Source organism: Macaca mulatta, chromosome 5 (genome assembly GCF_049350105.2).
Source record: "Macaca mulatta isolate MMU2019108-1 chromosome 5, T2T-MMU8v2.0, whole genome shotgun sequence".
NCBI lineage: Eukaryota > Metazoa > Chordata > Mammalia > Primates > Cercopithecidae > Macaca > Macaca mulatta.
The window spans coordinates 171,971,410-172,548,125 of record NC_133410.1 but is presented as its reverse complement, the minus strand read 5'-3'; the positions used below and the strand labels follow the sequence as shown (position 1 = coordinate 172,548,125).

The 576,716-nt window shown below is 36.2% G+C and overlaps 3 protein-coding genes and 2 pseudogenes across 6 annotated transcripts; 2 read left to right on the top strand and 3 right to left on the bottom strand.

Annotated features, from left to right (window-relative positions):
- Positions 1-19,282: 19,282 nt before the first annotated feature.
- On the bottom strand, positions 19,283-20,808 carry LOC114678118 (14-3-3 protein theta pseudogene; annotated as a pseudogene).
- A 76,354-nt stretch (positions 20,809-97,162) lies between these two features.
- Positions 97,163-414,780, top strand: MARCHF1 (membrane associated ring-CH-type finger 1). Of its 3 annotated transcripts, XM_078002721.1 has the most exons (7): positions 97,165-97,316; positions 244,926-244,976; positions 328,696-328,775; positions 329,052-329,819; positions 355,961-356,141; positions 394,576-394,723; positions 412,637-414,780. In XM_078002721.1, exons 1-7 carry the CDS (start codon positions 97,206-97,208, stop codon positions 412,933-412,935), a joined length of 1,638 nt encoding a protein of 545 aa, XP_077858847.1. In that variant the 5' UTR covers positions 97,165-97,205; the 3' UTR covers positions 412,936-414,780. The 3 variants fall into 3 exon arrangements, with proteins under 3 accessions (XP_077858848.1, XP_077858847.1, XP_028704695.1); XM_078002722.1 differs by lacking the exon at positions 329,052-329,819 and having other exon boundaries at positions 97,163-97,316; XM_028848862.2 differs by lacking the exons at positions 97,165-97,316; positions 244,926-244,976; positions 329,052-329,819 and having other exon boundaries at positions 328,557-328,775.
- Positions 414,781-421,055: 6,275 nt separating this feature from the next.
- TMA16 (translation machinery associated 16 homolog) lies at positions 421,056-446,939 on the bottom strand. Of its 2 annotated transcripts, XM_015139407.3 has the most exons (8): positions 446,806-446,939; positions 439,127-439,224; positions 434,521-434,633; positions 428,801-428,838; positions 427,507-427,591; positions 426,198-426,346; positions 424,151-424,193; positions 421,056-422,276 (listed from the first exon to the last, which is right to left on the bottom strand). In XM_015139407.3, the coding sequence occupies exons 2-8, from the start codon at positions 439,157-439,159 to the stop codon at positions 422,096-422,098; spliced, it is 642 nt and encodes a 213-aa protein (XP_014994893.1). In that variant the 5' UTR covers positions 439,160-439,224; positions 446,806-446,939; the 3' UTR covers positions 421,056-422,095.
- A 19,947-nt stretch (positions 446,940-466,886) lies between these two features.
- On the top strand, positions 466,887-469,549 carry TKTL2 (transketolase like 2). Its single transcript, XM_001095403.5, has one exon. The coding sequence runs from the start codon at positions 466,910-466,912 to the stop codon at positions 468,785-468,787; it is 1,878 nt and encodes a 625-aa protein (XP_001095403.2). The 5' UTR covers positions 466,887-466,909; the 3' UTR covers positions 468,788-469,549.
- Positions 469,550-518,712: 49,163 nt separating this feature from the next.
- Positions 518,713-519,323, bottom strand: LOC144340958 (uncharacterized; annotated as a pseudogene).
- Positions 519,324-576,716: the final 57,393 nt, after the last annotated feature.

Genomic DNA, 576,716 nt, shown 5'->3' with positions numbered 1-576,716 from the left:
GGGTGTAAAGCTAAAGAGAATATGGAGGTCGAAAAATGGCAGGTGAATGACTGCTTCTGAATTTCCAGTGGACATAACATTGTCTTTCATTTCATTCCTCTTGACTTTATCTTTCTTTGCTTCTACAACTGTTAGCCTTTCTAGCCTAATGAAAATGGATTGGCTCACATTCTTCCTTTTACTTATCTGTTTTTGTTCTTGGCCCAGATTTTCAAAAGATAACCTCAGAGCTTCTTACCTGGCATTTCTGAGTCGCTAGGAAAAATTTCAGAAGAAGATTTTTTTTTCTTTGGTGATTGCCATATAAGCCTTTTGACTAATTGTGCTTGGCAGTGTGCAGTGATAAAAGACAAGAGAGATAGCTGGTAGGGGTTGTGTCTTTCATATACCATTGACTTTTGTACTTTCTCAAAGCAGATTACAGCCACATAGCTATTTAGATGATATGCAAATTATATGTGGTCACAGTATTTGAGCTGGATCATAATTACTACATAGATGGAGTGATGAATGTCTCATTAATACAAATAGGCACCTCATGCAGACCCTCTTTCTGTTGTATGGTATGCATGCTGAGAAACACAATCCACAATTTTCTCTTAAGGACCCAGTCTCATATTTTATAGCATGCTTAACAATTAAGCGCTTTAATTATTTTCTTTTTAGGAATCCCTTATAGCCAAAAGAGATGGGGTAAGACATTGAAAATATTAGTACAGAAGCTTTGCACTAGAGTGTACAGTAAATTTTATAAAAATGATATGAGAGAAGTTATACCCTAACAGAGATTTCACATGTCTCTGGTTTAGCATTTTCTACAGTGTATATCATTATATAGGATAAAGAAAGAATAAAAGAATGTGTGAAAGAATCGCTCATAGATAAAATCTACTATATTAAACAGTGTTCAACTTTGATTTAGGAAATGGAAGATATGTCTGTATGTTTGCAAGATCAAACTCAAATATATATTTCTCATGGCCTGATGCTGACTTGGGGAAAAACAAGCAATTTTCATGGAGTCTTAAAGGGGTAGGAGATCAATAGAATTTTTGTTGCCACTAATAACTATTTCTCAAGATTTAAGAAATGTTCTCTTCTTTATAATGCTAAGTTATATCACAAAATGAAAAACAAGGAAGCACAGATGCTTCCATAATTTTATAAAAATGTTGACCTCTATAATTCACAGTATGTAGCATATTTGAAATGGTAATCTGGGGACTGTCTGCTTCTGATAATATCATTCTAAGGTACCTTCAGATATAGCTTATTGAGATAACAAATATTTGAGAAGCTATAACCAGGAGCATAACTCTTACTTTCTAAAGTGTACTTTCAGCTAGTCTAAGCTATCCCTAGATCTTTAAAGTCAACTGACTTATCCACAAGACCTTTCTAGAAAGGCCTCTGAAAACCAGCTGTGAACTGTAGCACAGCACTTGCCTTTGACAATTACTCTGGTCCCCTTCCTGCTTTACCTTTCTGATATTTCTCTTAATCTTCCTTGTTTCTCAGATTGTGGTCCTTGCTCCCTTGGAGGCTTCATTTCAGGGATAGCTTCAGCCAATCATTCTGACCTTTTCTCTCATTTCTCTTAATTGCCCAGACTTCGTTTTCCTTTTAGTTTTAGCTTTGGTTTTGGCTTTGCCTGTGTATCCTCTACCAGGAAGGAATCCTCCTGCTCACTTAAATAGGCATATTTTTTTTTCAAACTCTACTATCCCTAACTTTACTGCAGGCTTACACCTGTGTTTGTACTTACATGCATCTAGATAGCGAATCTACTTCATAGATGAGAGTTAAGGACAAGGGTTAACAGTGAAAAAAAAGAGCCAGGAATTTTGATCAATAGACCTAAAGATAAAGTTACAGATACGTTTATGGATAAGTGCAAATATATCTGGCTATTTCCAGATGTAATAAACCTTTTCCCCTCCAATTTATTTTGCTTCTGTTAATATCAGTTTTTCTCATTTCATGTAATGTTGTTTTTGTTGAAGTTTAACTTATTTTTTAGCCTAACATCAAAATAAGTGAAGTGATATTTTTGTGTGCTCTCATTTTTTGGTAGATACTCTGTTCAGTTTACATGACTTGACTCTCTCTGATACTATGACATTTTATACTTTGGCAATAACTGTAGTGGTCTCTAAATTATTAAGTTGCTTTGCTCATTACGGCCCTGAACAATGTTCTGTGGAGCTCATGTCAAGTTGATATTTCTTCTAACGTCAAGGAACAATGGATTTCTTTAGATCAATTTCTCGAATATGTACTTTTCATAAATTTACATTCTCAAATACAAATAATCTTATAAATTAGTATGTTTGATCTCCCTAAGTTAACATTTATACTATTTAAGCATCACTATGTGGACTCAGAACTTTATAGTATCACATATAGAAGCCCATCTGGAGCAGCCGCTGCCATGATTCTGGCTGCAGTGGGGCAGGTGTGGTTGGGGCTACATGCTCCATGGAGCCAGCTGGAACTGGAAATAGGAAGAAGCCATGCCCCCTTCCAAGTTGGAGGGGCAGGAGTCCCACCATCCTGAACACAGTTGCAGCTGCCTAGCCAGGGCTGCAGACCCAGACGTTTCTACATTCTCTGGGGCCAGGAAGCCCCCCACCCCTGCAGGCTCAGAAGTGCCTGCTCCTGCTACCTGGCCTCTCCCCATTCTGAGTACCCACTCCAATTTCAGAACAAATTTGTGTCATAGTCCGGATGCTGTCATGACCTGTCCAGGTGTGCACACACTTGAGGCAGCACTGACATGCCAGTCCCCTGCCACCTTGGCCCCCTCTGGACTTTGGATGCTGACAAGCACAGGAGGGAGTCCAAGGGTGGGGCTAAGGGTGGCTCAAAGCAAGCCTGCAGGCACCCCTCAGCACAGCTTGGGTGCTGTGGGCACTGTGAATGACAAGTTAATGGCGGCAGAAGGCAGACAGGCTCCCAGGCAGAAAGGGGTGGGTCCCCAGTGAGACCCCACATTCAGGCTGGGCCTGACCTGTGCCCTGGGAGCCAGGCTGCCAGAGTGAGAACTTATGGTGCTTTTCCTGGGCCCACCCATGACCACCCATGGACCAATCAGTACGCACATCCTCCCCTCTATAGTTCGTAAAAACCCTGGACTCAGCCAGACTTCAGCAGCGGGACGACCTGCCTGTGGAGAGGAGCTACCCACGTTGGGTCTTCTCTCTACTGAGAGCTGAGCAGACAACAGGAGAGCCTGCCTGCCCAGAAGAGCTACCCAAAATGGGTCTCCTGTCTGCTGAGAGCTGAGCAGAGGACAGGACAACCTGCCTGCAAAGAGGAGCTACTCATTGTGGGTTTCCTCTCTGCTGAGTTGTAAACACTCCAGACACACTGCCTGCAGAGAGGAGCTACCCACTGTGGGTCTCCTCTGAGTTATTCTGTTGCTCAGTAAAGCTCCACTTTATCTTGCTTACCCTCCACTTGTCTGTGTAACTCATTCTTCCTGGATACGGGACAAGAACTTGGGACCTGCTGAATGGCAGGACTGAAAGTGCTGTAACACAAACAGAGCTGACACATGCCCCTTGCTCACCACATTGTGGATCATGAGAAGAAAAGAGGATAGATGAGCTTCAGCCCTTTGGGGCGCCCAGCCCTAGAGCTTCACAAGCCAGGGCTGTGACACCCTCTTTGGAGCTTTGTGCTTCTTGTCATCTCCAAGCTTCTAGGTGCCACTGTGTTCCCCAGTATCAGCCATGGAAGCCTTTTGCAGTACTCCTCGTCCAACTGCAGCCTCGCAGGGAGCTGGCACCTGTGCAGGTGCCTGGAACTGCCTGCCCCACTGCAGCAGGCATGCTTGCCTGTGTGCAGTGGCCGGATCCCATGCTCGCTCACTCACATATCCTTCACCACTCCGCACCCGGCTTGCCCTTAGCAGGCAAGGGATCCAGGCCAGTAGTGAGAGTTGAGTGCAGACTGCCAGGCCAAGTGAGCAGAATTAGCCCAGTGGACCCAAGCAAAGCACAGGCAAAGCTGCCGCTGGCCCCAGAGGTTTCCGACTGGAAAGGTGACACCCAAAGGATCCTGTGACAGTACTATGGGTCAGATGGCTCCTGGATTAAAATCTTGTTCTCCATTCACAATCCCCTAGACTTGGTGTTTCTAATTTGTGGCTTTCTCACCCTTCAACTTGTTATGGTAATCATTGTCTTTTTAAAGCTTTTATTCACTTTATTGCTAAAGCTAACATGGTATTTCCAAGCTGTTGCTGATTGTTCTATTAAATTAGACTTTCCTTCCTGTTTATTCTTATTTTCCATAGTTCCTCCATTTTATGTAATAATTGAAATGTTCCACTTAGGTTTTCTTCTTGTCTTATTTTCTTGTTATTTGTTTCATTTAGAATGGCTTCTCTCCTGTCCTCTATTTAACTGCATCCTGCACATAATTATAAGCCCAGATCATGTCCTGTCTACATATAGGCTTTTCTGAGCAACAACCTGTCCTTGATCAGTCTTTAATTTTCTTTGTACAGATCATATTGACTGAAATACCTGATGACTAATCATATACTACTTTTTTTAACTTGCTTGTGCTATTTCCCAAACTGATTGTAAACTTCACATATGTAAAGAATTAAAGTTTAAAGTCTTAGTACTGGACATGTAGTAAATTCTTAGAAGATTACTCTTCCTAAGAAGGCTGCTCTCTCCTAATGAGAATAAATGTGCTCCTTTTACTATATTGGGCCATCTACAATTAGTTTAACCTCTAAGAATTTGCTTCTTAATATGAAAAAAGTCTAGCTAATGATATTACCTGATTGGAGAATATTATTGTTAATGAACCATTAAAACATAAAGTATACCATGTGATGCCATTTTAGGACATTGATTATTTAGTTTAAAATGCCATTGCATGTTTTGTGACCTTATTGTCGTCAACTAGATCTTTGTTTTGTACTTAGATTTGTAATGTGCTATAGTAGAAGACACAACATGGCAAAGAAACAAGGTAGATTGGTGAGAAGGCAAATCATGTAATCAAGAGGGAGTAGTAGTGGCTGATGATTAAAAGTAGAGAAATCTACTTTGGGGAATATTATTGCATACCTTTAGAATTTTGCTAATAGCCAATAGAAATGGAAATGTTACATCACATAGTTATTTTTCTCCTAAGAAACTAAAATAACTACAAAGCAGTTTTTATTACTTAGACATGAAATGAAAAACTATGGTAAATTATTATAAACTAAAGGTAGCTCAGATCATACACAAGAGGAAGCTATGTTACCTCAAAGTCAGATGGCTGCTAGACAATATAGACCACTCTACTAGTTTCCTACTTCTACCACACATTTAGTAACCTAACACACCACACATTTTATTATATAGTTATGAAGTTCAGAAATCTAAAATTGGTCAGCAGAGCTTATTTCTTCAAGCGGCTCTTGGATAGGAGTTGTTTATTGACCTCTTCTATCTTCTAGATGCTGTGTTCATTTCTTGGCTTGTGGCCACCATCACTCTCATCTCTGTGTCCAGTGTTACTTAGTCTTCTCTGACTCTGACACTTCTGCCTCCCTCTTATGTGGGCCCTGTGATTATATTGGATCCACCTGCATAATCCAAAATAATCTCCCCATCTCAAGATCTTTAATTTCATTATATTTTCAAAATCCTTTTGACCACATAAGAGAATAATATTCACAAATTTCAGGAATCAGGACATGGGCAACAGTGGGGAACGTTATTCTAGCTACCATAGCTACTAAGATTATTAGGTCCATAGCTCATTATCCTCCTACTCTAAGGACCTGGGAAAAATAACAAAAAATTAAAAATCTAGTATTTTTAGACAATATATTTGTAACTGAGTTATTATCATATAAAGTGAAAAGCCTTCCTATAAGTGAATTCAAATTGAAAATTGCCATGAAATACAATTTTCTATTATATTACTTCTCATTTACACTATTTCTATGTACACTTGCTGAGTCAAAAATATTCAAATAATTTTTCATTATTTGCTGAATATGCTATGTTCATTCATATTCCACAAGCTTGTATAAAAGGTAAGTGCTGCCTACTTTAAAGGTATGCTGCCTACTTTATAAAAAATCTGTAAACAGATTTAATATAAAAATCTGTTTAAAAGGTAAATGTATAAAAAGTAAAAGGTAAATGCTGCCTACTTCAAAAAAATCTGTAAACAAGAATTCTTTATTTAAATACAGATCTGGAATGTCTTTATAGAATTTGATAGGGTATTCTAATGGTGTAGCGATAACATCTTAACAAATTGTTGCAGTGATATTTCAGGTGCATTCTTATAAATAATCTAGTCCATCCATGGAAAATAGATAATGAGAAATTGAATCACTTTTTAATTGCTGAGGGAGACCATTGAGATGCCACTGTGCCTTTAAAAGCATGGCCACAATCGTGTAAAGTTAGCAAGATTACTGAAAAATAGCTTATTATTCACTTGTGCTCAGCATAATCTGAAGCCTCTAGGGGAACATCAAATGAATGTATGCATGGTCTTGTCTACCAATCTATTTGGGGGAGATTAGGGAAATAGTCACATAAACTAATTTCGTTAGAAATTGGGAGATGAAAATAACTGTCTTGGACTAGAAGAGTCAACACACGTTCCTGGGAGATATTATTCTTACATTGATCCATACAGGTGCGTTGGATAGGTGCAAAAATACAATGGACCAAGGTATAAAATTGATTTTTAAAAAGATTAGGATGAATAGAGAAAATAAGGACTATAGAGAGATGATATTATGGGATCTATTTTGGATAGATATTATGGGGTCAGGTTAAATGACTGTTCATTTAAGGACAAGTGGAGAAGTTTGGGCTTGACAATACAAGGATATTTAAAAATCAATCAGCCAAACAAACAAAACCCTGGCGTGTAAAGCTCTCTCTCTACCTCAGGCACACAGTAGAAAATATATTTGCAATGTTGAGAGAAATTGTTGGAGATTTTTGTCTTTCTTTTATTTTCACTAATATACCAAGTGCCCAGAGTGATGCCAGATATGTATTTATTGAATGAATTATTTTCCATATATTTTTGCAGTAAATCAACTTTAAAATTAATGTTTTACTATAAATGATATAACATCAATTTGGTGCTATATGGAATTAAGTTTTTTTTAAAAAATGTACTAAAAATACAGGTTGAGAAGCTGGGTTTGATATTTTCCATAACAGAGATCTAAAACGTAGGGAACCTGTGAGACTTTAGAGTCTCCATTCAGCATTAGAAGGTTGACTTGGTTCAGGCTTTTCTCTAAAGCTGAACCATCCTTAGACACTTCAAGGCAGTAGAACCCTTTTCAAATGAAAGCTTATTTCTTAACCTGACCAAAAAGCGGAGTATTTTAACCGTCTTCTGTGGTAAATCTCTGAGTGTATCCATTTTGTATTTGTAATGTTTTATCCATTGAAATATCAAGATTACTCAAGAAATGAATTAGGTGTGCACAGAGGAAATGCAATTTTCCATTAAATTAATATGCAAAATATTGAGTTGCAAATAATAAGCTAGTTTATGGAGATAATGAATTATGCAACTCCTTTAAAGATCTGTACTTGTTGCATTGCTGGAACTGAGTTCAATAATTCAGAAAGACCTAGGCTGTTTTTCTTTACTCACTTAACTGTTAGATACACTAATTTAGAAATATTATTAGTGGTGATTTTAGATACCATTTGAAAATTACTCTACTTGCACCTGCTCACCATAATCAACCCCAAACAGATTGACAACTATGAAGATATATACTTATAAAATGTCTCATTTTATAAGACAGCAGAAATGTTTGATTACCTTATTTTCTCCTTGTAGTATTGACTCATCTAGTCTCCAATTAGATAGTTAAATAATTTGTAGGGTTTTATGAAAAGGAACCCCAGAAAGAAAAAAAACAAAAAACAAAACAAAAAAAAACACCATGTCTAGCCTACAACCAGGATTTCAGAGAAAATTAGGAGAAAACCAGACATTTTTGTAAAGAAATAGATAATATATGTGACACTATTTTCTCGAAATCTTTGGGAGTAGAGGCTAGCATAGGAATTATTGGAGCATCTCATATGCCTGAGATGTAGCTTTTGTGGGTATTGCTCATGTGTGTGAGACAATATCAGTTTGTATTTTACCTGTACCCTTAGGACTGTACCAGCAATTAGCTGACTTATGGATATTGAAGGATGAACCAGCAACCTGTGCTTGATGTTCTTAGGTCCTAGGAATATGAATAGTCAATGGATACAGGTGACTTTATGGTTTTCATCCAATGTCTACATCTAATCACTTTAAATTGATATTACGCTTGCAAAACTCAAATTAACCAAAGTGTCATGGATGTCTGTGGACATGGGGCTGAATGGAAAAGTAGAAAACTGGTTTTCTGGTTAAAAGATTCATGTCCTAACGAAATGCCTGCCTGTAATTAACATGATTTTTAGACTATTACATTTCTACTCTTATCTCAGTTTCCAAGAACTGCAAGTTGCATTTTCTGGAGTAGATGTTAAGATGAATTGGGGCTTTAGGATATTTCTTAGGGATTAATACTTGGGAAAGAAAATGGGAGGAAGTGGGATGGAGTAGAGGAAAAGTTGAAATGCAGTTCAGATCCAACACAGCCTTGGCCAACCAGGATGAAAGCTCAAGGAAGAATGTGGCACCTCAGAGTTACCCAAAAACTGGCTCAAGCGGCTGGACTTTTATCCTGTTGCCTTGCTCACTCGGTCACTGGTTGTGGACTTTCTCACAAAAGGTGTGACATCAGGTGAAGCGGCTCTCTGCAGCTGAATCAAATCTAAAGGAGGTAACAGCTAGAGGCTGTCTACTGACCACACTCACTGCAGCTAGACAACTCCCTCCTTAAAAGACAGCATATTTATATGTTTCCATCCTGAGTCAGTAAATGGTGCATTGTAGTAAAGGGTTGCATTAATGGTAGAGTGTGAACAATAAGATGGTATATAACATTTAACATTCTGTGAATCTTGTTTGTAGCCACCTTAAGCCCTAGTTTAAATTCCTTGGAAGGCTCTACAAACAGCCCAAGGATGGAAGTGTGGTCTTTTTATTTCAACTTCTATTTTAAGTTCAGAAGCACATGTGCAGATTTGTTACGTAGGTAAACTTCCATCATGGGGGTTTGTTTTACAGATTATTGTGTGACTCAGGTATTAAGTCTATTACCCATTAGTTATTTTTCCTGATCCTCTCCCTCCTCCCAACTTCTACCCTACAGGTACAGTAACCAAAACAGCATGGTATACTAGTACAAAAACATACACATAGGCCAATGGAACACTGTAGCCCAGAAATAAGGCTGCACACTTGTCTGACCTTCAACAAAGGTCACAATGGGGAAAGGACTCCGTATTCAATAGATGTTGCTGGGATAACTGGCTAGCCATACACAGAAGATTGGTACTGGACTCCTTCATTACACTATACACAAAAATTAACTCAACGTAGATTAAAAACATAAATGTAAAACCCAAAACTACAAAATTCCTGGAAGACAACCTAGGCTATACCATTCTGGACATAAGAACTGACAAAGCTTTCATGACAAAGACACCAAAAGTAATTGCAACCAAAGCAAAAATTGACAAATGGGATCTAACTAAACTAAAGAACTGCTGCACAGCAAAAGATACTATTAATAGAGTAAACATATAAACTAAAGAATGGGAAAAATTTTTTGCAAACTATTCATTTGACAAAGGTCTAATGTCCAGCATCTATAAGGAACTTAAACCAATTTACAAGAGAAAACAACCCCATTAAAAAGTGAGTAAAGGATATGAACACACACTTTTCAAAAGAAGACACACATCTGGCCAGAAACAACAACAAAAAACTAGTGTATCCATTTTGTTCTTTTTTTTTTTTTTGGAAGAGAGGTTTTTCTCCAAATAAGTACAGTTTCACATTGAAGGAGGGATATTGGTTGATGGTCTCGAATATGAAGAAAATAATGAGTAAGAGAAAGGAGAAAGCTAAGGTTGAGAGGAAATGGTTTCAATTTATTATAAGGGAGACTTTTTGATCAAACAGAACTGTCCTAAAAAGATCTGGGGAGGTAATTAGTTCTTTCCTGTAAGTCTCTATGGGGAGGAACAAATAGGGAAAAAACATTTTACGTGCAGGGCTATTGTGAAGACACATATCCCTTCACTTTTCTTATCATGGTATATTTTGTCATCACTGTAAAATTACTTGGCATGGACATTATATATGGAAATTAGGCAGAAGTGTATTCAAGGTGGAAAACCATCCTTTTAAACATGAACTTTTATGATTCTCTGTGCCCATATAACCAGTCACCTATTTCATCAGTTTGGGTTCTTAGGAGCACTGGCTTGTTAACATATGTAGTGTAAAGTCGGGAAGCTGTCCAAGGGGCTTATTGAACAATTCTCCCTATCATCATGGTGTAAGACTTGACAAGAGCTCTAATTAGACAGAAAAATATCTGTGTTCTCATACCAGAAGGGTATGCTTCTAAAAGAACTGCGTATGAAAGGGAGAGTCAAAATCCATGACTAACGTCTTTGCTTCACTTTATGCTACCTGGTGTACTTTGCGAATAACTTCCCAATTGGGCATGGTGGATTTGGTCACTTTTCCAGGGAAATGATGATGTGAAACCTTACAGCTTCACAGATATTTTACAAAATCAGGCTGTCACTTATGAAAGATGCAATGTAAAGCAATAGAAAATAAATATTTTAGCATGCTGTTTTATTGTTCATGAAACCAAATACAACAGTTTTTATTGAGAAAGTGTTTTATCTTTAACCACCTCTTCACACTCAATTTCATGTATCAAATATTTGACTTGGACTTAAAAGTAAACACAGAGAAGAAAGTTCTTTTGGCTTGGGAAACAAAATACGGAAAGAGACAGGATTATTTTATCTAGCTTTATTTTCTAAGTGTAAGTTAACACTCTTTAAAATTGAAACATAAATTTAAATAGTAATTTTAAAGCATTTTATAGCACTTACTATATGCCATTTTAAGTACTTTCCATATATTGAATCCTTTAACCACTGCAACAACTCTGTGATATAAACTCTCTTATCTCCTTTTCAAAAATGGGAAAACTTGGGTACCTAGGCATACTGTTATTTAGGGACAAACCAGAAAATGGAGGAATGTCTCTGAAGGATGGGGTAAAGGGAAGTCCATCTGTTGGGCAGAACTTGGAATAGTATATTTTGTTGTTTGTTATCTATGGACTGAGAAGGACCCACAAAGGTCACACAAAGTAAACAGCAAGGCAAGGATATGAAAGCAGGGAGACTCATCCAGAATCGAAGCATTTATCCTTTACTTCTATTTAACCTACCTAACTAATTCTAATCCAATACCTACATTTTCCAGCTGGTGCCACATCTGTCATGTTTATCCCTGCCTCAACATTTACTCATGTTCTTTCAATTTCATGGTTTCTTGGAATGTTCTTTTCTTCTCTTTAACTTATTCAAGTCCGTTCAGTGCCTAGCTCAATCCTAACACCTTCCTGAAGCTTTTCTTGACAACCACAGCTAAGACTGAGTTTGCCCTTCTTTTCACTCTTAAAACTTACAGTGTTTGTGTCATGCAGATCACTACTTAAATCTTTGAAATATCCATTATTATTTCTATTTTAGATAAAGTCATAGACTTTCAGAAAAAAACAAGTCACCCTCTCAAGGATACATAACCTGTTTAGCAGAGTAGGATTCAAGCATAAGACTTCTAAATTTAAGCAGGGTGCTATTTAACCCTTGTATTATTTTGTCTTTAGCTAGGTTGGAAACTCCGAGGAAGAAAATATCACACGTTATACCTCTATGTCTCCCCAAATTTACTACCATAATGCTTGACATAAAAAATAACAAATATTGTGAAAACAAGTATTTATTGAGAGTTTACTCTGATCAAAACTTTATATATTTATCTCATGTTATTCCTTTAGCAACGTTTAGCAACATTCTGAAGTAGGAATTCTTATCACTCCTGTTTTCCAAATGAGGAAAAATCCTTTAAGAGATAATCAGTCAAATGTATATAAACTGTGTCCTTTTTAATTCTTGATTTATTTTTCAATGCTGATTCATAAGTTCAATATTTATTTTACAATTTTACTAAGACACACAAATATTGTATAAAACTAAAGAGAATCCCAGTAAACAGCTGTATAGTTTGTGTTGTCTGTGAACAGAGTAGTTTTTGAACTTTTGGTGTTATTCCTGATGCATTTCCCATAGTGTGCAAAGATCCAATGGTGGGCATAGAGGAGACACATATGAAACACACACACACACACACACACAACTTATTACACTCTTCATGTATTTAACTAGTATATGCATACATATTTATGTATAAGCAGGTACATCTTCTGCCTCTTTCTGGTATATTTAGATATATTTACAGAAATAGATAAATATATACATGTATATATCAACACTAGTGCAGTAAAAATAGAATATTTAAATAAGACGGAAAGCACAAATGCATGGACAGGTGGCTTGAACTCCTTTTCTTAGTCATTTGCAAACTGCCGTTATATAATAGAATATCATAAACTTAGTGGCTAAACAACAGAAATTTATTTCTTTGTTTTTTAGTCTGGAAATTTCAAATCAAGACACTAGTTGATTTGGTGTCTAGTAAGGGCACTCTTCCTCATTTGCAGATGGCCATCTTATCATTGTATCATCACATGATGGAGAGTGGAGAGAGGAAGAAAATTGTTTCCTGTTTCTTCTTATAAGGGCACTAACTCCGTTCATGAGGGTGTCACCTTCATGACCTTATTATCTCCAAAACTCTTACCTCTGAATACCATCACATTTAGAGGATTTCGGATTTCAACGTATCAGTTCTGGAGAGACATAAACATTCAGTCCATAACAGTCCTATAACACCTGTCTCTTCTGCATTGAATTCTCTAGTCAGTTCAAACATGTGGTATGATAAGCAGTTCCTTAGGATTAATAGTTCTGCATGTTATGCTGACATCAGCTGAAAAATGCTGCATAATTAAAATCCCAACCACAAATGTCCTTGAAAAGCAGTGTCAAAAGGCCATCTTTCAATTGGGCAGAACTTGGAATAGTATATTCTAAGTATATTGTTGGCTTTTTTGTCTGACTTAAGATACACCCCCCAAAAAAGAGATAAACATATTTGTCATTAGTTGCTAACAGTTGGTTTGATGGTCAGGTGTGTGGAAAAATATCAGCATTTGTAAACTGATAACAAGGAGCAATGGAGAAGAGCTATGTGGATGAGCCTCTCAAAATGAGCATAGAGTGTGAAGAATGATTATCACAGACCACCCACTACAGAGGACACTTTGAATAACGAGATAACAAGAAAATATGTTCTGCGGATACCAGTCAGACTTTTCCCTAGTGAGCTAACATGCCCGATTGGATTGTCAAATGAGTCATCTGCATCAAAGATCTTACCCAGTATCTAGCTTTATTAAATAATTATCAAGGATACAGGAAGTCAAAAGGCTGAGGAATAACAGATGAGGTCGCTACATGAGGTTGTGGGATCAGCTCACATAGTGGGCACATTTAAATTACAAAACACATCTGTGTTTTATATCCCAGAGAGTTTTCCAACTGTGCCTGGAGATATGCCTCAAAGACTGAGAATTCCATTTACTGTAAGTCATCTTTAGCCAGATATATACTCCTCAGGGCATTTCAAATATAAAGTCTCTACCTACTAGCAAATATAATCAGTCTAATTTACCAGAGGGTTAGTAAGAAAGGAGATTGCACCAGGTCATCTGCATTTTTTCTTACCTTAAGTGCTGATATGGTTTGTCTGTGTCCCCACCCAAAATCTCACCTTGAATTGTAATAATCCCCACATGTCAAGGGCAGTGCCAGGTGGAGATAATTGAATCATGGAGCAGGTTTCCTCTATTCTGTTCTCATGGTAGTGAGTGAGTTCTCACGAGATCTGATGGTTTTATTTATAAGGAGTTCCCTGCTTCCTGCTTCACTCTGCACTTCTCCTTGCTGCCGCTGTGTCAAGACAGATGTGTTTGTTTTCCATTCCACCACGATTGTAAGTTTCCTGAGGCCTCCCCAGCCCTGTGAAAGTGTGACTTAATTCAACCTCCTTCCTTTATAAATTACACAGTCTTGGATATTTCTTCATAACAGCATGAAAGCGGACTAATACAGGTGCGTCATTCAGGTTAAAAGAATAAGTGGATCTTTCTTTTCACCCAGCAATCCAGGTAGTTGTTCAGTGTGCCATGGTACAATGTAGTCATGGTGGCAGAGCTGGAGGCTACATAGTTAGCTCCACAGTGTACACTTTTCCTTACCAATGCATATCTGGCTGCCATCACTACTGAATGCCTAACGCTTTTAAGAACAGAAATCAGTATAAAACCCTCAAAGGCACCCTCCTAATGATGGCCAGCCAGTCACCTCATTGCTGAGTGATTGCACGCCTTACAACGGGGAGGAGATAGTAATTTGTCATCATTAGATCAAGATTGTATTGTGGATATACATTTGCTTTTTGTGCCTCAAATCTTTATATTAGCACAAATATCTGTGGCCTTATTTACCTCCATTTTATTTCATATAACATTTCCTAAGACCAAGATCGTCATGTCACACTAAAAGAAGTGTGCCAAGTGGTTTCATACTCAGAGAATTATTTGATTTTATTCATGGACTTTATCACTGTAAAGCAGGTGGCCTGAGAGTATGGTGGAATGGTCTATTGAAAACTTAATTCCAGTGCAATTCAGAGATCATCTCCTGTTTTAAAACAAGAGAGATTTTATCTTATATAATGGAAAATATGTTTTGAGCCATTGACCGATATGTTCTGTTATGTGTCCTATCGCCAGGATATATGGGTCTGGGAATCAAGGGGTGGAGGATGGAGTCACATCTCTCGCTATTTTTCTTAATAATCCATTTAAAATTTTTTTGCTTTATTTCCTGTAATTTAGACTCTGCTAGTTTCAATTTTTTACCTCCTAAGGAAAAAGTGCTTTCAGCATAAGACATAATAATACTTTTAGTGAATTATAAGTTGAAATGGCCACTTGGCCAATTTGTGCTTCTCTTGCCATTGAACCAACGGGCAGGTTATTGCACTGGTTGGCTTGATTGATCCTGATTACAAGGAAAAATTAGGTCACTACTCCAAATATGTCAGCAAACCCAAAAGATTATTTAGGATGCCTCCAAGTCCAACTGCAAAGGTTAATGGAAAATTTTATGTGTGTGTGCGTGCACGCACACACAGGTGCATGCATGTGTTATATATGTATATATTTATGTTATATTTATATATGTTATATATTTATATATGTAAAACCACTGAGAATTCAGATATCCTAGGAGTAAAGATTTGAGTTCATTCCTTTTTACCAAAGACAAAAGGCATATAACATTGATAATAAAATAAATAAGTTAAAAATTCAACTATACCTTTTATTATTAACCATATAATAAAAACTATGCATATTTTTATCATATATTTGGGTAATTAAGAATATATATGTGTATATATATGTTTGTATGTATATGTATATATTGGCTAATTTCTTTTTCTCGTCCCTCATTTCATTTATTATTTTATGTGAGGCTTGTTGGTGGTGGCTTACTGTAGGATTTAGTCTTGAAGTTGCAGAGTATTCCAGTGGGATTGTCACTGAAGTAGAGGACTACTGAACATCACTAGACCAGTATAAATTATGGTCACTTAGAGATGAATACGTGAGAGCTTAGCTTTTATACCACTCTTGTTAGGGAGAAGGTGAGAGTGATTTCATTTATACAACTATACGTGTAACTTGTACGGAAGCATAAAACTGGTATTGTTTTGAATGGAAGTTCAAGTGCATATACATGACTACCAAGGATGAACTGTGTCCCAAAGCCACTCTTATGTACTCTTCTTGGAGAGGCTGAGCCTGAGGCTCTGAGAACTACCTTTACTTTTCAGCTGTTAGTTTTACCTAATTGGGGACACTGAGGAAAATGAAAAGGCGGGGAGAAAAATTTTGTTTATATCAACATCATTCTAGCAGATGGTGTTTCAAACAATCAACTGCAGTTGGTTTACATCTCAAGCTGGTATCGTCATTTCCAGAACCAGCCTTGATGTGTATACACACGGATACCAAAAGCAGATGGGTAGTGCCTGCTCCCCAGAGGCCTCAGTCCCAGGTCACAATGTCCAATCTCCACAAGCTTGAAGTACCATCATTAGCCAAGCATCACACCATCCTCAGAGATTTGAGCCTCAGTTCCTAGTGTGCTCCGCTCTGAATTTCTCAGATACAAGAATTAGTCAAATATATTTGGGTTCTCAAGAGAAATAGAAGCAATGGTATATATGCAGGCACACCTCATTTTGTTGAGCTTCACTTTTATTGTGTTTCACAATGCAATTTTGTTATTTTTACACACTGAAGGTTTGTGGCAACCCTGTGTTGAGCAAGTCTATCTGCACTGTTTCTTCAATAACTTGTGCTCACTTCAAGTCTCTGTTACATTTTGGTAGTTCTCATAATTTTTAAAAATTTTCATGGTTATTATATTTGGTATGGTGATCTGTGATCAGTGATCTTTGATGTTACCATTGGAATTGTTTTGGGACACCCTGAATCATGCCTACACAAGACTGTTGTGTGTGTTCTGACTGCTCCATCATCGGGCCCTTCCCCTGTCTCTCTCCCTCTCCTCGGACCTTCCTATTCTCTGATACACCACAAAACTAAAATTAGGCCAACTAATTACCCTACGATAGCCACTAAGTGTGCAAGCAAAAGAAAAAGTCACATTTCTCAATTTAAATCAAAGACTAGAAATAATTAAGCTTAGTGAGGAGTGCATGTTGAAAGTTGAGATAGGCTGAAAGCTAAGCCTCTTCTACCAGTTAGCCAAGTTGTTCATGCAAATGTAAAGTTCTTAAAGGAAATTAAAGTTCTACTCTAGTGAATCCATGAATGATAAGAAAGCAAAACAGCCTTATTGTTGATATGGAGAAAGCTTTAGTGGTCTGGTTAGAAGATCAATCATCTACAACATTCTCTTAAGTCAAAGACTAATCAGAGCAAGGTCCCAATCTCTGTGAAGGCTGAGAGACTGAGGAAGCTACAGAAAAAAGGATGGAATCCAGCAGAGGCTGGTTTATGAGGCTTAAGGAAAGAAGTCATTTCCATAATATAAAGAGCAAGGAGAAGTTTCAGCAAGTTATCCAGAAAATCTAGCGAAGATAATAAATTAAGTTGTCTACCTTTAAAAACAGATTTTCAGTGTAGTTGAAAACATCCTTTTCTTGGAAGAAGACACCACCTAGGACTTTCATAGCTAGGGAAGAGAGGTCGATGCCTGACTTCAAAGCTTCAAAAGACAGGCTGACTCTTTTGTTAGGGAATAATGCAGCTGGTAACTTTAAATTGAAGCCAAGGCTTATATACCATTTAGAAAATTGTATGGCCCTTAAGAATTATGTTAAATCTACTCTGCTTGTACACTTTAGAGTAAGCAACAAATCCTAGATGACTCCAGAGCTCTGATGGAGATATACAAGGAGATGAATGTTGTTTGTACGTCTATTAACACAACAGCTATTCTGCAGCCATAGATAAAGAGGTAATTTCAAACTTTCAGGTATTATTTAAGAAACACAGTTTTTAAGGCTGTACTGTAGCTGCCATAGATAGTGATTCCTTTGATTGAATCTGGGCAAAGTAAATTGAAAACCTCTGGAAAGGATTCATCATTGTAGATGTCATTAAGAGTATTCGTGATTCATGGGAGGAGATCAACATATCAACATTAACAGGAATTTAGGAGAAGTTGATTCCAGTACTAACAGATGACTTTGCGTGGTTCAACACTTCACGAGAGGAAGTTACTACAAATTGGCAAGAGAACTAGAAGTAGAAGTAGAGCCTGAAGATATGATTGAATTGTTACGATTTCATGATCAAACTTGAACACACAAGGAGTTGCTTCTTTTTTTCTTCTTCTTTTTTTACTTAAAAAGATTTTTTTAGAGATGGGTTCTTGCTCTGTCACCCAGGCTGGGGTGCCATGGCATGATCATGGCTCATTGCAGCATTGAAATCTTGGGCTCAACCAGTCCTCCTACCTCAGCCTCCTGAGTAGCTGAGACTACAGATGCATACCACCACACCTGGCTAATTAAAAAAAAATTGCAGGATGGGGTATTGCTGTGTTGCCCATGTTTGTCTCAAACTACTGGCCTCAAGCAATCCTCCTGCCTCAGCCAGGAGTTGCTTTTTATGGATAACCAAATAATGTAGTGGGTTTTGTTGTTGTTGTTGTTGTTTATAAAATGTAATTGTATTTTACGTTACTCTGCTGTTACATAGGACATATCATTTTCACAAGGCTTTTTTGGGACAATGGTCAATGGTTAGCAATGCACAATAGTGGTCCAAATCTCTAAATAACAATGCTAGACAAACTGGACTCCCCCTCACATATGCACATATCTGCATGGAAGAGTACTAAAGTTGTAGACTTGGACTTGAGTACTTTTATTTATTTCCCCTTTGTAGTGTATTAAGAACTATCATGCACTTTAATTCCCAAAAGCAATTCTTGTATTCTGGCAGCAACATGCTAATTCTATTACACAGCAAAGTGAATACCAGAACTACAAAGGCAGGAGGTGTAAGTGAATTTTTATTTGGAAGGGAGGTTGTCAACATAAACAGCAGCAAATAAAGAGTGAATAAAGAAAGTCCCTCTTGCCACACCTCCATAATATGTGATATAGGAGGCATTTCAATTTGTGACCTCCAGCCAGAAATGGCAAGTGCTTTTCCATTCAATCTAATACTTCTGGATTCCTACTAAAAAGGAATATATTAGGAGCATGGAAAAGTTGCTTGTTGAAAGGAAACCCCGAAGAGTATGGGAGGGAATGTAGAAATTAAGAAGTTATGTGGAACACTCTTTAAAGTGTAAGTAACTACATTTTCATATCTTCACAGTAATACAAAACACAGTCACTTGCAGAACTGGTTCAGATTACTTAAATACCAGATACATTTTTCGTCCTCTACCTAAGTGTTTGGAAGTTGCTTATGTTTATATGAAATGAAGGTATTAAGACTACAGCAGTAACTGCACACCAGGAAGGCCAAGACAAATCAAGCAATGAAGTTTTCCTAATGCTGCAGTGTGAAAAGACTATAAACAGGTGATTCCATATGCATAAATGGGTTTCTTTGCTATAGGAAATCCAAGTGGAATAAGGAATGGAGATGTGTAAAAAGGTTTATTGAAGGGAAGAAGGATGACACCATGGGTTTAGTTTCAGCCCCTTCTGCTGCATCACATTCTTCTCTTTCACTGTCTGAGGTCCATAGTGTTAGGTTGTCTCTAAGCAACTGCATAATGAGGGTGCTGTCTTTGTATGAGTCTTCATTCAGTGTATCAAGTTCTGCAATGGCCTCATCAAAAGCCATTTTAGCCAGCGTGCAGGCAAGCTCTGGGTGATTATGAATCTCATAGTAAAATACCGAAAAGTTAACAGCAAGCCCCAGGCAGATTGGATGAGTGGATTGTATCTCTTTCTTGCTTATATCAAATGCTTCTTGGTAAGCTCCTTGGAAATTATCTGTCATTTGTTTTTGATTCTCACCACATGCAACTTCAGCAAGGTACTGGAAGTAACCACCCTTCATTTTCAGATAGAAGACACCAGTCTCTGGACTAGTTGCATTGGCTATCAAATATTTATCCAACAATTCCAGGGCCGTGGTGCAGATCGATCTCAGCTCGGACTCTACTTTCTGCCAATAGTCCTTAATCAGCTGCAACTTCTTGTCAGAGGTGTCTGTCCTCTGCTTGATGCTTGAGATGACCCTGCAGGCAAACCTGCAGTCCCCAACCACATTCTTGTAGGCCACGGAAAGCAGGTGGCACTCCTCCTTGGACAGCTTGGTGCCCTGCTTGGTTATGGCCTTTATGCAGGTAGCCATATCATCATAGCACTTGGGTAACTTGGCCTTCTGGATCAGCTCCATCTTCTCTGTGGCAGGCGTGCGGGTGAAAGTAGTTTATTGAGATGGAATTTGCTCCTGGTGAAGATGCTGTGAACATTGTTGAAATGAAAACAAAGGATTTAGAATATTACATAAACTTAGTTGATAAAGCAGCAGCAGAGTTTGAAAGGATTTACTCCAGTTTTGAAAAATATTCTACTGTGGGTAAAATGCTATCAAATTGTGTAGCAAGCTATAGTGAAATATTTTGTGAAAGAAAGAGTGAATCAATGTGGCAAATCTCATTGTGTTATTTCAAGTAATTGCCATAGACACCCAAACTTTGGCAAACACCACCATAGTTAGTCAATAGCCATCAAAATCAAGGCAAGAGGCTGGGCGTGGTGGGTGGCTCATGTCTGTAATCCCAGCACTATGGGACGCCAAGGTGGGTGGATCACCAGGTCAGGAGATTGAGACCATCCTGGCTAACATGGTGAAACCCTGTTTCTACTAAAAATACAAGAAATCAGCTGAACATGCTGGCAGGCACCTGTAGTCCCAGCTACTTGGAAGGCTGAGACAGAATGGCGTGAACCCAGGAGGCGGAGGTTGCAGTGAGCTGAGATCGTGCCACTGCACTCCAGCCTGGGTGACAGAGCAAGACTCCATCTCAAAAAAAAAAAAAAAAAAAAAAAAAAAAAAAAAAAAAAAAAAGAAAGAAACAAATCAAGGCAAGAGCCCTTACCAGCCAAAAGGTCATCACTCATTGAAGGATAAGACAATCATTAGCTTTATTTTAGCAATAAGGTTTTCTTTTTTTAAAAAATTGAGGTATGTACATTGTTTTGTTGATATAATGCCTAGTGCACTTAATAGACTACAAGGTAGTATAAACATAACTTTTATATGCATTGGGAAACAAAACAAAAAGTGACTCGCTTTACTGCAATATTAGCTTTATTGTTATGGCCTGGAATTGAACTTAAAATATCTCTGTGGTATGCCTTTATATACAGAAAGATTTATTTCAAGGAATTCGCTGATACAATTATGGAGATTTGGTAAGTCCAAAATTGATGGGGTAGGCCAGTGTGCTGTAGACTGACGGAGAAGTTTTAGTTCAAGTTGCAAGTGTGTCTTCCTGGAAAAATTCTTTTTTGGGAAACGTCTGTCTTTGGTCTATTTAAGCCTTCAACTGATTGGATAAACCCCACCCCCATATTAGGGAAAGTAATCTGTTTTACTTACCGTTGTGTTAGCCTTTTGGGCTGCTACAAATACCATAGACTCAGTATATGGTATTCCGTTATAAACAATGGAAATGTATTTCTTTCTGGAAGCTGAGAAGTCCAAGATTTAGGGACTAGTATATTCAGTGTCTGATGAGGCCCCATTTTCTCAAAGACAACCATATTCTTGGTGTAACTTCTCATGGTGGAAGGAGAAAACACGCCTCCTGAGACCTCTTTTATGAAGGCACTAATCCCTTTCATCAGGGCTCTACCCTCAGGACCTAAATACCTTCCAGAAAGCCCCACATACTAATGCCATCACTTTGGGAGTTAACACTTTGAACATTTGAATTTTGGGGAGGTACATGCATTCAATTACAGCACCAATTTAAATGTTAGTATTATCCAAAAAACAGTCACCTCAGGCTAGCATAACAAAAATACCATAGACAGGGTGACTTAAACAACAGAATTTATTTTCTCACAGTTCTGGAGGCTAGAAGTCCAAGATTGAGGTTCCAACCAATGCAGTTTCTGGTGAGGGCTGTCTTCTTTGCTTGCAGATATTAGCCTTCTTGCTGTGTCCTCACATGGCGAGACAAAGATATTTCTCTTTTCTTCTTCTTAGAAAGCCACCAAACCTATGGGATTAGAGCCTTACTTTTTTGACCTCATTTAACCTTTGTTACCTCCTATAGTCCTTATCTCTAGATACAGTCACATTGGGGGTTCAGGCTTCTGCATATGCATTTGAGGGCATGGCACAATTTAGTCCACATTATGCACCTGCCACTCCCCCAAAAATCTTACATCCCTATCTCATGCAAAGTACATTCATTTCATCCCAATAGCCCCAAAAGTCTTAACTTATCCAGCATCAACTTTAAAGTCCAAAGTCTCATGCAAAAAATCCTCAAAATTATCAAATTATCAAAATTATCAAAAATATCATCTAAATCATACACGGATGAGTCACAATGCTCTTTGACAATGTACCTAGTGAACCAAAACCTGTGATTTATCTAAGGCAAAATTCCTCTCCAGCTATACACTTGTAAATACAGACTGTGTTTTCAAAATATCGTGGAACAGGCATTGGATAGGTAAACACTTCCAGAATCATTTAGAATAAAGTTTGACTGAATATCTGGGCACTATGGCACAGCTATAGTGATACATAAAATTAATCATCACACAAGGAAAAACAAAACAAACAAAAAAACACACCATTTTCAAAGGCCCAAACCACAAGTCCTTTTTCCAGACTCCTAAAGTAGCATCATCACCTGGAACTCATGCCTTCCCCAAAGGTCTGAGTCCCAACTCTCCTGGGGTCCTCTGTTGAATTTCTGAGGTATCAGCAATGACTACTTGGTACCCATTCCCCAAACGATTTTAATTCTAGGTCTCTGGTGTCCTCCTCTGAACTTTTAAGGTCTGAAAATATCAATGTCTTTATTTTTGCTTTCCCACCCTAAGAAATGCGGATTGATTCTTACAGTTACTAACTTAGTATTCCCTGTTTCCTTTTTCATTTCAGTATACCTTAAAAATACCCCATGTTAAATTCTCCACATTAAAATACTTGACAAAGTTTCTATTTTATCTATTAATTCATGACTGGTATGCCATAATCCTGGTTTGCCTGAGACAACAAATCTATCTATCTATCTATCTATCTATCTATCTATCTATCATCTCTACTTCCAATGTGTTTTTTACAGCGCCCTCTTTCACAAAAGTGTCTTAGTTAAACAATATATTATATTACCATGCTAAAAACAACCAACCATGCAGTAGAAATCAGAATATATGGGATCTAGTCCTGCCCTGCAAAAGATGTCATGTGGCCTGGAACAAATCACTTAACCTGAGGAGTAGATGATTATTTCTACCACTTATTATAGCTCCTAAACTCTAATTTCATCGTCTATGATACTGTCATACAATTTACCTATATATGCTTAAATGTGTTATCATTGAGATATTGATAAATATATACCTGGTTGGCATTAGAAGGTGCCACAGATGGCATGATTTTTAAGCAGTGTTCTGACGAAGGGAAAAAAATACTTAATCAGCAAAAATGAACTGTAAGAGCTTTTCTGAAAAAATTGTTAAGTCAATCTGATCACTATAGCACCAGAATTATTGCAGCAGAAAAGGATAAATATATATGATAATTTTAAGTACATAAAACTGTAGATAAAAATTAGTAGGTGACCTTCATTGATTTTTTTTTTCTCTGTACAGGCACTGCTTTAAGTGCTTTGCCTATAATAATTCTATGAGGCAGCCATTATTATTGCTACCATTTTACTGATGAAAGACTTAGGAGGGTAAAATAATTTGTTTGAATATGTGCAGCAAGGAAGCAGTGATCCTAGGAAATGTACCTAGTTGTCTAATTTCATAACTTCTGTACCATAATTTTAAATATCAAGATTAATGTAGCTGGATATAGAAGAAATAAAGTTACAATGAAAGTTTGATGAGAGAAAGTATTCTACTTAAGCTCTATTAAAATATTTGGATGATTCCTTTTCAGAATTATGCCTATTTTAAATATCAAATATGTTTTGGTATAAACAATGTGTTATGTGTTCTTTCTATTTAAAAGTTACAAAGCTTCTTAAATAGAAGCATATATAGGTCTCATTTTTTCCCCTTTGTCCCATTGGTATCTTGAGGACAATTACTACAGTATAGAAAACAATAGAACAGTGAGATTTCAAAAGTTATGTTAAGAAAATAATATATTTTAATTTCATTGTGGTTAAAAATTTAAAGCCCATTGAAAAGAAATTAAAAAGTTAGTCCTTAAAGTAGACTTTTTACCACTCTCTGTGTGTCCAGTTTTCCTTGATTTTTACTTTACGAATTACTTTTTTACATTTAGTCTTTATAATATTGATATATAAATTAAATCAGAATTTTAATGTTTTTGTTCAAAGGCTGCTGCAACTTGATTGAAATATCATTTCTGTCCAGAGTTTTCAATCAAAAAAGAATATAGCAACTCACCTTTCTGTCACTGTGATAGTGCAATTAAGATTGCCTCAAGTCAGTTACATTCTCTTTGTCCTAGATTCCTCATCCATAAAGTGCAAGTCACAATACCAACTACCCTAGAGTTGTAATAATTGTAAAGTCCACCTAAATGCCAAAAAGAGTCCTCTGCCACCGTGCCTAGCTCTTCTTCCCTATCCATTGTCTGATTGCCTGTCCTCTTGCGCTTGTTGTTCTGCCTTATCTTATGTTTTTGTTTTGACTAGCTACTTGGAGGTTAGCATCTCCAATCAAAGGCAGTATGTTGATGTGTTGTTTTATTTTAATCCCTTTGGCCCAGCAGAATAATTGGTATATAGATAATACTAAGTAAATTTTTATGAAGGGAAAGAGTACATCAGTGAAAATGAGTGAGTGAAGTTGATAAAAGAATCCTTTCCATTTTTTCTACTGTAGACAATTACATAGAAGAATTACATAGAGAATTTCTCAAGAGCTTGAACATCTAACTGAAGCTTTTCTAACAGGAGTAAACTATGTATACCCCATTCAACAACAAATGCCTAATTCAGAAGTGGGCAATCATTAAAAAAAGAGGAGAACTTGGATAACAAATTAACAGAAAGAAAATGTACAAACTTCATTCCTTCATTTATTATACTTCATTTGGAAGAGAGAAAAAATATTTAAATCTTCATACAAAGATCCCCTTGCTCATGAAGCTCTGCTTGTGTGAGTGTACATGTTCAATATTCAAATAGTATGCTAATTTAAAAGTTAGACTTGATCTCATCTATCATCTTAGAATTTTTATAAAATGGATACACATTAACTCCTGCGTGCATTTTACCTTTTACTCAGCAGGTAAAAGGTAAGAGTCCATAGACATTCTATCTTTCTTTATTGAGGACAATTTCTATAACATTTGTTTTAACGATGTATATAGCTTACTCTAAAATTATTCTGCAAGCTAACCAGGCAACCTGTTTCATTTTAGTTCTGGAAAAGTTATTTCTTGAATGTAACAAGTTTAAAATGAATATCAGAATCAAGAAGTCATACATAAAAACTTCCTATGCACTGAAAATATAAAGGAAGCACCTCTATGACTTAAAATTTGCATAAATTCATTGTTATAAAACAACCCTTTCCCCCTTTTTTCCTCACAGGAAAGTGTTTGTTGGCTGAATATAATATGCAAAATTCACACCTTAAACTTTAGTTTCAATGAAAGTAACTGCTTTTGCCAGTTCTTTACAAGGATAGTGCCAGCAGTTTATTTAAAATTGAAACTTTTTCAGCTGCAAGACCAGAATTATGAGTCTTGTTAGGCTTGTCTTATTTGTAGTCATCTGAAATACAAATCTAACCAGTAGTAGGAATGACATAGTCTAAGACAGGAACACTAATCACATCAAGTTACACTGTTCCATTTTACATGTCAAAAGTGTGAAGCTTCATTGTAAAAAGGAAAGAAAATACAAACATTTAAGTCTGTCTCAAATACAACAAAATTGTGATATTTGAAATATTTTTCCCAAATCAAATTTCTTGTCTTAATTTGGGAGTGATTGGAAGCGTATGTAGCATTTTGATAGCTTAAAATCAGCATTGATTATACCACAAAATAATAAAAACTAATATTTTTACTTCTATTAATATTTAGCTGTTCTATGACATATGTATTCTATTTTAGAATTTTGTTTGTTTTAATTTTGCTAGCATTCTCTGAATTAATAAAGTTAACTATGTTCCTTAGGAGCCATTTTCATGGATTATCATAGTTTATCTTGATACCTGATCAAATTGTGGATTAGGAATAGTAAACTATTCCTCTTTTTCCTTTAAAAACTCTTTAAAATATAAATGTGTTAGTATTAGAGAAATGCAAACTAAATCTCAAATGAGTTTCTACTACTAATACATACACCAAAATATATGACATTTTTTAAATTACTGATAATTCTAAGTGTTTGTGAGGATGTAGAGTAACTGAAATTTTCATATGGTATGTTGGGAGTGTAAATTGATAAAACCATTTTGGAGAAGGATTAGACATAATTACTAAATCTAATTCTATGCTTTTTTTCCTGGAAATTCCATTACTATGTATTGGCCCAACAGTTAAGAGTGTATGTTCACTAAAAGACCTATACAAGAATGTTCCTAGCAACACTATTAGTCATGTTATTTTACTAAAAAAAAATCCAAATGTCCAATAACAGTCAATGGATAAATATAATATAGTATAGTCATATAATGCAGAAAGTTTTTGAAAAACTCCAACTGACAGCAAAAATGTAGATGAATAGTACAGTACATTAAGTGAAAGCAGCCAGTCACTAACATCTATGATGTATGATTTCATTTGTGTGAAGTTCAAAAACAACCAAAACTAGCCGATGGTTTTCTGAAGTCAGAATAATGGCTGCCTTTGTGAGGCAAAGACGGCTGTTAACTGGGTGTTCTGTATTTTGACTTAGATGGTAATTATATAGTTATGCTAATTCATTATATGTAACAAGGTATATACAATTAAGATTTTCCCCTTCATAAATGTAATACCTCAATTTAAAAGTATTAAAATATATTTATATGTAACTTAATTACTTGCATAGTGACATCTGAAGAAAGTAAAAAAAAAGAAACCGAAAACCTCAGAATGTTTGGCAACTAAATACTTCTTGGAAGGAGGGTAACTTTGGATAAGTATTTATAAATTTTAATTATTAACTTTCATTTTTTATACCAGAATTTTTTCTTTATTAATGGGATACATATATTATGTCAACATTTCTGTCCACATATTTTAAGAGTAAGTAGTATGTTATTAGCTAATAATTCAACTACAGCACCCAAAATGAGCAGTTTCTCTAAAGAGATTTGGTTCAGTAAAGGTCAGTCCTACTTAAATTTTAATCTGACCCTTCTCATTCTCATGTTCTACTTAAGTATTTATCTTCTATTTTCGTACCAAAATTATTAGATGTTTCTTAGTTTACATTAAGCTTCTTTTAACTGGTAGCACATGAGGATTTTCGTAGACAATTCTTTCTTTTGAACAAAATTGTGAATATATCTTCCTTGACCTATTTTAAGTATCATTCATTTGTGCTGAATACAAGTAGTAATGTAACAATGGGTTGATTTAAAAGAATTATTTCCATTGTTAGATAACTATTGCATAATAGTAATTAAAGCTAGAGACACTAATTAGAGAGCATTTCCACTTGGGAGTACATAGAACATTCAGATATTGAGTTGGGATGTCTGAGGAATGGACCATTTTATAAAGTGAGGTTAATTTTTGACTCCTGAGTTCCAAACAAATATGGTATATCTGGGGTTCTGCTCTGAATAGCTTCATGTATGAATAAAATGTTATTTTTTTCTTATTAATCTTTCCTTCCCTCTCTTGGAAATAATTAGTATGGCAAAAACTATTTTCAGATAAATAGAAAAACAAATTTCAAAAATGCCAGCCTTTGGCCAACCTCACTCACTTCCTGTAACAAGGTCTAAAAGAAGTTTATCAATGGTTACAGTTTTTCTTAAGGAGACCAAATTCAGAACCATTAGAAATCAACAGTTACTTTGGGATCTTAAAAATCTCTTTTAAACTACAGATTCTGCAGGTTTGCTCATGAGAAAAGCCATTCTGATGTTATTTTATTCCTGTATCCATAGGGCTGGATCAAAGATAAATTGGTTCATGGAAATGGAGTATCTATACAAATAAAGTTTGTATAATCATGTACCATGTTGCTGCTTCATTTATTTTTCCTGATATTATAATTATTAATTATAAACAGAAAGGAAAGAGAGACAGTAGAGCAAATTTAGCGAAGAGCTTGGACTTTGGATTAAGCCTTTCTAGGCTCAATATCTAGCTTCGGTATCTACTAGATGTGCACCCTTGATTACATTTCTTATCCTCTCTATGCCTATTTTCTCATCTGCAGTATTTACACCCACCTCATAGTATTGTCAAAATGATCAAATGAGTAAGGTTATTTATGTTTGTAAGGTCATAAGATAAATTCTTGTCACTATACATATTTTTTAATAAAATCACAAATTTGGAAAGCAAGTAAGTAAAAGAGAAAATCACCTGCAGCTCAACTACTGACATAGTCTTTATCTTTGTTGCTATATTATTTTCTTTCACTGTTCCTTGTTCTATAAGGCTTCTATGTCCATGAACCTGATGTATTATGCCACACTTTCCGAGATGTTTTGTCCACATTTTACATGCACATCTGCCTCTTTTCCTTAGCTCATGCTTTCTCTTCACTTATAAAGTCTGTTCTTCTCATCTTCACATGTCAAAAGTCCAGCCAGCCTTGACAACTTAGCTCAATGTATTGACTCCTTTGATTACTTTCTAAAAGAGGATCTTAATTTTTTCCTCCTCTGAAATTGTAAAGCATGCTGTCCTTTTGCAGTGTTAAGTAATTTTCCTCTGTGTCAACAGCATGAATATGGCATTTCATATCCTAGACTATAATATAAGTCTTTGGAAATGTTGTGCAAACCTTTCTACACTCTATGCATCAAGCACAGTTCTTTGCATAGATTAATGAATGCTCAGTTTAAATACATTTTAACACAGAATACATTGATCTTAAAAATCAGATGTTCTAAGAATATTTATTGGCAGGCCAAAATAGTCATGATAAAATATTAGATGATATAAAACTGTAAGCCATATGATTACAATTTTTAAAAATAAAGTATCCATGTATTTTTTGTCTATCTATCATCACCTATCACAAAATGACTGAAAAAACTTTCTAGATGTTGACAGTATTTATGTCTGCATTATAAAATGCAGATGATTTAAGTTTTCTTTTACTTTTTTGGAAAATGTTTTTACAATTCTATCACCTTTAAAATCATGAAGACATAATATTGTAGCATAAAGGCGTATTTTAAATACAATTATTTTAGCCTAGAAATATAAGAAATGCAACTGCCATCTTTGAAAGTTTGATTTTATGTTAGATAGATTTACTTTCCAATGTACAGCATATTGATCCTAGGCTCACTGGAGTGAGACAGCATATAGGATAGTATCCTTCTTCCTTGCTTATCCTAAGTATAGTAACTGGCATGTAATAAAAACTGTAATGTTCAGCTTGGGCAATTTTTCATAAGAAATCTTAAAAGAAACTACTTTATATTTTCCATACAGAAGTCTTAATTATAGAAAACAAAGTTTATTTTTAACTTGCTGTTAACATGTAGAAGGGAAAATCCTGTAGAGAGAAATGAAGAAATACTTACAGGGAGCTGAAAAAGAAGGAGGTGGTACTTATCTTCAGAACGATTTTTAATGATTCATTTTGAAAATGGATTTCATAACAGTACATATATAAAGGAATAATGCATAAGTATTTTGATTTTTTGAAGGGAAAGCATTTGTCATTTCAGAAAACGATTAGAAGTGAGTTCCATTGATCTTTCAAAATGTATTTCCAAGGAATTACATTAAGTATTTTTCTACCTTGTGGAGTTTAGCAACCCTGGATCACCATTGGTGTGCTCTTCAAACACATATTTTAACACCTTTTTCCAGCAGGACTTTTTTCAAGTCTTGTGAGAGTTATACATACATGACATTTGTTCATTTAGAGAACTCTTTAATCCTTTGACAATTTTTTCTCTACCTCTATAGCTTTGCTTAGGATAAAATTTTCTTATGATTACTTGGTTGAGCTGAATCTTACTTTATTGGTGATTCTTTTTTCTAAAAATTTAAAATAGCATTAAAATTGTTTTGGAAGAAAAATGCATTTGAATTTTTATATATCTGTTGAAAGAAACAACCCTATATTAATCAAATGGAAATAAGGGTGTTGTTTGTTCAGTGAAGAAGATCTATTGACGTGTGTCATTTGGCATTTAAGGGAGAATTAGTTGCTCTTAGTGAACTTGCTTTATTTAGCGGAAATATCTAATGTAGCTATGAAAATACATTAGATAGACATATTTGAAATTCAAATGATATAAAAGCAAACACCACTGATTCAACACCTAAGTAATCACATTGTTCACAGAATTGTAAATTACAATGGCTGTATGTGAGTAACAGATAGATGAATTAAATGTGTTCAGCAGCCTTTCTGTATATTACAGGAAGCCTTCGTGCCAGAGATATTTTGGTAGAGTACAACAGGCCTATGTGATTCACTGTACAATAGGCAAAGGAAAATTATTTCCTGTTTAGTACAGAAAAGTGGCCTAACATGAAAAACCTCAACGATGTTGATTTTTTTTAAATATGTTATAGAGGTACAAAATACCTTTGCCAATTTCCAAGATTCCTGAGAATTTTTCCCAACTTTAAAGTTTATTAACTAACTTATAATCATAAACGAAGCAACAATCACTTTTTCGTCCAAAAATTTAATTCTAGATTTCCTGAAAATTAAACAGTTATAATTATAAATTGATTTCTTTATTATGGTATCACCTTTATCATAGCCATTTTAAATCCAACACAGCTGTAATAATGTGAGAAAAATATATATAACTAATGAAGAATTCCTAAAGTATGTGTGTACTATTGCTAGCTTACTAGAAATTATTTTGTCTTACTGTACTCTCTTCAAGTTTTGATTCATAGTAATAGTCAAATTGTTTGCAAACACCGAAGTCCACAATAATTTTTTATTTTCTTAGAATCTATGACACATTACCATTGGATTAAGGGCAAGCATGTAATATGAATATAAGCTTCTAGATATACCTTCTCTTTTTTTTTTGGAAGTGATGATTTAAACCATTCCTGATATAGGCTCATAAAAATCGAAGTATGACATCCTGAGAAGATTTTTAGTCTTATCTTTAGGCATGATTAAACAACTCCAAATTAATAGAAGTTTCCTCTATTTCCAAAGATCTACAGGGGAATTAGATCCTATAACGAATTGATAGCATCATGTGTGTTTAAGAAAGAAGATTTCCATCAGGCTATCTTTACTTCTTCTCATTTAATTTTCTTATCTGACATTTTACACTTATTTAGCCTTAGTTTGCTCTCTGTAGAAACACAAACATTTGGTATCAGTTTCTTTGGAAAAATATGCGTTGATATAATTCAATTTGAACCTGCTAAATCTCTCAAGTTGTACGTTTTTCCAAATTTTACATTGCTAAAGCTTTACAAGTTTTATTTTCTGAATTGTAGCCAGTTTGGCTACAATCTTTTGCTTGGATGCTTTTTACTTTTTTCTGAGTTTCTGTTTGTAAGAGGTTCTTACATTGTTCAGATTACAGTACTTAAAATAGTTAGGTTCTGGAAACTCAACTCTAAAACTTAGAGACATAGTTATTTTTCAGATTTATTTTACCAGGAAGATTCAATAACTGATTTCGCTTAATATATTTCCAAAATTTCTATTAAAATACAAAATTATAGCAAAAATCCTTCCCAGCTCTTGAGCTCTTAGCCCATCTGTCTCTGTCAGTTCATCCTCTGGAGGCAGGGAATGCAGGTTGAGCTCAGAGGGCAGGATCCCAGAGCATACTGAGAGCATAGTGCACAAGAGTTCTCCCTGGACCAAACAAAGAGGAACACCAGAGCTATAGGAGCATACGGCCAGCAGTCTGTCTCCAGAGAAGCTGTCTAGGGCATAACCTCATTCTACAGAAATTGGCAAAGTCTGGAGTAAGTACAGCAAAGTAAAGCAGGCTTTAGAAGGTTAACATGTCGTTGAAGGTGAAAGCAAAGCATAATACTGATAGGAAAAACTACAAGGAATCAGCATCAATCGATGGCAATACCAAGTCTAGAATCTTTGACTAACCGAGAGAGTTTTATACGATTAATTCTTGCAAGAAGGTGAACAATTTCGTGGTTATCTGGGTTCTTACACATTAACAATATTAAGTCTATGTTTCCAGCTGGAATAGGGGATTTATCGTGTTTATGGTGGGGAATGAAAGCAGAGCTTGACCTCAGATCATTTCTAACCTTACCACTTACCATTTCATACATGGCCAGGAAGCCACTAAGTGCTTCTATTCTTTGGATATCATTTCTGAGACAAATCCTACGTAGGACATTTTCACGTGGTTACCTCATTCTAAATTAATTATTCTAATAGTCTTTATAAGACACCCATGAGATATTACATACTATTCTCATTTTAATGTAAGGAAATGCAATCAAGAAGACTTTATTACCTATGAAGATTACACTCTAATGAGGAGGAGGAGCCAGATTCAAATTGGGTTATGCTCTTTTTATTCATGAATAGGATGCAGGACATATACTTTCTTGTAGAATGGTAGATCTAATCTTGACCACTTATGACTAAAATAGAAAAATGCTATTAAAACAAAAGTGTTCTTAAGACATAGTGCTGAAATATGTTTTTTAGTCTGAGATACTGTTAAAATATCTCTGGATATTTTGAATTATTAAAACATTTTTGTAACCTCTTTTGAAAAGTGATACATTGAGATAACAGAGTTCATGCTCCTATTATGTACAATTCAGTAATGTGAGCTACATTGAGTATAATCATAGGAAAAATGGAAGTGCTTTAACATGTGTCTTTTTAAAATTCCTAAAATTTGTTATTCTATTTGCAGCTATAAATAATATAGATGCTAATTTCACAAACAAGGGAAAATACAGTAATATAGAGAGAAAGAAAGAAACATATAAACTCTATCAGTGTAGGACATTGTAATTCTTTTGTCCTTCCTAATATAGATACAAATTTGACTTTTTGTTAATTTATAATTTTCCGTGCAATATTTCAAGTGTTTCATTTTTACTTCCCTTTTCATGAATTATTTATTTGTATTCATTTTCCTATTGTTAATCTTTTTCATAATGAAAATAGTTATTGTCTTATTGTCACTCTTATTAAAATACCTTTTCTCTTCTCCCAGCAACTCTAGCTAGGTTTAACATCTTTCTCCAATATTTTCACAATGAACTTTAAGGAAACAAAACAATTTTTTAACATTTGCTTTTCAAATAAAATTAAACTCATAATAACATTTGTTAGTCAATGGTACCTCTCTGGTTTCCTGCTTACAATCTTCAGAAGAAATCAATATCAATCATAGATTGTGTGTCAATATAGTTTCATAAATAAAAGAGAAACAAACTTTTGCTTTAGAAACTCTTACGGTCTTGTCAGAGTATTTCAAGGTATAGGAGAAAACTAAAAACAAATAAAAATTTATATTTCTCTTAGTTTCGCATATGTTCAGGCTACAGGAGGAAAAGAGTATCTACAAAGACCAGACTGATATATAAATACCTACATAAGTTCCACAGTGATGAGCAAACGTATTAAATTGATGCAGAAACATTTTTGTTTTTCTCACAGAGCTTACATTGAAAAAATAATGCATTCTTTTTGCTCCTAACTGCTGATTTCTACCAATTAATTATCAGTTAATCCATACATTAGCAAAAATAAACACAACAAATCAGTAAATAACTATCTATATAAAAATAAATAAAATGACTTCAGATATAAATTTATTTGTAACTATAACCTGAAAGAAGAAAACATTACACGCATTTCAATGAACAAAAATGCTTGTAATTATAAAGTGAAGTTGTATGTTCCTGAAGATACACACTTTGTTTTCTCATCACTTAATCCCTACTGCTGGATTTTCCCCATAATCAGATAGGCTACATTTCCACAATTAATGCTTCTTTTCACATTTTGGGCTCTTACCTTAATACCTTTTAATCCAATGGAAATGCCTCCATATATTTCTCTCCCTAACTGTGTGTGCTCTTAGACACCATAAAAAATACAACATGGTCAAGAGCATGAGAAAACAAACAAAGGTCGGGGAGAAACTATTCACAAAACATCTATCTAATAAAGAACTTGCATCCAAAATATACAGGCAACTCTTTGCAACTCAAAAGAAGAAAATGCAAAAACCTATTAAAAATAGTCCATGGTGCAGAACTCAGAAATAAGACCACATATCTATAACCATGTGATCTTCACAAACCTAACAAAAACAAACAATGGTGAAAGCATTCCCTATTTACTAGATGATACTGGGAGAACTGGCTAGCCATATGCACAAAATTGAAACTGAACCCGTTCCTTACACCTTATACAAAAATAAACTCAAGATGGATTAAAGACTTAAATGTAAAACCCCAAACTATAAAAAACCCTAGAAGAAAATATAGGCAATACTATTTAGGACATAGGTGCGGACAAAGATTTCATGACGAAGTCACCAAAAGCAATTGCAACAAAAGCTAAAATTAATCTAATTAAACCAAAGAGCTTCTGCACAGCAAAAGAAACTTTCATCAGAGCCAACAGGCAACCTAAAGAGTGGGAGAAAATTTTTGCAATTTATCCTTCTGAAAAAGGTCTAATGTCTAGAATCTACAAGTGGTGAGAGAGAAAGTATCAGGAAGAATAGCTAATGGATGCTGGGGTCTTAACACCTAGGTGATGGGTTGATCTGTGCAGCAAACCACCATGGCACATGTTTACCTATGTAACAAACCTGCACATCCTGCACATGTAGCCTGGAACTTAAAAGTTGAAGAAAAAATAAATAAATTTAATATCAGGAAAAAAAGTGGCCCAAAGACCTGAACAGACACCTCACCAAAGAAGATGGCAAATAAACATATGGAAAGATGTTCAACATTTTATGGGGTTAGGAAATTGCAAATTAAAACAACAATGAGATACCACTACACACCTATCAGAAAGGCCAAAATCTGGAACACTGATAAGAACAAATGCCAAAGAAGATGTGGAACAGAAACCCCCATTCATTGCTATTGGAATACAAAACGGTACATTGTTGGAAGACAAAATAGTACTGTGTTGGAAGACAGTTTAACAGTTTCTTAGAAAACCAAATGTACTTCACCATAAAATAAACCACAAGCTTCTTGCCCAAAGGAGTTGAAAACTTACATCCTAACAAAACCCTGCAAACAGTTGTTTATAATGGGTTTATTCATTATTGCTAAAAATAAATCATCAAGCAATGAAAAGTCATGGAAGAACTCTAAGCGCATATTACTAAATGAAAGAAGGAAATCGGAAAAGACTATATACTGTATGACTCCACCTATAGAACATCCTGGAAACAGCAAAACTATGGAGATAGCAAAAGGATCAGTGGTTGTCAGGAGTTGTAGGGACGAGATGAATAGGAGGAGAATAGAGGATTTTTAGGGCAATGAAAATTACTCTGTGTGATCCTATACTGGTAGATACATATTATTATACATTTGTCAAAACCCATAGAGGACACAACACCAAGAGTGAACCTTGATAGAAACCACAGACTTAGGGTAATAATGATGTGTCAGTGTTTTTTCATCAATTGTAACAAATTCATGTAGCACTCTCGTATGAGGTATTGATAGTGTCAGTGGCTGTACATGTGTGGGGGTAGGGAGAATATGGAAAATTTCTGTATCTTCCGCTCAGTTGTGCTACGAACCTAAAACAGCTCTATAAAATAAAGTCTGATAAAATATATGCAAAACACAAGGAAGATACATGTGGCACTATTTCTCTGATAATGCAAAGGGAAGTAGCCCAGTTGGTGTGTTTCTCAGAGCCTAGGAATATAATTTCAGTGACTCACGAGATCACCAGGGAGGCAGTGATCATATCCCTGGCTATTCACAGGCACATCTTCATAATCACCTTTCTCTTAATCCCTTCTACTTGTGCCTTTCCCCTCTCAGACCCTCACACACCTGTGCACCTGCTGCCTCCTCCTCTCAGAACTTCACACACCTGTGCACCTGCTGGCTCCTCTCAGACCCTCACACACCTGTGCACCTGCTGTCTCCTCTCAGATTCTGGCCTGCCATGATTCTTAGAATGACTTCTATTGTAGTAGAGTGGGAGAACACCCAATTTTGATGCCAGTTTTTGTCACTCTGATATCTAGGCATTGAATTAAAAAGGTCCCTGGCTCTGGGGCAAACATTAGCCTGTGTAACAAATTGTGGAGATCCCTGTTTCAAAAGACTGAGGGAAACTAGCATTATATTACAAAGGTGATTGTTGCTTTCTGCCTGCACTAGTCTACTTCAGTTACATGTACTGATCCATACATTTTCCAGAGATGCAGATCAACCTGCCTCATCCCTGGCATTCACTCAGGCTCCAAGTTTCATGCACTGGCCACCCAGAGGCAGTTTACAGCAGATTCAAATCAGGTTCTTACTGAGTTCAATGAGAAGACCCAAACCGTCTAATAGCAGGCAGAATTAATTGCCATCCTTCAGAAACTACCGAATTTGGTACTAGAATTAAAATCTCTATATTCAGGTTCTTAAATGGGAAGGTTTTTGGATCAAGCCACTGGTCAAGTAGGAAATCAAGCAAAGCTCTTACATACTAGAAAACAGTGAGCTCTCAGATCCAGGCCAAGGCTGATGGATCTTACTACCTGACTATTGAAGGGCCCCAAGACTGCTCTAACAACACCCATTTCCATAAATATGGATCAAACACATATTCATTCTTTATAATTAGACTGTATTGTTAGAATTGTTTTGGGTTTATAGAAAAATTGAGCAGATAGTACAGAAGATTGCCATATACCCCTCACCCACAAAATTCACCCTGTGGTTAAAATCTAACATTAATATGATATATTTAGTACAGGTAATGAAATTATATTGATACATTATTATTAACTAAAGTCCATAGTTTATTCAAATTTTTTAGTTTTTGCCTAAAGTTATTTTTCTGTTCCAGGATTTCATCCAGGATACCATATTACATTTAGTTATCATGTCTCCATTTGCTTTTCTTGGTTGTGATAATTTCTCAGTTTCTCAGTTTTTCACAGTCTTGACAGTTTTGAGGATTACTGTTAGGATGCCTGTCTATTGGAGTTTTTATATTTTTCTCATGATTAAGGTGGGGTAATGGTTTTCGAGTGGGGAGATCACAGAGGCAAGGTAAAGTGCCATTTTTGTCATATCATATTGAGAGAGAATTTTTTTCTTCGTTTCTCTCTCTTTCTTTCATTCTTTCTATCTTTTGGATTTCAAAACAACTTAAGATTTTTAAAAAGTTCCTTTGTCTTTCTCCACTCATTTCCAATCTTGCTTTCTCACATTCTAATCTTTACATAAGAGCAAGATGTAGTTTTTAAAAATAAAACAAGATATGCTCCTGTTTAAACCCCCCCCCCAAATACATTATATTGTTCTTGGAATAAAATATCCAAAGACCTCACCTTAGTTTGCAATGCCCTGCTCAGGGATCTGTCCCCTGCCTATTTCTCCAGCCTTATTTTGACCGCTATCCCTGCCCCAGTATGCCCAGCCATGCTGGTTATAAAACATGGCAGCTCGGAGTATTCAACACAGTTATTATGCAATAATAGGTAAAGGTATGTACACTAATAATACCCAGTGTACATTCAATCTCCAGATAATCCGTAATAGAAACCTACAGGGAAAAATATGACAGAAGCTGCCAACTGGATAGCTACTTGTTTTTCACATGAGCTTTAGACACTTATCATTTCTTAAAATAAAAACAAAAACACACTGCTGGTATTTTTATTAGAATTACAGTATATTTATAAAATAATTTGGAAATATTTGACATTTTTTATTGTACTTGGCAGAATATTGTCTATTTAATTCTTGTACTCCAAAAACTAGCCATCTGACATATTTATCAATTTTACTTTTATTGTGTTTAAACAAAAGTAAAATGTTTCTCTTTTTAATTTATTAATTTTGCTTTCAAGTTTTAATCTTTCTCTTCTCATGTCTGTTATACTTGCTCCTAGTTTATTGAAATATATATTTAATTAATTGGTTTACATTCTTACACATTCGAAAATGAAAAACTTTTAAGGAGACAAATTTGCCTCTAAATGAAGCTCGATAACTTCCCTTAAGTTTAGTTTTTCAATGTCATAATTTTCTAAATAATGTATGTTAATAATTTTTGCATTCTCTTTAAGTAAAATTTTTAAAGAAAAAGCTTCTTAAATGTAGTATAAACCTCTATTTTTATTTTATTGTCAGTGGTTTGCTATCTGAGTGATTTTTCAATGAATATTTGGCATGCGCTTGAAGTGTACTTTGTATAAGGTACAAAGCTGAATGCTATTCATCATTCATGATTTTTTGAGGCTATGCTCTCTATATGGAGAAAGAATCACAATTTTTCCACGTCATCTAAATTATTTAGAGTTTGAATAATAACTGTCAGAAAAGATCATTTATTTCTATGAATACACAAAGAAAAAAAAAACAAAGAATAGAAATCCCTGTGCTGTCACATCCCTGACGTAAGTCAGACTCACATCTGCTTTGTGGTCTGCCGCTCCCACTGTGCAAATGTTAATGACACATATCATTCAGGACCAAATGAAAGCCAAGAGTCTGATCAATGAACATTTATTCATGCCCAAGATATGCTAGGTTTGTGCATGCAGACCGTGATGGCAGTTACAATTGGTGACAGTAGGAAATGTCAGAAGGAAAGATACTGGAGTACCAGTGTCCAGAAAGCAGTAGATTGGGGTTTTGCCAGCTTCATGTGTTTGATAACAAGAGTGCCCATCCAGAGGAAGGCTCATTCTCCTCAGTTATCTTCCTCTTTACACAAAACATATTAAACATTGACTATCAAGTTACACAGGCTTAAATACCATCATTTTAGTTCAAATTATGGATGAGGGTGAGGGGAATTTCCTGATATTTTCCCATTAGTAATGTAGGATTCCACAGAGGTAGTGGGATGTAGGGAAAATAGAAACTTTCTTTGATAAAGGAAGAGGGTTCTAAACATGAGACTCGAGCACTGAAAATAAAACATTGCTAACATTTTTAGGATAGGGCACCAGAAAAGGCTATTCTGAGTAACAACTAAAATTAAAAGCCCGGGTAGTTTTATTACAAATTAAAACAGAAGCAGATCCCTCTTTGGGGGCACAGAAAATTAATCAATAACTCTATAATCACCAAAACTAGAGAATTTGACATCAAGCCCTCAGGCCAGTGTTCGAGTTCATCATGCATGTGTGCTCACACAAAATGCAGACACATAACGAGGCTTTTGCCGTTCTGATGCACTTTGACTAGGTAAGGAGAATGACATAAGTCATAAGACCTGCCATGTTTCTATAATTTTGTAATTTTTGTAAAAGGCCGTACATTTTAAATGTCTCAAAAATCTCCTCAGATACTATTGACCAACAGGTTGAATTCCACAAAGAAAACATATTTGATCACAAATCATAATAGAACATTTTAACTTTTATAATGTGTCATTTACCTAGGAAGAGCCTTTCTGTGACATGTTTTAAATTAACGTGCAACTTGCTTTACAAGAATTTATCTTTCAATTTATGAAGCTCTTCATATTTTTTAAAGTAGCTTTATTTCATGTGAAATTATTCATAGTAACTCCCTAAATAATTTTCTCTTATTTCTACAGCAATACATTTTGGTTTCTGTGGTTGTCAGACTGGAGTTACGGCCAGTAGACAATCTTGAAAATGTCACTCTTATGCAGCCACGGTATATGATTGTTTTGTTTTGATCTGCTTCGCTTCTTCCATTATCACAAACAAGAAGAAGAAATGTTAACTGTCTTAAATGATCAATGTGGATCACCACATAATTGAGTAGAAGCTAGGAAATGGTAATAAGCAGGAAAACGGTGAAAACAATCAAATCAACCATGCTTAAATCCAACTCAAAAAACAACTCTTGCAGATTTCAAGGATAATTTCTTGTATGCAAATATATTTTTTCACTCATATCTGTTTTTAAAGGCAATCCCAAGTGTCCCTTCCTTCCCGTTCCATGGAGCTACCTATAGTGCTCTGAATAAATCTGTGTTTAAAAATTGCTGGTTCTTTAGGGAGTAATTATATAACACTTTTTTTATTTTTCCTTGGCTCAGATCCCATTGAAAGGCAGCTCCTTGTCTGCCAATGTCTATTCTCTCTTTCTCCTTCAGTAAGGGAAGCTTAAGTATTTAGCGGAGCACAAAATACTAATTACATTATCTAGCCTTCCTCACAGCAACTAGGTATGGCTGATATCTAAATTCTGACAATGACTGTGTAAGCAAAAATGGTCACACAAAAAGGGAGCCCTCATCTCTCTCTCATTTTTTTCCCTGCTGGCTGGATTGCAGATGTGATGTCTAGAACCAAAATATGGGAGAAAAAAAAAAAACCTCCTTTCCTGATGACTTAATAATACTGGTCTACCAGCCTAGACTAAGGATTTCTTTTCTTCTGAGAGAAGAAATATCTCTCTTGATCAAATCATTCTATTTGTTTACTAGGGCTACCCTAACATAGTACCACAAATGGGTGGCTTAAACAACAGAACTTTATTTTCTCATAGTTCTGGGGGCTACAAGTCTGAGACTGAGGTGTCAGCAAGACTGATTTCTCCTGAAATCTCTCCCCTTGCATAGTAGAATTTTCTTCTGTTTTCAAAGCCTTTCCTCTCTGCATATCAGTGTGCTGGTTTCTTCCTTTTATGAGAAGGAAGAAATATGACACCCATAGGACATCCTTTTACCTTCAATAGCCTTTTAAAAGTTTTTTCTCAAAATACAGTCACATTCTGAGGTACTGGCAGTTAGGACTTCAACATAAGAATTTTAGAGTGACACAATTCAGCCCATAGCATGCTTATTTTTTGTTAATCTGTACCAGAATATATTCCTTATGGTTACAACATAGGGGATGTTCAAATGCTATAATTACTAGTGAAAAGTAGATGATCAGATTATCTGGCTTAGATATGTGGACACCTCAGGCCTTGTAGAACTTTTCTCTTCAGTAATACTGACTTCCCAGCTAAACTCAGGCACACACCTCCCCTCTGATAGGGAAAGCCTGTCTTACTAAGTTTATTATTGCAGGGAAGAGAGCAGAACATAAAGTGTGCTTCGTGTGTTCCAACAAAGAGATAGGACTTGGAAGATGCAATACCATATGTGTGCAGTTTCTTCTTCCAAACCTACCAATCAAATTACTTAATCACCCCATCCTCTGAAGAAAAGTGATAAAGATAGATGGTAAAACATAGGGTGTTACTCTAATTAAAAATTCTCATCTGTAGCCCAAACCACAGCGTCATGCAATACACATAACAAACCTATATATGTACCCCCTAAATCTAAAATAAAAGTTGAAGAAAAAAACAGAATTTAAAAAATTCTCCACATGAAAACATGAAGTAAGGGAAAATGACATTTTCCCCCACAGTAATGCTGAATCAACTACCTTTCATGGGCCTACTATTACTGATATTCATTCATGTTATTTTTGCATTTAACTTACTGTTAAGGACTGATTACTTATTGCAAGTCAGGACTCGAACATGTAGCAAATCAATTTACTAAAATTATTGGTGGTAACTCAAACTGTCTTTTGTAGGAGAGACTTTTCACCAGGAACTTTAGAAGATTACTATTTAGGCTGAGCGTAGTGGCTCACACCTGTAATCCCCACACGTTGGGAGGCTGAGGCGGTCGGATCCCCTGAGGTGAGGAGTTTGAGACCAACCCGGTGAACATGGTGAAACCCAGTCTCTACTAAAAATACAAAAAAATTAGCTGGGTGGTGGCAGGTGCCAGTAATCCCAGCTACTCATAAGGCTAAGGCAGGAGAATTGCTTGAACCCGAGAGGCTGAGGTTGCAGTGAGCCGAGATCGTGGCATTGCACCCCAGCCTGGACGACAAGAGCAAAACTCCATCTCAAATAAATAAATAAATAAATAAATAAATAAATAAATATTTAAAAAAATAAAATAAATTACTATTTGGGAAGCTTAGAGAAACTGGGGACACCTGAATGTCATAATATAGCAATAGGTCACAGTGCATAGAGAAGAGAACATAGCTTTGAGAGAATGTTGAAGTCACTTGGATTTAGTTTATTTGTTGGCATAAGCCTCACGTTGGCAAATAGTTTTACTGCAACACATTGTTTATGTAGTGTCTATGGTTGTTGTTTATGTTAAAACAACAAAGTGGAATCATTATGACAGAGATCAAATTGCCCACCAAGCCTAAAATATGTACTATATATTTATATATATTTAGTTATTCAGCCGGGCGCGGTGGCTCACGCCTGTAATCCCAGCACTTTGGGAGGCCGAGGCGGGCGGATCACAAGGTCAGGAGATCGAGACCACGGTGAAACCCCGTCTCTACTAAAAATACAAAAAATTAGTGGGGCATGGTGGCGGCGCCTGTAGTCCCAGCTACTCGGGAGGCTGAGGCAGGAGAATGGCGTGAACCCGGGAGGCGGAGCTTGCAGTGAGCCGAGATCGCGCCACTGCACTCCAGCCTGGGCGACAGAGCGAGACTCCGTCTCAAAAAAAAAAAAAAAAAAATTTAGTTATTCATAGAAAATTTGGAAGGATTAACTCAGATATAAACTAATGAATTCTACATTTCTTCACAAGCCGAGGATTTTGTTCTTATATGTAAGATGTTTGACTATGCTTCAAATATTGTAAAATATCTCCTCACCTAGGCTAAGAACCATTGTCCTAGGTGAAATACAATTAAATAATTTTATTTCCAGTGTACTCTAATGAGAACAAATTTGTTGATAAGTGTTTTAAAAGGTTGATTCAGCTGGGTAGCTAGTATTTAATGAAGTGTTTTCTCAGTGTACTGATTGTTTAGGATAGCTGTTCACTAGCATGTCTCATTTTAATTGATATCACATACAAGCAAACTCTAAGATATCTGTATTTTAAATATATTTATGCACATAGCCTGACTGTTTTCTAGTGATTGATTAAAAAATATGAACTCAAGTAATTTAAGCTGGATTACCCAATTGTATTTTATATGAAATTAAGGTGCTTTAATTCTTTAAAATTTATTTAGAGTTCCGTCAATAGTATGATGTATTGGATTATGGAAGATAAGCCTCTATTTTTATCTCAGACATCTGAATAAAACTTTTGATAGCTGCTTAATGAAAAAAGAATAAGATTTAGCATTGTGCTGTAAAGCATACTCCTCCCACTGGACTATTGAACCCCTCATAGAAGGCAAACCTTTTTAATTACAGACATCAAAGTTTTTCTCTTTCCCTTGAAAATATTTTGTAGCATTGCATGGTAATTATAATATGAGTATGGATTATAATATGAGTAATTATACTATGAGATGATTGGAAGTGTCATTTATATTTGCCACAGTAGGACACAATTTATGGGCTTGCAATGACAGAAATGCTTATGTTCATGCATATAAAAGACAATGGGAAGCTTCTGAAATCAGAATCCTGGAGTGCTACAAGAGTTTATTATCATCTCACATTCAAACACTTACTGTTTCTATTATTGCTGGTGGTTTTCCATGGTAACCACTGTGTGAACACAATTTAATTACATTATTCAAAAATTTAAATTAAATTAAGTTAATCCAGGATGGGCTGTTTAAAGAAGGATATTATACTCCAGTGTATCAATGAACACATTAAAAATAATTTTTAATCCTAAAAGTTCCGCAAGAACTATATTATTGGGAAAAATGTAATGTTAGAAAAATAATGAAGTTGTGTTATTGATTTTCTTTTCTTAATGTTATATTCTGGCAGAATGAGATAAACTTTATTGATCCACTGGTTTTATATTTTCTATGTTCCCTATAAACTGTTATATATTTGCTTAATATAGTTTAGTGCAACAATTTAAGAAAAAAAATCTATCACCTTTAAAACTATTAATTCTGCTTCTAGGATTATAAATACAAAGATTATATAGAAGGATGCCTATTAGATTATTTTTTACCCTTTGGTCTGCTGGGGCTCTTGATTTTATTACCGAAAGTCCTATATTCTGAGAATCCTATTGGTCCCCAGTAGATACTATTGTGACAGATCTTACATTATTTATGTATCTAATCTTGCACATCTACACTAGAGAATCGTTGTGTTAAATATACCTCATTGGAATCCAAACATTTCTGGACAGTGATCCAGTCTTAACTTGTAATATTTTGTGTCATGGTGGGGAGATGCTTGCAGGATTACTTTTTAGCCCTTAGCCAAGACTCCTGGGGCTACCATTGGTCCTCTAATTGCCTTAATGGAGAAATCCTGAATTCTGGATAGGACTTTATAGGACTTCTTGGTTTGGAAGTGATTTAGCACATGGGACTCTATCTTTCTAGAATTCCCAGCATCTAATCTACATTCTTACCCTCCTTCAAAATCCAGCACAAACCTGTCCACCTACAGGATATAGCTACATAGATCACAACTCATTCAGCATAGATCACAATTCATTCAGCATTTAATGTACTTGGAATTGTATTGATATTTTCTCTATTAACGTATATTTTAGGTCTAATGCATTCTTCTTAACCAGCTTATAAGTTTGTAGCTCTGAAAATATGAATCAGCCTAAAATCTCCTCTCGTTTTCTCCTCTCTCTCTCTCTCTATCTCTGATAGTGTCTAGATATCATTAAGTAAATGCATGAAGCAAACATTTTGCATGTCATAGGTACATGATTAATATTGTTGACTGAAACCTTGTATCTACAGCAAGGTAAATTTTCATTTTGATGTATGCAGAAGATAGTTTCAGGTTTTATGTTAGCTGCTGATTAAAATCTTTTGTGTGGATAGGATGTAGTTGAGTTTTAACCTTCTTTATCTGGATATTACCAACCTATATTGCGGAATTAATCCTGTGAGATGAGCCATCATACTGCATGTCTTCTCATATGCGTGCCAAGTGCAGGCATCACTTGTATTACTGTTAAAATAAGTGTCTTGAGGATGAAGCATGCTATATGTAGCTAATTGAGTTGAGACTTTTAGAGGGGTGCAATAATGTATTCTAGCACCAGTCTTCAGGTTTCTGGTCTGATTTTCAAGCAACTTTATTTCTATTTGTGGTGAAATATAATGGGGGAGTCATGTGCTAGGAACTCTTGCATGAACTTTCCACATATATCATCCTAAAGTAATATATCTTGGTGAAGTTATAAAGGAATCAGGCTTTCTTAGTAACTGATATAGTTCAGCTTGATCTAGTGTCTAGATAGGAGAAATGAATCACAATGGACAAGGCAGGCTGTCCATATCAAAGAAGAAATTGCAGTTCCAATTCATTCCAGCTAGTTGACTCATCTAAACTTTCCTTTTCTCATGCATTATTATTATCTTATTTGATTAAAAATTCAACTGAGAACTTATTGTAGAATGTTTTGAACTGAAAACCCTAGACAAATATGTGGATGACTGGTTTAGAATGAAATGTTTTATTCTGCTGTGACTTGGCTACTTTGTTTATATGGGGCCAGTAACAGACAAAGGAAGTAATGAGGTAGGTGCCATCTTCTAACCTATATTTTCCTTCAATACATGACTGGTTTTTTATATTGTGACCTATTACTACTCTTGCCACTCATTTGTCATCTGTTTCCCACCTACAATTTCTTAAAACAAACAAGATAAAATTACACAAACACATAAAACCAACAACCTTTTACTGAGACATAAAAAAAATTTCATTCATTTGCAGTCTGTTTTGTGAAGAAAGCTATAAAACAAAGACCTTACAATAGAAATATAGGGTACAATTTATATAAACTAGGAAATGTAAATATATAAGAAAATACAGTTAATGTGATTGAGCATAAAATTTACTTCTGAGCTTCTGAATACAAGGAAAGTATGGAAAAAGGACTTCTGTATAATTTGGATTATCAGATGATATAAAATACATGTTACTGAAGAAATACCATCATTTCTGACACTAAGGTTTAAAAAGAAATGCATCATATATGTTCACACATATTAAACACAATAAATGGTAATATACGGACAATAGATTTGTAAAAGATGCAAAACATATTCATAAAAATATTTTATTGATTTTCAATGAATATCAAAAGCATGCAATAAATTTAGCACTGAATAAAATATGGTGGTTATTGTGTGTTTGTGTGTGTGTGTGTGTGTGTGTGTGTGTGTAGGTATCAAAATCAAATCTTAGAAACCTGGTCTCTATACGACAAGAGATACTGTTTTTCTTAAATTGTCTTTATCAGATAATATCAGTTTTTTCTTTTTTATTTGTCTAAGACTTTCATAGGACTTTGAGAGTAGTCAATTTAAAATTAAGCTTCTTGTCCTTGAACTAAAATGCAAAAAGATGCAAACTTGCAGCATAGCTGATAAAAGAAGGTGATAAATAGGTTTATGGCATAGATTGTGGTGATGGTTTCATGGGTATATATTTATCTCCAGACTCATGTAGTTGTATACATTAATTGTGTACAGCTTTGTCTAAGTCAGAAATTTAAATAAAAAATGTTGAATTTGAAAAAAAATATTATTTGAATTATAGTCAGATACCTAACAAACTTTCTATTCTTTCATCTACATCTTCTTTTCCAGATTCTAGTCTTTTCTTCCCCTTCAACCTCAGCGGTATTACAGCAGCCCCAAGGTCAATTCTAATGAGCCTGGACATTTCCCATATTCTTCCTCAATACCCCATTTATTTCTTCAGTTACATATTAAGGCCTGGGGAAATGCTTAATTTTCTGTGAGTAGAGAAAAATGAGAGGAGATGAGTAAAAGCCAGTAATCAGCAAGGATTGTTAAACGTTATGTTTTAATTTCTTAATCCTCCTGTGGAAGAGGGAACAATTTGTGACTACTTATTTATTAACACTTCCGTACTAAGTAAACTAGCCATCATTTGAGTGTTTTAAAGGCAAAGTATAATAATATTTCTCCATGTATCCATTGGGTAAATTTTAAGCTTTCTGTAGAATACCAGAAATTTGGTATCCTGATATCTTATTTTGTCTGACAGACATGAAGTTAGTCTGAATAATTAAATCACATATGTTAACAGAGAAATGTATGGAAACATTTTTGAACTTTCTATGTGACTTAGAAGATCGAATAAATGAATTTTTTATAGTAACTAGTTAAACTGACTGTATGACTGGAATACATTGTCAGTGGGAGAAGTACATTCAGCCATATTATTATCAGGTTGCTCTTCTAGAGATCAGGTGAAGAAGAATTGGTATATGGGTACTTTCCTACCTGAACGATTATCTTAAGAGTCTGACAATCATCTTAGTCTTCCTGCACCTCATCATTAACATCAGAAGATGCTCAAAGATAAAACAATAGTACAGGTTGCCTAAATCTGGTTTATAGCATCTCAAAGGACCTCCATAGCAATGTCTTCAAGGATTTGGATCCTTGGACTTTACATAGCAGAACTGTTCTTTCCCCTGCTTTCAGCAGAAACTCTTTCTTTCAATGCTTTATTTCCTCTTTTTCTGTGATATGACCTGAGATATATATCCTTGAAAATACATGCAAAATGAACTTGAGATTGAAATTAGCTCAATATTGGAATAGCCGTGTTCTATTTCAGAAGTTTAAATCTCTAAGCTGTAGATAAATAGTCTGGAGAGTAATCATTAACAGAGCATATTACGTTTGTTCTAGATTCATCATGTGGCTCAAATAGGTCATTATCTATGTTCATGAATGTTCATATTGGGCACTCAATAAATATTTGTTGAATGGAATTGAAAATTATAGAAGGCTTGACATTTAGGATTGTTTTATACTTTTCTTCACTTTTTGTCTCAAAATTAAAGTATAATACTGTTCATTATGCCCCAGTTTCTTCATCTGTAGTGTTAGAAACACCTGCCTCCTCTAATGAATGATTGCAACTCTGCCAAGGTATCAAAGTAAGACCTTTATGGATCATTATCCACCATACTTGATGCCTTTGTTCTAAAACATAGAACATAATTTTTATTAATGATATATCTTAAATAAAATATTGTAAAAGGTTTTAATGAAGCATAATCACAACAGTATTTTTGCTTTTGTAACAGAACCAGCTTTAGTTACTGTTTTCCTTAAGCAAAGTGAAATACAAGTTAGAATCGGATGTAATGATCCAATGAATAATTCCAGAATTAGGAGATTCACAATTATTTTATAAGTGCATGCAAACACATTCATTCATTCATTCATTCATTCATTCTCTCTCTCTCTCTCTCTCTCTCTCTCTCTCTCTCTCTCTCTCTCTCTCTCGGAAACCATACTGAAAGAATAAAATATAAACTCCTTCAAGTAAAAAACCTAGAGAGTGAGACCTATTCATAGAAATTGTAACTAAATATTTCCTACTTTAGAATAGAGGCTTGCTACCTGATAACAGACTTTCCCTAATGTCTACTGTGCCAAGGGCTGAATCTCTAAGTATGGATTTTCTCTAACTGTGCTCAGTTTCCTAGAAAACCATCCATTGCTCTGGTTAGATCTTCCTGATGGCTGCAGGTTTTGTATTTGAGGCACCCACTGGCTGTTGTCCCTTTTGGGTGAATTTCATTTAACACTCAGCACCTGTCCCATTAAAATTCCCTATCTACTTCCAAGGATCTTAAACGTTAAAAACTAATACTGCCCTAGTATAACCCAGTATCACAGTTACTCTCAGAAGCTAAGTTGCAGGGAGCATTCTAATTTAATGGAATCTTCGAGCATTTAGTTAATTGCAGGTTAACTGGAAGTTGTTCAGCTTTTCTTTTTTGGGGATTCTGTGTTTATTTTATGACTTCAGGCCTTAATTTTAAATGGGTTACATCTATAGGGATTTGCCTCAAAGCTATACTTTTCATATAATTTTAGACAGAAAATATTATTAGCCAAATGGAATATTATTAGCCACAGTTAAGTAATTCTTATGACAAACACTAAATGAAAAATAAGTGTGTCTAATATGCCATTCAGATTACCTATAGTTGGACATTTTAAATAGAATCAACTTGTTTTCAGTACAATAATTATAAACACTAGTTAGGTAGCTTTTATTTAAACTATTACACAGTTAGAACACAATTTAAGTTTATGGCTAGGTGAGGTGGCTCATGCCTGTAATACTAGCACTTTGGGAGGCCAAGGCAGGCAGATCACTTGAGCTCAGGAGTTTGAGACCAGCCTGGGCAACAGTCTTGTCAACTATATCTCTACAAAAAATACAAAAAAATTAGCTGGCATAGTGGTGCAGGTGCCTGTAGTCCCAGCTACTTATGGGGCTGAGGCAGGAAAATCACTTGAGCCTGGGATGCAGAGGTTGCAGTGAACCGAGATTGCACCATTGCACTCCAGTCTGGGCAACAGGAGTGAAATTCTGTCTCAAAAAAAAAAAAAAAAAAAAAAAAAAAAAGAAAAGAAAGAAGAAAATTTATGGAGAATAAAAAAAAGTTGATGTAGATTAAACATTTGTTATTCTATGTAAAACTTTATGTTTATCACTAGTATTTGGAAGTTTTAGATTTAAAAGATACAAGTCATCTATTTAAAATAGTGATCTCTTTTCAACTGCAACAGAAAATCTCTATGCTTATCTCCTTTTATTTGAATGAGTTAAACAAGCATTTCTGAAATCACAAACTAAACCATTTCTAATTCCCAGGTTAAATAGAGATAGCTTGAGATAAGCTGCAGTAGAGTTTCCAAGGCTGAACTAGAACTTTTTGAAGCACAGCCGATGTATACATACAAATATATACGCATATGCGTATATATTTGTATGTATACATCGGCTGTGCTTCAAAAAGGTAGAAGAAGATCACGTGCCTCTCAACAGAAGGGAAAGGGGCAGACATTGGAGAACGAAGACAATAGTCCATGGAGCTATATAACAGGAGTGATGGAGTCAGCTGTAGTTTTGGAGAATTCAGACATACAATGTTTAAGGAATTAAGACATATAATGTTTGGAGGCTTAAAAAAGCATGTATTTGCAGCAGTAGTAATGATATGTATTTGTTCATTGGGACTGGCAATTGGAAGCTTTCTAGAAACAAAGATGAAATTATGATTATTTCCTTTTGATAGAAAGACTAAGCTGCAGTTACTTTCTCCCTGTCAGGGAATCTGGGATGTGCCAGTTTGGGCTTTTCTAGGGCAGTACTGTGAGAATTTCTTACCTGAAGCTCTTTGTTTAGGGGAGGAAAAAGTCATTAAAGATGCAATAGGTGGTTTTAACAAATGCATGCAAATTACATTCTGATGTAAATTGTGTCTCAAAGATTTTCTCATTAAAAAAGGGGCCAACATCAGTAAGTATAAAACACTTCATGTCTGCAGGTTGATACATTCGCCGTATTAGTGCCACTTACGATACACTGTGAGCCAGAGATAGCATTCTCTTGGTCTGTGTGATCAACTGTCTCTAATTATGGTATCAAATCACTAGAAAGGATGTGTGTTGCCTTCTTAATATTTAATTAGATTTTAAAAATTAGCATTCTCTGATGGTAATGCAGGCATATTACAGCTGCTACAGCTAATTGAGAGACCCCTGGGGGATCTAAAGGTATGCTTGACATTAGCTGTGGTGATCTGTTTTGATGTCACTTCACTAATGTCTTATTGTAGAATATTGTCAAGTATCTCAAACAGTGCTTCTGACTTGTGTTACCCCCCGTCCTTATAGATTTTTCACTGCCCATCTTTGAGGAGGTATTTGGGGAAATGAAAAATAAGCAGAGTTTGATCCTCACAGGCACTGTTTTCTTGTTCATCCAGCAGTTATTATACCAGAATTTCTTAAGTGCTGTGGTATAATTCCATTATTCACAATACTTGGAGTTTATTTCGTATTACTTTTAAAGAGCCAGGGCTTTTAGACAGGAAGACAAAGGAAGCCAAACACTTGAGGCAGAGCCACATTTGTACTGTTGTTGATTCTGAAGTTCCTGAAATGAGTGCTTCAGTAGATAGGATAAAAGGGGAGATTATAGATGCCTTGGTTGTTCCCATAAATTTTGCAAAAACTCTTGAATATCTGCAGTGGAACACAACAATTGCTCTACTGGGAAGAGAAATGTCATTCCTGCTGTAAATCTTTACTGCCCAGGCCTTCACAACCCATTTGTCAGTCTATGCTTTTCTATAACAATTTTAACTCTGACAAAATATCCCCAGGGCTGAAAACTTATTAAAACTCTCTGTGTGCAGTAAGTCCGCTGCCTTGGGTGCTCCATAGAGCTTCAGAAAGAGAGAAGGCTGGTCCTACCCCTAGGGGCAGTAAATCTAATGAGAGCCACAGGGAAATAAAAAGGACTGTGCCCATAGGACAGGTGACCAAGTATGAATGAAGACAACTGCATTCATAACATAGGCTGAATGAAAAGTTTGCCATTAGGTTACTGAGCTGTATTACAGCAGGAACAAGACATATGCTAGCCCTGCTACTAATAACTACTATTGAAATCCTCTGTGTACTAAACTATTTATTTACCATAATTTATTAAAACATTGCTATAGCTCCATGAGATATTGTAATCATCTGTTGACAGAGAAAAAAAGGTGAGATTCTCAGGGCATGTTTACTGAACAAAGGTTCCTCAGTTAGTTTATCCTTAAAGCTGAATCTAAACCCAGGTTGTCTCTTTACTACTCTAGTGCTTCTACAGTATGCATCACTTACAATCAATAAATATAAAATATACAGTGGAACGGTTCTCACCAATGTGCATAAAATGATGTGGTGAACAAAACTATGGCAATGTGGTGACTAGTTTGTTTTACGGTAGACAGACCAGGATCTGCCATAAATATCTGATATTTTGCCAACAGTTTTAGTAATGTCATCCTGGAACCATTCTTAATATAAAATGTTAATTGTTAAATGATATATTAATATTTATGTAATTAGTCCCTTAATATACATGTTTATTATATGGCTACCGTTTTTTGAAAGTACTGTAAGAGCTAGCATGTCAATATTTTCTCGGTGCCTACCACAATACCAAGTACAAGAAAGCTTCCTAATATATGCTGTTAGACCAAACCGAATTAAAGACAAAATATCTAAAATGAGACTCTTTCATCCATGCCAGTGGCAACAATGTTGATTATGACATTACACAACGATTCTTGGTTAACTCTCTGCAAGAAATAGATAATCATGGTATCAAAAATATTTTTATATAGTAGGTTTACATCAGTAGTAGTTAGACTGGATTGAAGAAATATCTTTAACACTTTCCTTGCTATTTACCTTCTTAGACTTAGCAACTATAGGACAAGTCCCTAGGTAGTTTTTTAGGCCCGAAACTATATAAGGATTTTGCATTTTCTGGGACACAGATTCAAGATTCAAGATCAATTATAAGACAAGAAAGTTCACCATGTGTAAACATTGGAGATTTTTTTTTTAAAAAAAACAAGACCTATACTCTGTGGGTCGGAACATAATGATGTCTGCTTGCCACTTCTTCTTGAATATTTTTTTAATTTGACAGAGTACCAGTCAAAATTCATTCATTCACAAATATGTATTGGGAGACTGCTGTATCAGTCAGTATTCTGAATGTGAGGTTTTTCGGGGAACAAACCTCCACTGAGTTTGCATTCCAGTGAGAATGGATAAGCAATAAATATTAGTGGTAAAAGATTATAAATAAAATCTTGATGAAGGCAATGGATAGAAATAAAAAGGGGAAGCAAGAATTCCTGGGGATGGGACCACTGAAGTTCTCCTGAGAATGTGACATTTTAGCAAAGACAAAGGACCTGAGGGAGCAAGCTATGTTGATATTACGAAAAATACTTTAAGGCTAAGGAAAGACCATTGCCAAGGCCTAACTTGGCAACATGCGTGGGATGTTTAAAAAAAAAAAAAAGAAAGACATAGCTTGGAGTACTACAAAACCCACTTTATTGCTATTTGCTAAGAAAGAGAAAACTGTGGCAGAAACTGAGGAGTCTGTGTGTGTGTGTGTGTGTGTGTGTGTGTGTATAGTGGATGAGACTGGGAGTCTGTTTATGAATATGTTATGTTTGGGCTATTTATTAGACATCCCAGTGGAGATGTCAAGATACAATAGTAAATATAGATATGAAGGTCAGGTCAGGAAGGAGAGGCCCAGGATATGGACATTTGAGAGTCATCATCATTTAGATGGTTAAAGCAATGATACTGTTGATATCAGCCAAGAAGTATGTCTGTATAAAGAAGAGATCTGAGGACACAGTCATGGACTATTCTTATGTTTATAAAGAAAACTGAAGTAGAATTGGCAAGGGAGATGGAAATGGGACACACAGAAGTAGGAGGGAAAGGAGGAGCATACTGTGTCCTAGAAGCCAAGAGAAGAAAGTCTTCGATGAGACAGGGAATAGTCTATCATATATAGTGCTGCTGATAAAGTAAAAATGAACAACCAACCATTAAAGTTAACAATGTGGTGTCATTAGTGACCTTGGAAAAAGATGTTTTAATGAAATGGTACAAGTAAAAGTCTAATGGGAGTTAGATATCGAAATAAGGAGGGAGAACAAATTTGAAAAAAGGGAGTATGGACAACTTTTTATTTAAACATTTTGTATTTTGTTTTAGATTCAGAGGGTATATATGCATGTTTGTTAGATGAGTATATTACATACTGGTGGGGATATGGCTTCTAGTGTAGCCATCACCCAAATACAGAACATTGTACCCAAAAGGAAATTTTTCAACCCCTTCTACTTTTGGAGTTCCTCGTGTCTATTATTTCCATCTTTGTGTCCATGTGGACACATTGTTTAGCTACCACTTATAAGTGAGAAAAAGTGGTATTTGATTTTCTGCTTTCTGGTTAGTTCACCTAGGATAAAAGACTCCAGCTCCACCTATATTGCTGCAAAGAACATGATTGTATTCGTTTTATGGTTACATAATACTCCAAGTTATATATATGCCACATTTTCTTTATCTAGTCAATGGTTGACAGACACATAGGTTAGTTCCATAACTTTGGTATTGTCAGTAGTGCTACAATGAATATACAAGTGCAGATGTCTTTTTAAAGTAATGATTTATTTTCCTTTGGGTAGATACTCAGTAGCGAGATTGCTATAGGTTGAATGCTACTTCTAGTTTTAGTTCTTTGAGAAATCTTCACACTGTTTTCCAGAGAGGTTGAACTAATTTACATTTGCACCAACAGTATTTAAGCATTCCCTTTTCTCTGCATCCTCACCAACATCTGTTGTTCTTTGACTTTTTAATAATAGCTATTCTGAGTGGTGTAAGATGACATCTCATTGTGGTTTTAATTTTCATTTCTCTGATGCTTATTGATGTTGAGCATTTTTTCACGTGCTTGTTGACTACTTGTATTTCTTCTATTGAGAAATGTCTGTTCAAGACATTTCTCAAAAGAAGACATTCATACAGCCAACAGACACATGAAAAAATGCTCATCATCACTGGCCATCAGAGAAATGCAAATCAAAACCACAATGAGATGCCATCTCACACCAGTTAGAATGGCGATCATTAAAAAGTCAGGAAACAACAGGTGTTGGAGAGGATGTGGAGAAATAGGAACACTTTTCCACTGTTGGTGGGATTGTAAACTAGTTCAACCATTATGGAAAACAGTATGGCGATTCCTCAAAGATCTAGAACTAGATGTACCATATGACCCAGCCATCCCATTACTGGGTATATACCCAAAGGATTATAAATCATGCTGCTATAAAGACACATGCACACGTATGTTTATTGCAGCACTATTCACAATAGCAAAGACTTGGAATCAACCCAAATGTCCATCAGTGACAGACTGGATTAAGAAAATGTGGCACATATACACCATGGAATTCTATGCAGCCATCAAAAAGGATGAGTTTGTGTCCTTTGTAGGGACATGGATGCAGCTGGAAACCATCATTCTTAGCAAACTATCACAAGAACAGAAAACCAAACACCGCATGTTCTCACTCATAGGTGGGAACTGAACAATGAGATCACTTGGACTCAGGAAGGGGAACATCACACACCGGGGCCTATCATGGGGAGGGGGAAGGGGGGAGGGATTGCACTGGGAGTTATACCTGATGTAAATGGCGAGTTGATGGGTGCAGCACACCAACATGGCACAAGTATACATATGTAACAAACCTGCACGTTATGCACATGTACCCTACAACTTAAAGTATAATAATAATAAATTAATTAAAAAAAAAATCTGAGCCTAGGGAACTCTTCTTCACCTAAAACATGAAAATGCAATAACAATTCTGTTAATTGAAAGGCTCACTTATTCCAATACAAAATCTGTATTTGGCATTCGATGACACTTTCAATTAAGAACTAAATTATTTGTTTATTAAATGTTCATTGTTTCACTTGAGATGATATTGTATTTAAGAATTTCTAGCTGTTTTATTAAAGCAAAACTGAATTGTAAAAAAAAAAAAAAAAAAAAAAGAAATGTCTGTTCATGTAATTTGCCCAGTTTTTAGGTGGTGTTTGTTTTGTTGTTGTTGTTGTTTGAGTTCCTTGCAGATTCTGGATATTAGTCCTTTGTCAGAGGCATAATTTACAAATATTTTCTCCCACTCTGTAGGTTGCTTGTTTTCTTTGTTGATTATTCCTTTTGCTGTGCAGAGCTTTTTGGTTTCCTTAAATCTCATTTGTCTATTTTTGTTTTGGTTTTATTTGCTTTTGGGGCCTTTACCATAAATTATTTGCATAGACCTATGTCCAGAACAGTTTTTTCTAGGTTTTCTTCAAGGATATTTATGGATCCACGTCTCACATTTAAATCTTTAATCCATCTTGAGTTATCCTTTTTATACAGTGAGAAATAGGGGTCCATTTCCATTTGTCTGCATATGGTTAGCCACTTTTCCCAGCACCTTTTATTGAATAGTGTGTTCTTTCCCCATTCTTTATTTTTGTCAACTGTGTTGATGTTCAATTGGTTGTAGGTATGTGGCTTTATTTCTGGGTTCTCTATTCTGTTCCATGTACCTATGTGTCTATTTTTGTACCTGTACCATGCTGTTTTAGTTATTATAGCCTTGTAGTATAATTTGAAGTCAGAGAGTGTGATACCTCTGAATTTGTTGTTTTTGCTTAGGAAAAATCCTGAGAATGTAAGAAATGTAAGGGTAAGAGGAAGAAAATGATTATAATGATGGGCTCTATCATTTAAGTTAGACAGAGATAGGGGTGAGAATATGTTAGGCAAGCAACAGAAAAAGATGATGAGTTCAGTAAATTGTATATTCCAATGAAGTTGAAGAATTTGTTGACATCAGATATTTGGGGTAGTAAGCTGAAAAGTTATGAAATGCTGGACAATGAGTTGGGCGTTTGATCTTGAGATTAAAGATGTAATGCAGTTGCTGGTAATAACAAGGTCTATAGTGTTACTCCATAAAAATTGGCCATAGTTGGGTGAAGATCAAGAGATTTATAGGACACTGTGTTGGAATATGTATCCATGTGGATATTAAAATTATAAAGAATTATTCACGAGTAGTAGAGAGAATGAGCAATGAGATAAGAGCTCAAATATTCAAGAAATTAAGCAGGGTTGACTGGTGCTAAATGAGCCACAATTGAATTAATATAGATACTGTGGTTTGGGGACATGCATTTTAAAAGTGATGAGTTTTAGAGAAGAAGAGGGAGAACTATTTAGAAATAGCTTTGAGGAGCATGGATGACTCTCACCTCACGAATTCTGTGGTACAAGAGCTTTGGGGAGAAGAGGCTCATCATTTCACCTGTAAAATAGGTGATTTCCCTTTTTTTTCAATTCTCTTTTACAGGCACTTGAGGAAAGTAACTATTTTTGACCAGGATATTGCCAGGATAAGAGATAGAGGTCAGGAAAACTTATCTGCCAACTATGTTTCAAACAGATTAGAATCAGAGGAGAGGCCAAGAATAATGCTATTATACAAGTCCAAGTGAGAAATCATAAGCATTTGAAAAGAAGAAGCGTCATAGAGGGACAATTAGAGAAAAAACAAGAAAAAGACTATGAAAGAAAGGAATTTCAAGAAGGGAGTGAATATCATTAGATTCTCAGAAATCCCTAAAAACAGTAAGGAGATAATGCCTTATTTTGACCAGACACAAACCAGGTAACTAAAGCACAAAGAAATAAAATGATTAATCAAAATCACATGACTGAGTACAACCTGATAGAGCTGGAATCAAAATTCCTCACTTCCTCACTTCCAGGCAGTGCTACAGAGGTGAAAGAAAACAGCCAAATCCCCACTGAATCCTGTAGATTCTGTTCTTCTTGATTTCATCATTTCTATTATTGTTTTTATAATTAATTGCATGCTAATAAACCTGAGCTTGAATAAAACAGAAAATTATTTTTATTCTTTTGTGGCACAATATATATTTAACATAAATTCAACAGAAGGCAAGAGAACACAGTGAAAAAAATGAAAGTATAATCAGAGGGAAATGGTTACGCATAGTGTTTTATGATTGGTTTTAGAATATCATTTTTGTTTTACAAAACAGTGATTTAAACGTGTCTATCAATGCTTCTCACAATGAAGTAATTGAGCCACTTTTGCTAGGATCCTTTATTTGCCATTTTGCAGTTGTATCTGTGTTTATTGTTGGGCAGTGGGGGGTCATGCTTACTGCATGACTGAGCAAATGAGAGAGTCATGAGTAAGTGCTGAGGAGGCTGAGGGACACTGTGCATTACCCATGTCACAGTGACAGCTGAGGCCCTCATTGAGCACACCCAGTGGCAAGGTAGACAATTACAGCCTCTACTTATAAATCAGAAGATTAACAGCAAATATGCCCACAGCTTCCCTATGAAACCTGATCAAAACAGAACATCCTCTTTCACAGCATAAACAGACCTCGCTAAGTTTGTGGGGCAGGCAGCCTTAGAGAAGGAAGCTCTCCACTGCATTATCCGTCCTTTCTGCCTCCACCCACACTATGCCCCTCAGAGGTGGGGAGAGCAGTGGCTTACCACATGAACAATTCACTGTGGAGAAATATGCTCTGCCTTACTTCCGGTTTGAGTTGCAGAGTGTGATGTTGCGGTTTAGATAGTTGCCTTCCCATAACAAATATGGTGCTTATCATCTGCCAAACATCATCCTTTCAGCCAGTTCATCAAGCATCCAGGAAGTGTAGCTATCTCAGGAAAGCAGCTAAAATGATTTATTCCTGTTCAGAGGGGGGTTTAATTGGCATTTTGAAGAAGTGAGGGCAATAATGAAGCTAAATAATTCCAAGTAACTATTGTCCTAATTGAGTAAATAGACATCTTAATCATTTAAACTGCTGAAAACTTCCTAGCAAAAGTTGCCAACACTCCAGCCATTGCAAGTGCATTGTTTTACACATATATGTCTTACATGGGTATTATATGCATGCTTGTAGAATGTGTAGAATGCATATATATATATGCATGTGTGTAGGAGTAGATTTCTTTCAGCAAAATTATTTTACAGTGACTTCTGTATATAACTCTGTCATCTTTATGCTTACAGAGGCTGGCATTGAAGTTTATCTCTTTATTAATCTTTCATTCACTCATTGTACATGTAATTATTACAAATCTATATAGCTTTGTACTAAGCATATTGGGTATGTAGCTATGATTTATGGCTCAATTTTTGTTCTATATTTTCTTATATCCCCATGTGCTGATGTATGCAAGTAAATAGACCACTACAATATAAAGAGCAAAATGCTTAAATCAGGATGCTGTAATAACAGGAAAATTGCCAAACCAATCCAGCCTTGAAGGAAGGTTTCTTCTTACAGTTAGCTGAGCTCTCAAGGAAGACACAAGTTAGGTCACTGTCCCTAATAGAAAATAATATTACTTTGTCCCTAAGACTTCAGTGGCCTTGTAATTCTGAATCATCATTTTATGCTGCTTCATTTTCTGGGATTACACAAGGAAAATGAGGAAATGGATAAGCAATTCAATTGTATCATAAAGTTAGCTTGAATTCAACTTATTGAGGAACATCCAGTGTTCCTATGGTATTTCACCAGTGATCAAATTTTGAGTAGGTAACCAGTTTCTTATCTGGCTGAGTCCTTCGTGCTACCTGTGGGCGCTTCTTTGATGGTGTTGGTTTCTAGCTGCCTGACCTATGGTGGCTTTGTGGCTTACTCTTGCAGGCTGTAATGAGGCTTCCATGAATGTTTTAGGGATGTTACTAAATGTCTCTTCATCTTGACTTTAAAAAAAAAATTATTATTAATTTATGCATTTATTCAAAAGACACTTTTTAAGCTTCATGTATGCGTCAAAGGCTCAATACATTTTAAAATGTTTTCTCACATACATTTCAGCAATAGTAATTATCTATTCAAAAAATGGGGAAGATATTTAAATTTTTAATAATCATTTACTTGAGTTCCCTTTCCGTTCGTATACTTTATGTGTCAGAAAATTATTTTCCATGGCCATCCTGCATTTCTGCACATCTTATGAGTGGAGACACAGACTGCCTTTGTTCTCAACTATCTTTGCAAGGATGATTGTATGGCAAACAGCCTTAAAAGACAGGCAGGGCGTGGTGCCTCACGCCTGTAATCCCGACACTTTGGGAGGCAGAGGTGGGCAGATCACTCGAGGTCAGGAGTTCGAGACCATTCTGGCCAACATGGTGAAACCCTGTCTCTACTAAAAATACAAAAATTAGCCAGGTGTGGTGGTGGGCGCCTGTAATCCCAGCTACTCAGGATACTGAGGTGGTAGAATCGCTTGAATCAGGAAGGCAGAGGTTGCAGTGAGCTGAGATCCCCCTACTGCATCCCAGCCTGGGTGACAGAGTAAGACTCCATCTCAAAATAAAATAAAATAAAAATGTATATAAGGTTGTGTCTCCCTCTGGAGTGGCGGGAGGTTTGTTTACTGTCCAGATTAAAAAAAAAAAAAAAAAAATCCTTCTGGGGCAAAGGTCAAACTGACTTACTGTGCTTTATAAAAGTTCCGTTTTCCCTAAGCTCAGGGTCATTTTGCTATAATGCTATCCACTATGCAGGCAGGCATCACCTTGTCCTCTTTGCATTACCTTGTGGAAATATGTGTTTAAGGAACTGGCACAAATATGAATCCTCTGGCTACTGCTGTTTCCATGAGTAATAAAACCATTTGTCTCTAACCCTGGAGCCTCTTGTCTATGTCAGCATCTATAACTAGCGCGTTCCTACTAGCTTGCAAGTCAGATGAACCTTCAGACCCTTACCAGCTCTTGACATAATGTCTGTTTAAATGGCTTTTCTTCTGTCATCATCTTCCTTATGGCAAACATAAATACATAAATTGATAACTCTTTAAAAATAAACCACCAAACATTATTTTTCTTATATCTGTATTTTTATGACAGAGTATTGAGTACCCGATGACAACTCTAGAATCTTTCTCTCTAACTCAAGCAGCATTTCCTAAGGAGTGGTTTTTAAACTAAGCTCTACAGGATGGGTCATTCAGTGGGATTGTGACAAACTTGAAGGGTTTGCTTCTTCCATTTCAAACATAGCAGCTCCACTGTTAGATGTTCTGAATGTTACAGGTCTGCCTAAAGTTTTAGGCAATAAATAAATAAATGAAAACAGAAATGAATTAATAAAATGATACATAAACATAATGTTTAAAGCACTGCACTAGATTATATATCTAAAGGATTTGTAGACTAGTAGAGAAACAGTTAACTGGTAAGGTGTTTGTGCTTTATTTTCCTTCATCTTTGTTAACTTGAAATGTGAATCTAGTTGAGTAAATTAAGCTATTTGGACATAATTATGTTTTATTTTCTACATATTTAAAATTCAATTGTTACAATGTCAATGAGCTGAGGTTTTTAATTTGTTCTTTGTTTTTTTAAAAAAATCTATTGAATCTATTGACACTTTTTAGTGCCTCGTTAAGAAGGAACAAGTTAATGCCACATAGTGTTAGTTGATGATTGTGGGATGCATAGCAAGACACAATCTTGTAGCAAAAGCATGTGCTAATAAAAGAAAGATCCATCATATATGTTATTGCCTCGAGAAAGATGAGCATCAAGGATTATGTATTTAAAAAAAAAAAGAATGAAAAGAAAAGTCCAGGTCAATCTGTTGTTTTTTTGTTTTGCTTTCTGCAGTAACCTGCTTTAGCTCTGTTTGGATTAGCCTTAGATGATATAAGGAATCAACGCTCCGCTACTTCACAGTCCTGCTCAATTCAGGGGGAAAGAGATACAGATCCTTAGGGCAAAGTGAAGTCTATGATGGGAACCCATCGGAAAGCTCCTTTTGCTGTGTGCAATGGTGACAGCTTTTTAAGCGTTTTTTGGTTGTTGTTTCATTTTGGTGAGTTGAGAGAGTTCATAAACTTCCATAGGCAAAAGTGCTCCTTTGTGAAACATAATTCGGAAAAAAAATGTTGTAGCTTTATATCCGTTGGAAGTTTATGTTAACTTGTTAAAATGAGAAAACAGAACATGAAGTGTTGTGTAAATAATTTAATTGGAAATCTCAGTTATGTGTTTTTTAGTTAACACCTTTTATTCTGGATTTTCCTCTACAAATTCAGGTATTAAAATTATTCACCATTATGAGCTAGTGAGGTTATTTATCTCCATGGGACCTAAGTAAGAAATAAGGAAGATAATTACTCACCTTCTCAGAGTGAAAATATAATTACTGTTTGTATGCTGCCAAGATAAAAGCATGGCAATAATTATTACAAAAACATATACAATAGAGATCTCAAAATTACGACCTGACAAGATTTTGGTGACCTTTCCTCTCCTCACATGATGTCCCCTGGGCTCTAAAGCTTGCTTTTGCCTCTGGTTTTTGAGATTTAGGTTAATTATATTAAGTAGGTTTAAGTCAGAAAAATAAAATGAATATGAATAACAGCAGTATATTTCCGACTAGCCTGGCATAATTTTCTGAATATTTATGCCTTTTTTAGGCACTAGTTTGTTATACTAGGAAGCAAAAAAAAAAAAAAAAAAAAAAAAGAAAGGTTTGAAATCTAGCAGGAAATTTTACCCCTGAAGCTGACTTGTACCAGATTAATAAAGTTTCCAGACTCATATTGGGGAGACTGGGTGTGGTGACTCACACCTATAATCCCAGCACTTTGGGAGGCCAAGGCAGGCAGATTGTTATTCCAAAAGTAATTAAAGTAATTATGCACAATTATTATAAAAACAAAAATATGTAATGCAAATACTCCCAAATCAAAAAAAAAAAAAAAAAATCTAAGTCTGAAACATTTCTGGTCCCAAGCATTTTGGATAAGGGCTTGTCAACCTGTATTCACCCATTTGAGCTTTCTAGCAGCATAATGAAACAGGTGTATAGTTATCTTTCATTTTATAGGTGAGCAAACTAAGGCATAGATTGATTAAGTTATTTGCCCAAAGTCACACAGTTAATGGAGAGCAAGAATGAAGGTCTGATCTGAGTCAGTCTAGCTCTAAAGTCCACACTATATTTGCTGGCATTTTATTGTCCTTCAAGTAACAAACTAACAAGAAGAAAAAATAAAATGAGAGAGAGAGTCCATTTAAATATTTCAAAGCTGCCTGGAATATTTTGTGAAATAAACAAAGGAAATGAATTTTACTTATTAATTTTGGAACAAAACATCAGAAATTAGAGCATACACTCCTCCATTTAAAGTTTAACATAAATAGTATATGCATTTATTATTGAGATATTTTTATCTGCAGGTAGTGATTTGGCAGATCACTTGGGAACATTTGCTAGAAAAATATATGCTGAGGTGGATTAAGAGGTTGTGACAGAGGTCAGAGCCAACAGCTAAGGAGTAAATGGCTTCTAGTCTGTAAAGTATATCAGAAAAGGGAAATAGGATCGAGTCATGATTCTCATTGCTTGTGACAGAAGAACAAACCACTTAAGCAGGAGATGCTCAGGCAATCCTGAGACTAAAATCTGAGAAATTTAATCAGAATCCCTTTTTTTCTCAATCGCATCTATTGTCTTTACTTCTTTTCTCCCCCCATGTAAGATACATTTATTGAATATGTTTGGCTGTACCACATGGTGATGGGACTACACCAAAGAATACGAAATTTTCCCTGCTCTCATTGCATTTAAAATTTAGTAAAAATGCTTTTAAAATCACCGTATTACATAGTCATCAAAGATGAGGCTTGTGGACTCCCACTGCCTGGGTTTAAGTCCTGGCTCCAGGACTATGACTTGTGTGACCCTAAATAAGATATTAACCTTTCAGTTTCCTCATCTCAAGAGTGGAGGTGAAAAAGAGTATCTACTTTGTAGGATTGTTAATGGATTAAATGGTTTGATACTTAACAAACTACCCAATACAGTGCCTGGCACATGGTGAGGACTCTGTAAATGTGGTGACTTGTTATTTTAATGTAATATATGTGATAAACTACTGTGGTCCCTAGAACTTGATATTTCATTTAAGTTCTGTTTTCCTTCTTTCTATATGCCATTCCCTGACTACTCATTTAATTCTAGTTTGTTATTGAAATTCAGCTCAAAAGTCAACCCAAAGCTCAAAGAGCTCTTGTATACCTACCATATAATAATAATTTATATAATTTATTGTACACATTGATTTACTTAAGACACAGGCTTACCACTCACAGGGATTGTATTGAATGTATTTGAATCCTCAGCATCTAGTAAAGTATCTGGCATCTAGTGCAGAAATTAAAGAACAACAACAAAACAGTGCTTGTTGCACACAAAATAATAGGGACATAGGAGAGATGCTATGATCTCCAAGAAGAAGACCTCTGGCTACCAACCAAAAAACCTTCAGAGTGCTTGTCTTGATAAATTTCCAAATGTTTTTCTGATTCTTAGCCTTATCGGCTTAGAAAATGATTTGTCTGGCACATCAATAGTTGATCTCCTTCTCAGGAGGAGACTCCAACCTCATTAAACAGATGTAGGAAACCTCACTGCAATTTATCAGTTAACAGTGAGAAATAACTCTTATGCAAATAAGAATACTCAAAATGCAAATAATCAGTATTTTCTTTCACTAAAGACAAATGTGCAGAAGGAATAAAAAGGTGCCAGAACATTGCTTTGGGAATATGGAGCTCAAAGCAGGGGCATTAAGTTGACTAAAATGTGTTGAGATTATATTTTCCTCAAAGTAGTGATGGATTTGCCAATCACACCAGAATTCTATAAGGGTTGCCTTTGAGATTTGCTTTCTATTTTGTTTCCATGTCTAATAAGCCTCTATTCCTTCTCTACCCTGTGCCTCTGTTTCATTAGACTTCTTTTCTTTAGTATATTCACTTATTTAATCAGGTTACCTTCAATTCTATGGCTCTGAGGGTCATTTCATCTTTACTCCATTGTGCATACGATGATAATTTTTTTATTATTGTACTTTAAGTTCCAGGATAGATCTGCAGAACATGCAGATTTGTTACATAGGTATACACGTACCATGGGGTTTGCGGCACCCAACATAGGTTAATAGTTTTAAAGCACAGGCATCCTATTTTCACAATTTTAAGTCAATGCTTTCCTATAGTCCTTTTGTAACATCAGCCAAGAATAAGCATTGATTCTTGTAGAATGAACAAAACACACTTTAATATCTTTATGAAATAAGAGACCAATAGGCAAAGGAACAGTAAATGGAAGTAAAAGAAGGGATAGATACTTGAGCCCCTAAGAAGATTGACTTGACAAGAGTCTGTACCTATTTGAATGTGGGACCAAATAAGGGAAGTGTTATAAAATTTGGAGTCTCACTAAAGAAAGAGCACAGTGTAGAAGAAGAAAGTAAAGGACTAAAGATGTTGACTTCAAAATTCAGTGTTTATATCCACATTTTGGTAAAACAGCCAGATTGCTTTTCTTGGTGTACATAAGGGTTTTCTACAGACCTTGGAATACAATTCTCCCGCCTCTTCTTGTAGCACTCTCTTCGTAAGTACATGTTCTAGGACAATACTTCTTAAACTTTAATGTTCATGTGCATCACTTGGGCGTCTTGTTAAAATGCAAATTCTGATTCAGCAGGATAGGAATAGGATCTGAAAGTCTATGTCTCTAACAGGCTCTGGGAGATACTTTTGCTGCTGCTGCTGCTGGCCCCTGAACACCGTCTGAGTAACAAACTCTGGGATACTTGCCTCTTTTCTTTTCTTTAGAAACAAAATTCTTTGCCAGTTCAGGACATTGACTCTAGCAATTCTGCATATCTGGAGTATGTTTTCCCAGTTTCTTCGAGTGCTTGGCTCCATCTCATTCTAGATTTCAATAGAAAGTTCCCATAAACACCTCCTTTTTTGATCTCATCTAAAATATCCCCTCTCCTCCCCAATCATACACCTATTAATTACTCTCAATCATATCTACCTCTTTATTTTTTCAGTCATTATCACAATGTGTAATATTTTTATTTATATGCTTATGTAATTATGGTCTGTTTCCTACTAAAATGTCAGTTTCTAAAGGTAGAGAACATATCACTTTTGATAATTCCATTCAATAAATGCATGTTGATTAAATAATAAATCAAGGTTAAAAAAACACAAGTGAAAGTTGGAAATGGGGGTCCAGAGATCAAGAGAGATTTCTGGGTTAGAAGGTATAACATTTGAAGGTGTTGAAATAGAAAATTCTAGCCATGAGAATTTGGGCAGGAAGATAAGAGGATGAAGGACAAAAGCGTAGGGAACATCTGACATTTTCATTCTATTTTTCAAAAATACCCCTTCATCTTTAGAAAAAGTGTTCCTCGTGCATGAAACCTGGTGTTGCTCTTGGCTTTGACTTTATTATCAAGGATCTTTTAGGTATTCTGCTTCTGAAAGTCCATCTTTCCTTATCTCACCAAGGAAAAATGCAGTATGCCTTTTTACTTTGGAAGTGAGAACTCTATAGAAGTTCCCCCCAAACACAAAAGGTCTTTCTGTCTTCCTTAAATTACATTTGCATTTTCTGTACTTTTTTTTCTACATTAACAGAAGTCTCCATCCTCTCCTTTTCTCTGGTTATTCTACTGCACTTACCTAATCCTAGGATTTTGGTAGCTGTTTTTTGTTGTTAATGCTGCACCAGTATTTTTTTTTACAAACTGCCTCATGCTAGTTACACAATTTTTTGGTTGAGATGCTTTATTAGTTTAAGGCAATTGCCACACATTCATCTCCCTGCCCACCGCCGCCGCCCCCCCCCAGGTATCTCTATCTGTCTATATCAATCTATGTATCTATCTATCTATGTCTATTAAGAGATATATCTATATATCTATCTACCTCTACCTATATATCTATACCTATCTATCTCTATATCAATATATATTTATCTATAGATATATATCTATATATTGAGAGATAGATCTATAGATTCATATCTATTGATTTATAGATCTATTGATAGATCTATCTATTTATATCTATAGATCTATCTCTCTAGATATAAATATTCCATTTGCTTCAATTTAATATATATTAAAAAATATATATCTGTATATAAATACCACAGGGGTACACTGTCATACCAGGCTACATTTTTAAGCCAGGCATGGTAGCGTGTCCTGTAGTATCTATCTATTTATCTTTATATATATAGAGATAGATACATAAATATGTACATTTATATATATATATATATATATATATATATATATATATTAGATAGCTAGATAAAATACATATATTAGATACAGGGGTCTCATTTTGTTGCCCAGGCTGGTCTCAAACTCCTGGGCTCCGGTAATACTCCTGCCTTGGCCTCCCAAAGTACTAGGATTACAAGTTTGACCCACCGTACCCACCCCCTGCAATATATTTTCTTTGCAATAATTTCATATAATAAGTCATATATTGGATCATTATATTGTGTACATTATAAAACATACATATATTGGAAACTTTAAAAAGTGAGGTAACGCTGAAAAAAATATTTTTAAATGCTGTCTATGGTGATGACTTTATACAATCATCAGTTATCACAAGGCCCAAAGCACCTAGGTGTCAAGGCCTACTGCCGATGATAGAGGACAGGAAACATCTTTCAAATAGTAATCTTGAGAATTTTCTTATTATTTGTGGCTCTTTTTAAGATCTGATTATATGATCACTATTTTGCACCTATAATGTTCCTAATAAAGATCTTGTTCTTCCTTTTTCCTATGAGTTGTGCCTTGTGTTACTGTATTTTTTATTTTTGGTTGATGGTGTCATTTAAGGCAGCCTTAAAACACTTGTCCATAACAAATGATATGAGGGTTAATTTATTAAACTACATTACATAATCTTAAAATCCATTTTACAGGACCTAAATGAAGGGAGGTTGAGACACGCTAAAGGTGAATGACTGAGTGAGGTGGCCACCCATCCCTCACCAGAAATACATACTTTGCCTTCAAGGAACCTCTGTGGTGTGTGTGGCTGACTGAGGATGCTGGCGCCAGCCATTGCATACCAAAGTTTAGTGAAGCTTAGTTTCCTTATAGTTACATGTATGTAAATACACATGTTGTTTTTTCCTTCTAAGTCTTACACACTGCCTCATTTGCTTATTCTATTTTAGAGACCACTAATTTAAATGGGATACTTTTCACAATTTATCCTAAAATGTCACCATCTGCAGAGGGAAGAAATGCATGTTCCTGAATGGTGGACAATTAGCTTTAAATTTCCCTCTTTAGTCTCTAAACTTTCTTTTGAAGTATTTTTGTTATGTCGTTAAAAGTGAAACAGCTTTGGTATCCATTCATTTATCAGTTTTTAAAGTACTGGTTTCAGTTACTAACCATTTCTAAAATGGTTGTCATGTCTGTCCTCTGGCTTGGGCTGCCTCCTGGCATTTCTTTGTTATTTAAGCTTGAAACCAAGTTGAAGGACAATTTGGACCAAAGATAAAAGAGATCTCATTGAATGTGTTCAGGATATTTGAAAGTAAGCAGCTCTGTGATGATCGTTTTTGAAGACTTGGTGAACCCAACAAAATCTGTGACCTGACTAGGTCTCAAGAGACTTTGAAGTAGGGACATGGCACCTTTCATTAAATGTTATTAGGAACAAGGAGGAGGAGAAGCCAGTGACAGTGTTCCTGTTTTACCTTTGTTTCCAGGACCTCTCAGAGGCAAGAGAGGCTGGGGACACTTCCGTTTTGAAAGTTAATTTATTTTGACTATGAAGACAAATAAAGAAATGGCCAAATATAGTAATAAATTATAATAGATTTTAAGATAAAAAAGGAAACAGCTTATATTTATGTGACACTAGAGATATATTTATTTTATAATTATTGTATTTGCTTAATATCAGACTCCCTTCCCCTTTCTTTTTAGAAAAAAATTTAACAGGAATTTGGTCTTCAGGTCCCAGGGCATGAGTTACTCCTGGGGTGGTCTCTCAGAAGGCCACTTAAGCTGGATCATTCTAAAAACTTAGTTCCCTGAGCTATGCCACTGATGGTTTTAGCACCTCTAGCAATCAACCATCAACTCCTTTTCCAGACACAATTTATAAAGCCTAGTAAATCAGAAATTTCTTTATCTTAGACCATGTGAGGAGCTATTTTCTTATCCCACTATTTTAATATCCTGGGGAGATGGTCAGTAATCACAGTGTGTGTGATTCAAACACATTTGTCACTTCATGCACCAAGCAAAGATCTATGAATACCAATTTACTATTTTGTGATAGATTTATTGAATTCCCTTAGATTTGATGCAGGCTAGGGCAAGAAATGGGCTCAAAGTGGTGGTATATTGTCTGAATATTTATCATCAGTGATCTGTGATTGTGTTGTTAGAGTCAGCAAAGAAAATACAAGACACCCGGTTACATTTGAGTATCAGATAAACAATAAATAATTTTTAGAACAAATATGCCCCATGCAACATTTGAGGCATACTTACACTAAATAAATTTCTTTGAAAGTTAAATTTAACTAGGCATCTTGTATTTTATCTGGCCGTCCTATCTATATGCTTCAGGAAAAATATATTGTAACCATAATATCCTTCTAAAATCTCTAGTGCTAGCACTCAGTACTCTTCTCACATTGTGCAATATCTGATCAGTTTTTCGTAGCAATTATTAAAACTCCTTAATAAAGAGATGGGTCTCCTACTGGAACTTTTCAACTTAAAAGACAATAAAGAATGCAATTAAGAACCCTAAATGGCTAGTAATTATGAGCCCTTGTTTCTTCATACGTAAAGGGCAAAAAGAAAAAAAATCTGTATATAATTCTTGCTTGTTTAATATGGATCAATAATAATTGAGTTAAATGTAATCTCTCTCTCTCTCTCTATATATATATATATATATAATAGTTATAAATAAATTATTAGTTGTATTAGTTTATTTCCAATGGTGAGAAACTGTATAGGCAGGAACAAATGATAACGAAGGGAGCAACTCCCGTGCATCTGGCTCATAAGCCACAGTATGAGACACAAGTACCGTGGCCTTTTTTCTGCACACCTGTCTCCTAGGTGCTGTTACATATATTTCATCTCCTCTGAAATGTAAGACTGCATGTATGAAATAAGTATATTTTTTGAAACAAGGTCTCACTCTGTCATCCAGGTTGGAGTGCAGTGGCCTGATAATGACTCACTGTAGCCTTGACCTTGTGGGCTCAGGTGATCCTCCTACCTCAGCCTCCTGAGTAGCTGGGACTACAGACATGCACCACCACGCCCTGATAATTTTTTGTATTTTTTGTAGCAATGAGGTTTCACCATGTTGCCCAGGCTAGTCTCCAACTCCTAGGCTCTAGCAATCCACCCACCTCAGCCTCCCAAAATGCTGGGATTACAGGTGTAAGCCACTGTCCCCAGCTAATAATTTGGGAAAATTTTATTGCGGTGTCAACATTGGACATCTGCTATCATAGTGACAGGAAAAAAAAAAAGCCATGAGAAAAAGTGAGCCAACAGTGCTCTTCAATAGGCTCTGTGAGAGGTTCTGAGGAATGTCTAAATAAAAAGACAACATTTAAATAATTTCACAGAATTATGAAACTTAAATATAGGGGAAATTATTTTAACATTTGTAACCCCTCTCCTGATATCGTAGCTGCCTACCTGACTCAAGTGGTACACCTTTGCCTGAAGGCAGGCATTTAGATTTAGTAGCTTCTAAGGTTCTATCTTCCCTGGACCCTGGAGCTTTGAGGCTGTCTAAAGACTTTATGGTAACTTTCCATAATGTAAGTTAGAATTTCTATGTCATCTTTGCTTTGGCAAAAAGAGGTTAAGCTAATTCACTGGCCCAATCATTAACCCCAGATCCCAGAGACACAATCCTGTGTTTATTTCTGTGACAAATGCTTTTTGTGATTGTGAACTTTTTAAAAGGACTTTCAAAATAAGACATCCAAAAATTTCCATTCATCTCTGCTCTGTGAAGTACTGTATTTCTCCAAACTAAAATGAGAAGTGAGTCTCTTGCCCTTTAGAAAAGGAAAATAAATCAGTAAGTAGAAGCTGATGCTGCAGACACTAGCTACCATTCACTATTTATGTAGCTTTCTTCATAAAGTGACAAAGAACTTTATGATTTTATTTATAGTTTTCGCTAGGGTAGCCTCGTAATCAAAATATTTTATCTTCATGGCACTTTCTTCTTGAAGGAATGACAGTTAAGAAACATTAGACTACCATGTCTGCTCATGTACAGCAGGTAGAATTCAGGCTGCTGTCAGATTTAATAAATAGTACTCATCTACATGACTTTGTTATTATTAAGGTTATGGGCCCAAGTAAAGTTCATAGGGTATGTTTCTGTTATTGAATCTGTCCATACATTCCTAGATAGTATTTCCTACATTCCATATATTTCTTATCTTTTCTCTAGCCCAATCCCAACCAGGTTATTACCTCTCTTTCTCTTTCCACTGTTATACATTCAATTATTTTGTAGATGAACTACCTTAAGGGCTGGAAACATGTCATAATTTCTTCTCCTCCAGTGCATGGCAAAGGGCCTGATATGGAGTGGGTGCCAAATCTACATTTGTTGGATAATTTTTTTTTTTTTTTTTTTTTTGAGATGGAGTCTCACTCTTGTTGCCCAAGCTGGAGTGCAATGGCGCTATCTCGGCTCACTGCAACCTCTGCCTCCCAGGTTCAAGCGATTCTCCTGTCTCAGCCTCCTGAGTAGCTGGGATTACAGGTGCCCACCACCATGCCCAGCTAATTTTTGTTCTTTTAGTGGAGATGGGGTTTTGCTGTGTTGGCCAGGCTAGTCTCGAACTCCTAAACTCAGGTAATCCGCCCGCCTCGGCCTCCCAAAGTGCTGGGATTACAGGCGTGAGCCACTGTGCCCGGCCTTGTTGGATGATTTTATTCCCTGTACTTGACAATGTGAATTGAATTCTGTGTTTAAATGTGCACTTGAATGTGATGAGATCATGAATGGATGGAGCTATGGTAACTTCCAGCTCCCATATCTGTCCTCTACTGTCATCTGTAATGATGCTGGTTTACCAATCTCCTCAGACTTTTATCCCTGTTCCTAATTTAATCCTCTTTGAAAGTACTTCTGTCTTCCTTAGGTGATTCCCTGCGTGTGGAATAATGGGTACCCACTGACATGGGTATGAACACAATCCCTGGGGCAGGAGTTCAGGTGGAAACCCATGAGATATATGTCAAATATTTAATTTTTTAAAAAGCCCATACATTTTTAAATAAATATGCTCCAGATGCTTTCATTGAAAAAATATAACTTTATGCAATGAATTATTTTTAGAAAGTATATAGCTATGTTTTTAAGTATAAATTGATAAAAATTATGGATATATTAATTTAATTACTGCTGTTAATATCTATGTCTTAATAATGGACCAACAATAGTTGGCAGAATCATGCAATAAAACCTTCCTACTTCATATATTATTATATATTTATTCAAGAAAAGCTATTTTCTTTCTTTCACTTCAGCAAAATATTTAGTTGCAATTGATATATTGCATAATTTTTATCTAGTAATAGTAATAATTTAAAGGATTGAAAGTTTAATATATAATTATATTAGAAATATAGAAAATTAAAATCTATTATCATAAAAATGTTTCCTAAAGTAAACATAAAATAATAAAAATTATATTTATATTACTTTAAAAGTTATTTTATAAGTAATTTTGCCCTGAAAGCTATAGTTATATAAATGTTATATAAAGTTAGCTTGTGTTAATAGGGACAGCTACACTAGTTGACAGCCATGCTGATGTTCTGAGCACCCCCAAACCCAAGAATTCCCTCTTATTGCCTCAGTTGCCCCACTCTGTTCCCCAGGATACCACATGCTTCCGCCCAATAAGCAATCTCTAGGACACTTTTCCAATGTACACAAGTTACACAAAATCTTAAGAAACCTTTCTCTTCATAGACTCTCTTTCGTGACTGCCTTAAAGATGAGTTTTCCTTCTAAAATTCAAGAAGTCTAAAATTCTTTACTGTTAATTATTTAATTAATGATTCAATACTTAATATTGTTTTGCTGTGGGAGCTGGTTGCCCTTTGCTGGTTGTAATTTCTCAGAGGACAGATATATAGATGTCCCTGTATTACTCAGTGCTACACAAATGAAGCTTCTCACACTCATATCCAGGCCTAGTCCTGAACATTTCATGGGTGGAGAACGGGCCTCCAGGTAGCATTCAGAATAAACTTACCTAATTACTCTGCAATTGCTGGTAGAAAATAATTACACTGTAATTGCTGGTACAGAAAACTGACTTTGGATGATACACAGATAACGGTACCCATAATTTAGTTTTTAATTCTACGTGAACCACAAACTACTGAAGATGGTTTATTTTGATGGCTTAGGGAAAGAGTCCTTCAACTAGATTAAGGGAGAGTCCCCTACATTCCTTCTCACCATCCAAGAGATAAATGACTCACATATACTAGCGCTGCTGGATTCAAGGTCATGCACTCAGTTTTAGCCTAAACTCCAAAAGAACAAAGAGATGAGGCAGTGTTAAATCTGGGAAGGAACTGAGTGTTTCCCAAATCCTAAGTTAGAAAAGCCCTTCTGGCAGGATAGCAGGACAAGATGTTGCACTTCTTCAAGAGTCTTTCAAATCCCTACAAGTCAGACAACCCAGAAGCAATACCTCTTTGATGGACTAGCAGGGCACAGATTCAGTCTACTGACTGTCTATGCACAGATCAAAATAAGAACAATGACAGATTCATATACATGAGTAAATATCCTTTTTTTCATAGCAACGCCATGTTCTCCTGTTGCTTACCTCCACTGCTACTTACCTACCATTTTTGGCTGCCCACCAGACTAAAAAAGCTACTGTTATAGAGAAGCAAGCCAGTATTTGGAAAGTGTGTGTCAAAAGTGTGTGTAACTACAAGGCCCTTGGAATAATTCCTCCAAGGAAGTTAAGAAGAAGCAGTGCAAGTCAAGGGAGCAGAGGGCTCCTTGTTTCCTGGCAAAGTGGCTGGAAGGGGAAAGTGAGAAAAATAGAAAAGAAAACCTTCAGATAGCTTGAAAATTGTCTCATGAATCCGTGTTTGAAAGCATGTGTTTGTTTTCCCCTCTCTCTATCCTCTGCTTTCATGTCCATGTTTGCATCCTTGTACCCCCACATAAAGGCCATGGGAAGAGATCTGGCTTCATTCTTAGTGTGACCAAGTCACTGGAGGGTGTCCAGCAGACATTACTCGATTTACACTTTTAAAAAGTCTTTGTGACCACTCTGTGAAGGATATACTATAGGAGGACCGGAGTATGGGCAAGGAGATCCAAGATGGTAGCTGTGAAGGTGAGACATGTCCGAGTTGTTACATATTTTGCATGTAAGCAGGAGGGTAGTAAATTGGGTAGAAGCAAGATTCAGAGAGGAAACGTCAAGAGTTTATTTTTGGAGATAGTAAGTGGAGATGTTGAATGGAGATTTGGAGATATTAATCTATAGATAAGGAAAGTAAAGAGATTAGGGTGATAAAATTTCAGAGTATCTGTGATTTTTCAGACAGGGGGAAAGTGTAGATCAGTGATTCTCAATCCTATCTTTCTGTTCATTAGAAAAAACAAACAAACAAACAAACAAACAAAAAACTTCTGACACCCAAGTGCAAACTAATTGGATAAAAATGTCAAGGGTGGGACTGAGGCAGTGATAATTTTTTCAGAGCTCTTTAGTTAATTCTGATGTGCAATGAGGGTTAAGAAACATTGTCGAAAAGAGAGAAGACCAAACCCTGGACATGTACAAAGAAAAAGATAAATGGTGAACATATTGAGATTAAATCACTGGTACCTCTGTCACTTAGACATTTAATCAAGAACTTTTCTGTAGGGATGAAAATAACGATCTTGGTATCACAAGTGATGACAGATCAAAGAAGCTTACAACATAATGCTGTCATTATCATTTATGCAGTACAATTCTGAACAGTTTCCATATAGTTAAGTGTGGGTAATAGCTATTATTCAGAAACCTGTGGAGATTTAAGATTTTGGGACTCCTTTCCACTTTATAAAATTTCCACAAATTAGGACTAATTAAATACTGTTATAATATAATTACATTTATGATTGAATCCATAAGGTTATCTTTTTTATTATGGCCTATTAATTATCATTATTATTAGCTTAACATTTTCTCTACATAGCCTTCTCAACTACCAATATTTCTTCTTATGGTCATTTGGAGAATCAGGCTAGTTAATTTCCTGACTTACCTAGTAAATTAATAAAAGTATATTCTACATACATATGCAAGGTTGTAGAAAATCATCAGCAGTAGACTGTCAAAAAGAAAAAGACATTGCTTCGTTTGGTTATTTCATACCCTTTTTCCTTTTTCATCCTCCTTATTTTGGGTAAGACCATCTATTTCCATGATCTCTAATATTGCTTCTATCCTGATGCTTACCAAATTTGTAACTGTATCCCTTACCTTGATCCTGTTTCATAAGAATATTTTAAACTGCCATGTAAGCATATTTGTATGGAAAATTTAGCGGCCTGTCACATTCTACATACTTTACAGGGAAAACAGGCAGTTGTTTTAGTAATCCAAATGAGAGTTGAAGACTGAATTAAGTCAGTAGTGGAAGTAGATGGAGGGAAGAAACAGGATTTGAGACACATTCTGAAGTCAATCTTTATAATCTCATGGCTCACTAGTAGTATTAGGAAGACATCAACTGAATGATATCCAAGTCTCTGTTTTAGGAATCTGAGGGGATGGGAAGTCTAAAGAATAAATGGAAGTTTTAGATGACAGAACAAGTTCTGAAGAGAAGTTGTATTTTAGATATAGTAGATCTACAATTTGTACAGTATGTTGAGGTGGATATAGTTGCAGTTGGCTGTTGAAAATAAAGTCTGAATTTGGTGACAGTTAAGGCTACACTTTAAAATGCAGGATTCAAATATCAATTTTTACTTTCTAGGGTTTGTCATGATAAAATTTCTCTGAATATTTATTTTTCAAGTAAAGAGATTGTATCTACAAATCAAATAAGGGTTTTTTATTCCAACTCTAATGTTTACTTTATCTCTTCAATATATATGTCCTTACGGTTCTGTGTTCTCCAGTTCTGTCATTTTCTCTGCCTTAAATCTACTTTCTTCCTTTTTAAAAGTATCAATTTATTATTCAGCCTTCAAAGGTTTGCTACATTTTCTCTCTTTGGTACCTCTGATCAGAATCAGTTAATCATTCCTCTCTAACCAGAGCAATTTTCTTCAAACTGTGTATTGAACAAATGGAGTTAACCTGACCTTGTTGTATTGTTGCATGAGAGTCTTAATTTGCAAAATACGAATTAGGCAGTTCACATCAGTAAAGATTTTGTATAGTTTGGTTTAAACACGGAAAAATTGATTCACTTTTCATGCATTAGTACCAATGGTAAAGGGAAAAAACAAAGATTCCAACCTTTTATGCAAAGCAGAAGAGAAAGTTCATGAGACTGCTTTCCATTCTGTCACCAAGCAAGATAGGGCAAGTTGTGGAATTTGTGAGTTGTTCTCATAGCATGTTGTGGCAAGGAATGTAATTAAGGGAGTGGATTTTCTTTCCTATTGAGATTTTAATCATCACCAATTTAAAGTTATTTCTGAAAGAAATTGTGACAGATTATTAAGATTTCGTATATTTTACTGCTGAGACTTGCTGAGTTGCCTTTTCACATCAATGACCTTTTGGAATTAAAGAGTTTTTAAAAATCTAAAAATCGCTGGCCTCCCAGGGAATCACTTGCTTAAGTCATAAAAGTATCTGAACACACTTAAAGGAAGATAAATTGAAGAATTTTTTTTTTCAAAAAAGTATTACTGATGTGTTTAAAGAAATGCAGGCATCAAACTAAAGTTCAACGTGTGTGTTGAGCTAAAGCAAATGAAAAATTGAGCTAATTCCACAATCATAAATTATCCTGAACTGACCAGAATTAAAGAAAATAGAGAATTATAGAGACATTTTATAAACATGAAGTCAAAATTTTCAGAGATTCAGACATTTCATTGCACATAAAAAGTACTCAAATCTTTGTGGTTGAAGAGGAAACCTCAGAGTGAGAGTGTGTGCAAAATGTGTTTTTTCCCTATAAATTTGTATTTATTTCAAAGGAAATAGGTACCAACCTTTGCCTGAAAGAAGACAAAATATCCCAAAGGCAAGTAAATAAAGTCCAGAAGTTTTCTGGGCATTTTTGTAATTCAGTGCTTCTATTTATCTAAAAATATATCATTTTTCATAAACTTTTGAAATCTAAGCTTAAGTACCCCAGATATATAAAATTGCACAGAAAATATAGCTTAGCCCGTAATGAACAAAATTCCCAATGACTATTTTATTAAATAACGCATTTGTCACTGAATATTTTCTGAACATGAGTTCATGTCTGGTATATGCCTGTAGCCACACAATTTTAATATGAATAGTGTTGATTTAATTCTTAAGCTTGATTTTCTCTTGCTATGAAAATATGTTACCTTGATAGCTAGCAGGCTATCTAAGTAGACTTACAAAATAATCAAGTGTGGGAGGAACCCATGATATAATATTCTAGCTTAGTGCCCCACTAATACAAATCTCAGTCACTTGCATATCCCTTTGTTCCTGCCTCTTTGGGTCTTACAGTATTTGGTGTGTAGAGCTGATATTGAGCTGCTACACACTGGAACTACCATATCTGATTTTACAGGTAATATATTCCAGTTCTTCTCCAGTCGGCAAATTATCACAGACCTTAACCTTCTGAGTGTACTTCTGCCACGTGGTTGCCCAAACATCTCTAATAATCCAACAACTAAAAGGCCAATATCTGTTGCAGTTTGTGAGTTCCCATGCCCCACCAATTGTTAAATATTTGGGATACCATCCCGGTTGGTAACTATTGCTTTAGTGCCTCTATCTATCTCTTTTGCTAGACTAATACCTCTATAAGAACTCAGCCTAGACTATATTAATGTTTACAGCCTTCCAATGTCTTAGACTTAGAGGTTAATGCTTGTTAAATTAAATTTACTTCTTTTAAATTCTTTAAAAATAAGAGTTGAACTACTATCAGGGTTTCATTACTGTCTTAGCCCAGCTAGCCTATAGAACACAAGGCTAAGGCAAGGCCTACATGCCAACATTTTCTTAGGGGTGCGATTCCAGAGTAACACACATGAGGGTAAACACATAAAAGTGGTGCATTACCTTTCTGCTTACAAGTTCACAAGAAGACATGAGCAGTTGGCCTGGACAAAAAGATGTCTCCAGGGAAAACATATAGAGCTGCTATGCCTCAGAACAGTCCAAGAACAGGAAGGAAGGGAAATGAATTTTTTATCATATTGTTTTTTACTTTCTATCTCTCACTGATCTTAGTTTTCCACACTGGGCATTAATCTCCACACACTTCTGGATTGTGTAACCAAACCACTAAAAGCAGATGCTGGGGGAGCCAGAGCTCCTGTAAATTTACCATCAGGTAACACAGGGCTGTCTGAGTGGCTGCATCTCCCACCATCAGGAACCTTGTGGATACCATGCAGAGTCCAGCTCTGTCAAAAGCCTGACTCTTAAAAGAGGCTAAGATAAACAGAGGCATTAGGAAATGAGGCAACAGCAGGGGAAACCAGAGGGCTCTGATAAGAGCAAATGGCGAAGGTTCAGGGGCTAAGGAAGTCTGGAATGGCAGATAAATGAGAACCAGTACAGTTTCTACAAGACTTTCCATTTTAAATACTTAAACTTGGTCCTCTCTCCCCACAGTCTAATCAACAGTGCCAGTACACTGAGGTGTAAACTAGCTAGAGCGGAAGCTTAAAGAGAAACTACTTAGGCTCCAATTTTACCAGTCTGATGGAAAGAGAGAGATTGTTCATTAGCTGAAGAAGAACCTTAAGAAATTGATTATTTTTCCAGTTTGTAACAAAAGTATGACTTTATCATTTTTATTATCTTTAAATAAATGTCAAAAATCACAATACATGACTATACACATACATACACACACATACACACATGCGCACACGCTAGTATTCTGACATAGAACAGCTTGAAAGTAAAATATGGATTTTTGGTTTGGAAAAAACACTTCTCTTTGAATGTAGGTAACTCATAGTTGACTATGTTTATCTTTTATTTTAAGATACAGCATTTCTACAAAATAATCTCTTCCAAAGCAAAAGATGTTACCTATCACACCACTTATTTATTGTAGAAAAAATAAGTGTGATTTTCGAATTTCTCACATGAGACCATCCTTTGCTGAGAGCTTTTAGCTTCAACTCTCCAAAGAATACACTTTCATCTTCTTTTGTGGGTACAGATTGACTATTTTTCAAAAGTTCACTGTGTACATTTAAATGAAAAAGTTAAGTGTTCTTTGGCATGCCGTCCTATTTAAGTGTAGTCTTTGCCTTCCTTTTGGGCAGGCAATCTACTTAGTTTCACTTCAGGGTGATACACATGCTCAGATAGCCCCAGAACATATGCACATTACATAGACAAAAGGGCCGGCCAATGCAATGCAGGCTACCTCTGGTTATTTTGAATTAGAATTAAATGTCACTTATACTCACATATGTAGAATTTAGTTCCACTAACTGTGTGTAGTAAAATATTCAATTCTATCTACTGGCTAATTTATTGTATTAGTAGTTTTAATTTTTTCTCTTAAGCTTCTTCAATTTAAATACTTGAAGCTACATCTTGACTAACTACATAACAAACTCCAGTATAAAATATCTTTCACTGACAAATAAAACTCAATTGTTTTGGACATTATAGGTCATGAAATTATTAATTATAATAAGGAATCTAAAACAAATTTTCTTGGCATTTGATTTTGGATTACTCATTAACTAGGAATCCCTGGCATGAAATGTTAACAAATGAATATGTATTGTAATCTTCTTAATTGCCTAATAAGATAATAAGCATATATTTACATAATAAAATAATAAGCATATAATTTTCATATGCTATAAGTACAGTTATCAGATGTATATCCTGTCACCATTCTTTTTTATGTCTGGTGTCATAGAGTCACATACATATATTTTAATATAATAAACAAGATGTGATGTATTTATTTTAAGATTTGTGGGTCTTTCTGCAAGTGAATTCTGTCTTATATTCTACCTTTCACTTTTCTGTACTTTTTATTATGAAGGCAAAGACTTGTGTATAAAGTTCTCTAAGTGAACCCCATACAGCACCCTTAGTGAGAGGGTACTTTATAAGTAGAGTTTTGATATTGGTATAGATGGTATTAGGCATAACATAAGCTAAATGTTAATCTCAGTGTTGCACTATACTGAGACTCTTGGGTTATTTCCCCAATTAGGTTATATCCCCAATTAGACCTTGCATTAAACACCTTAACTGTGCCAGACCATGTAAAAAGCAATGCTGTTTTGTGCTGACTCTTCAGATATGATTGTGAATGAGTACCATATCATAACACAAAAGAAAAATACCTTCTCTGGCTCTCACATATGAAAGACAATGATTTATGTTTTATTTACTGCTTTCTTGGTTTCTAGCTGTTTTTATCTTAGTTTTGTTTTTATTATTATTTTTATTTGACACATAATGATTGTACATATTAATAGTGTACAGAATATTTTGATACCTGTGTACACTGTATAATAATCAAATCAGGATAATTATTATATTCATCATCTCGAATATTTATCATTTCTTGCTGTTGGGAGCATAAAAAATTTGTTCTTTATAGGCACTTGAAAATACATGATAAATTATTATAAATTATAGTCACTCTCTAGCGCTATAGAGCACTAAAACTGATTCCTTAATCTAGCTGTAATTTTGTATTCATTAACCAATGTCTGGCAATGCTCTTCCCTCTACACTTCCCTGCCTCTGGCAATCACTATTCTGCTCTCTCTTTCTATGAGATCAACTTTTTTAGCTTTCACATATGAGTGCGAACATGTGGTATTTGTCTTTCCATGCTGGCTTATTTCACTTAACATAATGTCCTCCAGGCTCATCCGTGTTTTTGCGAATGACAGGATTTTATTCTTTTTTAAGCCATCCTAATCTTTCTCTAAGCTACAACAGAAAAAGCATCATCTCTAGACTGACAGTTTCCCTGAATTCATCCCATTTGCTTTACAATCACGTCAGGTAAATGTGATAGCAATTAGGAAAGAAATGTGCACTCCAGAATCTTTTTTATGTACATTAATTTCAAATAATGGGTCTTTTCTGTGATATATAAAACATAATTCATAATATGCCAACAAACCAAACCAAACCAAAGAAAAAACATGTGTATTTGGCAGAAATGCTATATCTTTCCTTTTTTTTGTCCATATCTTACATGTATTTGGACAAAAATGAGAGTAATGGAAAAATGGGGTCAGTTTGAAAGATAAGCCTTTTGAAATGGAAAATATTTTTCAGACACATCTTAATGATAGTCATTTAGCACAATTAGACACTTCAAACATAATACACAATTTTAAAAAAAATTAATGTAGAGAATTGAAAAATATTTTTTCTGAGTTATTTTTTTCCTTTACATTATTGTACTTGAAGTACACAGAAATCCTGTTTAGCCAGAATCGGCCATTAAACTTTGTGAAGTGTTACATATTGGAGTTTTGACTTTGTAATTAAGTGTCAGAATTTTAGAACAAGACCAGTATTTAACTATGTTCATTTCTTAGGCTTTATATTTCTCTCATATTCAAAGGCAGTCTCAGGACAGTTCACTGTTTTGAAAGATGCCAATTTTCAATATTATTTCCACCAATCCACTTACATGTTGACTTAGATATAAGCTTGAGATTTTGATGCACACAGGGTCATGGACAATATATTAATGGCAAGAGAGTGTCCATTTTTGGTAGTATGAAATGTGATCAAACTATTATATAAATTTGACCTAAGTTGTGAGGTGATTCATAAATATAGCTATAGACTCCATGTAATATAAAATAGTCATTGGTTTAATATTATTTAATTGCCTTAGTGTTTTCTAGTCTTAATAAAAGTAGACTTTTATAATGTACCTTAAGAGGTAAACTGCTTGGAAAGGTTCTCTTGTTTCAGCATTTTTCTATTTCCATTGGGTTGTCTGACAGATAATATAGAAGGAATTTTCAACAGTAGCAACGTATAATTTGTGTTTTTATTTGATTGTGAATTCTGAGGTCAAAAAAAGCAAGACATTAATGGCTCTGAGGCAGATTTTACACCTGTTCTGGAATTGCAGTCTCTCGGGTCAGGGCTTCATTTATGCAGCCTACTGGATGTGCAAAATTGAGTCCGCTCATCACATCAGCAAATCTGTTTGGATTGCCCTTGTTATTGGAATTTACCACTGTCAAAGGTCATGGAGCATCTCTGTAACAAATTTCCTAAAGAACAGCCTTCTGTTTCTACCTAGCTTCTAAGAAGCCATAGTTAAACTTGTATAAATGTCCAAATTATCACAGATATAGATTATGCGTGGGGAAATAAAGCATGATACCTAAATCTTACCAAACTCACTCAAGTAATCTTTGAACTACACATGCATTCCTGGCTTTCTCTTGCTCCTCTAGAGATCTTTTTCTGGGGGGCTGGGGGAAGGGTGTCTAGTAGAACCTTGCTCATTCTAGGTTATTGTTTGAAGGTTCATACTTTTGATGTGTATTATGAATTAAATTTAAAGAGACTGTTAGACACATTGTAAATGGTCTATTAAATATTAGTGAAAATAGTGCCATCAGGAATATGGCAGGAAAACATGTATCATGTTATAACTTCCTGCCTATTTCACATGGCCTTATTAATCTTTTTTGAAAAAAGATTTTCTGAAGTTGTACACTACTTGCTTGTCACCACACAGGCAGTCTTTGGAATGATATAAAACCCAGCAAAGTCTCTTTTTATTTTATCGTGTCAAAAAACAAAGTTTTTAAATTTTTAATCACCAGTTCAACTTTAGTCTCCACAGTGAAGCAGAACATATTTTAAATGTGAAACTTATCTTCAGATGGATCTTCACAGATGTTATTTTAAAAGTTACTATTCATATATCCAAATTTAGGTCTCATGGGATCGGCTCCAAAGTACACATTTGTATGTATGGGTATATAATAGATATATGTACACAAATACATACATTTGTGAAATGACGAAATTACACAGTGAAATTAGAACTCTTTTAAAGCTCCTAATGTTTGATGTATTCAAATTATGTTTTGTTTTTCTCTTTTAGAATCAACTGTTGAATATTTTCCATAACATATCTTATATTTACTAGTTTGGTGCCAACGTTCTATTTGTATTTAAAGAAATTTGCAGTTTTTGTCATATCCTCACAAATGAACTTCTCTCTGTATGATTTTCACTTTAATTTATATTTTATAGTATTCTTATACATTTTTCATGTAGACAGCAAAATAGTGTTCATCATTGGGTCATAAATTTTTCTCATTAATTTGTGAAACTATTTTCTTTATTTGGATACTGTTTATTTTTCCTTTCTATTTTGATATTGACATTTGATATTTGAATGTTGAACACTATTGAGTGCTATGATCTGTTCCTGGTCTTGGAGATATAACAGACCTATTTGAAATTACCCCCATCCATTTCTTGGAGTACTCTCAGTGCAGATGGGGAGGTAGACAATTAACAACTAATAGTAATGCAATGCAAAAGGCCCTCTGGTGATGGAATAAACAAACTACCAAGTTCACGTAGATGGAGAAACAGGTAAGTAACCAGGCAAGATATTGCTGAGCTACTGATGAAGTATTCCAGTGTAGACAGCATGTCCACAAGTGTGAGAGTATGAGGCAGGGAGAGAAATTACGGGGAAATGAATACAGAAGAGGAGACTACTCACCAGAAGAATAAGCTTCTCAGGAAAAAAAAAAAAAAAAAAAAGGAAATAGATGAAAGTTGATATAGCCATTATCACTTTGAATTTTGGATGTTTGTTTATAATCAATTAAATTGTGATATTTTAAACTTAGATACTAGTGAATATCTATATCAGTATTTTTGGAATTTGAACAAAGTAATTTCTGGGAATGGCAAAGAATTGTGTGTGGCAAATTAGCCTACTGCAAAAAAAGAAAGTCTTGGTAGTCAATATCTGAGTCATTATTCAGGTAAAGTGTCCCTGAAGAAAGGGGGCCAAGTATAAAATGGCATATTCGTTGTATTTCTACCATTGGAATTAATTCTAATTAGACTATATACAGTAAGTTTATTATTAAAATAATTAAATTCTACTATATTATGGATATGTGTGTTCAATTAACTTCATATATGGAAGGAAATCCACAAATAGGCCTCCATATATTTAGTGTTTAAAACATTTATATTTATTGTCACAAAATTTATATTTATTGTCATTATCACCACTATCACCAGTTATCTAACAAAGAAATTAAATGGCAAGAGTAACTGATAATACATTAGTACTTTATCTCTTTTTGTCTTCATTTTATGTAAATATCATTGTTTAAAAAATAGATGAAGAAGGAAGAAGGGGATTTTATGTTGGGTGTCTCAGACCACAACTTATAGTTTATGCTTATGAGGTGACTCATGGCGAGTCCCTAAATGGTTTACACTAATGAGGTGACTTAGGATAAAGTATGGCTGTGCCAGAAAGACTAACCATGTGATTAGAAATTTGAGTCATGTGATATCAGCCTAATCTCCAGGCAATTTAGGGGCACCTGGAGACTGAGTCATGTGGGCAATGACTCAATCATGTCTAGGTAAGAAAACCCCAAGAAAAATATAGGCCCCAGAAGTCAGGTGAGCTTCCCTGGCTGACAGTACTTTTTGGTCATTGTGATATGTTATTTTTGGCAGAGTAACATGTCCTCGAGGACTATAGTAGTTTCACTTTTGAAAGACTTCTAGACTTCTCCTTATGTCTTTTCTTTGGATAGTACTAACTTGATTCCTTTTGCTATAATAAAACTGTAATTTAAAGTACTGTGCTTTCCTGAGTTCTATGACTTGGTCTAGTGAATTATTAAAACTGAGAGTGCTGTGAGAACCCAAATTTTATAGCCAGTTGGTTAGAAGTGAGTGTGACCATGTGGACCTCTGGGCTTCTGGCTGGTATTTAAAGTGAAGGTGAGAATTTTGCCCTTAATTTTTAGTTTGACTACCTCTGTGTAAATGGTTACCTAGATATGTCTTGATTTACCTACTGTTACATAATTGATATTTGAATAATATATAATTCATAATATAGGTGTTACAATCAGAACACCTAATTCCATATAGTCTCTTTTTCCCAACTTGTATGCTATTTTTTCTGTATTTTCATTCCACATGTATATTTTGAAACCTGAAATAAATTACTGTTTTACATAAAAAAGAATTATTTGACTCTTGGTGTATAATACAGTTTAGAAATGTATTTATCTGAGTGTAGTTTTTATCATTTGCAAAATAATTTTGAGAGAACTATATAGGTTTTTGGAATAGTTAAAAATAGGTAAAAAAGATGAATGCCAATGGCTAATGATGTTCAGACTTTAAAACTTGCTCAAGATTACATTAAGTAAACATAAATGCTGGAAACATTAAAAAAAAAACATTAAATGATGTTGTTAATTGATTTCTGAGTTCCCTAGAGACCAAAGTCAAGAAGGAAATATATAACTCTTTTAGAAGAGTTACAGTGTCAAGAGATAAAAATATCTCTTTGGTTCTAAGAAATTTATTAGAAATTTCAGCTGTTAATATGGGAAAGGAAAGAAATGGAGATCCATATTACCTTAACATGGGCAGAAACAGAAGGAAAAATTGTACATGACATTTTTTAATCTTTAGAGTTTTGCAAAATTTACCAGAAAAAACTATATTCATATAAATGATTGAAATCCCCAAAATAAACCTAGACATTCAGGCAAGTATTTATTTATATTTTCATATGTTAACTATTTAGATGTTATATTATATTAAATAATAAAATGCCCCTGCCCCAGCTGTTGTGCTTTTAAGTGAAACAATAAAATGTATGTAAAATATTTATATTAAATATCAGTCATGCCTATCTGTTATAAAGGCATAGATCTTTCATACACATTTTATAGGTAATGAGTGATGCGATCTTCTTGAAATCAACTCAGACAACATGACAGACATAAAACTGATCTTGCTGGAAGTCATTTTTTACAGACTCCATGTGGCTAGTAAAAACTGTATATTAGAAATTTTTATGCGAAATATCTAGTCATTCCAATGGCTTTTAAGATGCGGGCCATAAATCCCTGGGATGGATTACAAAGTTATTACAATCAGAACTTAAATCCACATGGCAACACAGTTTCTTAAGAAATCTATGTGAAAAAGTAAACTTACTATTATGTCAAGTGTCTTTGCTAAACTTGTTATATTCAAAAGATGTTTCACACTGGAAAAACCTGTAAACCCATATTTTATTCAGACACCGTTAAGTGTGTTCATAAAGAGCTACTCAAGAAACCCAAGCTTCTTTTTCTTTACCCTTCTTATACACTCATAGTTTCGTGCCTTTGAGAAATGGAATCGTGAGAAAGTATGTATGTCTGATACACATAGCAAAACATATTCTTAAGGCATTGCTTTAAATTCTATGACTTTTATTTTCATACCACATTCCCTCATTTAAAGAGAGATGGGAGTGCAAGCTGGCTTATTTTAAGTCCAGAGGTGATTACTTTTGAGAAATGAAACAACTTTTATTTCACTTTTCCGTCCTAAATCAGTGATGCATGTTTTTCTTCCAGTCTCCTATAGTTATTTATTTATTTTTCTTAAGAAGGTAAAATAACTCCACTCAAAATTTCTAACTTTATCTGTTACGTTTCCTTACAATAAATGCCTGAACCATATAATTTGGAACAATTTGTTAGTGTTATTAAATCATCAGTTAGCCTTTAGACACACAAACTCTTCTACAGGTTATTGCTTAGAGCTCTATATTGAAATATGTAGTTTTCACAGACCTGAAAATATAATTAACATTTTAAAATAATATTTTTTTTAAATTTTAGAACAATCTTAGAAAATTGCAAACCTATTACGAGGAGTTCCCATATACTCTACACCCAATTTCTCCTATTATTAACAGCTTACTGTGATGTGGCACATTTATTACAATTAGTGAATTGATATTAATATGTTATTATTAACCGAAGTGCAAACTTCATCCATATTTTCTTCATTTTATCCAATTTTTACCAGCATCCTATGTAGGTTGCATTACATTTACTTTTCAGGTCTCCTTGGGTTCCATTTAGCTGTATGTAACAGTTTCTTAGACTTTCCTTGTTTTTCATGTCCTTGACAGTTTTGAGGATTATTGATCAGGTTTGTTGTAGAATGTTCCTCAATTGAGATTGTTCTGATTTTTTTTTCTGCTGATTAGATTGGAGTTATGTGTTTTAAAGAGGGAAATCATAGAGGTAAAGTACCATTTCCAACTCATCTTAAGTCAATATATCATTTTGATCACCTGGCTAAGGTATGTTTTTCAGGTTTCTCTACTATCAAGTTATTTTTCTGTCTTTTCATATTGTACTCTTCTGAAGGAAGTTTCTATGTACATTTCACAATGCTGTGAGAGGTTATGTTCCTTCTCCACTTCTGAACAGAGAAATGACAATTCTGCACAAGAGACTGTCTTTCTCCTCCATTTATTTCTTTATTCAATCATTCATTATATCAGTGTAGACTTGTGGATGTTTATGTTATACTTTGGGTCATACTCTGTTACTAACTTTATTTCGTTGCTCAAATTGTGTCAGCTTTGGTCATTGTGGAGCTATTTTGTTTGGCTACTGTGTCTCTTTAATACATTCCCAAATTGTGTTTGGTTTGTGTCATATTTTGTCTTGTTTTTAAGCATTTCCTTACTTTCCAGCGCTGCAAGTTTCTCCAGGCTCATCTCTTGTTTTTCCTACCCTAGCCCCAGAATCAGCCATTTATTAAAGCAACCCTGGTTCCTTTTACTGGAGAATAACATTAAAAACCAAAATCGGGGCACTCAGCATATTTGTTGCCACTAGGGTATCATTGTTTCCAGGACCTGTCAAGTGACAGAGTAGTGAGATATATGAATGTATACTAACCTAAGTGTGTACACATATTATGTAATCACATTTATCCATATTAAACTAAACATGAGTTCATATTAATGTCTCCAACTCCGACCCATTATTACATGGCATATATTTTTCCACTTGCTTATCTGCAAACTCCCACCCCAACAATCAAAAACCTGGTCATCTATCTGCCAAACCTCTATCTAATTGTTCAGTTCTCATATGCATTTATAGCACTGTCAGTGTTGCTAAGTCATACCTCCACAGGGGACCATGTTATGAACTAGAGCACAGTGCTTATGTACAATGTATTTTGCCTTTAACCTTTCAGACTGCACTCCTTTCTAAAGGTACTTAGCTTAAGTCAGCACATTTTTCCTCACCATCTTCAGTGAGATGGCTCTATAATTTGTAATATATGTAGATTGTATTTTTCACAGCCTGCTTTCCATCCTGGGATCCCTGAACTCTGAAGTGATATGTTTTAATTTTCATACATTAAGATTTACGCTTTGTGCTGTGAGGTTCTATAAGATTTTCACAAATGCATAGGGTAACATATCCACCACTAAAGCATCATACTAAATAGTCTCACTGCCCTCCACTAATCATTTTACTGCTGCTATAGCATTATCTTTTTTAGAATGCTATATAATTGGAATCATACAGAAAGTAGCCCTGTTCAGTTTGGTTTTTTAAATATAGCAATATGCATTTAATATTCATCCATGCCTTTTTAATGGTTTGATAGGTAATTTCCTTTAATTACTGAATAATATGATATTGTATGAATGTACCACAATTTAGTTATCCATTCACCTATTGAAGAGCATGTTTGTTGCTTCCAGTTTTTGGTGATTATGAATAAAACTGGTATAAACATATGTGTGCATGTTTTTGTGAGACATACATTTTAAAAATCAGTTGGGTAAATAGCTATAAGTGCAGTTGCTGGATTGTATGATAAGATTACGTTTAACTTACCAAATTGTCTTCTAAGATGGCTGTACTATTTTGTATTCCCACAAGCAATGGAAAAGAATACCTGTTGCTTGGCATCCTTGTCAGTATTTGGTATTATCAGTCTGTTGCATTTTATCCACTTTAATAGGTATGTAGTGGCATCTCATTGTTGTTTTAATTTGCAATTCCTTAATGACATATAATGTTGAGCATCTTTTCGTATGCTTGATATCCATCTGTACATCTTCTTTATTGAAACGTCTATTCAGATCATTTGCTTATTTTTATTGGGTACTTCACTTTCTAATTGTTGCGCTTTAAGAGTTCTTTGTATGTTTGGAATACAAGTCCTTTATTCAATATGCATTTTGCAAATATTTTTTCCAGTCTGTGGCTTGTCTTTTAATTCTCTTAAGAGTCTTTTATAAAGTATAAAAGATACTTTTATACTTTATAATAAATAAATAGTAATAATAGTAATAAATTGATAATAGTAATAAATTCCAACTTATCAACATTTTTTATTTCATGAATCATGATTTTAGTGTTGCATCTACCACCTCATTACAAAACCCAAGGTCACCCACATTTTCTGTTTCCCTGTAGAGGTTTACAGTTTTGCATTTACATTTAAGTTTATGGTTCATTTTTAGTTAACTTTTGTGAAAAGTATAAGATCTGTGTCTAGAGTCTTTTTTTTGCACATGGATGTCCAATTCTTCCAGAATCATTGATTGAAAAGGTTAGTCTTTCTCTTGAATTGATTCTGGTCCTTCGTCAAAGATGAGTTGACTCTATTTATGAGTCTATTTCTAAAATCTCTATTACATTTTATTGTCTTATATATTTACTCTTTTTCCAATACCACACTGTCTTGATTACTGTAACTTTATAGTAAATTTGGAACTGGGTAGTGTGAGTTCTCCAACTTTGTTTTTCTTCAGTATCGTGTGGACTAGTGTAGGTATTTTGCCTTTCTCCGTAAACTTTAGAAGAAGTGTATCACTATCTATAAAATATCTTCCTCAGATTTTGATTCAGATTGCATGAAATATACGGCTCAAGTTGGGAAGAATTAATGTGTTAACAAAGTTGAGTCTTCCCATCCATGAACAGTATGTCTCTGCTATTATTTAGATTTTCTTTGATTTTTTTAAATCAGAGTTTTACAGTTTTTTATATAAATCCTGTAAAATTATACCTAGATAATATTTGATGCTGTTAAAAAGTATTAATTTATTTCAAATTTTAATTGTGCATTGATTGTATATAGGTATAAGGAAAGGTATACAGGAAAGCAGTTGATTTTCTATATTAACCTTGTATCCTAAAACATTTCTTTTGCGCTATTATTTCTTTTTTCTTCTTCTGGTATTCTGGTTATACATATGTTACAAATTTAAAAATTATACCACAATTCTTGGATGTTCTGTGTTTTCTTTTTTCCATTCTTTGTTTTTCTTTGCATTTCAGTTCTGAAGTTTCTCTGTCATCAAGATCATTGACACCTTTCTTGGGCACTTCCAGACTACTGATGAGCCCACCAAAGGTATTCTTCATTATCGTTACGATGTTTTGGTTTCTAGCCATTTGTGGATACTTTCTTAGAGCTTCCTTCTCTCAGCTAACATTCCCCATTTGTTCCTGATGTTGTCTCCTTTTTCCTCTATAGCTATTAACATGTTAATCGTATATATTTTAAATACCTTGAGCTATTATCTGTGTCATATTTGATTTGGTTCTAGTGCTTTTTAATATATCTTTTCACTGTTTTTGCCTGCTTTCCAGCACGCTTTGTAGTTTTTTTGTCGTCGTAGAAAGCTAAGCATGATACATCAGGCAACAGAAACTGAGGTAATGGGAGTTTCTGTGTTATTCCAGCTAGAAGTTGGGCTGTATTTAATATTTACTCTAGCTATAGAATTCTTGTAGTGCCCTAGTATTTGTCTATCCTGTTGCCTTTGGGCTCCCAAAGTACTCCTCCACAAAGAGTGTGCATCCTGCAGTTCTTTAAGCTACACATCGCTGTTTTACCTTAAGCCTTGTTGGTATCATGGTAAGGTACAGTAGAGGGGAAGTGTTCTGTAACTGTATGATTCAATCAAAGTCTTTTAGTGAGCCTGTATTTCTGGGCTGTGGCCTTCACAAGTGTTTCTTAGCTTCCCTCCCCCCCGTAGACAGGGCAGAAAGAGTAGAAAAGCCTGGAGTGGGGATGAAATGACTCTTATTCTGGTGGGTTAGTAAACCTCGGCAAGATATTTTCCCCTGGAGAATAAACCTTTTTTATAAGACCGTTTGGGGTATTTCACAGTGTTTGCTTGTCCTTTTCCCCTGCTAGTGCCACTATTGTATCTTTCTCAGATATTCTTATGAAATATAGATTAAGTTGCCTAGCAGTAAAACCCAGGGAAGTGTAGAGTCCTCACTAATAATGCAACCTCCCGGAAGTTCTCACTTTCAACCTAATCCCCACTGTCTCCAATAATATATTGAAGATACATCTTAAGAATTTCCACCCGGTTAGGGCTCCATCAACTTCCCCCCATGTATTCTGAAATCAACCATAATTCTCTATATTTTCCTCTCTCCATATTTTGGGAGTGGTGGTTTGTTCTGCAACTTCAGTTCTCTAATGGGTCCAAGAAAAATTATTTTCAGTTTTTATGCAGCTTTCTCATTTTAAAAGAATGGGAGTTATGACTTCCAAACTCTTTACATGTCAGAGCTTAAACTGGAAGTCTCTACATTTTATTTTTACATCTACAAGATTGGCCCAAGCTGTGTGCTGAGTTCCACACTAACACACTCAATTCCATAAGGAAGGTTTTCAGTCATCACTAAAGAACACCAACTGCCCCATCTCTGGGTGTAACTATTTATGTGGGAGCTTCATTCTCTCTTTGGGGTCACTTACATCTCTTAGTATAATTAGAATTGGAGGAGTCACTATTGTTATAGTTTCTCCAAAGTTACCTACCTAGAAACCTCTCCTTCCTGTTCCTGAGGATCTCTAGGACAATGGCTTATATTGCTACCAGTACTGTCTTTTCAAAAAGCTTTTCTTGTCAGGGCATGGTGGCTTGCACCTGTAATCCCAGCACTTTGGGAGGCCAAGGCAGGTAGATCATCTGAGGTTAGGAGTTCAAGACCAGCCTGGCCAACATGGCGAAACCCTATCTCTACTAAAAATCCAAAAAATTAACTGGGTGTGGTGGCATGCACCTGTAATCCCAGCAATTTGGGAGGCTGAGGCAGGAGAATCGCTTGAACCTGGGAGACAGAGGTTGTAGTGAGCTGAGATCGTGGCATTGCACTCAACCTGAGGAACAAGAACTCCATTTCAAAAAAAAAAAAAAAAAAAAAAAAAAGTTTTTCTCTCTGCATTGCCTCAATAGAGGGGAGAATGAGAGCCTTACTTCCTTGTATTGTGCCATTTCTTCAGTCACTATCATGCCACCTTGCAAGGTGAGGGTAGCTTATCTGACTTCATAGAAAGGTTAGTGGTTTTAAAAGTAATTGCAAGGTAGAGACAAAATTTTTTAAAAGAATTCTCTATATTAAATATATATTTCAAATAGTCTAAGCTAAAAGCACCAAAGAATTTAAGCCTTCACTACAAGTCATGATTATTCAGAAAAGAACTCTTTACCTTCTCATTCATTGTATGATCAACAATTACTTATTGGATTCTATTTCAGTTGCTCTTCCACATCTTAGAATACAACTATGAACCTCTCCCTCCATTTGAGAAACTTAACATCCTACTCGCAGAAATTAAAAAGACCTCCAGGACACATCTCCATTACATAGCAATAAATTTATCATATACAGTAATCTGTTCTTGCAGAATTCAACCCGAGAAGAAGTTCTTAGTGTTCATTGGCACCCCAAGTCGTTAGGAATAATTCACGTGTGAGGACTGTGTTTGAGCACGTGAAAACATCTACTCAGAGGTCCACAGCAGCAGCAAATGTGAGTGACAGGCATGAATGTTAGAGTTTTCTCAATATATACTGAGTCACTATTGGAACACACACAGGCTCACACATTTTCACTTCTCTTAATTGCAAGTTGTTCCTTTCATAATGGAAATTGAACTTTATTATTATTTAGGTGACGGGCTAATAGTTGATACTTATGTTTCTTAATGACACATTAGCTAAACAAATACACAAAATCTCTAAAATGTTCCGTTTAAAAGCCCTTAACATTCTTAGACAAGACCATTCTCAAGTCTCAAATTTGAGAATGAGGAAGGTGGGCACTTTCTCAGTTCTATGCATGTGGTGAAGAGAGGGAGCATTTAGCTCAGTTGTAACTGCACAACTAGATACGATATGGAATGGGCAAATTTGAGGAAGGAAGTAGTTGAGGAGACAGAGAGATAAATAGAGGTAGGCAACTGCATTTTCCTGTGGCAAACAAATCTCTGAGTTTAACATTAAATTACATTAGCCTTGGGGTAAAATAAAGTGAGTATAATAAGCTTCACTTGGAGAAATCAGTCCAGCAGGGCTGCCAGGTTGCACAATTCTAGGCGTACCATTCACACGGTGTTTAATGTGAAAAGCATTCCTTGGAGTACAGTGTCATTTACATGGATTGCAATGTAGATGATGCCCCCGCTGGAGTTGTGCAAAACAGCTTGTAGTGACAGAAGCCTTTAGAATAGTAACAATTTTAACTTTCATGTAAATTACTTGTAATTGTTACTTTCTTTGGAAAGTCTTCCAAAATCAGCCATTCCCTGCATCTCATGCTAAGTTAAATGTCTTTTCTCAACGTTTTCATAGTGCTCAGTGTACTGCTATCATAGCTGTTATCACACCATCTTATAAAAATTGGGTTTCTTCTCTGTTTCCCTTCCTAATTGTAAGCTCTGGGTCTTTTCTCTCTCTGTACCAAAGGTTCCAAGCACGGTGTCTGGCACAAAGAAAATGTTCACTAGATGTTTCCTGAATTAAAAGTAAATTATTATCCATAAGATATAATTGCTTTGAATTTTTTCCTAATATTAATTTGTTGTCAATGTAGTTCACAGAGAATGCACTATGCTACTATTTATTAAATTAAATATCTGCTTCAAGTAGCATATTAAAAATTAAGCTTAGTTAAATCTCAATTTCCTGTGATCATTATATAAGTTGCTCATTGCTGCATCTCGTATTAGCTTGGTTCAATGACTAGACAGCAATTAATATGAGTGCTTAATGACCACTTTCCTATTTTGATATATTACTAATGATACTTACATTTTAAAGTGCTTTGGGGTTAATTATAAATGCTTATAATTTGCCTACCCTTCTGACTGACAGCACATTCTTACACCTAAAAATATGATGAGTATTCCAGACCTGTGTAGGAAGAAGGCTGGTCTACAGAGGCTCAGCAATCAACATTTCAATTTTTCAGTTCTCTCAACTCACCTAAACTATTTTTAGAATCTGTATTTTAGCATCAGTAATGCAAAAAAGAAAATATTTTTGAAATGTGATCCAAACTTTAAGTGTTTCGTGATAACAGAAAAGAACATATTGTTATTGGGCAATTGTAACACTCCCTTACCAACAGGAATTTAAGGGGTAACGCAATGGTCTCTCCTTGTTTCTGTCTCTCTCTCTCTCCCTTCTGATTTACACCTATACTCATGCTGCTTCTTTTGAGGCTACTTGTTTGTTTGTTTGTTTGTTTGTTTATTGAGACAGAGTCCTGTTCTGTCACCCAGGCTGGAGTCAGTGGTGCCATCTCAGCTCACTACAACCTCCGCCTCCCAGGTTCAAGCAATTCTCCTGCCCCAGCCTCCTGAGTACTAACTGAGACTACAGGAGACACACGCCACCACGCCTGGCTAATTTTTTGTATTTTTAGTAGACACAGGGTTTCACCATGTTGACCAGTCTGGTCTCAAACCCTTGAGCTCAAGTGATCCACCTACCTCGACCTCCCAAAGTGCTGGGATTACAGACATGAACCATGGTGCCCAGCCCCTTTTGAGGTTATTCAAACATTGACTTCTCCAGGAGATGATGCTGTGATTCTAACGTAGCTGACATCTCAGAAAATGCATATTATTTAAAGTAAATCATTAAACAAAATTTATCTCTTGGACATGAAATGAATGTCCAGATATAGAAATGTAACCATCACAGACATTTTTATTGTTTTCATAGATTCTACATTAATATAATAAAAAACTGAAGTGAAGCTGTGTAGTTAGATTGCTCTCTCTCATTTCACACACTTAACTGTCTTTATAAACATTCCTATAAGTTCAAACTAAATTATAAACTTTCCAGTCCATAGCAATGTATCTTGTTTCTGGTCTGCTTTCTTAAAATAGTCTGTACACTGTCCATGGATAGTATTTAATGATTATTACTAACATATTATTTATATTAAAAGTATGTATTTTAACTTTCTGAATTATTTAGCCTAGCTAATAATCCTAAAATAAGATAATGACAGTTATATGCAATAGAAAACTAGAATGCAGTTGGCATTTTGTTATAATACTTCAGCAGGTGTAGCCAAAAGTTTACAGCTTTTGTCATGATGATTTGTTGACAGCTGTCCAACAAAACAGTTCAAAAAGATGATTTGCACAGGCCGGCTTCAAGGAAGACATGATGAGGGGGAGCAGGCAGTCACCTTAGAGTTGTGCAAGTAAGCGTACAAATCTAAAAATTAGAGATCAGAAAGATCCCAGTGGTCCATGGACTTTAAAATTATCTAGAATAGATCGCTGCACTGAACCCAAATCACATCAAAAATGAAAGTTATCCTCTTCTTATGACAACTATTCCTGCTTCAGTACCTAAAATATAGTAGGGGCTTCATAAATATTTATGGATTAATATTGACTCAATAAGGAATGACAAAGCTACTACCACCACAGCATCAAAAAGAATCTGAATGGGAAATAAGAAGTTGGCTACCTTTGCAAACACATCTCAGAATAGATACTGATGGTGTCATAATTTTGTGGGCCACATGATTATGTTCTTCATTCATAAATGAATTTAGCATTTTATTATAAGTACTAAAGTGATATTTAATTATAGAGTTAAAATTGAAAAAAAATGGTAAATGATTTAGAAGTAGAACATTTGTTTATACTTGATTAAACTGTTTTGGTCATTATGTATCATTTCACTCCTTGCCTTTGAATAAAGATCCTTATTTTCATTTACTCTTAGCACACTTCAAGAAATGCAATTAAAAGCTGATGAGTAACCAAGATAGTGTTACTGGGAATGAGGAAATATTTACTTTCTGTAGAGTGCAAATTAAGTATGCAGATTTTGTATTGAATAGATCACAATTTTACATAACTCTGAAGCAATGTGTTTGAAAGGCCAAGCACTAATAATTCAACATCATTCAAACAATTGTTTCCAAGTTCCCTTTATCATTTCTCTGTACCTCAATTGAATGAGTCACTCATATTAGATTGCTGGTCTTATTAAGAAATCCATTCTGTTGAGTATCTTAGACATTTTTAATAAAAGATCTTTTTTATCACTTTCCTATTTACATTGTTCAGATGCATTTAACTTGAGTATTTTGTCATTTAGAATAATAACTCATCAATCTGTTAGCGCACCGTTCTTTATGTTACTTTTCTTAGTGCTTTGAAATGTGCAGTTTTGAATCTCTGAAATGTTACAAACGACCAGATTGCTAATTGCTTTGGATGCTGTGAAAAATAATTACTGCACATTATTTTTGATATTTAATTGACAGTGTAATGCATTTAACTAAAGACCTGCAATAAACTATTTCTAATTACTGAGGGTGGTGGAGTGGAAAAGTAGGCTGTAAAACTTTACAAGGGAAACAATGTTTCTCCATTATGTTAGAAGTCATTGTTGATATGACTTTTTCAGAGACAAAACATTCCCCCAAATAAGAAGTTCTAGGAATCTAGAAAGAGTTGTGGAATATTTCTACTCATGACGTAGTAAGGATTTTTTAAAATTATTGCTTTGGATAGCTTGTACTGGTGATAGATGTCATATGCTAAATTTATTGTACTTGCAACAATTTTTTTCAGATGGCAGAACTTTATGAGAGAGAAAATCATGGCACTGCCAGAATGAGTAATACTTATCACTGGCCTGTATTTGATTTATTTGGCTTCTGTAGGACATTTAGCTGAAAAGTTATGCCAAATTTTAGATGTCATTGAAATATGTAGATATTATCAGGAACCAGGTCTGTTCTTATTTCTCGAAGTAAGAACTTACTGTTATAAGCTGATCTCTGATAATAACACTTAGAACCTGGCACGAGGAATTCTCATTGTCTACTAGTGCCACAAAGAGAGATATAAAAGATGTTAGGTCCTTTGAAAAGATGTATACTCATTCTATTCTCCTGTGACTCTAGGATATTATTAACAATCAGCATATTCTTCTTTTCCTCCTTATAACCCCTGGTTTTAAAAAAAGTCTCCATTAGTGTTTTGTTATATTGTTGATTTAATTTTGATTATATATATTTTCCAAAACACAGCTAAAATAAGTGACCTGTTTCAGGGAATGTAAATTATTTTCAGAATTTCAGAAATTGAAAAGGGATAAGAGGAAGGAGAAAATGCTGGGCTGGTGTGAAGCGATAGCCCGTAACCCTCACAGAATTCCAAACAACACGCGAACACCCGAGATCTCAGGGGATTTGGCTGACACCTCACAAACCTCCACATTGGTGAGTGGAAAGTTATTTTACCTCAAATTGGCTTGTATGTAAATAGAATGCTAAAGAAATGTGGGGAGGATGACCTTATAACTAAATGTTATCCTTGTTTACAACAGTATTTGCATTTGTATTATATAATATGTTCATATAGATTTGGTTAGTAAACTAACACAAACACCTTTGTGACATATAATATTAGAGTTTAATTCCAATCAAACAGTTGTTTTTCTTTTTATTAGTTTGGACATCATCCATTTGTTATGTTAGTGACCTTAAAATATTTAAATTAAAGTTTATGTTCTTGGATTCTATACTGCATGATGAAATCAGTTGAAGAAAAGTAAGTACGCAGTCATCTAAAGATGATTTAAAGAAAATCAGAATCCTACTTTTTGTATTTTTCTATATTTTTTCTAAAAATGTCTCCATAATAAAATCAAAAATTATAATTTTTACAACAAATTGTGATTTAACACAATTGCAAAAATAATCTGAAGACCAATTCAAGAATGTGGTCCTTCATGTTTTATTTGCTGCGATAAGTTTAAATGCTGGGCTTTAACTAGCCATCATTTTCCAGGGATTAGGACAAAGCATTCATTAGGAAGAGTTTTAAATGTCTTTGTTTAGATTTGGCTGTAACATTCTTCATTTTAATTTAAAGGAGGAAAATTCCATTCGGTCTCCGGGTTTTAAACTAATATTAGATATATTTTAATTATTGTTTTACCTTTTTATAAGAATGAAAGTGTTTTGATTAGCCTGATTTATTAGCAGTTGAACATACAATTAAATATGAACAAAGAACCATTTAGATTTTTTTTTTTACTGTTTATTTTGTTTTATTTTACAATTTATATTATTTGACTATCTTAGTATGTTTGGGCTGCTATTACAAAATACCGTAAACTGGTAACTTATGAACAACAGAAATTTATTTCTCATGGTTCTAAAGTCTGGAGTCCAAGATTAAGGTGCTGGCTGTTTTGGTGTCTGGTGAGGGCCTGCTTTTCTGATTCATAGATGGTGCCTTCTCACTGTGTCCCTACATGGTGGAAGGGGCAAATGAGCTCCCTCAGGGTTCTATAATGACACTAATACCGTTTATGAGGGCCCCACTCTCATGAATTAATCACCTCCCAAAGGCTCTACCGCCTAATATCATCACCTTGGGGGTTAGGATTTTGACATGAATTTTGGGAGGATACAAATATTCAGACCTTAGCAGTTACATAGAAATGACGACCTTCAATTAACCTTAGTGAGTTGATATTAAGAGAAACCATCTGAAAGAATAGACTTTCACTTGATAAAACATAGAAAGAGAAGTGAGGATCTTGCTTAAATCCCATCCTTAGATTGTAAGGGGAGGGCTGAGGATATGGAGAGATGTGTGCAGAACTACTGGGTATTCAAAGTTTTAGGGAATGGTTTCCTTTTGAAATTGTCATCTGCATTGTCTCGTCTCACTCTGAAATGACTTATGTATTATATTTGGATAGCATAAAACTGTGGGGCATGAGTTAACACTACTAAAACATTGTATTACGTAATAGGTATGCGTACAGCTGTACTTTATCAGGTACCATACTATAACCAAGCATTTTTAAGTAAGAAAAAATTACTGCTCCTGTGCTTTAGTGTGTACCTCCTATTTCATGGAATCATAGAACAAAAACCGTAAAAACTGTGAGCAAATTTTTGGACTGGCTTTCTGCCTATAATTGGGTAACCTAATAATAAACCTAATAACAGCTTCATTTTACAGATATGCACTGGGGCCCACGAAAATTAATTGACTTTCCCAGTGCCACTTATCTAGTAAATAATAAAAGGGTTACTAGGAATGGGACTTCTCAAAACAATGCTTTTTCTGCTACACCTCATAATCTCAGTTTCTTGATGACATTTTCTTCACATTCAATTAATTTTAATATAAAGAAAAATATATCAAGTTACTAATGGAATGAAATCCAGTAATTAAATCTAATGCTGTATTACAGGGGTAACCTCTATATACTTTAACATATAACCCCCAAATCTCAGTTTCTTAACATATAAAATAAGAGGTTTCTTCCTTGTATTATGGGCTGATGTGTGTTGGCCAGCTCTCCTTGGAGGTTCACTGCCAAGTCATGATTTAAAGATCCAGACTTCTACCATCTTTTGATGCTGCTTTTGTAAGCACATGGTCACAGAGGAAATGGAAGAGATTGTGTGGAACATCGAGCATGGGCCATTATGGAGCAGCCTTGAATGCATGGACATCCTTCCATTTCAGACCCAACAGAACTGCAAGGGAGGCTGGCTGCCTTTCTATGTGGCCAGAAAAAGGAGATGGAATTAATGGGCATATAACCCATCTCTGCCACAGTCCATCTTACTGGTCACCAGATATTCATGTCATGTTCCATTATCTCCTGAAAAGAGATGATTACTCTTCACGAGTGACAATTCAAATTCTTTCAGTCACTAATTTCAGCACAAATTCATGATCTCTGGTTAGCCATTGTCCTCATCAAATGATGAAAATGAATCACCCATGAACAATTTACCTGCATTTTGCAGTTCACTTCCCATGCACCTAATATAAAAGAGAAGCATAGGAAAAGGGAAACCACAATAAATTGTGATACTTAGATAAAGAATCAGGTACACGTGTCAATCACAGGCACAATCCTGCTGGAAAGACATTATAAAGTCTCCCAATCTAGAGGTCAGCAATAGGGTCTGAACACCTCCCTGGGATATCCTCCTTGTCCATAGTTCCCTGTAGCCTCTGGCTATGACTTCTCAGATGTTTCTCTTTTTCCATTGTCCTGTTTAACCGTGTTTGAAGTGCCTATTGAGAGCTATATTACCTTATTTTTTTTCCTGTTTGGGGAAGATAATGGGACCTAGAGTTATTTTAAGTTTTAAACATTTAAGTGTTATATTCCGGAATCATGGGATTTTAGTACTACAATACCCTGAGATCTCAGTAGGGTTTGCCTTGAGTCTGCTACACAAATGGAACTTTTCAGTGGGCCTTTGTTGTTCAATGCTTTCATCAATGTCCTGTTCCACCATTTGGGCTTTAGAAGAAACCAGCCATTTTGCTCAATAAGTCCTGGAAACTTCTGTATTCTGTTTCTCTATGTATCTGCCTTCACACTAGCCACTCATGTTTCTCTTGTAATACCCTGCCAAATGTAGCCAGTGATAGTCAACATACACTATTAAAGTTTTGTTTTCCAATCTCTTTTGAGTATTGCCAGCCCAGCAGACTCACTGTCTGCCTCTCTAGTTAATTCAAGCAGCAGTTTTACCAAGAGTTTTGACAAAACATTATGCAACTAGAAGGCTTTCTACTTTTGAATCACTTTCCTTTCTACCCGTTACCCAACCATTAAAGAAATACTATATATTTTAGATTTGTGCTATGGTGGCACAGGCTTTGTCTTCAAATTTCTGTATTTCAATGGTATAAAAATTGGAGTACAGTCAGCAAAACAGAAAGAAAACAGGCAATTTTAACAAAGAGAATATAATATGCAAAAGTATTTAATCTGGTATTGGAAAGCTAACATGTCAAAAAGATTCACAAGTTTAATATCTGTAGAAGTAACAACCCCTCATGCAGAAGAGTAACAAAGGGAGGAGGCTGGAATTGTTAGAACCTGAAAGGCTAGAGGACAAGCCCCTCAAAACTGTGTCTTGGTCCTCTGAGGAGGAGTGCATCTCCCCAGATACAGGTACCTCAGGGGTTCAGAGGTGGGATCCTGTGGATCTAGGACCCACACCCCTGAAGAGGATGCACTTCTCTATTTTTATACATTTGGGGTGGTGGTGGTGCAATAAGGATAGTTCAACAAGTGTAAAATAAACTTAGAAACTGTACCCAATATCCATTACTGATCTAAAGAAGCCTTCCTGGAGTGACACTGACAGAAACAGAATAAAGAATGAGTCGTTTGTCCTCCTGACTTCTAGTTGTCTTCAGGACTACCATTGGCAGAACCCAACCAAAAGCATAGTGGCAAAGAAGAAATCTGGTTTGAAGTCTCCCAGCTTTAGGATCTTGAGGTAGAATATAGAAAAATGGGTTTAGGGTCAAGAGGCAACAGTATAGAAAGTTAAGGATAGGAGCTTTAATAAATAAACTCAGACATTTCAGACTTAACATGACAAAGGTTTGCTTTTGCTCACCAGTCAGTCTGATACAGATACTATGACACTCCAACAAAAAAAATACAGAGTTCTCCTGCTGCTATTATATTATAAATATGGCTTTCGAATTTATCAGAGAAGAGAAACAGTGGGAGTGGGTAATCATGGAGATATATGGTTTAGGTTTGGAAGTGATATGCATCACTTCTACCCTGATACCTTTGGCGGGAAACCAGTGACATAGACTAATGGATCTTTAGGAATGATGAAAAATACAGTCTTCCTATATAACCTGAATAGGGAAATTGAAAGCATTTAGCCAGCCTATATCACAAATGCATTCCTTCTTTGGTAAGTAGCCTGCTTATCCTACATTTCCATTTTATATACCCATGCTTTTATTATTACTATTTTGCTGTCATCCAGAGCAGTTGAGCTTTCCAGTACAAATTATACCCCATCTAAAGATGACTATAATAATGATGGTGGCTGATTATTATGTTCCAAGAACTTTTCTAAGTGTTTTACAAATAATCTTATTTTTAATACTTAACTATAATTCGGTATGGCAAGTGTGATAATTACCCCCATTTTATAAATAAAGAAACTGAGGTATAGAGAAATTTTAAAACCGTCCAAGATAACTTAGGTAATAACTTGTGAAAATGGGAATCCAACAGTCCAATCAGTCTCAATCTAGAGGGCCACTCTATCACGCCTTTCTCAGGTTAAGGGGAAGAAGACAGTCATTATTTGGATTGTACATATTTGGCTAAACACAAAGATTATAAATGAGATAACAATTCATTGCACTGTGGCATAAAGACAAATAGGATATTTCCTTTATAATCTAAGATTATGCATATCTACTAGATTATTTTCTGCTCTGCATTTACTGACTTATAGCTAGTCTCATAGTCGTTTCCCACATACAATTCTCTATAACTGACCTGATTGAAAAGAGTAGTTTTTTTCTTTTTTTAATCTGTAGAGCAATTCATACTACCCGCATTTTAAATTCAGAAAATATTTATTGAGCTTAAAATCTTTCATAATGAATAATAACCTTGAGGGGTTTAGAAGATTATGCTTATTAAGCACATATCCTCACAACTGTAACCTAAGGGTGGGATGTGGCCTCATCTTGTATGATAGCCAGAGGAGAAACCTCTCTCTTTTAAATTTAGCGTAACATGATTTTACTCTTTAAAAACAAAAACATCTTATACCGACTATACCCTTAAGGAATTTACTGAATCAAATCAGAGTTTCAATATTAAATTTAAAATGAGAGCAAAGGAGATCATAAGAATCAGAAGTAAGAAGGTGAAACATTTTATGAGGATTACAGTTGAAAAATCCATGGAAGTCAAAACAAGAAGATTTAAAAAGTGTCATTTTAGATGGTCAGCAACGACTCCAGAGAAAATTACACTCCTATAATCAATGATGATTTTTTGAGGCTCCAAATAGACTGTAGTTACAAAAAAAAAAGAACAAAGTATCATTCTATGTGTCTGATAGAGGTGAGTTGCCACTTTCAAACATATATTCATCAGATCAGAGCACACTGTCTAACCTGTGTATTATATTCCAGGATGAGATGCTTCTTGCTCTAGAAAAAAATTAAAGAAGAGAAACTAGATAAGAAACTCTCAAGGAGAAGTATGTAATACACATATATGAAATTAAAATGAAAAATGACTTGTAATCAGACATATATTTATAAAACTTTTCAAAGCAGTCTTTATGTCCATCGTTTCATTACAGCTACAACCCATTGTACTCAGGTACAATGCAGATTTAATTATTCAAACAGGTAACGAAATAGGACTGTTAAAAGTTTAGGCAATATACTCCAAATCATAAGAATTTAGATCTTCTAATTTTTAGGTTATTTATACACAACACCCATTATGAGAAGTTCATCCTGTTGTTTGCACAACACCAGTGGAAAGACTATAACTCGGGTGCAGTGGCTCATGCCTGTAGTCCCAGCTCTTTGGGAGGCTGAGGCAGGAGGATCATTTGAGGCCTGGAGTTCAAGAGTAGCCTGGCCAACATGGTAAAACCCCGTCTCTAATTAAAATACAAAAAGTTAACCAGGTGTGGTGGCAGCTACCTGTAATCCCAGCTACTTGGGAGACTGAGGCAGGTGAATCGCTTGAACCCAGGAGGCAGAGGTTGCAGTAAGCTGAGATCTCACCACTGCACTCCAGCCTGGGTGACAGAGCGAGACTCCATCTCAAAAAAAAAAAAAAAGAAAAAAGAAAAACTGTAATTTGAAAAGGTCAAATAAAGAAAAAAGGTAGTAACAGGTAAGAAGGGAGGACTGTTGAGCTTGGGTTCTGTCAGATTTTATTGCCGAGATTTTTCTAATTTAACATAAAAAATCTCTAGAAATAAAACAAATTTACTGATAATACATGTTTTGCAAGTCAAATTTTCAGCTACTGAATCAAATACCTTCTTACACAGCCTCAGTATTAATAAAACAAGCAGCTAAAAATAATCAAGTTTAATTTTGTCATATCTTTTGTTTTCAGAGTAGATGTGTTGAAAGTTTCAAACTTATGAAACTTATGAAAGATCAAGAATGAAAATTATATACTTTTATTTTGACTTTAAGAAGTGTGTAAATGAATTTTATGTTTTAATTGAGTAATCTTATCATTATCAGCTTATTGTTGTTCTAGTTCTTGTTACTCATAGGCCGTTCAATTATCCTTTGTTTTAAGCTAAACCAGCCTTAAAACAAAGGGTGTTTTAAGGGTGTTTCAATACTAGGGTGAAAGCAGCCCCTAGACTTGAGATTTTTTTTTCTTCTAGAATCCCATTCTTTATTATTTAATAAACACTGTCATTCTCTGGGTATCGTACAGAAAACGATCTGGCTTTCACTCAGTTCTTTGTGCTCTGTTCAAGCTGTTTATGCATTCCACGAATTTTATTAAGTTTTTATTATATTCCTTGAGTACAACGCATGAACTGAGCAAAAGTGGGATTGTGTTTTTCTTACAAAACTCTATTAAGCACAATATCTTGTATATTAAACCTTTTCTGCCTATTAGAAATGGCAATGCCTTAAAATATGGAAGAACTAATCATAAAAATCAAACAAGTCCGAGGTCGTTTCTGTGATCAAAATACATTGTAAAAGTTTCAGAAACTAAAAGGATTATAAAATTACATTCTGTTATACTAAAATTCTGCCTTCAGTAAGAATCTAGAATATTGCAGTTTCTCCAATGCATATGACAATGAAACGTAAATTTGTCCTTACAAAGAAACCAAATTTACCGGTTAATATTTACCAGTGACATCCTCCTGACTCTCTTCCAAGTTATTCCCATCTTCTACTCTTAGTCGATTACAAGGTTAAAGGAAATCATACATCCACCTACAGCAAACGGACCAGAATTGCCCTGCAAACATAGCCTCTGTTGGAATCCAAATAAATGGTAAACAGAAAGAGGAGGTTGAGTATATTAAATTTCTCAGTAAACCTATTGCCTTATTTCCAACAGACTCACCCTTATTTCTTTTAGTCTCTGTGCAAGTGGGCCAGTTTATTATACAGTGGCCTTAATGCATTCTGAAAAGAAATCAGGTCAGAGCAGATAGAGTTTTCAGCTGTGTTTTTTTTTTTTCCTCATTTTTCTCCCTCCTTTTAATTCTTTCTTATTCAATCATGTATCAGTTATTTTTCCAACTGCTATTACAAAGCCTTTGCTAAGTACTGCCGAAGGCAATGGTGAATGAAATCTAAATTTTTATTAGAATAACCATCACAAACAAATGAGAGAAATTAAGCTAAAGACGCAATGCCTTTTAAGAACTTTGATTTTTGTAGGAAAGTAAAATCATTAAAAATTATCCCAATGGTTGTTATGGAAACAGATTGAATTGAAGAATGCAAAGGGGAGACTGATGCTTTAAACTTCACACCGTGAGGAAAAAATTACATTAGCTGTGCAGCTTAAAGTATCGTATTAACTTTAATTGTATAGTTACTGAACAATGTCAAAACATGATTATTCACAATAGTAATAATTGATCTAAAAATGCTCCTTACATGAATAAATCGTTTCCTCTAAGGAGTAAAGTCGTGAGATCATGTTCACAGCTGCTCTTTATCAAAATGTGTCGTGTCTGTCTGCTTAATTTAGATATAAATGACATTGTTAGTTCCTCTGAAAGGTGTTTAATTCTTAGTGGTTGTTTAATTCTGCTATGTGTATAGTGTTTAGAACACTTTAGTTTTTTAATATCTTAATTTCGTTATCAGAGGATCAGTGGGTGGACACTCAAATAGGAGAGGCCCTATGTGTGTATATATGTGTGTGTTTGTGTGTGTGTGTGTGTGTGTGTGTGTGTAACTGAGGTACATTGTTTCTCCTCATTCACAGATAACAAAGATGCCAAAGGTTTCTTCTTTGTCTTTGCTTTTGTGGGAATGCTTTTATGTTTTATAAAAAGGGAGCAGGCAGGACAGATTAACCTGATCGTTGTTGAGTCAGCTTGGTTTTGCCTCAGAATAAAAATTGTAACTGGAAATAAATGGGACCTGTTAGAATAGGACTTAACTATCCAGAGCTGTTTCCATGTAAAAGACAAGTGAAATAAATAAATTATAGTTCTCAAAGAAATTTATGTATCAAGACACAATAATTAATAATACAATCATAATATTTTAATGGTTTTTCTAAGCCAAAGAATTTGGATGTGTACTCTAAAAGTTCGCAGTAACTATGAAAGTAATAACCCTTCTTCTTACACAGAGAGAGAAATTAAGATCCAGAAAGATTAGAAAAGTGGTGAAACAGGAATCCAGAGTCCTATATCTTCCCAGTCCTTGATGCTGCTTCATAGAGAATGTTTTGTTCATGTACATATTTGATAGACCGTTACATGATATAGCATGACGGTTCTTAACCTGGCACAATTATTCTGATTCTCCATCTGTAACACACAAGCTTCATAAGTCCACTATCAACCACCAGGTCCATTACAGATTGTACTGTCTAATTTATGAATTGTTTAGTATTCAGCATTATACATCATTAAGTTGCAATTTTGGGCTCCATAGCTGTTTGTTATCATGGAACAAAATAGGAATAAATAAATCACAGAGAAAATGAATGATTGGCTATATTCACATTCAGAAATATTTGAATCACAGTAATCATCCAGTTGGAAAATATCTTCATTAATTTACCTGGCTACTCTATATTGAATCAGTTGTATACCAAACGCTATCCTACGCAACCAATATGCAGTTTGTTTTTTAAAGGCACAATCCTTCTCCTCATTAACCTAATCACATGTCCTTGGCAAATAATTTATAACTAAACCTCAAAAAGCAATTGCAACAAAAACAAAAATTGTTAAGCAGGAACTAATTAAATTAAAGAGCTCTGCACAGCAAAAGAAACTATCAACAGAATAGACAGACAACCTACAGCATGGGAGAAAACATTTACAAGCTACACATCCAACAAAAGTCTAATATCCAGAATCTCTTAAAAACTTAAACAATTCAACAAACAGAAAACAAAAACACCATTAAAACATGGGCAAAAACTAACACAGGAAGAGAAAACCGCATACCACATGCTCTCACTTATAAGTGGGAGCTAAATGATGAGAACACAGGGATGTATTGTGGGAAACCCATGCTGGGGCCTTCGGAGAGTGGAAGGTATGGGGAGGGAGAGGATCAGGAAAAATAATGGGTACTAGGCTTAATACTTGGGTAATGAAATAATATGTACAACAAACCCTCATGATACAAGTATACCTATGTAACAAAACTGTACTTGTAGCCCTGAACTTAAAAGAAAAATTTTTTAAAGAATAAAACAAATTGAAAAAAAAAAAGGGCAAGGGGCATGAACCAACACTTCTCAAAAGAAGACATACAGGCATCTAACAAACATATGGAACAATACTCATCATCACTTATCATTAGATAAATGCAGATCAAAACCACAATGGCATACCATCTCACACCACTCCAGAATGGCTATTATTAAAAAATTAGATGACAATACATATTCTCACTTATAAGTAGGAGCTGAACAATGAGAACACATGGACCCAAGGAGAAGAAGAACACACACTGGGTCCTGTCGGGGTTAGGTGGCAGGAGGAGAGCATTAGGGAAAAGAGCTAATGCAGGCTGGGCGTAGTGCCTAGGTGGTGGGTTGATAGATCCAGCAAACCACCATGGCACATGCTTACCTATGTAAAAAACCTGCACATACTGCGCATGTACCCTGGAACTTAAAATATAAAATAAAATAAAAACAGATGTTGGCAAGGTTGCAGAGAAAAGCAAACTCTGATACACTGCTGGTGGAAATGTACATTAGTTCAGCCACTGTGGTAAGCAGTGTGGAGATTCCTCAAAGGACTTAAAACAAACCTGCCATTCAACCCAGCAATCTCATTACTAGGTATATACCCAAAGAAAAATACGGTGTACTATCAAAAAAACACATGCACTCCCTTGTTCGGTGCAGCACTATTCACAATAGCAAAGACAGGGAATCAACCTAGATACCCATCAATGGTGGACTGAATAAGGAAAATATGGCACATTTCCACCATGAAATACTATGCAGCCAAAAAAAAAAAAAAAAAAGAAAAAGAATAAAATCATGTCCTTTGCAGCAACATGAATGACACTGGAGGCCATTATCCTAAGTGAACTAACCCAAGAACACAAAACCAAATACTGCATGTTCACACATATAAGCAGCAGCTAAACACTGAATGCACATGGGCACAAAGAGGGGAAGCAATAAACACTGGGGACTTCTTGAAGAGGGAGGAGGGCAAGGGAACATAAGTTGAAAAACTACCTATTGCACCCTGTGCTCACTAACTGGGTGAGGGGATCATTCATACACCACACATCAACGGCACACAATTTACTCATGGAACACACCTGCACATGCCTTCCTTGAACCTGAAATAAAAGTTAAGAGAGAAGGGGCAAAAAAAAAAAAAAAAAGACAGACACAATGAGTATTCCCAGTGAACAGTGAAGAGAAGCGTGTGTCAAACAAATTCTTTGGGAATGAAACAAGAGCATGTAAGTGTATTTGTATTCGCTCACTTGACAAAACACAGGGTAGAAAAAGAACACGACAAAAGCAAATATTGCTAACCTTTATTGAATACATACTACGTGCCATGAGCCCGACATGTTAACAACTCACATAATCCCCACCACAGCATTATAAGAAATGTACAAACTCCTCATTTTGTATAGGAAAAAGGTAAGTAATTTGTCAAAGTTTACCCTGTAAATAAATCAATGTTTAGGATTCATGCTCTAAGACACTCTTCTGTGCTGCAAAAAATATGCTCAGGTAAAGATACAAATAGTGACTTCATTAAAAAAAAAAAAAAGCTTAATTTAAATTCATGCTTAACGAACCGTTACTAAACACTTATTTTACATATATATGTAATATTCTCTAATACATACATATACACATATATCTTAGAGATACATGATTCTCAAAATAGGCCTCTAATGTAGATACTATGCTCCCCATTTCACAGATGGAAATCTAGAATTTTGGTTAAACATCTTGCCCAAGGTGACACATTAAGATTGGATAGATAGATAGATATCAGATATACCTGATATGGCTGACTGATTATCCTCATGGGTACAAATAATTATCTACTACATTTCTGGAGGAAGAGGTAAGGTTGTTTGATAGATTCTCTTTTTTAGGTTTAATTTGTTTTAACTTTTTAGCATAATGTCATTCAGGAAAGTATTCAACATTAGAAGACAATTCCTTAGGTTAAAAGCCAAAAGCCACCTCTTAGTTGATGGCCCGTTAAATTATTTTTCTATCACCATAGTAATTGTCAACTGTAATTATTAGGTGAAATAGTCCGTAAGTACAGCTTTGTGATTCCACATTAAGAAACCAGCAACTCAAATGCTGATATGAGAACTTAGACACCTGGTTTCTGTGTGTTTGATGCAGCCTACAGGAATAAAATTTAATTTAACAATCCAGTAATTCTTTAAAGATAAAAAATGAAATAGCTTTTCACACTGCAGTTACCAAGTTGTCAACTTCCACAGACACATTGTCATACCAACCAAATTTTATTACACATATTGCAATGAGACTGAAAATAAAAATTGGTTATCTTGTTTTCATGGGTTGAGTAATTTCACCTATGGAAATTAGACAAACTACAACTATCCAATGGGCATAACATTGCTGATGTCGTTATTACCTCTTACTACGTGAGAATAAATTTAAAAATTAGTGCAACTATATGCATAACTGCATTATTAAAGCCTAGAAACATATCATTAACTATATTTTCTGTAATTTCTTATATTTAGGTTCCACTGCTACTGGCTCACATTAATTCTTTTTTTGAAAAAAATAGATTGTATTTTATATAGCAATTTTATGTTCTTAGCAATACTGAGCAAAAGGTGTAGAAATTTTTCATATACCCCAGCCCCTACACAAGCATAGTCTCCCCAACTGTTAACATCCCCAAAGTGGTCCATTTGTTACAGTTGATGAACCTGCATTCGCATGTCATAATGACTCAAAGTCCGTAGTTTATATTGGAGTTTACTCTTAGTGTTGTACATTCTATGGGTTTGGACAAATTTATAATCATATGTTTCCACCATGATAGTAGCATAAAGAGTAGTTTCACTGCCCTAAAAATCCTCTGCTCCATCTCTTCATCCCTCCCTCCTCCCTAGCCCCTGTGTATTAACTTTTTTTACTGAAAGAATTACATTCTTTTACCTAATCTTAATACAGTGTGTGCTAATCTTGGAGTTACTACAATACGTTGAGTTTGCTATACAAAGGTAATGCAGTACAGAGACTTTAAAAAACTTTTTATTCATAAAAAATGTTTTTTTCCAGATTTATTGATGTATATTTGCAAAGCAAAAAATCATATATACCTATTTAAGATGTATACCATGATGTCTTTTTATATGTATACATTGTAAAATGATTACCAATATCATTAACGTATTCATTACTTAACATAGTTATGCATATTTATCTCTGTGTGGCCAGAGGGCAGGGGTGAGAACACTTAAGGTCAATTCTTAGGAAATTTCAAGTATACATTGCAGCATTATTAACTAGAGTCACCATGCTTACATTAGATTACTGAATCTTTGTATATTTTCACGAGCATCTCCCCTTTTCCCCCACCTCCCAACCCCTGGGAACCGCCATTCTACTCTGCTTTTGTAAGTTCAACTTTTTAGATTCCATATGTAAGTGAGATCATACTTTTATTCTACCTTCTCATTTTCAAGGGACAAAGTGATGTTTTCTTCTAATCACGTTAAACTATTGGGTACTATGCTCACTACCTGAGTGATGGGATCAGTTGTACCCCAAACTTCAGCATCACACAATATACCCATGAAACAAACTTGCACAGGTACCCCCAAATCAAATAAAAGTTGAATTTATAGAAATAAATAAGTAAAAGTAAAAGTGTTTCATTCAAATCATCTGCCTTTTTCTACTTCCTTTCTATACAAATGTCTGCTTTCCTTTCAGAGGGGTAGATTGAACACATCCCATTCCCTTCCTAGGGACCTCCAAAAAAAGGATTGTATAAAAACACGAAAAGGAAAAAAAACATTACAGTGAATAAAGATTTCAGTGAATTTCAGAAATGTAAAAGGCATAATTTATTTCATTTCTGTATCTAGTGTGATGTCATGTTTTTCTAGAGCCATCTCTGTTTCATCCAAATGATAATTAGATTGTCAAATTTATTAACATAAAGTGGGTCCTATTGTTCACTTAATGTCTGTAAAATCTATAGTGATGTCATTTTTTCTGTTCAAATATTGATATTTTGCTTAGTCTCTTTTTTGTGATATTTCTTGCTAGTTATGACCAATGTTTGCCAAAGAACAGACTTTAGGCTTTTTCAATCTTCTCTATTGTACATTTGTTTTTTTCTTTACAGCTCAAGTGAGATATATTTTACATATCATTAAGTTGATTCATTTAAAGCACACAATTCAGTGGTTTTAATGTATTTACAGAGTTGTGCAACCATCAGTATAATCTAATTCTGGAACGTTTTCAGTATTCCAAAAGAAACTTGTATGCATTAGCAGTTACTCACCAGCCCTTCCTCCATTCCCAACCAGCATTTGCCTCCTCCAACTGGGCAACTATGATCTACTTTGTCTCTGTAGATGGGTCTAATCTAGACATCTCACATGAATTGAATCATGCAATATGTAGTCTTTCGTGACTGACATCTTTTATTTAGCATGTTTTTGAGGTTCATCCCTGTTGTAGCATGTGTCAAAACTTCACTTCATTTTATTGTCAATAATATTGCATTGTAAGAATACAGCACATTTTATTATCTGTCCATCAGTTTATTTGGGCTGTTTTCACTTCTTGGCAGTTGTGAATAATGCTGCTGTGATCATTCAAAATGCAAGTTTTTATGTGAACCTATATTTTTATTTTCTTGGTTAGATGCTTAGGAGTGGAATTGATTGGTCTTATGGTAACTCAATGTTTAACAATTTCAGGTACTGAAAAAACATTTTCCATAGTGGTTATACTATTTTAAATTCCTACTAGGAATTTTTGAGAATTTCCATTTCTATTCTTTTTTTCCAACACTTGTTATTGTCTGTCTTTTTTCTTATAGCCATCCTAACTGGTATGAAGTAGTACTTTATCATGATTTTGATTTTGATTTCTCTACTAACTAATAATGGTGATCTTTTCCTGTGTTTATTAGCTATCCATATATCTTCTTTCAAGTAATTCCTATTCAACTTTTTATTATTACGTTGTCAGAGTTATTTTTGTATTCTACACACAAGTCCCCTATTAGATACAAGATTTACCAATATTTTCTTTTAGTTTATGGGTTGTCGTTTTACTTTTTTAATGGTGTCCTTTAAAGTATAAAAGTTTTTCACTTTGATGAAATCCAACTTACCAGTCTTCTCTTTTATTACTGGTGCTGTTAGTGTTATATCTAGGAAACCATAACCTAACCAAAGATCACAAAGATTTACTCCTGTGTTTTCCTATAAGAGTTTTGTAGCTTCAACTCTCACATTTAGGTCTATGATACAGTTTGAATTAATTGTGCATGGTGTGAAGTAGAGATCCAAATTTATTCTTTTTCATGAATGCAGTTATCATAGCAACATCTGCCACTAACTTGGAAGACAATTCAGTTCAATTATCTTGGCCCTTATACATTTGTTTTTAATTCAGTTATTTTGTTCTTTTGAGTTATTATTTTCTTTCTGCCATTTGCTTTGGGTAAAACTTGTTTATTTTCAAATTTCTTGATAAATATACTTATATCATTAAATAGCCACTTATTTTCTAAAACAGTTTTCTTTCCATATCCATGAGTTCCATTTATGTGGACTCCACATTCCTGGATTCAGCCAATGTTGGAGCCAAAATAGAAAAAATATTGTGTCTATACTGAACATGTACAGACTCCTTTTTTCTTGCCATTACTCCCTAAAAAATGTGGTATAACAACTATTTCCATAGGGTTTACATTGTATTAGAAACTGTAATTAATCTAGAGATGATTTAAAATACATGGGAGGATGTGCATATGATATATGCAAATACTAAACCATTTTACATCAGGGACCTGAGCATCCACAGATTTTGGTATTTTCAGGAGTTCCTGGAACCAATCTCTCACAGATACGTGGGGATGGCTATATGTGCATTTTAAGGCTATAAATTTTCATCAAAGTATAGCTTTCCCTATATCACTGATTTGATCCAGGAAATACACTGTTTTAAAATTATTATTTGGTTCCAAATAGTCTTGTACTTCCATTAAGATTTTTTGACCCATCTTAGAAGGATATTTCTTATCTTTTAAACTTTGAAGAATGTTTTTAGTTGTCATTTTATTATTGATTTTAATCCTTTGAAATTTGTTACAATTGCTTTATGTAACACAAAATGGTAATTTTGGTAAATTTTCCATGTGTAATTGAAAATGCGTTTTGCAGTTATCAGGTGCAGTGTTTTATAGAAGTCAATTAGCTAAAATTTGGCAATCATGTTTTTGATATCATGCACATTTATTGATTTTTTGTTTACATGTTTTAGTAGTTATAGAGACATGTTAGTGTTTTCCATTATGATTGTTGGCTTTTCTTTTTAATTTTGTTAATTTGTTTTCTTTATATTTTGAAGCTATGTATTAGTTGCATAAAATTATATTTATATATTCTTTTGTGTATTGACTGTTTTATCATTATAAAATGTTCTTCTTTAATAGTTTTGTTTCTTTCCTTAAAGTCTACCTTGATGTAGTTTAGCTGCATCAAGTCACTTTTTGAATCAAGTTTTTGTTTGAGATGTATTTTCATGTTGTTAACACATTTTTCTCTGTCATTATATTAAAGTTGTATCTCTTATATGCAGCTTATAAATAGTGGTACATTTTAAATTTGCACTGAAACTATTTGCCTTTTATTTGAGTTTGAGTTTATATAATGACTTTTAATATTGGTGTTTAAGTCTACTATCGTACTATTTTTTTTTATATTGCAGCTGCTTTTTTGTTCACATTACTTCAGTTTGAACATAGCTTTGACACTTTCTACTTGTGTGACCATAGACAAGTAAGATTTACAGTGTTGAAATAACTTCACCAAGTCTGTTAGCACTGGATCTAAAATTCTGTCCTTCTGACTCATATTGCTTCCCTTAATTGTGATTCATGACAATGGTATGTTTGATTCTGAATCTACCAATAATTAGTGGTGTGTCTTTATTTATGTTAGGCACTTAACTTTCTTATGATTATACAAATATGATAACTGTCTTATGGTTATGGTATTTTTAATTTTCACAAAAAATGCATTTCTATTTCTCTAATTCAGTCCTATATTATATACAGAGCAATTATTAAAATACACATTAGAATGGCTTCTGCCTCAACTTGGTCACTTAAAATTAGACCTCCTCAAATTTTTCTCCAGTTACTCTGTGAGGCTTCGAGGGGGCTAATTCACATGAGATCAGAAACAATACTTCTGTTGTAGTCCTGTCATCAAGCAGACTCAGTGCTCTTTGCTGCCAATGGTGCACTTGGTATCTCTGCTTATTGGGGGTCACACTTACCTCTGCTGATGACTACAGCTTCTATTACTCAGTTAACTTTGGCCAGATGGACCCTCTATTTCCTCATTTTGCCTACTTTATTCTAAAGGTAGAACTTTATTCCTCATAGCAGAGAAACTAGGAGGCATCTTTTAACAAGCCCTGAAATATAAGGTAGAGTAAATGTATATCAAAAAATAAATTACAACTACCCTGTAGGTAAGGATCTGAAGATGGGTCACTATAAGGCCAGTTCCTTCCAATTACATGGAAAGATGTTTATTCTAGAGGTCTTCATGACAATTCTTGGCATTATAAAAAGAAGTACATACTTCATTCAATCTTGCCTAATACCATTCTAGGTTGCCCATCACCAGCCTAGGCCGGGAGGAACCATGCTACGCTAAATCTGGTTCATTTTCTCTTCCAAGGGGCCCTTTGTTATATTATTTTCCTTATCTACAGCTGGAGTAGCTGAAATGAAGACATTTCAAGCAAATTACTTTCTTGTCACCAAACCAGGTAATAATAAATAAAGAAAAAACAATCATTTCTAATTATAGTATGTTAACTCTCTGTATAAAAGGGTTATACGTACCTTTGTAAAATGCATGTGAAATTCTCAAAATTGATATACATATAGCCAAAATCTATATATGAGTGCATTCCTCACGATAAAAGAAAAAAATTGGCCGAATTAAATGTAAAGTTTAATTGAACAATGAACGATTCGCGAATTTCACAGCCTCCGGAGTCAGAGTAAGCTCTGAAACTGCAGTACAGCTGCACAGTGGAAGAAGATTTATGGATAGAAAAAGGAAAGTGACATACAGAAAATGAAAGTGAGGTACAGAAACAGCTGGGTTGGTTACAGTTTGGAGCTTGCCTTATTTGAACACAATTTGAATTATTGGCTACATTTTATTGGCCAAAACCTGGAGATTGGCACAAGTTTAGGCAACTGTCTGTCTACGCCTCCACTTGTTATGGTTCATGTTGTACAGAAAACCTTTAGACCAAACTTAAAATTTGTAAGGAGGCAGCTTTAGGTTAAGCTTGATTTAAAACTCATCTGACTGCCTGTTTAAACTGCCTGTTTAAAAAGATTTCTGACTGGGATTTTAAGAACTTCAAATGTGGTCTTATCCATTTCTATATATTTATTATAAATGATAAGGAGAATGCTATCCTAGTAGTTATGATGGAATTTATTCCCCGAAATATAATTAATATAAATAGTTACATGGCCCTGGCATGGTGGTTTATACCATTAATCTCAGCACTTGGGGGAGACTGAGTGGAAGGATCACTTGAGGCCAGGAATTTGAGATCAGACTGGACAACACAGCAAGACCCCATTTCTACAATAAATTTAAAAATTAGCCAGGCATGGAAGCATGTGCTTTTAGTCCTAGCTCCTAGTGCGGTTGAGGTAAGAGGATAGCTTGAACCCAGGAATTCAAGGTTATAGTGAGCTACGATCGCAACAAGGTACTCCAGCCTGACCAACAGAACAAGACCCCATCTCTAAAAAAATAAATAAGATTAAATAAATAATTATGTGCATCTATAATAATAACATAGGTCAACCAGGAAGCTGCACTGATCTCAGTATAATTATAAAGGGATTGACTTAAGAGCCAATATGTGAAAAATAGCTTTATTTCCTTATAACACTCTATAGAGATTGAGAAAATATAATAAGTTATGTATGTCCTTTTCTAATTATAAATACCACTAAATCATTTGGAAGGACAAAGAGCATTCTACACAATTTCTCAATTAGTAAGGTTTTTTTGGCAGGTTTTTATCAGGCACCCAATTCCTGCTGCTATTCTCCTAAAGTTACAACTTCAAAGTACTACAAAACAAGGTGATTTTTCACAGGCTTTTATTTCTGTGTCAAACATGAAATTAGTTCAGGTGCTGATTTACAAGTACAATTTTTTCTCTTGTTTTGTTTTTGTTAGAGAACACATTGTCTCTTTCTCCTTGCAACAAAACCATGTTGCAACTGCATTTGTTTTTTAAATATAACAAGACAACACATAAAATGGCTTTTTGCTTGTCAGAATGGCTGAAAAATAAAGACAGGATTCTCCGTTGGCCTTGCTGCTCATTTGTAGACATGGACCTGATGATGAAATTGTAGTTCACTCTGTTCTCCTTTCTTCTAATTGCCTCAGAAAAGCTTTGGTTGATGTTACACAAGGGTGTGCACAATAAACTGAAACACATTATTCTACAGTAATTGCCCCCCATTTCCATTGTGATCTCTGAATTACATCCACTTTATTCAATTGTCTTTCTAAATAAAATGACATGCCCCACACCACGTTATTCCTTTTTTCACACAAAAGCAGCCCAGAGCACCTACTCGGGGGCAAAAACAATAAATAATATTTTAGATTCAACTTATAACTGAGCTAGATGAAAGAAACTAATTTGTCAAGTTTTTTGAGTTTTTACTAGGCCTTTCTAGTTTTGCCAAATGAGTTATAATGAGTTATAATAACAATCAAAAGCAACTTAATTTGTCATGTCACTGTCCCAATAGCTCATTTTATATTCATCCCTATTACATGCATTGTGGAGAATAGATACTATTACCTCCATTATACAAACAATAGAAGCTTGAAGATGAAGGGATTTAAGAAGGGTCGTAAAACTCATGTGGAAAAGACCAGCATTGCAGTCATGTATTCCTGGCTTTTGACCTTGCTGAGTCCTAATTTGTTCTTTATTCCCATGGATCTGCACATATACTATATCTCTATAGAGGGCATCACAATTTAGCTGTTTTCCCCAATTAGAAACAACATCTCCTTTTGTCATGTACCTCCAATCTCCTACTCATTGCCTTGTTAACTCTGCCTCATATACCTTTTCAATCTTTCTGGACTTCAGTCATGCCTTCATTGTAATGGCTTCCTAATTTGTTTATCTCCTTTGAAATCTTACTAGTTCTAATCTGTTTTGAGCTTTGCTTGAAAGTTTTCTTTCCAAATCATACATGGAACCCAGCACTCTAGAACCATCAATAGCCCTGCCATTGTCTATAACACAAACTCCAAGCTTGTTACGTGTGGTGCATGAATGAGGACCTTCTCACTCAAGCTCTATATTCACTAGTCATGAATCCCTGAAGTGGTTCAAGCTCTGCCACAGCAAAGAATTACCACATACACTGCAAAAATTACATTAGAAATGCTGGATTTCAGCTGACAAATTTCTCCATACCCATTTCTATTGTCTTCCAATATTGTCATGAATTGCCTTTCCTTTTTCCTCAAACATCTGATTTGGCAGTTTGGCTTTTGATTTTCCTTTACTTCTGTTTGGATTTGGATTTAGTGAGTATCCCAACCTTGGACTTTATTTTTGTTTTTTAAAATTTAATTAATTAATTTTAACAGACGGAGCTTTACTCTGTTGCCCAGGCTGGAGTACAGTGGCGCAGTGAAAGTTCACTGCAGCCACCAACTCCCGGACTCAAGCAATCCCCCCACCTCAGACTCCCGAGGAGCTGGGACCACAGGCACATACCATCGTGCACAGATAATTTATTTTTATTCTTACTTTTGTAGACATGAGGTCTTACTATGTTGCCCAGGCTGATCTTGAAGTCCTGGCCTCGAGTTTCCCTTCCACCTCCATTTCCCAAAGTGCTGGGATTATAGGCGTCAGCCACTGTGTCTGGCCAATCCTGGACTTTAGACTTGGTTCTAACCTGGTGATTGTTTGAGGGCTGCACCTGGACAATTTCCTTGGTTCCAAAGAGAAAATTCAGTTCAGAGACATCTGGCCCCCACACCCTTTGTCACTCGGGGTTCACTGCAGAAAACATAAACTACACAAGGAGTCAGTTATGAAGGGAATTTAGCCGTAGGAAAGGCAGAAGAAATGTTTGGCTGAGCTTTTTGTGAAGACTCCCAGAACTATACCCACTGATGCACCAAGGGAAGTATTAACTCTGAGAACATTACTGGGATGATGCTTGAAACAAGAGCCCCCACCAGTACCACCAAAACTGCATCTCAGAATCTAAAAGATTGGATAACATGCTTCAGTGTTGCTGCTGGGCGTCCTTATCTTTTCATAGCTTTGGTTTCCAGTAGCAGCTACCACACAGCAACAGAAGGAATTCTTCATTTCCACTCATCTCAGCTTTTTCAAATCTCAGGAGAGCATACACTTTGTTTTTAATAATTTTTTTTTATTTTTCTTTTTGTTGTTGTTGTTGTTTCTTTTTTTAGAGACTGGGGTATCACTCTGTTGCCCAGGCTGGTCTTGAAGTCCTGGCTCAAGTGATCCTCCCACCTCAGCCTCTCAAAGTGCTGAGATTACAGACATGAGCCACTGCAGCCAGCTGGAGAGCATATAATTAATAGGACTGAATTTGCATCTAGAACCCTAGCTACAAGGAAATCTGAGAAAAGCAGTTTTATCTTTTCAAATCTAGAAGGAGGGAGGAATAGAGGATGAGTGAGCCAGTTCAGAGGCCTCAGCATCCTGTCCACTCCAGCTCCTGTGCTACTTCTCTGAGAGCTCCAACATTTCTTTCCTCTCCTCTCCATATTTTCTTTATTTCAGGTAGAGAGTTGCCTCCTTTAGTCCAATTTGAACCATCAACGTACTATGATTGTGCTGGTACGTGTATATATCTTCAATATATATTTATAAAATATATAAATTTACATATATTTTATGTAATTATACAATTATATGTTTAATATATATTTAAGAAAAAAGCAGTGTAAAAAGAGAGATGAAATATTCCTGGGAAATCTATGAAAAATTTCAAGTATACTAGCTGCTGTTTGATCTAGTCTGCATTTATTCTTCAAATGCTAAAGCAGATAAGAGACTAAAGCTAAATGTAAGATGAATCCTACTGCAGAACTTTTTGAACATTTAAGTTAAGTTTTTGGAGGCTTTAATTAAACTGTTCACAGCAATTTACCCACAAAATCCTGAGATTTCAACATTGCTCCAGGTTATACACAATATGTTTTAGAAACTAAACCAAAAACTGGACTGGCCAGATAATATCTATCTGCTATTTGAAAAATTTGTTTCAGAAACTTAGGAAGTCAGGCAAGGCCAAGTTATTAACCTGTCTGCTGGGAAAGGTGAGAAGCTTATCTCCTGTGCACAGTGGGGCCTGCGGTCCAATTGTTTGCCTAATTAATTTACACATAAACATAGCTGTTCACATTCCCTTCAGTACAGAACTGTGAAGAAAAATCTAAATTCATAATATACATTTGCATTGCCAAAAGTAACGCTGGCAGAAACAGTGTTTACAAATTTAAGTGTTATTTATTTTTTTCAATATTTGCATACATGTCATCCAGTCCAGGGGGAAAGCAGTCTTCAATATTGTCTTCCTTTTACCCTGAGCCTGCATGCACTTCCATAGAAATTCAGGGAGAGGGATACTGTGTGGTACTGAAAGAGCAGTAAGGAGATTTGGCAACTCCTGAATTTTGACGTTTCTCGCTCTGTGGGTGACTTAAATTGGCATATATTAAAACAGGATAGTCATAAATATGCTAGTGATAGAGGGTGTCTATAATAGGTTTTATGAGAGACTAGTCAAGCACCTTGAATTTTGGTTTTCATGTTAACTAAAACAGTACCTCCAGTCTTTCTATGTCTCTGTATGGCAGAATAGGCATGGACATGTTCTTACCATCCAGCCCTTTTCAAGATATGGTGGTGTTCCACAAACCATGTTGAGCCGGTGACAAAGTATATACCTAATGGTCACAAATCACACTGATTAAAGATATATATTTATTTTTGAGTTTTCTTTCCCCTCGCCCTTTTGGGTGTGAAGGATTTCTGGCTGTGATATTCATCACCACCCTGACTTGACAGGGTTGGTTCAGATGCTCAGCCTGGCTGGCCAAGTGCCCTTCCCTAACTCTGCCCCTCATGAATCTCTCCTGAACCTGCATGTTCATTTGAAGAGAATGACCTTACCAGCAACAGAGACCTTCAATCAAGGGGACAAACAGCTCTATACCTCTGTCTAGAACCTGCAGAATGCTTTCATTTAGCACAAAATTCAAAAGGTGAAAGTTATAATTGTTTTTAATCAATTTACCTTCAAAAAATGTCTAGAGTCCATTGAACTTGCTTTTTCTCACACTCTCCTGTTACACAACACAGACTTACGTGGCCAGAATACCCAATGTTCAGGTTGACGATGAAATTTAAATATTGTTTTATGGTCCACAGTGAGTTGCTTTGCCAATCAACATTTTTTTCCTTTTAAGTTGTTTTGAGGCTTTGTGTGTATGTGTGTGTGAAACTTGAAATCATATTTATTTCTATTTTTAATGTAAATACCTCCTTATTTCTTCCTTTTTTTGGTATCAGTATGACTTACTTTCCGAAAAGAACTCTTAACACATTAATGACTATGTTTTTACTTTAACTTCTTTAAAATATTAGCATTAGTCCTTTGAAATGTGCCCTCCATCCAGCTACATTACTTAGAAGTTTTGTGCATATAAGAAAGATAACCACAGAACAAAAGTCTATAAAGACTGAAGCATTAGGTTTCATCAAAAAATGAGGAAAGAAAGAATGATGTAAGAAGTAAAAGTAGTTATGAAAATCAGTTGAAAGACAGTTATTTTTCATGCTTCATTTCACGCATCTATAGGTTGGTCCAAAAGCAATTAAAAGTACTTTGCCATTAGAAGTAATGGCAAAAACCTCAATTACTTTTGCACCAATCTAACAGTATCATTCAAGATGCTTCTATAAGTTAAGACCAAGTGTTCAAGAACATTTTTAAAGTAAACCAAAAGCATACGTTTTCAACCAGGATGAACATCAGAACTGCTGAGGAGAATGATTGTGTGTGTGTGTGTGTGTGTGTGTGTGTGTGCGCGCGCGCGCGCGCGCGCACGCGTTTGAAGATAGGATGTTCGTATCTGTCCATCATCTTAAATCCACTGAATCAGCATGCATAACATGCAGTCCATGAACACATTTACACTGAAACCTGATTTTACTTTAGATTTTCGTTTCCTTAGCTATATTGGTTTAAAAGTTTCCCGTCAATAAAAAGAAAGGTCTTGTTTTCACTGGCAGCATGTCAAATTGCATGGTCCGTTCAACTTCAGTTTTGCAAAATTGCAAAATAAGGTTCAGTGTATACATAGTGTACAAAGAATTAATAATATTAGCTGTAACTTACAAAGCATCCCTGGAGTATATCTAGGATTAACTTCATTGACTGCAATACGTGGAAAGGATTTTTTCTGTTCAGCCATGTCTTATTGATGCTAACCATGTGACAGGCATTGGGCTAAGTGACACAGAGGGGTGCTCTGCTTTTTAAAGGAACTTACAGTCTAAAAGGAAACATTTTATTCAATTTCAGAAATAATACATTAATCACTTATTTTGTGAAACGTATTTATTCAGCAAATTTATATCTTATGTCAATTAAAACAGAAATTTAATCCAGCCATTTAAAGAAATCATCATTTGACCTAAGATTTTATTTTCATAATGTCATTGGTTAGAATAATCTCCTACAGAAGTGTCATGTGCTGTAGTCTTCAGCTTGATTTCAGTCTTTGAAATGGTTCGTTCTTTATGGCTGATTCTCCTAATGGAGGAAAAGTCAGTATGTTTGGTCAAATATCTGATGATTGAAAGACAACTAAAGCTCCATAAAACATCAATATGTTTCAGAGAGGTTCAAATGTAAACAGTTCTGGCCGGATGCGGTGGCTCACGCCTGTAATCCCAACACTTTGGGAGGCTGAGGTGGGTGGATCACGAGGCCAAGAGATCGAGACCATCCTGGCTAACACAGCGAAACACGTCTCTACTAAAAATACAAAAAATTAGTGGGGCATGGTGGCGGCGCCTGTAGTCCCAGCTACTCGGGAGGCTGAGGCAGGAGAATGGCGTGAACCCGGGAGGCGGAGCTTGCAGTGGGTGGAGATCGCTCCACTGCACTCTAGCTGGGCGACAGAGCGAGACTCTGTCTCAAAAACAAAAAACAACAAAAAAAGAGTAAACAGTTCTATTTCACTACAAATCTTATTTTCAGACGAAGATAAAAGGAGACATTACTACCTGCCACACACATAAAAATAAGATGTTTTCATTACTGATTTTTTTATTTTATTTTAAAAAGGAAACTGCTGGTCTATGCAAAGGGAACATAAGTTCATATAATTTTAGGCTGTACAATATTTTGTAGTCATTAATTGTGCAGAGATAAGTTTAAGGAAACCATAAGCTTAACCCAGCTTTTTTCTTTGTGGAAATTGTTGAAAATACCTCAGTATTGTCATTTGTAAGTCAGATTTGCTAATATTATTTCTCTGTTGTGCCTTATTTTACCAAATTTTTATCTCTGCTGAGGATAACCCTATATACTTTCTAGCCCCTGCCAGAATTTTCCATGAATATACAGAGATGAGCATAAATGTTATATCTGTGTAGTCACCTTCTACCCTTTCAAAGCAGGTCCTCTCTTATTATTCTGTACTTCAACACTTGTTGCTCCCTTACAGCATTTATCATATTTTATAATTATTTAATTCATATACATATCTACTTTTATTTTGTCTGTTTCCCCTATGAATACTATTCAGTACAGTCTATGTTGGTTTTGCTAAATACTGTCTGTAGGGCTTAATACAGCACATGTTTAGAGCCTCAATAAATATTTATTAAGTTAGTAAAATAAATTTAATATTCTGTAGTTCAATAAAACCTATTCATGGACAGCTTTAGGATATTTATATTCATAACTATGAATTTTGGAAGTCACTTTATGCAAAGTAAATTTTTTAAAAAATCTATTTATTTATTATTATTATTATTATACTTTAAGTTCTAGGGTACATGTGCATAACGTGCAGTTTTGTTACATATGTGTACTTGTGCCATGTTGGTGTGCTGCACCCATCAACTCATCAGCACCCCTCAACTCGTCATTTACATCAGGTATAACTCCCAATGCAATCCCTCCCCCCTCCCCCCCACCCATGATAGGCCCAGGTGTGTGATGTTCCCCTTCCGGAGTCCAAGTGATCTCATTGTTCAGTTCCCACCTATGAGTGAGAACATGTGGTGTTTGGTTTTCTGTTCTTGTGATAGTCTGCTAAGAATGATGGTTTCCAGCTGCATCCATGTCCCTACAAAGGACACAAACTCATCCCTTTTGATGGCTGCATAGTATTCCATGGTGTATATGTGCCACATTTTCTTAATCCAGTCTGTCACTGATGGACATTTGGGTTGATTCCAAGTCTTTGCTATTGTGAATAGTGCCGCAATAAACATACGTGTGCATGTGTCTTTATAGCAGCATGATTTATAATCCTTTGGGTATATACCCAGTAATGGGATGGCTGGGTCATATGGTACATCTAGTTCTAGATCCTTGAGGAATCTCCATACTGTTTTCCACAATGGTTGAACCAGTCCCACCAACAGTGTAAAAGTGTTCCTATTTCTCCACATCCTCTCCAGCACCTGTTGTTTCCTGACTTTTTAATGATCGCCATTCTAACTGGTGTGAGATGGTATCTCATTGTGGTTTTGACTTGCATTTCTCTGATGGCCAGTGATGATGAGCATTTTTTCATGTGTCTGTTGGCTGTATGAATGTCTTCTTTTGAGAAATGTCTGTTCATATCCTTTGCCCACTTTTTGATGGGGTTGTTTGTTTTTTTCTTGTAAATTTGTTTGAGTTCTTTGTAGGTTCTGGATATTAGCCCTTTGTCAGATGAGTAGATTGCAAAATTTTTCTCCCATTCTGTAGGTTGCCTGTTAACTCTGATGGTAGTTTCTTTTGTTGTGCAGAAGCTCTTTAGTTTAATGAGATCCCATTTGTCAATTTTGGCTTTTGCTGCCATTGCTTTTGGTGTTTTAGACATGAAGTCTTTGCCCATGCTTATGTCCTGAATGGTACTACCTAGGTTTTCTTCTAGGGTTTTTATGGTATTAGGTCTAACATTTAAGTCTCTAATCCATCTTGAATTAATTTTCGTATAAGGAGTAAGGAAAGGATCCAGTTTCAGCTTTCTACTTATGGCTAGCCAATTTTCCCAGCACCATTTATTAAATAGGGAATCCTTTCCCCATTTCTTGTTTCTCTCAGGTTTGTCAAAGATCAGATGGCTGTAGATGTGTGGTATTATTTCTGAGGACTCTGTTCTGTTCCATTGGTCTGTCTCTCTGTTTTGGTACCAGTACCATGCTGTTTTGGTTACTGTAGCCTTGTAGTATAGTTTGAAGTCAGGTAGCGTGATGCCTACAGCTTTGTTCTTTTGATTTAGGATTGTCTTGGCAATACGGGCTCTTTTTTGGTTCCATATGAACTTTAAAGCAGTTTTTTCCAATTCTGTGAAGAAACTCATTGGTAGCTTGATGGGGATGGCACTGAATCTATAAATAACCTTGGGCAGTATGGCCATTTTCACGATATTGATTCTTCCTATCCATGAGCATGGTATGTTCTTCCATTTGTTTGTGTCCTCTTTTATTTCACTGAGCAGTGGTTTGTAGTTCTCCTTGAAGAGGTCCTTTACATCCCTTGTAAGTTGGATTCCTAGGTATTTTATTCTCTTTGAAGCAATTGTGAAGGGAAGTTCATTCATGACTTGGCTCTGTGTTTGTCTGTTACTGGTGTATAAGAATGCTTGTGATTTTTGCACATTAATTTTGTATCCTGAGACTTTGCTGAAGTTGCTTATCAGCTTAAGGAGATTTTGGGCTGAGACAATGGGGTTTTCTAAATATACAATCATGTCATCTGCAAAGAGGGACAATTTGACTTCTTCTTTTCCTACCTGAATACCCTTGATTTCTTTCTCTTGCCTGATTGCCCTAGCCAGAACTTCCAACACTATGTTGAATAGGAGTGGTGACAGAGGGCATCCCTGTCTTGTGCCAGTTTTCAAAGGGAATTTTTCCAGTTTTTGCCCATTCAGTATGATATTGGCTGTGGGTTTGTCATAAATAGCTGTTATTATTTTGAGGTACGTTCCATCAATACCGAATTTATTGAGCGTTTTTAGCATGAAGGGCTGTTGAATTTTGTCAAAAGCCTTTTCTGCATCAATTGAGATAATCATGTGGTTCTTGTCTTTGGTTCTGTTTATATGCTGGATTATGTTTATTGATTTGCGAATGTTGAGCCAGCCTTGCATCCCAGGGATGAAGCCCACTTGATCATGGTGGATAAGCTTTTTGATGTGCTGCTGAATCCGGTTTACCAGTATTTTATTGAGGATTTTTGCATCGATGTTCATCAGGGATATTGCAAAGTAAAATTTTTTAAGGGAATTTAAACATAATTATTTTTGTTTTTTCTTCTTACGTTGACTTCTTTCTAAACCAAAGGGAAGAAATGTCTTTATTCATACTTGCTGACCACTTAAAACTCTCCAAAGGTATCTTAATAACTGTTGGATTTACGGTGGGCAAGTAAATTGCCAATGTCAGATTGCACTAAACATTACAAATTACTCTACAAAAATTGTTAAATTACTAAAAAATAATCTAAATAGATTACACTAGGTAAATAGGTAAGTACATTAACTAGACAATAAAATATTTCATCGGTTATTTTTAACAACTCCTAAAACAAAGTTATTTATCAGCAAGTTTATTTATCAGTATGTGAGGTCTTAAAAGTTGCCTGACAAACTAAGCATCTAACAGTGATACAGAGGACGGGTTCAATAACTGACCAAAAATATTTTACTCATGCTGTATAGTAGCCATTTTACTTCCCTGCTCTGCACTGGGTGTAGGAGGTAGGTATAAGAGAGTACATTCAATATCTGGATAGCCATGAATAATTAGCTCTATAAAGCCTGTTTTCATATAAGGAGAGGTGAAAAATGAATTGCTAGTAGCTGATTTATCTTACCATTTCACTGAAATTCTAAAATGAGTAAACATTCTTAAGAAAAAAAAATCGGGTGAGAAATAATTAAAATGATTAATAATTGTGTAAATGCAGCCAACATTATATGAAAAAATGCTCAACATCACTAATCATTAGAAAAATACAAACGCAGACCATATTGAGATACCATCTTACACCAGTCAGAATGGCTATTATTAAAAGGTAAAAAAGTAGCAGACGCTGGCAAGGTTGTGGAATAAAGGCAATGCTTATACCCTACTGGTGGAAATGTAAATTAGTTCAGCCATTGTGGAAAGCAGTTTGGCAATTACTGAAAAAACTTAAAAAGGAATTACCATTTGACCCAACAATCTCATTACTGGGTATATAACCAAAGGAATATAAATCATTCTGCCATAAAGACACATGTATTTGTATGTTCATGACAGCACAATTCACAATAGCAAAGCTACGGGATCAACCAAGATGCCCATCAATGTTAGACTGGTTAAAGAAAATGGGGTACATATACACCATGGAATACTGCAGCCATTAAAAGGAACAAGATCATGTTCTTTGCAGCAACATGGTTAGAGCTGGAGGCTATTATCCCAAGTGAACTAACACAGGAACAGAAAACCAAATGCAGCATGTTCTCACTTATAAGTGTATTACATATGGATACAGAGATGAGAACAACAGTCCCTGAGGACTACTTGAGGGTACAATGTGGGAAGAGAGAGAAGATCAAAAAAGTGGTATTTTGATAGATTTGGTATAAAAAATAAAATAAGCCTAGGACTTAATTTATGTATATATATTTTCAAACCTTAATTTTAAATAACCATAAATATGAGCTTTGAAAGATGGCATTAAAGTGTATATTGGAATTATCAAAAACAGATTATATGCACTCATTGTCTAATTTGATCATTTTTATATGATTTTTTTTTTGTAATTCCATCCCCTCAAGTTGCTACTTGACTTTATTTCTACTTTTCTAGATATTGTGATATTGCACCCCCATCTTTTAATTAAAGACTTGAATGATATATAGGGGATTTGTAATTATTAAATTCTTATAAAAAGGTAATATATTCTTTAAACTGGCTATAAATTTTTTCTCAATTTCTATTACTGATCTTTAAAATAACTTAATTTTAAATCGATTTCATCTCAAAGTACATTGATTGTGGTTTTATTAAACTTAGAAAAACAAAACATAATTATCTTGGAGGCTTAACATTATTTGATTATTCTTAATAATTTTCTGTAGGTTAGTTTATTTTAACATACATTAATTACTGCTTTTGATCATTCTACTTTGTAAATGTTTATGCTTTAGCAATGAAAGTGATAAAATGGGTAAACCAGGATAGAACATTATCAACTTGGTTAATCATCTAAGAATAATGTAATAGCCACAAATGTGATTTTTAAAACAATAATGGTTTATACACTATGATAACCCGAATTTGATTCGAAAATTGGTTTTCTTGTCAAATTATACAGTAATAGTTCTTTTAAATCTCTGATATTCTAAACATACCTTCTGTCTTTCATTAGATAAAATTCAAGTAGTGGACAAGGCAAGGTATTTAGAGTTGATTAGATTTGATCAGATTTTATTAGATTTGATTTGAGCAAAGTGTTTTGAGTTTATTAGAGTTACAAATTCTGATTCTGTCACATATCAACTACCTAATCCGTGCCAAGTTGTTTTATATTCTCTTATATTTAGTTTTTTCACCTATAGCATCTATAGCTTCCCTACTAGGGTAGCTGTGAGGTAGTCCATACAAGATACCTGGAAAAGCAATTAGAATTGTTAACTATTGTTTTTCTGACACAAATGTCAGATATCAGAATACTTACAGACATCTAAGTTAATGTGGAAATGTAAAGAAAATTCTTCATTCATCCCTAACTCTCCCAATTTTGGTAGGCCAAAATTGTATTAGTTTTGTAAGTGATGTTGATATGGGTGGTATGAGACAAAATCAAATGAAGTAAGCCTATTTGTGTTATTAGCACAATGGATTTAACAGTGCGTGAAAGAGAGAGGAGGACTCTAAGGAGCTGCTATGGTCTTAGAGTCTACGGTTTATAACAGGGTTTCTTTACCCATATCTATGAGTGGAATTTAGAGTGCTACAAATCACCTAACATTTTTTGTAGAATTGTATGTAAATGGGCACAAATATATACGTGAAACAAGACCCCCTGGTTTTCCAATAGATCAGTAGGGTGAGTATAGTTAACATAAACTGTACACTTCAAAACAGCTAAAAGAAGAGGGTTTGAATGTTTCTAGCATAAAGACAAATAATTAAGGTGATGGATAGCCCACTGACCCCTAATTGATTATATGAATGTATCAAATTATTATATTACCTTAAAATATGCACATCGAATATGCACCAATAAAAAACAAAATTAATTTTTAAAATAAATTTTTCATGTAATGGGCAGTACAGAATCAAATGTTGAATGATCAAACATTAAAATAGTCTCGATTTTTTTTAAAAAAAGAATCGTATGTGAAATGTACTTTTCCAGAAGAAGGAGTCACATTTTATTATATTCTCAATGACACCTATGACCTCTATACCTTAAATGACTGGCTTAAAATTTAGTACTTCTTTTTTGCATAACTATTCATATAATTGGCAAATACATAGATTGCAGTGGTGTTTTTAACAATTGCTCTTGCATTTTCTTATTTGTGTATGAATGTTGCACAAAGTAGAAATAATTACAGAGCAGGCAGCTTTTAGAGTCTTCTATGTAATAAAAGAATTATGTGATCCAATGTGCAGAGTGAATGTTCATTAAAAAAAGGGAATACAAACCTTTTGTCTCATTTGTTACAGCTCCCTTTAGATTCTCAATTTAGAAATCAAATGGCAAATTATGTGTCTCTAAGAAATTCAAAGTTAAGGTCATGGTTTAAAAACAGGATAAATAAAAAGTAATTAAAAGTTTTGGCAAAACTTAATAAAATCAAGAAAAGATATGCTTTTATTAATTTTGTCTTATTACACTGTCTCATAAAACCATGAATTTCCTTTTATATCTGCTTCCAGTGGTATAGGTGAAGTTACAGAGGAAAACTTACCTTGTGCTTTTTTTGTCAAAAGAGTTTGTGTTTTGTGACACCAAATCAACAGATAGAATTTTCCCATGGAAGTGTGATTATATTGAGTAGTCTGTTTTCTCTGATTTTTCTCTAAGCTCTCTTTTACAACAACAACAGCAACAACAAAAAGAAAAAAGAAAAAAAAAAAAAAAACTCTTTTCCCAGGGCATTGCGAATACGTAAGAGATTTAGAATTGAAACTGCAATTTTCCACCTTCATGGTCTTTTATTCTACAAAACACAGCTTTTCATTAATTTGTGAAATTAATCATTTCTAAATGAAATTGGAAAATAAAAAATTAGAACCTAAAAACTAATTAAAGCAGTCACTTTCTAATCTTGCTAACAAAATTTTTATGAATAATTTTTTGTTTATGTTCTTTGAACTTTTTAATTTTTGTCTCATAGGATGTTTTAACTTGCCTCATAGTGTTAGTGATTTTACTTTTCATAAATGTATCAACCTGGATGACTGAAATTTGTCTTTAGTATTTTACAAATGTTTACTGAATGCCTACTATTGAAAATCCTCTAGCAGGCAATAACCATACATGGTTATTGATGTCATGGTCTAATTGGAGAGATGGCCATTCATTAAATAATCAAACACACACAAAGTATAAAATTGAAATTGCAGTGGATCCTACAGAGGAGAGGTCGTTGGGCCAAAAGTGAATACAATTAGAAAATAAGGCTATCTTGAAGAAGTGGCCACTTGTGTTGAGATTTGAAGGGTAAGAGTTAGTTGAGCAATGGAGGGAGGGAAGTGTGCCCCAGAAAGAGGAAATCATGTGCAAGGGTATGCATACTATAAGCAAAGATTAAAGTATGTATAAAAGCCTAGAGGGCCAGGGAGACTGGAACAGAACAAGTTGGTCAAATGCAGTGCAAGGTGAAGTTAGAGAGGTGGAGCAGGACCATGCGGGACAGTGTAGAGGAAGTTAACCAGCTTACTTTTTATCTTAAGAGCAGTAAGGAATTTTAAGCAGATAGGTAGCAAGATTACATTTGCATTTTTAAAAGCTCAGCCCACATTATAAATGGGACAAGATCAGATGTGGGTAGAACTTAGAAGGCTATTTCAGTATCCCAGGAAAAAGATGATGATAACATGGACTAGAATTCATGGGAATGGTGTTTAGGGATAGAAAAAAAAAGTATTTGCTTATGAAATTTTTAAAGCCAACCTTACAAAATTTAGTGATGGATTGAATGTAAAATGAGAGGGAGAGAGGGCTCTAAAACCACCATAGCTTTCCAACTAGTATATTTTGATGAATGGGTTATTATTATTAGAAATAAAGAACAGTAGTCTGGAATTAAGTTTGGAAAGAATGTGAGAAAGATAATAAAACTGTACCTTTTGAATATTCTAAGTAAGATGTAACTAGACTTTGGATAAATGATTTGCAACTTGAAGAATTGTCTGGGTTGAAGATACATATGAGTACATCATTGAATCTGTGAGCATGAATGATTTTTCCCAGTGAAAGAGGATACAACATAAAAAGGCCTAGAATAAAATCTAGGGAATTTCAAATTTGAATGGCCAAGTAGTGAAGGATAGGCTAGACCTCTACAACAGGCAGAGAACAATCAGCTGGAGAATGAGAACACTAGGAGAGGGCTGTGACATGGAAGTTTATAAAAGAGATTACTTCAAAAGTATAACTGAGTCAGCATTACAGAGTGCTGATGAGAGGTCAGCTAAGAAGAGTAAAAAAAAATGTGCATTGGATTCGGTGATGTAAAGTCAGCACTGTCCTCACAAAAAAACTATTTCAGTGGACTATTAGGAATTGAAGCCAGATTGGCATACTCTAGAGAAAAGAAAATAAAGACAATGACTATAGATAACTCCTTTACAAAACTGGGCTGTGGAGGAGACAAGGCATTAGCTGGAGGAGAACACAGGATCAGTATTTTAAAAACATTATTGATTTAGATTTGTTTTCATATGTTGATTGCACAGACTTGTGGATGTTTAAAGTACGATGGGAAGGAATCATGTAAAAGGAAGAGATTGAATATGTAATTCAGCAAAGGAATCATCTAGTTTATGATGTCCAGGATGCAGGATGAGATGAAAGCTGTAGCTCAGGTGGTGGGCATGGCTTTACCTAGGCATGGGATAACCTCTTTATTGTAGTAGAAGAGATGAAAGAAACTGTAGGTGCCTATGCAAGTTGTTTTGTAAGATGGTTTGTATGAATATTGGTGAGAGCATTAGGATGATAAAGACATTTCCATCTGGGAGCCTCTATTTTCTTTGTAAAGCAGGAGGTGAGATCATCTGCTGAATATGGACATTTGGATTCGGAGAGGGATTTGGAGAGGTAGGAGGGTGTCAGAAGTTTGATGAGACTTGAAAAGTTTTCACATGGTTGTGGTGAATTGGAGAGTTTTTCAAAGAGACAAAGTAAGGCTTACAAAAAGTATTTTAGGGCTTTTTTAAGTTTGGGAATTACTAATTTATAATCGAATGAACGTTACCTGGTGTGACACTTTCTTATGCAGAGCTCTGCTACTCTGGAAAAGAAACAGAATTCAGATGTGCAACGGTTTCATTCAGGCTTGTGGTTCAGCCATCCAAATGGAATGAGAAAAACAGAAGCAGGGACATCACAAAGTATGTTATTAAAGGTAAAACCCATGGATGATCAGCTTGATAAGAAGTGAAGCAAAGTAAGCAAAAGGCTTATGCATCAGGAAACAGTAGAGAGAACAAAGGACTGGGAAGAACAAGTGTGTCTTAAAAATGGTGTATAGTATGTAGTTGGGTAATAGAGGTGGATTTGGAAGTGTGGTCGTTAGAGAAAATGGCAACTCCAAGCTGTGACTGCTGGGTGGATGGTTGAAGTGGAAAAGGCAAGAAGAGCATTGGACGTATGGAGGCCATATTGATGATGGATCATTAAGATGAATATTGTCACTGGACAGACACATATCATGGTTTGGGTTAGAAAAGAAGACTGTGAAACTGGTGCCATAATCTTAGTTTAGTTTAAGTTCATCTGGGCTATTAAAGTGTGAAAAAATTATGCTTATACAGCAGATGCAATGTCAAGATGCATTATTTTTCTGGATCTATTTGCTGAGAACTCTTCTTTCAACTATTAGTTTCTAGAATAAGATGAATCTGATTTTACTGTGAAATGCAGGTGGCTTTTATTTCAAGTCTTTGCATAGCTTAAGAGACATTATTAGCACCTAAGTGAAATTTGCATAGACAAATGAAATATTCTGCCATAATCTTCAGAGAAAAACAAGGGAGCAGGATGTCAGTTGCTGCTAACAATGAGAAGGTGGTAAATGTAATGATGTATGCTTCAAAAAGAGAAGTGACCATATGGGAACTTTAAAGGAGAGCAAGTTCAATGGCAATTTACTGTCTTGACCATGACGTTCATAAGATGGTGAGAAAATAACCACAACTTGAGAGACTGGAGTCTTTTAGAGACGAACGAGAGGTCAATTAAAACCTGGAGAAAATGAATATTTTGAGAAGAGCCTGAGGATATGGGGGATTTGCAGGTTTTGGAGTGGCAGTTCCAGAGGATAACATGCAAGGGTGTGGGAAATGAGGGAGAGATAAAAGGCTGGGTTCGGGGCAAGGGTGGCCAGAGCAATGTGGGAATGATAAGCTTGTTTTGAAATGATAAAGAGATCAGAAAAGAATTATTTCACCACAATTTCGACAATATAAAATGAATGTTATGGCATACATGCCTTGTATCTATCAGGATTCACGAGAGTTGGACAAAAAAATATAGTGTACAAAATTCTGCAGAATCAACAAGGGACAGAATCTTATTAATGGATGCTGGGCTTAATACCTAGGTGATGGGTTGATAGGTGCAGCAAACCACCACGGAACACGTTTATCTATGCAACAAATCGGTGCATCCTGTAGGTATACCCTGGAATTTAAAAAAATAATAAAATAATAGAAAAAGAAAACATTAAGACATGCTTAATAAGGAAATATAAAGAAATAAAGTATTAGTAAATGAAGCAACTTAGAACAAACTAAAATATCTAAATAATCATTTCATTATAACTATCTTTCTAAGTGGCTTTCAAAACATACGTAAACCCTTAATAGAAATGCTATCAAATCCTAATTTATGTGTAAATTTGATTTTTAATTTAACTGAGTGTACATACATTCAATTTGGGTGCTGTCTCATTGAAAATACGTTTGAGTGCAACAGATTGTGAAATGTGGTTTATAATTGTGTGAAAGTAGATCTCATTAAACCATAAAGAAACATAGTGTAGAAACAATTGTACACCAAAGAAAGATGATGTGGTTACTGAAACATGATGAATATGTATGTGTGTGTGTATACACACATATATGTAGCTGTGTGGTTAGAAGAGCAACCAGAGCTGAAAGGTACCAAAACAAGCAGTAGTAAAATTGGGGAGATCTCATATGATAATTTTGAGTGAGGTGTAATTAGGAAGGACATGTCTAGCATTGTTTTTCATCTTATGGATGTTTCCAAAATACCCTGGCATGTGATATCATGCAACTTACGTAAAATTGCTGAGAAAGTAACTGACAAAGCCAGAGCATGGTCGATAGTAAATAAAATTGGGATCTGAAAGAGCAGAGACAGAGTCCATATTCACCACCTCTTGGCTGTGGGCCTTCACCAAGCAAATTAGGCTGAACCTCATTTTCCTCATTTGTAAAATAAAGATCATCATAGCTATTGAGAGGATTGCTGGCAGTGGTGGGGTGCAGTGTGATCACTGAGCATGGGCTTGGAAACCAGACTTCTGGGTTCAGATCCCAGCTCTGCAGTTGTTCATCTCTCTTGGGATTCAGAGCTTGCCTCTGTAAGGGAGATAATCGCACCACTTATCTCAAAAGGCTGTGGTCAGAATCAGATAAATATATGCCTCTTAGAACACAGCCTGATGCATAGTCCTAGCTGACACATTCATTTATATCCAATAAATATTTATTTGGAAAATTTTAATTTATAGTATTAATTATAAAATAGTATTACTAATAAGAGATTATTAGTAGTAGTATCATTAAAGATGTTTTGTTAGGGTACCCAGTCAAGAGAGGAATATGTATGAAGGTAAACAGTTTTAGTTGAACCCGAATACTATTTATAAAAAAATCACAAGAAGGTACTATTTCACTCATCTAATATGATCTAAATGCTTTTTTGAAGATCAATGTAATTTATGATAATGATCTGCCAAAAAGTTCACATTGGACTGTATGAAGAGTAATCTCCTGACTATTGATCAGCCTCAGGTTTTATTTCCTTCCCTCAGCCAATTTTTCAATGCCTTCGCAGCAGTTTAAATGTAATTACAAACATCTGGTCCCACTGAAGTCTCCTTAGTTTTACAGTTATTGCTCAAGCTCCAGACGTTCTTTTTAGAAGTGTGATTTTATTGTTCATTTAGTAGAAATGAGGCAACTCTGAGTGCAATATGGTTGCCGTGAAATAAGTAATTTCTGGTAACCCATAGAGACAATGTTTACTACTTTGTTCTTGGTAAATACATGTGCATTTCCCTTGAACATATTACTTGGAGATAGTATTTACTTTTTTCCAGCCATAAAAAGGGGAAGTGAAAGAAGTTAAGATTATTGGAAAAGATGTATGCCATTTTTATGTTCATATGGTTGGTTCATTTTCCTGTTTCTGTATTAATTATTAAGCAGGTAGCTCCCATGATTTTTCTCTGAAGTAAGAAATGCTTTTCTTTAATATCTTACAATCTTCTGGTATCTTATAGCATCTATATAGAACAAGCATTAAAAATTATTAAAATTCTTGGAAGACTTAGATATCCCTAAATCTTTTGACACCTTTGAAGAAAAAGGTCTTACTGGGTGGAAGAATAAGCACATGCAAAAAATCAGTTAGCAGAATGCAAAGAAATTGTGTTTGGGGACCTAGTATATCAGGGTTGGAATCCTAGCCACTCCGGGAGATAGCCATGTAATCGTCATGGAGGAATTTCCTCTCTGAGCCTCTTTACTTTTAACAGTAGCACCGATAAAACTCATCAAATCCTGTTGTGATGATTTAATGCAATCAATGAGGATTAAGCAACCAGTACAGTGCATTACTCATAATAGATGCATAGCCAACATTTCTGCCTTTCTTTATCAACAAGAAAATATAGCATGTAGCTTTATTTGGCAATTTTCTCGATCTGCTTCAAAAGAAATTTTGTTCAAAAATTTGCAGCATGGCAGTTTTAAATAAAACTACATTTATATTATGCACATTGATTATCACTAGGATTTTAGGGAGTTTTTAAGTCTCAATTTAAATGGAAAAGTCATTGTGAGGAGATGTTATGATAAAAGTGAAATACCTAAACTTTTTCTTATTACTGTATTGAAGAATGTGCTCATGTAAGATTTAAGGTAGAATGTCAACTTGTATGGTATAGTAATGGTGCCATTACTATTTTACTTCCTAGATAAACACACCAAGCATATTTTCTTTACTCATGAATATGTCTGAAGTTGGCATTTGTGGCCTTTTCATTTCATTTTCATTTTTTAAGTAATGCTAGAAAAAAATTCAGCTTATACACATTTGCTGTATTTATTATAATAAGTAATGAAATTCTAAAAGGAGATACATTTTATGATATTATTAATTTCTTGATTTGTTTATTATTTTCAACATCTCAGAATCCTGTAACATTGATAGTTCTATTGCTGATGGTTGTTTCTTAAACAAGAAAACTAGGGAGAAAATAAATGATTTGTCCAAGGCCACATGATACGTAAGTGTTGGAACCACAAATGTAAACAAAGGGATTTCATATTCTGCCTTTTAGTCCATCTCAATTTCTGTTGCATTATGTGGCAAAGTTTCTTCACCCTAAATCATACATAACCACAGCAAACAATTTTTTTATTTTTTTATTTTTTGAGATGGAGTTTCACTGTGTCACCCAGGCTAGAGTGCAATGGCACGATCTCAGCTAACTGCAACCTCTGCCTCCTGGGTGCAAGCGATACTCCTGCCTCAGCCTCCTGCGTAGCTGGGATTACAGGCATGCACCACCACAACCGGCTGATTTTTTTGTATTTTTAGTAGAGATAAGGTTTCACAATGTGTTGGGGTGATCAGACTCAACACCAGGTCGTGGGGGCAATGAAGTCCGGAGAGTCAAAGGAATGAGAAAAGATAGTTTGAAGGAGAAAGTGGGTCCAGGGGGTCAACGCAAGTATGGAGGCTGTGAAGGCGCCGAGCTCCAGAAGCCCAGACTATTTATTGGTGATCAAGCTAAGAAACAGGTGGTGACAATGTGGGGGTGGAAAGGGCAAGTGCATGATTTACAGCTGTGACAGTTTAGCATTTCCTTTGAAGCATATGGAACATATTCTGCTACTTGAGATAATGGAGAGCAGGTTCTTTTAACTTAAGATGCAATTGATCCTGGGAGAGCAAGGAGCAAGGATCCAGCAAGTCTAGACACATTCCAGAGGCCGTGAGGGGTTTTATGCCTTGAGCCCTGGATTCTCTCCAAGCCACGAGGGGTTTTATGCCCCGGGTTTAGATTTTGGTGCATCAGCACAGCCTTCCACCCTTTGGCATAGAGCTTGGTGTTCCAAAGGCCACAAGAGGTTTTAGACCCTGGCCCCGGACATTTTCCAACACTCTTTTACATTATGTCAGGCATGCAAGCCCTGCCTCAGCTTCTCCCACCACTCAGCTTCTCTCAACACCATATTGGCTGCAAACAATTTTAGAGTCATGCTAGAAATGTTTTTTAAACTATGTTACTTATTGGTGTCTAGGCTGTATAGTATTTGCAACTCATTTCTTCACTTTATAGTTTTATTTTTAACTGATACTGCTTAATATTTAGGATTCTGTATATTAAAAATTAAGTAAATGAAGGTAATTTATGTATTCAAATATGAGTAGATATAATTCATTTTTGTTCTTTAATTTCCTCTTAAATACAATTGATGACAGGAAGCTTTGTAGAATTCAGACGTATATAATATTCTAATACAGCATTCTGGTTGTGTTACCCAAATATTCATGCTGTGCGTTGTCCTGAGGAAATCTGAGGGCGGAAGGAGAGTGTCTGAGTAATTATTATTTAGAGAGAACCAACCAGGATAATAAAATAGTTTGGCAGAATTGAGGCAAGACATTGACTAACAAGCAAAGAAATTGAAATCAAAGTCTGAGAGTTGAGTCAGTATTTTTGAGTTGAGACAAATATGGGTTTGAATTGTAACTCCTCTACCCATTACCTCTGTGATAGGTAGTGTAAGGGTTATTTTCCACTCTGGGAAAACAAAAATTTTGACTTCCAAAGCTCATTTGGTTTCAAAAGTTTAGTTTTTTGTTTGTTTGTTTGTTGTTGTTGTCATTTTGAGATGAAGTCTCGCTGTGTCTCCCAGGCTGGAGTGTAGTGGCATGGTCTTTGCTTACTGCAACCCCCGCCTCCCAGGTTCAGGTGATTCTCCTACATCAGTCTCCCAAATAGCTGGAATTACAGGTGTGTGCCACCACGCCCGACTAATTTTTGTATCTTCACAAGAGACAGGGTTTCACCATATTGGCCAGGCTTGTCTCGAACTCCTGACCTCAGGTGATCCACCCACCTCGACTTCCCAAAGTGCTAGGATTACAGGTATAAGCCACCGTGTCTAGTTGGTTTCAGAAGTTTTGAATCAGGCACTGTGGACTTATACCTAACATATGTCAGCCTCTGCTTCCAAAACTACCTGAATGTATTAGTCAGGGTTTCTCCAGAGAAATAGAATCAATATGTATATATACATGTGTATATGTGTATATATAGGAAGCTATGTATTATATATGTAATATATGTTATTTATATATAATATATAACTACATATTATATAGATATATGAATGAAGAGTTGTTTTTTTTTTTTTTTTTTTTTTTTTTGAGACGGAGTCTCGCTCTGTCACCCAGGCTGGAGTGCAGCGGCCGGATCTCAGCTCTCAGCTCACTGCAAGCTCCGCCTCCCGGGTTCACACCATTCTCCTGCCTCAGCCTTCCGAGTAGCTGGGACTACAGGCGCCCGCCACCTTGCCCGGCTACTTTTTTGTATTTTTTTAGTAGAGACGGGGTTTCACCGGGTTAGCCAGGATGGTCTCGATCTCCTGACCTTGTGATCCGCCCGTCTCGGCCTCCCAAAGTGCTGGGATTACAGGCTTGAACCACCGCGCCCGGCCATGAATGAAGAGTTTTAGTTTAAGATATTAGTTAATGCTATTATGGAGGCTGAGAAGTCCCAGGATCTGTGAACTGCAAGCTGGGGACCCAAGAAAGCCCATATTGATGATGTAGATTCACACCAGGGTCTGATGGCTTGAGAACTAGGAGCACCAAAGACAGAAGATCAATATGTGAGCTCAAGTATTCAGGCAGAGCAAATTCAGCTCTCCTACACCTTTTTATTCTATTTAGACCCTCAACAGATTAAATGATGTCCACCCACATTGGGGAGAGTCATTTGCTATACTCAGTCTAGCAATTCAAATGCTATTCTCTTCTGGAAATCCCTGTGCAGACACACTCAGAAATAATGTTTAACTGGCTATCAAGGCATCCCATGGCCCAGTCAAGTGGACACATAAAATTAATGTCACACAGAGCTACTAAGTTGTTGTGAATATAAAATGACATAATCCATGTAACTCACAGTGTCTAGTAAACAGTAAGCATTAAAAAAATCTGAATCATTACTGTTATAGTAAAGCTTTCTCAATATCAGGCCTGCCTACTTTTTTCTAATAAAATTGTCTAAGCTTTATTTTATCTGTAATTCAGTGAAATTCCCTTTTCCTCCCAACATACATTTTCAGCCAAGGCATCGGAAATTTGATTCTACCATTCCTTATTTCCCTCCTGCTCTCTATTTCTCTATTTTGGCATCTTTCTTTCTTTCCTTCCTTCTCTCTCTGTCTTTCCTTTCTTTTCCTTCTCATTATGTTGCTGGCCTTGGACTCCTGGGTTCAAGCAATCCTCCCTCCTCAGCCTGCCAAGTAGCTGGGACTATAGGTGAACACTACAGTGTCCACTCAGCTGTTTTGGTTTTCTTAAGACAAAATATTTAGTAACTTTTATTTTGGCAGTTAAGGTATCACGAAAATAGAATGTTTAGTGGCACTAAAAGTCTTAAAAACTGGACCTATCTGAAGTATAAATGATAATGTTAATGTATTAGTTACATAAATGATAATGTTATCGTTTACACTTCAGATATCAACAGTTTATAAAATCGGAACAAATTAGAGTTTACAAAATAAAAACAGAGTTTGTAAAATTAGACAAAACACATCCTGAGAGTTTTAAAAAGTCAAGAAAAAAAGCAGCTCCAGATAGGAACAGATGAAAAGCTCACGGTCTCATCTGTAGTGTCCTGGGAAAGAAAAACAGGCAAAACCTGACAGGTTTCCATTATGATCAACTTTTGCTGTAGTGAAACTTCTTAAGCTAACCCCAGTTTAACAACAACAACAAAAAGGACCTCTCACAAACAGCAATATTTACCACCCACCACTCCCTGGCATTGACGGAAGCACTTGAGTCACTATTGCTTAAAAGTTTATTCCAGCAGATTTAATGGTTTGTTAGTCAGCTTTGTGGAAGGTGGGTGGAAGAGAATGGCTTCAAAGTGACTTTTTGCCCATGGATGAAGTTACGTTAAAATTCTCATTAATTATTTAGTAGTTATATTCTACTAAAGTAGCAGAAAGTATTAAAGATGTTTTATTAAAACATTAACACTTCACATTTACAAAAATAAAACAATCAAAATTTTACTTAGTTTTTCTTAATTTTCAATTTAAACAGCATTCTCCATGATTTTTTTTAGGATGAGGACTTCAATTATAAGTTTAACTTAACAAATTTGTCACATCGTCATGGCAATTATTGTCATATGAATGAAGTGTGGAAGAATTTCAGGAAGCAACTAGCAATTGTTACCCCAAGAAACTGCCGGCTAGAGAGGAAGAGATAGATTCACCCACAGACATAAGTCCCAGTGAAGCAGTAGAACCTGATTATTTTTAGATAGAAGTTTGTATTTGCTACTTTGTAAAAGAAGGTAAAAACAGACATCATGGGAAAGTTATGAATGTTGGCCAATCTAAAATTTATCTGTGATTAATAATTTAAAAAAAGTATTGAGTTACATGTTGTGGAAAACACCATTATCATTCTGAGCTTAACATTGCTAAAGAACTTAAATCAGACCAGAGTGTAGGCATCCATGGATTTATACATGGAACTTTCCTCATTTTCCTCCTCTTTCACTGTATTTTGTGCAACGGCAGTATCAGTTATCTACGCCAAGGATAGAGTCCAAATTTACGAGGGCAATCCTAGAGGCTTGTTTATTGTCAGGCCCCTTGTATTGGTCTTTCCCAGTTGTATCTTGATGGTCAAGAATTCCAACTGTCAGTGTCTCTCTATCTGATAACATTTGCTTAGAACTTTTCAAATGGCACCGTTTACAAGATACAGTACCAAAGAAAATTCTGAGACAGGGGAAAAAAAGTATTGTGGTAGTTACTGAATCTGAAAGTATAAGATGAGAAACCTCATTAAAAATCTATAATATTTCTTCTTTGTATTTCTTCGTTATTTAGATGATACAACTCAGTGCTTAACATTTTAAATTTTGTATTTGTTTAAAAATATTTTTAGTTTGACTAAAAACTGGCCACATAAATATATTCGTGTGCATACTTGACTTTTATATGTATGTGTAAATATATGTATATGTATATAATATACATGATATATGTTAGAAAAAAGGAAAGTAGACAAAAGAAATTCTATCTTTTGCACACAATAATATCCTCAGCAGATACTATTTGCCTCATGCAGTTCTGGCTTTTAATACAAATTGTGACCTTTTCTTCTGCCTTATTCTGAAATCATGGAGGACTTCATAATAGTAGAGGGTGAACCAAATAGCAATTTAACATTTTCAATTCTTGTGGGAATTTTCTCTTAGCAAAGAGATGAGCAGAAATGGTATTTATGACTAAGATGCTATTTTGAAATAAATAGAAGTGTGAAATATTATAGATGCCATTATAAAATGCAAATGTCACGGCAGAGTGGATTAGAAGTTGAGGTCTCAGCTGGATTTTTCTGAAACCTCTTGCTTTGTAAAGATAAATTCTGGTAAACAGTTTTTCTTCTTACTATTAGTAAGCCACTTTGCATAACCCATAGCTATGCTAGTCTTACGGAAATGATGACCCTTGTTTAAAATTTCCCAGAGAATATTTATTAATTGACTTAATACCAAAGCATTTTAAAGTTTAAAATCGTGTGTTGTTGATTGTTATTTACAGGGTAGGATTAGATAAAATAAGAGAGGGAAGGTGGATTGAAAGCCGGGAATCAATTGCAAAGATACAAGAGGTGAGGAAAGGTAAAAGGAGGAAAGAGAGGACCTGCTGTTTGAGATGAGGTGGTAGAGGTGGTGCTGGAGTTTGAAACCCCAACTCTGTATGAAATAGACGAGACAGTCTCATCTGATGACCACTCAAGCAACATATCTTATTTTCTCCTAAAATACTAACATGGACTTAAAATGCATTTCCAGGCCAGGTGCGGTGGCTCACGCCTGTAATCCCAGCACTTTGGGAGGCCGAGGTGAGCAGATTACTTGAGCTCAGGAGTTCAAGACCAGCCTGGACAACATGGTGAAGCCCCGCCTCTACTAAAAATACAAAACTTAGCCAGGCGTGGTGGCAAGCGCCTGTAGTCCCAGCTACTCGGGAGGCTGAGGCAGGAGAATTGCTTGAACCCAGGAGGTAGAGGTTGCAGTGAGCTGAGATCGTGCCACTGCACTCCAGACTGGGCGACAAAGGAAGACTCTGTCTCAAAAAATAAAATAAAAATAAAATACAATGCATTTCCATGTGTCTCTCTCCTCACATTACTATTTCTAGAGCCCAGGCCTCCTTTGTACTCATTTTATCTATGCTTTTTCTGACTCTAAAAAAACACATGTTAACCAATATTAAAATTCAAAAACATTCATTGAAAAGGCATTTTAATTGATACTTACATTTGAAATTTTATTTTAGCAGTGACATGTCACATTCAGGCTGCAGAACTTTCACCAAACTAGGTCAGTTAAGCTGAGGCAGGCCTGCCAATTGTGTTCTTGAATCAGAAATGCTTATCTAGGAAAGCCAGGTAGTTACCATGGAGAACAGAGGTTCCAGACAGCCTGTGATTAGTGAAATGGACATTTCATTTTATGTGAGCAGAAGTTATTATTCGTTTTTGGTTAGCTGGGGGTTTTGTTGCAATTACATTGCCCAGTTGGAGATAAACTAATGTCACTTAGTATCTGCGTGTAAGTAATGGTTTTGTCTCAAAATATTGTGTCACAAAATAGCACAACAGAAAGGTAGCAGTGCATGAAATATGTGTAGGAGTGAGGCAAGAGAATATAAAGGCAGAGCCTGACATGTACTGTGATTACCCAGATCACTGTGATCAATCGCTAAAGAGCCAATTCTGTAATTCAGAAGCAAGTCTAAAAAACAGTGTTAGCAAAGTGTTAAACCTTTACAAATAACAATTTTATAATACAGGTAATTAACACTTCTTGGAGAAAAAGAAAAGTAAAAGAGGCAAAAGAAACAAGCAAACAAACAAAACAACCTATGATTTCACTACCCAGAGTTAATTATGTACCACTATATTTGGGGGTATATTTAGCTTCATTATTTGTTATATGTGCAATTTTATTTAGTAAAAATAATTTTATATGTGAAGTATTATACTTTTCTTCTTTACATTGAAACAGAAGCATATTTATAAGTTCATTATAAACTTTCATTAGCATTATTTTAATAGCAAAACATACTTATTAAATGGACGTGCCAAATTTTATTTAACAATGCCGTTTATTGTAATATATTTGAATTACCTCTAGTTTGTCACTTTTACAGACATATTTGGCCATATGAATTCTTCTGGTAATTCTGAATTATTTTCTTAAACTAAATTTCTAAAAATGAAATTATAAGACAGTAAATGTGATAAAGATTGTAAAAGCCTCTTCAAAAAAAGTATTAAGCTGCTTCCCAAACAGCAATTTACATATTCATAGAAAGAGTATAGGTATTCATTTCAAATGTATGTCTATATACAAAGAATAAAAACATTTGACTAAAGGTTATAATTCATTTTGCATTTCTTTTTATCAGTGATAAATTTTTAAACTGTTTTTTAGTCATTTTATTGTTTCCTCTTAGTAAATTGTTTATATATTGACCCATTTTACTACTGGAGACTTCCGTGCTCTTCTTCACCAATTTTATAAACATTTTACAAAGTATACCCTTCGTGAAGACTTCAGCAAATATTGTGCTATGTTTTTATCCAATTATTATTTTGTTTGAGATTTTTGACAAACTGAAGTTTCTGTTATTTATTTTGCGTATTTTATCTGATACTCTCTTGTGGCATCTTCTAATTTTAAGCTTAGAAAATTTTCTTTGATTCTGAGATTTGTTAAGTATACGTTTTTCCTTTCTACTACATTTTGTAGTACTTTTTTTTTTCACATTTATCTCTCTAGTCCATCTGGAATGTAGTTCGTTGAGCAATGTTTCATTAGTCAGGAATTTTTTTCTATCATGAGTGATCACACTGTTTTGGACTAAAGTGGGCACATTTATTAATCCATAAAAGTGAGAATGGAAACCTTGTAACTGGGGATAAGAGTAGCTGGGACCGGATGCCACCAGGATGCTTTTCCCATCACTTTTTCTTGCATGCTAGCTTCTTTTTCTCCTTGAGCTTGGGAAGTGGTGACCAGCCATTCATATTTTCACAGCTTTGCCACCTGAAAGTAAACCCCTCCCCAATAAAATATTATTAATAAAGGATGTCAGTTGTCACAGCATGGTTTACTTAACCCCCGTGTCCAAGGTGAGAGATGGGTACCAGTATTAGCAGCCCCCACTGGAACCACGTGGCTCAAGGGGGAGGGAAGTAATTTATCCAAAAGGGTAAGATTCCCACAATTAACAAGAAAAGAAAAGAAGTTGAATGGAAAGAAAGGCATTGGCGCTGAGATGAGAGCCTTTCAAATGAGACTTTCCTTCAGTGTTCACTTTGACTTTGTTTCCTTGTTTGAGATTTATGAGGGTTCCTAATCACACTCCCATTCCTCCCATTAGTCCCTCTTACCCAGAATTTGGAGCCAACTGAGAAATAAAAGAAGGACATCAGACAGATGGTGATTAGCACATTGATTGTATTGCTTATAATGTTGTTTGGGAGAAAGCAGCATGTTTATTTCCCAACAATTGAGTTCTTATTGTGAAACTTCTAAATTAAACCTACACCTTCATGCTTCAGGCCTGCACCTAGTAAGAACAGAACTCCTTGATAAGCTTCATACATGAACTAACAGAAAATCCCAGCATCCTCTCAAGAACCGGCAGATCCAAGTGTAGAGGACATCTTTCCTGAGATAGTGGGTAGAATGAAACTAGAATTAAGATCTCTGGAGAATATCTAATGTGTTGACAAAAGGTGAAGAATCCTTGAGTCTTCACAAAAAAATGGGGTAGAGTATTTTGGCGAGGTAAGAGAAGAACAAGAGGAGGGGGGATTCTGCAGCTGAGCCTAGTGTTTGTGTAGATACTGTGACCATTTAAATACACAGCAATGATCATTATCATTTTATCATGTAACAGCAACTAATGTGGTGGCATGGAATACACCAACATCTGCATTTTTAAAGGGGCAATATGGTACAATGACTTCAAATCTGTGTCTTCTACAACATAAGGAAAATTTGGAGCCTAATGACATATCTTTGGAGCCTGATGTTCTCACATGGTTACTTTCATTTAGGAAAATCAAATTAAGATTTAACATTTAACACTTGTTATTTTTCATGCTGCCACTTCATACTGTCACTTCTAAATTTAATGTTTGGGTCTCAAAAGTGCCATGCCAAATTTTGGTTTGCTACCACTTTGGTTTTGAGTTTAAAGTTTTTTGCATTCATGTCTTTTAAAGCCCATTTTTTAATCTTGTATCAACTACAAACTTGTTGAATCTTTTTTTTTTTTTTTTAGGGACAGTGAAAGATTTTATTTTTTACTTTCATCCAAACACACCCTTTCCTGAGAAACATAAAGGCATGCACAATTATGACATTCTTATGAAGAAAAATTAATAACTAAACTATAAATCAACACTAATAATACAAAGTTTAAATGATAGGTGAAAAGATTTACAGGTAGGTATAGGGCTCTTAATTTTAGAAAATAATTATAGTCAATATCAATACAGGTTAAGGAGAAGCTTCTAATTTTCCAAACACTTGAATCTTAAAACATGTGGGTACATACGTATATGTATCATATATACAGATTTCTATCTTGCGTTCATGGATTATGTAGGTAGCTAATGTATCTGAGCCACTATCTAAAGATGAAAAAATAAGCTATTTAAAAGCATCTTACGAGTACATAACTTTGTTGTAGTCTCATTTCAAGATTGTAATCATTGAAATTTTCCGAAGGGTTCTGTCTTTTAAGTGAGGAATGTGAAACACAGGAGACTAAGAACAATGAGAGCTGTACATGCGGATGCAAATGAGGACAAGATAGAGAGATATCTAAAAGGGAATGCCTTGAAAAATGGTGAGGTGCAAGTGAAGTCATTTCTAAATTTTTATGGTTTTAATGCACCCCTAGTAGGCATTTGCATACATTTTGGCTCTCTATTCTATGGATGATTGATTCAGCTTTGCATAGAATGTCATTTCATTACAGCTGTAGTTCTCTCAGAAATAAAACTTTTCATATTTGGTCCTTTATTTTTCTCACAAGAGGTGACAAACAGGAAAGTTTTAAATACATTGATTTAATCTGGTGATTCTGCTTAATATAGGGTTTACTTATAGACCACTGACTCTTCTTCCAGATATTTTCATATTCTTTTAGTTCAATATTTCTATGGAACAGTGGTTTACAAACTTTTGTGTGCATCAGAATCCCCCGATGAGCTTGTTTAAAGTATCATTTGTCCCCAGCCTGTGAATCCTTTAGTAGGTCTGGGATGGAGCCTGGGAATTTGCATTTCTGTGAAGTTCCCAGATTATATTAATGCTGGTTTGAGAACCACACTTAGAAAGCCAGTGCTGTAGGAAATTGGCTGTGGCTCGAAAATGGAGGTATTTGATGTGCTTGCTTTTTAAAAGTTTCTGTTTTGGGTTATAAAGTGAACCATGTCTCTAGATGGTGGCTGCTTATTGTGAAAATGTGAGGGACTTGTGGGAATATGGTTTTATTAGCAAGTGAAGATGTCTATGAGTACTTTTGTTGTAGTTCTATAATGACAGTCCTTTAACAGATCATTTCACTATGATCTATTTAACTCAAGAGCTGCATCTCAAGAATTATTTTTTTCTCAGTCAAGAGTGAACCTTAAACATTAACTTGTCTAGAAAAGAAAGGGTATACTGGGAAAAATAAATAAATAAAAACATGTCTGTCATGTCACATGTCTTAAGAGCATGCTCTTTGAAGCAGCTGTTGTTTCAGCTGCAGAAGTCAGAAATTCAGTGCTTGGTTTACAAGTGATTTCAAGCAATTCTTCTAAGATGGTCTTATATTTGTGTAACTTTAAGAATATACCTATATAGAAATATTTTGCCAAAGTATACTCTTGACTTGCTATTGGGATCAAACACTGTATTTTCTTTTCTTTTTGTTTTCCTTCTCCAAATCCACATGGAATTGAAATCGAAAGATGCAAAAGACCATCACAGTGAGAGAAAAAAATAATTGACTTTAGCTGTAGGTAAAAATCCCTACTACTTTTTATTATTACTATTATAATCTCAAGGGGACACTATGCTTGAGCTATGTACATAGTATCACATGAAAGAGAATATGCTTGCAAAGCTAAAGCATTTAATTAAAATGCAAAGTTTAAAGATACCTATGGATTCAGGATAGTGAATGAGTATATTCTTTAATAATATGTTTTACAGCCGGACAGTGGCTCATGCCTGTAATCCCAGCACTTTGGGAGGCCCCGGTGTGTGGATCATATGAGCTCAAGAGTTCAAGATCAGCCAGGCCAACATGGTGAAACCCCGTCTTTACTAAAAATACAAAATTAGCCAGGTGTGGTGGTGCACGCCTGTAATCCCGGCTACTCAAAAGGTTGAGGCAGGAGAATCACTTGAACCCAGGAGGCAGAGGTTGCAGTGAGCTGAGATCAGGCCATTACACTCCAGACTGGACACAAACAGTGAAACTCTATCTCAAGAAACAATAATAATAATAATATGTTTTACATTGAGACAATATTATTTTTAAATAGTCACAAATAACTTCCCAATGATGTGTGTAACCATGTGAACAACTCCTTCCAGAAATTGCAACCAGTGTATTTCAGCAAGAATTCAACAGATTTAAATATATAGGAAGTCAGAAGAAACTCTTTAAGATGAGGCTTGATAAATGTGAGTCAGATAGTGAATGAGTACCTCCTTTATCACTTGAGTGTGCCATCAGAAGTCATTTCTGCTATGTGAAAGAAAAGTTCTAAATCACTATTAGAATAGTCAGGACAATAACTCTCTGTAACATAACATTCACTGTGATTAGAACAAAGCACCTAGATACCTTAACTGATCTATGCTTAGCATTCTCGCCACAGGAAAGAACAACATTTTGTTATCTATCTTTCTTTTATAAATGCAATAAGGCCCTGGTAGCAATATGTACAAAGTTACAGAGTATAAGCCCTGGGCCAATCAAGTGAAATTTTGCTTGATGGTTTTCTCTCAAGGATCGAATATGTCTAATGTATATTCAAAGTTACCTTTGCTTTCCAATTTCATATATTCTCTCTGATACAGAAAGCCTCTTAAAAATCCTCCTGTAAAAAACATTGCAGTTATAACAAAAGCTGTTTGAGGATTCAAAAGGAAATGGTTACTTCTGTAAAATACACAGATAGCCTTAGTAATCCAAAAATACAACCATTCAACATATGAATTAATGAATTAAGGTAATATGAAGTAAATTACAGTCTTTTGAAATGTGTTTGATTTTTATTACCATATCACTTTAATATTTGTGAGTGTCTGCTTTGTACCTAGCAGAGATCTCCACACTAGCAATTTAAATTGAAAAAGTATATAGGCCCTCCTTTTTGGTTTAGTGGGGAAAAAACACAGATAAAGCAACAATGTGTCATAGCTTTGATACCAGATAGACTCTGGCATGTTGAGGATGCATTTCTACTAGTTAAGAATGGTGATATTCTTAACTTTTTGAGGGATGGATTCAAAGGAAAAGTTTTGAGAAACTTGAAGGTGACATGTTAAACTGAATGAGAAGTGTATCAAAACTCTGCAAAGAGCTATCATTGATGCTTCAACAGTTGCCTGAAATAGGATTGTCAAATCTGCAAGTCTGTGAGATTTCCTGAATCAGAGGTCTAATCAAAAACATGTAGCATCCCCCCCACAAAACAGCTGAAATTTTAAAAGTAAAAATGTATCTCTTGGGTGAAAAAAATAAACACCCCAACTGATAAACAATATACTCAATACTTACCAGAAAATTTTAAAAAGAACTTATATAGACAACAACATGGATGAAACTCAAAACCTAAGGTTGCGTGAAACAAGCCAGATACAAAAAGTGTGTTTATTGTTATTCTATTGGTGAAATTTTAAAACAAGTGAAATTAATGGAAGGTGATTGAAGTCTCACTTGTAGTTACCTCTTAGAAAGAGGAATTGACTGGGAAGGGGAAATATAAATCATATTAGGGTACGGAAAATGTTGCATATTTTAATCTGGGTGCCCAGATGATAAATGTAAAATTTCATTGTGCCTTATACTTAAGATTAGTACACATTACTGATGTTATGATACACCTTAATAAAAATAAAGTGAAAACAAATCACTGTGTGGAATTCAAAGTATTTCCGTAGCATTCTGGAGTATTTAGATATAGCATTTTCTAAATAGAACCAAAATCAGAGTTTACTTAAAGAATTTCAGAAAACATGTAGGTAGATGTCTAGGGATATTGTATTTTCAAGAACTGGTGCATAAAGTATTACAGTCTGTCCTTATATTGGCATTTGGATGATTTACAACAGTATATTTGAGATCCTACTATGGTAATAAATTTACAGATTTTCTATGACTAAAACCAGAAAATTTAGGATTCATCCTTTATAAGTTCTTGGTAAAAAGAATAGCCAAGACACATAGTTTTGGGTTTGGATGGGTAGAGGAATGGTGTCGTTAAGCAACAAAGCACCATCTTTGTTCTTCCTCCAATTCCCAAGTGCCGTCATGATGCTATCACAAATTCTTTAAGAATTGCCAAAACAAAGAATAAAGTTAGAGATAGTTTTCTGTGAATGCCAGTTACAGACATGAACAGATTTAATACTTGATGTTCTTCCCCATAAGTATTTCAGTTCGTTGTAGTCTGTAGGATTTAAGATAATCGACAGGATTTAAGAGGAAAATAATGATTTTAGAGACACCTTGAACTTCTCAGTTATTATCTGTTTATTTGCTGATATGAGAGTTGGCCTTGTCCTCTGGAGTTTAGAGACGCTAACAACATCTTGCCCAGTATCTTTCCCCTGATGGAAGTTTACAATGATTTTTTCCTTTAAAAGGTTTGCAATTTCTTCTTGTAATGATTCTTGATGTTCTGTACAGTCTGAAGACTTTCTTTTTGAACAATCAGTTTGAAAAGTAAACTGTGACACAATAATTTTCTAAAGCCTCTGTACCAGATGATACTTTGTAGTTTCTTGCTTAAATATAGTGAAAAGGAAGTCAAATATATTTCATCATAGAAAATACCATACAATTATGTTTATGTATCTTTTTATTGTCATCAGAATTCTCTGTGTTTAAATATACAGAGAGGAGATGGGAGGGAGCTACTTTAAGTATCCCTTAAAATCTCTTAACTTTGATTTAAGATATTATGGTAAAGAGAAAATATTCTTTGGAATTATGCATTAGATATTTTAATATCATAGAGTAGCAAAGCAAAAAGATGTTGAAAGGACAACACATCTCACTTAAATGAGGGAAAATACTGGTTATAATTAATAATATATAATTAAATGTTTAAAATAAAAATAATAAAAAATTCAGGTTAAAACTATTACGTTTCCTTTTTCTGATTTTTATTTTAGACTCAAGGAGTACATGTATAGGTTTGGCTATATTGTGTGATGCTGAAATTTGGTGTACAAATAATTTCATCACCCAAGTATAATCATAGTACCCAAGAGCTAGTTTTTCACCCCTTGTTCCCAACCATAGTAATTCCCAGTTTCTATTGTTGCCATCTTCTATGTCCATGAGTACTCATTGTTTAGCTTCTACTTATACATGAGAATATGCAGTTTTTGGTTTTCTGTTCCTACATTAATTCACTTAGCATAATGGCCTCCAGCTGCATATGTATTACTACAAAGAACATTATTTCATTCTTTTTATGGCTGCATACTATTCCATGGTATCTATGTACCACATTTTCTCTATCCAGTTCACCATTTATGGGCAGCTAGGTTGACTTCATGTTTTTGCTGTAGTGAATAGTGCTGTGATGAACGTAGGAATGCATGAGTCTTTTTGGTTGAATGATTTGTTTTCTTTTGGGTACGTATGTAAATTAGTTCAGCCATTGTGGAAAGCAGTCTGGACCATTCAGCCGAGAAATCCTATGACTGGATATATTACTTTTCTTTATTGAATTCTTCATCATTAAAGAAACAAATAATGGTTACTGTCTTATTTTTAAGCCCTACAAAGATATTGTATGTTTTGAAGAAATTACCTTTTCTCTGGAATCTGGTTGAGAACTGTCAAATATTTGTAGGTGTGTATATGTGTGTATTTGTTTTTTATTACTGTCTCAGATCACTTAAGCTTATATGCCTTTTTACATGTTAGTTCACTTACCTGATTTAGCAACAAATTAAATTTATTTAAATTATTCATGCCTTTCAAGTATTTTAAGACAGTATATTAACTTTTTAAATAGCACGCTAAACACTTTTTGCAAGCTTGCTATAAAATGTATATTCTTCTATGCATAAAACTTGCAAATTAAAGAACATCTAGATACAATACCTTGCCAGAATTATAAGAGATTATTTATTAAGAATTTATTTGAAGAACCACATTAGACGAATGCTGGCCTGCTAGTCTCTGTGATAATGAAAATGCTCTCAGTCTGCACTATCCCGATAGGGAGCTGCCAGCCACATGCAGCTACTGAACACTTGAAATGTAGCTAGTATAGATAAGAAACTAAATTTTTCTAATTTTTCTAAATTTCATTGTATTTAATTTTTATTCATTTAAATAGCCATGCGTGGCTAGTCGTTATCATTTTTAACAGTGTACTTTAGATTCAGAAAATATCAAGTAGTGGGCTATTGTGAAGACGAAAATATCTACCTGACAACACCACTGAGAAGACTAAATGAGCTAACATTGATAATATGCATAGACGGTGCTGGGCATGAACTAGAACTTGTACATAAGTAACTTTCCTTCCTTTTCTTCTTGTAGCTCAATGTGTACCCATTACTGAGTCTCTTAGGGATGTGCCAAATTTCTGTACTACTTTTTATAGCCTTTTTTCCATTCCCTTGTTATGATCTCCATTTAGAATTCTTTCTCTTTCCTTCCTGTCACTCTTTTTCTTTGTTTCACTAAATATTCCATCCACTGCACTTTATTTTCTTACTCTTATTTCTATTTTCAACTCTTTTGTTTTCTGTTTCCATTCATGATGGGAAGGGCTACTCAACAATTACTTCTCTTTCCCAGAATGCTCTATCTTGAGTGTAACTATGACTTGGGAATGAACTTGCTTGATTAGAATTTGGTACCTAATGGAGACATAACATTTGCCCTGAAAACTTGTAAATATAACCCGGGTCTGAAAAAATCTTTCAAAATGAAAATCAAATTTAAAAAGACATTATGTTGATAATACTGTCTGTCTTCGTCTGCTAAGACTTCCATAACAAAATACCGTAAGTTGGGTAGCTTAAACAAAAATAATTTTTGTTTTTTTTCTGAAGACTACAAAATCTAAAATCAGGGTTCTGCACAGTTGCTTTCTGATAAAGGTTCCACTCCTGGCTTGCAGGCAGTTGTTTTCTTGCTTTGTCCTCACAATGGCTCTTCCTCTGTACACCGGAAGGAAGAGAGAGAGAGACATTTCTCTTCCTTTCTCTTTGTATAAGGCCAGTGTTCCTATTGGATCAGGTTCCATACTTATGATCTCATTTAACCTTAATTATTTCCCTAAAGCCTTATATCCAAATACAGCCACATTGGTGATTAGCGTTTTGACATAGGAATGTGAAGAAGACACAGTTCAGTCCATAGCACCACCTAAGTGCAAATACGTATCCTGTCTTGAAGACTGTACCTTTAACAATGGCCTTCAAAACCTTCTGAATTGAAGTTCTAAGAAATGTGAGCTTAGATTTGAAAATTACAGATACAGAAACACAAATACACAAGCTCTAATACGAGTGTGAGCAGAAAACAAGAGAAAAGAAACAGCAGACTTAGACTCAAAAATACTTAAACATTGAAATTATTGGGCATAGAATACTGAATAACAATAATATATTATAAAAATAGAAAATATAAATTGTGGATAAATAAGAATGGATTTTATAAAAGACCAACACACTTGGAAAGAATCAAATGAAACTCTAGAAATAAGTAAAAATAATAAATGAAATTTTAAAATAGACAAGTTAAAGAACAGATTAAATGCAGCTCAAAGTTAGTGAACTGGAGTATCAAACCAAATATCTGAAATGTAGCACAGAGCAAAATTAATGTAAATGATAAAAGAGATGTTAATTAAAACTAAGAATAACATGAACATGTCTAACATATACCAATTATCTTGAGTTCTAGAAGGAAATAACAGAGAGAAAAGAAATCTGGCAATACTTGAAGAGATAATATTTGGCAACTTCAAGAATTGTTGAAAATACCAACTCCATATCAGGAAGCCCAAAAAAACTCACATGGAATAAGTACACACACACACACACACACGTACATACACACACACCATATCACACTGAGAGTACATAATACCAAAGACAGAAAAATCTTTAAAAGTATCCACAGAAAAAAGACAGATCACTTAGAAAGCACTACCAACTTCTTGATAGCAAGAACAGAAGCCTGAAAGCAATATAAATATATACTCAATATATCAAGAGAAAAATCCCATGCAACTCAGCAAATGTGAAATGCAGCTCAAAAATAAAATGAATTAAAGAGAAAAAGAAAAAAAAAGATTGGAAATTTTTATTGCCAAATTAATTTATTACCAGAATTAATACCAACAGACCATTCTGAAAAAAAATTATAAGGTAGGTCTCTGGTTATTGAAAATTAATTCTAAGTAGAAGGTTTGAGATACAGGAAATTAGTAAAAATTGAAATAATGATATCAATTCTTTTTTTGTGTGGAGTTAAGAATAAGCAGATCCAACATATTAGGCAAAGCTGGCATAAAAACTGTAAGATGCAGTCAGATCTAAAGCATTCTTAGGACATTTATAACTTAGGACAAGGGTAAGTATATTGGCATACTGCATATGTTATTAAGTATGAAGGTTAAAAGCTATATAATTACTAAAAATAAGACTGATGAATATAATTACCAAAATAGTGAAAAGAAAACATTAGAATAGAGGAAAGAATAATTCAAAATAATCCCAGAACAATGATTTGGAGAAATCCAAAATATCATAATTGATATGAATGCATTATACTCAACAATTAAAAGAGAAAAAAATGCCAGGCTGTGTGAAAAAATAAGTATAGAGTCGTGCTTTTTTAAGTATGTAAAGCAAATACTACCCCTCTATTCTTCCTCTGCTCCTGGAAAAAAAAAAAAAAACAACGAATCAAACTGATGTGTCTACAATAATAACACACAAATTAGACATTAAGCCAAAATGTATTGCTAGAGGGAAAGCCTGACTACATACTTATAAAAGTTGCAATTTTCTACAAAATAATTAGCCGAGCATGGCGGTGCACACCTGTAGTCCCACCTACTCGGGAGGCTGATGCAGGAGAATCACTTGAACCTGGGAGGCGGAAGTTGCAGTGAGCTGTGATCGTGCCACTGCACTCCAGCCTGGGTGACAGAGCCAGGTTCTGTCTCAAAAAAGAGTTTCACTTTTCTAGAAGTATATAGTTACATGTTTACATATTTATATGCAATTGACTCTTGAACAACACAAGTTGGAACTTCCTGGATTCACTTAAATGCAGGTTTTCTTCTGCCTCTGCTACTCCTGAGACAGCAAAACCAACTCCTCTTTTTGCTGCTCCTCCTCTGCCTACTCAATGTGAGATGAGAATAAAGATGTTTATAATGATTCACTTCCATTTAATGTATAGTAAATGTATTCCCTCTTTCTTGGGATTTTCTTAATAGCATTTAATTTTCCCTAGCTTACTTTATTATAAGATACCATATATAATACATATAATGTGCAAAATATGTTTTAATCAACTGTTTATGTTATTTGTAAGGCTTCCAGTCAACAGTAGGCTATTAGTTGTTAGGTTTTTGGGGAGTCAAAAGCTATACATAAATTTTTGACTGCATGTGGTAGCCAGTGCCCCAACTGTCGCATTGTTCAAAGGTCAACAGTACATTAAAGAACTTTCAAAATTAGACATTATCACATGGAGTAATTTATAAATCCCCATCATAGTGGAAAATATTTAAAACATTTCTGCCAGGAAATGACAGACATTTCAAGAGAAAAAATAGTTACAGAAGTACAAACACTGTAACAAAAGTTGCATTTCCATACAAGTAAAAAATAGTTAGAAAATATCATTAAGATGCCAGGCATGGTGGCACATGCCTGTAATCCCAGCACATTGGGAGGCCAAGGCAGGTGGAGATCCTGAGGTTGGGAGTTCGAGACCAGCCTGGCCAACATGGTGAAACCCCGTCTCTACTAAAAATACAAAAATTAGCTGGGCATGGTGGTATGCTCCTGTAATCCCAGCTACATGGGAGGCTGAGGCAGGAGAATCTCTTGAACCTGGGAGGTGGAGGTTGCAGTGAGCCGAGATTGCACCATTGCACTCCAGTCTGGGCAACAAGAGTGAGACTTTGTCTCAAAAAAAAAAAAAAAAGATAAGAAAATATCATTAAGATGTCTGGGAATTAATCCAACCAAAGATATGCAGCATCTATGCAGTATGTTATAAACTTGTGTTGAAAGACACTGAAAGAAGACTAAATGTGATTGATTAGGATAAATCAATTTCACAAATTGACATTTTTATGAATTTGATTTATAGGTACAATTCAATTCCAATCAGCAGAGACTTTCCTTAAAAATGATAAACTGAATCTAAAATGTGTATACAAAGAAAATAGGTGAAGAATAGTCAAGACAGATTGGAAACAGAACAAGGTGGAGAGACAGGAGTCCAAGTACTGATTGGATGTTCTATTTCTCAGTTTTGGTGGGGGATTTAAAAATGTTTGTTTTATTATTTTTAATCCAGAAATATATTTATATGCATTTTATGTTCATGTGTTCTTTTTCACAATGAAATTTTTTAGAAATCTCACATTGTATAAATTTGAGGCTCTAAGTAAAACCCAGGATGTTTTATAATTATATGTATAGAATTTGTACTGATAGTTATTCACTGTTTAACAATAAAATACATTTTAACATAAGATGTAATGTATGTTTAATGCATAAAATTTGGAAAATACAGGAAATAGGCAGAAATGAATAAAAATCCCTGCAACCCCCACCATCAATTTCAGCCACTGTGAATGTTGTCACATACATTCTGATCTTATCTATACTCATATATGTGTGCTTGTGTATTTGTAAGTTTTTAGAGAATTACTGTCCTATTATGTAACAAGTTTGTGTTATACTTTTTTATTTGACAATACAAATGTATTATTTAATGTGTTAGGAACTTTGCAGAACCACCAGATTTTTATTACGAAAAGGCACGGTTGAAAATTATATACTGGCTCAAGCAATTCTTTCAGAAAATAGCAATATTTTAGGAAATAAAACTTGAGAATTCAGCCAAGAGTGATTATATTGACAGGAGAATGTAGACTATGTAGGGAACATACATAATTTCAGTAATCTGAAAACAGGAGAAGGAAATACACATCTCATACACTGATGTTAGTCAGAATCACAATACACTGTACCACAGCTGCTACTCAGTTGATTTATTAGTGATTAAAATGTAGTACAAATGGTTGTCCTTAAGCAGTTCCCTCACAGAGACTGTTCTCAACAGTTTGCATAAGTGATACACTTATTTCAAAAAGTACTTAGAAAGAAAATATAATGCTGAGCTTAATAGTATTGTAGCAGGACAAACCGCAGACAAAACCCTTCAGACACCAAGTTAAAGAAGGAAGGGCTTTATTTGGCCGGGAGCTTCAGCAAGACTCACATCTCCAACAACCGAGTTCCCGGAGTGAGCAATTCCTGTCCCTTTTTAGGGCTCACAACTCTAAGGGGGTCCATGTGAGAGGGTCATGATCGATTGAGCAAGCAGGGGGTACGTGACTGAGGACTACACGCACCGGTAATTAGGACGGAACAGAACAGGACAGGGATTTTCACAGTGCTTTTCTGTATGATGTCTGGTAACTATAGATAACATAACTGATTAGGTCAGGGGTCAATCTTTAACTACCAGGGCCAGGGTGTGGTGCCAGACTGTCTCTGCTGTGGATTTCATTTCTGCCTTTTAGTTTTTACTTCTTCTTTCTTTGGAGGCAGAAATTGGGCATAAGACAATATGAGGGGTGGTCTCCTCCCTGAGTCTGACCAAACACTTTGTACCCACTTCTTTCAATCTATCACAAAAATGAAATTTATCTTTGAAGCCAGGAAATATCCTGATTAGTGTTTCAAGGGAGAGTAAGGAAAATCTCTCACAATTTGAGGAATCCTTCCTTTGAGGCCCTATCTTTGTTTCCCAGCAGAAGAGAATTACAGGCCTTGGGCTGGATCCAGTTCCCAACGAGTGAATTTATACAAATCCACCAATGCTAGTAACGCTGAGACTTTTCTAAATGCTGTTTTCAGTAGGTAAAACATATTCCTGTTACTACCTAACTAGAGAGAATAGTAGTATGATATTTGCATTGCCATGGCAACTTGTATCTCTAGAGGGAGATGACATTTTTGCCTGTTTATTTCTACTTTTCATTGAGGAATAACATTTTTATTGCATTTTAACTTAAAGAAGAGTTGAGTGTGTATAGAGAGGGAGAGAAACTGAAAGTTACTTAACATCTGCTATATGTCAGACATGTAGTTAAGTTGTTTATATCCACCACTGCATTTAGTCCTCCAAGGACTCTGGAAAGGAAGATTCACTTTAGAGAGGAGACAGAGAAATTTCAGCACTTATCTGTGCCTAAGTTCAAAAAGTTATAAAGCAATAGAGCCAGGGTCTGTTCAGAGCTTGGTGACCCTGGTTCCCAGGCCGGTGCTTTTTCACTGCATCACACTTCCTCCTACAGGGTTTATTTCCTCCCTGGGTTCCTAGTCTAACTTTCCCTTAAAACTGACAACCACCTTGTGAAATACCAGTAAGTACACTGCAATATGTAGTTTTTAAGTGTTATGGTTCTTAATGTTTAATTCTAATTTCCATATATAGAAAATTACATCTAAATCAGGATTGACTGATTATGTTTTACTCTTCAGTTAAAATAGTTATTCAAATGCTTTAATTGCATACCATGTGCTTCAGAAGATGATACCAATTAAGTAGTTAGGATTTAGCTGTACATATGATGGAGATTTAGTTATGTCACTATAAAAGAATTATATATAATTCAAATTTACAGATATAGAATATTAAATATGAATTGCAAATATTGGACTATGAAGATCAGCAAGTATTTGTTGAACATAAAGAGATATCTGTATGGATTATGTGTGGGATATGTTACTCAGAAAAAGCAAAAGAACAAGCATGAATTATATTTACAATCCATTGAAACAAAATTAAGATGACCATTCAGTTCTTCAATTCTAAATATTCTGTTTATTAAAAAGTAGCTCTTACTCCCTTTATATTTTACTATTAGGATTTTCTCTCCAATAAAATAATGTGAAGACAAATGTATAAAGACAGAATTCCTTTGTGATAGACTTTATGAGACATTTAAATTGTTATGGCATAACGATATGTTGTTAATGGCCTTGGTGGCAACTGCAGGAATTAAAAAAGTAAAAATTATGTTTGTTGATGTATTTATGAAGCAGCAAGTGAAAGGAAGTATTTTGATATTATAAAAATAGTGACATTATGACTTTAGCACCAGATCCATTCCTTTTTCCCTCTTAATTCCAGCAAAAAAAGGTCTCAGAAACAGTTATTGTTTGGGCAGTTTGAGGGATCTTAGCACTTGAAGGAAAGACCATTCTATGGATGTAATAAGGGCAAAAGGCGGCTAGGAAGCTATTATGGACTAGCGGGCTATGTAAGCAAAATACATGGAATGCTTACCTGAAGTTTAGGAATGATGAGAGAGAGAAGTGCAGCAGGGTACAAGGAAGAGTCTTTGTTGGACATAGAATCTAATTTGTTTATAGGTAATTAGAAATCAGAGGAAGGAAACAAATTGAAGATGTGATATTGAGTTGGAAAAGTTATGTAAGCTCAAGGGAGGAAGGGAGCAATGCCTGGGTGAGTACGTTTGTTTTTGTAAACAAAGGACTGGTAGTTTCTTCAGGAGCCAGTGCCTCAACTCTCATTCTGCAGTCCTATAGTATCCACCCTTGTCAATCAGAGGTGGTTTTGAATTGGTATGATGCCATATTCTTGCATAAAAACATTTCATTTTTGATTGACAAATTATTTTGAAAGGTTAATATGAATATGTATAATATGCAGAGCACAGAACTGCTAAAACATTATGAATCTCATACATAATTACCTTTAAATGAAACTATAGTCGTGAAAGTAATTTCACAGTCACATTCTTTTAGATTTTAGTAACACTATATTTGTGTGACTTTATATGGGCGTACAATGAAAACCCATATGTAATAGAATAAATGTAATAGTAGCCTGTAAAAATACAATCATGGCTACATATCCACATACCTATCATAAGTTTCTAAATCATGTGTGGTACACTTACAGTTAGAAGAGGTAAACACGTTCTTATATGCCTTAGTTCTGGTAGTGAGTAAATGTGCTCCTACCATATAATTTTCTTTACTGTGCCCTTGGAACTCTTAAGGTGCTATGGTTTTTACATTCCCATTCTAAACTCATTGTTGGAATAGCCTCCCATGTTAAACCAAATAGGAGTCAATGAGTCATTTTGTTACTCTTTTTTCAAAAATATGTCAAAGGAAACTGAAAACATGGTAAGCGCATTATTGCAGGGAGGCATTTAATGAGAAACTCTTCCTGACATAAATACTTGCCCCTTAATTACATTCCTTGCATGCTAACAACCCCTTCAACCAGGTCACCTTGCAGCTATAGGAATTCTGTTTTTATCCCTCATGCCACTACTGAGCATGTAGCTCCATGTTTTTATTCCCACACTTCTCATTCCACTTATGCCTAAGAAGACGCTACTCCACAATGTTCACCTCCAGACCCCAGCATTTTTGGTTTAGTTTAAGTTCATCTGGGCTATTAAAGTGTGGAAAAATTATGCTTATACTGCAGATACAAAGTCAAGATGCATTATTTTTCTGGATTTGTTTTCTAGGAACTCTTCTTTCAGCTATTAGTTTCTAGGAAAAGATGAATCTGATTTTACTGTGAAATGCAGGTGACTTTTATTTCAGGTCTTTGCATAGCTTAAGAGACCTTATTAGCACCTAAGTGAAATTTGCATAGACAAATGAAATATTCTCCCTTCTGAGACCTTATGAAAATCTGCCCTATATAATTACATCAGATGGGAGTCACAGGTTTTTGTCATTTCAGCATTTTTCTTCTATCAAGTGGTTAGTTTCTGTCCACGTAATTGAGTAATTTAAAAGAGGCACTACCATTTGTCTTTTCTGGGCTAAGGACATTTGATTTCATAAATAAGAACAAAAAAGGCTTATGTTACTTTTTGGGAAAGATTACAGCAGTAGGAAAATAAAGCACGATTAAGCTTCATACTTCTTTTTAAATGTTCTCATTAAACACAGTGAACAAATAATTAGTATACATTTATTTCTCATATGACTGCCCCTTTCAGTCATCCCTTGTGCTACAAATAAATCTATAAAATGGATGATAATCAATGAAATATTTGAAAAGATGAAAATTATCCTCATCTTAGCTATTTATCATGAACCTACTTGAGTTAAGTAAGTTTTACTTACTGAACTGGTGCTCTTAGAACCCTTTAATGTTATATTATTGTCAAATTTGACAGACACAATATTTATACTTTTACTTGCATCATTAATGATAAATAGAATATATAATATTGAACTATGGCATTCTGAAACTTCTACTTAATACATGAACATTTTCAAACATTTCTCCTTAAGGTTATCCAATCAGATTTCTACAGATCCGTTTATTCACAAATAATAAAAAACGAACTCCAAGTGCTATATTTTCCCACATATTAAATAATAGTGAGTGATGTTTACTTCAAGCAATACATCTCAAACTTTTTCATGGGCATGTATCAAAATAATCTGATATATTTGTTAAAATGCTAAATGTATGCCCCAACACAGACTTTCTAAATCATAATAGAGCCAAGAATCAACTCCTTTTTCTAGCTCCTCAGATGACTCTAATATATGTTAAATGTGAAAAGACTTTATTAAAATTTTTTATTTTATTTATTTATTTTTTTACTCTATGGTAAAGTTTATGTACTTAGGTATTAATACCAACTCATTATTAGCAAAAATTAAACACCTTTACATCAAGAGTAGTTTTTCTTTTAATAAAAAAAAAGGTGGAATGTGTATAATGGACAAGGGATAATCAAAATTTGCCAAATGAGGCTTTTAAGACAATCCCAACAATTCACAATCATTATTCACTGGTCCATTAATCACAGGACAATACATACAAATGAAATATTTTCTTTTTTTAAAAAAACAGATTCTAAGTTTAGGGGTACAAGTGCAGGTTTCTTACACAGGTAAATGTGTGTCATTGGGTTTGTTATACAGATTATTTCATCCCAAGGTATTAAGCAGTTAGTACCCATTAGTTGTTTCTCCTGATCCTCTCCCTCCCCAATCCTCCACCCTCCTGAAGACCCCAGTGTGTGCTGTTCCCTTCTACATGTCCATGTGTTTGTAAAACTTCCCAGTTACTTTAAATACTTTGCAAAAATGATCTTTAAGTCACTTGTATTTCTATCCTGCAGTATTTGCATGTTTTAAAATATGAAATTAATGAGCAACAAAATAAAAATGACAATTTTGGTGTATAACTCAAGGAATAAAATAAATATCCACAAATCTATAACGAGATTAATAAATGTTTAAATAAATACATACATGAAAAAGAAAAAATCTTTCTTGCAGAAAATTTTCAAACAAAAAATGTAGAAAGAATGGGAGAAATAAAAACAAATCACCATTAGAACCTCTCAGTAATAATTTTGGCAGGCAAGATTTGTGATGAATGCTAAAATAAGTGGAAAAAACTTTAAGGAGAAGCAGAATATTTGCATTGCCTCAAAGTATTTTCTCTAAAATATTTATTAATCATGTGATGCTTCTAGCATGTTTCCACAAATTCGTTGAGATTGCTTTCTGCTAAAGGTGAACTTATGTCCCTACCCCTGGATCATAGGCTGGATTTAGTGGCTCACTTCTATCAGAGTATGGAAAGGGAAGACTAAGCAAAAAACTGTCAGATGCCACCTTACCAAATGACTAAGGTTAACAGCACCCCTAATCCGCTTATTGATAGCATGTACCTCCTGATGTGATGCAGTGAGAAAGGGCCTTCACCTATGTGGGGTTCTTTACAAAATTCATAACCCCAATCTAATAATGAGAAAAAAATAAGACAAACTCAAATTGATAGACAGTCTATAAAATACCTGGCTAGAACTCTTCAAAAATGTCAAGTCACGAAAACCAGGGCAATACTAAAAAACTCTCTAGATCAGAGAAGACTAAGGAGACTTGATGAAGAAATACAATGTTGTCTTCCTGATTGGATCCTGAACAGAAAAAGACATTAGTGGAAAAACTACTGAAATCTGAATAAAGTCTGTAGTTTACTTAATATGACACCAATGTTAATTTATTCACTTAAATTATTCATAGGTAAAATGCTGTTATTAGAGTGAGAATTCTCTGTATTATCTTTGTAACTTCTATAAACCTAAAATTAGTTCAAACCGAAACAAGGTGGTTATTTTCATTGTGGTAAAACATATATTAAATTTGTCTCCTAATCATTTTTTAATGTACAGCTCAGTAATATTAAGTATATCCACTTTTTTGTGCAGCAGATCTCTAAATTTTTCCATCATGCAAATCTGAAAATCTATTTCCATTAAACTCTAATTTCCTCTCCCTGTTCCCCTATCCCTTGACAATCACTTTCTACTTTTCTGTTTGCATAATTTTTGCTACTTTAGATACTTCAAAGTATACAATATTTGTCCTTTTGTGACTGGCTTATTTCGTTCAGCATAATTGTCTTTGAGGGTCATCCATGTTGTAGCATGTGACAGGTTTTTCTTCTTTTTAAGGTTGGATACTATCCCATTGCTTGTGTATGCCATGTTTTCATTATCCATTCGTCGGTTGTAGACATTTGGATTGCTTACATCTCTTGGCAATTGTGAATAATGCTTCAGTGAACAAGGTGTGCAGATATTTCTTTAAGATCATGTTTTGAATTATTGTGGATGTGTACCTGCATGTGGGATTGCTGGATCATATAGTAATTTTCTGTTTTAATATTTTTAAGGGACTCTCACACCATTTTCCATAGTGACTGCACCATTTTACATTCCTAATAAAAGTGTACAAGGGTGTCAGTTTCTCCACATTCTTGATAAGACCTGTTATTTCTTTTTTTTTAAATAGTAGCCATCCTAATGGGTATGAGATAATATGTCACCGTGGTTTTGATTATGCATTTTCCAAAGAATTAGTGGTGTCAAGCATCTTTTCAAGTGCTTGTTGGCTATGTGTATGTCTTTCCTGAAGAGAGGTCTATTCAGATCCTTTGCCAATTTTTTAATCAGGTTTTTTTTTTATTGTTGAGTTTAGAGGTTCTTTATATATTTTGGATAGTAACCCCTTATGTGTCATATGTTTTCCAAATATTTCGTCCCTTTTTCACATTGCCTTTTCACTTTGTTGATTGTCCATTTTGATGCTCAGAAGGATTTAAGTTTGATGGAGTCCCATTTGTCCATTTTTTCTTTTGTTGTCTTTGCTTCAATGTTATATTCAAGAAATCATTGCTAAAGATAATATCTGAACTCTTTTCTCCTTTTTTTAATTCTAGAAGTTTTATAGTTTTAGATCTTTGGTTTATATCTGTTAACCAGTTTGTTAATTTTTGTATATAGTATAAGGTAAGTGTCCAACTTCACTCTTTTGTAAATGGATATTCAGTTTTTCCATCACCATCTACTCTAGCGACTTTCCTATATGTAGTATTGGCATCCTTGTCAAAAATAATTTCTCAAAGGTTTACTTATGAACTTTCTATTCTGTTCCAGTGGTCTGTATATCTGTGTTTATGCCAGTACCACATTGTGTGGATTCCTGGTGCTTTGTAGTATATTCTGAAATCAGGAAGTGTGAGGCCGCCAATTTTGTTCTTTCTTTTCAAGATTGTTTTGGCTATTTAGGGTCCTTTGAGATTCCATCTAAATTTTAGGATGATTTTTCTATTTCTGAAAGAAAAATTGTTGGGATTTTGATAGGGATTACATTGAATCTGTGGATTGCTATGAGTACTGTGGCATCCAACTAAACTTTTTTTTTATATGTAAGTTTAACATTTAGTTTTCCAGGAATATTGGTGCAGCTCATGATTTTATGAACACCAAATATGTATTTGCTATTTCCATTTGATATATTTACTATAATGTCTTATTACTGCCAATGTTTTACAAGCAAGTTTAATAATGTACATTATTATTTTCTTATTCTTCATTATTTATTATTCTGCATTACTTAGAGGGAGAAAGAGAGAGAGAAAAGGTGCACTTGTTTTCTCTTACCAGTTTGAGATTATTTTTCAGAAATAATTTTCAGTGCCTGTATACCTCAAATCTATGCCAAATCCAGTTGAAATGTTAACATGATTACACAATTTAATTTTAATTCATATGCTTCAAAATGTCAAATTTGAAAAAGTAATAGAGTCATAGAGTGCATTAATTTCCTCTTAGTGTTATAACAAATTAACACAATTTAGTGGCTTAAAAAAACACAAGTTTATTATCTTACATTTCTGGAGGTCAGGAGTCCTAATATCAAGGTATCAGAAAGACTGAATTCCAACTGGAGATTCTAAGAGCTCATTTCCCAGCATTTTTCAGCTTTTGAGGCTACCCACATTTCCTACCTCCAGATTTCTTCCTTCATCCTCAAAGTCAGTATCATAGCACGTGCACATTTCTCTTTCTGACCTCTTCTTCCTCATAATATCTTCCCTGACCCTGTCCCTCCTGCCTTCCTCTTTTTGAGTATATATTGGGCCCACCCAATAATCCAGAATCTTTTCACCATCCCAGAATCCTTAATTTAATCACATGTGCAAAGACCTTTTGCCATTTATGGTAACATATTCACAAGTGTTGGGAATTTGGATGTGGACATTTTTTAGGTGGCCATTATTCCATCAGACTGACTTTTTTTTCTGTGTCATTCATTAAATTTGACTGTTACTTTTAATCATTTGAAAGGTACTATGGGAATATATTCACTATTATTTATTATTCTAACAATGTGTAAAAAAGTAGAATCTTTTATTCCTCAGTTAATAGCCATTAACAACCACTAGATATTGTTCTCCTACATATTCCCACATTAGTAAATTTTTCTTGAAATGTTTCATTAGTAAATTTTTCTTGAAAGTGAAGAGGAAAAAAAGTCATTGTCTTGATTTTATTTTGATTCTGGTTACATGGGAACAATAGAGCCATAATTTGAAATTCATATTCAACAACATCTATATTAGGAAAGGCTAAGTGTGTCAGGGTGTGAACTACCAGCTTCTTTAGGTTGTGACACACTTTCAATCGAGCAAGTTGTACAAATGAACGAGTAAACTGTGGACATCGGTATGAAAAACAATGGAGAAAATTTCAAATTGCAAAATTAATATAATTGGGGGATCAGTGCAATTTGTGTCATTTTTTTCTTTGTGACTGGAGGTCTTCAAATTGGAGCACTTACATTTTAACCACGTTAAGTTCTAAGATCTGCGATTCTGATTTCTAGCAGCACTAGACCTTATGTACTCAATGAAATTAAAGGTAACTACTTTAGTGTACATTATTTAAGATTAATTATCTCTCTAGCATTTCTCTTGCCACAGTGGCTATAAACACATTTTTCCATTCTGCAGTCAATACCTTTGCTGGTACAAAAGAATATCGATTGAGAACAGGCAGTGTTTTACAAGAAAGAGGTTGAGAGGCCCAAAGATCAGATAGAAATCTTTGTATGTGGGATTTGAATTTCTCAGAGAGTGTTTGGGAGACATGTAAGTCAAGAATATATAAAGCGGAATATGTTTTTGTGGGAATCAGATTTTTCTGTGGAAAGTTGCATGGAAAAATCCTTCATTTAAAAATTAATTACTAGGGGAGCATACATATTGATTGTTATATATTTTGTTTGCTAGGCAATTACAAGCATTTAATGATTACTGTTTTCAGCAGTTCCTATGAAATGTCACTGTCTTCCAGTTCTCATTTTTCCAGAAATATACAGGCCAACAAAAAGTGAATTATCATATTATATATGTCAGTGGCATAGGTAGAAACAGATCTGCTGAATTTTTAGTCTCTGACTTGGATAAATTGTCCTGGTGCTCCATGACAAACTTGTCCTAGATTTCCAAAAATGTTCAATCAGCATTTTTGTATCTTTAGTGGAGATGGGGTTTCACTATGTTGGCCAGGCCTGTCTCGAACTCCTGACCTCAAGTGATCTGCCCACCTCGGCCTGCCAAAATGTTGGGATTACAGGCATGAGCCACCACACCCGGCCTGCTGGACCTTTCAATAAGGACTCTGTTGTGATTATGTATATTGCCTATTGCCATATTGCTGGATAATGTCAATCTGCTTTGTGACTTTTCCCATTGTTTAGAGGTAGATACACCCTGAACATCTGTCTCCTCCCAGAGAGTTTATTATATCTTTGAATCAGAATGCTTGTGCTTCTTCCTATCCAATTCCCATCTCTTCAAGGATGGGTATAATACTAAAGCTATTCTGTCCTGATTTTGGGGAAAAAGCCATTTAATATATATATTTTTTCTGGGCAGTTAAATATATCCCTCAAGAAACTGTACTTTGATATGAGGGAACCTGTTACTGATAGTGATTTGATCTTAAGGTGACTATTATACACAGTAGCTCAGATGGAAAGATGTATCGTATGTAAGACTGAACAAAGCACTGACCTTATCTGACTTCACCTATGTAAGAGCTTTTTAAAAAAATGCCTCAGGCAGTTTTCTTAGATTAATGATGATACTAACACATTATCTTTGTAAAGGCAATCTCTAACTAAAGTTCAACCTAAGTAGCCAAAACTCACATATGATTTTTCCAAACTTTGACTCATTTTGCCTGTGGCCCTCTTACAGAAAATGTTTTCATTTTTAAATTATTCCTTCTCTTTTCCATGTTTTCTCCTTATTCCCGTTGCGGAAAATGCTGTACAAAATGATATGCGGGAATTCACTGCACCCAACACAATTTCTGCTTAATATTTACTTTCCCTACTGTTTTAGCAAACACAAATCACTTGCTAACTTTGAATCCTGCTTTTCAGCTTAACTTCTTGGCAATTAGTTTTTATCCCACCTCTTTCCTCACATGATTAGTCAGGACATTTAAATAATTCCAAATTAATTATTTCCAATGAATAATACCAAATAATCCCAAATCACTTATCAAGAGTGATTCCATTGTAAGCTAAAGGCTCCCCTCCACTACCAATTGGGCTCAGGTACAGAAAATGGCCATATCTGGCTCCAAGTCTGAAATAATCTAGGTCAATAGTTTTCTCTCTGTTCTTTTTTTGAGATGGAGTCTCACAGTGTTGCCCAGGCTGAGTGCAGTGGCAGAATCTTGGCTCACTGCAACCTCCGCCTTCCAGGTTCAAGCAATTCTCCTGCCTCAGTCTCCTGAGTAGCTGGGATTACAGCCACCTACCACCATGCCTGACTAATTTTTGTATTTTTAGTAGAGACGGAGTTTTACCATGTTGGCCAGGCTGGTCTCGAACTCCCGATCTCAAGTGATCCACCCACCTTGGCCTCCCAAAGCGCTGGGATTACAGGCATGAGCCACTGTGCACAGCCTCTATTCTTTTTAATTGTCCTTTCCTTGTGTCTTTCAACACTCAAGACTTACATTCTATCAGCATGTTGATCCCTGTAGTAAAAAGCATCTCAGTGGGCTCTGATGGAAAATTACCAAGGAGGAGTTTTACTTACCTAACTTCAATCACTTGCCCTTTTCACAACAAGCTCAACAGTCAATGAGGTGTGAGGTAGCACTCTTTGTCCCCGGGCCTGGGTCATACAGACACTGCTGTGGGCATGTGCAGGCAACTCTGCCAAATGCACAGAGAATGATTTTCTCACAGAAGAGATGGTTCTGCTATTAGGAGAAAAGTTTATTTGAAAAACAGAAACAACGGTTCACTCACTGATCACCTAATATCTATGCACACTTTTTTCCAAATATGATTTTCTTAAACTATCCCTTCAAATACACCACCTTTTCCTGGTAAAATCAAAGCCATAATTCCCACTTTCAAAGGAAATTCTTTTTTTTTTTTCTTACGACCTTCAATTTTATGCTCCAGACTACCAAATAATGACACCTTCTATTTGACAAGCCCAGAATGTCTCCTCAGGAGTAGAGAACCTATAGAGCTATCTAGCACCCAAACTATGGGTAGCAATGACCAAAATATACTGATGAAAGTATTAAAGAGGATAATATAAATTTTAAAATTTCACATTTGAAAGCAAATGAAGAGGAATCAAAATATAACGTATTCCACTGGACAAAGATAAGGATTCCTGTCCTGGCAAAGAGTGATTCCCTTGATAAGCTAATTTGACAGCTTTCCATACCAAACTTCAGGAACACCTTTTCTTTCTGTTGTCACAGCCACATATGAGAAAGGCATTCAGGAATATTCCCCTTCTTGGGGCTCTGCATTCTACTTTTTGAAGATGTGGGTTTGGAATTCTGAGATTTCCCGTAAGTGTTAAACAACTATAGGCCCCTTTTCGCCTGTCTTTAGGAAAAAATAGTATCTGTAAACTTTTGACTGTTCTCCATTTTGTCGACTCAGTGGGCTCATAAACAAATCCGTATGGTCCAAGCCTGGTCCTTGAGTTCATTCCCGAAGTGTCCTCACTTCTCAGCAGTGTCCTTGATGCACTGCCCAACTAGCTCACCCTCAGCTGCACTGCTTTCACAGTAGTGTATGCCAACAACACAAAGGGCTGTGTTAATTGTGAAATATTAATTGCCTCTCAATCAGAGGTTTTGCCCAGGGGATGGATCTGTATAATAAGTATTTTTTTTTTCTTCTTTTTTCAAGTAGGCAGTGGATGACAGAGAACATTACGGTAGATTTTAGAAAATGAATCTCTCCTTTCAGTTCTTCGGTTTCTTCTACATCCCAAGAGTATCTCCCTCTTTGCTCCCTGTTTCATAATAACTTCAGTTTAGAGCAAATAAATTGACCTCCTAAGTTCTATGAAGCCCATCACTTTTTTTTTTTTTTTTTCTGTACTGTGGGTTATGGCACAAACACCCTGTCTTAGGCAATGTCTCTTTCCTTTCTCATTTATGTTCAAGCTACCTTAGATTTAGGCTTGTCCTTTTTGTCAGGTGTTTATGGAAAACTATAAGAAGTGGCAAGCTTGTTCTGAAATGCTAACATTTTTTTCTACAGAAGTTCAAGCCTCCTTATGTATACAATCTAAGTCCTAAGTACAAGAGACAGTAATTAAACCTCTAACTTTGCTACTAAGTAAAAAAGACTTCCAATTTCCCAGCTGGGATGAAGCTTTTTTATGCCTCTACTCCGTCTTGACTTATCTTTCATATATTTAACTATTACTTATAACACTCCGATTTTTTATATCATTGTGTGATTCTATGTGAATAAAATATCACTCAAATTAGCTAAGACAAAAAGCTAGTTAAGGAAAAAAGACAGAAGGAGAGATTATTTTTTACTCATGTTAGTAAAAAGTACAGGCATAGTTGAGTTCATTTCTCTCCACATGGCATATTTCACATTCTGGTTCATAAAAACTTACATAATGGCAGACAACCAACTTTAATGTAAAGACAATACATTTTTGAAAAGAGGAGATGAAAAAATTTATGGAAATTCTGCATGCTTCTATTTATTGTTTTTATTTGTATAAATGTATGGCATACAAGTATAATTTTGTTGCTTGCCTAGATTTCATAGTGGTGGAGTCAGGGCTTTTACTCATTGTACTCATTATATAATCTCTCATCACATACCCCCCTCCCACCCTCTCACTCATTCTAGTCTCGATTGTCTATTACTCCACACTCTACATCTGTGTGCACACATTATTTAGCTCCCACTTGTGAGAACATGTGATATTTGTCTTTCTGTGTCTGACTTGTTTTGCTTAAGATAATGGCCTCCTCTTCCATCCATGATACAATAAAAATACATAATTTTTTTTAATGGCTGAGTAGTATTCCATTGTCTATATATACCACATTGTCTTTATCTAGTCACCCATTGATGGACATTTAGGTTGATTCCATTCATACTTTTAAAACAAATAGTGTAAGAAGACAAATAGTTACCAGAAATGGGCAAAAGATTTGAACAGACACTTACCAGAGCAAATGTATAGATGACAAATAAAGACATTAAAAGATGCTCACTTAACTTCATTATTCAGTATAGCAATACAGAATAAACCACAATGAGATGGTACTACATACCACTAGAATGACTACAATTCAAAAGGCTGACAATGCCAGACATTAGTCAACATGTGAAGCAATAATTTTGCAGTTTCTCATGAAGTCAAACGTATATTTAATACGTAATGCAGCAATTTGTCTCCAAGGTATTTACCCAAGTGAAATAAAAATATATGTGTACATAAGCATGTATTTAAATAATTATAACATCTTTATTTATAGTACCCAATTCATGAAACAACCAAAGTGTCCATCAACTGCTAAATAGATAAGAAAATAGTGGTATACCCATGTAATCAAATGCTGCTTAGCAATAAATAGTTGCAAATTATTGATAAATGCAACAACATGAATGATTCTCAAAAATACTATGTTAATTGGAAGAACAAGAGTGTATACTTTATGATTCACTGAGGTTGCATTCTGGAAAAAGGCAAAACAATGGCCATAGAAAACAGTTCATTGGTTGCCAATGGCCACTAATTTTGGGGTGTCAGGAGGGGATTGACTGCAAAGAAACCCCAGGGAACTTTTTGGGATGAAGAAATTATTCTGAATCATTATTGTGTTGGTGATTAGTCAACCGTATACATTTGTCAAAACTCATCAAATTGTATGTTCCAAATTGCTCAATTTTATTGTATGTAAATTATACCTTAATAAAACTTACAGGAAAACTGTACAAAATATGAAGGAGGTAAACATAAAGTAAAAGTATTATTATTTATTTGGGTACGGTTGCCTCTTGTACCTGATATCTTTATACCCCTAAAATTTTTTCAGAAAATGAAAATACACACCTGTCAAAACAAATAAGTATGTAATTCCCAAATAAAACTGAAAGTCTATCTGCTGGTCCCAAACTCATTTTTTCAGTGATTATCACTGTGTTATTAAGAAGTTAGTTTTGTAAAGAATCAATTGGGGGCCGGGCGCGGTGGCTCAAGCCTGTAATCCCAGCACTTTGGGAGGCCGAGACGGGCGAATCACGAGGTCGGGAGATCGAGACCATCCTGGCTAACACAGTGAAACCCCGTCTCTACTACAAAATACAAAAAACTAACCAGGCGATGTGGTGGGCGCCTGTATTCCCAGCTACTCGGGAGGCTGAGGCAGGAGAATGGCATAAACCCGGGAGGCAGAGCTTGCAGTGAGCTGAGATCCGGCCACTGCACTCCATCCTGGGCGACAGAGTGAGACTCCATCTCAAAAAAAAAAAAAAGAATCAATTGACCATTTTTTATACAATTTTTTTGCAGTTAACATGTAATGCCTTACAATAGAAGTCCTGAAGCATAATCCAAAATATCTGCAAAAGTCACAAGGGACTTTAAAATGTTCCAGTGCAGACATCTCAGAGAAAAATAGATATGTAACGTTATGCTATGTTTTACATTTATGGATACACGATTCATCACAAAAAAAGAATGAGTGAAATGGCCCATCGTTAGCAAAATCGCTTTTTGTGGAATTTATATTCTCAGAAAATTCCCAAATGCAGAGCTACTGTTTGAAAGACCCATTCATCTTTAGAGAAGGCATGACCTTATCATCATGCAGATTAGGATGCAACTTAAACATGATTCATTGACCAACACTTCTGAGAAGACGGTGTCCTGACCCAGATGCAGATAATCATAAAACATTTTCGGACTTGAATCACGTGAATTGAAAGTCTGTGTCTTTTCTCTTTAAATATGAATTACAAATGATTTTCTTTGCAAAAGAGTTGAATTAAAAAGCAAAACAGGTTAGATTTAAAAAAAAATGTGTAAAGGGAGTACAAAGGCATTGTATCTTAAGGGTAGAAAATAATGCCACAAGTTTATCTATACTCTCGCAATTACCTTTTTAATCTACCTGTTAATTTGAATATTTCAAATCAAATATTTTTAGGGGTTCTAAATTCCATACCCAAGACTAATCATTTCTTTTTTTTTTTTTTTTTTTTTTTGAGACGGAGTCTGGTCCTGTTGCCCAGACTGGAGTGCAGTGGCACTATCTCAGCTCACTACAAGCTCCACCTCCTGGGTTCATGCTATTCTCCTGCCTCAGCCTCCCGAGTAGTGGGGACTACAGGTGCCCACCACCACGCTCAGCTAATTTTTTTGTATTTTTAGTAGAGACGGGGTTTCACTGTGTTAGCCAGGATGGTCTCGATCTCCTGACCTCTTGATCTGCCTGCCTCGGCTTCCCATAGTGCTGGGATTATAGGCGTGAGCCACCGCGCCCAGCCAAGACTAATCATTTCTACAGCAGTGATGATACTTACAAGATACTTTCATATATTGTCTTGCTTATACAATTTTAATTATTTTCCTCAGAAAATAACTTGAGTATCTTCTGTGTATAAAACAATGTGCTGAGTGTTGGAGATACGGAGATGTGTGAAAAACAGTCAGCCCCCAATGGATGGATAGTGAGAACATGAAAACAATTAAGTATTACTATCTCATATATCAATCAAAACATGAGACCAGCCAAGTGTATTACCAAAGGCAAAATGCACTACATATTTAAATGAAAGTAAAAGCTAAACACTATTGGAAAATTGTGCTTTATCTTGGATGAACATTTTATGAAATTTCTTCTTTCACCATTATGTTACTCTGGTAAATTTTAATTATGTAAACTGTAACAACAAATTAAATAATATATGTATATCATTTATTATTTATAAATTTATATATAGACAGAGAGAGAGAGACAGAGAGAGAAAGAGAGAAAGAGACATGCAGAGAGAGAGAGAGACAGAGAGAGAGAACAGATACTGAAAAGTTACAGGTCTGGATTTGAACACAAAGCCTGAAGCTTAGTAACTAATTGACTGTAAGTAAGTTCCTTAATTTTTTCTAAGCCCTAATTTTCTTCTTTATAAAACTTACATAATGATGTCAAGTAACATCTTATGGGTATCTGTAGTAATTTAAAGACAGTGTCTGCAAGGGTTCAGAAAGTATGTGAGATGTAGTAGGATCTAAACAAATTGCTAGGTTCTATTTTTCTCTCCTTCTCCTTATAGGATTTCAAATCCATGGTCTATCAGAATCTTCTTGCCAGAAATATAACCTAAAGCTGCACCCTTGCCATCAAGTTTTTAGGACTATTGCCAGCTAGGTGTCTCACCTGTCACTTTCACTGGGTCACTGCATCTTCTAGCGTGATCACCTGTAGATGCTCATAACACTTCAGGTCCTATACAAAATCCTCTCCCTCTTCTTGGCCATCCAACACTGGCTGCTCTAAATGACCTCACATTTCTGGTCTGCTCTTTTTTTCCCCCTTTTTTATCCACTCAACTCAGATCAGTTTGCTCACTGTTTTCTCCTTTGAAGACATTCTTCATCCAAAACGAAGCACTTTTGCTAATATTTGTCCTACTCCTAGCCTTCTTATTTTTATCTTAAAATCAGGGAATCAAGCCCTTTAATCCATCCCTGAAAACAATATCTGCTCTATTCATCCTTCCCTGACTTAGGAATTTGTCAGTAAATTCCTCTTGTATCTTCCTGAACTGAATTTGAGAGTATCAGGACCCAGTCACACAATGCATATTCTTTCTCCATGTATAAAAACGTTAAGAATTCATATATTCACTCAACAATATTGAAGTAACTACTACCTGACAGGCTTTGTTCTAAGCACAGGGGACATGGTACCAAGCAAAAAGTTAAGAATTCATATAGTCACTCAACAATATTGAAATAACTACTACCTGACAGGCTTTGTTCTAAGCATAGGGGACATGGTACCAAGCAAAAAGTTAAGAATTCATATAGTCACTCAACAATATTGAAATAACTACTACCTGACAGGCTTTGTTCTAAGCATAGGGGACATGGCACCAAGCAAAAAGTCCTATTCTACAGAGAGAGAAGAGAGACATACAGATGACAAGTAAAGAAATATTTGTAAATAAATACTATGAGGAAATATAATACAATATTAAGAGAGAATGATTAGGATCCTATCTGATAAAGTGGCATATGAGTAAAAATAGGAAAGAAGTAAGCAAGCAAAGCAAGATGATATCTGTGGAAAGATAATTCAGTAAGAAGAGAACAGCAATGCAAAAGCCATTTGCTTGCTTTTGCAACAGAACAAGCTAGAGTTTGCTTGAGAGTGGCTAGACCTGAGTGAGTCAGGGGAAAGTTCAGTGTTGAGCTGAAGAAAGAGTTAGCTGAAGACTTACCTTGAATGAAATACTGATGATTTGGGATGTCTTTGAGAGAGGGGAGAATCCATTAGGTTTTTAGACAGAGAAGTGACATGACATGACTTCTCTTTAGGGGGAATCTTGAAGCAGCCTTTGAATATAAATTGAAAATCTCCTACTGGATCCTGCTGAAGTAATCCAACATATTGGAGGCCCAATTTCCTCCTTTAGAAGATAGGGATAATAATAACAGTCATGTCAAATTGAGATAATGAAATAAAGAGTTATCGAAATGCCTAACATGACTGGGCGTGGTCGCTCACACCTGTAATCCCAGCATTTTGGGAGGCTGAGGTGGGTGAATCACTTGAGGTCAGGAGTTCAAGACCAGCCTGGCCAACATGATGAAACCTCGTCTCTACTAAAAATAGAAAAAAATTAGCTGGGCATGCTGGCACAAGCCTATAATCCCAGTTACTTGGGAGGCAGAATAGCTTGAACCCGGAAGACAGAGGTTGCAGTCAGCTGAGATCGCACCATTGCACTCCAGCCTGGGCAACAGAGTGACACTCTGTCTGGAAAAAAAAAAAAAAAAAGCAACAACAACCTAACACTTGAGTGCACTAAACATAATTTTATCTGCATTTGTCTATATCAACTTTTATCTTTCTCTATTATTTTTCTTGAGATCACATGTAAGTGACCATGGAAACTTTTGATACATTCCAAAGATAATCACTTCGTTATGCTTTATGCAGCTGGATCTCTGTGTCCATGGATTCCACATCAGTGGAGTCTACCAACAGTGGATTGAAAATATTTGATTAAAACATATACAAATGTTTTTATTTTATTATTTATTTTATATTATTCCCTAGACAATTCAGTATAACAATTGTTGACATAGCACTTCCATTGTTTAGATATTTTAAGTAATCTGGAGATGATTTAAATATACAAGAGAATATGCACAGATTATATGCAAATACTGTGCCATTTTATATAAGTAAGTTGAGCATCTGTGGATTTTAGTATCTGCTGGGTATCCTGAAACCAATCCCCTACAGATACAGAGAGACAATTATATGTGCATTCCTAAGCTAGTTAGGCAGAACTGAAAATAATTTGCATTTAAGAAAAAGCATAAAAAACAGATATGATTCTAACTTCTTTGAATGGCGATTAGACTTGTTTTATTTGGCTTGAATGGCACCATTCATGGCATTATATATATATTTTTATTGTAAAAATGTTTATGAACTTATCTTAAAGGAAACAGATATGTAGGAACTTTGTCTTCCTCACTGATTAATTCTCAAATGATAACCTTTTATTCAAAATATTATGTGAAATTTCTTAAAACCACTCTTAAGAATATCTTAGAAATCTGAGCCTAAGGGAGAAGATCATTGTGTATAAAACCATTATATACCTTCATGCTTTAAATTCACCTTTTTTTTTTTAACTCAAACATGAAGTTTTTAGATTAGATTTAATAATACATTTATATAATAAGAATCTGGCATTTTCTAAAATTACTATTCAGTGAGTAAAAGCAGAACATCAACCTAAACCCAGACTGAAACAGCATACCATCAATGTACGGAGTCTCTGAAGCAAGGTGTGGGGTGTGGGCCAGAGACCTTTCCCGCTTACTTTTCCGTGACGCTGTGTGCACCAGGGTAAAAAGTGTGAAGGACAAAGAACATCCCTTCAAGGCTGTTGTCCCTGTAAGGTATGTGAAAAATGAGGTGTCACCCACTGCTTTTGTCAGTCTCATACTTCACAATCTCTTATCTGTAATAAAATGTGAGAGAAGATAATATAACTGTCCCTCTGTGCTATATTGTTTGAGCATCATTATCAAGAATCTCTCAAGAGAGTCTTCACTATTAGCAAAGTAACCGCAGCATTTGCCTTATAGCCCATGGAAGATGATAAAACTGTCTTCCTGTGGCTTATAAAAGTCCCTGAAAGAAATTAATTCAGTGGTATCATCCATCTATTTAAAATCCTGTAGCTCAAAGGATATGTGATCCTCTTTAGTTCATATTCATTTCACAGTAAAAAAGAAAGAAAAATTTAGCACATTTCTCTTCCAGGTATTGGGCTGAGCCGGGTGGTAACCGGGCTCCCTTTGGAGGAGACCGATTCCTGGATAGACCACAAAAGCAGGGTCTGCCCCTTCCTCCTCTCCCCATTTCTGTCAGGTAACTTCCAGTCAGTGACTGCTCCACCTTGTATAACACACCTATGCTCTTCTGGGGCGCAGCCTGTCTCCTGCTGGACTCTGCACTTTCCAGCAACAGTCCTTTCATTCTTTTCTGTGAAACTCTCTCCCCCATTGCATCTAGCGAGTGTTTCAAAACTGTTTTACTCGCCTTCGAACTTTGAGACAGGTACTTTCCATTCATTTTCAGCAAACTAAACACTTACTTGACAAATAAAATCCTCCACAGCCAGATTTATTAATTGACCAGCACATATCCCCACCTCCTTCTCCTTTCGTATACTACAGGGATTTCCCTTCCATTGAGGCTCATCAGTTCCGTGGCAGTGTGTAGCAGGCAGAATTTTAAGACGCTCTCCAAGATTTCCTGCCCCTCCTCCACATAATCCCAAGAGATGTGAATGTTTTGCTTTCTTGGTGAGTTGATAGTATGGAACAATTAATTTTAAAAGAAAAGGAGATTATTTGAATGCCCTAGCCTAATCAAATGAGCCCCTTTAAAGCGAGGCTTTTCTTTGGCTAGTGCAGACGGGAAAGACTAAGATCTAAAGCATGAGAAGGATTCAGTGAACTATTGCTGACTTGAAGATGGAGGGTGCCACATGGCAAGGATTGTGGGCATTCTCTAGAAGCTGAGAATGACCCCCTGCTGACAGCAGTCTAGGAACTGGAATCTCAGTTCTGCAACCACAAGGGACTGAATTCTGCCTGCATGAAGAATTAGATGGGCAGTGGATTTTTCCCCAGAGCCTCCAGACAAGCCAGCTGACATCTTGTTTCATCCTGGTCATGTCCTGGGCAGAAACCCAGTCATGTCTACACAACAGTGACTTAATAAATTGGTGTTTGAGGCTGTTAAGTTTGTGGCAATTTGTTACACAGAAATAGAAAACTAATATACCCTGGGTTCCTTCTTATCTTTTCTAAGGAATCTTTTCATTACATTATTCCCTATCTTCAGCCTTTCCTTATTGCTCTATTTATACTGTCATCATTACCATTATTACTAATGATAATCACCACCACTTCTTATAGGAATTGAATATGCTGGGTACTATACTTAGATATTTTATTTCATTTAAAGCTGTACAATCGTAAAATAGCCAGAGATGTGAATATGCAGATTGTGAGTCTGTAGGTCTGAATTGGAGCCCGAGATTCTAACAAACTCCCAGGTGATGCCTCTGCTCCTGATCTAAAGCTACATTTGTAAATATATTTATAATTCATGAAATTCAACTAGAATTTCTAGTTGCATAACTTGCCCTATTGAAATGGGTAACTCCTTTTAGTCACCATTTCTACGTTAGATAGTGATCATCAATTGGTAATGACTTGACTTTGATTGAAGTATCTGAGTACTTTGTTTGATGTTTCTCAAAATAGAACCTGAAAGGAGGAAAACGTAACCTAAGGAAAATAATAAACTGGGTACTGTCCTGAATTCCACCTCCACCCTTGAGATCAGAATTGCTGGAGCAGTGCTCAGAAACTTGTATTTTTAATAAGCTCTTGCATGATCTAAATGTGTGTATCTTCCTAAAATTCATGTGCTGAAATCCTATCTCCCAAGGTGATGATATTAGAACACGGGGCCTTTTGGGAGGTGATTAGGCCATGAGAGAAGAACCCTAGTAAATTATATCAGCAGCACCCTCACAGAAAAGGCCCAAGGGAGCTCATTTGTCTTTCTACTGTGTGAAGATACAGCAAAAAGATGGTGTCGTGTGTGAATTAGGGAGTAGGCCCTCATCAGACACCAATCTTGCACCTTCCAGCCTCCAGAACCATGAGAAATTCTTGTTGTTTATGAGCTACCAGTTGATGGTATTTTGATAAAGCAGCCTGAATGGACTAGAACAGCTCCCCAGGAGAATCTTAGGTTACGGGAAAGCCGCTTTCTCAGCCTCAGCATGATTGACATTTTGGACCAAAGAACTTTTTGTTATGGGAAGCTGTGTCCCATACATTGTAGAATGTTAGTAGCACCCCTGGCCTCTGCTCACTAGATGCCAATAGCGCTGCCCCGAGAGGTGACACCACAAAATGGCTCCTAATTAAAAATAACTACTCTTAAATTCAAGGATACTTAATGAGGCTTTAATTAGGAAAGAAATAACTAAAAGTACATATGTTAGCACAAAATTTGGTCACTATTTTTCTATAAAAATATAATGGAATAAATGTACATCCATAAAAAAGCTATGAAAGTTATAACATGATTTAGTTTGTTTAATTAAAAATATATAAGTAGAGTCAATCTTATTTAAGTGAAGCTTTTTTTCAATCACTGCTGAATTAAGTTTTAATTTTGCAATAACTTATTGTTTGTTAACACTCATGCCCATATAAGGCTGAGTATTTCTTTTGCATTTTAAAAGATCATAACTGTCTGATAGGAGCTATAAAGAAAAATAACTTTCTTTTGTCTTCTTAACCTTTCTCATCTCATGAGCATTGAAGAACTTTTTCTTCCCAACCCCTCTCAACCTTTTTGCCATCCAGTTTATTAGTTCTTTTCTTAAACTAGCAAATATCTGCTGAATAGCATGCCACTCTTTATTCTCCACAAGTAAGACAGATAAAAAAGACCTGATTTTGAAACTCTCTCCGAGTCTGTATAAATCCCCATCATTAATATGTGAGTGCATGTGGGTGTGTTTGTGTGTATGTATGTGTGTGTGTGTGTGTGTGTATGTGTTCAGTGAAGGAAAATGTATTCTAACAACTCTGCTTCTATGTTATGTAGCAGTACTAATTCTCCTTTGAGCTTATATTTTATACTGAAGTTTATTCTTAAGGCAGTCTAGCAAAAAAGCAAGTGTGTATCTGTGGGTATCTTCAATTAATCATTTTATTTACTAGACACAATCCTTTCTTTTCCATCTGACCATTTAAAGACAAGTTTCGGCTTCAAATCACTTAAGGGAGGATTTTAAATATACACTTGACTCTTGAACAATGTGGAAGTTGGGGCACGGCTGCCCCTATGCAGTCAAAAATTTCTGTATAAGGTTTGACTACCCAAAAACTTGTCTACCAATAGCCTATTGTTGACCATAACCCTTACTGACAAGGTAGTCAATTAACATTTATTTTGTATGTGATTATTATTTTATACCATATTCTTAAAATAAGCTAGAGAAAAGCCAATATTACCAAGGAAATCATAGGGAAGAGAAAATATGTCTACTGTTCATTCAATGGAAGTAAATCATCATAAAGGTCTTTATTCTCATTGTCTTCATGTTGAGTAGGCTGAGGAGAACAAGGAAAAGTGGGGGTTAGTCTTGCTATCTCAGGGGTGGCAGAGGCGGAAAAAATGCACATATAAGTGGATCCACGTAGTTCATACCTTTGTGACTCAAGGGTCAACTGTATACACATTCACTCCCTGACCATTGATCTCTAGTAGCTGGTAACCCAGTTTGTATTGTGTGTACCATTGTAAGTGATTATAGTGCAATAACTCATTTGTAATTAATTGTGCCCAGCTACTGCTAATATTTCCAATTCACAGACCATTCTAAAAGAAATGATTTACTGAACAAGGTTATAGTAGTTCTGTTAAAGTTGGCTAGAATACTGTTTATTCACTTTCATAGTTGTCACGTAGCTTTTATTCAAGGTGGCAATATCACACAATGATGTGACAACATGGTCTTTAGAATGGGACAGACATGGGTTTGATTCTAGCTGTGTGGCACCTTGAATTCTCTAACTCTTAATTTCTTCATTCACAAAACTGTGTGAACCTACCTTATAGATTTCTTGTTAAGATTAAATAAGTTAATATATGTTAAATGCTTAGCTCAGGGCTAGACCCATGGAAAACATTCAATTTTATAGTATCTCTCATATTACTTCTAATCTAAGAGATAACTAATATATTTCTGTCACTTACATACATATAGCTAAGTGATTACCATGAAAATGAATGAGCAGTGTTCTGGCCAAATTTAACAGAACTATTACAACCCTGTTTGGTAAATTATTTCTATTAAAATTATTGTTTTTCATAATCTTTTGCAGGCATATAGGCATGTCTATATCAGAAATGTGTTTGCCTGTTTATATTAATATATAGGTAACAAATTTATAGTCATAACTCACTTATTACAATATTTAGGTCTGCTTTTTAAAAAGCACAGCAGAGACCTCTCTCTGCAATAGTCTTTTGCTAACTAAGGAATAACAGGCCTTATTATTAGCTGGACTTATTCACATGGTGTACATTTTAAGAGATTCATATTAAACATTTCCAGCATTATTGTAGCCACCAAAAAGTCCAGATATTTGACATATAATGGTTGAACATCAATTCAAGAGCCACTGGCTTAAAGAAAGAGAAAGTATAGGAAATTTAATCCTTTTCTCCTATGTTGAATGACTGTTGACTTACAATTCTTACTTTGCTAACTATCTGCCAGAACTCAAACCAAAAAATGAGATTCAATTTGATCTTACAGAGAGATTAGTTTTCAGAAACATATTACAAAGTGCAAAAGGTTACACTCAATAAATTTCTAATAAGCACAGTATTGTAGATGACTCATTCGGTCTTTGAAATATATTCAAGCTCTTGCAAAACATAATTACGTATTCATTTCCTAAGAAAAAAATAAGAAACTGCTGTAGCATGATTTTAATAAAATATTTCAAACTTTTTGTTCATGATTTTTCATTCAGGGCAACTGAATAATCTTCATGTTTGACAGAACATTTTTAGTTTCTCCCCATGCCAAAATGGGAGTAAAACTACCTGTCCTTCTAACGAATTTAAATTCTATTTTTAATATGATCATAACTTTGTAATAAGGCAACTTAAAGTATTAATGTTTCTGTCCATAACTCACTGAAGTTGTATGTTAGTGTTCTTTTCAACGAGAGGAAGTAAACCCTTTATAATGACAATTCTGATTTCTTTTTAATCTAAGAATATGTGTCAGTTGAAAAATCAGAGTGAGGATCTCCATCTAGAGAGGAGAAGTTAAATTGAAAGCTAAATGCCTCAAGGCAGAATTATCATAGATTCTGTAAGCTCCTAGACAATTTAGAGAACATTTAGTTCAGTTTGGACCTACTAAAGAAATCAAACCTCAAAATTCAATTTTTAAAAATTTCTTAAACATTTTAATAAAGATGGCAGGTCATTTTAAGCCATTTCAAAGAAAAAGATATATATAAAAAATGCATTCATTCTAAATAAACTTGGCCATCTCTTTACAGAGACCCTTAAGCTAAAACTTTAAATCATACGGGAAAAAAAACTAAATTTCTTACTTGACAAATTTGGATGATAGCAATGTACAGCTAGATTCATTGGTGGTAACATTTGTAAGTTTAAAAAAATTACAAATGTGCAGAAAATTAAGCTATTTAAATTTTCTTTTTTTATTTTAAAGAAAAGGCTGTTTTAAAGGATAGTAGTACAAAATGCAATAAAAAAAGTAAAGCAAATTTTAAAAAGTTAACTTGAGGGAACAAATAAAATCTCTCAATCTACAGATGAGGGTAAATCAGAACGTAAGGCGGAAAAAGCCAGCATCAACTTTGGTGTCTCTGAGGGTCAAAAATGACAATATTGTCTGGGCACGGTGGCTCACGTCTGTAATCCCAGCACTTTGGGAGGCCGAGGTGAGCGGATCATGAGGTTAGGAAATCGAGAACATCCTGGCTAACACGGTGAAACCCCGTCTCTACTAAAAATACAAAAAAATTAGCCAGGTGTGGTGGCGGGCGCCTTTGGTCCCAGCTACTCGGGAGGCTGAGGCAGGAGAATGGCGTGAATCCGGGAGGCGGAGCTTGCAGTGAGCCCAGATCACACCACTGCACTCCAGCCTGGGTGACAGAGTGAGACTCCTCTCAAAAAAAAAAAAAAAAAAAAAAGGCAATTTTGGTTTTGAAGTCAGTGCAATGTGTGTTATGTATTGATAACTAGGCAGAAACCAAATTAATCAGATTTTCACAGGTTATTAAAAAAAAAAAGTTTTTCTGTCTGGATTGCCTTTTCTTCCCATGGGAATGAGTGAAATCTCTAAAAAGACCATAGAGTCAAGCCGATCTCTAACACCTACAGGCTTTTATATCCTTGGATAAGAAATTTATTTTTTTTTTACATCGCCATATCCTTATCTGAAAAAAAGACAGCAGTATGTACACTAAAGATTTTTATGGGACTTAAATGAGATAATGAAAAAAAATGTCCTAATGCTTGGTCTATAGTAATTATTATTTTTACCACCAATATTAACAATATATGTATTGACTGGAGTTCTATAATGTTTACAAATCTGAGGAAACTATTTTTTACATATGAGTAAAAGTTGCAACATTTTTGCAGTAGATGCAAAATGATAAAGAAAGCTCTTCATAAAATTGTGGTTTGGAAATGTTCTATAATACCAAAGGGTGTCTTTTGGTTATCAAAAGATAAATAATCCACTAGCTCTACAAAATGAAGCAAATGTTTGTCTCTTTGAGGAAATTTCCTGATATCAGGTGTGTAGTTTATTTTGTGTTGTGTTTTCTGTGATTGATTGAAGGGTTATTATCTATTAACCTGTAAGGAAAACAAACTCCTCCCTTATTTTGAAAGAGGCATTTTTATCTGCAGCCACAGTATGTTATAGCATGTCTGCCAATGGAATGTTATTGCCATCCTAGGGAGTAGAACGGAGTCTGAACAAATATATTGGGCCTGTACTAAGGCTGTATATTTGAATAAAGATATTTCTTCCAAAGCCATATTCAACCTTTATATTTTATTTTTAATATTATGTGCTAAGTTCTCAGACTTTTAGAAATGTAGGTAAAAGGTAAATATGAGAGGAGAATTGAGGGAGTGAAGCATTCACTTCTCTAATTTACATAAGCATTATAGGACTTCTGGATCTTTTATTTTCCCCCAAAGTTATATTGGTTTGCTCTGGTTGACACTTACCCTATTCATTTTTCCTTCAGTTTCTGCCAGTGAGAATAGAAATTTTAAAAGAAGCGCTGAGATGATTTATAGGTGTCACCACACCTCTGGTGTAAAAATATCATCTTCTGTGATATACCATTTAGGAGTATTTTATTATTTTATAACTTGTCAGGAAATTGCTGGAGTTTGACTCTTATTATGCTTGCATACTCATGTGAGAATTCATTGATAATCATAGAAAGAAACTCACAACATAAATTAAGGCAAAAAGCAATCTTAAACCTGTCATTCAGGATTCAGAACACAGAGGAGGGAAAAAAATTCTTCACTGAAATACACTGCAGATTTCCCTTCACCACTGTTATTTGTTATTTTCCATTTTACTCCATTATATTTATCTTACCTGGGACAGTTAAAAAAAAAAAAAGTATTTAAGCAAACAGTCAGCAGTTACAATATAAAGGAGAATTGATTTGAAGAGGTAGTGGCTGTCTTTAATAGTAGGTCCACTGAAAGACCTAAGTTCAGTTCTCAGCTATGATAGGGAATAGCAGTGCAATATTGAACAAAAGCCATTTCTGCAAGACCCAAAATCCTCTAAAATAATAATACTTTTTGTTATGACTAATAATTAATAATACTTGTGTCTGTATCTCTAAGAATGTCTTTGCTATCTATTCACAAACTTTATGTGAATCAAAGAGATGGTATGTGGAAATATATGAAAACTGAATTGCCATATAAATATATTTCTTCTAGCTTCCTCTCTTAAAAGTAAATTAGACTTGAGAAAACTTTATACAACACAATAGAACAAACAAAATCAATAAAATGCCATGTAAACAATATCATTTTGGGCTGGTCACAGTGGCTCACGCCTGTAATCCCAGCACTTTGAGAAGCTGAGGCAGGCGGATCACTTGAGGCCAGGAGTTTGAGACCAGCCTGGCCAACATGGTGAAACTCCATCTCTACTAAAAATACAAAAAAATTAGCCAGGCGAGGTGGCACATGCCTGTAACCCAGCTATTCGTGAGACTAAGGCAGGAGAATCACTTGAACCAGGAGGTGGAGGTTTCATGAGCCAAGATGGCGCCACTGCATTCTAGCCTGGGTGAAAGAGCAAGACTCTGTCTCAAAAAATAAAAATAAAAATATCACATTCTAAGTTTTAATTAAACATTTCATTTGCTTCCAATATATCTCAAACCGATATATTGGAAGCAATATATCAAACCGATATATTGGAAGCAAATGAAATGCCATCTATATTATATATTATATTATATTAAATATGTATTATATAATAAATTACATATATCTTAAACTGATATATTAGAAGCAAATAAAATGCCTAAATTATATATTTTTATATATATATATGTATATATAAAATGATCTGGTATATCAGTTTAAGATGAAGAGCTAGGAAATATTCCATAAATATGTTATTTCAGGATACAGTCAGCTAGCCCCAAAATGTCACACTTGGACACCATGAAAGTGGTAAACTATTGGTTCCATGTCTGAGGCAGTGGTGTTTAACAGGTGCTTACTGAAAAAATAAGGTCTGCATACATATTTCTCTATATATTTATTTATAAACTACTGATGTCAAGAATGTATAGCACACAATTTATAAATACTAAAAAAATATGTTTATGGTAAATTTTGTATCATTAATTTTCACAAAATGCTTTAATTTATGTAATATAGTTGAAATTAGCCTATGGCTACAATTGACAGATTAGTGTTGTAATGATAGGTGGTTTTGTTTAGTTAACAGTAAGATGAATGTGAGTCACTGAAAATGTACATTGGAATGTTATTTGGTCATCAGTAGTGATGAGTGTTTTCTTTTGTAAATTGATAATCTTCTTTGAATATCAGAAGACTATATTCCCAATTTTTATGGTATTTATAATATAATGACTATACATCAAATACAGCTTCACGCTTTTAAGTTTAATCTTCATTATTAATATTTTCTCTGCTATCTTAATTCTAACAATCAATGAAACAATAAACCAAGCCTAAATTTGTAGAATTTGCCAATTTCAATGGTGTAAAGACTCTTACTTTGACTGACATTAGGGAACCCATGTAACCTCATTAGATGCAGAGTTGGTAAGGATGCACACTGATTTATAATAATTCCACCATACAGGTACAATAAACATGAAAAAACCTCAAGAGCTCAGATAACATTAAAATGTACTAAATAATTAAGTAATGAGCTTGAATATTTATTTTGTTTTCCATATAATATATTATAAGATTATATCATATGAATTCTGAGTATTGGCTGTGTTTAACAAACAACTAGTCACGATATTCAAGGTTTAACCATTGGCTCTCATGAACTGGTAGAAGCTAGCTCCAGCATGCCACTGGTCTCAGGTTATGGTATCATAGTGACAACCCTCAATAATGGAAGTGGGAAATGGTTGAAACTAGTCATACTCCCTTGCTGACTCACCTTTATGTCTAGTAGAGTTAACCTTATCATCCCTCTTGGGTTTTCTATTAATACATTTACATGGTCACTGCAGTCGTTACCAGGAAACTTGAAACCTTGAAGACACATAATATTCAGACAAGGATATTTCTGTAAAATTCTCTAATCCCAGTGGGTGAATAATTTTCATCACAAAGACAAATTTTCTTAACGTAAAAACTGTCTATTTATTAAGTTTTATCGTGTTCTTTGATGTGCATGTATGTCACTATTTCTCCAAAGAATTAGCAAATCTAGCAACCTTACACATTTTTCCTCTGTGCTAGATAATGTCAGCTTTTCATGCAAAGAAATAGTCATTTTAGCCACTGAAAATACTCCAACAAACTTCTGGATACACTTTCTTACCCTTACATATTCTTTTTCATATTATTTATCTTATTAAATTGCTCTTCTGTCTACTAGTTATCTACAAAAGAAGCGTTGAGGTCATACTAATTTCCTATTTTTCCTTCACTCTTCACAATTTGTAAGTTACTAAGACCTGGTCTTTTTTCTTCCTAAGTCTCATTGAATCCAAGATGCTGGAACAATGCCTAGGCCTACTAAACCCTCAATGAATATATCATTCAGTAAGTTGACTTAGGCACAGATGAATAGAAGAAGGTCAATTAGTCTAGACCTTGTGGCAAAAGAGAAGGTTTACATTTTTCATTTTAGCTGCCTGCAGTGGTGTAGAATTGGAATGGTATTTAGTTCTACAATAAAAATTTAAAATAAGAAATCTCAAAAAATATGGGAAAATGCATGTTTTGTGGCTGATACATTTAGCCTTGTAGTTGTATCATCAAAAAAAAATTCACAAAGAGATTTTAATTTACCTATTTGATTTAATTTACCTATTTACTTAATACACACTAGAATAGAATGAGTGACATTTGGGACTAAATAATTTACTGCCAACATGACAGTATGACCCATTAATTTGAAAGCAGAGCTATCAGAGTTCTTACTACCACAGCCTTCATTACTATACAGTACATAACATTTCCAAACAAGATACTACTGTCAAATGATATGCAGTGTGTGCTGAAATATTTCTCTTTTTAACTGTTTGGGGTTTTCTTAGAAGTTCATAAGGGGGGAAAGTCATTCAGAAACCCCTCTAAACCAGTAATTCTTACATTTTTGTTTGTCATAGTCCCAGTTATAAGCGTATAAAGTCTTGGATACTTCTGAGAAAAATGAGTATAAAAATGAGTATCTGCATATAGCAGACAATTTTACGTGAGATTTCAAGAAGTTTTTCAGTCTACAGATTAAAAATCAATGCTCCAGAGAAACTGAGTTTGGGCAAACCTTGGTAAATAAAATTAATCAACATTAAATCAGGGGAGGGTTAATTCAATCCTTGGACAAGACAAGACTGTCCTAGCCTGAGAATAAGCATGTTCCTGCTCAATGAATGAGAATGACATCTGAATAGGTATAGAAGTAAGGACAGAGTACAGGTCATGATCTCGTTTACCTCCCCAGGGGATTTGCTAGGACCCCTCCTTGATATCTGTTCTTAGAGATTTCATTAAGGATAGAGTGAACTGTAAAGATCTGTGGTTCAGATCCCAGAAAATAATTGCATCCTGACTGATTTATAGTGAAATAGGAACTATAAAGTGTTCTCATTTAAGGTTTCTCTTTTACTACACGTATAAAAAGTAAATGGTAAAATTGTGCTCAGAATGCTATAAGAACATTGAGGATTCCAATGACACGAACACACCACTTGTATTTTGCCTCTGTGGTTTATATTGTCCTCTGAACATTTCAATATAATTAGAACCTTGTTATGTGCAGTAGGAAGATGCACATAATGAACAGAAAGCTAGTGTAAGCTTTTAAAATGGCCATTTATGTTCTTATTATATCCCTACTCCTATTATCATATTCGTAATAACCATCAGGGAAGTATGCAGTAATAAACTTAACTTTAAAACAGTCAAACAGTGTACCAAGATTTCATATGTTCAGCAAATGCATCATAGATACATTATGTACATTTTTGATTACTAATTAAGGTAAGTGTGCTATTTGTATAATTTTAAGTAATTATAACATTATTTACAATGGTCAAAGAAATGGTACTAAAGATGCAATTTCTTCTAAAAAATTCTGGAATACAAAAATCTTTTGTTTACGTTTAGATTTACTTTTAAATACATAACTCTTTGTGTACATAAAGGAATTTGGACAATAAGGACAATTTTGGGGGGAAAAGTAGCACAAGTAATGCAATTTTTACCTTAAATATCCAACTAAAAACACATAATATTTCTTTATACATATTCAAGGTAATTGTTGCATTTTTCTCTTGTTTCTGTATAGACATATTTATAATGATTTTTGCCTGTTTCCTAAGTAACACTTCACCAATTGTTAGAACCAATGTAATGAAAGTTGATTTTATAAAATGCCTGTTTATTAATTGTACCTATCACACATACAAATGAGAAATAAAATAATGAATAAATTGAAATATGTGAATAATTTAAAGTAAGAAACCCTGTTTTGAGAAATACAATTTAAGGAAGAGAGGTTTTACTTAAAAAACAAAGAAACCTGGAATTATACAGAGAATCACTTCAATATTCTAGCTCATTTAGTTAGTTAAGAGTATAGCATTTCTATAAAGGAGAGTGCTTAATTCCTATCCTATTGCTTTAATTTCCATTACTTAAATAAAATAAAATACTATTTGGCCTGAAAAGGCTGATGACATCTGACAATATATTGGGAAATAAAAATGAGAGACATAAGGCTTTATCAGTTATTGTTTTTTATCTCAAAGAAAAATTATGTGACTTCTATTTCAGTAAACAAATGTATTCAGTTCTCAAATCGAATGTGAAGAAGGGAAAGGAGGAGAGCAAGATGATGTGTTGTATTTGATGGTTGGAGAGTCACTGGAGAGAAATATTTTATTAGATCATAAATGTTCTCATACCATGTGGTGACTTTGTAGTGTGTCAAGTTGGCTAGGCTGAAGAACATTTCCCAGAATTCCCTTCACTGTGTGTTTCCAGTTAGGGTGGGCAACAAGAAGATTACTGTGGGGCTCATGAAGGGCAGCAGTGAAGCAGCAACTATTCTATCATTCATACATTCTGGCAATTACTTGCTGGCTGGTCTCATTGGAGTGAGGCTTCACCCAGACCTACAACTTCTTCTTCCACTTAATATTCAATTATCCTTCTTCAGCTTCTATGACTCCTAGGCTCAAGGACAGTGGATCTCAGCTTCTACAGGACGCCAATGCCTTCAAGGTCACAGGCAGCAAGAGACGATATGGGTTGATCTGTTCTCGTGGGCTCAAACTCATGCTTGGGAGCTCATCCTTGCTCTCTACTATTTTATATCCATCTTCCCTTCTCTACTTTCTGCCCTGCAGACTTTAAGTTCCACCAAAGCTTGAAGAAAGACAACAGAAACCACTTAACCATCTCTCACAATTGTATAACATCAAATCTATATAACAAATCCCTTCATATACAAGTATATATTCTAGCAGTTCTTATATGATTACAATATGACTGATAAACATCAGCACTAGAAATTCTTATATTTTTCTCAGTTTAAAATAACTGTCCCACAAATACAAATAATATTTTACTTTCATTGTCAGTATTCTAAGAGTCATGTTTTATGTGTATCTCATTGGGTATATTCTTAGTTGCAGAAGTCTTCACTCACATTGTTAAACGTTTTCCGTGGAGTCTGGAACTTGGAGTTGGGCTAATAATCATGATGTTACAATCTCAACAAGCAAAATGTAACTTCATACCCATTTAAGTTAAGCAGAAATATGTTTACCAGTTGAAAAACAGTTTTCACTTTAAATGGAAAAATGAGCAGAGTAAATTTATAAGATGAAATATTGGCCAACCCATAATAAGTAAATGAGAAGTTTAAAAAAGTAGGTACACCGCCGGGCGCGGTGGCTCACCGCTGTAATCCCAGCACTTTGGGAGGCTGAGGCAGGCGGATCACGAGGTCAGGAGATCGAGACCATCCTGGCCAACACGGTGAAACCCCGTCTCTACTAAAAATACAAAAAATTAGCCAGGCGTGGTGGCCAGCGCCTGTAGTCCCAGCTATTCAGGAGGCTGAGGCAGGAGAATGATGTGAATCCGGGAGGCGGACCTTGCAGTGAGCCGAGATCGCGCCCCTGCACTCCAGCCTGGGCGACAGAGCCAGGCTCCGTCTCAATTAAAAAAAAAAAAAAAAGGTAGGTACACCATAAAATAAGAGCGCAGGGAATTTCTGAGTTAGTTTAAAAAAAAATACTGCTTTTTCATGCAAAGAAATGGAAATTTATATGTACTCAATTGTACATTATAATGATACCCAAGGGAATCGCCTTTTAATGCAAATTGTATCTACAGTTCTGCATCCCTTAGGGAAAACTCTTGTTGTATTATCAATCTATGACTAGAAAATATTGTCAGCATATGTGCAAACTGGTAAATATTAGCCAAACCAAAAAGGAAAAACTCTTTCAATTACTTCAAGAAGAAAGTAAATGTATCACTCTCTACTCAGGTATAAGGAATAGAATAAACTAGTTATGTGTGGAAGACAGAATAATGGCCCTCAAAGATGCCTGCATCCTCATCCGTAAAACTTGTGACTGTGTTATCTTATGACAATAGAGAATTAAAATTGCAAATGGAATTAAGATGACTAGTCAGCTGATTTTAAAATAAGGAGATTGTTATGGATAATCTGGATGGGCTCACTGTGATTGCGGGGGTCCTTAAATGAGAAGAAGAAAGCAGAAGAGTTAGAACCAGAGAGAGCATCATGGGAAGGAGCAGATCAGCCATGCTGGCTGCTGGCTGTGAAGATGGAAGGGAAACACAGGCCAAAGAATGTGGGCAGTCTCCTGAAGCTGGAATAGGAAAGGAAACTGATTCCCCCTTACAGCCTTTTGAAGAAACACAATATTGCAGATACCTAGATTTTAGCCAGTGAGACACATTTCAGACCTTCCACCTCCAGAACTGTAGGATAATAAGCTTGTATTGTTTTAATGCACCGAGTTACTTGTAAATGTTTTAACAGTAATAGAACCTAAAACACATGATATCAGAACAAAATGAGTGATTGAAGTCAGCAGCTTTCAAAGAATGTTTGTGTGCTCATCAGCGTTATCAACCCTACCGAAAGTGAAGAGAGAAAATAGGAATAAATGGCAGTTAGATGAAATTCACATAAAGGAAAATGTTCCCATACTGAGAAAATCGTAAGGAAATTCTGTATTCCCAGGCTTCTAGCTTTTATAAAATTTTTTAAAAGTCTTTTAAAAAAGAAGAAAAAAAATTAACATGTGCAACAATAACTTACATCTCCACGTCCCCCACTGCATTATATCCTTTGATTATGCAAAGTTCATTTCAGCTCAATGTAGATTAAATCGAATAGTGACATTCCCAACTGGACCACCAGATGGAATCACATTTTAATTAACTTTTCAACCAGCATACAGATGTGCTTCTTGTGATCATTATCAAGAAATCATTTGCTTTCAGCAAAATGAGAAACCCTGGTGGCAGATTATAACTTAGAATGATTGATCACATCATGAGATCATTAACCTTAAAATGCTCTTAATCATTTATTGACCAAATGAAAAAAAAGCTTATAAACCAGTATTGAATACATCTAAGGCACATTATCATGTACTTTTTGGAAGATAAATATTTTTACAATAAAATAATAGTTGGTATGTGTGTATCATATTATTGACTTCCAAAAGAGTCATATGGCTTCTGAATTTAAGCTTCCATACATTAATAAAATAATAAACTAATACATCCTTTAAAAAAAACACTTAAGGTCTCTACTTTCCAAACCCTTACACATTGAAAAAGAAACCAGCATGAATAATTTATCCTTAAGTAGAAGAAATTAAGTGAATATTAATAAGCTATAAAGGATAATTGAAATTACATAGAAAGGATGAAACTTTATATTATAAAACTTATTACTTTGATGATTCAGTTCTTTTCAAGATGTAACGAGAACTCTAGTATCTAGAACTCTAGTAACTAATAACACTAGTAATAAGAAGTCTTTCCTAATATTTAAAAACCTTTTATTTGCTTATTCCAAATTTTATAGGTGAATGTCAATTTGTAAAATATATTATCAGTTATTGAGTTACAATAATATGTTCAATATCAAAGAAAAAAAAAGAGGCATCTCTCTTTGAAAAGTTTTAGGCTGTGAGAAAATACAAGGCAGGCATTTTAGGAGGTCAGAACCAAGCCCACATTATTCAGTGTATCTTTTAAGGTATCAAGATGGACAGCATTTCATTATTCATTTCATCTTTACTCATAAAAGTTACAGCATGTGTATTAACCTAGGCATGAAATGTTCACTGACTGAATTGAAATTGCAATTTAGGCTTCTGTCCTTCAAGGATATTGGGATTCTTTTTACAGCACTGTGAGTAACCATGGAAAAGACACCTAAACACTCTGGATCTCAGTTTATTTTTCAGAGAAATGAAGAATTTTTGAATTTTAATTAATATCTTAACCCCTTTTTTAAATAAAATATCACATATGACAGTCTAGTTCTTAAAGCTGACAATGGTTGAATGTCCTTGGTTGAACTGGAGCTGGGATGAGGAGCCTGGACCCCACTCACATTGTCTTGGTCTTCCCCTGAAATGCCTAAGAGGTGAGATTGGAAATCACTGTGCCTCCAGCCCAGCCCGGTCCAGCTGCTTTGTCTGAATGTAACGTTTTGGAATTATCAAGACAGTAGCAATGGCACTGCCAGCTGGGTCCTTCTGCCTTCCAGACTCTCTCATCCCTCAGCCAAGTGACTGGCCCAGGAAATCTGACTATGAAAATATTTGTTTTAGAATTAAAATATCCTAGAAAGAGAAAAATAATGAAAAAGAAAACAGTTTGTAGAAAAAGAAAATACTGCATTAAAAAATGAATAAAGCTTCTAGCTTTAATAACTCCTATTTTATCGTTTCCATCTCTAAAAATCTTATCATGCATTTTTTACTATACATAAACAGAAAAATTAAGTCATGAACTAAATAAATTAACTTTTACATGGAAATGATTACCCTGAAATATCATTTTGACCCTATTAATAGGCTGAACTCAAACTCCCTGTGAACGAATGACATCTTAGCACAATGAGGCATGCAAATGCTCCAGTCCTTAGTGTAACTCAGCCATTCTTTTGTCATGAACCAAAATGGCTATTTAATTCAAAGATCATGTAGTCAAACAAATATGAAATAAATTCTTAAAAATTTACAATCATATAGGTCAACAGAACCCTTAAATTCATTTATAATAGTTTCTTCTCAAGCTACAAAAGCAAGATTGGACTAATTTTGTGTTTCTATGGCGTTTCTATTTTTTTTCAAAGAACTATTTTTCTGTTCCATGTTTGCTGTTCCTGAGCTTATTAGCAAGAAACAAAAAATATTACTTATCTTCTTAGGCAATATTCTCTTCAGCTTTCCCTAAACAGGCATTCCTAGGATATAAAAAATGACATCATTATTATGGACTCACAATAGAGATGGGCAGAGGATCTGAATAACAAGCTGGATGTAGCCCAATCAGTATTGCTAATGTTCAAGATGTCCACATTTTCCCTGAGGTTTATTCAGAAATTCACTCACAGAAACTGTACAATAACACAAATTAGTGTTTGGGTGAGGTCCCTGATTTTTTCCTAGTTTCATGGTTCTTCAAGTCTCTTCACATGGAGACACCAACAAAATGCCAGGACATGGGAGAAGCAACCACGGAAACTCAAGGTTGCACACGTATGACCTCTCTAGTTCCAGAAAGAATGTTGAGAATGAGTTTGTGTTTGCCAGTTTACACAATGATCTTCTCCCCAGGGACTAAACTTTGCAAATATTACTGATTTAACAAAGATTTTGATGTAGGAAAAGTTGAGTTTAAGGAAAAAATATTGCAATTTCCATTTTCATTTTAAGTGTGATTCTTAAATCCATGTAAGTCTTCAATACAGCAAAGATGGGCAGCCCATTTTTTCTCCATCCTCTTGTGTATGGCCAGCAAGTTTCTGAAGAAATAAATTTAAAGCCTTTTGAAAAAATATGTCCATTTCTTTTTCTCTCATATCCTGGCTTTCTTTCATTTGAGATATTTCTGCTTTTTTTTTTAGATATATCACAAAATACCATAATTCTAAACAAACTTATCTTAGGAATTTGAATATAAACAGGATGCTTATACTAGACACCTGAATATAAAACATTTTATTCAAATTTTACTTTATTATTCTCAGAACACATGAAAGTTAGATTAGCGTCCCAAATATTTTTTTTCCTGATCATTTTCTTTTTTTTTTTTTTTGAGACAAAGTCTCACTGTCACTTAGGTTGGAGTGCAGTGGCGCTATGTTGGCTCACTGCAACCTCCAACTCCTGGTTCAAGTGATTCTCCTGCCTCAGCATCCCTAGTAGCTGGGACTACAGGCACGCACCACCACGCCCGGCTAATATTTTGTATTTTGTATTTTTTTTTAATAGAGACAGGGTTTCACCATGTTGGCCAGGATAGTCTCGATCTCCTGACCTCGTGATCAGCCCGCCTCAGCCTCCCAAAGTGCTGGGATTACAGGCGTGAGCCACCGTGCCTGCCTTCCTGCTCATTTTCTTAACTAACTTCCTTCTGTACCCATGACCTCTCTATACTGGTGTAGTAGATAGCACCCTGGGGTAAGAATTAAATAGGATTCAGTTCTGGTTTCAGCTCTATAACTTTGGACAAAGTATGTTTCTACGTTGGGTCTCAATGTTCAACCTTGTACATGGGCTTCTGTGATGGTCTGAATAGAAACTGTAGGTGAAAGTATCAAAGTTACTATGTCTGTTAAGTAGTATTTGAGTTGCTTTGAAAAAGTCACAAATATCCTTAAAATGACAAGCATTTAGAAGGCTTAGGCAATTGCTACATACACAGAGCAAGGTCAAATTATATAACAGAAGAAAATATATTTCACTGCTTCTTAGAGGGGGTGAGATTGGCACCAGTAAATCTATGAATTGTAGATAAAGCCCAGTAATTTGAATTAAACTGATAATTCAACATTGGTAATATCACTTACTTCGCTAGGAAGACAAAGCTCATGTACACCTTTACATAGTTGTCTATATCTTCCAGGGGATCTCTCATTCAGCACCAGTGTTATTGAGCTTGCTCAGTTTTCTGTCAAAAATTTAGATTCTTTGCTACCTCTCTTATTATAACAGAAATACAGCACGGCTTCCATACTTATTTTGGTGATTTTCTTTTTCTTTTCAGATGTCCAGTAGCTCAAGGTTCAACTTTGGGTCTTTTTCCTTCAGGAAAAAAAAAAAAAAAGAAAGGATCTTTGCCCTATGGTTTACTTTTTATCTTGTTCTCTATGATCTGTTCAAAATGTTAGTGTCATACCCAGCAAGACAGTTGTCTTCAGTGCTGGGGTTAAATTTGAAATTAAATTTACAGAGAAAATTAAGAGCCCTGGTATTGTTAGGGATTCAACATACAACATCTCTTAAGTTGATGTTTACCAACTATGATGTTTTAGGTAGGCTGGTGGAGGAGGCCTTACCTGCCATGAGAAATCTCTATCACCAGCCTCATGATGTGGTATACTTAAAAGAAGAACAAAAACTTTATTAGCTGTGATATATGACTTCCTGTCTGCTATAAACTAATCAGTAGGGGCAGCAATCTCCGTGTACATGTTTTATTGGCTTGGAAATTTGGTTAGACATCTAAACTGTTTGAGAAATGTCTGTACCTTTCTTAATAGCAACACTATTGACATATTGGACAAGGTAATTCTTTGCTGTGAGGGGCTATCTTTGCATTAAAGATATTTAGCAGTAACTCCTGCCTCTGCCAACTAGGTGGCACCACCACCACACCCCTACTAAGATGGGAAAACTAAAAATGTCTTCAGACATTGCCAAATGTCCCCTTGGGGGCAAAATCATGCCTAGGAAAATCATTAGTCTAAAACTTAAATAGATAGTGAGACTAGAGGCAAAATTGCAGTTTATCCGTGGACTCTTTCTGCTTCCTTCTGCCGTCCCCTTTCTGCTTCCTTCTCCCCTTCTCATTCTCCCCTCAAGACTGCTTCCTTTTCTATTTGCCTTCAGGGTCCCATGTTTTAACTTGCTTTGTCTGTCCTTCTGTTATTAAAACCTAACCTCGATGCTTTTGAATTCTTGTTCCTGTGTAAGTATAAAGTGATATTTTTGCACTTTATCTTAAAAAAAGTTTTTAACAGGTTTAAATCAAAGCAATAAAATTCTAATTGTGGAATTTTAGGTGTTGAGGCTTTGCATGGTCTTGGATTTAGGTGATGGGAAGAATGGATGGTGCAAAAAAAGATTGATTTAACTTTCTCCCCAAAAAATCTCTAGAATGCATCCAGTAATCTGAGTAATCTACATCTTATCAGCTTTTCGTTATTAAGGAGGCCATATTATCAGTAATAACAAATTTATTCACTGACATATGATCCCATCTGAAGAATCCAGGATGTCTGTTCTTGCAAATTTCACCCTATGTAATAGGTATTTGTTGTTTTCCCTTCCACTTTTTATTCTATTATCTTCCAGTATTAGCTACAGATTTCATTTTGAATAAACTCCTCTTCCATTATTGGTTCAGGCGATCTGAAAAGGGAGAATCCCCTTCTAGCTGAAAGTGTGATGCCCACAACACAGATATAATCCAATAAGAGTGGAGACTTTGGCTTATAGGGATAGAGGAAAGCTTCTCTTCTTGCTGGGCTTGAACCAAGAATAATATAAGTTTGGAGCTATTGCAATTATGTGGAATCTAAGAGTGAAATCACACATGGAAGAGAACAAAGCTTAGCAACAAGGAGGGTCATCTATTCCTGATGACAATGTTGACCTTCCAGAAGCAACCCAACACTAGGCCTTTCAGTCACGATTCAATGAATTCTTTTTCATCCCTTGCAACCAAGAGTCTTACTGAACTGAAACGGTTAGTTATTTCTGGTAGTCCTTCGAGGTATCTCTTGGTTGCTCACAAATAATCTTTTCCTGTGCTCCAGGTCCCTTAAGTGATGTCTGCTCTTCTGCTGCTATTGCTGTTCATTCTGGAATTGACACAATAATGCCAGTGTTTATGCCAAGGGTGATATTACTTAGTGTTCCCAAGCCAGCAAACACCGGTCCTAACAATATTGCTTCTCTAGAGTCTTGGTGTGTCATAACTATAATAGAATAAGAAGAAAACTACCTTGCTTGTTCTTTGTCTATTGTCACAAATGGTCTTCTGAATATAAAAACAGTGTTACTTCTTCTTATGGGGACCATACTTCTTTCAGCTCCCGTCTTTAGGTGCAGCCATGATATTTAAACATGAACTAGTAAGGCTCAGAGTTTAAGGGTTTGATCTTGTCTAGGCTTTCTCTCACCCCCATCCCAGCTTCATCAGGCTATTTATGACAATATCTTCTCTCCTACAGACAACAACTTTCCATGACAATGGAGCTGTGGTGATTTAAAAAATGGAAAAAAAAAAAAAAAAGAATAAATAGTACATTGTTCTTCAAAAAGCAGACACTAAAATTGGGCATAATAGTACTTTTAACATTGTTTAAGATACATATTTATTATCTTTATTAATTGTTCCTTATAGTAAAACCATTTGGAATCATCTTTTCTCATAAAATATTTTTCATGAAGCAAATAATAATAATAATAATAGAAAAAAACAGCAATAGTAGGTTCAGGAAAAGGCATTTCCTGGAACATTAAATAACTAAAATGCTAAATTCGAAATTTTTAAAACCTCATAGTATCCTAATCCAGGAAGAAACCTGAGGGATCATCTGGTTCAAATAAGTCATTGTATTTTATTTTGTTCTTCTATTAAAAAATGAGTAGATACAGAAGAATATACATGAAATAGGGGTATACATGTGTATTCAAAAGAATGCATGGTAACAAAGCCTCATATACCATCGTGTTGAAGAACATTGCCACTAAGTGTGCATAGAGCTTCAGTGTTATTGGCAGTGAAAATTTATTTTGCAAAGTAGTTGTAAAAATTTAAATTTTCCCTAGCAGGGTACTAGTGATAGCAATACAGTCTTGCCAAGATTTGATGTTGTCAAACTCTAGTTTTCACCAACTTATTGGGAATAAGATGGCAGCTATGAATTTAGATTCTATTTTATAATAACAAATGAAGTTGAATAGCTTCAAACATTTATCAAACACTTGTGATTTTTCTTCTTTGAATACCTATTTAGTCTATTGTGCCAATTTTTCCAGACTGTTTTTGTCATTCAGAAAATTCTGGGAGTACTTATGAATATCCTGTATACTAATCCTATGTTGGTTATATATTCTGCAAACACTGTATCTATTTGTGACTTGTCTCTTCTTTTTATAATAATAATGCTTAATGCTTATATAGCACTTATCACAATTTTTAAAATGCCTGAGAACAAAGAAACTGAGGCTAAAGTCACACACACTAAACAGTGAAATGAAAAATTAAAGCCAAGTAGGCTGGCTTCAAAATCTATGTGCTTGTGTTCCATACTACACCGTTTTCCTATGGTGCCGTTGTGATATTTCTTGTTCGACAGAAATGATTAGAATAATGTCATCCAAGTTGAACTCTTTTCTCCATAGGTTTCACATTTGTAAGTTAATTTTAAAAATCCTTCCCCATTTAGAATCATAAAATTTTTTTCTTATGTTGCCTTCTAAACATTTTATAGTTGTTTTCTATTGCATTTCGGTGTTGCATTTACTTTGGATTGATTTTTGAATATCATATAAGATAGCAGTCCAGTGTTGATTTTTTTTGTAAATAGATGACACATTATTACAACTGTCTTCACCAAAAAGTTCCACTATGAATTATAAGTCCCTATTGTGAGTTTTTTCTCATCATGTGTCCAGATATTTCTCAACTACCTATTCACTTCCAAAGGAAATTTTTTTATATTGTGCAAATTTCACCTAACTTCAATTACTACTGTTTGAAGACAGTTATTGCTATTCAGTAAGGCAAGTCCTCCCATCTAATTTCTCTTCTTTAAGATGGCCTTGACTCCTCTTTGTCTTTATTTCTTCCATCCACATCCTGCAAACAGCTAGGGAATTTCCTCATCGTACACACACACACACACACACACACACACACACGTGCACATGTGTGTTGGGATATTTTATTGGAATTACATTAAATCTAAATACCTACTTGAGAAGAAATGATATCCTTCAATATTGTATCTTTCAGTCAGGAATGTTAAGTGCATGTCTCTATTTGTTTAAGTCTGTCTTTACTGTCTTTCGATAAAACTTTACAAGTCCATTTTTACAATTTTTTCATTAAGTTATTGTTTAATATTTTCTAGGTCATATATTATAATTTTTGGTAATGTATAAAATTGTGTTTTATTACAGTATGTTGATTTTGTATGCATAAACTTTCTAAATTTTTTTAAATCAATTATATTAATTTTCCTTCATAATCTTTTTATTTTCTTCTGTATAAAATTGCATTCTCTACAGATAAAAGAAGATGGTGATTTGATTCCCTTCCTATCCAATTCTTATGCCTTTTATTTGTTTTTTTCATGTATTATTGCATAGCTCAGACTCCAGGATGATGTTACATAGAAGTGATAATAGAGCCTAGCACAATGACACATGCCTGTAGTCCCAGCTACCTAGGATGCTAAGGCAGGAGATTTGCTTGAGGCCAGCAGTTTGAGGCTATAAGGAGCTATGATCACATCTGTAGTCACTGCACTCTCCAGCATGGCCAATATAGAGGGACTCTGTCTCAAACACACACACACACACACACACACACACACAAAGTGGTAATAGCTGACACCTCTGTCTTGTTCTTAATCTTGAAGGGAGTGTTTTTAATATTACACCATTAAGTATGAGATAAATATGCTCTTTTTGTGGTCATTCTTCCATCAGTTAAGCACATTTTATTTTCTATTTTGAAAATAATTTTTATCATGAATTGATGCTAAAATTCAACAATTTTTTTTCCTTTACATCTTTTAGTACATTATTTTATTCTTGAATTTGTTAATGTGGTAAAACATACATTTTTAAACATTTAATTTAATCTTACATACCAGAGAGAAGTACAGAATGGTCAATTTTATTATCTTCTATGATAGTGGATTTGGTTTGCCACTACTGTGTTTATGATTTTGTTCCTTTGTTCGAGAATTAGGTTGTCCTTTAATTTTTCTCCCCTAAATATTCTACTGTGGGTATCAAGGTTATGCTAACTCATAAAATGAGACAAACTGGTTCTTTGTTATTCTCTGGAGGAGTTTGTGTGTGCTTAGAATTATTTGCCCATATAAGTTTGGAAGAACTCAATGGCAAAGCCATCTGGGCCTTATGTTCTATTTGTCTGATACGTTTGTTTGTTTGTTTGTTTGAGACAGAGTCTCGCTCTGTCGCCCAGGCTGGAGTGCAGTGGTGCGATCTCAGCTCACTGCAACCTCCGCCTCCTGGGTTCAAGCGATTCTCCTGCCCCAGCCTCCTGAGTAACTGGGACTACAGGCGCCTGCCACCACAGCCGGCTAATTTTTTATATTTTTATTAGACACAGGGATTCACCATTTTAGCCAAGATGGTCTCAGTCTCCTGACCTTGTGATCTGCCCACCTTGGCCTCCCAAAGTGCTGGGATTACAAGTGTGAGCCACCATGCCCAGCCCTGTCAAGTATGTTTATTGATTCAGTGTCTCTAATGGTTAAAAAGTGTTTTGGTCTAGGATTCCTAGGCTGAGACAATTCATTCCCAAAAATGAGGAGTGAGGGACAGGAAGAATTAAATAGAGAAAGAGGAAGAAATTTTTTTTTTCCCCAAAACAGTCTCACTCTGTCACCCAGGCTGGAGTGCAATGGCACGATCTCAGCTCACTACAACCTTTGCCTCCCAGGTTCAAGTAATTCTTCTACCTCAGCCTCCCGATTAGCTGGGACTACAGGCATGCACCACCATGCCGGGCTATTTTGTTTGTTTGTTTGTTTGTTTGTTTGTTTGTTTTTAACAGAGACAGGGTTTCACAATGTCAGTCTGGCTGGTCTCGAACTCCTCACCTCAAATGATCTGCCTGCCTCAGCCTCCCAAAGTGTTGGGATTACAGGTGTGAGCCACTGCACCTGGCTTAATATTTGAACATCTTACTGAGATAGCCACTGTTAAGTGCTTCTGCTTGGCTGATTCCACAAAATAGGCTCTCAGGAGCTGTATAACCACATCATATTATCAACTCAATAGATTCAGGAAATACTCTTGATAAAATTTAATAACTATTTATGACAAAAATTATCAGCAAACTTGGAATAGAAAAGAGATATTCCCCCTGTTTGATGAAGACCATCTACAAATAGTTACAGCTGATGTTGTGCATGGTGGTAAAGGCAAACTGCATAAGGTATACAAAAGGCAAATATGATCGCCCTCATCACTTCTATTAATATTCAGTATTTTACTGGATTTCCAAGGCAAGAATGCAATAAAAAAAAGAAAAGCCATAAAAATTGGAAAACAAGAAGCTGACCTGATTTTATTTTTAGATGACCTGATTGTTTGCAAGGGTATTCCAAGGAATCAAAAGAATAATAATAATAATAATAATAATAATAATAATAATGAATACGAGAAACAATAAGTGAATTTAGAAAGGTCAGTAATGATGTTAGTGTACAAAAAGTTAATTAAGAGGCCAGGCGAGGTGGCTCACGCCTGTAATCCAAAAACTCTGGGAGACCAAGGCGGGCATATCACGAGGTCAGGAGTCTGAGATCAGCCTGACCAATATGATGACACCCCGTCTCTACTAAAAGTACAAAACTTAGCCGGGTGTGGTGACGTGCACCTGTAATCCCAGCTACTTGGGAGGCTGAGGCAGGAGAATCACTTGAACCAGGGAGGCGGAAGTTGCAGTGAGCCAAGATCGTGCCACTGCACTCTAGCCTGGGTGACAGAGTGAGACTCTGTCTAAAAAAAAAAAAAAACAAAAAAGTGATCTGTTCATACCCTCAGAATAAAATAACTTAAAATGAAATTGTAAAATCAATACCATTTACAATAACATTAAAATATAAAATTCTCAGGAATAAGTTTAATAAAAAGATACAAGATCAGTATACTGAAAACAATGTGCAACTACAGGGAAAAAAAGATTTAAATAAATATAAAAAGATATACCACATTTATAGACTAAAGAAAAGCAATATTACCAACACCTGTTGGAAAAGGCAATCCTATGTAGCTCTTGACCCTTACACATTCACATGAATGGCTACAAGCCTGAAACATTTCCTTGCAAAGAGATGAAGAGCCCTCACAACCTATGTGGAGCATATCTCTTTATTTGGTGATGTATTTGTTATTTTAGTCTTAATATGTACTTCTTTGTTCTGCTCAAGCATATGTGTCAATGGGGGGGCCTGTGCCACCCCGCTGCTATATCTGTTTCCACCAGGGAGGGAACCAGATCTTTTTGTGACAGCAGGAAGTGGGATGTGTGCAGCCACACTGCTCACGTAGGCTTGAAAGGTGATCCCTGGCCCTGAGGGATGGATCACCTGGCAATGGGCCAGATCTAGTAACCTTTCTCTCTCTTGCTCTTTCGGTACATAAATGCTGTATTACTTGAGCCTGAGAACAGACACATTGTCTGTTCTCAGCAACTCAGAATGATGCAGTAATCTATTCCCTGTTGGCATGCAGCCTGATCACCTGAGGAACAGTGAATCAATACCAGCTATCCCCAGTATGACTGTAGTTTCAATGCAATACCTTTAATTATGCCAGCAAGCTCATGGGATTTTTGTTGGTAGAAATTAGCAAGCTAATTCTAAAATATATATAAAAAGATGAAGGATCTAGAATAGTTAAATATAGCCTTTACCTAATTCTTTTGTCTAGTTAGATATTTGTTAGCTGTCCTCACTCAGTCATCTGTGGGGGATCGGACAGAGTGGTGGGAAAAACTACAGGGAAAGGACACAAACCTTCTGAAAGGTCAGAAGGTTCTGCAGAGCCACAGGGGGAGAATAGCTGAAGGTAGCTGTTCTATAACCCTGAGGCAGAGGACCAGGAGTAAGTACAAGGGGATGTGGAGGAATTTATCCTTAACAGGCTTGTTTACTTATGTTGACCAGGAAATGACCTTTGACCATCCAGGCACATGATGTTCCCTGAAAGGGGAACGATAAACGTTAATTACCTACAGGTTGCATGGGCTCCAGGTTTTTGGCATTGTAGCTGCACTGAATAAAAGCTAGCATCTCCAGCTTCTCGGGCCTGCTCTCTGGCCACTAGAGCCAGACAATCACCTAGCTGCTCTTACACCACATACCTGTATCAGAGTACTTGTTTCATCCGTTGGCCAGGGTCTGTGGGACAGACCCAACAGTCGTCCAGGTCTCTAAATGTCTTTCTTATATTTCTTTCTGTTTCCTGTATTTTATGTAAATTATTTCGCTGTATATCTTTCAGCTAACATTCTCTTAGTGGCATCTAATTTATTGTGATACGGGTTTTTAAATTTCGGTTGTTATACTGTTATGCTATTTTAGCTCTAGAAGTTCAGTTTGGTCTTCTTGTTCCATTTTTCTAGGAATCTGCCTGATAATTTTTCCTTCTTGACTTATATATTCAATCCCCTCATTTATGTTATTAAACATTTTGAGCATATGGCTTGTCTCACACTACCAGATTTCAAAGGCTTTGCATGTCAAATTCAGCTGTCAGTAAATTCACTAGGTCTTATATGATAGCTTGTTTTCTGGTGAATTTTGAGTTTTAACTGTGAGCTTATATATCTTGGAACGTGCCTGTGGGAATTATTTTGGGACCTAAAAGGGGGTTCCATCAGAGAAAATTTATATTTGTTTCTGCCAGTACCTTGGGGCACTACCAGCTTGGGATCACTTTACAATAAATTCTCAGCTTGAGGTATTTTGGTCCAGTCAGCTAATGTAGACTGGACCTGAATTCAGCTAATTCAGGCTGGAAATAGTTACAAATTCTCAAAGGAGAGTATTTTTCCCTTCATCTAAGTGTCATGGTTTGTGAAAGACAGTTTTATAGTGCCATGAAAGGACATGAAATACTTCTTTTCGGTCATGACACTGGCAGTGCAGCCTTTTAATGTTGCAGATTATACATTTCTCTCCTATTTGGCGGTACCATTGGCAGACCCTGAACTTTGTTCCCTTTACCTCACTCAGCAAAGTGTTGTACTAGAAACTGTTGATCAAGTCCACCCAGCTTTGAAAATGTGCTCAAGGTCAAAGGCAAGCTTCGGTGGTCAACTTATATCTCTGGATTTGTGCTTTCATTTAGTTTTTGGCCTCTGAGGAAGGAGCCTCAATCCCCAAAACTCCCCCACTGCTGATGCACAATGATGAGGATGATGGCTCATGAGGTGAAGTGATTCCATCAGCTTAGAGGTAGCACGATATACATGTCAGTCACATTAGCCCACATTTCTAAGAAAACAAAGCCTCAGTCAAAATATTACATGCTGATATATTATCAGAGTATGTTTCAAAAAAAAAAATCATGAAAAAGAAAGTGGAAGCATGGGAAAAGGGAGAGCAAAAAGCCAGAGTGTGCAAACAGGATACTGCGGGAATGCAAAATGGTACAGCCGTCACGAAAGTCACTTTGGCAGTTTGTTACAAAACTAAATATAACTGTTATCACACCATCCAGAAATCTATTCGTTGGTATTTACCCGCATGAGCTGAAAACTTACTTACACACACACACACAAAAAAAAAAATCCTTCACATAAATGTTTGTGTCAGCTTTATGTATAATTGTCAAAACTTAGAAGCCACCAAATGTCCTTCGCTGGGTGAATAGATAGATAAGCTGTGGTACATCCAGACAATGGAATATTATTCAGCACCAAAAAGAATGAGCTCTCAAGCCATAAAATGACATAGAGGAAACTTAAATGCACGTGACTAAGTAAAAAAGACAATTTGAAAAGGCTATGTACTGTTTGAGTTCAACTATACCTATTCTAGAAAATGCAAAACTAGACAAAAGTGAAAAGATCCATGGTGTCCAGGGATTAAGAGGAAGGGAAGAAAGAATAGGCAGAGCACAGAGAATTTTTAGGGCAGTGAAACTGCTGTGTATGATACTGTAAAGATGGATCTATGTCATTATACATTTGTCCAAACCCATAGAATGAACAACACCAAGAATGAACTCTAATGTAAAGCATAGACTTTGGGTGATATGTCAGTGTACATTCACTGATGTGACAAATGTACCATTCTGTTGGGGAGTGTTGATAATGGGGGAGGCTATGCATTTGTGGCAGTAAGAGGAATATGGGAAATCTGTGTGCTTTCCCTTCAATTTTGCTGTGAACCTAAAATGGCTCTAAAAAATAAAATCTTGTTTTCTTTTAAAACGATAAGATTATGCATTACTCAACTGACCAGTTTCAAAACAACCCAGCTTCTGTAAGGTGAAAAGAAATTCCTAAACTCCTCAGAGGAAAGCAGCAATGCCATCCATGCAAGATGCTCACTTGCTTTTACATTGCTAGCTCCTGGGAGTTATCTCATGGCATGTTGTTGGATGAGCAATTTGAGAATGTAAATTTTGATTAGATGTTTTACTGTTTGAGGGTAAAATGTGAGGAGATAAGAGGGATCCGTATTGAGCTATTTGAGAGCTGCTGCTCAGGACTCAGTATACTCACCTGGAGTGCCAGCTAGAGTGTGTCCCTGGCACTCCTCCAGCATGATGGCCTCATTCAGAGATCTTCCCTTGTGTGTTTGTATCAACGGGGTCAAGTATGTTACCTACTACATGTCCCTTAAAAAACAAGCATGGAGGCTGGGCGTGGTGGCTCACGCCTGTAATCCCAGCACTTTGGGAGGCTGAGGCCGGTGGATCATGAGGTCGGGAGTTCAAGATCAGCCTGGACAAGATGATGAAACCCCGTCTCTACTAAAAATACAAAAAAAATTAGTCGGGCGTGGTGGTGGGCGCCTGTAATCCCAGCTACTCGGGAGGCTGAGACAGAGAATGGCTTGAACCTGAGAGGCAGAGGTTGCCATGAGCTGAGATCACGCCACCACACTACAGCCTGGGCGACAGAGTGAAACTCTGTCTCAAAAAAAAAAGAAAGAAAGAGAAAAAACTAGCATGCAACACTTCATGAAAAGTTTCATTTCTGGTGTGAGATTGCTAAGCTGTTTAAAATAAGTAAGCTATAGTTTGGTACTGGTTTTGTTTTCCTTTTTGCTTTTGGTCCCTTGGGAGCACAGAGCCCAATTTTTAGGCCTATTTAGTAGGGAAAAAAGTATATGGACGTAAGGTCTATTTTTCATAATTTCTATATCATATTCTCTCTTTTATGTCTTTAGTCAATATATTTTCTGGCTCTATTTTATTTTCAACTTTACTGTATTTAAAATATTTTTACAGCTTGACTCAATCTTTTGTGAAATGAGGCACATACATAAAAGAATATGTACACACATATGTAAAAGGATAATTATTTATTTTACAAAAAGAGGTGTAACCTTTTCGGGTAAAATCTGACTTCACTCTCCTCTAATTTATAATGTAAGCAATGCACCATCAAGAAAAAAGTGCTCTATAAATATTGTCCCCTTATTTGACAGGTATTATTCTGGACACTTACATTTATTTGAGCCTTACACATTATTTGCCAACAAATTAAGTATTTTTTTTCCATTTTATAGACAAGTCACTGAAGATCAGAGGGCTTAAGTAACTGCAAATTCCGATCGACTCAAAAATACAGACTTATACTAATGCATGGTGCTGACTCAGATACCTAGACAAGGACATGAGGAGATACTATATAAGAGGTTCATTGCAATCTGATGAATAACTTGCTATTTTTCCATGCCTTTCACGGATGTGTGGACTTCTAATACAACTCTGCACCCAAAATATGGAAATAAAATATGAAAATCCTCCTCGCCCTGAGACATTCCCCTAAAAAAAAAAAATCGTTTGAAAATGGAAATAAAATGCTGTGAATATTCATCCAGTGGGTCCTCGGAATCCTCTTGTCTTGGCAAAATAAATGCACACGGTAATAAATTGATCACTGTCCTTACGAGTAAGTTGAATACAGTCACTTTGAAAACTCCTCTGGCACCTGCTAATGAAATAGAAACTGATTTGAAAATCGGGGTCAATTTCCAAATTTAGATTAATATTTTATGGAAAAACTACATTTGAAGTACTCCTCACTGAGGTGATTTATTGCAAACACTTAACCGATGCTGGAGCTATAGCCAAACTGTGTTGTCATACGATTGAGAGTATAAGTTGTGATACAAAATATCTATTTCAGTGCCAATTTCTGGGTATTTATTTTTTAAAATCTAAGATTACTAATTTCAGCAAATTATTTAGCTCTACATTGCAAAAGATGGTGTATCTCCTAGCTAACACGGTGAAACCCCGTCTCTACTAAAAATTCAAAAAAATTAGCCGGGCATGGTGGTGGGCGCCTGTAGTCCCAGCTACTCGGGAGGCTGAGGCAGGAGAATGGTGTGAACCTGGGAGGCAGAGCTTTCAGTTAGCCGAGATCGTGCCACTGCAAGGTGGTGTATCATCTTTCCATTGCTTGTTAATTTAATTGATTTTGCTTAAACAGAGAAGCAAATTAGGTGTGGGTAATTAGTGTCCACTTTATACATTAACTTTACCATAATCAGGTACGGTGGTAAAACGCTCAACATTACATTTCTGTCATAGAACATCTTACTGGGTTGCCGCTGTCCATTGTGTTTAACCTGAAAACAATCTTTAGATGCTTGGAAATTCTACCTCATACCACTCTTCTCGTCTGTTTATCTGTAGCGAGTATATGAAAGCTGGGAATGAGTAAGAGCAGTGGAACTGTCCTGGCAGTTTTAGTGCCACATCAGATAATTTTATAATCTTTGTTTTGACCCTATACTGAATATCCAGTGTTAGTCAACATTCCAGACTTGACTGTTGTTTCCTTCCAGATTCAAGATTGTCCTTCGCCTCTGTCCTCTTCCCCCAGTAGCGCTTCTAAAATTGGAATCGAGGATATTGTTTAAAGCAAATGCTTTAATTTTTCATAATTAAGAGCAGATAAGCTTTGCAGAAACAAGTGCTTAAAGCTGTACTTAAAATAACAATTGGTGAGCTTAATAAGGTGGTTATCATTGTACTTTTCTTTTTGGGGTTAAAGTACCAGAATCACTTTAATGTAATGTCTGCTTAAGTCATACATGTTGGCCAGGCACGGTGACTCATGTCTGTAATCCCAGCACTTTGGGAGCCCAGGATGGGTGCACCGGAGTTCAAGACCAGCTTGGACAACAAAGTGAGACCCCATCTTTACAAAAAAAAAAAATTAATTAGCCACATGCACTGGTGCGTACCTGTAGTCCCAGTTGCTTGGGAGTCTGAGATGGGAGAATCCCCTGAGCCCAGAAGTTTGAGGTTGCAGTGAGATATGACCACAGCACTGCAGTCCAGCCTGGGTGACAGAGACCCTGTCTCAAAAAACAACAACAACAACAAAAACCAACAAAAAGAGTAATATGTCTTTAACTGATCAGGTATTTGTGTGTCATGCGTGCAAATGGTTATGTAGAAGAGAAGGAATCACAGGATAGATTCAAATGAAAGTACCGTTATATCACCCATAGCATCTACTTCATGGGGCTAGTTTTCTTCACAACGAAAGCTTATCAGAGGAAGTACTACTGAAAATAGAAGAACTAGAGATACATACGTAAGAAATCTTTAAGTAAGAAAAGGGTCTCACCCTTCTGATTCATCTTCCAGGAATAGCTCCTGCTGTCTCATGCAGATCAGGTGGTTGACTCAGTCCTTCTGACTCTGCACACTACTGTTCTAAACCATGGACGTAAACAATTATATTCTTTCACATTCTTCCTTCATTAAAAGTCTGTTTGTAATTTTTAAGTAATTACACACAGAGAAAGAGGGAGATAATTTTAGCTTTGATTCACATATTTAACTTTCTGCTTCTGAATACTGCTCAGGCTTCTTCTCCAGAAATCCCCTTTTAGCTTGAGCTGAACCTATGACATGCCTGCCTAGGAGTGAATGTCACTGTCAAGATACCTTCATCTGGATATGATTGTTTCTCTGCTCCATTCTGAGTGATAATAGGTTACCACAACACTGATAGCATTGAGGAATTCCGGAAGTACTCTTCCTTCAATGTCTTGTCAATTGCAAATTGTCTTGTCAATTATAGCTTTGCATTCCCACAAACATACATGTTGAGATTCTTTCATTATCTTCTCTTTTTTCTTCTGCTCCTTTTCCTGCCCTTAATTATTTCCTTCTTTTCTTGTCTAAGCCTGTCAGAGGCCCCCACAGGCATTAAGAAGTCATCTATCACTAATAGATCTGCTGATGGACACATTAAGCACCTCCCTTCTCTCACCTGGGCTTCATGATGACAGCGGTCATTCGCCAAGGTGCAGCTTTAATCACTGCCTTTGGAAAATTATTCCTCTTTCTAAGTTAATTGCTCCCTGATTACTATAGAAAACAATCTCCTGACCTTGACTTTATTAGTCCTGAATCTTTACTAGCTGAGCTATCCAACCCAAACTGTTTCCATCTGTTTCCTTAAGTACAGTGCAATTGCTCACCAGGAACATAGGAATGAATGAGAATTTCTCATAAGGGATCCCTGTGGAGCTAATGCCTGCATTAACAGTCCTAAAGATGTTACTGAAAATGGTCAGTAGGACAATGAGGTTGTGGAGTGCGGCAACAAGAAAGGCATGGGAGTGGAGATCATTTGCTGACTCATGATTAGGCTGCAGTTCTCAGTCTGCTTCAGCCACTGAAAAGAAATAGGTCCTTCTACTATTTCCTCAAAGCAGAGCCAACACTGGGCTATAGCACTTATTGCTGAGAGCTTGGCAATAGTTAGTATCAGGGGAGAAAGAAATGATACAACTTTAAAGTAAAGATCACATATTTTTTTCTAGAGCCCATTGGCCATGTCCTTCCAGAGGTGAAACTATCTCTCTCCATTGTCCCCAGCTTGCTGCCATGTTTCAAGGGTCAATTTTTCTCCCATGTAAACTAAAAATAAATTTGAGCCCCCCAACTGACTGAACAGACTATCTCTTTGCCAAAGGGAGTCCAGTGTAACCTTGAAAACTGAATTCTTGGCTATGACGGGATAGAGGATGAGACATGCTTTGTTATATCCCCTCCCTCACTAACCACAGTTCAACTTTCTTCCCTAAGAACTAAACAGAAACCAGCTCTTTCAAAGACTCCACCACTGACAACCAGCTATGTGGAGCTACCCTTCATTTCTGCTTTAGAAGAGACCACCAACCATGGAATGGTTCTGGCCAATTTATGGAGGAGAATGCACAGTAAGAGTTTTCATGTCCTCTGCTTCACTTTTGATGTCAAAGGGCTGAAAACTCCACCCTCAGATCATGCTAATGCCATCATTTTTTGAACATGGGATCCAGGAAGGGGCATGAAGCTTAAATGTGAATGTATATGTTTCCCTTTCATAAATATCATGACTTCTCATATAATTTATTGAATATGTATATTTGGCCACCCCAATCAGCATAAATTTTTATTCCCTTTCCCTCCTCCCAAGTATCTGTTTCCAACTCCTGGCTATCAGAAAGACCATGCTACAAGTTATGTGAGAAATAAAGCTCTCCTTTTCAAATTTTTGAACCTCATCACTCCTCGGTTGACATCCATTAATTGCAATCCTCCTTGCCCATGTACTCTCCTCAGGGTACAAAGTCCAACTCTCCACTTAACATGAGACAGAGGAGAGGGATTTTTCTGAACTAGCACAAGGCACAGTCATTCCTGCTCCAGCATTATAGATGGATGGGGCATCCACTTCCCTCTGGGCAAAACCCCTGTCCTATCCCAGCACTCGTTCCACATGCGTGGAGTCGTCTGATTTTCTCCAAAGTCACTAGAGCTAACAATACATGTCTTGATGTCTAGATGGTTCAATCTCAAAAAGTGGGGTATGAGAGTCTAGTAAGAATCTATATTTAGGCTAAACATAGTTCTAATTACATGAGGACTACTCTATAGTCCACAGACACATTTAATTTATATTACTAAACAGACTATATAGCAAAAATTTAATTGATATATTTTATTACTTAACAAATGTAGACATTGTTCATTTACAATGAGTATATACTTTTCTTATATTAATTTCACTTAAAAGGTTCAAATTCGATGTTAAAATTCAAAAATAGTTTGACTATTCAAATGTCAATTTTCTAGTTTCAACCGTTCAAAGAATCCAATTCCAGACAATACGAAGAAATTATTCCCAACTTGAAAATGGTATTTTGTCCCATCTACATATTCTTTAATTAAAAACCAGTCCACATTTGGCCCCTAAAAAATCATCTGGGAGACAGTTTAAAATACAGATTTGTAGGTGCTATCTTAGATCTCCCATCTTAGATTCAGAATCTTTGGTATTCCAGCACTGGGCATCCCCATAATCCCAACACACTGGGAGGCCAGGTGGGAGGATCACTTGAGCCTAGGAGTTTGAGACCAACCTGGACAGCATAATGAGACCCTGTCTCTACAAAAAATTAAAAAATTTAGGGAGGCATGGTGGTGTGCACCTGGGGTCCAAGCTACTCAGGAGGCTGAGGCAAGAGGATGGCTTGAGCCCAGGAAGTTGAGGCTGCAGTAAGCCACGATCATGCTACTGAATTCTAGCCTAGGTGATGGAATGATACCCTGTCTCAAGAAAAAAAGGAAAGGAAAAGAAACGAAAGGAAAGGAAGGGGAAGGGGAAAGGGAAGGAGAAGGGGAAGGAGAAGGGGAAGGGGAACGGGAAAGGGAAAGGAGAAAAGAGAAAAAAAAGAAAAGGAAAGGAAAAAGGAAAAGAAAAGAAGAGAGAAAGAAGAAAAGGAAGGAAGGAAGGAAGGAAGGAAGGAAGGAAGGAAGGAAGGAAGGAAGGAAGGAAGGAAGGAAGGAAGGAAGGAAGGAGGGAGGGAGGGAGGGAAGGAGGGAAAGGGAGGGAGAGAAAGGGAAAGGAGAAGAGTTAATCCCTTTTAGTTCTAGTCAATAATTGACTGTCATGTTTGTTTGACATCACTCTGTCTGAGGAAGAGGAATTAGAAGAAAGTGAGCACAACTGAAGAACACAGATCAACTGGTGGATTTGGTAGAAGACCATAGAGTATTTCCCTAAGCCAGTGGTCCCCATGATTTTTGGTTACGCACCATCGTAAAAAAAATTGCAGACATACCCCCCAATGTGCCTATATTTTAAAAGAGCATTTAAAAATGCATATGCTACTGTACTACTTTATTCTATACATTGTAAGGCATACACAAAAATGAAAACTTCAGATGGTGAGACTAAGCAAATTAGTAGAGGTTGCACAACTTTGTGAAGGAAATTAAAACAACAAATTGTTTTATATAAATAAATATATATCATTATAATAGAAAACATTAAAATGTGTTAGAAATAAGTAGAAATAATATTGCCTCAGTTCACAATGGCTAGGGAACCCTGTGACTTGGCTGGAGATATCAGAGAAGCTTAAAGAAGAAAGAACATAGATAACATAAAAAGGACAACACACTCCTTATCCTCTCTATTTCAGGCCAGATCTCCTGTGAGACAGAATTTCCTGTGAGGGAAATGTCTGTGACACTGGAAGGAAACCAATATGTGTTATCAGCTTTGTGGTCTTGGGCAAACAAACACGCAGTTGCTTAAACACGCTGATGTTAGGTTTCCAAATTTTTTTTTCCTTTTCTTCTCTTTTTTTTTTTTTTTTTTTTTTGAGATACAGTCTCATCTGTCGCCCAGACTAGAGTGCAGTGGCACAATCTCTGCTCACTGCAACCTCCGTCTCCTGGGCTCAAGCAATTCTGCCTCAGCTTCCCGAGTAGCTGGGATTACAGGCGTGTGCCACCACACCTGGCTAATTTTTGTATTTTTCGTAGAGATGGGGTTTCATCACGTTGGCCAGAGTTGTCTTGAACTCCTGACCTCCTCGGCCTCCCAAAGTGCTGAGATTACAAGACTTGAGCCACCGCACCCGGCCTGTACACATACAGGTACTAACACATCAATAACACTCCTAATCAATTAAACCATAAAAGCACAAGTAAAAGAATAATAGGGGTAACAGAACAGTGTTCCAAATTTAGCCCCCTAATTTTACATATAAGAAAATTGATAGTGATTTTGAATTATTTACCCACGGTTGCATAACTAGTAGAAAAGAATTGAGTTTAAAACCCAGTTTTCTGACCTCAAAAGCTATGTATTTTTACGTCACACTCTGTGCTATGAAGACCAAGTAGATAAAAGAGCCACATAGACAATAAGGAGACAATAGAGAGGGTATCACAGAAGGACAACATGCAACCTGAAGAGTGTAAGTGGAAGAAAGGAGAGGTCCATATTGACAGATATTATTTATTAAAAATGGCAAGGGCTCTTCTTTGCAGCAGATGACATAAAAATCTCCTTTCATCTGGTTGCCACTATGTATCCTCTGATAGCCCTTGAGTAGCGAGGTGAATAGCTTTATGTGAACTGTGAGCTCTAGAGTTTCTTCATTCTACTATTCGCCAACTCAGTAAAAACAACTCAAATGCATTACCTTAACATGGAGCTACGTTGAAATATAGTTCTCTGTGAATCTTTTACATTCCTGCAGATCTTGCTAACATAGTGCTATCTGTTTGTCCTCCATACTACCTTTGTAAGAATATTTATATAGTGAAGATCCTTGGAAGGGAGACAAAGTATACAGTAAAGGGCAGGCATACTTACTGGCCATTGTAATTAACTTGGTTCCCTAAACTCAAGACTTCCCCCCAGTTACACAACCCACTTAATGTATAGACATCACCTGGCCCTGTACCCATTGCTCAGTGGGGATTGGGCCATGAAGAACCAGCACAATGTGATACTCAGGCTACTGCTATTGCTATAAGTAATAAACTGACCTTATCTCTGACCCATGAGTCTTGTGTCCTCTGCCCCCATCAGTGAAACTGGCAGACTAACTTGATAGCTTGCAAGTAAGGTAAAATCTCACTACGTTCACAGTTCTTGACAGCAGAAAGGATGATATAAAAGCTAAGACCTGTACTGGGACTAAAGCATATAATGATGAATAACATGTATCCTGCACTGAATGAGGTCAGATTAGAGCAGTAAGTTAGTGGGAGGCTGAGGGATTAGGAGGGCAGGGGATGGAGACAGGTAGTTTTACAGTGCCATTTGTCTTATCAAGAGCTAAAACTGTGCTCTCAGCTGGCATAATCATCAAGTCTCTCATTTTAAATAACTGTGAACCAAGTTTAGTTCAATCATGCAGTGTGCCTATAATGATCAGGTAATTTACATATTGGTAAGTAAATGGCAAAAAGTGATTGCCACAAGAAAAAAATGGATCACAGTTTGTCACTTTCTTTTACCATCATTCAAGTATTTTGACTTACAGGTAGAACGCCCTCTCAAAGAGAATTTTACTCCACTGAAAGGTGTGTAATGAGAAAAATAGATTTTTTACAATAGGACAAGATTTTGTGAAGTTCTCAAGTGATGATTGTTGTTATATTTTAAATAAAATGTACCTTGATCTTAACATAAAACGGTGAAGTAAAGATTATTTCTGAAAATTAGCATATAAAAGAAGTTCGAGTGATTAAATATAACTGAAAACTTTTCCTAAAATTATTTCCTCCTCAGAATTTATTCTGAATGTCATGTTAACGAATTTTACATGATTATCTCTTATACTATTTTAGTTGCTAAATACTGAAGAGTGTTCTTTAAAACTTTTAAGAGGAGGGTATTTTTGAGTTCATGACATTTCAGTTTAGTGTTCTTTTATTAAAGATATGGCATACTTTGAAATTACTGTTCTATAACCCTTACCACACATACAATTTTACCATTCTTCCTGACATAAATGTCAAGAGTAGGGATGTCCTTTTCATCATACCGAATTTTCTAGTATATAATAATCAGCCTTCATAATTTGTGAATAATAACTTGTTGCATAATGACATTGAACTAGTTTATTATGTCCTTTTGTGACTTGTCCAGTGATTCTGTATTTCACTGGGATTGTCTGATTCATTGGCAACTCTGTGAGGAGTCTCTATAATATACCACGTGGGAGGAAGAGTATAAAATCCCTTCACCACTCAATGTGTTGAAAAGGTTGTGAAATATTTCAAAGATATGAACAAATATGTATTCCATGTGTAAAATTTTTAGGTAAATAAATGAAAGCCAAAATGCTATAAAATTATACTTCCTTGAGTATTGTATTGAGGTGTTTGGTTTCCATAACAGAATAATATTTTCTTTCATAAGACAAATATTGCTAACTTTTGAAGAGAATTTGACAAAAAGAATAAAATCTTCTGAAACTTTAACCATCGATTTAAGGAAATTTTTTCCCTTCTTTTCAGTCTTGCTTTTCTGGGCATCAGCTGCCACTCATTTAAAAACAATGTAGGAAGGAAGTAGAGGTTAGTTGCTCGCCTAAGAATTTAGGATATTTATGATGTTTGAAGTAATTTGTAGTTTAAAATATGCTTTAGGTGTTAAAGTTTAATGAGTGCTTTTCTGCCATCTATCCAGCTGTGGCTTTTGTCTTTATGACAGTGAAGTATTTTTACTCAGTCTAAATCCTGAACAGAAGAATGAAATTCTGTTCTGCTTTGCATTAGTGAGAACTGCTATTTGGGAACATGTTAATCACCCAACATAAAGTATTGCTTAAAACATAATTTTGAATAAGAAAAATAGCCCTTTATTAGGCACATAAAGACATTGCGGGCATATTTTGGTATTTAATGTGAGTGTACCAGGTGACTGATAATACATTACTACTCATTTTGTAGAAGTTTTATTACATAAAATGTAGGCTCTCACGTGTAGTATCACGTAAGAGGCAATAATAATGAAAATATTCTCACAAAATAGCAAAAGCTCTCTGTTGCTAAATATATGTATTAAGATTTAATAAAGCATGAGGGAAACAGAGCCCCAAACCCATAAGTACTCATCTTTGTTCTGCCAAGTAATTCAAATGACCCCAAAGAAGGTTTTGGTTCTTTGGTGGAAACTTCCACCATAAACTGAGAAAAACTGATGTTTACTCCAAGTGCCTGAAATTAGATTAAAATGTATCCTCTACATTTTTCTGTTGCCCACACTAATTGAAGCCAATTTGAGAAGACTTTCCTCTAGCCCTTTCTGAAGCAACAAGAATGAGAACTGAAACCTGTTTGTTAGGACCAGACCTACAAGGCAGCCTGCCGATTTCAGAAGAGCATATAACCCTACCATGTCCTCTTCAACGCATCCAACATCCAGACCACCAGGAAGCCTAAACTGCTTCCAGAAGCAATTGAAAAAAGCTGTGAGTGCTGAGAAGTGACTTAAATAAATGAGCATAGCCATAGGAGTCACCTAATTAAAGGACACTTAGACACCAGGTCTCTACTTTGAGGCCTGGCAAACAAATGAGCTTTCCCTGACGCATTTCTGGCTTTGCTCAATCAGTCTCAATTGATGGTAGAACTTTCCACCAGAGAACCTGAATGTGTTAGGACCATCATAAATTTATTAGGCTTTTCACTTTAGGGTATTAAGGGAGAAAACTAAAAAATGATATGGAATTTAAAAAGTATGAAGAAAGTAAATTATATTTTATGCAAGACTTTATTTTTAATGAAAAAGAATTTCTGACTCCCAGGTATAAAATAACTATCTGTTGACTATATTAGAATAAAAACATACTGGTGAATATAACTTTTTATTGTATTTCTTACATGTGATATAATTTCATGTCATCTACATTTATTTTACAGCTCTTAGTTTCTTTAAACTATCTTAGGACTTTAGCCCTATATGTCTTAGGCATCATAATATTCTACTGGATTTAGGTATCACTACCCATTTCAGTGTGATTCTTTGCACTCTGGAAAAAGTTAGGCTGGAGATAATGCAATACCCCACCCCTGCCCCCCCCATCTACAGTTTCAGTATCAAGAGTTTCAGCTACCAGAAGTCAACTGAGATCCAAAAATATCAAATGGAAAATTCCAGAAATAAATAATGTATAAGTTTTAAATTGCCAGCAGTTCTGAGTAGCGACATGAAATCTCAGTGTCCTGCTCCATCCCACCTGCGACGTGAATCATCACTTTTCCTAGCATATCCATGCTGTCAATGCCACCTGCCCCTTAGTCACTTAGTAGCTTTCTTGGCTATCAGATTAACTGACGTAGTATGCAGTGCTTGTGTTCAAGTAACCCTTATTTTACTTAATAATGCCTCCAAAAATAAGGGTAATGATACTGGCAATTAGGGTATGCCAAAAAATTCATAAAGTAATTCCTTAAAGTAAAATGATGAAAGTTCTCTACTTAATAGGAAAATTTAAAATATATATATATATGGAGGTTGCTAAGATTTATGGTAAGAATTAATCTTCTATCCATGAAATTGTGAACAGCATATTTTTATAATTGTTTTATTTTACTGTTACTGTTATTCATATTTTATTCTGCCCAATTTATAAATTAACTTTATCATAAGTATGTACATATAGGAGAAAACATGATGTATATAGGATTTGGTATTCCCTGTAGTTAAAGGCATCCACTATCTTGGAATATATCCCCTATGAAGGGGGGACCCCTGTATCAATAGTTTAAGACTCCAATCCTAACATATATATCAACATATCTCAAGAAAAAAATGGAAGGAAAAATTTAAAAATGGTAACAAGGACTGTTCCAGTACAATAGTGTACAAGAAGCAAGGGTTAGCACTCGCTGTGGTTTGAATGCGGCCCCCTGAAATTCAGGTTTTGCCAATCTGATAGTTTTAAGGGGTGGGGCCTTTAAGAGGTGATTAAGCCATAAGGGCTCCTCCCTTATTAATGGAATTAAGGTTCTTATACAAGAAACTTCACACATGTCAGGATATAGCAAAAATGTCCTCACCAGATGTCAGCACATTAATCTTGGACTTCCTAGACTCTTTAACTGTGAGAAATAAGTTTTTGTTCTTTATGAATTACCTAGTCTCAGCTACTCTGTTGTAGCAGCACAAACCAACTAAGACAGCCTGTGTCTAGATATTTGTATCAATAAATCTTTATTGACTGTATAATATGTTAGAAACTGTTCCAGTAGATGGAGTTATAGCACTGAACAAAACAGACAAGTTCTCCATAACTGTAGCTCTCACGTTCTAATGGGGAAATGAATAATAAATAAAAAACGATTTAATGTAATACCAGGTGGTGTTAAGATGCAGGGAGATAGATGGATTGGGGTAAAAGGATGAAGACTGATGTGTCCTGAGTGTGTGAGGACTACTGTCAACAGTGTGGCCAGGGAAGCCTTCTCTGAGGCGGTAGCATTGTATTAAAGAATTAAAGAAAATGAGGAAGCAAGATGTAAATATCTATAGGGAAGGTTTATGCAGCTGAGAGAATAACAAGTGTTTTTAACCAGCAACATGCTTATGTTCAGTGTCAAAAGGAAGACTAGATGAAGTTAATAGTAAAAAGTATAAAACACTAGCAAAGAGCCAGGTCATGTAGAATCTTTTAACTCATACTAGGAACATTAAATGTTATTCTAAAACAAATGGAAAAACATTATAGGGCTATGAGCAGAAGAGTGATTTGTTTTATTTTTATAATTTTATTGAAGTACAACTGACATACTGCAAATTGCGAATGTTTAAAGTATACAATATGATACATTTTAACATACGTATAAGCCTGTGAAATCATTACTGCAATCAATATAATGAGCATAGTCTTCCCCTAGAAACTTTCCTCCATTCCCTGTACAATTCCTCTACCCTTCCCCTCCCCACTGCCTTTATCCCCAGGCAATTATTGATCTACTTTCTATCATTGTAGACTAGTTTGAGTGTTCTGAATTTGACCATCCTACCCTAGAATTGGAACATTACAAAAAGCATGCACTTTTTTGGTCTAGCTTTCTTACTCAGCATGATTATTTCGAGAATCATCAATGCTATTTTGTGTGTCAGCAGTTCATTCATTTTTGTTGATGAATAAGGCGTCATTGTGTAGAAATGTCACAGGTATTTAGTTTTTGCCCCAGTGTTTTGCTGTTATAAAGAAGGTTACTGGGCTAATTTGTGTACAAGTCTGTCTGCACATATGCTCTAATTTTCACTGGATAAATACCTAAGAATAGAATGAATGAATCATATGGTAGATATACCTTTAACTTTTTAGAAGTTGCAAAACTATTTTCCAAAGTATCTGTCTCTTTATACATTCTCACCAACAGTATGTGAGGATTCCTATTTCTTCCTATCTTGCCAACACTTTAATGGTCGGGTCTTTTTGTTTCTTTCCTTGTTTGTTCTACTTTTAGCCATTTCACTGGGTATATAGTGGTATCTCACTGTGGATTTAATTTTCATTTTCCTCCTAGCTAATGATGTTGAACATCTTTGCATGTGCTTATTAGACATCCATATGTCTTCTTGGTGAAGAGTTTGTTCAAAGATTTGTACATCTTTAAATTGAGTTGTTTATTTTCTTATTATTGAGCTTTAAAATTTCGTTGTATATTCTAGACAAAATTTCTTGATCTGATATGTGATTTGCATACATTTTTGCTCAGTGTTTTAGTACTTTTACTAGTGTCATTTGAAGATCAAGTCTTTATTTTGATAAAGGCCATTTGCTTATTATTGTTTTCTTTTATGAATTATTCTTTTTGTATTTCACCTAACAAATCTCTGCCCAACACAAGGTTACGAAGATTTCTTCTGTTTTCTTTTAGAAGTTGTATAGTTTTAGATTTTACATTTATAGCAATCATTCATTATGAGTTAATTCGTGAATAGAAAATGAAGGCTAGATTGAAGTTTTTGGGATTTTTTTTCCTTAAAAATAGTAACAATTTCCAGTGCTTTTTATTCTTTCATATAGATCCAGATTTCCATCTCGTATTATTTTCCTTCTACTTGGAAGATTTTCATATAAGACTCCATCTCTCTCGAGAGAGAGAGAGAGAGAGAGGGAGAGAGAGATTTGGAGAGAGAGAGAGATGGAGTCTTGCTCTGTTATCCGGGCTAGAGTGCAATGATGCAATCTTGGCTCACTGCAACCTCTGCATCCCGGGTTCAAGAGATTCTCCTACCTCAAGCTATTCAGCCTCCAGAGTAGCTGGGATTACAGGCATCTGCCACCATGCCCGAATAATTTTTGTATTTTTAATAGAAACAGGGCTTCCTCATGTTGGCCAGGCTGGTCTCAAACTCCTGACCTCAGGTGATCCACACGCCTCGGCCTCCCAAATTGCTGGGATTACAGGCAGCAGCCACCGTGCCTGGCTTCTTTAACATTTCTTATAGTGTAAGTCTGCTGGGGTGAATTCTTTCAGCTATTGTATGTCTGAATATGCCTTTATTTTGCTTAATATTTAAAAGATATTTTTTACTGGGTAAAAGTATAGCTGAAAGATTTTTTTTTTCTTTTATTACTGTAAAAGTGTTGCTCCACTGTTTTCTAGGTTGCATTATTTCCAATGAGAAGTCTGCTGACAATATTAGTTTTGCTCCTCTGTATATAATGTATCTTTTGTCCTCTGGATGTTTAAATATATTCTCTTTATTAGTAGGTTGAGACAATTTAATTATGATATGCCTTGGTATATTTTCTTCATGTTTTTGTGCTTAGAGTTAATTGACTGTCTTGTATCAATGTATTTATAATTATCATCAAATTTGAAAAATAATTTTCTTTACCTCCTCTCTGTTCTTCACTAAGGATTCCAATTACATATGTAATTGGCTGCTTAGAGTTATCCTCCAGTTTACCAATGTTCTTTTTTCCATCTTTTTTCTGTCTGTGTTTCACTTTAAGTGTTTTTTACTATGTCTTCAAGTTCACTGATTATTTTCCCTGAACATCTAATCTTACTGTTGCTACCATTCAGTACATTTTTTACCTTATGTATTGTAGATTTCATCTTTAGAAGTTTGGTGAGGCTCTTTTTATCTCCTTCATATCTCTAGTTTTATATATTAATATTATATGATTAATAACTAATTATATATTAATTCTATCATCTGTGTCATTTATATATAAGTTTCGAATGATTGATTTTCCTTCTCAGTATAGGTCATAGGACATATTTCCTGTTTCTTTGCATACCTAGTGATTATTTATTTGATACCAAACAATGTGAATTTTACCTAGTTGGATATTAGATATTTTCATATTCCTAAAACTGTTGTTGAGCTTTGTCCTGGGATTTTGCTGTTAGTTGAAAACAGTTTAATCCTTTCAGGTCTTGCTTTTAGTATTTGTTAGGTCATATCAGGGTAGCATTTATTCATGGGTCATTTTACTCCATTACTAGGAAAAACTTAATACTTCAGCCAATTCCTTGTGAATTATAAGATTACCCATTCAGGTGATTAATAGCAGACACTATTCCTGGTTTTGTGTGATATCTAGGCACTGTGTCTACTAATCCTTTTGAGTGATTCCTTTAGGTAGTTTCTTCACATATATGTGATGATTAATACTCAGCTAAATATTTGAAGATCCCCTGCAGATCTCTGGAGCTCCCTCACTGAGCCATACTGTCCTCTGTGGTACTAAGCTCTGTGACATCTAGCCTCCTTGGTTTTGTCACACTCTCAAAATTATCTTCTCAGCTGAGGGAACCTGCTAATCACTGCCTGGGTTTTCCCTCACTATGCCATGCCCTGGAAACTTTCTCCAGGCAGCAAGATGGGATAATTGTAGGCCTCACTTTATTTGTCTATCATCTGTCAGAATCAATGTCCTTTGTTGTACTCTGTCTTGAAAGCCATTGTTCCTTATATTTTGTTGGTTTTTTCAGCTGTTCCATATGGGAAGATAAATCTGGCCTGTGTTGCTGTATTGTTGTCAACAATAGATGTCATTTCCAATTAATGCTGACTACGCAATGTTGCAGTTGCTAATGCTCATAAGGCTTTCTGTTTTTCAGTGGCCTGAATTACTTTTAAAAAATGATTCCAGCTACTATGAAGAGAATGAATTGGATATGTAGAGGGATGTGCTTGGTCATAGGGGGCTTTACTTTACTCTTTTTTACTGAAAATAATGTTTATCAGAGTTATGAATTAAGAAATGTTTATCCTATTGTTTATCCTTAAGTCATTTAACTGGAAGAGATCATTCCACAAATGAGTATACATAGAGAAGATAATAAATCTAAGAGCTAATCCCTGGGGTACTGTAAGTTTTAGAAATCTGGAAAAGGAGAATAATTTAGCAAAGAAGACTATTACAATGGTTAGTGAAAATAGGGGATGGCCTTGGGAGAGGGAGAAGCAATAACACATAATTGACTTTTATTGATCTGTGATGCTAAGAACTCACTGAACCACAATTAGTAGAACAAATTCATTTGTTCTTTGAAATGAATTTTTGTATGTTTTGTATGTGGAAGAAAAAATAAACAAGCTTTTAAAAGACCTGAGAAGACCTTTAGCTTACTCTTCAGGCTGATCATCAACATAGAGGCAACTTACAACAATCAAAAAATAAAAACAAAAAAAGCAAATCTTGAGTAAAAGGTAGAATTGTATTTCCAGAGTTACCACACAATTACACTCATATGTCTGCTTTTCAACAAAACAATCAGAATGCATAAAAATAAATGAAAAAGTACAACTCATTCTAAAGAAAAAACAAACCATAAGAAACTGTTTCTGAGAAAATCTTGATGGTAGATCTGACAGACAAAGACTTTAAAAGAGCTGTCTTAAAGATGCTCAAAGAGTTAAAGGGAGAAATGGAAAAAGTCAAGAAAACAATGTACAAACAAAATAGAAATAGCAATATGGAGCTAAGCAATCTGACACAACACCAAAAATGGATTCTGTAGATGAAAAGTACAAGAACTAAAACAAACAAACAAAAAATTACCAGAGAGATTCAAAGGCAGTTTTGAGCAAACAGAAGAAAGAATCAGCAAACTTGAAGATAAGACCATGAAAATTATCGAGTCTGAAAAACAGAAAGAAAATATTGAAGAAAAGTAAACAGAGACTAAGGGATAACTAGGACACTATCAAGAAAAAGAGCACAGAGAAAACTGGAAAAAATAATGGCCCAAAATTCCCAAATTTAATGAAAGGCATTAATATAAAGATCTAAGATGTTAAATGAACTCTAAGTAGAATGAACTCACAGCGACTAATAACTGAGTCACATTATAATCAAACTTTCTAAAGACAAAGACAAAGAGAGAATTTTAAAGACAATCAGACAGAACCAATTTCTCACATGTAAGGAATCCTCAATAAGGTTATCAGCAGATTTCTCATCAGAAATTTTGGTGGCCCAAATGCCAAAATGTCTGAGAGAAGACACAAAGTACTAATATCAGATGAAAGAGGGGACATCAGTGCATATCTTATAGATGTCAAAAAGTTAATAAAAGAATATTATAAACAACTCTATGCCCACCCACAAACTTGTAACCTTGATGGAATGGATCAATTTCTTTAAAGAAAAAAATCTATCAAAATTTACTTAAGAAGAAATAAAAAAAAATGAGTAGGCATATCTATTAAATAAGTGGAGTCAATAGTTAATAACTTTCTAAGACATTACACAAAAAATCTAGGCTTATATCTATTAGATAAAGTAAATAAATAATAAATAATCTCCCAAGACAGAAAGCACCAGAAGCAGATGAGTGAACTGGTGAAATGTACATTTAAAGAAGAAATTATACGAATTCTGTACAATCTCTTCCAGGAGATAGAAGTAGAGAGTACACTTCCTAACTCATTTCATGAGGCCAGCATTACCCTAAAACCAAAATCAGACAAAGGCATTGAAGCAAAAAAAGAAAACTACAAACCAGGAACATAGATGGAGGAACCTTCAACAAAATATAAGCAGATTGAATCCAATAATGTATACAAAGAATTATATGTCTTGACCAGTGGGATTTATCCCAGGTATGCAAGGCTGATTAAACATTCAAAAAATTAATTGATATAATCCACAACAGGTTAAAAAATATAAATTGTATGATCATATCAATAGATACAGAAGAAAATTGGCAAAATCTAATAGCCATTCATGATAAAAATTCCCAGAAAACTAAGAATAGAAGAAAACTTCCTCAGTGGGATAAAACTAACCTCATACTTAATGGTGAGAAATTCAGAGCTTTCTTGCTAAGATTAGGAACAAGGCAAGGATGTCACTCTCACCATTGGTTTTCAGCATTATACTGAAAGCCCTAGCTAATGCAATAAGACAAAAAAAAGGAAAAAAAAATTATGTAATCAGGAAGCAAGAAATAAAGCTGTCTTTATTCATAAAACATGATTGTCTATGTAGAAAATCTGAAAGGATCAACAAAACCAAAAAGGCTGGAGCTAAGAAGTGATTATTGTGAGGTTTTAGGATACAAGGTTAATATATATAAGTCAATTATTTTCCTATATACCAATAATTAACAAGTTAAATTTGAAGTTGAAACCACAACACCTTTTATATTAGCACCCAAAATAATAAGACTTAGGTGTAAATATAACAAAAGTAAGGGGGGAATCAATATTAAAAAAACCCCAAAACTCTGAAAAGATATCAAAGAGGAACTAAATAGAGAGATAGTCCATGTTCATTATGAGAAAATATTGTTAAGATGTTAGTTTTTCCCTGATTGATCTATAGCTTAAATATACTCCAATCACCATCCCGGAAAGTTATTTTTTGGATATCAACAAACTGATTCTAAGAATATTCAACAAAATATTGATTCAGAGCACTAACACTACCTGACATTGGGGCTTCCTATTACAGCTACAGCAATCAAGACAGTAATAAAAAAAGGGGGTGATAAAAATAGTGGCACAGCCTGGGCAACATGGTGAAACCCCATCTCCACAAAAAATACAAAAACGTTAACTGGGTGTGGTGGCATGTGCCTGCAGTCCCAGCTACAGTGTGGTATTGTGAAAATGTAGACAAATAGATCAATGAAACAGAACAGACAGCCCAGAAGTAGATCCACATAAATACAGGCTGCAGATATTTGACAAAGGAGCAAAGGGAATAAAATGGAATAAAAGTAGTCTTTTCTCGCTTGTAATCCCAGCACTTTGGGAGGCCCAGGAGGGAGGATCACTTGAACCCAGGAGTTTTAAGAGTAGCCTGGATAACATGGTGAAGCCTTATCTCTATATAAAAGTAAAAAAATAAAAATAGCTGGGCATGGTGGCATGCACCTGTAGTCTCAGATACTTGGGAAGTTGAAGTGGGAGGATCACTTGAGTCAAGGAGGTTGAGGTTGCGATGAGCCATGATTGTGCCACTGCACTCCAGCCTGGGCAACAGAGTGAGACCCTCCCTCAAAGAAAAAAAAAAAAGAAAGAAAACACCTTTTCAACAAATGGTTCAAGCATCACTGTAAATCTTCATGGCAAAAAAAAAAAAAAAAAAAATGAATTTAGACAGAAACCCTACACCTCTCAAGAAAATTTGCTCAAAATGCATCAAAGACCTAAATGTAAAACACAAAACCATAAAATTATTTTTTACAGGATAATTGCAGCCACTATTTTTACAGGATAAAATGGAAGAAAATATAAATGACCTTGGGTTTGGTTGTGACTTTCTAGATACAATACCAAAAGCCTGATTCATGAAAGATGAAAACACAAACTGGACTTCATTAAAATTTAAAACTTCTCTGCAAAAGACACTGTCAAGATAATGAAAAGACAGGCCACAACCTGGGAGAAAATACTTGCAAGATAAATAACTAGTAAAGGACTGTGACCCAAAATGCACAAAGAACTCTTAAAACTCAACAATAAGAAAATGAACAAATTCACAAAAAATGGGCCAAAGATATGAACAGATGGCAAATAAGCATATGAAGAGACGTTTGACATTTCATATCGTTAAGAAATTGCAAATTAAAACGACAATCCCACTACACATCTAATAGAATGACCAGACCCAAAACACTAACGACACCAAATGTAGCAGAATGTGGAGTAACAGGAATGCTCATTTATTGCTAGTGGGAATGCAAAATGGCACCATCAAGTTAGAAGATAGTTTGTGAGTTTCTTACTAAACTAAACATACTCTTATACAGTCCAGTAATTGTGCTTCTTTGGATTCACCCAAATGAGTTGAAAATGTATGCCCTCACAAAAACCTACACATGAATGTGTATAGCAGCTTTGTTCATAATTGCCAAAGCTTTAAGAACAATAAGATGCCTTTCAGTAGGTGAATAAATAAATAAATGTAGCACATCCAGACAATGGACTATTAAGTACCTAAAAAAAGATCTGGTGAGCCGTGACAAGACATGTAGAACACTTAAATGCATATTACTAAGTGAAAGAAGTCAATCTGAAAAGACTACATCCTTTATTATTTCAATTATATGACATTCTGGAAAAGACAAAACTATGAATACAGTAAAAGAATCAGTGGTTGCCAGAGGCTGAGGAGAGAGGGATGAATAGGCAGAGCACAGAAGATTTTTAGGAAAATGAAACTATTAACATATAATACTACAATGATGGATACCTGTTATACATTTGTCAAAGTCCATGGAATATACAACACCACAAGTGAACTCCAGAGACTTTGGGTGATAATGATGTGTCAGCGTACATTCATGAATTGTAACAAATGGGACAGGATTTTGATAGTGGGGAGGCTGTATATATGTAGGGATGGGGGATATAAGAGAAATCTGTATACCTAAGACTGTTCTAAAAAAGACTAAAAAGAAAAAATGGTAAAGATAAGTAGTAGCTTATATTTATCATCAATTTATTACAACTTTGCATTATTAGAAAATGATTGGAAATCATAAGATGTCATCCTAAACATAGTTTAGTAAAAATTAACAAAAACGGACACTAACTGTATGTTAGACTAAAAACTTTTACATAAAATATCTCATTTAACAATTTCAAAGCAGGTATCTAATGACACACAGGCAGAGGAAGGTTAAGTAAGTTTTCCAAGATTGCAGAACTAATTGACAAATAATAGATCCAACACTACAGCTGCGGACTTTCTGACTTGAGATTCTGTGCCCTGACATGCTGTTCTATACTGACTTATAAGCATAGACTATGAAAAGCTACAGAATTTATTTTTAAATTAATTTTAAAGCACTTATTGAATGGAAAATGTATAATTCATTATCACTTGAATTCATTACTTTCTATATTACCATACTGTTTTGTTCATATTTTCTCTTTATGTCATTATTATTATTATTACTTTTTTTTTTTTTTTTTGGAGACAGTGTCTCACCCTGTCGCCCAAGCTGGAGTGCAGTGGCACAATCACAGCTCACTTCAGCCTCCACCTCCTGGGCTCAAGCAAACCTCCCACCTTAGCCTCCTGAGTAGCTAGGACTACAGGCACATGCCACCACACACAGTTAACTTTTTCATATTTTTTGTGGAGATGGGGTTTCGCCATGTTGCCCGGGCTGTGCCACTATTTTTATCACCCGTTTTTATAATTCGTGAAATCTGAACTTCTCACTGAAATAAACTGTAATGTTATGCCACTCTAGAACACTTAAGATTTTCTAGAGACCTTATAAATTAATGTATATTATTAACCTAAAATATTTATTCTTATGTAACAATTAACAAGAAGATTGCTAATTTGCCTATTTGGAATAACAACAAATAAAATCTTTCTAGATTTGTAATAGTTTGTGGAACTAGAGTTGCTGTTCAACAACCAACTCAAACTTTGACAGTTCTGTGTGCTTTTTGATTGTTAGGTGACCCTCTTTTGCAGATGGCTGCCTCCCAACCCTGCCAGCTGCCCGCAGGTGATTTTTGCACTGGCCCCTGAAGCACCAGTAGTGGGTGTGGAGTTACTATAGTATAAATGAGTCAAAACCACTACAATAACAAACACCACAGTATGTCCTCTGTACTCCTCGGCAAAAGGAGCATATCAATAATAATTTAACAGTATTAATTCTCTATACCTGTTTATAAGTTGAGCTTCTGCTTGTGTTTTCATAGGAATAATGAATTTGTCGGGTTTGCGGGATGCCTAATTTTAACTTAACTGTAATTCTGTCTAGCATCAACATCTAAGAATGTCAATATTTTCATCTGGAAAGTCATGAAATAACCCTTGCATATACTCAAGAAACAATTTGCAAGTTACTCGGTACAAATAAACATAATATTGTGCATTTTGTATTCTGAAACTTATTTTTAAAATTAGAACTAAATCCGAATTATCATACACATTGAATACTTGTTTTGTTGTTTTTTTTTTTTTTTTACATAAATTGAATTACATTTACCAGATTTAAGATGCCTCCTGGAACATGTTGCCAAGTACAGAACCATCATAAAAGTTCCATTTTGTTCTTCCATTAGGAGTTTCAGAAAGCTAGTTATATAAGTATATGGATTTTCCCGGTAATAAACAATAATTTACTTACACTGCTTTATATTGGACCACCAATATTTTGATGACAGCACATATATCCATCTTCTTGCATTATCTTGATGAAAATTCTGTACTTTACGTTTTTTATGTTTGTCAAAGATTTTAGAAAGTTAGTTGCTTCCTGGACTGTATTATTATATCTAGATATCTAGGAAGTGTTGATTTTAATTCATCCCGTAGAGCGGTGTTTGAAAATTCGTTACATGTTTTAAAAATCTGCTTGTGGTCAAAGGCCTTAATGCCTTTATATTTTTGAGATTGAAGCAGAGCATTTTCAGCAGATATGCTAGCCTTATTTATTTTATTTTATCCCTAGTGAGTATTTCTATTACGAGAAATTCAGATGTCTTGAATAGTCATTAGTTCATAATTTTTTATTATAGTATGTACATATATTGGATCTCAGTAATTTCCACTGAGATTAAAATTCAGCTCCTTCAGATTTTTGCATCTGGGTGGTAGAAATCATAGAAACACTTTATAAACCCAAAGAAGCACAAATATACAAAAGAAAATACCTTTGCCTGGGGAGAGTCAACTAATACAGACTCAGTATAGCTTACAATACTAGAAGTTCAGGTAACACTTTGAGAGCATGTCAGGCCACTGTTCTTGCAACCTCTTTTAAAAATTTCAGCTCATCTAGTGGCATGTGCTTGTAGTCCCAGCTGATAGCTACTCAGGAGGCTGAGGCAGAAGAATGGTGTGAACCCAGGAGGCGGAGCTTGCAGTGAGCTGAGATAGTGCCACTGCACTCCAGCCTGGGTGACAGAGCGAGATTCCGTCTCAAAATAAAATAAAATAAAATTTCAGTTTATCATCCTAGGTCAAGGTATGACTGCCTCTGATTAATCCAATACTGCTGTCAAACATTCATAAATAGCACCGTATGGAAGAGTTGATAATATTGTATGTTAAATCCGGATTATAATATACTATGACCAAAATCCATTCCATGGTGTTTTATCTTTGTGGCTTCTAAATTAGACAATTAAAAAAACAGATATGACTTTTTTCAAGAAAAATAAAATCAAATAAATTATTTGTGAATAAAGCAGTGTGTAGGCTGAGTGCAGTGGCTCATGCCTATAATCCCAGCACTTTGTGAGGCTGAGGCAGGAAAATTATTTGAGATCAGGAGTTCAAGACCAGCCTGGGCAACACAGTGAAACCTTGCCTCCACAAAAAACAAAAAGGTTTTTTAAAAAGTTAGCCAGGCAAGGTGACATGTGCCTGTAGTCCTAGCTACTTGTGAGGCTAAGGTGGGAGGATCACTTCAACCTGGAGGTGGTGACTGCAGTGAACCATGCACTGCACTCAGCCTGGGTGACAGAGCAAGACCCTGTCTTAGAAAAAAAAAAGAAAAAAAGAAAAAAGAAAAAGAAAAAGAAAATAGCATGTGAATTGTCATATGCTTCCTGCCTACTATTCTCAAGAATAACTATGCTAATATGTCTCTGAAACCAACATATAGAATTATAGTCCTACTTAATTTATGAGACATCTGTGATGTTCCAGGCAGGTATTGTGTTAAAGAGAATAAATGTAATTGAAATATAGGCTCTTCCATTGAGAAATAGTTTACTAAGTAATGGTGGTAGAATAATACATATAAACTTACCCCAAGCTGATTTCATTAGCAGTAATAGCTATTTATGGACAATGAGTAGCCAGGATTTCTATTTAAAAGAAGTTTGAGTGCAGTAAGATAGATAGAATTGGAGCTAGAGTATTTGCATAGCAATTTGCATAGCACACACAGCGTTTTTAACTTCATTGCATATATATTTGGAATGGTCTCTATGTGTGTAATGGAGAATTGGGTTCTTGGATGTTGAATGGTTAAATATTCCCTTTCCAAGCCACTTCTTGTAACTCTTGCTCTTTACAGAAATATGTGCCAGAAATCCTACTGAACCCTGTATGTATAATATTTCTAAATATTAAAAACCCAGTGAAAGAATAACATGAGACACTGAAATATAAATCAACTGGCCCAAGATTTCATAGACTGTGGGTGGTGAACTGATTTATAATTTCAACTATGTACAATCTTACTGCAAATTTTTTGTTATGCTTATTTGTTATTATAAGCTTATGTGTTGCTCTTTGATGTCTTCATTTCCTCCCACCTGTTTACAATAGACACATATTTTCATTATATATTGCCAACTTATGAAGACTTTTCTAGAAGTGACCAAGGTTCACTGAACCTTTGGTTGTATCATCCAGGTGAAAGTCTGAGGCAGACATCCTGTTCCACACTGCCGTTATTCCTACTGGGGTCTCACACCTCTCTCACTATCCATAGGTGAGATCTAAGGGGGTGGTTTTAATTTTATTAATAAATATTTTATAGCATATTTCTGAAACTAATTTTTTTACATTTAGAAGAAATGCCTTCAGAACTTCTGTTTCTAACAGCTATGCCTTTAATGTAATGGCATACAGGCTGTATATAGGTAAGATGTAAAGCTCACATAAAATACAAGATTAGTTATGCTACCATTTGTTTAGCACATTATGTTCCATGCTAACCACTTAATCCCATTTACTTACTTAATTCTTACAGCAACATTGAGAGGACTGTATTATTATCAGGATTCTACAGATGCATAAACAGAAGTTATGAGTGAATAAGTAACTTGCCTGGGGTTGTACCACAAGTGGTATAGATGGGATTTGGACCCAGGCATTTTGGCAAATTTTTTATTTATTAGTAAAATACTATATGAAATAATAATTCTCCAGTGACATTCCTATTTATTTCCTCTAGGATCTAAGAGAGCGGATATGTAAAAAGATTAAATTTGATGTTTCTTTAGGCCCTTAAGTGGCGACTTATTTTCCTACCTTCTACTATTTGTCCAATAATTAATCCAATAATAATGGACAAGAATTCTAAAATTCTTATCTAGGGTGCAAGTTAAATTTGATTTTTTATTTTTAAAATTAGCTTAATAAGGGAATACTCTAAATAATGAAAAGAGGCAGAAAATGATAAAAGGAAAGGAGATGAGTCGAAGCTGCTGTCGAAATAATAGGATTCGTAATTTAGAAACAATTCAGCTGTGTTGATTTTTTATGATGCATGAAATTCGCATTCATGCAAACTAAGGTTGCTTTTCCGGCTCTTAGAAGAGCTCCATTAAATGTTGTCTTAAGACTTGTGACTCCAGACTTCCTGGTAGGCCAATATTATTATATAACAAGGGATTGTCAGAAATGGACCAACCATAAGTGAGTGACACTGAGGGCAAAACCTGAAACACAGGCAATATCAGCTTTCCTGGCACTTTGTTCTGATCCATATTTAAGTCCTTGTGTCTATTTGTTCAACCAGGAAATTCTCATATGTATCCTCAGCTGTTTTATAGAACCAGAATGTATACGTCCAAAGATTAAAATTTCATCTCATTTATTTACATATTACTGACATAAGGGAGGAATAACAAAGAGTTGAATAATAGAGTGAGAAGCAAGAAGAGAATTCAGGTAAGAGACTGGAACAAAAAGGCTTGAAGTAACGACCTCACAAGTGAGTGAAGCACTTCTACATGAAGGATGAATTACCACCCTTTATGGGAATCATAAATTTGCCTAAACATTTATTTTGTTTGAATCACAAAGCATCTAGTATTTTTAAATTTTATGCCTCCAGGTAACAGATGTATTGTCTAGATAGGCACCGACACACAACTTTTAGTTTTTCATAAGAAAGCCATTGCACATATGCACACACTTGTGTGTGTGACCCATGAAAGTTTTAGAAGTTTTAAATCCGATTCCAGAATTTAGTAAAAAACCTAGCTTGCAAATTCCCTGACAGTCTTAAAAAAAAATATGGCCATTAAAGTGCTTTTAATAGCATGGAGGATGAAAAATACTAATGAAAACATTCCACCATGCAGCGGATTTTACATGGTCGGTCTATAATGTGTGGTCTGTTTTACAAATATGTCTCCAATCTTAAACCCACAGAAGGAAACAATATACCTCTTATGCAGAAAGTGGTTTGAAACCTACTTGATAGATTTTTAAGTCACCGCAGAGTCTGATTGATAAAATACAATTATACCTCCAGAGTAACTTTCTAAGATATTAATGTGACAAAAATAGCAAAAAAATAATAATAACAATAAGACTACACAATACTGAAGATGACTTTTATCCATCAAGGTCTAGAAAGAAACAGATGGCATTTCCAAATTGGATAATTTGGGGAGAGTTAATAGTCAATTTGCAACGAGTATGAGCAAAATATATTGAAAATATAAGGGAAAGTTGTATACCCCATGGGTGGAAACAGCAGTGGGTGATTATCACCCATAGTCTTGAAAAAGCAAGGAGAAGGAGCATTTTCCAGAAGCCAGAGAAAGAGAGGCATTTTTGCAGAAAGCTACCTGACAAATACTGAGACCTTCATTTGTGGGACAAAGTCAGCTTGTGGTGATCCCTCAAGGAAGGGATAATTACTCTAAACTCACCCTCTTCCATTCCTGTAATCTCCTACCGGGACTCTGGATTAATTCTTATTGGTGTAATGAAACTGAAAGCCAGGAGCAAAGGAGCCTTGGTGAGATCCAACCTGGTGTGCCTCCTGGGCACAGAGCAGGGTGGGGAACAGTGGGACATGGATCTACACGGACTAGTGGAAGAGATATCTAGCACACCTGTGAAAATAACACTTGAAATGCAAATGAACATGATACTTTAATCATTACTGAAACTGGGATTTCCAACAGAAAAAATAAAGATCTTAAAACTCAGTGGAATGTTAAGCACTTATAGGAAGGAACAGTCAATTAATAAGCAATGGGTCTTTCCATTTTGTTTTGGAAAATTAAATTTACGGAATGAAAACTACTGGCAGATTTTACTTTGGGTGATCTTAAGTAAGAAGGCTACTGTGAAAGAAGGATTTTGTAAATTACATGTGTAAATTACATCTGGTCAACCAGAGGTGTGGCAAGCTTTTTGGTCTCATGTGAACATAGTCATATAAAACAGAATTTTGGGAAAACAATAAACCTGCTCATATACCATCCTTTATAAAGGTTCAACAAGTGTTACACTAAAAGCTTATGCCAACCTGACTTTATATATTACTTTAAAAAAAGTAATCACCCTTTCACACAAACAATTGAAGTAAAATCATCACCTTCTGCATTTTAGAAATCATTGAATGTGCCTATTTTCTGTCCTTTCATAACTACAAAGATGTGTTAATTCACTCCTCAAGGCTTTTTCTATGGTACTTTGACAATTTAGCCAATGATCATTTTACTATATTCTTTTTCTTTTCACCCAAACTAGAGTCCATTTGAAACATTTTCAGTACAAGAGTGTGCAAACTTACAAAAAAAAAGTCTTTGGTTCTCCTGCTAGGGATTACAATTACTAACTTGTTCAGAATGGCAACTCATTTATCAGTAGAGAGTCTTTTATAAGTGTGTAGAGCAAGGACATGCTTTTGAATGATATTTTTTTAGGGAGAAAAGGGAGCTCTTCTTTAGATAGTTTTTATATTATTTCCTAGCCAATACAATTGTTTGGGCTGCCCAGTTATAAATACAACTTGTATTCATGTTCATGATTAATAAATATGTAAGTGCATAATACATTATGTTGGTGCAAAAGGAATTGCAGTTTTGCCATTGAATGTAATGGCAAAAACAGAAATTATTTTGCACCAGCTTAATATCTGTACCAAAATTCAGATGGCTTTTTGTGATATCTGTCTTCTTTTTACAAGATAGTCTTTTAATGGTTACCACTTCTCAAAGTATTGGCCTTGTACTTAGGGAAAAGTCCTAAGGGGGTGTTTAAAATAGCCTTCTGGTCACAATTGCTAGACTTTTCATAGTGATCCTGAAGTTAGATAAAGAGATTAGCAAGTTTACCCATTAAATTTTATATTTAGGGAATGACATGTTCATTTTTAAGACAATTTGGAGTGTTTGTAGAAAATTCTATGTAGTGCAAAATTTAATAATAAATGCGGCAACTTACAAGCGATTGTCCTTATCTTTCTAGCACATCTAAATGTAATAACCCTAGTTTATATTTATACAGTGCTTTACAATTTGAAATATACTTTTCCAAAGTTTACCATGTTTGCTCCAACAGAAATTCTATGAGGTAAACATGCAAGGGTCTTTATACTCATTTTGCAAGTTCAGCAAGTTAGAGGTAGAGAAGGCCCGAGATTTTCTTCCTATCACATGGTTAGTTATGAAGCTGCAATTCTAATGCAAGTGTTGTAACTACAAATCTTGTGATTTTTCCACCGATCCCACTTGACTAAATAAATAATTTGTGCCTTTATATTCCAGGTCCTGTATCATCTTGTAGAATATAAACATTCACTCTTTCTTGCAGTTCTTTTTTATTACATACACATACATACAACACACATAGATATACCTTTATGATATATACTCTGTTGAGTAAGGTTAATTTTGCCATTTTTGTTTTTCAGAGTTTCTTAATTAGATGTTTTATTGTTTAAAAGATTATAAAAAAGAAGTAAACTTTTAAAATTTAATTTATTTTTGTTTTCTAAAATTAGAAATAAGGTCTTACTATGTTGCCCAGGCTGGTCTTGAACTCCTAGGCTCAAGCTATCCTCCCATCTTGGCCTCTCAAAGTGCTGGGATTACAGGTATGAGCCAGCTTGCCTGGCCTAAAACAACTAAAACTTTATACACAAAGTTGTTTAAAGAAAAAGCTAGACTATTCCCATGGGCCTGCCTGCTTCCCTTCAATCCCACCATGCTAAGGACTAAAGGTAACCATTGTACATAGATTGCTGTGTTAATAGCCAAGATTGGATTAACATATTTCTGCTCAAACATACATCTGTAAATATGTAGAAATATATAGGAGTTCTGTTTGTTTTTAAAGAAAGGGAATTACTCTCTATACATAATCTATTTGAAAGAAATGGAATTGTCCTCTATACGTTGTTCTGTAACTTGATTACCTTAACAATATATCATGAACATTACCATTTGCCAATGGTATATATAACCTCATATTTGCATTATAATTTCTGTATGCACATCATACCCATATATAATTTTACACAGATCTCTTAACATTCTCTTTTGCTTTTTAAGATTCCCTGACCCCCGTCTCCTCTCTTTTCTTCATTCCCCTCCTGCTGGACTCTCTTCCTTGCTCCCACCTCTCTACCCAATAACTTATATTAATATAGTTTTTGCATAACTTTCCATGACTTTTTCCATGCTTATATAGTCATATACTACTGCATGTCTAAACACAAACCTGTGCATGCATATATACTTATAGAGTTCTATCCTGGTATGTTTTACAAAGAATCGTATTTTATCACTTCTTATTTTACTTTCCACTCTTGAAGTTATCTTATGGAAATCTCTCAAATGCCGGAGATCCAATTCATTTTGTATGACTGCATGATATTTTCAATGTTTGGCTCTACTATAAATTACTTAACCATTCTTTATTGATGAGCATTGTTTATTCTGTTAGTCAAGAGGGAGAAATGACGCCTTTTGTTTTAACACAGATAATTTAGTATAAAGATATATTCCCTGGCTGTAAAAGATCATTAACTAGGTAACTGAAAGGAAAAAAAATAAGGACACAAAGACGTTGCAAAGGCAGGAGTTGTAGGAAGCAGCCATCCTCCCTAGGTCTGAGTGAACAGGGGAAGGAAATTAAAATTATTAAAAGCTTGGAGGAGGGCCCCATGGAACTGGAACTCAAACCTCTTGGAATTCTAAGAATCCAACAGCTGGTCTTCAAAAGAGTGCAATGAGCCTGTTTCTGGGGTGTTAGAAACTGTGTATCTAGCTGCCAGCTGCTGCTACAGGAGGGGATTGCAACTAACTCCCAGGGTGAAGAAGCATTTCTAGGATGATGCAAACACAAGAAGCCTATAGAAATCAAATAGATGGAGCAAATTCTGTTTTCGTTTTCTAGCCTTCTAGTTTCCCTGTGACCCCCCTCAACCCCCACTCCCCAATAAGCAGAGCTTAGAACAGAGTCACATGACACAACAGAAAAGTGGTTTGTGGAGTCCTAGCCCAGAACAGAAGCTAGAAGGGTGGGTTTAAAGCTTTGAGACATTAAATTAACAACTGTCCCATCTTTATTGCTGGGATTCTCTCTTTTTTTTTTTTTTTCTTTTTTTAGTTCAAAACAAAGTTGTATTAAGTGTCCTCATTCACATATTTTTATGTACTAGTGCTTGTATTTCTCTGAAAGAGATTCCCAAGGGTGAAATTATTGCATGAAGTAATATTTTTAATTCAATATATGTTGCCAGATGTTTTTTCAATGATATTGCAGAAGAAAATCACATTTCTACTAGCATTTTTTGAGAGTATTCATTCTTCCTATTGCCATCAGCAACAGAAGCTATAACTCTTAAATTTTTTCAGAGTGATGAGTAAAAAGTGAAGTCTTGTTGCTACTTTAATTTACATTTTTCTGACTGCTCATGATTTTGAGCATCTTGCCATACATTTATTGACAATATGTAGTTCCTTTTTTGTGAATTTCTGTTTCTATCTCTGCTCATTTATTTTTTCTATTGGGTTCCTTTCTGTTGCCTCTTTTGTGAATAGACAAAACCACTGCATATTCTAGAAATTAAACTTTATCAGTCATTTGTGTTTCATGGTTTACTAATGCAATTGTTTACTCACTTTAATTTTTTGTATATTTCTGGACAGAGGATAATCAAATATACCAATGACATATAGTTTCCGGTTCGTGTCTTAGCTATGTAAATCTTGCCCATCCCAAGATTGAATTCGTAATTTAGGCTTATTTCGAAGTTTTTTTTGTTTTGTTTTGTTTTGTTTTTTTATCTTTAACATTTAAGACATTGTTCCATCAGGACTCCATGATTATACATGCTAAGTGATAGAGGTCTGATTTTTTCTTCCACAGAGGTAGCCAGTTGTCCAGCAACATTTACTATATCAACTATCCTCAATACTGACTAGAAATATTTTTATATGTGAGATTCTTACATATATTTCTGGATTTTCTATTCTTGATTACACTGATCTTTTGCTTAATTTCTATGCCAATACCATATTGACTTAATGATAGTGACTTTTAATATTTGCAATGCCTAGCATAAGAAGCTCTCCTTTTTTTTCATTATTTTCTTGGCTCTTCTCAGGTATTTTTTTATGTATATGTTCTTTAAGATCATTCTTCTTTAAGGTAATTTTATCTATCTCCATTCTTCTCCAGAAAACAAGAAATAAATTCTATTGGAAATTTAATTGTAGCTACATTCTATTCATATGTCAATTTGTAGTGGGTTTATATATTAGAAAATTATCTTCCCATCAAAGTATAGTACTTTATTTGTTCTGATCACAATTTATACTCCTCAGTAATATTTTGTAGAATATATTTTCGAATAAAATTTCATGTCCTTGTTAAGTTTTCCTAAGTGTTTTACAGTTTTTGTTTTTGTTATTACATTTCTAGATATTTATTGCTAAGAGAAAGCTGTTGATTTCATAGTGTTTCCATTAGGGTAGACACAGTATTATAATAAATAAATCAAAAATGTAATGGCTCACAAGAAATACACTATTTTTTTCTCTCTGATGATGGTTTAGAGTATATACTCCAAGTTGGCAGAAGGCTTTTCATTATATGGTCACTCAAAGACCCACAAGAATTCAGCTCTACCTTCTTTGATATGTGGCTTCCTGCCTTGCCTTGATAGTGTCCATCCCAGCATAGAGCAGTAGGAAAAAAGCATGTAAGAAATTGTATGGGAGATTCATGTGACAGGCAGGAAATTGACAGTTGTTAGTTCTGGTCACATCTCATTGGAAGGAATTTGACCTTAGGCAACCTACAACCAAAGGAAGGCTGGGAGATATAATGCCACTGTGAAGGCATATATTCAGTTATTATTCCATTAATGCATAAGCAAAAGACAATGGATTTTAGGAAACCTAGTAGACTCTGCCATGGTATAATTGTCCTATATCTAACTACTCTACTAAAGTCTAATTAACTGTAGCAGTTTTGATTCTTAACCAGAGACACTTGGGATTTCTAAGATATTATGTCATTAATAAGAAAGGATTGTTTTATTGCTTCTTTTTCAATACTTTTTCCACAAAGTTTTCCATTTCCTTGTTGTATTTGCTAAAAACTCTAAGACAAGTTGATAATAATAGCAAGAAGCTCTAACAGATGTTCTTCAATTTTTATAGTTTCTGTATTTTAACAATTAGAATTATATTTTGTATTTTTTTAGAATATTGTCTTTGTTACTACAAGGGGTTTCCTTCAATTCTTTTTTTACTTAGAGCTTACGTTAGAATAAGACTGCCAGAGTTTGTCAAATATCTTTTCAGAATTTAATTATAAAATCATAATGTTTGTCTCTTTCAATGTATTAATCTAATAGATTATGTTGACAGGTGTGCTGAGTTTTTAAAACCTGAAATAGATAAATTCTATTTATTCTATTCTTTGGTAATTTTAGTGATACACTGCTCATGTATCAAAGATATATGCTACTATTGAAATATACATTATTTTTAAAGATTTTCTGCATCTGTAGTTCCAAGTGAGATTGGAGCACAATTTTCTTTTTCTTTCTTCCCCGCCCCCACCCCCCCGCCCCGCTTTTTTTTTCCTACTGGTTTTTTTTTTTTGGCTGGGTAGGGAGTACTATCTTAACACATCTGAAGTTTCATATATGCCATGTTAATAATATGGATTAGGGAAATTTATGTTTCTGTGACAATAATAGTATACATAATATTGGAATTATGTGTTCTTTAAAGTAAAATACAGCTTAGTTGTAAAATCAGAACGTCCTTATTCATTTTAGAAGCATATAGACTTTTATTTACTTTTTGAATATTTCCTTGATTAACTACCTTATGTTTTTCTCTTTTTCTTGAACAAATTCTGGGAGTTTTTGCTTTACTGAAATATAATGTATTTCATCTAGGTTTTCATATTTGTTACAATAATGTTACATGTAGCATTCTTTTTATATAGTTTTTTGTGCCTGTGATTATGTATCATTTCTCATGTCATATTTTTTTCTCTCTTTCCCTTAATAAGTCTTATAGGAAGTTCATCTATTTTGCAATTATTTTCAAAGACTTTCTTTAAGAAAATCTTTTTATCCTTTCTCTAACTTAAATCAATTTAATTAGTTTTAGCTTTTATGTTTCTTTTATTACATTCTTGTGTTCTTTAATAATGAAAACATTTATAAACTTTTATCTGGATACAGCTTTTGCAACATTCTATAGGTTTTAATATTATATATTCTATAGCTTCTGGCTCTATTTCAGTTTTCATTCCTTTGGACCAAGTATTATATAAAAGTATCTTAAGGTGATTAAGACTTATGAGTCACTTTTCAAAATTGGATTTCTAATTGTATTGGCTCAATATTGAAAAAAAATACTCTGTAAAATCTCTACTTGGAAATATTTGTTAAAGTATTATTTAAGATCAAATAATTTTTAAATGTTTCATAGACATTAAATGTTTATCACTTAATAGGCATGAGATGTTTTATATATCTTTTAATCAAATTTTATTGCAGTATTCAATTTCCCCATGTCCTTGCTTATTTTTCGTTTACAAACAACATTGTTTAAGACTTTTCTTCTATTCCAAGTTATAATTACCCTAGCAAAAATTGCTCTACTGTCTACTTAAAAGTTTTCAGATGACCCTCCAAATTACCTTATTTTCTCCTTTCAAATACTTGGGATTTTTAACCTGAAAAAAAGGGGGAAATAAAATTGCAGAATAATATCAGATTAGTGGTCCCTGTAGGAATGTCTTAGTGTGTCTTTTTTCTGCAGAAATTTTTTTTTTCCAGGTGACATTAAAAAAAACTTTTTTAAACTTTATTATGTCCATTATGTCCCTCAGTCAATGACATAGTACACAGAAAATTTATACCTAGATTCATACATGTCCAGTCATGTTGTGTATTCTTAGGACTGATTACTTCGGTGTTTGTTTGTTTGTTTGTTTTTTGAGACAGAGTCTTGCTGTGTTGCCCAGGCTGGAGTGCAGTGGTGCGATCTCAGCTCACTGCAAGCTCTGCCTCCCGGGTTCACGCCATTCTCCTGCCTCAGCCTCCCGAGTAGCTAGGACTACAGGCGCCCGCCACCATGCCCGGCTAGTTTTTTGTATTTTTAGTAGAGACAGGTTTCACGGTGTTAGCTAGGATGATCTCGATCTCCTGACCTCATGATCCACCCACCTCAGCCTCCCAAAGTGCTGGGATTACAGGCCTGAGCCACCGCGCCCAGCCAAGACCACTTCGTTTTAAAGGAACTGTGTCACTTTCCTTAGAGTATAACATCAAAAATTCATTAAAACAAAACTTGGTAATGATTTTCTCATTTGGTAATCGTTTTTCCTTGCTAGTAAAACGAATCCAACCATGTTTAGTAGGATAAACTTTGAAAAACAATAATAATCACAAAACAGAACTATTAATATCAGACATATTCATAGCAAACCGATGATTAGAAACTTCTTGAAAATATTAAAATATTTTCAATAAAACTTACGAAACTGGAAGTCTCTCTCCCTGTCTGTATACTGTGAATGACGTGATGAAATCCAACATTACTGCTTAATGATCCCGTCCATTCCATGCAGACTTGTTAGGAACTCTTGTTGCTTCCAACTTTGATTGACCTACAAGGTCACTATAATTTGGGTGCCAGTAAGTTATGTTAGATTTTGAGATTCTGAGACAGCTCATATTTAATCTAAGGTAAAGTAGTTAAACTGATTGTAATGAGGTATGACAACCATATTGACTAATCTGCAAAGAAGACTATGACATTGCAATAGCAATGGGACAAGCCACCCAATTAATTAGTAGCAAATTGGACAGATTGCTTTGGACGTTTTCCAAGAGAGGAAGTGCTTCTGGTGCTTTGCGTCAAAAGCAAGGCAAACCAACTTTCTTAATCCCCCTGGGCAGAGAATGATTTAACTTTAAATTTTTAAATTTTATGTGCCAGAATCAGAGGCAGAATTGAAAGATATAGAAACTAAGATATTTATGTAAAAAAAAAAAAAAAAAAAAAAAAAAAAAGAAGTGTATAGTGACCTATGTTGATCACCATGATTTTTAAAGAAAGCTCATTCAGTGTTTCTTATACATCTGAATTATAGTGGAAATGTCATACCTTCACAACTCATAAAATGTTTTCATTTATAACTCATTTGTTCCTTACACAGATTTCTAAGATATTATCCCACCATTTTACAATAAGGAAATTGAAGTCCAGGAATGTCAAACAATATACTCCTGCCAGAGCTAGCACATCACCAGAGGTCTCATTGCAAGACAGTCTCTCAGTTGACATCACTGCCGGCACAGCACAGTGTACACCACTGTCCTCCCACATGTTAACTTTTCTGATGCCCTTTCCTCTCCCATGTACTGGTATAGAAACAACAGAGAACGTAGCCATGGCAAAAATGTTAACCTTTGCCTAAGTTTGTTTATTTCAATGCCTGACCTTATATTGGGAGAAAATAAAGCCAATCCATTTCAAGTTAAAAGATCCTTTGAGGTATCAAATAATCAGTCAGATGCTTTCCCCCCATTAGATTGGTGGATGCTGGCAGAGAGTGTGGAAATAATATTCTTATTATATCTCTGTGGTGAACTCACACAATTGTAAAGTGAATCTGGCCTTTCTTGTTTTATCTCAAAACACCATGAAGTCCCACTTAGTTTGAAAAATTAAGTAATCCTGTGCAAAATTAAATTTCCTATTTTGCATGATTGCTGTGGCAGCACCTTTCAATTCTAGTTCTTAATCATGTTCTCAAATGTCATGTAAATATAGAAAACGTAACAAAATAACCACTGCTACCACTATCTGCCAAAGCCTATTATATTATGTGACTCTGTCCTACACAATAATGTGTCAAAATCCTAAATTTCACTGAGAAGGAAAGATGGATTGATTTTGTTTTTTAGTCTCTAGAAGAGGAGTTGAGATGTCAGTAGAAAAGTGCCTCTCTCCATCACCAGTGGAGCTAATCAGGGAAAAATGTCTGCGGTAGCGTACACATTAATCTCCAGCTGGAGCATGGAGCTGTTATGAGGTGTAACTAACCATATCGTTGTGACTCATCTCGGTCTGTAATAACATGCTTCACAGTGACATCAGTGGTTGTATGAGATGGATGTTGCATGTAAAGGAAAAAGTACTGTTCAGCTGGAATATTTGTAAGTCTGCACATGACACAGTGACAGTTTGCAGTGAATGCAGCCACTGTTTTTCTGCAATAACACATCTGCCATATCCTGTCATCACTGTGTCTCTAAAACTGTCTCAAGTAGTCATCATGGGCAATTTCGGCCCCAAAGGTTGTTATAACAACTTAGTTCTCAAAAATGGCCTATGTCAAGTTGCATTGCAGTTGCTTACTCAGGCCCACTTTGGGGCTGAGTCCAGAAGTTTAAAAAAAAAAAAAAAAAGGAAAGAAATGGAATTCTTACATTGGTAAATTATTTCAACGACAATGTTATGTCAGATCCTTTATAAACGTTTAGTATTCAGAATTGATTCTTCTAACATTTTCCCTACAGAAGTAGAGATGTACTTTGATCTTTGATCTCTTTCTACATGTAAAATGCATAATGCTTATAAACTCTGTTTTTTCCAGTTGATTATCCACCATAATTGGCACAGTAGAAAAAGTAGCTATATAATTTTCAGGAACATAATGTCTCTGGACTTCAAATGGGAGGGCCTAACTACTTAAGGTTCATTTCTATTTTAAAATTATATGACCTTTTAAAAAACATTTCTTCAAAAGCTTTTTTCATGCCTCTTTTCTGCTAAATAAAAATTCTTTCAGAGGAAAGAACTGAGGATATAAATATTTATAAAAGTTTTAAGTTTTAATTTGAAAATATATAACCAGAAGCATCTTAAATTTTAAAAAGTAAATGTTTTAATTTCAAAGATGTAAAATAACAAAAAATAAATAAAATGCAGTTTAGAAGAATACAAGGTGGATGTATATACCATATACCCAGCACAAAATATTTAATGATGTTGAAAACCAGAGTTTACTCAGAAGTGCCTAGTTGCAAGGGCAAAAGGGGAAATAGTAGACTACACTTTTACTGTCTAATTTTAGTTTCAAAGAATTTCAAAAATTTTTCTGGAGAAATAATTATTTCCTGGAAACAAATACTTGTAACCTGATTAATACTCAGATATTAATTGAAGCATTTTTAAAAGTACACTAATTTATATTAGAGAAATATGATTTCATAAAAGAAAAAAGCATTCTGTGTAAGCAATCAGTATGTGTATTAGTCAAAACAATGTAGAGAGCATTCACAAATTTCCCTGTGCTGTGATTTCTCTTCTCAGTGGTCCAGTATGGTGAAAGTGCCATACCTGCTTTTAATTAATGTTTCCAATTTTATTTTTCAGAATGAAAAATCCCCAGGGAGATCTGCAAGTCGATCAAGTAACATTTCAAAAGTAGGTGAAATGTACTCATTTTCTTGTTTTGTTGATTTCTACACTTCATGAGTTCACATAAATGTTTATGTTTAACCTGTAATTGTTATCTGTGAGCAGAACACAAATGTGATTTCTTCATGGTTTTAACTATTTTAAGCTTTTACTATGATAAAAGGACGTGATTTTACTCAAGAAAATGAGTTAGACTATTTTTTCTTTTACCATGCTGTGTGCAAGAGATAATTTGCTTCTTTCTTCCCTTCTCTTCCCTTCCCTTCCCTTCCCTTCCCTTCCTCTCCCCTTCCCTCCCTTCCCCTCCCTTCCCTTACCCTCTCTTCCCTTCCCTTTCCTTCCTCCCTCCCTCTCTCCTTTCCTTCCTTCCTTCCTTCTTTCCTTCCTTCCTTCCTTCCTTCCTTGCTTCTCTTTCCTTCCCTCCTTTCTTTCTTTTCTTTTCTTTCTTTCTTTTCTTTCTTTTTCTTTTTCTTTTTCTTTTCTTTCCATGCTGATTAAGTGCACTAACTCTGGAGAGTAAGGATCTGACTGTAAGTCACTGCTCTGTCGCTTCCTGCTTACATGACCCTGAGATGTTCACTTTACCTTCCTGAGACACAGTTGCCTCTTTTATGACATAGGGGCCATGATAATATCAGTCACCTGGAGGAGGTTTTCTGAAGTGGTTATAAATTAAAACAAAGCCTTTCAAATATCTATCACCCTAGTTTCACAATGAAGAGCTTTGCCCGAACCAAAGCACTCTGTCATCTGTCTCAACTTGAATACTAATGTTGAATAAGTAATGACCAAAAAACTTGTAAACAGTACTGACAACACCTTTGTCACACCAAATGCTTTTTCATGATCTAGGGGTGAAATTATATCTGCATTTCTAAACTGCTCTTTGAGTTTTACTTAATCCAGCTTGTTTATCATGTTTTAGTCTTTAATGTTTTAAGAAATAGAAAAATCAAGAGTCTAGTTTCCCTTCTATGAGTTCTTCTTCAGGGTCTGGTATGTATTAATTGTACTTCTGTGTGAGAGACAATTAATTATAAAACTGCATCTCATTTGGAGAGAAATGAAAAACTCTTTTCTTAAACATCACTTAAATCGAACCACAAACATTCAACCATCAAACAGTGGTAGGATAAACAGATTTCAGTGCACATGACTTTACCTATTTAAACCAATTTAACTTTCCTTTTATGTTCAGAATGAGTCACAATGCTAAATATGTTGTTGAATCCTCACTACTTTTTCATAAATTGATAAGTGAAAAACTATTCATTGACTACATAATTTATCAATTATGAAGTGGCCAAATCTAGAAATACTGAAGTTCTTTAATTTGTAAAGTATTGGAATGGAAAACTTTAACATTGGAGCAAAGATTTTTTCCTTAATTTTGTCAAAATAATTACTTGTGTTGAAGACTGTGAGCATTTTTAGAGTGTGAGAGTCAGTATAATGGAGTAATTGGATGGATAGCAGAGTCACTCTTAGGAAGGTTATTTAACATCCCGAATAAGTTTATCTGTAAAAGGAGTATATATATTAGTATCTACCTCTTACAGTGGTGCTTAGAACAGTGTTTGCCCTGTGTATTAGCTATTTTTAGTATGGGGTTCTTAATATTTCTTTATCAGTGATGGCTTCAAGCAAGTGCTCAATAAATATCTTTTTAAGCCAATAAATTGGAACATGGTCTATAATATATGCAATGTTTTCTAGGTGTAATAATAACAAAATGCAGAGTACACAGGATTAAGGAAGATGTTAATAATCTGAAGTTATTTCCTTGAAAAAATTCATATTCCTATTTCCATAAAAAGCATGCATATATTTAACAATAAGTAATAGATTGTCTTAAGTCAGTAATAGTATTACTCATAATGGGTGTCTTCCTTACCTTTTATCTGCTTATGCCATCTACTGTCCTTAGACACAGGAAAATCACAGAGAGTACAGAGGACTCCGTCTAGAATGCAATTGCAAAATTATCTTTTATATTTCTAAGTCTCCTTTCCTGCCTATTTCTTGCAGTTCTTTAATGAATCAGACTTTCTCATCATCCATATTTGTTGAGTGTCACATATCGAAAATCTTGTTCTATACTGGGAATTATGGAGTAATAATTTTAAAAATTCCTTTCCCATTCCTCAGTGAGCTTACGGTGAAACTGGGTAACTAACAGTGCACAGAAGAGTTCACATAACAGGTGTGAGACTCCTATCCTGAGAATAGCCTGCGGCAAGATTAGCCCTTGGCTGACATCTGGAAACTTAGATTCCATAAGTAGTGCTTCACCCTACCTGTTAAGGATGATTCACTGTGCCTGAACTGCAAACAACATAGCTATCCTAAGCACATGCCTTCCTTCTGGGAGTCTGGAGTCTTGGTACATGTGGTTGCCTACACACTCAGCCTCCAATAAAAACTTTGAGCACTGAGTCTCTTACAATCTCCCCTGGTGGCAACACTTCTTCACATGTGTCATCAAATTCATTGAGCACATCCCAGCACACCCCACTGGGATGGACTTTTGGAAGCTTGCTCCTGGTTTCCTCTGGACTTCACTCCATCACTCCCTGTGCCTTTTCCCTTTGCTGATTTTGCCTTGTATCCTTTCACAGTAATAAATCACAATCGTAAGTATGAATATATTCTGTCTTGAGTTCTCTCAGAAAGTCATTGAGCCTGGGCCTGGTGAATGGAACCCCTAATACGCTATTTAAAAAAGAAGTAGAGACAGAAGCTATGGGAATTCAGAGAGCCATCACCTCCATCTAACTGGGACAGGGTAGCAGCAGAGAAAGTTTCTTAGAAGAATGGTATGTAAAAAGGCACTTGAAGAATGGGTGTGAATTGATCAACTGTCAAGGAAGGCTGTTTAAAGGGTTATAAGTCCAAGGCATGGGAGCTAGAAAACATAGATCATAAGGAGGAAGTTATATAAAATACTTTGTAAGGGTTTTTGAGATGGAATCTTAATAGAATGCATTATCTTCAGTCTACTCATAGAAGTCATACAACCTCAATCTGTGTGAGATTGTCAAGCTAAGTGAGTTTGACAGCACATGTGAAGAAGTGTCACCTACCAGGGAAGTTCATGAGAGTCTTGGTGTTCAACACCAGTCATTGAAGTGTTATCTGGCTTTGAAATAGAGAAACTGATCTAGAGCCCATCAAGGTCCTTGAGACTTTTCTTGGTGAGTATGTATAAAATGGAACATGATTATTTTTGTCATTCAGGATTGTGTCTTATAAACATGATCTTGCTACTGTGAAAGTAAAAAATTCCAAACATGGGATAAATAATAAATGTGCAATTGTTAGTGAACATCAAACATTATATATCCTAAATTTTTACCTCTGGATCTTTGTACCATATATTATCCAATAGCAATTATACTTTGAGTTTTATTGTCCTTGCAACATTTACTTTTTTATTAATTTATATTTCTAGTTTGTCTTAGTAAATATAAGACAGTTACCCCTATGATTCTTTCTTTCTCTTTTTTTTTAATTCAAGTAAGGTTGGTGTGCCTTGGATATGTTACAGTTGATCCAAAAGCTACAGAGAAGTTATATAGGTTTAATACAGTATACGTGAGATTATCAAAATATTTTGGTTGTGAAAAAGGCAGCTTTCATTTATCCATCACTTAATTTTTTAATACTTTTTCATATTAGTGCTTGTTACTGCTTTTTAACACACATATTACTCACAAATAGGCTCCTCAAGAAGAAAAGTCAGCCAAATCTGGCCTTTTATTTCTTCTAGGGTGAAGGATCATTAGATTTAACTAGCAACAATATAATATGTATCTCACAAGAAAAACCTTTCAAAAACCAACTGTCGAAAGAACGGCTTGTACTTCCAATTCAAGTCAACAGAATTTTCTTTTAAATAAAATCCTTTGCTTTTTGGTGTGTGTAGGAAGCAGCTCACAAAATCTAATCTGTTTATGAGAAGATATTCAAAAGCCACTACCTTAACAAAATGATATTTCACTTAGTTTCCATCATTTCCTATTACATTCACTAGACTTCATTTACATGACAGAGAGTCATTTCAATTCTTCAGTTAGTCTCTATCTTAAAATGTCTTACACATTGTTAAGGTAAAGTTTATAAAATGTGCACACCAGTTAATTCTGAAATAAATAAAGATGCATGGGATAGTCGGTACAATTTACTCAACAAATCTTTTTGATGATGTACTGTGTATAAGGTATTATATGGTTCACAGCATTTTAAATAGGTGTTTTCTTCTGATCCAATATATACTTTAATTTTAATTCTGTTAATCTTCATCTCTCCGTATTTTTCCAGATTTGTCTTTAAGATCCCAAGGTATTTTCCAGCAAGGTCAAGGTGAAAGTGTTTCTTATATGTAAAACATACTGAGAATTCTTTTCAGCTGAAAACCTGAGCCAAGTGTTTGCACCTCTGAACAGGTGTTTAATGTTCTGACTTATTGAGAGATCCATTTTGGTTTGCTAACACAATGGACCTATAAATCATCTATCCCTTCAGACTACATACCTTTAGAGGGTAAGTTTAATAGGTTGATGAAGTAAAGTAGGATATATAATTAGGAAATAACTAGGAATAAGGTGGACTAATTTGAGAACTTTCAGAGAGCCTGAGTTAAGGTCTGTCCTGAGACCAAAGTTGAGGAAATGGGTATCCATTTAGTTTAATTATTGAAGTCTGGGTGGGAGAAGATAAGAAAGTCTGAGACCTTCTTAGGTCCTGAGGCATGTTATTTGTATACACTCACTCCTTGGGTGATCTCATTTAGCTTCATAACTTTATATATAATCAATAGCCCAACAACTATCAAGTAGATAGTTTTAGCTCAAATCTCTGCCATGAATTCCAGACTCAAAATGGTAATCAAATTTCCCACAAAAATAAATAATAGGAATCTGTCTTAGGTCAGGTTTCTCACGCAGATCCTGAGATGAGAATTTTTTGCAATGACTCACTATGAGAATATTCCTAGGAGAAGACATCCAAGGAGTAAGAAAGGCAACCAAGGGAAGAGAAAGAAGTCAGAAGTTCTCTGCTCCTGCATGGGGATGCTGGAATGTAAAATGCACTTCACTTTGTCCCCTCTTGAGGCAAGGGAGCAAGGTTTTCATCCTCCAGTGTTTGTCATTCACTGGCTCAGGGTCATTCAGGGTGAGAAAAACTCCCAGTCACTTTGATTCTCTTTACATGCAGGTAAACTGTCCAAGAAGCCAAAGGGCAGTTTTCCAAAGAGAATTGCAGTAGTAGGACTTTAGAAACAAAAGCGCACAGAAGTCAAAGGAGATGTGTACTGAGAGGGACCCAAAGGGATTTTGGTGGAATACTCACAGCACCTGCTATCGTCCATCCTTTGAGCCACCCAGATCCATATGAACTCATTTCATCCTGTCATGGATTCGTATAGATGATGATTGGGCACTGTTTCTGAGGAGAAACTTAAAGACATTGATTAGTCAAATGGGCTCTCACTGCTTGCAGCTGTAAAGTTATATGTGATTCATCATATCCTTCTTCTGACTCATTCCAAATATTCTTCATTCTTGATGATCACTTCTGTTAGTCTAAGTGGCTTGCTGGTGAAGTATCTCTGTCCTTTGAACCTGATCATTCTGTAGTTGCTGCAATCACTTATTTGAAGTTAAACCTGGGTGTAGGTAAATGAAAATATGCAACAGTGGATTCCCCCAAATTTCAAAATATTTTTTGCTTTCCCAAGTAGTAGGAACCCTGCTTTCTAATAAAGAGAAAGTTCCATTGTTCAGTAAATTGCCGTTCTGCCTACTGGACAATATAACGTGTTATTAAGCTCATGAGGGATCGTTCCAGTCATATGGTCAACTGATGTCCACAGAAAGGCCTTCAGTCTTCCTATGGCCGGGTAGCTTGTCAGGAGCTGCTTTCTAAATGGTGAAAGAACTATGCTGCAATAGTATGGCCTTGATCCGGAACACTAGGCTTCTCACTGCAGTTGTGCATTCAAAGCTTGACAGAGAGCCCACATTGCATTTTTATTCATCATGGTACCTCTAGTAGTATTGCCATTTATTATTGCTCTGGCATCAAGGGTGCTTGTATTGCAGCTGATATTGCTGCAGAACCTTCTATCATTCTAGGCCCCACTCAAAACTGCAGCTTTCTGAGTCATCTAATAAAGGGGCATCATTCCGAAATGTGGTTTATGCTGTGTTTAAAATTCAAAAAGTTCTACCAAACACTCTGGGTCCTTCTTGATAGTGAAGTAAAATGCAAAATTTGGTCTTAACTCTGGAAGAAATGCACTAGCATGCAGCAGACTACAGAATTTCTAAAAATTTCACTGATTTGTCCAGCTCCTGAAGATATGTTCATTTTATTTCCTACTCTGTGATACAGATATTCTAACAAAGCATTTAGAGTATTGGCCCCTCCTGCTCATTAGACCTTATTGTACCTGATGATATCGTCAATACAGTGGACTGTTCTGATATTTGACAACCACTGGACATTTGAATCTACCTCCAATCTGTTTTGTAAAATATCCCTGGAGCAAGACCATGATTGTATACTAATGTCTATGCCAGATGAATACAAACTGCTTTTGATCCACATTTATGACAAATATTGAAAATAACACATTAGTAGATTAATAGCCTCATACCACATGCCAGATACTGTGTTGTTCTGCTGTAGTAAAGATATTACATACAGTACACAGCAGCTTCAGTTAGTGCTTCTACTTGGTTACATTTGCCGTGGTCTACTGTCATTTGCCTGACCTACCAGTTTTCTGCGGGGAACAGACCGAGAAGCTAAATGGTGATATGGCAGAAACAATCATTCTTATATTTTTTAAGTCTATTTTTCATACAACAGCCAAAATGATCCTTTCCAAATATCAGTTAGGTAATATCTTGGTGCTTTTCAAAACCTCTAATGGTTTTCTATATTACTCGAAATAAAACATAAATTCTTTCATGGGCCAAGGAGCCATAATCCAGCCTTGCGGTATCTTGCTAATTTTCTTCTCACTCTTCCTCTTAATAACTCATCTCCAGACACACTGATTTCCTGTTGTTCCTCAAGCACAGGTTTTGTTTTCAGGGCATTTGCCCATCATGCTCCTGCTGCCCAGAGTGCTCATTCCCCACACAGCACCATGATCGGTTTCCTTGTTTCTGTTACATTTCTACTGAAATATCACTTTATCAGTGAGGACCTATCTCCTTTGCTACTTATTTTTCTTTAAAAATTTTATCATAATCTGCAGTATTATATATTTTTAATTAGTTTAACCTATATGAGGGCAATAACTATTTCTTCATTCAATGCTGCTTCCTCAGTCTCAGAAAAGTGACTGATAAGTAGGACACATTCAACAAATATATGTCGAATGAATGAATAGAGCCTGCTTTGTTCTGTTAACTTATAATGCATAAGTTCTTAACATGGGATCTGTGGACTATGAGCAATGATCCTTGGGCCATGCCAGTCCATGAACATGTTACAATACACACAAGCTCAGCTGATCCTGTAGGGAAGCTCTGCCAGACAAATTGCACCACATGTTAACCCTCTCTTGAGGAAAAGCAGTCAGTCTCCCCATCTCTGTCAAGCAACTATTGGCCTATTGGTGTGGGAGAGTGTGCAGACTTTTGGCTGAGAAAGTTCCTGTTAGGCCAAAGGTGATTCTACAGAGAAGGGGGCAGCTATGATCATCAGCCACACAGCAGCTGGGTAATGGGGACACTGGCCAGTAGTAAACATCTGCTTGGGGAAAAACCTCCACCATTGATGACTGCTTGGACCACTGAGATCCACTTAAGTATCACATTGTTTCACCTCAACATAGCTTCTCTAGGATTTTGGTTAGTTACAGTTTGTAGGAAACGTATAAAAAGAGGTTAAGTGGAATGAAACACAGCCCTCATTGTTGCATTTGGTTCACAGGTCATACCTGATACTCACCATTGTCTTCGCCCATTCATTTTAGATTACTTTCACCTTTTCCAGCACTTATGCTGCTCTAAGTAGCTTACCTGAGAAATCTGAGTCCCTGGCTGCCATTCCCTTCTCGGGCCATAATTGCTATGTTTGTCCATTCACAGCCACACTAGTGCGAGGGAAAGAGATGTCCTAGTATATCTCTTGAGGGACATATGTGTTTCTCCTGTCACCATTATGTGGCAGATTTTCTCATGCTGTCACATCCAGCACCAATATCTGAGGTCTCAGTATCTGATCTACTAACATGGGACAGGATTCTGCCTAACATGGTCTCTAACCCAGGGATTCACTTTATAGCAAAACCTGGTGTGGCAGTGAATATATGATCATGGCATTTACTGGGATTAGCACATACCCTACCAGCCAGATGCTGCCAGCCTGACACAATTCTATAGCCTTTTGAAGATGCTTGAGAGGCCTCAGCTTGTAAAAGATACCCTGGGAAAATGGAGCTAAATCCCTCAGGATGCAGCATATTTTTTGAATCCACAGCCATAAATTGATGCTTTGCCTTATATACCTATAATACTTGGGCCCAAGAACTAACAGGTAAAAGCTACCCTGCTTATCACCACTCCCAGTGGTCCCCCTGGGGAATCTGCGCTTCCCACAGCCAGCACTTTGGGCTCTGCAGGTTTATAACTTCTGGTTCACAGAAGGAGATGTAACACTCCCAAATGAGAACAAAATAAGAGTCCAATAAACCTAAAGCTTTGATTGCTGCCTGGCGTTTCAAGCTTCTTATGATAGGAGCCTAGCAAGTTAAGCAATCTGTTACCATCCTAGCTAGCTTTGGTTAGCCTGTTAAATTATGTTTAAGGCTTCCTGTTGTATTCTGGCCGTGATAGGGACAGGAGGGTATGAAATATATTCCCTCCTTTTTTCTTCAGTAAGATGGTCCTTAAATTGTGTAATCTTTATTTATTTGCTGGTTTCTTTCAGCATTAGTCCACATTCAGCTTCTTCAACCTTTCAGTAGTAACTGGAAGAATGGGAACCACTTTTTAACGTACTTTTGTGTGAACAATGTTTGGATGGCTGGTGAGGAAGGGCTCCATCTCTCAAACAACGACATTTGGCTTCACGGTTTCTAAGGACTTCTTTTCACTCCACCTTTAATTATTGTCAGTGACTAAAGCCCTGAACAGAATGTCCACGAAGAAGCTAGGATCAATAACATTTTATCTCCTCCAGCACTGTAACAGACAAATATAGACTTCTTTGAATGTTTAATAAGTTTGCATTCTATTGACACTGTAAACATCTCTTAACAAGAGGAAGACTCTTTTTTGAGGGAAGTCCAAGGTCAAAGCAATTTTAATTGAAAATACTTTTTGTTGAAAAACTACACTTGTGGAGTTGAAATTCAGAAACGAGGCTGCAGTTTGGCTCACAGATCAAACACAGTGGGACACGGGATTTCTGTTGGCATGTAGTCTTCATGCTCTGTGTCTTCTTAGCTGAAGAACTCTGGCCTATCACCAGAAGTGTAGACAGCTCAGATCTCTTGACACAATCCCCAGCCCAGGACAGCCTCCCAAAAACCTCAGTAAAGGGGTCATGCCAACCACATACTGGGTGAGGACAGGCAGAGCAGGAGCTTAGAGCCAAGATAGTAAGAAACACTGGCAGGGGCAATCTCGACATATAAAATGGACCATTTTAATTTAACTTAAACTCTTCCATAGGGCACTTTAATATGTTTTGTAATTTCCTTTTTTACTATAATATAATCTAGTAGACTTATGACATGAATTTAGGATCTCATGTCTTTTAAACATGCCAGATGTTGTGAATAATTCTTACTCATCCCGTACATGATGGGACAAGTCTTTCTCCAAGAGTCTGCTCACCGAAGGTCAAGATGAAAAGGGATTTGCCTTAGGAGATGGATGGCAAAAAAAAAAAAAAAATCCATGCAGGTGAATTTACAGTAACAAGTAGTTAGTTATTGACTCTAGAACTGCACTATCTAGTATGGTAGCCATTAGCCACAGGTGGGTATTTAAATTCAAACTAGTTGCAATTATATAAAATTTAAAAAATCAGTTCTTCAATTGTGCTGGCCACATTTCGACAGTTCAGTAGCTAGAAGTGTTTAGTGATTTCCGTATTGGACGATATAGCTATAGAGTATTTCTATCATCACAGAAAGTTCTATCAGACAGACACTACTTCTCTAAAAAATATGTTAAACTTTTCTCTAGGAAGAAGTGAATGGTGCCTAAATATTTTCAATACAGCTAGAAAAATAACCCAAATCTGGACAATATGTGATGATGCTTTCAAGTTCTTACATCCTAATACTTGACATTCAGCTTTGCTTGAATTAAGGTAATTTTTTTCTTAACAAGAAATACTGAAGATTAAAAACTATTGACCATAAATGGTCCCCAGAGAATTAAAGAAACATTTCTAATTGTTGTGACTGTAGTATTGTGGTAATGTTGGAAGTTGTTTTTCCAGACCAGCAATAAAGCTAATGTGGGTCAGTATTTGGATTTCATAATAACTCAAAAGTATTGAATAACATGGTTTTGTGGTGCTAGGGATGGAACTCATTCCTTGCCACTGGAACTCATTCCTTGCCATTATCCCAAGCAGAAACTGAAACAACTTTGCTATTGCAGTTGCTTTTCCAACGGAAGGAATTTATTTTAAATGAGACTGATTCCATTTCATTTATTTCTAATTTTTGCAGATATTCAATAATTCAGTATAATGAATCTCTGATGAAATAAGAGCATACATTCAAAGTCTATCTATCCATCATTAATAGTTTTCTAGGATTTTGGGAGGTGGAATAGGAGACAGTACTCAGAGAGGAATGAATGCTATCTACTGATACTTTTAGCAATCATTACTTTCTCCTTCTGGATTTTCTGAATTAAAAACTCCGTTCAAGAAAAGTTGTTCTGAGGCCAAATTGGTGTATCTTAAAGAAAAAAATCTGTGAGGCTGATGAACTATACAAACATTCTTTAAATTCATATTATCTAACATAGTAGTTTGGAGGTTGTATCTTTGAGTTTTTCACCTATCATTTTAAGAAATAATTTTATTTTGCAGGTATTCTAACTATGACAATAAGCCACATTTAGATCTATCATCAACAAAGATTGATCAGTCAAAGGCTTGGACATATTTTAATTCAAATACCTCAAGTAAATTAAAGATGCATGTTTGAGTTGTTAAAAGTGAAGAAGTAAGGTTTTTAAAATCATCTTTAATCCATTTAAACCAAAGATGAGATGCTGATATGGTCTTCATAGGATTATACCATCTCTTCTTCTTATCTCATTTTATTTCTTATATTATTAAGTACTAATGATCAATTTTAATTTTTTATAACTTCAGCTTTTTTTTTCTTTGTTGTTACAATTGAGTCCTGCTTTTTTGCTTCTTTTGGAGGCTCTCACTATCATCCAATATTTATTTTGTGTGTGGTTTATCACCCCCCATTTTTGAGCTGTTTCCATGTGTCCTACAGTGAGGATAATGTTGGCAGCTGTGTTGTTAATATAATTAATGTGCATAGTCTATTTGGATTGACTAGGCCAAATAAATCCACTTTGAGACATTAACTACCCAATTGGGCTGTCTTTGTTGATCAGATTAACTGGATAATTGTCAAATCTCTATTGCACTAATTACTGCAGAGTCACATCATATATTCCCTCATTCAATTCTCATTTAATTAAAATTTACAACCAAAGCTATATGAAGAAATAGTGACAAATAAATACAGATAAATAGACCAATTGGAATTCAATAACCATGTGCATTGTTTCCCTTAGTGTCTTTCTACTGAAATAAGAAAGGGAAAGTTATCAGAATGCATCCTTCCTCCTCTCACCAGAGAGAGGAGGAACTAGGAGAACTCTGTATTCACTCTACCTAAAACCTGTAAAGGTAACTTCCTCACAGCAGATTGAAATTCACAGACTGAATGGCTCTTTAGTTTTACTTTTAGAAAATGAAAATATGGGAATTAATTACTTTTTGGTTCATCACAGGTCTTTAATCTACCAGAAAAAAATTAACCAATCTTTATTTTTTTCCATTCTTATAAAAACTTTATTAAATTATAAAATCAATACATATTTATTCTATACAGTTTGGAAGTTATAGAAGAAAAATCCTTCAGTTACACTAATAGGAAATAACTATTGGAGGCTTTCTTTTTTATTATTATTTTACTTTAAGTTCTAGGGTACATGTGCACAACATGCAGGTTTGTTACATATGTATACATGTGCCATGTTGGTGTGCTGCACCCATTAACTCTTCATTTACATTAGGTATATCTCCTAATGCTATTCCTCCCCCCTCCCCTGACCCCACAACAGGCCCCAGTGTGTGATGTTCCCCTTCCTGTGTCCAAGTGTTCTCATTGTTCAATTCCCACCTATGAGTGAGAAAACCAATCTTTAATAAATTATTTATTTTTTCAACAAAGATCTTTTATACTTGGTTTGTGCTACATTAAAAGAATATGACTTCTGACCATCCTGGCCAACATGGTGAAGCCTGTCTCTACTAAAAATACAAAAATTAGCCAGGCGTGGTGGCGGGGGCCTGTAGTCCCAGCTATTTGAGAAGCTGAGGTGGGAGAATCCTTTGAACCAGGGAGGTGGAGTTTGCAGTGAGTCACGATAGCACCACGGCACTCCAGCCTGGGTGATAGAGCGAGACTCCGTCTCAAAAAAAAAAAAAAAAAAAAAAAGGGATCTGGGATCTGACTTCTTACCTCTTAGAATTTTCACTGAACTTGGGGGATTAGACAGGTAACTCAATGATCACAGTTGCATATTTAAGTGCTTTCTTGATTCCCCAACTTGATATTTCCAATATTTTTAAATGATTTTGTTTAAAGTAAGAAAAAATGAAAGACAAAAATTTCTCTTTGTGGCTGCCCATCTACAAAATTAGATAAAACACATTTGCTGAAAAGCCCAAAAACAATTTGAAAATCACTAATCTATGCACTTCAAGGTAAATGCTACATGGTTTGGAGAGACTTCTAATAGAAGAGATCTCTTTTGCAAAAACTTACTTTTTCTGAGAACTTAACAAGATGACTACAAATAACAAAAATTGTTGCAATTATTTAATGACTCTACAAATATTTCATCTGATTGTCGTATTTCTAAGTTTTGCAGAGTTAATTTTAATATCACACTCATTTTCTGCATGGGCCTACACTGTATAAAAGAACATTTTTCTTACGTCATTTGAGTCTTTTCTTTGACTTGTTTATTAATGGAAAAATACATGACATCAGTAATAATATTTAATGTTTTTTGAATACTATTTGTCAAGTACTGAGTTCAACATTTTAGCTAGGAGATGAAATTTTTCAAAGTAGATATTTAGAAAATTAGAGCTTATTATAAAAATAGTTTGGTAAGTATATATTTAAGGTAGTTAAAAGAGATTTGAAGAAAAATGTTATTAGGTTGGTGCAAAAGTAATTGTGAGTTTTGCCATCTCTTTCAGTGGTAAAACCTGCAATTACTTTTGCATCAAGCTAATAACAGAAATTTGGTCCCTCCATCCAACTTTCCCCTTATCTTATTCCCTATTATGTTTATTCACTCCCATGTGAATCCAAATGAAGAAACAGAACAACATATAATTTGTAGATAGATCTTTTTTGCCCAAATATAACAAGAAGCTTTGTTTGCTGCTTAATGCATAATAAAATTATTTTTTATTATATCTGAGGTAAAAACATTATTTGATATTGAAAATTATTTTGTTATTAACCCAACAAAAAATCGGATTTAAAATTTCTGGAGTTTAGAACTTTGTTATGTCTTACTAATATTAATAAGATCACTCAGTAAGCATCTGTTATATATCATTTATTAAGCACTTGCTGTGTGTTAAGCATTCCAGTAGGTACTGTATGCGTGTTATCATTAAACCTAACAAGAATCCCTCTAGACAGTTTTACAGTTTGAAGATTATGAGATTAAGACTTATATACTAAGTAATTTACCCTCAGTCCCAAAAAAAGTTAGTGGAAGAGCCTACATATGTAACCAGGTGCTGTACTCCCAGAGTTACTTGTCCACAGTTCAACATGCCAAACCACCTCCACAGTCCTCTCTGACTTTTCTTCAGCGTGACACACACAGAAGTGTAAATTGGCATTACAGATTATGTAGGACCAATACTATCGAAAAAAATGGGGCCGTGATTTTAAAAATAATTGGAGAATTGACCGGGTGTGGTGGCTCACTCCTGTAATCCCAGCTACTTGGAAGGCTGAGACTTGAGAATCATTTGAACCCAGGAGGCGGAGATTGCAGTGAGCCGAGTTTACACTACTGCACTCCAAGCCTGGGTGACAGAGTGAGACTCTGTCTAAAAAAATAAAAACAAAAATAAACAATTGGAAAATGAATGCAGTTGTATTAAGAAAAGATTGGGAGGCTTATTTTGCTAGTCAATAGTAAACTATTTGGGTTTCTTGAGAAGGGGAATAGGATAATTAAAACGGAGCTTAATAATATGAGGCATTGTAAACTTGTCACACGGTTAAGATTTATGCATTTCACTACATTAAGTCTTCACTTAACTGCTGTCAAAATGTTCTTGGAAACTGCAACTTTATGAAAAAAAAATGTATAATAAAACCAGATTTTTTTGTCACAAATGTTGTAACAAAATGATGTTTAATGAAGGGAGTTTTTTGAGGACCTACTGTCCATCATTTTTCTTAAAGTCAGTTTCCAAGAACCTATTCACAATGTTAAGCAGGACTTACTGTATATGTAAATTTTATCTAACAAAAGAAATGTACACAAATATTCAGTGCTGTTTAATAGTTATTGATATGCATTCTGAATTATTTAGGAATGAGGTGTACTTTTGTGTGCAGCTTACTTTGATATGCATCATGGAAACAAGATACATTCATGAATGGATAAAGGGATGAATAGCTGAATAAATATGTGATAAAATAGAAAAGTTTCAGAAATGTGGATGTTGAATATACTGTTGTTTACTGTGTAATTCTTTCAACTTTATTTGAAAATTTCATAAAATACTAGAAAAAAGTAGATTCATTGGTAGCAATATATAGGATAGATTGGAGGAGCAAAGGGAAGAGAGTAATGCCCAGAGGCACTGAAATAAATGAAATAGAAATGAATCTTGTGAAGAAAATTCTAGCCTGGTAAAAAGAACAAATGGTAGTCCTCTCAAAATCTGGTGTTGAGGAGTTAGCATGACATGTAGCCAAATGCTGGCTTTCTTTTGAGGCACTTCTGTAGCAGTTTTATTTGTTTGTTTGTTTGTTTGTTTGTTTTATTTCGTTTTTTGTGTTTTTCTTGAGACTGTCCAAACTGGAATTCTTTCTGACATGGGCAACATACATTCCACTTGATATTTCATGATCCTTCTAAAGCACCTTTTACTTGCTACACCAACATATAACCCTGCCCCAACATATAACCCTCCTACAATGGGACATTGACACTCTTCTATTAAGTGGAGGGCCCTTGTTCCCTTCTCCTTGAAACTAGGTGAACCTTTGCTACTTCCTTGACCAACTGAAGGTGGCTTAAGAGATACTATGTGGCTCACAAGGTGAGGTCACAAAAGGTCATACAACTCTTACCTTTCATGGTACATACCTTGAGAGCCATAAAGTCTATGCTGGCTGCCCTGAAGCCCACATGCTGGAGAAATCACACAGTTTCCAGAGAGAGAGAGATGCCCAAGGAGCGTCAGCTGTTTCAGCCCCAGCCCAGCGGGTAGACGTGTGAGTGACTGAGTGAGTGAGCCAGCCTCCACATGATGTCTGCCTTGAGCCTTCAATCATTTTTAGCTGATACCAAGCAGAGCCCCAAGGGTTATCTTTACTGAGTCATGTCCAGATTGCAGAGTTGTGAGCAAAATAAACTGTCATCACTTTAAGCCGCCAAGTTTTGGAATAATGTGTTACTCAACTATAGACCATTTCCCCCTACTCCAGGCCTCTAGGCCTGTGATGGGAGGGGCTGCCATGAAGGTCTCTGACTTGCCCTAGAGACATTTTTCCCATTGTCTCTTGGTGATTAACATTTGGCCCCTCATTACTTACACAAATTTCTGCAGCCGGCTTGAATTTCTCCCCAGAAAATGGGTTTTTCTTTTCTATTACATTGTCAGGCTACAATTTTTCCAAAGTTTCATGCTCTGTTTCCTCTTGAATGCTTTGCTGCTTAGAAATGTCTTCCACCAGACACCCTAAATGATCTCTCTCAAGTTCAAAGTTTCACATATCTCTAGGGCAAGGGCAAAATGCTGCCAGTCTCATTGTTAGAGCCTAGTAAGAACCACTTTTATTCCAGTTCCCAACAAGTTCCTCATCTCCATCTGAGACCAGCTCAGCCTGGATTTCATTGTCCATATCACTATCAGCATTTTTGTAAAAAACATTCAACAAGTCTCTGTAAGAGGTTCTAAACTTTTCCACATCTTTCTGTCTTTTGAGCTCGCCAAGTCTCTAGGAAGTTCCAAACTTTCCCACATTTTCCTGTCATCTGAGTCCTTCAAACTATTCCAGCCTCTACCTATTCCCAGTTCCAAAGTTGCTTCCACATTTTCTGGTATCCTTACAGCAGCATCCCACTCTACTGCTACCAATTTACTGTATTAGTCTGTTCTCACACTACTATGAAGAAGTACCTGAGACTGGGTGATTTGTAAAGGAAAGAGGTTTAATTGACTCATAGTTCAGCATGGCTGGGCAAGCCTCAGGAAACTTACAATCATGGTGGAAGAAGAAGCAAACACATCCTTCTTCACATGCCGGTAGGAAGAGTGCCAAGCAAAAGAGGAAAAGCCCCTTATAAAACCATCAGGTCTCATGAGTACTCACTATCATGAGAACAGCAGCATGGGGGTAACCATCCCCCATAATTCAGTTACCTCCCACCGGGTCCTTCCCATGACACATAAGGATTTTGGGAACTACAATTCAAGGTGAGATTTGGGGGGAACATAGCCAAACTATGTCAGTCTGTGATGTGAATATAACCCCTAGGATGCAGTATACTACCTGTGTAACTATACATGTCAGTTCTGAAAACTCTGCTCAAGGTTTTCTGAAAGCTTCCCTTACTTAGCTTGAGATAGATAGAAACATTCTCCCAACCACACGTTATAGCCCCTTTTTTCTATCAATCTTTCCTTCTTTATATAGCCTGAAAATGGTTAATGATATAAAAAAGTCAGAAAACTAGTCAGGAAAAAGGAGATATCTTAGCAATTCCTATATACATGTGATAGCAAAGCCCTTTAAAATATGGAGATACTGTTTACCTATTTATAGATGCTGTTCACAAATGAGTTAGTTCCCTTTAATATCTGGTTAGCGTTCATCTAATGAGCACCTAATGCACCATATTTATTATATATAAATAATATCTAACATATTTATTAAATACGTTAATATTATGTAATAATGTATTACCTATGTTATTAGTTGCTCAATAATATATATGTATGTATGTATTAGACACAGTGCTAGGCAACTAGGAATACAATGGTGAGCCATATGATTTACAGTGTAATGAGTCATTCAGGCAATAATAAATTATAGAAATACATAATGGTGAACTTCAGTAAGTGTCGTGAAAGTGTATTAAGTCATAGTGAAGCATCATGTAACACAAGTCTGGATTAAAAATGAAGATACAGGATTTATCCCTTAGACGTGGTGGTTCTAAATATAAGAAATGATATTCCAGGTAGAGTATGTAGGAAAAAAGTTCAGAAGTCTAAAGATAGAATGGCAAGAAACACTCCTTCCACAGAGGAAGGATGACCAGGAGCCTGGAAGAATTCAGAAGTGGCAAGAGAGAGAGGAGCAAATCTGGAGAGTGATGAGCCACGGAATACCAAAGAGAGTGTGTTTCAACAAGAGCTGGTGTTCCAGGGAGCAGAATTCCCCAGAAGGCTTAGGGAGGAGTCATACTGAGAAAGATTATTAGGTTTGACAAAGACACAAGTACTAGTTACCTACGACTTCAAAGAAATAGTACTGAATGTTTTTAAAAGACACAAGGAAGATATTACAGTGTCACAAAGAAGAGGGATCCAAATTGGGCTGTGGCACCGCAAAAGGGTTTCTGGGTGGGTTAAGCCTAAGTTGAGTTTTAAAAAATAAATTAATATTAGATTTAAAACAAGAAATGTAGCAAAGCTATAGAGAAACAAAAGAGCATGATGTTCTGGAACTGCTGGTAGTTGGATCAAACGGTTGCATCTGGAAAAGTAACAGAGAGGAAACCCTAAAATAAGTACAGATCATATCACGTAAGATACTTGAACTAAGTTAAAGAGGAGAACTTTACTATGAAAGTTATTGGGAACATTAAAAGATTTAAAACAAGAAAGCAATGTGAAAAGACTTGAGTTTTAGTAAGAGCCCTGTAGTTAGTCAATTTAGGGAAAAAAAAAAAAAAGATAAAAAGCAAGAGATAGTTAACAGGCAATTGCAGTTGGCCCAGGTGAATCATGGAAGTTTTAGAAGAGGAGATAAATATGAGATATTCTTTAAAACAGCAGTCCCCAACCTTTTATCTTTGTCAGTCTGTGACTCAGAGGTAAGGGGCCCCTGCTTTAAAAGGTCACTCATGTAAGGAGTTGAAGACTCTGGAGTTTGAGGGGTAGACAAGAGAGAGGACTAAGATGATGTTCAGATTTCTGTCTTTATTACCAGGATGAAGATGTGGGGCCACGTGCTGCCATCTGCTGCTAAAAAGAGTAAGTGGCAGTAGGCTCTAGACAGGGTGATCTGGCAATAGGAAAAAAATGAAAACAGAACATACTCAGAGATTTTCTTCTGGAAAAGAATCAAACAGATAGGTGTCTTCCTAGCTGGTAAAATATTCCTGAAAAATCTAGTGATCTGCTGAGATCCACAACACCAGTTCAAACATGAGGTCCGGAAATTCCCATTTTGGATTCTCCCAAAACACTCTACCAGAAAAGGAAACAATTTCAGCCTCTCCTCTTTCAACTGATTTGAATGTTTTGAGAGCCAAACACTGCAAATAATGATTAATGGCCACAACTTACAACTCCACTGGATGCTTCATCCCACTTGCCCAAATTCCACACCATGGTGACAAATGCAAATGCCCAAAGTATACAGCACAGTAGTTCATGCATTCATTTTTGGGAAATCAGGACATTCATGGAAATGAAATATTTGTTAAAACCATCAAATAAAATTCTTTTATCTACAAGAATTTGCTATTATACCTGGTGAAAAATTACTGTGGTTGTCTAGCTGACTGAACAACTTGATAAATAAAACTATTAATATGTGGATAAACAGTGAGGCAGGAACTTAAATTTTATTAACCTCCATAATTCTAAGAATCCAATACTGAGAAAGAAAATGTTGAAAAATACAAGGTATTCCTGAAAGCATAAACTAAATCCCCAAGAGACACAGGCAATGAAGAGAACAGTATTCAATGTACTACTATCAGCTTTATGCCACATAACTCACACAAATAGCTTATTTTCTGTCCAGAAAATGCGCCAGGATAGTAGAGGAGATATACTGAATGTTTATTCTAAAATTACCTAGTGTGAGACTTAAGACATTTGTTTCCTTAAAGGAGTCTGCCTGACATTTGAACTTCCTTATAAAATTACATTAAATATGTATCAGCTTAGAGGGCCTACCAAAATAGAATAATGCATTTTCAATTTAGTCTTGGTTACACTTGACCTGTTTTAAAGTGCTCCTCTAATGAAATGGAAGCTATACCAAAATTAATTCTATGCAAGAGGCAGAACAGATTCTGTGTTATTTAATCATAATGTATACCATCCACTTTCCTGGGCATAGCAACAACACCGAGATGGCAATTGCTTTAATCTGGCAGGCCTGATAACATTGTCATAATAATCAAAATGAAGTTCAAGTGTCTTCCTGACCTGAATCTAACACTCATATTTTAGTATAAGACATAGGGAAGAACAGAGAACCAAGGAATTCCATCTGTGACAGTTTTAGCTTACAGTTGCACTGATAATTCTGTATCAAGGGCAACTGAACTAAGGAGGAAGAGTCCAGAACCCAATCTTCTTCATTACCATCATCAATTTATCTGCTAAATTCTAGGCACTGTTCTTGGAATTTTTCACATGAATTCACTCATTAATGAATTCATCCTTCCAACCTTGCTAAGTTGTTGAGAAACTGTGCTTTTACAGATGAGTCATCTGAGGCCAGAAGAGTTGTAAAATTACACAGCTGGCAAGTTGGAAATCTGGGATTCTAAAGCTACATCTTTTCCTCTGCCATGCTGCCTAATTTAGTAATATGTTGACATGTCCAGTGTGTGTCCAGCACTCTGCTGGAGTTTAAATGTGCAAAAGATAGAAAGTCATAGTCCTCAATAGAGCTTTTACACTAGTGGGAGAGACTGTTATAGACAAGTAGAGATATAAACAAAATAATATCACATGATGTAAAGTGTTGCTGAAAAATAAAATGTTGGCACAGAGAAGTATTGGGAAAAATAGGCGTCTTTGTTTGTATTAAATATAGCATGAATTGACAAGACTTCTCTAGGGAAGAGATATTTTAAAGAGAAATGTGCTTATTGCCTACAAAAGCACTAAACATAGTGAAAGCTGTTGTAGCAGGAAACAGTAAACTCCAAGATTCCAAGGCGAGAAGGAGCTTGGTGTCTTCCAAGCTGGTACCATGGAAGGCCAGTTTGGTGAAAATGTGATATATAAAGAGAGAGAGAGGAATGAAGTAAGATGGGAATAAATCATGACCAGATCACACAGAGACTTGCAGAGCTTTCTGGATTTTATTCTGATAACGGGGGGAAGCTATAGAATTTCCATAGGAAAATGACATGATCTAATTTACATCTTTAAATTTTTGCTCTAGTTTCTATGTGGAGAATAAATTGCTTATTTTTTGTCTGCTTGATCACAGTTTCTGACAGGAGTGTATAAAATCTCAAATGACAATTGTTAACTTACTTATTTCTCCCTGAAAGGTTTTGATTTATATGTTTTGAGCTTGTATTATAGGCACATAAATTCTTATAATGTTATACCTTCTTACTCTATTTTTTCTTTTTTCAGTATATAACATCAGTGTTTTCTCATGTGATATTTTGCCTCAAATTCTATTTTCTTCGATTTTAAAATTGCTACCCTGACTTTTTTGTGGTTAATGTTTTCCTTTTTTATTGTCAAATCTTTTTTAATACAATCTGAGTGTCTATATCTGTTTTATTTAATTATATATGAACTTAATCTTTTCTCTCGCTTTTCTTTTATTTTCTTTCCTTCAGTAGACCTAGTTTAGTTCTCATTTTGTTTATTTACTTATTTATTTCTTTTTGGGACAGGGTTTCACCTTGTCACCTAGGGAGTGCAGTGATCCAACATAGGTCATCGTAACCTCAAATTCCTGGGCTCGAGCCATCCTCCAGCCTCAGCCTCCCAAGCAGCTGGGACTGCACTAATTTGCTACCATGCCTTCCTAATTTTTTAATTATTTATTTATTTTGTAGAAATAAGGTCTTGCTATGTTGCCGCAGCTGGCCTTGAACCCTTGGCGTCTAGCAATCCTCTTGCTTTAGCCTCCCAAAGTGCTTGGATTACAGGCATTACCTACTATGCACAGCCTCTTATGACTTTAAAACTGTACAATTATCTTCTTGCTGCTATGCTGCTTGATGTCAGCTGAAGAACTATAGTATATTTACTTAATCTTCTGATTTTTCTTTCTTTTTCTTTTTTTTTTTTTTTTTTTTTGAGATGGAGTTTTGCTCTTGTTGCCCAGGCTGGAGTGCAGTGGCGCGACCTCAGCTCACTGCAACATCTGCCTCCTGCATTCCAGGGATTCTCCTGCCTCAACCTCCCTAGTACCTGGGATTACAGGTGCCTGCCACCATGCCCAACTAATTTTTTTTTTTTTTTTTTTTTTTTTTTTTTTTAGTAGAGATGGGGTTTCACCATTTTGGTCAGGCTGGTCCTGAACTCCTGACTCAGGTGATCCACCCACCTCGGCCTCCCAAAGTGCTGAGATTTCAGACATGAACCACCACACCCGGCCAATCTTCTGATTTCTGACATAGATGAGTAGAAACATAAACAAAATAATATTACATGATGTAAAGTGTTGCTGAAAAATCAAATGTTGGCACAGATAGATACTGGGAAAAATAGGCATCTTTGTTTATTTGTTTGTTTGTTTGTTTGTATTAAATATAGCATGAATTGACAAGACTTCTCTAGGGAAGAGATATTTTAAAGAGAAATGTGTTTATTGCTTACAAAAGCACTAAACATGGTGAAAGCCGTTGTAGCAGGAAACAGTAAACTCCAAGATTCCAAGGCGAGAAGGAGCTTGGTGTCTTCCAAGCTGGTACCATGGAAGGCCAGTTTGGTGAAAATGTGATATATAAAGGGACAGAGAGGAATGAAATAAGATGGGAACGAATCATGACCGAATTTACTTAAATTTACTAATTTACTAATATCTATCTACACATTCCCTATGATAAAACCACTACCTTAGCACAGACATATCCCTTTGTTATTGCCCAGTTCCAATTTTGTTAATATTTTCTAGAACTTAAGAACTTAATTTTCGGTTGCTATTAATGAACTTTTAGTTTAATCAGGTCCTAGCAATTTTGTGCTTGTTCTTTCGCTCGCTCTCCTCCACAATATGTTGCTGAAGCATTTGGCTACCCCATGGTCCCCTGATATTTGTAGTGCCTTTGGGATTTGTTTATTTATTTTTCATTTACTTGAATACCTACTGCAAGAGTAATTTTATTATGTGAGCTTAACAAAAATTCTGAAATCGTAAATGCCTAAGAATATTTTATGCCTTCAAATTGAGGAATTATCCAGCTGGGTATTCTTCAATACTTTAACATTATTACTTCATTATCCTTACATCCTGCTACTGTCAAAATGTTTGGCAATCTGATTCTTGTTTTTATACAGATTTGTAATTTCCCTCTGAATGCTTTTGGAATATCCTCACTGTCTTTGATATTCTTAAATTTCGTTAAATGTGCTAGGTAAGGGTTTTCCTGTTTTCCTCTTGTTTAGCATCTGTCAACTCTTCCGACTTGAGGAGCCTTCTGTCGTTTGTTCAGTTTATTTTTATTAAATTTTGTGTATATTTTCTATATCTTTAGAGCTCTCATCTAGAAGATTTCTTCAACATTATCTTGCGAATTACTAACATATTCTTCAAGTATATCCAGGCTGGTATTTTTCCTTCTATTATGTTCTTTATTTCAACCATAACATATTAATGTTTAATATTACCAATTATATGATTTAAGTTCCTGATTTCATATTGCTGGAATCTTAATCTTTCCTGCCTAAGCATAAATACACATATTATACTTATTTAAATTATAAGTCTAATTATTGTGCTTCAAATGTGTATATTGTTCAGTTTAACCAATAGTGGCATTACTCAGGGGGTATCTAGTGTCTGATTTGTGAGCCCCTGTTTCCTTGGAGGTGTCAGTTACTCTGTGCAGTCACTGGCACTAGGGGTGGAGAAGAGCACCAAGGCAGAAAGCTCCAATCCCCCAACCACTGTGGATAACCCCGGTTTGCTGCCACTCCCCAGGCAAAGTCACTGGTCCTTTTCACCTCCGCTTTGAAGAAAGAGCTGACTGAGGAGATTGTCTTCTTTGATACTAATCTAATGGGCCAAGGAAGAGGCTGCAAGCTCCAGGATACCTGCTGCAGTTTGGTCAGCTCCACTTGTCTTCATCAACTTCTCAGCCCATCACTTTTTTTTTTCTTTTTTTTAAATTTGTATAAATTTGTGGGGTACTAGTGAAGTTTTGTTACACGGGTAGATTGCATAGTGTTGAAGTCAGGGCTTTTAGGATATCCATCACCTGAATAACTTACCCATTTTTGTTTCCTTGTTGTTTGCATTTTGCTTTGTTATGTTTTTATAGCCCCGATTGTTCATAAATAACTATATTCCAGGTGTTGGTGGTGATTTTGATGGTGAAAGGGAAAGTAAAGATTGTCTGAAGGCAGTGAAGAGGAGGAGCTTGAAGGGATTTTAAAGATCACTAGGGGCCTCCCTCTACCACCTACCAGATTCACCAGTTCAAGGCCTGGGGAGCTGCCCAGGGTAGACCAAGTTGGGTTGTTGTTTGTTATTTCCGTTAACTCGTGGAATTCATGTTCCTACTCCTTTCTTTGATTTTTGCAAGTTTGATTTTGAAGGAGGTGGCTACAAACCCATGCTGGTTTATCATCATAAAAGGACTGGGAGTTTTGATTTTGGGTTTTTTTTTTTTTTCCTCATGTTTCTTTGATTTGAAACAATACTGTTTGTATTCTGCAACTCCAATTCATGAATTATATTTAGACAGATTCCAAAATTAGTATTTTATACATCAAGTCTGTGGTATATGGCAAGTACTTTAAGAAAACTCTTGCCTCCTATGATAAGCTACTTATTAATTTATGTAGAAAATCACAGCTTTATTTCTTCTTTATTTAGATGTTACAGCATCTCACCTATTTTGTCACCTGCATTTCCTAAAATGGTCATTTTAGGGTTAATATAAAAACAAATCTTATTTAATAGGATTCTTTCTTCTGTTAGTGTTTTGTTTGAGTATAAAAAACTAAAGAAGTTCTTCTGTTTTTGTTATTGGAACATGGCTAAATGAATAAAAAGCCAAAAAAGAAAAAGAACAACAAAATAAAAGGCTAGTGTTAAGCGGATTAAAAGATCTGGAGATTCCAAACTGTTTAACATTAAATTAAAATGCATCTGCGTTAAAATCCTGGTCAACATCCTTAGATTTAATTAGATAATACTTGCTCAATTAGGCTTTTGCTAAATGTTTAACAGGCTAATATTGAGCAAAAATCAATGGCAGTTATTTAATCAGTATCTCTCTGTCCAGAAACAGATTCTTAGAAATAATGGAGTACATGCAAATTAGTTTCTCTAAAGATATTTATTTCAGTTTGATGTATGTGGTTGGCTGAATTATAGCCCTCCAAAGATAGCCACTTCCTACTCCCTAGAACCTCTGACTATGTTGCCTTCCATAGCAAAAGAGATTTTGCAGATGTGATTAAGAATCTTGAGATGAGAAGATTGTCCTGTGTTATGGGGAGGAAGGAGGGCAGTGGAGGGGCAGGGACAATGTAATGACAAGAGTCAACAGAAGAGGGAGACCAGAGCATCAAAGTCTGAAAAAGTACGTGTGACAAAAAGACCCAGAGCTTGGAGTGATGCAGTTTGAAGAGGAAGGGGCGTGAATCAAGGAATGCAGGAAACATCAAGAAGCTGGAAAAGACAGGGAGCTGGATTCCAGCCTGCAGAGAGAAGACAGCCCTGCCCACACCTTTTAGACTTCCGACTTCCAGAATTTTGAGGTGATAAATGTCTGTTGTTATAAGCCACTATGTTTGTGGTAATTTGTGAAAGCAGTGATAGGAAACTAATATAGTCTTTAATGGTAGTTAAAAACAAATCAACTACAAGAGTTTATTAAATAAAATGTGATAGACCAAAACAATATGTATTATGCATCCATTAAAATTATGTTGTAAAACAGCATTTTACTATATAAGGTATCTATACTATTTTATTAAGTAAAAAGGAGTCTTATAAAACAGAACGTTACATAACTTATTTTTAAGAAGGAAATGATAAATAACAAGAGCTGGCATTTATTAAGTGCTTCTTGTGTGCCAGGAACTTTTAAAGAGCTTCATACCAAGCTGTGCTGTGCTGGGGAATCCCTTTTACCCCCCGCCATGACATGTGTTCACCTATGTAACAAACCTTCACATGTACCCCAAAACCTAAGATAAAAGCTACAAATAAAAAATTAAAATAAAAAATGCATAGTTTACAGGGAACAAAGATCTTCACACGTCTCATCTCAATTAACTGTTTCTATGGGGTGAATAATATAATCCCAATTTTACAGATAAAGTAATTATAGAACTGAGAGGTTAAAATGCATGCCCAAGATCACATGGTTAGTGTGACACATTTGAAACTAGGGTATCAGAGCCCTGAGCCTGCACTCTTGGTCCTCTTTGTATAAACAACCCTGGAGTAAACGAATCAAACGTATTACACAGTACAAAATAGGTGAGTTTTATTTTCTTCTTTTCTTTATCTGAACAATAATCTTTGATTACGTCTAAAATACAGAATAAATAAATGTTTAAAAAGAACAGAAAATAAAAGTTTTAAAAGACTGTTGAGATAATCTTTAGAAAATACTGCCTGTTCTCATTTTATTTTTAGAAAAAAATAGTACCTTTTGTCTTTCAAACTAGATTGCTATGCGGATTTTATGTAAATATGTAATTGTCTGGGAACAAAATTATGCCATGACCTGCTTGATTACATACCATTCAGAGTTTTGCAAATTTAATACATGCATACTTAAATACCAATACATTTACTTACAAATACCAATGAAAACACACATAAGAAAATATAGCATAAGAAATTAAAAATTAACCCTAAGGGGAAAATGGCACCTGGTTAGCCATTTATATGACCCGCTCCATCACTACTTACAAGGAAAGTATCTACAAAGACACAAAAATCTATCAGAATAACATCATACTTTTAAAAAAATGCAATTAGTAAAACACTTACATTGCGCTCTTTCTGAAAGTAAGTGGGATAGCTATTATACTCTTCCTTTACCAGATCCCTTGTTCGAATTATAAATCTCTACTAAAGCGAAATTTTGGCAGCTATTCCTCTGCTGTGAGTGTTCTGCTTTTGAAGTAGACGGAGTGCTGATTCACTCAACTTAATCCATCTCCGCCTTTGCACATCTTGCTAGTAATTATATTTTCCAGAAAATAAAAGGCAGATTTACAGAGAAATGGCTGTAGCCATAGAAAGAGATAAGGCACAAGACCTCTGTAACAATAAATTGTAATAGTTTTTTTTTTCATTCATCTCATCCATTTATGAGTCTAGGTATTAGATCTAAGAGAAGATACCCTCTGCATCCAACTGCTAAAGCAGGGAACTGGACAAGGAGCTACATCCTCCATCACTATCCAGTCAAATGCAAGGGAAAGGGCTGAAGCAGCAAGCAAATGAACTCAGAGGAGGTGAAATCAATGAATTTCATGGTCTTTCCATTACCACTTCCTAGGTCAGCCTAGCTATCCTCATGGTCAAAGATTAATAAACATAAATAAAAACAAATTCACCATTGGTAGGCACTATCAGAAGCTAAAAAGGAAATACTTGAAGATTCAGAAAAAAAAAAAATGGAACCCTTACAGTGATTTACTACCAAAATAAAAACATTCATGTTTCTCGATAACCATTATATTCCTGGCTCCTAAAACCTTTGTATGACAGATGGTAAGCATTCAATAAATATGCATTGAATTAGTGAATAATCTTTCAGAAAATGATTCCATATCCTCAGTAGGTGGCAAGAAGTCTTTGAATCCATAAAGCATGAATGTAAGGCTATAGAAACAATAAACTTAGACCAAAAAATATATATATATACAGAGAAAGAGAGAAAAGAAAAGAAAGCAAGAAGGCAAGCAAGAAAAAAAAAACAGAAAGGAAAGAGAAAGAAATGCAAAAAATGTACAAAGTAGGAAAATACAAAAAATAAAAGTGCAATTGAGGGATTAATAGATGATGAATATAAATAAAATTTTCCATATATATATAAAATAATCTTTCCATATATATTTTCCATATATATATATATATATAAAATTTACTCTAGGTCTATAATTTGTCTTTTGACTTCATGTTATTTTTTAATAAACAGAAATATTTAATTATTATATAAAAAAATCTCTCTCTCCCCATGGCCCCTTCTTCCTGGTTTCTAGTTTTTATGCCTGACTTAGAAAAACACTTATCAAACTAAAAATATCTTTAATTTTCACTAATTTTATATCATATTTTAAATTTTAATCTTTTTAACCTAACTGAAATTTATTATTATGTCTGATGAGCAATTTGTGCTTAATAAATGATATTAAAGAGATACACTTTGTAAGAAGTCACTGATGGTGGCTTGTCATTACAGACTACACAATTTGGATCATGATTCCTTCCAAAGACAACTTAAAAGCTGAAAAATTATAAAAATAATATCTTTGCAGGCTTTGGAGAATTAGTAAGATGGTGAGAAAATAGTAGACAATGATCCATAAGAAGATAAACATCTCAGGCCAGGAGTGGTAGCTCACACCTGTAATCTGAGCACTTTGGGAGGCCGAGGCAGGCGGATCACTTGAGCTCAGAAGTTCAAGACCACCCTGGCCAACGTGGTGAAACCCCATCTCTACTAAAAATACAAAAATTAGCCGGGTGTAGTGGCGGGTGCCTGTAATTCCATCTACTTGAGAGACTTAGGTAGGAATTGCTTGAACCGGGAAGGCAGAAGTTGCAATGAGCCCACATTGCGCCATTGCACTCCGGCCTGGACAACAGAGCGAGACTCCATCTCAAAAAATAAATAAATAAATAAATAAATAAATAAATAAATAAATAATAAAAATAAAATAAAATAAAATAAACATCTCAAACATCTCAAAAGAGGACCTTGGCATTTGGGTCTACTTTTCCCTAGAGGTGTTTACCAATTTCGGAAGTAAGAGTTCAGGACTTGCCCTCTCAGAGTCCTGGAAAATATACCCTGCTTTCAATGTTTCTTCCAGCCTAAGCCCAAGGATTAAGTGTTAGCAGGAAATATTGGTGCCTCACATCACTTGCAGAACATTTCAAATTTCAAATTATTTCAATACCTAGAATAGAATTAACAAGATTCCGAATTAATAGTGGTACTAGTTGTTTGGCTTGAGCAAGCCTAAATTCTCACTTTGCCTCAAATTATTTCTGAGAAGCACTCTTACTAACAAAAGGTCAAATGATAAAAGATAACTAGGAATACAATGAGACAAGACAATAAAACCAGAGCCAAGTCAGCGTTCACTCAGAAAAAGAAAGACCAATGTACGTATTCCAGGTATAAAGTATTTAATGCAAGAACTTGAGGCTTATGTCGACCCTGGAAGATCCACAGGAATGAAAATCTGAGAAGCTTCCGCTGAATATTACTGCACTCAGCTTGAAGCACCAAACAAGGGCTTCTCAAAGGCTTCGAAAAGCAGCTGTAATTTGCCAGAAGTTCTCAGAAACTCCATGAAGTGCAGAACTGAAATGGATGGATCTCAAGGACTTGCCAGAAAACCACTGTGAATCTCTGGTCGGCCCACACATCTAGCTACAAATGCCTCTGGAGAAAAATGACTTCTTTTACTCTTCTACCTCCCAAATCACTCCCAGAGGTCTCTCAGTTAGCAGTAGGTAGGAAAGGGAATTTTGATAACTGTGGTCCTTGGCTCCTTTTCTTGGATTCTGCTATATTTGGATTTGCCTTTTGGAGACACTACCCCAAGCCATATTTATGCTTTCAACTTACCTTATTTGTGATTAGCCTGCTGTAGTCCCACCACCCAGCTCTTTGATGCTGTGATTCAAGAATAATTAACATGCTCTGCTGTTTATCTGTCATCAATACAGTTTCCATCCCACATGTATCTGGTAAGGTCCTGATCTTTCCTAAAGACCACGCCACTTGTTATATACTCTAACTTTTCCTTGCCCATTCTACCTCCATCTCCTCCTCTTCCTTCTTAGAATGAGTCATTCTTTTGTGTTAGTCTCTATCATATATGTGCAATGATCCTATTGATTTATTATGAAATAGTATTTTTTCATTAATTGTTTATATATCCACTTCACATATAAGAGCATTCTTGAGGGCAGGTACTTACTATGTCTTTCTTACTCATTTTCTGTTATTAGCACTTAGCTGTCTGCCTCACTGAGGTTAGGATCCCAGCAGTTCTCTTGAATGAAATTCACTAGTTCATTGCCAGCTTGGCAGTGAAGTTTGTGAAACTGGATGTTTGGACTATGCCCACAAAACTGCAGTGAAGTTTCCCCAAAGAATGGTAGTCTACATCATAGAGAGTCATATAACTGTATCACGATCAGTTAGTCATATGTTGATGTCAAGTAAACAGCATATTTCAATCTCTAGGTGCCAATATTGTTTCTAACGAGAAATAGCTGGCAGATTGTGATAGGGGCCATGCACACATTCACTCTAACACATATCTTTCCAAATTTGCTTTTTCAAAAGCAGGACCACAAAAATCATACTTTTTATTAAATTTAAAAGTTTGGCAGCCAGGAGCTGTGGCTCACACCTGTAATCCCAGCACTTTGGGAGGCCAAGGTGGGTGAATCACTTGAGCTCAGGAGTTGGAGACTACCCTGGCCAACATGGCGAAAACCCGTCTCTACTAAAATTACAAAAAATTAGCCAGGTGTGGTGGCACACACCTGTAATTCCAGTTACTCAGGAGGCTGAGGCAGGGGAATAGCTTGAACCCAGGAGATGGAGGTTGCAGTGAGCTGAGATCATGCCACTGTACTCCAGCCTGGGTAATAGAGGAAGACTCCATCTCAAAAAAAAAAAAAAAAAGTTTGTATAATAATGGACATTATGCAATGGTATAACCAGGTAAAATTCCCTAAAACTGACAGAGATCTCCCCCAGAACATTCCATTATTCCAGAGACTTCTCACATAATTCCAATCTTAACTGAGGATTAAGGAAAATAAATGTATTTATTTTGATGTCGATAAAAGGTTTTATGATTCACATGTTCAATCTGTAGAACACTATTTTCAACATCTTCTAATATATATGGTATTTTTGTTGTTGTCAAAGCCATCACTGTAAAGGAAAAGAATCAAATGTAGTTAATGATTTAAAAATGTGATACTTTTCACGTGTTGGTGGGTCATGTGATTCTAGCCTTGCAGTTTCAGCCAAGAATGCAGCTTGAGTCATTCACGATAATGCCACTCTCCAGGACAACTTCTTTTTGCCACCTGGAGTTCAAGAACTTCACCTTTCACCTGAATCTAAAATAAAAGTTGAAACTATAAATAATTTTTTTAAAAAAGAACTTTATGATGTGCCTTATCAGAATATCTGTGAGCAGTCACACTGCTGGATTTCTTAGAAAATATTTTTGTCCAACAAACTACTAGCTTTAAAAGAAAATGCTCTTGAACAAATTTCTTGCTGATAAAATTTCTCCCATATTATTTTAGCCACCAAATATTAATTAAACAACAAAGCAGGGTATAGATACAAGATTAAAATGGTCCCTTCTCTCAAAAAGATTAGAGTCCTCAAAGTCCACGTGTAACACAAAAACATCAAAAACGCAAGGTTTTGTCAGTTTTAGTGTCATTTCTATTTACCTTCGTTAAGCTAGAATTCTAAACTGTTTTTAAATTACATTTTAAAATGGGAACATGTAACTGTGGTTAGAAACAGGAAGTGTAAAGCAGAACCTTGAAGTCTCCTGAAAATAGGCCAGAAAAAAAAAAAAAATCTGAAAATTTCTCGTGACAAGACATCTTCTGTCTGATCCCACTGTTCCCTGAAAATCAACTGGACAATGAAGACCGTGATAAATGTTCTATCCATTCATTGAGAGAAACACAGCAGTCAACTCAAGAAAAATGAGCTATTGCTATTTAAAATGATTGTTTTAAATTTATGGAGATGCAAATGGTCTGTTTGAACATGTACTTCCTTAAAAAATTCTTGATAATAAGTGCATGAAATAATCCCTCTTGCTGCAATATTTAAACAGCACTGACACTGGGAACTTTTGAGGGGGTTGGATGTAACTAAAAAGTGGAACAATTGCTTAGGACCAATAAAATAAAATGCACTTTTCACTGCTCAAATACTCCTTCAAAATCAGTTTCAGAATCACCTACAAGATGAAGCTCATGTAATGGGGAAAATATATATATATATATTATTATAAAGCTGTATGTTATCAAGGTCAAAACTTTATCAAACCATGTGAATATCAAATGACACATGTTATGGTTTTCAGAAGACTCGTGAACAAATGGTTCAGATGCTCTGGTTAACCGAGTACTTTAAAACTAGACAGAAGGAATGATATTAATAACTTGGGCCTTCTATTGAGGTTTGTTCTCCATATTTAGAGTGATGATGTATATAAAATGCTTAACAGTAATTAAAGAAGACATTTTCAACTTCCCACAGGAGATTTTAGTGAGCATATCTGCATGTGGCATGAACGTTAGTGATTGCCTGAAGGGGCATAGAAGTGTTACACATTTTAACCCACTGGGTACAGTATCCTCCTCAACATTCATCCAAAAACTCTAACCTCTGAGAGATTATCTTGGTTTACCCAATGGAGTAGTAAAACTAATAGCCTGTAGTTATTCAAAAGTAATTTAACATGTTTTTAGACAAATTTATGATAAAATGGGAAGTATCTTTGAGAGTTTATAACACTGGTTTATTCTGACTGAGACAGTAGATGGCAGTGGTCAGATTTCTACTTAGGGTTTCACTATTCTTTGTTATGAAAGTAAACAAAATTTCACAACAAAAGGGAAGAGGATGAATAAAAGGGACTAGTTCACAGTTGACCTTAACAGTTTTTTATTTTCTTAAGTGCTATACACGCTCCATCAATATCTTCACATGAACACTAAATATTATCACGTGTAAAAATTGTTGTAACAAAAGTAAATTATAGTGTTAGTGGAAGAACATCATCAGTCATCTTTAATGCCTAAAAATGCACATTGAAAAAAAAATCTTTCAGATGGAAGGACTAGACAGATCCTCTAAGTCATCCTGCTGTAAGAACATCTGAACTCGTAGGCTGTAGCTAATGAAGTTCTCACCCAAAGCAAGATACCATTTTCAGCAGCATTTTCAGCATCTCTCTTCAATTATATCCTTGAAAGATCCTTTTATGTAATTAAAAAACATTGTAATTTGCATTTGTATAGTTATTTTAGTCTACATTACTAAATATTATGACATCAAGAGTGACATGGGAATTTTTCTGTATACTAAAATTCAGAGACAGAATCAATTTGCCTTAATTCTGTGGACTGTTCTGAAATTGCTGTAATCAGAGCCATAGCATTGTGTCCAGTAACCAACATTAAGATAGACACAGTGGGAATTACAACCTTTGTGTGCCTTAGACACTTTTACCTTGGTAGACCCCTCCTCCAAAAAACAATATTAAAATTTTATTTTATGACGAGTTTAACATATAGCTAAATATAATCTGATCTGGGTTCATTATTATATGTTCATTTTTATTATATTAATTTTTCTAATTTTTAAAAGAAATTAAAATTGAAATACTTTATTGGGCCTTTGAAAATATCATAGGCCCTAAGCTCTATACATACTCTGCCCACTAGATAAATTGACCCTGCGGATAGAATGTCTTTATTCTAGCCTATAGTTATTAAAAAGTAATTTAATATGTTTATAGACAAATTATAATAAAATGGGAAGGATCTTTGAGAGTTTATTTATAACACTGATTTATCCTGTCCTAAGCCCTGTATATAATGTGCCCACTAGATAAAATGACCCTGCAGATACAACGTCTTTATTCTAGCATGTTAGGAACTTAAAACATGATTTTTAGATTCAAATCACCTCCGTACAGAATCTGGCTTGTCCATAAGTAAGTCTGAAGACAACTGAGTTCTCTGTAGGTGGGGCACTGACTGGCTAAGGTGATGGGGAAGTCTCCTCCACTTCTTCAAAGAAAATATTTTAACTTTCATCTGTTTTATATTTAAGCATTCTTTGTAATGTTTAATTTGGAAAAAGGAGCCTCTCTGCCTTAGAAACGTTTTTGGAAATCATTAATATGAATTTTTAAATTTTATTTTAAAATAGTATTTATTTTAAAATAGTATCCAGTTACTGTATTTCAAAGTATCTTTTCATTAACTTGATCTTCTGTATACATCTGGGAATGTACTGAGGAATCTGTTCTCAGCAAAATCATTATATATGCTGTGAAAATTACATGCAGGAGTACATTTATTATTTTCTCAGGAAAAGGCACATAGAGATGGCCTTACACATGTTCTTTGCTTTAAACTTCTTCTTGTTTGGTTTCTTAAACATTTTGTCAGGCTTTTATAGCATTTAAAGTGGCTTTAGATTCTATTGCCTATGAAAAATAGGGTAGTGAGAGTACTCTGTTGGTTTATTTTTCAGTGTCCAACCTCCAGTTAGACAATGCAAATTCGTGTATCACAGCTGATTGCATTTGTCAGCTTTTTGGTGTTTTTTTCAGGTTTTGTTTTTCTTTTTTTCTTTTTTTTTTAGCTACCCCATTTTGTCAAGTACATGAAAGCTTTGACCTAACTGTGTTAATAGCTCAAAGTTCTGATAAACAATCTAGTAGTAAGAGGTTAATATTAAAGTCTAAAGATTTTTAGCTTCTATCAGTTTTTATATACTTGTTTCTCACTTCCGAATATGTGATCATAGATATTAGTATGAGCTAATACATATTAGTCTATGTTGAAATCAGAAAGTTTCAGACATAGAAGAGATCTGGGGACACAGCATGTTGGAGAGAACACCAGGCCAGGAGAGAGGTGGTCCTGGCCCTGCCACCTATTTCTCGCTCTTGGGTTAGTCATTTATCCTCCACAAGCTTCAGCTCCCTTGCCAGTAAAACCCATGATTGTGAAGATGAAAATAAGACAATTGGAGACTAGCAATGTTGCAGACAAGATGATCCAAAATCATGCAGAATATAAAAACATAGAAATGCTAGATAAAAATATAACAAATGCCCTTATTCATGCTCAGCTGTGCTAGGAAAAAGAAGAGAAAAATCTCCAGGAGTCAGAAAGGAAGAGAGAAACATAAGCCAGAGAAATTGGCCTGAGAGCTGACAGTGTGGCTGCCCTGGGGGGTGGTCAGTTGTGATCGTCCAACGGCATGGGTGTCAGTGCCCAGGCAGAAACAGAAGATAAAGCAATGGGCCTTAGTGGGATGTATACTTGAACACCCCTCAACTTAAAAAACAAATGATTTAAAATACTGTCGTCTCTGTGTAAGTATCCACTAGGAAAAAAAAATCCAACTATCCACACAGAGAGATAAAAAGAAGCTTGACTTTTTATTTTGGCCTGAATTCTGTGTATATAAGAAAAAACAAATTATCTGAGTAATGTAATCACAGACTTACATTACGTTCCAGTTAGGAGGTTAAATTTGTATTGTCTGCATGACCTGGGAATCCCCTAGTGAAGAAACTTTTTCTTTTTCTCCAGGCCAATAATAACCCATGGCAAACAAACACAATCCCTCTGAAGAAGGGGCGAGGTTACTGTAGTGCAGACAGTCCTCATCCTTAGTGGTGATGAGACCCTGAATCCTCTTTCCCATATTCGCCTCGGAACGCCGGCCTCAGAGCTGTGTGCCTCCACACAAGAGACTGTAGGATTTTTTTTTTTTTTTTTGGTGAACTGACAAAACAGAGAGAATAACAGCAGAAATTTAGAATTGAGAACATTTTCCTCAAAAACAATCCGGCCTGAGTACCCTAGAGGGAAAGCCATCACTAGTCCAAGATGCACATAGACCTAATCAGCTTTTGAGTGACTCATTTGTAATACAACTAATATCCAGAGATCAACAGATATTTGAGGAAAATTTCTATCAGGGACAGAGGGAGACCGTAACAGATGGACTTAGAGCAAGGAGAGATAACTAAAGTCACAGTGGGTTGAAAGGGAAGATTCTGGGACTAGAAAGGAGTGTGCTTAGATATTACAAATATGAGAGCAGAAATAAAAAGTAATTTGGAAGTTTCAGGAAAAAAAAGTAAAAGAAAACTTCCAGAAAGTATGACAAAAAGAAAACAGAAGAGAAAGTTAGAAAATTTAAGAATTAATTCAGGAGTTTAAGAATCCAAATAATAAGAGTTCCAGGATGAGAGAACAAAGAAATCAATACTTGAAATAAGATTAATAAAAATGAGAAATAAAAACAGTACTGGAAATAATAAGAGTTCCAGGATGAGAGAACAAAGAAAACAATATGTGAAATTTCATGATTTGAAATTATCAAGGAAATAATTGAAGAAAATATCCAAAAACTTAAAGACATAATTTCCAGATTGCATGGACCAACTGTGTACCTAGCAAAATGAACAGTAGAAACAAATGCTACATCTTACACATACCAAAAAAGAAAAAAAAAAAGTTTTATTCCAAGAATCAAGAATCAGGATGGCTCCTAACTTCTCATAACCCTGGAATTGTTTTTTTAAAAGGAGGAATTACTTCACATTTTTGAAATAAAGTTATGTCTAATCCAGAATTCTATATCCAATCAACCATCAATTGAATGACAGGGTAGCATAAAAATATTTTCAAAAATTAAAGTCTGTCCTATGCTATATAATTAGATTTGTATAAAACTCTAGAAAATCCAAACTAATCTGTAGTATTAAGTAACAGGAAGAAATCAGCAGTTGCAAGGGGAAAAGGGAGAGAAAGGAAGGTACACTGCATGGACAAGAGAATACTTGTGGGTGATTGACATGCTCACTCACTTGACTATGTGGATGGTTTCAAACATCTACACATTTCCCAAAACCTATTAAATTGTATGCTTTAAATATGTTGTTTATTGCATGTCAATTATACATCAATAAAGCTATTAAAAACTTTTTAAAGTATCAAAATTTTGCATCCCGTTCTCTGATACTGACAGCTGTATTTTTTAAAAACAAAGAAAAGCATCTAGAAAAATGAAGATACTGGATTCAGGAAAAGGGGCTTCCAAAATAGGAGAGACACAGAGGGAATCCCCAGAATGATGACAAAGAAAGTTGTCAGGGCAAAGCAACAGCTTGAAATCACGCCTAAAAAGCCAAAATTTCAGATCACAGAAGAACAGAAGGCTCCAGAGGAAAGTACTGTGAAAAAAATAAAATTAATAGATTTTCTGATGTATTCAAATGTGGAGAGGAAATATAACTTCTAGAAAGATGAGGGATGAATTTCAGGAAAGATCATAGAAAATTAAGCAAAAAAAAAAAAAAAAAAAGACAGCTAGTAGCAAAAAGTTAGCATAGTAGGTGACTTAATATTTGTGTAGCCAAAATTATTATACAATCTTATTTGGAGAACAGAAGAAAGGGATGGATGGGCAAGGGAAGAGTTCAGGAAGAATCAGAAAGAAAACTCAATTAATTTCCACAGTAACAAGTCAAGAAACAGCATCCAATTTAAAAAATAGTGATAATGAAACCAAGATTATCATATATTTAGAAATACAAAGTGTAAATACCAAAAGAAATATAATACCTCAATGAACTGAAGGTGTTGTGTCTACAGAGGAAGAATTAGAGTGAAAAATTATAACCTAGGTCTATTTGAAATTACACAATAGGTGAGAAAGAATGGAGAAACATGAGTCAGAGAAAAATGGGAATTTTTTTGAATTTGGATTCTTTAATAGGCTCAAAATAAGTGTCATACAGGGTGTTTATTCACAGGCTTGAATGAGAATTGAAGAAATTCTGACAAGTTTAATATCCATCTGTGATTAAGTCTGGCAAAATACAGGTCATTGAAACAGACATTTTAATTGAGTTTTATAAAACTATACAAATCTTCCAAGTGATCATAAACTAGTTTCTCATTACAAAGCAACTTTTTGAAAGTCAAACAATTACTTTTTTTTTTTTAAGTTTTACTTTAAGTTCTGGGATATATATGCAGAACGTGCAGGTTTGTTACATAGGTATACATATGCCTTGGTGGACTGCTGCACCTATCAACCTGTCATCTAGGTTTTAAGCCCCTCATGCATTAGGTATTTGTCCTAATGCTCTCCCTCCCCTTGACCCCCACCCACCGACCCGGCCCCAGTGTGTGATGTTCCCCTCCTTGTGTCCATGTGTTCTCATTGTTCAACTCCCACTTATGAATGAGAACATGCGGTGTTTGGTTTTCTGTTCCTGTGTTAGTTTGCTGAGAATGATGGCTTCCACCTTCATCCATGTCCCCGCAAAGGACATGAATTCATTATTTTTCATGACTGCATAGTATTCCTTTGTATATATATGCCACATTTTCTTTATCCAGTCTATCGTTAATGGGCATTTGGGTTGGTTCCAAGTCTTTACTATTGTAAATAGTGCTGCAATAAACATGTGTACATGTGTCTTTCTAGTAGAATGATTTATAATTCTTTGGGTATATACCCAGTAATGAGATTGTTGTGTCAAATGGTATTTCTGGTTCTAAATCCTTGAGGAAATGCCTCACTGTCTTCTACAATGGTTAAACTAATTTACAGTCCCACCAACAGTGTAAAAGCGTTCCTATTTCTCCACATGCTCTCCAGCATCTGTTGTTGTTTCCTGACTTTTCAATAATCGCCATTCTGACTGGTGTGAGATGGTATTTCATTGTGGTTTTCATTTGCATTTCTCAAATGACCAGTGGTGGTCAGCTTTTCTTCGTATGTTTGTTGGCTGCATAAATGTCTTCTTTTGAGAAGTGTCTGTTCATGTCCATTGCCCACTTTTTGATGAGGCTGTTTTTTATTGTAAATTTGTTTAAATTCCTTATAGATTCTGGATATTAGACCTTTATCAGATGGGTAGATTGCAAAAATTTTCACCCATTCTGTAGATTGCCTGTTCAGTCTCATGATAGTTTCCTTTGCTATGCAGAAGCTCTTTAATTTAATTAGATCCCATTTGTCAGTTTTGGCTTTTGTTGCAATTGCTTTTGTTGTTTTAGTCATGAAGTCTTTGCCCATGCCTATGTCTTGACTGGTATTGCCTAGGTTTTCTTCTAGGGTTTTAATGGTTTTAGATTTTACATTTAAGTATTCGATCCATCTTGAATTAATTTTTATATAAGGTGTAAGGAAGAGGTCCAGTTTCAGTTTTCTGCATATGGCTAGCCAGTTTTCCCAGCACCATTTATTAAATAGGGAATCCTTTCCCCATTGCTTGTTTTTGTCAGGTTTGTCAAAGATCAGATGTACACTTTTAAGATAACAGTGTTTAATAAAATTCATGAAAATCATGAATCCTTAGATTTAGGAATATCTCTACCTTCTGAGTAAAAATCTAGACTAGAGAAATGTAGTGAATGCAGTACACAAAAGACAATGAGGAAGAGCAAAACAGAAGAAGGATGGCTGACTCTAAATAAACTAATACCATATTTTTCAATGAAAACAATAAAATCCAGAGGACAACAGCATACTATTATGAAAAGATTTTACAAATTGTTAATATAAAATGAAATATCCAGCTAAATCATTTTTTTTCTTTTCTTGATACTTTTTTTTTTTAAGTTCCAGGGTACATGTGCAAGATGTGCAGGTTTGTTACATAGGTAAACGTGTGCCATAGTGGTTTGCTGCACCTATCAACCCATCACCTAGGTATTAAGCCCAGCACGCATTAGTTATTTTTCCTAAGATTCTCCCTCCTCCCACATTCCCCTCACCGTCCCCAGTGTGTGTTGTTCCCCTCCCTGTGTCCATGAGTTCTCATTGTTCAGTACCTACTTATAAGTGAGAACATGCGGTGTTTGGTTTTCTCTTCCTGCATTAGTTTGCTGAGGGTAATGGCTTCCAGCTCCATCCATGTCTCTGCAAAGGACATCTCATTCCTTTTTATGGCTGTACATTATTCCATGGTCTTGATAGTAGAATGATTTATATTCCTTTGGTTATATACCCAGTAATGGGATTGCTGAGTCAAATGTTATTTCTGGTTCTACATCTTTGAGGAATCGCCACACTGTCTTCCACAATGGCTGAAATAATTTACATTCCCACTCATAGTGTAAAAGTGTTCCTATTTTTCTGCAACCTCACCAGCATCTGTTGTTTCTTGACTTTATAATAATCACCATTCTGACTGGTGTGAGATAGTATCTCATTGCGATTTGCATTTCTCTAATGATCTTTTATGATATTGAACTTTTTTTCACATGTTTATTGGCTGCATGAATGTCTTCTTTTGAGAAGTGTCTGTTGATATCCTTTGTTCACTTTTTAATGATTTTTTTTTTCTTGTAAATTTGTTCAAGTTCTTTGTAGATTCTGGCTGTTATACCTTTGTCAGATGGATAGATTGCAAAAATTTTCTGCTACTCTGTAGGTTGCCTGTTTGCTCTGATGATAGTTTATTTTGCTATGCATAAGCTATTTGGTTTAATTGGATCAATTTTAGCTTTTGCTGCAATTGCTTTTGGTGATTTTGTCATGAAATATTTGCCCGTGCCTATGTCCTGAATGGTATTGCCTAGATTTTCTTCTAGGGTTTTTACAGTTTTGGGTTTTACATTTAAGTCTTTAATCCATCTTGGGTTAGTTTTTGTATAACATGTAAAGGAGGGGTCCAGGGTTCAATTTTCTGCATATAACTAGCCAGTTCTCCCAGCACCATTTATTAAATAGGGAATCCTTTCCTCATTGCTTGTTTTTGTAAGGTTTGTTGAAAATCAGATGGCTGTAGATGTATAGTCTTATTTCTGAGCTCTCTATTCTGTTCCATTGGTCTATGTGTCAATTTTTGTACCAGTACCATGCTGTTTTGGTTACTGTTGCCTTGTAGTATAGTTTGAAGTCCAGAAGCATGATACCTCCAGCTTTGTTCTTTTTGCCTAGGATTGTCTTGGCTACATGAGCTCCTTTTTGGTTCTATATGAATTTTAAAATAGCTTTTTTCTAATTCTGTGAAGAATGCCCATGGTAGTTTAATGGAAATAGCATTGAAACTATAAATTACTTTGGGCAGTATGGCCATTTTAATGATATTGATTCTTTCTATCCACGAGCATGGAATGTTTTTCCATTTGTTTGTATCCTCTCTTATTTCCTTGAGCAGTGGTTTGTAGTTCTTCTTGGAGAGGTCCTTCACTTCCCTTCTTAGCTGTATTCTTAGGAATTTTCTTCTGTTTATAGCAATTGTGAATGGGAGTTTATTCATGATTGACTCTCTGCTTGCCTGTTGTTCGTGTATAGTAATGGGTGTGACTTTTACACATTTATTTTGTATAAATAAACTTTGCTGAAGTTGCTTGTCAGCTTCAGAAGCCTTTGACTGAGACAATGGGGTTTTCTAGGTATATGATCATGTCATCGGCAAAGACAACTTGACTTCCTCTCTTCCTGTTTGAATACCCTTTATTTATTTATTTCTCTTGCCTGATTGCCCTGGCTAGAACTTCCAATACTATTTTGAATAGAAGAGGTGAGGGAGGGCATCCTTGTCTTGTGCCAGTTTTCAAATGGAATGCTTCCAGCATTTGCCCATTTGGTATGATATTGGCTGTGGGTATGCCATAAATGCCTCTTATTATTTTGAGGTGTGTTCCTTCAATACCTAGTTTATTGAATGTTTTTAACATGAGGGGATGTTGAATTTTATCTAAAGTTTTTCTACATCTCTATTAAGATAATCATGTGGTTTTTGTCTTTAGTTCTGTTTATGTGATTAATTACATTTATTGATTTGTGTATGTTGAACCAGCCTTGCATCCTGGGGATGAAGGCAACTTGATCATGGTGAATAAGATTTTTATGTGCTGCTGGATTCTATTTGCTAGTATTTTACTGAGAATTTCTGCATTGATGTTCATCAAGGATATTGGCCTGAAGTTTTTGTTGTTGTTGTTGTGTCTCTACCAGGTTTTGGTATCAGGATGATGCTGGCCTCATAAAATGAGTTAAGGAGGAGTTCCTCCTTTTCAATTGTTTGGAATAGTTTCAGAAGAAATTGTACTATCTCCTCTTTGTAACTCTGGTAGAATTTGGCTATGAATCTGTCTGGTCCTGGGCTTTTTTTCGTTGGTAGGCTATTAATTACTGCCTCAATTTCAGAACTTGTCATTGGTCTATTCAGGGAGTCAACTTCTTCCTGGTTCAGTCTTGGAAGGGTATATGTGTCTAGGAATTTATTTATTTCTTCTAGATTTTCTTGTTTATTTGGATAGAGGTATTTATAATATTCCCTGATGGTTGTCTGTAGTTTTGTGGTGTCAGTGATGATATCCTCTTTATCATTTTTTATTATGTCTATTTGATTTTTATTTCTTTTCTTCTTCATTTGTCTAGCTAGTGGTCTATTTTATTATTTTTTCAAATAAAAAAAAAACAGCTCCTGGATTCATTGGTTTTTTGAATGTTTTTTTGTGTGTGTGTCTCTATCTCCTTCAGTTCTGCTTTGAGCTTCATTATTTCTTTTCTTCTGCTAGCTTTGGGGTTTGTTTGCTCTTGGTTCTCTAGTTTTTTCAGTTGTGATGACAGAATGTTGGCTTGAGATCCTCCCAGCTTTCTGATGTGTTCATTTAGTGCTGTAAATTTCTCTTTTAACACTGCTTTACCTGCATTCCAGAGATCCTGGTATGTTTTCTCTTTGTTTTCATTAGTTTCAAAGAATTTCTTGATATCTGCCTTAATTTCATTATTTACTCAGGAGTCATTCAGAAGCAGGTTGTTGAATTTCCATGTAGTTGTGTGATTCTGAGTGAGTTTCTTAATTGTGAGTTCTAATTTGATTGCACTATGGTCTCAGAGAGTGTTTGTTATGATTTCAGTTCTTCTGCATTTGCTAAGGAGTGTTTTACTTCCAATAAGGTGATCAATTTTAGACTAAGTTCCATGTAACACCAAGAAAAATGCATATTCTGTTGTTTTTGGTGGAGAGTCCTATAGATATCTATCAGGTCCACTTGATCCAGGGCTGAGTTCAAGTCCTAAATATCTTTGTTAATTTTCTGTCTTGATGATCCATCTAATATTGACAGTGGGGTATTAAAGTCTCCCACTATTATTGTGTGGGAGTCTACGTTTCTTTGTAGGTCTCTAAGAACTTGTTTCATGAATCTGGGTGCTCCTGTGTTTAGGATGGTTCAGTTAAATTATTTTTCAAGAGAGAAAATAAAATGAATTCTGAAGGCATTTACTACATAGATTATCACTAAAATAATTTAAAAGTTTATTCAAGAAGAAAAGTAAGTACAAAATGTCATGAAATACAAAAAGAAATTATGAATGAATAATTTAAACAAAAGAGTAAAGCTAAAAATAAATCATCTATTATAAGACAGTAGCAAAAATAATAAGAGATTTGAAATGATAAGCATTCAGCAAGAAATCAGTGAATGCCTTTAGAAATGTAAAGAGTAGCCTTAAAATCATAAAAATAGAATATATAACTTCCAAATGCATGTGAATGGGAGGGAGGGTGACAAGGAGAGACATACATAAATTAAATTTGATCAAGATAGTAGAAAGCAGAAAGAGAAAAGAGGCAAAAAAAAGAGGCCATTCTTCTTATGGCCAATAAGAAGAACATAAAAAGATAATAGAAATAAATAGAAATCTATATGACTAATCACAGTTTAAGTATACAAATCAAACTCAGTGTTTAATAATGGGTTGTCATTAAACAGAGATTAAATTGACAGATTGTAAAAGTGACTCAAGAAAGCAAAATTCAGTTGTATAGATTTTACAAGCGACTTACCTAAAGTCTAAGAAAGACACTGATGATGAAAAGTAAATAGATGGAAGAAATAAATAACAGGTCAATAAATGACAAAAGAAAGTTAGAGTTGATATACTAACATCAGACAAAATTGACTTTATAGCAGGAATAATTATCAAAGATGAAGAGGAACACTATAGAATGAGAACAATTCACCCAAAAGATCTCTTAATACTTAAGTTGTATGCACCAATAACCTGGTCTTAAAAAATATAGAGTAAAAGTTGTCAAAATTTCAGGAAGAAATAGAGGAATAGAGGCCTCTGTCCTGTTGTATACCTAATATATTTTATAATTTAAAAATGAGAGAATTTAATGTTCTTGAGTAGGTTTTACAATCTCTGAACTGCTTCAAAAGCAGAACTTTAAAACATCACACAAACTTCGTCTGCCCCAAATTTTCCTTTTTTCTTGCACTTTTCCATTTTGATTTCCCTGGAAAGAACTCTCTTTAGCTGCTGACATGATTTCTATTTCAATTATGTTTCAAACATCCTCTAGTCAGGCTTTCTACCATAATGTTTCAATGATCAAGGTTAACAATGAATTCCACATTGCCAAACAGTTATTAGTGTTTATGTCACCACATATTTAACATAATGGTTCTCTCTTTCTTCCAAGTGCCTTGTCTTTGTCACCTGACTTCCAAGGCCTCACACTGTTGACTTTCCTCCCACCAGACCGATTTCTCTTCATGGTGGTTCTTAATGATTTATCTTTACCTTTCTGAACTCCAAAATCAGAGTGCATTGGGATGTATCTTTGCCTCTCTTTCCTATCTATACTCAATTCCTAGGTTGTCATATCAATTCTGTGGTTTAAAACACCATTTATATAATGTGATTCCAAAATTTAGAACTCCAATATTATATATCCAGCTACATACCCATCATCTTTACTTGGATTTCAAATAGCCATCTCAAACTTATATTTCCAAACCCAAACTCTAATATGCACACTCATATGTCCAAAGAAAATCCTCATTTAGCTCTGAGTCCTCCTCATCTTTAAATCCACTCATCTAGTTCCTCGGAACCAAACCTTGATGTCTACCTTTTTTCCTTTCTTTTTCTCCTATCTGACATTCAAACTGTCCCATAATCAGTTGGCCAGCAAATTACATAAACTTGTCCTTCAACATATGTCCTAAATCCAACCACTTTTCACCTCCTCTATCACTATCACCATAGATGCAGCTCCTATATCTCATGCTACAGTTGCAAAAATCTCATAACTAGTCTCCCATTTCCACTTCTACCTTCATAAACTCTATTCTCTACACAATTGAGAAAATTTTCAAATATAAATCCGATCATGTCACTACCATGCTCAAAGCTCTTCAATGGGTTTCCATCAAACTCAGGAAAATAGTCCAACATTCTTACCACATGCTACAAGATATACATAACCTGGCCCCTGGCATTTCTCCGAACAGTTTTCTTCTCACTCTGTCTCTCTCCTGCTCTGCTCCAATCATATCAGAGCATGTTCTTGTCTTCTTAGCTGGTTCATGTCTACTTACAAGAGCACTCACTGTTCTCTCTGCCTAGAGTGCTCTTTCCAATGCATGAATCACTCCCTGACTTCAGTTGCCTCTTCAGAGAGGCCTTCCTTAGCCACTCTGTTTAATAGTGACCTCCATCACCAATGACTCTCCATCCCCTTATCTTGATTAATTTTCCCTAATAGTACTTAGCACTACCTGATGCATTTTCTTGTTTCTATTTTTTAAATTTCCTGTGTCCAACCTTCCCCACTTTGATAATACATGAACTCCATGAGGGAAGGAACTCCTTTTTATTTACTGTTATATCCCCAATACCTAGAATAACACCAGGAACATAACTGGAGCTCAATAAATATGTCTGTAGTGTTTGCTGAATTAACACATTTGGACTTTAAGTGGGCAACTGGTGCACATTAAAAGGTGGATGAGAAAATATTACTTGGAAATGTGCATACAAAGGACATCACCCGGTGTCTTCCCCTTTAATTAAAGAGTGAAACATCTCTAAATTCTTATGGAACATTTAGAAGAAATAAAAGGTATGTTGAAAGATACAGTCAAGGTTCCTGACCTCATGTAAGAAATTGAGAATAAGTACTATAGAGCACACAAGCAAGGTTATATGTCACAGTGTTACTGGAAACGGGGACTTTTAGATAGAGCAAATAACAAGGGCTTGAGATGAAGTTAATTGATGAGTAAAAGGAAGCTACTCTGCCAAGAGCTGGAGCAGAGACAGCACAGTCAGAAAAAAAAGAGTAAATGCAAAGTCACTTTTCCAGGAGAGGTCTCAGTGTGTTGAAGGAACAGAAAAGAAGCGAGTATGGCTAGCGCATGGTGAATACAGGGAGAATCATCGATGACATCACAAAGACGTAGCTCATGTATCTTTGCCAGCCACGGTAAAGAGTTTGAATGTTATTCTAAATAAAATGGGGAGCTATAGAAGTGTTTTAGTTAGGGAAGACAACAACATCTGTTCAGATAATGTCAGTTTGTTGTGAAAAGCACTGAATTAGAAGTAAACGCAGAATATTATGGGAGCAACTTGAGAGGCATCTAAAAAAGCCCGAGACTCAGAGAAGCCTTCCTAGATGAGATGGCGTCTGAAAGATAAATAGGCATTATCCATCTGCAGATGATGGCAGAACATTCTAAAAAGAGGGAGCATGTGCAAAAGCCCCATAGTAAGAAATCAGGAGACTAAAAATAGTTCAGAATGAGTAAGGCATAGTATCTAAGAGAAAAAGGGAAGAGGCTGCATGACCAGGGGCCAGATCATAGAGCCTAGTTGGCCACAGTGAAAGGCCATGACGTTGTCTTTAGGGAAATGGAGTAACATTGAAAATAATCCAGTTAGGAAACTGTTGATGTCACATGGTCCAAAAATAATGCCTTGGACTAACTTTAAAAAAAACAAAAGTGGAAATGGACAATGTGAATAGACTATGAGACTAAGGAGGAAAAAGTAACAAAACTTAATTATGGCTTAGATGTAAAGATAGTGTAAAGGGAAAGACATCAATAATAAAATCTAGATTTTTTTGTTCAAAATGGTGGGACTGACCCCATCTACTTATCTCCACTTTCCTTTAAAATGCCACTAAAGTGTGACTAAATGAACTTTTAGGTATAAAGAAAGACTATTGCAGTAAAAAAAATTAAAAAAAAAGTTATGGTACTTGAAAGACAGAGCTTCAGGAATTAAAGAAGCAGTGGAGAAAGCAGACACCTAAGGTGGCAATAGGAAAACAAACACTCAGCTTACAAGGAATTCCCAGAAGGTAAAAGGATGGATCTTTGAAACCAGGAGAAAATGTGAAACAGAAAGTACTAGGACTGGTTGAAAATCTGTTTTAGAAGCAGTTAAACCCTCAGATCATATTGTTTGCATGTTCTAAGAGAAAATTCCACAAATATATAGAATATAGTGACAGCAATTTTTTTAAGTACACAGACTAGCAAACAAAAATCCAAAAACATAACAATGAACTCCAAGGACCACTTTCACCTGGTCTCAAATGGCACCCAAAACAAACTATTCATTCATTTGTCCATTTGTTCATCTAAACATATTAGAGTAATATAATGTGATGATTACATCACTGATTTTGAAACTAAACTTCTTCAGTTCTTACTCTGATAAGTATCAGACTGGGATACTGTTTCCTGTGTGGCTTTAGAAGGACATGGCACCTCTTTTTACTTCAGTTTCCCTTTTGTAAAATAGGAATATAGGCATATTCACCTCATCTAGTCATTAATGAAAATCAAATTAATATTTTAAGCTCGTGGCATACAATAAGCGCAACATTAGTGTTCCCTTCTACAACTACAACATATCCAATTGTTTCAGACTCTGAGATTAAAGGCAGGAAATAGGCAGTTTCAGGGACATTCTAGGGTGAAAGACAGACAAATTGACCAAAGACTAACAAATACACATGGTAATCTTAGACAGTGATAAATGCTATGAAGACAATGAATTACCTATTATGAAATTTTTTAGATAACAGTTTTCAGATTAAATAAATAATTAACTGAATGAAAAGGTTTTAATTGGCATTGTATTATTTTTCTGTGGAATTTAATTTTCAGCAACAATCTTAAGAAGAGAACTAACATAGTACATGTACTATGATACTTTACACCTTATTTAATATAAGCTTCATCATCACATATAATGCAGGCAGTATTATCTTTATTTTACAGACAAAGAAACTAAGCCTCAGTAAAATTCAGTAACTTTCAGGAGTCTTGAGAGCCATAGTACTAGTGAATGGAGGAGCAGGAATTCAAACAGGTTTGTCAGACTCCAAAGTCCATACCACAAAGTCTCATATTTTTTGAATACCTTAGTATTTTTCACTGTATAAGTATTTACTTCTTCTAACATTTAACTTATAAAGTGACTTTGTTTTCTGTTTTTATCCTTTTTATTAGTTGTATTAGGTTTATGAGTTTAATAACTACTTTTAAAAGACATAAATGCTTGATTATGTTTAGTTATAGAGATTTCCATACAGCTTTTTAAATATCACCTTCACACTTCTCGGTGTGACCTCAAAAAGTACATGTGTTTATAAACACCACGTGCCATGACCTTTTCTAAAGTCTTCTGTTTACTCACTCATTGTACTGTAACATACTAACTTTAACACCTACCATACCTTGTCATTAATCAGAGCTTACATCCTAAAGATCTACCAAGGACTATTTATTTATCTTCTTTATGAAAGGACTTCTGAGTCAGAAATCACCTTCTCATAAATGTAAATGGTAGTACATATTTTTGTCCCTAATAATCAGGAAGTGGGTTGTGCTTATTCAGCTGCTCATTTTGCCCTTACCCTCACTTGGGTCCTCTCTAGGTTTCTTGAGGTGGAAACTAGATTTTAGCCTTTCAGCAATTGTATCAAGCACACAATGACAGAACGGGGCATGAACAAGGAGAGACTCCACAGGGCATCATGGAAGGTAGTGGGGGCAGGGGTCAATTAGCTGCACTTGAGAAAAAGTCCCATGTGGTTTTTTTGTGTTTTGCTTATTTGTTCTTTCATTGTTATTCGTTAAAACTATCAGACTAAGAAGTGATGAAGTGCTTTTGGGGTCCTTCTGCAGATGGACCTACAGTCTCAGCTACTGGAGGCAAGCGAGGCTGAGAGTCTACAGTGCAGATGCTATTTATGTCCTAAAATCTGTTTAAAATTTCACCAGATCAATCTCTCTGGTTCATAGATTTGGAAACAAAACACATAGAAATCACCGATTATTTTTTCCAATAGCCTTTCTTTTGTACAATGTGTTTTGATTTACAACTCTCTGCCTATGAATTGCTCTTTCAGTGTAGCATTAGGCATTCCAGTGGGTTTAAAAGACGGTAAACTTAGAGTAGCTAGATTCCAAAAATACTCCAGGAAAATGTCCTTTTAGTATAATATAAGTCAATGTGAGGGCTCGAGTAGCCTATTTCAGTGCAGAGAATCTATTCATTTTAATGGAATATCCAGTTTAATGGAGCATATTGTGCTCAAAGAAAAACTCATTCTCAGGAATGTGCTGAATCAGGTACATAATTTACCAGAAATGAAGTTAAGCTCAGCATATTCTAGAAAAAATAAATACATCACATAAGCCTTGGATCTCAAGCTATGCATTCAAATTAAATAGTAGCTTGCCTTCAACAACCACGATTATTTTTAGAAAAGCAAAAAATATTGTCATATTGGGAAAATAGTTTGCAGTGAACTCCTTGCCCCTTTAAGATTTTTTTTTCCCCAAAGATTGTGTCTGTAGCAATACCTTGGAGGCATAACAGGGAAGGACAGAAAGGGATTTTAAAAATTGTTGTCATTGTGCGTTTGCATGTTTACTTTTAGTTTTTTCAAATATCCAAATCCCACGTTATTTTTTGATCTTATGTCCATTCTTCTTTGAACTGCTATTTAATACTAGAGTTATAATTTTATATATGCTCTGTTATTTTATATATTTCTTCTCCTTCTTCTTCTCCATGATAATTTTCAGCTCCTTGTTTTTTTGTTTTTTTGGTTTTTTTTCCCCAACAACATTTTCTTTCCTCTCCAGTTTTCTTTTTTTAGCTCATGGGCTATAATTGTCTGCCGCTGCTATAGAAGGTGGGTACTATTAGTAGGCTATAGAATGGCAAAGTGAATAAAGTCTTCACAATTAACTAGAAGAGATGCAAAAATGCTTAACCTGCCTAGTTTTATGCATCAAATTCATTCAAATGTTTCAGAAACAATGTCTTAAAATTGCTGACTCACCAACATTCAGAATATTAATAAATTGAACACAGAACTTCTAATCCTTAGACAGTGTTCTGTACATGTCTAAAATTAGTCTCACTAATTGTCTAACAATCAAGCCTAATATCTTGAAACTAGGAACTATATGAAGGTACATTTCTACTTACTCTTATTTTCCTATATTTTAAGCAAGAAATATAATTTTTCTTTATAGTTAGCCTGGAAACATTTTTATTAACTAAATGATAAATTTCAAAAAGTTGAATCCCTAATAGAAAGAAGAAAAATCCCAAGTTTTATTTTTATGTTAATAGAAAAACTTTATTAGGTAATATTCTTTCCTGTAGATCAAAACTTATCGAATGCTTTTCTGAATTTGCTCCGTTTCTTGTGGACAACAGAAGTTTGGACCTTCTATTTTTTTTATTACTTTAGCTAAAGGTTTGTCAATTTTGTCTTTTTTAAAAAACCAACTCTTATATTTTAATTATATTTTCTATTTTTTTCCAATATTTATTTTATTTATTTTTCTCTGATCTTCATTATTTCCTTCTTTCTATTAACTTTGGACTTATTTTGTTCTTCTTTTTCTAGTGTCTTGAGATGAAACATAGGTTATTTATTTGAGATTTTTCTTAAATGTAGGTATTTATTACTATAAACTTTTGTCACAGAATTGCTTTGGCTATATCCTATAGTTTTTTGTATGTTGTGTTTCTATTTTAATTTGTCTCAAGACTCTTTTTTATTTTTCTTTTTATTTCTTCCTTTACTCATTGGTTGTTCAGAAGTATGTTTAATTTCTACAAATTTGCCAATTTTCCAAATTTCTTTCTATTATAATTTCCTAGTTTTATACTATTGTGGTCAGTAAAGATACTACATACAATTTTAGTCTTTTTAAATTTGTTAAGACTTGTTGCCGGGCGCGGTGGCTCAAGCCTGTAATCCCAGCACTTTGGGAGGCCGAGGCGGGCGGATCACAAGGTCAGGAGATCGAGACCACAGTGAAACCCCGTCTCTACTAAAAATACAAAAAATTAGCCGGGCGCGGTGGCGGGCGCCTGTAGTCCCAGCTACTCAGGAGGCTGAGGCAGGAGAATGGCGGGAACCTGGGAGGCGGAGCTTGCAGTGAGCCGAGATCGCGCCACTGCACTCCAGCCTGGGCAACAGCGTGAGACTCCGTCTCAAAAAAAAAAAAAAAAAAAAAAGACTTGTTTACTGGCCTGCTATATGATTTATCGTGGAGATTATTTTGTGTGTGCTTGAAAAGAAATATGTATTCTCATGCTGCTAGATAGAAAGTTCTCTATATATCTGTTAGGTCCATTTCACCTAAAGTGTAGTTCAAGTCCAATGTTTCTTATTGATTTTCTGTCTGGATGATCTATCCATTGTTGAAAGTGGAATATTACAGTCCCCTACTATTATTATATTGCTGTCTGTCTATCCCTCCAGATCTATTAATATTTGCTTTCTATGTTTAGGTGCTTCAATATTGTGCATATATTATATATTTACAAGTGTAATATGCTTTTGATGAATTAACCCCTTTATCGTTATATAGTGACCTTCTTTGTCTACTTTTACATTTTTTGACTTAAGGTTTATTTTTCTGATACAAGTAAAGCTACCCCTGCTGTCTTCATTTCCGTTTGCATGGAATATCTTTTCACATCCCTTCACTTTCAGTCTATGTGTGTCCTTAAAGCTGAAATGAGTCTCTTGGAGGCAGCATAGAATAGGGTCTTATTCTTTTATTTATTTAGCCACTATGTCTTTTCATCAGATAATTTAATGTATTTACATTCAAGGTAATTATTGATAGATGCAGACTTAACTACTGCCATTTTAGTAATTGTTTTCAGATTTTTTGTGGATCTTTTTTCCTTTTCTTCCTCTCTTGCTATCTTCCTTTGTGGTACAATAATTTTTTGCAGTGGCATGTTTTGGTTCCTTTATCTTTTGTGTATCTGCTATAGGTTTTAAGTGTGTTGTTTTCATGATACTTCATAAAACATCTTTAACAACAGGTTATATTAAGCTGATAACTTAATTTCAATCACATAAAAACTACATTTTTACTCCCTGTATACAAATATTTTATGGTTTTTGATATCACAATTTACACATTTTTATATTGTGTATTCCTTAACACATTCTCACAGCTATAGTTATTTTTAATTGTTTTGTCTTTTAATCTTTATATTAGAGATATAAGTAATTTATACACCACAACTCCAATATTGAGGTAATCTGAGGTTGACTATATATTTGTCTTTACTGAGTCTTTTTAACTTTTATATGTTTTCATATTATTAATTAGCATATTTTTCTTTTTACTTGAAGAACTTCCTTTGGCATTTTTGATGAGGCAAATATAATGGTAATAAACACTCTCAGCTTTGTCTAGGAAAGTCTTTTATCTCTCCTTCATTTCCAAAGGAGAGATTTGCTGAGTATAATGTGCTTGGTTGCCAGGTTTCTGGGGTTTTTTTAAAATTTCATTTCAGCCTCTTGAATATAACATCTCATTCCCTCCTGGATTGCAAGTTTCTGTTGAGAAGTCCTCTGATAACCTAATGGAGGTTCCCTTGAATGTGACCAGTCTCTTATCTCCTTTTGCTTTCAAGATTCTCTCTATGAGAACTTTTGATGTTTGATTGCAAGATGCCTCAGAGTATTTTTCTTTGGATTGAACTTTAGACTCCTTTGAGCTTAGGAATCTGGATTTACATATTCCTCCAAGATTTAGAAAGTTTTCAGACAGTATTTCTTTAAATAATATTTTTGCTCCTTTTTTGTTCTCTTCTCCTTTTGGAACATCTATTATTTGTATTAGGTTGGTGCAAAAGTAATTAACATTAAAAGCAGTATATTAATATGATTGATTGTGCTCCAGAGGACCCTTATGTTTTCTTGACTCTTTTTATCTTTATTCTTTTGTTCCTTGAATTGGCAAATTTCAAATGATCTGTCTTCAAGCTTTTTAATTATTTCTTCTCCATGATTGAGTCTGCTGCTGAAGCTCTCTATTGAGTTTTTACTTCTGTCTTTCTATTCTTCAGCTTTATATCTTTATATCTTTATTTACCTTTATTAATTCTCATTGTGTTCATGCATTGCTTTTCTGATCTCATTTAGTTGCCTGTTTTCTTGCACCTCATTGAGCTTCATTAAGATGATTATTTTGAATTATCTTTCAGGCAATTTATAGATCACCATTTCTTTGGACTTGGTTGCTGGAACTTTATGTGTTTCTTTTGGTGGTGTCATGTTTGCTTGGTTCTTCATTATCTGTAGATTCTTTTGTTGCAGTCTCCATTTAAAGGAGCAAGACCCTTTTCTAGTCTTTACAGACCTGTTTTGGCAGGTTAAGGCTTTCTCCTATTAGGTTCCAGGTGTGATGGGATTGCCTCTAGGACTGCAGTTGTATGGGGCTGGAGCCAGGTCACATGGTTGCTACTGAGTGTGCAATGGAGTCTGTTGTTGGCAGACCTGTTAGCAGTGTTCTGGTGGACATGGATGGGTCCTATCTATATGGTTCCTAGGTGGACTGAACTATCTTCAGGACCTTGGTCTGTAGGGCTGGTACTAGAATGAGGGTCCACTTTAGAGTCTGAAGACAATGGGAATATTACCAGGTTTATGGATAAATGTGGCTTCCTCCACATTCCTGGGAGGGCTTCTGCTATGTCACTGGGTGGGTCCCTGGGCAAGCAGTACTGCCTTGGTTGTAACTGAGAGGAATTGGAACCAGATCACAGAGTTGCTTCAGGGTCTACAGCTGAGACTAAAGTCATTCAGCCTATCTCTGGGGTATGTCTCTTAGGAGGTCACTGTGAAGGTAAGTCTGCTCTTATCCCACAGTTTACAGGAACCGGACCTGAATTATAGGGACTTTTGAAGATGTACAGTGGGACCAAAGTTAAGCAGGCCAGCTTACAGGAGCAATGATGGACACTGGAACCATCTATGGACCTTTCAGGTCCCTTCGTGGACAGAACTGCTGTCAAGCCACAGTTGAGATGAACTATAGCTGACTTTCTGGGTTTTTTCAGGATCTGCTGTATAACCTAAGTTAGCTGGCCTTCCTGTGGGAACATGGAGGCTATGCTTCCTTCCAGATCCCTGGACAGGTAGAACTGCTCTCTGACCATAGCAGAGAGGGTCTGGGGTTTGAATTCAGTTTCAGGATCTGCTGTGGGACCAGGGTTGGCAAGTCTGACCCAGGGACTCAGATGGGTGTGTCTCCCTCTAGGTCCTTGCATTAGCAGAACTGATCTCAGACCATAGCTGAGAGGAGCTGGAGCTGGTTTAGTGGGTCATTAAAGTGTCCATAGTCAAGACCAAAGTGGGTAAGCCTGTCTCACTTTAGGAAAATCTGGCGCCTAAGTCTGAATCCACCCCCTCAAAATGACCCTCCTAGGTCTTGGGCTCCACAGGGATTTCACAAACTCCTACTTGAATTCCAAGGCTCCCACAAAGGTACTTTTTGCCAAGGATGGCTGAGAAATTATTGTTGCTATGAGGGAAAATGAGTGGGGGACCTTCTATTCTAACATCCTTCTCAAATAATATAGGTTTTGAGAAAACAATATTTTACCTAAAATGGTTAAAACATGCCTAGAAAAACGTGGCATGAACAAATATGTAAAAACATTAGCTTTACCTAAAGGTTATTAATTTTATAATTAAAAAAAATTTTGAAGAAGCATGGGCATTATAAGAGCACTACTGAAGTAAGAAAAATACATTTGAAGTTTAAGAAAGCATAGGAAAACAATTACACAATAATATTGTCATTTGTACTCTTACATTCCTTTCTTCATTACTCCTATCTCCATTCCATTCCCTCTATTACTAATATATATAATTTTCTTCCACATGTTTTCTTTGGTCATTTTCTTTTTGTTGTAACAAAAAAACCTAAAACATGCTTTGAAAAATCAAAAATTTTGCTTATTCTTCCTCCTCAAATAAAGGAAAGAATGTTTAAAGAAATGTAAATAATAGAAGTCATTGCTAATTATTCAAAACATCCCCTAGGAAATTACAAAAAGAGGAACAATAGCCGTTTTCACTTTTAACTGACTATTTCAAAGTTGATATTTGGGAATTATTTAATTATACAAATGTGTTTCTTTCTTGTACCCCGACATCTCCATTTTTAACAATAAGGGGAAAAACAAAATGTTAAATTTAATATTTTTAAGAAAAAAATATTAAAATGTAGGGAACTGTAAGCAGTGGCCTATGTCTATAACCTCAGCTACTTGGGAAGCTAAGGCAGGAGGATCATTGAAGCCAGGAGTTTGAGACTAGCCTAGGCAACATAGCAAGACCCTGAATATTTTTCTTTTTATTTTCTTTTTTATTTTTAAGACAGGGTCTCACTCTGTCACTCGTACTGGAGTGCAGTGGTGCCATCTTGGCTCACTGCAACCTCCGCCTCCCAGGCTCAAGAAATTCTCCTGCCTCAGTCTCCTGAGTAGCTGGGATTACAGACGTGCACCACTACCACCTGAATAATTTTTTTTTTTTGTAATTGTAGTAGATACAGGGTTTTACCATGTTGATCAGGCTGGTCTCGAATGCCTGATCTCAAATGATCCACCCACCTTGGCCTCCCAAATTGCTGGGATTACAGGCGTGAGCCTCTGTGCCCAGCCAACCCTGACTCTTAACATATATATACATATATATGTGTGTGTGTGTGTGTGTGTATGTACACAGACACATACACATATGTATATGTATGTATGGGGATAATACAATATTTCAGTTAGTGCTTATCCCATATTAAGGGGATTTTATTTCTATTTTCTTATTTTAATCTAAATCCTTTCAGTCTATTGCCTAATAATTATAATAAATAATTCCATTCATTGTAGTCAAGTAATTTTTATTGTAGCACTCCATAGATACAGGTGTTTTTAGAAAGATTATTTTGACAGACTCATAGAGACATAGTACCTTAGCTCTCCAAAACATGTTTAGGAGATCTGGAGTTCTGGAGGAACAAACCAGAAGGATAAATAGTATATCCTCTAAGCTTCATTAATCACCCATCCCTTCATTTTAGAACATACAAAACAATCTAATTGTAATAGTTATTATGGTAAGAAGTTTACAAAAAAAAAATCTAGCAAACTTGTCTCCTTAATGAAAAGACAAATATGCAATCAAGCCAACTAGAATGTAAGCCATTGATTTATAAATTCAATGAGAAAGATTCACCCGGAACTGAAGTGACTTTTAAACACACATTTTTAAGCAAACAGTGACAATTATACATATTAATTGGAAAGTAAATTCAGGTAATCTACTACTCTTCAGAAAATATCAACACTGACTATTAAAATTGGGGGGAACTTAAAGAAAATGAATGTTAATAAAAAAGAACCAACTCTTTATTATCTGTATTAAAAGAAAAAAAAAGAATGTGTAAGTCTGTCTTTTCCCCTGGGGAGCAACAGAAACCTAAAATCAGGTCTCAAATTACCTTCCAGAGAAAGGCAAAAATAAGTCCAATCACTGGCACTGCCACATATTTATGAGCACCTGCGTACTTAAGCTCAGTTAAATGTGTTGAGTAATGTATCCAAATACAAAGTCACGTTACTAATTGTTTGTCATCTTGGCTCAGAGATCAGGAATTTTGCCTAACCATACAATCACTGAATAATGAGGCAGCATTAGCATTGTAGGAGTGGAGATGGAGGTTTGTGAGATGTCCACAAAAATAGTAACACGTCTCCATTGGTGGACAGAAGACATACGTGTTACATTGACCTTCAGTTCAACATCCTGAGAAGTTATACCCAGTGCCCATCAAAACAAAGAAATTAGGAAAGTCTGACTAATATTTAACTCCAACATAGATAAACCAGTTTTCTTCTTTGTCTCATTAATCTCTAGCACCAGTCTGAAGAAGATAAAACCTAACAATAAGAAATGAGATAAATGGAAATCAAAGAGAACAAGACTAACATAGAAAGTTGCCTTTTGTAATTCTTTGGTACTGCTAAATATATCCATCAGATTTGTGTTCCTTAACAAATGTTCTACTCCTCTTAGCACTTCAGAAAGGAACATTCTGTTCCTCGCATACAAATATTTGCTTTGCATTGAACTTAAATATATTTATTAACTCCTGTATAAACACAGGAATTAATATCTTCTTTGTAACTTCCTACTTCTGGTCTTATATGTGGTAATTACATAGTAGATGCTTGATTTTCAGAACAAATACATCCCAAGATATTCTGAATATCACAAGAGTTCATTTCCCTTAGAAACTTATTTTTTTCCCTGAAAATATCCATAATTTTTATACTATTATTAGTCATAAGAACTAAATTACAGGAATTGTACTAACTTTAGTTCTTCTTTTTTCCCTCATATAGTATTCTTCTTTGATCTCCCTATGTTCTGCCAATCAAAATCAAACTGTCATTTTATTCTGGAAAAGTGACAGATTTTATAAAGTAACAACTTTGGTATTAAATGTTCTTTAGCTTCTGATAGCAGACACTATTTAGAAATTAGCATGTAAGAAATGTAAGAATGACATATTGTAACATTAAGTAAATGTATTATATTTGCCAGATGTTAAAAATGACTTTAGAGACAACAGAGACTGCACTTATAGGTTGACATGAAAATGAAGTTTTATGTTAAAATCATAAAAAAACAGAATTTATAAGTGAAGGAAGTGTGAAAACTGAGACTAATATTATGGAGTCTTTTTTTAATTCTTTATCTCATTGCCAATTTTTAACCCCTTGGTGTTTGAAATGGAAAATAAATATTCTCTTTGTGATAGATAATATTTCAATAACTGAAAAGTGGCCTTAACCAATAACTGGCCCAACTTTAAATTATTACCCTAATGATAAATACATTAACTAATCTAAAATTAAAACTTTGCTATGACTTAAAGTGTCAATAATACTGTATAAGAATCCAATTTATGCAGTCACTTAGGCATGAAGTTGGCAATTCATCTAACTTGGTGGACATAATAGAATGGATCAGGCTGGTAAATAAGGTGTAGTTGGTTTGCTGATTTTTTTTTTGTATGACATGATAGAAATATGATTGGGTGTACTTTAAAATTTTTCCAAGCTAAAAGTATCCATGGCTATCGTCCATAGTATTGAAATTTGTTATCTTTTTTTTTTTTTTTTTTTTTTTCCGAGATGGAGTCTCGCTTTGTCGTCCAGGCTGGAGTGCAGTGGCCCGATCTCAGCTCACTGCAAGCTCCCCGTCCCGGGTTCATGCCATTCTCTTGCCTCAGCCTCCCGAGTAGCTGGGACTACAGGCGCCCGTCACCAGGCCCGGCTAATTTTTTGTATTTTTAGTGCGGGCGGGTTTTCACCGTGTTAGCCAGGATGGTCTCGATCTCCTGACCTCGTGATCCACCTGTCTTGGCCTCCCAAAATGCTGGGATTGCAGGCATGAGCCACTGCGCCCGGCCTGAAATTTGATATCTTAACTGTCCTTTTATCTTTGCACTTGTATGGACCTCAGAAGTTTCTTCTGATAGCCCTTAGCCCTGACTATGTGTATATCTTTTACCAACTTCCTTATCATGATTTGCCACTGCACATTTTTGATAGAATCTTCACTATGCATAAGAAGTTGTCTGACTTTAACTCCACACTTAACTAGTCACATGGATATAACTTCATGGAAGCATATTACTGGGCATATAAAACTCTGAACTCATTTAACTCCTTATTGACAATCCTGTTGAGAGACAGTATTTATAGTATATTATCTGATGTCCAGCTTTTTCTGCTGTACTCTAAAATTGATTCCTGAATTAAGCTAGATAGCAAAGAGAACTCTAGATCCCACAGTTTGTTCTCCTGTATAACCGCTTTTTAATGTGTAATCATCTAACCTAGTAAATCCAGGTCTTCTTGCTTCCAATTTAAGTCCAATCTCAACCCAGAATCTCATTTTAAAAATGCAGTTCCTATGCTGAAAGCACTGGCAAACTCTTTGATGAAGGTTTTCTTGGAGTGGTCTGTGAGATGAGGGCAGGGATGAAGATGAAGTTGGAATCAAGGCCAAAGAACATGGCATAAGAATTCCTAAAGATACACTTTCCTCATCTCCATCCCCTAACTCTTCACCAACACAATAGCTGTTCGTCTTTGTTGCATCCACAAAACTCTGAAAACTGATCACAGCTACCAGTCTCACTCTGTCCATATTTCTTCTCCTTATTAGATCTTACTTTCTTTTCAAACTTTTCATTTGTAGAGAAATGTATTCCACCTCTCTTTCTTCCTGTAGTATACTCTGTCTGAAAATCCAAATAGTATAACAAAGACCTGGTAGACAAGCAGGGAAGATTTTTTAAAAGAGGTGGGGAAGGGAGCTAAGCATAATTTATAATGAACAGAACAAAAACGTTCCAACACACATGTTCATTACTATTTTCTGAAGGCATAATGTCAAAGTAAAAATTTTTCTGTTACACTGAATTTTCTTTTGACATTATGCCATCAAAATATAATAATGGACATGTGTTGGAAACTCCTTGCTTTACACATTATAAAAATCATGTTGAACACAAATGTTTATCACTGTTTCTCTCAAAGAATCACACAAAGATCAAACTTCTCTCTGGTCACAGTACCAGCAATGTGCTTCTTCTAATTATCCAGCTTGTTTTTATATTATGGACAGTTCAACTCACATAATTATTTGTATCAAGGACTATAAAAATTAGAACCTAATATGGATTACTGTTTCAGCTATGTACTCGAAGAAATAAATCTCATCTTTCCTGCTCTGATTTTCTGTGTCCCATTTGTGGTTAAATACACATAAAGTAAAATTTACCATCTTAACCAGTTACAGTTAAGTAGTAAGTACATTCACATTGTTGTGCAATCAAATTCCAGAACACTTCTCCTCTTGAAAAACTGAAACTCTATACCCATTAAACTCCCCATCCCCCACTGCCCTCCAGTCTCTGGGAACTATCATTTTCTCTCTATATAAATTCAGTTACACTAGGTATCTTATAAAAGTAAAATCATAGCCTTATATGTGACTTTTTGTGAATGGCTTATTTTGTTTATCATAATGCCTTGAAGTTTCAAAAATGTTGTTGCATGTAACAAGATTTCTATTCTTTTTAAGACTAATAAATATTATATTATGTGTGTATTGATGATACAGATACACATATACGTACACATACCTCATTTTGTTTATCCATTTATCCATCGACGGACAATGGGTTGCTTTCACCTTTTGGCTATTGTGAATGACGTTGCAATGAACATGAATGTACAAATATCTTTTAGAAATCCTGCTTTTAATTCTTTTGGAGTGGAATTACTCAGAAGTGGAATTATTTTCCTTTCTTGTGTTGCTATGTGGAAATATCTGAGGCTGGGTAATTTAAAAGAAAAGTAATTTGATTGGCTCTTGGTTCTCCAGGTTGTACAGGAAGCATGGCACCAGCATGTTCTCAGCTTCTGTCGAGGGCCTCAGGAAACTTTCAATCATAACAGTAGGCAAAGCAGGCATTAGTACTCACATGGTGAGAGCTGGAGCAAGAGAGAGAGGGAGGGTAGCTGCCACACACTTTTAAACAACTCACTCATCACCAAGACGATGGGACTAAGCCATTCATGAGGAATCCCCTCCATGATCCATACACCTTTCACCAGCCCCACCTCCAACACTGGATTACATTTCAACATGAGATTTGTAGTGGACAAATATTCAAACCATATCATAGAGTAATTCTACCTATATTTTCCAGAGTAACTGCACCATACATTCCCACCAACAGTGCACAAGGGTTCCAATTTCTCCACATCCTCACCAAGACTTGTTATTTTCTGCTTTCTTGATAGTAGCCATCTTAATGGGTGTGAGATATCTCACTGTGGTTTTGATTTGCATTTCCCTAATTATTAGTGATGTTCAACATCTTTTCATGTGTTTTTGGCCATTTGTGTATCTTCTTTGGAGAAATGTCTATACGGTCCTTTGGCCATTTGATTTGTAAATATTTTCTATTTATGTAGGTTGGCTTTTCATCCTGTTGTATCCTTTGATGCACAGTTTTTAAAAATTTTGATATAGTCTGGTTGATCTCTTTACCTGTGCTGCCCATGCTTTTGGTATCACATGTAAGAAATCATTGCCAAATCCAATGTCATACAGTTTTTCCTTATGTTTTCTTCTAGGAGTTTCTTAAATATATTGTTAATTAAACTTTGTCTTGTATTGTTTGTGTCTGTGTATTGTTTATATTTATGTAAGTTGTATATTCCCTGAAACTTATTCTTAGGCAAAATTCAGAAGAGGTATACAGATAGGTTTTCTAAATTATCTATTTTTTGATACTGTTCCTGAAATACTCAAACCAGTAGACAATCTTGTCACATTATAAGAATGTCTTGGCCTGGCACTGTGGCTCATATCTGTAATCCCAGCACTTTGGGAGGCCGAGGCGGAAAGATCACCTGAGGTCAGGAATTCAAGACCAGCCTGGCCAACATGGTGAAACCCCATCTCTACTAAAAATAAAGACATTAGCTAGGTGTGGTGGCAGGCGCCTGTAATCCAAGCTACTTGGGAGGCTGAGGCAGGAGAGTCACTTGAACCTATGAGGCGGAGGTTGCAGTGAGCTGAGATCGCACCACCGCACTCCAGCCTGGGAGACAGAGAGAGACTCCATCTCAAAAAAAAAAAAAAAAAAGTCCTGCAACTTATTTTATGTGGCATATTTAAATCTTCATAAATATATTTTATTCTAGTTTAAGATATACCTAATAAGTTTCATGTTTCAGAAAGTTCAGCTTTGAAAAACAACTTAGCAAAGTAGCTAAGTTAAATCATTTGATATTCTATGAGACTGGGAATCACTCCTGTAGTACATAATGTTTCAAAACCACAGACACCTACATTTCTCTCCACAACATACAACAGGTATGGACAAAAATATCGTTTTTCTTTTTTCTCCCTTTCCTTCTCTCTTTTCTATTCTTCCATTTTCCTTCTTTCTTTTCCTCTTTCCTTGCTTTTCTTCTGGCTGTCTCAACTTTTTTTCTTTACAGCTTTTTCTCCACTACCAATTTTGTTCTTTTTTGTATTCATCTTTCTCTCATTTCTCTCTTCTCTCCCTTTTTCTTTTGTTCTTCTAATTTTTAACATTTCCTGTGTCATACTCTACAACAGATATTAATAATATCTCACTTTGAACATAGAAATATGTTTTGCTTCTATAGCTTCCAGTCTGTTTTTGCTCACCACAATCCATTTTGCACACTGTAGCCAAATTAAACTTTATTCTTATCAAATTTATTTAGGAGAAATTTAAAGTATTTTAAGTAGAATGGATAGGACAATAGACCATTTCCCTTTAAATTGCTCAAGCCAATGAGTTTTGATTAAAACTCTGCCACAATCAAGACACAGAACATTTCTATCAACTCCCCAAAAATTCTCTGGAACCATACGGAATCTATCCATCTCTCTTTCCACCTCTGCCCTCAGCAACTGCTAATCTGCTTCATGGCACTCTAGATTGTTTGAATTTCATAAATAGAATGATGCTGTATATACTCTTGCAACTGGCTTCTTTCACTTAGCATAATTATTTTGATATTCTTCTATGTTTTTGCATATCTCAATAGTTTTTATTTTATTGTTGAGTAGTATTTTATTGTGTGAATATACCACATTTTGTTTTATCAATTTACTGTTGAAGATCTTGGTTATTTGTAGTTTGGGCCTATTGTAAATAAACTGCCATCTATGAACATTCACGTATGAATCATGGTGTGGGTAGACATACGATATAATTTTTCTTAGGTAAGTATATAAAAGAATGATTAGGTTCTATGGTAGGTGTATTTAACTTTATATGAAACTGCGAAATTATTTCCTCCAACAATGTACAAAACTTTCAGTGGCTCTGCATCCTTTCCAGTACTTGATATTGCCATGTTTTTAATTGTAGCTCTTCTAATGGTTATATACTGGTATGTCATTGTGGCTGTAATTTGCATTTCACTGATGATTAATTACTTGAGGTACTTTTTATATACTCATTAGAAATGCATTTTTAAATTATATTTTAAGTTCTGGGATACATGTGCAGAATGTGCAGATTTGTTACATAGCTATACACGTACCATGGTGGTTTGCTGCACCCATCAATCCATCACCCACATTAGGTATTTCACTTAATGTTATCCCTCCCCTAGCCCCCTCAGATTCTGGATATTAGCCCTTTGTCAGATAGATAGGTTGCAAAAATTTTCTCCCATTCTGTAGGTTGCCTGTTCACTCTGATGATGATGATAGTTTATTCTGCTGTGCAGAGGCTCTTTGGTTTAATTAGATCCCATTTGTCTATTTTGGCTTTTGTTGCCATTGCTTTTGGTGTTTTAGTCATGAAGTCTTTGCCCATGCCTATGTCCTGAATGGTATTGCCTAGGTTTTCTTCTAGGATTTTTATGGTTTTAGGTCTTACATTTAAATCTTTAATTCATCTTGAGTTAATTTTTGTATAAGGTATAAAAAAGGGATCTGATTTCAGCTTTCAGCATATGGCTAACTAGTTTTCCCAACACCATTTATTACATAGGAAAACCTTTCCCCATTGCTTGTTTTTGTCAGGTTTGCCAAAGGTCAAATTGTTGTAGATGTGTGGCATTATTTCTGAGGCCTCTGTTCTGTTCCATTGGTCTATATACTTGTTTTAGTACCAGTATCATGCTGTTTTGGTTACTGTAGCCTTGTAGTATAGTTTGAAGTCAAGTAACATGATACCTCCAGCTTTGTTCTTTTGCTTAGGATTGTCTACACAGGCTCTTTTTTGGTTTCATATGAAACTTAAAGTAGTTTTCTTTTTCTAATTCTGTGAAGAAAGTCATTGGTAGTTTGATGGAGATAGCACTGAATCTATAAATTACTTTGGGTAGTATGGCCATTTTCACAATATTGATTCTTCCTACCCATAAGCATGGAATATTTTTCCATTTGTTTGTGTCCTCTCTGATTTCCTTGAGTAGTGGTTTGTAGTTATCCTTGAAGAGGTCCTTTACATCCCTTGTAAGTTGTATTCCTAGGTATTTTATTCTCTTCATAGCAGTTGTGAATGGGAGTTCACTCATGATTTGGCTCTCTGTCTGTTATTGATGTATAGGAATGCTTGTGATTTTTGCACATTGATTTTGTATCCTAAGACTTTGCTGAAGTTGCTTATCCACTTAAGGAGATTTTGGGCTGAGACAATAGGGTTTTCCAAATATACAATCATGTCATCTCCAAACAGAGACAATTTGACTTCCTCTCTTCCTATTTGAGTACGCTTTATTTCTTTCTCTTGCCTGATGGCCATGGCCAGAGCTTCCAATACTATGTTGAATAGGAGTGGTAAGAAAGGGCATCCTTGTCTTGTACTGGTTTTCAAAGAGAATGCTTCCAGCTTTTGCCCATTCAGTATGATATTGGCCGTGGGTTTGTCATAAATAGCTCTTATTATTTTGAGATACGTTCCATCAATGCCTAGTTTATTGAGAGGTTTTACCATGAAGGGGTGTTGAATTTTATCGAAGGCCTTTTCTGCCTCTATTGGGATAATCATGTGATTTTTGTTGTTGGTTCTGTTTATGTGATGGATTACATATATATTTAAATGGATACTCAAATCTTTAGAGCATTTTTATTAGGTTGTCTGTTTATTATTGAATTATAAGTGTGTAAGAGTTATTTCTATATTTTGGGTACAAAGTATTTATTTAATGTGCACTTTGCATTTTCTCCTTTATAGTATCTTTCAAAGAACAATTTTTTAAATTTTTATATTGCCTAATTTATCAACGGTTTATTTTATCATTTGTGCTCTTTGTGTCTCATCTAGAAAATCTTTTCTACTCCAAGATCACAAAGATTTTTCCTATGTTTTCTTCTAGGAGTTTTTTAGTTTTAGCTTTTGTGTTTAGTTTATTAATCATTTCAAGTAAATTTTTAACATCTGGCAAGGTAAGGGTTGAGATTCATTTTCTTGCATGTGGCTATGTGTTTATTCTAGCACCATCTTTAAAAAAAGGAATGTTCCTTTCCCCATTAAATTGTCTTTCAGCTTTGTAGTAATTAATTGACCATAATTGTGTGGATCTATTTCTGGACACTCTATTCTCCCACTGCTGAGTTAGTATGTATTTTATGGTTTTAGTGCTATTATAAATTAAATTTTTAGGGTTTTTTTTTCCTATAGACTACTCTTTTTAAAGAACACTTGTCATCATCTTTATCTCCAAGTCAGAACCCTTCACTGATTACATATCAAATAAGGTTGAACAATACTTAACCTGACATCTAAGGCCCAGCATTTTCTAAAATCTTTCTTAACCAATTTGTCACACACATTCTTTGTTTCTGATAAAATTACTTACTCGCTGCTCCAAATGTATACTCTAAACTAATATAAGGTAGAAAGAGGGTCAAGTGTGGGGTGCAAGAATAGGGTATATATGTGAATTAATAAGTAGTAAAGGGCTATGCTATAGAAGAAAGAGTTTAGACATTAAGCAGATTCTGTGTGACTTTGGAGATCAAACTAGGAGTAGTGCAAGAAACCACAAAGAAATTGAGTTCAATAAAATACTAGGATGATAAAACACTGACTTCAGTAAAATACTAGGAGCATTCTAAAAATGCAAGAGATGTTCTCAGATGATAGTGAATTTCCTGTCATTGGCCTCAAGCAGAGGCCAAATGACCACCTATTGAAAATATTATAAATGAGATAATAGTATAATTATAAGTGGAATAGTAGTATCAGATGAGGTTTAGACCAGGTCCTCTTTATGAACTTCCATCTAGTCCTGAGATTGCATAAGCACATGCTAAAAATTTATCTTTTTTAGTCATTAAATATATTTTTCACAACCAAAAAGACTCTTTCAGATCATTTTTGGCCTATTTCCATTCCCTAGAACTAGGTTTGGTTTGGTTTGGTTTGGTTTGAGATGGAGTCACGTTCTGTTGCCAAGATGAAGTGCAGTGGCATGATCTCGCTCACTACAACCTCCACCTCCCAGGTTCAAGCAATTCCCCTGCCTCACCCTCCCGAGTAGCTGAGACTACAGGTGCACACCACCACACCAGGCTAATTTTTTGTATTTTAGTAGAGATTAGGTTTCACTATGTTGGCCAGAATGGTCTCGATCTTCTGACCTCATGATCCACCCGCCTCAGCCTCCCAAAGTGCTGGGATTACAGGCATGAACCACAGTGCCCAGCCCCCTAGAACTAGTTTTAATATTTCATTTAATACCTAATTCTTGAACCTGTTACTCATGAACTATCACAGATATTAATGGGGCTTTAAAAAAAGAAGCTTCTGCAGCAGCATTTCCCATCTGAAGTTCTAAAATCATTCTTCACAGAGTATAATTAACGTATTACTAAATAAGAGAAGCCATTTGTAAATGATTATGCATGATTATTCTTTGTCACACTCATAAATTATATATTGAGTTCTCCTAGTGGATTGGATCTAAACTGGTCAGGGCACCAGGCAGCAACCACTTTAGAATCTTTTGAAACCATAATTAATTTTCAAAATGCCAAGGCCAATTGGCAGTAGTTAACACTGCCCCTAGAGCACAATCATGGCCTAGATGCCACTAAGACAAGTTGCCTTGTGTTGTCTATAAATGGATTCTTAAAACCTAATTTGAAATTACTGCCTTTAATTATACTGCTAATATAAATAACTTTGATAAAATTAGTGCAGCTGGCCTCCTGTTTGTTTTTCCCATTTGAATGCACTGTACAATGTAATCATCTGAAATAAACATCCATTACAAAGAATGCTTCATTTCAAAGAACATATTATTCTGCTCATCCAGCCAATTGTTATTTTTCCCTTCCCAGCCCCATTTCAATCTCACACCTATTAAAGGGATGAACAAATTACCAAGCTCTCGTAATGTACCAACTAGTGAATTAAAACAATACATTGCTGCTGAATAGGGCCATGTATTTAAAAGACACTAATTCATTTTATCCTCAATTACAGTGTTTTCTTTTTAAACAGACCCTTGCAGCTTCAAAATTGTTAAAGGATATACTCTTCTCCACATAATAGAAGTATGGTATTTCCTAAATAGAAATTCGTATTTTACCAAGAAAGCTGAAGATCCAAATTTCGTTTGATATGTTTTTTGACTCTGAAGTCCAAAGAAAGAGCCTCATGACTTATATAAAACTTTGCACTGAGTTCATTTGTTTTGTTACAGTGTAGAATTGCCACTTCCACAGAGGAGAGTGGAGCCCTTTCTTTTTCGTTCGCTGTGATGCGATTGTTGTCTCTATCTCTACTGCAATCAGGATAGGATTTACCAAGGTCAGTTCAACTTGGTTCAACTATTACCAAGTTCAGTTCAACTCAATTCTACTATTACCACACTCCATTCAACCGCACAAGTCTTTCTTAGCTACCTGCTACACATAAGACACTAGGAAGATTTCCAAAATGAGTATGACTGTGGCCTTTTTTTCTCAAAGTGGTAGTGAAGCACAAAAGAAGATTAACTATAAAACATTGTGGCAATTTGGAAATGGTTAGACAGTAATACAGGTGATAAAATAAATGCTAGAGCAAGATTAACACCATAGTAGAAGTTGAAAAGGGCCCATGGAGTTAAAGAAAAATGGGTATACATAAAGCTAGGAAACATCACTGGACCTTGAGAGAAATTCCAAGAGTATGCGCTTACTGTTTTCTCTATAAAGGCATAAAAATAAAAGAATGGGTATGTTTCGGAATAGAAAATGAGCTAGGTTTTGCTGGAATCCTGGAATTTGAAAGAATTGCTGAAGTTAAAACCAGAAAAGTAGATGGGATCCAGAATATAGAGGCTCTAAAATCCCAAACTGGTCTTTTTGTATTTAATTTGTTAGATAAGGAGAAACCACTGAAGTCTTTTGACAAAGCAAAATGAAATGACTGGGGTTGTAACTTCAGAGGATGAATCTCAAAGCTCTGAAATCTTCAGTGCAGATAAAAAAAGAGAAAAGTTGAAGGCAATGAGAACTGTGAGAATAATATTTTCCTATTTCTCAACAATTAAATGCATTGAATTGAAAGAAGGGCCAGGTTCTGGAGCTGGATCTGTTTGCAGTGAGACTGAGGTTGGACACTAGACCTACAACTAGGACACTCAGGTAATGGGGAATACACAAAGCTACAAGAGCATAGGAGATAGTCCAGGCCATTAGGTGTGATGGCAACAGTCAACCAATTTATATTCCAAATGTACAGCACAAGCCCTGCCCTGTGGACCTGAGGACCTCATCTCACTCTAATCCTCTAGTGTCTAAGTTTATGTGCTCACAGAAGCAGAACCTGGGACAAAAACTTTTACAAGTAGTTTATTTGGGACATGTTTTCTAGGCAGTACGAGTGAGAGAGAAAAAGCAGTGAGACAGTAAAGGAGGAGAAGTCAATAAAAGGGTATAGTGCAGCAGTCACTGATGTGGCAACAGGGCTTGATTGAGCAGAATCTTCTAAGAAATGTAAAGAAGGTCTCCAAGAATTGACCACTTGAAGGAATATGTTAGTGCATTTATCCTCCAATGCCTGACCTTTCTTGGTTGAGGATTGCCTGGGAATTACACCTCTCCACTTGGGGCTACACTTGTACACAGGGTTTCATGGAGCATTCTTAGTTGATAGTTGGCGCAGCTGAACTTGCCATTCTCTTTCATAGACGTTTCCAAGGCAGTTAACCAAAGCCTTGGAACAGTTAACAACTGCATAGCCTTATAATTACCATTGGCCCTTCCTACACATATTTTTGGGCTACTGCATGCTTCCCCACCCACTTGTACCTTGTCCAACCCAGTAATTGTGATGTTACAGTTCACGAGGCATTATCACCACCCCATTCACCAACAGCAAAGGGTTCCTGGTATGCCTGACCATGAGTGATCTAGCTCCTAAATTCTGTCTTGTGGATCTGCTTTCTGGCACTATTTCTGGTATCAACTGCCTCTCTGTCCAGTTTGGGTTCTCCTCAAAGCACTACTTGTGACAAGAATATTGGTGCAGGTAGGGGATTTAGGAACTAGCCCCGGGATTATAAATGAATGGGTAGGGAAAAGGAGACAAGGATGAGGAAAAAAGTTAATTTAAGGGTACATTTTGAAGACAGTAATGAAATTAGTAAGGAGTTTAGTAATCAGTTAATTCCATTGTAACTAATGAAGTTAATTGGTTCCAAAGGGAGGCCTGAGAAATATCCAAAGTATCTCTCAGAATTTTCCACCTGAAAGTCAACGAGATGGATCTCTTATCCACAAGCTCGCAGACCCCATTATTGAGAGTTGTCCCTAGAAGTGTTAATGCCCTCCCATTTAGGCTTGTGCCAGACACGTGGATTCTCATGGAATCAGGAATAAAAAGTAGAAGATAAATGGCACTCATACAATGTAGGACATTATCACCATAACATTGTTTGACACTAAGAACTGTTCACCAGTGCTGCAGCTCATACAAGAAGTGGACTGAGAAGATGTGACCCAGGGTACCAGAGACAACTGCCTGAATCTGTTTCTCTAGCTGCCAGAATGCCTACATTTTACTAGGAAGCCTGAGTACTAGAATGCATCCTCACCTCCTTTGCGTAATGGTCCCTAATCATTACCCCGGGAGATGGTCCTTGCTCTCAGAACTAGCTTTATCATCTCCTGATCCCAGTGCTTCAGTCTGCACTGCCGACAAAACTTCTCTTGGATCTTGTCTATATTACTAGGAATGCATGGCAATTTCTGTTGAAAAATAGAAGGTGACATGGGCTGCTACTTCAAACCAGATTTCCTGCCTCGCCCTCCCTGATGACAGTCGTTATTCCAACTCTGTTTCCAACTGTATATTTCAACAGGAAATGTCTCCTGGCTGAGCTTGTCCTCTGCACACCAGTGTAGCGCCACTTGCTGGCTTTCTAGGGCCTCTCAAGACAGGCTAGATTCTGCATTATTAGTTGCATCTTCCCGATTTGACCTGCTAAAAGGGCCTAGCCTTGCTCTAAGCCACTCCCCTAATGGTGTGAATTGTCAAAGGAAGAACTGGCTTCCCCTTTTTGAGAAGATGTTAAGGTTCCTTCCAAATTCTAGTGTGCCAAAAGGAGCATTAGGTGACTTGCCGTGCCGCCCTCTTTCATGTTTAGCTCTCTGGCCCGAGTCTTCCTTTAAAATTATAGACTCGGCATCAAGATAACTTTCTCCTACAACTAAATATTTTAGTCAGCCCACAGTGCAGATGTCTGCTACGTGGAATTACTTAGGAATGTTACATGACCCTCAGTGGGTAGTGTGGTAAACTTTGCACAACATAAGGAAGGAAAGCATGTGATTTTCTAAAAGTGATCTCAGTCTTTTCTTATTGAGCTCCTATTACTGTAGATGTGGGAAATGCTTGATTTTTTTTTTCAAAAGATCTGTTTCCACCAGTTTAGGAGCTAATCACGTTCAGTATTTTAGGGTTTCTTCTCATTCCCCTTCCATTTTCTGACACACTGGAGCAGCGACTTCTGTTTAGAGTTCTGCCCTCCAGGTTTTTCCCAGACCTGTTGCTAGGGTGCTCCTGGCTGGCGGACCTGGTGGCCAGCTCTCTTGTCATAGTCAAGCCAGGCCCTGGCCTTCCAGCCCATTTCATCTGTCACTGACAATACCAAGTGTCTTGGCCGGGTAGTGTTTTCTGTGGCTTTCTGTTATAAAGTCACATTAACTTTAACTCTGGTGACCCCTGGTTACTTTCCCGGGCAAGCAATCTCAGCTGCCTTTTACACAACCCAGAAAGGCAGAAGAAAATGTCTAGATTTTCTAAACCCCCATCAGGCTGGGGGCGGGGGGAACTATCTCAGGTCCATCTGCCTCTGTCACTCCTACCCTAAAACACTGGTGCCACAATAGGCACTGCCCATGCTGGCTGAGAAGCTGGCCTGAAAGGCACATAGTCCTCCCAGGAAGGGAGGAACAAGAGTCATGCTCTTCGTTTTCCCCCCAGAAATATCCTGGTGAGTCTTCCTGATACCCTTCTCTACGCTGACACCCTCTGCCCAAACCACATTCAACCCAGAGTGGATAAATGGAGACTAAAGGCAGTGGAATTTCACTCTTTGTTTTTCTCCTCCTGTCCTGCTCTTCAGCAGCAAGTGGTGGTAAGCAGAGACCCGGTCTTCCTGTATGCTGCAAATTTTTCTTCAGTCATGCCTTCTGTCTCCTTTCGCTATAGATTGTAGTAAAATTATACCCAGAACTCCAAGATCTTTTATAGAAATATAAAGCAAAAATTGGGAATTTAGAAAACATAGTTTTCTTTGTTTAAAAAAATCAAGCTTTCACAAATATTCTCTCCCTGAAATCTCAGGGGAAAAAAACCTAATACAAAATTCTAAGTAGGATAGGATCTCCTTTAATCTAACTAAACCAGTGGTTCCTAACTCTGGATGGACGTCACAGTCACTGGAGCAGCTTTTAAGGATACTAACATCCAGGTGTTGTGCCGCAGGTCCATTCCTCAGAGATTTGAGGATCAACCTGGGCAAAGGTATTTTTTAAAAACTTCCCAGCAATTCTGATTTTTAGCCAGGATTGAGAGTTACTGGTCTAAGACTGTTATATGTCTTCCTTCTGAACAGGAGAATACCATTGAGTTCATGTGTGGGGAGAAAAAATGACTTACTGAGAATTAGTAAAAAGAATTATAGTATTTCAAGAATAGTGTCCTATTACAACTCTTAGACACTCTACAAAACAGTTATCAGATCAATGATTTCATGCTATTATCCTCACAATCCTTTTATGTTGATGTTATTATTGACTACCTTTAATTGAAAGGTGAAGTGGAACTCAAAGACTTTAAGCAAAGAGTTTATCACTTAAATAATGGAGAACAAAACACAAATCTTGTTTCTTGATGTTAGTAGTTGTCATTTATGACATCATCAACATAACCAAGGACTTACTTTTCTCATTATTAAATTAGAAATTTTAAACATTATGAAATATATAGCCTGAGAAATAAAGATTTCCAATGATCCCACCTCACAGACATAATCACTGCTAATGGCTAGATGTGTACCATTCCAAATTTTTTCTGTGCATACACAAACAGTTATCAATAAAGCACTATTTACCCTAACAAGATGACACTATATACAATTTTGAAACTTGATTTTTCTCCTAAAAATATATTCTGTAAGTGTGTGTGTGTGTGTGTGTCTGTGTCTGTGTGTGTGTGTGGTGTACCTCATTCTTTTTATGGCTTATGTATTTCATTGTAAATAATTAATTAACATGGGTAGTTTCCAACCTCTTGCTATTACAGATAATGCTGTAATGAACAATCTTGTAAATACATCTTTGTACAATTATAAAAATGTTTCAGCAAAATTAATTCCCATAAGTAGAATTTCCAACTTTAATGGCATATAATTTTTTTTTTTTTTGAGACAGAGTCTTTCTTTGTCACCCAGGCTGGAGTGCCGTGGTGCAATCTCAGCTCACTGCAGCCTCCGCCTCCTGGATTCAAGCAATTCTCCTGCCTCAGCCTCCTGAGTAGCTGGGATTACAGGTGTGTGTCACCACGACCAGCTAATTTTTGTATTTTTAGTAGACACGGTGTTTCACCATGTTGGTTGGGCTGGTCTCAAACTCCTGACCTCGTGATTCACCTGCCTTGCCCTCCCAAAGTGCTGGGATTACAGCACTTTTTTTATTTTAATAGACTTTATCAAATATCTCTCCAAATAAGTTGTACCAATTTACAGTTACTTCAACAATATATAGCAATGCATGGCTTCCCCACCTCGGTTACACTGGGTATTATCAATCTCTTTAAAATGTGCTGATCTGATAAGTTAACATGGAAACCATTGTTAATTGAATTTACATTTATCTGTTTATTGAGATTGATCATCTTTTTACACAGGGCTTTTGGCCATATATAATTCCCTTGCTGTGAACTACTTACCTGTTTTGCTCATTTTTCTGTAAAACTGATCAACTTTTCCTTCTTGATCTGTGAAAGATCTCGAAATACTAAAGAAATTAGCTATTTGGCTATCATATAGGTAATAAAATATGGCATTATTTATGAATTCTGGTTTGTCCAGGACGGTTTCGGTATATGGGTGTGTGTGTTTCCTTTTTATAAATTAGAAGTTTTTATTTTTTTAATCATCATATTTATCTGTGTTTTCCTATATTACATTTTGTTTTACATCATCATAAGTAAAGGAATTTTTCTGCCATATTAAAAGCATTAATTAAATATAAATTTTTTTCATACTTTGATTTTTTTTTTCTATATTTAAATCTTGCATTTGCCTAAACTTAATGTAAGCAGTACACTCAGGTTTGCATTCTTCCAAATGACTAGTCATTTTTTCAACACCATTTTTTTAATAACCTACCTTTTCCCATTGACTAGAAATGCAACTTTGTCTGTACCGAGAAACAGAAAGATACATATAGACAGATAGATTCCTAGCCTCTCAGTTCTGTTCTAATGATGTGTCTTTCCCTGTGCCACGTTCATATTCTGTTAATTTCTAGAATCATACTACATTTAGATGTCTGGTAAAAGTACTCTCATTTCTGGAACCTACTGAGTTTTATTAAATAATTTTCCTGGATCTTTTCTCCTGTGTCACTTTTTCAGTTGATCTTTCAAATTATTTTTACCATATTTTAAAATAAAACAACCTGTTGGGATTCGATTGCTCAAACTATCCCTTTTCTCTATCCTCACTGCATCCTGAATATATGGAATCCTAACTCTGCTCTTTGCTTTCAGCCAACCCTGAACCTTCCAATTCTCAGCTGCCAAAGTGAGCTTTCTAGTACCCAGATTTAATCAGTTCTATTTGCTGCTGAATACTTGCAGTAACTTTTCATTCTTTTCAGGATGCAACCCAACATGTCAATGTAACATTCAAAACCTTCATCTACTTTTTCATCTTGACTATGTACCACTTCTTACCTCACTCAACACCTTTCTCCCAGTCATTACAAACTTTCTGTAGATCCCATACCAAGATAGCTTCTCTCTACTGTTTGTTTTGACACATCCTTGTCCTTGCCTGGACTGCCACCCCCCACTTGACTCACACTCACCTTGTGTTGGACAGGCGTCTCCTTCTCTGGCAAGCTGACATTAAATCCCTGTTCTACTCTACGTTAGATGTGCTTTCTTCATCAGAACCCCATTATTGGGCACTATCAGGTTACACCAGACTGTATGAGTTTCCATTTGTTTTCATCCTCACAAATTCTGGTGAATTTTGTTTTGTTACCTTGTGTGTGTGTGTGTGTGTGTGTGTGTGTGTGTGTGTGTGTGTGTTTTAACAGACAGGGGTCTCACTATGTTGCCTAGGCTAGCTTCAAACACCTTGGCTCGGACATCCTCCCAAGTAGCTCGGACTACAAGCATTCACCACCATGCCCATTTGCTATATTTTTGATAATAGACATCCTAAGGATAGTGAGATAATATCTCACTGTGGCTTTGATTTGCAGTTCTCTAATTATAGTGATATTGAGCACTTTTTCATATATGTATTGGTCATTTGTATGTCTTATTTTGAGAAATGTCTATTCAAATCATTTTCCCATTTTACAATCAGATTATTATTATTATTGCTGTTAAGCTGTTTAGGTTCCTTGTATATTCTGTATATTAGTTCCTCATTGGATGTATGGTTTGCAAATATTTTCTCCCATTCTACAGACTGTCTCTTCACTACATTGATTGTTTTCTTTGTTGTGCAGAGGAAACAATCATTTGCACAAGCAAGGAGAAAGCTTTGCTTTTTAGTTTGATGTAGTCACATTTGTCTATTTTGTTTTTTGTTGTCTGTGCTTTTGAAGTCTTTCCCATAAAATCTTTTCTAAAAGATCAATGTCCTGAAACAATTTCTCCATGTTTATTCTAATAGTCTTTTAGTTTTGGGTCTATATTTAAGTCTTTAATTCATTTTGAGTTGATTTTTATATATAGTGAAAGATAGAAGTCTAATTTCATTCTTCTATATATGGATATCCAGTTTACTAAGCATTGTTTACTGAAGAAGATGTCCTTTTTCCAATGTGAGTTCTTGGCACCTTTGTTGAAAATCAGTTGGCTATAAATACATGGATAATTTCTGAATTCCCTGTTGTGTTCCATGGCTCTGTGTGTCTGTTTTTATACCAATGCCATGCTCTTTTGATTACTATGACTTTGTAGTACATTTTGAAGTCAAGTAGTGTGATGCCTCTAGCTTAGTTCCTTTTGCTCAACATCGCTTTAGTTATTTTGGCTCTTTTGTGGTTCTGTGTGAATTTGGGTATTGTTTTTTCTATTTCTTCGGATAATTTCCTTGATATTTTGGTAGAGTTTGCACTGAAACTGTAGATGGCTTTGGATAGTATGGTCATTTCAACAATATTAATTCTTCCATTCTGTGAGCACAGAATCTTTTCTTTTTTTTTTTTTTTTAATTTATTTATTATTATTATACTTTAAGTTGTAGGGTACATGTGCATAACGTGCAGGTTTGTTACATATGTATACTTGTGCCATGTTGGTGTGCTGCACCCATCAACTCATCATTTACATCAGGTATAACTACCAATGCAATCCCTCCCCCCTCCCCATGATAGGCCCCGGTGTGTGATGTTCCCCTTCCTGAGTCCAAGTGATCTCATTGTTCAGTTCCCACCTATGAGTGAGAACATGCGGTGTTTGGTTTTCTGTTCTTGTGATAGTTTGCTAAGAATGATGGTTTCCAGCTGCATCCATGTCCCTACAAAGGACACAAACTCATCCTTTTTTATGACTGCATAGTATTCCATGGTGTATATGTGCCACATTTTCTTAATCCAGTCTGTCACTGATGGACATTTGGGTTGATTCCAAGTCTTTGCTATTGTGAATAGTGCTGCAATAAACATACGTGTGCATGTGTCTTTATAGCAGCATAATTTATAATCCCTTGGGTATATACCCAGTAATGGGATGGCTGGGTCATATGGTACATCTAGTTCTAGATCCTTGAGGAATCGCCATACTGTTTTCCATAATGGTTGAACTAGTTTACAATCCCACCAACAGTGTAAAGGTGTTCCTATTTCTCCACATCCTCTCCAGCACCTGTTGTTTCCTGACTTTTTAATGATCGCCATTCTAACTGGTGTGAGATGGTATCTCATTGTGGTTTTGATTTGCATTTCTCTGATGGCCAGTGATGATGAGCATTTTTTCATGTGTCTGTTGGCTGTATGAATGTCTTCTTTTGAGAAATGTCTGTTCATATCCTTTGCCCACTTTTTGATGGGGTTGTTTGTTTTTTTCTTGTAAATTTGTTTGAGTTCTTTGTAGGTTCTGGATATTAGCCCTTTGTCAGATGAGTAGATTGCAAAAATTTTCTCCCATTCTGTAGGTTGCCTGTTCACTCTGATGGTAGTTTCTTTTGCTGTGCAGAAGCTCTTTAGTTTAATGAGATCCCATTTGTCAATTTTGGCTTTTGCTGCCGTTGCTTTTGGTGTTTTAGACATGAAATCTTTGCCCATGCCTATGTCCTGAATGGTACTACCTAGGTTTTCCTCCAGGATTTTTATGGTATTAGGTCTAACATTTAAGTCTCTAATCCATCTTGAATTAATTTTCGTATAAGGAGTAAGGAAAGGATCCAGTTTCAGCTTTCTACTTATGGCTAGCCAATTTTCCCAGCACCATTTATTAAATAGGGAATCCTTTCCCCATTTCTTGTTTCTCTCAGGTTTGTCAAAGATCAGATGGCTGTAGATGTGTGGTATTATTTCTGAGGACTCTGTTCTGTTCCATTGGTCTATATCTCTGTTTTGGTACCAGTACCATGCTGTTTTGGTTACTGTAGCCTTGTAGTATAGTTTGAAGTCAGGTAGCGTGATGCCTCCAGCTTTGTTCTTTTGACTTAGGATTGTCTTAGAGATGCGGGCTCTTTTTTGGTTCCATATGAACTTTAAAGCAGTTTTTTCCAATTCTGTGAAGAAACTCATTGGTAGCTTGATGCGGATGGCATTGAATCTATAAATTACCTTGGGCAGTATGGCCATTTTCACGATATTGATTCTTCCTATCCATGAGCATGGTATGTTCTTCCATTTGTTTGTGTCCTCTTTTATTTCATTGAGCAGTGGTTTGTAGTTCTCCTTGAAGAGGTCCTTTACATCCCTTGTAAGTTGGATTCCTAGGTATTTTATTCTCTTTGAAGCAATTGTGAATGGAAGTTCATTCCTGATTTGGCTCTCTGATTGTCTGTTACTGGTGTATAAGAATGCTTGTGATTTTTGCACATTAATTTTGTATCCTGAGACTTTGCTGAAGTTGCTTATCAGCTTAAGGAGATTTTGGGCTGAGACAATAGGGTTTTCTAAATATACAATCATGTCATCTGCAAACAGGGACAATTTGACTTCTTCTTTTCCTAACTGAATACCCTTGATTTCTTTCTCTTGCCTAATTGCCCTAGCCAGAACTTCCAACACTATGTTGAATAGGAGTGGTGAGAGAGGGCATCCCTGTCTTGTGCGAGTTTTCAAAGGGAATTTTTCCAGTTTTTGCCCATTCAGTAGGATATTGGCTGTGGGTTTGTCATAAATAGCTGTTATTATTTTGAGGTACGTTCCATCAATACCGAATTTATTGAGCGTTTTTAGCATGAAGGGCTGTTGAATTTTGTCAAAAGCCTTTTCTGCATCAATTGAGATAATCATGTGGTTCTTGTCTTTGGTTCTGTTTATATGCTGGATTATGTTTATTGATTTGCGAATGTTGAACCAGCCTTGCATCCCAGGGATGAAGCCCACTTGATCATGGTGGATAAGCTTTTTGATGTGTTGCTGAATCCGGTTTGCCAGTATTTTACTGAGGATTTTTGCATCGATGTTCATCAGGGATATTGGTCTAAAATTCTCTTTTTTTGTTGTGTCTCTGCCAGGCTTTGGTATCAGGATGATGTTGGCCTCATAAAATGAGTTAGGGAGGATTCCCTCTTTTTCTATTGATTGGAATAGTTTCAGAAGGAATGGTACCAACTCCTCCTTGTAACTCTGGTAGAATTCAGCTGTGAATCCATCTGGTCCTGGACTTTTTTTGGTTGGTAGGCTATTAATTATTGCCTCAATTTCAGAGCCTGCTATTGGTCTATTCAGGGATTCAACTTCTTCCTGGTTTAGTCTTGGAAGAGTATAAGTGTCCAGGAAGTTATCCATTTCTTCTAGATTTTCCAGTTTATTTGCGTAGAGGTGTTTATAGTATTCTCTGATGGTAGTTTGTATTTCTGTGGGGTCGGTGGTGATATCCCCTTTATCATTTTTAATTGTGTCGATTTGATTCTTCTCTCTTTTCTTCTTTATTAGTCTTGCTAGTGGTCTGTCAATTTTGTTAATCTTTTCAAAAAACCAACTCCTGGATTCATTGATTTTTTGGAGGGTTTTTTGTGTCTCTATCTCCTTCAGTTCTGCTCTGATCTTAGTTATTTCTTGCCCTCTGCTAGCTTTCGAATATGTTTGCTCTTGCTTCTCTAGTTCTTTTAATTGCAATGTTAGAGTGTCAATTTTAGATCTTTCCTGCTTTCTCTTGTGGGCATTTAGTGCTATAAATTTCCCTCTACACACTGCTTTAAATGTGTCCCAGAGATTCTGGTATGTTGTATGTTTGTTCTCATTGGTTTCAAAGAACATCTTTATTTCTGCCTTCATTTCGTTATGTACCCAGTAGTCATTCAGGAGCAAGTTGTTCAGTTTCCATGTAGTTGAGCAGTTTTGATTGAGTTTCTTAGTCCTGAGTTCTAGTTTGATTGCACTGTGGTCTGAGAGACAGTTTGTTATAATTTCTGTTCTTGTACATTTGCTGAGGAGTGCTTTACTTCCAATTACGTGGTCAATTTTGGAATAAGAACGATGTGGTGCTGAGAAGAATGTATATTCTGTTGATTTGGGGTGGAGAGTTCTATAGATGTCTATTAGGTCTGCTTGCTGCAGAGATGAGTTCAATTCCTGGATATCCTTGTTAACTTTCTGTCCCGTTGATCTGTCTAATGTTGACAGTGGAGTGTTGAAGTCTCCCATTATTATTGTATGGGAGTCTAAGTCTCTTTGTAAGTCTCTAAGGACTTGCATTATGAATCTGGGTGCTCCTGTATTGGGTGCATATATATTTAGGATAGTTAGCTCTTCCTGTTGAATTGATCCCTTTACCATTATGTAATGGCCTTCTTTGTCTCTTTTGATCTTTGATGGTTTAAAGTCTGTTTTATCAGAGACTAGTATTGCAACCCCCGCTTTTTTTTTTTGTTCTCCATTTGCTTGGTAAATCTTCCTCCATCCCTTTATTTTGAGCCTATGTATGTCTCTGCGTGTGAGATGGGTCTCCTGAATACAGCAGACTGATGGGTCTTGACTCTTTATCCAGTTTGCCAGTCTGTGTCTTTTAATTGGAGCATTTAGTCCATTTACATTGAAGGTTAAGATTGTTATGTGTGAACTTGATCCTGCCATTATAATATTAACTGGTTATTTTGCTCGTTAGTTGATGCAGTTTCTTCCTAGCCTCAATGGTCTTTACATTTTGGCATGTTTTTGCAATGGCTGGTACTGGTTGTTCCTTTCCATGTTTAGTGCTTCCTTCAGGGTCTCTTGTAAGGCAGGCCTAGTGGTGACAAAATCTCTAAGCATTTGCTTATCTGTAAAGGATTTTATTTCTCCTTAACTTATGAAACTTAGTTTGGCTGGATATGAAATTCTGGGTTGAAAATTCTTTTCTTTAAGAATGTTGAATATTGGCCCCCACTCTCTTCTGGCTTGTAGAGTTTCTGCCGAGAGATCTGCTGTTAGTCTGATGGGCTTCCCTTTGTGGGTAACCCGACCTTTCCCTCTGGCTGCCCTTAAGATTTTTTCCTTCATTTCAACTTTGGTGAATCTGGCAATTATGTGTCTTGGAGTTGCTTTTCTCGAGGAGTATCTTTGTGGCGTTCTCTGTATTTCCTGGATTTGAATGTTGGCCTGCCCTACTAGGTTGGGGAAGTTCTCCTGGATGATATCCTGAAGAGTGTTTTCCAACTTGGTTCCATTTTCCCCCTCACTTTCAGGCACCCCAATCAGACGTAGATTTGGTCTTTTTACATAATCCCATACTTCTTGCAGGCTTTGTTCATTTCTTTTTCTTCTTTTTTCTTTTGGTTTCTCTTCTCTCTTCATTTCATTCATTTGATCCTCAATCGCTGATACTCTTTCTTCCAGTTGATCGAGTCGGTTACTGAAGCTTGTGCATTTGTCACGTATTTCTCGTGTCATGGTTTTCATCTCTTTCATTTCGTTTATGACCTTCTCTGCATTAATTACTCTAGCCATCAATTCTTCCACTTTTTTTTCAAGATTTTTAGTTTCTTTGCGCTGGGTACGTAATTCCTCCTTCAGCTCTGAGAAATTTGATGGACTGAAGCCTTCTTCTCTCATCTCGTCAAAGTCATTCTCCGTCCAGCTTTGATCCGTTGCTGGCGATGAGCTGCGCTCCTTTGCCGGGGGAGATGCGCTCTTATTTTTTGAATTTCCAGCTTTTCTGCCCTGCTTTTTCCCCCTCTTTGTGGTTTTATCTGCCTCTGGTCTTTGATGATGGTGATGTACTGATGGGGTTTTGGTGTAGGTGTCCTTCCTGTTTGATAGTTTTCCTTCTAACAGTCAGGACCCTCAGCTGTAGGTCTGTTGGAGATTGCTTGAGGTCCACTCCAGACCCTGTTTGCCTGGGTATCAGCAGCAGAGGCTGCAGAAGATAGAATATTTCTGAACAGCGAGTGTACCTGTCTGATTCTTGCTTTGGAAGCTTCCTCTCAAGGGTGTACTCCACCCTGTGAGGTGTGGGGTGTCAGACTGCCCCTAGTGGGGGATGTCTCCCAGTTAGGCTACTCAGGGGTCAGGGACCCACTTGAGCAGGGAGTCTGTCCCTTCTCAGATCTCAACCTCCGTGTTGGGAAATCCACTGCTCTCTTCAAAGCTGTCAGAGTCGTTTGCGTTTGCAGAGGTTTCGGCTGAGTTTGTTATTGTTTACTGTGCCCTGTCCCCAGAGGTGGAGTCTACAGGGACAGGCAGGTTTCCTTGAGCTGCTGTGAGCTCCACCCAGTTCGAGCTTCCCAGCAGCTTTGTTTACCTACTTAAGCCTCAGCAATGGCGGGCGCCCTTCCCCCAGCCTCGCTGCTGCCTTGCCTGTAGATCACAGACTGCTGTGCTAGCAATGAGGGAGGCTCCGTGGGTGTGGGACCCTCCCGGCCAGGTGTAGGATATGATCTCCTGGTGTGCCTGTTTGCTTAAAGCGCAGTATTGGGGTGGGAGTTACCCGATTTTCCAGGTGTTGTGTGTCTCAGTTCCCCTGGCTAGGAAAAGGGATTCCCTTCCCCCTTGCACTTCCCAGGTGAGGCAATGCCTCGCCCTGCTTCAGCTCTCGCTGGTCGGGCTGCAGCAGCTGACCAGCACCGATCGTCCGGCACTCCCCAGTGAGCTGAACCCAGTACCTCAGTTGAAAATGCAGAAATCACTGGTCTTCTGTGTGGCTCGCGCTGGGAGTTGGAGACTGGAGCTGTTCCTATTCGGCCATCTTGCTCCGCCCCTCTTTTCATTTTTTAATTCCTCTTCAATTTCTTTCATTACTGTTTTGTAGTTTTCATTGTAGAGATCTTTCACCTTCTTAGTTAAATTTATTCCTAAGGTTTTTTTTTTTTTTTTTTTTTTTTTTGGTCACCATTATGAATGTGATTTCTTTTTTGATTTCTTTCTCATCTACTTTGTTTCAGCGGGGTTTGGAAATACTATTGACTTTTGTATGTTGATGTGTATCCTGCAAATTTACTCAATCTGTTTATCAGTTCCAAGAGTTTTTTTGGTAGTGTCTTTAGGTCTCTTAACAAATGGTTTCCTCTACCTTGAATATTTTTAATCTTTTTAAATAATTCCTATTTGCCTCTTAAGATTAGCTGAATCGTTACCTCCTTATTAATTTCCTGTAACTAGTGTCATAGGGATCCCCCCTCCCACCTCCTGGGACCTAACCTGCTGCAACATGGCACCATTTTGAGAGCAGAGCCACTACCAGAATACATCATGACCTGGGACCCAGTAGTCTCTGCATCTGCATTTCCCTGGGGCTTTGTCATCTTATAGTTCTAGAGGTTAGAAGCCAAATAGGGATCCCACTGGGCTAAAATCAACATGTTAGTAGGGCTGAATTCCTTCTGGAAATTCTAGAACTCATTTTCTAGCCTTTTTAAGCTTCCCCATGCCACCTTCCTCGGGGTTCCCCTTTTTTCACCTTGAAAGCCATCAGTGTAGTATCTTCCCTCCTTTCTTACCTCTATTCATATTCTTCATCTTCTCTCTCTGACCTTAACTCTACTGCCTCCCTGTCATAAGGATCCTAATGATTGCATTGAGTTTACCAGTATAATTTGCATAAATCTCCTTAACTCAAGATAGTTAACTTAATCACATCTGCAGAGTCCCTTTTACCATAAAAGGTAAAATATTTACTATCCAAAGATTAGGATGTTGAGATCTTTGGGGGACCATTATTTAGCCTACTATACCTTCTCTTCAAATATTATCTGATCTCTTGAGTTAGCATTTGTTCCTCATTCTCTGGATTTCAGAATAGTGAGTATATATTTCTAATATGAGAATTTTTAGAATGACTTTGAAATTGGGGTAATGTTTCTACCTTTACTGTTATTTTCTTGGTGATGAAATTGTGCGTTTCATCTATGCAGTCAAGCAGGCCTGAATCTGGACCCAGATCTCCACAGACAGTGGAACCAAATACGTGGTCCAGATCTCAGCTTTACCACCTATTAGTAAGAAGCAGCACCAATTTTTCAGTTTCTTCAACTGTAACATGTATGTAGTGATAGTATTTACTACAAAGATTTATTGTGAGTATTAATGAATATATGGAAATGACTTAGAACAGTGATAAGCACATATTATCCACTCAAAACTGTTAGTTATTATTACTTTCCACTTGTGAGATTATTGTAGGATTAAAGAGACAGTAAATAAAGTTACAGCACAACGTCTGGAACACAGAAAATTATCCCTACATTCTAGGTTTTTATTTATCATCATGATCTATGTTAAACACAACAGGTTAAAGTCAAATAGAATGAAGAAAATACTGTGTTTCAAAGGTAGGACTTTAGTGAAATGCACTCAACTTTATGCTAATAATCTCATGTTTCAGGCGTTCTTATTCTCAGACTTAGTGTGGTTATAGGGTTAAAGATATGAAAGGTCAGTAGTGTTGCAAGGGATATATTTTATTAGTTTCATTAATGAAATTTTAATAGCAATAAATTCAGGCTTTTAAATGTTACAAAGCATTTTCAAATATCTTATCTCATGGGGCCTTGATGTTAGCTTCAGAAAGTATCTAACAACCTAATAGCTATTTGATTCGACTCCTCAGACTGTTAATATCCTTGTCACAGAATCGTTCGTTAGTCCTTATGTCATAGGGTCTTCAAGTATTATTCATTTGTTTCCAAAGCAAATTGAGCTATTTCACTCAAATGATTACAGTAAATAGAATAGAAACTTGTGGAATCATCTTCCTCTCTCGTAAATGAAGTAACAGCGAAATAGCACAGCGTCTCAGCTGTTCCAGGTTCCTCAAATAAGTTTTACTTTTGCAAAACGAACCTCTAACTTCCTATATTCTCTGTTCTGCATTATAAGCAACATGACCAGCAGCCACGTTTGTTGTAATTTTTTAAATATGTGGAAAAAAAGCAAGATATCAACCATGTATTACCTTAACCAAGATGCCAAATTATCTAACTTGTTTCTCCAGGCAAGCAGCCCAACAACAGGGACAGCTCCCAGGAGCCAGTCAAGGTTGTCTGTGTGTCCATCCACTCAGGACATCTGCAGGTAAGTGCTGAACAAATTATCTTAATCAATATTCTTTGGATCAGTATTTGTAGTCTTGATTTTTGTTCTGAGAATGTGTGTCTCTTGCTTCTGCTTCACATGGTCCATAGAAAATTTATACTGGCTATTTTTTTTCCATTTAGTTCATTTTCTTCAATTGTTCTTTATTTATCTACTTCTGGTCCATGCTGTCATTTTCATCATTCTCTCTCTCTGTTTTTCCATGGTTTTCCTCTCCATTCCCATTTCCCATCCTTTGCCTACTGCTCTGTCTAGATCTGCCATCTTGCATGACATGTCAGAAGAGTCATTTGAGTATTGCACCCCTGTCGTGGTGCTGAGCCCTGCTAGGAAGGAGTCTGGTAAGAAATCAGTAAAACAAAGACCTAGGAGGAGGAGAAAAGCCTCTGAGAGATATGAGCATGCTGCAGAAGAACAAATAAGAGGAAGAAAAAATGACTTTCACCTTCAAATCTCAAGCCCCAGATGGAGGGAGCTTTACACAGATTCTTCAGATTCATCTTCCACAGATGAGAGTCGTTGGATTCAGGCAAAAAGAAGAGCCCAGGTTAAATTCAGACTGTCAAGAAGAAGGAGGAGAAATAATAATAAGCCACGTGAAAACTTAGTTGGGTCTTCCACTCCTAATGGAATTGAGCTTGTTGATCTGGGATCCAAAGGTAAAGAGCAACAAGAGCTGATCGAATGTGAGAGCTGCTCTTTAAGTCTCCGCAGAGGAAAAGGTACAAGGTGCCAAGAATGCAGCACTTCTCTGACTCAGGGATCCTCTGAAATTAAGAGATCCTCAAGGAATCATGAGAAGAGCAAAGGTAGATATCACCACAGAGATCCTCAGCTCTTGCAAAGTCTTAGGAAAAATGAAATAATAAAGAAGACATTTTCCGAAACAGATTCCAGCACTGAAATGCTGGGAGTTCCAGAAGGCAGCAAGGACATGAATGATGCAGGGCTCCAGGTGAATAACCCTGTTCGGAAGCCTCCTGCCACCTATGACGATGGGTCTGATAATTTAGAAGTATGCAGGTCAGTCACTGTAGAGAAAGACTTGATGTCATCCGAATATGGTTCTTTTTGCATTGAGTTAGGTGCATGTTTGACACCTACCCTCAAAACTTTAACGTTTATTTACACTGTTCTTTTTCTGATTGGATATAAAAGGAGAAAAGGTGGGTATGAAAAGAATAATGCAGATACAAACATGGGTTTGAAAGCTGTTACCAAGTGCAATTAGATATCCCTTTCCTTTTAACTGAATAATGATTTATCCTGGTAAGGGGGCCGACTCAGGTGAGTCTTGCACTCATTCTAGTTAGGACAGTAATAGTGGGGGAATTAAGAGTGAGACTGTGTGAAATGTTAGACTTTTCAATGCAAATTTGGTGAACTGCTGGCATCCTGACAGAAAGATATTCAAGGCTTGAGTTCTTTAAGGTCAGATTTTTGTATCAGAAAATAATCTTCTCTGCAGTTGGCTTTAATTTGTTCTCCAATTGTCTAACTCAGCAGGGTAACTGAAGACTCAAAGGACACAGAAACAGGTCAGGGACATATCAGTCGGGTTGCAAGAGCCTGCAGGGAAGGGGACCACATTAACTTTACTGATAAACATATACTGAAAGGTTTCAGCATGTGGATATTTTTTAGCTATGAGACAGTTTTCTTGCTCCTTTTAACCCAACAGCATACATTTTCAAAATAACCTTACATAAAAAGAATTACAGGAATATCCATGCTAGTGTGCATAAATGAAACAATTTCAAACAAAACAATATGTTTTTACATTTTCATATGATACCTAATCATTTAAGCTGTTTAGATTCTGTAAGGGAGCAAATGAAGATTTTCACTGCGCAATACTTGGTATGTTTTGCTTTGTTTTTATAAAAGCAGAAGTTACTTCATAAAATATATATGCATGTTCATGTGAATTACATGACCCAGAGAAGTCTGCTCATGTCCATTCGGGGAAGGAATGAGAAGAATTAAATGCTACATGTGAATAATATAAGAATGGTTTGTTTCTCTGAACGTTTTATTGGATAGTCATTTATAAAATCCTCATTCATTTATGTATTCAAGCATCTATTATGCATTGGGCTTTTATTCTAGAGGTTGAAAATATTTTAGTGAATAAGATTTGTATAGTCTCTAACATCTTGCAGCTTGTAGTTTAATGTGGAACAGAGACCCAAAACAAATTAATTTACAGTTGATATATAATTATAATCATGATAAGAACTATGAAAGCACATAGCAAGGGAACTTAACCTACTGTGGGAGATGAGACAAAAACTCCCAGTTTTTGTAAGTGACAAGCAAGCTAAGGCTCAAAGGATGATGGGAACTGATCAGGAAATAAGCAGGAAAGACCATCCAAACAGGGGCCGCCACTGCAGGTGGGAAGGAGCTTGGCAATTCAGGGAATATAAAGCTTGCTGTTGCAGCTAGGTTGTGGTGAATGGGGGGATGGGTGGTAGAGAGAAGGATGGAGAAGTGGAGACGGCTCAACTGTACAGGGCCATGTGAAATGTGCTGAAGGACTTAAAGGAAATTTACAAAGAAACTGTCACCATGTAATTTATCTATAAATGTAAATTTCTTATAATCTTCTGATTATGATTTATATGTATCTTTGCTGAAAAGTTAGGGGATGGACTAAACCATTCTTTCTAGTCTGAATGGAAAATTTCCCACTTGCAACCGTCTGTTGTCATTCCCTAAATCTAGCTTCCAACATAATCTAATGAAAGACAGTCAAAGAAGCTAGTTGTAGGATTAATGGTAATTGGAGAGAAAAATAATGCTTGCAATTAAAGTCATAATGACTGGTTCTCCTAACTTTAAAGCACTACTCTGAAGAAACATTTTCAGACAGGATGTTTAACTTAGACTTCTATTAATGAAAGTGAGATAGATGAGTCTATAGGTATTATTGCCTGCTAAAGATTACCATCAAAATATATCAACTAAGCGAATGCTACAGGCAGCATATTATAGTAGATGCTGAGGATACAAAGTAGCAAAAGACCTGATTCTTCCCTTAAGTGGCTTATTATCTAAGTGGCAGAGGTTGAACACATACTCAAAAAAAAAAAAAAGTGTATAAGATAGTACAGGATGAATGTAAGAAGAGGAATACTGCAGGATTTGAAGAAAGAAGATTTGCTGAGATCTGGGATGATCTAGAAAACCCCTAAAGAGGGACTGGGGCTGCGAAAAATAGAATTTACATTAGAACTCAAGGCAAGGGAAATACCATTAGCACCACAGGGATGGAATACTGACACCTGAATGTATGAATTCTACATGAACTTATATGACTAGATTGGAAAGTTTGCATACATTGATTAAAAAAATTCTTTAAAATAAGACATTTTGAAGAAAACTTACATATTCAGAGCTGTTTATTCATACATATATATATGTATGTGTGTGTATATATATATGTATGTGTGTGTGTGTATATATATGTATGTATGTGTGTGTGTGTATATACAGAAAGACCTTTTCTAAATAAAATAGGCTTAATGAAGTCACACATACAGTATAGTCACCAGTGTCTCTGATAAAGGAACCTAGATTTAGGAGATGGAAGTATCCTGTATGTTGAGTAGAATACTCGAACAATAATGGATAAGGAAAGGGAAGAACAAATGGCAATTTAGCATTCCACCAAGTGAATGGGGACAATCTCAGAGTTTGATTTGGTGAGAGCCTAAGATAGAGAGGAGTCAAGGATGACTCCAAATCTTGGAACTTGGGACGACAGTAAATGTTGATGTTAATGAAAAGAGGCAGAAGACAGAGGCAAGTTGATTTAGGAAAGACATAGTTCAATTACAGGCAAGCTATTTGTGGTTACAATGGCATTCCAAGGTCAGCTCTCCAGCAGACAATATGAGACATGCTCTTGAACTGCAGAAGAGCAGTCAGAGTTGGGCATGTATAATTTTTCAATAATTAGTGAACTCTACACAGCCTGACACTAAACAATGGCATGTGTGCATTTTTTAACACAATGTGTTAGCACAGGATACTAAAGATATTAAACATTGAAAATCTATTCAAGGTCAGGAAGGACATACAGATTTGGGAATTATTCTCAAGGAGGTAGCAGTGATGCCTGGAAAGTGAATTTAATCACTATAAAAGATCTTGTGTAGGAGAAAAGATACATATGATCTCTAGAAATGGATACAGCCTGAGCACCAGGGTCTTCTATGTAGGCAAAACAGTAACCCCTGAGAGAAGCAGCAATTGCCTGTGAACTCGCACTCTCAGGCATGCAGTCTTATGTCTGACTAGCAGGAGCAGCCTCAGCCACAACCACAAAAAGAAAGAAGTTCATAAGCCTTCCTTATCTGTTCCTGGCATCTGGTCCCCACAGGCACACTCTATTCTGTTTCCCTCCTTCGTCACAGCCTTTTTCAGAGAAAGTATCTCTATCAGCCCATTATATCTTAGAGGGAATTTAACTCATCATACTATTATGCCCACAGTTATTTCCACAGTACAGTGGAAAAGTATTTGCTTTTTTAAAAAAGGAATTGCATTTAATTAAAAAGGTAAACATGCATGAATCAGATCACGTTAGCCTATGATTGAAACTTTTTTGTGGCCTGTAAATTGCCCTCAGTAGAAGGGGCAAAATCTTTAATATTTACAAGTCCCTGTTGATCACTCTATCAGATCTGCCTCTCTAGCTCCACCACCCATGATTAACCATGACCTTTTCATGTTGGTCTGTTTCCAATTCCCTGAAAGCATTCAGGCGTACCCCTTTCAGGACCTAGAGCGGCTTTACCTTACCTCCTCGGCTCTTCTCCAGAGAAATTCCTATTCTTTCTCAGTTTAAATGCCATTTCTTTACGAACAGCTTCCTGACCTCCTAACCAACACTCAGGTCCCCTGGCAGTCACTTCCATAGCATAACTTTTAATTGCTAAAATATAGGCATTATTATTATTAACGGTGTCAAATTTGTTCACTGCAAAATCCAAAGTACCTGGAACAATGCCTGGCAGATAGCACATTCTCAACACATAGTTTTTGAATGAATAGCTTTAGGGAAAATGTACTTTTCTAAGGGAATAATTCTTAGGATGCAAAATCATAGCACTGTATGTTGGATTGCCTCACCTGCTGTAGAGCCAACATGGAAAGAATACTCTACACCAGCAGTTCTAAAACTTTAGTGAACATCAGTGTCAACTGCAGGGCTTGTTAAAATGCAGATTCCTGGACCCACCCTTAGAGTTTCTGATGCCCTTACTCTGGGGTGAGGCTCATGAACTTGTATTTTTAAGATGTTCCCAGGTGATTCTGAAGCTTCTGATGCAGGAACCACACTTTGAGAAACACTAATCTAGGCTACAAATCATTCCCATGCTTTAGATAGGAAGAGAAAGGAGAGAAAAGAATCTAAAGAATGTATTTGAAAAGCCAAATATCTGTAGTGTTTTATCATATTCCCTTGAATGATGACACAGAGCATGACTAGGTTCCATTCCTGTACTTCACATTGTTGGACCAATACAGGATGGGTTATGTCACCAAAACCATAGTCTGGCAAAGTCCCACCTCTGCCAGGAACTCAAATGTCATGGTTTGGTTATTGCTTCCATTCAAATCCACTTCCTCATTTCAACTACTTCCATTTCTATCAGTGAGTCCACAAATTTCCTGGATTTTCCATTTTTGATCTTATTCCTTCCATATGGGATGTGTCCAGTCTCCAACAAAGTACTGTCATTTCTTCCTCCGGATATTGGTGTCTGATCTGTGCTTTCTTTCTCAATTCCAGTGTTCCATTCCAGTCCTTCTCTACACTTTCCATCTCCACTACATCCACTTTTTAGCCCACTAGCTGTTTTGTTAAGTACTTTTCTAATGGGATAAAATCAACAGAAATCAATTCAAATGAGCTTAAACAAGAAAGGGGTATGTTAACCACACGAACAGTAAAACAAAGTATACAGATCGCTTCGGGAACTCCAGAAACAATGTGGTTCTCTCACTCTCTCTCTCCTTCTCTGTGAGAGTCATTTCCTCCAACTGCAGGCAAATTTCCTATATTTAGAAGAGGGAAGAGATAGTCTGGCCAGACGTAGCTTCAGGCTTACATTTTATCAGCAGTGGCCTAACAGAAAAGAGAAATGTTCTTTTCAAGCACTTATACATGAGATCCCAGGGAAGGCATAAAATTAGCCTGCCCTGGGTCACATACCCATCTTTGAGTCAATCACTGTCACCAGGAGCATGGGGTTTTGTGCTTGGACCAAGTCCTTGAATAGAAAGGCTGGATTTAAAATGTAGCCATCGGCAACCCCTCTAAATCTTATGAATTGGGAAAAGGAAATTTCAACAGCAAAAAGAACTGCAGTAGTACCAGAAGAAGTGAAAAAAGAATTATGAGCAAGAAAAATAAGTGAAAAAAAACAGTAATGCTCAACTACACCACCACCAAATGTAGTTCTTTCCCTCTTAAATGTCTCACTCCTCGTGTCCAAATGCTCGTATTTAGGCATGCTTCAATATGCACTTCATTTTTATCCTTCTTTATAAAGGTTTTCTAAGCTAGTCGGGTCCACAGTGATCTTTTCTTTCTTGGAAATCTCATAATTCTTCCAGTCAGTGTCATATATTCTCTACTTTTATGTGTGTTAGCTCTCTTTTCCCTATAGAAAAAGTTCCTTGAGCACAGGAGTCCTGTCTTACGTCTGTTTTGTGCCCTCCACAATACTCAGAACAATTCAGGCAGTGCTCAAACAGACCTTTTGGGACAGCTTCCTAATCAGTGAATGCTAACAGAGTAGACTTGCAGAAACCATGGAGACAATAATGGGAATTTGGTGTTACAGGGTAAAACAAGTAAGGAACATTGAATTCCGCTAATGGTTTCTTTAAAAGAGGAAGAGCCCAAAGGTAAGTGATAACTCCTGGGAATGTTCTAGCTCCAGCTTGGGTTGGATGGTGAATTTGAGGTTATGCTTTGTACCATTATGCTATAGCTTTCATATATGTTATGCATATTCTCATTTTTTAAATTATACTTTAAGTTCCGGGATACATGTGCAGAACGTGCAGGTTTGTTACATAGGTGTACACGTGCCATGGTGGTTTGCTGCACCCTTCAACCTGTCATCTACATTAGGTATTTCTTCTAATGCCATCCCTCCCCTAGCCCCCCACCCTGCAACAGGCCCTGGTGTGTGATGTTCCCCTCTCTATCCTTGTGTTCTAATTGTTCAACTCCCACTTATGAGTGAGAACATGTGGTGTTTAGTTTTCTGTTCCTGTGTTAGTTTGCTGAGAATGATGGTTTCCAGCTTCATCCATGTCCCTGCTAAGGACATGAACTCATCCTTTTTTATGGCTTCATAATATTCCATGGCGCATATGTGCCACGTTTTCTTTTCCCAGTCTCTCATTGATGGGCATTTGGGCTGGTTCCAACTCTTTGCTATTGTGAACAGTGCTACAATAAACATACATGTTCATGTGTCTTGATAGTAGAATGATTTATAATCCTTTGGGTATATACCCAGTAATGGGATTGCTGGGTCAAATGGTATTTCTGGTTCTAAATCCTTGAAGAATCTCCACACTGTCTTCCACAATGTTTGAACTAATTTACACTCCCACCAACAGTGTAAAAGCGTTTCTATTTCTCCACATCCTCTCCAGCATCTGTTGTTTCCTGACTTTTTAATGCTCGCCATTCTAACTGGTGTGAGATGGTATCTCATTGTGGTTTTGATTTGCATTTCTTTAATGACCAGTGATTATGAGCTTTTTTTCATGTTTGTTGGCTGCATAAATCTCTTATTTTGCGAAGTGTCTGTTTATATCCTTCACCCACTTTTTGATAGGATTGTTTGTTTGTTCTTGTAAATTTGCTTAAGTTCTTTGTAGATTCTGGATATTAGCTCATTTTTTAATTAAGAAATTGTGCCTAAAGCAAACCCTTCTAGCTCTGTCATCATATCTGTGTTTTCATTTATTTATCCATTTATATGGCAAATAACTATTTAATTTTTAATTCGTTCTGTGTCAAGACAATGTCTTAGAAGCTGGAAATAGACAGTAATGGTGTCATCCTTTATGAACTTATATTTCAGTTGCTAAGACAAGTAATTAAACAGGTAAAAGTTAAAAAAAAAATCTGTGAATGAAACTAAAGGAACAACTTTCATCTACTAGGGCATTTCCCTGAGGAAGTAATAACTACGGAGAAATCCAAATGAGAAGTAAGTGTAAGCCAAGCAAAGAGGAAGGGGTAACCTGTTCCAGGAAAATGATATGGCATGTCTGAACACCCAGAGATGAGTGAGATATGGTATACGAGGATTTCATTGTAGCCTAGTAGAGAGCCAGGGAGTGGAGGTGGGGGAATCAAATCATGGATTTCCTTATCAACCATAGTTAGGAATTTGGACTTTGTTCTAACAACAAAAATAAAGTTTCTGCAGGCCTTTAAAGCAAAAGGATGACACTATCAGACTTGTGTTTTGGAAAATCACTTAGGCTGCTCTTGGAAAATAGATTGGTGGACGCAAGACCAAAGACAAAAGCAATCAATTAGAAAGCCATGGCTGTGTCCCAAGGAAGAGAGGACAGTGGCTATGAGAATAAAAAGAGATGAATGAATTTTTAAAAATTTTTGAAACTAAATCAAGCAAGATTTGGTCACAAATTACATACACATAATCGACTCTCAGGTTTCTGATTTAGAACACTGGGTAGGTAACCACACCATGTACTATCAAGAGTGAACATTGTTTGAGAGAGAGATTTAAAAAGGGAGGATGAGTTCAGTTTGGGACGTGAGAGTTTGAGGTGCAAGACAAATATCCAAAGAGAGATATTCAGGAGGGAGATATAGGCAAGGTCTAGAGTTCGGAGGTGAGATCTTGATTTAGATTAAGATGAGGAAGTCTTGAGTAGCTAGGTGGTGACTGTCAAGATCCCCCATGGGAATTCTGTAAACTGAGATGTGGTCTTGAAGAACTCTAACTAGCAGCATTTAATATTCCCCGGGAAAGGGAAAGAAGCCAACGGAGGGAAGGAACAGAACAGCCAAAAAGGCAGACAGAAACTGAGGAGTCTGTAAAGAAAAGAGAGAGTATGAAAAGTGGAGGGAGAGGTAAATTCAGAGGCCTTTTTTGTTTTTGTTTTTAATTTAGGGGACCCTTGAGTCAAACAGAGAGCCGTTGAAGATTTGGAAAATTGAGAGGCTCAGTTCTTTATTAAATTTCCACAGAGAAGGTAGGAAGGTATAGGACCTAAAGTGGAAAGATTGGCCATGGAAGGGAAAATAGGTATGACTTTTTTTGCAATAGAAGTAAAAGAGAAAAAATTAAAAATGTGGATATATGCAGGTCTATAGATTTTAAATGTTTCCATTTGATGGCCTTCTAAGGTCATCTGTTCAGAGTAAGGGAGTTGGTTGCAAGATCAAACATCCAGTGAAGTTTCAAATAAACTACAAAGAATTTTTCATTGGGATGTACTCATGCTAAAGAAGTATTCATTGTTTATCTGAAATTCAAATTTAACTAGGCTGGACATCCTGTATGTTTTTGCTAAGTCCAGCAATGCTAAACATAGTAAGATAGATAAACATGGGTGAAAGCCCTGTCGAGGTTGGTAACTAAGGGTGTATGGAAGCACAAACTGCAAGAAGTATAATTTACCTCTGCAATACATCATTCAAATGCAGAGACAACCAAGCAAGGCAGCTGACCATGAATCTAGGGGAGTGGTATCATAAAACATTTAGATTTCCTGTTTCCCCAGTTTCATGTGTGTATCTTCAGATGAACCTGAAATTTCATAACAAAGAAAAATGTGCATTATAAATAAAATTTTTGAGTAAAATTATATTTTAATGAGTAGCTTTGCTCTCAACATTTATTTAGAGAAAAAAAATTACACTTCCCTTCACCTTAATCTTTCAGACAATTTAGTCATTGGGAAGACTGAGTTTATATCGTCTAGGTCACTTTCCCATTGGCTCTTGGCAAACCCTTGGAACAGTAGCACACGTTATCATCTATCACATCCTTGAACATAGTGTTTCCTGGGGCAGCCTTTTTCTTTTCAGAGTCTCTAAATGTGAGAAAGTTCTTTGTCACATTTAATATTTAATATCCAATATTCAATCAGTCAGACTCATGTTTTCTGCCTGTTGGTCCTAGATTTATATTCACTCAGTAATAGATATTTTTTCAGCTTTTGTTACTTATTCAGTTACTTCTCCCTATTATTTTTTCTGTACAAAAATGAGACTGACATTCTATTGTCAAAGTCTGTTCTACAGGTGAAAGATAAGCTGTTCAGTCTTCAGTATTCAGGTGAGAAAGGTTACACTAAGCAACCGAATGAAGCATTCATTTCTAAGAGGTAACAGACTCTTAGGAAAGTTCAGATTTATTCTCTTATGTTTTTGCCTTGGTTTTGCTAAGTCTTGTCAGAACAAAGACCAACCATTCTCCTGTTGATTTTAATAAAATCTGAGTTGGTAGGAAATATAGGTGTGAACTTTGTTGGTAACCTGCCAAAGCTGAGTTCCTTGGGACTACTCAACGTAGAGTCAGGACATCTTGCTTCCAACTTTTCTTTCTACTTGGAGTGGTCAGACTTGAAAAAGGTAAAATGGCTCTCTCTTTATTTATAGGATCATAAAATGAGAAAAATGGTATGTGCTTTGCAAATGAATACATTACTAGCATAATTCAATGTTTTCAAACTAATTTATTTCCTTGATATGAATACTTTTTATCACTGCAGTTGTCAGTAGATATTCAGATATACCCTGTGCTACTGTGCTTTGCAGAGTAAGCATTTCTCCAACAAAGAGAAGAAAAATTGTTTATGACGCCATATTTTATGTTATAAATGTTTAGTATTATTTTATACAGCATTTTAGCTCAGTAATTTGTACTTTGAATGGATAAAAAATGAATTAAGACACTGACACACACACAACTTATGAAAAATAACTTGAAAAAATTGTAGAAATGGCATTTTGTCTTTTCTTTATATATTTTAAAGATATGCCTTGTTCTTAGCAGGTTTTTTTTTCTGGTTGTTTTCAGTTTGGGAGATAATCTTTCCAGGGATGAAATGACAGTATCATCAATAATACTGATTATCTTGACTGGCAAATTATCTTACATGACCAAAACCAAATGGATTGATTAATTAGTTTCTAATTTAGCTAAACATGTCACTCCAATTTTTAGAAATAGCATGTATTCTGAGGGCCAATTATTTAACAAGTGGTGCCTTTAGATAGAAACTAAGAAAAATAGACATTGCTTTAAAAACCATATTAAAGTAGATTTGAATATCAACCAGGAATTTTCTAATCTCAGAAAATTTCTAGCAAAAATAGATGGAAGTATGATGCTCATTCAGATATGGGTCAGTATTTACATGTTATGAGGCTATATTGTGCTCCATTTATCTTTTCCTTGATAATTTCTAGTTTGTTGAATATCCAATCATATAGAAGTGCAAAATATTGAAGAGGAAGGATTATGAATTAGATAGAGTTTATCTACTTCTTAATTTAAGAACAATATGTGTCCAGAATTACAGTTACATTGAACTATGTGCTTCCTTTAATGAATTTGTATCTGTTTAGCAATATGAAATTCCTCCTCTGTCTTAAAAAAAAAGAAAAAAGAAACACCTTCTCTCTTTTCTCACACATACAATTCATTTTTAAAACTATTGTGTGTGCATTAAATTTAGATCCCCTATACATTTATACAAACAGAAAATAAACATTGTGTGTATAAACATGAATACTGGGTACAGTGTTTGTTGCTACCAAATCAGGATATATAGCTGAGAATTTATATGTAGCTTGAACATTTTCTCCATTTCTAATTACCACAGTTAGGTTATCATCTTCCCTATAACTATTGCAGAGTAGTTGTATATTTATTTCAGATCTTCTGCAGTTGGTATTTAAGTAGGTAAATTTAAATACCGGTATCTAATTTGGTTCAGAAATTAAAATGCCCTTGCAGAGACCTCAACGAGTTGTCTTTTGCTCTTAGCACCCTGACAGCCCTACACACGGCACAGTATCCCCCTTCCCACCTCTGTCAGATACAAGCACTCCAGGAGCATATTAGTTCTCCTTCATTCACTTCCAGGTTTATGCAGAACTGAAGATGTCATAATTCAGAAGTGTCTGTGTTTGGCGATAGATTTTAGTGTCGACGTTAAACTGAGAACTTTCTTCTTTCCCTGAAGGTTACCCAACAAGTGCTAATCAAAACCTCTCCATGTTCTGCCTGATTTTTACCAGCTTGTTCTTATTCGGCCCCTCTGAGGCCCACTTTAACAAATTCTGATGTCTTTATTTTAGAAACTCTTTTATCTAAATTAGATCATGACTCTCTGGGGGTGTAACCAAATTAAAATGTTTTGCCACACAGTAAGAGGGTCACAATGGAGGAAAAAAAAAAAAAGAGGAATAAGGAAAAAATAATCATTACCAGAATGAAATAGAAGCCATATATACTGTCAAAATGCCCCGCACATCAGAGGACTCCTTGTTCCAATCAGCATCCCACAGTCTCAAAAGTCCACCAGTTAGAGCTAGAAAAGCCCAGAGACATCATCTCACCAAGTGGTTCTCAACCTAGGCTGCGTGTTACACTCACCTGGGAATTTTTTTTTAATGCTGCCAGGATTCCCTCCAGATGGCTTGAAAGTGGTGCTTCAGCATGGGTACATTTTTAGAAGCATGCCAGATAATTTTAATGAGCAACCGAAAGCTGAGAACCACTGATTTCTAGCCTAATCTGAGGTGGACAAATTGATGCCCAAAAAATACGTGTGTATGTGTGTGTGTGTGTGTGTGCATGTGCGTGTATAGCAAAAATATATATGGAACAGGAGGTCTCCTTGAGTGTGTCTCTTATAATTTAGACACACCAAAAAAGAAAGCTGGGGGCTAGCGACTGGTACAAATTTATTTTCCTTCAGCTCCTGAAGCCATCTAAAATATAGGACAATGGTTCTCAAACTTGACACACTTATTGATGGAAGTAGAAAATACAGTGGCTTTCAACAGCCTTCATCTTGGGATGACCTCAAATTTCTCATTGGTATGGAAAATTGCAATTCATTTTCAAATGACACTTTGCGGGGGAAGCTCTAAATCCATGATTCTGTAAGTAGAGTCCCTGGACTAGTAGCATCAAAATCACCTCGGAAGTTTTTAAACATGCAAATTATGAGGCCCCAATCCAGATCTATTGAATCAGAAATGCTGGGTGTGGAACCTAGCCATCTAGGTTTTAACTGACCCTCCCTGTGAGTCTGATGCATGGTAAAGTTTGGAAACCACTGAAGTAGAGAATACAGATAATAAAACAATCAATTGCAATAGAGTGTGTTCACTGTGCATGGGGATAGGTAGAGGGCTTTAGGGAAAAGGAACCTAACAAATCTGTGAAAGGACAGTAAAAACACAAAGCAGAATAAAGGAGGTGAGCATTTGTTTGCTGAGCTTCTGTTAAAAATTATTTGACATACTAAATACGCACATATGTGTTTGTGTGTATATGTGTATATTGTGTGTGCATGTATGTGTGTTTTCATCAAGGACAGACTGCATATATGTGTAGGCCTAGGCTAATGTGTATGTTTTTGTCTTTGTTTTTAATTTTAAAAGCTTAAAAAGTAAAATTAAATATATATATTTAATATTTAATTTTATATTAAATATAAATAATTTTATAATATTAAAATTATATATATATATAATTTTTTTGAGACAGAGTCTTGCTCTGTTGCCCAGGCTGGAGTACAGTGGTGCGGTCTCAGCTCACTGCAACCTCCACCTCCTGGGTTCTAGTGATTCTCCCTGCTTCAGCCTCGCAAGTAGCTGGGGTTACAGGCGCCCGCCACCACGCCCAGCTAATTTCTTGTATTTTTAGTAGAGACGGGGTTTCGTCATGTGGACCAGGCTGGTCCTGAACTCCTGACCTCAGGCGATCCACCCGCCTCAGCCTCCCAAAGTGCTGGGATTACAGGCATGAGCCACCACGCCCAGCCAAAAAATTTTTAAATAGAAAAAGCTTGTAAAATAGGAATAGAAAGAAAGTACATTTTTTCAACAGCTAAACAATTTATTTCTGTTTTAAGCTAAGTGTTATGACAAAAGAGTCAAAAAGTTTAAAAACATTAAAAAGTGTATAAAATAAAAAAGGTAAAGTAAGCTAAGGTGAACTTATTACTGAAAGAAGAAAAATGTTTTTTATAAATTGAGTGTATCCAAGTGTACAGTGTTTATAAAGTCTAAAGTAGTGTACAGTAAGGTCCTAGACCTTCACAGCCACTCACCCATCACTCACTGACTCATCCAGAACAACTTCCAGTTCTGTAAGCTCCTTTCATGGTAAGCGCACTATACAGGATACTGCTTATTACACTTGTCATTACTGTACATTTTCTATGTTTAGTTGCTCAGATACTTATTGTTGTGTTACAGCTGTCCACAGTATTCAGTACAGCAACATGTGGTACAGGTTTGTAGCTTGGGACCAACAGGCTCTACCAGGTAGACTAGGTGTGGAGTAGGCTACACCATCAGGTTTGTGTGTGTTCACTCTGTGATGTTCACACAACGATGGCATTTCTAACGAGGCATTTCTCAGAACATATCCCTGTCATTAAGGGATGCATGGCATGACTGTACTTCATAATGAAAAATTTTGACCAAGAAGGATAAAGGTCAAAAGATAATGAAAGGACAAGGAGACAAAATGAAGGACAGGCATTGCAAAAGGCTCAACAGACAGTGAAGAGTGTTGAGAAGAGTCAAACAAACCTACAAATGCAGGGATTTGAAAATGCAAATGATGCAGTTTTGTCATTACGTTTGCACCAATCAAATAAAATGTGGTTCCTTCCTCTAATTTACATTTTCCCAGTGTATAGGGAATCCAGAATGATTCTTACATCATTTAATTACCCCAATTATTATTATTATTATTATTTGAGACAGAGTCTTGCTCTGTCACCTAGACTGGAGTGCAGTGGTGCAATCTTGGCTTTCAATGGCAGATGATAAGGTAAACCAGTTTTATCTTCTGGGAAACTGTAGCAGAATCTCACATACCTAAATAGAATGTCTAAATACACACACTTGCATAGAGTATAGATGTATACCATAGCTGACATGAAATATGTTTTATATACTTAAAATTCAGATAATACAATATATTCCTAGAATATCAGTGTATCTGAAGGAGGAGGGGAGCAGAAAATACTTTTCTGTCCTTGCAATGACTAAGTATATTGGGATATAAAATTAATTGTAGGGTTGGCACCTGCAAGTTTATATTTCTGTAAAAACATAAATGACAGTATGTAGAAGTCTTTTGGTTACTATGGAAACAAAATGCTACAAAAGTTACTCTGGAAGCTGGACAGGAAGGGAACTAGACCCAACTCAGTATCTACTGATAACTCATGGCATGTTTCCAAATCATTCAGATATATAACTCTATCAAATTTATTCATGAATCTATTAATTAAAGAATGAGAAAAAAGTGAAGTAGAATTAGAAAAATATAATCTTTGTATTTTAATATTTGTATTGATTATTAGTTTGTATTTACTAGAAATAAAATTTAAAAATAGAGAAAACTACTATTTTAATATAAACTTAACTGCAGCATCACTATTTCGATTTTGATGTTTCCTTGTAACCTTTTTCCATGAATGTAATTTTTAAATTAAGATTATACTGTGTTTTGCATTATATCACTCAATGACAGAGTTTACACTTCATACACAGCTTTTGGAGAATGAAAGGTATCAGAAAAAAGTCTCAGTGGTTTTGCCTAACTGGAAATTCCATTCTGTCAGGATTCTGAATAAATAAGCTTTTGTAATTTTATTTTTGTAAGGCATTTTCATTTGGTTCCAGAAAATTATATTTTGTCCTATTTGAAAGGTAAATAATTGGGAAAGGGCCAGGCGTGGTGGCTTATGCCTCTAATACCGGCGCTTTGGAAAGCCAAGAAGGGCGAATCACCTGAGGTCAAGAGTTTGAGACCAGCCTGGCCAACATGGTGAAACCCCATCTCTACAAAGAAAATACAAAAATTACCCGGGTCTGGTGGTGCATACCTGTAATCCCAGCTACTCCGGAAACTGAGACAGGAGAATCCTTTGAACCCAGGAGGCAGAGATTGCAGTGAGCCGAGATTGCACCACTGTACTCCAGCCTAGGCGACAGAGCAAGACTCCATCTCAAATAATAATAATAATAATTGGGGTAATTAAGTTATGTCAGAATCATTCTGGATTCCCTACACACTGGGAAAATGTAAATTAGAAAGAGGAAGGAACCACATTTTATTAGATTGGTGCAAAAGTAATGGCAAAACTGCAATTATTTTTGCACCAACCTAACAAATTATATGTTTGTAATTTTACTGCTATTTTGAGAAATATCTTTTAAATATGATCATTCATTGAACTATCTCAAACCCAACAGAGTAGCAGCTCTGAGAAAGTCTGGACTACTTCCTTATTCTTTTCAAGACTACTGTCTCCACGCTGAGTAACTAAGTCAAAAATCAAATTATGAGCATGATTGTTTTCAAGTGGTAATTGTGGGGGCAAACAAATGCTCAGAGGCCCTGTAAATAGATGACTTTTCTTTTTTTTTTTTTTTTTTTTTTTTTTTTGAGACAGAGTCTCACACTGTCACCCAGGCTGGAGTGCAGTCATGCAATTTCAGCTCCCTGCAACCTCCGCCTCCTGGGTTCAAGTGATTCTCCTGCCTCAGCCTCCCGAGCAGCTGGGATTACAGGCACGTGCCACCTCTCCTGGCTAATTTTTGTATTTTTAGTAGAGATGGGGTTTCACAGTGTTGGCCAGGCTGGTCTTAATCTCTTGACCTTGTGATCTCCCTACCTCGGCCTCCCAAAGTGCTGAGATTTCAGGTGTGAGCCATCAGCACCCAGCCAATAGATGACTCTTGAGCATCTATCCCCAGGAGCTTAATTGAAAGCCTAAAGTCAGCTTGGTCCATCCTTTGCTCTCTTCCTCCATAGCTCGTCCCCTTTCCTTTTCCCAAATTGATGCCTAAGTTCTACCAACTCTAAGTTTATAAAATATCTGTTCTCTTTTTCCATTTCATTCTCACACTATGACACTAGCTTTTGTTCTCATTGTTATTGACTTTGACTATTGTAATAGTCTCTCCCTGTTTTCCCTTTTCTTTCTAATCTAACATGCCAAATTAATCCTTCTAATAATTTTACTTTTTATGGGCAAATACTTTATTTATCTTTATTGTGGTTAAAAAAACACTTAACAGGAGATTTACCCTTTTAATAAATTTAAGTGTGGAGTACGGTATTTACTGTTAGCTATAGGCACAGTGTTGTACAGCAGATCTCTAGAACTGAATCATCGTCTTGCGTAATCAAAAATTACTCACATGGAATAACAACTTCCCATTTTCCCCTCTCCCCAGCCTTTGGCAGCCACTATTCTACTCCCTGTTTCTTTGTGTTTGACTATTTTATACATTTCATGTAAGTTGTATTATGTGATATTTATCCTTCTGTGAGTGGTTTATTTCATTTAGCATAATTTCCTCAAGTTTCATCCAATGAACAGCCAATCCTGTAGCAAATGGCAGTATTTCCTTCTTTATTTAAGGCTGAATAATATTTCATTGTGTATATATACCACATTTTTTGGAGACAGGGTCTTACTATGTTGCCCAGGATGGAGTGCAGTGGCATGATCAAAGCTCACTGCAACTGCAATCTTTCGGGCTTAGGCAACCTTCCTGCCTCAGCCTCCCAAGTAGCTGGGACTACAGGCATATGACACCACACTCCACTAATTTTATTTTATTTTTTACTTTTAGTGAGGACAGGGTCTCACTGTGTTACCCAGGTTGGTCTCAAACTGAGGTCAAGCAATCCTCCTGCCTCAGCCTTCCAAAACGCTGAGTTTACAGGCATGAATCACTCGCCTGGCTTATACCACATTTTCTTTCTCTATTGATAAATTGATGGACATTTAGGTTGTTTCCATAGCTTCACTCTTGTCAATAATGCTGCAATGAACATGGGAGTTCAGATACCTATCTGAGGTCCTGATTTCAATTCTTCTGTATACTTAGAAGTGGGATTGCTTGCTCATATGGTATTTCTATTTTTAATTCTTTGAAAAACCTCCATGCTGTTTTCCATAGCAGCTGCACCGTTTTTATTCCTTTTATTTATTTATTTATTTATTATTATACTTTAAGTTCTAGGGTACATGTGCATAATGTGCAGGTTTGTTACATATGTATACTTGTGACATGTTGGTGTGCTGCACCCATCAACTCGTCAGCACCCATCAACTCGTCATTTACATCAGGTATAACTCCCAATGCAATCCCTCCCCTCTCCCCCCTCCCCATGATAGGCCCCAGTGTGTAATGTTCCCCTTCCCGAGTCCAAGTGATCTCATTGTTCAGTTCCCATCTATGAGTGAGAACATGCGGTGTTTGGTTTTCTGTTCTTGCGATAGTTTGCTGAGAATGATGGTTTCCAGCTGCATCTATGTCCCTACAAAGGACACAAACTCATCCTTTTTTATGGCTGCATAGTATTCCATGGTGTATATGTGCCACATTTTCTTAATCCAGTCTGTCACTGATGGACATTTGGGTTGATAAATATATGAAATATGTACTAAATATTGTATTTAGTTGGAGTAAGAACTTTCATGTTCTTTTCATACTTGGCCACATAATGTTACCAAATTACCCAGTCAATCCTACTTCTAAGCGTTGGCTGAAAACATCTTCTATGCCTAGTGTATTCTACCAACATCCTTCTCCATCTGCCATGATTCTACCCTGAATTCAATTCCAATTCCCATGCCACACCTTCCATTAAACTTTAACCACCCTCCCCTGACCCCAGATCTGAGATGATCTTTCTCTCCTTTGCATATAACAGCACTTGATATGGCACACATCCCATTTTAAATGCATCCTGCCTAATTTTGCAGTTGTCTGATGCATAAACTGTCATAGTATAAACTTCTTAAAGGAAAAAGACTGAAACTAATTCATCTTTATATTTATCATAGAACCTTATAAAACCTTGCATATATACATATGCAACAAATTATTTGTTAACTGAATGAATGAATGAGTGAATACATGAATAAAAATTGATCATTCTTCACTCAATGTGGTTGGAACTGCTGTAAAACATCAGTGTTTTTCACTTACTTGCCTTTGTAGAAGAATTCATATGCAAAGGCATGTTTCTAATTCAATGCATTTTTGGTTATCTGTAAATAAAGTGCCTGCTTTGTCAATTATCCACGGCAACTTGAGACTTTCTTTGATGTAATGCTCAGCCAGATAAGATTAATGAGTGGACAAAATTGAAAGGAAGTCATGGTTGAGGATGAGCTTACAAAAATTCAAAGACTTAGCCATCACAAAAGAAAAAAAGATCAGAAAATCAGTTTGAATTAAGAATTTCTGCCACATGCAGAAAATAAAAAGAGTAAAAGGTTATAATTGCATAATTTTTCTGATAGCTCTGTTATTATATATATATGAAAGCCTTCTTCTGTATCTGACCACATATATTTCTTTGATTATATCTACATATTAAAGCCAAATGAGTTTTTATTATCTGTCCCTTTGTTTGCCATTTTACTTCAACGTATGCAGCTAACAAAAATTTAGCCTAATAACTTTAAGCACACTTGCTTAGAAATATCTCTAGTTTAATTTTGTCAGTCTTACAAATATACCTCAAAAGATCTCAAAGCTGATATAAAATGAATATTTATGACATATGCAAATGTAGAGAAAATCATAACCTTCGGATATTCATTCAATATATATTATCTATTTACTTATCTACAAGTCATCAAAATAGTAAGGTAGGATCTGGAAAGATAAATGGCACTGGGGAAACTCATTTCCTTTATGCAGAAATACATGGTCCTCTAAGCTAACCAATGAGTATAGAGAGGGCAGTAAAGCGATGGTTAACAGGGAAGGGATTATCCTAAAAGACACCATCTAGCTTTTAATTTCTCCTGATTTGGAGGATTTGGACAGTCTGAACTGATCTTGAGATAAATAAGAAAGATCTATTCTATTGCTAGATACACTGACTGGGACTCCTAGGGCTACACACGTCAATAGAGGGAATGGGGGAATCTAATGTATTTCAAGAGCCCATGGAGACCTTTCAGAAAGTCTTCAAAGAGCCTCTGGCCCACTATAAGACTGAACCACTAGGCTAGATGAGAATAGAATCTCAGTGGGAATCCTCAGTCCCAAGCAGAATTTAAAATCCTAGTATCAGTGGCATTGAACCATCTCCAGAGGGGATGAGACACCCAGGGTAAGCAATTCCAATAGCACCTTCCCAATCCATTTCAGAATTCAATGTCTATGAATTCAAATAAGACTTGGCCTCCTCTGCTTTCATTATTGACCAAGCAAGGTGATCATTATCTTCTTCTCCGCTGTTTTCCATCACTGTGATGTCTGGTGGGGGAAAAAAAAAATGTGGCTGATTACTTGCGACTCTTGGATCAGCTCCAGAAATAGTTAGGAAAGCTAGGGACATTGCCATGTCATTGTCTTTGTTGTTGATCATTCCCTACAGCTCTGTGCAGATGGTCTGAGGTTTTGACCAAGTCAATGGTGACAAATTAGGGCATGAAATTAAACTCAGGAAGTCATGCTATGTAGCAGCTTTTTTGAGTTGAAAATATTCCTTTGAGAAAACAAAACACTTTTTAAAAATCTCATATGTATGAAGAACTGTCACTCATCTGCAGATGTAAAAAAAGAGTACATATTCAGAGTGATGAAACTTATGATTACAAAAATAATATTATCTGTTAGTAAAATATTTTTATTCTTATATCATAAATGTATTTTTAACTTGAGTTTTCAAGGTATTTTAAATCTCAGGCTGAATGATGGCCTAGGATATCTATCTTCATTTTTGTTAAGGAAACCTTTGAAATCTGGCTTATAATACCTTTTTGTTTTAAGTACAAAAATGCATGCTGGCTCCATGTCAGTAAGAGTAGCTGGAAACAGCTGTTAGTCGGAATGATATTAACTACTGTCCATCTTGTTCTCTGTTTATGAAGTATGTTACTTCTCCTTTCTACTGCAGATCAGTTTGCTTGACTTCCTCTGTTGCTCAGATAGGGTATAAAATTGTTACACCTCAGTTTAGTTCCTTAAATGCAAATTAAAGGGTTCATGGTATATAAAAGGATCACATATTTCTCACTTTCACTATAAGTGAATTTTCCCCAAACATAAACAAAACACTGGTCATTGGTAACAACTTCTGAGAATTGCCATATCCTCTGACTAAGCTGGCTTTTTTTGGTCTATGTTCTGTAAATGTTTAAATAGAAGCTTAATGAAAGCCAGTCCATTATGGTCTAGTGCTTTGCCAACTTTATCCTGACTTCTTAACATTCTCATAACTTAAATTACTCTGAATATCAATACAAATCCACAGAAAGATCCTGCCTCCACAAAATTATTAAACATGAATTTATTCAGCTCATAATTCCAGAACTTGCATGAATGAAACAGTTAACAAACAACAGAGACTGTTTATACGTGTGGTATATGCTTTAAGAGCAATGGCAGCTCAAGAAATAGGAGAGAGCATTATAGAGAAGGAAAAACTAGGGGCTGTTTAATTAGGGATGTGAGTCTGAAATTTAGATGAGTCTTAATTTAGATGAGGTGTTATTAAAGGAGGGAAAATATCAAAGGTATGAAGAACATACTTGAGGAAATTCTCAGAGACAGACTTTAATATAGAGAATGCAATACACTCAGGAAATAATCATCTGACCATTAATTTTAAAAAAGACTGCTTTTAGTAGACTATTATGCTATAAAATGAGACAAGAGTGGTCATAGACTATTAATAAGGATTAAATTAAGTGATCAATTAAATGACAACACTTAATAATCATGAAATAATTGATTATTAATAATTATCACTTAATTGGTCATTTACTTTAATTCTTACTAACAGTCTGTGATCACTATTCTCCCATTTTACTGATGATGAACTTGAAACACAGAGATTAAGTAATTTAACACGTATAGATGGGCGGAACAACAAATATAATGCTAATTGTATTTTCAATAGCCACACCAGTGTCTCCCAACATTTTTTAAAACATGCAAAACATGATAACATTTGTGAGTCAACCAGGGTGAACGGACAACACACCAAGACCTCAAAACTGCTCTCTAAGCTGACAGGAATCAAGATCTTGGCACAGCAGTAACTTATTTGTGACAAAACCCACAGCTTATTAGCTGTTAAACTCTGTACCATGCTACTGTGGTTGTATGTCAGAGACTCGTGGAAAATATGCCTGCATAGGTAAGGTAAACTCAAATTGTACAAGCTCATATGAAAAGAAGGTGAAGCAGTTTGGGTTTATATGATTGGTGATAGAGTTCTTGAAGAGTGGCAGTATATTAAGAGGATCTAAATAACTGCATATCTTAAGAATGATTTCCTAATGGAAGGAAACAGTCTTAAAGATACTTTGTGTCTCTGTTGACAATTCAAAGCCACTAAGACATAGTTGTGGGGAAGAAAAGGAAGAAGATATGAAAGACACTGAGGTGTCTGATTTTCTTTGCATATAGCAAGAACCAAGAAAATGTGCGTGAATGAAATGACTATTGAGTGAATTTAACAATTCCAGAGTTGCATAATACTATGGCCCTCACAAAGATTTTTTTTTTAAGTGATGAGTTTAAAAAAAAACTTATGAAGAAAAAAATATGATTCTACCAGTGTCAGGAAACCTTGGCAAAGGATGGGGACAGGGAATACTAAAGACCATTTGAAGATATGTAACACCAAAAAAAAAACCCTACTTTTCTTAAAACTGAAACATTAAGGCAAGAGATGTGAAGCATACACACACACACACACACATACACACACACCAATCTAAAATTTAATTTGCTGCATAGCATTATGTGGTCTGCTATTCACAGATAGCTAGAAATTATGTAAAAGTAAGAGTTTATTCAGTCATAAATGGTGAAAGTCTCAACATATGCTAATTAGATTGCAAGCAGACTGGTAAAATACTAAAATGCCAGTAACATCTGTGAATTCAGCTTGTAACTGTCACTAGGTGACAGATACCAATGTGGATCACCAATAATTTTATAGAATCATTCAATTCCCAAGCCCCAACTTCCCATCAGGTAAAAATGTACCAAAATTATGAATATTTCACAATGAAATTTTATTACATTATTGAAATCAGCTTTTCTACACAATTATTCTGTTAGAAAAGCGTGTTTATGTTTTCATTACTGTGTTTCCACTTATAATTCAGTGATTGTGGTTTTTGTGAAGTATATCAATTTAGGAATTATTTAATTCTCTCTTTAATGGCACTATCAAATTATTTTTATTTCTAGTAGATATTTGAAGTTGATATTTAGCTTTTAAATTCATTTAGAACAATCTCAACATGGTTTGAAAAGACTCCTGGGGTTCAACTTCAGCCAGATAATTTGGAAAAATTTCAAAATGCTAAAAATATGTAAAAATAAATCATGTGAAATGGGAATGAAAAATGAACCAAGTTTTTTATTTCCCCTATGGGAAATAACCTTAATTTTATGACAAAATGATATTGTTAGTGGTGCTTCAGGTAGTAGTTTTAGCAGAAATTTTTAAAAACAACTTTATGAGACATAAGAAGCTGGATGAAAGTAAACTGGTCAGGTCAGTTTGAACTCAGTAATCAGTGGGGTCTTTGTTTAAAGCAGTTTATGAATAAATTACTTTTTCAAAGTCAATGAAAAAATCAGAACTGCAAAATATTTTTCGTACCTATAGAGCATTTGACACAATCTTCTTTTAGTGATGAACTTATCTGATAGCATTAACTGCAGTTTTGTTTTGTTTTTTTTTTCAAATAAGAAATTTTGTTCTTGGAAGCAACAGGAATTAATGCCAGGCCAAGCAGGGTTTTCATTTTTATTGTGTGTTTCTCTATGTACCTTTACTTGAGTTTTATTGTTAATTGCAGAGGTTAGAGTGATTCATTTTGTAAAATTTGTTTTTATTATTGTCAATAATATTAATACATTGTCTTTAACTCAGAATCACATGTGTACTTTAAGGCAGAGATCTGTGAACATTTTCTGAAAGGGTCAGATTGTAAATATTGAATTGAATCATTTTCCAGATAGTAAATGTTTTAGTTTCTACAGCCAGATGGTCTCTGCAGCAACTACTCAACTCTGCTGTTACTCTGCAAACACAGCTCTAAACAATACATAAACCAGTGGGTAAGACTGTGTTCCCATAAGACTTTATTGATTAAAAATATTCAGTGGACAGAATTGGGTCATAGTTTACTGACCCCTGGTTGAAGAGATTTTCTTTCTGTGGAGGCAGGAGATGGATGTCCAAGGAGTTAAGAAATATCAAACTCTTATTGTGTATAATTCATTAGATTTTAGTGGCTCCAAATGTAAATATTACAACTTAAGTGTTGGAGACGCCTCTATTTACTTTTACTGACTGCTTTTGTAGTAAGTCATTTTGTTGACTGAATTCAATTCTATTCAATTTACCTCTACTGAACATCTATGCTATGACACTAAACGGGCAACAAGCATGATACAAAGTGTAACAAGTCCAGTTTCTGAGGCCTAGGTTTGGAGAGAAGCTATTTCAGGTTATTATATTAAAAATAGGCACTCAGATAATTTTTAATTTTCCCTTAACACATTGGCCTTTCATATGTAGTGCTACACCCAACGCGGCTGCTTCCTAAATTAGTTCAGGGGGAAGGGGACATTAATATTGACTTTCCCTGTGTTCTCATCCCAGCACTTCCACCCCAGAACTTTAGATGGCAGTGTTCCTTTTTGCTCACTTTATTTTTACTTAAGAAATTCATTCAAAATCCTGGTGTACTCTGTCATACTGTTTTACTTTGAGGTCTCGGGGAGTGTTGGGTTTCAGTTCCTGTATCTTTCTGCACTATCTGAGTGAGCAGCCATTTCATTTCCCCTGGGGAGAGAGCTGCTGTATCTATATCTATACACACTTTATACACTGTAAAGGAAAGAACAGTAGCAGTGATTCATACATTCTTCCAGTCTGCCATTGTAACTTAGGTGAAAAAAGTAATTATGTAGATTTTCTTTTTTAAGTTTAAATGTTACATTGAACATTAATGTTGCATTTTGTAAAATTTTGTTTTAGATTTAGGGCCTACCTGTGCAGGTTTGTTACATGGGTGTATTGCATGCTGCTGAAGTTTGGTCTTCTAATGTTTCCTTCACCTAAGTAGTGAACATAGTACATCATAGGTAGTTTTTCAAACTTTACTTCCCACCACCCTCCCCCACTTTAACAATATCCAGTGTTTATTGTTTCCATCTTTGTGTCCCTGCGTATGCAATATTTAGCTCCTACTTATAAGTGAGCATATGCAGTATTTGTTTTTTTGCTTCTGTGTTAATTCACTTAGGATAAGGGCCTCCAGCTGTATCCATGTTTCTGCAAGAGACATGATTTCATTTTTTTATGGCTGCATAGTATTCCATGGTGTAAATGTGCCACATTTTCTTTATGCAGTCCACCACTGATGGGCATCTGGATTGATTCTATGTCTTTGCTATGGTGAATAGTGCTACAGTAAACATATGAGTGTCTATGTTTAACAAATTTAAAGCAACATTTCTAATGAAAGTTATTAACAATGTCTAACTGCTGGTTACATCATTCAGATTATTAAAGGGCTGAGATTTGAATTCACCAGCTAAAGTTATGGGAGACTTGTCTTATCCAAAGAGAAAAATAAATTACTTTTTAAAACCTGAATATGAGATAAAATGATTTTAGACTGCAAATCTGTGAAACTAGAATTCATAGTAGTTCAGAAACTGATTCAACTCAATTCATTGGTAGATGTATTTATTAGCATTTTTAAACAATAAGATTTGCTGTACTCAAATTTTGTGTGATCAGTGATTTTTGTGATTTTTTTAGACAATGATGATTATTGACAGTTTAGACCATTTGTTGTGACCAAATAGGTGTGCATCTTCCTAAGAACATATCTGTAATATTTTCAAGCTAAGACTTCTTGTATTAACTTCGTTCCTTCATTATACCTTAAAATTTTTTGAGAACTTTTCCACATTGGTAAGATACCATATTTAATAAATTTTATGCCATGGTCTGATATTATTGAAGTAACACAATAAAGTTTACCAAACTATAATATTCCTTAGAATACTTAAAACTCGTAACTTTTATATATGAAATCGCATAGATAGTATCCTATTAAATAGATTAAATTGGAGACATAGCACAATAGTGGTGCTATTAAAATTGACTTCCATGTATGAATGAAATGACAGTGCATTGTTGATGTGCTGGTGTGTAATGCACAACTTATTACATGATTTGAGTCCAGCAATGACCATAAAAGTAAAAGTCAATTAATACAGGTTGAGTATTCTTTTTCCAAAATGGTTGGAGCTGGAAGTGTCTCCAGTTTCAGTTTTTGGGGGATTTTGGAATATTTGCATATATGTAATAAGATATTTTGGGTAGGACTAGAAGTGTGTTGGATTGGGGATTTTTTTTTTTTGATTTGGCAATATTTGCACATATATAATGAGATATCCTGGGGATGCAACCCAAGTCTAAACACAGAATTCATTTATGTTTCATATATACCTTGTACACATAGCCTGAAGGTAATTTTACTTTTCCCTTCGGAGTACTGAATAAACTTTGGGTTGTGCACCTATGTTTTGACTAAATGGAATTTTCTACTTACGGCATTGTGTTGGTGCTCAAAAAGTTTTGGATTTGGGAGCATTTCAGATTAAGGATTTTTAGGTTAGGAATGCTTAATCTGTATTGGTCATAGATTTGGTTCCAGCATTAAAGTTGGAGTGAAATGTCCAAGTGTTCTGAATCTTAGGTTGCTGTTTCTAACAGCCCTGGTATAAGCAAGGGCAGAAACAACACAGGTGAGAAATGTTCTCTGGGAAATCTCATGCTGGCTGCTGCGTCTTTCCACAGAATCTGTCACTGCGAAGGGGATGAAGAGAGCCCCCTCATCACACCCTGTCGCTGCACTGGGACACTGCGCTTTGTCCACCAGTCCTGCCTCCACCAGTGGATAAAGAGCTCAGATACACGTTGCTGTGAGCTCTGCAAGTATGACTTCATAATGGAGACCAAGCTCAAACCCCTCCGGAAGGTACAGTATCAATAGGAATTGGTTTGGGAGGGACCATTTGCAAAGCAGACTTGTTTTAGAAATCTATTCCCTTTGCCAGTAAGAGTCTTCTAATATGCTAATATGCATTAAGGGTACGTGTCTTGTGTTGAGCTCATTGCACAAAATTCATCCAAGGGTTTGCAGATAATCCTTCCTTTCTTCTGTGTTTTTTTTTTATTTTTTTTTTATTTATTATTATTATACTTTAAGTTGTAGGGTACATGTGCATAACGTGCAGGTTTGTTACATATGTATACTTGTGCCATGTTGGTGTGCTGCACCCATCAACTCGTCATTTACATCAGGTATAACTCCCAGTGCAATCCCTCCCCCCTCCCCTCTCCACATGATAGGCCCCGGTGTGTGATGTTCCCCTTCCCGAGTCCAAGTGATCTCATTGTTCAGTTCCCACCTATGAGTGAGAACATGCGGTGTTTGGTTTTCTGTTCTTGTGATAGTTTGCTAAGAATGATGGTTTCCAGCTGCATCCATGTCCCTACAAAGGACACAAACTCATCCTTTTTGATGGCTGCATAGTATTCCATGGTGTATATGTGCCACATTTTCTTAATCCAATCTGTCACTGATGGACATTTGGGTTGATTCCAAGTCTTTGCTATTGTGAATAGTGCTGCAATAAACATACGTGTGCATGTGTCTTTATAGCAGCATAATTTATAATGTTTTATATTCTAGAGCTTCTGATTGATATATTACCTTCAATGCTTTTTTAAAAGTGTGCGTACATAATAGATGTATATATGTATATGCATGCAAAATGTACTTGTAATTCGATGTAATTGAATTGATGAGAACTATGATAGTATTGTGCTTACGGAAGCCAATTCCCAAGAAGGTTACATGATACATTGCCTTAAGCAACATCGACTCATCAAATTTCTTACAAGTTATTTATTAGGTAATAGAAGAGAATGATTTCTTCTATAAAGTGTATACTATTTATGTTTGCTTTTATTTGGGAATTGGTTTAATGCCTCATGTGTAATTAGAGTAGGTAGAAATAAACGATACTATTTTCCATATTGTGCATCAGGCTGTAAGAGAGAGGTAAGTGTATTTTGTATCTATGTTTGTCTTCAAATTCCTCATTCGTGTTGTATTTTTCTAAAGAAAAAAGGTAAGACTGTAAGTCAGATACAAAGTTAGTGTCTCACTCAAAGCCGCTGAAGAACAACTTGTAAACAATACAAACAAGGACGATGAACTTTATATAATTCATGTTTGATAGCTGGACTTCTGGATTTTAGCATGAAACTTATTTATCTTCTTGCCTAACTGTAGCCTCACATATACGGCTGCCTTAGTTTCCAAGGGAGAATATTAAGACCACAGTTTAAATGATGAACCATCCTAGAGCTGCTTTCTTTATTTAAATTGAATGCAAAGCGAAAGTTATAGGACATTGCCTGGAAAGAAACACAATGGGTTCCAGAATGAGCAGAGTTGAAACGCAAACAAGAATATTCTAGTACATACCTGATTGCTGGCTAACCATTGCGATTCTTCATTAATTCTGTAAATTGTATATAGAGAGAATCACATTCCTTGCTTTTGCGGTAGCCTCAGTTTTTAAAATCTACAAATGGTTTATAGCCATCGAAAATAACGCATAGAATTCATTTAGGATATGCATGGTCTTTTCTTAACAATGGAGTGGCCTGAGTGCTGCAGGGTAACACTGTTTTTCTAGGGCCCAGAGGTATCAATGCCAGAAATAGAAATGGACCTTGATTCCTTGCCCTTTGTTTCGTCCGCTGGACAGATGCTGAACACTGTCTGCGGTAGTTAAATGACATATTGTACTCCATGATTTTCTAAATGTCTTTTCTTAGTCCTCAGGGAACTACAAATTATTTCATAGAATCTATATATTTCTTCATTTTTTTCTCATCTTAAATTTACATGAAATTTTCATTTCAACTTTGTCAAATACACTCTTTTAATTTGAGGGCCACAATCTAGGATAATAACATATTCTAATTTTCTCTTCTTTACTGTATCTATCACCACTACTCATTTTTTGTTTAATTAAAAAACATGATGCTGAGAAGAAACTTGAAAAGTCTTTTTATTACACTGCCAGCTTTTGTAGTATCTAGTATACCCTTTCAATATAACTTTCATCCTTTATTAATATTCCATTCCTAATAATTTACGACTCTCTCAGGAAATCTTTTTTTTTTCCCTCAACAAACACACTAATAAACCAGAGAAAGGCAGCAAATATTTCTATCTTTTTAAATATTCATGATAATGGATCAGGCACAGTGGCTCACACCTGGAATCCCAGCACTTTGGGAGGCTGAGGCAGGAGTATCCCTTGAGCCCAGGAGTTTGAGACCAACCTGGGCAAAAAAAAGTGAAATCCTGTCTCTACCAAAAAAAAAAAAAAAAATTAACCTGGCATGGTAGCACACACCTATAGTTCCAGCTACTCAGGAGGCTGAGGAAAGAGGATCCCTTGAGCCTAGGGTTTCAAGGTTGTGGTGAGCTATGATTGCAGCACTTGCACTCAAGCCTGGGTGATGGAGCCACACCTTGTCTAAAAAAAAAAAAAAAAAAACAATTCATGATAACGAATGTGTCACAGCAATCTAGTGGGCACCTATGTACCTACTATCTATTGATTAATATCTTAGTTTCTTCTAAAAAAAATCTTCTTTGATTAATTTGAATAATTAAGTTGAATAATTTTATTGATTATTAATATATCAATATGTTAAGCATTGATGAAGGACAGCATTTCAACATTGTTTTTAATAGCACTTGTATATGTATAGGGGTGTTAGAATCTGATCCAAAGGTTGCTTCCCCAGCACCCACAGATGTATTTTATTTGAGCCATGGGTTAGTTACCAACGTTTAAGCACGTAATTATTTCATGTGCAATTCCATATATGTGAATTTATTTGAAAAATCACAGTATCTGGCTTTACTGGAACCACATTCCCATATGACAACAACCAGTGGAGTCAAGTGGTATCTAGCCCCTTTAAAAAGGGACTTGCTTTCAAATTCTTCACAGTTCTCAGCCTTCCCGCTCTTTCTGATCCTGAGACCGTGTGCCATCTCCACTCATCTGTGTACCTCTGTGGCACTTGTGTAGGGATCTGAATCTTCAACTTCTTTTCTAACACATGAGTCCTAGACATGAGGAACATGCCTTCTATTCCTCCCTCCATGATGCATAGGCTTTAAAAACCTAGAGAAAGTATTCCAACGTCTCACTTTCCCCTTTAAAAATATGAGGCACTGGAATAATACTTAAGAGGCAGTAATCATAATGATGACCTTCTCAGTCATCAACCTGAGTCATCACATTCTGAGGTGATACAAACCATACAGATATGAGGCGTTTTAAAACTGTTCTAGTTGGGCTATTTTGATGGCACTAAGATTCATCAACAGTTTTCTTTTGGTAGTTTCTAAACAGTTACAGAGAATGCTAGGTATAGCATTGGTTAGAATATATTTGAAGTACATCCAATTAATTGCCTTCAACTTGGTAATTCTATTACAGTTTATAACATTCTAAAGAACAACCCACATGAAACAATTAATTTAGCTAATGATGTTGAATTTCTGCCATTAGCCAATGCAGGCAGGAGATTCTGTTTAGATGAAATGACTTCTTAAAGTAGAAAGGTACAATTCTGCATAGAAAGGTGCAAATCTTCATAGGCAAACCTTGGGGCTTAATGGTTAGTTTCTAAAGATATCAGCAAAATGTTAACTCATTAATTGCAACTCTTACTCCACCAAAATCTAGTTAGTAAATTCATCAAGGTATTTTAATGTTTCCAGAAGACAATCTTTAAAGTGAAAATAAAATCAAGTGCTTATTCAAGGAAAAGCAATCTTCATCATCTTTAAGTCAGTAGCCCAGCTACTTTTCTAACACTCAATAAAAGTCTCATTAATCTGCTAAGTTATCCAGGGTCAGAAATAATTCTGAGGGCTCAGAAAAGTCAAAATGTCACACACAAAGAAAGCATAGTGACCACTCAGTGCAATTGGAAAATGCACTCAAGATCAACTAGGAAGCATAAACTAATTTCCTATTCTGAAGCTGAAGAATTGCATGGAGTTCATATTTGAGTTACTCCTGACTGGGCGAAATCAAATGTTAAATATGAAACCAAGTTTATGAGGATAGCAAATACTACTGATAGCTTTCTATCTCCCCAAATATATTTTTTCTATTTTTATATAGAAACTATTTGGCAAATGTACAATACAGGATATGTAACTCCATGCATCTTTTTATCTCTTGTCTCATTTGTAGAAATAAAATAAGATAATGAATAAATTATCTTTGCTTTAGTAATGCTTATGTTGAGCCATATACACTAACCATTTTTGTAGATCAAAAATAGTTGAAAATTGGAAAGTTCGTAGAATATAAGTTCTGTGTGAATTAACTATGTCAAATAAAAAAAGTAGTCATCTTGGTATTTCTACTTTTCCACTATAATTATTTACAGTGCTGTAGTTGACATGCCTATTTTTAAAAATGAAGAACTATCTTTAACAAACACTGTTAATTCCTTCCTTGCCTTAATTTGATGTAGCATTCATCTTTCAAAAGAGCCAAGCACTGGTGCAAGTTACCATAGCAGGTTAACTGCCCCAAATTTGTTATTGATTATTTGATGATTATTATTAATGATATCTTATCATTAATAACCTTAAAATTGAACAGAAAAAGGGATAAGACCAGATTCCTAGCTAGAATCTTCCTGCACCCTTTGAATGATGTTGCCTAATGACAAAAATAAATTCAAAATGCATAATTTTCTTACCATTAATGGGAATTTGCTATTTCACTGACATGACCACCACATACTGAATTCCTTCTATGGGCCAAATATTTAGCATATATCATTTAACTAATTCAGTTTTCATTACAATCCTATTTTATGTAGGCATATCAAGACCCTTTTACAGAGGGGAAAAATAAAATATCATATCAAACTCGCTCAATATCACACAACTCAAAGCTCCCTGATTCTAAAGCATGTTCTCATTGCACTGTGCTACTCTACCACCAAATAGCTGAGACATTCTCTCTTTAAACATCAAAACTTTAATTCTTACTTAAATCATTCCTGGTAGAAGTCTTTTAAAACAAATCATTCTAAAAATTTTTTTTCTGCAGTCATCTTTCTTAAACAAGAATATTTTACCCAATGTATTTTCCTCATATCTCAAGTATATCATTGTATTCACACCAATTATTTTTCAGGTTGAAAACATTAACAACTTCTATATCTTGAAATACATATAAGGCTGTTTAATTTCACTCTGCTTTCTACATCCTGCTATGTTTTAAAAGCCTTTCTATCTGGGTTTGTTGTTTCTCTTTCTTCTCTGTTCTCAGAGCATCAGCTGTCATTTCTGTTTCTCCAATAGTCCTTATTCAACATTTAATGTAGCTACTCCTTTTCTGCTTTAAACAACATCGACACCAAGAGTTAGGGCTTACAAAAATGGGTCTACAGGGCCAGGTGCGGTGGCTCACACCTGTAATCCCAGCACTTTAGGAGGCCGAGGCAGGTGGATCACGAGGTCAGGAGTTCGAGACCAGCCTGGCCAACATGGTGAAACCCCATCTCTACTAAAAATACAAAAAAATTGCCCAGGTGTGGTGGCGAGTGCCTGTAATCCCAGCTACTTGGGAGGCTGAGGCAGGAGAATCGGTTGAACCTGGGAGGCGGAGGTTGCAGTGAACCAAGATCATGCCGTTGCACTCCAGCCTGGGCGACAGAGCAAGACTAAATCTCAAATAAATAAATAAATAAGGGTCTACAAAAGACAATTCTGGATAAACTTCTGTTCTTTTGATCATTGGCAAGAGTTTTAGTGTGCATGGACATTCTGAAATCATTCTATGGTTCTTTGAGTTATCTTTGGCATTCTTTTTAATTAATTCTCAATTTTACTTAAAGTACTTGGGATTACATGATAAGAAAGCCCTGAGCAATGAAGTTTTGATGTCTTCAGGCTATTTCCCTATCATAGGAACCCAATTCTGTGGAGCAGATTTGCTATTCCATTTATTCACAAATATATAAGCCTGAAAGCAATGAAAATTTCTGCCATAGTATAGCTTAAAAAAAGCTTTCCTGCAATGCTTGCAAAAAAAAAATTCATACAATTCACAATGCATACTCATTTCCATTCTATTATTATATGATGCCTAAGGGAAGTCTAAATGACTGAGAATACTCTAGGGAACATTTCTAGGGAAATGATTTTGTTTTCAAACCTATATTCTTCAAATCAGCCAGATAAATTTTCCACAACAAATTTCTCACTGTCCAGTGGTGGTATTGTCTACAGTCAAACGCCCCTCCCTTTACTTTCTCACTGCTTCATTCGTTAAAAAAGAAGAGTCCAGTAGGCTACTTAAGCTGTTTGCTATGAAAAAGACAAAATAAGTAGACTACAAAATAACAAAAAATTATTAAAAGTATTTCAACTTGATGGGAGCATTAATCATGTTACTGATTTTTTGTCTTTGTTTTGTTGTTTTTATTTGTTTTATTTCCTTAACTCTTAGAAGGACAATTCTTGCTCTTAGAAGTACAATTGGTATTTCAACTAAGATAATATTCCAGTGTGAATAGATTACAATGCCAACATGTATCAAATAATTAGGAGATGAAAAATACAGGTGTCTCATGATTTACTCTAATAGAACTTGGGATTTATCACATGGATTGTATCTTTTGCCTTTAAATAAAATACTAGTAGGTCAATTCGTCTTTTGAAATTTCAAAGAAATTCACCTGAGATTGGTATTATAGAGTAGCTTGTTCAGATAGAAATATTCTTCTCTGGGCAGCAAAAGAGCTTATTCTTTTGGGAACCATCCATCCATAAACATAGTTCTCCCTCTAGTCAGAGTTCAGTTCACATCGCCAGCAAACTATGTTCTGAATGATTGTTCTGAGAGACCTCCAATCATGCCCAGTTTATTAATTCTCTCAACTTACTGTATTATCTACTATATGCCAGTCATGTTCAGTAGTGAACAAGATAGAATAAAACCCTACCCTCAGGGAGCATATAGTCTACTGCAGAAGGATGGAACAAGATGAAAGAATTTTCTGTAACTGCGGAGGAAATGGTACAGGCAATTCAAAGAGAGAGCTGTACACCATCATATGCTTGATCTTTGTAAGACAATTCATAGCTAAAGATATGCAAAGCAAAAATAAAGCCAAAAATGTTATAAACACATAGAAAATTTAATGTCTCTCTCTTTTGTTCTCTGTGCTTCACAAAACCAGGACTAATCAAAAAGTGTTATTTAGCAGTTAAATATCCAGGACACTACTGGGGAGAGAATTGGGAATACAGAGCAGGATTTGATACAGGCTGTCACAAAGTAGCCTTAAATAAACAACTGCTGAATAATAATTGTTGACTGGATAGATTAAATGGAACTTGTTTTTAGTACTTCCTTATTAGTAGATTGATACACTACTTTAATTCTGTTAATTGTTTCTTTCTTTGAAAACTATTGCTGGGAAAACACAACCTCACTTGCTTAGTAAGAATGTCACTCTGTGTTACTATTACAGATATGAAAGTAAATTCTTAACTATAAAAGGATACAGATCCACTTCTGAGAAAAATTCGTTTTTTATTTTAACGAGAACTAAGAATACACAAGAACTAACAATACACAAAATGGAGCTTCTTTTATTCTGGTTTTTGAAACATAAACTATGTTTAAAATGATGAAGTCAATATTCCAATGATCTATATGGAAAGCACAAAAAGCATCAAGTTAGAGTGTGCAGAAGTCAGAAGCATACACACACACACACACACACACACACACACACACAATTACAACTAAAGATTTCCCCAAAGCATCATCTTATGATTGAGTTTTAAATTAATTTTACATTTAAATTTTTATTAAGTTAAATATATTTCTCTCTCAGCTGTGGAGATGTTTTTCTTAATTTGAGGAAGTTCAAAATGCAATTGAAAGCTATATTAATAACCAAGCAGAAGAAAGAATTTCAGAGCTTGAATACTGGTCTTTTGAACTCACCCAGTTAGATGAAAATAGAGAAAAAAAAATTGTAAAAATGAACAAAGTGTTCATGAAATATAAAATTAGATAAAGCAACCAAACCTACAAATTAGTGGCATTCCTGAGAGAGAAAGAGGGACGTAAACAACCTAGACAACATAATTTAGGGAATAATTCAAGAAAATTCCCCTAATCTTGCTAGAGGGATAGACATCCAGATACAAGAAATCCAGAGAACATCTGCAAGATACTATATAAAATGAATATCACCAAGGCATGTAGTCACCAGACTGTCCAAAGTCAACATGAAATTAAAAATCTTAAAGGCAGGCCGGGCGCGGTGGCTCAAGCCTGTAATCCCAGCACTTTGGGAGGCCGAGGCGGGCGGATCACAAGGTCAGGAGATCGAGACCACAGTGAAACCCCGTCTCTACTAAAAATACAAAAAAAAAAATTAGCCGGGCGCGGTGGCGGGCGCCTGTAGTCCCAGCTACTCAGGAGGCTGAGGCAGGAGAATGGCGGGAACCCGGCAGGCGGAGCTTGCAGTGAGCCGAGATCGCGCCACTGCACTCCAGCCTGGGCAACAGCGTGAGACTCCGTCTCAAAAAAAAAAAAAATCTTAAAGGCAAACAGAGAAAAAGGTCATATTACATACAAAAGATAACTCCATTAGGCTAACAATGGACTTCTCAGAAGGAATCCTACAAGCAAGGGGGTATCAGAGGCCCATTTTCAGCATTCTTAAAGAAAATAAATTTCAGTCAAGAAGTTTATATCCCACCATACTAAACTTCACAAGCAAAGGACAAATAAAATATTTTCCAAACAAGCAAGCACTAAGAGAATTTGTTACCACTAGACCAGTCTTATAAGTGATCCTTAAGGGAGTTCTATTTTTTTTTTAATTTATTTAAACACACAACGTGCAGGTTTGTTACATATATATACTTGTGCCATGTTGGTGTGCTGCACCCATCAACTCGTCAGTACCCATCAACTCGTCATTTACATCAGATATAACTCCCAATGCCATCCTTTCCCCCTCCCCCCTCCCCATAATAGGCCCCGGTGTGTGATGTTCCCCTTCCCAAGTCCAACTGTTCTCATTGTTCGATTCCCACCTATGAGTGGGAACATGCGGTGTTTGGTTTTCTGTTCTTGCAATAGTTTGCTGAGAATGATGGTTTCCAGCTGCATCCATGTCCCTACAAAGGACACAAACTCATCCCTTTTTATGGCTGCATAGTATTCCATGGTGTATATATGACATATTTTCTTAATCCAGTCTGTAACTGATGGATATTTGGGTTGATTCCAAGTCTTCACTATTGTGAATAGTGCTGCAATAAACGTATGTGTGCATATGTCTTTATAGCAGCATGATTTATAATCCTTTGGGTATATACCCAGTAATGGGATGGCTGGGTCATATGGTACATCTAGTTCTAGATCCTTGAGGAATCGCCATACTGTTTTCCATAATGGTTGAACTAGTTTACAATCCCACCAACAGTGTAAAAGTGTTCCTGTTTCTCCACATCCTCTCTAGCACCTGTTGTTTCCTGACTTTTTAATGATTGCCATTCTAACTGGTGTGAGATGGTATCTCATTGTGGTTTTGATTTGCATTTCTCTGATGGCCAGTGATGATGAGCATTTTTTCATGTGTCTATTGGCTGCATGCATGTCTTCTTTTGAGAAATGTCTGTTCATATCCTTTGCCCACTTTTTGATGGGGTTGTTTGTTTTTTTCTTGTAAATTTGTTTGAGTTCTTTGTAGGTTCTGGATATTAGCCCTTTGTCAGATGAGTAGATTGCAAAAAATTTCTCCCATTCTGTAGGTTGCCTGTTCACTCTGATGGTAGTTTCTTTTAAACATGGAAACAAAAGAACAACACCTGATACCACAAAGCCACACCTAAGTCCATAGTCCTACAAAGCAGCCCTATAAAACAGACCCTATAAAGCAACCACACAATAGAAACTACAAAGCAACCAGCTAACCATCTCATGATAGGATCAAAACCTCACAAATCAACATTAACCCTGAATGTAAATGGTCTAAATGCCCCATTTAGAAGGCAAGTTGTATTTTAAAAAAGGAAAAATAAAACACACTCATTTGTCTGCTTTCTTCAACAGACCCATCTCACATGTAACGACACACATAGGCTCAAAATAAATGGCTGGAAAATTATCTACCATGCAAATGGAAAACAGAAAAGATTATGGGTCACTATTTTTATATCAGATAAAGCAGATTTTAAACCAATAGTTTTTTTTTAAAAAAAAAGTACAAATAGACAAAGACAGATATTACATAATAATAAAGAGTTCAATTCAACAACAAGATTTAACTATCCTAAATATAAACACTCCCAACATTGAAGTACCCAGATTCATAAGACAAGTACTTATAGATCCAAGAAAAAAACTTAGCCACACAGTAATAGTAGGGAACTTCAACACCCCACTGACAGTTAATTGAGGCAGAAGATTAACAAATTCTGGACTTACATTTGACACTTGACCAATTGGACCAAATAGACATCTACAGAGCACTCTGTCCATCAACTACAGAATACACACTTCTGGTCATGTACACACAGAACATACTCCAAGATCAACTACATGCTGACCCATAAAACAGAAGTCTCAATAAACTAAAAAAAAAAAAAAATCTAAATCATACCAAGCCTACTCTTGAACCATGGTAAAATAAAAATAGAAATCTATATCAAGAAGATGTCTCAAAACCAAACAATTACATGGAAATTAAACAACCTAATCCTAAATGACTTTTGTGTAAACAATTACATTAAGGTAGAAATCAAAAGTTCTTTGAAATAAATGAAAACAGAGACACAACATATCTTAATCTCTGGGATGCAGCAAAGGCAGTGTTAAAAGGAATGTTTATAGTGCTAAACACCTACTTCAAAAAATTAGGAAAATCTCAAATTAACAATCTAACATCACACATAGAGAAACTAGAAAAACAACAACAAACTAACCTTAAAGCTAGAAGAAGAAAAAAAAGAACTAAAATCAGAGCAGAGCTAAATGAAATTAAGAACCAAAAGAGCATACAAAAAAATCAGTGCAACCAAAAGTTTGTTCTTTGAAAAGTAAACAAGATCAACAGGTCGCTAACTAGATTAACAAAGGAAAACAGAGATCCAAATAAGCACAATCAGAAACAACAAAGGTGACATTACAACCAATCCCACAGAAATACAAAAGATGTCCAAAGACTGTTATGAACACCTCTGTGCACACAAACTGTAAAATCTAGAGGTAAAAGATAAATTTCTGGAAACCTGCAATCTCCAAAGACTGAATCAGAAATAAATGGAAACCCTGAACAGATCAATATCAGGTTATGAAATTGAATCAGTAATAAAAAAATAAAAATAAATTAAAAAGCCCCAAACCAGATGGATTTACAGCCAAATAATACCAGCTATACAAAGAAGAGCTGATTCCAATTCAACTGAAAATATTCCTGAAAATCGAGGAGGAACTCCTCTCTAACTCATTCTATGATAACATCATCACTCTGATAAAAACCCTGGCTAAGACACAACAAAAAAGAAAACGATAGCCCAGCATCCTTGATGAACATAGATGCAAAAATCCTCAAAAAAATTAGCAAACGAAATGCAACAGCATATCAAAAACCTAATTCACTATGATCAAGGAGACTTTATTTCTAGGATGCAAGGTTGGTTCAACATATGCAAATCAGTAAATTTGATTCACCACATAGACAAAGTTAAAAACCAAAACCATGTGATCATCTCAATAGATGCATAAAAAGCTTTCAGTGAAGTCCAACATCCCTTCATGACAAAAACCCTCAACAAACTAGTCTTAAAAGGGACATATCTCAAAATAATAAGAGCCATCTACATCTAAAGAGCCCTACAAACCCACAGCCAACATCATACTGAAGGGACAAAAGCTAGACGCAGTTCATTTGAGAACTGGAACAAGAAAAGGATGCTTAGTCTCACCACTCCTATGCAACATAGTACTGGAAGTGCTAGCCACAGCAACCAGGCAAGATAAAGAAATAAAAGTCATCCAAATAGGAGAGGAAGAAGTCAAACTATCTCTCTTTGCTGTCAAAATGATTTTAGACCTAGAAAACTCTAATGACTTTCAAAAGGCCTCCTGGAACTGATAAACAACTTCAGTAAAGTTTCAGGATACAAAATCAGTGTACCAAAATAAGTAACATTTCTAATTTCTCAAGTCTCAACATCAAATACCAAAAGACATTTTCTCTAACTTCTTAGTTTAATTTTTTGAAATGTAAGATGGTGGAAATCAACATGGCTTTTCTGAAGATAATATTTTAGATTGAACCAAATTCCTATTGGATTGATAAGTATGTGAGAAATAAATACTTTGATAGTATCTGTCTGGACTGATGGTGCCTAGCTTCTTTGTACATGCATCAACATGCAAGTGTGAGATTATCAACATTAAAATAAGGCAGATGGCTGAAAGATTTCATGCTAAAAGATAATTAATCTCTCCCAAGTAAGCCTCCTTCTGGTCCGTATTTTTCTCTGAATGGCAGCATCAGTGGCTTCACTTCTGTTGTTTCCCACATGAACATACTACTCATAGCCTAATTATTCCAATGTTTCTATCTTTCACATGAGTATTTCAAACTAGACAGCCACAGGGGAGAACTGTGAAATATATAGCATGAGAGATTATAAAATATGTGGGAAAAGCAGGGCAGGAGGTAGAGAGATGCTGAGGAATGCATACCCAGTATTTTTTCCTCATTCTTGATGCTGAAGAAGTGAGTGGTGGGCTAACTTTGTCATTCTGACAGAGATCCCTCCACATGGAAATATGAAACAAAGTAAAAATAGGTTTACCTAGAACACAACAGTGCTTCTACTATAAGGAATTTCCTCCCAAGGACTTTGTACTCCCTTCCCATGGCGCAAACAGCCCTACACTTAGGGAATGATAAATAGTTTTAAATCATCTTTTAACTAAAATATAAGGAGCATAGCTTAATAAAAAGAAGAAATAATTTCAACACTAAAGGAAAGAGTACTTCTGACTAGGAGTCAGAAGGTTGGGTTTTAATTCTGGTTCTGCACTTAACTGCTTTGAGTCTTGTCTCAGTTTCTTCATCTGTAAAACAAGGAGACTGGTAGGGTATCTTTAAAGTTTCTTCCAACTTAAAATCCTGTGATTTTGTGAAAAGCAAAGTGAAGAATCAATTTATTAAAAAAAAAAAAAAAGAAAGAAAGAGACCTCACATTCAAATGCATTTTAAATGTTCAGAAGAATTTGTAAAAGATATAGAGAAAATGCTTCATGTCTACAGTAGCTTAGGGGTGCAGGATAGGATGCTGTGTAAGAGGGGAGTCCAAGATCTGAGTGACAAAGAAACAGCCTGTGTCTTAATCTCTCATTACCCTTTAAAGCGAACCATGGTGAGAAAAGCAAGAAAGACTCTCTCTCTATTTTTTTAAATTTAAAAGGTAGAATTAAAATAGTCGAGTTAAAACAAGGAAGAAGAAAGAAGAGAAGAGAGAGAAGGAAAATGTTTGAGGCCATTAGCATTTAGGAGGCATCCTGAAAAGTGACTGCAAGCCAGATGTAAGTACCTTCGCTACACTTTCTTTTTTCCTTTTAAGTTGTTAGCTAGTGAGTAAAGGTCACAATAAAGCAAAACCAAGTGACAGCAAAGCTCTTCTGCAGCCCTGAGACATACATGAAAGATTTTTGACCCCAAGAAAAGAGGCTGGATGGGCTGAAAGCAATTTTCAACTTGGCACAGTGAAAAAACAAACAAACAGACAAAACCCAGTATAGATTTAAAATCTAAGCAAATCAGTTTAGTTAACCTAAGAAAGATAACTCTGTTTTCTTAAAGGCTAGGTTTTCTGTAAATGTTAGTTCAATACAAAAACTGATATTTTGAAGGAGTATTTTTATCAATAAAAAAAGTTAAGAAATTTCGGAGCTAGATCCTTTTCTGCATCTAGGAAATGAATTATTTCCTAAAAGATTGCTGAGCAGAGAGGACTCTGTTCATATAGAAGACCACACAACAGGCAACTAGGTCTGAAAGACCACACTGAGAGGGCTCCAGTATCATCCACTTGTGATTCATCATTTTTACCTTCTTCATTCAGTAAACAAATATTTACTGAGCACCTGCCATGTGGCCAGTCATTGTACCTGGCCCTAAGATTTTAGTGATGGGCAAGATAAGAATCTTCTGACCTCAGATAATTTACATTCTGGAAGGACAGAGATGGAGGGAGGGAGTTGGAAAATGAGTTAGTCAAAATAATTTGAAACAGACTTGAAAATGGTGTGGGGAATGATTCTAGTAATTCCAGACAGGGCTAATTCCAACTATTAAAGTATGACACAAGGGAAATTTGTGGGAATTTTTAGCTGAAGAAATCTTCAATTTCAAAGCTGCCTCTCTGTTCCATTAGGGGAACAATTTAATGAAGAAAATTAAGATAAAAAGGTTGTTGACTGTAGGGAACCAGGGCTAGAAAGATGCATAAAGATTACCCTGCCCAAGTTGGATGAGGAAAATTACTAACAGTGTCTGTAGAGATCTGCTTAGTCCACAGACAATTTACTTTATATCAGGAACCAGACAGGTAATAAAAATGAATGAAGAGATCTGGTTTTATGATGAAAAATAGCAGATAACAGAACTGAGGGATACGGTAAGGAGTGGTGAGGTCTATAGCATTCTGAAATAGATGTGCCTACTCTCACGGGGGATGTTCCTACTAAATTCTAGTTGACTGTTACCAAAACTCTTTTGCAAACGAAGTGAAAATCCCAGATTTAATCTCTTACCATTTTTTAAATAATAGTAAGTAATTCAAATTCAAAAACTCTTCAGGCAAAAGAAAAGAGGTCTGAAGGCTAGATTCAGTCCCCAGGCCAAGAATGTATAATCTCTGTGAGGTAGAAATGTTCGTATAACTCTGCAAATATTTTCTTATTGGAATACAGTAAAATACAGTGGAAAGAATCTAGATTTAGTGTGTGGAAGAACTGGATTCACCTTCCCCACCATGTAGTTGTTTGCTGGCTTTCGGTGAGTCCTGTGACTTAAGACAGTTTTATTTCAAGACAGGGAAAGGAGGTAGAGGGTTGGCAGTAATACCTAGTTTTTCAACTTTGGGGGATTCTGTCAAATAAAATGATGTCAGTAAAAGTACTTTGTAGAGTCCTAGAAAATAATGGTATTATTGTCTCTCCCATCCCTCCATCATCAACACTGTAGCGGATTCATTCTTTTATTCTTACAAAATCAATATTTAGCATTGAATCCACTTTAAGGCCAACAAGAAGGTAGCATGCACATTTTAAAAGAGCTATTTCTCAAGCACTAGATGATTGTGGGTGTTCAATGCATTGATTAATTTGCATATCAGTCATTCAGAATGTATGGCCATCCAGATAAGGGTTATGCTGGCTTAAGTTTACAATCTAGATTATCTATAAAGAATTTGCTGAGCAAATTAATAAAGCGAGCACGATTAAGATAGAAAAATAGTTAAACCAAAACCTCTTCAGGAGTTCATTTTTAAAAGTTAATAAAAACAGGTAGCCTTGTCTGACATATTTGAACAATATTTATCTTATGCTTACTTTCTAAAGGGCTGTACTAATTGTTCCAGGCAGTCATTTGTATAAGTGTACCTGATAAACTAATAAATCATTGTATATATGCATTAAAATATTTACCTTAAAGACTTCTCTTACAAAGTAATCCAATAGCCCATAATTTTAGTCTACTACATGACCAGTGTAATGATTAAATCTTGAGCTCTAGAGTCAGCGGCTAAGGTTTGGGTTCTTAAAAGTAGTCATTGTAGCTTTATAACCTTAGATAAGCTATTTAATTTCTCCATGCCTCTATTTCCTCATGTGTAAATGGGGATAATAAGAATATGTACCCCCTTAGATGGTTCATAAAAGAGCTAAATAAGATAATGCATGCAAAACACTTAGCATCATATCTGGAACATGATGAGAATAAATATTAACTATCAGTATGTCTAAACTATAAGTTAATTTCAGCTTTTTAGCATTTTTGATAGTTCTAGAATTTTCGTTCGTGTCTTTGAGATTACAAGTGGTTTTCAAAGCTGTTTAAGGTAGTAGAATCCCCCTCCCACTTCAAAATATAATCTTATTTAGAATTCAAATATATGAAAAACTAAAAGGACACAGAGTAGACAGAGACACTACAGTGTGGCTATCGTGACCCGGCTGATTGAACTATAGCATTCCCAAACAACCTCATGTCAGCAAAACCAAGCTGTGCACATTGAGGTCATCCAATTTTTACCGTGGAAGAGCTTAGAGTGTTTAAATGTGTGTTCCAAAAGACCATGTACACAGATTGCTATGCAGTATCAACCCTCCACCTTGATGATCCAGTGATAACTATTTGGTTCAAGAACCGTGAAATGGAAGAAGCAGAAGTGAAAAACTCAGCAGTGACTGACACCAGGAGCACCAAAGCATACCATTTCAGTGAAGGAGGAGAAACCTACTTGGCCCCAACTGCTAGAGACACTACCTTTTGAGTTCTGGAATTTAGATGCCTGATGCGCCTGATTCACCTTAGTTTTCCGGCACTAAGCAACCTTGAACAACTGCAGCTTCTGTTTGGAGTTCACTGTGGGATTCTTAGCTTCAGGCCCAAAAGAAACGTCTAGGAGTCTCTGGTCCTCCTTGGATCACAGCTCCCTGTGACAGCCACAGACCAATTTGTGCAACTGTATGCCTTAAATGTGGAAGATAATCCCTGCAGCTAGATAAGTATTCCTTTCCCAAGGTATACTGGCCTAAAAGGGCTGGCTGCCCCTGATTTTCAGTATGACTTCAGCCACTCAGCTCCTGAAGAAGGTGTGTGCTCCAAAGACTCATTGTCATAAAAATATTTCCAGACACCTTTAATGGGTAGGCTCGAGTCTTTTGAAGAAGTCTAAGCTCAGGAATTTATTTCTGTAAGAAAAATAATCTCCTCGTTTCCACATAGCCTATATCTTCAGTCTTCCGTAGAGTGCCTCCTCATCCACATTTCTGAATCACAGGCCTTATCAGGTGACTTTGGAGAAATAGTAGAAACTAAGACCCCAGCTTAAGTTGATTTCAATGAAACACTCCAACCAAATTTAACCAAATTTTGTTAAAATAAAAATCAAAGAATTATTATTAGTTTTGACTGCATAGATCCCTTGAAAGGGTCTCAGGGTCCCTAGATGACACTTTCAAAAGCACTGCTCTAGAGTAACAGTTAATTTACTTAATGAATGCCATTTTATATAGTTATAATTTCTTATATTGATATAACCAGTGTAGCCATACACTTACATTGGGATGTTATGGGAAATGGGAGTAAGAAATGGTATGGCTAAGCATTAAGTCATCAACAATAATGAGATCAAAAGAAAAGCTGTAATATTAGTGAGCTGTCAATAGCAATAGAAGACCATTATATAAAAAGATGGAGGTAAATATTGGGAGCATTGTTTAACATACTTGAAAATGATTATCTTGAGATAATGGAAAAGAAGCGTGCAGAGGAATAGAGCAAGAGATTGTCATACAGTGAAATTCTATGTGGTTGTTAAAATGATACTTTTCCTCTAGGTACATGGCATACATCTCAAAAAATAGAAATAAAAAAAGAATCAAGTCTTGTGTGTCTTGTGTATTAGTCTGTTTACATGCTGCTGATAAAGACTGGGCAATTTACAAAAGAAAGAGGCTTAATGGACTCACAGTTCTACACGACTGGGAAGGTCTCACAATCATTGTGTAAGGTGAAAGGCACATCTCACATGGTGGCAGGCAAGAGAACTTGTGCAGGGAAACTCCCCTTTATACAACCATTAGATCTCATGAGACTTATTCACTATCACAAGAATAGCACAGGAAATACCCACCCCCATGATTCAATTACCTCCCACTGGTCCCTCCCAAAATATGCGGGAATTATGAGAGCTACAATTCAAGATGAGATTTGGGTGAGGACACAGGCAAACCATATCATCTTGATTCAGTACGCATAAGGTGGGGCACAAGATTCTGCATTTCTACCGTGTTCCCAGTGCTGCCAGCACAGGACCGTGTTTTGTAGCATTGACTCAGGGAGAGAATGATTAATAATACATTTTTCAGTCATTCTGAAAATATCAAGAAGAAAGTCTCAGTTAGATGCTAGACGTCATTGGCATAAAAATGGTTCTTTGTTTTTATATGGAATTATGCTGCCACACTTCATTTCTTACTTCCCTATTATTTATTTGTGGAAGAGATTTTATTCTTCACTGAATATGCTGTAGCTAGAATTTTTTACTATTACACTTTAAGTTCTGAGATACATGTGCAGAAAATACAGATTTGTTACATGCATATACATGTGCCATGGTGGTTTGCTGCACCCATCAAGATGGGTTCTATTTTCTTAGATTAAATTCCTGGTTCATGTTGTCCCTAAGAGTGTTTGTATGCAAAGTGTGTTGTGAACCTATTAACTTGTAAGGTAAAAGAATGTAGTAAAGCACAAATTATGGCTTTATACTTGTGTTGATTTTCTGCATTCTTATTGATTTAATGGGAAATTCTAATATTTAGGACTGAACCAAAAGCTGTACATGATTATTTCTTTGGCAAATTTCCCAAATAAGCTTATTTTTCTGCCTGGTGTATAGTCAGTGAGCCATTGTTGATGCTATGTGTGTTCACTCATCATTTCTAAAGATACTTCTAGCAAACAAGGCTTTCATTCAACCACTGGTACCCTTTAAACTATTCATAGGCTTAGAGTGATGGTTTGTGCTTCCACCAGACATAAAATCTGATGAGTAACACTGGCCTTTATTATAGATGGTGGGTCCATCTATTAGACATCCTATCACCCAGGAGAAAGAAAATAAATGCCAGTTAGAACAAAGACTCTCTTTGTTCTTAGCTTTCGTAGTCAACACCACAGTCAGTTAGGTTACCTTGGCCCTGCACAGGTTGGAGCCATCATCGTGTGCAGATTCATACTATCTGAACTCATGGGACTTTGCCCTGGTGCTTCTCAACTTGGTTGTTACAGAGGCAGTTCCTTTGCTCCTAATATGTGTCTCTCCAGTCCCAATTCACTTCCACAAATTTCAAGCCGGGAAAGACAAAAGCGAAGGGCAGCCCAGACACACAGTATGTCTCCTGCACTGGGGACCACCTCTGATAATATCTGATGGATCACAGCATGTGACAGTGTTGAAAATGAAACTCATACTGCAGTTTAAGCCAAAGAAAAGCATTGCTCTCATTTCCTTAAAAGAATCCTTTATAAAAGAAAAATCTAAGCTCTCATTCAAAATTGCTTTATGGTGATGTTTAGAAGCAGAGTATCAAAATTGTAAACTTTGAACAGTGCCACAAAGGGGTGCTTGCTGGGGGAAGGAAACAAGCATGTTCAATAATGTAGGTTTTCAATAACAGGCTTCATCTCTGAGGCTTGATGCTTTATAGATAAATCTTTCCTCAGCCCCGCCAGGATAATTGGACTACAGGGCTCATATGTTAACAGGTTTTGTTTTCTATTTAACTAATAACTAGCTTTGTTGTGGCAATCCTTAGTTATGCTCATTATTTAAGAATATGCAATAGGACCAAGGGATAATCCCCAGAGAGAAGCTTTGTGTCGACTGCTGGGGAAATCAACAGAATCGGGGTAAGATACATTTTTTCTTAGCAGGATCGACTTTCGGAGAATATGCAAGAACTCCTGGAATCCTTCTGGGGGTGAAGCAGTTTAGAGGAGAGGAGAGCAGACTTTTGAGTGAAACCCACTTTACTCCTGCTCTCCTGACTGTCTTGCTCACCTAGATTTTTTCATCTTTTCTAACAAGGTTCATGATAAAAAGTGAGAACTAATATTTCATAGGTCAGATAATACTGCCTTGCTGTGGAATTCCTTTTCTTTTAACCTAATGTGGTAGATTGTTTGCAATCCTGACATAACAGAAGAAGGTCCTGTATTGCCATGGATTTCTTGATGCAGCTAACCCACGTTGTCAAGGCAACCCACCTTGCTGATGTCTCCCTGCTAGAAAACCATTTCCACTTTTGCAAACCTTAAGTCACAATCATCTTTTAAAACGCACAGGGTGAAATATGTCTCCTGTATGCACAAACCTGTTACTTTTTTATAAGATGTCATGTCATTACAGTGAAAGAATTTGGCATGAGGGATGTGTATATTAAAACATTAAAGTTAAAAGAACCCCATAGCATCGATGGCCTGCCTCTGCATTCACAGGAGATTCGGGGCTGCTTACTCCAGGCAGCTATATTTTTTGAAGCTGCAGTCGTAATGTTGGCATAGTTTGACAAATTTCTATGTAAATTGATTGCAATCAACAGCTTTCTCATGGTTTGAGGAATTAAATCACTGGAAAGACAAAGTATTTTCTGAGATTAATATCACCCACTTGTATATTTTTCTTCTTTTTAAGAGTCAAGGCCCAGTTTTGGGAGTTCTTTCCATGGAAGTGGGGTCCCTTCAAAATTCTGTGAGACTCTATGACAGTATCACACTTGAATTCAGAAATAGATATCATGAAAAAAAAAAAAGTTTCTCCCCAGAGATCTGCACTGCTGAGTGGTTGATTTAAAGGAAAATCCCAATGACAGGATAGTAACAAACATCTGACTCTTTTTTGCTGGCTCACTATTAGCAAGAAAACTGGGCTTCCTTAAGATCCTTATTGAAGTTTGAAGATTGAAAGAGCTTTTTAAAACCTAATGCTGGCAATGCACCTTGCGGGCTACATTTAACTTACATGGTAATTTGAAGTAATTCTTAGTCACTCACCCAGTGGTCTGGGTTTTCAGTTAGTTTTTAAAATATTTACAAGACTTTTTTTTCTTTTAACTTTTTGTTCAGAAACTGATCACATAAAAGGTAGCCGCGTTTCATTTCATGATTCCTAAAGATTTGAGAACACAAGTACGTGGCCTTAAATGAAGTTTCTTTATGGGTCTTTCTATATGTTTAGATAAAACATACCTCAGCTCCTTTCAGCTGCTTTTCTTATTTCAATAAATCAAAGAATTTTATCCATATAAAATAGTACAAATTATCATATCCATTATTGAGGAATTGGCATTATTTTCTTTCCATTATTGTGATTTGACAGATCAGGCATTCAAACGTCAGTCAGTCAACAAAGGCTTTTAGGTTGCCGAGTTCAGCCCTCTCTTGTTATAACCTCCAAAAATTACTAGCACTCCATCACAACGCACAAAAGATTTGAGCCTGTTTATAGAAATACATACCAAACAGTAAGGTGAATGGTTAAGGAGGTTGTGGTAAAAAGAGTGAAGTGAACTCATAAGGCAAACATAAGGACAATGTGTACTACAGGTCCTGTATATAGTTAGGTGGGAAGATAATTTGCTTCTAAAACATTTCACAGTCAAAGCAAAGACAGAAACTTGGTCAATTAAATGATTTATAGTATATCCATAGAAATGTTTTGGCAAATACAAAGGATATCAGGTCACTGAGAGCCTAGGGAAATTTGCCTTCTGGGTTATGATTAAGTAAATTCGATAAAGGCACAGATTTACTGTGACAACTATATTCTAAGATCCGCTATGTTAATGACTACAGTATTCGGCCAGAATTCACACATGGCTTACTAGTGCCAAGCATTGTGGTATGTGCATTGTTACATACGTAGCCTCATTTAATCCTGCCGGGAAACATGAAATAGGTATTCTCATCATAGTGTCACAAATGAGAAAACTGAGGCTTAGACAGACTAAATAAATCTTCTGAGGTCTCAGCTTTCACCTGGTGGAGCTGAATGAGTTTCAAATCAATGTGATGTCCAAGTCTACAGTTGTAAGCACGATCCTATGCTGCCACCGTGGTTCAGGGTAGGGAGGGATCGTTTCTACCTGGGTGTATTAGAAAATGTTTCCCGGGGAGGAGTAGTTGAAACTGGTTTTGGATGGTGACTAGATGTTTCCCAGTGATATAGAGAGAGTTGAAGCCATCCTAGGAAAGAAAATAGTACATTTAAACACGCAGAGGATAAACCATTCACAAATTCAAAATAGCTGGCTTTGCCAGAGAGAACGATGACCGCAGGCAAGTTTCTTAGCCACCCCTTTCTTATCTGAACGGAGGTAATAATAGGATGTCCGTCACAGAAAGGTTGTGAGAATTAATAATATAAAACCATTAACATTAATATTATTAAGACAGATAATATTAAAGGTTAAATCAAAAGCAAGGATCAGATTATATAGGAAGCTTTGCTAAAGAGTTTCAACTTTATCCAGAAGGAAATGGAAAGACAGTTACAGGTGTTAGATAAGGAATTAATGTATTTGTAGTTTTCAAACATCACTCCACAGTAATGTGTGGAGAACGAAGTGTCCAGGTGAGTGAGCCAGGCACAACATGCAAGCTAGAAAAGGAGATGGACTCAATTAAGTAGCAGCTGAGATGACAGAGTAAAAGCACTTGGCAGGGTTTAGTTTCTGAGCTAAAGTTTAGTTACTGCCAGGGCCAAAGATGAAGGATGTGCTGGAGGAAATGGTTTATGATATTCAGCTTTCTGACCTGAGTGATGGGGTGAAGGGTTTAATTATTAACTGGGGAAGAACATAGAAGTGTGCAAATCTGGAGAAATAACATAAAAAGTCCCATCAGGACACATGGGTTTGGGATGACTGTGAGCCAACAAGATGAGTGGTAAATCTGAGAAAGGTTGAGTCTGGACTGAGAAGTGTGAGAAAAGAAGTCATCAGGATGTCTCTGGAAGCCTCAGGCTCAGAAGAGTCAGCAAGAGAGCGATGAGAAAGGGTGGGAGAGTATGATGAGACTAGGGATGAAGGTGAAGGCCTGGGAACTGAGAGGCAGGGGCAAGTAGAGAAGAGGAGCAAAAGAGAATGAGAAGCAGCAGCCGTCAGAGAGGTGCAAAGAACAAATACAGACTAACACTCTTGAATCAAAATCTAAAAAACATGGGAATAGTCAATAGTGTCAGGTGCTGCAGACAGGACTGACAGTAAATATACATTTAGGAGTCATTGGTAATTTTGGCAAGAGCAGTTACAGTGGAGTGTTGGGTTTTGTTTTGTTTTGTTTTTGAGACAGTGTCTGGCTTTGATGCAAGGCTGGAGTGCAGTGACGGGATCTCAGCTCACTGCAACCTCCACTTCCTGGGTTCTAGTGATTCTCCTACCTCAGCCTCTGGAGTAGCTGGGATTACAAGCATGTACCACCACGCCTGACTGATTTTTGTATTTTTAGTAGAAGAGACGGGGTTTCTCTACCCCATCTACCATACCAATAAAATTCACAGCATGAATTTTTAAAATAAATTGCCAAGCTAATTATAAAATTCAAATGGAATGCAAAAGAACTAGAATAGCCAAGTCAACTTTCAAAAAGGACAAAATTGAAGGAATAATACCTGATTTAAAGACATATCATACAGCTACCAAAGTCAAGGCAGGGTAGTATAGTTGTTAAGACTGATAAGTAAATTAATGGGCCATAATAGACAATCCAGCAATAGAGCCACACATACACAGTCAACTGATTTTTGATAAAGCAATTCAGTAGGGAAAGGAAGGTCTTTTTAATAAACGTAAAAAAAATTATCTATATCTCACACCATATACAAAAATTAACTCAAAAAAAGTATCCTATAAATATAAAACCTAGAACAGAAACACTTCTACAAGAAAACAAAGGAGAAAACTTTTATGACTTTGGGTGAGGTAAAGATATTTGGATATGACACCAAAAGCAAGAAACATAAGAGAACAAATTGATATATTAAATTATGTCATAATTAAAAACATCTCCTTTTCAAAAGTTACTTTTAAGATAATAAATTGACAAGCCACATATTGGAAAATAATATTTTCATATCATATGTCTGATAAAGAATTTATATTTCACATAAATAAAGAAATCTGAGAACTCAACAATAAGAAAACACTATGTAACAAAGAAAAATGGGCAAGACATTTTAACAGACATGTCACTAGATTTCCAGGGTTGACACTCTTCCTATCTGTACAAATGTCGTGGGGCATTGTAGAAGGCATTGTCCACACTGTTATTCAGATTAATGCTGAGAGAGACACTATGGCAAGGAAGGGGACACTCCCCTGCTTGGCAGCCAAAGACTGAAGTGACAGATGGAGATAAATTAAAGTCCCCTTGGACCCCACTGATGTGAGGAATAATAGACATAGGACATAAGTGCAGATAATCAGAGGTTCTGAAATAAAGGACAGTCTTTGAGAGGTGACTCAAATCCAGTGGTGGTTCCTGTCATTTAAACTACGTTTCTCAAAGTGGTTCTTTGTTAGATCTCTTCTCCGAGTTCTTCCTGAGCAATGTGACCTCAGTCTGCTAGGGCAGCTTCTCATTGTCATCATCCAGGCTCCCAGCATGGATGTGGTTTTTTCTTCTTCCTCCATCCTTTGACTTCTTCTTAGTTCAAAATGAACCTTCCTTTCTACTTTCCGAATCACCAACCACTCCCTGTATTTCTGCATTGCATTCTGCTAGTGCCCCAAAGAAATGAAAATGTACAAAAACTAAAGTTTCATTTTAAAAAGGTTTGAATATTTACATTCCAGTACATTTGTATGTATACTTAAAGACTAAAAGATTGAGGACATACATTGCAAATGAGATTATGAATAATTTTATTTCTATTTTAGTTTTCTATGTTTTATAAATTTTCTACAGTGAACATGCAATTAATAAAAAAGCTATTGTAAAAGTTGAAAGAGACATAGAAATAGGTTTTAATGCTGAAGAGAAGGGGGCTATAGGGCTAGAAAGAAATTAAATATAAATGAAAAAATATAATCAAAGGATCACAGGTCATGGAGAATGATGAATTTGGACTGTACAGGGACATTTTGTCCTCATAAATAAGAGAGGAGGAAGTGAAAAGGGTGTGATGCAGTTATAAATGTATCTATTCTGAGGACAGGAAGTTAAGGGAGTTTATCTGTGAGAGGATCAATGTTCTCTGAAGTAGAAGTCATATTTAATAAGACCGACTGTCAAGATAGCAGTTCTTTTTATTCTCTGGTCTGTAGACCCTAGCTGCTCACCCTCTCTCTCGTGCACTCTCCACACAGCTCAAGAACAGCCTTTCTTGAAACTCTGGCAACTGAATAGACTGTTTACCTTACTCCTTAGAGATCTGCTTAAACGTAGCCCACATTTCAAAACCATGGCCTGAGCCAATCCACACCCGTCACGTGCTCTCTGCAAGTGCCTGCAGCTCATCGTCCTGTTTCTGCAGACTCTCTGTATACAGGCTGTCCCTCAGTTGTTCATGTAAACCTGAGTTCAAAGATCAGTTACTTCATAGATTTTTGTCCCTAAATCTACTCACTTCAGCATTGACCAAGTTGAGTAGCAGAAGACCCAGCCTGAAGCCAGAGAACCTTCTATCTTCTCTGAAGCATCTCTTCCACTTGCTCAAGCATCTCCTCAGAACAACAGAAAAACTCTTCCTATTGCCTCACACCAAAGAGTTCAGCTTACATTTGTGTCCCTTGTAATCATGCTTTCTACCCCAAAAAGTCATAAAGAAATTATTCCTTTTGAAAGAATTTCATGAAGAAAATCTGGGAAGAACAGTTTCTCCTTCTGCCTGCACATTGAACCATTCATGCCTGCTCCACACCCCATGTTTCCCTGCTCCAGATGGTAATCAGGGGTCCTCATCATCTGGTCCCACCCACTCTTCCCCCCTCACCTGTGCCCTTCCACCTCATGCTCAGACAGTCATCTCAGTTTCCTCAGACAAATCTCTATTCCATGCAACTCCATGTATTTTCACAGAACCCAAATTTTTCCTTTTTTCCCCTCTTTGTCATGGTCAGCTCAAGTATCAGAAGAATTTTATGTTCTTCAATAGAAAGGAGATGTTTAAATGGGAATATTAAACCTTCCTGTTCCGTTTTCTGTGTGAATGCTGAACCTTACCTCCTTGCTTTTTGTAAGAACAAATTACTAGAATAATATTAGATTGGTTTAACATTTAATTTCTACCCCTTGCTGTGATCCAATAATACCAGAGAAATCTGCAGTGAAAGAGTATTCAACATAAAGATTTATAAATAATAATCATAATAGTAAATAAGTGGGAATGAAGGATGTAGGAAAAAAAAAAAGTAAGGCTAACCCATTTTTATTAGGTTTCCAAAGAGAGAGGAAAGAAAACCGACAGGCTATTAAAGAACTTTTAAATGAGTTCCTTTCATGTTCTGTTCTCACTCTTAAGCTTTAGGAAGAAAAATGGGATCTGTTCTAGAATGTGAAAAATTATCACCTATGTCTCAAGAAATTTCACGTAGAGAGCATAAGGGCCTCAGGAATCATTGCAACAAACGGACCCGCTTGGCATGGGCTCCCAAAAACCCAGACAAATTATTCTGGTATCCTTGGAACTAAATGAGATTCTTAGTCCCCCTGAAGCTTTCTTTGGTTCAAACCAACTGCTCTCTAATTAGAGGAAAACTGTATTTGGAGATGATAGGATAGGACAGCTTATACAGCAAAATAATGAAACAAAATTGAATATTGCCATGTAAACACGAATAAGCAGTTTACACTTTCTCCCATCACCCAGGAGGATGAGAATCAACATTTGGGATTTCATCCTAAATGCTGTAAATGAGGAAATTTGGCCAGTTGTGGTTGCAAAGTCATTTTTTGATTTCCAAACATATCAAGTCCCTGCACCACAAGTTTCATTTCCTGCCTGTGGAGATTATGTATACCTCCAACCCTTCCCTGACCCAGCGCTATCACTATTCAATCAATTCAAGGGAGAGCCATTTAAAGCAAGGATTTTAACTTGGATGTCTCTGATTTCTTTGAGAATCCATTGAAAATCATGGATCTTTCCCCAGAAAAAAAAAAAAATGCACACAATATTTTGTAACCAATTTAAGGAATTTATATACCCCAAAAAATCTTCTCTTTTAAAACAAATCTTCAGTTTTAGGACAAAATTCTTAACAAACACTGAGTCAGTATGATGCCAAAAACAAATTCAAATGTAATATATTGAGCCAATTAATCATGCTTGATATCAAAGTACTGATAAAATGGATTTTTAGATATAGTAACTAAAACACTATTTTTTAAAGGACTATTATATCCAAAACTGGAACCAATACTTAAAGTTTCACTGGCTCTCATTTAAACTGGAGTAGAATATATATATATATATAAATACATATTCTCTGTTTTATTTATATATAAATCATATGTATATGATTTATTTCAAGTGTATATGTGACTAAGAGACTCTCAAGAGTAAAAAAAAAAAAAAAAAATCAACCCAGTTACATTAAATACAGTGTTCAGATGTGACACTGCTATTAAAGGGTGGAAATAGGGTGTAAGAATTTTTTTGACCCATGAGAATAAGCATCGACAATGGATTGTCAGTAGATGAGCTTACTGTGGGTAGATACAAATAGAGGGTTCCAAAAAGATCCTCTTTTTATTTGCTGCCACCCAAAGGGATATTCTAGAAAGACATTTCTAAACACAACAGAGAATTTAGAAAGGGACAGAAGCACTTATGAAATCAAAACCTATTATCTCTTATTGATGGAAAATTACGCAGTTCCCTATCTTAACAACTACACAAAATTCCACAATTGTGACCCTAATATAAGCTTCATCAAAGCAGAAATCTTGGCTATCTTCTTCCCCAGCATCCTACAACAATGTCCGATACATTGTGATGCTTTAATAATTAGCTCCTGAATGGAAAAAAAATCTAATAATTTCGTGTATCTCACTGGGTAAGTCAGCTCAGTGCTCTGGGTCTCAGTTTCTTCAACTAGAAAATGACGGGGTAAAATTGCGTCTTTTAGAAAGCTTTTCTCTTTTAATCTTCCCAGTGTCTGTGCTTCTATTTAGTACATGAGCACTGTCTCCTAAACGGCAAGGCTATGATCGCTTTAGGCACAGAGAGTGACCACAGACCTGTGCAGATTCCACATGTGCGACAGCTGTTCACTGAAGAGGAAAGAGGGGAAGAGCCCACAACAGAAATGGGCTTCCAGGGAGAGCATCATGAACGGCAGTGTCTTCCAAGAGCACTTGGCAAGGGTTTCAATCTCTAGGGAAGAGAGACTATGCCACTGTGAAATATAACCCAATTACTCCTTTTGTTTTCTTTATGAAGCCACAATCCATAATTAAGTATCCTCGTGGACAAAGCTCAGTAGATTTTCTGCTGGTTCAGCATGCCTGAAGCAGTAATATATTGATTTCTCTTTCAGAGTGTGTGATAAAATATCTTTCACCATAACCTCCAAGAGAAAACAGACAACCAAGTATTGATTCAATATTTTTAAAGGAAGTTTCTTTAAATGCATCTATTAATTAAATTTTCAAGTAATTTGTGTTCTTACATGGCAATATTAACTCAGATTTAGGTGAGTTTTGGGGGGGATATGGAAGGAGGTGAAAGTATATTCACTCTGAAAAACCGTCAGATATTACAATGCCACTCTAACATATGTCCCTGAACTTTTCCTTCCTTAGGGAAGTAATTGTCAAACTTCAGCATACATAAACATCTCTCGGAGTGCCTGCCAGGAATGCAGATTCGTAGACCACACCCCCAGATACAGATCTGGGACAAAGCTTAGGAATTTGCAATTTTAACTTTTATCCCAACAGTTTCACTGCAAACGTGCCTAAATCCCACATATTTTATCTACCCTCAGGACAGATATATAAAATAAACATTTTTCCATTTCTCTTTTTTCCATTCAAATCATCGTTATGTGTGATATCATTACTCCCTCTAGTGGATGATTTTACTCAGCACCTTTTTTTCTATATTACAAATACCTTGCTTGAAACTTTTAGGAAATCCCATCCGTGGTGAAAATCTTGAAAGAAACCAGTGAGAGATCAAGACAAGGTTTATAAGAAAAATTATTTTGGTAATCTAACGTCAGGCTCATATATATTTATACATGCATGTAACATGTAATACACATATATTTGTAGAGAAATTCTTAATCATAGTTTAGTTGACTGAATATAAAATGGCTTACCTGTTTTATAAAAATAATTTGGTAGCTTTGAATTTACTGACCACACTATTTTTAGAATATTTATGCCTGGTTTACTTGTCTGCTTACTATGTACTAACTAGATTATCCCATATAATTCTATACAAGAGACACTATTGTCATCCCTCATTTTGCCAATGAGAAAACTGAGGCATTAGGAGGTTAGGTTACTTGACCCAAGTCAGACAGGGGTCTTTGATCCAAGTCTCCCTATCCCAGGAGTCTGAGTTCTTAGTCACTTTGCTCCAATGCCTCTCTGCCCATGCAGCTTCTAGCCTGTTTGACCTAACTACCACATTGCACTCCTTTCCTTCCCCACCACCCCAGGCCTCCTGCTCCTACCCCAGTTCTCTCTGCTCTCCATTGCTCTTTCCAACATCTTCTATGCTCCCTTGGCCTCTGACTCTACTAATACCTTTGCATTTGGACAATTTCTCATCTGGCAGTTGTTAACACCTCTCTCATGCATCCAGCAGCACCACTGAGTCACAATTCTTAGCATATTCCTCACATTGTAAACTAACATGACAAGCATATCAGTACAATATATATCTCTTACTGTTACTTTAAGTAAATGCACCTTTTTCTAAAGTCTTAAAAATGATATTTCAACAATGCTTGGATTTATGTTATAAGTTGCATTTTCCCTACTATCACACCTCTATGTTTTACTCAACTGGTGTGTCTCAAGTACTAGTCTAAATACTGCAAAGCAATGTGAGCTCTTCTTGATAAAATACTATATCAGCTAACCTCAAAAATGTTTTTGAAAAGTAAGAGTCTTCATGTGTAGAGATCCAAGTAAATTAGCTTTTGAGGAAAAGAGCAATTTTTTTCATGTATCCATTCTTGGGTAGCTTCTTGGATTTTGCAGTCACTAAGGTTGTCAGAATAGCATCCCTGGGGCAGTCTCAGGACGTTTCTAGTCAGATTGCTTCTCATGTCCTGCAATACCCATGGAAGACATAATTCCAAGCCACATACCCACATTCATGCTTTCAGATTATTTGGAATGTTTGAGTTCCTTTAACCTTTTGTGAAATCTGTCACCCAGAGCAATATGTCTTTGGGAAACATGAAACCTTAAGATATCATTTTAAATTTGACAAAAAGAATGATAAGTTACTGGGGCATATATTAAAACCTATAATGATATTTGTTCCATTTCTTACAGAAATGAAGCTATCATTATGCTGTCTTTTAGCTGTTTCTACCTAGTATATGCAAAGTAACTTTTGTAATAACCCTTCTTATCTTTGTTCACATAGTTAATAAAAACAGATTGTATTTTCCTGATATGAGACTCAATATTCCGAAAAATATATTTGTAATTAGAAAATAGATGTGGGGAACGGGTGCTTTCGCTGACTTAATTCTGCCTGAACAAATCTCATCTTCATTCCTCAGAGATGTTATCAACATGATGCATTAATGTAGACAGTAAGGACAATTGAAGTCTAATTGGATGTAGTGCTGCAAGCTCCAGGTTGTGATAACTGCTAACATTTATTGAATTCATTTTAAGTGCCTGATAGTGTTCTGCATTTACATGTATTAAGTTGCTTAGACTTTACCCTGCAAAGTAGGTGCTATTCTAATCACCATTTTACAGATAAAGAAATGGAGGCACAGAGAATTAAAATAACTCACCCAAGGTCACACAGTACTTAGTGGCAGAGCTAGAATTTGAACCCAGAGCCCTCATTCTTTTTTTTTTTTTTCTTTCTTTCTTTTTGAGACGGAGTCTCGCTCTGTCGCCCAGGCTGGAGTGCAGTGGCGCGATCTCGGCTCACTGCAAGCTCCGCTTCCGGGGCTCACGCCATTCTCCTGCCTCAGCCTCCCAAGTAGCTGGAACTACAGGCACCCGCCACCACGCCTGGCTAAATTTTTGTATTTTTAGTAGAGACAAGGTTTCACCGTGTTAGCCAGGATGATCTCGATCTCCTGACCTCGTGATCCACCCGCCTCAGCCTCCCAAAGTGCTGGGATTACAGGCGTGAGCCACCGCGCCCGGCCCCCAGAGCCCTCGTTCTGAATCACTTGTGGAATCACAGACAGAATACACCGCACATCTGCACGGTTCACTCCTCAGTGATGGATTCAACGAGGCCTGAGTGTGTCTATTGGGAACTTGATGCCCCAAATGATTCTGAGAGACAGCTAACACTGAAAACCACTTCTAGTTAGAAAAGACTCCTACTACCCGTCAGTTCAGAAAGCAAAAGGAGACTCAAACTGAGTGGCAGCAAAATGAAGCCGTTGATTTCAGGGTCTTAGGTATGCCTCTTTGTGGAACTGTTTATTACAATTTTTCAGTAAGACTGCCACTTGCTTGCAGTGGTATCTTTACCCAAACCTGGGTCTCAGTAACTACTTCCCCCAATTCTAAACCAGAATGTGCACACACTGTCCCAAGACGGTAGCTGTTAATTTGCTGTTTATATTTGGGTTGTTGATCTCCCAGGTTCATGTGGACACATGGCCCATTCCTCACTGTTTCTACTTGCAGTTCCTTTGGATTGCAGATCCTAATCTTTGGTGCAGTACAAGACCTTTCCTCTTGTACTATTATCAGGAGAGACAGAGGAGCTGCACTTAACCAGAAAATAGAGTGTCCCCTCACATTGGGCCATGTACAAAAGCTGTCAAATGATTATCACTGGTGGACCTATCATGGAAGAGAACTAGGGGAAAAATATATTTTTTAAGGAAAAGATAGACTCATAGAGAATTTATGGCTATTATATCTGAGGTTTTGACTCTTAGTAAGAAAGCCTGCATGTACATGCTTATCTGTATGTATTAGTCCTTTCCGCACTGCTCATAAAGACACACCCGAGACTGGGTAATTTATAAAGAAAAAGAGATTTAATGGACTCATAGTTCCACATGACTGGGGAGGCCTCACAATCATGGCAGATGGTCAAAGGCATGTCTTACATGGCAGGAAGCAAGAGAGAGACCTCAGGATCTAAAACCATCAGATCTCGTGAGACTTACTCACTACCACAAGAACAGTATGGGGGAAGCCATCCCCCTGATTCAATTATCTCCCACCAGGTCCTTCTCATAACATTTGGGGATTATGGGAGCTACAATTCAACATGAGATTTAGGAGGGGACACGGCCACTATATCACTGTAGTTCTGAGGAAGGAACAAGTTTGCACCTGGGTACACTTCCTGACTTGTGTCCAATAGTGAGTGCCTTAACTAGTGAACTTTACCAGCTGCCTACCACCTACCTGGCTTTGTTGTTTCCTCCCTATCATCAGTTTTGCAGCAAATTTCACTAAAGGTCTACAGAGGTCAAATTTTTCTGCTGGTCTTTTAAAGTACATTTTTAAGAAGGAAATTGTTTACCATAGGCATACTTCTGAACTTAAAGATTTATTAATGTTCAAGAGTTACTCCTCATAATTAAGAGTCTGTTGTTTAGTTCTCTCCCAGAGTATTTGAAATTGTTACTAATATAATTAGATTTTAATAGGCTTTTATGTTACCTAAACACTAATTTGAAAAGTAAAACAAAAAATGAAAGTTTGCTTTAGTGATTAATGAGCTAACTCTGAATCGTTTCAGTTCAAATAAATGAATTGATTATGTAATTTGGTTTCAGTCAACCTGAAATATTTAAATCACAGCCAGAAAACCAAATTCATTTGTTGATTACCCTTTCCTGGACTGCTAATTAGTTCATGACAGGGAGTGACAAGTACTACTTCTAATGGAAACTCCACTGAGGTCACTGTGCAACTCTGCTAAGTGTCATTCTTTAGGCAGGTGGTTCTCTAACTTTAGCTTGCATCGGAATCACCTGAGGGCTTGTTAAAGCACATTACAGGGTCCCCATCGCCAGAGTTTCTGATTTAGTGAGTTTGGTGTGGGGCTCAAAATACTGGGTTTCTAACAAGTTTCCTGATTGCTGCTGCATCTGCTGTGCTGCATCTGCTACTGGAAACACTGAGAACCACTGCTTCATATGATTGGGTCCTCTAGAAATTTCTCCAGCATAGCAAGTCCAAGGACTTGTAAAAGGTTTACTTATTATCCTCTAGCACAACATATCTTACTAAGGCATGTGAATAATGTGATAACCTTTACACTTGCGGTTCCAGGTATTATTTTCGCTCGTCTGCAGCAAAATCCAATATGACAGGCAGGGCCAGAAAAATGTAAACAATTAAAATGTGGCTTGGCATTTATGCAAAATGACAGGAAGAACCTGCACACCAGGCCGGCTGGGAGCTCCTGGGTCTGGCGGTATCAAAAAAAGCAAAAAAAGCAAAAGAAAAAGCTACTGTACTAGCTTTGCGCCACCTGGTGGTGATTTTTTTGGTCTGTCACTCTATAGAGGGATCACTCTAGGTCACGTGACTGTTACCGAAGCGGAACCCCTAGGTGAACTGTCAAAAAAAAAAAAAAAAAAAAGACGAAATGGATTTGGCAAAGTAGTCCCTACCTCCTCCTGCTTTTCTTTCTTGCCTGCCTCTCTCTCTCTCTCTCTCTCTCTCTCTCTCTCTCTCTCTCTCTCTCTCTCTCTCTCTCTCTTCTTTCTCCTTTCTTTCTTTCTTTCTTTTTCTGACGGAATCTTGCTCTGTCGCCCAGGCTGCAGTGCAGTGGCGCGATCTCGGCTCATTGCAACCTTGGCCTCCCGGGTTGAAGCGACTCTCCCTCCTCATCGTCCCGAGTAGCTGGGACCACTGGTGTCTGCCACCACAGGCCTGGCTAATTTATTGTATTCTAACAGAGACGGGGTTTCACCGTGTTGCCCAGGTTGGTGGCGAACTCTTGAGCTCAGGCAATCCGCCAGCCTTGGTCTCCCAAAGTGCTGGGATTACAGGCGTGAGCCACTGCGCCTGGCCTGCATTTTATGTTACAGATAAACTGCCTTTATTCTTCACTGGTACAAAGATTTAAACAACACTTTTCTTTGGGCAGTACTTGTAAATGTATATTTTAGGACAGAATATAATGCAGGTAATTTGATTTAGAAAACCTGGCCCTGTCATGCAGTTTGATTTAGCTTCATCACATAGACAATTTCACAGAAACAATGTTTGCATCAAGTTATGCTACAATTCAGAAAAAACACATAGTCATATTTTACTAAGTGAATACTAGAGTTCTGTTGGATTTCTTTCTATTGTTTAGGCGCTTCCAAAAAAAAAAAAAAAAAAAAAATCAAAGGCAAGAACAGTAAAACAAGTAGCAAAGACCCAGGGGCTGTGAAGTCCAAAGCGAGGTTCAGGACTACCTATGCAGGAGGTGCTAAGATGTTGTGAAACTACTTTTGCCCAATCTTAGCTCATCCTCCATCTTCAAGGTATAAAGCAGAACTTGAAGACTAAGGAAGGGCAGATCGGAGTCGGCAGTGTAAACATTTGTGAAAAGTATGGTGGTGTGTGTGTTGTCGTGCATTCCCTCTCCCTGACCTTTGGGAAACGGGAAAGGGAGTTGCCGTCTTACCATTTCCACCAGCTTCCTCGAGACCACTTGGAGAGACACGTCTTCTCAACACCGAGAGACTTGAGGATAAAATATTCGACTCAGGCCCAAGCAATACGCAAAAGAAACTTTCTTCATCACTGACAAGCCAATAGTTTGTATTTTCTGAGGGTCCTGTGGGAAAAACTAACATAGAGTCATCTCCAAGGTAGAGCTCAAGAATTTACAAAAAATTAGCCGGGCATGGTGGCGGGCGCCTGCAGTGTGCCTGAGTGAGGCTGGCACTGCTGAGGCTGACCAGGGACCACACTTTGGAGACCTGAAGAAGATCTTCTCAGGAACAACCTTCTCTAGAGGTGTAACCATGGTAACGGTATAACTCCTGGTAACAATATACTCCTGGTAACGGGGTCATAAGTCACACGTTATTTGCTAAAGCAGGACAGGGGAGTAGAAATGCTGTGGAAAGTTTCACAGGTTATAACTTGCCTATCAGGAAATCTTTTGTGAACTGCTACTGAATTTCAGCATCACAAACATTAAACGAAGGCACTTTCATGACAGCTTTGTTAAGATTTGTATCCTTATCTTCTCCATTTCTCATTCTTAGTAAGTCTTGCAAAATATACTGAAATTTTGTAAACAAACCTGAAAAGACAATATGAAGGGGAAGATTTATAATGTATATTGATTTCTGCCAGCCCTATTTACTGAATATTGTATGCAGTAATGTAGTCGTTAGGAAGAGGGCGCTGTGGCATTACATTTACTTGTGTGCTGTCTAGTGAGTTTCTAAATGGTTCCTGTAAGGATTTATAAAGTGGAAAATGTGGATGGTTCCCTTACACTTCATTTCTCCTTAGAATGGTACTGAGATTTAGAAGTGACGACTTCAGAGCTTCTATTGTCTGGAACTAGGAGAATCTTTACGAATGATTTGGTCCATTCTTGTCAGCTCCACTGACATTTTTCTATTTGAGGAGCCTTACTTTTTAATAATGTGTTCCAGCCATTTAATTAAATTGCTCCATAGATAGAAGAAGTCCAAATTTTAAGAGTATTTTAAGTCAACTTTATAGTTGAGGGTTGATTTGACATGAATATTTTGTTACTGCAAGTTTTCTATCCACTTGGAATGCAAAAACTTTAAAAATGTGAAGCTGTTTTTCTGCACCATCTTCCACTTTTTATCTGTCTGTATTAAATACTGAATTAATTCAAGGAATATTTATTAAATTGCAAAATGCTATTGCCTAATAATATTCTATGATTATATGTGTTATTCAGATTAATATTACAATAAACCAAAGCTAAAACAGGATTTTTAAAAAATCAGTTTTGCACAGATACGAGGTTTTGATAAAACTCAATTAACATTAAAATCTCCTCAGTTCAAGATTGATTAATTCAAAATACAGTCTAAATTGAAACATCTGTTTATTCCCTAATCACATTAATATTTACCCATTGTTATGCTTGGAATAATATATAAATATAGTTCGATAAAAAACAAAGTACAAGATAAAGTATGAATTTGTAATTGGCAAACTCCTGCAAGGAAAATTATGTGATGACTGGCCAGTAGGAGGAGAGGAAGGGATAGTGTTTGTAAATAAAATATATCTTTCTCTAAAATGTTTAAACTGCTCTAGAGCATCAAGGTCAGAATTCAAGTATTGTGCTCTCTTACAAATGAAATTATAGGCTCTTACTCCTTAGACTGGAAGAGAAGCTAGGAAGTATCTATTTAATTCTTTTAGCAATAATTGCATTTGACGGCAAGTGGCAGAGACCTGGGAAATAATGGCTTAATCAGGAAGACAACAGGATGTCCAAAGGCAAGCTGCTGGTTGGGCTGAGAAATCTCTAATTCTCAAGACTTTTCCTCAAGATTGCAAGATGACTGTTGACACTCTCCCACTTAATTATGAATTCCAGTTAGCAAAGAGCAGAAAAGGAAAGAAAAGATCAAAGGACAATACCTACATTAAAAAGGCAAAAACTTACTGTCCCACTAGATATCGGCTTACATCTCATTGCTGGAAAGTAATCAATGTCCACCTGTGCCAAGAAAGGTTGGAAAGGCAGCTTTAAGCTGGGCACGATGCCAACCCTAATGAAATTAGTTTGTTAACAAAAGAAGTGAAGAATAACTCTTCTCCACCTCTCTGTCACAGCCTCTGTCAAAATCTGCTCCTCATGAAGATGAGGCAGTGAGGCCCAGAGAGAGTGTGTGATTTTATCCACATCTCAAAGCTGGTGGCAGGGGTAGCATTTTATGTACCACAATGTACACCATCTTGCTTTTGAGTTGCGCATTGAATTCTACATATGTGTTGGTCGGGTGGGAAAGGAATGGGGTCTTCTGAAGTTCTAAAGATTTTGCTTTAGTGAGGGCATAATAACATAAAGAATCCTAGATTATTAAAAGCTTGGCATGTCAGCTCACTTCTAATAACATTACTGTAATTTTTTATGGAAAGAATGCAAAGAAAAATAAAAATACAATTCCTAACATAATAATGAAGTGATATTGTAGCTACAAAGACATTAAAATATATTTTGAGAGGCTATTTCTTCAAAGTAAATATGACAGATATTCCCTTATATAGACCATAACTTCAATAAACCTTGTGGCCTTCTTCCTCTCCCAGACTGAGGGGGCAGCCCTCAGCTTTCTCAGGAGTGTGATTAAAGGACAGCGGTCACCACAGTAGTTACAACACTTACGGTAGCAGCAAGTAAGGTGGCTCTAAAAGAGGCTTCAGCAGATTTTCTTGTATCACCTAAGTGATAAAATTTGTTTTTCTAGACTAGTTGTGAACAGAAAATGTTGACTTTCTCTTGCAGATATCATTCAGCCATTCAAATACTTATTAAATGTATACATTCAAGAATGTAACACTATGTCCAGTTGTGTGATAATCCAAGAAGACAGTGTTGCTTATTACTACGTATTACCTAGTACCGCAAGGAAGTGACAGGCAGAATCCTGAAAAGAAATTTTTTAATTGTTCAGTATTAAAGCTATCTCATTCTTGGTACAGAGGAGGAAACTATAGGCTTACAAAACAGAAATGACTTGATTTAATTCATTTGGAGAATAGAAAATTATTTTTGTTTGTAAATTAATATGTATTTAAGTTAGGCCGGGCACAGTGACTCATGCCTATAATCCCAGCACTTTGGGAGGACAAGGTGGGTAGATCACTTGAGCCCAGGAGTTTGAGACTAGCCTAGGCTACATGGTGAGACTTCCACATCTACAAACACGTACAAAAATTAGCCAGGCATGGTGTTACATACCCATAGTCCCAGCTACTCTGGGGGCTGAGGCAGGAGGTTGTCTTGAGCCTGGGAGACAGAGGTTGCAGTGAACTGAGATTGTGCCACCGCACCCTAGCCTGGACGACAGAGTGAGACCCTGTCTCAAAAAGAATATATATATATATATATATCTATGTATATACACACACACACACACACACACACACACACACATGAATTTAAGCTATATGTAACTCTCTAGGTTATAATTTCATATCTCTCTAAACGTGAAGACTTATTTAAATATTATAGTGTCATCTGAAATTGCAGATAATTACTGTTTTTCTTCCGTTCATGATCAATGTCTGGTAAATAAAAGGGGAGCAAAATTTCCTAGTTTGCAATTCAGTTTTGTGTCCTTGGTTTCTGATTGCAGTGGGAGAAACTACAGATGACCACAAGTGAAAGGAGGAAAATATTCTGCTCTGTCACATTCCACGTAATCGCGATCACCTGTGTGGTTTGGTCTTTGTATGTATTGATAGATCGAACAGCGGAGGAAATCAAGCAAGGCAATGACAATGGTAAGAGCACATCTTCTTCTTTCTTACTCTCTTGGATCCTAAAGGCAATTCTCAGAGGTGGATAGGCAGTCGTTCCCCGGGTTAGGCCTTCAACATGTATGATACACTAGAAAAGCTGGTATTTGCCATTGATCCTTCCCTAATCATGTTATTGATTAATACTCTGATTGAAAAGCATTAACTATATGTAGTCCCAAGCTGAGATGTGAAATTCATCAAATCCATATAAAATTTAGTGGCAGTTACATACAAATGGCAAACACCACTTCGGGCTTTTTGGGAGCTGAATAAGGATCAAGTTCTGCCAGACCTGAAAAGGCAAATGGCTGTGAAAATGAAGGGTTTCTCATTTTATTTAATTCACTCTAGTCATCTCTCCTTTAAAGCATGAAGGAGATGGCATTCTAGTAGAGAATGTTTTATAGCTCTTTAGTTAGTACTATATAGTTTGATAGAGTGGGTTAGCACCATGGTTTGACATTTTAGCCATGTGAAGTTTGATTGTGAAGGATGGTGTCAAGTCTGCAAAGAAAAATGTTTCAAAATCAGTAAGGCACATTCTCATAATGGATAGGCCACTTAAAAGAGAAAGCACAATGTCTATAAAATATTATTTTCATGTGTGAAAGGACCCAGTTCTGTTTCTCACTGCGCCTGTAAGTTTTCATACCTTATCCAGCCCAAATCGTAGTGGTAAAACAGTGAGAACCATCCCCACACCCCGGCAGGAAACAGTATTAAACCACTGATGCCTCTAGAAAGGACATTGTTCAGATGGTAACATTTTGAGTTTGTAATGTTGTGAAAAATGTTTGCACATCCCTCCACCCGCAAAAAAAAAAAAAAAAAAAAAGGGAAGAAAATGAAAGAACAAAAAAATGAGAAGAGGTAAGAAAGAAAAAGTAAGGAAGAGATTAAAACACAGAAAGGTTGGTTACTTCTGTATTTCTGTGTGTGGATTCATAAACACAGAAGGGGAGGCTCCATTCTCACATTCGCCCTCTAGGTGGCAGCAGCACACGCCAGTGTGCAACTTTCTGAGCATTGCAAAAAGCCGAACGCGGCTGCGGGGATAAAGGGAAGGCCAGGAGCCACGATAGGAATTGTGCATGGGGTTTATGTGTGTCAGAGAGGGGATGGTGACAGCGTTTCAGGTGCCACTGTCCTTTTCTGGAAGAAAATGAAAGCACTACAGTGTCGAGTCTAAATGCTAGAAAAACAGGTAGGGTGGGGTTTTGTGGCTTGTTTTTATGTGTTTATGTATTCCATATTAACTCATTTACATACCATTAATATCAAACTACATTGTTTGCAACTACATAATGTACTGTTTCAGAGAGTCTTGATTTTAAAATGTTACATTACATCCTTATTAAATAAGTTCCCTGAGGGTAGAACTTTGTTTTTCTTTTTTAAATCCTGTGTCCTCTCTTGATATAGATATTGGTCCAAGCCAAGTAAAAAACAGTGTGCTGTAAATGTAAATACTGCAATCACATATGGATGGAAAAACAAAGAGGCATCCCCACCTCGCTTCACCCAGTGTCTTACCCTAGAACTCTAGTGTTTTCCTAGCAATCAAGGGCAGACATGATACCCTTAGATTAGATGACACATTTAGAGCTCAGCATTTGAGAACCACAAATTTCTTCCAGGTAATGTAGTCTCTCTGCTCTCCCAGTGGTCATCCTCACTTGGTCTTTTTGTAGTAAACTGCAGAGCTCTTCTCGAGCCACATGGAAGGAAAGAAAATTAAGAGCCCCTCTCGTAGATGTAAGAAGAGGAAGCAATCTCATGTCATCTATACATAGACCCTCATAGACACTCATAAGAAAACCCCTCTCTTACATTTATTTTATCCAACCACATTTCTAAGGCATGTGACGGAATAGCAATCATTTACCCTACAATGAACATGATGGTCTCAACTTCAGCCATAAAAATATCTCCGAAACTCATGGCTCTATGCTTTCTTCCATTTTTCTCTGTCTCCTTGCTCATTCTGTAGGCCCCCTGGATTTTATCTTCAGCTGCCATGTCAATGCTGTAAGTTCCCAAATTCATCTCCAGCTCCCACTGTACTCCAGTCCCATACATCCACCGATCTTCTGAACGATTCTGTTTGAAAGTCTTAGCGTGTCGCAATGCGTAATCCCCTACCACTTCTCACTAACACCTGTGGAAAAGGCACCACTAACACCCAGTAGGCAAACCCAGATATCCAGCTTTCACTCTGATTTCCTCCCTCTTCTACCTTAAATCAACCACCAAATCCTGTTTACTCTGTCTCGCATACCTCTGGAATCCGTCCATTTCTTTCCTTCCCTATGGCTACCATCCATGTGGAAACTATCGTATTTTTAACTTGAAAACTGCAGAAGCTTCTTGACTAGACTTTCTCCAGTTTTGCCCAACTTCAACCCAACCCCATTCTCAATAATGTAATCCCAGCAGATTTACAAAAACACAAATCTAATCACATCCTATTCCCACTTAACCATTAAAAGGTAACCCAAATTCCTCAGTGGGACTATGCTGCCCCCGTGACCTAGCTGAAGCCAGCTAGGCCGAACATTCATTCAGCTCCTCAAATCTACTTCCAGGCCCTTGCTCAGCTTTCCTGTCTGTGTAAAACATTTGCTTCCAGCTTCTCTTGTCCACCACCACCACACACACTCTTAAACACTCATATATTCTCACGTACCTTCCTAATCCCAACTCAGCCTTTGCAGTTTACCTTGAACATCACTTCCTCTGGGAAACTCACTTCAGTTCCCTGAAGTGGAATCACTATTCCTACCACAGTGGTTCTCAGAGTATGGTCCTGGGACCAGCAACATCAGTATCCCCCGGGCATTTGCTAGAAATGCATATTTTTACCTCCTACCTCCCTAGACCTATGAAACCCTGATGGTGGAGGACGGCAGTTTGTACTGAAGAAGCCGACAGGTTATTCTGATGCCGGCTAAGGATGGAGAGTCACTGCCCTACCATATGGTCACATAGCATCCTGCATTTACCCTCCCCAGGGCTTCTCCACATTTACTGCATGGTAGATTACCTGTGTCATGTTCCTAATGCTGCAAAGCTGGACTTTATCCCCAGAGGTTTATACTTAGTCACCCCTTAGATGATTCTATCATGCAGGTAGGGAAGCTCTGCCTGACAGTGAGACTTACCACATGCCATTGCAATTGCTTATTTAATTGTCTGTCTTCCTTCACCTGCTCAGAGCAGGTGGGGGCTCACCACGCCCTCTCCCCGGTGCTGAACACTGTTTCTGGGACCAGGCAGGTAGTCCGGTCAACGTCGTACTAGGAATGATGAAGTGTGAATGTCTGGTACCTAAGCTTCTCCACCTCTTATTTTTCTTTTAGAATTGTTTTCAAAATATTTTTTTCTTTCTCAGCTGTGGGTGGGTGCGAGATTCCAGACAGTAACCTCCAGTGGACTCTTAATGACAATCAAGGGTCCATTTCTTAAAGGAAACTACAAATGACATGATTTTTATATTTGGCATTTAGAGCCAAAGCAAAATAGAAAGCAAGATATTGATCAAGCAGCAGTGTCCGTGGTAATTCCTGTGGAGCCGCTTGCCAGCGGGACAGCTCTAAAACTTGGGTAATTTCAAATGGAAACCATAGTGACTTTCATAAAGGGAATCATTTGTATTTATGTTTAAGTTATATTTATTTACTTATTGTTTGTTTTATTATACTTTAAGTTCTAGGGTCCGTGTGCACAACGTACAGGTTTGTTACATATGTATACATGTGCCATGTTGGTGTGCTGCACCCATTAACTCGTCATTTACATTAGGTATATCTCCTAATGCTATCCGTCCCCACTCCCCCCTCCCCACAATAGGCCCCGGTGTGTGATGTTCCCCTTCCTGTGTCCAAGTGATCTCGTTGTTCAATTCCCACCTATGAGTGAGAACATGCGGTGTTTGGTTTTCTGTTCTTGTGATAGTTTGCTGAGAATGATGGTTTCCAGCTGCATCCATGTCCCTACAAAGGACGCGAACTCATCCTTTTTTATGGCTGCATAGTATTCCATGGTATATATGTACCACATTTTCTTAATCCAGTCTGTCACTGATGGACATTTGGGTTGATTCCAAGTCTTTGCTATTGCGAATAGTGCCGCAATAAACATACATGTGCATGTGTCTTTATAGCAGCATAATTTATAATCCTTTGGGTATATATCCAGTAATAGGATGACTGGGTCAAATGGTATTTCTAGGTCTAGATCCTTGAGGAATTGCCACACTGTTTTCCACAATGGTTGAACTAGTTTACAGTCCCACCAACAGTGTAAAAGTGTTCCTATTTCTCCGCATCCTCTCCAGCACCTGTTGTTTCCTGACTTTTTAATGATTGCCATTCTAACTGGTGTGAGATGGTATCTCATTGTGGTTTTGATTTGCATTTCTCTGATGGCCAGTAATGATGAGCATTTTTTCATATGTCTGTTGCCTGTATGAATGTCTTCTTTTGAGAAGTGTCTGTTCATATCCTTTGCCCACTTTTTGATGGGGTTGTTTTTTTCTTGTAAATTTGTTTGAGTTCTTTGTAGGTTCTGGATATTAGCCCTTTGTTAGATGAGTAGATCGCAAAAATCTTCTCCCATTCTGTAGGTTGCCTGTTCACTCTGATGGTAGTTTCTCTTACTGTGCAGAAGCTCTTTAGTTTAATGAGATCCCATTTGTCAATTTTGGCTTTTGTTGCCATTGCTTTTGGTGTTTTAGACATGAAGTCCTTGCCCATGCCTATGTCCTGTCAAATTATATTTAAACCTGCTTTCCAATGTGCATATTGAAGGGGAGTGTGGGCATCTGTATAAATTGTTATTTCTTTAATCTTCCTGTGGCATTGGGACTGTGAGTGCTGATCCTGAATTTACTTGTAAAGTTGTAGGGAAAAACTGCATAATTTAAAAGAAGTCAACATATTTTAAATCCATCTTGAAAAACATTTATAATATTTGAAAAGAAACAAATTGTCCTTTTTCAGCCAGAATTGAGGTTGAATATAAAACAGCAAAATCTTTTGAACTGTAATGACGATCCTGGAAAGAAAAAAAATTCCTCATATGTCTGTAAATGGTTGTTCTTTTAGATTAAATAGGCATGATGCCACAGGGAGCCCTCACCTCTCTTTCCCCTATGATGACAGGAAAAAAAAAATAGCAAATATGTGGTACTTGGAGCTTTAATACCCTAAATAAGCCTATCACTAAGTTTAATTTGGGCAACAGTTGTTATTCTTGCCTTACCTTTATATAGTCTAGAAGAATTCTTCAGTATATTATCCATGTATAAACAACAAAAATACAAACTAAAAACAGCTACAACAATTTACAATATTAAAGAGACTGTAGATATAGATAGTAAAGTTGCCCCAGAAGTGTTTCAATGTATACATAAGGGACTAGCATAACAAATTGACTTTGTTTTCATGGCTGACTCACTCCCAGGCCTCCAACTTCCTCCAGGGCAGAGGCCTTGCCTGTTATTTAGAAAATACTTGGTGTTAGTAGAGGCTCAAAAAATGTTCACTGGCTGTGACTGACTCCAGCAGACGAGAACAACCCAAAATGAATAGACGCTGGCTTGACTTAGTTGTCAGAAGGCCAGGGTTCTAGCTCTCCCTTGGTCATTGACTAGTTATTTTTTTTTTTTTTCCTTTGAGACAGGATTTCACTCCTCCCACCCAGGCTGGAGTGCAGTGGTGCGATCTTGGCTCACTGTAACATCCTCCCCTCAGTCCCCCTCCCTGGGCTCAAGTGATTCTCCTGCCTTGGCCTCCCAAGTTGCTGGGACTACAGGTGGGCATCACTGCGCCCAGCTAATTTTTTGTATTTTTTGTAGAGACAAGGTTTCATCATGTTGCCCAGGCTGGTGCTGAACCCCCGGGCTCAATCGATCTGCCTGCCTCAGCCTCCCAAAGTGCTGGAATTACAGGCATAAGTCACCGTGCCCAGCCTAGTTATCTTCAATAAAATGATTAATCACTCTGAAGCTCAGTTTTTTTCATTTGCAAAACTACCAAGGTTGGAGTGAGTAGCTGCTAAAAGTTCTTTCTATGATTTATTATTCAGACAACATGAACTTTACCTTGCATCAAACAGATTGAAACCTGTCTATATAAATAATGTACATATATGACACGTAATTACTCACGGTGAGTATTGTCATTAAAACAAGTTAAGAAAAAGGTTATAAATATGGGAAACAATTTTGTTGTTGTTTAATAATCTACCCAACTGGAGAGAAGCAACCAGGATAAAAGTAAAGAAGAAAACCAGCTCCCCTCTGCAGACCCCAAGGCCCCAACAGCCACTCACACACACCCTTCCTTATACACACACTTTGTAGTTCTGCATACCCTAAGCACCCAGCCAAAATAGTCCAACTTACAGTGAGATGCTTTCTGCAAACACACACTGCCACTGTCGCTGTTAAGTGAACCAGGTTCTCTTCTGCTGCTTGGTGATTTAAAAAAGCTTTTAGACATTCTCCAGGTGTCTCCAGTCGCATGATCTCCTATATAACATATGCAGAATACTCTGAGAAATCAAATTTCAAAGCTGGAAGAGACCTTAGAGGTCACTGTTTATAGATGAGGAAATAAGCGATTTGCCTGATCTCCAGCTGTATTATGAATGCCCACCCGGAGCTCCTGCTTTACCCAATTTGACTTAAAGAGAAAAGTGAGATGTTACCGGTATGCTCCTGTGCCTTCAGGGGAGAGGAATGGGAACCCCATTCTATTACCAAAGGAAATATATCTTCAGAGAAACAGTATTTCTGGAAAGTCAATGAGTCTAAAAGGGTCTGGTAGATAAAACCCTGCTGATAAGCCATTGTCACTGTGGTCTGCAAGGTGGCAGAAATATTTCCTAACAAATGCAGTATACATAATTGCTCCTTAAGCATTTAAGGATGTTTTAGTTTATTTTTTGATGGGATTTCTGAGCATTTCTCCTGACGAAGGGAATTGTAACTGCAAGAGATGCCCAGAGACACACTATTACTAAACGCCAGTGGCCTGGCTGACAACTAACTAGACTTCTTCCCTCTGTGATTCTGGAGGGAAGCTTACCTTCAGTCAAACTGGGACACCCTAAACTCACAACACAGTGAAGTTAGAAAGATCTCACTGGTAGACACCTGTGAAAGCTCCGCTCTTAACCTACAGCTGAATCAGCCGAAGGTGTGTAGCCTTCAAATCACACAGATAATAACAATAACGAAAACTTACATTTACGCCTTCTATGTGTCAGGCACTGTTAATTTGTTTAATCCACACTAACAGCCCTATGAAATTGGTAGATACTATTACCTCCAATTTTAAGTAATGTATCAGTTGGCTTTAGCTATATAACAAACCATCCCAGGCTGGGTTTGTTGATTGAAACCTGTAATCCCAGCACTCTGGGAGGTTGAGGAGGGCAGATCACTTAAGATCAGGAGTGCAAGACAAGCCTGGCCAACATGATGAAACCCTGCCTCTACTAAAAATGCAAAATTTAGCTGGGCATGGTGGTGCACACCTGTAGTCCCAGCTGCTCAGGAGTCTGAGGCCAGGAAATCTCTTGAACCCAGGAGGCAAAGGTTGCAGTGAGCTGAGATCGCACCACTGCACTCCAGCTTGGGTGACAAAGTGAGACTGTCTCAACAAAGAAAGCATCAGGAGAGCATGAAACCACCATCTGCAGACACATTTAAAGTTTCTGATTGAGTTGTGTTTCCTATTGTCCTATTGACTAAAGCAGTTCATATAACCAAGACCAGCATCATTAGGGGATGGGATACCCCAGGACAGGATTACAGGGAGGCATGAGCCAATCAGGGGCTATTATTGAAACAAGCTATCAAAGATAAAGAAATTGAGACGAAAGAAAATAACAGAGCAGGCCTAACACCTCAAGGAAATGAAACAGCTATCTGAGTTTAGGTGGATAAAGATGTAAAGACTGCAGCAGATTCTTAGGAATAGGGTTCTTCGGAATAAAATCCATAACCCTCGAAAACAATGGGAGATTTTGCACAGGAAAACCACTCTTGAGAAGTCATTAACCATAATAAGGGAAATCCTCTTAGGGTATGGGCTGCAAAGAAATTAACCAGAAGTCTGAATCATTTGGGGATTTGGCTATTCCTTAGCCAGGAAAGAGATGAAAAAGTCAGTCTGTTGCACAGGTCCTGTTTATAACTAAAGCTTAATTCTCAGGTTCCTGGTGGGGAAATGCTCTTGGATAACCCAATCTGTGTCTCCTGACCCGACTCCAATAGAGTACAGGATTAAGAAGATGTGGGGGATTTTTGTGTGTGTGTGAAAAAAAAAATTATAAATTTTACTTTTTTATTTATTTTTGCCTTTTCATTCAAGTTTTTTACATACTGTCACTTTTAACCTGGAGATCCCAGTATCCTTCTCTGCCTTGCTAAAAATAATCTTGTCCAAAGGACACAAACTCATCCTTTTTTATGGCTGCATCAGCTGGAAACCATCATTCTCAGCAAACTATCACAAGAACAGAAAACCAAACACCGCATGTTCTCACTTATAGGTGGGAACTGAACAATGAGATCACTTGGACTCCGGAAGGGGAACATCACACACCGGGGCCTATCATGGGGAGGGGGGAGGGGGGAGGGATTGCATTGGGAGTTATACCTGATGTAAATGACGAGTTAATGGGTGCAGCACACCAACATGGCACAAATATACATATGTAACAAACCTGCACGTTATGCACATGTACCCTACAACTTAAAGTATAATAATAATAAATAAATTTTTAAAAAAAAGTTAAATAATAATAATAATAATAATAATCTTGTCCAGAGTCAGACTCCCAAGAGTCTAGAATGAGTTGTGAAGTCCATCTGCTTTGCTTTGTCTAAAGTGTTTTCACTCACTCTTTAAATATAAATTTCCCTACAAACTATGGACTGAAATTTCTGGTTCTGGTGGCACCAGACTTTAAGGCTACAGCATTTTGATCCCTTTAACTCTAATTTGTGAACTTTTCAATATCACATTGAAGATACAAACTATCTTAAGCCTTTCCTGGAAAACCTATTCACATGTTGATTGTTTTGGAATGGCCTGGAGGATGCCGCAGCCTGCAAGTACCAGATCACATAGATGCAACTGTAAAAAGGAGCCCTGGAAGGATTTACTTTAATAATCATTAAATCAACAACAATATTGAGACTGAGCACTTATTGATCATCCTTGTGGGATTAACATGATAATATAGAATGTGAATGAATCAAAGTTAATATGAGAGACTAGAGTAGCTTTCTAAAATTTCCTCAGAAAATGGTGGTAGAGAGAATGCCTGCTCTTTTCATTGCTGTCCAAGAATTTCCAAGAAATGTTTCCCCTTAATGCTTGAGAGGTAAAGATGGGCAGAGAGTTTATTACTAAACCTACAGAAGCTCCTGCGGAAGGATTCCAGACACAAAGAGCCGTAGAGATGGGTTCTTGGGCCCGAGAGAAATGAGCAGATGCTTGAATTGCCTAAGTTAGATTTTCCAAATTCCTTTGCAAAATTGGCAAATAGAAACAACTTTGTGCTCCTGGCATTTTGAAGTGCAGGATACAGCTTTATATATGACTGAGAAGAAAGATACCTTGAATTGTACATAGGATGCCCAGGGAAAAGATTTAGTGCCTTCCTTTCTCTACCATTGTCCTTTTCTGTGGTGTACATTCTTTTGTCTTTGCTAACGACAGCATAGAAACTGATTAGTCTAATAGAATGTCAGAAGACAATTGGCTGTGTCTCAATAAAAGGAGGCAAGTACATTTCCTGATGAAAACATTCTTGAAAAATCCATTTAGCCCCATTTTAGCATCTCCTCTCAAGATGTCCTTCAAGTGAGTTTTCCAAGATACAATCCTTATAACCACTCAACAGTAATTTATTTCATAGAAAACAAAAATTGTGTCCACTTAGTTGAAGGCAAGAGGAAGAGCAGGCTGTCTGTTAGAGATGGTCATTTGTACAGTGAGTTTGTACTCAAAATGGCTTTTGTATGTGGGGGTTGGGGTGCTCTGCACTCTAAACTTAATGGAGGGGTTTTGTGGGAGATTTGACTTCCCAGGAACATAGTAAAGGATGGCGTGGGCAGGGGAAACTGGTTCAGAGATACCTTGTGAAGGAAAGTGGAGGGATCAGGCTGAGTCTCCCAAAAAGGGCAGAGAAAATGGCAACTGTTTCCCCCTGGCCCAGATTCCCAGGTCTATTATGTGTTTTGGTCACTGTTTCTGGAAAGAGAGGTGAAACGTGAGTGGACTTGACTTTAGATTGTCCACCATCTAAAGCATAGTTTTACTGACAGTGAAGACGGGTTGTAAGAGCTTTCATTAGTCCTTGAAATATCTACTGAGCAAGGAACTATGGAAAACAAAGTCCAGCTCAGACAGATTCTGTGCTCGTCAAGATTATAGCATGACCAAGTAAAAATGCTTATGTTAGAAAGTGAGCTCATACTGCACGTGGAGAAATAACATGGAATTGGAACAGTGGGAAAATTTATTTCCAGCTGGAAATGACCTCTAAGATGGGTTTTGTCGGACAGGTAGACACAGAGAAGTAGGGAAGCAAAACACAGAAAGAAAGAAGATCGTAGACAAAGGCTCAGAAATGGGAAACCTCCAGGCATGTATGAGGAACAGCTGCTAGTTTGGTTAAGCAGAGGAGAAAGCTGGATGTAGTCCATGAGAATTTCCCTAAAAATGGGAAATACAGCACATTTCATCTCCAGCCTGTCTGTGGTTAAAGCTTTCTAAACACATTGAAATTACTGCTTAATATAATAGCTTACAGCAGAAATCCTTTTTGAATTTGGAGAACTGCAAGATATCTTGCTCATATTCCAAATCCTTTCTGCAAATTTCCCAATAAAGAGACGTAAGTTATTGTCTTCCACAGCAGGGATTCTCAGCCTGAGCACTATGGACATTATGGACTGAAGAATTCTTTGTTGGAAGGTGCTGTCCTGTGCATTGTAGGATGTCTAGCAGCATCCCTGGCCTCTCATAAAAGTCAGCAGCACCCAACTCTGGGTACAACGATCAACGATGTCTCTAGACACTGCTAAAAGTCCCCCAGAGAACAAAATTTTCCCCAGTGGTGAACCTATGGTCTACACTGAGTCAGTGTTTCAGATGATTGTTCTTGCGTAGATGAAGACAGCTAAGTAGGAAGAAGAAAAAAAAAAAAAAGCCCTTCTATATTTCAAATGCATGGACTCTCTGTGTAGAGAATAATTTAGCTCTTTTTATTTCTAACTACCATTCGATACTGCTGTTTTACTTAGCATACAGGAAAAATGGACACAGGGGTCCAGCCATGTATAAATATGTGCTGCCACTTACCTGGGACTATTAGAATCATCACATATTCCTGATTTTTCTTCAGAACTCCTTAAATCACTTATAAAGACTTTGCCTTGGAGTATTTTTAAACAAAAATAGCAACTTAACTGCTATTTCCATGCAATACACAAATCAAATTTCAACACTATCAGAGATTACTAGGTCAAGATCATTGGGTAATAATCTCACCTTTGGCATGAAATAGCAAAATGGGGAGAAGAAGGGAGAATCGAAATAGATGGTCTTTAAAGGTCTTTGAACTCTGAATTTTTAGTTCAGTTATTTTGCTGGAACACCAGAAAAATCAAGAATAAAACAATTTTTATTCTATCAGCCTGATATTTTCTTTAAAAACTTTTTTATAAGAAAAATGATTCTTTTATATACTGCCCCTCAATTTTTTTCCAAAAATGAATAATATATGTAGGAATACGTAGAATATGTTAAAAGTATGGAATATATGTTTCATTATGAACAACACTGTCAAATTTTTAGATGAGGAACTAGTGCTGCCAAAGTAAAACAACATTTTTTAAAACTTGCACTAATGGTCAAAAATTATTGTTACTACCTTAAAGTATTATATTTGATTGTCTATAAGTTACTTGGGAAATTTATAATAAGTATAAAGCAATTCATCTCATAATTCTATGTAATTATTTCTGTATTTTTTATCCTAAAGTGAACATGTTTCTGGAGAGTATTGTAATACATAATACAAAAGCCACTATTATCACTAGATAACAACAGTTATCGAACATGTGTTGGTTGCAAATACATCTGTATAAATAAATCAAATCCAGGTAGCATACCTTTATTTTTTAAATTCCTATCCTTCAGATCAAAGAAGTCTATAGGAGAAGGGGACCACGGAAACATTTGTATATAACTAACAGACACTGATTAATGATAAATGCCTGGTATAGTCCATTTTTGTACTCTAAAGTTTCTAAAATCAAAGGTCTGTTTTCTTGACGATTTGTTTTCTAACATCTTTTAACATCTTCTCTTAAGTATTTATTGATAATTGAATCTGTTCCTTCAAAGACTTTAACTCCATGGTACACTAATTAATTTTTTTAAATAGTGACTAGGGTAGGGAGAGACATGAAACCATCAGTCTTTCTCCTAGTTTTACTAAGTTCAGAGTTACTCTATTTCACTCCAAACAACAGTATTTAATTAGTTAACATTAATAAGGTTTCTCCTGGACTATGATATAGGGAATTTGCAATATTGTAAAAAAGCATCTTCTTCCTCTGGGCCAGATGGCAAAAAGATTTTTTCTCATGCCAACTCCAGAAGTTGACCTAGATTGTGGTGTTAGGAACCGTAAATCTATCATAGGGATTAGCAGGAAAGAGTGTTGGCAGTAATTAGGGCACGAATGCTGTGTTTGCCAACCTCATGACAGACTGCACCCTTTTCTCCCTGGAGTGGGTTCTGAAAGATTAGTAGAAGTTTATTGTAAAGAGGGCGGCACTGTAGACAGAGGAAATAGCATGTGCTAAAGCTTGAACCTGTATTAGGGCGTGCAGTGTTTGGAAAACAGCTACCCAGATAGGACTTTGGAAAAAGTGTACTAAGAAAGGCACTGGATGAGAGAAATCAGGAAGCTGAGGATGACGATAAAATAAATAGAGGTATAGGTCATGAGCATTTATTGTGCAGGGCTGCAGCAAATTTTAGGCACAATAAACTCCCTTGGGCATGGTTAAAAAGAAATGGAATGTTTTTGTGCAATAAAGTTTCCATAAATATATCATGCATACATTACCAATTTCCAAATATTTAAATGCTCACAAACCCATCTCTTACTCGAAGAAATCCTGTCATCTGACCTAGGCACAGAGATGAATTCATGGAACTAATCTCAAGTAAGGAGCTAATATATATAAATATATATATAAATATATTACATATAAAATACTATTTTTAGAGCAGATTTAGGTTTACAGAAAAATTACAAAGAAGATAAAGAGAGAGTTCTCACATACCACCCTGCACATACACAAGGTTTCTCCTGTTATTAACATCTTGCCTCAACATGGTACATTTGTTACCAGTGAGGAGCCAATATTCATACATTATTATTAAAGTCCAGTTACACTGGGGTTCACTCTTTTGGTGCACAGTCCTATGAGTTTTGACAAACGCATAATGTCCTGTGTCCACCATTACAGAATCATACAGAATGGTGTCCCTGCCTTAAAAAGTCCCTGTGTTCCACCTATTCATCCCTTCCTTTCTGCCCCTAAACTGTTGGCAAACACCGATTCTGCTCTCTCCAGTTTTGCCTTTTCTAGAATGTCATATAGTTGTTATCACACAGTGTGTAGCTTTTGCAGACTGACCTCTTTCATTTAGCAGTATGCATTTAAGGTTCCTTTGTGTCCTTTTGTAGCTTGATAGCTCATTTCTTTTGAATCACTAAGTAATACTCCATTGTCTGGATGTATCATAGTTTATTCATTCACAGATTGAAAGACAACTTGCTTTATCCAGCTTTGAACAAATATGTATAAAGCTGCTACAAACATTTGTGTGCAGGTTTTTGTGTGGACATAAGTTTTCGTTCATTTGAATAAATATAATGTTGTATCATTTGAAAAGCTTGTGGTTAGCATTGTAAAAAACGGCCAGACTATCTTCCAAAGTGACTGTACCATTTTGCATGCCTATCAGCAACGAATAAGAATTCCTGCTTGTCGTTCCACATCCTTTCCAACATTGTTTTCAGTGTTCTGTTTTTAAACTTTAGCCATTCTAATAGGTATATAATGATATCTTGTTTTAATTTGCAATTCTCTGATCACATATGTCAATAATCTTACCATCTGTTTATCTTCATTGATGACATACCTCTTCAGATCTTTTGTTCATTTTGTAATTAGGTTATTTTCTTATTGAATGTTAACAGTTATTTGTATATTTTGGATACAAATCCTTTTTTCAGAATGTGTTTTGCAAATATTTTTTCCTGTGGCTTTTCATTCTCTTAACAGTGACTTCCTCAGAGCAAAAGGTTTTAGTTTTAATAAAGTCCAATTGATCAATTTTTCTTTTCATAGATCATACTTTGGTCACCTAAATTTTCTTATCTTTTAGAAGTTGTATAGTTTCACAATTTACATTTAGGTCTATAATCCATTTTGAGTTAATTTTTGTGAAAAAGGTAAGGTCTGTTTACAGACTCATTTATTTGCATGCAGATATTTAGTTATACTAGCACCCATTTGTTAAAAAGACTATCCCTTCTCCATTGAATTGCCTTTGCTCCTCTGTTAAAGATCAGTTTTCTATATTTGTATCGGTCTATTTCTGGGCTATTCTGTTTCACTGATTTATTTCTTTATTCTTTCATTGATACCACACTGTCTTGATCACCGTAGTGGTAGTAATCAAGGATAGTGTCAGTTTTCAAAAACCCTGTTCTTCTACTTCGACATTGTGTTGGCTATTCTGGTCTTTTGCTCTCCATATACACTTTACAATCAGTTTGTCAATATCCATAAAATACCTTGCTGGAATTTTGAATGGGATAGTATTGAATCTGTAGATCAAATTGGGAAGAATAGTTATCTTAATAATATTAAGTCTCCCTACCCATAAATGTGGAACATCTTATTTCATTCAGATATTCTTTTATTTCCTTCATCGTAGCTTTATAGTTTTCCTCACATAAATCTTGTACATATTTTGTTAGGTTTACACCTAAGGTTTTTCTTGTTGTCATTGTTTTGTTGGCACAAATGTAAATTAGCTTGTGTTTTTAATTTCAGATTCTGGTTGTTTGTTGCTATATATAGGAAAGCAATTGACTTTTGTAAAACTTTGTATCCTGCAATGTTGTCATAATCACCTATTTAAAAAAAAAAAACTTTATCAATTCTTTGAGATTTTATACATAATCATATCATTTGTGAACAGATAGTTTTATTCATTCTTTCCCAATCATCTTTTATTATTCTTGTTTTATTGCATTAGCTAGGACTTCCAGTGCGATGCTGAATAGGCATGGTAAGAAGGAACATCCTTGTCTTGTTCCTGATCTTAGGGGAAAAGCATCTAGTTTCTCACCATTATGATGTCAGCTATAGGTTTTCTATGTTCTTTATCCCATTAAGGAAATTCCATTCCATTCCTAGTTTTTATCATGATTGAGTGTTGGATTTTGTCAAATGTGTTTTCTGCATTTATTGATATATTCACATTTTTCTTTAGCTAATTGATGTGTTTACATTGATTTCTGAATGTTGAACCAACTTTGCATACCTAGAATAAATCTCTATTGGCTGTAGTGTATAATTGTTTTTATACATTGTTGAATTCAATTTGCTAACACTTTGTTGAGAATTTTTGTATCTGTTCATGAGAGATACTGGCCTATAACTTTTCTTCATAGTAATTGTCTTTGCTGAATTTAGTATTGGTTAATGCTGGTCTCACCTGATTAGTTAGGAAATATTATCTCTTCTATTTTCTGGAAAAGACTATAGAACATTGATATCATTTCTTCTTTAAATGTTTGGTAGAATCCACTAGTAAAATTATCTGAGCTTGGTGCTTTCTGCTCTGAAAGGTTATTGTTGATTTAATTTCTTTAATAGATCTAGGGATATTTAGATTATCTGACTATTAATTACACCTGCCACTGTAATGATCTCTTATTTCTCCTGTGTGAGCTTTGGCCAATGATATTTTGAAGTATTATTTCCATTAGGATTAAGTAAATATTCAAGATGATGACTATTATGAATTATTCAAGTCATAAAGAAGTCCTTGCATATTAGGAGTTAGAAAAAAAATTACCTTTGCTACCGGTAAAGGTTCTAATACATTTGATTGCATATATTTAATCTACTGGAAAACTAAGTTCAGATTTGATTACTCAAAGAGGCATAGAAATTTATTTTAAACTGACAATGCCAAACAGAGCAACAAATTAATGAAACATCAACAACAGTGAGAGGCTTTTCATGTTTTCTTACAATCCCTTTTAAGATCAGAGAACATTTTTTTTCCCAAAAAATTTCAAAGGAAGAGTCAGAGCCAAAGCATTTTGAAAAGAAAAAGAGTTTACTTGCAAAGGTTCAAGAGAGTCAGACTTCAGAAAAGCTGGACAAGCAAGTGAAAAACATAACAGGTATTTAAAGAAAAATATAAAGAAGATTACCATGATTACTAAGTTTGCATTAATTTGTTCATGGAGAAAAAACAAAATCTTATCACATGATGATCATATCCAGAAAGATCTTGCAACATGAGCTAAATAAAAGTCAAGAATAAAATGGTCTTTGTCGGGGTCTGGGGATATAAGAAATACTCAATGTTTCATTATTTTGGGACCAGAAATTGACAAGGTAACCCTGTTCTTTTTGGTTAATCTTAGGGTACAAAGTGCTTCATCATGACAGAAACAGGGCATGACTTCTGCTTTGCTTCTAGAAGCATAAAGCAATGTCACTACTACAAAATATAGATACGATATTTCTTATAACTCTATTCACTGTTATAAGTACATAAAAATCCAAAGTCAAATCATAGACTCTCAATTACCGTGGTTTTTACACATTTCTACCATCCATTCCTAGTGCACCGTATTGAGCCATACTGAGCTATATTTTTCTCCTTCACAACTTTTCACTTACGGGAAGACAGCTATTGTCCCCCACACTATCGTAATGTGGCCAAGAGGACCACTTGTCCCTCATATATTTAACACTCTTGACCCTCATATATTTAACATTCATAATTATGTGTTGCCTAAATACTCACTGTTGTAGTCATTGAAACACCTGTGAAATAATTTTAAAAACTGTATATTTACAAAAGAAAGCCTATTTCTAGTAATGATGATGGAAATTAAGAGAAAATATAGACATCTATAAAAGTGTGATGGTTCTCAATGATAAAATATGATTTATGAAACAAATGGCTAAAATCCTAAATATTTTGCACGTTTGTACTCAGGAATTCTCTCTCTGATGAAATGTGGCAGCTTTTTCCTTCCCCTCCCTTTCATTCCTCCCCATCTCCCTTCTTCCATTCCTTCCTTTTAAATTTTAAAAGAAATGAGAGTGGAAAGACCTATACATACAAACCCATGCATGTACCCATCCCTCATCTTCTTAAAAGGATTTTAAACTCTGATTCTTCCATTATGTTCACCAGTCTTCCTTAAAGGTTTAGCTATAAGGAATAAATGTCAGTGTCCAAATGTCCAAAATCTAACATATTATCTCATAATTATGATAGGTACTTGATGCTAGGAGAAATAAGAGATTTGACAGTGAGAAAATTTCCTGATATACAATTTTGACAGTACATGTAGGATACTCAAAAGGAATTAAGGCAATTCACGTTATAATTCTTTCTAGTTATTAACAATATATTCCTTGTTGACATAATCTAGCAGGCAGGCATGGGCTTTTGAAGGGGCATAGAAAAAAAATGACCAAATCCACTGAGGAAAACTTGGTGATAACATTCTCTCTTTTTTATTTCAAAGGTGTCCTTGAATGGCCATTTTGGACAAAACTGGTTGTGGTAGCCATTGGCTTCACAGGAGGTCTTGTCTTCATGTACGTCCAGTGTAAAGTCTACGTTCAGTTGTGGCGCAGGCTGAAGGCCTACAACCGTGTGATCTTTGTACAAAATTGCCCAGACACTGCCAAAAAACTGGAGAAGAACTTCTCATGCAATGTAAACACAGACATCAAGGATGCTGTGGTAGTGCCTGTATCACAAACAGGTACAAATTCACTGCCATCTGCAGAGGGTGGCCCCCCTGAAGTTGTATCAGTTTGATGGAACCTGTTGGGAGTTCCTTCACCGAAGAATATCTTTCTAGCCCTCAGCCACTACAAATGACAGAAGTGATCTTGAATTATTTACTCTCTTCAGCTCCTCCTTTCTCCTACTGACACATTTTTCCTGACTTTGTTCAAAGAGGAAAGGAGGAAAACACACCAAATGCCCAGGATCCCATGAAGTATAGCATGAAGTATGATATGGAAATGTGAAGTTTGCCAGAGAATGATTTCTAAGACAATTAAGAACTACTGGGGCAATGAATGCTTTTAGGCAGTAATCAAGGATTAAATGGACCCATGATACTCTTCAAAGTAACAGGGGAAAAGTTCAAGAATACAGACTTGAATTGCAATGTGTATTATTTCTAGGGCCTTGTAATGTTAACTGTCTCATCTGGAAATAACAAACATATTTGGTTTTAAGCCTGAAATTGTCTGCATTATCCCTAAGTCACATTGGAAACGAACTTGGAGGATGCGTATTTTGATATGTTTTGACAGCTAACAGATTTTTATGGTTATAGTGGAGTCCGGTTATTTTGACAGATGCATGTTTTTTAAATAGATGCAATATACACTTGAAGACATTGATATTTGGAATTATGTTTAAGTCATGAACAAAAGATTTTCGGAAAATGTTCAGATATAATTACCTCTGTTAAATACCCACAGAACTCAGTTATCAGGTCTTATATTTTTTTCTGATTCCTCTAATACAGTGCTGTCCAATAGAAACACAATAACCACAAATGCAGGCCACATATGTGAATTTTTAATTTCCCAGTAGCCCCATTTTAGAAAGTAAAAATAAATGTAAAAGTGAATTTTGATTTTTTAAAAATTTAACACTATATATGTTATTTCAACATGTCATCAATATAAAAAATTGAGATAGTTTACATCTGTTTCTTGAATCAAGTTTTCAAAATCCAGTTTGTAATTTAAAAGCACACTTCAACTTGAATTAACTATATTGGATAGCACAGCCGTAAAATTAGAGACTAAGCTTCTGTTTTATTTAACAGTTGAATATTTCAAAAAAGTTTCATTCTTTCTTTTATTTCAAAGTCTCATAAAAGTTATGATTTTTAAAAGCACTAAATTAAGTTAAGTATCCTCATTTTAAAGTCAGATGAAGTTCACATCTCTAAAGGGTAAAAATCCAAAAGTATAGAAAGATAAAATAATCTGCCTGTAGCAAAGTTGTGAAATTAATTTGTTTGTTACTATGAAGTACTTACGATAGGGGAATAAAATTACCTATTTTTGTTATTGAATCAAATGTGTAAGGCTTATTTCATCCATATGAGGTGTCAACTTGACAGATGAGTAATTATGACTAAGAATCTAGACCTTACTTATAAAAGCTGACAGGATTTCCCTTGCTCAGTTAGAAAGCAAAAATAGTCAACAGATTCTGTGATAAGTAATTAATTATTTAGGTTTGACAGTTGATTATTGTGTTCTTTGCATATTCATGTAAAACTGATGTGTGAATGGCATTACAGTGAGTTAATGATTATAGATATAGTAGCCTGTCAAAGAAAGACGTCCTACATTTAAAAAGGTGTCATATTATGTTAGCTGTCATTATTTATTAACATGAAAAGGCAATGATGGCCATAAGAACCAAAGCATGAGTATTACATTGCACAAATCTGGGTATCACATGGATGCACTTTGTAATTATCAGTGTGCTTGTTCTTCACAGATCATAGGAAAAAGGAAAAAAAAAAAAACCTTTAAATGAGGAGAAAGATGGTATGAATATTAGTAGTGGCTGACATTGAGTCCAAATAGTCTTGATTCCTAGAAATAAACAAAAGGTAAACAATGTCAATTTTGTGTGTGTGTATGGCGTGTGTGTATTCATGTATATATGCGGGGAAAACGTTAAGGTATTCAGTCAGGAAACACAAGATTTAAAACTCATCTTTCTTAAAACTTGTTATAAGCATAGGGAAAACAAAGTCGAGGTAACTTAACCAAAAATTCTGTATAAATAAGGATATAAGTAATGTTTTAAAAAACATGTGGACCTTAAATTAAACTGTATATTAAATTCCTCTTAAATTCCCATTTTAAATATTTAACATAAATATATTTATGAATAACAAATCTGTGGGTGATTTAACCATGGCACCACATCCAAAGGATTAACCTTAATGCAATTTTCGTGTTAATTGTCCCAAGCTTCTTACTAATCCATTTTCCCTGTGGGTTAGTAATGGCAACATGCTGTTTACAGATATGTTATCTACAGAAAAACATCTAGATATCAGCAAACAAAGAAATGTTGATTTCTCTTTTGTTTGCTCTGAAAGTAAAATAGTCATTTACCTTAATTAATATGGAAAATATTGTTTAAATTCTGTACGAACCTAAACAAGATAGGTTGCAGGGTTGATTTCACAGTGGAGGATGATTGGCTAAAATAAAGCCTCATCTATTAAGGGCTACACTTAACACTAAGAAAACATTTCTACAATGATAAGCAAAGATAAGCATTATTGTATTAATAGTAAAAGAGGACATGGGATTTTAAAACTATATCTAAATTCTTGAAATTAACTTTTATGGGCTTGGACATTGTTGAAATGAGAATAATATAGCTTCCTGGCAGGTTAAAAGTCAACACTTGATTTTGCTCTTCTTCTGACTTTTTGAAACCCTGAAGTTCTGAAGTTCAAGCTTTTAAGAAGCTTTTCAGCAATGGTTGTTTATGGTTCAAACATCTGAAATAACTACCTGCATTTAAAATCTAATGTTGATTATTTTATTTTTACATTCTGTGTGGCAATGGAACATTTGCCCTTTCAAACAATAAAACGATTTAGCTTCGTGGCAGTGCTTTTTTTGTGGACTGACTATACCCTTCAAAAAGGAAAACTGCTCTACAGAATGCCAATTTTGAGGCATGTTTACCTGCTCATGGAAGAAATAAAATGGAACTGAAAAAAAAGGACTAAAATTGAAGAATGAAATTACCGTTGTGTTAAAAACCTTAGCTCTTTATAATCATGAATCTTCAGTATTATCAATACCATAAACCAGACACTGATGCTGTTAGTTTTTTAAAGAACTATCACTCTTATCGTACAGGAGCAAAGATTACACTGTAAAAGAAAGAAATTCCAATATTTTTAAAAGCCCAAAAGGCAAGCTTAAGTACAAAACCAAAATAAAAATGAACACAATCTAAACTAAAGTGAGCCCAACAACCTGATACAGCAATGTGTAACCTGCAGGAAGAGAGGTACAGACTGAAGGAGTCTTTCAAAACACCCCAGCAGTCAATCTCACTCTGCGCTGCTTCTACACGCGATTATAGTCCCAGAGAGACGACCTCATAGTTATATTTCATCTTGTTTTACAAAAAGTCCTTGGGTACTCTTTAAAACATCTATTCTTTGGCAGGAAAATTAGCTCATTAGAGCAATGACAGCATTAAGGGAAATTATAAGGGCCCTGGGGCTGAGGTGGGAAGATTCTTCCATCTGCCCCATATAGTTTACCCTTCCTTGCCTTGAAAATGAATCTTTTGGAACAGAGTACAGCTCTTAAAAGTTACTAATACCATTATTATTATAGTTGTTACATAATACTTTAATTAAGAAAGATGAAAACCTTTTTTCTTTCCTAAGTCAGCCCAATGGTGCTATTTTACATATCAACACAGTTGAAAGGAAGTACTGTTATTTTGGGCTGCAGTGTTTCCTCCACATCTAAAGAAAGCCCATTTTGAAACTGGATACTGCATTAAAGAAGGAAAAATTATTTTAACTGTGTGCAGTTTTTGAAATTAGGCATTTGTACTATTTTGGTTTTACATAATTCTCTTGCATTAACAATTTACTGTTTTGTGAATCGTGTACTAAAGCAAATTAAGAAAAAGAAAATAACTATCTGTGAAAGACTTTGTATATTAAACAAGTGATGCAAACCTTGGTTGTGGTTTCCACACTTTTTGCCTAACAGACTATTTGTATTTGCAACGTCCAAACACACGTTTTTGATTTAAGATTTTACAAGGGTCTGAACATATATTATTTTAAAGCAAACCTACATTGACTAACTCATGACATGGTACAAAGAAATAAATACACAAACAGAGGGAAACCAATGAAAATAAACAATGTGGACTTTCAAACCTGCTTTAAAAAAAGGTTTAAGAGAAATCACAGTGTAATCTAGAGGGATTTTCTCAAGAATAAGTCTTGGATATAGACAAATAAGAATATAACAGCATTTTTCTATTAAGAGCTAATAGTGGATTCAGATAATTGCATGGATAATAAACATTAAAAGCAAGATATTACAATCTAAGAGGCTTGGTGATAGCAAAACACAAAGCACTCTCCAAATGTCCAACTTATAAGGATCTACAGGGCTTTCTACCAGTCTGCTAACTATACGAGCCAACTCTTCCACCCAAACTGGAAATCTGAACTTAACACCCTCCCTCACCACCAGAAATTATAGCAAACATTCCTAGATCATTAACCACTGCCATTATGTGTTCAATGATCCTAAACTGGGTGCTGTGATAGAGATTACCAAGCGTAGCAAGTGTGTGGGGCTAGGATGCTTTAGATAGAGAGGACACTTTTAAGCTCAGACCTAAAGGAAGAGAGAACAATCATTTATTGTTGGCCTTGCGAAAGCTCAGAGAATGGCAACACAGGCAGAGGGAATGATAAGTACCAAAATCCTGAATGGGAAATGTCAAGCAAGGCTGATGGATTCGGCCAGTAGGGAAACAAGCCCTTGTAAGACTCTATTACAGTCATCCCTCAGTATGTGTGGAGGACTGGTCCCAGGACCTCCTTTGAATACCAGAATTCATGGATGCTCAAATCCCTGATATAAAAATGGTGTAGTATTTGCATATAACCTATGTATATCCTCTTGTATACTTAAAATCATTTCCGGATTACTTATAATACCTAATACCATGGAAATAGTTGTTACAATGTATTGTTTAAAGAATAACGACATGAAACAAGTCTGCATGTTCAGTACATACTTTTTTTTCAGACTATTTTTCATCTGTGCTTGGTTGGATCCAAGGATGAGGAACCCTTAGATAGGAAGGGTCAACTGTACTTACAGAGGCAGTAAAATGCAAAGGTGTGGCCTTCCTATATGTCTTGTCCTACAGAAAGACACAAACAGAAAAGGGGCCAGATGACCTGATAATGCTACATAAGGGGAAGGGCACTCTGTTGCTGAGATGCTGAGTCCATTTTGCAGCTAAGTATTATATTAGACTGGTGCAAAAGTAATTGCAGTTTTGCCATTAAAATTACTTAAAAAAAAAAAAAAGACAAAAACGGCAATTACTTTTGCACCAATCTTGAGTCATCAGTTTTATAGGCTGCAGCTCTAGGCTACAGTGTCTCGAGGTGGAGTCTCGGAGGTCATCAGAACTCAGGTGATGACAAATTGTCTCACTATCTTCTTCCCAGATCGGGAGGCAAATGATATCCTCCGTATCTCCGTGTTCTGGGAAGATACAGGACAGTCTTCCAAGGCTCAGTCAGGTCATCCGCGGCAAAACCCTGCCCAGCTTGGATCAAGTGAACATACACAAGGCCATCCGGGTGCTGGCAACAGGAGCAAGAGCAGTGGCAAGAAGGCCAGTTAAGAAGCTACTGCACATAGGACAGGCAAGACATGGTGACTTTGGTAAGGATGAAAAGTAGAGACTGCCTGACAAGGGCCAATTTGATTTTCATTTTGGAAGTGGAATCACAAATACTCGCTAATTAAATTATATTGCGGGAAGGCATCAAGGATGATTTTACAGGCAGATTTCTGGCTTGAGAAATTGTGTGAAAAAAGTTAGAAAAAACAGGTTTCTGAGAAAATAAGGAGTGGGAAACAGAACATAAGTAGGAGTATTTGCCTGTGAAAGGAAAAAAAAGATATATCCATTAAATCAAAAGAAAGTGGTAATTCATATTTTCTCAAAGATGTATAAAAAGGTTGAACATTGAGAAGGCTAGTATTCAAGTCAAGCTAGAAAAAAAATTAAAGAAAGTAGTAAAATAATTATCTCAAAGTTAGAAAATGAACTTAGTTGGGGAACATAATAAGATCACTAAGCAGTACTGAGAATTCACTTGAGATTTGCAAACATCAGTATGAAAATGGTCCGTTTGATATTCTTCAGCGATGTTGAGCTGCTTGAGAACAGGCATGAAGGAAACATAGCTATTACTTGGTTTGGGTTCTGAAAGAGAAATAACTCTGTTACAGAGTCAGGGGCAAAGGAATTGAGGGTATATGCAGGGAAGCAACTATGAACTTGAAGCTAAGCTCAACAAGATAGATGATGCATGAGAGTGAGGTCAAAGTGCAGAACTTCAGCAATGAAGAGGGGTGGTGACAGTGAATGAAGAGTGGAATACTCAAAATCAGGTCTACAGAGTGGAGGTGCTGATGAGGATCCAGGTGTGACCATTGAGAGGCCTCTGATGGGATGGAGAAAAAGACCGGAAAACTTAAAACTCACAGTGTTGTTATATTTGCCAGCCACTATTTGTTATCCACAAGGAATCACTAAAATGATTGCTACAGGGGAGAAGAAAACTAGGTCACGAGCTAAAGCATTCTATGAATGGGCAGAAGGTTCTTCTGGGAGGTAAGATAGTAAGGAAAGGAGGCAAGAATAGAACTTCAAAAACTTAAGGGAGAAATTATTCGGAAGTGGCAGCAGAGCAAAAAGGACACCTACCCAATCTCCTGCCCCTGAAGCACACGGAAAATAAGAATAGAAAAAGCTTCTATTTGAGGTAAGCAAGGTCCTAAAGGGACACCTCTGTCAGTAATCATGGCAAGGAAGCAACTAGGGTATTAGGGAAAAAGACCACAGATGTGAGTCAGCTGCTCTGAACTTGGAAATGTATCACTAACTTATGTCCATGGAAGTTCAGTTCATTGGTTTAGACAAGGGGTCAGCTAATTATGACAAGCGCGTCAATCCCCCGGCCTATTTTGTATGGCCATTAACTAAGAATGGTTTTTATATTATTATTATTTTACTTATTTATTTTTTGAGACAGGGTCTCACTCTGTCACCCAGGTTGGAGTGCAGTGGCACAATCTCAGCTCACTGCAGCCTCTGACTCCCGGGTTCAAGCAATTCTCCCACCTCAGCCTCCCCAGTAGCTGGGATAACAGTGTGCTACCACACCCGGCAAATTTTTATAGTTTTAGTAGAGATGGGGTTTCACCATGTTGGCCAGGCTGGTCTCAAATTCCTGACCTCAAGTGATCCACCTACCTCGGCCTCCCAAAGTGCTGGGATTACAGGCATGAGCCACCGCACCCAGCCGGTTTTTATATTTTTAAAAGGCAGCAAACAACACGCATATGCACACGAATATGCAACAGAAACTACATTTGGCCTATAATGCCTAATATATTAAATATTTACTTTCTGGTCTTTTATAAAGAAAAAGTTTGCCAGTCCCTAGTTTACAAAAATAAGTTACCTTTACTTTGTTCCATGGCCATGAACTGTAGACGTTGTCTTATAGAAAGATGCCACTGACTTAAAAGTGGTCTAGATGAAAGGAGCATAAGTTATCACCCCAGAAAGAACATGTTCAACAGGCAAGGAGTAAGGACATCTTAAGCATCACTCTAAAGACAAGTTATCTCTGAGGCTGCTTTGATCCAACTAGGAGTGACATGATTATTATGGTCCTAAATGGTAAATGCATTCATTCAACGAATACTTACCTATCCTAGTTTCCCAGCAGTGTAGCTTGTTAATTGTAATCTTTGCTTTGACAACACAGGGGAAACTAGAAACAAATGTTTAAGGAGGAGGACAATCTGTCATTTTTCACAAGTTATTCATCTAACAGTAGGGACTTTTAAGTGTCAGTCCAGATAAAGCAGTTCTTATTCTCTTTAATGCAACTTACGACTCAGTTTTTACAACCATTTTAAGACTATGAGCCAAAAGCAAGAGAGGAGGAAACTTTTCAATGATTAAAGAGACATTAACTACTCATGTAATCCTAAAAACATACTTTTACACAGATTACTAACTAATCAACGTAAGTTACATCACTAAAAAAAAATAATTAGGACTGTAAGAAGTGAAATTGCAGAAATAAATTTTATTTTTAATTTTCAGAAGTAAAAAAAGTAGTTATAATACTTTAACTGTTAACAAGGCTTAGTTGATATCTGGTTAACCTAATACAGCATTAATGTTTTTATTCTTCTCTTGAAAATACTCAAATACACCTGCATTGTTCTCTTTTAAAAACATACCAAGGATACTTGCATTTAACAAGTTTTTTGAGGAAGAAAATTGTACAACATTCATGTTTTTCATGACACTGAAAATACTGAATTATATGTCAACTTATCTCTAAGAAAAAGTAGCATAATTAAAATCACTGGTTCTCTAATCTTTAATTCTCTCTCCACAAATAAAACCTATCACTTTTCACAATAAAAAAGCAAAAAATAATATACAATTAAAAGGAGGTAAACTGAAACTCTTTATCCCCTTTGTCAAAAGATAAATTAATTTGTGGGAGATCAACACAACAATCATCACTGATTTTTTTTTCTTTTACCATTTAACTCTGGTTCAAAAGATAAATAATAATCTATAATCCGGCAGTGTATACAAACTTCTTATCACATTTTCCCTTATTTTGTAAAAAAGGAAAATAGGTTTAATGTTTAAAAGAAGTATTAGTGTGATATTATTACTGAAAGGCAATTTTGCTATTATCACAACTCAAAAAGTACCCACAGGAATCTTTTAGGAAACAGGTTACTGTCCATTTCACAAAACATAAAAGTAGGTGGTCATAAATACACAAGAAAAACAAAACATTTTTTGTCCTTAGTTATATTGCTCCCTCCCGGCCCGAAATTCAGATGAAAAAGATTAAACAACTTCTGCAGATCACATCTATCTATTTTAACAACTTAATGTAAATGAAAAGCAGTCTTCATTTTAAAATAAATATCGTAACACCATTTTTGAAACTGCAAATGAAACTCTCATTATATAAGAGAATGTCAGTATCAAAATCTTGTATCTTGACAATTAGGTACCATAATCAATGAATATAATTTGAAGCTCTCAAATTATTTATTTTCAATTCAAGTGAAGACAATTAGGCCACTGCAGTCATTTCCTCATCCGAATCACTTGATTCATCGTTTAGTTCCAATTCCCCTAAATCTTGGTCTACAGTTATAATAGTTTTCCTCTTGCACTTCTTGGGAATTGCATCATTAGCGCCAATTTTTCTCATTTTAATGTTCGGTAATTTCTTCAGATCAAAGTCCCATTCCCTAGACAAAAAGTGAAAAAAAAAAAAAGGGGGGGGTACAGAGTGTTGGTAAGAGTTAATGTGGAAAACCAGGAGATAATAAATTTTCGAAACTCTGAGGATCCTACATATTCAAAACTTCAAAAGCATTAAAGGAAAATATTAGGCGCAAATTACTAGAAAGCTCTTCTATTCTTTCATCCTCTCTAACCTGAGTATCTCCTTCTTTCAGGCTACCCAGATCAAGAATTGCAATCAAAAGTAGGAACTGTATCATACCTGACAAATCTCCAAAATACAGTCAGAAGAGGTTTTCCTTTTCACACACAGAAGTACATCCCAGTTAAGTTTCAGTAATCAACTGTTATTCTTATAATGGAGAATTTTCAGTTTTTCAACCTCAGTATTTTATTAATTACTTTAGAAGTAATGTGAATATTGTTTTGGGAACTGAACTCTTAACCAGAAGGCTATACTCATCTCTTTTCTTGTTTCTGTCTTTGGAGGAGGTAGAAGATATGTTGTTTTAGAAATAAAGAGCATAGTTATATATTTAAGATTACACTCAAAATAAAATTAAGGTATAAAAAGAATCTTAAACTCCATATACTTAAATTGTAAATACATGCTATACATAGGCTCAAAAGTGAACTGCACCTTAAACATGATAGATGAATTCTATTAAAGCTAATTTAGTTTCAACGAATTCAAAAGTATAGACAATGACTGGATTTAAATTTACCTAATTTCAATTAACATTAAATATAAGACCCTTTGACATGGTCTAGTTAAGACCAAAATGATTAATAAAACAGAATCTATGTTTACAAACTAAAAAACTCCTTGCTGATTCATTTGCTTCTTATAGATTTCAGATATTAGAACTTTGTTGAATGCAAACAATTTGAGAATATTTTCTCCCATTCTATAGGTTGTTTATTCCCTTGACAGTTTTTCCTGCTATGCAGAAATTAGGTCCCATTTGTCAATCTTTGTTTTTATTGCAATTGCTTGAGGACTTAGCCATAAATTCTTTGTCCAGGGTGCTATCAAGAAGGGTATTTACTAGGGTTTCTTCTAGGATTTTTACAGATTATCCTAAGTGAACTAACACAGAAACACAAAACCAAATACTACATGTTCTCACTTATAAGTAGGAGCTAAATATTGGGTACACAAGGTCATAAACAAGGGAACAATAGACACTGGGGAATACAAACGAAGGGAGCGAAAGGGGTAAGAGGTAAAAACACCACGTACTGGGTGCTATGCTCACTACCTGGGTAATGGATTCATTCTTACTCCAATCCTCAACATTATACAATATGCCTTTGTAACAAACTTGCACATGTACCTCTGAATTTAAAATCAAAGTTGAAAAAAGAAAAAAAAAAAAAAACCTATAAAACTGAAATCCTACTCAGTAGTTTCCCAGTTTACAAAAGAGTACAACTAGAAACCACTGGACAAAGCGGGTCTTGATGACTTAACCAGTTCCCTGGAGTCATTCCTATAACCATCTTCTCTGCAAAAGAGGCTGCTACAGAACAGCCTTGGGATGTGACTCTGAGCCATCACATCTGTTGCTGCTATTTCTTTTTCTAAGAAAATAAGAACTGGGGAGGAATAGTGAGATCACATACTTTGAGGTACTATAACAATGTATCTTAAACCATTTCGTGAAACAAAAAGCACACCAGGTCACTATCTGGTCGGTGCAGATCAACTGTTTGTAAGCCCAACTTCAGAAAATTCTTACTTGGTCTGATAAAAAAGAAAAGGTTAAAAGAAACTCCTGATTTTCTTTTAGTTTTACCGTCTAGACTCCCAGGAAGAAAGTTCAACTGTCAAGTACTTTACACACAGCTTCAAGGGAACAATACAAGACAGACTCACCTGAACATTTTCAGATTACTTGCATTTAGGATGTCAGGAATCTCTGGAAAAGATAATTTATCTCCATGAGGCAATGTTTTCTAAATCACATAATTTTATATACAACAAATAATAATTTTTAGCAAGAATATCCAAAAGAAAACAAAATTTCAAAGTATTGCTGCAATTAACATGAAAAATTTGCAAAAGGGGTTAGCTGAAGATGACTTAAGAAAAATCCTATTAAATGATAAATTCTAGCATAAAATCCATGAAATAAAACAAAGCTATTAACAAAATAAACCCTGTCCTTTTTTAACAATAAAAGGTACCTGGCAAAGTATAACTATCAATTCACTAAAATAATATGACAGGTTGTATATTTTTTCTTGGTGAAAAGTACCATGTTTTCAAACATATAATCTACCTTCACAAGGTAGAATTTATCTCAGGAATGCACGAATTAATGTTTAAAAAAATCACACTTTTCCAAATGTGAAAAAAATACTGTTTTAAATTAAAAAAAGAAATTTTGCTTAAAGAAGTTCAATAAAACTTAAACCCATTTTTTTTTTTTTGAGACGGAGTCTCGCTCTGTCGCGTAGGCTGGAGTGCAGTGGCGTAATCTCGGCTCACTGCAAGCTCCGCCTCCCGAGTTCACGCTATTCTCCTGCCTCAGCCTCCTGAGTAGCTGGGACTACAGGTGCCCGTCACCACGCCCAGCTAATTTTTTGTATTTTTAGTAGAGACGGAGTTTCACCGTGGTCTCGATCTTCTGACCTTGTGATCCGCCCGCCTCGGCCTCCCAAAGTGCTGGGATTACAGGCATGAGCCATTAAACCCATTTTTAATAAAAACCAGGTATATGGTAGTTCCTTACCATATTTCAAAAGTTCATCATAACCCAATATGCATGATCACACTTAAATTGGTGAAATACAAGAGGCATGAACAACAAAAATTGGAAGGCTGCCGCAAATATCTGGCCAATTCAATACAATGTTAAATGAAATGCAGTATCAAGTAATAAAGAAGATAAAATAAGCATGTTTGCTACAACTGTATATTGACTTTTACAATAGTTTCAGAGAATAACAGTATGAGAGGCTAGGTGTTAAAAGGTATAAATAAGCACAAAAAAAGTTTTTAAAGGAACCTTAATGAATCAGAAATAGTTACATCACATGAGGAGGGGAGAGGGGATGGTTATATCTAGTCTTCTCAAAATCTTATCAAAACAGAATTTGGTGACAATTTCCCTACAGGGAAATTGACACCTGCAAACTCATCAGAGTCTGTTCACCAGACCCATCCCCTGATTCTGGGAAAAGCACTGCAGCATAGCAGATCTGAGTTTCAGTTCTAGCTGTATCACCAACAAATGGTTTACTTTGGATGTGCTCTGATAAATACTGCCAACTCATCTGGCTGCTACATGTTGAACAGACTTTAGCGGGGAAGAGTGGAGGCACGGAGAGCAACTGGGAGGCTATTACCATGGTACAGGTGAGATGATAATGGCCTGAACCAAGGAAGTGGGAGGTGGTAGTAGTAGTCATCAAAGTCATCAGATTCTAAACACTTTGCTGAAGGGCTGGATGTGGACTATGAAAGTGTTTCTGATCTGAGTAACTGGGCAGGTGGTGATGCCACTGACAGGAATAAGAAACCTGCAAGTTTTAGGAGAAAAGCCGGCCTTTGTTTCATGACATGTCAAGTCTGAGATGCCCAAAAGATATGCAAGTAGAGAGCTTGAGAAATCCATATGTGATACTGCAAATCTGGAGTTCTGGAGACAAGTTAGGGTTGATAAGATAAATGTGAAAGTAATCAGTATTACTATCACAGTAAAAAGACATGATGTCACTGTCACAAACTTGGTAGTTTTGTTGGGAATGTAGAGGAAAAAAAAAAGAATCCAAATTTTTTCTAAACCCTCACAAAGAAAAAGACATCAAAGAAAGAAAATCAAACGAAATAAACAAGAGCTAAAATAAACCTTTGAAATCAATCACAAATTGATACTGCTATGTCATGTAAAAGCAAACTAAAAAATCAGTGAGCACACCAAGGCCATATCCTTCATACTGCTGTCGCTCCCGCTCCATGGTCTGCTTGATGACGGTCTCCCGGGAACAGTGCCGCCTTCCCTGCCTGTCCCTGATACTGTTATGTAACTCAATCTGCTCCAGCTCACTGCTGAATCGATTCAAGTACCTGAAAAATAAGAAAATGATTTGTGTTACATACAAAGTCTATGTATTGGGCTTATATGACTTAACAGAAAACTAAGTATCCAGCCTTCGTGTGGCCTTTAAATGTTTATGTTTCTCTAAGTTCCTCAGGTCCTCAAACCTCTTTTACCCATTCCCTGGATAACACGACCATTTCTTTAACTTCAGTGACCAAATCGCAGCCTTCTATCAAACTGCAGACCCTCACATTCAACCACCATCTCCATCTGGATGTCCCCTAGTGGCTTCACCGTTAGCACATCAAAACTGAACTTGCCATCACCCTGTCCCCACCTACCCCCCACTAAACCCCCTCCATCTCCTGGGTTCCCTATCCAAGGAAATAGTTCTCCAGACAAGGAATCTGATGACTTCCTTGACTGCTCTCTATCCCTTTTATTACACATCCTAAGTTTTCACTAAACACTGACACTTCTACCTTCTTAATATCTTTGGAATCTTTTACTTCTCTTTATCATGCTATGAGCCAAGCCAAAGCCACCATCATTTCTTGCCTAGATTGTTACATCAACCTTTCAACGGTTTCCTGGCCAGAGTCATGAACCTCTCAGTCTGTTTTCTTCATTCTCAATGTGCCCTTTCTAATGTTAAGTAGGATCATTTCAGCTGCTTGCTGTAAAAGCCTCCTATGGTTCCTAATGTCCTTGGATAAGGTCCCAACTTTTAGACTGACATCTGAGGTCTTTCATGAGCTAGTTATCACTTATTGTACCTGCCACACTTTCCTCCTTGAATTTATTTTAGTCATATTAAATGTCTGGCAGATCACTAAATATGTTATCTTTATTCTCGCTTCTGGGCATTTTACTCTTCTTTCTGGCTAGGGGTTCTTCAAACTACCTTGCCTCGATCTGCTAACCCCCACCTTTCAGTTGCCAGTTTAGATGACACTTCTTCAGGAAGCCCATCCTGATCCCAAGAAACTGGCCTAACTACCACTCTGAGACCCAAATAGGTTACGAACCTCCTATAGTGACTAAGACAGGAAATGAATCCAAAGTCTTCCTGATAACAAAGCCCATTTGCTCTCCTGAAAATCCATAACAGAGCTCTGTGTCTTAAAGAAACAGGCTGGAGAATTGTCTTTTCTGACCCTTTGCTCATAATATGCCCAGTGTTTACCTTTCAATTAGTTGACAAGCATCTTTCTTTGAATATCTGTTCTTTTGGGGATCAAGATGGTTTTGAAACCATTGCAGTTTTTCACCTATAAACAATAAGTACCAAGACAGTTTGCCCCACAAGTCATCATTTAAGCAAGTAAATATTCATTATCATTCTCAATATTAATGTGTTTAAAACAGAACCAAAATTTATGTCAATGTTAAACATAAAGCCTTGTTTGGGCTCAAAGCTAATTAAACCAATCTGTCACAAATTAAACTGTCAGATTTTAATTTAGAGAAGAGAGAGGAGTGAGATGGATGCTCTTCTGTATAGATTTCTTATCCAATATGGATGCAAAAAAGGAAAGTAATTATTTACTCAAGCCTGAACTTCTAAGTATTTAAAAGCAAAGGATAGCTTGTCATAAATAATGAGAACTCCATTAATGATGAGAATGATATTTCCTGAGTATTTAATAAGCTGTAGGCACTATGTAAACAGCTTTATAATCCCATGAGAATTAGTACTATTATTATCCCCATTTGTGGATGAGAGATGTTAAATGACCTGTCCAGGGCCCCAAAGCTAGCACCTACATTAAGCACACAAGAGCTACCAGGTATTGTGTAGAGTAATTGATATATATTACCAAAAAGCCAACAAAATTCATCCTTATGAGTAAACCTGACCATCAGGGTCACTTTCAGTGAGATTTCTCAAGATTACAGATCAAAAAAAATCACTTTGCCCAGTATACTGAGATCCCATTTAAAAATACTATTATGTTACCTGATGAAGCACTGATGGGGGTTCAAATACCTTTCATTTTAATACAAAAACCCTAACAGTCAGTATTTAAATCTCAGACTTGTGAGTAAAAAATGCTTAGCAATAAATCTGACCAAAAAAACAGTGACATGACACTGAGATACAAACTGAAGATGTGTATGTCTACATCATTAAATAAACAGGAATTGTTGTTTCTACCTAGGCCATAATCCTTCATAATTCTAATGGTTAGGGAGGTAGAGTTAAACTTCAGATAGATGGACAGATGGATATGAATGTATGTGTAGACAGATAGGTAGGTAGATAAATATAAACTAACAGTTTCTGGAAAACTGAGCTAGAAATCATTAACACTGTTTATTCCAAAAGTTTAATGACTGATTTTCTTTGTTTAGATCAAGTCTGATCAAATTCACTCCGATAAAAACAGTATTTCACTAAAAGAGTAAAAACAAAAATAAGTATAGGGCAGAAATGCCCTATACTCTAGCCAGAGTTTCAAATAAGTAAACCCACTTACCAATAAGGTTGAGACGCAAGGCCTTTTCATTCTTCAATCTTTGAAGGAAAGGTATATAAATATGTGTTAGAAAATTTCCAAAGCAAGTTTAAAACTCTGACAATAACAACAAAAAGAAAAACTGCCTAAAGAACTCTAATTAAAAGATCATTCTTTACAAATTTGAAAATAATTTTGTTAATAGAAACATTAAATACCATGCTTCTCTTTTGAATCACCAGAATAAAATTTTTATCAGAAATGTTTTTTAAGCACCTCAATGTCTAAAGGAAGCCTATAGAACAAGCTGGTTTTGAAAACACAACTGAAAGCTTTTCTGAATTATGAACGTTCAGATGGGTTCTGTAATACGCAGAATACTTGAGCACAAGAGTAATGTGAACCTTCTGGAAGACGGAGTGCTGCCACTAAGACTAAAAGGCCCTACTATCATCTTTTAAACTTCAATAAGAACAAAACAGAATGGTTACTTTCAATGTATTTGAAAAGAATTACAACAAACGAAAATTTCATTTATTCTCAGAAAGTGAGTGTATAGGTAATATATGCCTCCTATTACTGATATTCTAAAGACTTATTCATTCAGCAGACCTCTGGATACCAAGTCTTTGCCAGACTTTAGTTTCTGATAGCCCCAAGGGATACAGCCATGAACAAAAAATCCACTGTCCCTGTCCTAAAAAACCTTACAATCTAAGGGCAATAAAAACACAGAGAAGCATACAGAGCTCTAAAAGCATATTTAAAAAGCACCTACCACATGTTTTAGGATTTGGGAAGGTTTTCCAGAGAAGTAAACTTTAAGCTGAGACCTGAACATGCAGAGAAGTTTTTCAGGATTAAAAAATAAACAAATAAATAAAAATAAAAATAAATAAAAAGGATAAGGGACTACAGGAATGGTAAAAGAAAAATGTTAGCCATGAGAGAAGGCTTAGTATAAAGCAGGAAGTATACATGGCTTTTATCCACAAAGAAGTAAACAAACCAGATTTATCCTCCCATTTTACTCAACTAGAAAACTGGAGAAATAAAATGAAATCTTTTGTTCTTCTTCTTTTTAGAGACAGGGCCTCACTGTGTAGCTCAGGCAGTAGCACTATCATTGTTCACCGCAGCCTCAAACTCCTGGGCTCAAGCAATCATCCTGCCTCAGCCTCCCAAGTAGTTAGGACTATTGTTATACACCACCATGCCTGGCTAATTTCTTCTTTTTTTTACTTTTATTTTTGTAGAGACAGAGTCTCACTATGTCACCCAGGCTCGTCTCAAATTCCTGGCCTCAAGCAATCCTCCCACCTTGGCCTCTCAAATCACTGGGATTACAAGGATAAGCCACAATACCAGGCCAAAACCTTTTCTATATAAAATTTGTAAGTTACAGAATAGGAGAAAATATCCATAACACAAATAACAAAGGACTTGTATCTAGAATATATAAACAGTCCTTACTACTTAACAGATAACCCAGTACCTAAAAGGCAAAAGATTTGGACAGATTCTCCATCAAGAAAACACAAATGACCAAAAAGAACCTAAAATGATGCTCACCATCATTAGTCATCAAGAAATGAAAATTAAAACCACACTGAAATACCACTGCACACCTACTAGATTGCTTAAAATTAAAGAGAGAACAACAATAACAACAACAAAAAAACCCCTGCAATATAACATGTTAGAGAGGATATATAGCAAATAGAACTCATACTCCGGTGGTGAAAATGTAAAATGGTACTATCACTTTGAGAAAAGTAATTTCATATATACTTAAAAATACACCATATGATCCAGCAATTCTTATAAACCCAATTTCTCATATACTTAAGCAAACATCTTAAGTATGTTAACCAAACGTCTTATAAACTGAATTTCTTATAAACTCAAACATCTACCCAACAACTATAGTTCTAGGAAGTAAAAGAAAAATGAAAACATATGTCCAGACAAACACCTGTACATGAATGTTCTACAGGAATGAACTTTATTCCTAATAGCAGAGGTTGACAAATATTTTCTTCAACGGTCAAGTAGTCACATTTTAGGCTTTGGGGGCCGTGTACCTGTCACAATTACTCAGCTCTGCCACCACAGCATGAACGCAGCTATAGAAAACACAAAAAGAACCAGCATTGATTTTTCCAACAAAACTTTTCATAGTAACAGGTGGTTAATGCCTTAGCTTGCAGACCCCTGATAATAGCCGAAATCTAAAATATATCCAAACGAACATAGACAGTGAATGGATGAACAAGTTGCATATCCAGTGAATGGATATAAATAAATTGCCTGAGGATGGAATAATATTCCCAATAAAAGGAAAGAACAACTAATACATACAATGACATGGATAAGTATCACAAACATTATGCTATGTGAAAGACAATGGCACAAAAGACCACATACAGCGTGATTCCATTTATACTAAACATTAGAAAGATAAATCTCACCTATCAAAATAAAGAGCAAATTAGTGGCTGTCTGAGGCTAGGGGTAGAGGGTGAGGACTGACTGGGAAGATGCACAAGGGAATTTTCTAGGAAGATGAAATTGTACTATATACTGATCAGGGTGGCTACGCCAATGTATACAATTGTCAAAACCCAAAAACTACACTTAAAATGTGTTTGCTTTATTATATATGAATTATACCTCAAAGTCGATTTTAAAAAACAAAGAACACTTCATAAAAAGTTGGAGAATGCTTCTGAGAGGAATTTGCTGCTTTTAAATAAGGCTGGAGGGAAGAATCTAGTTAGAAGTCAAGTTGCAATAATTCTGAATGGACTCAGTGGGAACCTGAACTTACAGTGGTATCAGTTGCAATGAAGAAAAGTAGAGATTTGAGATTTAAAATGATACTTGCATGTAAATATGAAAAAATTCTTAAGACAATGTGTAAACATGATTTTTCAAGAGACTCAGTAAGATTAATTCTCAAAGGTAGTTGTTTCTGAGATTCTTACCCATCATGCTTAGTTTCCTTTGTTAATCTTTCATTAGGAGTCATTTTCATTTGCTATCTAGAATTATTTGCCAAAATGTTGCTATACTGAAAAATCATAAAACAAAAATCACATCATATCAAAGAGCCACTTGCTGCTTGTAAATTGTTTATTGTTCGGAATGTGCTAGTCTTCAAACCATCCTAGTTCCTGTCATACAGTCCTAAATCAGAGCTTTTCAAATGTTGAAGATAAAGAATATGCTTGAACTTTTACTCTAGCATTGTTATCCACTCCTACAGTATCTTTTCTGAGGTCTGCCAACAGCCATGTGAGGAAGCTTGGAAGCAGAACTTCTCCCTAGCAGGCTCTGAGATGAATGCAGTCCCAGACAACAGCTTAGCTGCAGCCTTGTGAAAGATGCTGAGTCAGAAACACCCAGTTAAGTGGCAATGGGATTCCTACCTAATCCAGAAACTGTGTTTGTTTTAAGCTGCAAAATTGTAGCAGAATTTCTTACACAGCACAGTTACTAAAACAACATCTGGTAACTGCTATTCATTTCTAAGAAGCCACAGGTACCCAACTTCAAGTTGTCTTGTTGGTACCTTCTTCAATCACCTTGCTTAAAGTTGTCCCGACCATCTGGGTATCTTGTCACCAATCATCTTTTGAAATGGGACAGGGAATCAACAGCATTTCAACATGCCTTTTGTGACCACATTCCCACTCGTGGTTACTGATGCTGCTACTCAAAAAACTGACATTTATGGTGGCCTAAGCCTATGATTTCATAACATAAATAATGTTAAGTACTATTAAAATTGTGTATTTGGTTCTAGAGCCACTCACTATTAAGAGAGTAACTTTTTGAAAATAAATTTTAAAAAGGGAAAAAATCCGATCTGTTTAGAACACTGTCCAAGCAGAAAAATTAACTGATGTTTTTCTGCTTTGCATTACTAAAAGAAAAGTCTTGGCCAATAAACAGAATTTTCTTAGGACAATATATATATCAGATTAGCGTGTTGTTCTGTTTTATTCTTCCATAATTTTTCTATAATGCTAATTCTGTAAATCAATACACAACATGCTGAATATACTTGACAACATACAAACATTCTAGGCTCATGGTCACAATGACAGTGAACCAAGTACTTAATCATATTCTAAAGCAGTTACTTGCTAAAATATTGCACATTATATCACTGGTACTATATGTAAGGTAAGCAGTTCATAGACACAGAATTAAACAATCTTTAATAAAATGGTAAGCAAATTACTTCCCCCACCTCCATTTTATTTTGATCCTTTCACTTTACATTAAGGACAAAAGTGTGGGTTTATTTTACCACTCTTCCAACCTTCACCAGATCTTTTCACCAAACATATACAAAAGTCATGTCTCAGACTCAGACCATTTACAGCAGGTAATAGTATCTACTTGACTTTAAGAGAGAAAAAAATCTCCTTTTTTAAAAAAATGGTATTTAAGGGAAAATAAATAATAGTATAGGTCAGTGATTCTCACAGTGTGGTCCCTAAACCAGCAGCAACAGCACCAGCATTACCTGGAGACTTGTTGGAAATGGAAACCCTTAAGCCAGAAACCAAACCTTCAGAATAGAAAGTTCTAGGGATTGGAACAAACAGTTTTAATAAGCTCTACAGATGTATTTCATGTACTTAAGTTTGCAAAATACTGATATATATGACCGCAGAAACTGTAAAATCACAGTACTAATAAATCATGTTAAAAAGATACAGTAAAAGTCATAAAAGTGATGCACAAATAGCTGAAGTTTGAAAACTACCGTGCTAAAGCAAAACTGCTATCATAGTAAATATTTGTTAAACAACAACAAAAAAAAAACTACCCCCGAGAAAATAAAGAAAATTTGACTCTGCTATCATAACACTTAATTCCTTCTAGTCAAATCACTGTGAAACAGCTAACCTTTACTATATAAGGCTTATCTTAAGCAAAGAATCAACATTTAAAAATATACTGGTTTCCATTATCTAGTATGCAAATGTATCTAACATTCACGAAAATGGCAAGGCTATTCTAAAATAGTCAAAATGATGATTTTTATTTGAACTTCACTTCATTTTAAGGAATCTCAGAAACAGTCTTCTTTCTCTTCCTTCTCAGTCTCACTTGTGGAATGCTCCTTCTTTTCCTAACCTCTAAACGGTAGAACGCCACTGGACTCAGTAATTGGCTCACTTCTCTTCCCTATCAACAGTTACTCCTTAGGTGAACTGATCTTATCCAATCTCATGGCTTGAAATCCCACATGGATGCTGATCGCTACCACATTTGTGTCAATACCCCTAACCTATTCTCTGAATACTAGACTAAACATATCTAACTATCCATTCCATACCTCCTCTTATATGTTTCATGGACACTTTAACCTATATGCCTTATATATAGACCTCACATTTTTCAACTCTGTTCAAACATAACTTCTTCAGAGAAGGCTTCCATGACTATCCCATGTAAAACAGAACTTCTCACTCACTCTCCATGGCATAACTTTTTAAATTTTACATGGCACTCATCACCTACTGCTACGTAAATTACTTCTCTGTTTTAGGTAAGCTCTAAAAGAGTAGAGTCCTTGTTCAGTTTTACCCTCTGAATACAGAACACATTCAATAAATACTTATGAAAGGGAGACAATATTGCGAAAGGACACATGTTTGAAAGATAAATGTATAAAGGGGCTTTTTAACAATGAATAATACAAATGATGAAAAGATACTTACTTTTCCTTTTTTTCTTGTTTGTGGGCCTCTCTCGTAATTTGAGCTGCTTTTCTACTATATGGATGGATGACTTTTTTTTCCCGTCCTGCACTTTTTCCCTTTGGTGCTTTAGGCTAAAATGTATGAAAACACATGACACATATAGTCAGATATGTAAGTGCCTCCAGTCACAAAAATCTTCTTTACAAATAAATTTCAAAAACAGTAATATGACAGAAATACAGTAAGCCAAAAACATTACAAGAAAAATCAGGAGATAAGCCAGATTTATTAAGTAATTCTAATAATCTGTTGCCATGGTAATGACAGAAATGATATATTCAGAGGTGCTCTCCAATGACAGAAGAAAGGCACAGAAGGAGTCAATAAACTCAGCTCTTCAACAACATGTTCCGTCTTCAAAGAAGATACAGGGAATATAGATAGTGAGGAGACTCACAGCCAGAAATGTTACAGTTAAGAAAATTAAGGGGGTAGAAGGGACTTGGATTACTAGTAGAGATTTGATTGTAGATGTTTCACATGGAACAAAGCGGGCAATGAATCATGTAAAATCAAAGTTGGGCTCATTGCCTGTACAAATTAGGAATACAGAAAATAATAGAAGCCATCTCAGAATTAGTATATCCAAAAGGGAAATCATATCATTTTCCCGCTGAAGCTCTATGCCAGTTAATCAGATCACAATTCATTAGGTCCTCCAAACTAGACATCTCAGGTTTTTTTTATTCCTACATAATCCTGTATCTTACCCCACCTATAATGATTTGGGAATCAGATTTGGCTCTCTGTAATAAAAAACCCCAAATAATGGCATAACCCAGATCAAGTTTGGTTCTTTATTGTTAAAAGTAGGAGCTGAAGGTTCTGTTCCACAAAGCCCTTAGGGATTCAGGATCCTTCCATTTTTTTGTCTACTAGCCTCAGGCTATACCTACAGCCTAATAGCAGGTCTACACTCAAGCCAGTATGAAGTAGGAAAAGAAAAATCTGAAGGTACATCTCCTTTTTTTAAGCACGTGACCTGGGAAGTCACAGATCCTTTTGCTCACATCCCACTGACCAAAATTTATTCACAGTGTTACATAAGGGAGAGTAGTAATATAATCCTTATTCTGTGAGAAAAAGAACCTTTCATATAGAAAAACAGAAAGAATACATTAGGGGACAGCTGGCAGTCTCCAACATACCTAGTCCAGAAAAAGGCCAAGTGGCTCTAAAATCTTCTTCAAAACTACTGCCAATTGCTTAATTCAGTCCTCAGAATCTTTCATAATCAGGATGGTCTTTAGATTCTCCCCACTAGTCCTTTTTTCAGCAAAGCTACAGAGTCTGTCTTCATAAAACACTAACATAGTAAAGTCCCTCTCCCCTGCTTAAAGTGCTCCACTAGCTCACAGTTAGGTCCCAAGTCTTTAGCACAGAAACAATCTAGCCCCAACCTGCTTCTCCACCACTATTTCCCATGCTCCTCTATAAAAGATTCTTCATCCCATTCTTACTGAACTTCTCACCATTCTGGAACATACCAAGCTGTTTCATAACTTCTTGAGACTGAGTTTGTTATTACATCTGCCTGCAAAATACTTTACTTGCCCTTTGATAAGATGCAGCTCAAAATTACTTCCTTTGTATAACTTTCTAGGCAGAACTATTTAAAATAACCGCAAATTCCTCATTCACAAATGTATTCATTCTTTCAACATTCATTGAGTGCTCTGCTCACTTTCTGATAAAAGAAGATATATCCACATCTGAATCTTAGGGTTATCACTGGAAGTTGGTTACAGGTATAGGAAAATAAGTAGAACCATCATGTAACAGAGTATATGTACTCTTATGTATCTCTCTGCTCACATGGCAGGTGCAGAGGAGAAAGGGAGGTGTAATGAGAAATTTTTGGGATTAAAGAACCTAGCAAGCATGAATCAAGTAAAACCTTTCAGGACATTTGGCAGGCTGCCTCTAAGATGGACCCAATAAACCCCACCTCCTGATTCTCACGCCTCCGTTACGGAATCCCCTCCCTTTGAATGTGGGCTGGACCTACTGACTCACTTTTAATGAAGAGAATTTAGCAAAAGCAATGAAATGTCAATTCTGAGATTAGGTTATCAAGTAACTCTGGCTTCCATCTTTTTCCCTCTCATGGAAACCAGCTGTCATGTAGTGACCTGCCATATGGAAGGGCCACATGACAAATAACTGAGGGAGGCCTCCAGACAACAGCTAGTGAAGAAGTGAGGCCTGCAGTTCAACAGTCCACGAGGAGCTGAATCCTACCAAGAACCATCTTACCAATCCTACCAAGAGCAAGCTTAGAGGTAGATCCTCAGCCAAGCGTGGTGGCTCATGCCTGTAATCCCAGCACTTTGGGAGGCCAAGCCAGGTGGGATCACCTGTTAAAGACCAGCCTGGCCAACATAGCAAAACCCCATCTCTACTAAAAATATAAAACTTAGCTGAGTGTGGTGACATATGCCTGTAATCCCATCTATTCGAGAGGCTGAGGTGGGAGGATAGCTTGAACTCAGGAGGTGGAGACTGCAGTGAGTGTAGATGGCACCCCTGCACTCTAGTCTGGGCAACAGGGTCAGACCCTGCCTCAAAACAAAACAAAAACAACAAAAAGAAGTAGACTCTCCCCAGCTGTGCCTTGAAACCACACTCCCAACTGATACTTTCACTGCAACCTTGTGAGAAACCTTGAGGGAGAGGAGCCCAGTAAGCCATGCCTGATTCCTGACTCAAAGAAACAGTGAGATCATAAATATTAGTTTAAGCCATTAAATTTTACGGTAACTTTTTACAAAGGAATAAATAACTAATGCACAACCAAAAATCGAAAGCAAAGATGCATCCTGTAAAAGAGATCTGATCCCACATATCATTTTTTAAAAATGCTTAAAAATATGAAAAAAATTCACGAAAATCCCGAGGAAGAAAATAGAAACTCTCTGAAGCTGCTAAAACTGAAAATACATAGCCATGAAGTTCCAGCAATATGTTCAAAACTGCAAAAAATTTCCTTTAAAAACTCAAAAACTTCCTTTAGGGAAAAAAAGTTTGATATCCCTTGAATAGAAAAATGCCCTCATAGCTTTAGATGATCTTGACTAAAGAACCTTCAAGACTTAGTACAAAGAAGGTATAGGATCGGGCGCGGTGGCTCACACCTGTAATCCCAGCACTTTGAGAGGCCGAGGCGGGTGGATCACGAGGTCAGGACATCGAGACCATCCTGGCTGACATGGTGAAACCCCATCTCTACTAAAAATATAAAAAATTAGCCGGGCGTGGTGGTGGACGCCTGTAGTCCCAGCTACTCGGGAGGCTGAGGCAGGAGAATGGCGTGAACCTGGGAGGCGGAGCTTGCAGTGAGCAGAGATCGTGCTACTGCACTCCAGCCCGGGCGGGGGCGACACAGGGAGACTCCGTCTCAGAAAAAAAAAAAAAAAAAAAGAAGGTATAAAGAAATGAACTTATTTTTGACTCAACTGTAAGTTATGATTCCTTATAATAATGTATTCTGGAAAAGGTTGCCTCAAGGCAGGATATGAATATATAATGAGACACAAATATATACAATAAAATTTACTATATTTCAAAACACTTTCATATTTTTCAATACATTAAAATTTGGAAAAAAATGTTTCAACAGGGAAAAACTAAAGTAAAACTCTATCATAAAATAATTAACAGACTGTTTTGAATGCCTACGCCTATAAAAAGGCTCTGGCACCACAGAAATAGTCCAGTCGGAAAACCTGCATTAAAAGTATCTCTTCCCTATAATCTTTAGTGACTGCTTAAAAAATTTTAGTCTGGGCCGGGCGCGGTGGCTCAAGCCTGTAATCCCAGCACTTTGGGAGGCCGAGACGGGCGGATCACGAGGTCAGGAGATCGAGACCATCCTGGCTAACACAATGAAACCCCGTCTCTACTAAAAATACAAAAAAATTAGCCGGGCGAGGTGGCGGGCGCCTGTAGTCCCAGCTACTCGGGAGGCTGAGGCAGGAGAATGGCGTAAACCCGGGAGGCGGAGCTTGCAGTGAGCCGAGATAGCGCCACTGCACTCCAGCCTGGGCGACAGAGCGAGACTCCGTCTCAAAAAAAAAAAAAAAAAAAAAAAAAAATTTTAGTCTGAAAGTCTGTTCTTTGGATTCATAACTAGAAGTAACAAAAAAACACATAAATAGTTTATTCAAAACAATATAGCAGAGTCATTTTAGGGGCAATATGCTTTAAATATTCCTGTTAAAATAAGTAGCAAAAAAGAACTTTGCCTAAAAGACCATCAAGTTGAGCCATAGTCTAGGCTCAACCAGAGACAGAAATGCCATTTAGACTACTCAGTGAAAGGAGAGACATAAAAGATCATTTCACAAAACACACTTGAGGGACACAAAGTGTACATAGATACATTTTTTTTTTAAAGTGTAAGACCAAACCCATGCCTACAACTGAGAAAGCTTATAGTGCAATACTGTAAACACCATATACCCTTAAACATACAAATACAGGCATGCCTCACTTAACAGGGATACTTTCTGGGAAATGAGTCAGTAGGTGATTTTCTTTTTATGCAAATAGAAAGTGTACTTACACAAACCGAGATGGTGTAGCCTACTACACACATAGGCTCTATGGCACAGCTTATTGCTCCCAGGCTATAAACCTGTCCGGAATGTTACTGTACTGAGACTGTAGGCGAGTATAACACAAAGGTTAGTATTTGTGTATCTAAACATGTCTAAACAGAAAAGGTAAAGTGAAAATACGGTATTATAATCTTATGGGACCACTATCATATATGTGGCCCACTGATGACCAAATGTCATTATGCCATGAATGACTGTAAATTACAGTAAATGATGTACCAATTTTACACCAGTGACATGATGGAAATGGGATGGACTAAGCAAATCTACACATTTTGTTTGCAGTGAATCTTCACTGCAAAGATAGTAGTGAAATGCACTAGTGAGCATTTTCCTTCTTTAACAGATAGATATGATGCAATGACAGGTGTCAATGACAAATGATTAGTGCTTCCAAGAAGACTTTAATGGTTCCATATATAAGTCTTTCTAAACCCCACCCAATCTTCAAAGACCACTTAAAGGTCAAGTTCAACTGTTCCTTGAAGGGTTCCAAGAATAATTTCATATCTCAGTAGCCCTTCCCTCTTGGTAGCATTTACCATTCAGCACCTAATAATGTACTGCACTGCCCAGCATTAACTGTACATTTGTGTGTTATTTCCTTAATAGCAGCTCATTTGAGACTGCAAATATGTCCTGAGATTGCAAACCACAGTTTGAGAGTAAAAGAAAGTGGGATGCTGCCTTCAGTGAGCATTTACTGGGCATCCACTTTGTACTGTACAATGGGCTACTATGAACTAAAAATATGATGTTCTTTAAAATAGTGTGAGGTATAAAATATAAAAGTAATTTATAAAACTGCTCATGATAGTGCTTTCCTTAACATTAAAAGAGTATGTTAATAATTATCTAATGCAGACTTCAATTTTATCTTCATTTTAGATTCTAACATCTAGCTCAACTTATGTTATTCCAAACTTACCTACTAACATCTAGTCAGAATAAACTTCTTCTCCCACATTCTCTACTGCCACTCTTTACACCTCAACCTCACAATAGTATTTGTTATGTATATATTTTTTTAATTACTGAGCACACACTAAATATACCATGTACTAGGAAAAGCACTGAGGCTTCCAGATCAAAAACTGACATGAATTTGCCTTCATGGGGTTTACAATGTAGTTTTCTCAGGAATAGCTAACTTAGTAAGTGCTGGCTAGAAAATGGATCGAAAGCACAGGGTCCTGACTCACTCTGGGAAGTCAGGAAAGGCCTCCCTGAGAAAGTAACTTGAGATTTAAAAATCAAGAAATTTATTAAACGTTTCTCAATTTCCCGGCTACAAAATAAATCTACCACCTAATTAATATGGAAGTTAATGTTTAAATCAGAAAATCAAATCAAAATATCTTCCTTGTTCCCAGAACAAAAGAGACAATATGAAATAATACTGTTCAGTACAGATTTTGATCCAACATCAACAAATACTTGCATCACTGTATATCTCTGGATACAGATAATCAAACACTTTTCGCAACAAAACAATGAACATCTAAAATCAACAAGTTGAAAAATGATTGCCTTGCATACTGGTATTTTTTAATGGCAAAATGGTGAGAACTAGCAAACCTAAATAACATATGAAAAAAGAAGCATTAAAATAAGCTGTAGAAAGAGACACATAGACTGGTTTTAATTATCTTTAACTTCACTAAGAATGGCCCAACCAAAGTTTGAAAGAAGAGTTTAAAGAGACGATGTCACACATTATAATTGTTTTACTCCTGTAAAAGCAGACAATAAACGTAGTAAGAAGGAAGAAGTAGTGTGGTTTAAACTCCTCTCACATGCAACCCCATTTAGGTCTACCTGGAATAATAACATAGGAAATTAATATGTCACTAAGTGAGACTTCTATCAAAGACCAGAATATCATATTTGGGATCATAATGAAACAAAGATGTAACTATCAAGGAAGGACAAGTTCTTTCCAGAGATAAAGGTAAGTGTAGAGTCTCCCAAGGATATTCAGATGGGAGGCAATAAAGAAATAAAGGTGATTGGCCTGATCCATTTTAGTGATACAATTCTACAATAAAAATAAAAATGTTTACCTCATTTAAAATTTCCTTCTGACTGAAGAAAACTTTGAAACAAAAGCACTCTGAAAAACTTTTGCTAAGTCACACAGAAAATAGATCAGTTTTTCCAACTTAAATGCAATAGTATTTGCCTTCTATCTTTTCTATAACAAGGCACAGGCATACAGCCACTGGAATTCTAGCACATATTCATGTTTATCCTTCTGGGTCTTTTGTAAGAAGTGAAAAACAAGATCGTAGCTCAAATCAGTTTGACAGGTTTACTGTATTAATTGCTCCTGGGAGAAACAGACTCTCTTGTTGGCCTGGCCCTGAACAGGAACAGGCGAGTAGACTACCTACACACTGAGATGAACACAAACTCTGTGCCAGTCCCTGTCAGAGGCACTCTTTTCACTGACAAAGTTATACAGCAAGAAAGAAGGCACTGTCTTGAGTCAATTCAACAACCACCATGACCACCCCAACAGACCTACAGCTTTCAAAAACCCTTATCAAGTAATAAATAATGGGGCCGGGCACGGTGGCTCCAGCCTGTCATCCCAGTACTTTGGGAAGCTGAGGCAGGCGGATTGCTTGAGGTCAAGAGTTCAAGACCAGCCTGGCCAACATGGTGAAATCCCATCTCTACTAAAAATACAAAAATTAGCCAGGCGTGGTGCACGCCTGTAATCCCAGTTATTCGGGAGGCTGAGGCTGGAGAATCTCTTGAACGTTGCAGGCAGAGGTTTCAGTGAGTTGAGATAGCACCACCATACTCCAGCCTGGGCAACAGAGCAAGACCCTCACTCAAAAAAAAAAAAAAAAAAAAACAGAGAGAAAGAATGGATAAATAAACTATATACATTTCTTAAGTATTTAAATTAGGATGTTTCATTCATAAGCCTTCATAAGTCAGTTTTGTGATCTCCAAATGTACTTTTGGATTAGATTTAGTAGTGATTTAGAAAATAGTGACTTCTTAGCAAGCCTAGGTTCCAAGTGCTGAACATAAAGCAGATGTCACACACACAAAAAAAGAAAATTTCTTAAAGTGTATATTATGTAACAAAATAAGACAAAAAATAACATTTGGTAATAATTTATCCTTTAGGTCACAAAAGCTTAACTGAGCTCCTTATTTATTTGTAACATTTGCTGTGTGTTCAAGTTTTAGATTAGCATTAACTATTTCAAGCACTCAAAAAATGTAAATAAATTCAGTTGGCCCTCCAGGTTTCACATCTGGGTATTCAACTGAGGACAGAAATGTTCAGAAAAATAAATAAAAAATAACAATATAACAATAAAAATAATACAAATTTAAAAAACAATATAATCACTATACAGCATTTACACTGTAATAGGTATGGTTAAGTGTGACTTAAAGTATACCATATGCAAAAAGTACACCATTTTATACAAGGGATCTGAGCATCCATGGATTTGGATATTCGAGTGTGTCCTGAACTAATACCCCTTGATACCAAGGGACAACTGTAAAAAGCATAGTAATCTTTAAAAAATTTGGTATATCACTCTTTACAAGAAGAGTAAAAACAAGTGTTATTTAAAAGCTGGAAAAACTTTAAAAATGAAAACTTCAATGAAATAGAATTACTAGTGTGTAATACTAACAAAGATAAAGAATAATTCACATTGCATGAGTGGAGGTGTGAGTGTATTTGTAATCTCATAGTTCAAGGGGGTGCAAGCCAGCACAGTCTTCTGGAAGGCAATTTCATAGTACCCATCAGGGCTAAACACAGTGGCTCATAGCCCTTATCTCAACACTTTTGGGAGGCAAAGGTGGGTGGCTCATTTGAAGCCAGAAGCTTGAGACCAGCCTGGACAACATAGTGAGACCCCGTCTCTACAAAAAAATCTAGAAAATTAGCCAAGTGAGGCAGTGTACCTCTGTAATCTTGGCCACTGGGGAAACTGAGGTGTGAGCCCAAGAGTTTGAGGCTGCAGTGAGCTAGCTATAATATGCCACTACATGCCAGGCTAGGTGACAGAGCGAGACTCCATCTCTAAAAACAGTTTTTTAATAACATAAAATAAAAATAAAGAGAGTACTCATCAAGATAAAAATAGAATTTCTTGGTCAATTTCTTGGTCAACTTTGACCAAGAAATTCTATTTCTATTAATTTATTCTATAGACATACTTACACATGTACCAAAAGGAGGACAAATAATCAATGCAGCAGTACTGCAATGTCTGTGGCAGCAAAATAGTGTACACAATTTAAAGGTCCATCACAGATCGGGTTAAATAAGTTACAGAAGCAAACAATGGAATGTTCACTATTTAAAAAGCAAGAAGTAGATCTATGTGTACTTACATAGATCTGTAAGATCAGGTAAGACAAAAAAGCAAGGGACTAAGGTGTCTAGTATACAATTTATGTAAAAAGAGAGGTTAGGGAACATACATATATGCTGGTACATACATATAAAATATCTGAATCAATAGCTAAGAAACTGTTAATAGTGGCTGTTTCTCAACAGAACCAGGGCATTAGGCAAGAGAGTTGGAGAAAGTCTTTTTGTGGCAGATGAAATAATGCTCTGCCCTCCCCCGACCAAAAGATATCCATGCCCTGATTTCCCCAGAACCTGGGAATATATTACCGTATATGACAAAAAGGACTTGCAGATCTGATTAAGATCTTGAGATGGGGAAAATCATCCAGGTGGGCCCAATATAATCCTAAAGGTCCATGTAAGAGGAAGGCAGGAGGATCACTGTCAGAGAAAATGTAACCTCCTCTAGAGGAAAATTTAAAGATGCTATGCTGCTGGATTTGAGGAGGGAAGGAGCCAAAGAATGTAGATGACCTCAAGAAATGGAAAAAATTCATTAGAGCCCCTTAAAGAAAGAGAGCCCTGAAAAACACCTTAATTTTATCTCAGTGAAGACTCATCTTTGGACTTCTGACCTCCAGAGGTTTCAGGAAATGAATGTGTTGCTTTAAGCCACTAAATACGTATCACTTTACTATAGCAGTTAATATGAAACTAATAAAATTTTAATGAGCAACCATTTCTTAGTGTTTTAAACCATGTACAAGCAATATTGTCTCAACAAGTTTGGTATACTAGGTAGATTTCCATTAATGTTTTTCTTTAGTTTTACTAACTTTCAGGAGCAAGTTTTCACTAACAGATAATCTCTATGAGATTTATTAAGCTGATTTATTGTTGTAGCTCATATTTATAGATGTAGGCTCCAAAACACACAATCTCTACCATTAAGGTAGTCAGTAACAGTTAATGCCCCACAGTAATGTGCATGGATAAATGCTGGGAGGATGATGGCACACTTTTCAACGGTATATAGTCTAGCTAGGGAGGAAAAGCAGCACACACAAGCTGTATGACAGGTTTATACAAAAAGGAGTATACCCATCAGGGCCTAGTTAAGTATAGTATGAGCCATACTTAAAAATACTAAAATCCTGGCTGGGCGCAGTGGCCCACACCTGTAATCCCAGCACTTTGGGAGGCCAACGCGGGCAGATCATTTGAGGTCAGGAGATCAAGGCCAGCCTGGCCAATGTGGTGAAACCCTGTCTCTACTAAACATACAAAAATTAGCTGGGTGTGGTGGCTGGCGCCTGTAACCCTAGCTACTCGGGAGGCTGAGGCAGGAGAATCACTTGAATCCAGGAGGCGCAAGTTGCAATGAGGCAGAAGTTGCAATGAGCAGAGATTGTGCCACTGCAATCCAGCCTGGGCAACAAGAGTGAAACTCCATCTCAATAATAATAATAATAATAAACACTAAAAACCTTTTTAATGCAGCATAAAGAAGTGTTGAGTGGGATGGATTAATTTGAAAAGATTCTTTAAGTATAATAAAGTAAATTTTGATATAAAAAAGATATGAACTTGCTCAGCTCCAGCAAAGATTTACAATAAGAGAACATTAATGAGCAAAGTAACAAGGCTGGAAAACTATAAGCTGTACTGTTACTATATATTTACATAACTAAAGTTAACAACAATAACATTTACTAAGTGCCAGGCACTAGACTAAGCACTTTACATTTAATTTCCACAACAATTCTGTGAGGTAGGTACTACTGTTATCCCAATTAGACAGATGGGAGGTTAAGTAATTTTGCCAAGATGGCAACTCAGGGAAAACCAGGTGCCCATCTCTGTCCTCTGGGACCACATTCTGAGCTGTACTGAAAGAGGATGCAGCAGAACCACTAATGAGGTTGTATCAAAAAAAAAAAATGACAGAGCCAGAAATGAGCCAATGAAAACAGGTTTATATGCCACTCTATTGACTTCTATGCCAAAGCAACATACTTCTACTATACAGCCTGATAAAAAGGTGAAGCTCTGATAGTCAAGGACAACTACAAATACCAATCAACCTCCCCAGCCCCTCAAACACAATGAGATGTAATTGCTTTCACATTCCACTCTGAAAAGGGGGAAAAAACTAACACTATAAAGAGTTGGAAATTCCACAAGCAAAGTGACAAGCAAACACTGAATTTACACAAATGTGTACAATCTAAACAAAATACAAAATATGCCTCAGTGGTGCATTAAAATAAATAGATGAAGCACAAAAAACTCATGAAACAAACAACGAAAGACCCAAACTGTAAGACAAAAATGACTGGCGTACAATGAAAAGAGAAAAAATGAAAAGAAAGAGGTCACATTGTGGGCACAGTATCATAACCTTTGACCAGATTATAAACGTTTTAAATTTTGCTTTTATTACAAATTAATTTAAAAATATTTATAAAGCCTGTTTCTATGCAAGAATTATTCTCAAGAACACAACGATTAAGTAAAATACAGGCAAGAAGAAACAACATTTGTATTTCAGAATACAAATATAAAGAAAAGCAGTGAAATTATAATTACAAAACTTAGATAATGTTTGCTTCTTAAGGTTCTGAAAGTTACAGGTTCAAAGAAGGTAACACAGGGCTTTCAAAGGCTGTTTTATTTCTTAAAACTACATAATGGGTAAACGAGACTTCCTGAAACTACTAATCTTTACACTTGAAATGTGTCTTAGAAACACTCTTTTGTATCTACTCAATTTTTAACAAAAACAACAAAACTGCTTCAGAGCCCTGGAGGGAATGCGGGCGTAAAGGCGGAATTAAGGGCAGGAATGGGTCACTAACGGGAGGTGAAAGGACGCCGAGGAAGAGGCGACTAAGCCCACACTGAGTCTACCTAGGCCAGAGGGGCAGAGGGGTGTGGGGCCAGTGACCTCCGGAGTTTCGCCAAACTCCCCGATGCGTTTCAGTGGAAAGGTGCCGGGTTTCCCCCGAGGAGGTAATGACTAGCGAGAAGTTAAGCACGAGGCAAAGAGGAGCAAGGCGACATCTGGGCACTTCAGCACTCGGACGCGGAACTCTAAGGTCCAGGCGTTGGGCCTGGGGCTCGTCTCACAGAGGCTTCGCCCCTACCCCGCACACTCTCTCAAATAAACACTTTGAATCCTCCTCTCTCCCAAGTTCTGGAAACTGCACCCTCCCTCTGTGCCTGCTCAACAAGATCCCTCCGGGGAACGAACCGAGCGGTTCGGGGGAGCAGGAGGGGGCCCACCATGGTGACGTCCTCGTGGCCACGGAGCAGCTCCGTACTCTAGACCCAGGTAATCTCACCGACCGCAGGAACAGCAGCTCACAAGAGCACCCGGGTCGAATCCCACGTGGGGCCTGAGAAGCCGGCGCAGATCCAACCGGAACAGGAGAGGCGAGTCCGTTTCTCTAAAGCGTCCCCGTCAACTGAGACCGCATCTTTTTCGCCCGTGTTGGGCTTTTAAGCCCTAGCCCAAAGGCCAGCGGCACCTGCGTGCTTGTCGGGAACGGCGGGAGGGAGCTTGCGGCGGTAGGCTGAACTCGGCCTGGCGCTGACTGCGAGCCTGGGGCTTGGAACCCGGCTGGCAGACGCTCCAGGCTTCCGGCCCATAGCATTCCGGCCCCGAGAGCGGAGCTCGCCCATCTGTCCCAGAGCAGGACTCCAGAGCGCAGCTGCCTCTTCAGACAAGAGGTTCCTTCTTGCGGTGTCCCGCATCTTAGGGGCTGGGACCCTCTCAAAAGGGCTGCTGGGTGTTGGCTCCCCCTTGCTCTTGTGCGGCACAGGCTCCTGCCTTCCGCTTTTCCAGGTACTAGATTACCTTGGGCAAGTCCTTTCCCCCATTGAGTCTTTCTTTGCCCTGCCCTGCCCCCTTCTTGTTTTGTCTTTTCTCTTCTTTTCTTTTTTCTTTTCTTCTTTCTTTCCTTCTTTGCTTCTTTCCTTCCTTCCTTCCTTCTCTCCTTTCTTTCTTCCTTCCTTCTTCCCGGGGTCAAGCGATTCTCCCGCCTCAGCCTCCCGAGTAGCTGGGATTACAGGCGTCCGCCACCACACCTGGCTAATTTTTTAAATTATTATTTACTTTTTTTTTTTTTTTTTTTTTGTATTTTTAGTAGAGACGGGGTTTGGCCATGTTGGCCAGGCTGGTCTCGAACTCCATTTCTCAGGTGATCTGCCCGCCTTGGCCTCCCAAAGTGCTGGGATTACAGGCGTGAGACACCACGCCCTGCCAGGTCTTAGTTTCTTTATCCGGAAAGGCCACTTCCTCATATTCAAGGCCTCTGCCAACCCAGTTTCTGTTTTCTTTGAGAGTCTTTGTTTCACCCATACATGTTAGAATTCCGTAGACAATGCAATCATTCAAAAACTATTTATTGAATGCCTACTGTGTGCCTGGTATTGGGGATACTCCAACAGTATTCCTCAGCTCATTTTCCAGGGGAGGGAGGCATGTAAAAATAATATTATTTCATAATATAAATACTCTAATAAAAATTAGCTGGTAGGGCACGTAGAAAAGCTGTTTTACACATGGTGGTCTCTATAAAGTCCTCTTTTAGAAGTGATAATTTAGCAGAGACCGGAACTGTAAGAGAAAACTAGGCATGGGAAGAAGCTCCAGGCAGGGTGAAGCTGGTGTGCCTTGATACGTGTGTGCAGCTGTTACCGGTTGAGGGTAGTTGTCTGGGTACTTGGAGTTTTGAACAAATAATTGAACAAAACGCATAAATAAAGAAAGGCAGCGAAAGCAGAGATTTATTTTAAATGAAAGTACACTCCACTGGGTGGGAGCGGGCTGTAGCAAGCTGCTCAAAAGCACGGGTTACAGAATTTTCTGGGGTTTAAATACCTTCTAGAGGTTTCCCATTGGTCTGTCACAAGTGTGATTGGTTGAGGGAGAGGACCAGTCTGAAGCACTTTCATTTTTCAACTGCCACACAGAAAAAGAAGAGTTGGAACTGCCAGGCAGCAACTGCCACGCAGAAAAGGGAGGGGTTGAAAGAGGAGTAGCCTTTCAACTGATACCCCGTTATGCATATCCCGTCAGCACAAATCAGTCCTAGGTTCCCTGCTTACAGACCCTATTCTCCTGCCGCACAAATACTTGTATTTAATCAACAGATGTATCAATTTTTTGAAATAGTTTAAATTGTAAACAAGAGTGTGTCCAGAAGATACCTGAATCTAGGGGCAAAATATTTTCACACGACTTTTTTAAGTGGGTGAAAGTCCATTCATGTGAATCTACACAATGAAGGTCACCTTTGAATATATACTGTGGAGGCAGCACATTCATGCATCACTTAAGGTCAGGGATACTTTCTGAGAAATGTTTCAATGGGGGTTTTGCTGTTTGTTTTTTTGTCATGTGAATATCATAGAGCACACTTACACAAGCCTGCATGGTATAGCTTACTACACACCTAAGCTATATGGTATAGCCTATTGCTCCTAGACTACAAACCTGTGCAGCATGTTACTCTAGTGAATACTGTAGGCAGTTGTAACACCATGGTAAGTACTTGTGTATCTAAACATAAGAAATGTACAGTAAAAATAGGATATAATTTCATGGAATCACCATTGTAATGCAGTCCATGACCAAAACATTGTTACATGCGCATGACTGTACTCTGTGAAAGACTCCAATTAATCTAGAATATTTACACCCTAGCTCCATACTTTAGCCACTTCCTGTGAAGCCATCTTTCACCCACCCTACCCCATTCCCTTAGTCTGGCCCTGTGGCGATCACCCTCCTAAGTTCTATGTTACTGCAAATCTTTTAAATATTAAATGTTCCTTCTGGCTATTTTAGCTGTAACTGATTGCTTTAGTGATCATAAAATTCCCACCTACTCCTATCCCATTCCTAAACTTCAAAATGCCAACAACTCAATAAGCCATATATTTGAAACTTTTATTTTTTATTTTTAGTTGGGTTTTGAAAATAAATCTTCATATTTTCCTCATTCAGATTCAACCCCTAAATAACATTGATTGTAGACATGTTAAAAATATACTGTATATGTTCAAAATACACTGTAGCAAATGCAAACATGAATTATACAGAGTAAGAATAAAGATGAAAATGATGGCTAATTTTTTGTTATTTAATATATATATGTACCACTGTGATAAGCAAAATGAATCCCCCCACTTTTCCCCTCCAACTTCCCCCTTGCCCCATGCAATAACCACTGTAGATGATTTGGAGACATCTTTAGAGGTATTTTCCTGTACTTTAACAAATATACTGAGGTGTGTGTGTATGTATGTGCTGTATGTATGTGTAAGGATTAAGTATTGATTAACATTAGGTGTTGATACAATAAGTACAAATGCATAATTCTAGGGCAACCACTAAAAGAAATAGGGTACTTTGTACTGGTTACACAGAAGTAGAGAAAATAAAATAAATGGAATGATTAAAATATACTCAGGTAATTCGAACTAAGAAAATAAAGGAGAAAAAATGAAATAAAAGACAGTAAGGAAAATTTTAAAAAATGGCAGTAGATTTAAATCCATAAAGTAGTAATTATGAAATAACTGCCCCAACTAAAAAAAAATCAGATTGTATTGAAAACATCCAACTGTATGCTGTTTATAAGACACATCTAAGATACACGAAAATAGAAAAATAATTAGAAAGAGCTATGCTAGGTGAATGCTAACTGAAGGAATTCTGGTATACATATATCAATGTTATACGAAATAGACTTTAGGTCAAAAAGTAATATGGCGGATATAAAATATCACTTAATAATGATAAAAAGTTTCCATTTTAAATTCGTGTGCATCTAGTAATATAGCCTAAAAATATATAATGGAAAATCCGATGTAGTTTCAAGTTGAAAAACCAACAGCCTTGGTGGAAATCTTAGCGTGCCATTTTTCAGTAAATAATAGAACAAGCAGATAAACAATCACCAATGACTGAAAAGACTTGACCACAACAAAATTTGACCCAACAAATCTACACAGAATAGTGCTTCCAGTTCTTACAAGAATACATGTGTTCTTAAATATGTGTGGTATAGTTAACAACATTGATCATACATTGGGTCAGAAAGCAAGTCTAAACAAATCTGAAAGGATTTAAATCTATAGAATATGTTCTCTGACCACTTCATAATTAAACTAGAAACCAATAACAAGGAGACAACTAGAGAATTGTCATATATTGAGAAATTTAAAAATTGTACTTCGAAATAAGTCAGGAACTAAAAAAGAAATCATAATGGGAATTAGAAAATAGTTTGGGCTGAATAATAACAAAAGTAATAAATACCCAAACTAGTGGGATGCACCTAAAGTAATAATTAGCTCCATTCGTATAAATATTCGAGACTTCAGTATAAATATTAGAAAAGAAGAAAAGCTGAAAACCCCTGACATAGCCATCCTTATGTCAAGGGGTTAGGGGAAAAGAAAACAAAATAAGGTCAAAAAAGAAGGTAGAATAGAATAAAAAGCATAAACTATTGAAACAAGAACAAAAACCTACATAATTGAGGACCAGGAGAGCCAAAGGTGTGGTTTTTTTTTTTTTTTAATTTTTTGAAAATTATAAAATATTTTCCTATGTTAAAATTACAAGCCTAGTTTTTTTTAGATTTGTGAAATACACCGGGTGCAGTAGCTCACGCCTGTAATCCCAGCACTTTGGGAGGCCAGGGTAGGCGGATCACTTGAGGTCAGGAGTTCAGAGTGTGAGATCAGCCTGGCCATCATGGTGAAACCCTGTCTCTACTAAAAATACAAAAATCAGATAGGCATGGTGCTGCATGCTTGTAATCCCAGCTACTTGGGAGGTTGAGGTGGGAGGATTTGCTTGAACTGGGAGGCAGAGGTTGCAGTGAGCCAAGATCTGCCACTGAACTCCAGCCTGGGTAAGAGAGTGACTCCATCTCAAAAGAAAGGAAAGAGAGAGAGAGAGAGAGAGAGGAAAGAGAAAGAGAAAGAGAGAGAGAGAGAAGAAGAGAGAGAGAAAGAGAGGGAGGGAAGGAGGGAGGGATGGAGGAAGGAAGGAAGGAAGGAAAGGAAGGAAGGAAAGGAAGGAAGGAAGGAAGGAAGGAAGGAAGGAAGGAAGGAAGGAAGGAAGGAAGGAAGGAAGGAAGGAGACAGAGAAGAAAAGGAAGGGAGGCAGGGCAGGCAACATTGTCTTATTCCTGACTTCAAAGAGCAAACTTTTGTTTAACAATTTTAGAAACCAGTTAGGCATTATCTAAAAGTTAAAATGTGTACATTTTCTAAGGCAACAATGTCATTCCTGGGTATATACCCTAGACTAACTCTGGCACACTTCTCTCAGGGTACATATACAAGAATAGCAGTAGTGTTATTTATAATAACAGTGTTATGTGGTAAATTTTAGATAGCAATGAAATGCCCAAAGTACAAGTACACTAAACAGATTGGATAAATTTTTATCATAATGTAAAGGAAGCAGTGCACAAAAATATGCACAGTATAATCTCATTTATATAAAATTTAAAATCAGGCAAAATGGATTACATTACATTTTTTACAGATACTTTTATAGGTGGCCAGCAATATTTCTTCACCTCTGTGGTAGTTACCTTGGTGTTTGCTTTATAATTCCTCTTTTACACATTTCCATTTTGTGCACTTTTATGTCTATATGCCATACTTCACAATACAATATGTTAAATTTTTTTAACCACAAATACATTAGTTCATATTCTCTTGGAGAATATGAGTTCAATACTCCTATTGTGAAGTTGCATTTTAAATTTCATTCCTTTGTGAGTGATTTAGCTTTGTGGAATTGTTTAATAATATCTTCTGTCTTTGCTCTTCTTCAGTTTTACTTTATATTTCTAGGTATTGGTATTTTGTTACATCTTTGGTAATCTGTGGCTCTTTCAATTTGCTTTTGCAATTTATACTATCTGGGCATTGATAATACTATCCTCCCTAACTTTTAGTGCCCCCTTTTCATTTTTATGTTTTGTATTTTCCATCTATTTATTTCTGCTGCCCTAGGGAGACTTTCTATTGATCTTCTGATTTACTATTTTCTTATTTGATGTAATCATCTTGCTGTATATCCCACTTATTGTCATCTACATTTTAACTATCTCATTTTTAAAATAAATACTTATAATTTTTAAAAGTAATTTCTTATTTCTTTATTCTATCATCAATATCCTTCCTTACTCTTGCAGATATATATGGTACTTGCTTATTGGTCCATCTCTTTCAATAAATCTGCTTCATGTGCTATGTGTTATTCAATTTGTTTTAAGCTTCTTTTATTGTAATTATTCTCCTCAGGTACAGATATAGTTTGGCTCTGTGTCACAGGCCCAGAAGGTGAGAAGGGAAAAATGGCTTTGTGGGCCTGGCCCAGGACTCCTCTGCTCTGTGCAGCTTCAGGACATGGTGCCCTGCATCTCAGCTGCTTCAGTTGTAGCCATGGCTAAAAGGGGCCAAGGTAGAGCTTGGACCATTGCTTTAGAGGGTGCAAGCCCTTAGCTTTGGCAGCTTCCATGTGGTGTTGGGTCTGTGGGTACTCAGAAGACAAGAGTTGAGGTTTGGGAACCTCCGCCTAGATTTCAGAGGATGTGTGGAAATGCCTAGATGTCCAGGCAGAAGTCTGCTGTAGGTGTAGAACCCTCATGGAGAATCTCTGCTAGAGCAATGCAGAAGGGAAATGTGGAATTGGAGCCTCCACACAGTTTCCACACTGGGGCACTGCTTAGTGGAGCTGTGAGAAGAGGGTCACCATCCTCCAGATCCCAGAGAGGTAGATCCACTGACAGCTTGCACTGTGCTCCTGCTACCACTGACAGCTTGCACTGTGCTCCTGGAAAAGCTGCAGGCACTCAACACTAGCTTGTGAAAACAGCCACAGAAGCTGTACACTGCCTTGCATCATGTTTTATATTTTGTATTTTTGTTTTGTATTTTCCATCTCTTTATTCAAAGGAGATTTTGGAGCTTTAAGATTTAATGACTGCCCAGCTGGGTATCAGAGTATCAGACTTGCAAGGGGCCTGTAGCCTCTCTATTTTGGCCAATTTCTCCCATTTGGAATGAGAAGATTTACCCAATGCCTGTACCCCCATTTTATATTGGAAGTAACTAACTTGCTTTTGATTTTACAGGCTCATAGGCAGAAAGGACTTGCTTAGTCTCAGATGAGACTTTGGACTTGGATTTTTGAGATTATGCTGGAATAAGTTAAGTTTTCAGGGAAATGTTTGGAAAGCATAATTGGTTTTGAAATGTGAAAATAACATGAGATTTGGGAGGGGCTGGGGTGGAATGTTATCATTTGGCTCTGTGTCCTCACCCAAATCTAATCTCAAATTGTAATCCCCACATGTTGAGGGAGGGACCTGTTGGGAGGAGATTGGATCATGGGGGCAGTTTCCCCTATGTTGTTCTTGTGATAGTGAAGGAGTTCTCATGAGACATGGTTGTTTGATAAGTGTCTGGCATTTCCTGTGCTTGCGCTCTCTCTCTCTCCTGCCACCGTGTAAGATGTGCCTTGCTTCCCTTCACCTTCTGCCATGATCATAAATTTCCCGAGGCTTCTTCAGCCATGCAGAACTGTGAGTCAATTAAACTTCTTTTGTTTATAAATTACCCAGTTTCAGGTAGTATCTTTATAGCAGTGTGAAAATGGACTAATACAGGTACCTAGTTTCTTAGTACCTGTAGCATCACATTAATTTACTGATGAAATCAGCTATACTGCTCTGTGTTGTGTATTAGGGAAGTGCTCAAAGACACATTCTCAACTGAACCCTTTTTTGAGAATTTGAGGAAAGCAGAAGGGTTAAGTTTCAGAGGAGAGAGCTCCAGGGAGCAGTAACCTCTGCTGACAGGAGTTGGAGGCCTGAACATTCCAGGGTACAATTCATCCTAGTCCTGTTTCTATCAGCTCCTTATTAGCCTGGCCTCGTGCTTCTCTGGTAGTGCTTCACAACACTGGGAGGCCAGCAAAGGTTCCCATTTCTCAGGTGAAGTACAAGAGACAAGAGCTAAAATTATACACAACCTCTCCAGAGCCTCCCAAGCTTCCAGGGACATCCTCCTCCCCATGCGACTGCCGTGGTCTTTGGCTGCCTCCCACCCTTCTAGTCACTAGTTCCCTTCTTCTCAGGGGTTTTTCGCAATCTTCATTTTACTTCCAACAGCCAATTTCTTCCTGTTTATATAGTTTTCAAGGTTGATTTTGGAGACAGCTGTGCTAATTTATCATTTTTCTTATTTCTATGAGTCCTGATTATACTTATAAAATTAGACTTTTGTCATATATAAATTCGTAATTTTTCTTTTGACCTGTTTGTGACTCTTCTTTTCTTTTCTTTTCTTTTTTATTTTGGCTGGGGAAAAATCGTAAAGTGCCTCTCAATAGGGAGCTAGTTGTTACACAAATGAGTTAAAGATGGCCCCTGGCTCTGTGTTGTTTACTTCTTCACAGCAGGCGGGGACTTGTTAACTCAAAAACCTGCTACTGCCAAACTTACATTTCTACACATCCAGTCGTTTTAAAATATAGCCCCCAAAAGCAGATTGTTAGCCATTCAGAGCCTGCCTGCTTTGCACATCCTGAGAAACTGCACCCAACATCTGCTAGCCATAGGTCCCATAGATTAGATACACGCTGGGGCCACGGCTTCTCTCAGAGTTCTTTGCCCAGGGACTCCCACCATGCTGCTGAGTGACATCACCTAGACACATAACCCCCTCTAAATGCTTCCTCTCAGACCTTCCTCTATGTCCCTTCTGGAAAGTCGCCTTTGCACCCTATCTTTTGGAAGGTATCATGCTATCACTGAGAAAATGGCCCTGTCCTCACCCCAACTCCCACCCTCACCCTCAGTCAAATCTGTCAGTCTCTGCTCAAATAAACTGTGTGCTAGTGCCATCTGGTGGTTGTATCTTTTTCCTTGCTCAGCTATCAAATCCCCTTGGCAACATGTTTAACTCCTTACACAAGTTAAATATGTTACAAAGAATTATCTGCTGCTGTTTTAAAGAAGTAAGTTAGATTGATACGTACCTGTGTGGAAAAATGCTCTAGAATTGTTGGGTAGAAAAAAATGAGTTATAAAACAATGTGCAAAATCCCATTTACAATAAAATGTGGAATGAAGAAATATATATGCCCATTCATGCACAGAAAACATCTGGATGGAGTTACAATATGCTGTTTGCCGTTTACGAGATTAGGATTGAGGTAGGGAGCTCGGGAAAGGACCTTTCATTGTATTCTTCTACAGTGTTTGAATTTTTCAAAACAATATATTTTTTAGCTTTTTTCCAATTAAAATGAGGAGGACTGAGAAAAGCTGAATTTAATGAGTACAGTGACAATAATGCACCAATAAAGTGGTGTATTAGAGATGTGTTGATGCAAACCAAAATATACGGGTTGATCATTGAGATCAGGCCGCAAGTGTTATTTCTCTTTTAAGAGCGATGTTAATGAAAGGAAGCTTTGAAGTAGAAAGAAGGAAATTTTGGTTATTCTTGTTAAGACCTTTTTATTAAATTTTGTTTTAGGATAGCTTGTCTTAACCACATATACATAGTAGCAGAATCAATAAAAATTGAGTTTGATAATGTTTTTGTTCTCTCATTGTCATATTTAAAAGGAGTTATAAGTCACATATCATTATGAATACATGAATAAGTGATATATTTTCCTGAAATGTATTGAGTTTTTTAGAGTAATGAATACTTTAGGCGAATCTTCATTGTTGTAGGTTGAATTGTGCCTCCCCCACCTCTCCCACTAAATTAATATATTGAAGTCCTAACCCGCAGTACCTCAGAATATGACATTATTTGGGTCACAAAGAGCCTTACAGGGTCATTGCAGATATAATTAGTTGAAGTCATAATGCAGAAGTGTAGGCCACTAATCCAATATGACTGGTGTCCTTATGAAAAGAAATTTGGACTCACACATGTACAGAGGGAGAACTCCATGTAAACGTCGCAGTTATGCCGCTACAAGCCAAGTGTTATGGATTGAATTGCATCCCCCCAAAAGATATGTTGAAGTCCTAACCACTAGTATCTTACAATGTGACTCTATCTGGAGGTCTTTACAGAGGTCTTTTTAGGGTCTTTACAGAGGTTATCAAGGTAAAAATGAGGATATTAGGGTGTACCCTAATCCAATATGGCTGATGTTCTTATGAAAAGGGGAAATTTAGACACAGAGATATGCATAGAGGGAAGATGATGTGAAGACATAGGGAGAAGGCAGCCATCCAAAGTCAGGAAGAGGGATCAAGAACAGATCTGTCTCTCAGCCCTCAGAAAGAACCAACCGAGTTGATACACTGAATTTTGACTTCTGGCCTCCAGATCTGTGAGACAGTAAGTTTCTGTTATTTAAGTCATCCAACTTGTGACACTTTGTTGTAGCAGACCTAGCAAACCAATACATTCATCAGAGCACATCCACTACCTTCCTCACTCCTTCTTCTCAGTCTTGTCAAGTAATTCCACTTGCTTGCATTAAATTTGATGTTCAGTACTATCATTTAAAAAATCTTATGGAACTTACAAGACAAAGAACCCCCTACTGTAGTCTTTTATTATCTGACTTGTGTGTTTTTGCAATAAAATTATCTTCCCTTTTTTTTCTCAGCTAGACCTATCTTTCCTAACACTACCAAAACAATTTTAAAAAACACTACTATGATCAAGACACTCAAATGATAAAAACATTTCCATGGTACTTCACCCTCACCCCAAAAGCAAGAGAACATAGCAAAACAACTTACTTGGCTGTGTTTCAAGGCCTTTTCAAAATTGATCTTCCTGCTTTCTCTACTGTTCTCAGGATGGATCTTTCCTTCCTTTCAGATTAGAAATTATTTTTATTCTCCTAACTTTGCATTGACTTCTCATATTTAACAAAAATTGTACTCATTCTACAACTGTACTCATCTTCAGTGGAAGTATTACCTTTTCAATGATATTTTCCGGGTCACTATCTGAGAGTAAGCACTTGTTTCTCTGCCCTGGTATAACATTTAGCACCTATTGGCATCTACTGTAATCATGTGTTGTACTTACCTTGTCTTCCCTATTAAAGTCCAGTATCTGAAGAGCAAGAACCATCTTCAACTCCTCCATAGAGCATTACATAAGGTTATTATCTATCAAGTATGCAATAAAGAAATGAATAAATTTTCACTATTCAGTGAAAAAAATCTGCTGTGGTTCTAAAGCATGTAGAGCTTTAGAGCTCTACTTTAGAGCATTGCTTTGAAGATTGTAAATGCTATAAATAAACAATGTTATGTGGTTATTTGTCTACAAAGCACAACCAAAAGTTAAAAGTTAAAATAATAAGTGGTGGAGATTATAACTTATCCAACAGGATTGGTTCTTCCTTTTGTCTTAGTATTATAACCTCCTAAGTTTCAGCAGAGCAGTGGCCAGATTGCTTCATTTCACAAACTCCCTTTATGTTGGGTGTGGCTAGGCAAGTAAGTTCTCACCAACAGAGAATGAGAAGTGAAATTTACAATTTCTGGGTTGCTTCCTGAAAAAGAAATAGATTGTCCCCTTGTTTTATCTTTTTGTTCTATTCTGTGGTGGCCCAAGTGGTTTCTGGCTTCAGTTTTGCAGATGAGGCCAACACGTGAGTCAATGACTAGGCAGCAATGAAAACAATCTAGGACCCTGTAAAACCCACTTGAGCAGAGCTGCCTGACTTCCAAGCATACTCTGAGCGTTTATGTGAAGGAAAAATAAACTTAAACCTTGCTTGAGCTACTTCCTTTTTTTTTTTTTTTTTTTTTTTTTTTGTTATTTTGTTACCACAGCTACATACCCTGAAAAATACACTACAGTAGAGTAATAAAAATTGAACATTTATTCTGAACAAAGATGCTTGAATAACCTTCCTTAAGCACCATCCTCAATAGTAATTTTGATTTATCTGATTGAATTTCAGTAAAGTTTAATAGCCAGTGTTCATAATGATGACCATTAGTCATCAAAGAAAAGGTTAATGCTCCATATTCCCTTTATAAGAAGAAGGACAGTTATTTGATATGTTTTAGAGAATTTAATTTAAAATCAATCAAATGCAAAGGGTTTTGGGGTTTATCAGAGCAGTACTAAATCTCTCTGGAAAATTTAACTAACCATAACAGTGAAATTTTTTTGATAGTTCTTAACAATTAAAATTTCATTAGACCATGCTTTGAGGGACATCTTTTTAAAATTACTCCATAAAGTTTAGTAATAATTGGTGTAATTGGAAATTCCAAAGTCTTCTGGGGTCAAGAAGTAATATAAATGTGTGAATCAGAGGGGTGCTAGACATAAGGAGTAGCGCGAGTTGGGATATCGTTTTCTGGAGAATATATGCCCAGTATAAAGTATTAACATTCAAAACATTTTAAATGCTGTTCTGAGGCTATGATGAAGTAACTGGAATGAGATCTACCCTCCAGCCATAAACAACTAGAAAACTAGATAAAGTTTATAAGTAGACAAAGTTTCATATATTGGAAAACAGGCAGCACAGGATCGTGGTCTATGAAAGAGAGAAAACACTATCTTTCCGGCTTTCTTCTTAGAAGCCCTTTCCAGACAGTGCTCCAGGGAAGGGCATCTGACACACAGCATGGCAAATAAGGGAACAGAGATTGGAGCTCAGGAAGCCTATGTTGGCTAGCATTTTGAAAGCAGAATGATTATAAGGGGAAAACTGCACAAAGATCTCCAGAAATCTTTAGAGTACCTTTGCATAAAGCATACATCTTACATGGCCAGGAAAATGACAACTTGGGAAAGGTAATAACCAAACAGTTCCCAGAACTCACAGAGGGCTAAGCCACATTTGAGTCCTAGCCAGTCAGAGTGGAGGAGCCGGATTGAACACACTGGGGCATTCGGTGGAAACCCTGGAGAGATTACGCTTTTGTAGGGGAGCTAAACTAACACTAGAGCAAAGTATACCGTACATTTGCCTTAACAGACTTAAAATATTCAAAAGGAACAAGTGGCTTGTCAGAACAAAGTCCAACACTCTAAAAATATACAAGATAAAATCCAACCTCCCCAAATAATGTCAAGCATTTAATTAAAAAACTAGATCTGTCATAAAACTGGACAGTGTAACACATTATCAGAAGAAAAATTAGTTAATGGAAACAGAGAGACAAAATAATAAGCTTAGTAAGCAAGGACTTAAAAAAATATTTTTAAAATATGCTAGAAGGGCCAGGCATAGTGGCTCACGCCTGTAATACCAGCAACTTTGGGAGTCAGAGGCAGGCAGATCACCTGAGATCAGGAGTTCGAGATCTGTCTGGCCAACATGGCGAAACCTGTTTCTACTAAAAATACAAAAAATTAGTCGTGTGTGGTGACGCATGCCTGTAGTCCCAGCAACTGGGGAGGCTGAGGCAGGAGAATCACTTGAACCCAGGAGGCAGAGGTTGCAGTGAGCCAAGATTGCTCCATTGCACTCCAGCCTGGGTGACATGAGTGAAACTCTGTCTCAAAAAAAGAAAAAAAAGAAAAGAAAAGAAATATATATATATGCTAGAAGAATTAAAAGGAGATTAACATTATGAGGAGAGCAAGATATAAAGAAGAACCAAATGGAACTTCTAATGATAAAAAGTATAATATTTGAAATAAAAAATTCAATGGATGGGTTTCAGAGCAGATTAGACACTGCCGAAGAAAAATTCAGTGAACTTTAAGACACCGCAATAGAAACTATCCAAACTGAAGTTCAGAAGGGGAAGGAATTAAAAACAAAAAGGAACAGGACCTCAGAGACAGAAAGCAAATCGGTAGGGCCTAGGGTGAAGAATAACTGAATGCAAAAGAATATGGGAATGTTTGGGGATGATAGAAATATTGAAGTTATATTTTGATTGTTATGATAGCTAAATAGAAATAAATATTTGCCAAAATTCATTAATTTGTTGGTTAAATGGATTAATGTTATTAATGTTATTGTTTGTTACTTGTGGCTCAATACATTTGCTAAAATATTCTAGCCAAAATAAAATCTCAACAAAGGGCTAAATTTGACCTGAGGATGGGAAGGAGTTAGGTGGGACATGGCGCAAGCACTAATCCACTATTTAATGCATACAATAGTGGTATCTAATAAAAATGGTTTATAGAATGAATTAAATTCCTCTCATATATTTAAAGTTGATCACGCTGATTTACAATCAGAAATATAAGTCTAATACCTTGGATTTTAAAAAATTACTATTGCTATCATTTGTTATTATATTTTAGTTTTCAAAAGTAAGAGATTTGGTTGTAATCGACTTCAAGGTTATTATCTGGATGGAAGGAAAAGCATTTTCTCCACAAAATATAGCTAGTCTATATGAGAATAAATCCAGCTATATCATTTTCACATTTCCATCATACCCAACCACCTAGCAAATGAATATGATAAAGCATTTGAGTGTTTTCTATACATAAAGCCCATGTACCAAGTTTAAAAATCCTAGTTTTTGAAGAGATAGTCAATGTAATAACAACAACAACATAGCAATAGTAATTATACAAAAAAGACCAAAGTTGTAGGTGTGTGGGTGGGACCAGGCACCGAGAATAAAAACACTAAGTAAACTACATTTTCTAGAGCCCCTTCTCTTCTACTGTGAGCCCTCATGATTGTTTTTTCCCCCTGATTACTAGACTTATGGGAGCTTGTTTAGATCTATTTTTGTATCTCTCAGAAATGTTTTCAGTTGAAGACAATAGAAACTCATTCATAAAGTGGGAATATTTAATTTTTTTCTTAACAAGGAGTCTAGAAGAAGATGGTCCCAAGGCTTGTGGATCCACAAAGTTAGGAAGAACTCATACATTCTATTTTTCCAATCTACCACACTAAACATTAACTTTTATCTGTAGGCTTTTTCTTTTCTTTTCTTTTTTTTTAATCATGAAGTCTTGCTCTATCACCCAGGCTGGAGTGCAATGGCATGGCCTCAGCTCTCTGCAACCTCCACCTCCCACGTTTAAGCGATTCTCGTGCCTCAGCCTCCCAAGTAGCTGGGATTACTTGTGTGCGCCATGTTGCCCAGCTAATTTTTGTATTCTTAGTAGAGACAGGGTTTCACTATGTTGGCCAGGCTGGTCTCAAATTCCTGCCTTCAGGCAATCCACCCACCTCAGCCTCCCAAACTGCTGGGCATGAGCCACTGTGCCCGGCCTGCACTATTTATTTTAATTTCTTTTAGGTTTACAGGAAAAGTGGTTAACAATTGATCTACAGGCGTGAGCCACAGCACCCGGCCTTATCCTTAGGCTTTTGGCTGCTGTAGCTCCAGCACATCCTCTGGTGGTGGTGGTAGAGGGGTTGAAAAGAATCGCTGGGCATGGTGTCTCATGCCTGTAATCCCAGCGCTTTGGGAGGCGGAGGTGGGCGGATCACCTGAGGTCAGGAGTCAAGACCAGCCTAGTCAACATGGTGAAACACTGTCTACTAAACGACAGAGCAAGAAGAGCAAAATTCCATCTCAAAAAAAAAAAAAAAAAAAGAAGAGATCACAGTTCTTCTTGTACTCTCTCCGGTTTACCAGAAAGAAAATCTTTAATAGAAAATATTCCCAGCTGGGAGGCCAAGGCAGGAAGATCACTTGAGGCCAGGAGTTCAAAACCAGCCTGAGCAGCATAGCAAGACCCCATCTCTAAAAGAAAGAAACAAGAATTATTACACCCAAAGCAGACTTCTGCCTACTTCTTATTGGCCAGAACTGGGACACGTGCTGACCCCCATTACTAGCCAAAGGGAATGGCATTGTGATGCTGGTCCTAGATTAATTATGATTTTCTCCTGGGACTGGGAGGTGGGCCAAGTTTCTTAAATTTGTTGCCACCTCTCTCTTCCGCCCCTTCTCTCCCCACCCCAAAATAAGGACTTGTAACTATGGAAAAAGTAGGATAGCATTCTACAGATGCATCATAATAGCATCTGTTAAAATTTTCAAAGCAATAATCCAGGAAGATAAAGCACATTTTTCTTTCCAGGGAACTTACTGCCTTACACAAGAATCTTATTCTCATTTGCTCCATACTTTAGCTTCCAAAGCCAACCAGATTTAAACAGTAGAAACAAAAGATGAATTCAGCATTTATGTATTTTATATAATTCCATTGTAACAAAACTTAACAGTTTAAATAAGATTTAAGTAAAATTTCAGCATTCCCAACTCCTAAATATTACTCACCCTCACATGGCAAAACGTATATTTTCACAAATAGGTGTAGACCTACACAGTAATCAGTAATTATGTGCTCTGTTTTCTCTGCTGCAGCCCAGTAGAAATTACACTTATCAATTGCGACTATTTATGTTTTTCCTTCATAGCCACTTGTATTGGTAATCCTGCTAGGTTTTGTTTTCATGTGAAGTACACACTATAATGAATACTTTTAGATACTATGAGAAGAAAATTAAGTGAAAAATTTAAACAAAGATAAAACAAAAATAATTGTTGCGTTTAAACAGACTAAAAAAAAGTTGGGGTAAAAAGTGGCAGCCTGAACGTATATTTTATTTTTTCAACAAAATGTTTACATGTTTTTCAATTTTAAATCCCTTTAGGTGGTCTTGTATTCTTAAGTTTGACGCAGGCCCCTCTAACCCTCTTGTAGCTGACATCCAAGCACTCATGGTAACTCGTTATCTCAGTAGGCACTTGAATTTGCCAATCTCTGCTTTGTCTGGATAAACCAAGATTAATAATAAATGAATAATATTTTCCTATTTGCAGAACACTTTCGACTGGCTTCCAAAATGATCTCTAAAATGAATAATGAACTTTTCTCCAAGACAACTACATTTTTGGCATGCTGGTTTAAAAGTTTTTGGCTGACCTTTTGTCGGTGAAAGCCTCTTCTAAATAGGGGAGAAGGTGGTATCAGGTCTTTGATTTATTTGATGAAGTTGTGTTCCCAGCCATATTGGGTAATTTTGCATTATGAAACTGTGCATACTTCAAACAAGTTGAGTATTCTTTATTTTAAATTATTTGCTTAAGACCAGAAGTGTTTTGGATTTCAATTTTAAAAAATTGGAATATATGCATTATACTTAGCAGCTGAACATTCCAAATCAGAAAAATCCCAAATCCAAAATGTTCTGTGAGCAATTCCCCTGAGTAACATGTCGGTGCTCAAAATGTTTCAGATTTTGGAGCATTTCAAACATCAGATTTTCAAATTTGGGATGCTCTACCTGTATTTATATAGTTATTTTCAATTGTATATTTTAAAATATATTTTAAATTTAAAAGACTAAAACGCTTAAAGAAAATAATTTTAACAGCTTATATGTTATTTATATAATATATTAATATAAAATTAATTTTATATAAAATTAATATATGTTACATATATTGATATGTTTTTATATATAAATATATAAAAGCATATGTATATCTATATCTTTCCAGAATTGCTTTTATAAAACCTCAGAATATAAGTATTTTACACATAATTTATAAAATATTATTTTCTATATAGTATAAAAAATTCACACAGTCTCACAGAATGATAGAAGGAAATTTACACATACTATCTAGGGTATTAAATCCCCAAGACTACATTCTCCTCTTAATAAAATTGACCTTTGCTAATGTTAAAATTTTTTTATTTAATACTTTAGGAAATAACTGTGCAATGTTTTAAATGAATGAAAAACTGTGGGAACTTGGAAAGAAATGTTAAGCATTCCCACGTTTTTATTCATGTGAACATTGCCTCATAAATCATTTTATGCTATCATGTTTACTAATTGTGTGGATTTATTCAAGTTCTTTTTGGCCAGAATAATAGTGAGCTACCCATGTTTATAATAACTACTTTCCTGTCAGCCTGTAGTAGTTTGCTATTATGTTACTGTGATTATTATTCTTTCTCTAATTCTCATCCTCTTTACTACTAGTTCTAGTCTGCTTGTATTTTCTCCTCCTTTACTTGTCTAAAACGATAAACAAGCTTTAATTTGCAAAGTGCGTGGGGAGTTATGAATACACGATGACCTCTTAAGAACTTGTCCAATGCCAACATTCCTGCAACAAATCTTAAAATCTTGTTAGTTTCATATTATTACCATTTATTCTAATATGCGTCCTTAACAGTTAAAATGATAGAACTAGTTGAAATAGCAAATAACATTTGAAATATTTTTCTGAGATATAATGCAAGGGATAATAAGTATAAAGATAACAACATCCCCTGAGTTAGTTGTTTACAACCCTGACTGAACATTGAAATTGCCTGGGGAAGATTTTGAAATTACTGATGCCTAGATCTATTGCCTTGAAATTCTGATATAATTGGTCTGGAGTGCAGCATGGATGTGAGATGTTTTTAAAACTCCCCAGATAATCTAAACTACAACTAATGTTGAGAACCACTGGTCTCAGACTATATCCAGATTATGTTATTAACCTTGACTACACATTAGAATCAATGGGTGTATTTTAGAAACATAGCTTCCCAGACTCCAGGTCCAGAAATTCAAATTCTTTTTTTCTGGGATGGAACCAGGCATTGTTTTTCTTGTGTGCCCTGATTTTAATGTGAAGTTAAGGTAAGAATTATTGCTCAAGAAACTAAGAGGTTTAACATCAAAATATGGGAAGGTATGATATATTATCATTGTAGTTTTTTTTAAAAATTGTTGTTTTATTGATGACAAACCATAACCTTGGCCTGCTAGAAGAGTTCAATGGCACAAATTCAGTTTTTTACTCATTTATTTTTTTTTAGACAGAGTCTTGCTATGTGGCCCAGCCTGGAGTGCAGTGGCACAATCTGAGCTCACTGCAAGCTCCAACTCCCAGGTTCACGCCATTCTCCTGCCTCAGCCTCCCGAGTAGCTAGGACTACAGGTACCCATCACCACGTCCAGCTAATTTTTTTGTGTTTTTAGTAGACACGGAGTTTCACTAAACCCCATCCTCTATGATTTGTTACTACATGATTTGTTACTACTCCCATCCTCTATGCTGTTTGGGTGGAGGTGGGTGACATCAGTGAATCTGACTTGCTGAACCTGAGGAAACTTCACAGCAACTTGGAGGGACACCCTACCCCCCGACTGCCATTTGTTGACATGGCAACAGGGTTCGTAGGGGTGCTGCATGTGGAATGGCTTGTACTGGCAAGGACTTTGACAAGGCCAGCTACTGGCCTTGTCTGTGCCAGGATGGTCTCAATTTCCTGACCTTGTGATCCACCCGCCTTGGCCTCCGAAAGTGCTGGGATTACAGGTGTGAGCCACAGTGCCTGGCCCACAAATTTAGTTTTTTAAAGCAACTTTGTTTTAAAAATGATTTGTAGTAACAGTCATTAAAAGATAAACTGAGGCACATTAAAATTTTAAAGCATTTATTTAACCATTCAGTGATTCATGAATCTGGTAGCTCCTGATGAAGAAGCCAAGGAGAAGGCTTTTATAGGGTGAATTTGGAAACAAGGGAAAGATATTTAATTGGTTAAAGCGGAGTTACTAGCCTTATTTCGGTCATCCCAGTGGGAAGTCCCTAGTTAGAAGTTAGCTGGCAGTTTCTGATTGATTAAGCTTAAATTTCCTTTTTATCATTTACACTGATTTGGGTTTCCTTTTCTTAGGTAAGAACTCAGTGAGCTGAAGCTACCTCAGCCTACTAGCCTTCTAATTATTTCAACACAGAAATAGTACTTTAGGGCACACTGGAGTTGCAATTCTATTCTGCCATTGGGTGGTTTCAGATTTGTTCTTCCTGTACATTTTGGTCAAATTAGTCATTGTATTTCTTTCCATAAGTCTGAGATTCAGATACTTAGTTTCTCTGAGAAAGTCTCTGTTGAGACAGCATTGCCATGCTGGTCAGACTGAAAGTGACTTTGGATCCTTTCTGTTAATGTTCTGATGTAAAAGAGTGATGTCTCAGATATAGTGTTAATGCATTAAAAAGTACAGCCTCACAAATAGCTTCCTATAATACACAGAAAAATGTCCAGTTTTGAATTTATAACACAGGGAAAGGTAAAAAGAAATTTAATTATGCTTACTAATGTTGAACATGCAAGTGACAAAGTAAATACTAAAAATCCATTCAGTTGGGCTTGGACAGAGAGGGGGAACGGTGCACTTCAGAGGGGGCAGACGACCGCGACCTTTCCGCTTCCTGGGTCTCACGGGAAGCTGCGTTGTGGGCGCCCCCGCTGGTGACTGAGCTCAGGCCTCCAGGCACAGGCAGAGGCGAGGCGAGGGCGGGGCGGTCACGTGACAGCACTGCTCCGGTGGGTTGTGGGGGTGCTGCGGCGCCATTTGCTTTGCCAAACCGACAAAAGAGAGATCATGGCCAACGACGCCAAGCCCGATGTGAAGACTGTGCAGGTGCTGCGGGACGCCGCCAACCGCCTGCGGATCCATTCCATCAGGGCCACATGTGCCTCTGGTTCTGGCCACCTCACGTCGTGCTGCAGTGCAGCGGAGGTCGTGTCTGTCCTCTTCTTCCACACGATGAAGTATAAACAGACAGACCCAGAACATCCGGACAATGACCGGTTCATCCTCTCCAAGGGACATGCTGCTCCCATCCTCTATGCTGCTTGGGTGGAGGTGGGTGACATCGGTGAATCTGACTTGCTGAACCTGAGGAAACTTCACAGTGACTTGGAGGGACACCCTACTCCCCGACTGCCGTTTGTTGACATGGCAACAGGGTCCCTAGGGCAGGGATTAGGTGCTGCATGTGGAATGGCTTATACTGGCAAGTACCTTGACAAGGCCAGTTACCGGGTGTTCTGCCTTATGGGAGATGGCGAATCCTCAGAAGGCTCTGTGTGGGAGGCTTTCGCTTTTGCCTCCCACTACAACTTGGACAATCTCGTGGCGGTCTTCGATGTGAACCGCTTGGGACAAAGTGGCCCTGCACCCCTTGAACATGGCGCAGACATCTACCAGAATTGCTGTGAGGCCTTTGGATGGAATACTTACTTAGTGGATGGCCATGATGTGGAAGCCTTGTGCCAAGTATTTTGGCAAGCAAGTCAAGTGAAGAACAAACCTACTGCTATAGTTGCCAAGACCTTCAAAGGTCGGGGTATTCCAAATATTGAGGATGCAGAAAATTGGCATGGAAAGCCAGTGCCAAAAGAAAGAGCAGATGCAATTGTCAAATTAATTGAGAGTCAGATACAGACCAATGAGAATCCCAGACCAAAACCGCCTGTGGAAGACTCACCTCAAATCATCATCACAGATATAAAAATGACCTCCCCACCTGCTTACAAAGTTGGTGACAAGATAGCTACTCAGAAAACATATGGTTTGGCTCTGGCTAAACTGGGCCGTGCAAATGAAAGAGTTATTGTTCTGAGTGGTGACACAATGAACTCCACCTTTTCTGAGATATTCAGGAAGGAACATCCTGAGCGTTTCATAGAGTGTGTTATTGCTGAGCAAAACATGGTAAGTGTGGCACTAGGCTGTGCCACACGTGGTCGAACCATTGCTTTTGCTAGTGCTTTTGCTGCCTTTTTTACTAGAGCATTTGATCAGCTCCGAATGGGAGCCATTTCTCAAGCCAATATCAACCTTATTGGTTCCCACTGTGGGGTATCCTCTGGAGAAGATGGACCCTCCCAAATGGCCCTGGAGGATCTAGCCATGTTCCGAAGCATTCCTAATTGCACTGTTTTCTATCCAAGTGATGCCATCTCAACAGAGCATGCTGTTTATCTAGCTGCCAATACCAAAGGAATGTGCTTCATTCGAACCAGCCAACCAGAAACTGCAGTTATTTATACCCCACAAGAAAATTTTCAGATTGGCCAGGCCAAGGTGGTCCGCCACAGTGTCAATGATAAAGTCACAGTAATTGGAGCTGGAGTTACTCTCCATGAAGCCTTAGCAGCTGCTGACCATCTTTCTCAACAAGGTATTTCTGTCCGTGTCATCGACCCATTTACCATTAAACCCCTGGATGCCGCCACCATCATCTCCAGTGCAAAAGCCACAGGCGGCCGAGTTATCACAGTGGAGGATCACTACAGGGAAGGTGGCATTGGAGAAGCTGTTTGTGCAGCTGTCTCCAGGGAGCCTGATATCCTTGTTCATCAGCTGGCAGTGTCAGGAGTGCCTCAACATGGGAAAACTAGTGAATTGCTGGATATGTTTGGAATCAGTACCAGACACATTATAGCAGCCGTAACACTTATTTTAATGAAGTAAACTAAGCTTATTTCTAAAAAGTCAAGTCTATTGGCTTTGGTCCAAAAGCACTGGTATCTTTGTATTAAATTCATGCTTATTGTTACAAAACCATTATTTATACCTATACAGTTGTACTGTTTCTTTTAAAGCAAAGCCATTTAATATCTTTCTTCATTCCTAATTTGGAAATTAAAGTTTACCTTTCTGTTAATCTATGTATAAATGTTACTCTGAGTTATTAATGTGGATTTTAAAATTGTAAGCAATAGAATAGGAAATAAAACAACTATCTAATACAAATATTTCTGATAAGACTACAAATATCTGATTGAGTTGAGGATTAAGGTAGAGGTAACTATATCTTAAATGAGTATGATTTCTTTGTAAGTTAAAAAAATTGAAATTTAATTTTAGACTTCAATAGTCAAAAGTTTTGAAGGCTGTTTGAGCTTTTGTATAATGCCATCCTATACCTGCAGTTTTACAAATAATATTTGACTGCAGTTGCCTTGGAAATTCCTCCAAAGTTTGCCTTCATCTCCCCTCTACAGTTTGGAGGTGATGGTGCAGCAGTGAAAGCTCTTATGATGCACCACACTGCTTGTGGTGTTCTGTGAAGAGATGAAAGTATAACTGGTTCTAGTTTGCACACTACACACATAGTTTTGTGAAGCTTCAGAAATGTTTTGTTTTTTCCTTGTGGCCAAACCAGATTATTAATCTGATTATATTCATCTACTAATGATACTAAAGTCAATGTAATAAAGCATTTAAAAATCAGATACTTTAGTCTGTGCTGTGTATGTGAGATTTGATTTCTTCCTGATGAAATCCTAAATAAGGGAGAACTTGTGTCTAAATGAGAAGCAGAGAGAGTCATGTCCCCCAGAAGCAAACCTGGAAAAAGGTTGAAGCTGGAGATAAGTCACTAGAGAAGATTGTATGGACTAAAAAGCCATCCCTTAAGCAGACTCCTGACTGTTGGCTGTGAGTGTGTAAATATACGCTTGGAGTACAAGAAAGTACCAGTCCAGGCAAATCACAGATGGACCCAAGGTTCCGCACTAAATTAAAATTACTCTGTGTCTATGTCAAGTAATTATTTCCTTATTTTTATTACCCTCATTAAGTTCTTTGGGGGCATAACAAATTTGTCTCAGCAATCATTGTCTTAGGAGGAATAATAGAGTCAAAAAATATTAATACTAACCTGGGAATTAGAGAAACCAGGCTCTTCTCATCTACTACTACCTGTTTTCTCTAAGCTGATTTCCTCTTTTGTAAAATGATTGTGAAAATTGCTCTGTTTTTCATAAGATTTACAAATTACTTTATAGAAATAAAAAGTTGATATAAAATCATTATAGAAATTTAGAAAATGCAAATAAGTAAAATATGTTTACCCCACATTTCACACACAAAAAATCCATTTAATTGTATTTACTGGCATGTGTTCTGTACATGCTATGAAAGTGGGCATGTAAAATGATCTGTTTCCAACCAAACATGCATAAGCACACCTTTAATAATGACAGTGTATCAGGTTCTTTATGTCTAATGGAATCTCAGACACCACCAGAAATTATATATATTTTTTGTAGCAGGGTGGGGAAGCCCGTAGTAATCTCTCCTGTAAAGACTCTGTTTCACAGGTTATCAACCATAGGCTATGAGCTCCAGAGAGAAGAAATAGCAGGTGAGTCTTATGTCCACAATTCTTCAAGTAAGAATCATATCCGGTTTTGTTATATTGAATGTTCTCTAGCTTTGAATCTGTCCTGAAATCTTTTAAGTGTCCATGGGAATCTTAGGAGAGAATCATCCTGACAGATGCTAACCCTTGACTGCTAAAGTTTATGAAGATGTAGTTTTTTTTTTGTTTTTTTTTTTTTTTTTTTTTGAGACGGAGTCTCGCTCTGTCGCCCAGGCTGGAGTGCAGTGGCGCGATCTCGGCTCACTGCAAGCTCCGCCTCCCGGGTTCACGCCATTCTCCTGCCTCAGCCTCCCGAGTAGCTGGGACTACAGGCGCCCACAACCGCGCCCGGCTAATTTTTTGTATTTTTAGTAGAGACGGGGTTTCACCGTGGTCTCGATCTCCTGACCTTGTGATCCGCCCACCTCGGCCTCCCAAAGTGCTGGGATTACAGGCGTGAGCCACCGCGCCCGGCCCCGAAGATGTAGTTTTGATGAACAACATGATCACTGGTTTAACTCTGGCCTTCTATTCATTGTTTTTGCTGTGAAGGTCTATTAAATTATCAATAACCTGGTGATATTCCAGGGACAGCTGTGGACACCGGCAGCTGCCTTGCTTGTGTTTACAGTTCTAAAGGCTGCAGTTATCTGAGAGTGACACTGATCATTTACATGGTGAATGGCTCCCTAGTCATTTCCTGATATCTATGACCCTCAGAGATAGCAAAAGAAGGAATCAGTACACTGAACTTTCATTTTATGTTACCTTATTTAAATGTATCAATGGCTCTTAAGCTACATGGAAATTCAATGGAGAGCCCTATTTGGGAAAAAAATATAATTTTTTAAAAAGTAAGACTCAATATTTCTGATTTTAAAATTATGTAAGAGTAATGTGAAATACTCACTGAGTCTTAGTTATCTCAGTTTGCTGGACTTTACAGGAATCACCAAATTCTCCAGAGTCCAATCAGAAAGGGTTTGATTTGAGAAGTTGAGAAGTATTTAACTGTTTTGGTGGCCTTTACTGTCATGATGTGGAAGAAAGGTCCTGCCACATTTTTGTGGTAGAATGGGAGAGTGTACTGTTCTTAGAGGAAAACTATCTTCTCCATCCTCCCATAAGAGAGGGGAGGAGGCACTGAACCAATTCTCTTTACTGACATTGGTAGGGGAGAGTTTCTATAAGAGAATTGCTCACGAGGTTTGGCGTTAACACCAAGAAGGGGAGATAGGTATTTCGTTGCAAGGTTGGATGTTGATTTAGACATGGGTTTGGTTTCCTGACAATAGATAGAACTACTGGGTTGGAGCAGAACAGGTTGGCAAACACTGACAGTAGGCAAAATCTGTCACCACCTGTTTTTATATCACTGTAAGATAAGAATGGTTTTTACATTTGAAATGGTAGAAACAATTAGAAGAGAAGTACTATTTCATTACATATGAAATTCAGATTTCAGTGTCCATGAATAAAGTTTTATTGGAACATAGTGATGCTCATCCAATTGTGTATTGTCTGTGGCTGCTTTGGAGCTACAGTGACAGAGTTGAGTAGTAATAATAGTCACCATATAGTCTGCATAGCCTAAAATATTTACAACCTGACTTTTTAGAGTAAAGGTTTGCAAACCCTGGGTGAGAGCACTGGGGAGAGATGAGGGTGACAGTATAGACATGTGGAGGGGATAAGGGCTCACCCCTTGAGGCCCAGGCCTCAAGGCCACCTCTATATTTGACTAGACAGTGTTAATAAGATTGGAGGTTGCAGGCTTGTCAGAGAGCACCACACTAAGAGTAGAGAGGTACATGCCTCAGAAATTCTGTGTGATGCCTGCAATTTGGGAACAATAGAAAAGTGTCCCCCAGAAAAGGACCACCAACTGTTAAAGAGTATTTACTTACTCTTAAACCCTTCAGTTGGGATCAGTTGGCTCTAAACCTTCCTGAGTTTTTACATAGATTCACAGGGTTGTTTAACAGAGAGTGGGCAGTAATCTATTTGGAGAAACTATAGAAACTATTGGAAAGAAAGATGGAGAAAAGTTGTGAGAAAACTCTCTTCAACTCTCACTGTCATAACAACGGGGGAGAGAGGGAAAACTGAGATTGTAGCTTTAAAAGGTGTATAGTTAAATTTTAATACAATAAAGCTGTTTTAATTACTGAAAATGACTGAAACAGTTATGAAATTATAGACAACATTAAAGGTAATTTATATAAAATGGGTGGGATACGGGAAGTTTCAACAGAATACAGATGATAGAGGTTAATGTAAAAATAAAACTATTTTGTGATTGTATATACCAGAGTTGAGTAACTGCAATCAAACTGGTTATCCTAAGAAGAAACATAATTCTTTGCACAATATATTTACCTATTATAAATTTAATATTTGTAATATTGAAATATTTTTGTAATAAGTTCATAAAAATGATTTATGATAAGATTAAAACAAAACTTTATTTTTGTTTCCCTCTATCCCTTTAAAGGGAATTTAACGTGGGTAAACTTACTGTGGTTCTGAATGGAAAGTTGGAGAGATCCTGTGACTTTCCCATTTGCTCTTAGGTAGTAGAAAGTGCTATAGCTACTTTACGTCACAAAAATCCAATCTGGATTCAGTGATTACAATGTGTCCAGCTTAACATATTAAGCAATGCTTGTCCTGACTAATATTAAGACTTTTGCTTTACTTCACCTGAGTAAAGAGCTATGGTTAGCAGCTGCTGAACCTCAGGAAAGGATGTGTTGTTGCCTTCAGTTTCCTATTCCCTTCCTTTCTCCAAACCGCTACAACTCGCTAGCTGTAGTTGTAGACCAGAAAAGGGCTGGTAGGGGCAGAGGAGAGAGGAGAAATCGCTCTCATTTGGCTGGAAGACTATATGTTCCTTGAGTTTTGAACATGGTTAAAGCTGGTGCATCATTGTACTTATATCTGTATTTTGCATATGCAAGTATTTCTGAAATTTAGAGAACCTTATCACTATGTCATACATTAGAATGAATGCAAACGGTTAGAAGCAAATCTGACAGATATACAAATATTTATTTGCAAGAAGACAGAAAAGCAGCCATGCAATGCATTGTAAGCTCAGGTAAGTTGCCACTCTCTATGGTGAGGCACTTTGACCAACACCCTGGATAAATGTTTGCTCCAAGAGGGGCACAACACCCTGGATAAATCTTTGCTCCAAGAGGGGCATGAGTAGATTTTGTAAAATTCGAAATTATGCAGCAGCCACTATGGCATGGGCACCCACCACTAGAATGGGTGCGGACCTAATGGGAAATCTCCCGGCCTGAAAGGATGTTTTCCTTCCCTGAAGATGCATGACCACACAGAGCTCTAGACTTGGAGTATGGATTCTCTAAAATAAGACTGTTTTATTTTAGATGTCCAGATTCTTATATCTCATGGCTTCAAATGGCGAGTGATATGCATACAATTTCAGGTCAAACCAATATCATGGACACAATGTATTTTCCCAATTAAAAATTATTTTAATATGCGGATTAATAAAAATCTATATTATGAATTACAGATTAGTAATTTCAAAAGTAAATAAGTATCCTAAGCATGTGTATGAAACTTAGCATACACACAGACATTCATTCACATATGTGTTAATCCTGTTAATTTTTGTAATTTTAGTAGAGATGGGGTTTTGCCACGTTGGCCTGGCTGGTCTCGAACTCCTGACCTCAAGTGATCTGCTCGCCTTGGCCTCCCAAAGTGCTGGGATTATAGGCGTGAGCCACTGCGCCTGGCCTATCACACTTCTTATACTTAAGTGTTTCAAAGAAAATAACTAAATGAATAGTAAATGGTACTGTATTGTCATTTTAGAGATGAGGAAGCCAAAGTGCAGATAAATTATGTATTCAAAACTTCCCCAAGGTCACATAGCTGGCAAGTTGTAGAGCCTGAATTTAAAGTTATGTATCTCATATAGTTGTAACGATAATTTTGAAATATGTATTTCATTATCATCCCCATCATCACATATGAGAAAACTTACTCTCAGAAAGAAAATGTTACTTGTCTATTTGTTCCTAAAATTTATTTTTCAATTCGACTATACCTCTTTGCTTCCACATATTTGATTTTCCCCCTGAACTGTGTTTTCTATGGAAGTAGATTTTTTATGCAGTATAAATACTAATTTTATAAAGACAAACTGTTACAAAATAGCAATAGTGTGGCTCCAGCTTTACCACTGTGACCAATTTCTGGAAGAACAGGAAAAGGAAGGGAACAAATGCAAATTTATTCTAGTGCCTTGGCATGGGTCAAGTCTATGCACACATACCCAACCTCTGCAACTACTCTCTAGGTAAGGAATTAATGCCAAATATGTGTTAGGTGTTCATTATATTACAAATCTAATTCAACCAGCTACAAGTGAATTTTATTTATTAGAACTAAAATGTATTTATTAGAAGTTTGCTGATTTGGTTAATTGGTACTTTTACCTTCTTTCTGGACAAATGCAAAGATGTTGGAATACTTTAACTTTGACCAAACCGCCCTCACAGAAATGGTGTTGTTTCCATGTACATTAAATCTTTTCATGTATTTTTGAATTTAAAAAACTAATAAACTGTTTCGATGTCTAGCATTCAAACAATAAAATACACAAATCATTTGTGCACAGCTCAGTGAATTTTCAACAAGTGAATACATTTATCTAACTCATACCTGCTTGAGGAATTATGACATTACAGCACTCTGGAAGTCACTTTCTTGCCCCCGTCCGTGGATTACCTCCTCCTTCCTCCTCAAAGATAACCATTATTTAAACTTCTAACTCTATAGACTATCTTTGCCTGGCTTTGAACTTTATGTAAGTGGAATAATGCAGTATATGCTATTTTATGTCTGGCTTCATTTGCTCAATATAGTGTTTATGGAATTTTCCATATTGTAACCTATATTTGATGTTCATTACATTCTCTTCTGTATAGCATTTCAGATGATGAATATGCCATGGTGTATTTATTTAAATTGTTGATGAACATGTGGGTATATTTATTTGGGGGCTATTACAAGTAGTGCTACTATGAACATTATTGTACCAGTATTTTGGGGAACACATTAACTTATTTTTATTGGTTATACAAATCAAGGAGAATTACTTTCATTGGCTATACATATATTCATCTTTAGGATATACTGCCAAATGTTTTTACATAAATGGGTACTCTATTTTTATTTGCTACTCTTGCAAACTTCTCCATAGTCATTATGCTAATTTATACTCTCATGTCAGAAAATAGGCTGGGTGCAGTGGCTCACATCTGTAATCTCAGCACTTTGGGATGCCGAGGCGGGTGGATCAACTGAGGTCAGGGGTTTGAGACCAGCCTGACCAACATGGTGTAACCCTGTCTCTACTAAAAATACAAAAATTAGCTCGGTGTGGTGGCACGTTCCTGTAATCTCAGCTACTCAGGAGGCTGAGACAGGAGAATCTCTTGAACCTGGGAGGCGGAGGTTGCAGTGAGCCGAGATCTTGCCACTACCCTCCAGCCTGGATGACAGGTGGAGACTCCATTTCAGAAAGAAAAAAAAAAAAACAAAGAAAGAAAAGCGGTGACTTACTCCTGTAATCCCAGCACTTTGGGAGGCCAAGGTGGGCGGATCACGAAGTCAGATCGAGACCATCCTGGCTCACACGGTGAAACCCTGTCTCTACCAAAAATACAAAAAAATTAGCTGGGCATGGTGGTGGGCGCCTGTAGTCCCAGCTACTCGGGAGGCTGAGGCAGGAGAATGGCGTGAACCTGCAAGGCGGAGCTTGCAGTGAGCTGAGATTGCACCACCACACTCTAGCCTGGGCGTCAGAGCAAGACTCCGTCTCAAAAATAAATAAATAAATAAATAACAAAAAATAAGAAAAGAAAAGCTCAGGTGACAACTCAGTCTCCACAACATTTGGTTTTTGTCTTTTCCCTATAGGTTGTTTGTATATTGTTAATTTTTATGAATATATATGTTGGATATACACCTTTTATTGGAATATAGGTATTTCAAATATCTTCTCTCACTATGCGTATTTCCATTTTACTCTGTTAAGAGCTTCTTCTGATGAACAGAAGAGTTAATTTTGATGTCCTATTTATCATTTTTCTCTCTTTGGTTTGCACTGTTTGTATCTGTTTAAAACATCTTTGCCTTCTCCAAGGTTATTGAATATATTTTCTTATGTATTCCTCGCAAATGTTATATTTTTATCTTTTACATACAAATCTACAATTCATCTGGAATTGATCATTGTGTGGGGTGTGAAGTCGGGGTCAAGACGCAATTTTTTTTTTCATATTGACACAACTGCATAGCACTATTTAAAGAAAATACCATCCCTTCACTCAGTGCACCACAGTGTTATTTTTCTCACAAATCAAGGACTGTGCATGTGTAGATCTCTTTCTGTCCTATTGGTCTATTTGCCTATTCTGATGCCCATATAATACTGTTTTAGTTATCATTGCTTTATAATAAGTTTTAATACTCAGCAGGTAAGCTCTCCATTTCCTCTACTTTTTGTTCTTCTTTTTCAAGATTGCCTTGGCTATTGCTGGTCTTTTAATTTTCATATAAATGTTAAAACCAGACTGACAATTTCCACAAAAATTCAGTTGCATCTTGATGCTGTTACATCTGGGTTATAGTTCTTTTTAATCTTCCATTTAGAGAGATCATACTATTAAAAGTCCTATAGGAAGTTAAACTAAAGAGATCTCATTAAAGGGCTTCTAGTAAGTGAAGTTCACTGTCTTCAAACTGAGGTAAGTCTACTTTGGAAGAATCTTGGTATGTTGGCATGGAAGATTTTAAGTGCATCTATTTCCAGGTCCTGAAGTCTATGTTTTCGTTTCTAAAATTGATCTGTTTGCGAATACCCCCTGTCATCATTCCCAATATTGTCTTTCATAATTAACCCCTTTCTACTTTTCAAAATAAAGGCATACTTCTTACCATTCTTAATGTTATCATTCACTGCCAGTTGTGAAATTGTCACAGTGCCAACCAATACTTCAAAATATTGGTTCTGGCAAAATCTCCTTAAATGAAGTCGCTATGAACCAGCAGTAAATCATAGTGTTTTTTCTTGTTTTACTCCTAATAGTGGTTAAAAATGAATCCTGTAATTATTAAGTTAATTTAACCCATAAAAACATGTTATGAATTCTACATACAGATTGGAATGGTGGCAATGATCACAATTTTTCTTTAGTAAAGTCTGTTCTCCCGTCACTCAACTATTGTCAAACCATTGTTGCTGAGTATCTCAGGGGAGCAAAGCCAGGAACAACAGCAAGGAATACTGAAGATGGTAGCACCTGATTCATGCAGTCTACAAGTTCTGACAAGTCTCTATGCTTTATCTGTCTATGAATTGTAGAAATGGAATATTCAAGACTTAGGAAAGGCATTTTCAGTCTTACTAAGGAGAAGAAATCTGGTAAAGACTCTCACTCGGCCGGGCATGGTGGCTCATGCCTGTAATCCTAGCACTTTGGGAGGCTGAGGTGGGCAGATCATGAGGTCAGGAGTTCAAGACCATCCTGACCAACATGGTGAGACACTGTCTGTACTAAAAATACAAAAATTAGCCAAGCGTGGTGGCGGGTGCCTGTAATCCCAGCTACTCAGGAGGCTGAGGCAGGATAATCGCTTGAACTCGGGAGGTGAAGGATGCAGTGAGTTGAGATCCTGCCACTGTATTCCAGCCTGGGTGACAGCGAGACTCTGTCTCAAAAAAAAAAAAAAAAAAAAAAAAAGACTCTCATTCATTTGTGTCTATAGTATGAAATTTTACTTTATATGATAAGACAGAGGAAGTTAAAATTTGCTATGTATTTCTGAAAGACCAGTAGATTGTTTTCTTTTTTGCCTACTATTTATTTAGATTCACAGGAGACATCTGTTTCTTGATTTGTGACAAAATTCCTGGATAATGTACAGCTATGTGCATTTTTTCATGTGGGTATAAGATTCCCACTTGTCACTGATACACCACAGCTTTGTTTATTTATCAGTAACATTCCTTGTTATCTCTCATGGTGTGCATTTGTTCCATGAACTTACTAGATTTACATTAACCTAACTTCCATATATTGTGGATTATACTGTATAGAGCATTTAAAAGATAACAATCAATATACTTGTTTTAATCCTTATATTTACTTTCAGTCCAATATCCCCTCCTATTTTTTTATGTTAATTTCCATAAATTAGGTAAAAAACTGCTCTCTTAATAGTAGAAATCTTAAGTGCATGTACTGGACAAAATGTACTGCTATTGCAATCTAGGACAGTCTAGGGCAGAGTGCCCTGGACTTTAGAAAACCTACTTCTTTTAGTCAGAATTAATTTATCCCTTTCAGATGTGATATGCCATTTTAATTTTATTGGATGTAATAAAATATGTTTAACAACTGAATCGTAAAAGGAAACATTAGTAATATGACCAAAGCTACATCCTTAAAATAATAATTAAAAATTAAATGTAACCTTAAAGTTTCTAGGAGTATGTGAGGAGAAAAATTTTAATTCCACAACTTTAGTTTATTGGGGCTCATTTGTACCAGTAGAGATGACAAATTGCTGGCTTGGGAAATGAATCCAGCCCATAAAAGTCATCCTATTTCAGCAACAAGGCTTTTCTTTATTTTTTCGAACATTGAATTTGTACTGAAACAACTATAGAAAATTGATTTCCTTTGCTTCCTCTCCACTCTCCCACCCTACTTTCTTAAATCTGTTTCACAAACTTTTCTGTGCCCGGCTCCTGAATCAAGCATTTATTTTTCTATTCAAGTGTCAATTTGTAAGGAGATTGTATGGATAATGAGTAAATAGCATTGATGGGCATTTGGGTTGGTTCCAAGTCTTTGCTATTGTAAATAGTGCTGCAATAAACACACATGTGCATGTGTCTTTATAGAAGAATGATTTATAATCCTTTGGGTATATACCCAGTAATGGGATTGCTGAGTCAAATGGTATTTCTGGTTCCAGATCCTTGAGGAATCACCACACTGTCTTCCACAATGGTTGAACTAATTTACACTCCCACCAACAGTGTAAAAGCATTCCTATTTCTCCACATCCTCTCCAGCATCTGTCTCACTCGTAAGTGGGAGTTGAACAATGAGAACATATGGGCACAGGCAGGGGAACATCACACACTGGGACCTGTCAGGGGATTGGGGGCAAGGGGAGAGGTAGCATTAGGAGGAATACTGAATGTAGATTATGGGTTAGTGGATGCAGCAAACCTCCATGGCACATGTATACCTATGTAACAAACCTGCACGTTCTGCACGTGTATCCCAGAACTTAAAGTATAATGAAAAGAAGAGTAAATAGCTTCTTTAACAAAGTACAAACTCTATTTGTAAGAAAGTATAATATTTTACTGAAGCACACAGAAAATAAGATCTGAGTAGATGTCAAAATAAACTACTTCTAGGATGGAAAGTCTCAAAATAATAAAAATGCCAATTCTTCTCAAATGAATGAGTCAGATAAAATACCAAAAGGATGTGTGGGGAGTGGGTAAGGTGTATTAGGGTGGTAAGGATGAGGAGAAAATAGATTGGTTCTAAAGTTTTTGTAATAAAATAAATGCCTGAACATTGCCAAGACATTTTGAAAAAGAAAAATAATAGTACTAACTACATAATTTGAGGGGCCTAATGCAAAATAAAAATACAAAACCCTTTGTTAAATATATTAAGAATTTCAAGTCAGCAAGAGCAGAGAATTACACCTAGTGTAGAAGTCTGCACTACTGCACAGGTTGCACGCGGATGAAGCTGGTCATGGATATGACCATTCGGTGAGATCTACAAATGGATTAATGGACATATAGAGATATGTTCACTGTTTTGTTAGAGACTATGATGACTAGTTCACAATTCTTTTGTGTGCTTTTTGTTTGCCTAGTTTAATCTCAAATGAATTAAGAAGTTGGGCTTCAACAGGAAAAATAACAGCTTTTTGATACCTGAATCAGTGAATCCCATTGTTTCTCTGTCTCTTGTGTCTCTTGACCTATGGCCAAAATTCTCCTATGTATGAGAATATTAATAACTTAGATTATAAGTAACTTTAAAGGAATTGTATTTCAATGGGCTTATAGAGATAAATCAGTGCTTATATAAATCAAATATTCCTAAAGTTTCAAGAAAACAAAGATATTAAACTTATAAAAAATTTTAGGTCTAAAATTTATTTTCTTTTTTTTTTAAGTAATATTAATTAATATTTAATTAAATATATATACACACATAACATATACATATATAACACTGAAGATCCCAACATTCCACATCTGTGTATACACAGACACACACATACCATTAGAAGCTCTTGCACATGTGCACCAGGAGAGTTGTGCGAAATGGTTGTAGTAGCACTGGGTAATATAAAGAACTGAAAAAAAAAACCCAAATGTTCATCAACAGTAAAATGTATAAATATATCGTGATACCTTTATATAGTGGAATGCTACATAGCAATAAAATGCATGAGTTACAGCTGCATGAAAGAACTTGAATGAATCTCAACAGTACCATGTTGAACAAAATAAAAGTCAATGAATACAGCATTATTTAATTAATACAAATTGCGGAATGTTCAAAAGTAAACATAAGTTGAGCTGCAACTCTATGTGGTACAACCCTAAAGAAAAGCAAGAAAATAAAATACACAAAAGTGAGGAAAATGGTGACCACTGAGGGACAGAAGTGAAAAAAAATAACATTACCATTGAAGTCCTGTGTACCCCTTCCTGAGCTTCTTTCTTTCACTTCTGTCCCTAAAATTTATTTTCTTACAAAAACTATCTTAGAAATGTTTTAAGGATTCAAGCTAAGTTAACTTAAGATTAATCTGTAAGCAAATAAGCCCAGTCTAACAATTTTGTTTTAACTAAAAAACTGTCTTCTGGTTAATCGATGTTAAGTTTAAGACCAACTTATATTTTATTATCTTTGAGTTTGTTTTTCATAAACTTAAATAGGCTTACTTGATTATGAAAATGTAAGTTTTTATGCACCTTAATTGTATTATTATTCTGATAAACATTGTTTCAAGACTAATCATATTTTGTCATATGTCAGCATAAAAATAATTTCTAAGACCTTTAGGTAACTTAAAACCTCATTGATATAAAGTTGTGTTAATTAATACATAATCATTAGATATATATTTTTTAAATAAACAATGATAGCAAAACATAATAAGAAAACTTGGAAAGTAAATTTTATTCCCCTTGATTTATCATACCTGAGACTGAATAAAAGTCTGTAAAATGTGTTAAAATTTTACAAAGTTTGCTCAATTTTTATAGCCTTGCTTCTTCCTTGGGCTATAGATTAACACCTTTGTCCACAATATGAAAATATTTTCAATTATAAAAGAACTAATATTCTTTTTAATTGTGGAGCCCATTTTTTTAAAAGCATTTTATTATAACTTTTATTAAGTATGTAACCAAGTATTGTTTATCAGACCATATCTTAATCAAGTGTCTAAATCTCCTCTTCTATTTTCTTTCCTGCATTCCTCAAATCAGATTCTAAATACATAAAAAATAAATGCAATTGTCAGGATATCTTTTATACCTGAAAATATTTTGAGATAGCCCAAAGAGCACCTGGAAAATAATTTTTTTTTTCACCTTATAAATAGAAGTACTGGAAAGCATTTGGTTTGTTTGATATATTACTATGGTAACAGTTGCATGGGAATAGTTACTGATTCTCAGCCTTCATTGACCTAACTTTGTATAGGTGAAATATTATTAATATCAATATTTAAGAAATTGCATGCTTTTTGGAAGGTTAGAGAGAGTGGTTAATGTCCTCACTGTCCACAATATGTTTCAACCTCAAGAGAAACAGTTATCAAAACTCTTTGGAATATTTGTCCAGTCTTTGTATAGCTTACAGTTTCCTATTTTGCCCAATATTTGATAATAAATAGTAGTCATAATTTCAGTTATTATTTAAAATGTCAATTGATGGTAATTTTTTTTAATTCAAATATAACATCTTCTAGACAGTAGTTCTCAATTTTCTCCATTGAGCATACATATCAGACTTACCCTTGGAGTTAGAGAGAAATACAGATGTCTAGGCCCTACTCTGGACTTATTGGATCTTTTTTGCTTTACATCCTTGATCTATAAAATTAAGTCTTGGAATCACTCTATCACATATCTTGAATTTTTCTCTTAATAAAAATCATGTTCATACATTTGTGTAAAGCGGATGAGATATTCGATGGCTTGAAAATAGGCTTAATTATCGACCTTAGGAATATTTTTGTCTAACTATGATCTTGGGAGAGTGCTGTTGTTTGTTTTGTACGTCTCGGAAACAATTTTTTTGTCACTTGCATTATTCTTGTTTTGAACCCTCATTCGACCTCTCTAATTTAACTGTTATTAAGAATAAATTAACTACAGCCATTTTAAATATCCATCATCCACAGACAGTTTTCATTTGAACCTGATGCTTGCCTGAAGTCTCCTCCAAAACCTAAAAGTCAGAGATATTTTCTTCAACAAGAAAAATACTTTTAGAGACTTAAGTAAGGGACTCTATTAGGTACTTAAACTACTGACTATCCAGATAACAGACTCTTGAAGACAGACTTCTGAGTAGATATCGTTTAGACAACTTTCAAACATATCAGTGGACTGAATCAGGATACCCAGAACTCAATTCTAGACAAGAAGTAGATGATATAATGTAACTGCTAATTCATGATCCCTCAGGACAACAATTAATGACTAAATGAACTAATGGGGGAAAATGTATTATGGTTATCTGTTTGGAGTATTGTTTATTTTGTTTTTACAATTTTTTTTTAGATATATAAGGAAGCTACTTCTCTTTCTTCTTAAGCTATCTAATCAACACTGATTTTACAAATTCCAGTGAAACATTTTAGAAATAATATCTGATTCTCATGACACCCTCTCCTGCTAGAATTGGAAAATTGAAGTAGATCTCCTTTTTTTTTTTTGTGGTAAGTTACCTTATGGTGATTAGTTGCATATATTTGGTAAGAAACTGTCCTCCTTCTTACCAAGTAATAATTGGACAAATCAATTATGCATCCACCCCAATATGGAGTATCATATCTGAGAATGGTGATTATCAAGTCAGGTATGTTAAAGTACAGATATTTTAAAGAACAAAGATCAATGTTCCTGTGGGACCAATGCCTATGGAGTCCTCCCAGGCAAACTGGCTTGGTACAGGTGGAAAGAAAGGCAAGAAACCTTAATAAATTTATAGTCCTTAAGAAAAAAAAAATCCATCCCTGTTCTTAGCTACTATGGTGAAAACTGGCAGAAAGAGATTCTGGACTTGTGTTCCTAGCTTCAGGACAGCAAATAATAGAGGCTTTCACACACTGGGAGCCTTCAGTCTAATATCTCTCATCTACAATTTAAATACTGCATGCATTTCTTATCCTTTCTTTTATTCTTTCTTCCACACTCTACACAATCAGAATACTTGAAATTAATACCGTAAAGACATGTCCTCTATCATATGTATACAACATACCACTCCTGGCCGGGTAATTCCAGCACTTTGGGAGGTCAAAAAAAAAAAAAAAAAAATTAGCCGGGCTTGGCAGCATATGCATCTGTAGTCCAAGGTACTCAGGAGGCTGAGGCAGGAGAATTGCTTGAACCTGGGAGGTGGAGGTTGCAGTAAGCTGAGATCACGCCATTCCACTCCAGCCTAATAACAGAGCTGGACTCCGTCTCAAAAAAAAAAAAAATTCAGTTGCAGCGATAATAGCTTCTCTTTGTTGTGTAATATAAAGTTCATGAATTTCCAGTCAAGACATTGGCTGTTTGGGCTTCTTTTTGCTGGGTCCACAGAGATCAGATACTGTGGTACTACTGCCCAATATGGCATCATTGCATATTGACTGGCAATATTCTGATCTGGACACAGCTTGGCCAACATCTTATCTTCATTCTGTTCTCTGAGGGACATCCCATAATTTCAGCAGTACTTTCTCCCTTTCTCCTTTTCAAGGCTTACTTCTATCTAATTTTTGTGTATGTGTGTGTGCTTCTATTACTTTTTATATTCTTGGGACCTTACTCCATTAACTATCCCTTCCTTTTTCTAGAACCTTCAAGAGAACAGATGCAATAGCAAAAGGAAGGTAGAATTCAGATACAATAGCTAAGGATGAAGGAAGTGAAGAGAAAATTAAGCCAATAACATATGACAAGACTTTTGAGAATTTTTTCTACTAAGAAGATCCCGTAAAAAGTAATAGGCTTATGAAAATGGCTTTTTAAGATTAGCGGAGGCAGAGGCATGGTACAGGCTTAGAAATCAATGGTGAGAGAATGCTATAAAATTTCTAGAGATGAAGGCATTGAAAGAAGGAGTGGCTTTGAGTTAAGAAAGAAAAGGATTAACATCATAGAAGCTTTGAGATAGCAACAAGATAATAATGATATTTAAATTTACAGAGGAAAGTTGAATAGGAAGGTATAGAAAGTATACTGAGGAAGTATTGATAAGGAAATGTGTAAGACTCCAGGTTATCCACGAAGCAGCGGTGACATACTCTACAGATTTGTTCATAAACTGTAGAGTTTACAAATCACAATCTAAGAACTCCAAATGTCACTTATGCCCATTATATCAGTCATCTTCATTCTTGACCCTTTCCAGCTTTGCACTTATATCTTAAAAATCTATTTCTTCCCTCATAAAATAAAGGGAATATAGCTGTTGGTGCTAGCTTACGTTTATCTTTAAAACTCCTTCTTAGGTAAGCCACATCCAATATTTTTAAAGACTATTTCTCAGCCATACATGTATTCAGTGGAAGATGGAACACAGCTCTACAGTATTGTCTTCAATCTTAAAGCATTCTCCTAAAAGCTTTCCTTTCACTGTCCTCGCTTTGATCTTAAGTGCACTTTCTAAGCATCCATAAGACTAAGACTTGTATCACTTTCCATTTTCAAATAATGACTTGAATTAGATTGTATAACATATTTCCTAACCATTTAGAATTGCTGTTCCTTCTGGACTTGTGTCCTTCAGCATGGCTATTTTGGAATAGAAATAGAAAATAAATCCCTTAGCAATCAACAGATGGGTTTACCATTAATCATAAGAGAGCAATAGCAAAATATGCTTTATGACCAATGTTGACACCTGTTTTTTGGGATTTAGCTAAATTATACACTGATAGCTGTACCTTTAATTTTTATACCCTCAAATAAAGTGTTTTAACACCTCCTTTTTATCACCTTATCTGCCTCTTGACTTCAGAATTTCTCCATATATTCATTTACTTTTACACTCTGCAATCATCTGATGAATACATGTACTATGTACAAAATACCCTGTTGGCTTTAGAGATAGAGAGATTAAAAAAAAAAAAGATTTGGGCACTGAGGTAGAACTCACTTCAGGAGGAACCATACATTTATGGTAACATCTGTAAAACACAAAGAAATATTAAATCAAAACATAAAATTTCCATTTTTGTTGGCCAAAATTAGTCAAATATTGCATATTATTGTGGTTTAGCCTAAGACTATAACATGCTGTAGTATATTGGAAGCTTTGCTTAAGGTATTGTGAAAAATGTCAGGAAATGAATGTTAATCAGGCAGTAAAAAGATTGAGAAAGAATATGATAATTTTAGATGAGGGAAAAAGTATATTCTATACAAAGCAAAAATCTTTTAGATTCGGAGGCATAAAGTAACATATTCTAGGAAGTATAAGAAGCATGTAGCTGTTGAGAGAGCTAGCCAGACAATCTGGGTGTAAAATTTACTCTACTGCTTATGAGCTATAAGACTAAGACTATAATTAAGGCTATATAAAATTTATCATATTATATTACGTCATTTTATATATATATATATACACACACACACAGGCATACATCATTTTATTGCACTTTGCTTCACTGCACTTCACAGATACTTTGTTGTTGTTTTTTGTTTTTCAAATTGAAGGTTTGTGGCAACTCTGTATTGAGCAAGACTGTTGGTGCAATTTTTCCAACAGCATGTGCCCACTTTGTGCCTCTGTGTCACGTTTTGGTAATTATCACAGTATTTTAAACTTTATTATTATTATATCTATTATAGTGATCTGTGATCAGTGATCTTTGATGTTACTATTGTAATTGTTTGGGGGCACCACAAACCATACCCATATAAGATGGTGAACTTAATCAATTAATGTTTTATGGGTTCAGATTGCTCCACATACCAACCATTTCTCTATCTCTCTCCCTCTCCTTGGGCCTCTATCCCGAGACACAAAAGTATTGAAATTAGGCCAATAAGTAATCCTACAAAGGCCTCCAAGTGTTCAAGTAAAAGGAAGAGTTTCACATCTTTCACTTTAAATAAAACACAAGGAATAATTAAGCTTAGTGAGGAAGGGACTTCAAAAGCCAAAATAAGCCAAAGGTTAGGCTTCTTACACCAAACAGTCAAGTTGGGAATGCAAAGGAAAAGCTCTTGAAGGAGATTAAAAGTGCTACTCCAGTGGACACAGGGTTCATAAGAAAGTGAAACAGCCTTATTGCTGATATGGAAAGACTTTGTGTGGTTTGGATAGAAGATTAAACCAACCACAACAATTCTGTAAGCCAAAATCCAATCCAGAGCAAGGCCCTAGTGCTCTTCAATTCTACGAAGGCTGAAAGAGGTGAGGAAGCTGCAGAAAAAACTGTGAAGCTAGCAGAGATTGATTCATGAGGTTCAAGGAAGGAAGCCATCTCTATGATATAAAAGTGCAAGGTAACTTTGGGAGGCCGAGTCAGGCGGATCACCTGGTCAAGAAATCGAGACCATCCTGGCCAACATGGTGAAACCCTGTCTCTACTAAAACTACAAAAGTTAGCTGGGTGGGGTGAAACACGCCTGTAGTCCCAGCTGCTTGGGAGGCTGAGGCAGGAAAATTGCTCAAACCCAGGAGATGGATCTTGCAGTGAGCTGAGATCGTGCCACTGCACTACAGCCTGGCCATAAAGTGACACTCCATCTCAAAAAAAAAAAATGCAAATCGAAACCACAATGAGATACCATCTCACACCAGTTAGAATGGCAATCATTAAAAAGTCAGGAAACAACAGGTGCTGGAGAGGATGTGGAGAAATAGGAACACTTTTACACTGTTGGTGGGATTGTAAACTAGTTCAACCATTATGGAAAACCATTATGGCGATTCCTCAAGGATCTAGAACTAGATGTACCATATGACCCAGCCATCCCATTACTGGGTATATACCCAAAGGATTATAAATCATGCTGCTATAAAGACACATGCACACGTATGTTTATTGTGGCACTATTCACAATAGCAAAGACTTGGAATCAACCCAAATGTCCATCAGTGACAGACTGGATTAAGAAAATGTGGCACATATACACCATGGAATACTATGCAGCCATAAAAAAGGATGAGTTTGTGTCCTTTGTAGGGACATGGATGCAGCTATAAACCATCATTCTTAGCAAACTATCACAAGAACAGAAAACCAAACACCGCATGTTTTCACTCATAGGTGGGAACCGAACAATGAGATCACCTGGACTCGGGAAGGGGAACATCACACACCGGGGCCTATCATGGGGAGGGGGGAGGGGGAAGGGGGGAGGGATTGCATTGGGAGTTATACCTGATGTAAATGACGAGTTGATGGGTGCTGACGAGTTGATGGGTGCAGCACAGCAACATGGCACAAGTATACATATGTAACAAACCTGCATGTTATGCACATGTACCCTAGAACTTAAAGTATAATAATAATAAAAAAAAATATGCAAGGTGAAACAGCAAGTGCTAATATAGAAGCTGCAGCAGATCATTCGGAAAATCTAGCTAATACTGTCTGTGATTTCTCCTGGCAGCATTTTGTAGTTTTCTTTGTAGAGGTCTTTCACCTCCTTGGTTAGTTATATTTCTAAGTATTTTGTTTTATTTTAATTTTTTGCAGCTATTATAAAAGGGGTTGAGCTTTTGATTTGATTCTCAGCTTGGTTACTGTTGGTGTATAGCAGTCTTACTGATTTGTGTAAGTTGATTTTGTATCCTGAAACTCTATTGAATTTATTTATAAGATCTCAGAGCTTTTTGGAGGAGTCTTTAGGGTTTTCTAGGTATATGATCATATAATCAGTGAACAGTGACAGTTTGGCTTCCTCTTTACCAATCTGGATGTCTTTTATTTCTTTCTCTTGCCTGATTGCTCTGGCTATGACTTCCAGAACTATGTCGAATAGAAGTGGTGAAAATGGGCATTTTTCTCTTGTTCCAGTTCTCAGAGGGAATGCTTTCAACATTTCCTGGTTCAGTATAATGTCGGCTGTAAGTTTGTCATAGGTGGCATTTATTAGCTTAAGGTATGTACGGTCTATGCCAGTTTTGCCGAGGGTTTTACACATAAAGCCATGCTGGATTTTGTCAATTGGTTTTCTTGCATCTATTGAGATGACCATATGATTTTTGTTTTAAATTCTGTTTATGAGGTGGATCACATTTATTGACTTGCATATATTAAACCATCCCTGCATCCCTGGAAGAAACCCACTTGATCATGGTGGATTATTATTCTATTTTTGATATGCTGTTGTATTCAGTTAGTATTTTGTTGAGGGTTTTTGCATCTATGTTCGTCAGGGACATTGGTTTGTAGTTTTCTTTCTTTATTATGTCATTTCCTGGTTTTAGTATTAGAGTGACACTGACTTCATAAAATGATTCCCTCTTTATCTTTTGGAATAGTTTCAATAGGATCGGTACCAATTCTTCTCTGAATGTTTCATAGAATTCAGCTGTGAATCCATCTGGTCCTGGACTTTTAAAATTACCGTTTCAATCTCACTGCTTGTTATTGATCTGTTCAGAGTTTCTATTTCTTCCTGGTTTAATCTAGGAGGTTGCATATTTCCAGGAATTTATCCATCTCCTCTAGGTTTCCTAGTTTGGACACGTAAAGGTGTTCGTAGCAGTAGCCCTGAGTAATCTTTTGTATTTCTGTGGTGTCAGTTACAATATCTCCCATTTCATTTCCAGCTGAGCTTAATTAGATCTTCTCTTCTTTTCTTGGTTAATCTTGCTAACAGTATGTCAATTTTGTTTATCTTTTCAAAGAACCAGCTTTTTGTTTCATTTATCTCTTCCTGTTTGTTTCAATTTCATTTACTTCTGCTCTGATCTTGGTTATTTCTTTTCTTCTGCTGGGTTCCGGTCTGGTTTGTTCTTGTTTCTCTAGTTCCTTGAGGTGTGACCTTAGGTTGTCTATTTGTGCTCTCTCAGACTTTTTGATGTAGGCATGAACTTTTCTCATAGCAGTGCCTTTGCTATATCCCAGATGTTTTGATAGATTGTGTCATTATTATTGTTCAGCTCTAGAAATGGAACAACAAAGCCTGGATGACAGCACATGTATTGATAGCATGGTTTACTGAATATTTTAAGTCCATTATTAAGACCAATTGCTCAGAAAAAAATATTTCTTTCAAAATATTACTGCTCATTGACAACATACCTGGTCATCAGGGAACTCTGATGGACATGCACAGGGAGATTCACGATGTTTTCATGCCTGTTGACACAACATCCATTCTGCAGCCCATGAATCAAGGGGTCGTTTGGACTTTTAAGTCAAATCATTTAAGAAATACATTTTGTATGCCAGGCGCGGTGGCTCACGCCTGTAATCCCAGCACTTTGGGAGGCCGAGGCAGGCGGATCACAAGGTCAGGAGATGGAGACCATCCTGGCTAACACGGGGAAACCCCATCTCTACTAAAAATACCAAAAATTAGCCCGGCATGGTGGCGAACACCTGTAATCTCAGCTACTCTGGAGGCTGAGGCCAGGAGGATGGCGTGAACCCGGGAGGCGGAACTTGCAGTGAGCAGAGATGGCTCCACTGCACTCCAGCCTGGGCGACAGAGTGAGACTCTGTCTCAAAAAAAAAAAAAGAAAAAAGAAAAAAGAAAAAAGAAATACATTTTGTAAAACTATAGCTGGCATAGACAGTGATTCCTCTGTTGGGTCTGGACAATATACATTGTAAACCTTCTGGAAAGGATTCACCATTCTAGATGCCATTAAGAATGTTAGTGATTTATGAGACAAGGACAAAATATCAACATTAACAGAGTTGAAAGAAGTTGATTCCAACCATCCGGGATGACTTTGAGAGGTTTAAGACTTCATGGGAGGAAGTAACTGCAGATGTGGTGAAAACAAGAAAATCAGAATTAGAAGTGGAGCCTGAAGATGCGACTGAGTTGCTGTAATCTCATAATAAAACTTGGATGAATAAGAAGTTGCTTCGTATGAATGAGCAAATAAAGTGGTTTATTGAGATGGAATCTGTTCCTGGGTAAGGTGCTGTGAATATTGTTGAAACGACAAGAGAGAATTTAAAATATTCCATAAACTTAGTTAACAAAGCAGCAGAAGCAGGAATTAAGGAGATTGACCCCAATTTTGAAAGAAGTTCCACTGTGGGTATGATGCTATCAACAGCATCACATGCCACGGAGGAATCTTCCATAGAAGGAATAATTAATTAATGTGGCAAACTTCATTGCTGTCTTATTTTAAAAAATTTCCACAGCCACCTCAGCCTACAGCAACCACCACCCTGATCAATCAGCAGCAATCAACATTGAGGCAAGACCATCCATCAGGAAAAAAGATGAAAGCACAGATGATGATTAGTGTATTTTAGCAATACAGTATTTTTAAATTAGGGTATTTACATAGTATTTTTAAACATAATGCTATTTGACTCTTAAAAGACTACACTATAGTGTAAACATAACTTTTATATGTATTGGGAAACCAAACATTTATGTGACTTGCTTCATTGTGATACTCACTTTATTGTGGTGGTATGGAACTAAACCTGCTATATATTTGAGGTATACTTTTATGTAATTAAGACTATATTAAGAATATTCAGCTTTGAGACTATAAAACTGTTAAGTTCTCTCTCTCATCTGTCTCACTATTACTTCATCTGTAAAACAGAGGTGATAAGACCAATTTAATATGCTTGTTGGAGGATTAAATGAGTCAAATGTATAAAGCTCTCAGAACTGTGTCTGCCAAAAAGTAAGCAGCATGTGTCAGTTATTGTTGTTGAAAGGTAGACCGAAGAGCCTCATCCTAACTTGCATTGCTGAAGAAGAGCCAGCCCTCCCCCTTTTAAAGACTCTTCCCTTAGGAACTGCCTGATCTGATCAAATCATCTCCTGACTGACTTGCCACATCTTTGCTTCATCACTTTTCCCTCTTCCCCATTCATTCTCTGTCCCTAAAGATATCAACACTCATTTCCTTACGAGGAGGTCTCAGAGTGAAAGCTAGAGGTGAGATGACACAGTGTTCCACAATTTTCGAATCTGAATGCTTTGCAGTTGCCACAGGCCCACTCACAGTGCAAAATCGGCAAGGTCCCTGGAGCCACTTGTATGACTCATTCTGCAGTCACATACAACACTGTACTCACTATGCAGTAGCTACATGTCAGGTTGACATTTTCAGCATTAAAATCGACCTTATGTCACTACTACAGCTTCTTTTTTTTTTTTTTTTTTGCTTTTCTATATTAGATTTTAAAATGACAAAAATCATACAGAATTGTATTAGTAAAAAATTCATGATCTTACACATCACAACCTTTCTTTAGCTCATCCCTCTGTAATAACCAATGTTAACTGCCTTTTACTCCTTTCAAGTTCTTCTCCATAGTCAGACAAATGGCCTTTTCACAAGATATTCTTATTTAGTATATAATACATGAAATCTAATTTGGTTTTGTTTTAAAACAATATACTACAAACATCTCTTGAAGTCAGTGGCTATGGATACAGTATAACTTGTGATTTTTTATTATAGTTTCAAGATACTCCAAGGCATGGGTATAACATAATCTATTTTGCATTTTCCAATTGGTAAACTTTCAAGTGCTTTCATGCTACAAAAAACATCTTTGCCTAGGCGGGCAGATTGCCTGAGCTCAGGAGTTGAAGACTAGCCTGGGAACACAGTGAAACGCCATCTCTACTAAAATACAAAAAATTAGCCAGGCGTGGTGGCATGTGCCTGTAGTCCCAACTACTCAGGAGGCTGAGGCAGGAGAATTGCTTGAACCTGGGAGGTGGAGGTTGCAGTGAGCCAAGGTCACACCACTGCACTCCAGCCTAGGTGACAGAGCAAGACTCCATCTCCAAAAAAAAAAAAAAAACCTTTGTGTGTATATACATATACACATATACTTATATATAAATATATTTATACATATACAAAATATGTATATATATAATGAATATATTCATATAAAGGTGTTTTGTATTTCTGTAACTGAAATTAGGGAAAATGGGGCTACTGAATCAAAAGCTGCTTGTCTTTTCATATATTAACAGTTACTGGCAGATTACTTTCCAAAATGATTTTAGCAACTCCCTCTCCCAGTGCTTGTTTTCTGAACCATTGCCAGAAGAAAATGTTTTCCATTTTCTAATTTTTGCCAGTCTGATAAGTTAAAAAATATTATGTCATTATGGTTTTATTTTGTGTTTTTCTTACTACCAGAGAATTGAAAAACATTTTATGTTTGTTGATGTTTGGATTTTATCTTCCTTGACTTGTCTGTTGAAGTATTTTGTGAATCCTTTGCTTCTCTTTTTTCTATTTGTATTATTAATTTATAGGCTCTCTGTATATTAAAAATATTGAAACACATTTAAAAGACAAACAATAGAGTTGGAAAACATTTATAGTGCAGATGATAGTAAAAGCATTAACAGCAATGCGTAATTAGAAAAAACAAATGCTGGCCGGGCACTGTGGCCCATGCCTATAATCCCAGCAGCTCGGGAGGCAGAGGCAGGCAGATCACGAGGTCAGGAGATGCAGACAATCCTGGCTAACAGGGTGAAACCCCGTATCTACTAAAAATACAAAAAATTAGCCAAGTGTGGTGGTTCGTGCATGTAGTCCCAGCTACTCAGGAGGCTGACCTGGGAGAATCGCTTGAACCCGGGAGGCGGAGGTTGAAGTAAGCCAAGATGGCGCCACTGCACTACTGCATGGCATCAGAGTGAGACTCCATCTCAAAAAAAAAAACCAAAAAAACAAAACAAAAAAAAAAAAAAAAGGAAAAGAAATAATAAATGTGGTTGAACATTTTAATACAATCAAATATGTCTATTTTGTACTGTATGACTTCTGGGTGGGCTGTTTTGTTTTAGAAAGTCTACCTTTCCCCACGTTTTGCTAAATCTAAGACCGTACAAATATTTTCCAAAACTCTCTCCAATAATCAGATGTTTTTTATAACAAACCTTAATTTAGATTTTTAAAATTATTGTTTAAAGTGAGAATTGAACTTTGTTTCTTCCAATGAATTTGCAAAAAATATAATCACTTGATATTTTAAAAGATTTTATGTTTGCATATTATATGTTCTAAGAGAGATATCTGTTAAAACTGAACAAAGCCAGCTACAGAAATTGGGAACTGGGCTTTCTTTCATCCAGTGTATCTTTATTTCTGTAGTTCCTAAATTTAGGAATCTTTTACTTTACTCTTAGGGCCTAGATTTATTTCATTTTTTTCTTTTTTTTCTTTTTGCAAGTTTGACTTATATATGGGAAATGATTAGAAGCTCAAAATCTGAAGTCAGATAAGCCAAAGTCCATGTATGTATGGTATTTAGCATGTGACAAGGAATTTATACAACTTTTTAAATTCTTAGTTTCCTCATATTTACAATGACCTCAATGAAATGAATCTATAACATGGGATTATTGTAAGGATTAAATGTAATAATGCATTTAAAGAGAATAAATGCTTAAAAAATAATAGGCTTTCAACAAATGCAGCTATTATTGTTATAGTCTATTAAAAGATATTTTTTTATCTGAGATGGGCCTGTATGCCTGATTTAGAACTTAAAAGAAGTATCAGATTATTAAAGGATATGTATAATGAACTAAAAGACTATTGTGTTCTAATATTAAAAATTCAGCCCAATGTGTTCTTTTAATTTACTACAAAGACAACATCATTGATTATTTATTATTTATTATACTTTAGTTCTTTTAGTTTACTCCAAGGATAACATCATACTTTAGCTCTGAAAGTTGTATCTGACTATTTTAATTTGATATACTGAATGTTAAAATATAATTGTTTAGCTCATATATTTTAAGAAGAAACTTTTGAAATATTTAACTTATAAAGCAGAAAGCAATTAATACCTGCCCCCTCAAGTCTTGCATCAAAAAAACAATATAGTATAGAGATTGGTTCCAACATAATCCTAGACTTTTTGTTGTCATTTACTGGCAAAGTAAAAATATAATCTGGTTACTTCTGTTTTAATTAAGATTCTTTTAGTTCTAAATAAAACTGAAATTCAAACTGGCTTGAAGAAAAGGGGAATTTTTGACTTTCCTAACTGATGAGTACATGGGTATAGCAAGCTAATGTACTGGTGGATTCAGGGCCAAAATTTTCTGTCTCTTTCTATCTTTTGGTGCCATGCAACTCTGAGATAGCTTTCTTTCTCTCTCCTTCCTTCCTTCCTTCCTTCCTTCCTTCCTTCCTTCCTTCCTTCCTTCCTTCCTTCCTTCCTTCCTTCCTTCCTTCTTTCCTTCCTTTTTTTAAGACAAGGTTTCACTCTGTCACCCAGGCTGGAGTGCAGTGGCTTAATCATGGCTCGTTGTAGCCTCTACCTCCTGGGCTCAAGCAATCTTCCCACCTCAGCCTCCCAAGTAGCTGGGACCACAGGTGCATGACCCTAAGCCCAGCTAATTTTTTTTAGTATTGTAGAGACCGGGGTATTCCTATGTTGCCCAGGCTGGTCTCCAACTTCTGGCTCAAGTGATCTTCCCACCTCAGCCTCCCAAAATGCTGTGATTACAGGCATGAGCTGCCGTACCTGGCTAAGTTTCTTTTTATAAGTACTTTTCCAGGATGGTGATCACAATAACCACCAATTGCTCTAGGTTTACATTTACCAGTTTAGGTGTCAATACAAAAAAAAACAAAAAACAAAAAACAAACAAAAAATCCCCGCATTTCTTTCCCAAGAATTACAAAGGCTCAGAGCTGATTGTACTGACTTTGAGCCAGCTTGCATTAAGTAATATTTCTTAATCTGTTACTGTTATTCTAATAGGTCAGGCCCAAGTCTTCACTCTATTGCAGAAGTCTTCAGTTAGATTCCACTTTACCAGATACACATGGTCTGAGAGTACAGGGAAATAGTTTCCAAGGAAATCTGAGATGCCATTACTAATTGTTCCATATTTTTACCAATAGGCAGTGGAGTTACTCCTTTTGACTTTAGCTAATCTACTGAGTATGAAATGGTACCTTATTGTGGTTTTAACTTACAGATTCCTATGACTAAAGATGTCAAGTACCAGATGAGGTTGAGGACATGCTATCCCCAAATATAGCACCTTAATATATTGAATATCTAAACTTTCATGTGTTTATAGAGCATTAATACCTCTTCCATGGTAAAGTGTGCAAATCTTCAACTTCTTTTAAAAACAAGTATACATATGTAACAAACCTGCACGTTATGCACATGTACCCTACAACTTAAAGTACAATAATAATAAATAAATTTAAAAAAAATAAATAAATAAATAAAAATAAAAACTGGGATGGTCATCCTTTTACTGTTGGTTTGTAGGTGTTCTTTATGTGCAAGTTCTTTGTCATATGTGTTACAAAACTTTTTCCTTAGTCTGTGGCTTGTCCATTCATTTTTATAATGGTGTGCTTTGCAGAGCAGATGTTTTAGTTTTTTAAGGAATTTAATTAATTAATTTAAATTATTTGTTTAATGCTGATTGTGTCCTGCCCAAGAAATTTTTGCCAAATCTAAGTTTCCAAGATAATCTGTTTTCTTCTAGAAGATGTATGGTTCTGGGTTGAATCTTTAGGTCTATTATCCATATCAAAGTAATTTTTATGTTTAATATGAAAAAGTAGATGAGTGGGGTCTTTTCTGGTGTTTTCTGTTTTGTTTTGCTTTGTTTTACTTTCCCCATACAGATTTCCAGCTGCAACAAAGTAACATATCCTAAAAAGGGGTTTCTTTGTTCACTGACCTCTCCATTCTGCTCAAATGATCGAACGTTTATTTGCCTGGCATTACCCTATCCTACAGCTTTATGGTAAGTCTTGAATCTGGATATCTGGTACTATAAGAGCTCTCCTTTTTCAAAATTGTTTTAGCTACTGTAGATCTTTTATGATTCTATAACATTTTTATGATGAACTTGTCTATTTCTTTAAAATGTTTTTAATGACACAGTTTTAACAGGGATTTTGTTGAATCTATAAGTCAATTTAGAGAGAATATGCATCACAACAGTCCATGAACTGGTAGAGCTTTCCACATATTTCGGTCTGTTCAAGTTTTTCTCTGTTCAGTCTTACAGGTATTTTTGGGTAGAGATATTTTACATCTTATGTGAAATATAAGGTCAGGGGTTCTCAACCTTGGCATATTGACAGGTTGAATCAAATAATAGACATTTGTAATAAAAATTATTTGTAAGATATAAATAAATTTTCTTAATTTTGTTAAAGATATCTATAAAAAAAGGACAGCAAACATTATACGTAGTGATGAATTGTTAAAATAGTCTCATTAAGGGAGAAAAAACTGACAAGGATGCCTATTGAGAAAGAAAAGAAGCAATTCTGACAACTATTAGGTTGATGATCTGACACTCACAGCAAGGCTATGGTGTTTCTTCATTAACATAAACAATTGCATGGAATACTCACATCAGACAAGGTCACTGTGAATGACTGTGATTGAGGGAGAAAAACAAGACTATTTCTTAATCATGTCTGAGCACAGAAAAAATAAGAACACTGAGCAAACCACAAAAATAACTAAGCATGCCCCACTGCATGCTAAATGAGCAACTGCCAATTTTTTTTTAAAAAATTACAGCCTTAGCCTAATTTCATTTCACTTACTTCCTAGATAAATATTAAGATACACAATTGTACAATAACCTCCATTTTCTTATAATACCCATTTCAGAGGTAAACCTGCTTGGTCCCACTCTAGCCCAAATGTTATAACAATCTCCTCCTAATATCCTTTTAATGACACATCCCATTGTTTCCCCAAATTTTATGGTCTCTCCTGTTGCAACAATAAACCCAACTTTGTTTGATTCTTGTGATTTTGTGGTCTTCAGTTGGTGAGCATCTACACTACTTTATTGCAAATATTAAGCATTATTCAAAAAGTAAGGGAGAGGAAACCAGGCACTCAAAAAAATGCAGGAGAAGCAATATCCTCAGTAGGTGTCACTTAAAGTGAGAAGGTGAGGTAAGATTCAGAAAAATGACTGATATGGTCTGGCTCTGTGTCCACACCCAAATCTCATCTTGAATTATAATCCAAATTGTAATCCCCACATGTTAAGGGAGGGACCTCCTAGGAGGTGACTGAATCACGGGAGCAGTTTCCCCAGGCTGTTCTCCTGATAGTGAGTGGGTTCTCACTAGACCTGATGGTTTTGTGAGTTTTTCCCCACTTTGCTCTGCACTTCTTTCATTCTTTTTCTTCCTGCTGCCATATGAAGAAGAACATGTTTGCTTCCCCTTCTGCCATGATTGTAAGTTTTCTGAGGCCTCTCCAGCCCTGAAGAACTGCGAACCAATTAAACTTCTTTCCTGGCTGGGCATAGTGTCTCACACCTCTAATCCTAGCACTCTGGGAGGTCGAGGTAGGCAGAACACCTGAGGCCAGGAGTTTGAGACCAGCCTGGCCAACAAGGGAAAACCCCGTCTCTACTAAAAATACAAAAATTAGCCAGGCATAGTCATGAGCTCCTGTAGTCCCAGCTACTTGAGAGGCTGAGGCACAAGAATCGCTTGAAGCCAGGAGGCAGAAGTTGCAGTGAGCTGAGATTGTGCCACTGCACTCCAGCCTGGGAGACAGAGTGAGACTGTCTCAAAAAATTAATAAAACCTTTTTTAAAATACGCTCTTTTCTTTATAAAATTACTCAGTCTCAGGTATTTCTTCAGAGCAGCATGACAATGGACTAATACAATGACTGAAGATGCAAGCCTCACATACGTTTGAGGGGTTGTGCTCTGCCCAAAGGTGTTATGCAAGAGGGCACTGGGAGGCTGAAATCCAGCCTGGACCCCACTACTCAACCTGTGGGTCTTGACTTGGCACTCTCACACTGGAGACAGAAGTATCTTTCAAAAGCTGTACGGCAGCATAGTGTAACTTAGCTATGGTACATTTGATAAAGGCTTTTCTGTGAGCTCATAATGAGCTCCAGAGGGGGATGTAAAGAACTCCATGAGGATGAGAACCTAAGGGATGAGGATTGGTTCAGAAGTCTTGGGCTTCTTGTAGTGACTTAGGTAGTCACATAACATTTATGAAATGATCAACTCTGTCTCAAGTGGAATGCGGTACTGGGGTTATGAGATTTGGGGATGGGTCCCTTTTACTAGGAGCATGCTGAGCATGGGCCCCCCTTTCCACAGCCTCTATCAGTGAGGTAGAAGCCAGTCTTCTCAAAAGTCTTGTATCTTTGGGTCTCCCTTCTATAAGAGGCTCTGCGACACCCACTTGATTCCTGCCAATTATGTCATGGAGGCCAGGAGAAGGGATGATTTACCTGGTGTATAAGATGTTCCTGGCTTTCCTCTTTAATTTCTGCTATTGGAGGTATGGGAGCCAGGAGAAGTTCACAGAAAGGGATATGTTCTTTTTGCTTCTAGATCTTATGCTAGGTCAGGGGTTCTCAACCTTGGCATATTGACAGGTTAATCAAATAATGGCTATTTGTAAGAAAAATTATTAGTAACATAGAAATAATTTTTCTTAATTTTCTTAAAGGTATGTATGAAAAAATGACAGCAAACATCATATTTAGTGATGAATTGTTAAAATATTCTCATTAAGGGAGAAAAACAATTTGAAGTGGATGCTCTTTCTTTTTTCTCTCTGATAGAAATACTCTCCCATTGGGTTTGACAAATAACAGATCTCTCCTCAAACTCCATTCAGGAATTGACTTTTCTGTGATGCTATCACTGACCTGCCTGAATTGAGCTGATTGCTTCCTCTTTGAACCCCCAATACTTTTATCATGGCACTGATCTCAAATAAATACAATTTATTTATGTACATATTTCTTTCTCCTTAGAGTTTGTAATATCTTTTATTCTTTTGTTTCCATCACTCAGTGTTTGAGTAATGATGACAGTAATATTAATAGTGTGTGATTATACTGAACCAAATAAATTGTACTGAGTTGATTTATAGATAAGCTAATGTTATCTAATGGAATGAATATGTGATCACAAGCAGAAAACTCTGCTTTTTGTGTTTTTTGTTTGTTTTTTGAGATGAGGTCTCACTCTGTCTCCCAGGCTGGAGTTCAGTGGCATGACCATGGCTTGCTGCAGCCTCCATCTCCGTGGGTTTAGGTGATCCTCCCAACTCAGCCTCTCAAGTAGCTGGGACTACAGGTGCACGCCACCACACCCAGCTAATTTTTATAGAGACATGGTTTACCTTGTTTCCCAGGATGGTCTCAGACTCTTAGGCTCAAGAGATCTGCCCACCTCAGTCTCCCTTCCAAAGTGTTAGGATTATAGGTGAGAGCCACCACCCCCGGCCAAACTCTGCTTTCTAACTTTGCCTGTGTTAACTAGTTTCATATACAGAAGCCTCTTAACCTCTGTGCATTTGTTTCCTAATCTGTAAAAATGAAAACATCAGTTGATTGCTGACATTACTTTTGATATCAATACTCCATGATTCAGACTGATGTGTCCCATGCTTGACCTTGCTAATAGAGTTTTCATAATTTGCATAAAGAGCGCTGATGCATTCCTAGGCACCAAGGATCAAATACAATCATATAAAATTGATAATAAGGCTTTTGCTCAAGCACTAATGGCTAACTAGGAAGTCTGGCTATGAATACAAACATTTCCCAAAGCCACCAGATTTCTCACACTGACACAAAACCACGCAAGGGTGTAATTAAACTTTTATCTAAGTAGAATCCATACAGTGCACTTGGGGTCTATTGAATTACCTTGAATACAAAAAGGCTTACATGACTAGGCCAATTGGAACCTGTGATTTATTGGAATGATTTCAAAGTCTATACACATACTGTTAACCCATGTCATTAAAGAGTAATTCCCTTTCTAGATTTTGAACTAAAAAAAATATTTGGCTACCAGGAATGAGTTATCAAAACAGTGTGATTTGAAGTGATTTAAATTGCAACAGTAGCTCTAGCCTTATGAAGATGTTTACAAAGAATTGAGTTGTTTTTGAATTGTTTCCATAAAGAGCTACACTAGCTTATGAAACAAGGACTTTTCCATTATCAAAATTACCCTATTTCTTCAAGCTGCTTTTGTAAAAGCAATTGATGATTTTATTTTATATTATCAACTGGATAAAACAACAGTATACTTTTATGCAAAGTAACCTAAAATACAAATAATATTCTTAGCAATATGTCAATTTTATCACCCAATATAGATTTATAATGTGTATATTACCATGGTGAGGGCAAGTAATATGTTATTCCAAAGTGGTGCCTGTAGGTTTGTATTAATTAAGTAGCTATATATGTATTAGTCAATGTACTTGAAAGAGTGACAAGGGCAGTTCAGGTCATAGACTTTTCATTTCATAAGTTATTATTTTGATTTCGAATGAGCATAGATAAAGCATCAAATCACTGTGGAATTTTTCCAGCTGCCAAAAATTGTTATAATTATATTCAAATGATTATCAAGGTTTTAAAATTGTTTTCTAGGAAAAACAATTGCATTTGAGTAAAGAATGTCATTTGTGTAAATGCTAGGTATTAGATCTATCCAGTTTGAGATCTAAATGGTGATCTTTTTTCCCAAATATTAGAAAATATATCTACTCTTTTATTTTTGGTGTGAGGCCAATATAAACTACTAAAACCTTAAAGATGTTTTGGTACTAAAATGGTTCCAAGAAAACAAAGCATTTGTTCTTAGTATTATTCCATTTAACCAAGGCTATCTTCCTGCATGAAAATATTGAATTGCTTCTTCTAAGTTATGGGAGAATTGATATTACCCTTCAGCATCGAGCAAAATCACTTGGGTGTTCTTTACTCTTTGACACCATGATATATTAGTTTCCTACTGCGGCTATTACAAATTACCAAAAACTAAGTGGTCAAGACAACACAAGTATATTATCTTACAGTTCTTAAAGTCAGAAGTTTAAAATGGGTTTCATTGAGCCAAAATCAAGGTGCTGCATTCCTTCTGCATACTCTAAAAAAGTGTGTGTTTCCTTGCCTTTTCCAGCTCTTAGCCCTGCCCCAAGTCCCTGGCTTATGGCCCTTTACTTCATCTTCAAAGTCCATCACTCCAACCTCAGCTTCCATTATTATATCTATTTTTCTGACTTTTACAGTTTTGCCTCTCTTAGAGTCTTGTGATTACATTGGGCTCACTGGGATAACTAATCCAGGACACTCCTCCCATCTCAATATCCTTAACTTAATTATATGTGCAAAGTTCCTTTTGCCATACAAGGTAACAGATCCACAGGTTCCAGGAATTAGGACATGGATATTTTTGAAGGGCTATTTTTCCTTCACACATGGAACCCTTTGCAGTCTGGTAAAACCTGTAGTTTTCTTCTCAGAATCATGTTTAAAACCTAAAATATTGAAATATAGTAATAAAAATATTTTAAAATAAATGTATGCTTTTCAAAGTACTGCATTAAAAAATCATTGCAATGGCTAATAGTAGCCATAATAATTTCAAGGCAGTTAAGGGCATAAATAATATTTGCCATACCTGTTATGTGATATGAAAATATCTGCTTTCAATTGTACTGCTAATGGTGTGGTGTTTTGTTTTGTTTGTAACTCCAATTGATCAGTATGAGCCAAGGAACCTGTTATTATTCTATAACTCTTCATTGCATTCACTTTTTCCTATCATTCAGCTAACTGAAAAGTAAAATAAACTAGATTGTGGACATTGTTTATCAGAAAAGTATACATGTTTTACGAGATACTCATTCTGCTCAACATTAGATGGTAAGATATTCTTAAACATGTGACAAGTCTTTCTGTCTGTTTTTAAATTAAAATATATTGTCCTGTCTCATTAATTTTAATACTTACTGAATGTTAGGCTTTCTATAGATTCATAATATAACATTTGTCTAGGAGCTTCCATTTGATTTAAAGTAGTAAGATGTACATATTCTATTGCACAAAAACTATCTAAAAGCATTTTGGAGAAATAGTGGCTTAATCATTTGTTGTTTTTATTTGCTGAAATTTTCTTTACATTTATATACAGTAAGCAAGCTTATGTCTTTGCAATCCAAAACAAAATAAATAGGTTATATGCTATAAAGGCTTATAGGTGGCTGAAAGTTTACCTTTCAAAAATATTTTTATACCCAAAGTGTTGACCCAGTAAAGTAGAAGTTCTTTATTTTTTACTTGACTTTATTCCTGAATAGCCCATCTTCAATAAGCCCTGATAAGCAGGTATAACATGATTAATTTTATATAGCTAGATACATACACTAAATATATATGACTAACTAGAGAAAGATTGAACTATGTTTTAATACTTCTAACACCTGAAAACACAGAAATTAAGGCCAAAATATAATACTTTGATGCCCAAGTTAGGCTTAATATGGGGACATTTGAGGATTGGATTTGTAGAGCTTTTAAAAGTTCTTTTTTTATCTCACTTTAAAATAATCAGTGTGTTCCACTTAGTCATGGAGTCTGCTTACACTTTCTAATCAGAGATTTTGCTTATATTTTGATTATCCAATAAGCACATCTTTCTGGTTAATGGGAAATTGTAGGTTATGTGAAATTGTTTAACCAGGAAAGTCAATTTATAGGCATAAGAGTCAAATAAGAGTGGATTTTGTACATCAAGGCCCCTAAACACTATTAGAGCTTTACTGGATTTGTGGAAAAGGTAAGTAATTTGTGGAATTAAAGTGCTCTGCAATAGTAAGAGGAATGTTGAACTGTGATGCCGAAGCATTTCATATTAGCTTGTCCTTACCAACATAGTTGCCATCTAATTCCTCCATGTTTTCCTGTTTTCACCAGGGAGTCAGTACTCTCCCATTTTTAGTAGTTTGAAATGCTATACATTTTCAGGGATATCTGTCTTGTGTATGTGCCTATACAATTTACATAAAACAGAAAGCTGCCATGACTAGTTTGAGATTTGAATAACACGAATAAAACCTGCTATATTAATATTCTATTTTTTTCTTTTCATGAGAACATTTTCTGTAAAGAAAGGAATCTCCATGTTTATTTTCATTTCTTCATTTTTGAGGAGAGTTGCAGCCTTGGTTAAATTACCATAACAGAGCTGAGGAATTCAAAATCTCAGTTGCTGGGAAGATATGCTTATTAGACATTAGATAACATGTTTCTTTGATCAATCAAAGAGATAAATCTGAGTAAGTGTCTTAGGAGTCATAAGTGACATTTGCTAAGAGGAATGTTATGGTTAGATTGAAGGAAGTACAACTCAAGAAATGTCTTTTGTATTTGCCACTAAATATCATTAAAATGTTTGGCAATGTTCTATCAAAGACATGCTAAAGTGTGACACGCATATTAAAATATAAAAATTCGAGTAATATGATTTGAAGCATTAGAAAAATTATAGACCTAACAGTACATTTTTATTATTATTTGCCACCCTTAGTGTTTATTTAGCAGAAGTTTATTAAGAACCACTTCTTAACATTCACTATGCTAGGCATTGGTAACACAAAGATGAATGTACTACAATTCTTCTCTGAAATCACAGTTTGGGTAGAGAAAATTGAAAAATAAAACAAAACCAAGCCACAGTATATTCCAAAAGTGGAATAAAGATACATGTAAAATTCTCTCTGGGATCAGAGAGTAAAGCATAGTTCTAATTTTAAAATATTTCCTAAATCTTTCAATATACAATTATATTTTATAGCAACATATTATTTTGGAAAAAAAGCAGGATTGGAATTCTGACTCTCACTGACCAAGTTCTTACAAGATGTTTATCTTCTTGAACCTCAGCTGTAACACTTTGAATAATGATAGCTGATGCCTATAAAGCACTATGTACCAGGCATTGTTTCAAAGTCCTTCACATATATTATCTCATTTAATCTTTACAGCAGCCCTTTGAACTAAGTACTACTGATACTGTTTCCACTTTTCTAATGAGAAAAATGAGGCACAGAAAAGCTAAGTAGCCTGACCAAGTTTACAGCTAATCAGTAGCAGAGTAGGTTTTCCAATCCAGTCAGTCTGGCTCCAGGGGCTAAGCTCATATTTGTTATATTCTACAACCTCTCAAGCAAGAATTTAATAAGCTGCAGCAATAATGATGATGATATATCCGTCTTAATTCAACATTTGGATTTCACAAGCCATGCACAAATAAATATTGTCTTTTTATATTTTGAAAGACCAAATAGTATCCTTTGTCATATGATGTGAATGGTCAGCTTTCACTAGGTGCTTATTTGTGTAGTTCCTGTCATTTCTCACCCATTTGTACTACCCTTTTTGTTGTTCTTTTTCACTAAAAATTAGAGGAGTGCCCATTTCCAGATGGTTCTCTCTAATATCTACTTGCAAATCCTCATATGAGAGCTGTCTAGTGGTTAATAAGTTTCCTTGAGAGACCCTGAAGCAAGAAGGGGCCTGTGGGCAGAAAGATTTAAGTCAACACAGGGAGAATTCTGTGATATTCACATTGACTCCCCAAGTTTTTGCTTCCTGCATCAGACACATATTCTCTGATGCCTAATAATATATGAGATTTCAAAGTAGAGTACTGTGGGTTTACCACAAACAGCACATCTCCATTTTTATATTCCAGTTTATGTGACATTTTCCATAGACCAGGCCTATAGATTTGGGGTTTATTTACCATGTTTTACTTAACCAGAAACATCCTGTTAAAAACATTCCATAGATAAACATCCTCCTCCTGGCCAATATTATTAACTCAGAATTTTTTTACTCAGAGGTTCTGTTAACGTGTTGACAAGGAGATTATACAGGGTCATCTGACCCTTTTCATTGCCCCAGGGGTGTCCCCCAGTCAATTAAGGCAAAAGAAGAAAGGATCACAGACCAGTGCCCTAACCTCTTCCACATCACAACACACACAAATCTTCCAGTGTTACTGCGAGGATCAAAGGAGGTAATGCATACAAGGTACCCGGCACATTGCTAAGCAAGATCGGATTTTACTCTTCCTTTCTCTCCATTTATGTGTGTGTGTACACATATATATAGATTTATTATTTTATATATATATTTATTATTAATATATATATGCATATACACACACACATAAACACATGTTCTGTATCAGTTTTAACGTGTCTATGTTGGTGAAGAACTACTTTTTTTTTGAGACGGAGTCTCGCTCTGTGGCCCAGGCTGGAGTACCGTGGTGCAATCTCGGCTCACTGCAAGCTCCGCCTCCTGAGTTCAGGCCATTCTCCTGCCTCAGCCTCCTGAGTAGCTGGGACTACAGGCGCCCGCCACTACGCCCGGCTAATTTTTTTGTATTTTCAGCAGAGACGGAGTTTCACAGTGTTAGCCAGGATGGTCTCGATCTCCTGACCTCGTGATCCGCCCGCCTCGGCCTCCCAAAGTGCTGGGATTACAGGCGTGAGCCACCGCGCCCGGCTCGTTAGTGAGGAACTACTTCACAAAATTCAAACAATATGAAATGAGTACAGTTGTTCTTTAGTATCCTTGAGGGATTGGTACCCAAACACCCACCCCCCAATACCAAATTTCAAAGATGCTTAAGTCTCTTAGGTAAAATGGTGTAGTACTGACATATAACCTCCATGCATCCTCCCATATACTTTAAATCATCTCTAGATTACTTATAATACCTAATACAATCTAAATGCTGTGGAAATCATTGTTATACTATTTTTTTTAAATTGTTGTATTTTCTGTTTTTTTATTTTTGTAGAGACTGAATCTCACTACATTATCCAGGCTGGTCTTGAACTCATGGTCTCAAGTGATCCTCCCACGTTGGTTTCCCAAAGCACTGAGATCAAAGGTATGAGCCACTGCATCTGGACTGGTATTGCTATTATTTTATTGTTTTATTTTCAAACATTTTTGATCTGTGGTTGGTTGAATTCATGGATGCAGAACCCATGGATATGGAAGGCTGATGGTATACAGCAAAAATAAATTTTCCACCTATCTCTTCCTGCTCCAGTCAACTAGTTCCCTTCTTTAGAAGCAACCACTGTTACCAGCTCCAAATTGCTCACATGGTTTTTAGAGATATTTCAAACATTTAAAAAAGTCTGGCTTAAAAAAAAAAAAAAAAAAAAGATGTTTAATCTCTTTGTGGGAATTCACCAGGGAAAAGATGGCTCAAATGGTGAGTGCAATATTTTACTCTTATGAGTGGTGAGTGATGAAATGAAAACAGGCACAGAAGCCTGGATTTTAGTCTTGTCTCTTCAATAATTAGCCATTGCCCATCTTGACCAGGTGATTTAATTTCTCTGATTTAAGTTACACACACACACACACAAACTGTAACTGGTTGGTTATATGTAAAACCCCTCTAAGCTATAGCACTTTAGGGTTTCCCACATAGCTCCATACAGTTTTAGCAATGGTGCCAGGAGTCTACCCCAAGGAGAGGTTTACTTGAAGAGTCTTAGATTAATCATAATATTTTCTCTTTACCCAGTTACCAAAGTTGCTACCAAGAGGTTTGCACACTGGGAAAATCCTAAAAACCACGGAAAATGTTATCAGGTTTAATAAAACAGAACTTCTTTTTCTTTAGAGGAGAGAGTGCTATCCTGAAGTGAGATGTGTTGAGACCTGCACTTCCTATGGAAATTAGGGTGTTCCACAGGTAAGTTGTGATATGGTAAAAGCTAGATCACTTCGGATTATACGACTGATCTTTGTAACTGTTGGAATAATTCCTTCCCAGACTAACTAGGCAATCTATTAAAAACCTTTGACCCGATGCAGAGGGAGAAAAGAAAGTTTGACTTAATTTAACTTAGAAACTCTGAGAATGCTTCATTTCATAAAAAGTAACACACTGAAAGAAAAATTCTCTTTTATGCTTTGGAGTTGATAAAATAAAAACTCAGCCATAAGCTTACTAAGCATGTTTCCAAATCTCCTATAGATTTAATTAAAGAGGAAGAAATTTGACTTCCATTTAAAATGGCAAAGTAGTGCATTTGTTCAACCCCACTACCAAAACTTTAAGTGGAAGAAAAAAGTCCATATGGAAGTAAATAAATAAAACTAAGACTAATCAAATAAAACAAAAAAAAAAATTCCCAAAATAAAAAACTGGAAGAGAAACTTCTTCTACATTGAAGTTAGGGAACAACTATAATTTCATATGAATATCCTAAATAATGTCTGTGCCATAGAAAATAATTAGGACCAAATTAAAAGATGATTTCAAGATTTGACATAAATCTCTAATACTCTGTCCAGAGCAATGTGCTATAGAAATGAGGAAGTTTCCAGAGAGCCTACTGACAGTGAATGCCTGAAAGCATTAACAATTGTGAGTGTGGCTCAGCTACGGGCAGGATAGAGAACTTCTACTAATAATCTATTTCTTCACTACAGAGTAGGTGCAATTCAGGTAAGGCAGAAGGAGAGTACTTACCATAATACCGTTTAGGTTTTTCTCTATTCGGTGGGAATAAAGACCAATTGTGTTTGGGAAATATTTCTAACTCAGCTCACTAACAATGTCTGACAAAATCTGACTCTAATTTACCTTTCCCACCTTGTTTCATGACTCGTAGCTCTCCTAACTCACCAGGCATTGGTTGAGTTGATCATCAACCTGGACAATGCATGATACCTATGTTAACATCATCTTTCTAATGATGACTTTGCAATGTGGTATTAACTTCTGGCTATGCTTCTTCCAATAATATGTACCTGTTGCAATTCTATCCAAACTTCAGGGTCTACTTATAAGAAACTTGATTTACTAATCTTGGCCCCAAAACACTTTTTCATCTTAAGTAGTCCTTTATATATTCTTTTATGACATTTAATGTTCTACCTTATAACAGTTATTTCTGTTGATGAGTTCTGTCTTCTATGGCTCAAGTTTCCTAAGGTGGAAATCATGCCGGTTTTGTATTTATTTATTCTGCATATCTCTTAGTAGAGTTATTTAAATAAAAGAATCATTCCGTGACTGCTGCTGAATCTATCTATATTTTGATTTTTTAAATTTGAGAATAACACAGACATGAAAAGCCTTTAACTTCTGAAAGATATTTTTTTTTCCCCTGGACAGTGTCTCAACATTATCTCGTAATAATGACCCACACTACCGATTAAATACCCATAATACAGTAGACATTATTACAAAATGTCATAAAAATCTCATAAAACGCCAAAGACATGAGAATTATTTCATCATTTTACAAACATGTTCTACAATCTCTAAACAACTTATCACAACCAAAACAGCTACTTCTAATAGAAACAGAAATTGTGAATCAAAGAGATACAATAAATTGCTCAAGTTTATCCAATAAATAATTATTGGAAGACAGCATATTCTGATTTCAAAGCCTCTGATCAGTTCTAGATACCAGAGTTCCTTATTCTTAATATTATCCAACTTAAAAAACTGTATTAGACAGTATGATACAGTCAAGAAGTACTTTTTCCCAATGTAGTATGGAGGACATTGGTACCTCAGGTTAATACATTTGCTTCTTTTCCTGTATTTTCTATACTGTTTATTATATAGAAATAATAACCATTCAATTATTATCAAGAATATTTTGATAATATTTTCAATTGGGAATATTTTCCCAATTGATAATATTTTCAATTGGGAAAAACTGAGCTATGTAAGAAAGAATGTAATATAGAAACTTTCAAAGAAAACCAGGTTTGTCTTTCATTCAAATAATACTGACCTGCAAATATTATTTTACTTCTAAAAATAATTATTTTGCTAGTACTGTAGAAAAAGCTTTGTATTTTCTTATATCAGATTCTAATGTCAAAAATCCCTAATGGTGGATAATCACATTGTTATTTCATTCTATACAATCATACTTATGAACTTATCTACTTTTGTATTCTGTTGAAAAGGTCCAAAGGATTGGCTAAACACATAGATGGAGGCAGCATTAAATGAATAAAATTTTCAAAAATAAGTTGTGATCTCAATAAAATGTACCAGAGCCAACAAACTACAAATAGGTTGAATTACTTTTAGGAAACTTTTCAGAAATAACTCATCTTGGATCATGCTTGTGAGCTAATTGATTGATTAAATTACAAGTCAGGAAAACACAGATCCTGAAAACTAAGGTATATAAAATAAAATCTTGGGAACTCTAATCTGTTCATGAGATAGTATTATACTGACTTATCAACTGATAAGAAATATCAAAAAGGCAGTGTGAAGAATGGAAATTGGTCTGTGGTGATGGAGAGGTGTTCTGATTCGAAACTGTTGGTCCCATTTGCTTAGATATAACTCTCTCTAATATGAAGAAAATCAATTTATGAGAGTATCAGAGCTTGACAGATGCTCCTTTGTAATATCTCACCTTGTGGGTTATAATACTAAGCTCAGTAAGCAACATTTTTCTATAAGTTTTCCAGAATCATCAGGAAAGGGTTAGCCTCTTCAGATAATTGGCTCCAATTATTAGACCAAGATAATGTTAACTTCTCCATTCAAAATAAATAAATTGGAATGCAGGTAAATCATGCTGTGGTCACAGTATCTGTTCAGTAATATTATTGAAACTTGGAGTGGGTGAGTACTTAAGTACTCACTTAGGACCACTGTGGGTCAGGTTTGGTCCTCCTGGTATCATTTTTTTGGAAAATAGTAGGGGATAAACTAATTTTTTGGAAAATGATAGCATGAGAACCAGACCTGACCCACAGTGGTCCTATCTGAAGTAGGCCCTACTTTCATCTTTACACCAGAGCTTAGGTCCACATTAAAGAAGTGAGTAACAAAGAGTGGGTTTTGAGTGCGTTTATCATGTGTGACCTGGAAAATGGTGTGACTCTAAAGGAAAATTCATGCGCATCTTTATGTCCCTTCCATTTATGAGCAGAATGTGAAGCAGAGTTGATGTAATTTAGATATGTGTCCCCACCATATCCAAATATAATATAATCCCCAGTGTTGGTGGGGGGCCTGGTGGGAGCACCCAAGGTGTTTGGCTCATGGAGGTGAATCATTCATGAATGGCTTAGTGCCTTCCTTGATAGTGTGTGAGTCCTCCTGAGATCTGGTTTTCAAATGTGTGTGGCATCTCTCTCTTGCTTCTCTGTCTCTTGCTTCTGCTGTCACCATGTGATATGCCTGCTCCCGCTTCACCTTCGGCCATGAGTAAAAGCTCCATGAGGCCTCCCCAGAAGCTGAGCAGATGCTGGTACCATGCTTCCTGTATAGCCTGCAGAACCATGAGCCAATTAAACCTCTTTTCTTTGTAAATTACCCAGTCTTGTGTATTTCTTTGTAGCAATGCAAAAACAGAATAACACAAGAGTCCTAAAAGTGTGCAATTTGTAAGCCTTAAAGCAACTATCAACCTCATCAGGAATGTCTGGGAATCAGGTAGCAGAGTAAGGAAGGAGAGTGTGTGGCTTTGTTTTTGAAGGAAAACAGATGTAAGAGTGGAGAACACAAGTGCAGTAATATTTTACCTTTCCTTTTTGAAGTGTTTGTTTGCTTGTCTCCTTTTTTAAAAAAATGTACTAGGGGAAAACCTTCCTAGGGTGATCTCTATGCACAATAAAGGCTGAGAGCCACTGATGTAAGTGTACTCTGGAAGAGAAAGCACTACCAAAAGAAAACACTTCAAAGTCTCTTTGTAAACAGTGAAGAGTCAGGAAGTATCCAGAGCCAGATGGGAATTGGGGGTGGAAACCAGGCCAGATTTTTGAGGGGTGCTTCCTGAGCCACGCAACTCTCTTGCTGGTAATCATGACTCAGTGGGAGGAAGTCTTGCTGCAGCCTCTGAAGACCATGGGGCAGTGTAAGATTACCTGGCACTTCATATACACTCTAATTTTTAAAGCCTTTATGTTAGTTAAAGCTCATTTGAAAATATGTGTGGATTGTTTGCAAGTGATACTCATTAAGGAGAAGAATAGGTCCATCTTTTCAGATTCTTTAAAGGACTGTGAGTCAAAGTGCATCCGGAATTTATTCCTTCCGGTGGGTTCTTGGTCTTGCTGACTTCAAGAATGAAGCCGCGGACCCTAGTTGTGAGTGTTACAGCTCTTAAAGGTGGTGTGTCCGGAGTTTGTTCCTTCAGATGTTCTCATGTGTCCAGAGTTTCTTCCTTTTGGTGGGTTCGTGGTCTCGCTGACTTCAGCAGTGAAGCCACAGACCTTACAGTGAGTGTTACAGCTCTTAAAGGTGGCGCATCTGGAGTTGTTTGTTCCTCCCAGTGGGTTTGTGGTCTCGCTGACTTCAGGAATGAAGCTGCAGACCTCCTGGTGTGTGTTACACCTTGTAAAGGCAGTGCAGACCCAAAGAGTGAGCAGCAGCAACATTTATTGTGAAGAGCAAAAGAAAAAAGATTCCACAGCCTAGAACAGGACCCCAGCAGGTTGCCACTGCTGGCTCCAGTGGCCAGCTTTTGTTCTCTTATTTGGCCCACTGACATCCTACTGATTGGTCCGTTTTACAGAGTGCTGATTGGTCCATTTTACAGAGCACTGATTGGTCCATTTTACAGAGTGATGATTTGTGTGTTTACAATAATTTAGCTAGACACAGTTCTGATTGGTGTATTTTTATATAGTGCTGATTGGTGCATTTACAATCCTTTAGCTAGACACTGAGCACTGATTGGTGTTTTACAATCCTCTAGCTAGACACAGAGTGCTGATTGGTACGTTTTTACAGATTGCTGATTGGTGCATTTACAATCCTTTGGCTAGACAGAAAAGTTCTCCAAGTCCCCACCTGACCCAGAAGTCCAGCTGGCTTCACTTCTCAATCCCTCCTCTAAACAGGACACCCCAACTGCTGTTGGGAATTTGACCTATGACCACTGTAGCTACTTCCTGCTGGGGATAGGGGTGAAGAAGGGGCCGTGCAGTTGTAGTGTCCTCCAGAGGGGAATTCTTTAGGCCAGTGAAAGGGCGAGTGGGTCAGTCCAGGGGGTCCTTGGTAGAAGTTGTTAGTTGGGCTCATTTGGGGTTCCATTTAAAAGACCATCTGTAGCTTGAAGGCCTCCATCCTAGAGGAAACAAATTTGACAAGGAAGTTAAAAATACAGGGCCTGAAGACGAGTAATAGTAAGATGGCTGTCATGGGGCCTAGAAAGGGGGAGAAGCCATGTTGCCCAACCACAGAGGTTGGTATAAAAGTTTGAAAGGCATTATCTGGTTTCAGAAGCCTTTTTCTGTAAATGCCGGGTGGCATCTTGTACTATCCCTGACTGGTTAGTGTAAAAACAACACTCTTCCCCTAAGAAGGTGCAGAGTCCTCCTTTCTCAACAGTGAGGAGGTCTAGGCCTTGGCAGTTTTAGAGAATCACTGCTGCCAAAGAGTCTATTTGGGATTGTAGAGTAAGGATAGAGCTTGTTATTTCTTGCAAACTGTCTGAGAGGCAGATATAGGTCGAAATTCCACATAAGAAGAATATGCCTTGGCTGGGTAGACAGAAATTTACCCTGGCTTTTAAAGGAATAGGCTACACTGCTTTTTCTTTACTCTTTCTATCTCTTTCTCTCTCTTTGATTCCTTCTTTGTCTCTTCCTCTCTTTCCTTCTCTCTTTGACTTTCTGTATGTCTCTTTCTCTCTCAGTCTCTCTCTGACTTTCTGCCTCTTTCTCTCTTTCCTTTCTGCTGGTCTTTCCCTGCCTCTGCCAGCTGCTTATGCTGCTGTTCTCCTCTCTCCTTCCCCATTTTGATGGTTTCGGCAGTGTAAGAGTGCCACCTCCTTGGGTTTTTGCACTTCGTGGAGTAACTCCATGATTTCCTTGTGGTATTTAATGGGGGTTCCCCCAGAGGTTAGGCACTCCCTTTCTTTCCATATTGCAGCATGGATATGTAGGATTAGATAAGCATACTTACTATCTGTATATACATTTATTTTTCTTCCCTTTCCCAGTTCTAAGACTCAGGTAAGTGTCACTAGTTCTGCTAACTGGGTGCTGGTCCCTGGGGGAAGAGGCTTACTTGCAAGTACTGTTACTAACTATGGCATAACCTGCCCTTTGTATCAGATTCTCCAATGAACTTTCATCAGTATATAGGTTAAGGTCAGGATTAACTAAGGGGACTTCTTTTTTTTTTTTTTTTTTTTGAGACGGAGTCTCGCTCTGCCGCCCAGGCTGGAGTGCAGTGGCCGGATCTCGGCTCACTGCAAGCTCCGCCTCCCGGGTTCATGCCATTCTCCTGCCTCAGCCTCCCAAGTAGCTGGGACTACAGGCGCCCGCCACCGAGCCCGGCTAGTTTTTTGTATTTTTTAGTAGAGACGGGGTTTCACTGTGTTAGCCAGGATGGTCTCAATCTCCTGACCTCGTGATCCGCCCGTCTCGGCCTCCCAAAGTGCTGGGATTACAGGCTTGAGCCACCGCGCCCGGCCAAACCTCACCACGTTGCCCAGGCTGGCCTTGAACTCCTGGGCTCAAGTGATCATCCAGCCTTGGCCTCTCAAAGTGCTGGGATTACAGGAGTGAGCCACAGAGATTCTCTTGGGCGGCCTAAGTCTGGACCATAATTTGGTGGCAGTCATGCTCGATTGGTTCACCACCCTCTGGGAAAAAAGTGGAAGAAGGGTTGAGGGCTGCACACATGTGTATTTGAAGCACTGGTCCTCAAGGAGTAATGCCCGGTGTCTAAGCAGGTGATTGTCTAATAGCCATAAACTTCCTTTGGCACCTAGTATGCCATTTACCTCATGAGTAGTCCAGACAGTGAGATCCTTTCCTTGTATTATTTTGATAGCCTCTGACACTAAGATGGCCACTGCCACAACTACCCATAAACAGTGAGGCCAGCCTTTTGCTACTACATTAATTTCCTTACTTAGGTATGCCACTGGTTGTGGGGTTGTCCCACGAGTCTGAGTAAGGACTCCAAGAGCTATCCCTGCTCTCTCTGTAACGTATAAAGAGAAGTTTTGTTCTGTGGCAAGTCTTAAGGCTGGAGCTTGAGTTTGTTCCTTCCAATGCCCAGACTTCAGGGTTGATTCCCTTCTCAAGTAGGGGACAACAAATGGGTAACTTGCTCCCCATGTTCATGTAGATAATAGCTCCAGCTTTGGCTAATATGTCCCTCCCTAATAAGGGTGTGGAACTTTCAGGCATAACAAGAAAGGTATGTGAAAAGAGGAAAGTCTCCCAATTACAACTGAGGAGGTGGAAGAAATACCTGGTTACAGGCCATCCCAGGATTCCTCGGATGGTAACGGACCTTGAGGACAGCTGTCCGGGACAGGAGATTAACACTGAGAAAGTCGTGCCAGTGTCCAGAAGGAAGTCAATTTCCTGGCCCTCAATGGTTAAATGTACCTGGGACTCAGTGAGGGTGATGACATGAGCTGGTGCTTGCCCTGGGCACCCTCAGTCCTGTTGATGGATCATCTGGTTGGGAGCTTCTGGCCCAGAGAAACTTTGTCCTCTAGGGCAGTGTACCTTCCAGTGATTGCCTCAGCATAGTGGACATGGACGAGGGGGCAGCTTGTTTCTCAAAAGCAAGTTATATTCCCCTGGATGAGCAGCATAGTCAAGACCCTTTATCCCAAGGCGTCTCTGCTATTATAATTTCCAAATTTCTTTTCAAGTGTAGGGTTTATGCCGTTCAAAAACACATTAATAAAAATATATTAACAATGAAGTATACCTGTACACTTCAACATGTTTAATAGTAGGGGTTAAACTAAAGACCATTATAACCTTAATTTCTATATTGTTTGGAATTATATGATCATAATGTTTCTGACATTAAACACAAGTTTGACATATATAAGTAATATTTATTTATTTATTTATTTATTACTTTTTTGAGATGGAGTCTCACTCTGTCACCTGGGCTGGAGTGCAGTCGTGCAATCTCGGCTCATTGCAACCGCCTCCCGGGTTCAAGCAATTCTCCTGCCTCAGCCTCCCAAGTAGCTGGAACTACAGGCGTGTGCCACTATGCCCAGCTAATTTTTGTATTTTTAGTAGAGATGGGGTTTCACCATGTTGATTGACCAGAATTGTCTTGATCTCTTGACCTCCTGATCTACGCGCCTCAGCGCTGGGTAGATCCCTAAAGTGCTGGGATTACAGGTGTGAGCCACCATACTTAGCCCATATGTAAGCAATTTTAAATGAAACTCCACTATGCTGGAGATGGGAATGGAACAAATAAAGTTTGCAAATCTTTTTTGATACCCAGAAATTTTGCACATTTGAAAAACACCTTTCAGGCCTACATTTTCTCTTGATTGGGAGGCCAATCTTAATGAGGCGCTGTACAAGACAGTCGGCTCTCTGCTCTCCTTACCCTAGAATCATCTAAGTTAATCTTAATAGCATTAGTTCTTTATAGATTTTATTTATATAATCTGTATTACTTGTTAAATGTTTAGTTTAGATTGCAGATATTGAATGTTTTGGGAAACTAAAGATCTTAGGTGAAACTGGAAAAGAAAAGTAATACATAGGCAGCAATCTCATTAGGGGCCAAACATATTCAGAGGGGCTCCAGTCCTTCAGGGACCAGATTTTGATTCTCTGCTTTTGAGTTGCTGTGATGAGATATGAATACAGAAAGTGTACATAGATGGGACTTGTAAGGTGATATTTTCTGAGACAAGCAAGGGGGACAATAATGAGAGAAAGGCCGCATAAGTGAGATTGATTTGAGATATATGTATATTTTTTGAAAAAATTCTACAAAAAGGAGACAAAATTATGGTCACTGAGAAAAGTCATATTACAGTCTCCCCAGAGGCAAAAGAGGGATTAAGTTCACTTTTGAAGGAACAATGGCCAGTTGGACTGCTTCAGGTTAAAATAAATCATTACTAGACAGAGGGTAAGACAAGCTTATCAGAGTTAAAGTCAACAAAGCCAGAAACAATGGATATAAACTAATGATGTGGAAATTTTCAGAGATAGAATACAGATTTGAGATAGTCTGGCATAGAATACAGGAATACAGAATAATTTTGTTGGAAATATTTAAAGAAATAAGGGATGCAATCACAGGGATGGGCAAACATTTTTCGAAAATTTAAACAAAATATATAGAAGTCACAAAAGCAACCCTCTAGCTAATTATTGAGATGCTATAGAATAGGAGAGTGTCTACTGCCACTACAGTGGAAGTTTAAAACTGTTTAAACAATAGCATTGTTTAAAATTATACAATGTTGTGTTTTTTAATTTTTAAATTTATTTAAATTTATTTTTCTTTAATAGTTTTTTCGACTGGGTGTGATGGCTTACGCCTGGAATCCCAGCACTTTGGGGGCCGAGGCAGGCGGATCACGAGGTCTGGAGATCCAGACCTTCCGGGCTAACATGGTGAAACCCCGTCTCTACTTAAAAAAATACAAAAAATTAGCCGGGCGTGGTGGCGGGCGCCTGTAGTCCCAGCTACTTGGAAGGCTGAGACAGGAGAATGGCATGAACCCGGGAGGCAGAGCTTGCAGTGAGCCGAGATCGTGCCACTGCACTCCAGCCTGTGCGACACAGCGAGACTCCATCTCAAAAATAATAACAATTTTTTCATTTAAAAAAAAAAACAGAGATGGGGTTTCACTATATTGCCCAGGCTGGTCTCAAACTTCTGAGCTCAAGCGATTCTCAGTCTCTCAAACTGCTGGGATTACAGGTGTGAGCCACCATGCCTGGCCTAAAGTGGTGAAATGTATAATGTATTATATTCGGGGGTAAACTAGCATGAAAAATAATGTGGATCTCAGCCAAAAATAGACCAAGCAGGAGTCTGCTTGTTAGTTATAATCGTTACGAATGTAGGCAAATTGACTTTGCCCATCAAAAATAAACTATTTGGGCCGGGCACGATGGCTCATGCCTGTAATGCCAGCCCTTTAGGCTGAGGCGGGCGAATCACTTGAGGTCAGGAGTTTGAGAGAAGCCTGGCCCACATAGTGAAACCCCGTCTCTACTAAAAATACAAAATTAGCTGGGTTTGGTGGTGGGAGCCTGTAATCCAAGTTACTCAGGAGACTGAGGCAGGAGAATTGCTTGAGCTGGGAGGTGGAGATTGCAGTGAACTCAGATCGCACCACTGCACTCCAGCCTGGGGAACAGAGCAAGACTCCATCTCAAAATAAAATAAATAAATAAGCAAAAAAAACCATTTTTTAGGAAGTCTCCTCTTTAAAGAACTTTTGGGAGGTTGTTTATAAATGTCTTGAGCTTACCCTTTGTTTATATTTCAGTTTCCTATCTTCTGTTTCTTATTTTATCCTGATAATTGATTTTATAGCCTAGTGAAATGAACTATTCAGATATAACATCTATTTCATCCACATCTTGTTGGGAAGGAGAAAATTTAGACAATGTACTTAATTTCATTTGGTTCTTAGTTTGAAAATCCCTAAAAATTTAGGTTTATTCTAGAGCATGATAGAGTCAAAACTTGTAATATTGACCCTAGAGTTCACCTAAACTCAAGGAAAATACTGGAATAGAGCTGGGTTTCAGCTAAGTCAAATCCAGAACCAAATTTCTTTTTTCTGTTCAAAACGAATGAGATCCTTCTTATTTGTTATCAAAAGAAGTTATGAAAGGAAGGCAATAGCACAATTGTGGCAGCTGTCACAGTTTCTTACAATGATCATTTGTGCTTGAAAATCAGGTGGACATTTGCTATTATTAGAAGACGTATCAATCTAGTAACTGCAGGATAGATTACTGAAGGGGTGGCCTGCCCCTCCACACCTGTGGGTATATCTCGTCAGGTGGGATGAGAGACTTAGAAAAGAAATAAGACACAGAGACATAGTATAGAGAAAATAGCAGTGGATCCAGGAGACCAGCACTCAGCATAGCAAGGACCTGCCCCGGTACCAGTCTCTGAGTTCCCTCAGTTTTTATTGATTATTATTTTCATTATCTCAGCAAGAGGAATGTGGTAGGAGAGCAGGGTGATAATAAGGAGAAGGTCAGCAAGAAAACATGTGAGTAAAAGAATCTATGTCATAATTAAGTTCAAGAGGAGGTATTATGCCTGGATGTGCGCGTAGGCCAGATTTATGTTTCTCTCAGCTCAAACATGTCAGTGGAGTAAAGAATAACAAAGCAGCATTGCTGCCAACATGTCTCGCCTCCCACCATAGGGCGGTTTTTCTCCTATCTCAGAATTGAACAAATGTACAATCAGGTTTTATACCAAGACATTCAGTTCCCAGGGGCAGGCAGGAGACTGTGACCTTCGTCTATCTCAACTGCAAGAGGCTTTCCTCTTTTACTAATCCACCTCAGCACAGACCCCTTACAGGTGTCGGGCTGGGGGATGGTCAGGTCTTTCTCATCCCACGAGGCCATATTTCAGACTATCACATGAGGAGAAACCTTGGACAATACCAGGCTTTACAAGGCGGAGGTCCCTGCGGTTTTTGGCAGTACATTGTGCCCCTGGTTTATTGAGACTAGAGAATGGCGATGACTTCTATCAAGCATACTGTTTGTAAACATTTTGTTAACAAGGCATGTCCCGCACAGCCCTAGATCCTTTAAACCTTGATTCCATACAGCACATGTTTTTGTGAGCTCAAAGTTGGGGCAAAGTGGCTGGGGTAAAGTGGTGGGGCAAAGTTACAAATTAACAGCATCTCAGCAAAGCAATTGTTCAAGGTACAGGTCAAAATGGAATTTCTTATGTCTTCCCTTTCTACACAGGCACAGTAACAGTATGATCTCTCTTTCTTTTCCCTACAGGTTACTATTTCTTTTTTTTTTTCGAGACGGAGTTTGACTCTTGTTGCCCAGGCTGGATTACAATGGCGCGATCTCGGCTCACTGCAACCTCCGCCTACTGGGTTCAAGCAATTCTCCTGCCTCAGCCTCCCGAGTAGCTGGGATTACAGGCATGCACTACCACGCCAGGCTAATAGTAGAGACGGGGTTTCTCCATGTTGGTCAGGCTGGTCTCAAACTCCTGACCTCAGGTGATCCCCCCGCCTCGGCCTCCCAAAGTGCTGGAATTGCAGGCATGAGCCACCGTGCCATTCCGGGTTACTATTTCGAATAAAAACTTAATTTTAAGAAATGTGTTCCTTAACTATAAGCATCAAATTAAATACTTGTAAGCAAGAAATAAATGAGTTCAAACCATTTAAAAACATATTCCTCCTAAGAAATGTTTAGTTTTCCCTTTGAATAGCCACATCACAGTAAAGATGTGGCCTGTCAGAAAAGATCTTGACCGGTCAGGGTGACAGTCCTACTTAATAATGCAGTCCTTTTCATAAAAACAATTATTGGAAGCCTATAAATTTAAGACATTAATCCCATTTCTTCATTTTGTAAATGAAGAAAGTGGAAATCAGAGAGATTAAGTAAGTTGTTTAAGATTTCATAGTTTCTTAATAATAAAATCAGAATTTCACATAAATGGACTCCACAGCACGCGCCACACTAAACTACCTGTTTGTATACTAATAAACGTATTACAACAGAAGGTGATACCTGTAATTCTTCCAGTGATCCCAATATTCAAATCCAATAGTTACAGTACCTAATTGTCAGCATTAAGGTACCTGATAAATGAAAGAAGATATCAGAAAGTTGAGCATGGGAGGATGAATAATCTTACCTGATTAAGCCTAGAGAACTGCCTTTGCTCCTCACTGAGAACATTTTTCTAAAAATGACTTTAATACTCTTGTCTGTCAAATAAGTAAAGAGTGTCTGTCATCTGCATCCTTCTGGATAAACACTGACAAATACTTATTCAATGCTTTTCATTTTCGCTATTCTTTATTTGTCTCCAAAACTCCTGTTATCATACAATCTCATGTTTGCAAAATGTTAGAGTTCCCAAGAGTGCATCATTTGGTGCATTAGCTATATTTTTGGTAGATGATTATTCATCACCTTAACATTATCAGTAAAATTTTCTCCAAATCATAATTTAAGATGGATTTTACCTACTTCTTGCCACTGGGTTTGATTAATGCACACTTTAGGTTTTTCACATAATTGCCCTTTCTTGTTTCAGAATTTATCTTTTCTATTAGTACTAGCGTTCTTTATTAATGGATTTATGTGCAATTTATTACTTGACAGATATTTGTCGTGACCCAGTTAAATTTGGGTCATTGCACCAGATCTTTTTGGAAGCATAAAAAATGAATATGGAGCTATGGTTCCTACCTAGCTGAGAGAACGTTATCTCTTAAAGTATATTTGTGGTTGAATAAACAAATCACTGAATTTTGAATTTTTAAAATTAATTCCTCCTAAACAAATAATACACCCATAAAATAGTTTATGTGACTAGGAGAGGTGGATCACGCATAAAAGTAAGTTAGAATTTACAAATTTTGATAACTAGTATATGTAAAATACAAACTAAGTAACATGAAGGAACAAATAAATCAATTCCTTCATTGGAGACATAAATGTCAGGATGGGTAATCATTTTCATAGAGGAATTGTGTGTTTTAACAGCTGTTGAGTTCATGTATGTTCATTGCCGCACTATTCATAATAGCAAAGACATGGGATCAACCTAAATGCCTATCAGTGGTGGACTAGATAAAGAAAATGTGGTGCACATACACCATGGAATACTTTGCAACCATAAAAGAATGAGATTATGTCCTTTTCAGGAACATGGATGAAGCTGGAGGCCATTATCCTTAGGAAACTAATGCAGGATCAGAAAGCCAAATACCACATGTTCTCATTTATAAGTGGGAGCTAAATGATGAGAACACATGGACACATAGAGGGAAACAACACATACTGGGGCCTATCAGAGGGTGGGAGGAGAGAGAGGATCATGAAAAATAACTAATGGGTGCTAGGCTTAATACCGGATCATGAAATAATCTGTACAACAAACCCCCATGACACAAGTTTAGTTGTATAACAAACCTGCACATGTACTTTTGAATTTAAAATAAAAGTTAAATAATAAAAGAGCTGTTGAGTTAAATATTTTAATATAAATTCGAGAGGGAACTCATGAAAATATTGAGAATTATGTTATGAAACCAAGGTTAAAAGTAGGAGTTGAAGATAAAGATTCAGATTATTGTTGTAGAAATATAAATGGATATAATATTACATGGGGTTTCCATGGTAGATGTAGAAGAACCAAGAATTTCAGCTTACAGTTCTAACATTTTGAAAGGTGTAATTATCTTAGCTTTAAAGGCAATTTTTCTCCACCATTAAGCAATTATATTATTCTATTCTCTTCTTGATTTAAAAGAGATTTATATAAAGCTAGGAATTTAAGGGTGCAGTTATGGCATAGCAATACAAAGTTGTATTAGTGCCATGATAGAACATGGAATCATCTATAAAACATAACATCCAAGGAAAATCGACAAAGTGATTGTTCTGAGTACTTCACTTTCTGAGATGGTATAGTGGGGAACTAAAAGCATAAACTTCGGAGTCAAAGTCTGGTTCCAAATCCCAGTTCCACCACTTACTTTTTGTATGGCTTTGGACAAGTTACTTAACTCTGTCTGAGCCTTTGTTTTTCATCTGAAAAATGTGAATAAAAATATCAAGCTTCAACTTAGTATGAAGATTAAAGTAAATTTATATCTTGTGTAAGTAGCAAGTGCTATGACACCTACTTTTAACATATCGCTATTACTGTTATTATTATGTAATAGCAAGGTTATTCTTTTGGGATTGTTAGTACATCAAAGTGGTGTTATTTGAGCCTTGACACCTGTGGTAATCAAATATTTATGGGTTGCCACAATTTAATGGATCCACATTAGTAAGAAAATAGAGAACTTAATGAGAAAGGAACCCTTAATTTCAAGAAAATGTATGGATACAGTTTACTAAAGTATTTATCATTAAATTCCTAACGTCCTTATATTTAGAAGTAAGTTATATTAGTTTATGCCAACCAAAAGATATATGCATAAAACACATTTTTAAAAAATTATTCTTGATGCTATCCCTTGAGAAGTTGAAGTCATTTGTGAAGATGCATCATTTTCTTCTTTGGATCTCACAATTCAAGTTCTTAATAATTACATTTCTTCTCAATTCATAATTGTAACTGATACAAGATAGGCCCGTGTGTGCGCACACACACATGCATACATTTATCTGTATACCAAGTCCAAGGTTAATATTAGTTAGGGTAGGCTAAGCTGCAATAAAAATAGACCTCCAAAAGTTAGTAATTTAAAGAACAAGAAGATTATTTCTTTCTCCTATACCAGTACAAGGCAGGTATCAAAGTCAGAGCCTTTCCTTCACGAAATTATTCACTGACAAGCCTGACAGCTTCTCCGCCATCACTGACATGTTGCATCCAAGGTCACCCAGGGTATTGCCATCCTATTAGCTGGAAGGGGAAGAGAATATGAAGGGACAAATGTAGGAGACTTTATGAGCCTTCAATGAATGTGACTAATTAACCTTTGATGACATTGCATTGGGTAGAACCCAATTCACACAGCCAAATCCGAATGCAGTGAAATAATCTTGTTTGGTGCCAAGAAAGAAGACAATGGATTTTAACAAACTTCCAGCAGCCTCTGCCACATTTTTCAATAGGAAGACAAGCATGTTTAGTTGAAATGGTCTCTGTATTCACTAGTTACTTTTGGGAAATATGTCAAAGGCATACAATTTGTTCTGTTTCAGTTTCATGGACATGTCATTTCCTGATAAAATATGAGGCAATATATCCCAAAACTTGATGTAAGTTCACTGGTAAATGTTAACAAGAGTAAGGACAAAGGAACATTATATCTATTAGTTTCAAAATTGACCCCTAAATGAAACCATCAACCCATGGCAATTTCATGTTCCCCTTAGCTCATCATGGTAATGGAAATGAATCAGCTTTTCATGGGACAAAAATCTGTACTTCAAAAACGTGACTCATACCAGGAATAATTTTCTTAGGTTTTCATGTTCATTTTTAAAAAACAAATGTTTTCCTGACTTTAACTCCTTTACTGCACTTTTGGTATTGTGTTTTTAGTGAATGGTATGCAATTATATGCAATAAATAACAGATCAAATCATTTCACTGTTTACACACCCACATTTTTTCCTCAATAAATCTAAGCCTGCAAATAAAATAAATCAATACATTAAAGGAAAATCTGAATTTAGGCTGAAATTTTCTAGCTAATTCACTGGCCATGGGGTTTGAACCTTGAATGCTGTTGAAAATGGCCTTAGTTCTCTATTTTCAGGAGATGTTTCTAGTAAAAGCTGTAATAGCTGCCCATTTGCTTTCTTGCTACTCTCTAAACTCTATCTGAGACTACACTTTGTCCTGAATCAGGTTTGCATGGCTAGTGCCCATTCAACCTAGCAATTACCTGATATTTATTGATATTGAAAAGCAATTATATATAATGTTCATTAGAGGAGGTTGCTTTACAAGATACAAACAAAGACAATGTAAGATTCCTCTTCCCCCAAATTTACAGTCTATTAAGGACTCTAGACCACAAAGAGTTAATTAAAAATAAATCACTAAGTGAATAGACAGAAGTTGCTCATCAGATGTTGAAGGAAGGAAAGGTCGTTGAGACCTGTCATTGAAAAGATATAGACCTTATAGTCTTTATGTTACCATTGCCAATGGCATGTAGAATTCCAGTTTTTTAATGTATATGTTGTTTTTTTATGTATATCTTGTTTTTTAATGTATATCTTGTTACTTGTTAAATCATTCACCTTAGTCACCCATCATGTTTAAGTATTTAGCTAAGCACTATACAACCTCTAATAAGACATAGTTCTTTTTCTTTTCTTTTTGAGACGGAGTCTCCCTCTGTCGCCCAGGCTGGAGTGCAGTTGCATGATCTCAGCTCATTGCAACCTCCGCCTCCCAGGTTCAAGCTATTCTCCTGCCTCAGTCTCCTGAGTAGCTGGGACTATAGGCACGTGCCACCACTCCTGGCTAAGTTTTTGTATTTTTAGTAGAGACGGGGCTTCACCATGTTAAACAGGATGGTCTCAATCTCCTGACCTTGTGATCCGCCTGCCTTGGCCTCCCAAAGTGCTGGGATTACAGGCGTGAGCCACCGCGCCCAACTAAGACATAGTTCTTGACTTCTGGAAGCTTTCAGTCTATTGGGAGAGACAAAATAAATACACAGTTACAATAAAATGTTATTATTTGAGAATTCCCTCTTGCTAAAGTTTCTAAGACCACAAAACCATTTTAGATATCTAATCATTTATTTTCTAATTTCTGTATCTTGAACTGTGACTAATAACTGATTTTGAGGAGTATGTGTGTATTTATGTATGCATGCATGTATGCAAATATAAGCACACATGTATCAGGTAGAAAGTTGCAAGAGGAGTTGGCAGGTTTACACAATGATGTGGTTGAAATATATGCAGGATTCTATAGGCTGAAGTAAATAGTTTGAATTTTAATCTGAGTATGATGGAACTGGAGAGTTTTGAGCAGAGGAGTGACATGACCCAATTTAGGTTTATAAAAGGTCACCATGGCTGCTGTGCATATGCACTTTGGGGGACAAAAGTTGAAGTGGGATAGTTAGTTCGGTTACATTTACCGACTTCCTAATGAGACATAATGGAGATTTCATGGACTTGAGTATTAGCCATGGAGACAGTAAGAAGTAGATATATCCATGTGTTCCCTGAAAGATAGCCGGATATACTCAAGCAAATACAGTAATGGCAAAGTAAAGCAGCATCTCTTTCTGCCAGACACAGATTAAATTCATATTTTAAGCAAGCAACAATTTTTTTAAAAAATGCGATGATTTATTAGGAGTTAGAGAACGTAAGCCATGTACACTTTGTTTCATGCCAATTAATCCTTACAGGGTTGACAGGAGTTGCACACCAGGTTCTGGGCAGAAATATAGGTATAATGAAACATTAATCAGACTGCACTTTCGCCCACTTCCTTCTTGCTGAAGTCACGTAGCACTAGATACTGATTGTTCCCATAGATAGGATTGCTGGCAATAGGATCATAAAACCGTTTAAGAATTGATTTGCATTCACATTGTACTTATAGACAGGATCTTTGACATTAGAATCATAAGAATTTGTTTATGGGTTGCTGAAGGTGTTTTTGTGGATCCCAAATTTCAGCAAAATAGCTGATGCCAACCAGTTTAAAGACTTACAGAGGTACAGAATCAGCACAAGAATATAACTTCTTCATCTTCCTGTCCCATGACTTCACTCTGCATTCTTTGACCAATTAACAATCTCCACATTTCAATTCCCTCCAAAATCCTTTAAATCCCTAGCCCCAAACTCCCTGGGGAAATACATTTGAGGTTACCTCCTGTATTAACCTGTTTTCACACAGCTGATAAAGACATACCCAAGACTGGGAAGAAAAAGAGGTTTAATTGGACTTACAATTCCACATGGCTGGGGAAGTCTCAGAACCATGGTGGGAGGCAAAACGCACTTCTTACATGGCAGCCACAAGAGAAGATGAGGAAGATGCAAAAACGGAAACCCCTGATGAGACTATCAGATCTCGAGAGACTTTTTCATTATTACGAGATCAGTATGGGGGAAACCGCTCCCATGATTCAAATTCTCTCCCACCAGGTCCCTCTCACAACACGTGGGAATTATGGGTATACAAGTCAAGATGAAATTTGGGTGGGGACACAGAACCAAACTATATCATTCTGCCCCTGGCCCCTCCAAATCTCATGTCCTCACATTTCAAAACCAATCATGCCTTCCCAACAGTCCCCGAGAATCTTAACTCATTTCAGCATTAACCCAAAAGTCCACAGCCCAAGGTCTCATCTGAGACAAGGCAAGTCCCTTCCACCTATGAACTTGTAAAATTGAAAGCAAACTAGTTACTTCCTAAATACAATGCGGGTACAGGCATTGGGTAAATATAGCCATTCCAAATGGGAGAAATTGGACAAAACGAAGAGGTTACAGGTCCCATGCGAGTCCAAAATCCAGGAGGGTAGTCAAATTTTAGAGCACCAAAATGATCTCCTTTGACTCCAGGTCTCACGTCCAGATCTCGCTGATGCAAGAGGTGGGTTCCCATGGTCTTGGGCAGCTCTGTCTCTGTGGCTTGGCAGGGTACAGGCTGCCCCCTGCCTGCTTTCACGGGCTGGCGTTGAGTGTCTGTGGCTTTTCTGGGCAAACGGTGCAAGCTGTTAGTGGATCTACCATTCTGAGGTCTGGAAGACAGTGGCCCTCTTCTCATAGCTCCAGTAGGCTGTGCCTCAGTAGGGACTCTGTGTTGGGCCTACGACCCTACATTTCCCTTCTGCACTGTCTAGCAAAGGTTCTCCATAAGTGCCCTGCCCCTGCAGGGAACTTCTGACTGGGCATTCAGGAGTTTCCATGCATCTTCTGAAATCTAGGCAGAGGTTCTCAAACCCCAATTCTTGACTTCTGTGCACTCACAGGCTCAACACCACATGGAAGCTGTCAAGGTTTGAGGCTTTTATACCCTCTGAAGGCATGGCCTGAGCTCTGCATTGGCGCATTTCAGCCATGTCTGTAGTGGCTGGGATGTAGTGGACCAATTCCCTAGGCTGCACACAGAATGGGGACCCTGGGCCTGGCCAGTGAAACCATTTTCTCATAGGCCTCTGGGCCTGTGCTGGGAGGGGCTGCCTTGAAGACCTCTGACATGCCCTGGAGACATTTTCCCCATTGTCTTGGGAATTAACATTCAGCTCCTCCTTACTTATGCAAATTTCTGTAGCCAACTTGAATTTCTCCTCAGAAAATGGGGTTTTCTTTTCTATTGCATTGTCAGGCTGCAAACTTTCTGAACTTTTATGCTGTTTCCCTTTTAAAATGGAAAACTTTTAGCAGCACCCAAGTCACCTTTTGAATGCTTTGCTGCTTAGAAATTTCTTCCACCAAGATACCCTAAATCATCTCTCTCAAGTTCAAAGTTCCACAGATCTCTAGGCATTTTGCCCCTGCGGCAAAATGCCACCAGTCTTTTTGCTAAAACATAACAAGAGTCACCTTTGTTTCAGTTCCCAACAAGTTCTCATCTCCATCTGAGACTACCTCAACCTGGACCTTATTGTTCATATCACTATCAGCATTTTTGTCAAAGCCATGCAACAAGTCTCTAGGAGGTTCCAAACTTTCCCACATTTTCCTGTCTTCTTCTGAGCCCTCCAAACTGTTCCAACCTCTGCCTGTTACCCAGTTCCAAAGTTGCTTCCACATTTTCGGGTATCTTTTCAGCAACACCCCACTCTACTGGTGCCAATTTACTATATTAGTCTGTTTTCACACTGCTGATAAAGACATACTTCATACAGGGAAGAAAAAGAGGTTTAATTGGACTTACAGTTCCACATGGCTGGGGAGGCCTCAAAATCATGGCAGGAGATGAAAAGCACTTCTTACATGGTGGTGGCAAGAGAAAATGAGGAAAATGCAAAAGTGGAAACTCCTGATAAAACCACCTCATGGTAGTGAATAACATCTCATGAGACTTATTCACTACCCGGAGAACAGTATGGGGTAAACCACCCCCATGATTCAAGTTATCTCCCACTGGTTCCCTCTCACAACACATGGGGATCATGGGAGTGGAATTCAAGATGAGATTTGGGTGGGGACACAGAACAAAACCACATCACCTCCCATCTCCTAGTTAGGTGGTCCTGTGATTGTCACTCTTTCTCTGCTGCAACTTGGTGTCTTGGCGTATTGCTGTATGCATCAGGACGTGTACATATTACCATTACACCAATAAGCATGGTTTTTAGAAATGGCATTCCAGGCATTTAAAAATAAACCCAGTATTATACTGTGATCAAAACTATTAGTACCCAGCTAACCCAGTTCTTTCCTTCTTGAACACATGCAAGGAAACCATTTGCCAGCCTCCTACAGTTAGTCAGGACATGTGACTAATTCTGACCAATAAAATGTGAGAGAAACTAATGCAAATTCCTTTCAAGCTAAACACTTTAATGTACTCTCTACCTTTACCTTCCTTCTTCCCAGCTGGAGAGGCCTTAGAGGACAGGTGCTAAGATATCATTCTATTCACCACCTCCATGAGACCAATTTTAAAAATTAAAAAAAAATTTTTTTTATTATATTAGTCATCACAAGATGGATGCAGCCTGGATCCCTCAAAGTGTTTGCATAAGACTTTGTAAAATAAATGTTGCTTCCTTTAAGTTACCAAGATCCAAGACTTATTGGCTGACTGTAGCAAAGCTAAACATTAATTACATTGACGAACACATATTTAGGAAAAAATTAACACTATAAAAATCACACCACATATTTACTTTCCAAGCTAGAAGAGTGCACTGGGATTATTTCATTTGTTTATGCCTACTATGAAACAAAACGTCTATATACAGAAAGACATACATTTACAACAACCTTGAGTTAGGTTTTATTAATCTCATGTTTTATATAGATGAGAAAACTGTGGTTTATAGTGAGTCTGACTGGCTCATATTTATACAGCTACCAATGGCCAGAATCAAGCTTTGAGGCCAAGTCCACTATATTCACTTCTAGCCATGTTGTTCTGGGAAGGGAATCATAGATTATATGTATCCTTTATTACTTTTAAACCTTAAAAGGAATAGTATTTGATTTCTTTTACATAAGACACTCTAAATTAATGTGTTACAAGTTTCAGTAATCCTTTATCAAAGGGTTGAGATCACATTTTGAAGGAACATTTTGATTCCATAACTTATTTTATCTGTCAATATTTTTCTAGGCTAAAACATTTTCACCATTCTTAATGCACTATGTTATTAAACACAATTTTTGCTCACCACATAATTTCTCATTTCATGCTGTTCTAATATTTGTTGAACCTGTCACTGCAAATTGCATCTCTCAACTTCTTCCAGTATAACAGTACACAGAACTGCAGAATTTTTCCTTCACGTTTTTTCAGCATTCATTATACACTTCAGGGAGCAGACCACAGGGCTAAATATGGTCTTTAAAAAAACAGCTTTACTGAAGTAAAATTTACATAGAATAAGCTGTACATATTTAAATTGTATAATTTGATAAGCTTTGTATATACCCATGAAACTATCAGCCTAACCAAAAGAATAAAGATATTCATTAGACAAAAAAAGCATTTGTGTCCCTTTGCAATTCCTCTCCTGCAGCTGCCCCCAAGTGCCAGTAAAAAACTGATTTGTTTTCTGTCACTATAAATTTGTTTGCATTTTACAGAATTTTATATAAATAGAATCCTAAAATATACATATTTTGACTGCCTTCTTTCACTCAGCTTATTTAATTTGATATTCATCCATGTTGTATGTATCAATAACTGATTGCTTTTATTGCTGAGTAATATGGATTTATTTTATGGATATATCACAATTTGTTTAGCCAGTTATCTGTTGATGAACATTTGAGTTGTTTCCAGCTTTTGGCCATTACAAATAAAAATGCTGTAAATACAAATGCAGAAGTATTTATGCAGACATATTTTCTTTGTCTTTTAAGTAGGCACCTAGAGTAGAATTGCTAAATGATATGGTAGGCATATGTTTAACTTATCAAGAAAACTGCTTAATTGTTTTACAAAGTGTTTGTACCATTTTATATTCCTACCAGTAGTGTATGAGAGTTCCAGTTCCTCTAAATTCTCACCAACACTTGTTATGGCCAGTCATTTTAATTTTAGCCATTTTAATAAATGTGCAGTGATATCTCATTAAGTATTTAATTTTTGTTTCCTTAGTGGTAATGATGTTAAATATCCTCTTGAGTGCTTATTTGTCATTTGTAGTATACCTTCTTTGGTGAAATGTCTGTCCAAATCTTCTGTCCACTTTTTAATACAATTCTTTATTTTCTTTTTATTGAGTTTTCAGAGTTCTTCATGTATTCTGGGTACAAGAGTTTTATCAGATGTTTGCCTTGCAAAAGATTATTTTCCAATCTGGAGCTTATCTTTTCATTTTCTTAACAGTTTCTTTTGAAGAGCAGAAGTTTTAAAATGTGATGAAGACTAATTTATTAATTTGTTCGTTTATGCATTATATTTTTGGTGTTGTATCTAAGAAATATTTGTAAAATTCATGATTACAAAGATTTTCTTCTAACACTTTAAAAATTTCAGGTTTTAAATTTAGGTCTATGATCCATTTTCAGTTATAAATATGACATTTTAATGTTTAAAATTATCAACTAACAAATGGCACAATTATTTTGAAAATCTTTACACATATCCAAGATATCTGTTTTTAGGTTAGATTTGCTAGAAAACAGAGGAAAAAAAATTGTGTGCCGTAGGTTTATGGGGATGTGCTCTCAGAAACAATACCTGAATGTGAATGATGACAGACGGTGGGGCAGATAAGAGAAAAATTAAGCTGCAGTGCAGTCCACATGACATGGACACTGGTTGCCCTTCAGTTTTGTCCTCGGTCAAGAAAAGGGAGTGGGGACTTTGTACTTCACATGACCCAGTCATTGAATGAGTGCTGACCTTGGGTAGGAGTGTAACATAGGATGGTTAAGAATGATTTCTTAAAAAAGACTGAACTATGAACCCTCAGCAGTCAATGTCCCCAGTGGCTCAGGAATGAATGCCTTGGACATGAAGAGGGGACATCTTGAAGAAAAGTGGGAATGTATAACACAGAGTCCACTAAAATGGCAAATTCTTTTGTCCCCAAATGGAAGTGAACAAAGTGAGCCAGACAGCTTGAGCAGGTTGCCTAGAAACACAAATTTTACTTGTTATAAAGATGGGAGTGGAGCTCATCTTTAAAAGGTTTGGTAAGAAGAAACTTATTTTAAGTTATGAGAAGTTTTCAAATTAGTATAATGAAAATTCATCAAGTTAACTTTAAAATCACTTTTTTCACTCCTAAGAAAATGATTCATGCTTGACAGAACAAATTTATTTTATTTTTCAAATGAAAAGCTGTGCTACTGATAATTATTAAGCTGTGTAATTGAAAAAAAAAATATGTATTCATAGGCTTTTGAGAGGATCTTTATTTAAGCCTATTTTATTAGCCAAAGTGGATGAGTATGATGAATGTTACCGAGAGAGCCTCAGGCTGACAGTGATGTTTTCTAAAAGAAAGAAGAGAGATAGATAAATTTAGAGAATGGCTAAGTTAATCTATTTAATTAGGGATAGACTGGAGAAACAAATTCTTATTAGTGAATATATTCAATGTGGATTTTTGAGCTTTAGAAACTCAGTAATTTACTTTCTGAGAAAAGATTTCAAAATTGGAAACAGTTATGTCTTTATCTGAATTGAGTAAACAGTGTTGAATTTATTGTTATTTAATTTACTGTAAGAAATAGTGCTTATTTGGCTTTTAAAATGATTTAAAATGTATGTTTCTCTAAGAAAATTAATATATGTGCAATCTCAAAAACTCAGGAATAAATTCTCAAAACTTAAGGTGAATAAAAATAATTTGTGGTTCTTTTTAAAACAATAAAGATTTTAGTTCTCCTCCACCTCCCCTCCCCACTGCCATGATATGGATTGAGACCCAGGAACATATCATTTTAAAATCATTATTTCTTAATGATCCTGAAGAAGGCAATTGTAAATAAAGGAATACTGTCAAAAGAATGTTGTTCTCAGTTTTGCAAACTAATCATTAACTATAAATAACCATCAGCTGCTTAGAGTTGAAATCAAGAAAGCTTGAAGTTTAGGTAAAATACCTAGCTGGAATCTTAAAGGTATGCTTTAGAATTAACTTAAATATCAATCACTAACACTTTACAAATCCGGTTTTCTGGTTGCTACAAAATAGGATTAACATTTTTCTGAATAGGAAATTCTTTCTTTAAAAACATAATTCACACATATTTATTAATAATCACTGCCCACCCCCTTTCCCCACAAAAATAACTAGATACATTACTCCTCAGCCTCACCTTCAGACTGTGCCTTAAGTTGGAGGAAATTTCACAGTGAGAACTCTATTTTCAGAGCATTAAAGAAGTGATTTTATTTTTTCCTCTTTGATACTGGTTCTCCAGCTTCTTGCAAATGGTAAGACTGACATACTCTTGACTCTAGTTTATTGGCTTGATTAACAAAAAGATGACTGGAAAACTAACAGGAAGGGCTCCATCAGCAGAATCAAATTTGAGTGACTAGGAGGAAATGTGCTTTGATTCTATAAACTCTCCTGTGTTCCTAGTTTGCAGTATTGCTATTCACTCAGAGAGTGTATTCAAGATGTAAGCATCCCAAAGCAGAATTTATAACTGAAGCAGAATGATTCCGCATGATAGTGCTAAGTTAAAAATGAGTCATTTGCCCCCAATATAATATGATCTAAAGAAAAACTACATTGCTATAGAAAATAAGCAACTGAATATACACATGTAATCAAAGTGCCTGAAGGAGAAAAGAAAGAGTATAAGCAAGAGATAGAAAAACAAATGGAAAAAGTAATGACCAAAATTTTTCTTTTCTTTTTTTTTTTTTTGAGACGGAGTCTTGCTCTGTCGCCCGGGCTGGAGTACAGTGGCGGGATCTCAGCTCACTGCAAGCTCCGCCTCCCGGGTTCACGCCATTCTCCTGCCTCAGCCTCCCGTGTAGCTGGGACTACAGGCGCCCGCCGCCTCGCCCGGCTAGTTTTTTGTATTTTTTAGTAGAGACGGGGTTTCACAGTGTTAGCCAGGATGGTCTTGATCTCCTGACCTCGTGATCGGCCCGTCTTGGCCTCCCAAAGTGCTGGGATTAGAGGCTTAAGCCACCGCGCCCGGCCCAAAATTTTTCTAAATCTAATAAAAACTGTGAATCTACAAATTCAAGAACAATGAAACCTGTTTACAAGAAATACAAAGAAAATTTCATCAGGACTCATTTTAAATTGTTAGAAAATGATGACAAAGAGAAAATAATAAAAACAGCCAGACAAAAAACAACATGCTGTGTATGAAGAAACAAAGATAGAGGTTACAGCAGATTTCTTGTCAGAAATGCTACTAGTGAGATGACATTTCCTAAAAACTGAAAGAAAAAAAATCCTGTCAACCTAGAATACTATATCCAGTCACAATGAAGGTGAAATAAAGTCCTTTTCAGACATACAAAAGTTAAAAGACTTCATCACTAGCAGACCTACACTATAAAAAATGTCAAGGGAAATTCTTAAGGCAAAAAGAAAATGATGGAAGGTGGAAATACAGACATACTGAAATGAATAAAGAGCACCCAAAATGGTAACTTATAGAAATGTATTATAAAAAATCAAAGATATTCAAATAGATTCACATATAAAGAGCATCACCATGGCATTATATTTTTTAAAACAAAGGAAGTAGGAATAACTTAAATTAAATGTTTTAATAAGGTGATGTATTAAATAAATTAGAGGGAAGTCATACAAAATAATATGTACAACTATTAAATATTTCTGGAAGCATTTTAATGCTACAGATAAATGTTTATAATTTACAAGTTAAAAAGTCTACAAATCAATTCTATAGTGATTAAAGTGCTTTAAAAATTCCAAATATAAACTCACAAGTGCTAGAAAAATATGGATTTTTATTCATGATCCGCTATATTGCATTTTAGTCATTTCGATCTATTTTTACAGAGTAGATGAGTATATAAATAACAAATTATTCAAAATATTTTTGAAAATTACCACATGACTATGGACAACCCCTCTACCCTGAAGCCCATGGAATAATTCAAATTAAGCAATCCACAGGAGCTTAGCTAATGCCACTCCACTTACCCTACATAAATTGCACCCTACGACTCCAACTTGCTGTTACCTTTCTCCAGGTGCAAACTCCCATGTGGCCTTGCCAGGCAGTCTTCTCTCACTTAGGGCTATAACAAAAAATTCTGGCTTTCATCTATTCAAGTTCATTTGGGTTGTGCCCTGCCATCAAACAAAACTTTATATCCTATAAAACAGAAATGTTACAATTAGAGGTGATGTTGTTCATGCCTTTATAGATCCATTCTACATTATTATTGTTATTATTATTATTTGCACCTTGCTTAGCATCTAGGACGTTGACTCTTAAGGATTGCATCAGTGGAGTCTTTCACTGTCTGGCTTCTAGTCGGGTTAAACCAATGACACACGATGAATGATACTGTCAGGTTCGAAGCTATTACAGTTTAGGTACTTATTGCTGTGGTTCTTTCCCTTTAAGACTGCTGTAGGTTGGTTTTATTCCTCCACCAAAGGCTCCCCTTCAGTAATCTTAGGTTAGTTCTGTTCATAAGGGTCTACTTCCTCTCCTTGCACTTTCAAGCCTGGGTGTGGTAATAGCTCTTTGCTATTGCTAGCCGTGGGGTACTGACTCCTCTCTAACTGATTTCTCTAAAGCTTCCTCATGTCTTTGTAAAAAAGTCCACTCATTGGACTCATTTGAATGTACTCTAACTCTAATAGTCTCAAACATCCTCAAGTACCTTGCTTTTATCCATAATCTTTTTCCTCCCAGGGGTGTGACTGAAGCACCAATGGAATAGTTATATAATTTAAATATGTATTTTAAAAATTAAGTATTTTTGTAACATTTGGCAAGCAGAATTCCAAATGTTCAAAATTCGCTTTTCTTAAACTGCATTTTTGGGTATTCTGAAGTTCCGTAAGATGTTAATAAGTGTTGTTTTAAAAATGGAAAATTCTTTTTAGAGACTTAATATTTCACAAAAGACTATTAATACACATAAAAATTGTAAAACAGGGCTCTAAAATAATTTTCTGATTTAAGGTATACAATATTCTTTCCTCCGTTGGTTATTTTTGTAAATTTGTTGGAGTTCAGTTGTTTTAAAAATAACTAAAGCTTTCTTTCTATTAAATACAGAAACAAGATGCCCCATATAATACAATACTTACTAGGGGCTACTTTTATATGATGATATTAAATACATTTTCCCCATATTTATTTACCCAACAACACAATAAGATATCCCATTTAAAACCGGGGCTCACTGAGAATATGTAAATTGTACAAATTTTCCCAGTCATTAAGTAATGAAGTGAGAATGCAAAGCTATTTCTGTTTGATTCTAAAGTCTATGCTATAATGTGGTTTGAATTTTATAAACTATTCTTTGAATTTCCTTTCTAACTGCGAAATTAACCCCAAAATATTTCAAACATTCAGGTTCTTCATAAATTTGGATTATTTCTAAATCTACCCCTTTTTACTAATTTCCATTTTTATTAAAAAGAAGGAAGAGATCCCAGCACTTTGGGGGGCCGAGGCGGGTAGATCATGAGGTCAAGGAGATAGAGACCATCGGGGCTAACACTGTGAAACCCTATCTCTACTAAAAAAACAAAAATATTAGACAGGTGTGGTGGTGGGCACCTGTAGTCCCAGCTACTCGGGAGGCTGAGGCAGGAGAATGGTGAGAACTCGGGAGGTGGAGCTTGCAGTGAACCGAGATCACGCCACTGTACACCAGCCTGGGTGACAGAGCATGACACCATCTAAAAAAAAAAAAAAAAAAAAAAAAAAAGAAGGAAGAGAGTACTGTATTTAATAGAAAAAATAAGAACAACAACAAAACTGTCAAAAGTTATACATAGATGCCAAATCTTAATTTTAAATTAGCTCCTTATGCCTTGTTGCTCAGGCTTCATTCTTCAATACTTTTATTTTGAATAATGTTATATATGCTTTTAGAGGCTTGACTAGCTGTTTAAGTTTGTAATATTTGTTTATTAATAGTTGGTCTTAGAGGCATAAAGATTAGAAAAAGAATAATTTTAAAATACTAGTCTCAAATCATATTTGCCAAAACATATAATAGCCAAGTTCCCAAAATTAGGAAATGGAAGTTTTTTTGTAAAGTTTCATGTGTTCAGGCAGTTGCTAAGACTGATGGAGTTAAACGTTAGACAAGAGCCTATCTTTCTTATGACTAGCTAAAGTTCATAAGTACTTTAATTTACTTCCATATCCTTTTTTCCTCAGAAAATATATTTGTTCTCTTTCACTAAAATTTACCTTTAATCCATGCGAACCTGGTGCACCTTTTCTCTTACCTATTGATGTTTACCTTCTGGGTCTTACTTTTCTTCTATATTCTATATGGAAGCTTACAATGTAATCCATTTCCAATACTCCTTAATTAATTCCCATCCAGTTGACCTTCCCACTAAGCAGATAAATTCAGTCTCCTCAGGGACCTGAATAAAGCATGTAGTCATGCTAATTCAATATACTCATGAATTAGGCTGAATCTGTCTTCAGTGAAATTTGATGTAAGAGCAGTTTGAGTCTGGAAGCATTGCTGTAGTCTCCTCATGAACACTGTATAGTAATTTTTGGACTCAATAACAAGTTTAATATTGGCTTTGCCAGCTTCATTTCTTTTACTGAAATTAAGAGATAAAATAAGCTCTTTGGCAACTGACTGTAGATTCCAATTTCTAGCTTTCACCAACTCCATATTTCCTTGTAGACTTAATAAGCTTTATTGAAAACTCACCAAATCAGAATTCTCTTTCTTTTTGATTAAGGATCAGTAATTATTTCCTTATCAAATAATTATTATTTTGTCATGGAATTAAAAACAAAAGATCTCATTGTTGATCACTTGATATCATAATTGTGTTAGATTTAGAAAAGCAATTTCACTTAAAGGATATGATCCTAAGATCATAGTAAGAGATATAACTATGCCTAGAAAGGGTAGAATTCATTAGTGTATGCTTTCTACAAGTTAGGATAAACCTACATAGACAATGTTTTCATTCATTTATTCATTCATTCATTCAACAAACATCTATTGTGCACCTATTATGTACAAGGCACAAAAGATGTATTACATACCCAAGTATTAGGGTAGGAAGTGTATGTTGTCACTTTTTTCTTGCCAAGTGTCTACTTGTGAATTTTAGGTTCTAAAATACCAAAATGTGGAAAATATGTATTGGATAAAGGTTGTTTCAAATCTTAACACATTGGTGGACTTTTCACCTCCTAATTACATTCACCAAAGATATCATTTTCTCCTTACTTTATGCTTACATTACCTAAAAGTGAAGAAATATGCCTAGGGATTTTGGGGGAAATGTAGAAAAGCCATAATTTAAAGAAGTTTAAACTGGATTATGTAGACCAGGATAGTCTAATGTTGAGCCTCATTTGTAAAGTTTTAGCCCTCAGTTTGGGGCCCTCCTCTCATCTACTTCAAGAGTATCAAGTTTAAACAGATCACTAATTTGGAACCTAATAATGTGCTTTCACATCACAAGGTCAACAGGACTTTCTATATCATTAGGAAATAACATCATTCACATTAAAAATTGTCAAACGTGTTTTAAAATACTTTTGAAAGCTTCCTAGAATATAAATTTAGTAGTATTTTATGTACTGAAATACTGAGAAAATTAAGGAAACAAAAACAGATTATCTAAGAAAGTCATCTATTGAAATATACTACTTTAGAAATAATGCTTTATAGGCTCCAGTTTCAGAAGACCTCACCATAGAATATAAAAATGTTCTTAAATTTCCTGGAATGGAGGAAAGACCCTCATTATATTTTACATGATATTTGCTCCAAATCTTTTTGAGTTGCACATAATTTCTTTTTTTTCTTTTAAATGAAGCTAACAACTCTTTAGTTTTAAAAGGCACAACTCTGCAAGAGTCTCAAGCAACCATATAAACAACCATGTAGTTATCAGTGGTCAAGATGATGCAGTCCTACGTATACTCCTGAGTAAACCACATAGTAATCTTGTAAACAAGATTACAGTCACTCCATATTCTGGGAAGTAGCACTTCAGCAGAATTTTGAAAGCTAATTTTATTTGAAATATATTCATCACAATTCATGAGATATTACCTACTAGTTTTCTAATGCTGTCCTCTTTCCATAGTATGATTCTCATTGGGCTTTTGGTAATGTGAATTTTCCTTTATGAAAAGATCCACTTTGGTTATTCCATACTATTATTCCACTTACTAAAAGTATGCTTTAAAAAATATATTGAGAGGGAATGTTTTATTATTATGAAATGTAAAGTATAATTAAATATGTTTTATTTTTAAACCCAGACTCTTTCTCTTTGTGCCCATCTTTTGGCTATTTCATTGTTTATTAGATAAACAAGATTTCTTAACTCTTGGTTCAATGATATCCCAGGGCACTTATGTTCACCATATATCTTCAATGTTAGAAACATTGAAAGTGAGGCCAAATATTAAAGAAGGGTCAGAGGGAAATAACCAACCTGAGGAAGTGTAGACCATTAATTGTATGATTAATAGATTCTAGCAGAACACTCAGGGAGAGGATCAAGCCACTTGTGCTTCTAGAGATACCAGCCAGTGTGCCCTGGAAGATTAGCAGAAAGCTGAGGTCTTCCTCTCCCTCAGTGGCGTAGTGTCAATGTACATTCCTGCCTGAAACAAACATGAGACTCCATTTTGGGGAGGAGCAAGAGGATGGGGGTAGAAAATGAGGAAGGTTTGGCAGTTACTCTGAAGAAAGGAAGTTAAATCTAAATAGACTAATCTTCAGGTAGATTGGATTAAATTTCACTTATTTTCCTCGTTCTCAGTATCTGGAAGAGAAGAATCACTTGTGATATAAAGAAATAAAGGACCCTACCTATAGAGTAAGTATATTTGTGAATCTGCTAGAATTTGTGATTAATATCTGTCTGTCTCTATGTATCTACCCACCAATAGCATAAGCCTGTAATTAAGGTGATACTCTGATCCCCTATGTTCCCAAAGATAAGATCCCTCCAAGTAAATTTTTGGCCAGCCTTAAGTGTTGACCAGAAACGTTGAAAATTGATAGGTAAATTTTATCTATATCTATTGTCCAGATATAGATAAAATACTTAAAATACTCAAATATATTACTATTTGATATAATTTATTAATTTATTCATATATGTTTGAACACATTTTTATATAATGTAATATAAATTTCTAAATTCTTTTTTTCAGTCTCACATGTTACAAAGCAATTTTTTCATATTGTTCGCATGCATCTCTGACTTTAGTGTCCTCATTTTCACTAGAGCTGTATTTTGAATCATCTAATATACCTGGGGCTCATTTTTACTTTGCCTGAGTTGTAAGATGATAGATAGAGACATAGATAGACATGACAATTTAATTTTTCTGAGAAAAGAGTTTAGGCAAACTTTTTTTTTTTCATATATGTAGGCATATGGTATACTATAAAAAGTTTCCAAATGAAATTAATGGCAGCTATAATAGAATTGAAGGATTTTTTTAGTTTGTTTGTTTGCTTTTCTGGTTTAAATCCTTTAATTATTTCTCATTGCTTTCAGGGTAAATTTCAGACTGCACAGTATGGCTCAAGCCTATTAGATATTTGGCTGCCAACCATTTCTTGGGCCTCATTTCTGGATGTTTCTGGTAACTGGTGGGCATTTCCAAGAATCATGCACATTTCTCTCGTTACTAAAAAATCACGGCATAGTATCTTATTCAAAAGTTCTTCTTGACAATTTTAAAAGAGTAGCAAATCCAGTGGGCTCCTGCTGAATGCTGGCATCTCCAATATAAGTAGCATGAGTTATCATTAAGAAAAGGCTGAGTTTATTGCTTACTGCGGGAAAGAGCACCAATGCCACAGAACGCTGGCAGTATTGAGGAGTGGGGAAGGCATATTTTTTCTGATAGGGCTGCTGCTGTAGCAAAATACCACAAACTGGGAAGCTTAAACAGAAATTGATTGTTGCACTGGAACTTCCTGTCATGAACAAAATCTTTTGCTTAAGCAAGAGACTCCAGGAAAAATAAAGTAATGCCAACAAAAACAAGGAAATAGCAAACTCATGTTATTGTAAGTGTTTATAAGGTCGTAGATCCAGTTCTCAGTGTCCAGGTTGAATATAGGGGTAGAGGGCTTCGGCTCTCATTCTGAAGACTATAAACTTTCAGGGAAACAACTTACCTCGGCATAAAGGGATTTTATGTTTTACTACTTAGCTTGGGAAAATGCTTGCATAAGCTGTAGATGTGTTTAAAAATAATTCACTTAATTATAGAAAAGGATTATGGCAATTTTACTCACCAAGGATTAATGTTAAATTCGTTTTCCTTAGAATAGTCACAATTCAAAAATTCAGGGAAAGAAAAGCACTTTTAAAACTGTTTTTACAGATTACTTTTTCTTAATGATTAACAGAGGCTTTCCAGCTGTGTTTGTTAATCCTCATTAACCAAAAACCTTGAATTGTTCTGTTGCCGTACACTAAACTCCGAAGCAAACTGATCAAATGTGCCTTTTTTCTCCATACTCTTAAATGGGATTGGGAAAATCTGAACTTTCAGTTTTGGCCTTACATCAGCATTTCCCAAAATATGTTCCAATGATGTAGTGGGTTTTAATATTTAAAAAAACCTTCAGTGACTCCTCACAGCGTAGGGCTATGTTCTATGGAATAACATTAGCATCAGGGGGTATTAAGAAATAGTTTATAAAAATGTTCTCAAAGGTAAAGTAAATTTAGAGAAAATTAGATCAAACAAAGTGAGACAAATACCTCCACTGCAAGAAATATGTTAATAGTATGAACCTTTAAAATAGGGTATGACATGCAGTCTCCAAAACTTCTTTGCCTCCTCTCCCCCATGTGTTTTAACAGAACACCCTATGGGTTAGAAGTCTAGAAAATGAACGTTCATGAACACTGCCCTAGTTTATTATATCCTGTCGATCACCAGTTTTTTTCACTATTTTGTATTTAAACATGTAACCCTTCATAACCCCACACCAATACATCCATTCATGCAATTTAAATGCTTTATGGAAAAATTGAACTGATATTCTTCTGAAAAGGCACAAAGCACACCTCTTTCATACCAAAAAGAATAATTCACCATGAATTCCTGTAACAAGTAAGTTACACCCATCTTTTAAAATTTCCATTGGTGAAATGTTCATTGTCTTTATGGTCTTCATTCTCTGTGCTCAAAACTCAAGTTTTAGAAGGATATATTTTCTCTTATTGGAAAAATATAATTGAAAACAAAATCTCTTTCTAACTCTGGAAACCTCTACATAATGGTGAAAGAGAAAGAATACAATTGTAATATTGAATAAACATTAAACCAGAATGTGGTGCATATCCTAGGCAATCATCAAAGAGATTGCCAAGATAGAAAGAAATCTCACTCGTATATGGCCAAGCAGATACAACCCATACATACGTGTTCTCAAAATAAACATAACTATTCCTCAAGCAAGAGGACTTGACAGCACCATTTGTCACACACAGTTAATCCTATATTTACTTGTTAATTGGGGTGATCATCTGTGTTAGCTAATTGGCTTTATGCAAAGAAAAAAGTAAAAGTTTCATATCTTTATGGCAAGGGAGTTTTGCAACTCAGACTGTAGTGCCTGAAGAAGTATAAAGCTCCCACCCATCCCAGAAACAGGGAGATAGGGCCACAATCTTTCTTGATGATTGTATGTTAAAGAGATGATTTCCAGGTCTTGGAGATAGATATTTCTGAGTAATAAACCTGACAAGAGGCTTAATTAGCTTTAAAACAATTTACATATAGTTTCAATGATAAGTTTTCTAAAGTAAATGCTTTAAGAAAAGTGAGAAAAATCATGTCTTTTCTTATTTTCAACCTGGAGGAATTAAGGCTCTTATTTTTCATTTGCATTTGCCCTTACGCTCTTAGCAGATGATCTCCTGATGATTAGTGTACAGATAGTTTCTTTACAATGGATTTTCATGATACAGAATGAAGGACATGGCTACACACTCTTCTAAAGTAGTTTCAAAATTTGTTAAGGAAATTGTTTTTCTATACTGGAAGCATAATTATGACCCCAGCTCATCTACTACCTTTAAATTTTCAAAACACTTGTATCCTGATTATCTCAATTGGCCTTATTAATACTCAGAAAATGATAATAAAATACCCTTAGGGTAACCTAGAAATACAAAAGGCAGTGATATAGATGTTTAACTAATATCATAAAATAGTGATAGTAGCATGAAGTGTTAGAAAGAACATGGGTGAGAAATGAGAGCTTTTTCAATGACAAAAGGGAAATTGTGGCTTTGTATTTACAATTGATTTGATAGGAAAAAAAACCATTGTGTTTTGGATTATTGGAGTAGGAACAAAGTTTAGCATATGGGGAAGGCCACAGTATTTAGAGTGCCATTGACAAAGCTTCTTTGCCTGAACCAACTGTAGCTAGGCTTCTGAGCCTTCCCCTAGGCCCATCTGTATACTTCCTTACAAAATCCAGTTTTAGCAAGAACCTTTCTTTGTCAGTTTAGCAAGAACCTCCCACCCTTGATAGCTGATCATCCTCAATATCTAATCAGGGTCTTCATCCTTCATCATTCCCTGGGTGATATCCTGAATACCCAAGCTAATCTTTACCAAGAATCCTGTTAGATTGTTTTAGACAGAATTCTCCTTATTCTTGATGTTACCTCCTAGTAATTTTTCATCCAGTCACCTCCACCCTGCTCCTTGACTATATATTCCCACATGCCCATGCTGTAGTCAGAGTTGAGCCCAGTTCCATACTGAAGTCTCTTTCCCCCTATTGTAATAGTCTTAAGTAATATCTGTTTTTACTACTTATCTGCTGATCAGGTCTGGTTTTGCTTTGGTACGACACATCTTGATTGTAATATTGGGTACCTGCTTACTCCCTGTCTGCATGCTTTGGGAAGCCCTGAGATGCTGATTGTTAGTTGTCATATATAGAAAAAGATGCTGTCTCACAGGATTATTGTGAGGACCAGATGAATGTACGGACAAAGGGCCTGACAGTGCTTGACATAAAGTAAGTCCTTAGTGAAAAATATTCCTGTTTATTTGTTTTTTCAAGAAATTGAATTAGTGGGAAAGGTAGTTTGGGTCTTCTTGTTGCTCCTATTTCCTACAGTCCTTCTTATTTAAGCTACCTACTGTTGTTAACAAAGGGAGTTTCAAATTGTAATGAATTTGGCTAGTATAAACAAGGACTTTTACATATTTTAACTTAATTTTTATTTATAAAAACAAGAATTTGTTTAATACGTATAGCCTATAAATGTTATATTCTGAAAAACATTTTTGCACTTGCACTGATGTTTAATAATTTAATCCCAAATGCTTCTTTACTCTTCAGTTCTGAAAGAATATTAGCAATAAAAGGAGTTTCAAAAGTATAGCTCACTTACTTGGGTTTGTATTTTATTACCTAAGATGCAGTGTAAGAATACTTACTATTAAAAAAAAAAAGACTTCTTTACTCCATATTAAATGAGAGCAAACCTGAGGCCTTGTGCTCGTTCCAGCTGCTGCTTTTGAAAAATTGGAGCTGCGTGATTAAAGGTTTTTAGTATCCGTTCACTGGTGATTTGATGCTGTGCTGAACTGCTCTGGCCTTGTTTATTTACGTATGCAACCATCATCTAGTACAACTCATTTCCAGGCCTCTCAAAGTATAGCAATGAGCCACATGCCTCATAAGTTAAAATATGCGACCTCCACCATCAAATCACTATTGGAAATTGTTTTGTATATAATCTTTTTCAAGGCTGCACATCCAAATGCACATTCAAAATCAGGCAAATAAATGCAACTGTTTCAATAAAATGGTGTTTTTACTACCATTTTAAGTGATATATCTTTGGAAATGTCAGAAGTTGAATTGTGTGAATGTCTTTTAGATAGAGAATAGAAATATATTGCTTTTACTCCATTTTATGAAGAATTAACCAAAAGAAATGTAAATTAAAAGATATTAGTGTTTTCTACTTTCATGTTCCGTGTTTATTTATCATAAGGATCACAACTGACATTTCTAGAACAAAAGACTAAATAACAAAAAGAAAGCATAAGAGATTTATTTAATCAAAGTTTTACATAACATGGAGGTTTTGGAAATGAAGGCACAAAGACTCAGGGAAAACCGTCTATTTTTATGATTCGGTTCCATGAAACATGGACAACCATGTAGAAATGTGTTTGGACAAATGGGTATGACCTAATGCTAACAGACTAAGGAGGGAAACTCAACAAGGCCTGTCTGTTCAGATTTTTCTTAGCCTCTCTATTGTAGCATTCCTCCCTCCTGGGTATCGGGCAGGACCCCCGGAATGAGGGTCTTATTAACAACTATCAGACAAGGGTAAGTCAGAGAATTTCTTTATGGCTAGCTCCTAAACAGAAAGACAGGGAAAACTTAGAGTAATGTTTCTAGGTTTTATGGCTTGTTTTGGGGAAAAAGGGTTCTAGTTTCTATGACCTGCCTTGAGGAAGAGAAAGTCTTATTTCTCTGACTCACTTTATGGGAGAATGAAGGGTGAGAGACGGGAGATGTTCAGAGAAACCTTGACTCTGAAGCTGCTTCAGGGGTCTTCTGATATCCTTTTGTTCAAATACTCAGCATGTCAAAGTACCATACTTTGGGATATCATTTTCTGAGCCCCAAAAGATGCATTCAAGTCATGATAAATTATGAATAGAGTATGTCTTCTAAGAGACTTTTTTTTAGCTGACTTTCTTTTTTAAAAAAATTTTAAGTTCTGTGATACATGTGCAGAATGTACATGTTTGTTACATAGGTATACATGTGCCATGGTGGTTTGCTGCACCTATCAACTCATCATCTAGGTTTTAAGCACCTCATGCATTAGGTATTAGTCCTAATGCTGTCCTTTCCATTGCCCCACAACCCTTGCGTTGTTCCTCTCCCTGTGTGTTCTCATTGTTCAACTCTCACTTATGAGTGAGAACATGTGGTGTTTGGTTTTCTATTCCTGTATTAGATTGCCAAGACTGATGGCTTCCAGCTTCATCCATGTCCCTGCAAAGAACATGATTTCATTCTTTTTTATGGCTGCATAGTATTTCATAGTGTATATGTGCCACATTTTCTTTATCCAGTCTATCATCGATGGGCATTTGGGTTGGTTCCAAGTCCTCGCTATTGTGAATAGTGCTGCAATAAACATACGTGTGCATGTATCTTTATAGTAGAATGATTTATAATCCTTTGGGTATATACCCAATAATGGGATTGCTGGGTCAAATAGTATATCTGGTTCTAGATCCTTGAGGAATCGCCACACGATCTTCCACAATGGTTGAACTAATTTACGGTCTTACCAACAGTGTAAACGTGTTCCTATTTCTCCACAGCCTCACCAGCATCTATTGTTTTCTCACTTTTTAACAATTGCCATTCTGGCTGGTGTGAGATGGTATCTTATTGTGGTTTTTATTTGCATTTCTCTAATGACCAGTGATACTGAGCTTTTTAAAAATATGTTTATTGGCTGCATAAATGTCTTCTTTTGAGAATTGTCTGTTCATATCCTTTGATGGAGTTGTTTTTTCTTGTAAATTTGTTTAAGTTCCTTGTAGATTCTGGATATTAGCCCTTGGTCAGATGGATAGATTGCAAAATTTTTCTCCCATTCTGTAGGTTGCCTGTTGACTCTGATGTTAGTTTCTTTCGCTGTGCAGAGGCTCTTTAGTTTAATTAGATCCCATTTGTCAATTTTGGCTTTTGTTGCAATTGCTTTTGGTGTTCTAATCATGAAGTCTTTGCTAATGCCTAAGTCTTCAATAGTATTGCCTAGGTTTTCCTTTTATTTAATTACACTACATTAAAAAAATCAAGATAGTTTTGCCTTAGGACCTAGAAATAAATATATTTTTCTGCTGTTCTCTAAATATTATTAGAACTTTTCTGCAATGATAGCTGGCAATCTATCACATTTTTGTGTTATTTGAAAACTTTCTTCTTTCTGCTAGCTTTTCTTAAAAACCAAGGATCTCAGCTGGGGCAGTGTCCTTTTCCTATGACCTGTGACTGGAAATGTTGAGAGACCAGCTGAGATTGTTTAATTATCTGTACACAGGAGCTGAGGAATTGCCTGGAAAACCAATTAAACTGTATTCATTTCTATGGTTCAGACATATTTTGTCATGCCTACTAAAATGGTGAAGTTGCCTGTCTTTGCAGAAGGACTGAGAAGCATAATTGGTGCTTAGTCATTGAAGAGGAAAATGGGTTCTGAGTTTGGTTGCCAGTCATTAAACCATTCTTGGACCAACCCCTGCATGCAGTATAGATTTTGTGAAGCTAGTGGGATATAGTATATACCGTACAGGCAATCTCTGCTTTACAGAGTCATGCAGGAGCATGAAAATAACTTCAAGCAGAAGCCTTGATCTTGAAAGCTTTTTATCAAAACATTTAAAAGATGCTTTTTTACTGTCAGTTACAGATATGTAAGAAAAACACAGTAAAACTAGTATTTATTATTTTTTAATACACTATAATTTAAAACATTAGAAATGTTGGGAAGTAATGGGTTTTAGTTCTTTGTAAAAAACTTAGCAAGAGCCGTTTGAAATGTGCTTGCCTTCTTTTTGTATAATGACAGAAAGCCAGCATCTTTTCTATGCCTTTGCAAATTGTCATACTTCCTTCTAAATTTGAATCAACTTCCAACGTTCTATTCTTTATGCTTTCTATCTCTGGAAGATTCTTTAATGAAAAGTTTGTTGCTAGTGTCCCATCCACTGGGACATGTCACCATACTACCTTCCTCATTTATGTTGATACATTTACCTTACTAAGTTCCTCTGGCTACATAGCTAGAGTCTTTCAAACTGCATCAGTGCCAATATTTCTATAATTAGCTAATTCTTCTATGACTGCATTTATGTTTGATTTGAATTTCATTCCCAGTATTATCACTTTTTGTTTCTTTGCTGCACCTGTGTCTTTATTGGCCCATTCCCTTTTTCAATCATTCTTTTTTTTTTTTTTTTTTTTGTAAAATATCATGTGTGTTTATCACTGAAAATTAAGGAAGGAATGAAACTACTTGCCTTGCTATCTGAACACGAACCAAATAACAGATGTGCCATAACCAATCACCAACAGACTTTGAGAGTGGTGTGTTTTGCCACTGATCATGATGTACATCTGTTATTTCGGTAGAGATATGTAGACTAAAGAGCTAGCGGTGAAGCTGGTGCTTTATGCAATTACAGTTAATATCCCATGGTAACTGAAATATGAAATGTGTTGATAGAAATTAGTAATGTTTAACTAAACCATAATAACTGAAATGTATACATATCAGAACCCTCAAACAGATTGTCTGTACTGAAATATCTGCTTAGCTAAATTTTATAACACATCATGGCCCAAGCAACCCTACTTTGGGACCCTTTTAATAAAGAAAACTATGGTCAGGCACAGTGGCTGACATAATCCTAACACTTTGGAAGGCTGAGGCAGAAGGATCACTTTGAGCCCAGGAATTTGAGACTAGCCTGGCCAACATAGTGAGCCCTCGTTTCACACACACAAAAAAAAAAAGAAAAGAAAAAAGCCAGGCATAGTGGTGTGCACCTATAATCCCAGCTACTTGGGAGGCTGAGGCAGGAGGATAGTTTGAGCCTAGGAGTCTGAGGCTGCAGTTAACTAAGGTCACATAGCAGCACTTCATCCTGAGCGACAGAGCGAGATCCTACATCTACAATAAACAAAAGTAAAAAACGAAAACAAGTGTTTTGCCCTCTAGTCATAAAGATTCAGCATCTCAAGAGTTCAAGGCAGATTCTAGCAAAGAGAAATATTATGTCTAGCAAAACAGAATTGTTTAATATCTATAATTGAGTAAAATGAAAAGCTTAATAAGAGTAGGACCCAGGTCTGTGTTATACTCTGTATCCTTAGTGCCTATTACAATATTTTCCATGTGGCAGACATGAAATAAATGTCTGTTGATAGGATGCATGAATGAATACATTGATAAATATCAACATGATTAAAATTTTGATTAAAAGACTGAAATATAGTAAAATTTTGTGTTTAATAAAGTGGATAATACATCATAGATTAGAAACTACCTTCCTTTTAAGCTTCAAAGACAAAGATCTAAAGTTTAAACGAATGGCCAAGTAGCTTCAAAGTTTCCCTCTGATTAGAAATACAACATGCTTCATTCAGGATTACATATTTGGAGCTTTATCACAAGACTTATTTTTCTCTCTTTTTCACTTTGAAAGACAGCTCACCATCCCAGAAAACTGACTGAGTAGGCCTTGGACACTGTAACACCTGCTGTCTCTTTAGACTGGGAGTTGCCAAATGACTTTTAAGCAAAAAGAGCAGATAATACCTCATCGCATCCTCCAACACTGGAGGCCGGGAAAATTGAAGACAAACAGAAATGAAAGGTGAGAGTGGAAGCCATGACATCCAGTGGAGTTTTCACCGTTTCCTTAACATGGAGGACTCTAAACTGTCAGCCCCTCTCTATATCATTCACTATTCAATTATGCTTAGTGAATTATACTGTGCATAGCATAGGGCTCACATTTCATAAATACATTGATGACGAGAAGCCTAAATGGCTGTTGTCATCAATATTTTGTTGTTTCAAGTGAGCAGAGAAAGAAAGTAGCACCTTTATAGAATGTTGCATTAACAATAATTAACTATCACATTAGCAATAATAATGTTAAGAAAGAATTACATTTGAAACCATGTTTGTTTAAAACCTTCCACATTTCAGTATCATTTTGTGGCAAATGATATATTTGGCAATTGTTAAATGTCCTGTTTTCATTAATACTGGTGAATGGAGAACATATAAATTCTTCTTTAAAATAAATTTTATTGTATATACCTAAGATACAAAACATGATGTTATGGAATACAAACAGATAGGAAAAAGGCTAGTGATGCATACTAGTTTGCATCTTTTTCTTGTCTCTTTGTATTTCATAACATCATGATGATTCCTTATCTTTATCTTACATAGTTACATAGTTTTTTTATGGCAGGAACAGCTGTAATCTACTCATTTAGCAAAAATTGCAAAAACAATTCAGTAGTCAGCCCTTATCTATGGTTTCCCTTTCCCATGGTTTCAGTTTCCCAGGGTCAGCTGCAGTTTGAAAATATTAAGTGGAAAATTCCAGAAATAAACAATTCATGAGTTTTAAATTCTGTTTTGTTCTGAGCAGTGTGATGAAATTTTGTGCCATCCCATTCCGTCCCGCCCAGGAAGTGAATCCTTCCCATATACACTACCCTCTAGTTAGCCACCAACATCATCTGCATCTGACATTCAACCATCAACATCATCATGGCTTCATGATCCAGAATCATCCAAAGCAGATGATTTTGTTCCTGAAGAATGATCAGAAGCTCAATAGTAGTCTAATGCTAGGTCACCATGCCTATATCATTCACCTCACTTCATGATATCACGTAGAGCATTGTATCATCTCACGTCATTACAAGAAAAAGCATGTGTTCAGAACAGTAAGATATTTTTAGAAAAAGAGAGAGACCACATTCACATAACTTTTATTAAAGCATATGTATTATTATTGTTTTGTTAATATTAATAATTGCTAATCTCTTACTCTGCCTAATGTTTAAATTAAACCTTATCATAGGTGTGTATGCATAAGAAAAAATACATAGCATATACAGGGTTTGGTACTCTCTGCAATTTCAGAAATCCATTGGGGGTCTTGGAATGTATTCCCCACAAATAAGAGAGGACTACTATACACTACTATTAACCAAGGTCATAAAGTTGTAGAATTTTTATAGTAAATGCTATCAGTGGCACAGCCTTGATTTTCCTGATGACAATACCTGTTAATTACAGGTAAAGTACTAAGTGCCTGTTTTGCAAACTCAAATTCATAAAGTCAAATGAACATCATTGAAAATCCCTGTCGAGTGAACATGGCACCAGTTTCTTTATTTACTCTCTCAGAATTAAACTGTAAAAAAAAAAAGAAGAAGAAACTACAATCACTTAAGGGCCAAATCACTACCTTTATGTAGTAGTTATCTTCTGAATTCACATTTCAGGTTCCATTATTATCTAATAACCTTTAAATCCTACTTTACAGCATTTGAATTTCTTAGCTAGAAATGAATACTTCTGGGAACATGAAAAATATTAATATTAACAGGAAAGAGTTAAGACATTCTTTGGTTGCAATATACATGCTAAGTTTCCAAGGAGCTTACATTTTTGTGTTTAAATTCTCTGAAAGAGTAGTGAAGCACATGGTACTTTCTATTCAAGTGAAATTCTCATTTTTAAAAATGAGCATGTCTATTATTTTAGGCCAATTTTATAAAATATTATAAAGCTTCTTTATGTAGAAAGAAAATGTTCATTTTAGTGTGTAAGGATAGAATGCCAAAATTGTATTTATTAGAAAGAATTTGTTAGGCTCTGGAATTTTAAAAACAGTTATTAGGGAATATAGGTAATAGTAGGCGAATTGGTTAAATTTATGATATTCTTGAATAAGACTGAAGTCTTGTACCATCCTATGTAATTTGTTATATAGAACCAAAGTGTGGTAACCTGAGGAAACATGAAAGTATGACAGCAAATGATATCATGTGTGGCCTTCTGAGAAAGAACAGCAATATGTAGCCTAACAGTGAATGTGCAGCAATCCGAATAGTTTGTGGTTGAAAAAGCAAGAAACAACTGTCTACCACAATAAGCAAATATTAGTTTTGTAAATGTCCCCAAATAGGAAAGCCCGGTTGATTGCATCTTGTTCTTCTCAGTCATACACACAGTTATTGCTTTGATCATCGTCAGTGGCATCATTTTATAATGAAGCAGACATGCTGAGGGTTTGCAAAAGGGATTTGCATCTTAGTGATTTGCATTAAGTAAAACATGCTGCTTGCTAAACAGTCACATTTATGCCTTTTCACACATTACCCAGTTATTATTCAAGTAAAATACCATATACTGAATAACAGCAGTTCTCTACCAAAATCCTAATTTATCTAAACCTTGAGCTATTATTCATGAGCTGGTCTATCATTCTTTTCTCCTCCCTGATTTAAATCATTTTTCTAGGAGGAAATGAATAATAACGGGTAGATATACAAAATTTGCCTCAAAGCTATTATAATTTCTAAATATAAGAAAATACTATCATTTGATGATTCGTTATTATTTGGATGGCAGAGTAGCTACATTTTTTCTATGATTCTAGGTTTTGTATGTTTCTATACTAAGGTATAAAACATGACTGCTTACATTTAAGGGCAGCAGGACAAACCAACTGTTCACACATTTCTTTCTCAAAACCTTCTTGTCCTTCACAGTGGCAGAAGCATTCTGATTCACTAATGGTGGATGAAACTACCTAGTGCAGTGACTAGAAATGAATTGGTTTAAGTTTCATCCCATTGGAGGCATGTTCAAAAAATGTATAAAAAGTGATACATACAGATGGCTAATTTTTTTAAAAAAGATTCTAACAGCACAGGAGGATGAAAGATGAAGTAAAATGTTCTTCCCTAAGGCTGTTCCAAATCTTACTACCCAATTGGGAGTCTTTCCAAAAACCTTTCCAGGCATATACAGATATCTCTCTATGAATGATAAGGGATTTCTTATTATTGGTTCAAGTCTTTCAAAATCTGTATCAATTTCCTGTTGTTGGTTGCAAGAAATTACAAGTACAGTGGCTTAGAGAATAAACAAATGTATTACCATGAAGTTCTTGAAGTCAGAGGTCTAAAATGAGTTGGCAGAGCTTTCTGGGAGAAAAATTTCTTTATCTTTTTCAGCTTCTAGAGGCTGACTGCATTCCTTCTGAGTAGCCCCATATCCCTCTGCCCTCTTTCAGAGGAGTCACATGTCCTCTGACTCTGATCCTCCTGCCTTCCTCTTTTAAAGACTGTAGTGATTACTTTGGGACTACCCAGATAATGTAGAATAATCTCTTTATCTCAAGATCCTTAAATATGATCTGCAAAGTCCTCTTTGCCAAGCAAGGTAATTTGTTCACAGGTTTCAGGAATTATAACATAGACATCTTTGGAGGGCCCTTATTCTTCCCACAGTAAAGCTTTTATTTTCATTCAGATCCTATACTTTTCTTATTTTGTTTATTCCTAATTATGTTATCTATCTTTGCTGTCGTTGTTATGGCTGACTATTGTTCATATTCAGATTTTCATCTAACATGGGTTCTTTGGAAATTTGGAAAACATTGATTTTTCTCTGGTGACAGGGCTTTCTAAAGATCCTCAATTAAATGCAGGAAATGAACTGCCCACCCCAAGAACTCCTAAATCCAAAGAACTATTTCCTGGAAATATTTGTCCTTTTATCTTCATTTGGACTTGTCAGCATCAACTGATGGTTTCCTCCTGCTTGAGAAGCTTTTTTTCACTTGTTCTCAAAACGCCTTTCTCTCTTGATTCTCTCTGCTTCCTTTGTTGCTCCTTCTTGGTATCCTTTGTCATTCTACCACATCCTCTCTACATTTGTGTGTACAGTATTTGCGTTGCTAATCTTCTCTAGGTGTATTTATTCTCTGAATAATCTCCAGTCTCAAGCCTTTAAATACCACCTCTGTTCAGAAAACTTCTAAATTTATGTATCCAGCTCCAAACTCTTCCTTTAATCCCAGATTTGACAATTCAGTCTCTCTCTTTCCTTTTAACAATCTCTTCATAAATATCGAATCGGCATTTTAAACTCACATGTCCAAAGCAGAATTTTTGAACTTCTTTACCACCACTCCTACTAAATAATCCTCTTCCCTCCCTCGTCTTCTCCAGCCTAATATGACACCCTCTTTCACCCTCCTGATTAGGAAATAAACACACACTCACGTGTGCATACACACAAAACATATTTGCCTCTTCTTTTCTTACATCCCCTTCCAATTCAACATCAAATGTTGACAGTTCTACCTTTAAAAATATTCAGGGCCTCACCATGTTTTAAGCACCTCTAATCACTAACATGCTAGTCCAACTGACCATTATCAATCACTTGGATTATTGAAATATATTCCTTTTTGTGTTTACTCACTTATGTCACTCAGAGTGGCTCTTTCAAAACGTTTAATAGACCATATCACTTCTCTGTTAAAAACCCTCTGGCTTCTAATTTATTCAGACTAAAAATTCTCCACATTTTGATATTTTGGTAGATTTGGTAGATTGGGAGGAAGGACATTTTCTGCTTAGATGGCTACAGGGAATGTGGTGTTTTTGGAGAGAGATGTTTCCTACGAAATCTAGATAGTAAAGGTAGTATCCTGTGAAGAGGGTTAGCGTGTAAATGAATGATCTGTTAGGCAGAGTGGAAATGACAGATGGGTCAGAGGAGAAATTAGGAGCTTGTGCTTGGATTGTGACCTACGGTGTCAAGAACACGAAATCTGGTGGGAGTGACATTTCTGAGAGTCCAAATTTAACACAGGTTTCAGTTTAGACTAAGACTTCATAGACTCGGATTTAGGCTAAAGGAATCAAGGCAGGGCTGTTTGTATACTAAGGGGACGCCTTGGGGACCAGCATATTAATGGCAGTAGGAAAAATAGAGAATCCCAGATAGAAGTAAAAACCAAGGAAACAGAATTGGTAACAATGAATACAGCAACCCCTTTCTATCTGCTGATTCTCCAATCAATGCCAACTGATGGAAGTTCTTAGATTCATTTTATTTAATGGGATCACTTCACTTCTAAAATGAGCTATTCTTACTCATTTATTTACCTTTTGAATTCCTGTCATCTCCGTGATCCTTCCAAATCCCTTTCTCCATATTAATTTTTTATTGAAGTTTTTTATTTTAGTAACAATTTGTTAATGAAACTTCCTTTCTTCAATAAACAGGAGTTAAACAAGACAGTAAGGCTTCTTCCGCTTGGGTGTTTTTTAAGGTAGCTACATAACCTCAGTACTTTGTAAGGCCACAATGTTCTGTCTATGTGTAAGAATGTATTTTGGTCAGTTCATAAACTTTTAAGTCATTAGTACATTAGGACAGTTCAATTTCTCATGACTCATATTCACAAAAAGATCAATTCCTGTTAATATCTTTAACCCCATCTCCTGGACAGCAAGGGCAAGGTTTTCCGTGGCAAAATCTTTTTGCTTTTGTGTGATAGTGTTATGTTTGAATATTCCATATAATTATCTTTGGCCAGAGATATCATTTCACTTGTATCCTTTTATAACTTTTCTTAATTATGATCTTAAAATAAATGTCTTACAGAGACACTATCAGAAAAATTACCTGTATAATGATGTCTTAGGTCTACAAAGTGGCTTTGTTTATTTATTTATTTTTGGTGTACAAACCATCTGTACCCACATTATCTCTTTGGTCTTCAGAAGAACACGGTAGGCTACATCTGGATCATCACACCTGTTTAAAGAGAAAAAATAATAATCAACAATGTTTAGTAGCTTGGTAATAAGCATCAGCAACAATTCTAGAACACAGACCTTCTGATTCCTAGTCTATGGTTCTTTTCATTTTGTGATACGATGGTCATTAAGGAATTAAACAGGCAAATCCATGAGAATATATAATTTAGAATATGAATAATTACATTGTATTATAATGTATGATATTGTAATGTTATGATATTCATGTTTTTGCCCAATGGAGATTCCTTTTCAGTCGATATCCAATCAGAAAATTATACTTTGTCATCATGAAACAGAGGATAAAATTTCTTCCCAGGGAAGCAGTGCTGAAAGACCAGAGAACACTGGGGCATCTGGTGAAAGAACAGACATCACTCAGAGTAGAGACCACCAAGCAGAGTGTTCGTACATAAAACTGGTGACAGGTATTTTGCAGAGCACAGGGAAGAAAATCAGAGCCCCACAGACAATACAATAGTTAATGACTCTCTTTTAAAATGAACCTTGTGTAATTGTAGAAGTAGAAACCAGGTATTTTTTACAGTGTTAAATAAGCTTTCTGCTAAAAGTAAATGGCATTCAAGCACAGACATGTGTGACAGAACAGTGGAGAACACGTACACAAATCAGCAGCAGCAACAAAAGAAGAGAAAAATAGGTACCAGATAGAAACAGAAACAAACAGGTTAACCTCACGGGGTTAAGAAGTTCTCCAATTCCTGAAGAATGGAAATCCACATCTGTTGGTAATTTAAATATATATGATATTCAGTATATACTTACATTTAGCATATCATATATATCATATATATTATGTATACAGAGAGAGCAGTGATTTCTTGTGTGTGTGTGTGTGTGTTTGTGTGTGTGTGTGTGTGTGTGACGGAGTCTCCCTCTGTTGCACAGGCTGGAGCGCAGGAGTGCAGTGGTGCAATCTTGGCTCACTGCAAGCTCCGCCTCCTGGGTTCTTGCTATTCTCCTGCCTCAGCCTCCCGAGTAGCTGGGACTACAGGTGCCCACCACCACGCCCGGCTAATGTTTTGTATTTTTGGTAGAGACGGGGTTTTACCATGGTCTCGATCTCCTGACCTCGTGATCCGCCCGCCTCCGCCTCCCAAAGTGCTGGGTTACAGGCGTGAGCCACCGTACCCGGCTGAGAGTAGTGATTTCTACGTGTACATTAATTATGTGTTTGCAATTGGATGAGATAATTCAGCAGAGGATTTGCTATATAACACCCACTTGAAAATTAAGTTCCCTTAATTTAGGATCCTATGTGCAGGTTGTGCACTGCAAATCTCTGAAGGGCGCCATTCACATAGACTGTGCTAGGCATAGACTGTATAGTGAATGACCCCCATCTGCTTCACTGTATTTCAGCTGCTGTTATGAATGTAAGCCTTATCTCATCATCCTCTGCTCAAATTAACTTTGTGTGTGTTGGAGAGTGTGTATTTTCTCATCCTTGTTTCAGCTCAGTTGTCATCTCAGAAAGACTTTTTCTAAACACTTGATTTAGTATCCTTTCCAACCTCATTCAGTCTGTACTTTCTTACTCAGTTACATTGTCCTTGAAGGACTTCCCATTACCTGAAATTTTCCTACTCATTTATTTGTGGTTATTGTGATTTTCCTGCCCCGTTAAAGTCCAAACCTCTGTGAATGAGCAACAGCTGAAGCTGAAGTCCTTGCCACCTAATAGGTACTCAACAAATATTTGTTCAGTGAAATGAATGAATACAATATCAAATAATGTTTTGAAGATTAATGATATAATGAATGATATCAATGATATAATGATAGAAGATAATCTATCAGGAACAAAGTGTCTGAAATTTACTAAGAAATCTATGAGTTTGTTTCTTTTTTTTGTTTTTGTTTTGGGTTATTTTTGGCCATGTTCTGACATTGTAATCACTTCTTTATATACAAGCTCAACTCTTTAGCCCTCTTTTCCTTCATCATGTTTTCCTGGGAAAAAAATTCCAATTCCAGTTAAATCCAACTCTTCACATACCCCTCTCTGCTGCACCTACACATCTGAATGTAGCTGGAGAAAATCACACCATCTTGTGGCTTGGTCTTTTTTTAAATTCATGACTTAAATACACATAGGGCCCTTGAACTGTTCTCTCTAGTTCATTTCCTCTCTCTTCTACTATTCCTAAATAATTTAATTTCTTTTTGTCTTCTAAGAGCACCACCACCAATTCTTTCTTTAGTTGATCATCTCTTTTTATTGAGAAAATAAAAGTGATCAAAAATTCCTCAAGCTTCCCTAAGATACTACCTATCTCCATCTGGCCTGGGTTACACTTTATGACTGTGGTACCAGCACAATCACCTATGGACCCATAATCAGAAGGGACTGCACTCACTTTATGGCTGTGGGACCAGTGCAATCTCATAGGGACCCAGACTCAGAAGGCACTATGTTCAGGGTTTAATCTTCTGTGGATCCCATCTTAAAATAACAATTCTTAATACTTTTGTCTTTGAATTTGTGTTTTGTGTGAAGTCCAATATGACAACAGAGCACCCTTGAGGGACTTGGAAACAGCTCACAGGTCCTGCCTTGTACTGCTGCTCTGCCTCGCCCAAATGGGTTCTTGTTCACTCAATCTCTGCCCCAGCCTTCCCGTCCCCTGACAACCTCCACATAGGGCTGCAGGTTCGGTTGGACTGATGGTCTGAATTCTGCTGTCACCCTCCATGCCAGGAAGAAGACCTGGGCCCTAGTGCAGGGTGGGTCAGGGTCAGGCACATCCCTGTGGGCATCTTGGGGCAAGGCAAGGAAAGCTGGTATGGCAACTGGACAGTTCATGCAACAGTCACCTAGGCAGGGGCCTCTCGCCCACTCCTAATCCAAGTCCTGAGCACATCTTGGGGAAAAGATGTGGTCTCTTCAGGGGTTACCCATTCTGAGGGTTAATTTTATATGTCAACTTGGTGGGACCAAAATGCCCAGATATGTGGTCAAACATTATTCTGAACGTTTCTATAAGAGCATTTTTGATGCAATTAGCATTTAAATTGGTAGATTTTTAAAGCAGATTGCCTGCCATAATGTGCATGTGTGCATCTCTTCCAATCAGTTGAAGGCTTCAATACCATAAAAGACTGACTCACCACAAGTGAGAGGGGATTCTTCCAGCAGATTACCTTTGGACTTGAACTGCAGAATCAGTTCTTTCCAGGTTTCCAGCCTGGGAAGGAAGATTTTGGACTTTCTATGCTCCATAATTTCACACACACACACACACACACACAATTTACTTGTTCTGCTGCTCTGTAGAACCTTAACTAATATGCCCATCCACTGTAGTTGGGACAGCCAGCTCCTGAGGAAAAGATTGACTTCCGTTAGCCAGGGCCCTACATTTTCATTTTGTATTTGGATCACAAAGTATGTAGCCAGCCTCAGTCTGTCCTGTATAGGCTCTGTCATTTATCTGTTGTTTCTACAGATGAGTCTTTATCTAAGGCTAACCTCACCACTTATGCACTATATTCCATTTACTCTAATCTGCTCAAAGACATTGCTTCAACAATTCTTTCAACTTTCTTCTACGTGATTTCCCCTCTCTGACTGAATTATACCCATCATCATGCCAATTTGCTGTAATTTTTCTCATCTTTGAAAAAATTCTCTTCTGGTCCCATATAATCCTTTGGCATGCCTCATCTCTCCACTGTCCTTTAGATTAAAGCTTCTTAATAAAGTGGTTTATACTGCCTGTTTTGACTGTTTCAGATTCTTCCCTTGGTCTACAGTTAACTGGCTGGCATGGGGTTTATTGAGTTATTCTGCCGGTCTCTAAAGTATTAGGAAGGTCCATAGCAACTCTCACTCCACTCAGTGCTGATGATCATTCCTTCGTTTTAACGTGCCTACTTACTTTCTGCAGATGCTGTCACAAGACAGGCAGAGGGAGCCAGAAAGATGGAGTGTGCACCATTACACTGAATATTCTACAAATACCAAACGTATGGGAGCACACTGGCAAGGATATAACAACTATCATCCATAGCCAAGTTGTTATTATATCCCATCTATGTATCTTATAATAGGATTTGACAATTTTTGTGAAATAGTCTAGAATGTCAAATCTTTGGGGTTTTTTTAAAAATCTTTTTAGACAAAGAGGAAATAAGTCAGTTATTCCTATATATGTAATAAATAGCATCATATTGCTACCTGAAAGGGATATGGATGCAGACCCCAAGAGAGGGTTTTTGGACCTCATGCAATAAAGAATTTGGGGTGAGTCCATAGAGTAAAGTGAAAACAAGTTTATTAAGAAAGTAAAGGAACATGAGAATGGCAATTCGAGAGGCAGAGCAGTGGCATGGACTGCTCAACAAAGTATACTTATAGTTACTTCTTGATTATATGCCAAACAAGGGGTGAATTATTCATGAGTTTTCTGGGAAAGGGGTGAGCAATTCCTGGAACTGAGGGTTCCTCCTCTTTTTGACCATACAGGGTAACTTGCTGATGTTGCTACGACATTTCTGAACTGTTATGGCACGGCAGGGAGCGGGGAAGAGGGAGCATCTTTTAGCATACTAATGCATTATAATTAGCAGATAATGAGCAGTGAGGATGACCAGAGGTCACTTTTGTCAACACCTTGGTTTTGGTAAGTTTTGGCCAACTTCTTTAGCACATCCTCTTATCAGCAAGGTCTTTGTGACCTTACTTTGTGCCAACCTCCTATCTCATCCTGTGACTAACAATGCCTAACCTCCTGGGAATGCAGCCCAGCAGGTCTCAGCCTTATTTTACACAGCTCATATTCAAGATGGAGTCGCTCTGCCAAACACCTCTGACACTATCATAGTCTCTGTTTAGCTGACATGTTAGTGCTTTCTAAAAAAGAATAGCCTGCTAAATGAATTGAACTTTCCATTGAGACAAATACAGTAGGCATCAGCAAATATTTTTATGCCGGAACTACTACTACTGTCGTTTTTACTTTGAGTGTAATGTTGGTTTTCTGTATTTTTCTATGTGCTGGAAAACCTAAAGCTATAGTTGATTTTGGACGGAAGATTTTTTTTTTTTTTTTTTTTTTTTGGCGGAGTCTCGCTCTGTGGCCCAGGCTGGAGTGCAGTGGCCGGATCTCAGCTCACTGCAAGCTCCGCCTCCCGGGTTCACGCCATTCTCCTGCCTCAGCCTCCCGAGTAGCTGGGACTACAGGCGCCCGCTACCTCGCCCGGCTAGATTTTTGTATTTTTTAGTAGAGACGGGGTTTCACTGTGTTAGCCAGGATGGTCTTGATCTCCTGACCTCGTGATCCGCCCGTCTCGGCCTCCCAAAGTGCTGGGATTACAGGCTTGAGCCACCGCGCCCGGCCTGGACGGAAGATTTTTTATGAGCGCTTTATAATGAGACATTTATTCCAGGAAGCCACATGCCCCAAGTCTTCAGGTCTCAGAGTTTGTGTTTACCATTTGTTTTATATTGAAGAATAGCGGTAATGAAAGTACATAGAAATCAGACAAGCCAAGCTAAAAGCAGCATGAATACATGGAAAACTACAAAAGAACATGAAAGAAGATGAGTCAATGAGTAAGAAGCAATCTGGCAACATAAAATCCACCAAAGACAAACATACGCATGGCCTCGGAGAACAAATAAATATTTGATAACAATCAGTTATGAAACCATCTATCCTTAGGAGAAAAATTCCAACTCAATTTTTTCTCATCTCTTTTCTCTTTTTTATTATGTTGTTTATTTTATACTTGAAGAATTAAAATCGTGCTGTCAGCATTGTAAAATATTCCTTATATATATGTATTTTTAAATACAATAGATTTTTTTCAGAACAGTTTTAGACTGACAGTGAAATTGAATGGAAGGTACAGCAATTCCTTATATACTCCTTTTACTCACATATACATAGTGTCTCTGCTATCAAAATCCCATACCACAGTGGTACATTTGTTACAATCACAAGACTACATTTAAGACATCATTATCACCCAAAGTCCGTGGTTCATATCGACGTTTATTCTTGGTGTTATACATTCGATGTGTGTTGACAAATGTATAATGATATGTGTTCATTGTTATAACATCATATAGAATAGTTTCACTTCCCTAAAAATCCTCTCTGCTCCACCTGTTCATCCCTCCCTCCTCTCTAACCCTTGGCAACCATTTATGTTTTTTCTGTCACCATATTTTCACTGTTTCCACGCTTTTTCCAGTGTCATATAGTTGGATTCATACAGTCTGTAGCCCTTTCAGATTGCTTTCTTTTACTTAGTCACATGCATTTAAGGTTCCCCCAGGTTTTTTCATGATGATAACTTATATCTTTTTAGTGCCAAATAATGGTTTATTGTCTGAATATACTACAATTTATTTACGCATTCACCTACTGAAGGACATGTAGGTACATCAGTATGCAGGTTTTTATGTGCCATAAGTTTTCAACTAATTTGAATAAATACTAAGGAGTACAATTGCTGAATCATATAGTAATAATATGTTTAGTTTTGTAGGAAAATGTCAAACTGTCTTTCGAAGTTGCTGTATCATTTCGCGTTCTCACCAACAGTGAACAAGTGTTCCTGTTACTCCATATCCTTGCCAACATTTGCTGTTGTCATTGTTCTAGATTTTGGTCATTCTAATAGTGTTTAGTGGTATCACTTCCTATATTTCTATAATTTGTTTCCCTGGCATTCTGCATTTGCCTCTTAGGAATAGACAAAGTTTGATTACCCAGGTTTGAGCTTCCTTTTTTTTCTCTCTCTCTATTTGAGCCTTTTTTTCCCCTCTCTCTTCAAATATAACTATCTTAGCCTGAACATAAGTAAATAAAAAGGTAGGTAACTACATTTTCTGACACTAGTATTGACAAGGATGGAACAAATCTTATCCTTAGCTTAGCATACATTATATTTCATCTACATGTCCCATAACAAGATTTGGCAACTTTTCTGAACTAGTCTGGTAGGTCAAATTTCTCATTTTTTATTTCCTGAGGCAAAGGGTGAATAAGATGGAATTTGATCTCTTTCGATAATTGCTTTCTTTTTTAGTCAAGGACTAGTAATGTGTTGGTGATAAAACTTTTCAAATGTAAATACCTACAAGAGGTATAACTTACGTTTATTAGCTAATTTAAAAACAGCAAGTTAGTGGTCGGGTACAGTGGCTCACACCTGTATTCTCAGCACTTTGGGAAGCTGAGGAAGATGGATCTCTTGAGCTCAGGAGTTAGAGACCAACCTGGCCAACATGGCAAAACCTCATCTCTACAAAAAAATTAGCCAGACGTGGTGGCATGTGCCTGTGGTCCCAGCTAGGGCTGGGAGGCTGAGGTTGGAGGATCACTGGAACTTGGAAGGTGAAGGTTGCAGTAAGCCAAGATCGTACTACTGCACTCCAGCCTGGGTGACAAAGTGAGACCCCATCTCATAAAACCTCAAGCAACTGAATGTCCTATTTGATTACTTAAGTAATGCTTTTTCCGTCAGGAAAATTAAACAACAGCATATGACATATCTAGCTATCTATCTCAACCATAATCTCACCAAATCTTTGCTTGCTATTGGCTTTGAATGTGTATTCTTCTAGTTATTGCTGCTTTGATTTGTATATATGTGCGTACATTTTTTGAGATGAAATTATATGGTTTTATTTTGATATTTCAGTTTATGCATTACTTATTCCAAGTCAAATGTTATATACTGGAATGCTTTGTCCAGTCACAAATTCCAAGAATATCTTGCCCTAGCCTATCCAAATGAGCTGCCAAAAACCATCAATATAATCTCCATTTAAATTATTTCTAATTTCCATTTTTGCTTTTCAGTTTCCCAATCAAACTATATTGAACAAGTACATACTCTTACAAGGTAATTTAAGAGACACTTTTAAGCTTCTTTCACTAACTCTCATTATAATGAGGAAGACGGTCCCCTTTGCACTTTCCCCAAAGCTTACTTATCCCCCGCAATCCATGCAATAAGGCCTTATACTAAGGTACATTAAAACCCTTGTTATCGTCTAAATCTCTGTAATCACCCCTGAATCATCATTCACATAGTTCATATAGCTCTGACTCCCTTATACTCTGAAAATGCTGAACAATCTTCACCATTTTAAGCATACAACAACTCAATTCAGAGCAATACTTTTTAAAAGCCACCTAACAAAAATACCAGAGCACAAATCCCCCCTTTATGGATTTTGATTTACTTTTCACCAGTTTAAAACCTTTAGGGGTACAGCTTCACATGAATTCTGTGTCCAGTGCCCTTAATAGGCAGATTGCTTCAGAATTTGGCACAAATCATGCCACCGTTTCCATGGACACAAGTTACCTTTTCCCAGATTACTTTTGTTTTGTTTGGTTTACCACCGACGTCACTGTGTTGTGATTCGCTCTGTATACATAAGCACATCTCTTGCCCAAGTAGAATTCAGTTTCATCTCAGGCACAACCACCTGCAGTTTTAAGAAGAGCTGTGTTCTCCCTTTGGTTTTAGAACCCCTATTTATAGTCAAGAAAACTGGCCTTGGCATTGGACTATAGCTTTCCAGAAATGTTTTAAAAGTCCTGTTTCCAGTAGACTGCCACAGGTTCCAAGATGGCAGGGAGAGCAGATTTTTAAAAATTATTTCTAAAAAATCATACTTTGTATTTTTTCTATGACTCGTTTTGTTCATGCAATAATATGAGATAACCTTATATTGTTACAATATATTTTTATTGTCTGCATATTATTTCACTGTATTAATATATCAGAGTTAATTTTAGCAATCTCTTATTGATGGACATTTTGATCATTTACACTTTTAAAATTATGTACAGTTGATATCCTATAGCTGATTTTGTGCACATTCCTGATTGTTTCCCTACTAGAAAATTCCTTGAAGTAAAATTTCTAGGTCAAAGAGAATGAATTTTTTAAAGTCTTTTGAAACATAGTGCCAAATTATACTACTACAAGGCTGTGGTATTACAGTCCTTTGAGAAGTGCATGAGAGTTATCAGATAATATTTAAACCATCACTTAATATTTTTATGGGTTTGTAGAATCAGTCACAGAAAAAAACACCAACATATGGGAGAAAAAAAAATTGAGTTGTGGGAGGTGGGTAGGGACAGAAAATGAGTACTGGAGCCTTAGTCCAACAGATCATGCAATTGGTCTTTAGATTACAGAGAAAATAGGCTCTATATGCTGTTTACAATTTTATTATGTTCTTGAATTCCTGTTAAAATCTTTCTTCTAACATTCTCACCTGCAACATCATAACAATCACATTGTAATTACCTAGAAGTATAACCGAGCACCCTTTTTTCTTAAAAATAGTTGTTTCTTTTTTCTCCTTTTCTTGTTTTTCACGCGTACTCACACCTTAGCTCTCAGGAATGTGATTATAACCTTTGCTCCTTGTGCACCAGGCACTCCTTACACCCCTAGCTTATATAACTATATGTTTCCTTCAAAGTTTCAGAGAGGAGATCTTAAAACAACCCAGGTGCCTATGAAATTCTCCCCCATCAGGAGATCACTTCAAGGTTGTGGTTAATTTACAACCTGGCTGTGCCCGCCATGGCACCAGCCTATTCAGCGGATGGGGCGATAACTCAAGATACGTCATCAGAACCAGTCACTTAGACCTGTACTGCCTCGCCCCCTTCTGCATCTCCCTCATGCCAAACTTCCCTTTTTAAGCTCTTCCTTTCTGCCCCAAGTTTAAAGCAATTCCATTAAGGCAGGAGCCTGAACCAGTTCCCCATTGCTAGCTTTGGCAAATAAAGTCACTTCCTTTCTATGGAATCTCGTCCTTGTTATTTGACTTCTCAAGCAGTGAGCGGCTGAACCTGCATTCAGTTACAAAGCAAGGATATGGGCACTCGTTCTTAAATTTTACTATTAATAAGCTAAATTCTGTGGGTCTCTCATTGTCCTCTTTTCTAACATGTTCTATCAGTAATGAAGCTATTTAGATAAGATGGTGGTTAAGAGTCCATTTGGCTTTTGGGCAAAAGTGAGTTGCTGTTGGAATTCAGTGGAGATTATGCCCTAACATAATGCTTCCCTTAGAGTGGGGGAAAATTTTGACAATTATCACTTTGGAATGATTTGCACAGAGAGCTACCAGAGAGCTGGTGTCGGATAGCTTTGCAATAATATGGCTGTCACAAGCCCCAAACCCCTCTGTCATCTATCTGGAATTTTCTTTTATTTTCTTCTTCTTCTTCTTTTTTTTTTTTGAGACAAACTCTTGCTCTGTCATCCAGGTTGGAGTGCAATAGCGAGATCTCAGCTCACTGCAACCTCCATCTCCCGGGTTCAAGTGATTCTCCTGCTTCAGCCTCCTGAGCAGCTGGTACTACAGGTGCTCACCACTATGCCCAGCTAATTTTTGTATTTTTAGTAAAGACGGGGTTTCACCATATTAGTCAGGCTGGTCTTGAACTCCTGACCTCGTGATCTATCCGCCTAGGCCTCCCAAAGTGCCGGGATTACAGGTATGAGCCTCCGAGCCTGGCCTTGGAATTTTGTTTATTTACTTCTTTCTCTTGGACCAAGCCGAAATTTTATAATAAAGAGAAAAAAAGATAGGAGTAAGAACAATATACAACATTGGGAAATGTGCTTACTTTTCAATAACTGTGCTTAGTGTTTCTAATTTTCTGGTAAGTTGGTATAGAAGTGTGCAAAATTTTTGGTTCCAGTGTTGATCTAGAAATTGCAGAAGAAAGATGAAAAGAAAAGTATTAATCCAGGATTGGAAGCCCTCACTGACAGGAAAACCCACACATGGCAGGAGAGAGGAAAACATGGTATCTCTTTATTAGTAGTGAGTATGCCTGTGTGTAGCCACCTTAGGTGACTGTTTGTTGTCTTTAATAATGAAAAAAGAAAGTATGTGTCCATATTGAGACTGCAACATAATTATTCAATTTGCAACTTTTTACCAGGTTACATGTTTTACGTATTCTCAAACAGTGCCAATTCACATTCGGCCTGAGTATTTTGCCAGTTACTTGATTTTTGCCAAACCCTGCTTACACACACACACACACACACACACAAATAGTTCATATTAATTTAATAGTTATTTGCTAATGTACTCTTTTGAGAATAAAGAGCTGATCTTGCCATTGCACATAATGCTTTTAGGAAACACATTTAACACCTTTAAGACCTGGCATTGTTCACTTTTCACCAGGACAACATGACCAGTTAAGAACAAGTGGCTAGCTCTATCTAATAAATCAGCCAGATGCTTGATTTGCTTTATAATATTTTAGGAAACATCGCTTCTCTCCAACCAGGTTGCTAGGGTGATATGTGACCTCTGTCTTTAAAATCTTCCTTGAAGCTGTGAAGCCAAAGAAGTGAACTAAAGCCAGCAGGACTGTTTTTAAAAGAGTGAAAGCACAAGAATAATTTGAGATGAAAGGTTCAAGGAAACCAAGAAAACTCTAATAGAGTAATAGTTGATGCTCTCTTTTTCCAAATTGACAAAACATCCTCACTTATCAACAAGTCTCATGGTAAGCAACTGATTTATCTATGTTCTGTTGAACTTTTGAACTAGATACTTAATTTTTCAACCATAATAATTTAATTGAAATGTTAGACATATTACTCATCTGTGGAATGCACTTTGAAAACCCTATTGGTAATTCATTTGCCTGAAAAGAAAAATAATGGAAATAATGCAATTAGTATGATTTAATATTTATTTTATGAAACCTTAAAGTTTATCGCTGGAGAAAATCACCTGAAAACAATAGTAAATGAAGGGAGAAATGTATTTTTCCTTTTTTCTGTGAAAAGTACCTATTCTGCAAGTCAAGGTTTTAAGAAAACAGCAGAATTCAATACATCTTTATATTATGTATTTCTTACAGAAAGAAACAGCTATTGAAATGGCTAGGTATACTCTTTTCTTTTCAAAAATTGATAAAGTCCAAACCCAAACACAGATTTTCAGCTACAGAGTTCCTGTAAAGCGTATCTAAACTCAGTATGGAAACGAATGAGTTTTGGAAGTATTGTTAGCTATGAGTACTATCAACAGATTTCCACATGGTACCATGCAGAAATTAATTGGAGAAAAAAGTTCATGACCATAAACAGCATTGAGAGAACTTTTTTAAAAAGAACAAGAAGCAAATAATTTATTTCTCTTTTCAATGTAAACTGTTAGGGAAGCCCTGTCATGGTACCTCTGTGCTGATATAAGGGCTAGTCCTTGTGCTTTGAAAACGCAGTACTTTCTTAGTCCAGGCTGGTAATGACTATTATTGTCAATCACAAGGTTTTTGGCCTTCTTGGTCTTAAACTGAGCATTGTAGCAGAAAATTATGAACAATATTTTGAACTACAGAAGAACGGCTTGTGAATATTTTCTACTATAAGAGATAAACAGAGAAATTTTAGAGCCTCTGAAATTAGCCAAAAATCAAGGTGACTGTTCTCATGGAGTATTGCAGTCATCATAGAATATTAGCAAAGTAGATGAATGAAGAAGAGGGACTAAAGGGAACCAAAATAAAGGTATTATGCACTACTAATTATGTTACCCTTTCTCTCTCTTTTTTTTTTTTTAGACAGAGCCTTGCTCTGTCATCCAGGGTAGAGTGCAGTGGCACGGTCCCTACTCACTGCAACTTCCGCCTCCCGGGTTCAAGCCATTCTCCTGTCTCAGCCTCCCAAGTAGCTGGGATTATAGGCACGTGCCACCACGCCCAGCTAATTTTTGTATTTTTAGTAGAGGCAGGGTTTCACCATGTTGGCCAGGCTAGTCTCGAACTCCTGACCTCAGGTGATTTGCCCGCCTTGGCCTCACAGAGTGCTGGGATTACAGGTGTGAGCCACCATGCCCAGCCCCCTTTCTCTTTTTAAAAAGATCTATTACTGATACCACAAAACTTTTTCGTTTATATTGAATTTGAAGTTAGATATGTTTGGAGTCCATATGACTCAGTCTTTACATAGAATAGTATTAGAAAAGGCACAGGCCAGAAAGCCAAAAATAATTAGAAACAAATATTAACACTTATTTGATAAAAGCTTGATATTTAAAAAAAGGCAACAAATTGATAGTTAACAATACTTCCAAAACTCATTCGTTTCCACTCTGAGTTTAGATATGTTTTACAGGTACTTTGTAATATTTATATATATTATTACACATGTAAATATATATCATATACATGTAATATGTATATGAAGACAGCGTCTTTCAGATGCTCTCCAAATATTCATTTAAACCCACCTGTATGGTTTTCTGTCTTTCTTCTCCCTCCATGTCAACCCTTTATTGTGTAGGTAAACTCGGCCTCTTAGCTCTCTTCATTGTACAGGTTCTGCTTCATACAAAAAGTAGGTAAATAAATACTACTACTTGATGTAGGGATTGGGGCACATATGTGAGTTAATAAAGACCTGAGCTAGAGGTATGGGGTGGAGGAGGCAGTCTGTCAGATAAATTAATACACATCATTACTCCTCAACCATTCGAACAAAATTATTATTTTAACATGATAAATACAGTCAAACACTTTAATATCATGCTTTGCTGTAACGTGAGTTTGGATGCTATGTGACTGTCAGTAGGCATGCATCATTTATCTAGCAGCCATGCCCAAATGGGAGGAAACTAATGTATGAGGGGTTGTTTGGAAGCAACTGCTTCGTTATTTTTTTGGAATGGGACTTTCTCAGTTCAATGTAAGGTCATTCACGTACTCTATAAGTTTTACTATTATACAGTTATAACATGGCAATCTAATTGATAATAATATTTCTACTTACTGTTTTAATAGCATAACACATTTTAAGAGACAGAATTTTGTGTGTCCCATATATATTGTTATAATAGAATACTTCATATGGATTGTGTGAAAATAATATATAATACATGCTCATTCTAAAGAATTCAAATAATATAAAAAAAGAAGTAAAAAAATTACCACAAGTCTTATTACCTACTAACTGATACAAATATTAAAAACCATTTCCTAGACAACATTATAATTGAACACTCTAGGGAGAACACCATTCTTTCTGTGTAATACATTTAACTATGTTTCATTAATAATAAAAGGATTTTTAAAAAGAATGTCCTCATATATAAAAGATAGGTATATAAAAGATGATGTCTAAACCAGACGTATTCTTGTGCATTTTATCTGGCCCACAGGGTAATAAACTTCCATTATAGGTTTTCAGCTTAAGAAAGGGCCTTCTGTCTGTGTGAGTATCAAATAAAAGTAGAGCAATAGGATCTGAATTTATAGTCTGGTTCACACAGCTCCTCTCAATAAATCTTTTCTGTTGATAGCATAAAATTGCAAAATAAGGAACCCCTCCAGGTATTACAAACAGACACAGGCTTCAAGTGATAATAGCAATAAAGATTCTCATGCCCAGGAATTAGCAACTCAGCTAAACTACAGCCCTTACAAAATGGAGCTTGAGTTGGGCCTCTTTGGCCTGGATGTTACATTTGTTTCAATGGGTTTTTCTCCAATAGTGTAACCCTGGCATGTGTGGTGGGGTTGAGTGGGGTAGGGTGGTCTTGGATTATTTACCACCTGTTTGTAAACCTTAAGGAAATGAATTATATTTATATATCTTCTTGTGAAAAGTGTCTCTTCATGTCATTTGCCCACTTTTTAATGGGGTTATTTCTTTTTCTCTTTTTTTGTCTAAGTTCCTTATAGATGCTGGATATTCGACCTTTGTCAGATGCATAGATTGCAAATATTTTCTCCCATTTTGTAGGTTGTCTGTTTACTATATTGATAGTTTCTTTTGCAGTGCAGAAGTTCTTAGTTTAGTTAGATACCAGTTATCAAGTTTTGAGAATAGAGGGTGGAAGGAGGGAGAGGATCAGAAATAATAACTATTGAGTACTAGGCTTAGTACCTGGGTGACAAAATAATCTGTACAACAAACCCCTGTGACATGAGTTTACCTATCTAACAAACCTGTGCTTGTACCCCTGAACCTACAATAAAAGTTTAAAAAAAAACAGTAGCAAGAGTCACTAAAGAATATTTGTGTATATAGAGGCAAAGGTGGATAAAGTCAGTTATTTTATTTAGAGCAAGAGGAACAAAGGTCTTTTGTTGTTTTTGTTATTTTATTGTTGTTGTTTTAAGACAGTATAGCATGGAACAAAAAGAACAGTGACCTTGACCTCAGACAACAGAGTCTCAAATTATGTCTCTGCTGCTATCCAGATGTTGATATATGTGAGTAATTTAGTCCTATAAGCCACTGTTTCCCTATCTCTAAAATGAAGATAACTCTTCATTAAGTTGTTATGGCAATTAACTACAGCAAACAAATGTTAAATTACCTAGTTCATCTTCACCTTTGTCTCTTTCTTCGTTTCTGATTAATCCCAGTATACTGGTAAGAAAATAATATGACATATATCAACAGTGCAGAATTTAAATCAGATTATACAGATGATCATGTAGGATCCAGAAAAATAAACTACATCTCCCACCTCTCAAACTATTTCTGTGTCCTCTGGAATATGTTATTTCTTTCAAAGGATGCTATATTCCCCTTCAGTCACTCGCAATAGTGAGTCCTTTTCTAACTTCCTGGTCATGAAAACTGAATTTAGTCTCACAGCATGAAAAAGGAAAAAGTCTTCTGTATTTCTCTCAGATACTGAATCTAGCTGCTTCTAAGGAAAATAATTCAGTGTTTCTTGATGAGTGAAGTTAATGGATGTGTTTCTACTACTATTCAGGAAGTGAAGGTCCTAGATTATTCAATAAGAGGCAGGGAAGCTTACTGAAGTCCAGAGAATATGACCACCAGCAGGTTAAAGATACTGAAAAGAAGAAGAAAAAAAAAAGATGTGTAGGCTTTCGAATTTCTGAATAGTAATCATCACAGTCTTGCTGGGTTTGGGGAAGAACACCTGCTTAGCTAGGTTTGAACTTTTTGTAGAAAAGTCCAAGTACTATTTTTTAGATGATCAACATATGAAATCTTGTTTCTGTATCTGGACTTAAAACAAATAGCATTTAGGGAAGATTCATTTGTCAATGAGAAGTTAGTCTACAGGATGAAGGTGAGTGTGCAGAGACTAGAAATTTTGGGGAATACTTTTGTATTATACATATCCTCCACTCATTGTAATCATCTGTTCAATGCTGATGTTTAGAAGTTTGGAATTGCTAAGTCAATCTTTAATAATATTGGTAGTAGAGGTAGTAGTGATGGTAATTATATTTGTGGTGATAAGTGTCGATTCCTGCAATTTTAGCACTTACTACCTAAGGTATCCTTTTAAGAGCTTTCTATACCCTAGTTTACTTAGCCTTTACAATGTCTAACAACAGTCATAATACAATAGTTGTTATCATCAATTGTGGGCTTTTCATATGCTGGAAACTGGGCTAAATTCCTTATACACAGAATCTTATTTAACTTTCATCTTAACTTGATAAAGTTTGTATTATTTTCTACAACATGGATGTGGGAACTTATTTTCAGAGGTGTTAAGTAACTTGCCATAGGTGTGAATATATTCTATGTGTTTACATAGCTTGTAATTGGTGTAGCTAAGATTTAAATACACATCTAGATGATTATACAGCCTGAGCCAGGTTTTCATCCTTATTTGCTATTACATGATTTAGACATGTCTTATTATTGCTGATGCCATTAATAGTAGTTAATTTTTATTTGGGGCCTGCTCATATCAGACATTATACTAGACACTTATTAATTCTCATAACCCTTATTACAATAGAAAGAATCTCTCTCTGATGCTCTCCTATCCTCCTTTCACCTGCCAGAGAGTGTCCTGCCCCATATCCCAGAAGAAAAAAATGCTGCACAGAGAGGCCAAAAAGAATCTGCACCGACAGGCATTACTGGGTTTAGTTCGTACCCTTTTGTCCAATCATACTTCCCTATGGTTGTATGTTTCAATCATGCCTAAGTGAAAAAGCTACCATAAAAACTCAAGAGGGCAGTGCTAAGAGAGTTTCCAGACAGCTGAACACATGGAGGTTCCTGGAGGGTGGCGCACCCAGGGAGGGCATGGAAGCTCTCAGCCCTTCCTGCTATGCACTGTGTCCTTTATAATATTCCTTATAATAAACTAGTAAGTGTAAGCGAGTGTTTCCCTGAGTTTGGTGAGCCATTCTAGCAAATTAATCAAACCTAAAGAGGGAGTTATGGGAACCCCATCTTGGAAGCTGGTGGGTCAGAAGTTCTGGAAGCCCAGACTTGTGACTGGTGTCTGAAGGGGTGGGATGCAGTCTCAAGGACTGAGCCCTCACTTGCCAGATCTGATGCTATCACCAGGTAGATAGAATCAGAATTGAATTGGAGGACACCCAGCTGATTTCTTTTTTTTTTTTTTTTTTTTTTTTGAGACGGAGTCTCGCTCTGTCGCCCAGGCTGGAGTGCAGTGGCTGGATCTCAGCTCACTGCAAGCTCCGCCTCCCGGGTTTACGCCATTCTCCTGTCTCATCCTCCCGAGTAGCTGGGACCACAGGCGCCAGCCACCTCGCCTGGCTAGTTTTTTGTATTTTTTTAGTAAAGACAGGGTTTCATGGTGTTCGCCAGGATGGTCTCGATCTCCTGACCTCGTGATCCGCCCGTCTCGGCCTCCCAAAGTACTGGGATTACAGGCTTGAGCCACCGCGCCCAGCCCACCCAGCTGATTTCTGCTGCAGAATTGGTTGCTTACTTGGTGGTGCAGAGAACCCCACACAATGGGTCACAGAAGTCTTCAGTGTTGATGATTGCTGTGGTGGTGGTGTGAAAGCGAAGCAAAAAAGTGGCTTGTGTTTTTTCCAAACAAGTATACAGACACCTACTGTCATGTTGAAATAAGTGTTAGTTAAATCTCTAACATCCATAAGACAGTCATATTAGTTGTGAAATCACCAAGCTGCGCTGATGTATGTCAACTTACAAAAAAAAAAAACCAAAAAACAACAACAACAAAAAAAAACACCCACAATTTATACATTTGGAAAAGAAGACTTTATTTCTTATAAAAAACAATCCATGGTCAGGAGAAAGTGACTGAAGTCAGTCTCCTGTCCAAAGTAAGCTATAGTTATGGCTGATGAAACAGGGGTTACAGTTTGTCAGTGTCTGTGACTGGATGAGTTGTAATTGTTTTAATGTTGCTGATCACGAGGCCAGTGTATGTTTAACTTCTAGAGAAAAAGAAAAATCTTGCGGCAGTCAGAACATAGTTTATTCTTCAAGTGTAGGAGTGTGTGACTTAACCCTTGCTTGGCATGGCATTAGGTCCTATTTATAACTTGTTTTTCATTGCCATAAAGAGTCTACTCTGTGAATCTTATGATCTCTGTTTTAACATTAATGCTGGTCAGTTGTTGCATCTGAACCATAAAAGGGAGGGGAGTTATTATGAGGTGTGTCTGACCTCCTGTCTTTGTCTTATGGATAGATTGCAAAATTTTTCTCCCATTCTGTAGGTTGCCTGTTCACTCTGATGATAGTTTCTTTTGCTGTGCAGAAGCTCTTTATTTTAATCAGATCCCATTTGTCTATTTTGGCTTTTATTGCCATTGCTTTTTGTGTTTTAGTCATGAAGTCTTTGCCTAAGCCTATGTCCTGAATGGTATTGCCTAGGTTTTCTTCTAGGGTTTTCATGGTTTCAGATCTTACATTTAAGTCTTTAACCCATCTTGAGGTAATTTTTGTATAAAGTGTAGGGAAGACATCCAATTTCAGCTTTCTGCATGTGGCTAGCCAGTTTTCCCAGCACCATTTATTAAAGAGGGAATCTTTTCCCCATTGTTTGTTTTTGTCAGATTTGTCAAAGATCAGATGGTTGTAGATGTGTAGTGGTATTTCTGAGGTCTGTGCTCTGTTCCATTGGACTACATGTCTGTTTTGGTACCGGTACCATGCTGTTTTGGTTACTGTAGCCTTGTAGTATAGTTTGAAGTCAGGTAGCATGATGCCTCCAGCTTTGTTCTTAGGATTGCCTTGGCTATGAGGGCTCTTTTTTGGTTCCATATGAAATTTAAAGTAGTTTTTTCCAATTCTGTGAAGAAAGTCAATGGTAGCTTGATGGAGATAGCATTGAATCTATACATTACTTTGGGCAATATGGCCATTTTCACAACATTGATTCTTCCCATCCATGAGCATGGAATGTTTTTCCATTTGTTTGTGTCCTCTCTGATTTCCTTGAGCAATGGTTTGTAGTTCTCCTTGAAGAGGTACTTCACATCCTTTGTAAGTTGTATTCCTAGGTATTTTATTCTCTTTGTAACAATTGTGAATGGGAGTTCACTCATGATTTGGCTCTGTGTTTCTGTTATTGGTGTATAGGAATGCTTGTGATTTTTGTACATTGATTTTGTATGCTGAGACTGCTGAAGTTTCTTATCAGCTTAAGGAGATTTTGGGCTGAGACAATGGGGTTTTCTAAATATACAATCATGTCATCTGCAAACAGGGACAGTTTGACTTCTTCTTTTCCTAACTGAATACCCTTTATTTCTTTCTCTTGCTTGATTGCCCTGGCAAGAACTTCCAATACTATGTTGAATACGAGTGGTGAGAGAGGGCATCCTTGTCTTGTACCGGTTTTCAGAGGAAATGCTTCCAGTTTTTGCCCATTCAGTATGTCATAAATAGCTCTTATTATTTTGAGATACATTCCATCAATGCCTAGTTTATTGAAAATTTTTAGCAAGAAGGGCTGTTGAATTTTGTCAAAGGTCTTTTCTGCATCTATTGAGATAATCATGTGGGTTTTGTCATTGGTTCTGTTTACGTGATGGATTACGTTTATTGATTTGCGTATGTTGAACCAGGCTTGCATCCCAGGGATGAAGTTGACTTGATCGTGGTGGATAAGCTTTTTGATGTGCTGCTGGATTCAGTTTGCCAGTGTTTTATTGAGGATTTTCCCATAGAAAATTCTTGATAATAAAGGATAATTAGGAAAACATAGTGTACTAAATTTAAAAATGGATTATGTAACTAGATAAACTAAGTGATTTTGGTGCTGGCATATTTCGGGTCTCTTAGAGTAAGAAAGCTTAGCTTCTTTGGGCAGCTGACATTTTTTTTAATTTTTAAAATTTATTTGCTTATTTATCTATTTTTTACAGATGAGATCTCTCTCTTTTGTTTAGCCTAGAGTGCAGTGGGGTGATCAGAGCTTACTGCAGCCTTGAATTCCTGGACTTAAGTGAGCCTCCTGTCTCAGCCTCCCAAGTAGCTAGGACTACAGGGAAGCTCCACTGTGCATGACTAGTTTTTAAATTTTTTTTGTAAGATATAGTCTCATTTTTTTGCCAAACTAGCTGCAATCTTTAATCTATTTTATGCCCTTTGTCTAATCAGGAATTCAGCTTTCTAGTTGTCATAATCAGACTACTGACCCCAATCTTCTCCTCTTACTCCAACTCCACTTCTGAATTCCACATTTTCCATTTCACTGTTTTCTTCTCAGTCCATTCTTCAATGGGATTAGCATTAGGGAAGTCCATCCAAGGCGGGTTGTGAAAGTATACAGCTTATTGCAGGTGACGTGGGGATCTGCTGGAGCAAGGAGGTAGGTTGTACAGTTTGTATTTATTTTGTCTACTCTAAACTAGATTTCCCCAGTTCCCTGCTTTGGTCAAGAGCTGCAATAAAAAAGTATAATGACTTTATTGTGTTCTCCAGTTGCCACATACACACTTACAATTAAACCAAGCACCATGAGTCAAATGCCAGCTTGTGTGTCATTCTTGTTTGCAGCCTCTTCTTCTCTCTAAGCTGGCAGATTTAATAGGTCCCTTTGGAAACAATGTTAAATCCAATGATTTTATTTCTATCATTTGACTAAATGAATAACCCAGGAACTAGCAGTTTAAAGAGATGTTTCAAATCTGATTGTGACAATAAACAGATTACTCAGGAATTAAAAATACCAAGGAAGACAGACACACTTGCTCCTATAAAAGACTGTTCTGATCACTTTGCGAATCTCAATAATGAGGAGGATAGATGCTTACTAAAAAGGCAAAGTCTAAAATTGTAATAGACATCGTTAGTTGCCCCAAATATCCATTACCCTCCTCCTTTAGTAATTTTTTAAAACTCTGATTTTTTGTTAAGAGTATATGACAGAGAAAAGTTTCCACTTAACAGCCTCTCTAGTAGATAGGAGTAATCATTAGACTGAATGTGGCAAACAGGATTAGTCAGGTATTGCCAAAACAGTGTTGTGTAACAAGCTCCTCTAAAATTCCATGGTTACAAGTATAAGCATACATTTCTTACTCACATATCTGTGAAGTCTCCTGGAATTCAACTAATATAGAACTGATTTAGAACTTCCGGGCTTGGCTATAAGCTATGGATAGGGTTCAGGTCAGCTGCCTGTGTCTCTTATCCTGAACCAGCAGTTCTCTAAGGCATGTTCTTCTCATGACAAAAGACAGAGAACAAACCCAATTACACAGGCACTGTTCAAGCTTCTGTTCATATTACATTCACTAATATTTCACTGGCCAAAGCAAGTCATATGGTCAAATCTAAAGTCAAGGAGCAGAGAAATATTTTCTGTCTGCTATGAAGCCAAAGCAAGTTACATGGTGTATTAGTACATTTCAGCACTGCAATAAAGAACTGCCCAAGACTGGGTAATTTATAAAGAAAAGAGGTTTAACTGACTCACAATTCTGCAT

Coding starts and splice junctions, on each gene's coding strand:
- MARCHF1 (XM_078002721.1), top strand. CDS start 97,206: ATGCTGGGCTGGTGTGAAGCGATAGCCCGTAACCCTCACAGAATTCCA. Junction 97,317..244,925: donor CCTCACAAACCTCCACATTG/GTGAGTGGAAAG, acceptor TTTATTTTTCAG/AATGAAAAATCCCCAGGGAG. Junction 394,724..412,636: donor CAAGCAAGGCAATGACAATG/GTAAGAGCACAT, acceptor TTTATTTCAAAG/GTGTCCTTGAATGGCCATTT.
- TMA16 (XM_015139407.3), bottom strand. CDS start 439,159: ATGTGTGTAGTAGGCTACACCATCTCGGTTTGT. Junction 434,634..439,126: donor GCTACACCATCTCGGTTTGT/GTAAGTACACTT, acceptor CATACATTTTAG/CCTAAAGCACCAAAGGGAAA. Junction 426,347..427,506: donor GCTTGTCAACTAATTGAAAG/GTAAACACTGGG, acceptor CTTATTTTTCAG/GTACTTGAATCGATTCAGCA.
- TKTL2 (XM_001095403.5), top strand. CDS start 466,910: ATGGCCAACGACGCCAAGCCCGATGTGAAGACTGTGCAGGTGCTGCGG.